General features: G+C 45.6%; 1 protein-coding gene across 7 annotated transcripts; it reads right to left on the bottom strand.

The window, feature by feature from the left end:
• Positions 1-227582: 227582 nt before the first annotated feature.
• Positions 227583-552167, bottom strand: MAP3K7 (mitogen-activated protein kinase kinase kinase 7). 7 transcript variants are annotated; one of them, XM_085611153.1, is made up of 18 exons: positions 551874-552154; positions 536216-536326; positions 497690-497755; positions 431450-431495; positions 424740-424878; positions 423686-423810; positions 395075-395203; positions 386523-386653; positions 376527-376608; positions 370740-370867; positions 369244-369403; positions 347994-348035; positions 346435-346515; positions 340286-340353; positions 290719-290833; positions 261868-261929; positions 237848-237963; positions 227854-230535 (listed from the first exon to the last, which is right to left on the bottom strand). In XM_085611153.1, the coding sequence occupies exons 1-18, from the start codon at positions 551964-551966 to the stop codon at positions 230355-230357; spliced, it is 1875 nt and encodes a 624-aa protein (XP_085467279.1). In that variant the 5' UTR covers positions 551967-552154; the 3' UTR covers positions 227854-230354. The 7 variants fall into 7 exon arrangements, with proteins under 7 accessions (XP_085467272.1, XP_085467273.1, XP_085467274.1 ...); XM_085611146.1 differs by lacking the exon at positions 347994-348035 and having other exon boundaries at positions 227583-230535; positions 551874-552167; XM_085611147.1 differs by lacking the exon at positions 347994-348035 and having other exon boundaries at positions 227583-230535; positions 340286-340350; positions 551874-552164.
• Between the last annotated feature and the right edge of the window lie 24549 nt (positions 552168-576716).

Raw genomic sequence — 576716 nt, 5'->3', positions numbered from 1 at the left:
AATGTGCCTTCCTGGAAAGGTGACTATGGCGGTCAAACCTCCTCAGCTGAGCTGGCTGGAAGGGATGGATATAAGGCTGAAACTCACCTGCACTCCGCTTTACATGTACCATGCCGCCGTGGAGCCGATAGTACATGTCCTGCTGCTGCTCCTGCTGCTTGGTGACATCCAAAACCATCACCGTTGTGGATGCAACAGATGGTAAGTCACAAACTAACCCATTTCCATTGACTTCCCAGTTAACAGATGCACAGGCACAGACTTCTTGAGGTGTTTGGGTGCCCTTGCCCAAACCTATTATGTGGGTCCCTGTTCCGAACAGCTTTGAATGTATGATCTAAATTCACCTCTTTGATGCCCTCTTTGGTTAGGTCACTGACACTGCACAGGCACACCCTTCAAAACTCCAAATGTGTTTACATCTAATATTCATGGATAGTTATGTGTGTTTTGAATATTGTCACACAATAGCAGTTTCTCACTAACATTACGTTAAATACGTTTGTGACACCCTCCAATGTTGGTTCTGTTTTGATATGAAATACACTCAAGTATGGATGTTTTATGCAACAGAAACACATCTTGTCTGCAAAAGTTCTGTAATAGACACTAACACATCACTCGCATTAAAAAGTAGTTTTTGGAAAATGTTAACTAAACCAATCTGTTGAAGTATTTCAAGGTCATCATGGCAAGCCTCATTGTAGAACAGGGTTGGCTTAATCAGGGGGCACCATGAAAGTCTGGCTCTCTGGGCCAGAGCCCACTTTTCCCATGCCTCTAAACGTCTCTGTGCACAGACCACTGGCTTCAAGCATACCAGCGATAACTAATAGCATCACCAAGTGCCATGCATATGGGTGTACTGTGTAAGTGCAAGATATAAAAACAAACACATCAGCAACAGCATTCTTCACATATAAGTAAAGTAGGTGCAAGGTACACACAAAATAATGCACACATGTCCAAAAACATAACACAAAAATGTGTGACAACTAACCAGTCTCCAGATATGGATAAACAAATAACTAACTTGCACACATCAAACACATATTCACCGTACATCATGGGGAGAAGTGCAAGCAAATTGATGTAGACATTGCTCAAGACAAGCTGAAACCTTATCATGTGAAATAACACCCAATCAATGTCTGGGCCAATTTGAAACCATCCCACATATCCATCCATGCAACATTTCCCCTTGTCTTGTGTGACTCCTGCACTGGTTCCAAGCTATAAATATACAAACCTATACTTATTGGTCATCAATCATAGTGAAACAAATAAATCAGTAGTCACACATTCCAATGCATCAAATCACATCAATTAGGTGGTGCAAGTGGTCAACACTTGATGAATGCCTGCCCATAAAAATGAATAACTTTCACATACCATATCAAATTGTGCATGCACGCAAAGTATACTACAAATATATTTGTAGCCTAACCTGCCATAATGTGTAAACACAATAACGTTGCATCACAATTAAACCTCTGCAAATTTCTAGGTTCCCCAAAATAGCTAGGGAACAGTAATGCCCGGACTAATGTGTTCCAAAACCAAACAGATTTTAATTAGATCAAAAAAACACAGGGACCAAACATAACAAGAGGCCAATGGACAGTCCAAATACAATTAGTGTGGCTTAGCACATTGCAGTGCCACAAAACTTGTCCTGACTGACACTGCTAGGGTAACCTCCTCACAAAGGGGCATCCATTGGACCAGGGAAGCACCTCAAGATGTTATTTGGGATTGGGTTGTTTGGTTTTGGGAAGGGTGTCCTTGGGTTGGAAAGTGGTGGCTGTGGAAGAGGACTTACGTTTAGGAGGGGGGCTTTGGTAATGGGAAGTTGAGGAACATTTGACAGGGGTGCCTTGGGAAGTGGACGTGGTGTGGGTGGGTAAGAGGGATGGATTTGGAGGTGGAAGGGGTGGTCTTCGGTGTGGGAAAGGTAGTAAGGTCCTTTGAAGTGGTGTTTGGAGTTTAGGAGGGGTGATGGCAATGGCAAATGAGGGATCTTCAATAGGGTACTTGGTAGCGGGAATGGCAAGGAGTGGGGTTTTGGAAGTAGACGTAGTGACTGTGTGATGTGCTTGGGTCTGTTGCAGGTGCAGGTGCATGTGTGTCAGGAGTATGTGCTGTAAATAGGGGTGTATCTTGTTTCTGTGGTATCTGTTGGGTGCTTGATTGTGTGTGTCTATTTCTTAGGTGTGTAGAATGTGACTGGTGTATATGTGGTTCTGGTGGCAGTGTAATTGCTGGGTGTGAGTGTTGTGGATGCTGATGTGGAAGTGACAGTGGATGTGGTTGTGTGGTGTGTGTATGGCAGTGATGGTGTTGGGGGTGGGTGTGCTGCTGTCTGTGCTGCTGTGGATGTGGAGGTGGTGTGTGTGCTGTCATCTGTGCTATGTGGGGATGTGATGGAAGAGTGATGGGGGATTGGTGTGAGTATGTGGGTGTGGTGTTGTCAGTGGTGGTTGTGGATGTGAGGGTGGTAGAGGTAACTGTGATTGTGACTGTGGTGGTGGGTGTGGGGCTTGTTTGGATGCATGTCAGCTTTTTGTGAGGTTTTTGCTTATGTGTGGATGTGCTGCTTGGGTCTGTATGAGTGCGTGTGTGTGCAAATGTTTGTGTGTGCTTTGAATAGGTTTAGGAATAGGGTATTGTTATGGGTAAGGGACAGAGTGAGTGACACAAGGATGGGAGGCCACACTGAGGGAGGAGGCCAGAGCCTGAAAAGATCTCTGTAGGCCAGACATTAACTGTGAATGCCTTCCACTTAGTTCACCGTCTGCTGCAGATGGCTGCCTTACCCCCGGATGGCATTCAATAGTGCAATATGCCCCACAAAGATGTTCCTCAGAAGGTCATTAGCCTCCTCACTCTGTGCAGTGTGAGTGACAGGGGCTCAGATGCATGGAGTGAAGGAGACTGCTTGCCTCTTAGAGGAGCGGTCCCGGCCAACTGGTTGAAGAGCAACAGGGATGGTGGCGATGGAACAAGGGGTGGCGGACAAGGATGAAGGTGGAACAAATCCTGTGGGGTCCTCTGCCACGCAGGAGTGTCCACGGGCGAATGACTCTGTAGATGAAGAAGTCAAGCATGTGTCCTCTGTGGCACTCCCCACACCCTCTCAGCCACTGGGTCCCTCTGTGTCTGTACTGTCATGACTGGAACCACTGTGACCAGCTGTGTCCCCAGCGATGGTGACTCTTTCTCCGCTTGCCTGGGATGAATTTAAAATAGGTTTACTGCAACTGCGTTACCACACCTGACCATCAGATATCAACACAAAACATGTATAAAGTGCACAGATCGCACCAGCTTCATGGTTCACTATATAGGCTTCAACATTAGCATGAGCACATGCATGTATGCTACATTACCTGGAAAAAGTTGGTCACAGTGAGGTCATAACCCCAGACAGCTCCATATGCATTAATGGACTTGTCTACATTCCATCCATATGTCCATACTAGGATAGTTGATCACCTTGTATACTTTGGCCCTTGTAGTATACCATAGTAAACTGATGTCACCAATTAGGATGGCTACAAAATATACATTTCCACAATGCTCACAGAAGGTCAAGAATTCACCAAATGTTAATTTACCTCAAACCAAACCAGGATGTCATGAAGGTCGAGTTAAAGAGAAATGTAACCGCAATATGTGCTGTAGCAGAAAACATGTCACATGCAAATGCTCATTGCACACTGATGACACTTTTGACTTGAAATTTCATCATATGTACACTTCAAAAAAGGTCTAATGAAAGCAGCACTGAAGTAGTATAGCATAGAAAAGTAGTCTAGAGACATTGAGGACCAAAGTTTTGGGAGAAAGATACTCCAAATGCACACAGCATAAGACTTCTTATAGCCCTATGAACATCCTCAATCCTGCTTGGTACTCGTGACAACACCATTCATAGACTGCATTCCAGAATGCCAATACACCTTTGAATGTCGTTGAGTGTCAGTGAATATCTATGACATGTTGAGGGGGGATGACTATAGTCCTAATGGGATGGCACATCATCACACCATTTGGTATAGCAAATACAAACTGCCTCGTGAGACTGAGTGTAGACACTCACATATAATCTCTACATTTCTACATCTCATTCCCTGATGCATGTCAGCAGTCAGTGAATGAATCTTGAAACAGTATTACAGATGAAATTACAGTGAAATGTACACTGGGCAACATGTAGGCACTAATGCTGACTGCACCAGTGATGTTTCCACACTCATGTAACTGCAGAATCTCAACTTACCAATGGGAAGTGTTGTCCAGTCACTGCATGAAAAGTGAAATGTAAGCCATGTCACATGTAATAGGGCTACCATCACATGAGACACAGTAGTGAGGGAATATCGCTCCTTTCACAATGAAGAGAAGTGACCTGTTTGGTACAATTGTCACCCAGAACATCAAAGAACATGAGGTGATTTATCACTGTAATTGGTAGTAGACTGGACTCTGCTGTGTTCCCAGTCATAAAGACAATAGGCAAAGCACATTAACATGTACCTACTACGATATATGTATAGATTATGCCGTGGATATGCTAAATGGACCTGCACATCGTGTAGTTCAAGCCGTAATGCAATCAATTATTATTCGCAGTAGTATTGGGTGCTAGCACGACGCCACATACTCATCCACCAAGAGTAATATTCATCTCAAAGAATATTGAATTCCCAAGATGTTAAACATATACAAAAAAGGCAATGCTGCACACCCCAAACGTAACCTTCACCCCTTGAGACAGTCTGTTTCCTGGGTGTAGTCAAAATATGTTAAATGTTCATATGAAAAACACAATCAATTTCCGATCTTGATGTAACAGGATATGTTATGTTTATTCTTTCATAATCATATGAGTATCCAGTTTTCACAACGCAGCCGACGCGCGTTTCGCCCAACGGGCTTTCTCAAGGCTGCATGCAAATAAGAAAAAAGAAGAAAGAAGAAAAAACAACGTATCTAATTTTCTGTATTTACAGAGACATACACAATATTTTTTCAGCTGTGTTATGCCTTACAATCTAATGTGAAACAGATCCATAAATAGTCATCCAATTTGAAGGGATAGAGTTCCCCAAGGGATAGAAAGTAATCCGCTTCCTTGTGTGATTAATAGAGAGATAGATCCCGACAGGCTCCCTAAGTGGATAGAACGGAAGTCCAAAAAAAACCACTAAATCACTAAATGCTACTGTCATAAATTATCAAAGTACGTAATTCATCTTACACCGAGGAAGATAGTGCGTGTTAATGGATGTGCCCGTGTTAAGTGTAAAAATCCGAACAGTCATTGGTGCCTATGTATTCCAAGTCATATAAAATAAGGTGATGACGTCTCACCTTGTACGTTTCAATATTATTGTTCCTGTTAGGTGTATGGGAAATTTCCAAACTTATACCTAAAAAGTAGAATTGTAATGTACTATAACCATTGACAATATAACCCGAATGATAATCGTCAAAACATCTATTGAAACAATCTATATTTCTTACCTAGTTCCCACCAAAGGATCCAGTAAAACGTGACCCAAGTCGAGCACTGTCAATATTTCTTCGTATTTGTGGTCAGTCACATGTAGTCAAGGACCAGGATCCGTCCCCTCTAAATTCAAAGTGTAATGAAAAAGATTTTTTTATTTTATACTATTGTGTAGTGTCAGTGTCATCATTTAGTGATGACCACTTAAATACTGTGTGCATGAGCAATTAGAGTACTGAAAATGTTCGCTGTCATCCAATAATGATCGTAATATTTTACCGCACCTGTTATATGCTAGGTATCTACATATCAAACCGACAGTTATGTGACTATTTCATTCCCTAAAGTAATTCAGCTTATGCATTAAAGTCCAAATGCATATGTCAATATATGCGTGTTCATGACAACGCGCTTCGTAACACTTCAAATGTTTCCGTGACACTGTTTGTAACGCGAGCGGAAATAGATTAATGTTCCTGACACCGCGCTTCATATCACTTCAATTATTACCGTGGCACTAACCATAACGCACTCACCTCCTTCACATTATAGATTCTCCCGCATGTCCCTGGGCGTTCGTCAACCAAATGCTTCCCGCCATTGCACTGTTTAAATGGAAATTGTCAACACAAAAAACGGACTGACACCTAAAGCGACCAGGTTCAAAGTAAGCGAACTGGCGGCCATATTGCAACAGTATCACAGTGTGTGTAATATGTCTAAACACCGTCCTCTTGTTTGACGTCTCAGATTCCTTCAATATGTTATTAATCGTGCATTCCTGTTCATATATTATATATTCAAGAAGAGACCCGACATCATCACCATAGTGCATAGCCATTAGAAATAATAATTTGCAATATCCGTTAGCCTTACATTTCAATACCACACATAACCAAACTGAATCGATCAGAATAAATTTTCATGGTCTTGAGGTAGTACTGCCACACCCGAGAGGTGGCAACAGGATTAGTCTGCTTAGACAAAAAGAATGTAAATGGATTGTTTCCCTCAGAGCAGTTGAACATGGGATCAACATCGATAAGGAACTTTTTGAATTTCTGTAGATCTATGTGTCAGGTACTATAAATGATAATTATAAGTTCATAGGTTGATATTTTTTCTACCAACACCTATCATTACTATAACAACGGAATATGTACAATATCACAGTTAACTACAATTATGTTGTGACGGACTTTTAAAACAAAATAATTTCTGTGACATGCTGTGGCGCCAGGATTCCTATCTCATTTGACCTGCTGCTACCTGTCCTTTCTATTTCTGACTTTAGCTACCTATTATGTTATATCATGCTTTCTCGCCTTTCTGAATGACACTATGGTGATGATGTCGGGTCTCTTCTTGAATATATAATATATGAACAGGAATGCACGATTAATAACATATTGAACGAATCTGAGACGTCAAACAAGAGGACGGTGTTTAGACATATTACACACACTGTGATACTGTTGCAATATGGCCGCCAGTTCGCTTACTTTGAACCTGGTCGCTTTAGGTGTCAGTCCGTTTTTTGTGTTGACAATTTCCATTTAAACAGTGCAATGGCGGGAAGCATTTGGTTGACGAACGCCCAGGGACATGCGGGAGAATCTATAATGTGAAGGAGGTGAGTGCGTTATGGTTAGTGCCACGGTAATAATTGAAGTGATATGAAGCGCGGTGTCAGGAACATTAATCTATTTCCGCTCGCGTTACAAACAGTGTCACGGAAACATTTGAAGTGTTACGAAGCGCGTTGTCATGAACACGCATATATTGACATATGCATTTGGACTTTAATGCATAAGCTGAATTACTTTAGGGAATGAAATAGTCACATAACTGTCGGTTTGATATGTAGATACCTAGCATATAACAGGTGCGGTAAAATATTACGATCATTATTGGATGACAGCGAACATTTTCAGTACTCTAATTGCTCATGCACACAGTATTTAAGTGGTCATCACTAAATGATGACACTGACACTACACAATAGTATAAAATAAAAAAATCTTTTTCATTACACTTTGAATTTAGAGGGGACGGATCCTGGTCCTTGACTACATGTGACTGACCACAAATACGAAGAAATATTGACAGTGCTCGACTTGGGTCACGTTTTACTGGATCCTTTGGTGGGAACTAGGTAAGAAATATAGATTGTTTCAATAGATGTTTTGACGATTATCATTCGGGTTATATTGTCAATGGTTATAGTACATTACAATTCTACTTTTTAGGTATAAGTTTGGAAATTTCCCATACACCTAACAGGAACAATAATATTGAAACGTACAAGGTGAGACGTCATCACCTTATTTTATATGACTTGGAATACATAGGCACCAATGACTGTTCGGATTTTTACACTTAACACGGGCACATCCATTAACACGCACTATCTTCCTCGGTGTAAGATGAATTACGTACTTTGATAATTTATGACAGTAGCATTTAGTGATTTAGTGGGTTTTTTTGGACTTCCGTTCTATCCACTTAGGGAGCCTGTCGGGATCTATCTCTCTATTAATCACACAAGGAAGCGGATTACTTTCTATCCCTTGGGGAACTCTATCCCTTCAAATTGGATGACTATTTATGGATCTGTTTCACATTAGATTGTAAAGCATAACACAGCTGAAAAAATATTGTGTATGTCTCTGTAAATACAGAAAATTAGATACGTTGTTTTTTCTTCTTTCTTCTTTTTTCTTATTTGCATGCAGCCTTGAGAAAGCCCGTTGGGCGAAACGCGCGTCGGCTGCGTTGTGAAAACTGGATACTCATATGATTATGAAAGAATAAACATAACATATCCTGTTACATCAAGATCGGAAATTGATTCTGTTTTTCATATGAACATTTAACATATTTTGACTACACCCAGGAAACAGACTGTCTCAAGGGGTGAAGGTTACGTTTGGGGTGTGCAGCATTGCCTTTTTTGTATATGTACCTACTACGAGACCTGCTGAAACAAGAACTCTTCCTGTGCATCACACATGAGTCACTGTCAATGTTGATGGGGAAATGCCTGCCTGTAACCCAAAACTTTTGCAATGTTAATGGTAATGTTATTGGGTTTTTGTAAAGTGCACAGATATCTGAAGGCATCCTGGCACTAGCTCCTAGTATCAGAACATGGTCAGGCTAATGGGAAAATGCCAAGTCTTCAAGGCCTTCCTAATAACCAGGAGACCAGAAGAGGAACAGATGGACATAGGTAAATTATTTCAGGTCTTGACAGCGCCCAGGATGAAATTTCGGCCTTTCCAGTTAGCTTTTTTAAAACTAGGGACTGTCAAGATCTTTGCGCTAGAGGATCGAAAAATTCTGCTGGGAAGATACCAGGACAGCTTTTGTCTGAGAAAAGCAGGGCCAGAATTTTGGAAAGCCTTTAGGCTATACAGAGTGCTTTGTATTTAATCCTCTATGTGACTGGGAGCCAGTGGAGGTCTGTGATCACTGGTTTGACAGGGCTGAATTTAGGAGTTCCAGCAAGAAGTCTAGCAGACGTATTCTGAAGAACCTGAAGCCTATGAAGATGTTGCTGCTGCATATTCATGTACAGACTGTTACAATAGTCTAGTCTGGACAGAATAAGCAAAGACTCTGTAGTTTTTCGGGCATCTAACGGCATGAAACGCAAGATTTTTCTTAACATCCGTACAATAAAGAATGTTGAAGAGTTAACCTGATCTCTAAAGTTAAGTCTGTGGTCCATGATAACTTCTAGATTTCTTGCTCTTGTGGCTAGAATAGGGAGCGAACCGAATTCTGCAGCCTACCAGGAAGAAGACCAGAAAGAGGTATTGTTACCAAATAAAACAACCTCTGTTTTATTTGAGTTCAATTTTAAACAGTTCTGGCCCACCCAGACATGGATCGCAAGCATGCAATCATGGAAATGGTTGTTAATATTTGAGTCCTGATTGGATAGGGAAATGACAATTTGTGTATCATTTGCATAAGGCAGCAACATGGACCTGAAGGATGTGAATATGGGGGACAGTTTAGTTACATAAATGTTAAATAAAGTTGGGCTAATGGAAGACCTTTTGGGGACTCCACAAGGGAGAGAAAAGGACTTAGAAATGAAGGAATCCAGTTCTACATATTGCACCCTATCTGAAAGAAAGGAATGCAATAATGTAAGTGCTGACCCATGCACTCCTATGGACAGGAGGCGGTCCAGTATGATACTGTGATGAACCATATCGAAGGCCACCAAAAGATCCAATCGGATCAAGGCTGCTTGACCTTTACTGTCCAGGGCTTCTGTAATTACCTACAGAGTTGTAACATGTGCAACTCTGGCCAGGACTAACCCCCTTGTAGCTGCTTACGGGCCCTCAACTGCCCATCAAGCTTTGGGAAGGCCACCACCAGTATGCTGACCATTGGGGGGGTCAGGATGCGGCGCATGCCCCATTCACATTCGGAGGACGTCCCCAGCTGGCCCTCCTCAATATTCCGGGTCCAGTGCCTCAGGCCCTCCCATCTTGTCCTGTAATGGATGCTGCACTGGCTATAGACCCCCAGGGTCCACACCTTCCGGGTGATGGCTTTCCAAATGGCCCCCTTCTTATGGGCGTTGACCTGTATGGATACAAGAGATGAATAAACAGATTATCACTGCAAGTTTTGGGATATCTCTTTTGTTGAGACACAAGTTGCATAGATCTAGCACAAGCATAAATCAATAGTTAACACATAACATGTGTAGTTCTCACATGCTGATCACCACAAAGACATGAATATACACTTTTGTAGTCATCTGCTAACTATCCTCATCCCTGTTCATGTCCTACACTGACTAAGCCAGCCCACTAACATCATGTAGCCTAGGGCCATCCTACATGTACTTTGATGTGAGCTACTATGAAACACAACACAACATTGTGACCTTCTGAGGTGTAAGCTACTTGTGTATTATTGTACAGACACCTTTACATCCAGGCCCATTTAGTTTATGCATACGGTCCATATAGTCTGGTACTATAGTATAGACTACAACATAAGACTTAGGTCACTATCAAACGGCTGCCATGTGTGTCGCTGAGAGCTTCCTCTCTGGGTATGTGTGGACATGTGGACTACTTAATGGGATATCATACTATGTCTGATTGAGTTTGTGCTGCATGTACTGACATCACATAACACACCTTTTGCCATATGTGTCACTGTTTCATGGACGACATCAACATATCATTATATTTCTTGCTTGATTGATTGAATGTAACAAAGCTGGTGTTTCACATATCAAAATCTATTCTGAAGTAGTCAACTATCTGCACTGTTAATGTATTACATGTGCAATAAGCCTGTACAGTGCAAGTATGACTCATGGAAAACTGAAAACTGACCTGTGGGAATAACGGGTCGGTCATATATAAATGGCACACATTGACAATGTGGGTCAATGGAAAGAAGTATCAGGTCAGGGCGTTACCTCAGTCACCATTCCAAATGTAGTCCCTGTAAAAGCATTCAGGGCTACTATTGGTTCTCATTTTAAGATCATCCAAGGATCTGCAGGTCTATAGGGAGATTACTCTGTGTATCAGTTGCATTGTCACAGTAACTCTGCCCCAGCCTGTCCCAGACTGGGAACGACTCATTGCCAGGCCTAGCTCTCTGCAACCTGAGCATACTGATAGATGAGCTTTACATTTCCACCACTTCATTATGTGAAAGTACATCTTGGGCCATCCAATACGTGACCTTCAGGTTGTATGGTACTCTGAAGGGGTCTGTGAGGTACACCTAGCTCCCAGACAACAGTTTGGCTAGCCCTGATGTAGGCTGATTTATATGTGGGAAGGTACACATAGCTAACATCATCCCTTACTGCTTCTTACAGTATACATACACAGCTCATGCTGTGAAAGCTATACATTTGTTTACACATTGACCATAATCTGATTAGTAAATATATCATAGGTACCATTAAATGTATACATGCATGCGCCAAAATTAGAATCTAGGGCTTATCACACATCACAGAGGTGATGTTAAGTACAGAATGTAGAGTGCTCAACAATTCATTACATGATTGTCCTATGTAGGGACCACAAAATGTTACAACAATAATCATACTTCACTCTGGAACTCAGAGGCACATTGTAGCCTGTGGAATTAGAAATGATGGAGTTAAACAGAGTAATATATGCCTGTTAGATAGTTACCTGTTCCTCTGGTGATATATAGAGCTGGCTATACAGGGACTACTTCAGCCAGTAGCTTCAGCTCCTCTGGAGAGAAGGCACATGCCCTCTCACCTGCTTGGCCTGGCATGATTGCTCCCAGAGGTGCTCCCAGAGGTGGCAAACAGCAGCTAAAGTGAGAAGGTGTTGATTGCAGCAGTGTCAGTAGACAAGTATGTTATTTTTCAAACCACAGCGTACATGTACGCCATGTAAAAAACAGCACCAAGAAGCTGAAAGTGCTAACTTTGGGTATATGGTCATGCTAGATCAGGACAAAGTCACAAGTTCAGACTGACCGCACTGGAGTGCGGGCCGGGTACAGGGACCAGGTTAGTCCCACTGAAAGTTACCTTCTCAAAGTCCAGTGCAGAGTTCAAAACTTCAGGATTTTACATGAGGAGCTCAACTGATGCCAGACAAGGTTCTAGGATCCGGGGAGGCACCTCTTGGAGATCAGGAACCCACTCCAGCTGAGACCAGCAGGGCTCAGGCAGGTCCAGTTGCATGTTCAGGCAGGTCCAGTTGCATCAGGTGAGCTGGCCAAACATAGAGAGGCCTCTGGATTTTGTTGTGTCTCTGTAGCTCATAAAGTGAGCCACTCTGGTAGTCCTGGGTTCAAGGAGAAGGTCCTCTCTCCTTCAAGCAGCAAGGCAGGCCTCAAGCAGCAGGGCAATCCTCTGAAGAACAAGGCAGGCCTCAAGCAGCAGGGAGGTCTCTGAAGAACAAGGAAGGCCTCAAGCAGCAGGGAAGTCCTCTGGTAGCAGCAGGGCAGTCCTCTGAGAAATAAGGCAAGCCTCAAGCGCAGGGCAGTCCTCTGAGAAACAAGACAAGGCTCAAGCGCAGGGCAGTCCTCTGAGAAACAAGACAAGGCTCAAGTAGCCGGGCAGTCCTCTGAGTACAAGGCAGTCCTTCTGAAGTCTTCCACAGGCCCAGGAGTGTACTGATGAGTGGCTCCGATGTCCATCATTTGTACCTGGTGCCAGCTTTGAGTGAAAGAAGCCTCTGGAGTTTTCCCTCCACAGATGGTACTGGAATTTCCTTCCTCCCTGCCCTGGTTCCAAGATGTCTGGGGTGAAAAAGCCTGGTGCCAATCAGCTTTGTGAGTGTGCTGAGGTTCCTTTGAGATTTAAGTGGAGCAGAGAACAGCACTACCCCTCCAGGTCCTATTGTTCACTGTCTGGACCCAATATGCATTCCTGATGGGGGGGAGCAATTAACAGGCACCAGGCAGATGGAAATTCCGAGAATTCCTCAAAAGGTTTAGGTCAGAAAAATGCCAACTTTCTAAAAGTGACATTTTCAAAATTGTAATCTAAAATCCGACTTTAACATTAAAAAGGATTTTAAATTATAATTCATTTGAGTACAAACAGGATATTTCGGCCTGCTCTCAATCAAAAGTTAGCTCTTATCAACTGTAATAAGGTAACCCAATGTTATCCTATGGGAGAGGTAGGCCTCACAGTAGTGAAAAATTAATTTAGGAGTATTTCCCTACCAGGCCATGTAAAGCTAAAGGTATATGTCCAACTTTTTAAATACAATGCACCCTGCCCTATGGGCTGGTTAGGGCCTATATGTATTAAAAAAGAGGATTAGGTGTGGTAAAGGGATTATTTTACCTGGTCGAATTGGCAGTTTAAAACTGTATACAGGCTGCAATGGCATGCCTGAGCCATGTTTTAAAGGGATACTCAAGTGGGTGGCACAAAAGGTGCTGCAGACCCACTACCAGCATTTAATTTAGGGCATGATTACGAGTTTGGTGGCCATGGCACTGCCGTTGGAATAGCGTCGGATTCACTGCCGCACAGTTGGTGGTCCGCCGGCCATATTACGATGTATGCAGTTTCATAGATGAAAGACTGCCATGGCACGCTGCTAGGAAATCTTGACCGGGAAGAGATCAGCCTATGCCTCTGTCGGAGGGCAGACCGCCAGTGTTACCGTCAGCCCAATCACAATGTGCCTTCCTGGAAAGGTGACTATGGCGGTCAAACCTCCTCAGCTGAGCTGGCTGGAAGGGATGGATATAAGGCTGAAACTCACCTGCACTCCGCTTTACATGTACCAAGCCGCCGTGGAGCCGATAGTACATGTCCTGCTGCTGCTCCTGCTGCTTGGTGACATCCAAAACCATCACCGTTGTGGATGCAACAGATGGTAAGTCACAAACTAACCCATTTCCATTGACTTCCCAGTTAACAGATGCACAGGCACAGACTTCTTGAGGTGTTTGGGTGCCCTTGCCCAAACCTATTATGTGGGTCCCTGTTCCGAACAGCTTTGAATGTATGATCTAAATTCACCTCTTTGATGCCCTCTTTGGTTAGGTCACTGACACTGCACAGGCACACCCTTCAAAACTCCAAATGTGTTTACATCTAATATTCATGGATAGTTATGTGTGTTTTGAATATTGTCACACAATAGCAGTTTCTCACTAACATTACGTTAAATACGTTTGTGACACCCTCCAATGTTGGTTCTGTTTTGATATGAAATACACTCAAGTATGGATGTTTTATGCAACAGAAACACATCTTGTCTGCAAAAGTTCTGTAATAGACACTAACACATCACTCGCATTAAAAAGTAGTTTTTGGAAAATGTTAACTAAACCAATCTGTTGAAGTATTTCAAGGTCATCATGGCAAGCCTCATTGTAGAACAGGGTTGGCTTAATCAGGGGGCACCATGAAAGTCTGGCTCTCTGGGCCAGAGCCCACTTTTCCCATGCCTCTAAACGTCTCTGTGCACAGACCACTGGCTTCAAGCATACCAGCGATAACTAATAGCATCACCAAGTGCCATGCATATGGGTGTACTGTGTAAGTGCAAGATATAAAAACAAACACATCAGCAACAGCATTCTTCACATATAAGTAAAGTAGGTGCAAGGTACACACAAAATAATGCACACATGTCCAAAAACATAACACAAAAATGTGTGACAACTAACCAGTCTCCAGATATGGATAAACAAATAACTAACTTGCACACATCAAACACATATTCACCGTACATCATGGGGAGAAGTGCAAGCAAATTGATGTAGACATTGCTCAAGACAAGCTGAAACCTTATCATGTGAAATAACACCCAATCAATGTCTGGGCCAATTTGAAACCATCCCACATATCCATCCATGCAACATTTCCCCTTGTCTTGTGTGACTCCTGCACTGGTTCCAAGCTATAAATATACAAACCTATACTTATTGGCCATCAATCATAGTGAAACAAATAAATCAGTAGTCACACATTCCAATGCATCAAATCACATCAATTAGGTGGTGCAAGTGGTCAACACTTGATGAATGCCTGCCCATAAAAATGAATAACTTTCACATACCATATCAAATTGTGCATGCACGCAAAGTATACTACAAATATATTTGTAGCCTAACCTGCCATAATGTGTAAACACAATAACGTTGCATCACAATTAAACCTCTGCAAATTTCTAGGTTCCCCAAAATAGCTAGGGAACAGTAATGCCCGGACTAATGTGTTCCAAAACCAAACAGATTTTAATTAGATCAAAAAAACACAGGGACCAAACATAACAAGAGGCCAATGGACAGTCCAAATACAATTAGTGTGGCTTAGCACATTGCAGTGCCACAAAACTTGTCCTGACTGACACTGCTAGGGTAACCTCCTCACAAAGGGGCATCCATTGGACCAGGGAAGCACCTCAAGATGTTATTTGGGATTGGGTTGTTTGGTTTTGGGAAGGGTGTCCTTGGGTTGGAAAGTGGTGGCTTTGGAAGAGGACTTACGTTTAGGAGGGGGGCTTTGGTAATGGGAAGTTGAGGAACATTTGACAGGGGTGCCTTGGGAAGTGGACGTGGTGTGGGTGGGTAAGAGGGATGGATTTGGAGGTGGAAGGGGTGGTCTTCGGTGTGGGAAAGGTAGTAAGGTCCTTTGAAGTGGTGTTTGGAGTTTAGGAGGGGTGATGGCAATGGCAAATAGGGTACTTGGTAGCGGGAATGGCAAGGAGTGGGGTTTTGGAAGTAGACGTAGTGACTGTGTGATGTGCTTGGGTCTGTTGCAGGTGCAGGTGCATGTGTGTCAGGAGTATGTGCTGTAAATAGGGGTGTATCTTGTTTCTGTGGTATCTGTTGGGTGCTTGATTGTGTGTGTCTATTTCTTAGGTGTGTAGAATGTGACTGGTGTATATGTGGTTCTGGTGGCAGTGTAATTGCTGGGTGTGAGTGTTGTGGATGCTGATGTGGAAGTGACAGTGGATGTGGTTGTGTGGTGTGTGTATGGCAGTGATGGTGTTGGGGGTGGGTGTGCTGCTGTCTGTGCTGCTGTGGATGTGGAGGTGGTGTGTGTGCTGTCATCTGTGCTATGTGGGGATGTGATGGAAGAGTGATGGGGGATTGGTGTGAGTATGTGGGTGTGGTATTGTCAGTGGTGGTTGTGGATGTGAGGGTGGTAGAGGTAACTGTGATTGTGACTGTGGTGGTGGGTGTGGGGCTTGTTTGGATGCATGTCAGCTTTTTGTGAGGTTTTTGCTTATGTGTGGATGTGCTGCTTGGGTCTGTATGAGTGCGTGTGTGTGCAAATGTTTGTGTGTGCTTTGAATAGGTTTAGGAATAGGGTATTGTTATGGGTAAGGGACAGAGTGAGTGACACAAGGATGGGAGGCCACACTGAGGGAGGAGGCCAGAGCCTGAAAAGATCTCTGTAGGCCAGACATTAACTGTGAATGCCTTCCACTTAGTTCACCGTCTGCTGCAGATGGCTGCCTTACCCCCGGATGGCATTCAATAGTGCAATATGCCCCACAAAGATGTTCCTCAGAAGGTCATTAGCCTCCTCACTCTGTGCAGTGTGAGTGACAGGGGCTCAGATGCATGGAGTGAAGGAGACTGCTTGCCTCTTAGAGGAGCGGTCCCGGCCAACTGGTTGAAGAGCAACAGGGATGGTGGCGATGGAACAAGGGGTGGCGGACAAGGATGAAGGTGGAACAAATCCTGTGGGGTCCTCTGCCACGCAGGAGTGTCCACGGGCGAATGACTCTGTAGATGAAGAAGTCAAGCATGTGTCCTCTGTGGCACTCCCCACACCCTCTCAGCCACTGGGTCCCTCTGTGTCTGTACTGTCATGACTGGAACCACTGTGACCAGCTGTGTCCCCAGCGATGGTGACTCTTTCTCCGCTTGCCTGGGATGAATTTAAAATAGGTTTACTGCAACTGCGTTACCACACCTGACCATCAGATATCAACACAAAACATGTATAAAGTGCACAGATCGCACCAGCTTCATGGTTCACTATATAGGCTTCAACATTAGCATGAGCACATGCATGCATGCTACATTACCTGGAAAAAGTTGGTCACAGTGATGTCATAACCCCAGACAGCTCCATATGCATTAATGGACTTGTCTACATTCCATCCATATGTCCATACTAGGATAGTTGATCACCTTGTATACTTTGGCCCTTGTAGTATACCATAGTAAACTGATGTCACCAATTAGGATGGCTACAAAATATACATTTCCACAATGCTCACAGAAGGTCAAGAATTCACCAAATGTTAATTTACCTCAAACCAAACCAGGATGTCATGAAGGTCGAGTTAAAGAGAAATGTAACCGCAATATGTGCTGTAGCAGAAAACATGTCACATGCAAATGCTCATTGCACACTGATGACACTTTTGACTTGAAACTTCATCATATGTACACTTCAAAAAAGGTCTAATGAAAGCAGCACTGAAGTAGTATAGCATAGAAAAGTAGTCTAGAGACATTGAGGACCAAAGTTTTGGGAGAAAGATACTCCAAATGCACACAGCATAAGACTTCTTATAGCCCTATGAACATCCTCAATCCTGCTTGGTACTCGTGACAACACCATTCATAGACTGCATTCCAGAATGCCAATACACCTTTGAATGTCGTTGAGTGTCAGTGAATATCTATGACATGTTGAGGGGGGATGACTATAGTCCTAATGGGATGGCACATCATCACACCATTTGGTATAGCAAATGCAAACTGCCTCGTGAGACTGAGTGTAGACACTCACATATAATCTCTACATTTCTACATCTCATTCCCTGATGCATGTCAGCAGTCAGTGAATGAATCTTGAAACAGTATTACAGATGAAATTACAGTGAAATGTACACTGGGCAACATGTAGGCACTAATGCTGACTGCACCAGTGATGTTTCCACACTCATGTAACTGCAGAATCTCAACTTACCAATGGGAAGTGTTGTCCAGTCACTGCATGAAAAGTGAAATGTAAGCCATGTCACATGTAATAGGGCTACCATCACATGAGACACAGTAGTGAGGGAATATCGCTCCTTTCACAATGAAGAGAAGTGACCTGTTTGGTACAATTGTCACCCAGAACATCAAAGAACATGAGGTGATTTATCACTGTAATTGGTAGTAGACTGGACTCTGCTGTGTTCCCAGTCATAAAGACAATAGGCAAAGCACATTAACATGTACCTACTACGAGACCTGCTGAAACAAGAACTCTTCCTGTGCATCACACATGAGTCACTGTCAATGTTGATGGGGAAATGCCTGCCTGTAACCCAAAACTTTTGCAATGTTAATGGTAATGTTATTGGGTTTTTGTAAAGTGCACAGATATCTGAAGGCATCCTGGCACTAGCTCCTAGTATCAGAACATGGTCAGGCTAATGGGAAAATGCCAAGTCTTCAAGGCCTTCCTAATAACCAGGAGACCAGAAGAGGAACAGATGGACATAGGTAAATTATTTCAGGTCTTGACAGCGCCCAGGATGAAATTTCGGCCTTTCCAGTTAGCTTTTTTAAAACTAGGGACTGTCAAGATCTTTGCGCTAGAGGATCGAAAAATTCTGCTGGGAAGATACCAGGACAGCTTTTGTCTGAGAAAAGCAGGGCCAGAATTTTGGAAAGCCTTTAGGCTATACAGAGTGCTTTGTATTTAATCCTCTATGTGACTGGGAGCCAGTGGAGGTCTGTGATCACTGGTTTGATAGGGCTGAATTTAGGAGTTCCAGCAAGAAGTCTAGCAGACGTATTCTGAAGAACCTGAAGCCTATGAAAATGTTGCTGCTGCATATTCATGTACAGACTGTTACAATAGTCTAGTCTGGACAGAATAAGCAAAGACTCTGTAGTTTTTCGGGCATCTAACGGCATGAAACGCAAGATTTTTCTTAACATCCGTACAACAAAGAATGTTGAAGAGTTAACCTGATCTCTAAAGTTAAGTCTGTGGTCCATGATAACTTCTAGATTTCTTGCTCTTGTGGCTAGAATAGGGAGCGAACCGAATTCTGCAGCCTACCAGGAAGAAGACCAGAAAGAGGTATTGTTACCAAATAAAACAACCTCTGTTTTATTTGAGTTCAATTTTAAACAGTTCTGGCCCACCCAGACACGGATCGCAAGCATGCAATCATGGAAATGGTTGTTAATATTTGAGTCCTGATTGGATAGGGAAATGACAATTTGTGGATCATTTGCATAAGGCAGCAACATGGACCTGAAGGATGTGAATATGGGGGACAGTTTAGTTACATAAATGTTAAATAAAGTTGGGCTAATGGAAGACCTTTTGGGGACTCCACAAGGGAGAGAAAAGGACTTAGAAATGAAGGAATCCAGTTCTACATATTGCACCCTATCTGACAGAAAGGAATGCAATAATGTAAGTGCTGACCCATGCACTCCTATGGACAGGAGGCGGTCCAGTATGATACTGTGATGAACCATATCGAAGGCCACCAAAAGATCCAATCGGATCAAGGCTGCCTGACCTTTACTGTCCAGGGCTTCTGTAATTACCTACAGAGTTGTAACATGTGCAACTCTGGCCAGGACTAACCCCCTTGTAGCTGCTGACGGGCCCTCAACTGCCCATCAAGCTTTGGGAAGGCCACCACCAGTATGCTGACCATTGGGGGGGTCAGGATGCGGCGCATACCCCATTCACATTCGGAGGACGTCCCCAGCTGGCCCTCCTCAATATTCCGGGTCCAGTGCCTCAGGCCCTCCCATCTTGTCCTGTAATGGATGCTGCACTGGCTATAGACCCCCAGGGTCCACACCTTCCGGGTGATGGCTTTCCAAATGGCCCCCTTCTTATGGGCGTTGACCTGTATGGATACAAGAGATGAATAAACAGATTATCACTGCAAGTTTTGGGATATCTCTTTTGTTGAGACACAAGTTGCATAGATCTAGCACAAGCATAAATCAATAGTTAAGACATAACATGTGTAGTTCTCACATGCTGATCACCACAAAGACATGAATATACACTTTTGTAGTCATCTGCTAACTATCCTCATCCCTGTTCATGTCCTACACTGACTAAGCCAGCCCACTAACATCATGTAGCCTAGGGCCATCCTACATGTACTTTGATGTGAGCTACTATGAAACACAACACAACATTGTGACCTTCTGAGGTGTAAGCTACTTGTGTATTATTGTACAGACACCTTTACATCTAGGCCCATTTAGTTTATGCATATGGTCCATATAGTCTGGTACTATAGTATAGACTACAACATAAGACTTAGGTCACTATCAAACGGCTGCCATGTGTGTCGCTGAGAGCTTCCTCTCTGGGTATGTGTGGACATGTGGACTACTTAATGGGATATCATACTATGTCTGATTGAGTTTGTGCTGCATGTACTGACATCACATAACACACCTTTTGCCATATGTGTCACTGTTTCATGGATGACATCAACATATCATTATATTTCTTGCTTGATTGATTGAATGTAACAAAGCTGGTGTTTCACATATCAAAATCTATTCTGAAGTAGTCAACTATCTGCACTGTAAACGTATTACATGTGCAATAAGCCTGTACAGTGCAAGTATGACTCATGGAAAACTGAAAACTGACCTGTGGGAATAACGGGTCGGTCATATATAAATGGCACACATTGACAATGTGGGTCAATGGAAAGAAGTATCAGGTCAGGGCGTTACCTCAGTCACCATTCCAAATGTAGTCCCTGTAAAAGCATTCAGGGCTACTATTGGTTCTCATTTTAAGATCATCCAAGGATCTGCAGGTCTATAGGGAGATTACTCTGTGTATCAGTTGCATTGTCACAGTAACTCTGCCCCAGCCTGTCCCAGACTGGGAACGACTCATTGCCAGGCCTAGCTCTCTGCAACCTGAGCATACTGATAGATGAGCTTTACATTTCCACCACTTCATTATGTGAAAGTACATCTTGGGCCATCCAATACGTGACCTTCAGGTTGTATGGTACTCTGAAGGGGTCTGTGAGGTACACCTAGCTCCCAGACAACAGTTTGGCTAGCCCTGATGTAGGCTGATTTATATGTGGGAAGGTACACATAGCTAACATCATCCCTTACTGCTTCTTACAGTATACATACACAGCTCATGCTGTGAAAGCTATACATTTGTTTACACATTGACCATAATCTGATTAGTAAATATATCATAGGTACCATTAAATGTATACATGCATGCGCCAAAATTAGAATCTAGGGCTTATCACACATCACAGAGGTGATGTTAAGTACAGAATGTACAGTGCTCAACAATTCATTACATGATTGTCCTATGTAGGGACCACAAAATGTTACAACAATAATCATACTTCACTCTGGAACTCAGAGGCACATTGTAGCCTGTGGAATTAGAAATGATGGAGTTAAACAGAGTAATATATGCCTGTTAGATAGTTACCTGTTCCTCTGGTGATATATAGAGCTGGCTATACAGGGACTACTTCAGCCAGTAGCTTCAGCTCCTCTGGAGAGAAGGCACATGCCCTCTCACCTGCTTGGCCTGGCATGATTGCTCCCAGAGGTGCTCCCAGAGGTGGGAAACAGCAGCTAAAGTGAGAAGGTGTTGATTGCAGCAGTGTCAGTAGACAAGTATGTTATTTTTCAAACCACAGCGTACATGTACGCCATGTACATGTACGCTATGTACATGGCCATCAGCATGGACGGACACAGCCATTGCCACTCTATCATCACAATCATCAACATTAGCCTATGGCTGTGTCCGTCATGGATAAAAACGTCTCCCGCCCAGTCTACTTAGGCCGTCGGCAGCAGGTTCTGAATGTCCAGTATGCAAGGTCAGGCATCTGCCATTTTAGCGGTTGAAGGTACAGTATTGGTGACTGTTAAGTTCATCACCATGACTCCAAATGAGGTGTTACATGCTTACATATGTACTACTCAATTGCCATGTAATTTCCATTACAGAAACATCTGTGTAGTGCGTTACTGTGCGTAAATGCTATATTAGCATGGTGCACTGTATACTGCGGGAGATGGTATTTTGACAGAAAATTTCAAAAATTACAATACTAAGATGCTCATAATACATTGTTGGGTGTATAATGTGCACATTTTTGTTACAGACACATGTGAAGACCACAATGGGGATTCTAGGTGGATGTTCCCAGTAGATAATTGTTATGTGACTAATGTGCAATGCTTTCAGAACCAGTTATGTTTTGTCACATGACTTTTGCCTTACTCTTCATAAATGTTACTCTGGACACTGTGAACAATGTTCAAAATTGTTTTCACTCCACACATAGGTAACCTGGGAGAGGGAGGAGATCACAGCCTCCATTGTACTGCCCATTCCCAGACCTTCAAGACCATGGAAGAAAGGAATATCATCAAGAGTTTTCGATTTATATCATCTGTTGGAGCCTAATCTCCTCCCTCAAAACACTAATCCCACATGAATTTCACCATTTGTGAAGTTTATGGAAGTATTTCATTTTCTGTCCACAGGTTCCTTTCAATGCACTGTGGCTTTGAAAGAAGTGAAAAACCAATGTTCAGTGGTGTACTACACAATCTGCTTTCAGCAATGATGAGACACATTGACAGTTACATCCATTTCCCCAGACATGAGGATTTAGCCACTGTAAAGGTTGACTTGTATGGATTTGGTTGCCTACCACATTTGTTTGGAGCCATTGATGGCACCTGGAAGAAATTATTTCTAAAATAAAAATTCAACTTACAGACCATGTTAGAATTGCACTTTAGAATGCGTTTAAACTGCTGCAGAAATGTTTTCACTTAGAAAATTGTGCCAGCTTTATAACATGAAAGAATCCTTTTTAATACTGCAAATACTATATTAATTAATCACATATATATAGGGGAAAGTGTGTTTATTGAAGTGTACACAAAATTGTGTGGAAACATTTTGTACTAGGCAAACATTCTTAAAAGTGCCTCTTTCCTTTGGCCAAAAAGCCTTCTTCTTTCCACTGTTCATAGCTTTATAGACATTTATTTAGAACATTTTGCTTAGCACAAGGAACTTGCTTAAGAATGGGCTGACTTAAAACTTATGTTTCTTTAGGCTCATCACACTATATTAGATTACCTACCTTAATACAATGAGCTTTGCTGTGATTGCTTGAATAAATAATGATTTAGATATATTTTATGAATGCTTCATAGAATATTATTGCCAGTTTGCCCCATCATATGCGACTTGCTTTCTATTCACAATGGACATAGAGAGCATCTTTTAGCTTAGGTAAGAAGGTTCTCATGAGAACTTTCCTCCATGTAACAAAGTCCTGAAACAATGTTTTACACTATAGCGTCGTGAATGTTTACCATGGGATTTGGAAAAAGAAGCATTGGAAGTTGACAACACCATCGGATGAGCGGTTTCCATTGGATGAGAGGAGCTAACATCTAATAAGTTTCGATACATCATTGCGTGATTTTATATTAATGAGTGTTCCAATCTAGTGATGAAAAGACTCTCTCAGACTCTGATCCAGATCTCCTTTGCCTGTCTTGCAACTCTTCTACCAGAGAGTTGGTCATTTACTTCCGTTGCTGTCAGCTACTGCTAAAGGTGACTTTATTCTTTCTTCATCGAAACACCCTCTTATTTATAAATTCTACTGAAAGTATCATTCTATTATTGAGAGTTGCTATTACATCTTTAAGGAAATCTACTGAGTTTCCAGAATTACTCTTTCTGGGTAGTTCTTAAATTCTGAATCTTGCTCTTTTCCGAAAAGAACTCTTCATGGGTTCTATTTAGGGTTGATTAGGTTCCTTAACTAGCTTAGTGACAATTTACCCTTATGGAATATTTTGTAGTGATTTATGCTGTCACTTATCAATATTTTATTGATATTCTTTAAACCGACTAATCTGAGTAAAGATGACAAAACAATACTAATCCTTTAAGATAAATAAAAGCTTTGAAAACTTCATTAACCTCTCATCATTGACTGAACATTAATAATCTGATCGTTGATTATATATGCATAGTTTATGTCTTCGTTCTAGCTCCATTCTAATATGGTGGAATAGGTCCATTGAACCTTTCAAGAGCTATCACGAGGACAAAATCTGTAAGTGGGGTGTTTAGTAGTAGTAGTATACTTTATTTAGATATAAAAAATATCCTTAAAAGAACACCTCAAAATTACGACAGCAAAACACATTTTTAAAAACTTCAAATTGCAATAAAAGCTTCACTGATATATCAATGGTAAAAGGAATTAGTGTGCAAAATGCAATGACAAGCATAACGTTTAAAAATACATTTGGTTTCAAGTGTTTGACAACAACCGTAAATGCAATCCAATATTTCATAAAATGACAACCGATTGTGCAAGCGTCAGTCAGATAAAAGTAGTGTTAGCAGCATTTGAAAAATTACACGATGAAATGAAATAGCCCTTAAAGAAAGCATAAAAACATACCAAATCATTACTGCTTAAGAGTGCGGTAAGCATATCGTAAAAAAGTTGTAAAAGCAATATTTAGACCTGTGTTTTCTGGCGTTAAAGCTGCAATAATTGGTTGTCCACACGTTCGGATTCCCAGCCTATTCCACTCAATTTTCAATTTGCGTCTACGTTGTGACATAAAAGATGGACAAAGACATACTATATGCTCCAGGGTTTCAGGAGACATACTGCACCCTCTGCACATTACATCCTCTGATAAACGGCGCCAGACGGGCAGATCTTTTAGAAATTGCCAATCGCCCAGTCTGGCAGCCATAAAGCTGGTTTTTAGATGCAAGGAGTAAGTGCAAGATATGTAGGATGCGGGGGATAACCGACCATACGATGTCATTGTTGCCCAAGCATGTCTGCGTTTGGCAAATTGGGCTTTATCAATAATCAGGGACCTCATTTGAGTGCATTTCTTAATGCTACTTTTAAATACTGATTTACTGGGGTTGAGGTCCCATAGTGCACCTGCAGAAATTTCTTGGATCGAATCCTGAAAAAGACGACTGTAAGAGCCACGTGGATTTTTCTGGAAAATATCCAACCAAATTAAGGACTCCAATGAGCCTGTGTTTGCTTGTCTCAATTTGTGGCACAGGTTTAAATACATTCCTGTGGCTGAAATTTCATAGTTTAATAGACCCAATTCAAGTCTGATCTGTGCAGCAGAGGCTGATTTGGGCAAGTGGAGGATTTGTTTGTAGAGTTTCGTCACATGTTGGTTAAAAGAGGAGTTTAATTTCCCCCTAAAAATCTCAACACCATGTGTTTAGTCTTACATACCATTTTTGGCTAATCCTCAGGCTCCTACAGTTTCTGGTAGCAGAGGATGGTTCACACCCTGAATGGCACATTAAAAATAGTACCCAAGCTATATTCAAATAATCCCAGATTCCAGTTTCCAGTCTCCAGATCCAGACAGAGTGGCAAGCGGTTGCGATTTGGCGGTTGCGGTTTTGAAGCTGTGAGTATTTTTTTTTATTATCTTTATTACGTTTCCAGCCAGAAAATCCAGCCACAGTAAACACAGGTGTAAATATGGCATGCACATAACACAGAGCAAGTGTGGGGTATAGGCCACGCAGGGCAGAAACATCCCGCAGGACAGTCACATTACCCAAGGAGAATGACCCTCAGATCAAATTCATACACAATTAAAGGAGCTGGCCCAATCACTTCCCCCACACCTGCCCAGTTAATTTCCCAGTGCCACTTTGACATGGTGGGGGGCTTGGGAGATAGACACTACGCTGCGATGTCTCGTTTTGCTACCAAGAGGGCTGTGCCCAGGAATGATCTTTCAGCCCTCATACCTCCAGATCCCTCGAACTCTCCAAGTAGATCAACAGGGGGGAGAGAGGAACTATCCAACCCAGTGTCTCAGACAGTTCATGGGTCGACTTGGTCCAATATTGAAGTAGTACAGCGCACGACAATATCAAGTGGTAGAAGTCTGCTTGATCAAGTCCACATTAAGGGCATGCAGAGGAGGAGTGCAGGCCCACCCGGTACAGGCAAAGTGGGGAGAGATAAGTATAGTACAGGTAGTAAGATTGAACCAGCCATAGCTTGGAGGAGGTGGTGAGCTCACGGGGGCCATCAGGGTGTCCCTCCAGTCTGTTTCCTCTACTGGTCCCACCCAGTTTTCCCAATGGGCTCTGAGGTGATCGATTGACCCAGGAGAGTTGATGGCAAGTGTGTAATAGAACTGGGATATTGCGCTGCGACCAAGACTTCCCATGAGCAATTTGGCCTCCAAGGGACTCATTTCTGAGAGTGTATCAGCTGGCATGGAGTGAGCCTCAAGGGCATGCCTGAGTTGGAGGTATTTATCAAATTGGCTTTGTGTAAGGTGGTAGGTATGGCAAAGGGCTTGAAAAGAGTGCATGTGTGTTCCAGACCATACATCCCCGAGTTGTGTGATACCAATAAGGTCCCAGGAGTGGAAGCCGTAAAGTGAGGCTGCTTCCTTCAACCAAGTTCCGTGCCAAAGCGGTGTCTGCTGTGTGAGTTGAGCCTCCCATCATACATGTCAGAGCGCGGTACGCCACGCACGAAACACCACCCGGGTCACCAGGGGTAGAGAAAGAGAGACCAGGGACCCATAGAGCATCACCTGCAGTTGAGAAAAGCCCAGTAGCGAGACCTGCAAGTTGTATACGAGGTCGGACCATCCCCCATTGAACCAGACATGGTGGGCGAGGAGATGAGAAGACAGATAGTAGAGGTGGTGATAAGTCATCCCCAGCCCACTGTCGTAAGGCCTCTGCTCACAGTGCGCAATCGGTAGGTTCTGAAAGACGTAAAGAAAGCGCAGCAGAATCAACATCTTAAAGAGGGCAATATGCCCAAGATGCTAAGGGGGAGGGTCTGCCACCAAACAAGGTCCAACTTTCCTTTTTGGACCAGAGGTTGGAGATTAAGGGCCCAAGTGATTTCCGGGTGTGGAGCAACCAACACGCCCAGGTATTTAAAGCGGAATAGTCGTCTGCCAATCAAAGCAGACTCGGGACAGCACCAGAGGGACCAGTACCGATTTAGAGGGGTTCATCAATAGGCCGGACGCTCTTTCATAGAGTTCCAGCATCTGGAGGCATCTGGGCCCACTCACCGCTGGGTGTGCACGATAAAGCAATACATCATCCGCGTATAACGCGATGCAGTCCTCATGTCCCCTGCTCTTGGCCCAACCCCTATTTTGAGGGTCTGAGCGTATAAGTTGGGCCATGGGCTCGATCACCAGAGCAAAGAGGAGGGGAGACAGGGGGCAGCCCTGCCTGGTACCTCGCTCTATGATGAAGACGTCGGAGAAGGCAACATTGATCCTGACCCGGGCGGTGACGTAGAAGCAAAGGACCCGGACCATGCTCCAGAACTTTGATCTGAGGCCTGCATAAGTCAACACCAACTGAAGGAAGTCCCAGTCCACCGTATCAAATGCCTTCTCAAAGTCCAGAAGAAGCAAAGCTAGATCAGACGATAGTCGATGACGGTGGGCCAGGGCAACATGGAGCTGGCGGATACAGTGGCTCGTGCTCTGGGACAGCATGAAGTTACATTGGACTGGTTGCACCAGATCATGCACAATGCGCTTCAGCCTGTTCGCCAAGACGAAGTCAAAGATTTTGACCTCGCAGTTGAGGAGTGATATCGGCCAATAGGCTGCGCACAAGTCGCAGAAGCTCCAGCAGGAAAGACCTGATGCAGCACACCTCCTTGTATAGCAACAGGAGATGGGGGATAAGAGTCTCTCACAATGTAGTATAATATTCCATCGGGAAGCCGCCTGGGCCCAGGGTTTTGACCTGGGTTATATCGGACAATGCTTCTCCAACCTACTCCCCTGTGAGCTGCTTATCTAGCAGGCGAGCAGCAGATGTGGACCGCTTGGGAAGAGGAACCGAATTGAGGAACGAGCCAGACATTGCCGTGTTCCGATCTTCCGGCCGGGCATAAAGAGCATGGTGATAATGAGCAAACGCTTGGGCTATCTCAACAATGGTGTATTGTGAGCAGCCGGACCCACCTATGATCTCGAGGACAGTCCTGTCGGCGTGTGACCAACCAATAGAGACATTTCCTATTCTTGTCTCCCCAGCCATAAACCAGATGTGTCATGGCCCGCCAGAGGTGTTTGGCTGCCTCCAGGGAGCACAGCCGTATTTCCTCAGGGACCAGGCTTAATTGTTGGAAGGCGCCTGCCTGGGGGTAAGACTCCAACTGTCACTCCAGACGAAGTGCCTGTGCCTCCAGGCAAGTGACCAAAGTGGTGCGTTCACGCTCTTGGGCTCTGATGTAGCTCCTGGCAGACCCCCAGAGGGTTGCCTTACTTGCGTCCCATAGGGTCCCCATCCATGTAACCGAGCCCTTGTTGTTCTGAAAGTAGTCCCGGACCTCAGACCTGGGATTGTGGACGAATTTCTCTTCCTGGGGGAACCAGGTGTTCAAAGATGCCGCGGGGCAGAATCTGGATCTGAGTCACTGACTGGCAATCCAATGTAGGTAGGAAAAGGTGTGGGTGTGGTGAACCACCGACGTGTGTGTGAATTTTCATTGGGTGCCAGGACCTCCACACGCCGCAAAGACCCATGGCGTTGATCCAATCAATGAGATGAGGGGCACTGGTCCGTCTAGGCGCCGAGGTAGTGCCGGTACTGTCTCAATTGGGCCAGGCACGGCGTTAAAATCCCCTCCCATTAAAAGATTCTGTGGTAACCCTTACGAGCTGGGAAGGGGCAGCGTTCCCCCAGGAGGTGAGTCTCCTGCAGCAACAGAACCTCAGGACGGTGTCATTGAGCAAAGGTGAAGGTCGCCGCTTACTTCACATGGTCTAATAGGCTATTGATATTCCAGGATAGAACCTGAAACGTCATGCGTGTGGGGATTGAAGGTTAGTGTGAAGGACGAACAGCTGGCACACCAGTGGGGTTCACGGGTCCCACCTGGTCAAAGAGGGTTGCAACTGGCAGTGAACTGCGGGAGAACACTACCCTGGGGCAATGCGTAGGAGTAAAGTGAGTGTGCATGCCTAGACCTGAAAGGGAAGGAAAAAGGTTATCAAAGATATTGATCAACATTGTAACGATAAACCCCACCCCCAATTCCCACCCTAGAAGCATCTGTCACCCTAAACGAAACCCCTAAAGAAAAAACTGTGAGGCGCAACCTCATGAACATCATGGATGAGGTGAAAGACAAAACGGAGGAGTGCAAACCCCAGAAATTATGGGATCCAAGAAGGGCCTGATGTGAGTTGCCATCACTGGGACCTTCGAGTGCTAAGCAGGACCAAAAGGCAGAGTATAAGGTAAGTGACACAGCATAGAAAACAGAAAAGAGGACAATATCGTGAACCAGGAGTAATGCAGATAGCTGACTCAATTCTGAAACAGCCGCAGGCCGTGGAGTGGCGAGAGGGAAGCGCAGCCGACAAGCGGTGATGAAAGTCAGATGGTGGGGCTGCAAGATAAGTCAGTGTCCGAATGAAGGCTGACCGGACCAGGGGGTGCAGCGATGTGGTTACCGGCCTCTCCCCCACCATCCTTTGCCTCGAGTCCCGTCCAGAAGGTGACTGCGACCACCCCCTCCGTGACCGGGTGCCTGTGCCTGCACAGCTTTGGCATCTCCTGTGGCCCAAGGTTGACAGGAACTCGTTGCCGCTGCTAAGTGGCGGAGACAGGCCCATGGAGCGGACGATCCTCCATGAGCCACTGCCAGCCAGGGTCCGTAGTGTCATAAAAACGAGGTTTATTGAGTTGGATAACACGGAGGCGTGCAGGAAATAACAAACAATTCTGAAACCCCATTGCCCGCAGCTTTTGTTTCACTTCCGCGTAGGAACGCCTACGCTGTTGAACTTCACAAATATAGTACGGCAAGAGAAGAACCTTGGCGTCCCCACACCGGAGGGCACGGCATAGTCGAGCCTCACTGGGAATAGCGTCCCGGAAATTAAGAATTCGAGCTATGATAGGCTGGGTGAGGCTCCGAGCTGAGGCTGTGGGATCATGGTACAGTGCACTCTCTCAACCGCGACCCGGAGGAGTGACGGTCAGACGAAATCTAGGACCTAATCTAGTGCTTCATATAGCCAGTCCAGCATCCGCTGTGGGTTAGCCCCCTCCATCTGCTCTGGGACTCCAATCAAGCGAACATTGTTGCGGAGGGAGTGGTTCTCCACATCCTTGGTGGGCCTGTGGAGTTCCGCTGTTTGAGTGAGCATGGTGGAGACCTGGTTTTAAAGGATTGAAATCTTGTCTTTGGCTGAGGAAATCCGGGACTCTGCTTCAGTGATTTTCACCATGGCATTACAGAGATCCTGGCGCAGCAGCGAAGCATCCATCTGGATTTCCCGAATCTTGGTCTACACTGCTGCCTGTGATGTTTGGATGTTCTGCAGTATCAGTGTGAGATCGTTGACGGAGGAGGCCGATCCGTCACCATCCGGGGTTCCTGCAGCACTACTAGATGAGCCAGTCATGTATTGTTCCATTTTCGTTTGCGTTGGTGCAGTGTGGGCTGCCCTATCTTTCCCCATAGTAGCAGGGGGGCCGCCGGAGAGGCAAGAAGCACAGAGAGAGGAGAGGGAGCGGTGTCCAGACCCAGGCAGGCAACCTTCGGGGCGGGCCGTGCGGTACAGATGGAGCGCTCAACTGGGGACGAGGGGCGGAGCACTGGCGAGAGAGGCACACCCTGACCAAGAATCATGAGCAGTCCCAACAGTGGTGTCAAAGGTGCCCCGCTCAGCTAAAGCAACAGCCCCAGGGTAGCACAGATTGCAAAGTCCAGAGCTCCATGCCTGGAGGAGTCTAGTCAAGACCAGGAAGAAGCCAGCAAGTCCTGCAGGTGGGGCAGGGGGGCAGAGCGGCCCAGAGCTCCTGATGGACAAACCATGCCCTAGCGGTGCACAGCATGGGCAGCGCAGCAGAGACTAACCCCACACAAGGCACACACCCCGCCCTGGCACAGGGCCGCAATCTCCACTCACCACCAGCAAGGGGCGGGGCAGCCTGTTGCGAGAAATCCCAGTCTCCAGAGGTGAAAAACGGTAAATCCAGGCAGGCTGCCTGATATCATAGCAGTCACCACAACACCGTCCAAGTGAAGCCGGGCCCCCGTCCTATAGCTTGGAAAGCAGTTGCAGGCTCCTAATGGAGGTCGGCCCCGGAGTTACACAGCAGCGCGGTGTCATGGCACCCCGCCTGCTCGCTCTCAGGACAGCATATGGAGTCTCAAAGAGGCTGCAGAACAATGCAGGAGCCCTCAGAAGGAGGGCTCTCTTTCACATAGACACAGCAGAAAAGTAGCAATGTTTCGGGCCTCTTACCACATCTGCCAGTGCCAGCCCCATTCCCAGGATGCAAGCAGGCTGGAAGCTGTGCAGAGCCTCTTGTAGTGTGGGTTAACCACGCCCTATTTACAACGCTAAGTTAGCATAACCTCGATGGCTGTTAGAAAGCCAGCTTGCCGCTTATGCTGCTTTTGCACGCGACACTGTTGTTACATGTTATTCATTCGAGAACTGCTGACTCGACTTTGCTTCACATGAGAACCGTCTGTTGTTTAACATCCTTAACAGCGAGCTGTGACCTTGGTCTGTACACCATGTAAAGAACGAGGCTGGGTCACTAGACGGGGCAGGTTGTTGTGTTCAGGTTGATCGTACCACTTCTTAGCCATAACATACATACAGCTGCCAATACCTGAAAGACGAGCCCTTTAATATTACAGAGCAGCATGTTTTCTGTGACATTCGAAACGAAGAGCTGTTGCAGGAGAGAGCCTAGCTGATCCTGTGATGTGATTCCACTAAGCTGATCTATAAGGTATGGGGTCCCCCATGCAAGCCTAAGAGACCTTCTATTAGTCTAATAATACCTTATTAGTTGCTAGAGAAAGGAGGGTGGTTGCTTTCCACTGTCATTATTATTATGATTGCTCCTTTCATTTTCTATGGTATTGTAACAATGCTGATGGTGCTGATCCTAACCATTTGTCTGCTTGTGTTAGCCAAAGTACTTCATCTTAGGACGCGAGGTTTATAAAATAAACTCTTTAAACTTTACCGTGTCTTTGTTATTCTGTTGTGGACTGATATATAGCTACCAACGGGTATTTCGGATTCCCACCACTCCTGAGAGTATCTAAGTCGCTTTTTCTGGGTTGTCTATACATTGGGACCGCCGAGCGAAATCTCGGATAACGAATGTGACACTAAGCTAGTCAGATAGGGGTTCTTGGTTCTGAGGGGAGTTTCTGGTACACCACAATTCTCTGAGGTCCTGGTTTCCTGCGCATAGTTCTGTGCATAAGCAGAATCCCTGCAACACTCTCACTGGCAGGCGGGTCTACTGCAGCTCAATCAGGCAAGCCACCTGGGCAGGAATCTCTCCACTAATGGCGCAAGCTGGTGCGGGACCAGGAAGGCCAGCAGGCTTCTGCACTCCACCCACTCTGCAGCACAGGAGAGGGCCTCTCTTCCGGCTCCATTGACTGTGCAAGGCCAGACCCCTGGGACCCTGTGAGTGTGGCAACACAGGGCCACGGCATGGCAAACCCAGTGCCCAAGGAGACGTCAAATCTGGTGGTGGCGTGGCGAACCCGCACCCCGCGGCCCTGTGGTTCAGAACCACCAGCGGAGGTTCAGAGGAGAGAGATGGCGGCTCTCGGCCCAAAAAGTAACGGATATAGGGGTTTGCTGCGGAGAGGCACCAAGATGTGACCACCATGTTGGCCTGCTTGGCCACAAGGTGTGAGTATTAATAGGGTGAATATGTTGTGGTGGTGAGTGTAGTAATTGTATGTGTCTTTTTCTTTCAGGTTGTATGAGTGAGTAATGAGAAATATCGAAAAATTGTCAATGAAGAGAGGTTGATTTTAAGGCTCATTGAAGTCAAAAGATCCTGGGACAATTCAATTTGTTTGCAGGTGAAATTGAGGTGGAGTGTGAGGTCCTATCACTTCCATCATTAATGTTAGGGACAAGCTGTTCAGTTTAATTAAACTCTGTTAATGTTAGTTGAACCTTATTGCGCAAATGGGTGAAACTGCATTAATTTGTGTGGATTTTCGCTGGTCGAGATGTCACTTAAGAGTGTAGATTATTCTTCAGTGATTGTGAAACTTAATTTTTTACTCTTGAAGAGCAAACAAGAAGTCATTTAAGATGTTATTTGAAAGTACGTGTGAGTTTGAAAGAAAATTGTGAAGTAGGGTGAGCTGATGCGAGGAGTGAGCTATATATCATAATGTTTCGCTTTGGGATTGGATGGTTGGTGTACTTTCACACTGTCATTGGCTAGTAGGTTTTCTGTGCCGTGCTTTGATTGGAAATTGTTGAATTGGGTTCTGTCTTTGGATTTGGTAAAGATTTGCATGAAATTCAAAGCTGACATTTAATTTGTGAACGAAATTTGACAAATACGGAACAGAAACAAAACATTTGGCTTTGTGTGAAAATATGAAATGTTTTAAGGATTTTAAGAAATTTGTCAGGGGAGATGTCACTATTCTCATATGAAAAGGTGAGGAAGCACCTCCTGAGGGTACTCCAGCATACATTATGACTATGGAACATGGATTAAATTCATGTCTATGGCTAAACCAATGGGAGAGGATTACAGATAATGACGGTGCTTCAAAATGTCCAAGGTATGGGCCATTAAATACCAGAATCCTAGATCATTTGAAAGGAAAGTTGTATGAGATGAAGCCACCATCTTGACTCATGCAATATGAGGCTTTTAATACTTGGGAAAAGGTTGAGAGGGAAAATGAGAAGGTGAAATATTAGAGAAGGACAGAAAGAGCTATGCAAAATTATGTAAATGCTCTGTGGGATGATGAACAGCACAGATGCAGGAAGACTATTATTGAAGGAACCAGATTATATCCGGTTCTCACATCAGAATGTACAAGGAAGAGTAAGGAAACCACTAAGCAGGAGAAAGATGAGCCAGATACTGATTCGGGAGATGAGATATTAGAACAGATGTTGTCTTCCCAACCACCACCACCACCTGTATAATATATTGATCCAGGAGAGATAAGTGCCAGTGCCAGTCAGACCATTCAGGCTCCAGCACACCTATACTGCCTTAGTACCACCGCAAGCCAGGGAACAATTTTACTGTAACAGGAAGCACTTCTATTCTATCAATGTTCAAGTTGTCTGCTTACCGGATTTGTAAATCTCAGATGTCTGTGCATGGTTCCCAGCATCAACCCACGATTCCTTCGTACTACAGAACAGCACCATACCCAGCTGATGTCACAACTACTACCGGAGAGAGCCTGACTTGTTGGTAAGTATGACCTGCCCTAACTTTGTGTAGGTAAGGTCAGGTAGTAGAATCAGAAAGTGTGCAACTTATTGTTGCACATATGTCTGTCTTCCATCTAGGAGACTCAGCGTATCCCACCCGCCCATGTTTGTTGGCACCGCTGAGGAATCCAACAATGACAGGGGAAGTCTGCTTCAATTAAGCCCATGGAAGGACACAGCATCTAGTGGAGTGGGCTTTTGGCTCCTGAAGGCAAGATTTAGATGTCTGGACAAGACTGGGGAAGCCCTCCACTACTCACCCTGGAAGGTTTGTCAAATCACCGTGGCCTGCTGCATTCTCCACAACATCGCCCTGTGACGGAACATCCCTTATATCACAGAGGATAGAATAAACATCAAAGTAGGAGTAGTACCTCATAAGCAAAGGGACCAGAAGGTCCGATTTTAATGCCCTCACACACCTGTTGGGGTGTCATGCTTCATCAGTGGGCGCTCCTTGTCTGGATGGCGTTGCAATGCCTGACGGGCCTGAGGGCTCTTTGTCACAGGTCTTTTGATCCGAATACGCCATATGGGTGAATGCATGAGAGCGGGGACTGTGAAGAACTGTGTCTAGTGTAAAGTAAAGTGTGTCTAAAATAGACTCTGGTGCCCTAAAGGGTGGTAAGGGTACCAGGACTAAATAAAAACAGTGGTGCTATCATACAGTCGCAATGTACCTAGACAGCTATCAACAAAGTGAGGTTGACATGTTTCATGGCTTGATTGCCCAAAGGGTCAGTCGGCATATTATCAGGACCAAAAAATATTAGATTAAAGCCCCTTGAGGGACAGGGAACCCCCTTTCTAGGAAAGGATGGCCACTAAATAAGTACTATACTGCACCTGATTGGTTTCAGCACAATGATTCCACCCCAAGGTGGGCAGGAAATAACCCTTAAGCAAGGTGGAGGGTCCTGGAGAAATTAAGTGGGGTCTGAGACATTGTCACTTGACCAACCCTCCTCCGAACTGCCTGGAAACCATGAAGTGCCACCAGGTGACAATCCTGAAATGCCAAATGATGATGGTAGTGGTGAAGAGGAAGGAGCTGACATGCGTCAATAACTCATTGACAACTTCATCTCATGAGTGTAAGTATTTTGTGAAATGCCATGGCTTTGAATGTTAAAGCAACTCTTGTTATGATGATGTGAGGAGTATGTTAAGGTAAAATATTAGGAAGGTCAAGCTCTGGAAAATCCAGCTAAAAGATGTTTGTTGAGGTAGGTTTTGACATATGGTCATTGTGTTTGTGTTGCTTTGTTTAGCTTTCACTTTTTGTCATGAACTGTTGTTAGATCTGGGGGTCTCTAGTTGGCAGAGGTAGGTACCACTGTCAAAATAGGGACCCTTGCTTCTAGTCAGGGTAAGGGGGATACACTCTTTAGATAACCCCTGCTCACCCCCTTGGTAGCTTGGCACGAACAGACAGGCTTATCAAAGGCAATGTGAAAAGTATTTGTGCCAACACTCACAGTAACACAGTGAAAACACCACAAATGGACTCCACACCAGTGTAGATAAATAAAGTACTTTTATATAAACTACACAAGACCAAAACGACAAAAATCCAACATACACAGTTCAAGAATATGGTTTCAAAAAGAGTTCTTAGGTTAGCGACAAAATCATTCACCTTAGCGTCAATTTTAGCCAACAGTACCTGGTGATGCGATAAACGTTCTTAGCGGCGCTCAGGCGTCGAAAAACAAGCAACAGCGTCAGTCCTGAGACCCTGGAGAGGCGATGCGACTACCCCGCTGCACGCAGCAGGCGTGGGCGACAAATCCAGTCTGTATGGGGAGTGAGGCGGTATGGATTCCAAGGCGTAGCTTTTCCGGTAGAATTTTACTCGCTACGGCACGATGCGACAAAATTCGGCCCGCTAACGAGCGGGGCGACAATTTCACCAGCGATGATCTGGGTTTGCTCTGCGACGATATTCGCAGCGATAAAATTCTGCCCACTAACGAGCGGTGCGATGATTTTAGCTGGCTCTGCGACGATGTACGCAGCGATAAAATTCGGCATGCTAACGAGCGGTGCGATGATCTTGGTTGGCTCTGCGACGATCTCACCCAGCGGCGGCAGGCTTTGTGACGAAGTTCGCAGCGATAAAATTCTGCCCGCTAACAAGCGGAGCGGGGATCTGGGCTGGCTCTGCGACGATGTTCGCAGTGACAAAATTCGGCCCGCTAACGAGCAGGGCGACGATTTCACCAGCGATGATCCGGCTCAGCGGCAGCAGTCTCTGCGACGATGTTTCCACTGATAAAATTCTGCTCGCTAACAAACGGAAATTTTCTCGCTAAGCCGGCTGTGCGTGAAAAAGTGTAGACCCTTTGCTTCTTTCTTCTTGGTCAGCTTCCCAACAGCAGGAACAACTTCCAGAGGCCCCACAATTGGATCAAGCACTCTAGGAAGGGCAAAACTCACTCAGCAGAGTTCAGGTGGAAGCTGGGGGTGAAGTCCTTTTGTTCCTGGGACTTCTTAACAGGAGGCCAGCTCTTCTCAGGCCCTTGGAGATCTCTTCAAGCAAGGGGACACAGCAACAGCAAAGTCCTTCCCCTCTCCTTGGCAGCAAAGCAACTGCAGGTCAGCCCACAAACACACAGCAGGACAGTCCTTCCTCTTCAGTCTTCCAGCTTTCTCCTTGGCAGAGTTTCCTTCTTGATTCCAGGATGATCTAATTTTCTGTAGTCTGGGTCCCAATACTTATCCCCAAAATCCTTTGTCCTCTGTAGGCAGAGGGGCCTTGGCCTAGTCAGAACCAGTTCTGGCCAGTCCTGGAGCACTCTGTTTACTTGGTTTCTTCTTTCCTTTGAGAGAGAGAGGCAGGCTTGTCAGCAGCCCAGCAGGGGGTGGAGCCAGCATTGTGGAAGGCAGGCACAGCCCTATTCAGGCCCAGGTGCTACTCCTCCCACCCATCTACAGGGGAATTTCCCTATTCAGCCCTGGGCTGACTCATCCAGCCTCTGGGAGCCACCCCTGTCCCTGTCACTCACAAACCAGACAGTCAATTCACAAACAGGCCAAGGCACACAGAAAGGGCAGAAAAGGAAAACAGCCACCTTCTAAAAAGTGCTGTTTTCACACACAGGATTTAAAAACCATCCTTCCTAAAAGATGTGTTATTAAATTCTGAATTCAGGGATACCAGACTTTAGCTTTCTATCTTGCTCCTATGGGAAGATATGCAGGTAAACATTATACTCAGCATTCCCCATTATAGCCTATGGGCAAGATAGCCTTTCAATAGTGAAAAACGAAAATGGCTGTAATTCATTACCAGAGCATGTCACCTACACCAATACATGCTCTACCTTTCACATACACTGCACCCTGCCCAGGGGGGTACCTAGGGCCTTCCATAGGGGTGTCCAATGTGTACAGAAAGGGAAGGGTTAGGCCTGGCCAGTGTGGACACTGGTCAGGTCAGCATGGCAGATATCAACTGCACCCAGGCACTGCGGTGACAGGCCTGTGACACCATTTTAGGGCTACTCCTGCGGGTGGCACAATCAGTGCTGCAGGCCCACTAGTAGCATTTGAATCACCAGCCCTGGCACACTCAGTGCACTTTACTAGGGGCTGACAGGTGAAACAAATATACCAATCATGGAAACACCAATCAAAACACAGTTTATACAGAGAGCATAAACATTCTTAGCGGCGTTCAGGCGTCGAAAAACAAGCAACAGCGTCAGTCCTGAGACCCTGGGGATGCGATGCGACAACCCCGCTGCACACAGCGGGCGTGGGCGACGAATCCGGTCTGTATGGGAGTGAGGCGATACTTGTATGGATTCCAAGGCGTAGCTTTTCCGGTAGAATTTTACTCGCTAAGGCACGATGCGACAAAATTCGGCCAGCTAAGGAGTGGGGCGACAATTTCACCAGCGATGATCTGGGTTGGCTCTGCGACGATATTCGCAGCAATAAAATTCTGCCCGCTAATGAGCGGTGCGATGATTTTGGCTGGCTCTGCGACGATGTTCGCAGCGATAAAATTCGGCATGCTAACGAGCGGTGCGATGATCTTGGTTGGCTCTGCGACGATCTCACCCAGCGGCGGCAGGTTCGGCGACGAAGTTCGCAGCGATAAAATTCTGCCCACTAACAAGCGGAGCGGGGATCTGGGCTGGCTCTGCGACGATGTTCGCAGTGACAAAATTCGGCCCGCTAACGAGCGGGGCGACGATTTCACCAGCGATGATCCGGCTCAGCGGCAGCAGGCTCTGCGACGATGTTCGCAGCGATAAAATTCTGCCCGCTAATAAACGGAAATGTTCTCGCTAAGCCGGCTGTGCGTGAAAAAGTGTAGATCCTTTGCTTCTTTCTTCTTGGTCAGCTTCCCAACAGCAGGCACAACTTCCAGAGGCCCCACAATTGGATCAAGCACTCTAGGAAGGGCAGAATTCACTCAGCAGAGTTCAGGGGGAAGCGGGGGTGAAGTCCTTTTGTTCCTGGGACTTCTTAACAGGAGGCCAGCTCTTCTCAGGCCCTTGGAGATCTCTTCAAGCAAGAGGACACAGCAACAGCAAAGTCCTTCCCCTCTCATTGGCAGCAAAGCAACTGCAGGTGAGCTCACAAACACACAGCAGGACAGTTCTTCCTCTTCAGTCTTCCAGCTTTCTCCTTGGCAGAGGTTCCTTCTTGATTCCAGGATGATCTAATTTTCTGTAGTCTGGGTCCCAATACTTATACCCCAAAATCCTTTGTCCTCTGTAGGCAGAGGGGCCTTTGCCTAGTCAGAACCAGTTCTGGCCAGTCCTGGAGCACTCTGTGTACTTGGTTTCTTCTTTCCTTTGAGAGAGAGGGGCAGGCTCGTCAGCCGCCCAGCAGGGGGTGGAGCCAGCATTGTGGAAGGCAGGCACAGCCCTATTCAGGCCCAGGTGCTACTCCTCCCACCCATCTACAGGGGAATTTCCCTATTCAGCCCTGGGCTGACTCATCCAGCCTCTGGGAGCCACCCCTGTCCCTATCACTCACAAACCAGACAGTCAATTCACAAACAGGCCAAGGTACACAGAAAGGGCAGAAAAGGAAAACAGCCACCTTCTAAAAAGTGCTGTTTTCACTCACCTTCCTAAAAGATGTGTTATTAAATTCTAAATTCAGGGATACCAGACTTTAGCTTTCTATCTTGCTCCTATGGGAAGATATGCAGGTAAACATTATACTCAGCATTCCCCATGATAGCCTATGAGCAAGATAGCCTTTCAATAGTGAAAAACGAAAATGGCTGTAATTCACTACCAGAGCATGTCACCTACACCAATATATGCTCTACCTTTCACATACACTGCACCCTGCCCAGGGAGGTACCTAGGGCCTTCCATAGGGGTGTCCAATGTGTACAGAAAGGGAAGGGTTAGGCCTGGCCAGTGTGGACACTGGTCAGGTCAGCATGGCAGTTAGCAACTGCACCCAGGCACTGCGGTGGCAGGCCTGTGACGCCATTTTAGGGCTACTCCTGTGGGTGGCACAATCAGTGCTGCAGGCCCACTAGTAGCATTTGAATCACCAGCCCTGGCACACTTAGTGCACTTTACTAGGGGCTGACAGGTGAAACAAATATACCAACCATGGAAACACCAATCAAAACACAGTTTATACAGAGAGCATATGCACTTTAGCACTGATCAGCAGTGGTAAAGTGCCCAGAGTCCTATTGCCAACAACCACGGGTCAGGTAAAATAAAGGAGGAAGAAGCAAAAAGTTTGGGGATAACCCTGCAAAAAGGGCCATTTCCAACAACTGTGTTCTCCAGAAGTTGACTATGTGATTTCTCTAATATGTATGATTTGATAGCTAATGTATTTGTTTTGGTCTGTTTTAGGTCCCTTCACCATGGCATCTTCATTTGGACATTTCAGAGTTGTGACACTTGCGGGTTTACAATGCTGTTTGGGAGTACGAAAGGGACATGGGTTGTTCCTAGGAATGACTGTCACAGACTTTGGGTGTACAAATCCTCTACCAAGACAGCTTGCACAGTGATAGGATGGAAGTTATGAGGAATCCACTGGACTTGTACATTGTCATGTGGTGGTCCTAATGCAATATGTGTGCCATCATGTGCTCCAACAAACTGTTGTTGTGGGGCGAAATAATGCTAGTCTCCCTTCAAATTGGCAAAACCCTTATTGTGTGTAAAGTATATGTAGCTGTTGATGTGTCTCCCCATTATAGGGCAAAATGCTTGAGGCACACCACTGACATTTGGTTGCAAAATTCCACCAGATGCGACACCAATGGATTGGAATGATCCTGTGATCAGAAAATATAGTACTGCCATGTGCCTGTCGGTTGCTGTTATTGATGTGGGATTCCATTTGTGAACTAGGCGATATGGCTCCACCTGATGACATTGACCAATTTTATTTTGCCTATTCAATAGGAAATTGTTTGATGTATCCCCTCCTTCCATGTCTGCAAGGGAAAAAGAGATCGCTGGCACAGAATATTTGAGTCATGTGTGAACTGCTATGTTTCTGACATAATGCCAGCCTATTGTTGAAACAATGGAATAAAGATGGTATATGAGAATACACTTGTATTTATGTGTTTTTGGGAGACATAGTTGTGATCCTGAGCTAAGCAATGTGTACAAGCAACACATCTGTGATTAAACAAGTTGTTTTTTATGGCATTGTAAAGTTCAGATGGGAGTACATATTTACATTGCTAGATGTGAGATTTACTACAGCAGGCAATGAGTTGCTGACTAGTGTATTTGTTGCAGTGAACAAGGAGAAAATAAACATTGTGCAAAACCAAACAGGGAAAAGCAAAAGTGAAGAAGTCAGTCATGTTGAATGAAACCATAGTTGTAGATGGCAAATTGTTTGAAGTCCAATGTCCAAAATACTACTCCCATCGGAAATGTAAATGTGTCCAGAAATAGTCCACAAAGTGAATGTGTTACATACACTGGAGGAAATTAGGTGTGAGGTTTCTTGCTGGAGGTGGGGGAGGTCTTGACCATCGGGACCTCCTGGAAATTTCTGAGGATGTCCCTACTTGGCAGTGCGGGGGGATCCACAGCTGTGGGGACAGGAGTGTCTACAGGAGTGTCTTCCTCTGGCAGGGCCTCCCTTCCTGTGGCTGCCGCAGATGTTGATGGGCCCAATGTTGTTGGACCACTGGAAGAGGTAGATGGTACTGTAAAAGCCATGCTCAGGTGTGTGTGTGAATGTCCTGCAACACCCCTATGACGGAGCCCATGTTGGTGCTATGGGCCTGTATCTCATGGTATATGTCCCTCTGCAGCTGCTTCATCTCCCGGATTTCGTTTAGTTCCTGGCCCATCACGCCTTGGGAGTCCTGATAGGCTCCCAAGACTTGGTCAATGGTGACCTGGGTGTGAGTGGCCCCAGTGGCCTCACTCAGCTGGCCCACAATACCCCTCCCATGAGCCTGTGCCCTTGGTCCAGGGTGCCCTCTTCCACTGGGTCAGGGCTCCTCTCTAGCTGGGCTGGTGATTGTCACCCCCAAGACTGGGAGGCTCACAATGGATATAACTGTGCTAAGTACACAATTTGTGGGGTCTGAGGTGTTCTGAGGATTTGCAGCTGGGGTTGGAGGTGTTAGTGTGGGCACAGTGAGACTCACGGTTGCCATCTGCCCAGGCTGACCAGATGGACCAGCACCACCATCCATGACCAGATCTCCAGAAGTGTTGTCATCACTGAGGCTTGATCTTGAGGTGGAGTATGAGTTTCTTCAGTGGCCAAGCTGTGGCCAGGTGCTCTGCAAGATTGACCTGTTTTCAAAAAGAGACCATTGTTATTGGTTGAAGTGTGGTATCTGCATCCAAATGTTTTGTGACACAGTAAGTAGAAACCTAGGAAAAACACAATAGGTAGAGATTACTATTGTGAGATATTTCAGTGGTATTTAACTTGTTAACAAGACATTTGGAGACATTAAATACATGTACTTGAATTAAGTAGCTCATTAGATGTCCTGAGATGTTACATTTTGGATTAAGGAATAAACATAACCACTCCAAAACATTTAAGGCAACACAGTGGAGAGGTAACGTGTATTTGACCTGCAAATATTTGAGCTACGCACTTGGTATGGTTTAACTCGTGACATCAATAGTTTCAGTCGAGGAGACCAGGGCAACATAATCCTAAGTAGGCAGACATTTCTCTGAATACAGCATTGTATGTAGATTGCTCAGTCCATGAGAATTGGGCATCAGTTGTAATATGTCAGACAAGTGAGAATGGGCAAAATCAACATTTACTCTTGTTTTGAGTTACATAAACAGAGCCTCATAGTAGATATAGTAATTTCAATCTCTACTTGCTAACACTAGCAAAATGGTTAGTGTTACATACCTGTTACAAAAATGCAGTTGGGATGGACCTTACATTTACATATTAACACATATCATGGGTACTGGAATGATATTTGTACAGGAATACACTTACAGATAGCATTCCAACATGTGGCATGTAACGGGGATTGATACATTTGATCTTATATGCAACAATACACATTAACACTGACAAACCTACATGTCTGATACTTTGAGGATTCCATGTTTGGAAACTAGGTACATAACACAATGGCAAAAGCTGAGTTGCAAGCAAACAGGACATTGAGGTATTGTGACAGTTAGCAAGGTGTAACTTACCAGACTCCACTCCCCCAGGTATTCCTGTCAAGCCATCAGAATGTAGGATGGCCAAGACCTTCTCCTCTCAGGGAAACAGATGTATTGAGGCACTGGGAGAACCACCGCCAGTCTTCTGGGCCTCCAGGTGTTGCTTGTAGGCCAGGAAACGCACCTTACCCCTCAGGCCATTCCACCTCTTCCTAATGTCCTCCTGTTTGTGCAAGGTGGTAACTACAGCATTCACTCTGTCTACTATTCTGGATCACATTTCCCCTTTCTCACTGAGACCAATATTTTGGACTTGTGCTCCAAACAATTGTGGTTCTAGTCTTATGATTTCATCCCCAAGGACCGACAACTCAGACCTGAAAAAAGATGGGGGATTTTGGCGTGACAGAACCACAAATTGAAATAAGTGGTCATAAAAAAAACAAATACACCAAGGGATGTAGGAAAAATGTGCAACAAAAGTGTGTGGGGAGTGGGAAAAGGGATGGGGGAAAAAGGGCTGCCTTATCTGGCCAAAAATTGCTCTCTGATTTGGTGTGCTGTTGTGAAGTGGCAAAGCATTGTGGTCTTAAATAGTGTGTGTTTTATAATGTTATTTGCAGGTGTATCCACTTGGCCAATGGACATCAGGTGTGCTGTATTCGTAGCCCTCCAATGGCCGCTGTTATGGTGCTTTGCTGAGAGCGTACCGCGGCAGACTACTGCTGTCGGGGAACTGCTGCAAGGGGACCGCCAGTACAACTGTGTTTTCATAATCGGCTCGATGGGAACCTGTGGCCTTGGCGGCGGATTACACATTGCCAACATTGCAGTTAGTGACGGCACAGGCAAGACACCCTCCGTCGGTGTGGTCAGCGGTTCAGGCTGCCATGCATCATAATAGGGCGGGTGGAAGACCGCTGACTCCACAGTCTTCTTGGGACCACCGCCACTGCGATATGGAGGCAAGACTGCCTAACTCGTAATCTGGCCCTTACAGGCCCTGGGAAACGGCTGAGCATTTTACTAGGGACTTGTAAGTGAATTAAATGTGCCAATAAAGTGTTGGCCAATTGTGCAATCTTTTAAGGAGCGAGCACAAGCACTTTAGCACTGGCTAGGAGTGGTACAGTGCACAGAGTCTCAAAGCCAACAACAACGAATGTCAGCAATATAGGAGGAATGAAGTTTGGGGGAAGACCACCCTAAGGCAGGTATGTCCAACACTGTGCTTTGTGGACCTTGAATCAGTGTTCAATCGTGTTTCAAGAAAGGATGTGGGGCAAAGGGTCTGCTTTTGGGGAATTCCATCAAATTTGCTTAAGGGCATCCTACTATTATGTACAAACACTTGTATGAGGGTCAAAATCGGTGATGGCAGCTCAGTGTCATGCACAATTTTCACCATAAACGGCCTAAAGCAGGGCTTTGCCCTTGTTCCACTGTTGTTCAATGTGTGAATAGCAGCGTTACCTGCCGATTTAGACGAAATGAACATGCATTCTCCAAAGCTCCGAGGGAGGCCAATATCATGTCTACTGTATGCAGACGATGTCCTGCTGATTAGCAGAAGGTACTCAATAAATTGAATGACTACTCTGAAATTTAAAAATTAGAAATCAATCTAAATAGAATGTAATTCACAAAAGAAATAGGATATAAATATAAATCTTTGGCCGTTCCAATGAATTCCAGGCACATTTAAGCCCCACAAACAGCTAAATAATTATAAAGCCCGCGCTTCGGCGACAGCATTCCTTACTTTGTACACGTCCTTATTGGGCCTGGCTTTGGTGCTAATGCTGAAAATAGTATGTGCCAAATTGTTACCCACAATTTCTTACGGCTGTGAACTTCTCCGTGACACTGAAGTCAAACTTCTAGACACAATTGTCGCTAACATATTTAGATAAATATTTCACCTTATCAGAAATGCTTTGCAGGTGTAAGATCTCTTAGAATTTGACTGCATAAAACAAGAAATCGCCCGATAAAGGGCCATTGTGAGAATGGATTCAGTCTTAAGTCATCCACAAACGACTCACTTGATCAATTAATCTGGTTTCAAACCATGAGCTGCAATGACATTATCTGGTGGTATCTCTGTACAGCCTACAAATATGAGAGCTCTGGTTCGCCCGTCTCCTTACACCTCCCCTAAAAAATTATTCAGAAATAAAAAGTTGGATATAAGTGCTTTCACTCAGGTATGGTGAAGAGTCTGATTTCACCTGGGATATTTACATGCCCACACTGACAAAAACACTTTCTCTTTCTTTTTCTCTCCCCCTCCCTCCTCCTCTCTCTCTCTCTGCCTCTTCTCTATCTCTCTCTCCCTTTCTCACTCCCCCCGTTCCTCCCGCTTGTGACTCTGTTATGAAAGCCTTTAAAATGTTGATTAGTTTGAAAATTGTTGTTTTAAGCACCTCTAACAATCCGCCCACCTCTCTTTCCACTGCCCCTCTCATGTCCTACTTCTCATATAATCTGTTTTAGCAAGCTATCCCCGTGTGAAATATGAAGCTCGCGACCCCCCAATCGTATTGCCCAAGCTACTCCTATGCGTATATACAGGATAAAAACGAGATGGCAAAGCGGTCTTGCCCTTGAATGATTATAAATAACTGCTTCTTAGCTCTTAGATAACCTTACGTTAGCACTTGCTATTCAAAATTCCTGAAAAATAAGCGTATGGCTTTCCGGTGTGGGGGCTTGTTGAGGCCAGACTTATGGCCTATGCCAAGGATCAATCACACCGAATGCAGGCTACGAGTCAAAGCAGCTGAGACCCTTGATCCCAGGGCCTGCATTTGTCCTGTGCTTTTAAATGAGAAAAAAGTACTCCTATGAGAGCTCGATGGGTATTGTACATGCACACAAGCCATGGTTCAATCTTTAAATGTGAATAACACAGGCCTCCTCACATTCAAATGTCAGGTAGAGAAGTAACTTGATGGCTAAACTACACGTTTCTCCTGGTTATGCTCCAATTCAATTGATTTTTAAAGTGCTTGATCGAATGCCTGTAACACCTTGTTTTTATCATATGTACATTTGTGCATGCAATGATTTTAACTAATGATGCATGCAATAAATTTACATTTTCTCTCTTCGCCTTCTGCGGCTTCCTCCACACATACTGTGCTGCTCTTCCTCCCCCCCACCCCCCCCCCCCCCACCCCCAAGCTTGTCCGTTGCTTCTTCTTCCTGGTCTGGTTTTATTTTTTATTTTCTTGATTCGTTTTTTAACCCCCGCCCACAAGCTTCTTGCTCTGTTTTCTGCGCCCCCTCCATGTTGTTCCAGCCACTGTATTGAATAGTACCGACCCTCCTCCCCCATTACTCTCCCTTTCCTTTTTTGCTCCCCTGTCCCTCATCACTGCATTGCTTTGTTTCCCCTTTTTAAATACCCAATAGTCACAGTTTGTTGCCTGGCCCCTCCTTTATCTTTTATGCCGTTTGTATATTTGTTCCCATTTACCACCCCTAGATTGGCATCTATATTGGAATGGTACATTAGCAGTTTTTTATTTAAAAGCCACCTCGTCATGATGCAAACGCGCACATGCGCAATGATGCATGTGCACGCCATAACACAGTGGCTTCTTTTTTTGTTTTTCCTGATGCGGTTCAGCATCTCAAATGAGTGTTTTTGTGCTGATGCAGACAGAACAGCATCTTGAAAACAAATATATTGGCAAAGCCAAATGATGAGGTAACTCCATCGAAAGTTGAGATTTTGTGGCTTCGACAATGCTTGTTAGTTCTGTACACAAAAAAGAAGCCAAAGCAAAAAATCGATGCTTCATGTTTTCCAAATGATACAATTTTGTAATCTATAGTATGTGTTCTGGCATAACCCCTGCTTAAAAAACCTTAGAATAGACCTCAAATTTATTTGATCTATTCATTTGTTTAAAAATGTGTAGTGCATCATGTAGGGGAGTGGTTCCATGTGACCTACACAGGTCCTTGAGATTGCGGTTCGGTTAAAAGGCCCAAAGTCTTCAGCAGGCACCCTACTTCAGAGGCTGATTTTATTTTATGACTCCACTGTGGTTAAGAGCAGAGACGTTTTAAGGCATGGGCAAAGTGGGCTCTGGCCCAGGGCCCCATCCAGACGTTCATGGGCCCCCCATACAGCCAGCTCTGTTCTGCAGAGTCGTGCCCTGATGACCTTGAATAATTCTTACACAGATTGTTTTAAAGAACGTTTTCCTTTAATTTATTTTTAATTTGGGTGATGTGTGGGTGTCTTTAAGAAACACTTTGCAGCGAAATGTTTATATTTCTGCACCATCCAACACCCATAAACAGAGTTTCTTTTAGATCAAAACAGTGCATGACATATGAAAATTGGGCCACATAGATTATTTGCAATAATATTAGTGAGCAGCTGTTGTATTATAGTATTGAAAACACACATCACTGTCCCTGAATATTAGATGTAAACACATGTGTCTGTGCAGTGTCAGTGGCATGGCCAAAGAGGGCATGAAAGAGCTAAAATTGGATCATAAATTCAAAGCTGCTCCTAACAGGCACCCCCCAAATTACTTTTGGCCCAGGTCCCCTGAAATCCTTAAGATGTCCCTGGCTTACGAGGGTTGTGTTACTTCTATGTTTTGCAGTGGGTTGAATATCTTTGACAAGATTATTTTTGTTTCTTTCTGAATGTTTTTAAGTGGTGTATAGGTATGGAGGTTTTAAGAGCAGCTAATCTGAGTGAGTGGCCATTGATGGGTGTGATGAACTTGTGGACACCAATGCCGAGTAGTGCTACAAAAGGAAGGGATTCCATCAAATTCTGTACACATCAACACCACAGCATCTTCAGCAGTGCCTGCATGTTGCCTGCTTGTTATTCAGAGGAGAAGCCTGCAGGTGGTGAGGGAGCTTTTTGTATTTTTAGTTCTAGCTTGATCCAATACAAATACCTAATTAAAAAGGCCTGTTTGTTTGAGTCTTCTCCTGGGTGGGAGCTGGCTGCAGCCCGACACCGTAATGCCAATACCGAAGAGAAAACAATGATACTCAAAGTTCACAAGTGCTCAAAAGATAAGCTTTGATTTGGAGGCATTTTTTCTATTTTCCACCAGGTCTTTATGTACGAAATATGCAGGCACTTTAAGAATGTCGGACATATTCGCCTTTAGGAGTAATTACGCTGATAACCGTTTACATAGATAGCACTTACTGGTAAGTGCTTGTTACTGCTCAAAGTAACCGCTTTTAGCAACCTTAGAACACAGAGAAAATACACTAACATTATAAATGCATGCCTTGCAATTTGTATACAGCTGCTTGATGCTGGTTCATAAATCCCTAAGCTGTATTATAAGGTTATATAGCTTGTGATATGCAGAAAATGCGAAGATCTCTGTAACACACGCTGTGCAAAACGGAGCTATCTACATTAAATACAAATCTGTGACCCACCCCTGTGACACAAGCAGTGCTGACACTTTAACGTTCTATGCTACCCCATAATGAGTCACACCTCTGACTAAAATGCACACAGATATTCCCAGCAAGCCAGCAACCACCAGAGTTATCTTACCTCTATTTACCCTGGAAGTTGCTGGGTACACAGAGATCTTCTCAGCTAATGAATTTCCACGAACGACAGTTTGTAATGCAGTCTGTTTGACCTATGAGGTAAGCCAGACAAATATTTACTAGCACATTTATACTTCTTGCCAATTTCCTTGGGGCAGAGTATGTTTTCAAATGTGCATGACGACTGCCAGACTCAACTGCTTGTTCCTCAGCCCCCTTCCCGCTGCCCTGCATCGACGGACAATAAATGGGACCCTGGAATGTTTGTTTCCCTTTCCAGCACTGGGTCAGGCATCCTAGATGCGAATGACCAAGCTGGGATTCATTTGACGAGAGGGTGAACGCATTATAAAAGCACTTTGTGAGTAATGTATAGATGGAGTGGGAATGGGGGTCAGAGTGCTTTGGGAATGACCTGGCCTCAGCATCCCTGGACAGCCACTGCAGAGACCTAGTGGCTTCCTTCTAGAAATAAGTTGTCTGAATGTATATCGGTTTCTTGCAGGCCTGTGACATGATGAGGACAAAGGCTGGGAGACTGCTTTGAAATGGTTTTTGAAGGGGTAGGCAAAATGGACTTCAATGTGTAAGGAAGGTGTAAGAAAACCGGACTTTAATTTGTAGGAAAGGGGTAGGCAAACCGGACTAGGGTAGCTTCTACGGGGAACATTTACCAGTGTTATTGTTTTTACTAGCTGATTGCCATTCTATGACGTCATTCAGTGCCATCTTGAGGAGTTTTGGGAACCCGGGTAGACATATTTTACAGTTCCTGGTTCAGAACAACTTTGAGTGTATAACCCATTATCAAATTATTTAAGTCCCTGTGATGCCAAACAATATCGAGCTACCCATTAAACTTTCAGAAATTGTGGCAGGCCAAAACATCTGAAAGCTCTACCTGCCCAGCATGAGCGAAGCATGAAGAGGGAGGGGAGCACCAGGGGGGTGTAGAGATATAGAGATAGGCAAGGAGTGTTAAAGAGGCAGATGAGGTAGAAGAAGTGAGGCAAGGCACGAGCAAGTGAAAGATAGCGACACAAGATTATTTTTTAATTGCCACAAATTGCCTCAGAACGCAAGGGTTAAGCATGCCAGGGCGAACATATTGCCCATTTGTTCATACCTTACAGGAGCCCTGCTTAATGGTCCTGATGGGTGTTTACTGTGAAAAAAGTGAGGCGGGAGGAGGCACAGGTAAGTGTATAGAGGTATTCTGAACCCTTACAAACCAGTACTTCTCCTTTATGTTATGGCCACCGTCCTCGACGGTAAACGCACGCAAAATTATGCCCTAGCCTGCATTAATTCAATGAGTACACACGGACACAGTTATGTGGTGTTTCGTAACTGCTCGACCACACCTCGAGCTTCTTTATTCTAAGTCCTAACGTCCATACATCACAGCCGTGACTATCGGGACCCACGCTCAGAGGGGGAGTTACATAAACACCCCTCCGGCTAGTGAACACTTTAGTATGCCCCGTGGGGACCACAGAACACTCCTCCAAAAACTGCACAAAAAAAAGAACCAACACAAAAATGCCACCACACTGTGCCAATACAAATATGCACGTTGAAAATAGATATTCATATCATAAAGTAAGTTCAATACGTTACAAAGTTCTTCAAACGCGACGACCTGGCTGGGCAAAGTCAAAGCTGATATCTCTCTGCACCTCCTCGCCGGACACCAGCCTAGGTCCCCTGTGGTTCTTCGGGGCGGGGCAACAGGTCATGCTCAGGTGTCTCACATGGCGAATTTTCCGGCGGACGGGTATCTCCCCTTCCAGTGACAGCCTCCGACCAGGAGATTTGAAACTTTCACCTTCTCCACCAACTCCATACTCGTCATCGGATCCCAGTTCTAGCTCACTCGGAATTGCACAGTCCCCTGCTTGACTGCTGCCAGGATTCCGGTGGACCTTAAAGAATGACACATTCCTGCTTATGGTCGCTCCGTTCCTCACCGCCGTGACCTTGGTCCCATGCACTTTCTGGACCTTCCAGGGCTCAACCTCAAAAGACAGACTAAACTTTCCTTTGTGGTATCTATTCCTCACCATAACAACATCCCCTACTTTTAGGTAGCTGGATCTCGCTCCATGCCTCCTAGATACCTTGTCGTTCTTCAGCTTGCATTGCTGTAGTCTGTCCGCCACCAGCTCTTGTTTGGCAGACACAACTTCGGGGTATGGAATCACATCGCACACTGGTCTGTTCATGCACAAGAACATGGGGCTTACTTGGGCTGTAGAGTGATGGGTCATTCGATACTCTCTTAGGAAGCCATATAAAGCACAATCCAGCTCCTGTCTGTTCGCCACCGCAATCCTGATGGCCTTGTTAAGAGTGCACATGAAGCGCTCCACCTCTCCATTGGCCTGAGGCCATAGGGGTGTTTTTTCGGTGACGGATTCCCCTAGATTTTAAGTACTCTGTAAATTCTTGGCTTGAGAAAGGAGGGCCATTATCGGTACGCAGTCCTTTAAGCAATCCATGGGTTGCCATGATCTTCTCAAAACAAGGAGTGGTCTGGCTGGCCGTGGTGGACTCCATAATTTCAACTTCAGGATACTTAGAGAAATTGTCAGTGACCACCAGCATGTGACGGCCATCTGGGAGACTTCCGAAATCTGCGCTCGCTCGCTGCAAGGGAAACGGTGGAATCACTTCTGTAATGATGGGTGCTGGCAGGTCAGCAGGTCCGGCCGCTTGACAAAGCGAGCACCTCCTCACCTCTTGTTCCACAATGGCATCTAGACTGGGAGACCACACCTTGCACCTTAATATGGATTTTGTCTTGACGACCCCTTGATGAGCTAAGTGTGCAAAGTCCACCACCCTCTGGTGCAGACATCCTGGAATCACCAATTGTGGATGTCTCCTCAATCACCGTTCTGGGGATATTATCATTTCACGCCTCACATTGTGAAGGGACACCAGCGTTGACCTTGCCTCCTTAGTGCGATACACTGTTTTGTCCAACAAGGGGCCCCATTTTCCAGTTCTCACAATGGAAATGCAGAGCTGGAGGCACTCATACCTCTTTGTGGCTTCCAGGATCTCCTCCAAAGATATGGGAAGGCGCCGGTACCTTTCCATGACCAGGCAAACGTATTCTTCTACTTCCTCTGCATCCATTTCCTCGATCTGGGTGGCCGGATGAGCGTGCCTCGAGAGGTAGTCCGCCGGGTTTTGAGTTCCAGGACGGAATACCACAGTGAAATGATAGTCTTGTAACTGAAGAATCCATTTTTCAATTCGAGGTGGGGGCTTAGATGACGACCCCATGAACAATGGAATGAGCGATTTGTGATCTGTGGGTTCCGTAAAAGGCTATCCATAAAGGTATAAATGAAAATGGCGGCAGCCCCAGTGGATGACGAATGCCTCCTTTTTAATGTGCATATGGCACCTATTCCCCATTGCCCTACTGTTGAGAAAGGACTGCTCCCAGTCCGGTGGGACTGGCATCCAAGGACAGCTCTGACTCCTTCGCTGGATCAAAGTACACTAATGTTGTGTCTGCCGAAAGGACTTGCTTCATGGCCTGAAAGGCACTCTACTGTTCCGGTCCCCAGTTCCAGGTAACATTAGACTTGGTCAATTCCCTCAGCAAAGCAGTAAGATCTGTCAGATTGAGGATGACCCGGCCACAGTAATTTACCCTTCCCATAAAGCTTCTTACTCCGGTTACATTGATGGGGGTGGGAGCTGTCTGTATATCCTAGACCCTTAGTGGATTCGTTGATACCCCTTCTTGCAAGAAATTGTAGCCAAAAAACTATATCTCCTTTTTAAGAAAGTCACACTTTTCTCTATGGAGGGTAAATCCGTTCTCCATTAATCATTGAAATACTGCCTTTAGGCGGGCAAAGTTCTCCTCCAGGGTGGGGTCATGCACCAGAATGTCATCACTGACATTGAACACCCCGTCGACGCCGGAAAGTACCCCCCTAATGGTGTCCTGGAAGACCTCCGCAGCACTTGAAATTCCAAAACTTAAACGTTTGTACCCTCTTAATCCCACATGGGTGGAAAACTTGGTGATCGCACCGGATGCGGGGTCCAGCATCAGCTGGTGGTATCTGGCACATAGATCCATTTTCGAAAACCATTTCGACCTATTGACCTCGGCCACAATGTCATCCACTGTAGGGGTAAGGTGTCTTTTGCGTGCTTTATGGCGAGATTGGACAGGCGCATATCTACGCAAATCCGAAATTCTCCCAGCTGCTTGGGTTTGCGGGCCACTATGATGGAGACACCCAGGGAGTTGGGCCTTCCACTCTCTCAATGATATCTGCCTGTTCAAGTTTGGCCGACTCCTCCCCCACCGTCGGCCAAAGATGGAATGCCACCCTCTGGTGACGTAGCGCCACTGGCTGAATCGACTCGTCGATGTGAAGTTTTATCAACCTAACTTTTAAACAGCTTATGCCCTCAAACAGCGGTGCAAACTGTGCCATCAGGTCCTCCACACTTTCTTGATGCACACTGAGCACAAAGTCGACCAACTGGAGGAGTTCTGCTGTCTGGCAACTCAGCAGCATGCCTTTTGTGACATATATTTTGCTCTTTGTTGATCGAGCTCCATGTGCCACTTCAGCGGTGAACACTCCCGCCAGCGGGAGAGGATCAGTGGACCCATAGGCACAAACTCTGGTGGTAGTGTGGTTCACGACTGGTGAAACTGGTAATGTGAGCATCATTATATTGATAGACACTCCTATGTCAATCAGGGCTTGCACCTGGTGGCCCTCCACCAGCACGCTGCACTTTGGAATGTGTTTCCGCAGGCACCCTCTTGGTTGCAAGGCATGGATGACGTGAATAGCTCCCTCCACATCATCGTCGTTCATGTCTCCTTCCTCGGCTGGACAGTCATTGGCATACACCTGGTTGATCGGCTTCTGTCGAGGATTTCTTTGTGGTGTTGCTGATGGAGCAAGGACTCGTATAAAAGAGACTTGCTCGGAAGCAATCTTCTCAAATAACTTGTAATACCATTATAATCGTGTTCATAAATACTAATAATGCATCATAAAATTTGTACACTTAATCTTAAGGGAAGCTTGCCTATGTGTCGTACTAACAAGTAACCAGAGTGTGATTAAAATGGCTGCTAACGCGAATATTTTCACTACGCATGCGTCAACTACATCTACGTAGTAATGACTTACCTATGCTTTGGAGGGAAATCTTTGCAGCTACGCAATCACTTCCAAAATGGCCGCCTGGAACTCACATGTTAATGCGCATGCTTAAGCTAAAACTAAACCCTGCAAATTTAATAAAATGCTAATGCGAAAAAGATTTATATAAGTAAATGGGAGTAGAGTAGAGATAGGTGGTATACAATGAAATCATTTATTTTTGATTTAAATATTCTTTTTCTTTGACCTCTCTATTACTTCTAATTTGGGCCTCCGAGTGGGACCGAAGCTTGTGCACCATGTGACCATTTCACATGCGCAGTTATAACAACCCAGGAGCTGCGATGCAAAGCCTTGAATGTCATCCAAAAGAAAACAGCAACATACCCTGGGAACCAACATGATGTCCTGTGAATGGAAAGGACTCTACCCAAAAGTGCATTAATTGTATTGATTAACTTGTGAATACGGGTGGGAAATAAAGCATGGGAAACTAAATTAAGGGGCGGGAACATAGAACAATGAGCTTAAAGAAAATATTAAACTTAGCATGGTGTGATGATCATCTCCCCTTTTCCTGTCCAATCAGAGTTAGGAGTTTAATAATTTCGAAACATTCAGGGGTGGTACATGCCATTAGAAAGGTATAAAGAGGTAGTTTAGTTAGATAAGATACCCACAGCGAGACGGAGAATGCTGAGAGACCGAGATGCTGTCCGAGAATTAAGAGAATACTGAAGAAGAACCAATTCCAGACTTAGAAAATTTTGAGCCAATTAATTAGAAGAACATCGCAGAAGAATCGAGGAGGCACATAATCGAAGAAGATCGCGGAAGAAGCGAGGAGGAAGATAGTGTCAGAGAAGGGTGCGACGCAGGCGTTGTATCTAGAAGAGGTCATCTATCCTGTCCTGAATCCTGGCCTGAGCCTTTGTCACCTGATCTGTCCCAGGGGACCCCTTCCAATTCCTTGGCCAAGGGGTTGGTTTCCACACCCTTCTAGGTAACTATAATTCTGTGTAGTATGTCATTGTATTGCTCTCTCTTTTTCCTCCCTATTCAGGTTCTGTCATCGAAATAACTTTGTTTAACGATTATTCTAATTGAATTATTTTTCCATCCTCTCCTTGTCGAAGACGATGTTCTAACTGTATTTTGGTTCTTGGCTCGCATTAATTTACTAGATAAACAATTTGAACTCTCTAGAGTGTGTGGTTATTTAATAAAGGTTTATTAGATGTAATTTTTCATCTATTTAGTTAACTAAAAGGTCCATTGACCAAAGGAAAATACATTGGGAAAAAAGGTTTGATAAGAAATAATTAGATAAATTCCTCTTACAGGTATTAGCACAATAAATTGATCCCAGCGGTATCTACTAGCCTATATGAATGAGTGTGTGTTTATGGGCCCAAGTGAGTATATAGTAATTGAGTACCTGAGGTTGGTAACCCGCTGGATCAGTTTTTCTGGTAGCAGAGCTATGGTTTATTTTATTAACTAGTTAGGTGAATATTTTGAATTTGAATTATTGAATATGTATTAACAAACCTGTTTGTATTTGTTTTTTTATGTTGTCTGGAAATTCCCGGGAATGCTGAATAGCGGGTGGTGAATGGAAACCACACTGCAGTGAGGTTACTCGTTTGCTAAGGGTAGCGCTGAAGGGCTATGTAAGGCTGACAGTGCTGAATTAGGGACTATTTTTTTTTTCTTTTTTTTTTTTTTAAATAGTTTTTATTGCCATTTGCCATTTTAATACAACACATATCAATCCCCCCCTCCCCCCACAGAGACCAAGGTCAAGAAGCACCTTCGAATAAATCGCCTTTAGTATATTCATTAAAGAAGTAGTATCTCGCAACGTATAGATTTGGTGGCCCAAAAAAGACAAAGAAAATAAAGAAAACTAAGGAACAGAGCAACAAAAATTTTTACATCCACATTCACCTTAGGGTTAATCCATTAAATATATTACCCTTGGCTGTGTCCTTCTATCCAGAGTAACAAAGGTTCCCAAATCATCATCCCTCTTTGTTTTTTCTTACATCCCTTGTTCTTGTAAATTGCCACCTCCACACTACATATGGCAAGTAATCTAGCCCTCAATTGTGTGGAAGATGGCGGTTGGGGATCAAGCCATGCGGTAGCTATACACAATCTAAGAACCGCCATTGCTACAAATATCAGCCCCTGTTGTTGTAATGGGCGCTCGATAGCAGCCACTCCTAAGATCATTTCTTCACTAGTGATAGTAATTTCTTCCTGAAATAAATCGGAAATGAAATTAGATATTTCTTTCCTAAGATTAGTAAGTGATGGGCACGTGGCGAACATGTGAATATCGTTAGCTGCCGCCAATAAACAGCATGGACAAGCGGTTCCCGAGCCAATTGCCCATTTGCCCATTTTATATGGAGTGTAGTACAAAGCAAAAAATGTTTTATAAAATTGTGCTTGTAATTTGATTGACATTAGCAATGTTTGTGCAAGCTCTAACGCTCGCTCCGGTATTACTCGCTGTACGAATAGGTAAGTCTGCCATCTAGTAAGATGTTTATCAAGATCATCCGGAAAACCACTAATAAGGTCCTTATATATTTCCCCGATTCTAGGAGTAGTTTCCAAGTATAATTTATCTATTAATATGATATTTTGAAAATTACAGCGCCCCCATTTTCTTTGACAAGAAATCCCTGACTTGTAAGTACTTAAAAAAATCCCTATTGCTAACGTTATAATCATTGCGGAGTTCTGAAAAGCTTTTCAATCGGTTTTCAATATAGAAGGAACCAAGTTGGGTAATCCCTACCCTAACCCACCTAGACATATAGCCATCATGAAATATCTCAGAAAGATCAAAGTTGCCACTAATTGGAGTATAACATGAGAAGCGTCCCAGCCCTAGCTATTTACGGATATTGCTCCAAGCTTTCCAAATTCCCTGGATAGTCTTGAGTTTAGTTTTCTTAAAAAAATTATCATGCATATGTCTCCATAAACACCCTTTGCTTCTATTTCCTAATACCATTTCCTGTGGAGTCGGGATCTCACAATGACTCGGCTCAATAGCTATCAGGTTTATACAATATTTGGCCACTGTTGCCCAGTAATAGATCCTAAAGTTAGGCAGCGCTAACCCACCTCTTTCTTTTGGTAACATAATCCATTTTAGTGCCCTTCGTGGTTTCTTAAATCCCCAAATAAATCTGGCAAACAAAGATTCGATGTTTTTAAAGTAATACGGGGAGAACTCAAGACAAATTGTTCTGAAGAAATATAAAAATTTAGGTAGAATCAGCATTTTAATCAAATTGCATCTGCCACCAATAGTTAAGTGTAGATTATCCAATCTAATTAAGTCTTCTCTAGTGCGCACTATTAGTGGGTCAAGATTTATCTGTACAATTTTATCTACCTTGGCGCTTATATTGACACCTAAATAAATAGCGTGTTCCACAATTCTATCGTCTTCCATCTCCACTTTGTCATTAATGATTATTTGAGTTTTCCCCGTATTAAGTTTATAACCAGATGTTTTGCCGAAACGTGTGGCTTCCTTCTCAACCATATTGATTGCCACCTTGGGATTGGTGGTAACTAGAGCAATATCGTCAGCGTAAGCTAGGTCTTTGGTTTCATAGTTGTTAATCGTAATAGATGGCACATAAGGATGTTTATCAAGTTTACGTATAAATTGGTCAATATATATCGCGAATAGGAGGGGCGAACAGGGACACCCCTGTCTAGTTCCCCTCGTAATCATGAAATTCTCGGACATATTTCCGTTTATCACGACGTTGGCCCTTGGATTAACATATAGTCCTTGGATAGCTTTGATAAATCCCTTCGTTAATCCCCGATCTGACATTGCTGCCCATAAAAACTTCCAGGAGACCCTATCGAACGCCTTTTCTGCATCCAGAAGAATGAGGGCCATAGGGTCTCCTGTAGTTTCTGCATAGTCAAACAAAGAGATAACTCTCTGTATATGATCGCTTGTTTTGTTTAAAAGTGAGAGTGATTGATAGCAAAGAGTTCGCTGGTAAAACTGTGTTCCTATATCTCCTAGAAAGGGTAGTACCGAAGGAGTAGCAGGTTTGCTGTATTCCTCTTTAGGTGTCCGTATATAGGTTTTTATGAAACATGTCCTTATATAGGCACAATTTGCATTGCCCTTATATAGACATAAGATCCCAGTCCCTATTTAGGCATTAGCCATGCTATCCAAATACAGGCACGGTCACCTACATCCGTCCACCCCAACGTCACAACGAGTTCTTAGAAACCAGACCCTTAAGCTCTTGAGAGTTCCCCTAGCACAGGATTATTGATTTCTCCAAGAACTCATTTATTATGCATGAACCGCTATTCCTTAAGGGTTCATTCCTGACGTCTTCCTCTGCCGAACCTTACGTCAATGGTAACATTCCAAGGCACCTACTGGGTATAAATATACCTTTCCTTGCCCAAGTAAGTAGGAGGAGACCTCGACTTTAGAGGAGCCCGTATCTCGGCCTGACGCACTGACAAGAAACGCTGTCATCCCTGCTTGCAGAAAATCCAGCTTCCAGTGTTCTGACTCCATTTGCGGGGTGTTAGAGTTCGAGACCGGAAAGAGATTCCCACCTCACTCATTCTCAAGGTATGGAGCTGACTAGAATCTAGAGGGACTCTTGTCATACCAGACTTGGCATACTAGACTATAGCATACCATACAATAGCATACATCACCTACTTCTTACCTTGTAGTACACTTAGGTTAGGTACACTGAGGTAGAACTAGTTAGAGAAGCATCTCATGAGTAGTCGCATTTTTAGCTTGTGTTATTTATGTATACGAATATGTGTCATAGCTAAAAGATAATGCTAGCGCAGTATTATTTCTTTCTACTGCTTACGCTGTACATAATCTATCTTGCATACTGTCTTGCGATTGTAACAGCTCATATCTCTTACACGAGAAACAAGACTGTTCAATAAATCCTATTATTGAAACGCCCGTCTATTCTTTCTGTGTAACTCTGAAGAAACTAAGCATGCACGATTAGCAGAGTGAAACTGTTATCTATTGTTTCCACGATTCTAAGAGTGTTCCGATTCTAAAGGGAAACAAAGTTGTCATGATTATGCGGTTGCCAGAAACTACTCCCTTCTTGTTTATAAGGGGTTTCTAGTGGCCTCTGAGTTAGCTGGTACAAATTAATTAAATTTAATATACTCGATAGGGGCATACTGACCTCAGTCCTATGCCAAATCTATAGTGTATATTATTCCAATGCGCAGAGCCTATTAGGGAAATAGGAACTATACTACAGGTTCATCGGTGCTTGAGTGAAGAGTAAGCGGATGAGTTTTACTCGTAGTGTGTGAAGAGTAAGCGGAAAGGTTTACTCGCAGTAAATGCAATTGACTTTCTGATTCTAGCGGAGCAAACAGAGTAGCGAATGTTCTATGTTGTCATTCAATGAATTTGTATGTAAATTGAAAGAAAAATAGGTTTTTGTGTTGCCTTGCAAAGGAGGGGTTAGCTGCGGGTGCTGCACTAACGTCACAGAGGGCCGCGCTGGGATTGGTTGGAACCGCGGGAGTGTGACTGACAAGAAATTGTAACGGAAGGGTAAGTAGTAAGGAGTGATACTGACATCACAGAAAAGCCACGCTAGTATTGGCTAAGCACTTAGTGTGAAATAGAATTTGATTGGTTGAAAGAATAGAAGCCGTGCTGATATTGGTCAAACATTAGAGTAAAAGCGAACCTTTGATTTGGCTAGTAAAATAGAAGTTACATTAATAATTGACAGTGGGGAATCAACCAGACAGAAGGTATTTAGGGTTTGCCAGAGAACAATATATAAAAGTATCGACACCTAAAATGTATGGAGAAAAAAAAAGATGACATTTATGCAGAAAATTAAAAATTATTTTAAAAAGGATAAACCCGTTAAGACTAGAGAGGGAATTCTTATCCCTCCCCCGAAAACGCCCGCATCATACATGATGATGGAGAGAGGCTATCATACTTGAGTATGGTTGGAAAATTGGATAGAATATACAAAAAGTGATGGATTGCTAGCTTTTCCAGAACATGGTACATTTAATGGGAGAATTTTACATAACCTGAGATTAAGAATGAATAAATTAGAGCCCCGACCGAGATTAACCCAATATGAAGCTTTAGAGGAATGGGAGACTGAAGCATTTGAGCGTGATAAATCCAGAAGTAGCAGAAGTTTTAGAGGGTTTTATCCTAGGCTACCACGTGAATCACGAGATAATCAGATGAAACAATGGAGACAAGCAATGGTGGGTGAAGGATTATATCCTGTATTAATGGCTGAAGAATAGTCAGGTGGCAAGTGCACAGAGAACACCAAACATTTAACGATGACAGGTAGTGGAGAATCAGAAGATGATTTTATGGAGGACATTTTAATGAAAAACCCTCCACCCTACCAAGAAGGACTGAGTAGGACTACTCCTAGTGCCCCGGTTCTGGGAACACCATTAATTCCCCAAGTTATACATGACCCAACAAATGGAAGGGTACTTCAGGAAAAAGAAAGAGAGGTAATAACCAAGAAGAGAGAAGAATTAATACAGAAAATAACCCAATTGAGTACTCACCCTGAAGCACTGACTATACCAGCGACTATAGCTCCAGTGGTTCCCTTATATGGAGATAAGACAATCGCTCACAAACCACCCGTCATGTCCACACCTACAATTGAACCCAGAAAAGAGAATATAATAATTGATGATCAAGGCAGCGCATGTGATTCGGTAATATCATTAATGGATTTACCAATAAGAGGACAGATAAATGAAACCCCGAGAAGAGTTACACCTAGTTGTTCAAAGGAAGTGCAAATAGAAACATCTACAGGAGTCAAGAGGGCCACAATAGTAACCCCAGAAGAAATAGAAAGATGGGCACAGGGAATGGACAAGCCAAAACAGCCAATAAAAATCATAGATATGTACAAATTGAAAGTGGAATTGGAAGAAATGATAGCTGGCAGCCAATAAAAATCCTAGATATGTACGAATTGAAAGTGGAATTGGAAGAAATGATAGCTGGGAACGTGGGATTAGACAGGCTAAATATTTACAGTGAAGAAGAGTTACTGTTCATTTGCAGAAGTATCACCAGAAATACAAAGATATTCCATGAGAAATTGATAGACCTGGCTTCTGAAATGGGAGTTGAAATAGGGAAATCCAAGGTATTACAGAAACTATACAGAGCAGAATTCAGTGACAAGGACCCGGAAAATATGAATGTGTCTGGAAGAAAATTACAGGTTAAAGAATTAATGACCATTTTACAAAAATGGGGTGACTTAGACAAATGGAAAGCTAGATGGATGCGAAAAAGGGAAGAAGCACACGCCAATCGAACAACTTCTGAATTTATGATGAAAGAAACAGGAAAGGTAGAAAGATTCTGTCCTATGAGGGAAGTACCAGGAGGAGGATATGTACATGTTCCATGGACCAGACAGGATATTTTATCATTTACAAATGATTTTCCGAAATTAAGAGAAAAGCCAGTCGAATGGTACCGGCAAGTTGAAAGATTTGTGAAGGTTTCTAAAGTGTTAAAGGATTTGGATGGTTTGTTTGACATAGTGGTAGCTGCTGATCTACGGACAGAATGTAAAATTACTGTGGATTGGCCTGGTGATGAGCACCCGAGAGATGAGAAAACAGGAGCCCCTTCAGAAGAGGTAATGAAGAAATATCACCAGGTGATCACTTTCTTGAAAGGGAAAATTCCTCCAAAAGAAACCGATTGAGTAAAGATAGATAGAACGACCCAGGACAGAAATGAGTCCGTACATATTTATTATGAACGCTTACTGTAGGTATTTAAGCAGTATAGTGGTTTTGAGAACATTGGAGATAAAGATATGGGACATTTTGTGTATCGATTTGCGACAGGATTAAAACCAGAAATTGGAGACATGATTCGTTAACACATGTTGTGTTGGCAAGCGAGACCCATAGACGATATTCTCAAATACGCAAAGTATTGCGGAGATGAGATTGGCAATAAACGAAAGAAATTAGAAGAAAAGGTGATGTGGGCCCAAGTAAAATTAGCAGAACAGCAGGAACTCCAACTAAACAGTCAGACAGGAAATCAAGGAAAGGAGCAAGGCCAAAATGAAAAATAATGGGGGAAAACAAAAGGGACAAATGAGTAGAGAGGAGGCAAAGAAAAAGTTTCCTTGTCATGGGTGCAGAAAATTGGGGCATTGGAAAAACAAATGTAAAAATATACAGAACAATAATGGCCCAAATCAAAATTTAAATCGACAGACGCAGAATGAGGTGATAATGAGTCAACCACAGCAGGTTGTAAATCTACAGAGTCAGTTGCCACCTGCCCCTATGCCAAATTTTGTGAACCAGGCCAAGTACAGTGCGGACACCAGATTTCAATGAGGACGTGGTAAGAAAAATTCTGTAACCTCGCAATTTCTTTTACAGGACCCTTATTTCGATAACAGCGACCAATGAAGGTGCCTAAGGGGGAGGGAAAGGAGTACGTACTTGCGAATCCTTACCGGTAGATCAGTCAGGTCCATATGTTGATGGTAAAGTAGAAGGAAAAGATATTACCTTCTTATTGGACACTGGTGCTTCCCGTTCTACTGTGAGAACAGCAGACATTCCAAACCTACCCCTCCCGGGAGAAGCAATCCAAATAGTGGGCGTTTCGAATAAGCAGATTAGAACCCCTATTACAGAACCCATGGAGTTACGCATTGGCAATTTCAGGGAAATGCACAAATTTGTAGTGTGTGACTCCAGTCCTGTAAATTTATTAGGAAGAGATCTACTGTGCAAAATGAATTGCCCAATATTTTGCACACCGGACGGTGTTGCAATTCAAACCCCAGATGAAGACGGAGTCTACAAAATCATGTTAGCTAAACAAGGCACAGAGGTAGATGAGATGTATTCCATGATGACAAAAGACGACTTACCAGACGAGGTCAAAACAACAGTAAATCCAGATGTGTGGGATTTTACAAGAAAAGATGTAGGGTTATTGGCAAATGTAGACCCAGTAAAAGTAACCGTGTAGGAAGGTGCAGTTTACCCAAATACTCGACAATACAAGATGATTCCTGAAGTTAAAGTTGGTGTTGCAGCAGAAATTGATCGAATGATTGAACTAGGCATTCTAAAAGAAATAATGAGTAGTCCCTGTACTTCACCTATAATTGGCATAAAGAAAGCTAGCAGGAAATATAGGATAGTTCAAGACCTTAGAAAGATTGACAAAATTGTTGTACCTTGTTGTCCTGTAGTGCCCAACCCAGCCGTGATACTGTAACCGATACCATGGAAGGCAGGAAGGTTTACTGTAATCAATCTATGCCATGCCTTTTTCTCCATTCCATTACACCCAGACAGCCAATATTTTTTCTCATTTAAATCTGAGGACCGTATTTTAGTTTGGAATCGCGTTCCTCAAGGGTACACTGAAAATCCTTACATTTTCAATCAGATACTGAAAAAGTGCCTAGAAACCTTAGTGTTGCCCAGAGAGTCAGTATTGGTGCAGTATATTGACGACTTACTAGTCGCGTCTAAAACAAGAGATGACTGTGTTACTGATTCGATTGCCTTGTTGAATCATTAGGCTGAAGGTGGACATAAGGTGTCCCCAGAAAAATTACAGTTTTACCGAACTAGAGTCAAATACCTAGGACACCAAATAGAATGTGGAGTAAGAAAAGTAACCACAGAAAGAATAGAAATAATAAGACAAAGGAAATTACCGCAAACTCAGAGAGACATAAGAATGTTCCTTGGAGTTGTGGGATACTGTAGGCAGTGGATTGTAGGGTTTTCAATGCTGGCCAAACCCCTAAGACAAATGACCAATAAGCGAGCAAAAGATCCTATAGAATGGGATGACGAAAGCATGGGAGCCTTTGTGAACTTGTGGAAATGTTTGTGTGAAGCCCCAGCTTTAGGTATGCCAGATTACTCGAAAGAATTTGCACTTTTTTGTTATGAAAGAAATAGTTGTGCACTTTCAGTTTTAACCCAAAGACATGGTTTGATGCGACGACCAGTGGCATACTTCTCTGCCACTTTAGACCCTGTAGCCTCAGCTTTACCTGGTTGTTTAAAAGCAGGATCTGGAACCTGCATGAGTCTGCAACAAAGCAAATCAAATGTAATGGGACATCCGGCAAAGGTGCATGTTCCACATTCAGTTGAGATTCTTTTAACAAGAACTCAAACTCAATATCTCTCTCCTAGTCGAATGACTAAATATGAAAGAATCATCTTAGGTGCTAAAAACTTGACAATAGTCAGGTGTACCGTGTTAAACCCTGCCACCTTGTTACCAGATGTCTATGGAGAAGAGGTGAGGGATGAAGCCGAGCACGACTGTTTGGATGTGACTGAACTTTGCACTAAGCCCCGTCCAGACATACAGGAAGAACCTCTGAAGAATGCTGAACATAAGCTGTTTGTAGATGGCTCGTGTATGCGCCATGAGGAGGGAGGGCTAAGTGCTGCTTACGCTGTATGTACATTGGCTGGAATAGTCGAAGCATCCTCTTTGCCAGGAGTCAAATCTGCACAAGTAGTCAAATTAATAGCTTTAACTAAAGCTTGCAAAATTGGGAAAAATTGGAAAGTAACCATTTTTACTGATAGCCAGTATGGTTACGGGGTTGTGCATGATTTTGCCAAACTCTGGATGCAGAGGGATTTCTTGACTTCTTCAAGATCCCCAATTAAAAATTGAAATTTCAATGAAAGAACTGCTTGAAGCAATACAATTGCCAAAAGAAGTGGCAGTGGTCAGGTGTGCAGCACATAAGTCAGGAGATGACTATGTGTCAGCTGGTAATAGGTGACCAGGTTGCCCAATACTGTGCCAGAAATAAACTGGCGATAAATAAGAAAATTGAAACATGTGGAATTAGCTGCCAACTTATGTTACTCTCAGGACTGGAAACATGGAAAGAAGTAAGACAACTGCAAGTTGAGGCAGAGATGAAAGAAAAGGAAGAATGGGTGAAAGTAGGGAGCCAAAAGAGGTCAGAAGATGTATGGGTTTACCTAGATGGCAGCCCAATAATGCCAGACTATATGCTTTCACAAATGGCTAGGATGTATCACAGAGACACCCACATAGGCAGGGATGCCATGATTAGACTCTTTAGACAGGATTGGTTTAATCCGAAGTTCAGGAGTGTAGCAGAGAGTCTATGCCAGAGATGCTTAACTTGTCAGCAGTTGAATCCAGGAAGGAAAACAGTGGTCTGTATGGGAAAAATTAGTAAAGCAGAAGGCCCATTTATAAGGCTACAAATCGACTTTATTCAATTGTCACCTTGCAGGGGTTTAAAGTACATGCTCGTTATAGTTTGTTTGTTTTCACGGTGGGTGGAGGCATACCCTACTAGAAGAAATGACAGTATAACAGTTGCCAAACTTTTGTTGAGAGAACTGATTCCGCGGTTCGGTTTTCCAGTAACTTTGGAATCAGATAGAGGGTCTCATTTTAATAATGAAATAATTTGACAAATCTGTGAAGCATTTAAAATTGAACAAAAACTACACTGTGCATATCGCCCAGAGGCTTATGGAGTGGTGGAACAAATAAATGGCACTATAAAAACGAGACTGGAAAAGGTATGTGGATCCATCCCATTGGAGTGGCCTGATGCTTTACCTCTTGTTCTGATGGGACTCAGAAGCATTCCTGACAAGAATACCGCATTGAGTCCCCATGAAATACTCATGGGAAGAGCAATGAGGCAGGCATGTATACCAGGACACAAACTGTTGAATATAACTGATGATTTGGTAATGGAATATTGCAAAGAACTGGCTGACCTAGTGCGTTCTATCTCTCACCAGGTTGGAGAGGACGTAGTTGCCAGCCAGCCGAATCAAGCACATGTACTAAATCCCGGTGACTGGTGCTCGTGAAGAATCACACTCCAGAATCGTGCCTTGCACCCAGGTGGGAAAAACCACATCAGGTTATATTGGTTACAACAACAGCAGTGAAGTGTGCAGGCTTGTCTAATTGTATGCATGCAAGCCACACTAAGAGAGTACCAGCACCTGACGAGGAAGAACCCCAACTGACTCAAGCAGGTGAGGCTGCAGAAGGTTGTACAGCTGAAGGACATAGAATAACAGATCCTGAAGTAGCTGATCAAGAACAACCGAGCATAGGTCAGGATGACTGGATACCAGTGGTTGATATACCTGAAATAAATGTGAGAACAAGAAGCCAAATCCGTTTAGAAAGACAAGAGAATAGTGAGGACCAGACAGGTATAGAAGAACAATCTTGGGAAAGAGAAAATACAGCTGTTGGAGAACCCGAGCAGGAACAGACAAGGAGAGAACAATCAACTCAGACTGGTTGAGCCGTGCTCAGTTTTTGGCGGTTTTTCTGCGGAGCGGAGGCAGAGACAAAGACGCAGACAAAGACGGAGACGGAGACGGAGATTGTACAGGCCGGCATCAACTTTACCCGGGACAGTGTGGACAGCGCAGAGATCGCAGAGATCGGTGGGTCGGAAGAGCGGAAGAGCCGGCCACCACGCCACGCCCGGCAGTCATTGCAGCTGTGGGCTGCGGTCCTGAAGGCCGTTGATTGTGCATTCTGCGGAGCATACCAAGGGGTTCAAGGAAAAAACATTGAGGTGCCCAGGCCCAGCCCCAATTTTCCTCGTACCCTCGTCTTCTCGTACCCTGCGACAAAAAAGGCTCATGTAACAACCTACCTGCTCCCCGCTAGAGAATCTCCCACGCCGCTTGCCTAGTGCTGTCAGTCTGCCGAGGGTGACGATAGGGCAGCCCAGGCGGCACAGGTGGAAATTGGCAGGGGGTTAGGAGGGAGTGTAAATATCGCGGGCAGTCTGGGCAGCAGAGTCTAGTCCCCACAGGCACTCGAGGCATTTGGAGTCATTTGGAGTCACCAGGAGCCACGCTGGCAGTATCCGCGGTCTGTTTAATTAGCTCGTTTAACTCCAGTTGCGGTGTGCAGCAGTGGCAAGCAGAGGCAACTAGGGGATTTTCCTGCCTATCCCGGGAATGAGATCAGGAAAAGTCCGGCAAATGACGGAAAATAAAAAAACAAAAAGAAAGCTAAATTGCAGAAAAGAACTGATGGAGGCTAACTCTCTGTCGCAGAACGGATTATCAGGCACCAGTGAGTGTCCTAGAGAGAGGCTAGTCTCAGCTCCTACCCCAGAACCAACTTCAACCTCAAGGCGGAAGGCCGGTCTCTCTAAAAAAAATTATCTAAAGGACCCGCTGTCAGCAATTTTCTCATCGACACCAACAGTTGAGGCTAGCAAATTACCAACCCCCATCGTTCCACACAAGGTATCATCTCCCAGTATCAAGAGTGGGATTGACATCAAAAACGACGCAACGGGGTCTCAACCCTTGCAGCCTCAGCCTCAGCTAACTTTTACAAACCATCCAAACCAGGCCAAAGCGACAGTTCAAGTGCATCATACCAAAACTCCCATAAAGGCGACGGAATTAACAAAGAGCACAGGAAAAAAGGAAAGCATACAAGATCTGTCAGTTAATGCAAAACAAGATAATCGGAGCAGATTAGCTTCACTGGCAGTGAAAAGCAAAGAAACGTCGCCTGTAAGGGAATCCAAAAGCTCCAAGGAGGACAGCTCAAAACCCAGCAAATTACAAATATTGTCCTTCCAAGTGTCTGACTCTTGGCATAATTCGCTCGCTTCAAATTCCGATTGCCAACTAGAGGAATTGATGGAAATATTATCAAATAATATTGACTGCCAAGAGCCTGCTCCTAATTCTGAACTGGGCAATAATGACCATCAGATAAGCCCAGGCATAGTGGTCTCGACTCCCTGCAACAAAAAGCAAAAAAGGCCAATCCTGGATGACAGTGGTATTATGCCAAGAAATCAAAATCTTCAAAACCATCTCTGTCAAACAGCGCCAATTACAATCTCGTCAGTGTGCACGATGGACCCAGTCCCGGAGCCAGACGAGACGCAAAATTGGTACAAAGATCAGCCATCGAATCCTTCGAATTCATGGACCCAAACCCTCCTAGGCACCCTTGACCAAGCAATAAAGGTGCTGAATTATCAATCTGACAAACTGGAGGTTCAGATTGACCTCATCAACATAATTGCAGGCCACATTTCTGGAATAAACACGAAATTGGATAATCTGTCCTCCCATTTGATTAACAGAGAGAAATCAGAATCCCGTGTTGTGAACGAAAAACTCCAATTCAGTTGTGGTTGTGGGAGCATTATTGAAAAACTAGCCAGTCTCCCGGACACACTACAAGACATCCTAGAGGAGGTTAAATTAACCCGAACAAGCAATCCTGGCAATACAATTTACACCAAGCAAGTTACGTTAACCTCAAACACCAACGACACGTTAGGAGACGCTAAAAGCAATCTATCAGAAGCTCCAGGGCAAGAAAAAATAGGTATAATCCCAGGAATCGAAGATAAGGAAAGGGATATAACTCAGCTCACAAATAAATTCCTCATTGCGGGAAAGCCAACCAAGAGGGAAAGGAAAAAGGCAAGGAAGGCCAGATTAAAGAACAAAAAGCAACAACAAACAGATGACGGATTCTTTTTTCCCATATTCAAACCAGTCTCTCCAAAGGTGGAAAAATGTTGAATATTTCCGGACGAAACAAAGGGAGTCCAGGCACCATCAATCAAGGGAGTTTCAGAAAACTTAGTAAGAGAAGGCTGGCAGGGTTCTAGAGAAACCGCTTGTCCGCCCTCACAAGAGCGCATAATAACTAAATCTCTCCCTTTAGATGGAATCCAACAGAGTCTAACATCCTCGGCTCCCAAGAAAAAGTGTCATGGAAAACAACAAGTCAAAAATGACCTCACAATGGAGCCTGGTCATGCAGGTCCTTCCCAAATAACATCTTCATCGTATTTGGCAGGCAACACGAGAAAAACCAGCGTAATTGGCGAGAAGTCCCGACAGGGAGAGAAAGCCAGTATTGCACAGCTAGCGCCAAAACAATCGGAGAACAGACTAACCGAAATACATGAGGAGGATATAAACTCAGGAAACAACATAGGGCCAAACCCCTTCAGTGTTACCATTATGGGAAACAAACGTAAATGTACGCTATCTCTTGGGGTCTTCCCCCTCGGTCCAAAAAGGTTATTAAAGACAGGATCAACGCAAACAACTAACGGTAAATCTGTGGAGAGGATGGATGAACAAGAGCAACAATCAGCTCTTAGGAGTGGTAATAAACCGGCAACTTATGACGCTCTCCCCCAAAGACCAGCTTCCTTAAAACATCTTAAAGATTCTCAAGACTACTCAGAGGCGTTTGAATCCAAGTTGTCATTTGTGCTTGATTATCCAACAAAGGGGCACCAAGACATCCTAAATCGAGGCAATCTGCTAAAACTGTTTAAGGAAATAGCAGAGCTCAAAGAGATCACTACCCAAGATCTAGTATCCGTGGAATTCCAAACGAGTGCCCAAAATAAGGACATTGAAGAATCCGTAACAACTTGGGCTTCAAAGGACCTGGCTGACAAGATTTATTCCGCAAGAACTCAGTTTGGTGTATAGGGTATTATCTTGTTGCAGCACAAGCGTCCAAGATATCCCTATCCCCTTTTAGAAAAATCTTACAACTCAAAAAAAGGAACAGGTGAGAAGGAAAGACAAACTACTTGTTTACGTGGAGCTAGAGGTCAAACGCCAACAATTATAACATCAGGACATAGCGTTACATCACCAGAAGGCAAACAATGTATCAGTCAGCAATCAGCAGCTCAGTCGGTCTGGTCATGGCTGCCTAGGATCCTGAATAATCCAAATTCCTAACATTGAGAATAACAACTCTAACCGTGTGCAAAGGCAGAAACAAAATCCTAAGAAAACAATGCCACAAAGTATTTCATTCTGTTCCTGGAATGTTCACGGTTTTCATGATATGGCTCTTGAGAACGACACCCTCACCTTTTTTCAGCAACAAGATGTAATCCTGATCCAGGAATCATGGAAACTCTCTCCCTCGCCAATTGCAGGGTTCCAAGAACACCACATTTTGGCAGAAAGATTATCACCCTTCGGGCATCCACGCGGCGGACTGTCAACCTACGTAACCCAAAAAAACAACTGGGTAACAGAAGAGCTGGACGTGGGTCTTTCTTGGGTAAAAGTGATTAAAATTACCGATCGTTCACCAACAGGAGACAAGAATTGGCAACTATTGGTGTTTAACATCTATATCAACCCGGAGAGGAAAACCCAGAAGGAGAAATATGCAAATTTATCATCTTTGATAAAAGTATTACAGAGATCATATGCGCAATGCCCGATGTTTATTTCAGGAGATTTTAACAGCAATCTCTTAGGGAAAAAACAGGTAGTAGAAATCAAAAAAGTAGTACGCGACCTGGGAGATCTAGGTTTATTAATACTGAATGGAAAAACAAGGGGCGACATTCCGGCAGGCATCACTTACTTGAGCGGTAAAGTCCACTCAACACTTGATTTCACAATAATAAGCAGGGTCCTATCTTCTAGCATAGACTCATTCCAAATAGTCAAGCGTTTGGAAAGTGACCATTTCCCTCAAATAACTAAAATTAATATCTCACTCACTGCACTACAAATTCTGCCGTCCTTACTACAACATGCCGAGAAGTTCAATCTAAAGAAGTTAAAATGGCGTGGGGGAGGCCTGGAAAGTATATTGGTCACAGTAAAACAACATATGTCCAATTCAAGCACCCAGCTCGACGAAGAACGTATAAAGAACTGGGAGCTTCTGATTCAGGTCCTCTTGCACAAATTCCCAGCAGCATCAGGGAATTCGGGATGTATTAAGGCAAGGAAGGAGCCATGGTTCAATCTGGACCTAAGAGAAAAAAAGAGAAGTGTTGCACGGGAGGTCCGAGCAGTTGCCCATAGGAAAAAAATGGGAACCTGCATAAACTACCGCAAACTAAAAGAAGCAAGGAGCATGTACAGGAAGTCACTAAGGGTCGCAAAGAGAACGTACAAGGAAACCATTTGGAACAAGCTTTTGAGCGCAGGAAAACGGCCAAATAGCAGGGATTTCTGGGGAATCATTAACGGCCTAAACAAAGGAGCAAGCCTTCAGCAAGAAGCAGGGGTAGGGGTAGGAGAGGAATCCTGGTGCCATCATGTGCAATCACTGTATGGAAACGCAGTTTCAAACAATTCCAATTGGCAACGGGGGAGAGAGTTGGATAACGGGAAAAACTCAAAAAATGAGATTCCGGCGACTAAAGACAAAGAGGACCAGGAAGAAATAAATGTGATCACGGAATCTCCTCTAACCTCAAAAAAACAACTGAGGGGTATAATAACAAGACTAAAGACAGAAGGAGCTGCAGGTCCAAATGGGCTGCCAAATATGCTCTTTAAAACCGATCCGGATTTCTGGTCAGAGTCCTTAACTCCCCTATTCAACTATATATACTCTCAAAACAAAGTCCCCGCATCCTGGCTAGGGAATATCATTCACCCCATTTTCAAACAGGGGGACCGTCGCAACCCCGCTAATTATAGGCTGATATCCCTAATAGACGTGGAAGCCAAGCTTTATGCCTCCTGCATCCTAACTCAGCTACAAGATTGGATAGAAGAGACCAATATTATCCCTAAGTTCCAAACAGGGTTCAGGCAAGGAATGGGCACCATCACAAACCTGGCCTGTCTGTCACCTTTAATGGAAAAAGCACTAACTGAGGGTTCGAGACTATACGTTTGCTTTATTGATATAAGGTCAGCATTCGACCGGGTATGCAGAGAGCGCCTATGGGCAAAGTAGATAACCTGGGGATTCCCGAAACCCATGTTAAACGCCATAGCCACCCTGTATAACAACACATGGGTAAGAGTCAAGTTAGGCAACGGTGGCAGTATTACTTCGAGGATTTTGACGTATCAAGGTTTAAAGCAAGGCTGCGTGCTGGCCCCAAGCCTCTTTAACCTTTTCCTCTCGGACGTCAGCAAAGTTTTGGTTGCAGCAGAATGTCATCCGCCGAGATTGGCCAACGATCCAATCAATTTTTTACAATATGCGGATGACATAGTAGTATTGAGCAAATCACCAATCAGTCTACAAAGAGCAATCAACAAATTAGCGGAATATTTAAAACAGGAAAAGCTGGAACTAAACAAAGGTAAAAACAAAGGTTGTCCGACTAGTGGAATCAAGTAAACTCAACTTTAAATGGATGGCAAACGAAGAAACGGTAGAAGAACAACCATCATATAAATATCTGGGTATCTTAATAGAGCAAGGACTGAAACATAAAGAGCAAAAAGCAGTAATAAAAGCAAAAGCTCAGTCATTAATCTTTGCATACCGGTTACTGAAATCCAAATTGGACTGTCCCAATCACAATCATCTATTGAAGGTCATGGCCGTGCAAATTTTGCCCACCCTGTCCTATGGGTTGGTTACCTGGCAAGGCAAGGAAGCTGACTTATTAAACGCAATGCAGACTAAGATCTATAAAGCCGTTTTTAATCTGCCAAAACCTGCCTCTCCATCGCAGATACGGCTAGAATTTCGCCTGCAAAATCAAAACTTCCAGAGCATAGCGGCTTTGTGAAGCTTTGTAATAAATTTCGTTCCGCAAATCAGGAGTCCTTGGACCATCTATGCTGGGAAGAAATTATGCACCAGGCGGATAATAAAATCTTGGGTACCTGGGGAAAGCATCTGCAAAATTGCTTGATTGATCTCGATCTAGAATCATCATGGGAAACAAGGATGGATAAAGCTGGTTTAAGTAACTTAATTAACAAGACAGCCAAAATGAAATCCTTTTTGGAAGATAAAAATTCTTTGGCCAAACGTAGGCATGGGTGGACAGTTATAGCGTCTTATAAATCATTAAAACCACAAGCATACCTATCCTCTCATTTCAGCGGGTTCCTAAAGAAATGCTATATGGACTATCGGATGGGCCATCACATGTCAAAAGACTTACTCCCCTCCTGGCAACAGAGCCACCAATCAAAAAAATGCCGTTTATGCGGTTACAAAACTGAATCTCTACCTCACATTTTTTGTGTATGCCCAGCAGTATTGGATTTGAGACGACGGTATTTAAAGCAAATTATTAATGTCCTAAAAATTCGTACTTGTAGACAAGCAGTAACAAGTTGGCTGGGAGGACCCTCCATAATCCTGGCATGCAGGGGAATCAAATTTTTGGGGGCAGTAAGGATTCGCCTGAAGCAGCTTGATCAGGAAGATTGTAACATCGGAACCCTTAAGAAAAAGCAACAAAGAAAACAAACTGTGTAAACAGATAAACACAGATTTTATAGAGAAATAATGCCCCATGCTTGAATCAAATTTTTACAATTGTATTTAACAAGTTTTATGGGTCTTTGGTGACAACGATTAGATGTTTTATGGTTGTCAACTTTTATATACTTTTATTCATACATGTGGGTATTGTGATAATTTTAACAAATTATACAAGAAAACTTTGACTTGAACTCAGACAGAAGTGGATGCAACCATTCATGAGTCTGAGGAGGGAGAGATAGATCTAGAAGAACACGTTCAGGGTGCAGAAAACCAAAGTTCAGTAAGTCCTGAGCAGGACCAGTTCAGAAATGAAGAACAAGTTCAGGTAGAAAAAGAGAAAATCCAGATAAAACCGGAACAGGATCAGACTAGGGAAGAAGAACGCATCCAGGCAGGAAAGGACTTTACAGGAGTAAGCCTTGGACAGGGTCAGACAGAGAGGGATTCTGAAAACGAAGATAACCAAATTGTGCCACAACTTAATGAAAATATAAGAGCTCTCGAAGACAGTGACAGTGCAGTGCAAGTTTAAAGAGTCAGAAAAGGTGATAACTGGTCAGGTGGTGTGAAAAGGTTAAAATTTCATTTCAAGACAATTAATGAAGAACCTGACCAGGTAAATGAAATTTCTAGTCAGTCTGGGACATCTACTGATAAGCCCAAATGAAGAAGTCAAAGATTAAGATTACTGAACAATAAGTTCAAGAGTCCTGAATGGACCTATGTAATTCTTGATGAATTCGAGAATCTAGATTTAAACGAAGAAAGTGATGAAGAAATAATTACAGAACAGATTGTGGAAGAAGTGAGACCAACTTGAAATTTTCCCCAAGAAATTTTTTAAAAGACATTTTTCACAAATAATTCGAAGTAAAGAAGAGAAATCTTCTTAGCCCAAAATGGCTGATGATAGAGCTGCTGGAAAACAAAAACGAAATTGTGTACAAAGATGTTGGATAATATGCATATGTAGTATATTTTTAGTACTCATAATTTGGTTAGTACTAACAGAAGCCATCCCTTATTTGATGGTTACAAAAGAAAGGAATAACACAGAAATTAATGAGAAAGTAGCTAACATTAAGGGAAATAGGGTAGCATTAGAAGCACCAGATGAGAATAAGACAAAGGGAGACAAAGTAGATTTAGAAGCACCAGATGAGTTAGATGTACACCACACTGTGACTAATAATGACACTGCTTTAAATGTATTTACAAAGTTATTAGTGCAATACGTGGGCACTATGGAAGTTAGTGATTGTTATGGTATATGAAATTCCCTGCATCAGTAGCAGAAGTTGTAACGTATCATCATATTCCATTAACATATGGTATTTCTTGTAGTGTTTTAGCAAGTTTGCTTTATAGAACAGGGAAATTACAATATTATTATTCTAATGTAGATGTGATTTTTTCTGAGGTTCCTATGCGAAAGAGCATGAACCCAGTTCTTAGTACTAAAGATGCAGAGTTTATGGGATAATATTTTTTAACTATGAAAACAACAGCTATAGCTGAAGTAAACAAGCACAATTTAGCATGTAAATTACACAAAGAAGAAAATATATTTTTGAATTTAGTTGAGCAAAGGAGACAGGACTTCCAAAGAAGGGCTTCTGAACCGAAACCACAGATACCTCAATGGGCTGAGAAAGATTACATTTATGAAAACTGGCAAGACTCATGCTGCTATGTCCTTGGACTTTGAAAAGAAAGGGAAGATCTGCCTCCATAGATTAAAGACTGAATATAACAATGTATTTATTGGTTCCAGTGAGTGCAAACATAATTTCTTAGTTATTGGGGGGTGGGGATTAAAAGGTGGAACAGATCCAGTATTTCCTTGAGTTTATTACGTGTGTGGCAATAAAGCCTATTTCAGGTTGCCTGATCATTGGTACGGGAGCTGCTACTTTGGAATAGTATTTCCAAAGGTGTACCATGTGAAAAGAATCACTGGAAGCAATGAAGACGCAAAGGAACTAACAAGTATAAAAAAGAGCTAATTTTTCTGAAATAGTAGGTGACATTTTTAGTGCATTAATACCTTCAGTGGGAGTAATTCTGAATTCACGAAAAATTTGTCAGCTATCTACAGTAGTAGATCGGTTATCTACATTGTTGCACCTACATACCTGACAAAAGCGTTGAAATTGGAAGATATATTAAAAACATTACGAAATTGGAAGAAGATTTGAAACCACTAGAAGTTGACAGTGTATGGAAAAATTAACAACTAGTATTACTACAATAGGGAGCTGGTTTTCTAACATAGGTAAGAGCATAATAGGTCAAATAATACTGCCAATCTTAGGAATAACATTATTAGTCTTAGCAGTAATAACATGTTTATATGTTGCAAGAAAAGAAAAAGGTATGAAGTAAATGAACAGGGAAAGAAAAAAAAGTATGAGGAAATACAAATTGAAGTAATGAAAGGTAATCTATATAAAAGAATGAAGGGTTTACAGTACAGAAATGAAAAGGAAGGGAATGAAAAGGTTGAAGAGGGAATAGAGATGTGCTAAGGTTGGCATCTGATTTGGTGATGGGAATTTAGTGATGGCATAAAATGCCATCAGAGAGAGCATTGATGGAGCAAGGACTCGTAGAAAAGAGACTTGCTCGGAAGCAATTTTCTCAAATAACTAGTAATATCGTAATAATCGTGTTCCCAATTACTAATAATGCACCATAAAATTCTTACACTTAAGCTTAAGGGAAGCTTGCCTATGTGTCGTACTAACAAGTAACCCGAGTGTGATTAAAATGGCTGCTAACGCGGGAATTTTAACTATGCATGCGTCAACAACATCTATATAGTAATGACGAACCTATGCTTTGGAGGGAAATCTTTGCAACTGTGCAATCGCTTCCAAAATGGCCGATTGGAACTCACATGTTAATGCGCATGCTTAAGCTACAACTAAGCCCTGCAAATTTAATAAAATGCTAATGCGAAAGATTTATATAAGTAAATGGGAGTAGATTAGAGATAGGTGGTATACGGTGAAATCATTTATTTTTGATTTTAATATTCTTTTTTTTTTACCTCTCTATTAGTTCGTATTTGGGCCTCTGAGTGGGACCGAAGCTTGTGCACAATGTGACCATTTCACATGCGCAGCTATAACAACCCAGGAGCCGCGAAGCAAAGCCTTGAATGTCATCCAAAAGAAAACAGCAACATACCCTGGGAACCAACATGATGTCCTGTGAACGGAAAGGACTTTACATAAAATTGCATTAATTGTATTGATTAACTTGTGAATACGCATGGGAAATAAAGCATGGGAAAGTAAATTAAGGGGCGGGAACATAGAACAATGAGCTTAAAGAAAATATTAAACTTTGCATGGTGTGATGATCATCTCCCCTTTTCCTGTCCAATCAGAGTTAGGAGTTTCATAAATTCGAAACATTTAGGGGTGGTACATGCCATTAGAAAGGTAGTTTAGTTAGATAAGTTACCCACAGTGAGACGGAGAATGCCGAGAGACCGAGATGCTGTCCAAAAATTAAGAAAATACTGAAGAAGATCCAATTCCAGACTTAGAACTTTTGAGCCAATTAATTAGAAGAACATCGCGGAAGAATCGAGGAGGCACATAATTGAAGAAGATCGCGTAAGAATCGAGGAGGAAGATAGTGTCAGAGAGGGGTGCGACGCAGATGTCGTATCTAGAAGAGGTCATCTATCCTGTCCTGAGCCTTTGTTGCCTGATCTGTCCCAGGGAACCCTTTCCAATTCCTTGGCCATAGGGTTGGTTTCCACACCCTTCTAGGTAACTATAATTTTGTGGAGTATTTCATTGTACTGCTCTCTCTTTTTCCTCCCTATTCAGGTTCTGTCATCGAAATAACTTTGTTTAACGATTATTCAAATTGAATTACTTTTCTTTCCTCTCCTTGTCGAAGATGATTTTCTAACTGTATTTTAGTTCTTGGCTCACATGAATTTACTAGATAAACAATTTAAACTCTCCAGAGTCTGTAGTTATTTAATAAATGTGTATTATATGTAATTTTTCATCTATTTAGTTAACTAAAAGTTCCATTGACCAGAGGAAAATACATTGAGACAAAAGGTTTGATAAGAAATAATTAGATAAATTCAGCTTACAGGTATTAGCACAATAAATTGACCCCAGCGGTATCTACTAGCCTATATGAATGGGTTTTTGTTTATGGGCCCAAGTGAGTACATAGTAATTGAGTACCCTAGGTTGGTAACCCGCTGGATCATTGCAGAGCGGCAGAATTTCGCAAAGTGATTCATCTTATTACAATTTGAACATCTTTTCCCATATGTAGGACACGCACCCTTGTGAGGGTAGGGTCTGCCACATCCATAGCAGTTTCTAGGTTGTGGTGATGTTTTGTTACTCTGTTTCCTCCTCTCTGGGGTCTTGATAGTAACATCATTTACTGGCTCCACCTTTACCGCTTGCTGGAGCGCCATATGGGCTGCCTGTACTTTTGACAGTTCTTTCAATCTGCCCATGGTCAGCATGCCGGCCATTGACATGCCCGGGACCTGCAGGATATTTTCACGTAGCTTCGTAGACGAACAGCCATGTATAAATTGGGCCCGAATTCCATTGGCCGCAGCAGGCAACATGCACGTGCAAGCTAAGTCTCTCAGTCGTGCATAAAACACGTCATCGGACTCTTCTGGTAGCTGACTGGCTTGACGCAGCAGAAAACGTTCATAGTCGGGGTTTGCTAGCGGTTCAAAATGGGCTGTAAGCGCTCGTTTCAACATGGTGTAGGTGTGTGGTGGGCCTGTCTCAACCACCGATTTTCCCAACTTGTGGATAGCTGGTCCCCCAAAGTGTAACAGCATAGGACGTCTTCTTTCAACAACCAGGTCAATGACAGCAAAGTAAGTCTTTAGGTGCTCTACCCAGTCCTTCTACTTAGCTGCCTGGGCTGACGGAGGGCCATCAAGAAGAAATGGTTCCACAGGGGGAATGGCAGCCATGGTGAGGGTATTTGGGTGTCACAGTTAGTGGGTGTACAGTATTCCACCCCCCAGGTCCTGGCTGCTGTGAGCTAGCACTGTCCCTTGACCACCTTAGTTGAGTATGGTGTTATGCTGATAAACGGGCACTGCTCTCATACTTGTAGCCATGATTTACTTGCGAGGTGTATGCTATCTGAGTCCTGCACACTCTTGCAGGCTGATGAGCTGTGAGGATTATGTTCTCTCCTCTTTGAAAAGGAAACACCCGCTGTCCTGGACACTAGCAGCAACCACCGTGCCCCAGGTAGCTACACATGTGTGGGAGTGGTCATTTTCACTGTCTTGGGCCGGCTGCACTCCTTCACTCCTCCTCCGCTTCGCGGGCCGACAGCCACAGGACCTCACTGTCGCAGCCGGGTGCCGCACCAGGAGCGCAGACTCTGCAGGAGAAGTCCGTGACTCGCACGCCGACACTGGCCACTCCTTGGGGATGGAGCACAGACGTGCTTGCTTCCCCTGCCACACTGCAACGTGCAGCACCAGGCGCCGGTTGGGCTCGCGATGACGTTGACCGCCACGGCCACCACAGGTAACGGGTCCCAACCGGAGTCAGTCACGGGTTCCACCGTCCTTGGCGGTGAACGCACGCAGTATTACGCCCTAGCCTGCGTTAATTCAATGAGCACACACGAACACAGTTATGTGGTGCTTCGTAATGGCTCAACCACCAATGTTGCCAGATTTTTAGACCCGCCCAAAGCCCAAAGCCGCTCAAATATAAGCCCAAAATAAACCCAACCAGACCAGTTTCAGCCCAAAAACCAGCCCAAACTCGCAACTCTCAAATTATGCAGAAATAGTCATCAGAAACCACTTATTTGAGATTATTATATAGCAATAGCTAGATCCAAAGTTATCAGAACACTTTACAACAGCAAATGTTCACATAAAAGATAACAAGTCGATACAGAACATCTGATTCAGAGTGCTTTACTTATCATATAGCACTCATTCCTACTCTTACTATAAATTAACTTACTTCAATTTGTGCTTGCTTCTACATGCTGCGGCCAGGCCCCACGAGTCAACGGCCACAGCAGCACAGGGCTGCACAACCAGGCCAGGTCTGACAGTCTGAGACCCGAGAGAAAAGTGACACAGTGCATAGCTGCCAAGGTTTCAGATTGCTTATGTGTGATATTTTCATAATTTCAGTGTAATTATGAGTGACATTTAATGACAATGAGTGACACTTTCTCGCAAGCAAAAATCAAGCAACGAAGATGAGGGAAACATATATAACAAATTACAGCCATTTCAGCAACGAGAAACTCTACAAAGATCTTAAAACTATTGTAAAGCACCAGAAATGGAAGGGCACTATTCAACATGAAAACAGACTGCATAGTTGCCACGTTTTAAGAGTGCTTAGGTGTGACATCTTCAAGGTTTCAGAGTACCTATGAATGACATTCAACTGTTAAATGTATGACACTAAAAGTGACACTTTTTTTGCGAGCAAAATCAAGAAATTAAGTTCATATAAACAGATAAACATAAGAAATGACACTCATTTAAGCAAGGACAAGCTATGAAAAGAAAACGAAGCTGAGGCAAATTACCTAATCCTACTGACTCCTAATGCTTCTAAGCGGTGTAACAAACCCTGGAAGTCCCTGACCACACCTAAACTGCTCTAATATTCACTGAAAAACCCTCACCCCACCTAACCTCCAGCTTGACAGGTACTCACTGAGGCTGGAGAACAGGACAGCTGGTCGGTCTCTTCGTTCTGCACATTGCTGCCGGTAAACTGCTAGGAATCAGGCCCTACGCGCCGCCGATTCCGATGAAGAGAGCGGCGAGCACGCGTCACTTTTTTAATAAACCGCGCGGGGGGACGGGCATCCAGTATTTCCAGGGCCGTCATTAGTAGCGCTTTTCCGCGCCACTAGATTCACAGCACGCTTTCCCTAAGAGACTGTGTCCAGCAAGTTGGCATTGGCAATAGCAGCAGGTGCACTTGCACCTGCACACACAGACACACACGGACTGCCGCCTTCAGCAGAGGTCTAGCATGCTCCGCCTCCTCCTCCAATGATGTCTCAGCCATGCAGCGCGCTTTGCGTTCATTGGCTGCTGACAATGCCACTGCTCACCACTGGTGGCTTAGTTGCTTTAGTGTCGGCGCCGCCCCAGCGAAAAAAATGCGCACAACTGTTAGAAATAAGCCCAAAAAGTAGCCCCCCGCCAGCTATGAGTTTTTCCCGCACAATTGGGAAAAATGTCGCCCAATTGTGCGGGAAATAGCCCAATCTGGCAACATTGTCAATCACACCTCGAGCTTCTTTATTTTAACTCCTAACGTCCCTACGTCACAGTCGTGACTATCAGGACCCACGCCCAGAGGAGGATTTACATAAACATCCCTCCGGCGAGTGAACACTTTAGTATGCCCCGCGGGGACCACAGAACACTGTAGTCCACTTGGGAGCCAGTGAAGGAATTTTAGCAAAGGTTCAAGAGTTTGCACTTCTTCGTATTATAACAAATTGTGTATAACTGTGGGGAGATCTGTGTGAATTTTATTGTGGTAATCTGGGTTCTCTATCATCACAAGTGTGTTGAGCTCCTTCATGTGGTAAATTTGTGACAAAAGGGAGAAACGTCCAAAAACATAAGCAGCTAGATCACAATCAAATGGTAGCCCAATGTTCTTAACTTTTTTTTAACACATCAGAGCTTCTCTCAGGGAATGCGGGCAGAGGATGGGTAGAATGCTTTTTTCTATGATCTCCAACACTCATTCTAGTTTTTGTTCCTTTGAAATTGAATCCAAAAGGAGATATTATGAAGGATTTATTTCATGGTCTAGTGGTGCCCAAGTACGCTTGTAGCCGAAGCCGAATCTGTATGTTGCCTGGGTCCATCGGACATGATAGTTTATTTTGTTCTGTCTTAGAGTATGCAAGTATATATGGAAAATTAAGACTGAAATAGTGGATCTCTGGGGTGTTACATGGGTGATCCGCTTCTTGGATGATTTGAAGGTACCTAGGCGGATCATGGACTGTATCATGAATGTGTGCAGTAACGCAGGGCACAGCTGTGTGTTTTTTTTTATGCAATTGCACTTTCTAATGTGCATACATTCACCTGAATGTCTCCATGTTAGTGCCTGCGATGCAGACAGCACAGCTTTGAAATAGACCCACTCACTTTTCACAGTTTCCGAGCTGTGCTGTTAATGGTGCAAACACTAAGTGTTAAATGTGTGCGCCTTACAATGTACATTAGTATAGAACAGACGAGCAGCTCTGCCCTGCGTGAGCACACACCTTCATCGTACAGCCCAGTTAACTAAGTTTCTTTTTAAATGATTTTTTTCCACTTCAAGGGCTTCAAGTGGGATGAAAAAGTGGGGGTCTCTAAAAGGGGCGAGGCCTTCCCACGCATCTCCTTCACTTCACAACCCATCAAACACACAATGCGCCCACACACCTGTAAGCACTGCATTTTCTCTGTACCTCCTTCACACACTTTTGCATAGAATCACAACTGCAAGTGGAGTACAATACCATTGCTCTGTGTGCTCTGCCCAGAGGTCAAGGATTGGATAACTGTGTATTCTGACCACCTTTTTTTACCCACTGGCAGGCACTGTGAGAAATCCTCACTGCCTTTAGCCTAAAATTCAGAGCTCTCAATTGTGGTGTTATACAACTCCCTGGAGGGAACTCATTTCAAAATATGCACTATACAAAAACAGTATGCTATACGGAAAAAATACAGAAACACAACATAACATTCTTAAGGAATGCAAGAAAAACGTGAAATATAAACAGGAACCACGGGACAGTTGTATGAACATTTCATATTGTGAGTCTCTAATTGCATTTTTTTGCGACTCGCAAAATTAAATGTACTAATGTGTCTCAGACATATTAGCGATTCTCAATGGGGTCGCAATGGACTTGCCTCATCAATATTCATGAGGCAGGCCGCAATTTGCGACCCATTGGGAATGGGCAATAACACTGGGATGGTGGCCTGCTGGGGAGAGCAGACCACCATGACTGTGCTTGCTTTAAAAAGAGCAACTTTTTTTTTTTTAGCACTTATTTTCCTTAAAGGAAAACAAGATGCGTTTCAAAAAGAAAAATTAAACGTTTTCGTTTCATTTCTTAAGGGTAGGCAGTGGTCCGTGGGACCAATGCCTGCTCTTAAAAACATTTTCGCTGCCAATCACAAAGGGAAAGTGGCTCCCTGGGGACCCCTTCCCGTTTGCGAGTGGCTTACCACCTACTTGAAGTTGACACTAAACTGCGATTCTTTTGCCACCGCATTCCGGTCGCAAAGCAATCGTACATCCCACTGAGACTCGTTATTAAGAAGGGACACCCTTGGTACGCCCCTTCCTATTAGCAACTCGCAAACCCTATTTTACGAGTTGGTAACAGGTTACTGGCTCACAAAAAAGGGTTGAAATATGCTACAACCCTTTTTAGCAGGTGCAAATGGCCCGAATCTCCATTTGAGACTGCTAAAAAAATGACTGACATGGATTACCATTAAAGTTTGTAAAGTTCATTGTTCAGAAAACGATCAGTGTTTTTTCTCAGTAGAGTTAAGGACATGAATATAGGGCCCGATAGGGATCTGCTTCAATGGCTGTTTTTAATTACTACTGGGTCTGAGACCCGGACGAACCTGGTCTACTTAAAGCTCTGTCCACTTCCCAGTGATTCCATAGCCATGCACCCACTCTCACTGTTGTTTTAGCAGTGGGTTCGCGGTGTGCTATGGAGGCTGCAAAAACGTTAGAGTAAAATCTTTGCAATTTTTACATAATCCTGGGGCTGTCTTATTACTTCACTCTGCATAGGTTTGCTGGTGAAAGTAGATTTCAGCTAGGTCAATATTTGGAAAGGTCCATGGGGAATGTTGTGGGATTTACAAAAGGAGGTTAATTTTCACGTTTAATGGGCCACTGGAATAATGTGGAAATGGACGACAAAACTGTTTGGTTGATCTAGGAAGCTGGTTCTCTATGTTGTGTACTAAAATGAAGTACACTGTGCAAAGAGCCCAGTGAATCCCCAAATGGTATGCAGAGCTAAAGCAGATCATTCTAAGGCTGCTTTTGTGCTAGTGTGGGCGAGCAGTTAGGCACATCAGAGGGTAGTGCAAAGCATTTGTTGTACTTACAGAGTCAATAATGCAATCTATTTTGCGTTGCCAACCGAATCGGATGCGGTTCAGGAAGGAACTAAAAACCTGGCTATTTGACAAAAACTAAAATCCACACTCAGGGCCCTCTATCCACGTCTACAGCTAGCGTCAAGACGCCACGGCATTCGTTGCGCCTATAAGTAATAATTCAAATCATATCAAATAAATGTGACACACACTCAAGAATAAATCCAAGACCAATTTATAAAAATAATATACATTTTTATGTAATTTTTAAGACCAAGAACACAGATCTAAGGTAAGTACTTTTAGAGTTACGATTTTTAAACATTCAGAAAATATATCACGTTTGTGCACAATTAAGCATAGTTGGAAACAATGGGGGAAAAGCAGAAAAATGCATATACAACTAGGCAATGCTTTGATGAAGTTCACCTTTTTGTTTTAGGTTGCCGTTGGGACCAGGTCCAAAGTTACAGCAGACATTCAGGAGCATCCCGGATCAGCCGGCAGCAGAGTGCTGAGGATCTTGGAATCTGGTGCGCAAAGATGAAGGAGGTCCCTTAGAAGTACACTGCACAAGAAGACTTATAGGTAAGTCTGATGGGGCTCCTTTGAGGGAGGTGGTCACAAGGGCTTGGGGACCATGGGAGCACACCTGGTTGGTCAGTACCAGGGCCAGTGGGGATTGATTCAGAGCAAACAGGTCAGCCCGGCCTCATGCGTCTTGAGGTCCTTCTCGTGGTCAGGCGCAGGCAACTCGATGAGGCGCTCTCTGGACAGCTGGGCCACTCAGGAAGTGGGTCTCAATGTCTCTCAACGGGTGCTTGCTTCTGGTGTTTTGGGAGTCCTGTGTGGACTTTTCTTCTTGCCGTTTGCCATTTGGGGTCGGGTACCACAGGTATTGGTATGCCGTGGCTCCAGTAGGTTGTGGTGTCTCCAAACATAATGTGGAGAGAGATCTGACCCTCCGGAGCTGTTGTACCTTTTCCTGCTTAGGTGTTGCATCGAGGTCATCGGGGAGCAGCAAGTCGACAAACTGGGCTTCACGGGGTCAGTGCCTGCGGTGTGCAGGGGAGTGATACCTTCACTCCAAGGGAGCTTCTCTGAGATTTCTTAAAGGCTGGAGGTTCTCTGGGGTTCTTGGAGTCCTTTCAGGTTCAGGGCAACACAGCAGGCAGTGACTGTTGAGTCCTTGAGTTAGCAGGCAGGGTTTGGAGCTTTTTTCTTCTGCAGCAGGGCTTCAGTTCTCTAGCAGCGGGAATTCTTTGTCCTGGTCTTCTCTTGTACATCGAATCTGATGTTCAGGCCTCGGGTGTCTCCTAAATATTGAATTTAGAGGTGTTACAAGGGGAGACAGGTACCAGCCAATGGGCTACCTACCTTTAGGGAGTTTACACCCTCTAGTGACCACTTCCTGTGGGAAGGGGCACAACCCTAGCCTAGATAGGTTGTTTCTCCGCCATCCCAAGAATGTGGAATTTTAGGAGAGGGTTCAAATTGCCTGCCCCACCCTAAGGGTGGTGTAGGCTGAGTGGGGACCCTCCTCCTAATCTAACTAATTTTCCTGCTTTTTCTCCCACCAAAAGTGGAACAGGAAAGGGGGGATGGCTTCCCCCAATATCTAGAGGTTCCTGGTTGGGATTTTAAAGGTAGCATCACCTTTGAAGCTTCCCACCCAGGAAGGCCATCCTGTCCTGGAGGAGGCTGGAAGCAACTCCACCCAGAGCAGGCTTTGTCTCTGTCCTCTGAGAGCACTGGATCTCACCCCATGAGGTCAGAAATATGTCTGAAGTTGGCAGACTGGCGAAAACAAGTCAGAGACCACACCAGTGCTTGATAGCTTTTCAGGGGCTCCTCTAAAAAGGGCTCCTGAGTGAATTTTTTAGTAACTCCAACACTGGCATCAGTGCGGACTTATTAAGACAAGATGTTTGGTACCAAATATCAAAGAAATCAGTGCAGCCATCATGGAGCTAGGAAACTCGTTTTGATAAGTATCAGCCCACGTTATGGCTTCCCTGTGCACTTACAATATAGCAGAATAGACTGGACGTTGTAGTGGCATTTCTGCTCATGCTGATAGACTCTCACATAGGATATAGTGTATGGGTGGCATGGCACACAGGGCTGTGTGCAATGTCGACTCTCCGGATTTATCTGCACCAAGACACACAGCCTACAAAGGCAGAGTGCATAGCCTTGGTCACAACCAGTGCTGCCCTCTTCTGTGCCCATGCACTAGGTACCAAGAATACCATTTACTAGGGACTTGCAGGGGTAGCTGAAGTGGTGCCAACCATGGCACAGTGTTTGGGAAAGAAATCTGGCACTGGTAACCTGTTTAGCAGGGGCCCACTGCACTTACAGTTCAAAATCACATAAGGCATCAGGCAAAAAGTGGGGGCTAACCATGAAAAAGAGGCACCTTCTTACATGACCCCCCAAATGAAAGAAGAGGATTCAAACTTTTCCCTAGAGAACATTCATCTTCTAAGTGGAAGAACCTGGAAAGGTCATCTGCATTGGCATGGTCAGTCCCAGGGCTGTGTTCCACTGTAAAGTCCATTCCCAGTAGGGATATGGACCACCTTACCAATTTGGGATTTTCTCCTTTCATCTGTAAGAGTGATCTGAGAGGTCTGTGGTCAGTTTGGACAAGGAAGTGAGAACCAAACAGGTATGGTCTCAGCTTCTTCCGGGACCAAACCACAGCAAAGGTTTCCCTCTCTATGGTGCTCCAACGCTGCTCTTTGGGGAGAAGCCTCCTGCTTTTAAAAGAAAGAGCTTGGTCATGACCATCATCATTGGTCTAGGATAGGACCGCTCCTGTGCCATGTTCAGAGGCATCTGTTTCGGCAATGAATGGCTTGGTGTAATCTAGAGCTTTTAGAATGGGTGCTGAGCAAATTGCTTCTTTCAAGGTGTAAAAAGCCTTTTGACAGCTCACTGGCCAGTTAATCTTTCTGTGCATTTTTTTAGAGATCTGTTCTATGAGGGGGGGTCACAATGGCCCTATATCCTTGCACAAATGTCCTGTAATACCCAGTCAAGCCAAGCAATGCCCTGACTTGGGTCTGAGTGGTTAGAGTTTCCCAATCCAGAATGGTCTTGATTTTGGGCTGTGTTGGCTGAACTTGGCCTCCACCCACAAAGTGGCCCAAGTATACAACCTTGCCCTAGCCTATCTGGCACTTGCTTGCCTTGATAGTGAGGCCTGCACTCTGCAGAGCCTTTGGGGCCTTTTGGAGGTAGATCAGGTTATCCTGACAGGTGGAGCTAAGACAGAAATATCATCAAGATAAGCTACTCTATAGGGTTCCAATCCAGCAAGGACTTTATTCACCAGCATCTGAAAGCTGACAGCACCTTTCTTCAAACCAAAGGGCATCATAGTGAATTGGAAGTGCCCATCTGGAGGCAAAATGCTGATCTATCTTTTGCTCCAGGGGTCAGACCTATCTGGCAGTACCCTGATGTGAGATCAAACGTACTCAGATATGTGGCTACCCCCAATCTGTCAATCAGCTCATCAGCTCCTGGAGTTGAATGTACATCTGTTTTTGTGACTGCATTGAGGCCCCTGAAGCCCACACAAAAGCTTATTTCTTTTCTTTCCACCATGGGAATGAGGCTTGGGGACTAACACAACTGGGCTGGCCCATGTGTCTGGCCGGTGGCAGGAACAAGTGGACGGAATTTTTTAACCGAGCGGACACGCATACGTGTTGGAAGTGAACGTGTAGGATTACAGACAAGCACCTTAATATAGGGACAGATGGACTAAGCCTAAACTGGAAGCACGGAACCTGCAATCAGCATTAATTAATATGCCCTGATGATGTCCAGTTTGGACGAAACACGTTGGCTGGATTGTTTGGTGTGATGTTTTCTGGATGAAACAATTGAAGTTTTGAAATAAACAACGACTTGGGAATTCATAAAGACTCCCTATGGACTTTCTTTGAATTGGACTACCAAATAACTATTATCAAGCATCTAGCTTGTGAAGATTGTTGACAAAGGCGCTCCTTTTTGCATAGGTTGGAAGTAGTAAAACATCCCATCTCCTTTTGAGTTTTTCAGGGAGTCCACAAATCATGTGTTTTATGGTCCAGATACCTCCAGTGGCGGTATTGTTACCATAACATTTAGAAACTCATAACTCTGGTTCTAATTATTCAATTTTTGTCATCTTGGTGTCTTTGTATTCATTAAAATATGATCTATTTGTCTAAAATTGGTTTGGGTTTATTTTTGTGTTAAGTTTTCACTTTATTGTTGTTTAAGTGCTGCATAAACATTTTACATAATGCCTCTAAATTAAGCCTGACTGCTCTTTCCCAAAAGCTACCAGAGGCTTAAGCACAGGTTTATTTATTGACTTTTGTGGTCCGCCCTGAGAAGGACTGTGTTTATTACTTAAGTTGGTCTGTCTCCCCTCTCAACTAATTACCCAATTTCGTACAGATTTGCACATCAATTTGTATTAATAGTGTATCAAAAGAAATTCATATATAAGAAGTAATTATTTCTTCCATCATGTTTCAATGACATTTTAGCATTCCATGTGTTAGTTTCCTGCAGCATATAAATCTATTTTGTTTGGTGCATCGAATGGGGATGTTCAAACTATCTTGTGAACATCGCCACTCAAATGCCTGACAACAGCAGTTAAACACTGCACACCGCATGCAGCAATTTCAATAACATTCATTTAATTTATGTCTGAAACCTTTTTGTTAAAATCTGCATATTATGCAGCAAGTGATAAATTATGTGGTGAGTGCTGCATGTGTATAAAATGCAGGGGACACCCTGCTGTGCTTTACCAGTTGCCAGTGGATCCTGATTTTGGTTAATGTATATCTGACCTATTTTTTCATAATGGATTACCTATACACTGCAAATGTGGCTTTGATAGCTCTTCCATTCCAGAAGTTACCGAATTAAGGATTTAATCAATTGTATGCATTTGCAATATGCTCGGCAGCTCTGCTGGCAAAAAAATGGAGTTTCTTAAAGGACATATTTTAAGGTGCAAAATGTCTCCCTTTACTCCATCTCATATTTGCTTTGTGCAACTTCACAAAACCTATGCACATAGCTAGTTGATTAACCAATATGACATGTGTGGCAACTTAAAAATGGTGCTCTTTTAAACAGAGGACGTGTGATCGAGGCCTGAGCAGCAGGCCTAAGATACCACTAGGGTCAAATAAACCAATAATCTGATTATCAAAGCTAGATGTGCAAATGACCTCATTTACAAATGCAAAAAAATTCTTATTCAGGATTGTTGGTTTTGCCGGACCTATGTGAAGCTACATAAGGGGCACAGATGATCAGGTGTAAATGGAGAGTATCCAGTCCTCAGTGGCTCATACTATAGTCAGGGGTGGCAATGTGGCACACACCTGCTTATGATCTGTGGTAAATCTAAGTAACCAAGCCAATAGACATCCTGCCCTATCCTCTTTCTCTTCATGGTTTCTATTCAAATGCTCTTCATAGTATGTCCTACGCATCCTCTGCACACTTTTGTTTAGTTACTGTTACGTCTTCCAATCAGGGGCGGTCGTTGACCACCTGATTCTTTAATAAGTACTGCTCTTCCAGCCTGTTCTTCTCCTTATTCAGAGTGATCCATACCCTGTAGTTTCTTTTTAATACAAGTCCCCTAATCACTGCCTTAAAGTAATCCTATTCCACTGCACTGCACCCAGGCTGCAAGCACCATAACAGCACACTTTGGACCCTCCTCTGTGGATGGAGGTACAATATGGACTCCAGCATGTGCAAAGGCAATATGTGATGATTACCATTTGCTAGTTCCACTAAAGCTTGTGTGTCTATACTGAGTGTCAACCGCTCCAATAGCAAATTCACACTATGTACTTCTGCCCAGTGCTAGCTCAACAAAATGGATTCTTGTTTTCCAAATACTACAACGGTCACCTGGTGAATTGTCAGTTGGGCCTGGTCAAAACCCAGTCAGGTTGTCAATACACTCACTCTCCTCAACTTGGGGCCATACATTTGACATGAACATAGTTTCAGTTGAAACACGTTCCTTGTGTCCAGCAACATCTCTTGGGCATGAACAGCGCATAAAAAGAACAGATTCTTATAGTCAAGTCAAATTCCACTTTATTCGATTAATTAAAATCATAAAAGCATACTACAACAAATATCAAAAGTTCATCTATAAAACAATTGATAGAATTAATACAATATTAAACAGTTTATAGGTTAAAAAGCAGATTAAAAGGGCGATAAGTACATAAAATAAATTAAAAAGCACTTGACAGGGCGATATTGCTAAGTCCAAATTCCTATTGTTCTTCCAAACTAAGCCTTATTCTCTTGCATCGCACAGATGCGGCTAAAAAACTAGCAGTGCAATACATAATAAGAGGAGAGAGCAACATTTGTAAAAAAAGCAGTGCAGGCTTGTACTGGATAAAACCCAAGTCCTTCAGAATAGATTTTAGGTATTTTGTACGCGGTTCATGATAGAAGGAACAAAAAAACAAAAAGTGGGCATTATCCTGAATAGAGAAACCATCACATTTGCATGGGGCTGATTCCTCCAGCTTGCACCAGTTTTTCACATCCCACAGCACTGTATAAATTTGGTTGAACCGAAATTTGGATAAAAGCCATCTATGGAATGGATTAGTTACCATGATTAAATAAGGGGCCAGCTCACAAGACGGGGATATCAGAGCGTGAGCCCTCACAGAGGTTTTGCACAAATCGCGTGCTTCACGCTCAGCCGTGCGAATTCTCAGAAAATTAATTTTCACCCACTCTAAGTCAGCTCTACACAAGGCTTCAGGGCAACTAAAAATTTCAGGGCGACCCAAAAGAGCTGTCATAGTTTCGATATATGTCAGCCACTGAATATCCCTACTGTGGTCAAGTTGGAGGCAATCTTTGATGATCCGGTGATTTAGGCTAAGGTTTGGGTTTAGCCAAAGCTTTATCCACATCAAAAGTGGAGCTAGATTTAAAATGTCTAAGATGTAACCCATTCCCAGCTCTAAATGTACTGAGAAGGTAGCAGTTGACTGGGGTAACCCCAGCAATGAGCGAAAAAATTTATTTTCCTCTGTCTGGATATCTATAACGTTAACGTAACCCCAGATCGCTGCACCATATCTAGCAATAGCAATTGTCTTGGCTTTATAGATGGCCATAATGGCCTCCATAGGTTTCCCCCCCAATCTTTTCGCAAAACCCAAAATGGCACCGTACGAACTTCTTACCGCATTAATTTTGGATATTACCTGCGGTGTCCAAGATCCCCTCTGATCAAAGATCACACCCAGATAGGTGAAGACCTTAACACTAGTGATCACCTCTCCGTCACAGAAAAAAGATTTTTCTTTACGCATGCCACGACCGACAGACATGGTGTGTGATTTGCTTTTATTAATCACCAGATCTAGACTACTCATAAAATTACAAAAGGCATCTAATAACTTTTGTAGGGCAACTGGGGTCCTAGCTATAAGTACCGCGTCATCGGCATAGAGGAGCACCGGAATTGGTGCACCCCCCATGCACGGGAAATCTTTTGTGGCAGACGTTAGGTAACCCTCCAAAGAGTTTACATAGAGCGTAAACAACATTGGAGCCAGGATACACCCCTGGCGGACCCCTCTGGTGGATCTAAAGCACTCGGTGCACTTTCCATCGGTGGTCATTCTTATACGGGCCCTCAGATCTTTGTGAAGCTCCGCTAGAAAGTGCACCAGGGAGCTATCGAGGCCCATCTCCAACAACATTGCCCACAGTTTTGATCTATTAACAAGATCAAAAGCTGTGGACAGATCCATAAAACCCATAAATAAGCTGCCCCCCTTTGCTTTAGTATATTTGGACAATATAAGGTGGAGGTTGAGGCATTGGTCCTCAGTACTCCTCCCTGACCTAAAGCCAAATTGAGCCTCAGATAAGATGTTATTTCCCCTGGCCCACGCGGAGATCCTCGCCAGGACAACCTTGCCTAAAATTTTGACCGAGGAGTCCAGAAGCGATATGGGTCGATAACATTTTGGATCTCCTCTCTGCCCTTTTTTAAAAATAGGGACGATTGTTGCAAGGGACCAGGACTCAGGGAAACCCACTATTGCGGCAGCGTTAAAAACTCTAGTTAAGATATTTGCCCAAAACAGTGGATTTGCCCTGTACATATCTGCAGGTACTCCATCTGGACCGGGTGCCTTACGCCCAGCTGTTTCCTCTATGGCTCTAAGTACCTCACAAATTTCAAAACTCACAGGTTCCATTGGACTATCAGTTACGGGGATTATAAAAGGGTCCAGCTCTCTGTGACTGTCATATATTTTTTCAAAGTGAGACAGCCACTCAACTTCTGAGATATTTAATTCCTGTACTGAGTTTTGGGCGCCTGTGAGAAATGGAGAGTTTATTATTGTCCAGAATTCAGCACTATTTTTTAGGGTAGCTTTATCCCTTAGGTCCTCCCAGGCTTTACATTTTAATTCTTTTTTACGTAGAGAAATGACCGTATTGTAATCCTTCCTCAGTCGTGCCACAAGCTCCTTATTCCTTGGGCGCGCACTAAGGGCTTTTTTGAGGCGGTTATGGGCTTTACTACAGTTTTTATCGAACCAGCCTTTTGCCTGATATTGTTTGTCCCCCTGCCCTTTGGCTAGAAGACTGCTAGACACAAACCTGCAAATACCTTCGAATGAAGATATAACATCATTGTGCCCGGCTAGAGGAGTAGCACACACCCGTAACTCATCTGCAACCGAATTAGATAGAGTCACAAAAAATTTTTCTGGTACAACCGCCTCCCATTTGAGTCTTCTCCCCTGATCCTTTACTTTAAAAGGCAAAATAGTCTGCTGGAGGACAACCAATTTTGACAGTAAGGCACTGTTTGTTAGCACCAGTCCGACAGGGTTGTGATCACTCATGGGCATATCAATAGCATTATAAGTAATCACATAATTAAGAAAAAATCTCGAAATAAAAATAAAATCAATAATCGAGTCGCTAGCCCTGCCCGTGTAAGTGGCAACCCGTGTGGTAGTATCGGAAAATTCAGATTCAAATAACTCGTTTAGCAGCAATACATTTTCAAGTGCTCGACCATTCAGTGTGTGTTCTAAATGGGGAGGTGACACACTGCCTGGGCCCTCCATATCAACCATAACACATTTAGAACACAAATGGACATTAAAATCACCCATTAAAATGATCCGAAACAAAGTGGATTGCTTGTCTCCATAGAGGGTTAAAAAATCTAATAACCAGTTAAAATGCGAGGATTCTGGATTACTATTGGGAGCATTGTAGCAGTTAACCAACAACAATTTACCACCATCCTCAACGGTTAACTCCAGAAAAATAAAATTTTTGGATGCACAATCTAACATAATCAGTTTGCCTCTTATATTCACTGAGACCAACATCATAAGGCCGCCTTTGTTCCGACCAGCTGGGGAAGGCGAGGCAGGGACAAAAAACGATGTAAAGCCGTCTATCCAGTAGTCGCATTCCAAATCCCAAGTCTCTTGCAAGGCAATGACATCATAACTCTTGACAAAGCTTACCCAGCTGGGGTCTCCCTTCTTAGCCCGCAAACCAGCAATGTTCCAAGATAGCAGCCTAACTGATCCCCCAAAGTCACTAACAACAATCTCAGGTAAATTGTTCTCGACCGCCACAGAAGAGGGTACGTGGACCGTAGATGTACGGGCCGCAACCGCAGCGGCCTCTGTACCCTCTCCCTCTTCCCGTCAATCACAGAGGTCGAGACCTGAGAGCACATCAAACCTGTTATGTGTTGAAATGGGGGGACCCCATGAGCTGGCAATTTCACGACACTGCAAAGAAGGTTGCTGCGGCCGATTTGGCCCCACCGGGGTAAATGGATAAAGTCTTGGTCTCGACGCGGAGGGAAAATTGGCCTTATTGTAAAAGTACCCCAATGGGCGAACACGGATGCTGTTACTCTCCTCCAGCAAAGATGCTGCCCGCAGGAGGACAGTGGCCACGTGTTGTGGGTATTTGAAATTCACAACCACGCAGTCCCCTCTACAAGATTTCCTTGATGGGCCAATCCAGTTCACTCTCCTTGTCGTGATTATATCTCCAGCAAGTTTGGGCGGAAAATCGCATTTAGCGCCTAACCAGGCCACCACTTTGTTTTTAAGGGATTCATGCGCTTCCACTTGCGGTTCTAAGTTACCTGGGTCGAGTAGTGGGACGTCTGCAAGTACAATGACATATGGAGCGCATTCCGGGGGCAAATTAATAGTATTGGCGCGTCTACTTTGTACAGCATTAATGTTATTGCCAGGTCTCTGCAAACCCCTCGCCTGATCGGAATCCACATCTGTTGATGGGGGATGAATTACTACGGGGACAGTACGATTATGGCCTGAACTAACAACAGAACGAGTCATAGATGAAGTGTTGGGAGCTTTTGTGACACTACATCCCCTCACCTCGAGGTTAGCTAAACTGTTATGGGAGGGTAAGGGATTCGCCTGAGGAGATTTAACCAGTTGTCGATCCAGTAAATCTCCAAGTCTTTTAATTTCCGCATTAGCAGTGTCCAGTTTGGCTGTAAGACAGTCGATGCGAGCTTTAAGTTTTAGATCTACCGCAGCCTCAATACGCTCGATTAACAGATCAAACTGATCTAGGCTCAAAGCAGTCTTGGGATCCTTCATAGGCTCTACATTTAAGTTGGTTTTGGGAGAACTGTGTCTATCTGGCCGATGAGTTTCCACCCTTCTCCTCTGGGTGGTCTTACCCCCCCTCTTACTTTGAAGCCTTCTGCATGATCTAACTGGTCTCTTGCCCCTAGTTTCTTCCACTATTTCTGAGTCTTCCTCGGAGTCAGGGCGTAACGTGTCATTGAATATAGAGACCATTGCATCGTTATCCTGCACCTGAGCAATAGCCGCTACTGTGTTACAAGTAAGTTCAGTAACGTTATGATCTTGTGGAAAACAGTTTGTGATTCTATCGCCATCTGAGAAGTCCTCCAATGTAGCGGTTATTGCTAGAGAGGGGGCATGATCCATATCGTCTATTTTACCCAAAGAGGCTCTTCTATCCTCGTTAATCTTGGTTACCCTCTTCACTAGAAAATTGTTCATTGAGCCCACCCCCGAGACTACCTTATTTTTCTTGGGACCTGACATCATGGAATTGACAGTCCCTGCGACAGGATCCGGACAATAGCCACACGTCCGTCTCTACTGCACAACACCACAACAGTGGACAAGGGGCGCGGCAGAAAGTATATCGTACAACAGCAGTACCTATTAAGTGGCAGGAGCTCTGATGTCCGGTGTCAGGGGGATGGCCCCGCCCTGCCTCCTCCTGCCCCGGACGGCCACAGACGGCCCGCCCTTTGCCCGGGCTTAGCCCGGCGCGTCCCGCTCGCGTCCCGCGAAGCGGGTCTCCCAGTAATTTATGGCGCCTCCTGGCGTCACTACGTCGCGCCGCCGCTGAGGCAGCCGGGAAATGCAGTCCCGGGGCGGCGACGCGGAAGCTGGCGTTTCCTCTGAGGACTCCTTGACTCTTGGCGGTGTCGGCGGTAATGGCGTGGCGTGGCCCAGCAGGTTTCAGGTAAGTTTAGACAGCCCCCCCGCTCCGCCGGTCTCCCAGTAATTTATGGCGCCTCCTGGCGTCACTACGTCGCGCCGCCGCTGAGGCAGCCGGGAAATGCAGTCCCGGGGCGGCGACGCGGAAGCTGGCGTTTCCTCTGAGGACTCCTTGACTCTTGGCGGTGTCGGCGGGAATGGCGTGGCGTGGCCCAGCAGGTTTCAGGTAAGTTTAGACAGCCCCCCCGCTCCGCCGGTCTCCCAGTAATTTATGGCGCCTCCTGGCGTCACTACGTCGCGCCGCCGCTGAGGCAGCCGGGAAATGCAGTCCCGGGGCGGCGACGCGGAAGCTGGGGTTTCCTCTGAGGACTCCTTGACTCTTGGCGGTGTCGGCGGTAATGGCGTGGCGTGGCCCAGCAGGTTTCAGGTAAGTTTAGACAGCCCCCCCGCTCCGCCGGTCTCCCAGTAATTTATGGCGCCTCCTGGCGTCACTACGTCGCGCCGCCGCTGAGGCAGCCGGGAAATGCAGTCCCGGGGCGGCGACGCGGAAGCTGGCGTTTCCTCTGAGGACTCCTTGACTCTTGGCGGTGTCGGCGGTAATGGCGTGGCGTGGCCCAGCAGGTTTCAGGTAAGTTTAGACAGCCCCCCCGCTCCGCCGGTCTCCCAGTAATTTATGGCGCCTCCTGGCGTCACTACGTCGCGCCGCCGCTGAGGCAGCCGGGAAATGCAGTCCCGGGGCGGCGACGCGGAAGCTGGCGTTTCCTCTGAGGACTCCTTGACTCTTGGCGGTGTCGGCGGTAATGGCGTGGCGTGGCCCAGCAGGTTTCAGGTAAGTTTAGACAGCCCCCCCGCTCCGCCGGTCTCCCAGTAATTTATGGCGCCTCCTGGCGTCACTACGTCGCGCCGCCGCTGAGGCAGCCGGGAAATGCAGTCCCGGGGCGGCGACGCGGAAGCTGGCGTTTCCTCTGAGGACTCCTTGACTCTTGGCGGTGTCGGCGGTAATGGCGTGGCGTGGCCCAGCAGGTTTCAGGTAAGTTTAGACAGCCCCCCATAATAAACCTCTGGAGCTGTTGCAGTTTTCTTGCATTTCCTAATAACGGTTTTAGTGTCTCAACAACATAGCCTGGGAGTCCGGCATATAAGGAGGTTGGGAAGTAGGGTGACCAACTGGCATGGGTGCAAATTCAGGACAGTGAGTGTAAAAATTCAGGACAAAGGGTCAAAATTCAGAACAAAAATTCGGGACAAAGGGTACGTTTTGCAGACACATCAGAGGATGTCGCACAATAATATATAAATAAATAGACAACCAACGCAAGCACAAGTCAAAATAAGTTTATATTAGATTGAGAGAACTTTGCACTGCACCTGTTGTGTGTGTGAGTAAAACTTCAACACCTGCGTTTGCATATTAAAAAAAATAAAATGAAGAAAATGATCAAAGCTGAAAGCTTCTCAGATCTTACATGCCCCTCTCCCCCACTGAAAAAAAACACCGGATCTGAGCAATCATCCCAAGGAGATGTGATGTGTAAACGCTAAGGGGACTCAGAGGGCCAGGGCAAACATGAAAATAATAACCGCACAAAAGCTGAAACTTTGCACTATTGTAGAAAAATAAATAAATAATAAAGGGCAATTGTATTTGCACCGTTATCACTGTTTGAGTGACAGTTTAAGAGGTTTAACAGTCGATGCACCTGGGTAACACGTGCCAAAATGAAAGCTCCACCTCCTCAGAGCTTGGCCCCTGGTGAGATGACAGAAGCCCATAAACAAAACAAAAGCAGTTTGCAAGGCCCTGGGCTCTGGCAGGAGGCTCTGGCAGGAGGAGGCCCAGCAAATGCTGTCACTGATCTGGCTCACACAATACGTGCACACTCTCATCACAATGTTTCCCCCTTTCCAGGGTGTCCAACCTCATAACAGCTCCGGCCTTCTGCGCCCCGCAGAGATGCTTGCACCAACAGATGCCACCGGGACTGTGCACCATGTGTGATCTTGGGCACCAGGTGCTCACAATCCCAGGCTGGTTCTCTCCATGGTCAGGCAGATTCATTGTCGTGTTTCCGAGCTGCGAGATAACAATGTCCTCCCAAACCACCCACCCTGTCAGGTGACCTCTGACCTTCCGCTCCTCCAGCCGCACAGTAACAAGCAGGCGCGCAACACCCATTGGACTCAAAGGGCTTCAGCAACCCTCCCCCCCCCACCCCCCCCCCCGTCGTGTGTGGCAGCCCGGGATGAGACAGCTTCCTGGGCACACACACAGCTGCACCCGAGCACTTCACAGGTCTTTAAAAGACCATTTGCATGTTAATGAGGCTTTGTTGTTGTTTCACCCCTTTGTAGGAGCCCCTGCAGCTCCACTCTGCCTATTGCTTAAAGTTTCAGCCCCCCCCGAAATTTGTTCTTAGACCCCCCCCACCGAAATGTGGCTCTAGTTGCGCCTCTGGTAACAAGCCTTTAGAAAGGTTCACAAACTCGTGAATCAAAAAAGGGACCCCAAGGGGTCCGAGTAAAAAAGCTGTGATGATTGTGTGTTAGGGAGAGTTGTAGGCTCAGGTCTTACATGCCCCTCTCCCCCACTGAAAAAAAACACCTGATCTGACCAATCATCCCAAGGGGATGTGATGTGTAAACGCTAAGGGGGCATAAAAAAGCAGTTTGCCATGCCCTGGGCCAGAGGCGCAACTAGAGCCAAATTTCGGGGGGGGCTGAGCAAAAATTTCGGGGGGGGCTGAACTTTAAGCAATAGGCAGAGTGGAGCTGCAGGGGCTCTTAGAAGGGGTGAAACAACAGCAAGGCCTCATTAACATGCAAATGGTCTTTTAAAAGACCTGTGAAGTGCTCGGGTGCGGCTGCTTTTTTGCCCGGGAAGGTCTCTCATCCCGGGCTGCCACATACGACGGGGGGGGGGGCTGAAGCCCTGTGAGTCCAATGGGTGTTGCGCGCCTGCCCTGGGCTCTGGCAGGAGGAGCCCAGCCAATGCTGTCACTGTGCAGAGGCCCATTCTCATTCTGTATGTGAGCATTAGGCCGACATATAGAATGATAATGGGCCTGATAGCAGTCTGTGCCAGGTCGGGGAGGGGCTGCTGCAGGCCACAGATCACAACAGGAGCGCGAGCTGGCCCCTGCAGTGAGAGTTACGCTCGCTGGAATGTCTGAAATTACGGACAAAAGGCGTCCGTGGAAGAAACCCTCACGGACAACAGACAAGAGGTCCAAATTACGGGCAGCCCATGAAATTTACGGACGGTTGGTCACCCGATTGGGAAGTGTGAAAGCGCTGTCCTTTACCTGTACAGAAAGCTGCTGTTTCTACTCAGAGGGAGAGAGCTTAAACACTTTCATCCAGTTGTAGTGACACTCCCATTAAACCTGAACCTTTGAGCCTCTGAGAGTGTTTGTTTTCATTAGGGAAGCTGTGTCTACTGTGCTTCACATGACCTCCTGGATCTAGGTTTTGAGGAATCCCACCAGGGCTGGATTGGCCGTACCTGGCATTGGGTGTTTCCCTGGGAGGCTGGAAGGATGGGGGCCAATTTTACTGTGGTGGGGGGTGGTTTTGTTACTGGGGGCTGGTTTTTCAGCACTGCTGCAATATCGGCCCCCAGTAACAGTGGCATAAAACAGGTCCCCGCGGTGCAGGCGGGGGCCCGAGCTACAAGGGGCCCCCTCGCACAGTACTCAGGCATGATAGCACCAGCTTAAATCTGGAGCAGTGGCCCCTCCATGGACCTTGCAGGGGGGCCCCCTCAACTTTTGTTACGCCACTGCCCAGTAACAAAACTGCAAGCAAGCGCTTCTAGCCTCCGGGGGTCAGGCAGCACTTCTCTAAGGGCTGGTCTGAGAAAATTGCCAGGGCTGCTTTGGACTCCCATTCCGGCCCTGAATCCCACGGGTGGAAATACAAGATTGATATATGATGGCAGCGTATGTGAATCTGCCCCCTAGGAGCACACTCTGCAGAGAGGGCATGTCAAGCAGACATCTCAGGTGAGTGTTACGCATTGCTTTGTGCTTTGCTGCTTTAAAGCGCCACTCACCATGTCCATAAAGCAGACTTCAACTGTCTTGTGCGACTCAATGGGCACTTTGCCCTCAGAGCAGGAAAAAATACAAGAGATTGTGCAAAAATGTTTACATAGATTGCACATCCATCCATGCAACTAGACTGCCCAATCTGTTCCAGAGATGTCGAGAAGAGCATGCAGAAACATATTACATGCTGCTCACCCCACTTTAAAAAAGAAATAGAGGGATCCAATGATTATTCAGGCACTATGATGTTTAGCCCAATGCCTAGAAGATGAAAAGATGGCACTAACAGCAAATCATGCACATGATGATAATAGTGATTTGCGCGCAAAAGCAGATACAGCTACTTTGTCAAGCACACAATATACAAGCTTTCATTTTTCACAAGATAATGAGATGTTTCGTGTGAGAAACAATGGAAGAATTGAAAAATGATTTATAGTCAAAGATGAGTTCACAAGTTATAGAATGAGGTGTTGAAAGGTTTGTCATCAAAATGCCTCAGAAGATGGATATATCGCACACATTGCTATACCTTTACATCCAACTGCTCTAACGTCCCTTGAGAAACCCCCACCATATAGCCCCAAAACCCAGCTATATCCACAGATGCCTCATATACTGCACAGAGAATGGATGGAAAAAACCAAACAGAAATAGATTAGAGGACATTAATGAGGTCCCACATGGAGCAGCAAATGTATGCTCCTCTAGCAATATGCTAGACTTACAAAAGGCACGCGCATAAGCAGAAAACATTAGCAGTTGCAAGCGACACCATGAATAATCCACCACGAATGCCTGAAATGCTCTTTAAATGAATTCCTTTTAACATCAGATCACAACTATCCTCCCAGATCTAAGGCTAACAGGATTAGCTGTTGCCCCCCCCACATCACCTGACCTCCAGACACACTCACTCCCAGTACACAAACAAATTAAGCACATGCAAAGGCATAATGGCTAAGGAGAAGGTTTTCCAACTTCTGCCAATGCAAAAGAAAAACACATACAATGGACTCACCATCATGCAGCATGACATATCAAACATAATAGATTAACAGAGCTGAGGCAGGAGTATATGAATGAAAGTTATAACCCAGCCCAAACAGTACATGCCACGATTAGCTACACTCCAAGTTACTGATATTAGACCGCCAGGCGTGGCAAACAACCATAACCACCGCATCGTATGTGGCGCACACACAATGACAGTCTCAAGCGTATAGCAAGTACCAGGCAGCTCATCAGCACAGCAGACATGATGTATAAAACATTTCAAGAAGAACATCAGTTACCAATCAAATATTACCAATGTTTCTTTAATAGTATTGGTGGAGGTCTCCCAATTCAGAGCATGTGGGGCAGAAAACATAAGCAATACAAAACGCTAGGCTTACAATATAGGTAAAACTGCAAAAGGAAATTCAAAATATTGTAGCCAGTTCGATCCAGTCTCGTTAGTGTAAGCATCAGCTTCATTTGAAACATTTCTGCTGAGAGCAGGTGTCTCACGGAGAACACAGCAATCATATTAGCCTTTACAAGCAGTGCCTAACCTTCACGCCGAGGAAGAAAAATGCCAAATATTGTGCCCCATCACCTGGAAACAATATAGCAGTCGGAGAAGAGAAAAAGGAAGGGACAGAGGCAGGGGAGAGAAACACATACATGAGAGGAAGATGATGGGATAACCCCATGGAGATTTTGGAATGCAGAAAAGAGCACTTTCATAATCAGAACTGCAGGGGGCATCAGCTGACCAAGCTATAATAACCAGTACCGGACTTCAAAGGCTGCAGAGGGAGCCCTCGGCAGAGTTCAGAAATTACAGCAACAGGTCTATTGATGAAGAGCGGTACCAGTGGCTAGCTTTAACCCAGAATATTATGAGGATTTCATGTACCTTACCACCGAGCGGGTAATTGAGTGCTAGCAGACTGAAACAGTGACAAGTCCCCCCTTTGTACAAAAGAAAATGGGCGTAGGCTGGGTGAAAGAACAGACAAATGATTAAGATTAGAGAGATCCAGTACAAAAAAAGATGTATCATGTTCTTAGAGACAATATACCCAGCATTAATGCAGCAATTAAAATGCTATTGTAGCACAATTTGATTGCACCTGCACTGGCGAGGTTCTATTGCAAAACCTATCCAATACAAAAAAAAGGCAAACACTAATTAATGGACAGAAAGTTCACGAGTTATGTGTAGACTACAGAGAACTAAAAACTTCTAGCTTCTATGACACAAATAGTGGCTGCTGTTCCTGAACATATTGCAAAGATTAGCCCCAAGGCCACAATATACTCTTCGCTGAATTTGAGAAATAGTTTTTGGAGTTGTCGCCTTATCAAAAGTAGCAGAGACTATACAACCTTCCACTTCTGCGAAAATGTGTGTGTCTTTAATGTGCTCCCCAAGGGTCTGAGGATGTCATCAACCATTTTCCACAGGATAGTAGTTGAAACCCTTGCAAATGTCACCTGCTACAAGAGAGCCTTACAGTATGTTGATGACATCCTGATTGCCAGTGAGAAGGAAGTACAACACCTGGCTAATGTTGCTGATGGTAAACGACCAAAATATAGAATCCAAAATATAGACAGGACAGAATATCGACTTTAAAATATAGATAGCACAGAATATCGAATTACCAAAAAATAGGTAGGACAGAATATCGAAATTGGGATATGAATTATCGATTTACATAATATCGAATTTAAAAATATAGATTTCCATGATATCGATTTTTTTTTAGTGTTATGTATGGTAGTATATGTGTTAAAATTATGTATTGTTTTTATAATGTATGTTTAATTTTTTTAAAGTAATGAATGTTATGTAATTTAATTTTTGCGTAAATTAATTCTGTAGCGGGTTGTGGGTATATAGGGGAATAGGGTGGGAAGGAATTTAATTTTAGTAAATTAAATATTCATTTGTATTTATATGTATTGATAATTAATTGATTGACAATTAATTATTAATTGGTGATTCATTTTTATTAATTGGTAATTAATTTTTATTCATTGGTAATTAATATCTATTAATTGATTAATTGATAATTTTGTTAATTGTATTTTTTATTATTAGGAGCGGGTTGTGGGTTTATAGGGGAATTGGGTGGGAAGTAATTTAATTGTAACAAAGTAAATATTTTTATTTATTTATGTATATTGATAATCAATTGATAATTAATTATTAATTGTTAATTAATTTTATTAATTGTTAATTAATTTTATTAATTGCTAATTCATTTTTATTAATTGATTAATTGATAATAATGTTAATTGTATTTTTAATTATTGGGAGTGGGTTGTGGGTTTATAGGGGAATTGGGTGGGAAGTAAATTAATTGTAATAAAGTAAATATTAATTTTTATTTATATAAATTGATAATTAATTACTAATTAATTATTAATTGGTAATTAATTTTTTTTCAATGGTAATTCATTTGTATTAATTGGTAATTATTTGTAATTAATTTTTTATTGGTATTGATAATTAATTTTATCTTATTTTAATATTAAATCATCACTTTCCCTACTATTGCACTCTCAGGAGTGGGAATAGTAATTTTAACCCTCCCGCTATCCAACGCTTTCCCTACTGTTGCACTCACTGGAGTGGGAATAGTAATTTTTACCCTCCCGCTATCCAACGCTTTCCCTACTGTTGCACTCACTGGAGTGGGAGTAGTAATTTTTACCCTCCCGCTATTCAACGCTTTCCCTACTGTTGCACTCTTTGGAGTGGAAATAGTAATTTTTACCCCTACGCTATCCAATGTTTTCCCTACTGTTGCACTCACTGGAGTGGGAATAGTAATTTTTACCCCTACGCTACCCAACGCATTCCCTACTGTTGCACTCACTGGAGTGGGAATTGTAATTTTTACCCCTACGCTATCCAACGTTTTCCCTACTGTTGCACTCATTGGAGTGGGAATAGTAATTTTTACCCCTACGCTATCCAACGCTTTCCCTACTGTTGCACTCACTGGAGTGGGAATAGTAATTTTTACCCTCCCGCTATCCAACGCTTTCCCTACTGTTGCACTCACTGGAGTGGGAATAGTAATTTTTACCTTCCCGCTATCCAACGCTTTCCCTACTGTTGCACTCTCTGGAGTGGGAATAGTAATTTTTACCCTCCCGCTATCCAACGCTTTCCCTACTGTTGCACTCTTTGGAGTGGGAATAGTAATTTTTACCCCTACGCTATTCAACGTTTTCCCTACTGTTGCACTCACTGGAGTGGGAATAGTATCTTTTACACTCTCACTATCCAACAAAGGGGTCGATTCCGATCCTGTATTTTTTTTTTCCGTACGACTCGTATCCGTAAATTTTTCCGTCCGAATCGTCCAACCCGTGAAGTACGATTCGGACAGGAAAAATACATACGGATCGGCCCGATCCGTACGAATCGGATCGGGAAAAGTTGTACGAGACAGACTCGGACACTTTTCCGTACGATTCGTAAAAATGCAGTCCGACCGTACTAGTACGATCCGGACCGGCTTTCCGATTTACGATTCGTACGGAAAACGTCCCGTACACGGGGAATGCCTTTGCCCGCTACGAAGCGAACTTTGTACGACTCGTATCCCGGGAAAAGTTGTTCCCGGGGTGCGAGTCGTACAGGGGTACGAGTCGTACAGGCCCCCCATGCATAAGTACGCAACTTACAACAACATTGCGTATGTACGGTGCATACCCCAACATCACGTATGTACGCACCGTACATACGCAATGTTGGGGGTATGCACCGTACATACGCACTGGGGATACGGACAGTACATACGCACCGGGGGTACGCACCGTACATGCGCACTGGGGGTACGCACAGTACATACGCACTGGGGGTACGCACCGTACATGCGCACTGGGGGTACGCTCAGTACATGTTCACTGGGGGTACGCACCGTACATACACAACGCACGGAGGTGTATGCCTGTATGACTCATACCCCTGGGGACTTTGCTTTTACGGCTGTTTTTGGCTCCCGTAAGAAAAGAGCCATACGGAGTGCCGTAGGGACGAATCGTACTTGCTGGGCCGGAAACCGCTGCTTAAATACGTACGGACGTTGCGTACAGGCTGTTTCGGATCCGATTCGTAGGTTTTTTTTACCCGTACAGTCTTTTGTACGAAACGTACGGAAATAGGCTTTCTGTACGAATTGTACTTCCTAGGTTGTACGGAAAGTTTACCGGGTATGATTCGTACAGAGAAAACGCTCCGTACAACGATTCGTACAGCCTTTTTCGAGGATTGGAATCGGCCCCAAAATCTCTACTTTTTTTTTACATTACATTTATTACTTTTACATTTTAAGTTTTTTTATATTATTTTAAGTATGTTTTATGTAATTGTTTTTAATATTTAATTACTTTTATATTATTTTTAATACATTTAAAAAATGTGATATTTTAGCTAACTAAATTTTAACATTCTATATTTTGGAATCAATATTTTAGTACTTACCTGTTTGTAGATAGGGATTCTATATTCTGTACTTCTGTATTTTGGAGTCGATATTTTGGGCATTCTATATTATGTCCCTCGATATTTAGTCACTGAACTGTTGCTGATGTATGCCAGGGAATATATGATGTTACAACGCAAACAATTACAACGCATGCTTTTACAACGTGGTTTTTAAAAACTACCATTACAAGACATGCCATTACAATGCATACCATTACAACACATACCATTGCAATGCATAATACTTTTAGGGCAACAGTAGGGTAAGTGTTGGATTGTGTACGGGTAAAAACTTACTATTCCCACTCCAGTGAGTGCAACAGTAGGGCGAGTGTTGGATTGTGTAGGGGTAAACTTTACTATTCCCACTCCAGTGAGTGTAACAGTAGGGAAAGTGTTGGATAGTGTAGGGGTAAAATTTACTATTCCCATCTACCCCAAAACCCATACCCACCCTAAAACAAAAAAGTCTCCATTACTTACCATATAATGCATTGTAATGGCATGCGCTGTAATGGTATGCATTGTAATAGCATGCGTTGTAGTGTCATGCGTTGTAGTGACATGCATTGTAATGGTATGCGTTGCAATGGCATATTGTGTAAAGGCAATTGCGTTGTAAAAGCAGTGCGATGTAATGACTGCGTTGTATTGAATGTTTCCCATGCCAGGTGTTACAGCAGAGTAGGTTATTGATAAATAAAGACAAATTGACACTAAGAAGTCTCTCAGCAAAGTTCTTGGGCCTTGCAATACACCAGAAAGGGATATCGACTGCACAAGACAAGTTGCAGGCTATAATGACACTGCCTGTACCTATATATTAGTGACCTTCAGTACTTGTTAGGAATATTGGGCTTTTCAAGAGTGTTCACAATGTTGTTTGCACACTATGCGAAACACCTATATGACCTATTAAGTGCCAAGACATGGATGTGGATAGAACATAATGATGCAGTTACTAAATTAAAATACTTTACAGGATGTACTAGTATTTGCCAGCCCCAACCCTGAACTCCCATATTATTTGCAGCCCTTTTATACAACTGACACTGTGGCGGTGATGAAACCACAATTGATGGGAGACTGTAATGAAATGGGTTCTGACCAAGGAGTCCGCCCAGATTTTTTACATTCCCATCACTTGGTTTTTGACTATTTTACCGTGGGTGAACCTCACAACTTGTGACTCACCCACAATAAATACATGGTATATGGACTGCGCATAGTTACCACCAGTGCTTGCCTTTTAAGATAAGTCCGCTGCAACTCAGCAAGTGTAACAGGGACTTGGTTAGTTACACATGAACACAAACGTGTGCCCAAGTCTGAGGGCTTTGCATGGGAGACTACTGTTGTGCGCAGCCCGGTAACTGCACACGGGTAGTCTGGCGCAGGGAGAGCAATGCATAATTAGATTTTGACCTGCAGTAGGCCTTATAATGTTAGTGTACACTTATAAGGAAAATCACTGTGGTTTACTGTCTTGACTGCAGTGACACTTAATTATGCACATATGGGGAAATCTGCCTTAGAGTGCAGTTTCGCTTCCCTTTGGCCTACAAAGTCCAATGACATATAAAAATGGGGTAAAACATGTGAGTCAAGATCAAATCTGTGAAGTCCAACCAGGTATCTGTGCATCTTATGGGTCTTCCAGAATGTTCATATTTCTCTGACTCAGGTGAGGGTCAGAACCCAGGCTATTTTTTCACCCTGCTGGGCCAAGTTAATTACATTTCTCTCCAGTAGCAGGAACAAAGGCTTCCCCATAAACTGACATTCTAGTGGACTTATACCCTTCACGGCGGACCTCCACCTTGTAGCTGCTGCTGCCTCCGTTGCTGCTGATGACCCTCTGGTGGGAGTTCCAGGCCCTCCTCCACCCGTAGTCTCCTGCTTGCACCCTCTTCCCTGGTGGTCTAATGGTAGAGCATCACTGCTCTGCTACTGCCCTTCTGCTGCTCTGTCTCCCTTTTCTGCTTCTTCTGCTTTCTGCCTTTATTTAGTTTTTTCCCCTGATTTTGCTTCTTGCCTTTATTCTGCTTTTTTCCTTTTGCCTTTTTTTCTCCTTTTTCGCCGCCCTCGCGCCCCTGACACCTCCGGAGTTTCCTGCCTCCCAGCTGTCCAACTCCCCTTCTCCAGCACTACCTAATGGCAGCCGCTGCACGGTGAAGGTGCAATCCAATGACCTTCTGGTGGACTTGCTCCCTTTATGGCGCAGCTCCGCCTGGTAGCTGCTGTTGCCCCCATTGCTGCTGCTGACCCTCTGGTCAGGAGTTCGAGGCCCTCCTCCATCCACAGGATCCTGCCTGCACCTCATCCATGGTGATCTACTGGTGGAGCATCACTGCTCTGCTGCTGGGTTGCCCCTCTGTCTCTCTTTTCTGCTCTCTGCCTTTATTTCTGCTTTTTTCCCTGATTCATTTATTTTCCTTTTTTCTTGTCTTCTCTTTTTTTGCAACCCTTGCCCCTGCGACCCCCGCAGCCCACCCCCTCCAGTGACGTTTCCTGCTGCTGCATTTCCCGCCTCCCAGCTGTCCAGTCACCCCCTTCAGCACTACTTAATGGTGGTCGCTGCGCAATGAAAGTGCAATCCACTGACTTTCTACCTTCATGTGGCAGCTCTGCCTTTTAGCAGCTGCTGCCCCTGTTTTTACTGCTGACACTGGTAAGGAGTTCGAGGCCCTCCTCCACCCGCAGGCTCCTGCCTGCACCTCATCTCTGGTGGTCTAGTTGTAGAATGTCACTGTTCTCCAGCTGGGCTGCTGCTCTGTCTCTCTTTTCTGCTGCCTGCCTTTATTAATCCTTCTATCCCCGATTCTGCTTCTTGCCTTTATTCTGCTTTTTTCCTTTCACCTTTTCTTCTCTTTTTTTCGCCGCCCTCACTGTTGCGATCCACCATGGCGCCACCCCGCTCCAATGACCCTTCCCGCGTTTACCACCTGCCCGCTGTCCAGCCCCCTGCAGCACCACCTAATGGTGGATGCGCCGCTGGTGCGTCGAAGGCAAGCCTGTCTGTACCCATCTGTGCCTGGAAGGCGCCAAGCACCACGGTCCCTGGTTCTTAGACCCTCCATCGATACGACGCCTGCACCTACCTCAACCTCAACACAGGATGCCACGCCGACTGCCACCTCGAGGCTCCGAAGGACACCCAAGGACCCTTCTCATGCTGGAACTGCAACCACACCTTCACCCACGGCAACACACCAGCTCCTCTCACCACTCAGCTGAATACAGCGCACCCAACCGGCTAAACGACATCCTCCTCAATATGCACTACCTCCATAAACAAACCACAGAAATCTGGGACCTCCTTGACTCCATCGCGCCAGACATCGCCTTTCTCACGGAAACCTGGACCAACTCCAGCTCAGGCCTGGATGTCACCACTGCATTCCCCGCCAGAATCAAATTCACCCAGAAGGAGTGCGCTAACCGACCAGGAGATTGCCATTGTGCAAAAGGACACCCTCCACCTGACCACCCACTCAGACAACTCTACAACAACCACCCTCCGTGGAACCCTCATCTACAGACCCCCTGGTCCCCGCCAGCCTTTCACCAATGCTATCGTCTACGTCATCGCACCCCAGGCCCTCGCTTCCACGGACTACACCGTACTCGGCAACCTCAACTTCACCTGGACAAGCCCCAAAACTGGAATACCGCATCCCTTCTGGAAAACCCCACCAACATCGGACTGAAGCAACTAGTCACTGAGCCAACCCACACAGCGGGGCACATGCTCAACCCCATTTTCTCTGCCAGCAAGAACATCACCTACGACCACATCACCGAACTCCTCTGACCCGTCCAGCACTGCACAGTCAACTCTCCCACCATACACCACTGCACACATCATCCCCCTGTTGCAGCTGGAAGAAGTTCACTAAGGAGCATCTCACTGCCTTTCTTAGCACCACCACACTGCCGATCACAGCAGACACCAATACCTCAGCTCACAACCTCCACCAATGGATCACTAACTGCGCCAATGTCCTAGCACTCCTTAAGAAGGCCCCCGGCAAACCACACACCAAGAAAGCCAGCTGGTTCACTCCCGACCTCTGCGAGTCCAGACGCATCTGCAGACAACTCGAGAAGAGATGGAGGAACAACAAAACTTCGGAAACTCACGCTGCCTTCAAAACTGCCACCATCACACACCACCTCCTCCACAAATTCACATTAAAACAGCCATCCAAGACAGAATCCACTTCAACGCACACAACAGTAAAGAACTCTTTGCCATTGTCAAGGAGTTTGCCAGGCCCAGCAGCTAGACCACGGATGTTCCCATTCCCAAGAACTTGGAGACAAACTTGGCACCTACTTTCACCATAAGATCAGACTGATCTATGACAGATTCAATTCCCAAGACCCTACAACCGCACCCACCACTGTGCCCAACCACACCACACTAGAACCTACCCTGCTCAACTGGACGCTGCTCACCATGGTCGACACACTGAAGACCATGAAGACCATCCATTCCGGAGCCCCAATCGGACCCCTGCCCGCACATCATATTTCACAGAGCAGCCACCTCCATCGCCCCCAACTCCAGTGAACCATCAACTACTCCATCAAGATTGCCACCTTCCCTGACTGGAAACATGCCGACATCAACTCCCTGCTGAAAAAGCCGTCCACCGACCCAACAGACCTCAAAACCTTTCGACCCATCTCCTTGCTACCCTTTCCAGCAAAAATCGCAGAGAAGGTCATCAACACCCAACTCTCCGAATTCATCTAAGTGCACCACATCCTGGACATCTGCCAATCTGACTCCTGAAGCAATCACCACACCTAGGCTGCACTCCTCGCTGCCACCAATGACATATGCGCACTCCTCAACTGGGGTGAAATGGCAGCCCTGATCCTGCTGAACCTCTCAGCTGCCTTCGATACAGTCTCACACCACACCCTAATCACGAGACTCCACAACGCTGGCATCCACAGCAACGCCCTGCACTGGATCCACTCCATCCTATCTGACTGAACTCAACGAGTCAGATTACTCCCCGTCCCGCTCCGAACCTACAGAGATCAGGTGCGGAGTGCTCCTCCCTGAGCCCCATACTCTTCAATGTCTATAAGGCTTCCCTCGCTGCCATCGTCAGAAACCACAGACTTAACATCGTCTCCTACACCGCTGACATCCAGCTTATTCTATCCCTCACCAACGAACTCTCGGCCACCAGAATCAACTTCTACAACGGGATGAAGGCTGTTGCCTCCTTGATGAAGGACAGCTGCCTCAAACTAAACTCGGACAAGACTGAAGTACTTTTCCTGGGACCCACCCCCTCAGCCTGGGACGACTCCTGGTGGCCTGCCACAATGTGAAACCCACCCACCCCCGCGGACTACGCACACAACGTTGGCATCATACTGGACTCGTGGCTCACAATGAACTGCCAGATCAACGCTGTATCCTTCTCATGCTTCCACACACTACACTTGATTCAAAATACTTTCAGATGGATCCCCATGAAGCAAAAAAGACTGTCACTAACGCACTGATCACCAGCAGGCTCGACTACGGCAACGCACTCTATGCTGGCACCACCCAGAAACTCCTCAGGAAACTACAGAACGTTCAATACGCCACAACCAGACTGGTCCTCAACACCCCCTGCCACATCACCGAACACCTTCGTGAACTTCACTGGCCCCCCTTCAACAAAAGAATCACCTTCAAGCTCCTCACTCTGGCCTACAAATCCCCCCACAACACTGGACCAGCATATCTGAACCACCGCTACGCATTTCATGTTCCCACCAGACACCTCCACTCTGCCCAGCTGGCCCTTGCCTCCGTCCCTCCATCCCAAGACAAAAACCGGAGGACAATCCTTCTCCTACCTCGCCGCCAAGTCCTGGAACACTCTGCCGCTCCACCTTAGGCAATCCTCGTCGCTGACCCAGTTCAGGAAGAATCTCAAAACCTGGCTCTTCGACTGAACCCTGATGGATCAGCAGCCCCCCTCCACCCCATAAGTGCCTTGAGACCCTCACGGGTGAGTAGCTGTGCTATACAAACCCCTGATTGATTGATACAAAGGGAATATTGAACAGTGCTTATCTCAGCTCCTGACAAGGAAAGGAGTGGGTAGAAAAACTGCATCCATCGATTTGCTGTCACACTGTACCAGGGATGGGACAGCCCAAGCCCACTGAACATAGGAGGGAGCCTAGACCTCTGGAGCCAACACTGAAGGGACTTCTCCTTGAAGTTTTGGTGGGTAATGCCCTACCAGTAATGTCAGAGAAGGGTGGAGCTGAGCCTCCAGAGGAGATATGACCAGTGATGCCTGGATGATGCCATCTTGAACTGTCCCAGCATACTGTGCAAGAGGGTTGGGACAGAGGCAGACAGGTGATGTTGCACTCTAGGATTGGCCGTGGCTGCCTGGCTTTTAGAACTTTTCGCCCCACTTAAAAATTCTTGCACAAGGGAGAGAGGGCAGGTTTGTTGGAGCTGGCCATTGGAATTGGAGGCTGAAGGCACAGACAACTGGAAGGAGGAAGTCCTCTGGTGCCCAACTGGTCTAAGGAGTCTGCCTAGACTGTGGACCCCAGAACTAGTGGGTCTTTTCCCAGAACAAAGGAAGCTGGTCCCCTTAGATCCCCTAAGATCTATTTGCCGGAATAAATGCACATCTGCAAGAAGGAGGAGAGAAGCACCAAAGGAGAAAAAGGAGAAAGGCTGGTGAAGGGAGCCAGTGGAACCAGTAGTGCTAAGGAACATGCTCCGGGTGGCTACGACTCACCACCAGAAGCAAAATGAGCCTATGATCAAGCAAAACGGTCAAACAGGGTTGAAGATATAGAAGAAAAAGGATTTGACCTCCCCAGGTTCAGACACATGTTTTATGTACAATGCTTTAACCAATGCTTTATTTAAACATGTTAGTGACAATGCCTAATTTAAAGATATTGTTGTTGCTGACAGTAATGCGTAATCCTGAAAGGCTGCAATGCCTTAATAATGATAATGTGCGCACATGGATGCAATGTTTTATTACCCTTAATGATTGCAGATGGATTATGGTTACTGAAGTCAGTGTTGGAATGAATTGTGGGGAGAGGAGTTGGCTTAACGGCTAGGGCAGTCGACTTCAAATCTGAGGAACTGGGTTCGAGTCTCGGCAATGACGCTCAACATCCTGTGATTCTGGGCAAATCACTTAATGTCCCTGTGCCTAACAAAAATGAATGTGTCCTCATGTAATGCAACTGGTGCTATGTAAAGCGCTCTGATACCCGATTCGGGTCAAGTTCGCGCTATATAAAACTCTGTTAATAATAATAATTTTAAAAAATGTATGACCTGCCCAGGCCTAGTTCTCCCGTGCTGTTTGTTCGCTCTTGTCTTCTCCTTGCTTTTCCCACATTTTTTTGAGTGTCTTTTCCTCGCTTTTCCCTCATTTTCACTGCTTGCTCCTCATCCATCCGTTTTTTGATTGCTTTCTCTTGTCTTTTCCCTTGTTTTCACTGCTTTCTCCTTGTTTTACCCCTGTTATTTGATTGCCTTCTCCTTGCTTTCCCTTTGTGTTCATTGCTTTCTCCTTGTTTTTTCCCATATTTTTTTACTGCCTGCTTGCTTTCCCCTGGTTTTAAAAAGGAGAAAAAAACTGTTAGCATCTCTAGCACTGAAGACCCACATGGTTGATTTGGCATGCTTTATAAATCCTTGATTGATTGACCGGTGAGTCTGGTCTTAAAGTGTGGTAACCTGATGTAAAGTGACACCATCTATATGGTTATGTCAGAGGCGGCTGCTCTAAAGGGGCCAAAAAGGCAGCAACACCCACAATCACGGGTCACTTGCATCTCTTGCATTAAAATATTACAGCTTTTACATATAACAAAATGATCTCAGGATCATTTACTTACATGTAAGGGCTGCAATATCACCCTGCACCAGAAGAGGGCTTCCCAGGGCTGTATTGCACGTGCATCAGGCGTGAACTGTTACAGTCCATCCTTTCACAGATGCAATACATATTTGACATGCTGCACTAGCGTCAAGCAGTGCAGCATGTCAGATAATGGTGAATTTGGGCTTGTCAGTCATGCGCCCTTATGCCCCATCAGAAGCCACGAGAAAAACAAGCATTTGCAATGCAATAGGTCTCGCATTTATAAGAGTTTGAGCTATTGGCATTGTAAAATTACAATGCCTTTTATTTATGTTTTGGTTTTAAAACAAATAAAAGGCATTGTCATTTACAATGTCAGTAGCATAAACTCAACCTGCCACGTAGGGGGTAAAACAGGCTCTACTGAAGACCTATCGGCCCACGGCCTTCACCTCTGGAAGACACGGCTCTGCTTTTATATTTGTCTCATGCACACAGCTCTCAGAAGCCAGATGTGGGCACCGGAGAGCTATACCGAGCCTCTGCAGTCCATAGAATGTAGCCGCACTGCGCCTAGAAGGCCATGCGTACTGTTTGGTCTGTCAAGACGAGCCCAATTGTTGTGACTGAGTCCGCAGCTCTTTCTGTAATGCATGCCCCCAACCCCGCTTTCGTCACCAGCAGAGGTGACATGCGTGCACGTTCACAGGGCACCCACGTGCACACGCCGCACCCTGGCTAAGCGCCGCGACCTGGGGGTGGAAAAAAGCCCTAGAACCTGAGAGGCACCCACATTAGGAGCGCGCTCAGCATCGCTCGTTGTTTTAATGTAAATGTGCTCGAACGTCTATTTCACTCTGAGAATTGCCCAGTGGGTTCATGCACACGAAGCGGAGGTTTCAAGTTCTAAGCCAGAAAAAAGGTAGCTGAACAGTCCCTGCTTCTAGGCACTCACAGGCTGCTTGCTGTGTTTTAGCTGATTGAGCCCAACAGCGTTTTAAGGGTCATTTTTAATGAGACTGAAAAGCGAAAAACCAAACCCAAAATATAGGGCCAGGGGGACGCAGAGCGAATGTCTACAGGAGGGAGGAAGGAGGAGTGGGGGGGGGGAACAAAAAACAGTCCTGTTCCCAAATCATGAGATGGCGACCCCTAAAAATGAATGGGATGACCCCCAGGGCACGAGGTGGATTCAGGACTGCACAGTCTTCGTGGTCGGCGCCCCAACGTTTAACAGCGCTGGCCGCAGGCTTTGGGCAGCGGCAGTCATTGTTCAGAGGCGGCCTCACGCCCTCACCTCGAAGATGCATTTATATTTTATACCATAGCGCAAAGCTCTCTGTTTGATGTCTAGCCTAGAGTTTGTTCTGGAAAGAGCAAATGACAATGGACAGTCATACCTTAAAACGTTCACACGCTGTATGTGTTCTAGACAGTGCAGTGTAGCACGCATGCACAGTTTACAATGTTGGAAAATTAAATAGTTTCTCAATGTTAACACCTCCTCGAAGTTGTGTTGTTTTTGGCACCAAGTGCTGTCTAAAAATATTACATTAGTAGACTCTAGGCGTGGGTGAACGTGTGTGGAAACATCTATGCACCATCCACGGAGCACCGCCTTGACACAAAGTAACACAAGACTGCACGTTGCACAGTTTTGTGTTACTTTGGGCTACAATCCAACACAAAGATTGTAAATCCCACCGCAACACTTTGCCTCGGGTTTGCGATAAAAAAAGGCATACAATCCCAATGCGAAGTCTTCGCAGGTCTGGGCGCCTTTGGCTGTGTAGATGACGTACACATTTTATATACCTCGGCTGTTTGGTAGACGTGCTTGGATGATGCAGGGTTTCTCTCTTTTGTTTGTTTTACTAGAAATCAACGCCCCCTGCTGACACAGCTGCCCACTCAAAGCTGCATCTAACTGTCTGAAAAAACTCCCTGAATTAAATTAGAGAGTTCCCCGTCCTGGTGGGACATCTGGCTCAGGTAGGTTAAAGTTTCCAAGTTATCTTTGTATTTTATTTAAGCCGAAAAAAATTTAAAAAATGCCTTTAGCTAAAAACAGAATCGGAGATAAACGTGCAGAATAAAAAAAGAAGAAAGTGGTGTGTAAAAAGAGAAAATGAACGGAATGAGCGAATTACCAGATTTATATTTGTTTAGAGCTCAAATAACCACACTGCGGCTTCAGAGCGCTTTGAGAATGGCGAGGGGCATCATTAAGTAGGATTAAAAAAAGTGCGAGTGAAAGACTCCAGAGAAGGGTCTGGCTTCAGAAGTGGAACTAAGATACCTTTATAAGAGGCGTGGCCTATATGATTCACTAAGGGTGTGGCCTAACACACTGCATCGTTGTCGGCTTAGTACATTTCGGAAAAGATACTTATTTCTCCAACACGATAACACAAAAGAACAGATTTCAAGGGGTCATATATAACGTTTTATTTAACATGGCTGTCGAAAGTCACGCAACAGATTGTAAAACCAGACATTACGAATATTGCAGTTATCAGCCGTCCATTCCAGTGTTCGCACATGAAACTATCTGGCGACCTTTCCAGCTCGTGAAGAGACACAGAGGGGGGAAGAGGGGGGAGGTGGAGACATTCAGGCTGGCAAATGGTGTTCGCGGCCGCTACTGACCGTGGTAGGGTATGTGCGTGTGTGAAAGTAATCGCGATCACATCAAAGCGGCCGTGCGGCCCGCGAAAGTGAAAGCAAACGAGTGCTTTCAGGCCTCCAAATGGTGCGCGCTCCCGGCCGACGCACATGCACTGTATTTGGAGGCCTGAAAAGCCACTGTTTGCACTTCCAAAACTCGCTTACTATAAGTCTCGCCAGAGCAGCGCTAAAGCGCTGTCTCAGGCGAGACCTAAAATGACAGCGTTCCGTCCTATCTGAGCTTCTGATTGGGCATAAGGATGTGAGCCTCGCTCTGGCGCCTTGTTTGCTTGGTGTGAAAGCTGGGAATCGACGTGCAGAGGAAACTGTATGCTGAAGACTACCCCAGGTAAGTTTCCACGTCTTTTTTTTTTTTTTGCATATTTATATAGCGCGAACTCAACCCAAAGGTATTGGAGCGCTTTACATAGCACCGTATTTACATTACACATTCAGGCACGGAGAGATTAAGTGATTTGCCCAGAATCACAGGATGTGGACGCGACCTTGAGGCTCGAACCCTGGTTTCCTGCACCAGAGGCGGCAGCGCAGCCCACGGACCACGTCCTCTTGTGTCTTGTGTATGATTGAGAGCATGCTTATGTTGAGGGGCATGTCTGCAGGTTTGTGCCAATGTGTGTGTATGTGAGCGTGAGTGTTTGTTTGTATGAGTCCTGACTACCGTTCGGTTTTATACTTTCGTGTGATAGCCCCATCACTCTCTAAATTGACCAGCTGCCACTGGGCTATGTGCTGTATTGTACATGGAGAGGGGGGTACTGTGATTTTTGGGGCTGTGACGCATTAGGAGTAAAATGTAATGTTGCTGAAAGTATTTTCACCAGCCTTGTGTATATACGGAAATTACTGCATAGTATTAATTGTGCTGTGTGTGTAATAAATGCACATTTTTAATCTAAAGAAAAAGGACAGACTGGACAATCACTTATTGGGTGTTATGATTGTGTGCCAGCGAATTGTGATTACTAGCCCACATCATCCCTCTTGAGTAGGCCTTGGACTGCTCTCCTTCACTACCCTGATAGTGTCAAGCGCTACAGTGGGGTGTTTGTTTCCCAGTGAATGGGTGAATGTGGCGGCATTACTTGTGCAGGCAACACAACTAATGGTCCACTTCCTTATAGAGACAAACATTCTACCATTGGTTTGTCTCCTCAAACGCTATTCCCAGTAGAATAGTGCTACACCAGCTGGGAGCGGAGTGTTTAAACTGTGCATTGGGCACCAACCAAGTTCTACAACATTGTTGGGAACCAAAAAAATAATTATTAAGACCTATCACACCCCCGAGAAATTTTGAATATCAGAAAAGCGGCATCTAGAGAATGTCAGCAGTACCAGAATAGCCAAATGGACAGCTGCTTTTCAGAGTAGAGACATTGTTTTTCGATCACACCTTCCACTCCTGGCCTTACTGATGTAGGGCACTCATCATGAATGCATCGTGGAAGTCACTAACGTGTCGCATCCAATTTTCACAACGTCCACAGAAAAAAAGTCCCACCCGTGTACAGAACATATGTAACTGTTGAACACTCAGAGGACAACCAGTATATTTGAGGCATAGCAATATATATCATATAAAGGGCATCTAGTCCAGGCTTCTCCAACGAGTAGCTCATGAGCTACTGGTAGTTCTCCAGCTACCGGTAAGTAGCTCTCCTGTGTGTAGCCCAGCCTACGGGATTAAAAGCTTTAGCTTGGTTAAATTAACGTATGTATACCATAATTGAAAAGTGTGTATTTGAGATGAAACTATGTGCATTTTCAGAACTCAAATGCTGATGTTTGGTGAAAATACTTGAATTTCTAAAATATATATAAACTGACATTTGAGTGATTAATCATGCTACGTTGCAGAGGCTTATAACTCATATTATTACTCTGGTACCAGGGGCATTTGCACTTGTGGCTTTTAATTATGACCCATGTAGAGGCATTCCAATTTGGTAAGACCTTTTTTTTTTTTTACACATTACTACTGGCAATCCGTCTTCCAATGGTGCTGGAACAATTTTGGGTGCTGCCATCAAAAGTACACCAATGAAGTCATAGAGATTGTGAAAAATACAAGTGTCACACAAAGAAAAAGTGTAGCAAGTGAGCCACGTCCGCTCAGCAGGAGAGTGGTAATGTCAGCAAATCTAGTGGCCATTTCAATGGAAAAGCACTGTCAGTAAATAACAGTGCAGTACCGCACTATGTGCCGCTTTGGTGATATATTTGCTATGGTGTGCTCTAAAATACACTACAAGTTTATGGTACATTTTGGAGCACACCATCACAAAATATATTACCAAAGCATAGTGTGGTACTGCACTGTCATTTACAGACAGCACATTCTCCATTGAAACGGCCACTAGATGTGCACAGACATACAGTTTTACTGCAAAAACTATATAGCGCACAAGCAATAATGTGCAGATTACAGGTTTTAGCAAATATTTATCTTTTGTGCATCACCGAGTTTTTTTATTTAATTTGATCAGATTAAAATCATTGTTTACATTATGCTTCAGAATTAACAAACGTACTTCACGTGCTTTCCTTCAAGCTGATATATTTGAAATAATTGTACAGTTCATTTACAGGTATTGACATATTTTTGTGTTAGAAAAAATGATATCCTACAGCCCTTCCGTTCTCAATTCTTTTACTTCAGCAAGATCTTCACATAGTTCGCTTTAAAAGATCTCATTGTGTTTTCAGAGAAAGGAAAATAGACACCGATCTATATGGTAAAAGAATAAGCTGCAATTTGGCAGAAGTCATAGTCCAACATTTGAGCTCTCTCTTTGAACACTCAGCAAATGTGACAACATAAAAGACACATTTAAAGACATCTTTATTTCTCATTCATCTTCTAACTCCAGCATAATTACTTTTAGGGTGCTGCAGCGCCCTAGCACCCCTACTTCCAACACCTATGCCTGCTTGATGCTCTGAGGTCATCACTGATGATAATCTTGCATGGGGACCACTAATGTAATCTTGTTGATGTGGTCACTATTAAAACACTAATAATATAAGTAGCTCAGGATGAATTTCATTGAACATAAGTAGCTCTTACTACGAAAAGGTTGCAGACCCCTGGTCTAGTCACTGGCACTTGGAAAAAAAAAGCATGCAACAGATCTGCACAAAAATGAGGAATTGGCAGCACTTATGATGACTTTGATGCATGAACACAACCCACATACATATTGTATCTGGCTCAGCCTTTGTTTTTCAAAGCTGCACCATCTACTTAAGGACTAGTCCACTGGAGGATTTCGTAGTTCAGACAGGGAACCAGTCAAATATGAAAGTCTTACATGACTGCGCATCCCACTTTGACAGGACTAATATGACAAAAATAAAACCACATCTCAAACAAGGAACTTTTGTAGCAGAGAATGCAAGGGTAGTTGTCTTAACTGCAGAAGGAGCTACGTGGGGCATGTCATTTCCACATGAGGACAGTTGCGTAAATCCACTGCAGATTCCTGCAGTCACATGAGCCCAATATAAACAGCAAACAAGAAAGAAAGAAAAGTTCCAAATGTTAAGGGTACTGCTGAGCAAAGTTACTGAAATCTCAATTATTTTAGGGCTGAGACATACAGTATGCACAGGACAATGGAGAAAAGTTTCTCCTTTGACAGGTGTTGTGGCACCCAACCAATACTCAGGAAGAGAATCCAAATGTGGTTATAAAAGCAGATCAATTCAGGGATGCATACCTTTTTTTTTTTTAAGTTTAATAAGCTTTATTGAACATATATTGTTTATACAACATAGGCCTAAATATAACAACTTAGATGGTAACCAACATACAAAGTAGAACTAAGCAATACAACATAGCAGAAAGCTGTTTCCATTTTAGGAACTATATTGGAATGGGGAAGGGGGGGGTAATAAATAACAATAATACTCTGTAAAACGAGAAGGGTATGAATGACAAATTAACATCTGGATAATTACCAAATGTTAAAAAGAGAAAAGAGGACAAAGAGGAAAAAATCATGGAGGTTGAACATTTTCAGAATGATTACAGGAAACTTTAGTAATTGAAATCTTATTCAAATAAATAGTTAATGGCAACCAAAATACATCTCTGTTTACATGTGGATTGCAATGGGAGGCAAAAGCAATATCCAATCTATGATAGTGGCATACAGTATTCCACCAAGACTTAGTTGAGAGTTTGTTTGAACACTTTAGGGTCATTGTAATCTGTTGAAATGCTAAAGCAAACATCTGATCGAACAACCTTTTTTCATGAGATAATAAGTTTAGGGATTCTGATAAGCTTCCCATAAAGAGAAGAAAATTTGATATGGGATATGTATCTTAAAAATAGTTGAAAGGCGAGACCAAATTTGTAGCCAAAAAGAAGCTACTGAGGAACATGAAAATAGGAGATGTGATAGGTCGGCCGAGGGATAATCACAGAACCAACAATTCTTATTATTAGTGTGTGCAAAATTAGCTATAGATATGAGAGTGAAATACAATCTGTGATATAGAAAAAACATAGATTGAGTGGTGGATGCAGATCTCGAAATTCTTAACGATTGAGCCCAGATCTTGTTCCACACATCGGTGCTCCACTGACATTCCAAATCTGTCTTCCAAGCGAGTTCCATCTTAGTCTTAAGACACTCCGGATCAATGAAGTAGAAGACTATGTAAATTAAGGAAGTTTTTGTAAGTAATAACATGATTTTAAGAAGTGGATCTTGTGTAGCCAAGGAATCTTCAGAAGGAAGTGAATAGAAAGGACTCAGAATCGCTTCCATAAGTAGCAAGAATTTGTATAAAAACGAGCAAGGACAATTAAAAGTAGCTTGAAATTGAGGAAAAGAACAAGGAGATATGCCGTCAAACAAATCTTTAACTCAGATAATACCCTTAGTTCTCCATGAAGACCAAAACAGGGGTCTGTTATTAATGGCGATGAGACGGTTATACTAAAGAGGAGAATAAAGAAAAGTATTTCTGGATATTATTTTTGGTTGGTAATGAGGTCTTAACAGCGAGCAAGTATGTTTAAACAGTGGAAAAGATGTGAGAATATTCTTGGCAGTAAAAGTGAAAATCTCTTTGGTCGAAAAAGGGGCAAATGGACAGCGTTCAATAGTAACCCATAAAGGGGTAAAGGGAGAAGTTTCTATAAGAAGTAAATAAGAAGCTTGTTTTATGCAAAAAGCCTTGTGGTATAAACGAACGTCTGGAAAATTTACACCACAGACAGATCTTGGTTTTCTAAGATGAGATAAAGAAATTCTAGACTTTTTATTTTTCCACAAAAATTTGGAAAGAAGAGAGTCTATTTTTAAAAAATAGGTGAAGGGAATGTGGACTGGAATAATTGAGAAGAGATATAGTAAGATTGGAGTGATCATCATCTTGATAGAATCCAGGTGATCCCACCAGGAAAGGAAAAGAGGATTCCAAGAAGAAAGAAGTTTGGAGATGTGATCAAGAGCAAACTCTCACATTTATTTTGACCGAATCCAAAATGGAGTTGGAAATCCAAATAACAAGATATTTAATTTTAGAACTTTTCCAATGAAAACCAGTTGAATCAAAGTTTGCTTAAGGCAAATTTTGGTAATTGTTAGAACCTCCGTCTTGTCAGAGTTGATTTTATAACCTGATACCGCTGAAGAATCTGAGATTTCTTGTAGTAACAGGGAATAGAGGATTCTGGGTTCGAGATAAAAAGTAGGAAATCGTCTGCATAAGCCGCAAGCTCCAAGTGGCGATCTCCATAAATGAAACTGAAATAGAGGAATTATGGCGGATACGAGATAGAAAAGGTTCGAGAGATAAAATAAATATAAGAGGAGATAAGGGGCAACTCTGTCTAACACCTCAATGAAGTGAAAAACATTGAGAAACTTGACCATTAACGATGGTGGGTGTTGAGTAAATTAAGGAGATAATATAAATAAATTTAGGGCCAAAATCATGCCATCGGAGTGTTTTAAACAGAAAAGACCAGTCCACCCTATCAAAGACTTTTTCTGCATCAATGGAAATCGCCGCTAGAGGATAGGGTAGAGTAGACGCCTTATTCAAGATATTAAAAAATAATCGAGAATTATCAGAGGTTAATCTACCTTTGACAAAACCACATTGTTCTAAACCTGGTAAATGTGGTAGGAAAGTTTCAAGACAAAATGCTAGTAATTTGGCGAAACTTTTATAATTGACATTTATCAAAGATATAGGATGATAGTTCTTGCAAAATTTGGGATCCTTTGCTGTCTTTATGAATAAGACAAATAGAGGCCCCCAAGAAGGTACCACGAGCTGTACCAGTTGTACAAAAGTATTGAAAAAGTTTGAAGATTTTTGGGAGCAACAAGTTTGAAAAATGGAGATAAGGGCCAGGGGATTTATTTTTCTTTAAAAAGTTCAGAGAAGTAGAAATTTCCTGGAGCAAAAGGTCTGTGTCTAAGGAAGTAAAATCAAGATCCGTAGAGGGAGGAAGAGAAATATTACTAAGATAATTTTCGATAAGAGATTCAGATGGAGATGATTTTGGAGTATATAAATTTCTATAGAACTTTGTAAATTTGTCTGGAATGTCCTGATCCTTAAAAAGATGCTTTCCTTCCGTTGACTGAATAGAATCAATTAGCACTCTTTCTTTTCTAGATTTGAGATAATTAGCCAGGAGTGAACCAACTTTATTCCGTCCACCATAATATCTGGCACAACTACGAAGCAAAGTAAAGGAGGCATTGTCAGTGGACATTTTATTAAAGTCCTTCTTTGCATGAAAAAGTTTCTGTAAAGTGGAATCCGCTGAGGAAGAATAGAATTGGTGTTCTAAATGTTTGATGGAGGATAATAAATCTTTATATTGATTAAGGGTTTGTTTCTTTTTCCTGGATACAAAATCAATGATGAAGCCCCAAGCAGTGGCTTTAAAACTATCCCACACCAAGACAGGAGAAACAGATGAATTTTCATTAATAGAAAAAAAATATTCAGCAAAAGAAGTGAATGAAGAGGCAAATACTAGGTCTTGTAGAAGAGAGTTATTAAATCTCCACCTGGAGGATTTGAACTGACAACCACCGGAGGATGATCTGAGATCAAAATGGGCTCGACCAAAGAAGAAATGAGATTCTGAGCCAAGGTTTTGGAGAGGAAGATGTAATCTAATCGGGTTAGGGAACCATGTGGAGAGGAAGAAAAGGAAAATTCTGACTTATCTGGGTTACATAGTCTCCAGGCATCCACAAGATGAGTCTGCGTAATAGTGCTGTGGAATTGTTTGTGAGTTTTATGGGGAATAATATGCACCTGGGATTTGCGGTCAATAAAGGGGTCAATGACTTGGTTGCAGTCGCCTACAAGTATATACTTATCTGTAAAAGTAGGCCAAAAAGTGTAATCTGGTTGAGTTGGGCCGTAAACATTAAGTACAGTTAAAGGGATGTTATTACTAAGTAATTTAACCAAAATCCATCTACCATCGGTATCTATGTCTTTCATAACAACAGAGAATTTCAATTTTTTATGGCTTAGAATAACAACACCGTTCTTTTTTGTATTCGTAGGGGGGACCAATACTGAGTCAACCCAATTAAATTTGAGCTTAAGAGCTTCAGCCTCAGACAAATGAGTTTCTTGTAGTAAAACTAAATCAGGGTTATATGAGGCCCAATGGAAGAGAATTCTCTGCCTCTTTATAGGATTATTAAAACCCTTTACATTCCATGTAACAACTCTGAATGAAAGAGAATAACATTATAGGTACAATAATAAAACTTAACAATGGCAAAGGAGCATAAGAAAATTAGTGTGCAATGTAATAATGAAGAAGAAACATAGAGATAGAATCATAGGATACAAAAAATAGAAAAGGGAAAGATAATGAAGGAGAAAAATAGAATAAGAAAAGATTGAAATATCGTCAAGATAAAAAAAAGGGGAAACATCACTGAAAAGGAAAAAGGAGAGGTGAAAGTAAAGAAGAAAGAAGAAGAGACAGTACATGCCAGAAAACTTACGACTGTAATAAATGGCTTCACAGGGGAACAGGAGAAAAAATGAGGAGTGGCAACGGACAAGCGAAGACAGCACACCCAACAAGGGAGGCAACGCACCACACCAGGACTCCCTAATAACATAAAAAGGAGCAGGAACAAAGGGCGGGTATACATTGCACTCCACGAAACCTGTACAAACAGCAATAGGGAATGAAAAGTTAATTAATCACGGTAATATGCTTTGGAGCAAACAAAAAGATCAGATGCAACATAAGAATATGAAAATTCAAATGTGAGAGGAAGGTCCAGCAATTTCCATCGAGGACGTAGAATGTGAATGAATTAATTTTCTGAGATCTGCTGGGTCTTCGAAAGAAGAAGTTTTGTTCAAGTAGGTGACTTTAAATAGACAAGGGTACAATAAGCCATAACGTGCACCAAGAGAACGAAGAGCAGGGCGAAGGTCCAGGAATTCCATTCTTGGTTTCTCAGTGGCTGATGAAATATCCTGAGAGAGAAACAACTTTGAACTAGGCCAAGAGAGCTGTTTTTAAAGTTTAGCTGCATTCAGAACTTTTAAACGGTCAGTGAATTCTAGAAATGGGAAAATTACTCCTCGAGGTCTGGGAGGAGCAGAAGATGAAGATAGACTCGGACCTAGTCGATGTGTGACTTGAATATTTAGTTTGGTCGTTGTAGGTAGGTCCAGAAGTAGTGGAAGATAAGAGGTGAAGAAAGAAACAGGGTCGTTGCCTTCCAGGCCTTCAGGAAGACCATATAAGCGAAGGTTGTTGCGTCGATTCCTGTTTTCAAGGTCCTCATATGATTTCCTCAGTTGTACCACCTCTTTTTCCAAACAAGCAATTCTGGATGATGAGTCCTGTACCTCACTGATTTGCTGTTTCACTGAAGATAACCGAGAATCCATGTCTGACGATTTGTTGTCCAAGGTCTGTAAGCGGAAATTCTTATCCTCAATAAATGGTCTCAGCGCACGTATCTCCTCTAAAACAATGTCCAAAGAAACAGGGGACATATACTTAGAAGGAGAAGGGGGGGTCCTGCTTAACTCTTTTATTGGTGGTAGAGGATAGTTGTTCTTTAGGCACAATGGTAGGCAAAGTTGTAGAGTGAGAAGACACTGACTGCGCCATTTCCTCAGATGAGTGCAAGGAATCACTCCGTGTTGAGCAAGAGGTTGGTCTGTTGGGAGGATGGCCTTTGGTACACCGTAGCAAGTTTTTACTCCTGCCCATGAACCAACACAACAAGCTGTAAAAAAAAAAAAGAGAAAATGACTTGCATGATGAAGAATAATTAACTAGCTTGAAACAGCACACAAATAGCAGGAACTGTATAGATGGATGTTTCTACCAGCAGGCAAAGTATTATTCAGTAGGAGAAAAGACATAAAAACCGCAGAAAACAGCATTTCTGTAGAGATTAGGGCGCCTCTGAGGTGAAAAATGCACCGATTGAAATACAAAATGGCAGCCGCTAAATGAGAGAAAAGTGTCACCTGGGATAAAACAGCTCATCAAGGAATGAACATTGTGCTGAAGGCATCCTCTTGAGGAGTAGGCATTCCGATTTTCAAAAATGCCCACAGAAAGCCGAAAATTACATTTTTAATGCTGGAATTACATCGGCGATCTGTGGCGCGATGCAGAGCTCCGCAGCTAGGCGGCCATCTTAGGTCTGCATACTTTGTAATACCGCTTCAAATGGGGAAAATTATTTTACAAGTGTCATGGGAACTAGAGTCATGCCAAGGGACAAAATGCTAAAGAGCAAGTTAGTCACCTTTGGCAACGCCTTTCTGGTAAAGACTCTGTCTAACTGCAGATCCCTTTCCTTTTTATATTCCACAGGCATCAGACTGGATCTGTGAAATCTTGAGGAGAACGTCTGAGTTCCGGTATATGGTACTGGTGGCTCCATGTTGACATTTGTGCCGGATGCACAGAGAGAAACATCCTATTCTACCCAGCACTTCAGGCAACTATGGACTTTAAATACTGTTGACGGGGTTTCAACCCCGTTAGCTGTGAGAGGTCTCTTCAGGACCTATCAATGTAGGGACATCTGTGGAATGATAATGAATAGAGTGAATCAAGGGGGGGCCATACCAACCAAAGTATTGAAATTATGATAGCCTGAGCAAGGTGGACGATATACCTGGTACGAGAGCATTTAAAGCGAACCATTTACCAGCCTTGATTATAATATCAGATGGCTGGCCTCATTCTGTAGTAAACTAATGGTCGACTTTTTCAATATGGAAACTTGTTTTCTATGGCACAAAATTTCACGCACAGTGTTATGAGTTCCATGTTCACTTGGGGACACTATGCACCTATACTGATTATTTATGTAAATAGTAATGTATATAAATACTCTGAACCTAACAGTAAAGTGTTGTATTTGGTCTCACTTTTCTTTTTGACAACCCTCCTTCCCCTATCCTATTGCCATTGTGCTTTGCATTATTGTATATTATCTACAATTGTTTCCACAGAAACCACTGTTTCTGAGTATAGCTAACTTACCCTAGTTCTTTGTGAGTAGGGTGTCCCTTGTTGTTCTTACACACAGGTTTGGTTTATTGGCATATGCCAACCCAAAACACAACAGAAAATGAGTGTGAGTTAGCTTCAAATGAGTATGTTAAGGAACTCATGCAAACAAAACAAGAGATGCATGTGCATATACTACAGACCTATGAAAGTCTGAGAACCATAATGAAGAGATGAAATGCAGGTTGGTGACTTGATCCACATACAAGACCAATACCTTCCCCTTTCGACTAGCTGTCTAGGGAGCCACAGCCAAGTAACAGATTAAGTGTCACCCATGGTGTTTCATGTACACATCCCAAGAGTAGGATACCGATGGGTCCATATATCACAGTCGAGTTGGCGATGCAGTGCGCGCAAGGTAAATTGTTCTATTTATTTAATTACTTACCTTATTCCTGTCTGTCGTATGTCGGACTCCACTACCCCCCCACCCTGCCTCTCCCCCGCCTACCGCCCCGCAGCACTCCCTCGGCGAGCCACCACTGATCACAGATAAAGTCTATCACAATAAGGAAAGCTGAAAATGCACCTCAACCGTATAGGCAGGTCACAAAGGATAAAAAAGAAGCAAGGCAGACACAATAGGCAGCACAAAAAAAGAGGCTGAAAAAATAAAAGCCAGCGATTGGTGGGGTAGACCCCTCCTCAAAAATGTTCTTCTTCCTATTTGCACTATTCATCTGACCAGCAACACGGACTCTACGGCAACCACAATGAAGGCGTGCCACAGGGCTCTTCGTTCAGCGCTACCCTATTTAATATTTTCATGACCCCGTTGGCCGATGTGGTAGAGCCGTTTGGGTGTCAAATCATCTCATATGCCGATGATACCCAATTGCTCCTTGCATTTGATGGGTCCCATGCATCAATTGCAAGCTCCTTCACAGACTATATGCATGCTAGTTTTTGACTGGATGCAGGACAGCCAACTTAAATGCAATTCAGAAAAGACCGAGATTATCCCGTTTGGATCTCATCTGCCTAATTGACAGGAAGATCTTTGACCCCTGCATAGAAGTTTCCCCCCTCCAGCCACTGTGGTGAAAAATCTAGGGGTGAAGTTGGATGTTGTTTTTCCATGCTGCCACAGATCTCGACAGAGGTGTGCCAGTGCTTTACCATGCTCCGCACAATGAAGAAATTCCTTCCCCTCCCCTCTTTGGAAGTAAGGAGAGTGGTGGTGCATGCGTTGATCACTTCACGCCTTGATTTAGCTAACGGAATTGGGGAGGCATTGGTGAACTGCCTGCAGGTGGATGAATATGCAGCAGCCAGTCTCCTCTTGCGTCTCCCTAGGCATTCGTCCATTTATTCGGCTATGAAGGCTCTCCAGTGGTTGCCGATCAGCAAACGGATAGTATTCAAAGTCTTGGTCCTGGTACATAGGGCGGTGTTCCTGTCCAGCCGGAGCTACTTGGCAAAGAGATCTGTACAGTTTTGGCCCTCCAGAACACTGGAGTTCTCTTCAGCCTCTCCCTTGATGACTCCCCGTTTTAAGAAAACCCGTAGGGGAAGGGGCAAAGTATTTTCCTTTCTGGTAACTACAGAGGTTGCATTCCGTAGGAAACTCAAATCCTGGCTTTTCCAGTGAGTCAGTAAAGTTTGGCAGTGGTTGTGAGAGGTTGGGGGTTTTGCCCCACTCAGCACCGGGACACTCCCAGGAGTAGCCGTGCCCTTTACAAATCCCCCACTCATTCATTCATTAACATTAACATAATCCGTCAGCCAACAGCACAAGCATGACAGTTATCAACATAGACCTCATCATAACGATAAGATGCAGACTGCAACAACAGACAACAGCCACAGAACACATCATGTCACTTCTGGCACGGATGACGTTGACGCATATCCACATGACATCACCCACTGGCACGCAGAGGCACAATCAAGATTTTCTGGATCCAGTCTTTTGCCCGTGGAATATTCTAAGGTGAGGAATCTGCAGTTAGAAGTCTCTATAAGAAGAACTAGTTACTTATTTACTGTAACAACTTTTCTAGAAGAGACACTTCCTAACTGCATATTCCCTACCTTGATAATTCCCCCAGGCACCAGACTGATAATTGCAGAAAGCCCAAAAGGCCAGAAAGATAACCTTTAACTATGGCCATAGCAAGGCCTCGCTTTGCCAGAGGAAAAAAAAAAAAGAATGTTGGACAACATCGCATTCAAAGGTTGGATGTCAATAGAGAAACACCAAAACACAAACTTCTCCCAGTGTCTAGTTTATACAGTTTTATTGAATAAATGGCTGGCTGCCAAAATGACGCCAATGACTTTGGGAAGAAGATTGAAAGACATCAACTGTTGCCATTTAATCTCCAAGAATGGAGGCATTGGTTCGCAGGCTTAGGTGCAGGACCTGGCCCTGCTGCTGCAACAGGAGATCCTTCTGAAGGGGCAGCCAGATTGAAGGACTCATGCTCATGGCCAGAAGTTCCAGGTACCACACTCTCCATGGTTCATATAGTGCCCCTACGATGACTTGGGCCCGGTCTTTCCTGAACATTTTCAGTACTCTAGGCAGGAGCAGAAAGACATACAGGAGTCCTGACCCTCAGGTCAGACAAAAGGGGTCTCACAGGGAAAATTGCCTTTGGGAGCTCCAAAGTGCAGTCTCCTGAGTCCAGGGCAGACAGAAAGTGAGTTGGGTCAAGCATTTTGAACTTGTTCTTCTAGAGGAAGAAGCTCAGAGGGACAGGATCTAAGATTAGACTAAGGTCTTCATCCTTCTTTAGCATCAGAATATAATGGAAGAAACTACCAGTCACCCTCTCTATTGCTCCCTTGGCTAAGAGAGCCTGAACTTCTCCACGGTGTATGGACAAGTGCTCCTCTAGGATGTGTTGGGAGTGAGTGGTATATTTGGGAGTTGTAACAGGAATGGTAGGGAGTAATCAGGTTACACGACCTGGGGCACCTATTGGTCAGACGTAATGCTCTTCAAAAAGGGGAGGTGGAAGGTGAAACGTCCTTTCACCAGCCGATTGGAGCTGCTGAGGGTTAATTAAAGTGGTTCTGCAGCATCTGCTGGAAGGTGTGGGCTGGAATGTAGGCAGCATATTGCCCCTGAGGGTCTGAATGCTGTCAACCTGATCCCCTGCCTCTATTCTCAAAAAAACTGAAAGGCATGCTTTTGAGATACACTCAGACATTGCCTCTGCTGATATCCCCTGCCAAAGCCTGAAAAGGGGTAAAATTGCCCAGGAGAGCAAGGCCCAGGGAGCATGCTGTATCCTTGCTCTCATTAAATCTCTCCAAGATCAAGTCTGCCTTTTCTCCAAAGAGGCAAGATCTCTCAAAGGGCTTGTCCATGAAAGATTACTGGACATCATTGAAGAAGCACGTACAGTGAATCCAGGCGTGGCACCTCAGCACCGTGCTGGTCCGATTGCCCTACGCAGATGGACAGTATTGGCCAAGCCCGAATGAATGCAGTACTTCACTGCCTCCTGGCCATCTTGAATCACATGTTGCAGTGTTGGACGGACGTCCTCTGGAACAGCTGGCAAGATTCCTGCCAGTCTGTACCACAACTCATTAAAGTACCTCTGCAGGAGGCAGTTGGTATTTAGAGACCTGAGGACAAGGCAGGGCTGGCAAAGGAGAACATACCTTAGCGAACGTTTTCATGCATTGCAACTGTTTGTTGGGATTGCCTTAAACAAGTTTGGGTTGAGGAGACTAATTGGCTCTTGCACCACTAGGCTCCCAAGAGTTGAGTATTTTAAGAGGAAATCCAGATCCCTGGGGTTGGTCTGAGCCAGCTAGTCACTTCCCTAATGACTGGGGGGACAGGATCTTTGCTTTTCCCAGGTGACCCACATCACATTTGTGAGGATCGTATTAAGGGTAGCAATGGTTTTTGAGCAATTTGTGCTGGGTTCTGGACTTCCATCAGCATGGTTGTTTTGACCTCTTGGGTAGATAGGGTGAGATCCACTACTTCTGCAGCTCTACTGATCAAGGAGGCAAAGGAGGTGGATTCCTCTGTTGCCATTTCAGGGTTGGGGGAGGAAAGCCCAGTGACTGCAGAGATATCCGGAACACTGGCATTCTATAATAAGGGGCATCATCATCACCATAATCGTCATATTGACAGTATGCTTCTGGGTCTGAATGGGAGTAAGGGGCGGTCACTGTGACCTCAGGAATAGCATCTGTGTCTCGGAGTCCGTCAAAATGTTAGGCTTCATTTTTGGCATTGGTGACATCGGTCCCGAAACTCAGACTGGTAGCATCGATTGCACTGCCAAAGAAGTCAGTGGACCCGAACTTGCGGAGATAGCCAGCCACAGAACAAGGTTGAGTGGCATGCTCAACGTTTGAGAGGAATCTGCCAACTATAGACTGAATGGAGACCACTGCACCTCTAAAGGCACTCCAGAGGAATCCGGTGGGAAACCAAACATCTTGTCCACGGCCAACTTGAGCTCATGGAGCTGTTGAGGTGACACCGATGGCCTGGGGTGCATCGGGAAAAGTTGCAAAGACTGGGAATGACTCAGTGGCCTGTAGGTACCTGGGGTGTTGTGCGGCTCGAATCGTTGTGAGTGGCAGGGCGGTGGAGATCCATACTTGGAATTCTTCTGTTTCTTACATTTTATGTACTTGCCTGAACTCTGCAACTGCGATGATGATTGGTTGCACAATCTGCCAAGGAGCGAGAGCATGTCCACACCCATGACTGCATCATCATTGACTCTGTGCATAATTTGGTGGCTTTGTGGTTGGCCTTGCAATTCATCTTCATGCAGCAGTCACACTATACAGAGTCATGTTTGGAGCTGAGACACCAAAGAAGGACCTCATGGGTATCTGTCACCAACATCTGACTATGACAGTCCTGACACGGCTGAAATTCTGTTGTTCGGAGGGGAGAAATGTCACTATACACTGAGAAAATAATGTGGGGAAATCCTGTCAGACTGCTTGAATTCAAAGGAGCCCTGGATCTTCATCAGTGAGCGCAGAAAGCAAGGAATTGATCTAAGCACACAGAGGTGGTGCAGATATAGTGGTCCCGACGTCACATCTGGGGCAGGACAGATCTGACCCAGAGCCATACAACATCACCTACGGATGCACAATGGAATTGCTATCATATCGTGTCAGCCAATGAGGGTCTCCTGGAAAACACGTCCATTTTTCTGGACACATTTGTTTTCCTATATGTCCTCAATCTACCAGTGGCGTCACTAGGGTTGGTGTCAACCGGTGCAGGTAACTCATGGTGTCACGACTTACCGCATGGACCTCCTCCGCTCCGAGTCCGCCAGTGGACACAGTTGGCAAATAACGGGACCATACAGAATCCTTCGTAACGTTTGTAAATGTAGGTCCTATATTTACAAAATGTGCCTGTTAACTACAGTGTGATAATGACTGATTAATTAGGTTGTACAGTGGGCTACCTGCTGGTCAACAGTTTATTGGAATTTATAATATCATAGGTATGGTACTTTTTACTGGTGTGGTGTTCCCACTATCCAGAAACACAATATATCAGTGGTCGAAGTGGGGAAAAAAAGTAGGGGAACTTTGGGCAGAGAATCAGAGGGCGGGAATAACCCAAGGATTGGATCAGTGGGCAGAGCCAGAGGCGTGGCCAGAATGCGCAAACATCCCAATTTTTTGTATTTGTTTGGTTTCACTGGCCAGTTTTATCAACCAATGGATACACATGATTATTTAAGGTTATAATGAGTTATTGACAGTAAAATGTATTCACAAAGTGGGATATGCTTCTAATCACAGAATGTCCCCAAATACGATAAAATGTGGAAGCCCAAGCCATTTGTCTCCGAGCCATGGAGTTTCTGTCATCAGCACTTCTCCCTTTTCCAAAACAGCAGTTCAAACATGAATGGCTAAAAATCCTAGTTTGCAAATGTTTTCTAAATAATAATGGCTCTGCCATATTTGCCTCATAATGCAAGATCTGCAGCATGATCTGACCATTTAAACTAATACATTGTTTGTAGCTCAAACGTATCAAAAGTTAATAAAAAATGTGACTTGTGTTGCTGCGGAGTAGATGACAGTTAATAGCTCACTGTTCTATGTTAGGATTTTAACTTATAAACTTCAAGTAACAATAGGGTCTCTCTGACAAAAGAAGTAGCCCACTGGCCTATTTACATTATGTGCACTTTGTGATCTGCATGGTACATGTTCTTTGCAGCAGGTACATTAACCCACTGAGCGACCTTTCCATGAGTCAAATCTTCCATTAGACAATATTCCGATCTCTCTCTAGGAAGAACATTAATCACCAGTCATCATGACATTTTTATTGTTACCGTAAATTACTGGAGGCCAGGAAGGAGGCAGCAAGCGCTTTTAAAACCATAATATACTTGCAAAAATGCTGCCTCAACCTAAAGTCAGCACCTGGTGTGGTCACACCGGTTGCACCACCCTAGAGCTGACCCTTCTCAAGGGTCCTGTGATCTCAGTGACAAGGTCACTGTTGTTCTAGGGTGTACTGCTTCATAGGCCTGCCCACAAGACTGGAGGTGAACTTCAGTATGAATAGGGGTGGACAAGCCTTGTAGATTAACCTACACTTGTCATGCTAGGGTCCACCTGCTGGTGCTACGACACCAGGGATTCTAATGTCTTGCGAAGCCTTCTAAGGTCTAGCATGAGATAGTGCTCTCTCAGGAGAGTGGTCTGGTGGACTGGTTATTAAGTCTGAACCTGGGTCCCCAGTTCCAAATTCAGCAGCTCTGGCCATAGTGCCACATCCTCTCCCCCACTGAACACCATACTGCCCCACTGAGAAAAACTCAGACTGCCTTCAACTACAACCCAATTGTTGCCAGCAATAAACACCTGGATGCGGCTCAATTTAAATTACGCACTGGGCAAGAGCAATATGTGGCCTACAAAAAAAAGTGACAGCATCCTGGAAAAAGCAAACAATCATAGGGAATACAAAATTTTGCAAACCATGTGAAATGTAAGCAGGAACAACATGGTTACCTTAACGCTTTTACACTCACTGTTCAGAAATCAGTGAGTGCTTTTGCCTGAAGAGTTAAGGACATGACAACAGGGCCCTGAATGGACCCATTTCAATGGCCATTGCTTATATCCTTACAAAACGAAAGCAGTATGGTAAAAAAAAGACAACATCCCTAGATACAGAGCAGCAGTACAAATTTTGTTTTTTAATCCTCACATTGCAGTACCTCCAGGATTGGTGCACTAGATCCAAGCCCAGGGAAAACAAAGCCAAGACAACAAAAATAGCGCTTCACTGGCAAACTGTAAAAGTGGCGCTAATGTGTTTGGGTGTGAATAAAATCAATCTGGCCAGTTTGCTACCACTCTGTCTTACTTTCTGAGGCTAAATATTGAAATGACAGGTGGACAGACTTAAAAAGCAAAGCATGGCTGTTCTGTCAAGAAGTGACCTGGATCAGTGTTAAATTAGGCCCCCTTACTCACACATTAACCCAAATAATGTGTGGTAATGTGTGTGTGGAATGAACTCTTTGAGGGAATCACTTGGAGGAACTGACCTCACAGTGCAGAAAGACTGAAGCACTATTCAGTAAGGTAGAAAACACAGAAATGGTGCAAAAACTGCAGCACATCGCCCATCCTCTTTCACCATCAATTAATCAAATACCTACTTCCAAAGCACCTACAGTACAAGGCAGGTCAATGCAGCATTATCTACTAACTTCACTGGACTCATTGCATTTTCTATCCTTGCACTATCTCTTGCCCCGCGTGCCAGCTGACACCCTTGATCTCTGCGCTAACACACCCCTGACATCGATAAATCTCGATCTGTGGTATCTTTTTGGCCCTTGTTGACACCTTCCCTGGTGCCCCCGGCCAAGTAATTTGTGCGCGATCCTAACAGTTACCCCATTGTCAGTCCATATTTACCCTCAATACTGCAGGTGGCAGGAGTAGAGTTTCTTACCTGTCACTATGTTTCCAGAAACCAGACAGAAGAAGCATCGCACCATGCTCATCAGTTGTCTCTTGCAGGCAATAGTAGTACTGGCCACTCACCTGCTGAGTTGCAGACAGGGGGTGGGGGGCTACCTCGGTCGGCCTTGCTTTAAAATTAAATTATAGTGGCAGTGGGGGCTGGCGACGGGCCGACGGCGACCTGAGACCTCCCCTCAGCTGTGGGTTGATCAGCAGACGATACTGAAAGTGAGCTTGTCTGCTTCCTCTTGTGTGCTTAGTTTCTTGCCCTCCACGATGTACAATAGAAGTCATGAAAAACATTTCTTGTTTAGATATCAGGCAAACCAATCATCAAGTGCCTGCAATTGGCTAAAACAAAATTGGAACCACTCTGCAGCTGGCTTTCTTACCTGAGGCTCCTGTCCTTCCCGATACCAGCATGGCAGTCTACAGACTGTGCCGCATGTGAATTTCTACCAGGAACCCAGAAGATGGCAAAGACATATGCACGTTTTTCTCTGCAGCTGAAAACGAAGAAGAAGGTGCGTGTCTCCGCCATCTGCGTCTGACTACTCACCAGACCACAGGCTCCGCTGACCTCCTCACCTCCTCGTCCCTCGTCGTGATGATGCCAAGTCACACGCACTTTTGGGGGGGGGGGGGCAATGCGCATGCGGGAAGGAACCCCTCTAGTGACGACGACGCGGAGGAGGAGGAGACAGTGCGCGCTGCGCACAGGCACCAATAGAACAAGGTTAGGTTGCGCGCGTCGAACGTCGTCGTTGCGTTTGGACTGCTGGTGGTTCCAATAACATTGTGCACGCCACGGACGGTTGCAGTGCACGCACCACAGACAGAGTGACACACCGACCGGACCTTTGGTGTCCCCCCCGTGAGGGTGTCACTCGGTGCGGTCCGCACCCCCCGCATCCCCCTAGTGACGCCACTGCAATCTACCATCGTACTGTAGAGATAGTACTGATTTCTTAAACAAGATTGAAGGAATACGTGGCAAGAGAACTTCCGGTTAGTGACAATTGACATGGTGTCTTTGTATACCAGCATAAAACATGTGGATGGTGTGCATGCTTGTGAACACTTCTTCAGAGACATCAGTTTTTCTATATGTTATGTTATGTTAAGGGTTTGTTGAGCGCGACAGCTGCCCCAGCAACGGGGCGTCCCGGCGCTAAGAACCATAGCATGACCTGTGGGGGGGGGAGAAGGTTTATAGGGGTGGGAAGAGGTGGGTTTTGATAGCTTTGCGAAAGGCGGCTAGGTTGTCGAGACAACGGATGTGGAGGGGAAGAGAGTTCCACAGTTTTGCTCCCAGCAGTCTGAAGGAGCGGCCCCCAATGCGGCAGAGTTTCGTGCGGGGGACCACTACTAAGTGCTGCCCCGTAGAGCGTAGATGGCGTTGGGGGGTGTACGGTGTTAACAGCGGGCGGAGGAGTTCAGGGCCATCCATTTTCAGGATTTTAAACGCCGTGGTCAAGGCTTTAAATTGGATGCGGGCTTCTACAGGAAGCCAGTGGAGTTTGTGTATTGTGGCTCTAGCCGAACACCTTCTAGGGAGGCCTATTATTGCTCTGGCCGCAGTATTCTGTATTCGCTGGAACCTGATTGTCTCGGCTTTATTGGTGCCCAAGAGTAGGACGCTTGCATAGTCCAATCTAGCCAGGATGGTAGATTGGACAATGAGCTGCCGTGTTTTGTGGTTGAAGAAGCCTAGAATAGGATTAAGGCTTCTCAGCAATCCGATGCAGGTAGCCGCTACTTTTTTTGTGTGATTCTGGTAGTTCAGTGCAGAGTCGAGCCATACACCCAAGTTTTTGACCGAAGATTTAGGAGGGGGAGTGGGGCCCAACAGGGGGGGCCACCAGTGGTCAGTCCAGCAGCTGGAGTTCCTGCCTAGGAGTAGCACTTCGGTTTTCCCTGCATTAAGTTGTAAACAGTTTGCTGTCATCCAGTTGGCGACTGCGGCCAGTCCATCCCTGAATCTTGTGGCGGAAGTGGAGGGCACCTCTGTCAAGGTGATAACCAGCTGTGTGTCGTCGGCGTACGACACCAGCGTGAGCCCCCATTCCCTAGCTACTGCCGCAAGGGGCTGCATGTACAGATTAAAAAGGGATGGACTGAGGGAAGACCCCTGCGGGACTCCCTGACCTATAGTCTGAGGTTGGGAGATAAACGGGGGGGCAGACACACAGAAGGACCTGCCCGTAAGGAATGATCGGAACCACTCCAGTGCTAGTTCTTGTATTCCAAAACTTTCCAACCGGCTTAGAAGGATATTATGAGAGACCGTGTCAAAGGCTGCGCTGAGATCGAGTAGTATCAGCGCAGCACTCTGACCGGAGTCCACAATCTGCCGGAGGTGTTCAGTGGTGGAAAGGAGGGCAGACTCTGTACTGTGCCCAGGCCTAAACCCGTGTTGGGAGGGGTCTAAGATGTTATTTTCTGCTAGGTGGTTCATGAGTACTGTATTAGCGTGGGTCTCTGCCAATTTGGATACCCAAGGGAGCAGTGATACGGGCCTGTAGTTCTCCGGTTTAGTGGGATCTAGGGTGGGTTTTTTAATAATAGGCTTTACCCATGCTTGTTTCCAGCCGGTGGGTACTGTGGCCGATGAAAAGGAAAGATTGAGAAGTGTGGCCAGTGAGGGGAGAAAGAAATCTAGGGCTCCTAAAAAATAAGCTGGTCTCATGGGGTCAGAAGGGGCTCCCGATTTCACCCTTCTACAAATTTTAGCTAGATCATCATGAGTGATAGCTGGCAGATGTGTAAGCCTGGATCCTTTAAAGGGACAGTTAGGGGGGCTGGTGTAGATGGAGGAGTTAGGTGAAAAGGAATTATAAATTTTCCTCACCTTGTCAGTAAAGAATGTAGCGAGGTCTTCACACTGTTGGGTGGAGGAAATAATCGAGGCAGGGTTGCCCCCGGTTTGTAGCTTTTGGACTAATTTAAAAATTGTTTTTGTGGGGTTAGAGCTGGACTCAATTTCCCTGGCATAGAAGGAAGCACGGGCGATGCGTATAGCTTTATGATATATTTTGAGAGTGTTCAGATATAAGTTTTTGTCCTCGTTGCTGTATTCTTTTCTCCATTGGCGTTCCTCTCTTTTGCATTTTTTTCTCAATGTTTTTAAGTTCTCGTCATACCATGGATTGGATGGAGTAGAACGTCCTTTAGTCCATTTGTTCGGAATGAGAATATCAAGTCCTTTGGTAATCCATGCTTGGAAGGCGGCATATGACGCATTAACGTCATTTGTGGTATCAAAGTTCGGTTCTCCTAGTCTGGCCGGAAGGTCTAAGTTTTGGAGTTTGTGCCAGGGTCGTTTGAGGCAAGAGGTAGGCGTCGCCCTGTTGGGTTGGGTCGCGACTGATGTCACGACTGTGACGAGGAAGTGGTCCGTCCAGCCCATGGGTTTAGGTGGATCCGCATTAGCTCCCGGGATATTGGTAAAGACCGGGTCAAGTAGGTGCCCAGCGGAATGGGTAGAGGATTGTATGAGGGAGGTGAGTTGTAAGGCTGCTAGGTCCGCTAGGAGGTTGCTGATGATAGGATCCGAGATGGCATCAAAATGAAGGTTTAGGTCCCCTAAGATCGTAAAATTTGCGGAGCTAGCGACCAACGCATGAGCTGACTCTAGGAGCTCATGCGTATATGACCATATACACATGTTAATTGAGATGTTGACATTTTGTCTTGGAAATAAAAAATTTCTGTTTGAGGACAGATGGTTTAAGCAAGAGGTCGGAACTGCCATGGGCAGCTGCTTCGCGACGAGGTACGCCTGCATGATGATGGGGTGGTGGGAGGAAAAACTGGTGTGGCTAGAGGAAAATTAACACTTGACCAACAACATTGTTTTTGGGACCTGGTTCATAGATGACATTTTCATGATCTGGGATGGATCAGAATCTGCTCTGAAGAAATTTTTCAGGTTATTAGAACACAATGAGGTCAATCTCAGTTTTACATATAGATCTGATCAGGTTGAGATAGATTTTCTGGATGTGCATGTGAAGATCAGTGAGGGTACCATCTCCACTGATCTACATGGGAAGGCGACCGCAGGAAACAGCCTCTTACACTCCAACAGCCACCACCCGCCTAAACTAAAGTGGAGTATACCGTATGTCGAGCTATTGAGGGTGAAGCGCAATTGTAACACTCAATTAGCATTTGAAGAAGAGCAGAGCACGATGATGAAGAGATTCAGGATAAGAGGTTATCCTGAAAAGGTCCTGAATGTTGCAAAAGAGAAGGTGGCTGCCGTAGACAGAATAGCGTTGCTAGTGAAAAGACCAGATAAAAAGAAAAACAGTAATTACATCAGGATGATTATAACCTTCAATGCGGAGGCAATAACAGTGCGTGAAACACTTAAAAAACACTGGCACATAGTCAGGATTGACCCAGTAATAGGATCTAAGGTCAGCATTCATCCACAAGTGACACATAGGAAAGCACGTTCCCTTAAGGACATGCTGGTTAAGAGCTACATGGGGGTACCAAACAGAAGACATGGATACAACAACAGCAAGGCTTTTTTCTAAGTGTGCCAAATGCAAGGGCTTTAGCACAAGCAAAAACAGGAAGACATACCCTCTACCAACAGGGAAGACAGGAAACATAAAAAAGTTTATGAACTGTAACACTGATTTTTGTGTGTATGCTATACAATGTCCATGTATGAAAATGTGCATAGGTAGCACGATCTTCCCTGTGAAGAAACGAATTTTAGAACATGTCAGGGCGATCAAGAATGTTGATTTGAGCTACTCTACTGAACGACACTGGCTGAAATACCACAAAAAGGATTTTTCATTTTTTGCTATTGACAGGATCACGGCAACCCCAAGAGGCGGTGATCGTGAGAAACAACTGAGAATTCTGGAGTCGCAGTGTATTATACTCCTCGAGACTAAGGGCTCTTTCGGGCTAAATGAAGATGAGGAACTTTTTGTTCATATTGGATGAGTACCCCTACTGAGTTATTATCTTACCTTGCTTTCGTTGTGATCCATGATTTCTCTGTACATGCTGTGTCCTGGCGGAGGGCTCTCTACCTTGACACAGGATTGGCAGGTTGGAAACTTCACAGGAGGCGTAACCAGAATCACCGCCCCCCACACACTTTCTGTAGTGTGATGTAACACACATCATATATTTTTCTTAATAATGTATTCGAACTGCACTTGCGTCTGGTACATGTCAATAGCTGGTCTCCACATAATTATCTGAATCGATATGTATACTTTACTTCTGATGCAATTTATCCCAATGGGGAATGTTATGAACCTTACAGCTAGCTTGCTTAGGCCCAGTCAACACCTGCCTTCCCAATGCTCTCCTTAGTTGTGTTTTCAACTTTATTTGCACCTGTCACCCACCTGTCACTGTCCCTGTAGTGAGGCCCCCTTGTAAATAACCCCCTCACTTTTTGAGTAAATTTTATTTAGGGTGATTTGTTTTGGGAAACACGTAGGGCATCTTATTACATTTTTAGTAAGGCTATCCTAATTCACTAGCTATTAAGGACCAGAAATATCAACTAGAATTAAATACCCCACACATCAGGCCACTTGGCTGCAAGTATATCAATATGTAAGAGCTGGCACGAGGTTTAAACTAGGCCTGGGCGTAGTTCGCGAAGTAGCACTTCGCGAAGCTACGCAAAGTGAAGTTCGCACTACGCGAGCTACGCGTAGCACTTCGCGAACTGCGTAGTACCTTGTTCGCACTGTGCCAGATGTCGTTTTCAATGATTGCACAGTGCGGACAAGCAACCGCCACAGTGCAATCATTGAAAATGGCATCTTGCACAGTGCGAGCTGTAGTTTTCTGCTGCTCGAGTAGATTTTTACTCGAGCTTCAGCTTTCTCAACGCGAACTGGTAGTTTCTCATCGCAAGTGGTCGCGAGCATACGCGACCACTCGCAATGAGAAACCTGACCTCCTCGCGTTGGGAATCTCGCCGGGAGGTTTATTTTCCATGCTCGCGATCGCCAACTTGAAGTTGCTGATCGCGAACAAGGAAAAAGTCTCGCCGGGATGTCATTTTGCTTGCTCGCGGTCGCCAACTTGACGTTGAGGACCGCGAGCAAGCAAAAAATGACTGCAGCACTACGCAACACTACGCTACGCGTGTTCGCACTGTGCTACGTGCAGATCGCGTAGTGCGAAGTAGCGCGAACTTCGCAAACTACGCGAGCGTAGCGTAGTGCTTCGCCCAGGCTTAGTTTAAACATCGAAACCAATCCTTTAAATACGGAAGCTAATTATCTATCTGTATTTGTTTGTCGTAATGTGTAACACTTGTTATAATTGACAAATCGTCATATAATATAATTTGTAATACAATTTAGCTCTCCGGTAAACAGACGTTTATATTATAATTTATGACCAACTTATAAGTCTTTTCTTTATTGTGCGAAGCCCTGGAAAATTGTTGACAGTCTTTTTTCACTGCCTATATTTGAATCAATGCACATTGGTCCTTCCTTTATGTTTTGTAAACACACTTCAAAATGGTGGATTTGTTTGTTGCAAAGTTGGCTTGTGAAAAAGACCGTTCCGGTCGAAACGTGTCGCCAGTAACACCTCTTTTGTTTACACGGACCCTGATGTGCGAGTCATTTTCTTGGTGGGTAAGAGCTCACAGGATTTTTGAACATTTACTGCCGGTTTCCGACACCTGGAACTCGTACCGACCCCGAGAGGGGAGGAGCTGGTATATGTCGGAAGCATTCATTCTACACACACATCTATATATACTTATGAAGGAATTACAAGAACTAGAACATTGGCATTCATGATCCAGAAAGAGAATTAGACATTATAACACATCATGGACTGGATGTATATAGTAATGCCATTACGGAATTTAAACCACAATCTAAATTTAGACCAATAACACTGAAGGATTCCATTGATATATTTAATGAATTGGTGACTCAGGAAGTGAAGAATCTGTAAATCAACACAGAAAAAAAGATAAAGCACAAAAATGATCACGTGAAAGAATATGATACATTAATGAAGAGACTAGGAAATGTACTGAACTGTGTTATCAGGAATTCTGATAAAGAAAGGACTCTGGTCCTCTGGGCTATGAATAAATATATGAATGAAGCATATAACCAATTGAACAATCCTTTGTATTATTCAAGGGTCACATATTATACTTTGAACACACGATACCATGGTGAATTGATAAACTGGAGAGATCAAGTCTTATTGAGCCATGAGGAGTACCAGTTTCTGTATTTAGACACATTCCCGTGCTTTATTTAATACCCAAAGTACATAAAGATAGAATAAATCCTCATGGGTGCTCCATGATTTCAGCGTTAGGGAGCGAATTTGAAAATACTTCCTAATATGGAGATCATTTCCTGAGAGATTTTGTGATCAATTTACCTTTGTACTTTAAAAACACAGGAGATGTTTTGAAAAATGTTTTTGACATCTCATGAGAGTAAGGCTATGTGCTTATGAACATAAATGTAACAACATTATATACGAGCATTCAACATGGGGATGGTCTGAAGGCAGTGGAGCATTTTATGGGATCCAGGCCTTTAAAATTATGGAGAGAAAGCAAAAGACACACAGTTGCTGGACTGAATACAGAACAAACCAAAACATTCACCCCCAGTCAAGAGATCTGGGTTAAATCGATCATCCTTTTGCTCACCATGCCACCCCACGATGGATTTAGGCCCAGATCTCTCTACTGGGGTGAATGTATGATATTGTTCTGCATTCTGTCCATCAATTTTTCTTTTTGCATTTGTCAACCCAAGTCGGACGGGTATGCCCAGATGTGAGTTCTGTGCTCTCCATGCCACGGGAGTGAAGCTATCGTGGCCGATGAGGGGCGGACTGTCCCTATTGGGTGCAGGATCAAGACTGATTTGCATATGGCTGGGTTTGAACTGGATTGACATGGGGAGCAAAACAACTATGGATTTAGGCCCAAATCGCTGTACTGGGGTGAATGTATGACATTGTTCTGTATTCTGTCCATCAATTGTCCTTTTTGCATTTAAAATACGGAAACATACCAAAATTATCCTTACCATGATCAAGAAATGTCTTGAAAACAACTATTTTGTATTTAACCAGGAGCTGTTTCACCAAATTAGAGGGACTGCTATGGGCACCTGCTTCACCCCCATGCTAATTTGCAAATTGGGCTGGTGGCAGGAACAGGCGCTCCAAGCAGAATATCATCACATATAGACAAGACTAGGTATGTAGGGATTAATATCTAATGTTTTATTTTGTCATAGGGAACATTTAATTACCCTATCCTCAGATTTCAATCCTATACAGATGTATTATCCAAATAGTTTCTAAGCACACATATGCTATGGGACCGATCTTTGTGAACAAAACTCATATATAACATTCAAAAACACATACCAAAAAATACATATATAAACAACACAATAACAATTGTGACATGAACTTTACGTTGCCAATACCCACTACTATTTATATCACTCGTGTTCACTCATTTATACACTTAGAGGTATTCTTTTGTCAGCACACAGAGGGAGAAGCCTCTTTTCCCTTTATTTTATTGTGCCACACAACAGTTTAAATCACACTTTTTAATGATTTTTATAAGGACTTCTCAAACAACTGACGCATTTCAGCCTTATATTCTTCTTGGCCTCCTCAGGACAAGGGCAATGGAACCAAGATGTGCTATTTTTCTAGGTCACGTGATACGCAACCTCTGACTCTTAGAGTCATGGGTTAAACCTGAACCCGAAGTGCCTCTCACACTTGTAGGAGCTGCAGCAGGACTGTCCCTCTCACTCCTTAATCTGGCCCGACTATTTCTTGATATGCCGCGATAAATCAATGGGTCAATTTCCTCAGTCCTCCGCCAAAACGATCAGTGTTCAACGTGTGCCAAGCAGAATATCAGCAGGAATGGTCCGAATCTGTGATTTTATGGTGCCACTTTATAGATTACATTTTTGTGATTTGCAATGGATCAATTGAAAGTGCTGAGCAATTTGTGGAAAAGATAAATGCCAATAAGTTGAATTTGCACTTTTACCAGCACAGTGAGTGGTGTGAATGTAGATTTCCTTGACTTAACAGTATATGTTGATAATTGCAAGTTGCAGACCTAAATTGTTCAGGAAATTTTTGGCGGGAATTACCCTCTTGCATGCTACTAGCTTTCACCCGGAAAATCTTGTGAAAAGTATACCTTATGGTGAAAGTTTAAGAGTTAAAAAGAATTTAAGTGATGAGCAGAAGGAAGAAAAATCATTAAGGGAAATGACATGTAGGTTTCAAGAAAGAGGATATGCCTTAAATAATATTGAGGATTTAAAGAGAAAAACAAAGCTAAAATCCAGAGAACAGTGTCTTTCCGAGAAGGAGAAGAAAGAATCTGTGAAAATGGGACATTATAGATCCATTACAACTTTAATAAACAAGAAGTTGCAATTGGGAAGATCTTACAGAAGTATTTGCATCTTATAAAAAAAGAGCCTATAATTGGCAAGGAAGCACCGCGGAAACCGGGTTTTATGTATAGAAAGGCAAAGTCCACGAGAGATTCTTTAATGAATGAATAGCAGCCTTGCGTGTCTGTTTCAGCCTGTGTCAGGGTGAAGGGCAACCCTTTCCGAAGTAGAAGGGCAACCCCCCGGGAGCCCCTCGTGAACCCAGAGTGCCAGACCCTGTCAAACCCATACCAGGCAAGGAAGTTACATTGGGAGCCCAGAAGGTGCGTTTCCTGCAGCAACAAGATGTCTGGCGCTTGACGGTGGGCGCTACGAAGGATGGCCGTGCATTTTATACGGTCCAGTAGGCTGGACCGTATAAAAGTGGAAGATGGCAGGTAAGTATGGAGGGGGTCAATCCAGGCCGATGCGACCCCAGGCCGGTGGAGTCGTGGAGATAAGAAGCGTGCCGCGGGAGGGGGGGCCTGAGCGCCGATGTCTCAGCTCCGTCCGCCACCCGACATGATGGCCGATCCCCACCCCCCCGGCAAACCAACCATCAGGGCCACCGCCGTGGGCAAGAGTTCCCCAGAACCCCCCGGGGTGGGGCCATTGTCTCAAACAGGTCTGATGTGGCTGGGCAGGTAATGTGGGGCAGCCAAGGAGGATTTGCCCAGCCGGACCCACACTGCAGCACCACCAAGGGAGAAGTATGTGGGGCCGAAGCACTGTCTTCACCACCTCGGCCGCCACCGGACTCAGTGGCCGATCCCCCCCACTCACCGTCTGTACAAGGCCCGAGGGCCTCCGATGGGGTCCGGGTGAACCTGCAGGCAGTTGCTCCTGTGCACCAGTCTGGTTCGGCAGGGGAAGGCACAGCGGGTCTCCAGCTATCGAGCAGGCCTCAGGGGGGCAGTGAGTGTCCCCACCGGCAGAGGAAGAACACACAGCGGGCCCCAAAAATCGATCCTCAGTCACATCAGGCCTCAGGGGGGGCAGTGAGCTTCTCTTCCCCGCTCACGATGGCAGCTCCCGGCCACGGACAGCAGCCCAGGCAAGCCCTGCCCCGTCCGACAGCCAGATCGGCAACAGGCTGAGGCGGGGGCACCGGACAAGAACACCGCTGTCCGATGCTGACAGCCGAGACGCAGCGGCCCTCACCCGGCCGTGGTATGATCAAGCAGGGCACCGGAGCAGGCCTCCACCGTTGACAGCGCCACCCCCCGCGGCCGGTGCACACCGCCCCCAGCACCGGAGGGTCCCCGTGGGGGCTCCCTCGGAAGGGGGAGTCCTGGATGTGGGCCCAACGACGGGTGAAGTCGGCCCGATCACCAGCCAGGGGAGCGCGTTGGGCCGCCATTTTGAAGGGCCGGGGCCGGCAGAGTGAAGAAGGTGGCCCGCTGCAGTGGGGAGTGCGATCCGCTCTCAAGAGGGATCGGAACGGAGCGGACAATGCGGGGGATCCAACAGCTTGTTCCTGAAGGTGAGCTGCAGCTGAGGACGGGCGGATGCCAGGCGAATGACTGAAGGGGTCCGAGCACTCTTAGAGTGCGTCTGCCATCTTGACGCCTCAGGCCACGCCCCTGCAAGTTGAGGAATTATGTATGCAATATGAACCCCCTACAAAACAGTGGAAAAAAATAAAAGATCTTTTTAACTGCAAAACAGATCATGCAGTTTATGTGTTAAGGTGCCCATGTAAGTTACTGTATGTAGGATGCACAGTACTTCCAGTACATAAAAGAATACTGCAAAACATTAGGACTATCAACCATAAAGATAAGACCTATCTAGGTCCACGTCATTTTGAAGAAAAACATGAAAGAAAACCAAAGTGCACGAATATTTTGTAATTGATGGTATACATAAGAGCATCGAAAAGGAAATAGGGAGAGAAACTTTAGACAATTGGAGTCGAGATATAACCATGAACTAAATTCAAAGGCACCATTGGGCTTGAATTGCAAAGAAGATCTCCATACACATTTATAGGAATTTATAAACTCCCATTTGATTTTATAAGTTATGAGGTACCTGAAAATAACTTTTTTACTATAATTTGTTTGCACGTTGCACTTTGGTAAACATCACCCATTTCTTGGGGAAATGAAAAGTTAGGAGAATTTTTTTTATACAACACACCACCAGTAGAGATAGGCTGAATACACCTTAGAGAATCTTAGAGAAGAAAAATTGTTTGTGAGAGAGCTAGGAAAGCGTGGCTTCCAATTTTATTGAATTATTATAAAATATTAAGAAGAGATGAATTCGAGAAATAAATGTCCACTTGGGATTATTTAAAACATACATATTTCACCCAATGGAATAATATATTTCATAGTAATTTTACAGGAGAGTATGAAATAATAAACGTATTGAAATTTTATCTCATTGATAATTAATTGATGTATAATTAATGAAATGGATGTCACAATAACAATTCATGTTTTATAATTCGCCCACTTGGGCTAAATCTCATAAAACATTTATTGTTAAATTAAGTTTGAATATATTTTAAATATATATTTTATGTATTTAACGCAAGATGTTTGTATATTGGCAGCTTATACTAAAAAAATGGGCAGAGTTTGTTGTCAGTTTTCACCAACAAGGAAGTGATGTGACATTAAATGTAAATAGACAACATTGCGCCTTTGTTTGTGAGCAAGGCTGCATGGCAGCCTATACACGTATACACGTAAACATGAGCATGAATAGCATTTTGAAATAAAAAGAAACATGAGCAGCACCCTCTCGATGTCGGCGGATGTATTGTGCTAACATGCAAAAGTCAGGGGAAAAAATATGTATTACCTACTGGTGGTCAACAGTAGGTAGTTATAGTTAGGGCCTAGTTTCCATAGGAAAAGCATTTTTTGACTTGGCTATAACTTTGGCGTCGTTTAATCAATCTTTATGAAATGTTGCCAAACAAATGTCAGGCTGGGTACTATTGATTGGGAAAGTTTGCGGGTGATCCGTGCAGTCGGGACTGAGAATTTGGGGCATGAAATAAGGTTGCATTTGTAATGTTAATTCCAATAGGAACCTTTAGCCACCTCTACAGCCCAAGCCACTGAACAGACTTACACCAAATTTGGCAGGGAGGTAGATGTTGGTTCAAGGGAGTACCTTTTGCTTATTTGGTGTAAATCCGTTATTAAAATTATAGTGATATCTTTGGCCGCAGATATTTCGCAAAGGTTTTGCAATGAATTGCAAATCCACGCACCAAGGGGAATGCTCAGATTTGCTGGTCGCAACTTGAATAGAAAGTTGCGGTCGCCATTTTATCTGTCAGGAATGTTTCCCAGGGCTGAAAATGTGTGTGAAAGCCCACATAAGAGGTCAGAGTGGAGAAACTCTGACCCCATGGTTGAGAAATGGACGTGTGAGTGACACAAGTTATCTGTCCAAAATTTATTTTTTTTAATCACGCCCCCGACGATGACGCGCCACCCCTGTGTACCTTCATGACCAAGGACGTAATTGTGAATATTGGTGAATCATTATTGCACATTATTATAGAGAAATTGGGATTCTGATAAATGTTTTATAGAGTTATTTATATAGTGCATTATCTACTGTGATGGTTAGAATTAATAATAAAGTTATCATTTTTTAATGTGGTGGTGGCTATTAAAATCCTGCTTTTGCTTTCCACTTCCACGATGTAACCGCAGGCATCACCAAGAACGAGGTCACTGGGATCCTTGGAGTCACTGCGAAAACAGAAAATAGGTTTTAGAGATGGTTGTTCTAGAAATACACTAGAAAAACATGAGTTTGAAGTGTGCAGGAATAAACCTCTAGAGTAAAATACTGTAATGTGTGTGCATGTATGTGTTTACACTTCATAGAAAAGGCGCGATCATCGTGGTTAACGATGTCATCGCGACATCCTGAATAACCGCAAAAACAGAAAATAGGTCTGAAAGATGGTCTTAATAGAAAATTAGTACAAAAATATGGGTTTAAACATGGTTTGGAAGAGGTATGTATATATTAATATGTGTCAAGCAATGTTCAGAATGGATTTTTTTACAAATAATTTTTGGATGTGTTGGTGGTCATTGAATGTCTGTTTTTGTTTTCCGTTCTCGGGCCGTGTTCACAGGAATCGCGACATCGTTGTGAAGATCCCCAAAAACTAAAGGAAAAAAACTATTTCGAAAAAAACTTCACAATATTTCGGGTACTAGGGTGGCTCTGATAAGAGCCATTGCATTGGTTGTGTGTATATGGCTGCTACACATAAGAGTGGATGCAGAGTTTCAGATTAGTTAGAAACACCCTGTTGTCTTCATCTGTAAAGTGCACCCCATCATTTCTATAAATTCCATGCAAGTCAAAATGCAGATTGTTGTTATAGATACAGCCCATGTGATGGTCTCTGAGGAATGCAGAACCAGTTTAATTAACATATTTTCTGGCTTTGTCAATCTGTGAACAGAATTGATTTGACCACTTCCATTTCTGTCTTTGGCATATATTAGAGTACACAAAGACAGTGTGAGGGAAAAGCGACATCAGTTTTGCAAAGGTTCGTTTCATTAGGATTCCCAACCCTACCCCAGTCAATGTGCCTAGGTCATTGTCACCACAGTGCACAATCATGAGGTGAGGAGCTTGGGAATCCACAGTGAATTTATCCAAAGCCAGAAACTGATGAAACTTTAACCCTCTGTGGCCCAACCAAGTAATCTGCACATTTGGCAAACCCAAGTCTCTGTCAATACCTTTTTTTTTGCAGCCTCTTTAGCCCATTAGATATAGCTGTGACCCACAATCCATACTCTAAGAATGTTGACGTGAAGGAGAAATAGCAGATAGGAGAAGGCTGGAGCTGAATAAGGGAGTTTCCCAAATAAAAAGTAGTTAAAATTGAGTTTTAAAAAAAAAGATATATTTCATTGGATGCTGGCAGAATGAAAGTGAATAAAATTAGATGTGTGTTGGATGCCTTTACATGAAGTCTTATTATTGGCTGTTGTTTAAGGAAATAAATGTAATAGTGTCACTGATAAGCTTTTGAATCTGTGGAGTAAAGCACACCTGCTGAATCTTATTTAGATTATAACAACGGGAGTATAACCCATAAACCACGTTGAGATCAGGGTAGGTTAATAAAGAGAAAACAGTATCCCAACTGGTAGCACTATAGAGGACAATTAGACATGTATGTATGATACAATACGTGGAAAAGAAAGCAGGAGACTCAGAAATGGAGGTCCATTAGGCTGTAGGGCGGAAAACACTCCGACCGCCATGGAAGCGGAAAACAACCGCCCGCCGGCCCCGTGGGAAATCCGGCAGACAAATTAGCATTAACCGCCCAAAAAAACGACCGCGGCGGTACTTGTCCCAGAATAACCGCCCGTAGCGGGCGGAGATGGCCAAAATCCGTCCGCGGTGGTCGGAATCGCAGCGGAAAAACAACAACCCGCCGCAAGTATAGCGGAGACACCGCCCTGGAAATTAGTATATCCACGACGGTCCCGCGGTACATACCGCCGTCACCGACTGCCGCGGTCGCACAATGGAATGAATGGGAGAGCCAGCGGAAGAGCTGAAGCACAGCCACGGCGGCAGACGAACCATTAAAAATATGGCGGACGAAGCCAAAACCCCACAAGAAGGCCAAAAAGTGCACACAGAAAACTAGACATGTCTCCCAAATACACAAAACACACCCCAATGACACAACCACATGGCAAAACGAAAAATACAAATCCCAGGACAACACACCTGTCAGCAACACCCCAATTGGACACACCCACATAGCTGCATATAAAACCAGCCCCTTCACTGACCACAATCCCTTGCAAAACTCCAGGAGAGAAGGGACACATACCCCAGCTGACAGGAGAGGCAAAGGACACAACATCCCCAGCCACACCACGCCCAGCACCACCACCAACTCCAAACCAGCACAACTAACCCCCTGCACAACACACACCATACACAGCACAACCACAACCAGCACTCACACCCCTGCACCCACAATCACTTTGCACAACATACACCATGGCCACACAGAAAATGCCCAAATTCACTGAGAGGGAGTTGAAGGTCATGGTAGATGAGATAGTCAGAGTGGAACCACAGCTTTTTGGTACCCTGGTCCAACAGACACCATTAGCTACAAGGACACAAATGTGGGCTAGGATAGTCCAAAGGGTCAATGCAGTAGGGACCACCCCAAGATAAAAAAAGGAGATCATGAAGCGGTGGTCAAGGAGAGGAGGAGCAAGAACCGTGAGCTGGCTCAGAGGACTGGCGGTGGCCCTCCCATTCCACCAAAAACATTCATACAATGGGAGGAGAAGGTGCTTGCCATACTGCATCCAGAGAGTCTCACAGGAATAGCCGGGGGAGTGGAGGCTGGTAAGTACAAACAAATGACTACCGCCACTCTGCTATGTACTGTCTTGTACAACTACAAAGCTACACCACCTAGGACACACACCATCCATCTGCACCCCACACTCACAAAAACATGGCTCATAGATCCAACATACACCCACTCCCATTCACTACAAACATAGCTAACAACATAACCATGGGGGCATGTGTACAGGCAGACAGCACTACAACAACCACTAGGCCCCCTGGCCCACACCTGAGCAAGATGGACCCCTCCCCCACCCTACCCAGGAGTAGTTGGAAGCCATTGCAGTACAACAAACAAACTTACAGGTAGGTAGCCATCTTTACAATGAGGGTGTCTGGGGGTGGAGGGCCTGCACTACTACTCCCACCATGTGTCCTGTCCCACACCTCAGCAGGATGGAGCACTCTCCCCACCCCACCCTGAAGCAGTTGGAAGCCATTGCAGTACAACATACAAACGTACAGGTAGGTAGCCATCTTCACAATGAGGGTGTCTGGGGGTGGGGGACCTGTACCACTACTCCCACCATGCCCCCTGTCGCACAGCCTAGCAAGATGGATCCATCCCCCACCCCATCAAGGAGCAGTTAGAAGCCATTGCAGTACAACAAACAAACTTACAGGTAGGTAGCCATCTTCACAATGAGGGTGTCTGGGGGTGGGGGGCCTGCACCACTACTCCCACCATGCCCCCTGTCCCACAGCCTAGCAAGATGGATCCCTCCCCCACCCCACCAAGGAGCAGTTAGAAGCCATTGCAGTACAACAAACAAACTTACAGGTAGGTAGCCATCTTCACAATAAGGGTGTCTGGGGGTGGGGGGCCTGCACCACTACTCCCACCATGCCCCCTGTCCCACAGCCTAGCAAGATGGATCCCTCCCCCACCCCACCCAGGAGCAGTTGGAAGCCATTGCAGTACAACAAACAAACTTGCAGGTAGGTAGCCATCTTTACAATGAGGGTGTCTGGGGTGGATGGCCTGCACTACTACTCCCACCATGCCCCCTGTCCCACACCTCAGCAGGATGGAGCACTCAACCACCCCACCCAGAAGCATGTGTCAGCCATTACACAACCCTCATCAAACTTATAGGGAGCTAGCCACATTCCCTGGGAGGGTGTTTGTGGCTGGGAGTGCTGCACTACTACTCCCAACATTCCCTGTGTCCCACACCTCAGCAGGATGGATCCCCCCCACCCCACCCAGGAGCAGTTGGAAGCAATTGCAGTACAACAAACAAACTTACAGGTAGGTAGCCATCTTTACAATGAGGGTGTCTGGGGTGGAGGGCCTGCACTACTACTCCCACCATGCCCCCTGTCCCACACCTCAGCAGGATGAAACATTCCCCCACCCCACCCAGAAGCATGTGTCAGCCATTACACAACCCTCATCAAACTTACAGGTAGCTAGCCATCTTTCCTGGGAGGGTGTTTGTGGCTGGGAGTGCTGCACTACTACTCCCAACATTCCTTGTGTCCCACACCACAGCAGGATGGATCCCTCCCCCACCCCACCCAGGAGCAGTTGAAAGCCATTGCAGTACAACAAACAAACTCACAGGTAGGTAGTCAGTACGTGCACCCACACATTTTCCCCAAATTAAATGGTGCCATATGACAACACAAGCCCTCATATTGCACAAAGAGCCATACCTACCCATTGCCAAGCACAGTGTGCACACAGGTAAGCCAAGGAAACTGTCACAACCACCAAAGTGTGACACACCAATGCACAAGTAGAAGAAAGCCTGGGCACATTCATGCACAGCAACTAGTTACATGTGCATCACCATGGGGCAAGTGCAACAAGGACCATTCTCAAAATATGAAAGCATGTGTGGTGGCACAAATCAAGATATGCACATGACAGGACCCAGGAATGCAGGAGATGACAATGGCCAGTCCATGTCCAGATGTGATGTCTGCTAGGTCAGACAACTGAACCATGAGTCCACAATTAAACACATGTTGTGCCAGGCCCTAGATGGTAACAAGTCCCAGTAAACCTCAATTGGATACGGTTCGCATGGTATGCCCTGACACCTTGCACCATGGACAAGTAATGCTTGTACCACTGTATCATGTCAGGGAGCACAGTACTGCACACAGTCAACAATGTGATGATATGTCAATTGTGCAGTGTACAAAATGTGAATGACACACAGCTAACCCAAAGCTTGACGGGTGCACTGCAGTGACCATTTCCCATCTGACCCACAGGAGACCAAGAACTCACTGCAGAGGACAACACCAGCAACCTGCAGAGCCAGTCTCCACCCCCGGTACAAGGACTCTCGGATGTTGACTCCCAGGATTCCGTGGACGATGAGCTCGAGGCCGGCCCATCTGGTGTGCCAGGGAGCAACAGGTCCCAGGACCCCAGCGTTCCCTCACCACATCTGCGGCAACAACAACTCCACAGCAGACCCCTGCTGTCACGGCCTGTGCAGCCACAGCCACCACCACCACCAGTGCTGCCGGCAACGCCCTCCCTGTCCCAGAGGACGTCCCGCACAGACCACCCATGGAGGAGGGCAGGGAGAGGATGCGGGTGCCCACAGTGGTGAGGCAACAGGTCCGTGGCAGCAGGGCAGGTGGGAGGGGCAGGGTCACCCAGGGACACCAGGAGGCTGGGATCCACTCCCTGGAACACATCACCAGAGTCCTGGGCGCATACGAACAGGCCCACGGAGGAACGGGCCGGTCGGACGATCTGTTGCACGAGCTCATCCTGCTGATGAGGTCCATCGACAGACGCATGGGACAAATCGTGGACCTCTTGGGCCAGCAAGTGGCGGTACTGAGGGACAGGCATGCGCCCCAGACAACACCTCCGCCTCCCTCTGGTGGGCTGCACACTGACAGTTCACCATCCTCCCCTGTGCCCACAGAGAGGGGTGAGTCCTCAGACCCCACTGGCCCTGCAGCAGGCCCCCCCCTGCCAAATGACAAAGGGGCCGTCCCAAGAAGACCCTGGGAGTATCTGGAGGCAAAGCACCTGCCAGATGCAAGTCACGGAGCCAGCCATGATGGCAACCCTCTCCACCACTGCATTGACTCTTTGGACTGTCCTACCCCACACTGCCTTGTGAATGGCATCTGCCTGTTGGACTGGGTCACTACAGCAATGTGGTGACTACTCGACCATCTCATCTACCACGACTGTCAACTCACCCCCCCAATGTAAATGTACACCCCCCTTGCATCTCACCATAGTAAATACAATATCCTCACACACATGTTGTTGTGTCTGCTCTGTCTTTATTGCAGGGTGTACAGTCTTTAACATGATCACAATGTACCCGGACCATGGGCTATATGTAGGCAAGGAGAAGTCGAAGGCACCTAGGGAAACACAACAGAACAACTGTCACTGGTCTGGGTGTGGCATCACAGACATCACACAAGCCCTAACACCAGGATAACCCAACATGCACATGTTACAATGGCCCCCAAGTGTCAACATACACGTCCCGTTGATGTTCCCAAATGACATGTCCTAGAAACATTTCCAACCACCACTGAGTCTACAACTGGCTGATGCTACAATTCTCACATGCCCCTTCACGACAACAGCAATCACATCAGACAATGGGTATGTTGCATATTGCCATCCACCTGCAAGTGAAGTAGCGGGTGATGAGCTGTTCATGCAGGTCAACACCTTCCTCCTCTCCACTGTCCTCATCACTGGACACGGCTTGGTTTGCAGGCTGGGGCCTTGGGTCCTCACCATCATCCAGGAGCAGGGGAATCTCCCTGCGGATGGCTAGGTTGTGGAGCATGCAGCATGCAACAACAATCTGACACACCTTCCCGGGCGAGTATGCCAGTGCACCTCTGGTCTTGTCCAGGCACCGGAAACGTGACTTGAGCAGGCCAAAAGTGCGCTCCACCACACGACGTGTCCTCCCATGGGCCTCATTGTAGCGGACTTCAGCCGGGGACCTGGGATTCCGCAGTGGGCTCAGCAACCAGGGACGGTTGGGATATGCAGAGTCACCTAGGTATGACAAACACAAATAGACAATGCAATGTCGCAGAGTCTCAGGGGAGCAGGTCACACACACAGCACGCCACACGACTAGGAATACTCACCCACAATCCATGCACGCTCTGGATGAAGATTAGCCATCAGCTGGGGCACTATGCTGTTCCTCAGGATGTAAAAGTTGTGGACCGAGCCTGGGAATTTGGCACACACCTGCGAGATGGTCATATCTGCCAGGCACACCACCTGCATATTGATGGAGTGGTAATGCTTGCGATTGCGGTAAATGTGCTCACTTGCCTGTGGTGGCACAAGAGTGACATGGGTGCAATCAATGGCCCCAACAACATTGGGCATGTGTCCAAGGGGATAGAAGTCTCCCTTCACAGCTGGCAAATCAGCACCCCTGGGGAAATGGATGCATCTGTCCTTGTATAGCATCATGGCGGACAGTACATCACGCAGCACCATGCTGAACATCGGTTGTGACATCCCACCAGCGCTGGCCACAGTCTCCTGGAACGATCCTGTTGCAAAAAAATGCAGGGTTGGCATCACCTTATAAGTAGGGGTGAAAGCTGTTGAATATGTCCTGCGTGGCTGCAGTTGGGACTCCAACAGATCACAAAGGGTTTTCAGGGTGGCTCTGTCCAGGCGGCATTTCCATATGATCGCAACATCCTCCATGTCCTCCAGCACCGTCAAGTGACAAATCAAATTTGGCCTCCTCCTATTGGAGTTGATAGTGGATACATGTCAATACAATACACCAAGAGATGTGCACAGCATATCACGTTCAGGATGACACAACGACAACAATGACTGACATCTATAGTGAGTAACAGACCAGCTTACATGGAAGGACACCTTCAGCTACACAAAGGTGCACACGTGTCAACTTACACAAGACAAGTACCTCAAACACCACCTTTGGCTATGTGAATGCACATAGGGATATGGCCACAGTACACATGTGCACGCCTGGGAGTTTAGCATCCAGCATATGTGTAACTAATCAAAACCACTGTCTCCTACCTAGCTGCTGTACCGGTCACACCTTGATGCGTCATTACAACCTGGCACACATCCACCACACAATGACCACAGTCGGCGCTGGAATGATGAATGTGTTCATGAGCAGACATGAGAGGCAATGCTAATTAGATCAACATTCATCAAAACGAGCATTGCTGTGATTGTCACTGGACCTCAACACATTGACATGTGTACACTTTGTACAGTCCAGGACTACACTGTCCTGCCTACACCAACATCAAATCCTCAAGTGACATGTGAGTGGGTACAAACAAATGTACGTTACACACACACAAACATGGCATGTGTAGCCATCAATGGAGTAAATTGAACATTGGCATTGTGTGCACAATGATGTGCCATTGAACATGTTGGCACTATGCACTGTTGATGTGTGACAGATGGACATCGCCATTGAATGGCACCCATATCGCAGTAGCTTCCACCTGGCACCGGAGGTGTGTCCCCAGCACCCCCATTCACACAAGTGCGGTACTCATAGGCATGTAGACTGACTGACTGAAACATTTATAAAGCGCACTTATGCCGTGGCGTCTTGGCGCTGAGAGGACCAAACACACAGCTTGAGGCACTAGGGTCGTGGAAAAAGGAAGGTCTTTATCTTTTTCCTAAAGCGAAGCCTGTTAGGTTCGAGCCTGAGAGCCTCCGGAAGAGAGTTCCACAAGACATGCCCATATGGCGGTTGGCATGCTCTGCCGCCTGAATGACGGTGCCTTGTGTCAATGCATGGCACCCATATCGCAGTAGCTACCACCTGGCACCGGTGGTGTGTCACCAGCACCCCCATTCACACCAGTGCGGTACTCATAGGCATGTAGACATGCCCATATGGCAGTTGCCATGCTCCGCCGCCTGAATGGCGGTGCCTCGTGTCAATGCATGGCACCCATATCACGGTAGCTACCACCTGGCACTGGCGGTGTGTCACCAGCACCCCCATTCACACCAGTGTGGTACTCATAGGCATGTAGACATGCCCAAATGGCGGTTGGCATGCTCCGCCGCCTGAATGGCGGTGCCTCGTGTCAATGCATGGCACCCATATCGCGGTAGCTACTGCCTGGCACTGGCGGTGTGTCACCAGAACCCCCATTCACACCAGTGCGGTACTCATAGGCATGTAGACATGCCCATATGGCGGTTGGCATGCTCCGCCACCTGAATGGCGGTGCCTCATGTCAATGCATGGCACCCATATTGCGGTAGCTACCGCCTGGCATCGGTGGTGTGTCACCAGCAACCCCATTCACACTAGTGCAGTACTCATAGGCATGGAGACATGTGGAAATGTCGGTTGGCATGCTCCGCCACTAAATTCGCGGTAGCGCACCCCGGGCCCCAGCGGTGTTACACCGCCATGGAGCTCGATAGCGGTGGCATGATGCAATTTTGAAGAACGCAGTAGGCGTGCTCCGCCACCGCTGGGGCGGTCATTGGCTGCATTTGAAAGAGGCAAACATGGACCACCAATTGCTGCAGCTTGGCACCTTTGAAACGGCCCCAGGGGGCTATATATGCGTGAGTGAGCCTCACATTGCCACTGCTCACAGAGCCTGCTGCCTGAGACCCCTCACCTGCTGCTGCCTCCAGGGACTGCTGCCTGAGACCCCTCACCTGCTGCTGCCTCCAGGGACTAGGTTTTCTAACCTTCGTGTACCAAGGAAAGACGTGTCAGGAGAAGAGCATATTCTGGCGAAATGCTATGAAGTTAGAAGAGCTAATTGGGACGGAAACATGATCCTTTTTTCCTCGAAGTTTAACAGCTATCCCTGATCACTAGGACTGCACAGCCCATTACCAGTTTAGCGGCATTTGTGAACCCTTCTCATTGTCTGATTAGAACTGCTTTTTAGCCAAGAGTCAACCAACCTAATTATTAGGACTGCACATCCCATTATCAGTTTAGCGGCATTTGTGAACCCTTCTCATTGTCTGATCAGAACTGCTTTCTAGCCAATAGTCAATCAATCTACGTATGAATATTTTCCATCACCCAGCTCGCCATTTGAAGATTTTTTCAAACCTGCTACCTCAGCCCTACGGCCCCATGGACATCAGACATGGATAATTTCACGCCCTGACGAAGGTGTTACCCCAGGAAAGGGCGTGTTACACCGAAACGCGCGTCGGCGTTTTGAATTTATTTGTTCCTTAGTGTGATATCATATTAATGTGAATTTTATAAATTTATTAGAGCTCTGTACCTTACCTTTATTTATATCAAATCAAAGGACAATTGTTTTGTTTTTGGTCATCCATTATCATTAATAGGATATTCATTTTCACAATTGATAGGGATAAAAATCGAATATGCCATGCACTCTGGGCCTCTGAATGATTACTTTCCAGATTTTAGGATGTATGTTTAGTGTGTTTTCATGGTTTGTATGAGTTTAGTGAAAGTGAGAATGTTTGAATGATTTGTGTCCTAGATTGTCCATGGGAATCATTGATTTATAGGATTTCATGCCCTATGCTAGTTTAACGTTTTGTTAATATATTATTTATATATTCATGATTTTTTCTATCACTTTAAAATAATCAAAATAATAAAAATGTGATAACTTGATCTGTGTCACTATTTGTATGTTTGGTCCAGCAAGAGTGGTTCACTTTAGATATTGACTTTATTGCGTTTTGTAAAATCATATAGGTTTAGCAGGCCTTCCTTTGTTGATTCCAGGGACTGCTGCCTGAGACCCATCACCTGCTGTTGCCTCCAGGGACATCTGCCTGACACCCCTCACCTGCTGCTGCCTCCAGGGACTGCTGCCTGGGGACCCTCGCCACCAAAATCCCCTGCTGTTGTCCCACGTCCACAGTGATGGCAAGGACAGAGAAGATCCGTGCCAGTCCCTTCACGAGCGAGGAGCTTTAGGTCCTGGTGGACGAGGTGCTCACACAGTACCCAAGGCTATATGGTGCCCCAAATGTCGTGATGAGTCTTAAACAGTGTTGTGGTAGGGCAGGGGGGCCACACATGTAGTGGACTGATGCAGTATGTGCCTGGGAGTGTGGAGTAGTGTAATGCACTGCCTGACATGCTGTCTACAATGGGAGGGTGTGTGCACCCAATGCCACAGCTTTCCCTCCCTGCACATGTAAGTATTAGTGACCTGTGTTGTGTTGTCAGCCATACAGTGACACATAGGGTTGTTAATGCTGTAGTCAGGACAGTGATTGCTTGGCTGGATGGCTCTGTGTGCCCTTGTAGTCCATCTCAGTGTGAGCCCAGCTGGCCTTCACAGTCCCCGTCTACTGAGACAAGGACACATCACTTCACTTACAGAGTACGACATCAGTCTTTTCACATTGCACTCCAGCTGTGGCCCATCTCAGCACTGTAGATTGCACACAACCGCCCTTGTGAAGGGGATTTTGTATTTGTGAGATCATGTCCCTCGATGTGATATCCATGACACAGTTATCTATTCACAGGGCAGGGACATCGAGGGCTGCGCAGTCTTGGACACAGTGGGTCACCCCCCCAACACAGGTTGATATGTGATGTATGTGTTGCTCAACCCAACAATTGACTGGAGATGTGGGCAGGCAGGTTTCAGTGCTGGCATCCTTCATGTGTGTGAGATGTGCAGGGACTGTGTTCCACCTCACACCTGCATTCTTTAACATCAGCTTTTCCCATGCAGTGGCCACATGTGGGCTGTACTATAGTCTCTAATTGATCTATCGTTGGATATGTGATTTGGTTGTATCTTGCTGCTATACTGATAGATGTTGTTACATGGCACTGTATACCTGATAATTTCTCCCTCTTGTCTCCCATGCCTGCAGCTCAATGTACACCAGGGTAAGGCTGTGTGGAGGGCCATTGCAGCGAAGGTGCGAGCCCTGGGGGTCTCAAACCGACGGCGCACCCACTGCCACAAGAGATGGGATGACATCAGCCGGCTGGCAAAGAATGTAGCAGAGATGACCCTTGGGCTGCTTCCTCGTACTGGGCATCTGACACGGCGCAGCATGACACCACTAATGGGGCGCTTCTTGGCGGTGACACAGTCTGAGCTGGATGCACGTTAGAAGGAGCATCAGCAGCAAGCCAGGGGTGAGCATTTGGGGAGTCTGACTTTGGATGGGAGTGGCTGCATGTGTACAGAGCCTGTGCCAGCGCTGGCCTCTGTGATGTTGGTAGTGTGATGCTGTGGCATGTAAGTGGCTGCTGGCCTGGGTGCCTGTGGCATGCATTTGCCCTACCTGTACTTACAAAGTTGATTTGGAAGCTGTACTTTCACATTACATTCTGAGTTGTGCTCTTCAGGTTTCTTCTGCATTGGTGTAGTCTTGGGAATCCCATGGGAGGGAACGGCAGTGCCCAATCTGACTGTGCGTACATCAATGCATCCATTGTGTGCACCCATATTGGGGAGGGCTAGATATCTTACAGCAACATGCAGCATTCTATTGTCCCCAAGGTACGACATGGTGGGTGGCATGGGCTAATGTCCATTGTGGACTGTCATGTTGTAGTCTGGGTCTGTGTTGTCCCCTCCTGTTACATCCAGTTCTGTCATTGGCAACAAGTTGTGTACACCCATCATGTCCCTAGGTGTGCTCAAAACTAGTTGTGTGTCTGTTTGAACAGAGCCACAAGTAGGGTGTTGTGCTGTGTGGTCATCACATGGTTCACTCATGCCTGAGTTTCCAGTTTCCATGCACTGCTTGAGTCTATGTAGTGAGTTTGCACAATGTGATTGCACAGGGTGGTGTACAACATGTAGATTTGCTCAACTTTTGTCATGCATTGCTTGCATATGTTTGTTCTGTTTTTGCCACTGACCTGACCCTACATCTCTCTCTCCCATGCAGCATCACCTGTGGTTACAGAGGGACAGGAGACGGACACCAGTGGGGGGTGAAACTAGCACCACAGCTGCCCAGGGGCCCAGTGACACAGATGTCACCAGCGCATCAGAGGGGGACAGGAGTCTGCTTGAGGTGTCCCAGCCTGAGACGCAAAGCACCACATCATCCGATGCCAGTGGGGATGCATCCATGTTGGAGGGCACAGGGAACGGGAACTCTGCATCGACTTCCACCACACAGCGGCCATTGCCCACCCTCCCAGCCACTTCTTCTGGTGCTGCCCGTGTCCACCTCAGTAAGAGGGGAAGAGTCTCCTTCACCCCTGGCACTGCTGCCCCTGCCCCTGTCCCCCCTGCTGTCATCAGTGCTGAGTCTGTGGACCTTTTGCGCCAGCTGTGTGTAGGCCAGACAACTCTCCTAAATGCCTTCATTGACCACGACAAGAAATTGGCCCAGGTGGTTGCCTTCATGGAGGGCATGCATTCCGACGTGGGTGGGCTACACCGGACAGTCCAGGCTTTATCATCAACAGTGATGTCTGCCCTGCAACAGGCACATTCTCACAGTCCAGCTCCAGTCCCTTTGTCCACCCCACTGGCAGTGGCCATGTCTGACGATAGTGACCATGGTCCACATACATCAAAGTCACGATACAGCACACGGAGCACACAGCAGCAACAACCCAAGCGGTCCCATGCGCAGACACCATCCCCACAGAAGACCAAAGGCACCCCAGAGCGCAGGGAGAAAAGCCCGTTGGGCGACACCAGGTGACAATTAGCAAAGCAGCAGACCTCAGGCACACATGCCTCAGTGGCATCCCCATCCAAGGACTCTCCTGCCCCCAAGGAATCGCGCAAAGATAATCATACAGTGTCTGTGCCCACCAAGGATGTGGTGCATGCCAAGGGTACACCTGGGAAGGGCTCAAAGGCAGTATCACCAACCACCTCGACTCCCATTCCAAGCCCAGTGAAGCAGGGGCCAGAGGGGACTGTAGGGGTGACACCTAGAGAACAGGAGAAAGGGGGGCAGAGGCGAAGCAAGGCAAAGTGTTCCGCTGGGTCCAGCACATCACCAGAGGGGCTGCCAGCGCCTGCACCTGCTGCAGCAGTGGTGGTGAGTGTGCCTGTTGTGCCAACATCACTTCCCATTGATCCACAGTCAGTCAAGGCCATTTAGGATCCCCAAGAAGTGGAAGGGCACCCCTCCACAATCTCCCAGCCACACCGTGACTCCCGTCTGCATGACTCCACCTCCACTACACCACCTGGTCCAAGCAGTCCTCCAGCCTGCCAAGACACTGATCACTCTACCTCAGCTGTTCCGCTCTCTCCCCTTTAAGTGCCCCGACAGTCCCCAAGGCACAGCCAGCTCCCAGTCTGCCTGACAGCCAAGTCTGAGTGGTAGTCACCCTCACACACCTGTGTCTCACACAGGAGGGCCTGTACTGCACATTGTTGCCCCCTGACTGTGTTGCTGGCCATGGAAAGGTACAGTCGCACACATTCCCTGGGCAGCTTCTCATGGACATGCTCTGCACTCTACCCTGGCCACTGGCCTTGTTGTTCAATGCTGTTTTGCCCTTGCCTGTACAGCTTCTCATGGACATACTCTGCACCCTGCCTTGGCCACTGGCCTTGTTGTTCACTGCTGTTTTGCATGCACTCATCCAAACACCCAGATAGTAGCGATATACTCATGTAAACATGCAGGCAGTAACTATGCAGATATGGAACGACCCATGGAGTTCTGATATACTCAGGGAATCATCTAGGCAGTATCTGCATCTTCACAGAATCACCTAGGTACTATGTATGCACCAATTCATTCATCCAAGGAGTATTCATGTATTCAACCACAAATACATGTTTTCACAAGTTTTACTGAACAATATGTAGTCTTTTAGAACCATCTGGTGAATTATATATACAAGCTGTGACATACTCTTGGATGTAGTTGGAAGAATTAGTGAGGTGTATGCTTTGATAGATATTAACGTGCAGATTGTTATATGCACCATTTCCCAAAATGTAAATCTGATACATTTAAGTAGAAAAGTACTGAGATAGTAAATAGAGCACTGACACAGTGGTAGAGAGGCATCCAATAGCTATTATATTGTGTTTGTTTTGATAGTGTTGAGGCACTGTATGTACTTGTATACTTGGGACTAAATTTAGAAGAAAGCAATGCAGTGTGGAGCTGCAAGCCATTTGACTGTGTCATGCTGCATTACTTTCAAAGCACAGGGATGCGTCATATTTACAATAATATGATGGATTCCTATGCTCTCCCCTGTGGTGGTGCAGGACTGGCTGCCATGCACCAACGGAGGCACCCTAGCACAATAATGCAAGGGTGCCTGTGTAGTGGGGATGGTTGTTTTTTAGCAGGAAGGGAGACTTTTCTGTACAAAAACAATCACAAGAGGTATTTTCCTCTTTGTATGTGTGCTGTAGACTGCAGCACGCATAGAAACAGGAAGAAATTAGAAGAAAGAAATGTATTTGTTCTCATTGCATCTCCCTATACCTCCCCTGGGGACCAACACCCAGGCCATGCTACTTTCACGCAAAATGCTGCCTGAAAAGCACTTGTTTATATAAGGCCATGATAAGCGATACAGTGTGGCTTTGTAAATATAGAGCACCACATTGCGGTGCCGGTGTGTCAAAAAAAAAGTGACACTCCGGAAAGTGCATGGGGCTTGTAAATATTCCTTCTTGCCTTGATGTTCATTTTAAAATTTACTACAGAAGGGATAAACTGTTCTTTCACCATGGAGAAGTGAGATATGCTGTAACTGTGTTGTACAAGAGGGTGCTGAAAGGTAACTAATAAATAAAGTTTTGTGTTTTGCCCTGTGTTTGTTATATTGAAGTAAGTGCATGTAGTAATATTTTTAGGTTCATCTGCGAATTTAAAACTGCAACATAACATGAAAACTGTTTTTGTATCATGTGTAAGTTAGTAGTAAAGTAGTTGGTAGATTTGCTAGGGTTAAAATTAAAATATACTTGTTTTACAGAACAATATTCACATAACTACACACAGTTACAATGCCTAAAAAAGCTCAGACGAAAGAGCAACAGAAGCAACTTCAGTATGTTTGCAGAAATTAGTTACAAAAGAAGCAAAATGCAGAAAAAGTGGTGAAAGAAAAAATCTACTGGTTTGTGGACAAAGTGATCTCTCAAAAGTATATGCACTTAGTTACAAAAAATAAAAAATTAAAAAAAAGAAATTATGACTATGAGAAACAGTAAGAGTGGACAAACTGTACACCTTAAGAACAGAAAATATTGTAAAAGACATGTACACACCTTTACCACACGACAGAAGCCGTTTAAAGAAATCAGAGTGAGAATGTTTCATAGGGCAGTGGTTATAAATCTACAGAGAACTATGAAGAAGTAAAGAGGCACTGAAACAGAGACAACGAGTTGAGAGAGTATTTGATATGGCCTTTAGTTTGAAGAGGAAGCTTTTCATTTTGATTCTAAATAGAATGAAGACTCTTGACAAAATAGTGTTGTGCATGAAGAGACAAAACCAGAAGAAAAGATTAGTGAATAGAAGTAGCTTTTGTACAGTTTTTAGTGTAGAATGTATACATTCTTCTAATAGAGAGCCTTTCTTTAATGACAAAAGCTATCTCCAGGATAACAGATTAGTTCATGCTATTAACCCCTTCAGTGCCCATGACGAGCTGGACTCGTCATGGGCCGCGGTTGCGCTGTGCCCATGACGAGTCCAGCTCGTCATAGACCCCGCCCGCTAATGCAACGGCCGGCACAGGGCGGGGAAAGGGGCGGGCACTGAAGGGGTTAATGAAACCGGATGATGTTATGAAATGAAGAATGGCAGTCCTATAGGACAAGAGGTGATTGTACCTAGAAATGTAGTAGAAGGTATTGCAGAAGAAGTACAAGGGAGGCGCAGTCAGACCCTGTATACAAATGGAATTGTAAAGTATTTGTAGTATTAGACAGCAATCCATTGATATATTAAGGAAATTCCTACATATATTTCCAAAGCGAAGTTTAAAACACAAAATAAGTACTTTACAAGGTTTGGATCCTCGCAAGCTGAGAAGGCATACAAATTTGCAGGGACACTCACTAGCTTGTTTGCCAAAGAAAGTGTGCCAAAGCACATTTTATCATTTTATCATTTTAGAATGTTATCTGTACACCACTCAACAATGCAAACTTTAATTAGAAGGCTGTATTATGTGAAAACTCCTGCTTTATGTTTAGGAGAAATGAATAGGGCACTTTGCATGGCACTGTGGCAAAGGTAGAAAAGGTTCGTGATGATGTGCAGTTTCATTTCTTTGGTCCAGAACAGGACTGTAGTGAAATTGAAAAGTTGATAACAGGAGGAGTTGTAGAACAGGACACAGATACTACAGTTAATAGTTTTGAAAAAGAGATTACAAAAGTTAAGAAAGTATGTGCTGAAAAACCAGAATATGTTTGTATACGCTATCGACACTTTCCCTACAAGAATCAAACGCGAGCAGTTGAGTTATATTTAAAAAGTGAAATAGAGAATAATGATAACTGGAATAAGTTTACACTGTGCTTATTTGTAGAAGAAAGATTTCACTTGTCCATGCAAGTACTGCTACAATAAATTAGAGGATAATAAAATGCCTGGTAGAGCTGTGCATAACAAGTTAGAACTGGTTCCCATTCCAGAAGCACTTCAAGATTTATATATTTAGGAGTCAATTCTTATCCAAACTAAACTTCATTTCAGGCTACAGTACGTATGGAGCCAAAGACAGGCAAGTTACCCCCAACACAGCTGCAAAAACGTCTAAAAGGTAGCATAGTATATTTGCCATTATATGTCAAGAAAAACATTGAAACGGTAGGGGTAGATAGAGATTTAGAGGAAGGACTAGTAATTCTTGTAAATGGTGTGCCTAACAAGAACAAGACAATACAGCAGGAGTTAGTAGATGTTACCAAAGTTAAAAAAGCAACTTTATATCTGGTACAAAACAACGTTTACTATAGAAATGTGGAAAGCCTGCAAGATATCACACATATGGAGAATCAGACATTTCCATCAACAGGTCAGGTTGAGAAGGTGGATCAGTCCAGGACAGAAGAAATTTATGAACATCATAGCATCCACACTTTGCATTCTAAAGAGGATATTGTTGATGTCATTGGGCTGTTTCATATAAGGGAAGCAAAAGAAGCTCCATTAAGTGTGTGAGAAAAAAGTTTAGAAGCTCAGTGTTTCCCACATCTTTTCCTACTGGAGTAGGTGGCAGGTATGACGAGCAGCCTGTGCAAATTCTTTCAGCTGAATATAGATGTAGTAGAATTTATTCAGAAGACTCTACATTTTGTCAGTGTATTCCGTATATATTTCACCTATTATTTGAGAGTGACTTGTCTTGCCTTTCATACGCTGTGAATCAAATTCTAAAAAAGGGAGTTAATTTGCATAATATCAGCAAGAGAACGTTTGGAAAAAGTTAAAGGAAAATATGAGCACTTCGAATACAAATTAATAAACCAAATGGCATGTCAGTGTGGGTCTAATTAATATTGGTATCGGCGCCATGGTGAACCCAAGTGCATGTTGAGGAACCTTGGAGCACCTACTTGGTTCCTGATGCTGAGTTGTTCGGAATATGCTATGGATGACCTGCTAGAATTCCTGCAGGAGGCAAATTCAAATATAAAAGACATTCATCTGAAGACACCAGGAGAATTGTGCTAACTATACGCTGCAAATGTTTGAAGATATTTTAATCACAGATTTCAAGCAATGATAGCTTTCATCTTGAACAAAACAAAACCTCCTCTTGATGAAGTGATTGATTTATTTTAGTGTGAAGAGTACCAAGCCAGAGGTGCTCCCGATATTCACATGCTGTTGTGGGTAAAATATGCCCCAAAGTTTAGAACAGACAGTGATGAGTCTATGTTGTCTTTTATTGAGCAGTATGTAACTTGCTACATCCCAAAGGAGAGTTGTGACAACATTTTAAGACAACAAGTTCTATGATTTCAAAATCATAGATGCAGAAAATACGGTCAGCGAAGATCCGGATCGCTTGACCGTGGGAGAATGTTTTGATTTATTCTGCATTCCGTCTATCAATTGTGTGTCTTCAGCGTGGATACAGAGCCAAAGGGAAATTTTATACAAGATATTGTTTTGGATTCCCACGATCTGCCATCTCACAAGGAAGAGTCAACAGCTTTTTGTCTGCAGTTAGACATACACTTACAAGGAAATCACCATAAAAATACATACAACTTAAGAAGAACAGAGGCCTCCAAGTACATTAATGACTTCAACCCTGTGATTCCGAAGATGTAGAATGCAAACGTGGATGTGCAGTTTGTTGCAGACAACTCAATTGCTGTTGCTCTGTATGTCACATCTTATATAACAAAGTCAGAGAAAACGGAGATGAAAGATGTTGGAGGAGATTTCAGCAGAAAAGAGTCTTATGAAGAAACTGTACAGTTTTAGTTTGAAAATGATTTCTCATAGAGAGCTAGGCTCCCATGAATGTGCAGACTGGTTACGGCTCAGCTAGTTTGTTTTCTAAAAATAGAGGAGTTCTATGGGTGAGTTTAGGGCTTGCTTATACTCGTAACAGAGTACTGAAGTCTTTTCGTGAAATGTAATATCTTGCACAATTTGAGCCACACCGTACATATATTTTGAACAGTAACATGCTGGATACGTACTATGTAAGAAGAAGTCACCATCTGGAAAGCATGTGTTTTTATGAAATACTTCCTCATTATACTTTCAGAAGTAATGTCAGTGAAAGTACAGATGAAGGTAAATTTGCTGTGGCTGGATGGAAGGATGTTTAGGGAGACATAACAAAGGACATTTAAGCAACCATTGAAAGCTAAGTTGCGAAACTTCAGAAAAAAGAGAGCTTTTCTATTTATCCGTGTTACAGTTGTTTATGCCATGGCAAACTGAAAGTGAGCTACTTGAAGAATTTGACTGTTATGAAGACTCTTTCAACACTGTGAAGGACAACATTGAGTGCTCTGTGTTTCCACTGTATCTTCAAATGTTGAGAGTTGAAATTGAACAAGAAGAAACAATTGCTGCTGAGATAGCAAGAGAGAGTTCTCAGAGCAGTCAAAGTTAAAAACACCTAGAAGTCAAGATCCACTTGGGAAGCCAATCATTGAAAATGAAGCTGCAATAGCTATGAATGAGGTGGAGAGTGCAATGCAGCAAGTAGGACAGGAAACTGTGAATTTAGAACTACTAAGACAGCAATTGAATGCAGATCAGAAAGACATTTTTGAAGAGGTAAAAGGTAAAGTAGAACATGGGTTTCACCATTAGAATAAAAAGTGTGCATGTTCTACATATAGACCAGTTCTATAGTACATAAGTGGTCAACCTGGAACTGGAAAAAGCTTCTTGATTGAAGTACTGACAAGTTACCTACAGAAGAGAACAGAGTCCAATTTGTCATGGCACCAACAGGTTTAGGTGCTCATAACGAGTTAACCTTCATCAGCTGTTAATGCTGCCTGTTAAACATGACAACAAATTACAATACAAAACATTATCTGGTGATGCGTGTCATGAAGTGGGAAGAGTATTAAAGAAATTAAAGCTACTAATTATTGATGAAGTCAGTATGGTGTCTAAACTAATGCAAGCTTTTATACATTCAAGAATGCAGCATATATTAAAAACTGACTATGATGTACTTTTTGGAGGAAAACACTTAATAGTCTTTGGAGACCTGCTACAACTAACTCCTGTAAAAGGAAAACCTGTATTAAACAAACTACTACATAATGGAACAAGGAATTCAATAGGAAGAATTGGAAATGTAAACATTTGCGAAAAACTTCAATACAAAGAGTTAATCCAAAATATGCGCCAAGCATCTTATATGCATTATGCAGATATACTAAAGGATATATGAGTGGGAGTCCTCACAAAAGAGGGAAAGGCAGTATTACAAACCCATCTCATCAAAAATGTGTGTGAAACTAATGTTTCAGCTGCTGAAGTAATGTACAATTTTGTTAAGGAAGAGAAGCCTATTGTTTGTTTGATGCCAACTCTTGAGGAGAGTAGTAAATTAAATGAACAATTACTGCAACTAGAAAAAGAAGAGATTGTCGAAATTAGAGCAAATGATAAAATGGAACATCAAGGAGTTACAGTGCTACTAACAGGAAAACTACAATCGAAATTAGATAGTTTAGAAAAGTCCGTGTCGAAAACAAGAGGATTAGAAAAAGTTACAAATCTTTAAAAAAATGTGTGTAATCTTACGACATAATTTAAAAGTTGATGAAGGGCTAGTGAATGGTGCCATGGGTAAAGATATGAAATTTGTTAATTATCCAAACAGAAATTATGTGTAATACTTAGCCATAAAATATGATGATATTGTTGAACTTAAGCAGTTTGGTAGTTGTACGTTTCCTATTTGTGAAAGACTTGTTTGACCAGTAAAAGCTGTTCCCAGTCTCTCTACTATATGCAGTATTCATAAATCGCAAGGTTTAAGTGTAGATACAGGTCTTGTTAAGATTGGTATTAGTGTATTCAAAGAGGGAATGTCATGTGTTGCTTTGTCACAAATGAAAACATTGTCTGGTTTATTTTTGATGAGAAGAAAGTAAGTGCTGAAGTGAGCTGTGTAACAGAATATAATCGGTTAAGAGCTCAATATGCACCTCATTTAAGCCAGTATCTGTGGTTCAAACAGCAATACTGTGTCCAAAGCGGAAAATATCTAAACAGTCTATCACAGTTGAACAGAAAGATGAACAAAAAGAAAATCAACAAGGAGAAAAGAGAGGGGAGGAGCCAAGATGGCGACCGGAGCAGACGCTTGAGCGCCCGGCTCCGTCGGCCCTTGGCCTCGGACTATTATCCTGATGCCCATCCTCGCCGATTCTCGAGGTGCAACGTGTGCGAAGACGCGCTGACCGCGCCGCCGCTTTCCCGGAGTCTCAGCCCGCCCGGATGCCGGAGTTCTGGGTGCTTTTGTTCTCTGCACTGGACCCCTGTGCCATTGTGGCCTTTGCCGGCCCCCTGGAAGCTCTGCAGTTACCGGACCCGCTAGTGCAAACCTGAGCCCCGCGGTCCCGATCTCACCTCGCACCACGGATCGTCGCCGGTTGAGCCCGGGGAGGGACGGCCGGACACCTTCTGCACCCTGCGCCTGACGGGCTGGAGCTGTGGGGTGGGCCCCGGTGCGGCGGGTCTCCTGCCCCGCTCTGAGGACCGCGCTGTGGGAGGCTGCTGACCCCCTTCTTCTATTGCCTAGCCGGCGGCAAAGAGAACCCGTGGGAAGGGAGGCGACTGTCGGCCTTCCCTGTTGCGGCGCAGACCTGAGGGGAATTGACTCCTTGCCACGACCCCCCCCCCTGGCCATTACACCGTACAGCGGTAAAACATGGCGTTGATTGCCTGCTCGCGGCTGGGGGGTGATGCTCCGGTCTCGCCCGCTGCCCATTACGCCCTCCCTCTTCCGGACGCCAGCTCCACAGTGCCGTCCCGGATTGCTGCCGATGTGGGGGCCCAGCTTCCGCTGACATGCGGCTCCGTTCTGGCTGTCCTGCGGGACTTTCGACTACACATGTGTGCTGGCCTGCAGGCGCTGAGTGAGCGGTTTGACTCCATACTGTCGGCTGCGGGTTGTGAGCGCTCTGTTTGTCATCAACAAGGCGTGGGTCTACCAGTGCTTTTGTCCTCTTGCGGGGACGCAACGGCGGTGTATGATTGTGCTACACTGGTGCCTGCATCCGGCGTTCCCGGTACCCAGGATCAACCGCTCTCCAGCTCAACTGCGGATACTTTGTTCCCCTGGTCATGGCTGCCTGCTTCATTGTTGCCTGCCTCACCGCGTCCGCAAGAGTATCCTGCTGAGCGATACCTAACAGCCTCGAGGAATCGTCCGCGGTGGCCTACTGCTTCTTTTCTGTGGAACTCCTGTACTCTACTTGCCAGGTCTGGATTTTATGTGGTGCAAAGAGGGACCTCAATAGATGGTCGGCGGCCATTTCGTGATCCTACTTCACCATCTTCTCACAAGCGGCCATCTTGTCTTTGTCTGCTCGGGATGCGGGGCCTTCATGTAGGGGCTGGTTTAATCCCAAGCCCGCGATCGGGCCAGGGCTAGAATGACTTATATCGCCATGGTTCATGGACGGGCTGGACTGGGACTGGAACTGTATGTATGTGTTGTGCGCACTCGTCGCGATTTGTCTTCCCTCGCTTAAATTGTTGTGACACGTTATTTTCGCACGCAGTTTTTGGCGTAGTGGGTTCTTAGTGTGTGGAGGCCATAGCTGGCTGATGGTTTGGGGCGCTCTGGTGTTCCGTGGGCTCCTCCCCACCTTCTTTTCTGTCTTCTTATTTTCTTTACTCTATTCCTACTTTCTCTCTTGTCTATATTTCGGGTTCATTGGGCGACAGGCACTATGCTGGGGGGGGGGGCAGGCCGTAGCCTCCGCATTGGTGTAGGGTGGGGGGGTAATACTCTGTTCTTAATTAGTTCTATGGGCCTTTTTCTTTTATGTCTCTGCGCTATACTTGCTTCGATTCGGGGTCCGGGTGTGGGGTGGATTGAGTGGGGGCGGCTCTGGAGGGGTGCGTAATTGCTCATGTGACTATCCTGTTATATCACTGCACCGCCTCACTGCTTGAGATTTTACTTCCATTGTTGTTTTAATGATGCTGCTGCTCTCCCGTATGGTGAAGCTATCTGGCGGACTCGAATCTCTTTTGTTCTTATCCTTCACTGACTTTTTTCCCTGATAAAATTACCTTAAAAACTTAAAATTAACCTTCACTTCTCCTTCCCCTGGTGTCAAGGATCTCTCCAGTATATCACTCATAACTCGTTGTTAATCTTGACCGTTGAAGCACAGGGGATGTAATGTTGGTATCAGTGCTTAACCGCATCGTGGCCGGCCTGACGGTTGTAGGCCCGTATTTGTTCTATTAAGATGCACGAATAAAGGTTTTTAAAAAAAAAAAAAAAAAAACAAGGAGAAAAGAAAAGAAAACTAGAGCACAATGATGAAATACAAGGCTATCACTTTGATAATAAATCTAAAGTGAACTATTATGCAAATTTACTGTTAAATGGGCTATATAATTTACCTCATTTTACAAATTCTACTAAAGAGAAGATAGAAGAATGTCTTCACAACTGTGTAGTTTACTTGAAGAATTAAGAAGTGATAGAAGTATTATACATTCTGCTACTGGAATAAGAAAACTCACTGATGACTGTACTGGATCAGTAGTGTTCTCTCAAATTCTTCAGCAGGATGCTCAACAATTTCTAATGGTAATGCAAGGACTATTAGATGACGAAGATGTGAATATCAATGAATTATTTGGTTTAACCTATAAATGGACCCATAACTGTGAACATAGCAAATTTACGTCTAGCACTAAATCAATTCAGAATGATTCATCTACTTGACATTACCAGATTGTGAAGCTGTGCCAGTTGAAAATTTAACCACAAACACCCATTAATATATGACCTGTCAAAACTGTAGATCAGAACTTAAGTCAATGTTGTTTCTACAGCGGTATGGAAAATAAATCATAGTCATGCTACAACAATGCAGAGTGGCTGGTCCCAAGTTAGGAACTATAATTACCAACTTTAAAGCTGCACAAATTTCCATCTCAAAAAGAACTTTCACAACTATAGCAATCATATTTCATGAAGGAAATAATATAACCTCTAGACACTACACAAGATATTTAAGATGTCAAACAGGATGGACGGCATGCAATGACAGACAATTGAGAGACTAACCAAAAAGTTACCAAACTCACATCTGCTGTTTCTAGAACCGAAGTTCTAAGCAGAGTCTAAGATAAGAAAATGTGGTATTGTGTTAATATATGTATGGATTATGTGTTTCTGAGACATTATTTGGCCTATTGGGGGTATTGTCTACAGCAAGCTGTTAGAAAGGAAGGACTCTTTTTAACTGTGGGAAAGGAATTCATAAACAAATTTGAGGACTACATTGTGTTACTACAGATAAAAAGTAAAGGGAGGTACTATAATACCAGTAGACTTGTGTTGCATGTGAAAAGTCTCTTCACCACTAAATAAATGTCCCCTTTTATTTCTGCTACAGCAACTTCAACGTTGTATTATGAGTTATGTTTTTCATGCATGGACTAAGAACAGTTTAGACATCATTTGGCTTAACATGGATGATGTTTACAAAAGGATATGTGAAAATGAAGACTGCTTCATAATTGTTGGATATTTTGTGACAGACATAATAATATCAGAGTTTTTTTTACCATATAGTTGTTTTCATTAAGGTAGTAAGCAAGCCAGTATTAAACAACTTGTAGTGAATGCAGTGAACAATATGACATAGTTATAATGATCTACTGAGCACATTTGTTTTTCAATACATTGATTGTTTTTTCCCACTGTTTAATGAGTCTTCATACAAAGCACTGTTGAAAGTTGAAAACAGGAAATCAACAATAAAACATTTGTGTATGTTGAATTAAAGTTTTGGAGAAAATAAAATCATGTTGTTTAGTTGCCTAGTGTTCGGAAAAAAAATCTAATATATTTTTGTGTTCTTTTTATTTCTTCAGTCGTTGGAGGTCGAGATATATTATGTGTGTCAAATCACTAATCTAATGACGGATTCATCGAGTTACTACTCATGTACTCATCCCAAATCCCATGCATAACAGTTGCACTAGTCCTGTTATGTTTCGTATAGGTATATGGCCCAGGTAATATCATACACCTTCACCTACATTACCTCCCTTATACTACACAGTAACGAGCCTTTAGGATTGAACATTTACCTAGTTCTAGTCCTGGGTGCAGAAGGAGGGTTTTTCCTGAACAATAGCGTCCTATAACTTCATCAATGGACTCACACAGTATGGATGAATATTCATGAGGGTTCTTGGAAACCAGACAGGGGCTACACCACCTACCCCACCATATCTACATACAAGGTTCATCCCATACATCATCCTCAAATCCAACAATGGCTAATACATGACACAAGGGACAAAGAAACCCTAGATACTTTTTGTATAAATACAGCACATCTTGCTAGGGTTAGTAGAGGGAACCGAGACTTCCAGGCCGACACACTGACCAGAGTCTCCTGCTTGTAGCCGCTCCAGCTTACAGTGGTCCAACACATCCCTTGCGGGGTGTCCAACTCGAGACCAGGACGAGGTCCCACACTCTCTCACTTCAGGTAAGGGGGTTCGACTAAATCCTAGAGGGATTCTTGGCTTCACACCTACTCACATGGTAGGTACACTTAGATACATCTAGATAGGCATCGTAGGAGTACACACACTTTTTATCCTGCATTTTATATTCATGTATTTATTCATGCTTATTGCAAGATGGTAGAACTGTACTATCCTTTTATATTCACTGTACTGCTAATCATATATATCTGCTACTGGTTGATGCAGCACATATACTTTACACTAGAAGAACAACTGTGCAATAAATCCTTATTGTAACACGCCCAACTGTTTCTTCTGTGTAACTCTCTGAGACAGAATAAGTGAGCAAGAGTGACTGAGTGAAAAGTAGTACATTGTTTCCACAATCCTGAGGGATCAGGGTTGTCATGTTCCAAGGTTGCCCGAAACTATTCTCTTCCTGATAAGAGGAGATTCTAGTGGCACTGTGAGCTAGCTAATGCAAACAGGCTAACATTCTCGGTGGGGGTGCTCAGAGACAGTCTGCCACCAAACCCACAGTTTATGTTATCCAAACGCACAGGTCCTGTATAGGTAATATAGGAACTACACAACATGGCGCCCAAGTTGCATGGGTACTTGTTTAACAGTAGAATCCGAGTAGTTCAGTCGTGCTATTCTCAGAGACCCCTACTCACAAAACACCAGAGACGTCTGGAGTGGGTGGGCACTAACTCTGCCACAGCTGAGTAGGCAAAAAATCCTATTTATTGGCTGTTGGTTAATCAAGATTGAAGGACACTGTGTTCCTAAAATTGTGCATAAAACCTTATCTTAGTTGCCTTGAACAAACTTCTTTTACAAAAATGACCGAGGGCATAGATAAAATAGTAGATCTACACGTCTCAGCTGGAGAAGATGTGAATGCAATTCAGATTGCACCTAAATTTAGACATACAATTACCCTAAAACTATTAGAAAATGGTTTACAAGCTAGGGGTGGAATTGTAGCTTTCATGATTGAGGCACACCAATCAAACAAAACAGATGTATTTTATTCATGGGTTACATTCCCAGCAGCAGATGCAAGAACACAAACATTTCACTACTATACGGAAAGAGAGGCACCAGTGGAATATGGTCCGTTCGAGGACATAGAGGTTCCACTCACTTACCAGGAACATTTATACTGATCTAAAAGTGCCCTACCCCACATCAGAAGTAGAGCAAGATTAGGCCCGCTCGGAGGAGAGGGGGCAACATGGCCGATATTAGCGGCCTACACACTACATCCTGACATTGAAACAATGCCACAGGCAGACTTACTCATACAACACAAAGATTTAATCAAAATATACAGAAACCCGACGCAATTCATCATGAGGACTTTCACAGTCCAACCAACAACAGTTGCAACAAATGGAACCCAATTTCAGGGTACAGCAAATAAAAATACACCACAAACGTTACTCGCGGTCATGGGCAAAATGCCCACGAAACAGGAACAAATGCCATTCTGGGTAGCTCAGAAAATAACTCAGCTCGAGGCAGTATTCCTGAACACTACCCCATATGAAAAACACAGAATGCTAACAATCTGCTTGCCCATGGGGATAACACCACAAGTAGAAGATTGTACCACTTGGGGTACAGTCTTTGCTGCCATATATACCAGGACTCATGGTATTCCTACATTAGTTGTGATACCGGATGTATTAAGACAAATACAGTACGAGTACGGAGCAGAGCCTGCTCTGAACTTAGGGATGAAGTTACTAAATAACTATGACCAGGTATCAGCCATAATACTAGCCAATATTAAAGGGGAAGCAGCTTCAGTGGCCATCCGCCAACGCCTAAGGGAGTTCAGTCGTTAGAACAACAACACAAACTACCCAAAATAATTGAAACTGCATATGCAGAATTAGGCAGACACAGTTTGGGTGGGAAAGCTTTAAAACCACAACTGATCGGCAGTCCTGAAAAGGATACTTCTAAGCAGACACCTACTACTTCTAAAAAGAAGTGGGATAATAAAAAACAACAAAACTTTAAAGGAAACACATCTCAATCACGAGGAAGATCTCCTCCACAGGAGGTCTTTGAAAATAGGTATAATCTCAGGAATAGGGACAATATTAGGAAACCTGACAGGTATCAGGATACTGATACACGTTCCTCTCGTTCCTTTCAGGGTTTATCGAAAAACACAGAGAGAGAGAAGGACGGTCAGAACACAAAGATGAGTGTACAAAGTCTAGAGACAAGCAGCATGCTCAAGACCATACTTCCAAAAAAGAAGAAAAGCCAAAATCAAAACCTCAGTTTAAGAAGAAGGAAGTTGCAGGCCTGAAGAACAGACATACCCAGAATTCTGAGGAAACAACTTCTGAACGGGGAATAGGCTCAGACAATGTGAGACAGTGCGGCAGAAGTAACAGTAGCTCGCCAGAACCTGATGGAATTTCTGGTGACAACGGACTTGAATTTTTACATCACGGTGGAAACACCAGATACGAGGGTGAGCGTCCCACATAAAATACATGAAATAACACTCCAAATGAAGGGGGACAAGCCCAGGAAAGTTAAAGGTCTCTTTGGGAAAATCTGTCATCTGGCTATGACATCCTATTAGCAGAACAAGATTGGCCGCCATTAAACACGTATATGCACAGGAGTGGGCGGTTGCCCTAGCTTCAGCACTGTACAAAAATCATGCCGGATGGGATGAGAATTCAACAAACCACGTGATCCCGTTAAAAGTTTCACCAAATGCGCAGAGGCAATATCCAATTAAGCAAGAAGCTAAAAAACAGGTCAGGGAGATCAACTTGAATATCAAGGGGTCATTGAAACATGCACCTCACCAATGAGCAATCCTTTGTTTCCTGTCATGAAACCTGACAATACATATCATCTAATTTTAGATTACAGACATTTAAACACATGCACAAAGACCTTCGCTGTGCAAAATGCACATAGTGCCGCATTAATGAATAACATTGTGTGGAAAAAATACAAAACCACACTTGATATCTCAAATGGATTTTTCTGCCAAAATATAGCACCTGAAAGCAAGTATTTGTCTGCATTCTCTGCGTTAGGGTCCCAGTGACAATTTTGTCATCTCCTCCAGGGGTAGAAGAACCGTCCGGGGGTATTTTAAGCAAGAGTAACTGAGTTACTCCAAAATTTTGATGAGGAAGCATTGTCCTATGTGGATGATATTTATCTGACGGACAATGACTTAAAGAGGCACATGACCAGGGTGAGCACCATAATAATGGGGTTCGCCTCTGAGGGCTACAAAGGTAACTTTAAAAAAATCAAAAATCGTCCACCTCAATGTCCTGTTTTTAGGATATAGGCTTTCAAGTGAAGGAAAAAGTCTGGCAGCTAACTTTTTAGAAGAGTGTGCGCTGCTCCAGCCTCCAAAAACATTAAAAAATCTACAATCAATACTGGGATTCCTACATTTCGGCAGAAAATACATTTTGGATTCCGCAGAAAGAGTAAAACCTTTCTACGACTTAATAAAACCTGACTTTTCAGTTAGACATTGGACACAGGAACACACAAACATCCTACATTCACTACAAGAAGATAGGATTGCTGTCAAACACTTACAGACACGAGTGACTGTAGGCAACCTAGTGAGCCGTGTAATAGCGGGTCAATGCGGGTACACTTACTTAACCCTCAAAGAAGGCGAAACGGTACCAATCGCATACAAATTACGTGTGTACACAAATGCAGAAATGCGTTTCACTTCAACAGAAAAAATCCTGACAGCAGTTCAGACCGCTGTAGCAAGAGAAAGAGCACTGGCTCAGGGAAAACGCATAATTGTCGTAACACCAGTACCAGCTTTAGTGGTTGTTACAAAGGCTAGCATTCCAAATGCAAAAGCATTACATCAAAGATGGATACAATGGGCTAATTCTCTTACTGCAACATATGTTGAATACAGATTTGATCCAAGTCTCAAAACACAAGCATTTCTGCAATACGAACAAGAATATCCTCTACCAAATTAACTCTTGCCTCTAGATCAGTATGAATATATAATTTACACTGACAGATCTGCTCAACCGGCCATAGGGAGTAAGCAACAATACAGCGCAGCATGTGCTATCGTTAAAGGTCGCATGCGGGATGGAAAGTTCCATCCAAGTTGCACCAAAACGCAATCTTTAGGAGACTGCATGGCACAGTTGGCAGAGTTAAAAGCACTGATACTGGCACTTGTAAATAAGGATCACAAATTCCCCACACTAATTGTGTGTGATTCTTTTTACTGTGTGCAGTCATACAATGAATATTTACATAATTGGGAACAAAGCGGGTTCAAAGAGGCAAAAGGTGGCACAATTAAGCATAAAATGCTATGGGCACAGGTAGTCGAGTTGAAAAACGAACTACCGCGGGCTCATGTGATACACACACTGAGTCATCAACGAGGTGGCATTCACGTTAAAGGGAATTCATTGGCTGATGAAACTGCAAAGGGGCCTGTACGCACAGCTTCCGTAGCTGCAATCACTCATTCAAAAACGAGGATAAACGGTGAGATTATGATGGCTGTCATTAGTTCACGCAAAGACAGCTCAGCAGTACCAAAGAAATTTCCACTCAAGTACTCCTACAAGTTAGATGCAAACAACATTCCGTGTGATCAGATTCCTGGAGTGAGGGACAGAGTAATACCAAATATGGATCGTAGGCAAGGTTTAATAATAGCAGCACATGAGGGTTTGGGTTCTGTGCACACAGGTGTTACAGCGACTATTTCATTGTTAAAACAGCGCTACTGGTGGCTAGGTCTAACAAAACAAACTAAAGACTATGTCTTGAAACACTCTACCGTAACACGCCCGGCACAAACACCATTATTAAAATCAGACAAACCTCTTGCTTGCGTGACCACTGAGGCCCCTTACAATCTGATGGGGCCTACAAGTATATCATGGTTATAGTGGATTCATGCTCAAGATTTCTATGGGTTTGGTCTCAGCGCTCGGCTGCCGCTCGAACTGTTATCAAAGATTTGCGAGTCTTTATAAGTACATACGCAGTTGGCACATTATATTCTGACCATGGCCCGGCATTTAGCTCTCAGGCATACAAAGAGGCCATGGAAAGTATGGGCGTAGCATTGTGGTACTCCTCTCCGTACCATCCTGAGGGAAATTTGGTTGTGGAGAGGAAAAACCGGGATCTAAAGCAATATTTAACAGCTAGGGTATTAGGCAAGGGCAGTAGTTGGGTCAACATCTATATGGGGTACAGCGTGCACTCAATAACCAGCCAAGAAGTTCTCTAGGGGGCATCACTGCATATGAGGTCCTATTTGGGACAAGAATGTGGGTACCTGATCTTGATTGTGAAGGCACAGTGGCGGATGGGAAACCATTTGATATCCATGATCGTTTGGCTGTTTTACAGGATCTAAATGAATCCAGGACACAACAAAGCAACGTCCACCTGAAACAGATCGCTACTGGTAAAGTCAAGGCAATCACGGCAAGACCTGTCTGGATCCCAAAGGTCGGGGATCTGGTCAGAGACAAAATAGCGGATTAAAAAGAATTTTGACCATCATACTGAAAGCCTGTACCTGTCCTAGCAGTTAAAGGAACAAGAGCTGTACTTTTGCCGTCTCTTGCCGGGAAAAAGAAGAAACGATTTGTCTCAATCGACTTAATCAAACCACACTATGTGGCCGATACTGAACAGTAGGCCTTGTGGACTCCACAGTAGCAGACGCTCTCCTCTAGCTACAATCCAAGAAGTTCAAACCGAAAGACTCATCACGTTTGAAGAGCTTCCTGTACAGAATGAAGAACTATGCAACAATGCTATGGAACTCGTTCCCCTTCAACCCGAAGTTCAACTTCAAAATTGAACTCAAAGTAACACACAGGTTGCAATAAGACCAAATACTGATGTTTACATCAACATGCCTCGACGAGAACAATCTACGATTTCAACAAATCCTGATGCAATTCCTACAATTGATTGAATTGCTTCTGGCTACTTCATAAACTTTGATATGTTTTCATTCGATCCAACTGAACCGGAAACACCGCCAGACCAACCAACACGCAAGCAACAAGTCAAGAACTTTCTGAACTTTCTCAAAAAGACTTACCTGGTATCGCCTTGGGTAGAACTCTGGGTAATTACTGGGATACTTTTCTTTCTTTTCTGGCTAGGCTTAGTTATAACTTTTAGCATGCTTATAATGGACTATACCTTCAACAAAGCTTTACTGCCCAAAAGGTTAATTTGATTCTGAAACCACATCAGTCCTCACATCATGAAGAAAGAGACTTGTCATCAGTGAACATCACAGCAGTTCCTATACCGGACGGTATAGTTTGGGACAAGGTTGATTTTGATATTTCAGCCTGACTGAACTTTTAAAACTTTCTCATGTATTAAAAATTTCATTAGGTGATATCATTACCTCCAGTACATTTTCTGATGATTGGGACTCTGAAACGGTTAATAACATGTTGTCTGATTTAGAGAAAAAAGCTGCATTTCCGAACACTGAATGTTAGAAGGAAATTCAGACTATGACACTTTGTACTGTTACCAAAATTATGGTCATCATTTCTTGCACAAATCTATATAACCTAGAAATGTGTTTGAGTACCACCAGTGGGAACATTGCCCTACACCACCTAAAGGTAATTCGCGAACATTTACACAGAAATTCTCATATGTTTCAGGGTTTAACACTTCTGACCCGACGTCATTTTATTCATTTTATTATAAAGTTACACCAACATTGGCACTGAAAATTATGCTGACAAACACCAAACAGATTTACTCTGCTTCCTTTATTGCCCAGTTGTCTGAAGAGGGTTTTGACCTATGGAAGAACACGATAGACTTAAAATCAGTCTGGGGTTCTAGAGACTGGCAAGTCCAGGGAACAGAATCGCTATTTAGAGCATGACTCATTCCACAGCAGATGATATTTCTAAATGACACTGTGCAACAGACATCCCGTCTTGGACTAGCCAAGAAGAAGGACCTGAACACACCTCGGTTACCATCACCATCACAGATGGAGGGGGGGCAGAATTCAACTTCACAGGAAGGGGTGGAAATAGAGGACATTTTACGGTACAATAGATCAGATCCTAATTGGAAAGGATGGTTGGTTTGGCCCATAGCAATAGAAATAACAAAAGGTGCGCACTCAGTGTCGACGAAATAGACAGAATTTCGAGTTGGTAATTGGTGCAGACGAGTAAATCCCCCTGAGTGGGGATATCAAGTATGCGAAAGGTTAGCATGCTCCTGGATAGGAAAGTGTCACTCGTATTGCACTCTGGATGAGAGATGAATTCTCTTTGTCAGTGAAACAAATTGAACCAAAACTTGTTCAGAGATCATTTCAATTTATTGAATCTTTTCTTCAAACAGCTCTCTCGATTTCACCACCTTAAATCGGGCAGACCATTTTGATCTTTACAACCGTAACCACTTTCCTTTTCTTTCTCGTTTCTTTTTATGTTTTTTAATAACACAAACACTAGGGTTAGATTCTAACACACGTTCAGTTTCCCGTTTCCACATGAACACTCAGTGAGTTTAATTCGAGTACTCTATCACTTCTGGTACGATCAGTGACATTACATTTTTTTTGCAGTCACTAACAACCTGGTTAACTCTTCTGGAGCACAAGCGGAACCTACTAATTTGCACTTTTCACACAATTAGTCACCTTGAGCGTACCATCCAGTATTCCTTCGGGCACCTTTTTATAATAGTTCACTACTAAGCTCAACTGTAGTTTCTTGTTTTAATACTGAAACTGACTCCTGGCCTTATCCTTTTAGAGTGCCGCCCCTGAAGAAGGGCTGAGACAGCCCGAAATGGTTTGGCCCATAGACACAAATAGATGTCAGCAAAGATTCTGGGGTACCACCGAAGGGTTCGGTATCCATAGGCCAGATCCACGCTATGTACAAAGAGAACACCCAGGGATAGTGACATCCTACAGTGTTGGGAAGTTGTGCCTTGATTGGGTGAAACAGCACTTATCCTTACACACACACAAGATATGGATCTTAGGAATTGTTTTACTAGGCCCCAGGAAACCACGTCCAAAACATTTCATTTATGCTGGCATTTATGCGGCCTACAATAATATTTGGAAAATATCCCAACAAGAGGCCGCTGAGAGAATACGGGAAGTGGACTGTATTAACTTAGAAAAGGCATTTGCTGTAGTAGACAATGGGTTAACAACTTTGACCTCCAGGATATATTCCTTAGGCAACATTGTATCTTCTGCGATAGACGAAACGGAGTAAGTTTTGGCCATATTACAACACTGGCAATCTCAGTTACGCTCTATTATGTTATTAAGCTGGACGCTGCAATCTTTGCGTGCAGGCTATGTGCCTTGGCTTTTTATCAACAGTACGTCTCTGTTTACATAATACAATCTAACAGATAAACAGGTAGAAATAGTACAAAGGGGAGCAGAATATACCATGTTGCGTATTGAAAAACTGGATAGATTATCATTTACGGTAGCAGAATCACCATCAACGGAATGGCTAACCCATGGCCACATAACTCAACCGGTCACTACTTTTCAGTTTCAATATTGCCTTGATCAAAGGCAGGCAGGCAAATATGAAAAATGGGTAAGGAATACATTAAGGAATCTTGGGAGTTACCATACAGATTACGATGCCGGAGTGGGGATCGAGAAGTGTTTCTAAGCAGTACTAACTGCAAGACAGCTTTAAGCTGTTCTCTCATGTGCCAGGATATTTCCCTGCACGGAGATTTTTAATGGTTCAGTAGCAAACTTGTCCTGCCACATGAAAGGGACTCCAGCAGCTGTGAATACACCGGTATTCGAGCTGCTCTCGAATGGGAGTTACTTGATGCTGAACGATCAAGGTTGCTGTGGGATGCTTCCGGGCATTGCCTATCTGGTCACTGTGAACTCTAGGGTTACTTGCTGTATGCAAGTATAGTTTCCCCCAATAAGTACAGTCAGGGAGGCACCGCTATGGCCTTCGTCGAATGTTTCCTTTATACGGTTTGATACTTAGAGCAGACTGAAAACCCTGCTTTTACAGCAAACCGTACCCTTAACCTCCGCCCGAGAGACCTTTGATCTTCAAATCTCAAGGACCTCGACTGAGATACAGACACTTATAAGTACAAACTGCCCCTTTCATTTCACAGAAATGGTGGGTTGTATCTTTAATATGTCTGATACGAGTAGTATTGTACACCTATTTAAGACCATAGGGTCAGGATTTCTAAGTACCTTCAGACAATCTTCGGAGTATTCCAAATGTTATACACTCTGTACTGGGAAGCATTTTTGGAGGCCTTCCGCTGATCCTGTTCTCTATAGCAGGAATCCTGATTGGGCCATCCATTGTATAGCAGAAATGACAATCACCAGCGAGATGGCAAAAGCACTCCTGGAGCGTAAATACCGTGAACGCATGGTACAGCATCTGGGCATACCTCGCCTACGGGAACTGTGCACCTCTTGGTTCCTATCATTTAGACCAGTCTGGATGGACTGCATCTTACCTGTTCTTTAATGCCTGTTTTGCGGTGAAGAATGCATGTTGGATCTCTGTCTGACACTTGCATCAGACACACCTGCGGATTTGAATACCAGGCTGGAAGCCTAGAGGTTCCATGCTCGGCAGTGTCCCAGCGTATTCCTATACTGATGGCAGCATTCCTTGAGAACCAGCAGGAGCCGTTCACTACAACTGGGTTGAGCATCAGCTCCACCACTAACACTCAAGTATCGACTACAGCACCAGCTGCCTCAAAACCAGCTTTTGGCAGTTCATTTGTGCTCCATTGACGTACTCTGCGAGGTGTTACAGGGGCCGTCCTCTGCAGCGGCGAGTGACAGCGATGTTGCGTCTCCCAGCCAGGACACTTAATCTGCAATTGGCTCGTGTGCTGGGAAAGAATTCGGCTTTTTTTCCTTTTTTCAAAACTCAACTAAATTTGGAACATTTCCTCTGAATTGACACTTCAGCTGGGAAAGCATGGCCTTCTGACTCTTGTAGTGGTTTGACTTCTATAAACGAACTCAGCTAGGACTTTGGCTTAGAGTCACATTTCTAAATACTAACTCTCAAAAATAAACTGTTTTTAAATGCTTTTAACAACAATATTTTATGAAGCTCACTGATTTTTTGTGCTGCTACCTAGTAAATGTGTAGTTCGCTAGCATTTTTATCATTGTTGACTGTTCGTAAGAGGAGTGGGTGTTATGTTTCATATAGGTACCCTAATATAGGCTTGGGTAATATCATACACCTTGATCTACATAACCCCCTTATATTACACAGTAACAAGCCTTTAGGATTGAACCTTTTCCTAGTTCTAGTCCTGGGTGCAGATGGGTTTTTTTTCCTGAACAATAGTGTCCTATAACTTCATCAATGGACTCACACAGTATGAATGATTATTCATGAGGGTTCTTGGAAACCAGGCAGGGGCTACACCCCCTACCCCACCATATCTACGTACAAGATTCATCCCATACATCATCCTCAAATCCAACAATGGCTAATACATGAAACAAGGGACAAAGAAACCCCAGATACTTTTTGTATAAATATAGCACATCTTGCTAGGGTTGGTAGAGGGAACCAAGACTTCCAATCTGACACACTGACCAGAGACGCTGAGGCGCCTGCATGCAGACACTCCAGCTGACAGTGGTCAAACACATCCCTTGCGGGGTGTCCAACTCGAGACCAGGACGAGGTCCCACACTCTCTCACTTCAGGTAATGGGATTCGACTATATCCTAGAGGGATTCTTGGCTTCCCACCTACTCACATGCTAGGTACACTTAGGTATATCTAGATAGGCTTCGTAGGAGTACGCACACTTTTTACCCTGCAATTCATATTCATGTATTTATTCATGCTTATTGCAAGATGGTAGAGCTGTACTATCCTTTTATATTCACTGTACTGCTAATCATATATATCTGCTACTGTCTAACGGTTGGTGCAGCACATATACTTTACACTAGAAGAACAACTGTGCAATAAATCCTTATTGTAACACGCCCAACAGTTTCCTCTGTGTAACTCTCCGAGACCGAATAACTGAGCACGAGTGACTGAGCGAAAAGTAGTACATTGTTTCCATGATCCCAAGGGATCAGAGTTGTCATGTTTCAAGGTTGCCAGAAACTATTCTCTCCCCGATAAGATGAGATTCTAGTGGCACTGTGAGCTAGCTAATGCAAACAGGCTAACATTCTCGGTGGGGGTGCTGAGAGCCAGTCTACCACCAAACCCACAATTTGTTATCCAAACGTGCAGGTCCTGTATGGGTAATATAGGAACTACACGACAGTCCAATCACCCAGCCACTACCTAAGCAGTCATCCATTCACTCAGGTACTGCACTTGAATTCACCTAATCTCACAGCCACTACTCAGGCACTCATCCAATCACCCAGGTGCTACCCATGCACTCTCAAACACCCAGGTAATATGCATGCACTCATCCATTCACTGAGGCACTGCCCATGCACTCATCCAGGCACTACTCATGTACTCATCCAATCACCCAGGCAGTACCCATGCAATCACCCAGGCATTATCCATGCACTCACCCAATCATGCAGATAGTATCCATGCATTTACCCAATTGCTCAAACCCTATCTGTGTACTTATCCAGTCACCAAGCCACTACCCTTGCACTCATCCAATGACCCAGGGTCTACCCTTGCACTCATCCAATCACCCAGGCACTACTCTTGCAGACATCTAGTCACCTATGCGCTACTCACACACCCATACAAGCAACCAGGCTCTATCCATGGAATTATCCAATTATCCATGAAGTACTCATGCACTCATCTATTCCCTCAGCCACTATCTAAGCACTCACAGAATCCCCAATGCACTATTTGTGCACTCATTTATTCACCCAGACACTACCCTTGCACTCCTCCATTCACTGAGAGACTACCCATGTACTCATCCATTCACACAGGCACTACCCATGCACTAATTTATTCACCCAGCTATTATCTATGCACTTAGCCATTCACTCAGGCACTACCCTTGCACTTATACATTCAATGAGGCACTACCGATGCACTCCTTTATTCATCCAGGCACTACCCTTCTTCTCATCTATTCACCCCGGCCATACCTTGGCACTCATGCATTCACTGAGGCACTACGCTTGTGCTCAACCATTCACTCAGGCACTACCCATGCACTCATCCATTCACCCTGGCACTATTCATGTACTCACCCAATCATGCAGGCACTATGCATTTATTTACCCAGGCACTACCTACACACTCACCCAATCCCTAGCCACTACCCTTGCACTAATACAATTACCGAGACACTACCTTGAACTCATCCAATCACTCAGGTGTTACCCTTCCACTCATTCATTTACTCGGGTACTACTGTTGCACTGATTCATTCACTCATGCACTTCCCATGCAATCATCTATTCACCCAGGTACTAACCATGCACATATTGGGGAGAGGAGTTGGCCTTACGGCTAGGGCGGTCGACCTTGAATCTGGGGAACCGGGTTCGAGTCTCGGCAATGACGCTGAACATCTTGTGATTCTGGGAAGATCACTTAAATCTCCCCATACCTAAAAAAAATTGAATGTGTCCTATGTAACGCAACTGGTGCTATGTAAAGCGCTCTGATACCCGATTCGGGTCAAGTTTGTGAAACATTAAAAAAAAAAAAATCATCTAATCACCCAGGCACTGCCCGTGCACCCATATATTTATCCAGCCACTATCCCTGCACTCAGCCAATCACCCAGGCACTACCCATTCACTCATTGACTCACCCAGACATTATCCAAGCACTCATCCATTTCACTCAGGTGGTATGCATGCGGTCTTCCATTTACTTAGGCACTACCCATGCACTCATTCATGTACTCTGGCATTATCCATGCACTCATCCATTCACCCAGGCACTACGCATGCACACATCCAATCACCCAGGCAGTACGCTTCCACTCATCCATTTACTCAGGCACTATCTAAACACTTGTCTAATGACCCAGGCTCTACATTTGCACTCATCCATTCACTCGTGCATTCCCCCAGACACTACCCATGCACTTATCAAATCACTCAGCCAGTACCCATGCACTCGTCTGTTCACTCAGGTACTACGCATGCACTCATCCATTCACTCAGGCACTACCCATGCACGCATCCAACCACCCAGGCAGTACCCTTGCACTCATTCATTCACTCATGCCTTTACTCAGACACTACCCATGCACTCACCTATTCACCCAGGCACTGCCCATGCATACATCCAATCACCCAGGCACTGCCCTTCTACTCATCCATTAATGCAGCCAGTACCCATGCACTCACCTATTCACCAAGCTATTATCCATGCACTCATCCATTCACTCAGGCACGAACGTTGCACTCATCCATTCACTCAGACACTAACGTTCCACTCTTCCATTCACTCAAGCACTACATATGCACTCATCCATTCAGCCACGCACGACCCAAGCGCACATACAATCACTAGGTTTGCAATCATCCAATCACTAGGACATTACTTATGCACTGCTAGATTTACTCAGGCACCACTGCTGCACTCATTGTAATATCCATTCACCAGTTGTGCACTCATTCAATTATCCATACACCAGTCATACACTTATTCCAACATATATACATACTTTAACTTTTTTTTTTTACTGTAAAAGGCAGTTCCAACAGGAAGATTTTTGTTTTTTATTAAGGCTTTTGTAAAGTTTTTTATTTGTTTTGTTCTTTTTTATAACAAAAAAGGCAACTGGGACAGCAGGAATTGAAGATATGTGCACTGAAAAATGTGCAAAATATATTTAAGAGGAAAAGAATGAACATGTATGCTGTTTTGAAGCATTGTGAATAGCTGTAAGAGACTGCTCACCAGCACTTATGACAACACTACAGTCCATGCATCTCTGGAGCCACATATGTTGCAGTACTCTGCACCTCAGAAGGGAGTTTTTGACCAGGAAGTGTTGCTGCTGCCACTCAAGTAGATGGTCCTCCAGCTTCCCTCTGCTTGATCGCCTGCTGGAGAGGTTTTTAGATGGTAGAACATGAACGTTGTCCCACATGAATATTTCTTGTTCATCCCTCTGCAAAAGGTCTTCTTGCAGATTGTGCATGTCACAAGTTTGGCAGCTGTTTTTGGGTCCCCTGATGGAATTTTAAAAAATCCCGTACCACACTAGCTTTCTTTTGTGGAGGTTCTTCTTCTTTAAAATCTTCAGTCTCTACCTCGTCCATATCCTGGTCCAGCTGTTGTTCCTGCTGACCCCATCTCCTTGCTGTATTGCCATTTCTGCTAGAAAAAAAGGCCAAAAGGTTTGAAGAAGAGAATGAATCAACTTGCTCAGAATGAAGTTGCATGAAAGAAGATTCAAGAAGGAGGAGTGGGATGGTACTTCCTATTGATTTTGCTGTAAAGTATATTATCCAATGATATCCCTTGTTTTGCCGGTCATGTGATATTCGCGATGACCGAAATAGTTGCAGTTACCGCAGTGAAGTGGAATTGCAAAATACAAGTTTACTGTAATTTTCTTTAAAAATAGAAATAAACGCAGAACTTTCACTACTATAATAATAAACATACACTAAACTTGGTGACAATACCTCTACATGTATGTTTTAGAGTTGTTGAACAACTTGTGCTATCCGTGACTCCGTGACGGGAAATAGTGTTTGGAGGCGATTATTCTGGAAACTCACTAGAAAAAAAGGAGTTTAAAAAGTGCACTAATAAACCTCTAATGTTAAATATACTGTAGAACATTTCTATATATATATATATATATATATGTTTTAGACTTTGTATAAACCATGCGCTCTTCGCGACTACCAACGATATCGCAATGATTTTGATAGTCACGAATAAAAAAAAATTGGGAGAAGGTGGCTTTCTCCTAAATTGATCATAGAAAGAAAAGTTAAAGGAATATTCTACTACATATTTAGAGTTAAACTTTATTTAAAAAATTTCTTTAAGTGTATTTTTCAGTAGGTGAAACATATTTACTGATGACAGAATCTCCACTGTAAATGCAACTAAGTTGTGGCGACTTACAAAATTGTTAAAAATAAAAACCAGTTATTAATGTATTTTCTGATAAAGACATATGGAAAAAAATCAGTTGTGTATTAAATAAATATAATACACAATATCCAATTATAGAAAGAAAGTACGAAAATCTTACAGGTTTACTTTAAAAAAAGGGACATTACAATTAAGAAATGGAATTTAGAAAAAATCCTTAGAAATTGAATAAACGAAAGGATACAGGAAAGATATGGTTAACAATTAGCATTTAAAAAAACCTTAGAAATTCTCTGAAAAAACAAAGGTCACAAGGACATTATAGCTGGGCTGACATTTCACTCGTACAACACCAGAGAAATTCAGCCGTTATAGTTAGCTGATAACTCACACCCCAGCAATGAAATGCTTATGACCTCACATATTACATCACTCATATCATGGTCATGAGAACTGGAAAAAGGCCAAAACAGAGAGACCTATGAAGACAACTATACCCAGTCTGAAAGACAGAATAATAGACGGGGAAGGGACCTGGCTGAAGCAAGACCACTGACTCATTGTCAATTAAATTGCTCCCCCTCCCTCGCAGCTCCACCATTAAGTGAGGCCAGCCCCTGCACTCTCGTGTGTTGGTGATCGAAGCCCTCCTGCACCCGCAGGTTTACCTGCGCCCCATCCCTGGCGGTCCAGTGGACCTCTGTCTCCTTGATCTCGCTCCACCTTCTACTTGTTTTTTCCACTCTACCCTCAATTTCAGGCTCCTTTCTGCACTCTTCTGCATTCCTGCACTTTTCTGCTTTATTTTCACTTTACCCCCTTTCTCCTTTATTCCTCCCTTTCCCTCCTTTCCCACCCGCTTCCATGCCCCTGCTGCCAACGGCACCTCCCCTCAGAGCGACCGGCCCAATCCAGCTCCCCTCCCCGCTCCCGCCTCCCAGCTGTCCAGCCTTCCCCAACCTCTACTTAATGGCGGCTGCTGTGTGGCCGGACGCAGTGGCGCGCCGCTGGCACGACTTTACCCGTCTGCGCCCATCCGCGACCCGACCGCGACCAGCGCCAGGAATCCTGGATCTCTGCACCACCAACGCTATGACTCAGCGGCACTCCACGCTCTCAACCCAGGCCACAACAACTGCAAGCTAGCATCACCAGCCGACACCCACAGACCCTTCAGCGGTCACCGCTGCCGGCGCACCTTCAGCACCGCCAAGACCACAGACCCAGCGCAACCCACCTGCAAGAAAACAACCGAACCAAAGACCCTGCAATGCATCATCCTCAACGTCTGATCCCTCCACAAACACGCCACCGAAATCTGGAACCTCCTCGACAGCACCACCCCGGACGTAGTATTCTTTACCGAAACCTGGACCAACGCCACCTCGGGGCCAGACTTCGCCATCGCCATTCCCCAAGGATACAAGATCTCCAGGAAGGACCGCCCCACCCGTCTCGGAGGAGGAATCAACATCATTCACAAATTCACCCTCCGCCTGTGCCCACAGACCTGATGGAACACCTTCACTTCAAGATACTGGCCAGCCCTACCTCCACCCTCCAAGGAACCCTCATCTACCGACCCACTGGACCCCAAGGACCTTTCGCCAACTCCATCATGGACATCATCCGCCGCACGCCATTGCGTCCACCAACTACACCCTACTGGGAGACCTCAACTTCCACCTCGACAACCAACTGGACCCCAGCACCACATCCCTCCTAGACAACCTCCAAAACATTGGACTCCGCCAGATCGTGACTGAACCCACACACTCAGCAGGACACACCCTTGACCCCCTCTTCATAACAGGAAACTCCATCACCTTCCGCCACACCACTGAACTCCCATGGACTGACCATCGATGCATCCACTTAACCTTCAGAACACCCACCATCCACAGACACCAGCACCTTCCCCCACGAAGAAACTGGACCAGAATCACCGACGACCAGCTAACCTCATCACTCAGCAACTCCACCCCAACCATTGCAGAAAAAGATGACCTCAACACCGCAGCCTGTACCCTGCACAGATTGATCTCCGACAGCGCCACCACCATAGCCCCCCTCAAGAAAAACAACAACACCCACGCCAAGAAAGCTAGATGGTTTACCATCGAGAGTCCAGACGCAGTTGCCGCTGACTCGAAAAGGCATGAAGGAACATCAAATCCACAGAAGCCCACAACAACTTCAGAGCCACCACCAACACCCACCACCAACTCATCAGAGAAACTAGAAAAAAAGTGCTTAAAGACAGAATCTCCATTCATGCACACAACAGCAAAGAACTCTTCAACATCATCAAGGAGTTCGCCCAACCCACCAGCGAGTCCACCGACATCCCTCCCTCACAAGACCCCTGCGACAAACTCCGCACCTTTTTCCACCACGAAATCAAGAGCATCTACGACAACTTCAACGAAGACAACCAACACACTGAACCCTTACAAACCACCCCGACACCCAACGATTGTGAAAGATGAGAAATAGCCGTAAACCCTGAAGGGGTAGAAGGCCCAACTGAAAAACAGCCAGGCCAGCTATTAAAGGTAGGGGCTGGCATCGGAGGTGTCATGGAAACGTGACCAACAAACACAAATGTGGACCGAAGCAAAAAAAGCACCAGTAGTTTTGCGCAGGGCAAAAGCAGATTAAAACAGGCCATGTAGAATGAACACAGAAGAGAAAGGATCGGCAACGTAGGCCACCCATTAACAACGGTTCAAACAGAAAAGAAATCAAAAGAGATCATCCCCGGACAGACTGAGTGTGGGGGGGAAGAAGAGGACGGTATAGCAAGCAGGCTTAAAATTGGTACTCCACCCGACTAAACCGAAAACAGGGTAAAGCAGAGTCAGCTTGAGAGCCAGATGTTGACCACAGAAAGTCTTGTCCACCAAGGTGGATTGAATAGCCTCAGAAAAGCCAGAAGTGCGTAGCCAGGCATGCAAGCGAAGAGCTACCATAAGAGCCACAGGTCGTCCGACAGAATCTGTGGTATACATGCCAGAACAAACAATTTAGCTGCCTGCTGTCCATCCTGGAACATTTGAGTAAGAGGGCTGCTCAAAACTCAAGCGGCAATAAGGGATTGCAAAGCGGAACTGGTGGCAGAAAAGATATATTGACCAAGAGCATCAAGACTTTTAGATTCCCTGTCTCGAGGCTCGTCAGGCAAGGCTCTGATGTCGGGGGAGGCTGTAGCTGCCTGAACCACAAAGCTGCACAGAGTAGGTTGTCTGAAGAGGCAGATGGGGTCTTCAAAGGTAGGGCGATCCTATGAGCTATAGAATGGCCCACAGAGGCCCTTGAAACATGTAAAGCACAAGAGTTCAACAGAATATCCAAGAAGGCTTCAATGAAAGGGAGCACAGGCTCAGCCCCCATCTTGCCCTGATGAAGCACACCAACTAGATCAGTGGCCATCTCTACAGAAGGAAGCTGCAGCTTCTGAACCACTGCAACTCTCCGCAGAAGCTCAGCAAAGGTGGATCTAGCCCTAGCAGTGAAGCTAGGAGGAGAAAGTAAGCACAAGGATGGGGAAGAGGCAAGGACACCAGCCTCCCAAGGTCAGAAACCTAATGAAACTCCAGAGGAGGCTGAGTAGTGTCACTTATGTCATCACTGACATCACCAAAATACTTTTCTCCCAAGGGTAAGATAGCAGAGGGCTCCTCTAAAAGCAGTGGAAGCTGGCCTGAAATGAACTGTTCTACCGATGCGGCTCCCGAAGTCGAAGAGTCGACACCTCGGGTTGCGGAGAAGAGACAAAGTAGGGGCGAATTGAACCGTCGACGTAGATGCCGGCGGACCCAACACTGGCTTCACAGATGGGTACTCCAGAAGAGCTGTGAATCGGAGACAATAAGGGTTCAATCATGGATTCAGAGGGCCTCACTGACACCAAGGGAGGACCCATCGGCTTAGAGTCAGTCAAAGCTTCAGCGACCTCCTTAGGGCAGAGACGCGCACCAGAATGAGGCGGAGAATAAAAAATGGCATGGAGGGAGAGATAATAAACCCTCATTTGATCCAGAGTCGACGCAGCACCGAGAAACACAGGAAGGTGTGTGACAGATTCTCGCTCCAACCCGAAACAGGAGGAAGAGGCGGCAGTAGAGTTGGCAAAGTCAGTGATGCTGACCGCCTATGGCATGACTTACCAGCCAACAGGGAGGACCAAGAACTTCAGGAGCTGGCCCTTGAGCGATCCTCCGAGAGAGAAAAGGAGCGTGACCGATGAGGGACCTTTGACCACTGCACCGCCAACAGTGCCATTCAGCCCTCCTGCAATACTGACAACCGAAGTTGAAAACATGAGCCACACCCTTCTGAGTCACGGTGCACACCAATACAACACCACATGCAAACAGAAGGAGAGTGCAGGGTCGATATCGTAGTTCACAGGATCCTGAAAACATCCAGAAGAAAGCACACTGTTTTGTCGTTGTCGAGATAGGTAAAAAATGGCCAGAGGTACCGCTCTCCAGATCCCTGTGGAAGCGCATAAAGGAAGAAACTGACATCAGGGAGGGCTTATGTGGACTCTGTAGACATCACATCTGGTGAACAATGTCGTTACGAAGTCATTCGATGCCCTCTACTAACCACAGAGGTATTGCTGTAGAAACATTTCCAGATCCAGTCTGGTGCCTGGGGATAATTCAAAGGTAAAGAATCCGCGGCTAGACGTCTCTATCAGATATATATCCCATCTGGATGGAAGTAGAAAATAGACTCCTGCATGTGTAAGGACAAAATGTGATTTTCACCATTTTATATTTTCAATATAGTTTTATAGTTTGTATGTTTATTATGAGTGTTAAATGCTGTAACAGCAAATCCACACAATGTACCTCTGCTCAGTGGTAGCTAAACAAAATGTATTCTGAATTTTCCCATTACCGCATCGATCAGGAGGTCAATTGTCAGCTGTGCCTTGTAAAAACCAAGTTAGGAAGTATAGACACTCATCCTCAACCTGGAGCCATAAATCGGATAAGAACAGAGTTTGTTGGAACACATGCTCCTTGCTGCTAAAAACATCTCTCAGACATGAAAAAAGCATACAAAGACTAGACTAAAAATGTAATTCTGCAGATTTTTGCATTTTCTACTAAAGGTTTCAGTGTCTCACCAAAAAAGCCTGGAAACAGTCAGACTGACAAGGAGGTTAGGGAGTGCTCAAGAGTTGTCTTTTACATGTATATAAAGCTGTTGTTTGTGCAGAGCTTTTAACACTTGCATTCTGTAGCAGTGACACTCACATTAAAACCACTCACATTAAACCTCCTCTGAATACTTTGAACCTCTGAAGGGTGTATGCCTTCATTCAGGAAGCTGTGTCTACTGTGGTTCATATTGTTGCAAGGTTAACAGGGGCAGCCCAACTTACCTAGGACCAGGGGCAGCAGGACATGTATAAACAACAAAGGTACCAGACGATTGACCTTTTTACATTGAAAAAACAATAAATGCAAATTTGCAAAAAAACATTACACTAAGATATGTGTATACATGGGAAAAGGGAAAGGTGTACGCACACAAACTAAAACATATTTGAATTATTAGAATTTACGTTTTTCAAAAGAATCCCAACACAAAGTAATACAATACAATGACATATAATCAAGTGAAACCTTTTTGCAGCAGCTAACCTGATGCTAAAGATCACCCTGCTGGATATAAATTCCAAGAATTCCTACTCTGGGAATTCAGATTAGGTCTCACCAGAGAACAGGATTGATAGCCTACCCTCACCTCCGGCACATCTGTAGGGAACTATAAACCAAGACTCAATCTCCCGGGCCAACCCCTAAGTGTGACCTGTGCCTAAAAACATATCCAGCCTCATGTATAATTTGTGCACAACGGAATAGTATGAGAATTTGCGGGCTACTGGGTGTAACTCCCACCAGATATTAACCAACTGCTATTGATAGATCCATGAGGAAACGTTATGCAGTAGTAATACACTATGTTCTTCTCAGTGGGGCATATATCAATATCGCAGCTAGGCACCATATTATAATAGCCCCACATATTTAATGATAAGGTTTTATATAGCTCGAACATGACCCTTGCGAGTATCAGAGCGCTTCACAAGTGAACATAAGGCAAAGACGAAGTAAAACCGTTATTGCGCCCAGATACAAAAGGATACAAAAGTGCATGCATAAAAACAGTAAATACTGCAAAACATCAAAAACAGAGACGGCCAACAGCAGTACTGCGAGTAATGGAAATAATCAGGTGCTTTTGCTCATGAGTAAAAACTTCACTTCTTTCTTGAAGGAAGCAGCTGAGGGGTTCAGTATGGTTTCTGGGGACAATGAGTTCCAGATCCTCAGGGCGATCCCATAGAGGGCTTGGTTGTATGTTTTCTTTTTGGAAAATCTTTGTGGTTTCAGCCGAAGACTGCTGGAGCTCCTGGAGGATCTATTATTGCCCGAGAGCACCAACTTCTGAGACAGATATCTTGAGGTATTGTAGTGAAGGACTTTGTGAGTCATGCAAGCGATTTTTTTTATTGAATTCAAGCTTCATAGGGGAGCCCATTGAGAGTTTTAAGGTCAGGGAAAATGTGGCAGTTTTCTCTAGATCCCGTAATGAGCCTAGCAGCAGAATTAAGGGAGGCTCTTAGAGGGGCTGTTGGGAAGGCCGCAAAGGGTTACACTCCCATAATCTAGCCTAGGGATAGCTAGGACTTTTACTGCCAATTTGGAGTCATTAGGGGTACAGGAAGGGTTTTAATTTCCTCAGGATGCTCATTTGTAGGTTCGGCCCTTTTGTTGTGGTACTGATATGCTTGTGCATTTTTAGGTTCCTGTTGAGGGTTATTTCCATAGATCTCACTGAGTCGATAACTTGGGGCTGGCAGTTAAGAACTGTAAATTGTTTCAGCCATTCCTCTAATGAGGGACTAGTTGGGAGGAGCAATTAGAAGGAATTCAGTATTGAGAGTGTTTAGTTTGAGGTGGGTTTCTGCAAGCTAAGACTGAGTTTTTGCTAGAGATTAGAGATCTGATGTCCTCAGGGGAGGAGACCTTTAGGTACAGTTGTGTATCATCCTAGTACATGTGATAATGAATATTGGATAAGCTCAGAATTTCTGAAGAGGTTCCATAAATAAGTTAAAGAGTGTGGGTTAAAGGGAGGAGCCCTGCAGGAACCCTATCATGACAGGAATTGACTTAGATAGCGACTATTTGACCTTGAATCTTTGAGATCTGTTGTGGAGAAATGAGGTGAACCAGTTTAGGACAGATCCTGTTAAGCCCATTCTATGTCTCGGGAGCTCGAATAGATTGCTGTGTTTAACAGTATTGAATGCCAAAGATAGATCACAAAGGAGTAGGAGGCAAGATTAATTTTTTTCTAGAATTTTTAGCGCGTCATCACCTATGTGAATCAGCGCAGACTCGGTACTGTGCCCAGGGTGAAAGCCAGATTGGAAATGATCCAGAAGGCAGAATTGTTCGATGTGGTTGCAAAGTTGGATGTGCACACATTTATCCAGGAGCTTCGCCAGCATTGTCATTTTAGAGATGGGGCGGAAAATGTTTAGGCCAGTGGGGTCCGCAGACATGTTTTTTTAGGATGGGGGACATCTGCCCCCACTTTAAGCTTTCTGCTATAACTACTTGAAGAAGAGAAGCATTAACAATCTTGGTCCATAGTGGCAGTATGGAAGATTTAATCTCACTGAAGAAGTTAGAGGGCAGAGGACTGACGAAGTGGTTAGAGGGTTTCAATGCTGCAAGAATTTTAAGGGTTGTGCAGTAATTAAAGGTTTTGAAGGAAGACTATGATGCATTTTTTTTCAGTGCAAGTCCTGATGGGCAAATGGTTAAAGCCGTCAGGGAGGGGGAAAGGGTGGTGTTGGTAGAGAGAGTAGGATGCTCCAAAGCAGTCTACAGGTCAATCATCATGTTTTTGGTCTTCTCAAGGAAGGAGGCAAATTCCTTGCAACTAGGTAACTAGTAGGGACCCGCTTGGGGGGTGAGAGCATTGGGTATGCCATTTAATTGTGATTCAATTCGTTCAAATAGTTTTTGGGTCGGTTTTCAGCTTGGTCTAATTGGTTTATAAAGAAGTTAGCTATTGACTTTCTAATGTTTTTGTAGTAGGTGTTGCTAGTAGCTCTCAAAAGCTTAAGATGATCAAGGAACGAAGAAGCTCTCCACCGAAATTCAACTAGTCTTAAGGTACGTCTTTCAGTATTGAAGCTGCCATCGTACCATGGTTTGGAGTCTGTGGTGGACATTCTTTTTAGTTGTCGCGGTGCAATGGAATGTAGGATAGTCGTCATGGAGCTGAAGTAGTGGTTTGTAAGACCCTGTACATCTGATATGTCTTCAGGGGAAGGAAACAGGTTGCCACTAAGAGATGTCAGTTGATCGATGTTAGCACGTTCTAAACTCCTTTTCCCGATTTTAGGTTTTATCGGTTGAGCTGAGTTTAGTCTTACAGCTTCATTAATGAGGAGTGTGAATAAGTAGTGGTCCGGACAATCACAAGGGAGGATCTATTCAAGTTGGAGTCTGCCTTGGCAATAACAAGATCTAAGATTGATGCCTTGTCATGTGTGGGGCTGTTGCAGATTTGAATCAAGTTGAGGTCCAAAAGGAATGTCTTGAGGCTGTTCACAGCAGAGTAATGCAGATCATTCGAGTGTAGATTGAGATCTCCGAGGAAGATTGGGGTACCTTGTTGACCTGCGTTTGTAGTAATGATATCCATAAACTGTTCAATGAAAGAGCGATTGTCCCCTGGAGTGTGGCAGAATTTGTGCAGAGTGCAAACTGGTCAGTTGTTACAAGTGATATCAATACAAAAGTACTCACAAGATGATAACACAAGTGAATGAGACTGTTTCACAGTAAGGCTATTACGGTGAATGCAGGCAATGCCACAATCAGATCTGTCTAATCTAGTGATAACGGGGTTTGGAGAGACCAGTATGTCAATGACGGGTGTGGACGATTTATTTAACCAGGTTTCAGTCAAGATTAGAAGGTCAGGATCATGTGTAAGGATAAGATCAGCTATGTCCGCCACATTTCTTGAATCCAATCTACAGTTAAGAAATATACATTTGAGATAAGGTTTTGAGGTAGCTATGGTGTCCTGTGTGAGGGTAACTGGCATAAGGTTGTGTTTATCAATTCCTCTATGTTTGGGTCTTGGATCTCTATGTGGATTAGGAGGGATGGCTAGATTAGGGCATGATTGTATTTGTTATCAAGGAGAGATGAATTGTGATTGTGTTGCAGAAGATCATAGGAGCAGATGAGAGAATGGATATCATTAGTCTATGTGGGGTATTTCTAGAGTGCGCTGTTACTCCAAGGAGTGTCCTGGTGCTAAAAGCTGAAAGGGAAGCAACAGGGAGAAAAAGGTTTTTGGCAAGAGTAGAGCCGGGTTTTCCGTTTCTTTCGGAACAAAGGTGTTGATTCAATGTTTCTTAAATGGAAGGGCATTTTGTTCCAGAGGGCAGGCCTAAGGTAAGAGAGAGCCTTGCCCCCTGTGCTCGACTTTCTAACTCGGGGGGTGTTAGTTAACAGCAGGTCGGCGGAACCGAGTGTTCTTCGTGGGGTATAAAATGCGATTTTGCGTTTGAGGTACTCTGGTCCAGTCCCATACATTGCTTTCTGGGTAACGAGCAAGGTCATAAAGATTACTCTTTCCTTACTGGGAGCCAATGAAGGTGGGACACATGCGCATTCCGGAGAAGCTCAAAGAAGGCATGGGCTGCTGCATTATGGACGAGCTGAAGCCTGTCGAGCAAATAACTAGGCATGCCAAGAGAGACCATTCCCGTAGTACAACCGGAATATAATCAGGGCTTGAATCATCTGGTGTCTGGAAGTTCGACAGAAAAAAAGAGAAATTTCCGCAAGTGACGTAACAGGGAAAAGCAGATGCCTACCATCGCATTGACTTGGGCGCGGAAAAGCAACTGGTTGTCCATTATGAACCCCAGATTTTTCACTACAGAGTTGTTGTTAGCAGTGGAGGCCGGTGCGTCTGCTGGCCAGAAGACTTGCAGTGGTGTCTCAGAGCCCTTGCCGGAGAAGAGTAACTCTGACTTCCCTGCGTTACTTTTCAGCTGATTCGCAGCCAGCCACCTGAAGACCGCTGAAAGGCAGGCACTGATTGACAAACCAGGATAGGGCTCGTTGTTCTTCCATGTAAACAACAGCTGCGTGTCATCAGCATAAGACACAATTTTAGCCCCCAGCGATTCCGCCAACGCGGCTAGCTGTATGAAGTAGATGTTAAACAGGGTCGGACTCAAGGCCGAACCCTGTGGGACCCCAATCTTCAACTGACGCGAGACGGCAAAGTAGGGATGGCACCAGACCTCCTGCCCCCTCCCCTCAAGAAAGGACGCCAGCCATTTCCAGGCCTGACCCTTGATGCCAATCGAGTGTAGTCCAGACAGGAGCATTTGGTGCAAGACCGTAACGAAAGCGCCCGATAGGTCCGACAAGACCAGCAGCACTCTCTCACCTGTCTCCAGGCTCAGCTGAATGGAATCAACCACCTCCAAAAGGGTGGTTTCCAAACCATGGATTGGTCGAAAGCCTGACTGGCTTGGGTGAAGTAGGCAGTTCATTTCGAGAAAGGAAGATAGCTGTTGATTCACATGTTTCTCCAGGAGCTTTGAAAAGGCTGGAAGAAGGGAGATAGGTCTGTAGTTGGCAGGGTACGATGGATTGGCCTGAGCCTTTTTTAACAATGGAATGACTTATGCCTGTTTTCATTTAGGAGGAACCATAGCAGATGAAAGGGAGGAGTTTAATAGCTGGTTCATAGATGGATTTATGGCTTCCGCTCCCAGGACCAGATTAGAAGCAGGGGCAGGGTCAATCGGAGAACCCTACTTAAGGCCTTTTAAGGCTCTCAGAGAGTCTTCCAGACTCTCCTACTGGGAGACCTCAAATTCCACCTCGACAACCAACTGGACCCCAGCACCACATCCCTCCTAGACAACCTCCAAAACATTGGACTCCACCAGATCGTGACTGAACCCACACACTCAGCAGGACACACCCTTGACCCCCTCTTCATAACAGGAAACTCCATCACCTTCCGCCACACCACTGAAGTCCCATGGACTGACCATCGATGCATCCCCTTAACCTTCAGAACACCCACCATCCACAGACACCAGCACCTTCCCCCACGAAGAAACTGGACCAGAATCACCGACGACCAGTTAACCTCATCACTCAGCAACTCCACCCCAACCATCGCAGAAAAAGACGACCCCAACACCGCAGCCTGTACCCTGCACAGATTGATCTCCGACAGCGCCAACACCATAGCCCCCCTCAAGAAAAACAACAACACCCACGCCAAGAAAGCTAGATCGTTTACCACCGAACTTCGAGAGTCCAGACGCACTTGCCGCTGCCTCGAAAAGCCCTGAAGGAACATCAAATCCACAGTAGCCCACAACAACTTCAGAGCCGCCACCAACACCCACCACCAACTCATCAGAGAAACTAGAAAAAAAGTGATTGAAGACAGAATCTCCATTTATGCACACAACAGCAAAGAACTCTTCAACATCATCAAGGAGTTCGCCCAACCCGCCAGCGAGTCCACCAACATCCCTCCCTCACAAGACCTCTGCGACAAACTCCACACCTTTTTCCACCACGAAATCAAGAGCATCTACGACAACTTCGACGAAGACAACCAACACACTGAACCCTCACCAACCACCCCGACACCCAACGATTGTGAAAGATGAGAAATGAAAGATGAGAAATAGCCGTAAACCCTGAAGGGGTAGAAGGCCCAACTGAAAAACAGCCAGGCCAGTTACTAAAGGTAGGGGCTGGCATCGGAGGTGTCATGGAAACGTGACCAACAAACACAAACGTGGACCAAAGCAAAAAAAGCACCAGTAGTTTTGCGCAGGGCACAAGCAAATTAAAACAGGCCATGTAGAATGAACACAGAAGAGAAAGGATCGGCAACGTAGGCCACCCATTAACAACGGTTCACACAGAAAAGAAATCAAAAGAGATCATCCCCGGACAGACTGAGTGTGGGGGGGAAGAAGAGGACGGTATAGCAAGCAGGCTTAAAATTGCACTCCACCCGACTAAACCGAAAACAGGGTAAAGCAGAGTCAGCTTGAGAGCCAGATGTTGACCACAGAAAGGCTTGTCCACCAAGGTGGATTGAATAGCCTCAGAAAAGCCAGAAGTGCATAGCCAGGCATGCAAACGAAGAGCTACTATAAGAGCCACAGCTCGTCCGACAGAATCTGTGGTATACATGCCACAACAAACAATTTAGCTGCCTGCTGTCCATCCTGGAACATTTGAGTAAGAGGGCTGCTCAAAACTCAAGCGGCAATAAGGGATTGCAAAGCGGAACTGGTGGCAGAAAAGATATATTGACCAGGAGCATCAAGACTTTTAGATTCCCTGTCTCGAGGCTCGTCAAGCAAGGCTCTGAGGTCGGGGGAGGCTGTAGCTGCCTGAACCACAAAGCTGCACAGAGTAGGTTGTCTGAAGAGGCAGCTGGGGTCTTCAAAGGTAGGGCGATCCTATGAGCTATAGAATGGCCCACAGAGGCCCTTGAAACATGTAAAGCACAAGAGTTCAACAGAATATCAAATAGGGCTTCAATGAAAGGGAGCACAGGCTCAGCCCCCATCTTGCCCTGATGAAACACACCAATTAGATCAGTGGCCATCTCTACAGAAGGGAGCTGCAGCTTCTGAACCACTGCAACTCTCCGCAGAAGCTCAGCAAAGGTGGATCTAGCCCTAGCAGTGAAGCTAGGAGGAGAAAGTAAGCACAAGGATGGGGAAGAGTCAAGGACACCAGCCTCCCAAGTTCAGAAACCTAATGAACTCCAGAGGAGGCTGACTAGTGTCACTTATGTCATCACTGACATCACCAAAATACTTTTCTCCCAAGGGTAAGATAGCAGAGGGCTCCTCTAAAAGCAGTGGAAGCTAGCCTGAAATGAACTGTTCTACCGATGCGGCTCCCGAGGTCGAAGAGTCGACACCTCGGGTTGCGGAGGAGAGACAAAGTAGGGGCGAATTGAACCGTCGACGTAGATGCCGGCGGACCCAACACTGGCTTCACAGATGGGTACTCCAGAAGAGCTGTGAATCGGAGACAATAAGGGTTCAATCATGGATTCAGAGGGCCTCACTGACACCAAGGGAGGACCCATCGGCTTAGAGTCCGTCAAAGCTTCAGCGACCTCCTTAGGGCAGAGACGCGCACCAGAATGAGGCGGAGAACAAAAAATGGCATTGAGGGAGAGATAATAAACCCTCATTTGATCCAGAGTCGACGCAGCACCGAGAAACACAGGAAGGTTTGTGACAGATTCTCGCTCCAACCTGAAACAGGAGGAAGAGGCGGCAGTAGAGTTGGCAAAGGCAGTGATGCTGACTGCCTATGGCATGACTTACCAGCCAACAGGGAGGACCAAGAACTTCAGGAGCTGGCCCTTGAGCGATCCTCCGAGAGAGAAAAGGAGCGCGACCGATGAGGGACCTTTGACCACCGCACCGCCAACAGTGCCATTCAGCCCTCCTGCAATACTGACAACCGAAGTTGAAGACATGAGCCACACTCTTCTGAGTCACGGTGCACACCAATACACCACATGCAAACAGAATGAGAGTGCAGGGTCGATATCGTAGTCCACAGGATCCTGAAAACATCCAGAAGAAAGCACACTGTTTTGTCGTTGTCGAGATAGGTAAAAAATGGCCAGAGGTACCGCTCTCCAGATCCCTGTGGAAGCGCATAAAGGAAGAAACTGACATCAGGGAGGGCTTATGTGGACTCTGTAGACATCACATCTGGTGAACAATGTCGTTACGAAGTCATTCGATGCCCTCTACTAACCACAGAGGTATTGCTGTAGAAACATTTCCAGATCCAGTCTGGTGCCTAGGGATAATTCAAAGGTAAAGAATCCGCGGCTAGACGTCTCTATCAGATATATATCCCATCTGGATGGAAGTAGAAAATAGACTCCTGCATGTGTAAGGACAAAATGTGATTTTCACCATTTTATATTTTCAATATAGTTTTATAGTTTGTATGTTTATTATGAGTGTTAAATGCTGTAACAGCAAATCCACACAATGTACCTCTGCTCAGTGGTAGCTAAACAAAATGTATTCTGAATTTTCCCATTACCGCATCGATCAGGAGGTCAATTGTCAGCTGTGCCTTGTAAAAACCAAGTTAGGTAGTATATACACTCATCCTCCTCAACCTGGAGCCATAAATCGGATAAGAACAGAGTTTGTTGGAACACATGCTCCTTGCTGCTAAAAACATCTCTCAGACATGAAAAGAGCATACAAAGACTAGACAAAAAATTTAATTCTTCAGATTTTTGCATTTTCTACTAAAGGTTTCAGTGTCTCACCACAAAAGCCTGGAAACAGTCAGACTGACAAGGAGGTTAGGGAGTGCTCAAGAGTTGTCTTTTACATGTATATAAAGCTGTTGTTTATGCAGAGCTTTTAACACTTACATTCTGTAGCAGTGACACTCACATTAAAACCACTCACATTAAACCGCCTCTGAATACTTTGAACCTCTGAAGGGTGTATGTCTTCATTCAGGAAGCTGTGTCTACTGTGGTTCATATTGTTGCAAGGTTAACAGGGGCAGCCCAACTTACCGAGGACCAGGGGCAGCAGGACATGTATAAACAACAAAGGTACCAGACGACTGACCTTTTTACATTGAAAAAACAATAAATGCAAATTTGCAAAAAAACATTACACTAAGATATGTGTATACATGGGAAAAGGGAAAGGTGTACGCACACAAACAAACATATTTGAATTATTAGAATTTACATTTTTCGAAAGAATCCCAACACAAAGTAATACAATACAGTGACATATAATCCAGTGAAACCTTTTTGCAGCAGCTAACCTGATGCTAAAGATCACCCTGCTGGATATAAATTCCAAGAAATCCTACTCTGGGAATTCAGATTTGGTCTCACCAGAGAACAGGATTGATAGCCTACCCTCACCTCCGGCACATCTGTAGGGAACTATAAACCAAGACTCAATCTCCCGGGCCAACCCCTAAGTGTGACCTGTGCCTAAAAACATATCCAGCCTCATGTATAATTTGTGCACAACGGAATAGTATGAGAATTTGCGGGCTACTGGGTGTAACTCCCACCAGATATTAACCAACTGCTATTGATAGATCCATGAGGAAACGTTATGCAGTAGTAATACACTATGTTCTTCTCAGTGGGGCACATATCAATATCGCAGCTAAGCACCATATTATAATAGCCCCACATATTTAATGAGAAGGTTTTATATAGCTCGAACATGACCCTTGCGAGTATCAGAGCGCTTTACAAGTGAACATAAGGCAAAGACGAAGTAAAACCGTTATTGCGCCCAGATACAAAAAAATACAAAAGTGCATGCATAAAAACAGTAAATACTGCAAAACATCAAAAACAGAGACGGCCAACAGCAGTACTGTGAGCAATGGAAATAAAAAGGGGATTTTGCTCATTTGTAAAAACTTCACTTCTTTCTTGAAGGAAGCAGCTGAGGGGTTCAGTATGGTTTCTGGGGACAATGAGTTCCAGATCCTCAGGGCGATCCCATAGAGGGCTTGGTTGTATGTTTTCTTTTTGGAAAATCTTTGTGGTTTCAGCAGAAGACTGCTGGAGCTCCTGGAGGATCTATTATTGCCCGAGAGCACCAACTTCTGAGACAGATATCTTGAGGTATTGTAGTGAAGGACTTTGAGTCATGCAAGCGATTTTTTTTATTGAATTCAAGCTTCATAGGGGAGCCCATTGAGAGTTAAGGTCAGGGAAAATGTGGCAGTTTTCTCTAGATCCCGTAATGAGCAAAGCAGCAGAATTAAGGGAGGCTCTTAGAGGGGCTGTTGGGAAGGCCGCAAAGGGTTACACTCCCATAATCTAGCCTAGGGATAGCTAGGACTTTTACTGCCAATTTGGAGTCATTAGGGGTACAGGAAGGGTTTTAATTTCCTCAGGATGCTCATTTGTAGGTTCGCCCCTTTTGTTGTGGTACGGATATGCTTGTGCATTTTTAGGTTCCTGTTGAGGGTTATTTCCAGAGATCTCACTGAGTCGATAACTTGGGGCTGGCAGTTAAGAACTGTAAATTGTTTCAGCCATTCCTCTAATGAGGGACTAGTTGGGAGAAGCAATTAGAAGGAATTCAGTATTGAAAGTGTTTAGTTTGAGGTGGGTTTCTGCAAGCTAAGACTGAGTTTTTTCTAGAGTTTAGAGATCTGATGTCCTCAGGGGAGGAGACCTTTAGGTACAGTTGTGTATCATCCGAGTACATGTGATAATGAATATTGGATAAGCTCAGAATTTCTGAAGAGGTTCCATAAATAAGTTAAAGAGTGTGGGTTAAAGGGAGGAGCCCTGCACGACCCCTAGCATGACAGGAATTGACTTAGAAAGTGACTATTTGACCTTGAATCTTTGAGATCTGTTGTGGAGAAATGAGGTGAACCAGTTTAGGACAGATCCTGTTAAGCCCATTCTATGTCTCGGGAGCTCGAATAGATTGCCGTGTTTAACAGTATTGAATGCCAAAGATAGATCACAAAGGAGTAAGAGGCAAGATTAATTTTTTTCTAGAATTTTTAGCGCCCCCACTTTAAGCTTTCTGCTATAACTACTTGAAGAAGAGAAGCATTAACAATCTTGGTCCATAATGGCAGTATGGAAGATTTAATCTCACTGAAGAAGTTAGAGGGCAGAGGACTGACGAAGTGGTTAGAGGGTTTCAATGCTGCAAGAATTTTAAGGGTTGTGCAGTAATTAAAGGTTTTGAAGGAAGACTATGATGCATTTTTTTTCAGTGCAAGTCCTGATGGGCAAATGGTTAAAGCCGTCAGGGAGGGGGAAAAGGGTGGCGTTGGTAGAGAGAGTAGGATGCTCCAAAGCAGTCTACAGGTCAATCATCATGTTTTTGGTCTTCTAAAGGAAGGAGGCAAATTCCTTGCAACTAGGTAACTAGTAGGGTCCCGCTTGGGGGGTGAGAGCATTGGGTATGCCATTTAATTGTGATTCAATTAGTTCAAATAGTTTTTGGGTCGGTTTTCAGCTTGGTCTAATTGGTTTATAAAGAAGTTAGCTATTGACTTTCTAATGTTTTTGTAGTACGTGTTGCTGGTAGCTCTCAAAAGCTTAAGATGATCAAGGAACGAAGAAGCTCTCCACCGAAGTTCAACTAGTCTTAAGGTACGTCTTTCAGTATTGAAGCTGCCATCGTACCATGGTTTGGAGTCTGTGGTGGACATTCTTTTTAGTTGTCGCGGTGCAATGGAATGTAGGATAGTCATCATGGAGCTGAAGTAGTGGTTTGTAAGACCCTGTACATCTGATATGTCTTCAGGGGAAGGAAACAGGTTGCCACTGAGAGATGTCAGTTGATCAATGTTAGCACGTTCTAAACTCCTTTTCCAGATTTTAGGTTTTATTGGTTGAGCTGAGTTTAGTCTTACAGCTTCATTAATGAGGAGTGTGAATAAGTAGTGGTCCGAACAATCACAGGGGAGAATCTATTCAAGTTGGAGTCTGCCTTGGCAATAACAAGATCTAAGATTGATGCCTTGTTATGTGTGGGGCTGTTGCAGATTTGAATCAAGTCGAGGTCCAAAAGGAATGTCTTGAGGCTGTTCACAGCAGAGTAACGCAGATCATTGAGTGTAGGTTGAGATCTCCGAGGAAGATTGGGGTACCTTGTTGACCTGCGTTTGTAGTAATGATATCCATAAACTGTTCATTGAAAGAAGGATTGTCCCCTGGAGGGTGGCAGAATGTGTGCAGAGTGCAAACTGGTCATTTGTTACAAGTGATATCAATACAAAAGTACTCACAAGATGATAACACAAGTGAATGAGACTGTTTCACAGTAAGGCTATTACGGTGAATGCAGGCAATGCCACAATCAGATCTGTCTAATCTAGTGATAACGGGGTTTGGAGAGACCAGTATGTCAATGACGGGTGTGGAGGATTTATTTAACCAGGTTTCAGTCAAGATTAGAAGGTCAGGATCATGTGTAAGGATAAGATCAGCTTTGTCCGCCACATTTCTTGAATCCAATCTACAGTTAAGAAATATACATTTGAGATAAGGTTTAGAGGTATCTATGGTGTCCTGTGTGAGGGTAACTGGCATAAGGTTGTGTTTATCAATTCCTCTATGTTTGGGTCTTGGATCTCTATGTGGATTAGGAGGGATGGCTAGATTAGGGCATGATTGTATTTGTTATCAAGGAGAGATGAATTGGGATTGTGTTGCAGAAGATCATAGGAGCAGATGAGAGAATGGATATCATTGGTCTATGTGGGGTATTTCTAGAGCGCGCTGTTAGTCCAAGGAGTGTCCTGGTGCTAAAAACTGAAAGGGAAGCAGCGGGGAGAAAAAGGTTTTTGCCAAGAGTAGAGCGGGTTTTCCGTTTCTTTCGGAACAAAGGTGTTGATTCAATGTTTCTTAAATGGAAGGGCATTTTGTTCTAGAGGGTAGGCCTAAGGTAAGAGAGAGCCTTGCCCCCTGTCCTCGACTTTCTAACTTGGGGGGTGTTAGTTAACAGCAGGTCGGAGGAACCGAGAGTTCTTCGTGGGGTATAAACTGCGATTTTGCGTTTGAGGTACTCTGGTCCAGTCCCATACATGGCTTTCTGGTTAACTAGCAAGGTCATAAAGATTACTCTTTCCTTACTGGGAGCCAATGAAGGTATGGGCTGCTGCATTCTGGACGAGCTGAAGCCTGTCGATCAAATAACTAGGCATGCCAAGATAGAGACCATTCCCGTAGTACAACCAGAATATAATCAGGGCTTAAATCATCTGGTGTCTGGAAGTTCGACAGAAAAAAAAGAAATTTCCGCAAGTGACGTAATAGGGAAAAGCAGATGCCTACCATCGCATTGACTTGGGCGCGGAAAAGCAACTGGTTGTCCATTATGAACCCCAGATTTTTCACTACAGAGTTGTTGTTAGCCGTGGAGGCCGGTGCGTCTGCTGGCCAGAAGACTTGCAGTGGTGTCTCAGAGCCCTTGCCGGAGAAGAGTAACTCTGTATTCCCTGCGTTACTTTTCAGCTGATTTGCAGCCAGCCACCTGAAGACTGCTGAAAGGCAGGCACTGATTGACAAACCAGGATAGGGCTCGTTGTTCTTCCATGTAAACAACAGCTGCGTGTCATCAGCATAAGACACAATTTTAGCCCCCAGCGATTCCGCCAACGCGGCTAGCTGTGTGAGGTAGATGTTAAACCGGGTCGGACTCAAGGCCGAACCCTGCGGGACCCCAATCTTCAACTGACGCGAGGCGGCAAAGTAGGGATGGCACCAGACCTCCTGCCCCCTCCCCTCAAGAAATGACGCCAGCCATTTCCAGGCCTGACCCTTAATGCCAATCGAGTGTAGTCAAGACAGGATCATTTGGTGCGAGACCGTAACGAAAGCGGCCGATAGGTCCGACAAGACCAGCAGCACTCTCTCACCTGTCTCCAGGCTCAGCTGAATGGAATCAACCACCTCCAAAAGGGTGGTTTCCATACCATGGTTTGGTCGAAAGCCTGACTGGCTTGGGTGATGTAGGGAGTTCATTTCGAGAAAGGAAGATAGCTGCTGATTCACATGTTTCTCCAGGAGCTTTGAAAAGGCTGGAAGAAGGGAGATAGGTCTGTAGTTGGCAGGGTACGATGGATTGGCCTGAGCCTTTTTTAACAATGGAATGACTTTTGCCTGTTTTCATTTAGGAGGAACCATAGCAGATGAAAGGGAGGAGTTTAATAGCTGGTTCATAGAATGATTTATGGCCTCCGCTCCCAGGACCAGATTAGGGGCAGGGTCCATCGGTGAACCCTACTTAAGGCCTTTTAAGGCTCTCGGAGAGTCTTCCAGAGAAATAGGATCAAAAAAGTTCAAGGAACAAGTTACCGTGAGGGGCGGTAGGCAGTGGTTAAATGTTCCCTGATCATTGCCCACTTCTAAGACAGGACCTGAAGTAACATCTCCCAACAAAGGTGGAGGGAGGCTGGCCTGGACGGAAACAATTTTTTCTTGGAAGAAGGAGGCGAGCGTTTCACACCACTCCTCAGAGGGCGGTTTCTCATTGGAACCAACTTCGAGCGTGGAGAAGGACGCCACAATTTGAAAAAATTTCTCTCGAATGATTGCCTGCCCTTAGGATTTTGGCCTCAAAATAAGCTTTTTTTCTTAGTTAACTTAATTTCTTGATGGTAGCTTCTGAGCACTGATTTATAGTCTGCTTTGACCGCTAGACAGTAGTTCATGCTCCATACTCTCTCTTTACGTTTACATGCTAATTTAGATTATTTCAGGGACGATGTAAACCATGGGCGTGGCACTTTTGATCGCTGCTGTTTAGTACTACTCTCTGTGGCCAGAGCTAGGCAGGTAGACTCAATCCAGCCCTCAACCCAGTCCACATCCTCGCTAATCATGCCAGTTAAAGAGGGTCTAGTGGCATTAAGCATGTTACTCAGTGAGTCTGATTTAATTTTACTGATGGCCCAAACTGTGCGGGGAAAGTTGCTCTCATTGAGAGGGATGTTACCGAGTCTTGGCCATCTAAACCTAAGCATAAGATGGTCAGACCAGACCAAAGGAGAGGGCGGGGCGGCGTGAAGGGGAATCAACGTGAATATTTGGTCTAGTGTATGCCAGCCGCGTGTCGGGCCATGATGGTAGGCATAAGGCTACTGTGGAGCTCTTTATGAGTGTATGGCTGTCCTTTAGCTGATCACAGTCCATGTGTAAGTTAAAATCCCCCAGCAGGATACAATGTTTGCACCCAAGTGTCAGAGGGGATATTGCTTCACAAAGTGTAGATACAAATCCTGCAGATGTGACCGGGGGTCTGTATTTAAAGCCCCCGCAAAGTGATTATTTGGGTGATAGGGAAAGGGTAAACCCCAGTATCTCTGCCGCCTCCATATTCACCTGGGGCAACTGGGTCAAAGTGTAGCCGTCTTTAAAATTAATGGCTATCCCTTCACCTCCACCTCTAATCCTATCCTTACGTACAATTTTATAGCCCTTGGGAACAGCTGACTAAATGTCAGGACCCGAGGTATCAGTGAGCCAGGTATCAGTTAGAAACAGGGCATCAAAGTCTTCCTCCCTCCCTTAGCAGGTCATAGATATCAATCGCATGCTTGGGGAAGGAGCGTGTATTAATCAATGCCGCTTTAAATGGGGAGAGCTGCTCAGAGTGACATCGGGGGACAGGTTTATTAGTCTTAAAAATAAAATTACAAGATGTGCATGAGCCTCCCGAGGGACCTCTGGTGTCAAAGTTCAGCGAAGTACAGCCAGGGAGAATGGTAAGAGCACGGAGTTGTGACGTGCTATAAGTATGGCGATACTTAACAGTTGTGCTCAATTGGGCATAGTGGCTGGCACTGGACACTTCCGGGACGCTGACGGGTGCAGAAGGGCTTGCCTTTGGGTTGTTGGTGGTGCAGCCGCGCAGTGACCTGGTTTAAACACATGTCTGACTTCGGTAAGCTAGAGCGCACACCGTCACAAGATGGCTGCTCTAGCAGTCCCGAGTGGAAAAATGGCCGCCGTCTCCAAATAACTCCAGACGGGCGGTCAGAGCAACCCTCTCTGCTCCCCACCAGCAGCAGAGGCAATCACCTGACAGGTCAAGTGACAGGTAAGTGTAATTTTTAAAATATGCAGTTTAGGAACCAAATTCAAATTCATACAATGTGTGTTAAAGCTAAAAACAGGTAAAAGTGGTGCAGGAGGGAATGTGATTAAAAGAACAAGTTACTTACCTTCCGTAACGATATATCTGTAAGAAACATAGGTAGTTATAGATTCCTTACCTTAGAATTACCCCCAGGAGTCAGACTGGATCTGGAAAGTTTTTCGTCGGCAGTACCTCTGCGCGTCCATCATTGGCGTCGTGGTCGCCGGGAGGACGTTGCAATAGCTACTTAGACGCCGCCCTCGCATGCTGACGTCAGTTGTGTACACAACATTCCGCCCCAGAAACGCAGTCATGCAAGACATTGACCACTGGTGCACAAAACTAGGTTCCTGAAAGGATGTCCTTAACCCTAGAAATCAGTTCGCAGAAGAGGGAGGATGGGTGGGGCGGTAAGGAATCTATAACTAACCTATGTTTCTTACAGATATATTGTTACCGAAGATAAGTAACTTGTTCATCTGAAAGAAACAGTTAGTTATAGATTCCTTACCTTAGAATAGATACCCCAGCAATATCAAACCCGGAGGTGGGTCTGCAAACCAAGAACACACCAGAAAATCCTGGAGAACAGAACGGCCAAAGAAGCCGCCTCTCCGGACTCGGCTGTCCAGGCAGAAGTGTTGCATAAACCTGTGCAGCGATGCCCTCGTTGCTGCCTGACAGACGTCATGTAGAGGGACTCCATGTTCCAAAGCAGTTGTGGCTGCCGTCGCCCTGGTGGATTGGGCTCCTTTTTCGCTAGGGAATAGCAGGCTTTAATACACAAAACGGCCCATCTAAAGATGGTCTGCTTATGTACGGGCCGACCTTTCTTGGCGCCCACGTAGCAAACAAAAAGTTGGTCATCCACCCGGAACTGTTGTGTGCGATCCAGATAGAAGGAAAGCGCACATTTTGGGTCCAGAGGGTGGAGCCTCTCTTCCTCTTTAGAAGGATGCGGAGGAGGAAAGAAGATGGGCAAAGTGATGGTTTGCCCGATGTGAAAGGAGGTGACCACCTTGGGAAGGTGGAAAGGCTGGACGAGTTCTTAGGACGACCTTGTCTGGATGTACAGCCAGAAAAGGAGGTTTGGATGAAAGAGCCTGGAGCTCACCACTCACTCTTCTGGCAGATGTGATGGCTACCAGGAATGCAGTCTTAATAGTTAAAAGTTGTAAAGGACAGTTGTGAAGCGGCTCAAAGGGAGCGAACATCAGATAGGTCAAGATCAAGTTCAAGTCCCACTGAGGCATTACGAAGGGGATAGGAGAAAAGAGAGGAGTAATGCCTTTTAAGAAACGATTTACAACCGGGGACTTGAAGAGAGAAGGCTGATCAGGAAGCCTTAGAAAGGCAGAAATGGCCAAGAGACAGCCCTTGATAGTGCCCAGAGCAGATCCCTGCTGGGCCAAAGAAAGGAGGAACAAGAGAACCTCAGAAAGAGGGGCAGAAAGGGGATCCACAGCCTTTGCTGCGCACCATGCCACAAATATGATCCATCGGCAGGCGTATACCGTCTTAGTAGAGGGACGCCTGGCTGCCAAGATTACAACACAGACTTCGGGAGGCAAGTCAAACGACATCAACTGCCGTCGCTCAATCTCCACACAAGGAGGTGGAGGCTGGACAGGTTTGGGTGCGGCGACAGAAGATCCTCCCAAAGAGGCAGTCAAATCGGAGGATCGATGGCCATGTTGAGTAGCTCGGGATACCAGACTCTTCGTGCCCAATCCGGAGCCACCAGAATGACTTGGGCCTGGTCGCGCTTGATCTTCTTCAGCACTCTGGGCAAAAGTGGTATGGGCAGAAAGGCGTACAACAGACCGCATCTCCACTCGCGGCGAAAAGCGTCGCCTAGCGAGTGCTGCCTTGGAAATTCCAATGCGCAAAATTGCTGACATTGCGTTTTCTCTTAGGTGGCGAATAGATCTAACCAAGACTCTCCACACTGTTGAAAGAGACCTTGCACCACCTCTGAGTGAAGACGCCATTCACGATCCATCATGCACCTGCAGCTGAGTTTGTCCGCTCTGGCATTCAGGGAACCTGCCAGGTGTTGAACCTGCCAGGTGTTGAACCACCAGGGATATGACCTGATGTTCCAGCCATGTCCAGAGGCAGAGGGCCTCTTGACATAGGGTCCACAACCCCACCCGCCTTATTTGCTGCAGAACAACATGGCGGTGGTGTTGTCTGTGAACACCTGCACCACACTTCCCGGACAGGGTGAAGGAATGCTTTCAGTGCAAGCCGGATTGCCCGCAGCTCCAGAAGGTTGATGTGGAGCCTGGACTCTGCCGGAGACCAGAGGCCTCTGATCTCTGCCTCTCCCATGTGGCCGTCCTATCCCAGAAGTGATGCATCGGTCACCACTGTGAACTCTGGTCGAGGAAGGGAGAGGGATCTGCTGTTGACCCAATTCTGGTTCGTGAGCCACCACTGCAATTGGTGTGCAGTGCCCTCTGAGATCTAGACGCAATCGGAAAGATACCCGATGATGCACCCCTGGAAATTCAGGTCCCACTGCAGAGCCCGCATATGCCACCTGGCATGATCCACCAGTAGGATGCAGAAGGCCATCAGGCCCAGCAGCAGGAGGGTCATCCTGACCGAAACCTGGGATAAGGACTGAAAGATCAGAATCATAGCCTGAATATTCTGGACTCGCTGCTCGAGTGGATAGACTCGAAACCGTGTTGTATCCAGAACCGCTCCGATGAAGAGGAGCTTCTGAGAGGGAATCAGGTGTGACTTCGGCACGTTGATGGAGAACCCCAGCGAATGCAGGAGGTTGGCCGTAGTCTGGAGGTGGGAGACGACTGCCTGGGGCGAGCAGCCTGCAACAAACAGTCGTCGAGATAGGGGAAGACTGGGACCCCTGATCTGCGCAGATGAGCTGCGACCACCGACATCACTTTCGTGAACACCCAAGGGGCGCTGCTAAGGCCAAAGGGGGGCGCTGCTAAGGCCGAAGGGGAGCACTGTAAACTGAAAATGCTTGTGGCCTACCATGAACCGCAAGTAGCGACGGTGGGCCAGCAGGGCGAGGATGGTAAAATAGGCGTCCTGCAGATCCAAAGCTACCATCTAGTCTCCAGGGTCGAGGGCAGACAAGAACTGAGCTAACGTCAACATTTTGAACTTCTCCTCCTGGAGGAAGCGATTGACGCTCCCGAGGTCCAAGATAGGACGCAGGCCCTTGTCCTTCTTGGGTACGAGAAAGTAGTGGGAATAGCAACCGGAAACACGCTGGATGGCTCCCTTGGCCAAGAGAGCCAAAACTTCCTGTTGGAGAAGGCCCAGGTGATCCTCCAACATGCGATGGTACTGAAGTGGCATGGCTGGAGGGGTAGCCTGGAAGGGGAGTGAGTAGCCCCTTCGGACTATCTGCAAAACCCACCTGTCCAACATGATGGCGCCAGTGGGGGAGGTGATGGCAGATCCTGTAGCCCAGTGGCGATTGATGGGGTTGAAAGGGCAGACTGGGAAGGTTTGGATCCAGAAGCAGAGGGGGAGGGGGGGTTGGTGGACTGGCCCCGTCACTGGCCCCCAGAACCACGGCGGTGGTTCCCACGACTCCGGCCACGCAAAGGATGTGAAGCTTGCACCAGCCTGTTGCTTTGGGCGGGTGTAGGAAAGTGGCTCTGTATATACTGAACCAAAGTAAGGTTCAGTGTGCACAGAGTCCACAGTCCCCAGAGGTTTGGCAGAGGCTAAAGTTAGATATAACCTTACTCTCTAAAGTGGTAGCTTGGTCGAGCAGTAAGGCAGTATCAGAGGACAGTGTAAAGCATTTGTTGTACACACTCAGTCAGCAAATGGTCTCACACACTCAAGAACTGAACTCTAGGCCAATTGTTTTGTATATAAATATATAGTAGTTTTATTTTAGAACCAACAATAGGTATCAAAATACTTTCTCAGAATAAAATGTTGTAGTTGTATACTTTTAATAAGCAATATACTTTTAAATGCAATAGTTATAGTTGTTGCAATAGGCAACACAATTCAAACACAATTATAACATTGAACTCAATGGGAGTTTTTAAGTAAATGCAATTTCAGTTACTTTGCGTATGATTTTCTTAATCAGGGCTGGATCTTAGATTCAGCCCTGGTGCATTTCCTGTAAACAGTTGAAAGAAATCGTTTTTGTTACACAGGCGATTTTTAAGGAATATTTGTATGTTTCAAAACTCGTCAGAAGAATTTCAGGCAATGTTATCCTATGGAGGAAAATCAAGTTATCGGTAAGTATGGTTGTAATTACTTTTCAGGGTCAGTGCTGGGCACCAAGATCCAGCACTGGGATCTCTCCAGATAACAGGTGAGTAATTTTGTTTTCGTTGATCGGCTGATTTTTAGTGAATATTTTAAAGTTTCAAAACTCGACACTTAAAAGAATTTCCAAGTGAAACCAGTCAATGTTACCCTATGGAGAAAAAGTGAGTTATCGGCTTTCAGGTAAGTACTCGACTGGCAGAGTTAAGGTTCTGGGCATAGACTCAGGGGTCTCCCAGGGTCAGGTAGGTACAGTTGTTACACCCTCAGCGGCACAGGGGCAGCCGGGTGCAGAGAGTTAGGCCCAATGTTAGCCTATGGCGGGCAGGGGGCCTTTGGTTGGTGGCTGCTAGCAGGCAGGCCATGCGGCTGTGGAGCTGGGCTCCTGGTCACTTACACAAGGCAAGTGGGGAAGTAGAATAGGATAGATGTTGCACTTCCAGGGGCACTTGGGCGGCTGGGTGCAGGGTGCTTTTGAGCCATCGGGCGCTCAATGTATTTCAATGGAGAAGCTACCAGATGAACAAAGGCTGCAAGCTCGGGGACGGAGATTCTTCAGGTGCGACCACCACTTCGAGAAGTAAGTTGGGAAGCTGTAGGTTAGGTAGGCACCCAGGAGTTGGGCACAGGGGGCCACAGGGGGCCGTAGGGCGCCGGGTGCAGGGGTGTCTTTTGGCATCGGGAAATCTTACCCACTGCTGGTCACGGTTGGAGGGGTCCCTGGTTCTGAGGCTGCCGGCGTCGTCAGGAGCGTTGAGGAGGGTCCTTGGGTGCTGGATTCTTGGTCACAGTCGCCGGGGGGGACGTCCTCGTGGTCTTTGTCCACTCCGGCACAGGCCAGGCTTGGCGGGTGCATAGTGTGCAGGAGTCGCGGTTTCTGGCTGGCACCAGGGGTTTGTTACTTGCTTTGAGCAGAACCACTGCTCGTGGGAGTCCCAGTATTTCAGAGTCACAAGGCAGTCAGGTCCTCCGGGGTTTTCGAGGTTGCTGACCACTGGAGACGCCGGGGTTTAGCAGGAGCAGGTTCGAGGGTCGACAGGCCTGTAGGGCTGGGGCTAAGTCAGTTGGTGTCCATCTTTTGGCATAGAATATTCCAGGAACGAGCTGGTTGCCCTCAATATTGGTGAGTGTTCTCTCCCTACCTTAATGATAGATAGGGACTCATACAAGCTAAGAGGGTGTAAGGCCTGCGGTTTGGGGATTCTTGATAACCCGGCCAAAGCGGTTTGTCTTCTGATGAAGGGAACACAGTGGGACTTGCTGGGAATATGGTCAACAACAATCATTTTAGCAGGGGATTTCAAGGGCAGGATACTAACCCGATACACCCTCCCAGTATTCCCCAGACCAATACAGGAATTTTTCGTGTCCTAGTGGTGAGTCAATTAGGGGTATTTTACTAAATACAAGATCTATAAGTAAACATAAATATGAACTGGAATGCGTGATTCAAACAGCAAACCCGGATCTGGTGTTTCTTACAGAAACTTGGGCCAATGAGACATCAGAGCCAGATTGGAACGCAGCTGTTCCTTCAGGCTATTCAGTTGCACATGTGGACAGGGTTGAAACGAAAGGAGGAGGGATAGCTATTATATAACGATCTTGCTTCTCAGTCCGGATTTTGCCGCAATCCTCCTACAGGCGGAGGCTCTATCCTTTAGTATTAAGAATAAAAGTCTGGAACTCTTTCAGGGGTTACTAATCTATCGGCCACCAGGGGCGAGATCATCCTTTGCTAGTTCGCTCCAGTCGTTTTTAGAATCTTGTTTGGATACCCCTACTTTTACAGTTTTGGGGGACTTTAATTTCCATTTGGAGGCCAACAATAATCAAGACACATCTCATTTGCTGGATAATCTTGCAAGCTTTGGTCTGAGACATCTTGTAGCAGAGCCAACACACATAGCCGGCCATACACTGGACGGCATTTTTACTAATAATCAACATCTTAAGATAGAAAGTGTACAACCTATATCATGGTCAGACCACTCCGCAATACACTTTTGCATAAAGCTTCCTCTAATAACTAGAGGGCGTAGCCAGAGGTCAGACTTATTAAAATCCCGCTCTTGGAAATCCATCCAGAAGAGTGAATTGACAACTACTTTGGAGAATAATCCCCCTAAGGTGACTCTCTATTCTAATACCTCAGCCACAAATTTTGAAAGCTGGCTAAGTGCAGCAGTAAATCTGCTTGCCCCAGAAACAAATAAAACAAATCCATAATAAACGGGTAAGCTCACCTTGGTATACGCCTGAGCTGCGGCAAATTAAAACAATATGTAGGCGCAGGGAGCGTATCTGGAGATCAGATTATAGTGCCGATCATAAAAAAGGTTATAACTGTGCATTAGAAGACTATAAGGCAGCTATAAAACGTGCTAAATCTGTTTATTTTACCGCAAAAATTTTGGAGGCAACAAACTCCTCCAAGGAGTTGTTTAAAACAGTAACAGCGCTATCAAAATGCCCGGGCGACAGAGGATTTCGGCCGGATCACAATTTTGTGGAACAAATGGCCCGGTTATTTCAGAATAAAGTTCAGACGGTATACAACACATTAGCCACCACTGCATGTTAAAAAAAACAACAGTGCTGATTCTTTGGATCATCGGGCATCTTCGCAAAGGTTGTCCCGTTTCTCGACTTTGGAGGAGGATCAAGTTGTCAACTTGCTGCTACAAACTAAATCGGGTTCACCTCTGGACCCTTGTCCTCCTTATATACTACATCTGATACCGCGCAAAATAAGTTTTACCTTGACCCCTCTATTAAACGCGATTACTTCCGGCGATTTTCCCACTTTGTGGAAAAAGCATGCATTAGGCCCATTATAAAGAAGACCTCTTTAGATCCCTCGGATTCAAAACACTACCGCCCAATCTCCTGTCTCCCACTACCATCCAAAATCTTGGAGAAAGCCATGAATCTAGAACTGACAGAATATTTGGATAGTAGCAACATTCTGGACTCCACACAACATGGTTTTCGCTCCCGGCACTCCACCGAGTCAGCTTTAATCATCGCCACAGAAGAGATCCGTAAAGTGATGGATGGGGGAGGCAGAGCCACACTCATCCTGTTAGATCTGACTGTAACCTTCGATACTGTTAATCACGCTGTACTGCTGCAACGATTGAAGGATGGGGGTATTGAAGATGTGGCTCTGACCTTACTCACATCCTTTTTGACATCTCGAGAACAACTGATCCACTGGAATGGCCTGCAATCAGGAACATTCCATCTCCCTTGTGGAGTCCCACAGGGCTCAGCCCTGTCGCCAACACTATTCAATTTATATGTCAGTCCCCTGGCACAGGTAATCAAAGCTCATGGCATAATGTTGGTATCGTACGCTGACGACACTCAACTAGTGGTCTCTGTAACCCAAAGTGTCGGGCTAACAGCTGAGCGGTTCCGCAACTGCCTTACAGATGTAATACTATATGACACGACCGGGTATGGGTTCCCAAGCAGCAAGGCCAAACCACTGCCTTATCTAAATACCAAAAAATTGCCAATGCTGCTAAGCTTAATAAAGCTAATTATTTAGGCTCCTCACCTATGAACAAAACTATAAGTGGGTTGGACTCACGTTGTTCGATTCAATCTTTCATTTTATTTTTGTATTCAATTATTATAAATTTCTTTGGTCATTTATTTACCAAATTTTGACGTTTCACAAAAATCATATACAATACAAATAAACAAATTTTGTACATTAAAACATCCCCCTCATACAACTCATACACACTATCACTACTATTCTCCATCAATCATTCTCATACATACCATCATACACACTAAACTTATTTTATCAACAAATACAACAATATTTTATCAAAGCAAATTTTTCACAGTGCTATAGGTCTTGTTATATACACGTAAGTATATCTTTCGTAAATTTGCAATTTTAATTTTTCTCTCTTCTGGCACAAAATATAGGGTCTACGCGTTTCAAACTCCTAACAGTCATGGAGTTCTCATCAGGACCATCCACTCTTTCTTTATGGTAACTGAATTACCCTTTGCAGTAGGACCGCGACGCGGAACCACTGTTTTTTGAATGTTCTCTCTCTGGCTAAAGTAGTTTTTCACTCGCGATGTAGGGAGGATAAATGAATCGGCACGCCTCAGTTCGTGTCGTGGCACACTTTGGCAGGCTTAGCTCGCAAACCGTATGTAAACAGTGGTTCCGCGTCGCGGTCCTACTGCAAAGGGTAATTCAGTTACCATAAAGAAAGAGTGGATGGTCCTGATGAGAACTCCATGACTGTTAGGAGTTTGAAACGCGTAGACCCTATATGTAGCCCATGAGTCCTTGAAACGCTCTAGAGCATGGTCTGCTTTGTCGCCAAAAAGGTGACAGCCAACGAAGGGCATGTCTAGAAGAGCGCTCTGGACATCCCCAGAAAAGCCAGTTGATCTCACCCAGGCATAGCGACGAAGGGCTAACGACGTGGAAATAGTCCTGCCTAGAGAGTCAGCGGTATCCAGCCCACAGCGGATGGTAAACTTTGCTGCATCTCGCCCCGCAGCAACGGCCTGGGAGAGTATGGTCCAGGCCTCCTCCGCACACTGAGGCAGCACCTGCGCAATCGTATCCCACACATAGTGGGAATAACGGGCTAATAGACAGGAGGTGTTTACCGACCGCAGTCCCAAGCTTATGGACGAGAAAACCTTCTTCCCAAGATGATCCAGCTTCTTGGATTCCCTATCTGGTGGTGCGTTAGGGGATGCGCTCTTGGAAGTAGAAGCTTGGACCACCAAGCTCTCCGGGGTGGGGTGTTGGGAGAGGAAAGTGGGGTCTCCTGGGGCCGGGCGGTGGCGTTCGGGCAACCATCCTATCCACGGGAGCACCCGTGTTGGGCCTGGACCAAGCGCCAAAAAGGATGTCGGTCAGGGCTTCATTGAACGGCAGCAGAGGCTCCGAAGAACTTGCAGCCGGCTGAAGCACCTCTATCAGGTTAGTCCTGATTTCCACCGTAGGAAGCTCGAGGTGGAGAGCCTCGGCCGCCTTACACAACACCACTGCGTAAGACGCTCCCTCCTCCATAGCCACGGTAGGAGGAGACAACATGCCATGGTCTGGGGAGGCATCCAGATCACTGGCATCCCCCAGGTCATCTCTCCAGTCTTGTTCGTACTCAAACTGGTCTGACAATGGGTCCCCAGACCCCTCCCAGTCTTCCTCATCCTCCTCTGGCTGCCAGGTTGGCTGAAAATGGCCAGGGTGGAACACAGGGGCATAAGTACCCATCCGGCTCCGTGTCCACGTCGGGTTGGAAGCCGGGGTTGACGCCGGCTGGGGGTCCAGGTGGCGTTGGCAGCGGACACGGTGCCGGTGGAGTCGGCGCCAGTGGAGGTGTAACAAGGTCGACCGGCGCCGATCCGGATCCAGGGCTGGATCCATGGGGGTCCTCCGGCGCTGGCAGGGAAGGCCTAGGACCTACAACCGAGTCCGCGGGGCCCGAAGGCGTGCTGTTGGAGTCGGGCTCCCAAATATGGCATGCATGGCTTCGTAAAACTGACTAAGCAGGGCAGGGGTCGCTCCAGGTTCCGGAAAGGGAGGGAAACTGAATCGGCCCTTCAGGCTCCGCACGCAGAGCGGCGGGAGTGGCACAGTCCGCATCCCTCGTCACGTCAGCCGACCGGCGTGAAGACGAAGAGCGACAATGCTTCTTTGACTTCTTCTTGTGCTTCGACTTAGCTGACCCTGAGTGTGAAGACTTGGATGAAGTGGTGATGGCTCCGCAACCGGTCCCTTGACCTCCCTCGCGACCGGAACCTTGAACGGCACGGAGCAGACTGCCGGCGCTCAAGAAGCTTTCGGGACCGCTCCTGCAAAGACTTTGGAGCCATGGTCTGGCAGTCTGAGCACGACTTGGGGTCGTGGTCGTGCCTCGGCAAAAGAGGCACATGCGGTGCGGATCACTCACCGACATCATTCGGGAACAGGAACCGCAGGCCTTGAAACCGGATATCCTTACATACACCAGGAGTCGGAAGGACTCAAAAAGATGTCGAAAAAGTCACTCGAAAATATTTCCGTCAAAAAGTGATGGGAGGTACCTCTGTCTCCGGATCTGCGCTGGCTGGTGCCAAAAAAGAACTGACGTCAGCGCGCGAGGGCAGCTTCTAAGTAGCTACTGCAACATCATCCCGGCAACCACCACGCCAATGACGGACGTGGAGCTGACCCACGCCACTTTCCGATGCGCAGAGGTACTGCTGATGAAAAACTTTCTGGATCCAGTCTGACGTCTGGGGGTAATTCTAAGGTAAGGAATCTATAACTAACTGTTTCTTTCAGATCTAGAAGGTAGGTCTGCAATAGCCCGGAAGAAGCCCACTGTAAAGTAAAGCACCCACCGCTAGACATTCATCCGCTGGGTCCGTGCAGCGGCCCGGTTTAAATACATGTGTGACTTCAGAAAGCTATAGCGCGCACTGTGGAACTCGAGAAGGGCGGCCAGAGCCACTCTCACTGCTCCCCACCAGCAGCAGAGGCAATCCCCCCTACAAGTCAAGTGACAGGTAAGTGTAATTTTGAAAATATGCATTTTAGGAACCAAATTCAAATTCATACAATGTGTGTTAAAGCTAAAAACAGGTAAAAGCGGCACAGGAGGGAATGTGATTAAAACTAGAAGGTAGATCCGCAATAGCCAAGAAGAAGCCCCCCGTAAAGCACCCACTGCTAGACTTTCATCCAATAGATGGTCAGTCAATCGGAATGACCGAGTAAGCGCATTGGGGTACGGTAAAGTTCTCCATCTTGGGTGCATGTACTTTGAAGAAGGTGAGATTCTGTTGGTTGGGAGGTGTGTGAATTGCATGGTTGGGAGGTGTGTGGATTGCATGGTGGGGAGGTTGGGAGAATGGTCACTGTGATTCGAACTGCTCATGACCACATCCCTATTAGGCAGAATAGACTTAGGTGACTGTAGGATAAGGCCAATCAGGCTTTGTAGGTCTGCTTTGAGTTGTTGTAGAGAGTGAGATCTTGTCAAGTCTGGCGTCTAGTGAGGGGTGTGTACAGAATACTTGGTCTGGGGCAGGGGGCGAATGGGGGGGGTGGAAGTGGGGTTTAAGGGGTTGGGATACCCTAGGCCTATGTGACGTATCAGGGAGGAAGGATGGTTAGGGGGGAGGTAAGAACGGGGATAGAGGGAGATGGATGGCGAGGCGAATACAATATGGGTGTGGGGGAGCTGGAGACAAGTCACTAGTCAAAGTTAGCAGTCCAGCTTAAAGCATTGATGCAAGTAATTCATTTTAAAGTCAGGAGATTCTCACAGAGCTGAACTGGGTGTGTAGTGTGGTTGGGAGGGTAATACGTGGCTGCATAGTGGGGGACTCAGGTGATGTGTTAGAAGTGGTTACTGGGTTTGGAGGACGAGAGGTGGGGGAATCTGACCTCATAGCTGTTTCCTTGCTGAAAAGAAAAATATCATCAAATAACTCCACGTTGTGGTTGGATGATTGTATGAGGATGGTCCCATTATTGTTTATGGTGATTGCTACTGCTGCTCTATAAATCGGTTAGGGGACGATAGAAACGCTGAGACCATGAGAGGTTTTCCTAGCGGTGGAGCTAGAGAGCAGAGTAAAGGGATTTCCTCCATCGAGCTCTTCTTTTCGTGTAAAAGATGAGGTCACTGGTTAAAGCTCCTTTGTTCATGGAGAAGTAGGGATCAGAGACCAGGGTCTCGGTGTGATTTGAGAAGTCTATGTTTAAAACTTGTGGAAGCTTTTTTTGTCAGATTTAGTAGGTACTCAATAGTGGAGGCATGGCGCCCTGACAGCTTCAGTTTGGAGTCAATGCTTTTTTGAAGAGGGGGGGGGGGGGGGTGAAGGGAGGAGGAGAAGGGGAACAGGGTTCATTTGAAAGGCCGCATGTTGGGGACTAGATAACTATGCGGTTTACCTAATGCAGGCTGGGATGAAGTTGGGGACAATCAGTATAACAATTAGCAAATGAAGATCCATGGGGTGAAGGCCAGGGGGACGGGCGAGAGTGAGGGAGATAAGAATCCCAAGAGGATGCCTGGGTGAAACGCAGCAGGGAATAGGTGTAGAAATAGGAATCCCTAAAGGAAGCCCAGGTGAAACGCAGCAGGGAAGGGTAAGAGGCTCAGAGGGGAAACCTATCAAGAGAACGTATCAAAAGACCTCATTATAGGGAATCAAAATGACCCCAATTACAAATTTTACAGCATAGATGAAGATGAACAGTTACAAACATTCAGGCTAGAACATGCCTGCGTACAATTCAAGAAAACAGACAAATGGTGAATGGGCATAGGATGCAACAAGTCCCCACATGCCCTTGGGGAAGATTGAGGTTAGTAGGTAGAAGAGGCTCAATTTAATAAGGGTAAAAGAAAAAGAGAAACGAAAGAGGGCACGCTTGCAAGGGCTAGGGATGTGTTTCTGTGCAGTAAAGGAGAGGAATAGTTCCCTTCCAAGATGGCTGCCCCCTCTATCTGAAATAATGCTTAGGAGTCCTCCTTCTATGTCAGGGGCTCATGCTGCTGCGTTGTGTTCCTAGTGCTCCAGGAGACCTAGCTTGGGTCCCATCTTGAATCCACAATGATATGTCCACCATTTCAAACCAGCAAAATTGACCCTATAAGGGGGAAGTGTCAGAGGGGCCCACAAAATGGTTAACTGTGTGAAAACAGGTCTATTTTTCTTTATTTGCTATTATTATGTTAAAATAACCCACATCACAAGCCTGCTAACTCTGTAAGAGACGTAGACGAAGAAGGGCAAGATCCATGGGGGGCTTGAGATGGCTGATGCCACCCTAGTGGCCAAGCCAATGCAGGAGCCCGCAGGAGCAGGGACCGTCCAGGCGGAAGTCGCTGTGTAGTCCAGTGGTCAGTCCGACTCCAAACCCAGAAGAGTGGGATCGGGTGCACCGGTGATCCCCCACCTATGTCCGTGACGTGAGTCCAGATAGCTGAGAGGACCCACAGGGGGTAGGATCAGTGCTGGCGGTGGGCGGTAATACCAATCCCAGGGAAGGAAGTGAGGGATGCGTCACAGAGAGGAGTGTCTCCCTCTTAGGGCAGCGCACACCAGTGTCAGGACCCCCAGCATCAAGCTCCGATGACCTGAATGCTCTGGCGGGAGAAGGGGGAAGACAAGCCTCGCAAGCCGCACTCACTATTGTCCTTGAGTGCATCGGCAGAGGCCTCCACCACAAGCCGAGCACCCAATCACCAGTGGCCTCTGATGTTCGGCAACTTCTCAGCAGTCTCCACCTGAGGCGAAGAAAGCTGGACGATGTGGCAGCGAACAACATAAAGTCTGCGGAGGCAGAGTTTAACAACAGCTCGGAGCCACTGTAACAAATAGGTATGCCCATGAGCAAAAACATGTTTCTCCTAAGGTATTTCAGCAGTTGCACAAGTAAATCCAAGACGGGTGGGTGGATGGCCAGGTATTGTCGGGATAATCACACAAATGTGGTCCAACATCCAGGAGCTTCCTTGCTGAGCTCCTTCTTGGCAGCCATCTTGAGTATTTTGTATTCCCTGTACCTTAACACCCATTGAGCGAGGACATTGAGGAACTATATTTGTCTCACATTGAGAGCATACACATTGGTGATTGTAAAGTAGACCCAAAGCAGTGTTCAAGGCGCCAGAGTATAGAGCCAATCTGGGTCAATAGACTTCAGCATCTGAACAAATAGTACTCCGGGGGCCACACAGATCAAGGTACTTTTAGCAAATGAGGAGTAATCAGTACCCAGTATTTGACCACCCCAGCCATGTCTAATGCAAAAAGAGGAGTTTCTTAGATACACAATATATGGAATGTCAGCTCTTTAGACTGGAATGCAGACTATATTGTTTGGACAATACCACCATGCCTTTCACGTTTCATGCAGTTATGCATTGAACAATAAGGCATTCATGCCCCCCTCGCTCAATTCCTTCTCCATGTCCGGCTGGAGAAGACTTAGCATCCCCCATTCAGGAACACGTGTAGTCCACAGTCTTACCACAAAGCAGATAATCATTAACCAGCATAGGTCTCTCCACAGCTTGAAACCCAACTTACTCATCACATTATTACCATTCAAACTTATCACTATTACCCAAATAAACAGCATTCTGTCCCGGATGGACCAGTGCAGCTTTGCATGTTGTATTGAGAAGATTGCACAGATAAGAATCAATAGTGTCAATGTTCTTGGGACCCTACTTGCATTTTAAGGCCTTCACCACTGTAACACACAGCTCAATCGCCTCTATGAGTCAATCTCAGAACAAATCATAAATAAATCGCTTTGGGGCCCACACCTCTTACAGTGTCATATGAGCAGGTCCACCTTCATGGGAGTCACCACTAGACCCCAACTCAAAAGATCTAGCGAGTCTTCTGCATCTGAGGACGAATCTGCAATCTCAGTCCATGTGGCTAAGATCTAGTCTGGAATCCAGAGATTGGCTGTGCAGCTCTACCACTGCTTGCTCCTCATCTACCTTTTGTCCAGATGGACACAAGACTTCTAGGTTCTTCAGGATTAGGGTCACTCTCTCTCAGGCTGTTGATTTTCGTCTTTTCCTTTGTATACAGGAGACACTCAACTGCCCTCCAACCAGTCTCACACAGCAGCCAAAGGTTCAAACAGATGCACTTTGTTCAGACTGCTGTTAAGTTGCTGATCAATGCTCTGACTGTAATGGCTGAAAAAGCTGTTAGAAGAATGTTTCTGAAGATTGATGGGGGACATGGGATATAGGGGCAACTGGCCGGCCTGCTAGCTTTGACAAGATAAGGAATTCAGGTGGTATAGTTCATTGAAGGACTGGAGAGGCTGTGTTAACCTTCCTATCGAGAGGTTTGTTGGAAATGGGTTAGTGCTGTTGTTTTTGTGCTTTAAATTTGAACCCAACATGTTTGCTTTAGTTGTGTAGAGTTGCCAGTTTCTGACAAACTTCCTGAGATATGGGATGGATTCTTCAGTACATTTCGGAGTGCGGAATTCTGTAATTTATAAAATTCATTATCGGGGCAAATTTGCGTTGTGGATTTTGCTTTAATAGCAGTTTTTTCTATTATTTCCTTGTAGTATGTTGTATCTGTGTAGGCTTTTTTTTTCTCTAGACGGTTGCTTGTTTTGAACCAGGTAGACTGAAGTTTTGAGATTTGTTGTTTTATCGTTTTTAAATCTGCATTCATCCAAGGGGATTTTTTCAATTTTTATGGTGTGATGTTTTTGGAGGTCATAATATATTATGGGCTTTATGTAACCATCCATAGAGGTTTTGAACCAAGTTTATTGAGTTCAGATCTGTGTTTGGAAGTTAATAGGGTTTCTAGTTCCTACAAACTCAGCATTCCAAAGTTGATGCGTACTTGCGGGAAAGCAGAATTTAGCTGGGGTGAGTTGTGATGTCTTGTGCTGGAAGGTAAGGCAGTGGTTTGACCATGTGACTGGAGTAACCCTTTAGAATGAGAACAAGAAATGTATTATAAGGCAGTGTAAAGTAGGTGTTAGATGTTGTGCTGCAGAAGAGTGAGCACTATTGTTGGAGGCTGAAGGTGGTGTGCTTGATGATTGTGTTAGTACAGATACTGTTGATGTGGAGGGTCGCTATCCTAATCCAACAGGCCTAGGGGGCATTTTGGTGGGTGTGAGTGGTGGGGAGACAGTTTTTTAACCTAGGGAGATGGGCTGTGGAGTTGCCCTGGATTACTAGGACTATTATGTAGTAGAGAAGGGGATGGTAGGGTATGAAGTGTGGTGTGGAGTGGAGTGGCTTTCTTTTGCCTATTTTGAAGGTGGAAAGGGGATGGATGAGAAGTGGTGGTAGAGCAATGGGTGATAGATGAGTGAGTCATGTTGTGTATTTGTGGACTGAGTGGTTGGGGTCTGTTGCTTGGAAACTGAGGTACAGATGGGTTAGAGTTTGCCTTATTTGTGCTGGCATTAAGTGCACAGTGGACACGGTTTAGTAATCTGGGATGGATGAGAATTTGGGTATGTCAGATGTCTTACTGAGAAAGGTTGTGTGGGTGTTTTGGCGTAGTAGTATGGTCTGATATTGGTGCAGTGACTTGAAATGTAGGATTTGCGTCTGAATGCTGAAGGAGAGTGGGAGGGGGAATGGTTGGGCGTTAGAGCAGAGACTGGGGAGCGAAGAGGGGATAAAAGGAGGACAGGAGGGCTAGAAGTAGGGAGAATACAGGGAAAGTTAGGCTTATTCATAGAGAGGACTTATAAAACAGTGTTGTCTTGGACTTTGGGTGGCATGAAGTTGTGGGGTTGTGTAGCGGGAGGCTGCGCAAAAGGTTGATCAGAGGGTTGAGAGGGCTGGCATTGGTAATATTTCAAGTAGGCAAAGGGTAATGTAAATGTAAATGTAAATGTACAGGAATTTATATAGCGCAAATCACCAAGCGGTCTCTAAGCGCTTGCTTAGGGAACCCGTCCTGGTATTCCCCTGTGAGATAACCCGGCAGGGCATCCGCAAGGTGAAAGCCAGGCATCCCGCCGCGAGGGGCCCATGTGGAGATTAAGCAAGCTATTGCCCAGAGTCGCAGAGTGTGAACCTATGAATCGAGTATGCACTGGAGCGAGAATTATCGAGTCCATGGACATTTATGGACTCAAGACCCAGCAGAGCCAGGAATTGAACCCTGGTCCCGGGCTGACCTCTGCTTCCAGGTCTGCCTTCTCTAACCAGTGAGCCACACTTCTCCGTAAGGATTTAGGGCCATATGTAGGTAGCATCACATTTACCGATTCATAAATACCGAATTTTACCGATTCGGTATTTATGAAATCGGTAAATGTAATGTAGGTAACCAATCGGTAATTATTACCGATTCGGTAAATATTGGTATTTAAGAATCGGTATTTACCGAATCGGTAATAATGCATCCCTTCCCATTCATTCCTATGGGCCTGGAGGCCCATAGGAAAGAATGGGAAGCCAGTTACCATTACCGATTCGGTAAATACCGAATCGGTAATAGGGGAGGCATTATCATGGGTGGCAGGGTGTCACATTGACACCCTGTTGCACCCCTGATTCGTGCATGTGTGCACATGTGGCGCACATACATGCCCTAAGGGCATGTATGTCTGCCACATTGCACTTTTCAAATAGCACAAAAATGCTTTTTGAAAGGTATTCGTCATTTACCATCAACTAGTAGTTGGTGGTAAATAACGAATCCAGACACCAATGATGCACTCACTTGAGTGCCCACTACATAGCATTTCTGGATTCAGTATTTACCGAATCGGTATTTTACCGTTTTCTTGATTTCCGAATCGGTAAAGACCGAATCCAGAAAATCTGCCACCTACATAGCAAATGCCTAAATACCGGTCGGTAACGGGATATTTACCGAATTTCGTCCGCTACCGACCGGTATTTGGCTTCCTACATGAGGCCCTTAGAGAGAAGAGGGTGTGTGAGTTTGAAAGGCATATGGGTAACTACAGTATGGGTTGTCGCATAATGGGGATAGGTGTTTTGGATTTGGGTTTAGCACAGAGCTGTGGTTTGTGTAGAGGTGAAGGGTCCCTTGTGTGGACGCTGGTGAAGAAGGGTATGTGAGAATGTCTTCCAGAGGTGGATAGGGCATGGTGAGTGAGGGCTGGTCAGAGGGATCTTGTTTGCTGGTAGAGGTAGATGGGTGGATGTTGAGATTGTGTGCATGTTTGTTGTTGTGGATGTTTTCATGCATGCAGAGGTACAAAAACAGGCAGCATAGCTGGTCCTAGGCCTCATCAGGGCCAAATAGGGAAACCATCCCTTTGCTTTGACACCCAGGCTTTGACATCCATGGAGAAAGGGCTATTATAGGAAGGTATTGACGTCATGTGGAGTCCAACATTGCTGAGATGAAGTGCCGAAACAGGATGATAATCCAACCTGAGAAATGGAATTGTTGTAAAAGTAGTGTCTCAGGTGCCAATCGCGTGAGAATCAATATTGGCCAGCTGGAAAGAAATACAGTAAAGTGGCTCATGGGGCTCTTTCACTTTATTTTCTTCCATGTATTGTAGAGCAGCTGACCAGAAAAATGTTAACCCAGCTTGTTCCATTCTTAATACTCCCACATGACATCATCAATGTTTTATAATGCGATCTAGAATATTTATTAAAAATGTCAAATTGTTTGACAGAATAATCACTTACCATGGAAAACATTCTATATCATGCACAGAACTGCTCCATGGAAAACATGTCTGTGAATGTTTGTAGCGATTTGAAAGAGACAATGGGGTTCTTGTAATGACAATGCAATGAATTTAATCTACAGAACTTCAGGTATTTGATAATTCATGGCTAAAATGTCGAGGAAACTTAGATGACAACACATAATATGAACATTTTACAAAGAAAAAAAATAAATCAATTTTAAAGCCAAAGTGAGGTAAATAAAAGAAATCCATACAGTGTACTGAAGAGGAAAGAAAGCTTTAACCACATCGGGAGTCACAGAAATTATAGAACACATTTTCACACTGAATTACTACATACATGATGGTGGTCAATAAACACTTAGGTTTCTGCTGAACTATTCACACCAGCGTCAGGCGTGTTCAAGTAACTGTGGAACAACGCGGAATAACACTCATTGCATAGGTACTGGTTATACAATTCTGAGGCCCTTCATAATGTAAACATAATAGAACACATTGTTTAACTGCATATGTACAATCAGCCCAGCATTTGTCTTCACATTAACTACCCTAACTTTACAAAACTGTTCTGTGCAATATCTAAAATACAAAGCATACTTCTTTCTTTAAAAATGTTGTTTTAGAGTATGACACAGCAAATACCTTTTACATCTCTATAGGATGCAAATTGTTAATGTACATAGTTACAATTGCTTATGTCTCACCTTCGGAGTCATTTTAGAAGTGCACAAAGAATGTTAGGAACTGAATAACTTACGGAAGTGGAAAGAACAGGTAAGCACAAGAAATTGCTGTATGAGCAAAGCTCTCCAGCTAATAATCTTACATATTTTACATTTTAGTTTGAATAGAAAGCTAAGGCCAAGCTTATATGCTACCATAATTCCACTGTACCAGCACACAGCATCCATTACAATCCGTCTCCATTTTGGTTGCATGACACACAAGCAGGGATCTATGTGAGGAATAACTAAACTATTCTTAATACTCTCCAGTTATTTTTGCTACCAATTTAATTTTGCTAATAATATGTATGCCTTTAACTTGATCCCAATATCAGTTTCAGCCAGCTAATGAAGCTATTTGTTAGGGTTTCAGGAATGATTCTCCTCCCACTTTTTAAACATAACCAGGGTGGAGTTCAAATTACTTCCTCTACGCCCTAGCTTGCCAAGAACAAATTTTAAATACACTGAAATACTACTAGAAATAGCCGACCCAGGATGTGAAGTATGTATGCAGTATACATTATTTACAGGATTAGGGAAGGAAGAAAGTAGCATTATCATACACATTTTGACATTGGCAATTTCCTACTAAATATTCTATCCCTAAATAAGCATATACAACAAGCCACAGAGCAAAATGATCACAACAAAGCTTTCATTGTCTTTCTGGCATCATGGAAACACCTCAGCCTTTTTTGCTTGCCATTTGTAGCAAAAACAAGATTTGACACAATCATACACAAAAAGCCCCCAGTACTTTATTAGAATTAGGTTTCTGAATTGCGTGCCAGCAACTAATTTTCATAATGTAAAAGTTGACCACACAATTCATGTCCCAGACTGTTAGTGACACATTTCACCCAAACACAACACTCTGCTGTTCTATTCTGTGACAAGTAAATATCACAGTACTGACCAACTGTAATCAAATACATTTAAAAAAATCCATTAACATAATTTGAGTTTGGCGATGCATCTTTCAGAAGGTTTAATCCGATTTTCCCTTCTGTTGTATTATTTCAAATACAAATAATTAAAAAAGAAATCAGTTATGTAATGTGTAGGGAATGATTACATGAGCAACATCATACACTTCATATTAAACTGCCTTCTATTCAAAGATACGACACAAAAAGATACACAACATGCATATACATCAAATTTACAAGAGACCCATTTTGTTCAAAGTATCAATGACACATGAGACCGATGTCAAGAGGCAAATTACTGGACATGAATGACCATTCGTTTCCTCAAAATAAAACTGAATGTTGGAAGTGATAAAAGATGCACACAGTTACTAAAGCACTGTATGCATAGGCTTGAGCTTCATTCTTGAAGAATAGATGCAAGTTAACAAAATCTGAAGAATGTTACAGGTTGCCCATACTTAGTTAATTTTCTGCAGTGAAATTAATTGGTAGATAGAATTCCAAGAATTTAAACACCTGTCAGATACCCAGTAATTTACCAAACATACGATACAAGAACAAGATGGCTCTCGCACATGAAAGGTTATTGTACTGAGCCAAACTTTGGCACTCCTTGCCTCCTTCTGCTCCTTCAGAGCAAAGATTCTCATAATTCACACCCTCTGTTAAAAGCCTGGCTGAACTTCACAGTCTGATTCTGAAGATGTTGAATGCTGCCAGTCGTTCCAGACACTGTGCTCCCCTGCAATCCAATGAGTTGCCAGAACACGATGTCCATCATTGAAAAGGGAAGGATGCATTGTGTAATGAATGCCACAAGCTTGGACATCCAGGGCACAATGAGATGCTGCCCTATTTAGACATCATCCTGTGTGGGCACTGAAAGTTTATCTTCCTGCATCACTTTGCCCCTCAAACATCCAGTGCGAGTCAAGAGGTACCCTGCCGTTTTTGCTGCTGACTTCGTATCACTTCCAACTGTTTTTTACATTGCTGATAGTATGTAGACAGGCTTTTGCTTTCATCCAAAAGCTTTTTATGCTCTTGCACTAGACGTGATGTGTTCTGTTGGTCTTTTTCATCCTGGTCCAGTTCTGCTATTAGTTCTTGCCTAAAAAATATTTTAAAAAGCTTAAAATATATAACCTGCAGTAAACACGCAACAAAACATCCAGATTTAAGCCACACATGTATAAACTCATTTGTAGATGCTAAATTAAACTTGCTGACTGCACAAAATATACATATTTGTTGAAAAAGCGATAAAGGCCATTAACAAACAAATCTTAAATGTGTGCATTTTGTTGGGGGCAACAAGGAAAAAAATATCTTCGTGGAGATTCTGGTGACCTTCACCTTTGCATTCCTTCCTCTAATAGAGGGAAAATCGAAAGTTCTTCTGGTAGGACCACACACATGATGAAATCCCCAATGTTGTGCTGACAACCATCCTTACACAGTTTAGTAGATGAGTTTCTGGTAAGTAAAACTAAACAACAAGCTAGAATATACTGTACATGGATGAGTGGATGTATACTGTAAATAGGGCTGAGCACAGCTAAGAATAACAAAATGTCCAATAAAGTAATTTCTCGCTACTCTGCAATTTTGAACACATTCCTTTCAAACGAATCGAGAATCATAAGACAGCATATGCGAAGAGGCTTAAAACTAATGACCTGTCCAGAACTGCCAGCAGAGAGCAAGATCTTTTCTAGAAGAAGCTTTCAACCACTAATGCTTGCAAAAAGTACGCTAAAGAGTCCACATTACTGTCTTATAAAGGTCTGCAATGCATTTGTGACTCAGGAAGGCAGTCAATGTTGACTTTGCTTTGGTGAAAAAACAACGTTCCTGAAAACCCTGTGATCCCATCAATCAGTAGTATTTTCAGTTACGAGACGCTATCTACCTGGCTACTGTGCCTATAGCCACTTCATTGTACAAAGGTCAACATAAATGTTGATCAAATGCTGATAGACTTGGAAAAAGTAGCTCTTTTTCAGGTACGAACCCAGAAAGAACTCTGTAAACTTTCAGATAATGTTTTCATTTTTGATTGTGGCTACAAAAAAAGGATAATGTTACTTACCCAGTAAGCATCTGTTCTGGGCATGTAGAGCTGTAGATTCACATGTTTTGCATACTCCTGCCATCTAGTGTTGGGTCTGGATGTTTGCAAGTTGTTTTTCTTCGAAGAAGTCTTTCCTAGTCACAAGGTAAGGTGACTCCTCCTTTCAGTGATAGTGCCTCATGGGCATCAACTCCATTGTTTGATTGTTTTCCCACGAGAGGGTGAGAATGGAGTAAGTAAGTGCAGTATATAGAAGTCCATGCACATAAATGTATAATGAATAACTGCAACAACTACAGGTACCCGGGGAGGTGGGTGGGTGCATGCGAGTCTACAGCTCTACATGCCAAGAACAGATGCTTACTGGGTAAGTCACATTATCCGTTCGAGGAATGTGTGCTGTAGATACACATGCTTTGCATAGACTAAAAAGCAGAATACTCCCAAAGCGGTGGCTAACCTGTAGATGTTGCAGTTGTTTGTAACAGTTTTTTAAATACTGCTCAGCCTACATTAGCCTGTTGATGTGCTAACACATCTACACAATAGTATTTGGTAAATGTGTGTGGTGTAGACCATGTAGCTGCCTTATATATGTCAGCTAGCGGAATGTTACCTGAAAAGGCCCAAGAAGCCCATATTTTGCAAGTTGAATACGCTCTAGGGGGTATAGTTAAAGATCTTTTAGCTTTAGCATAGCATGTTTGAATGCCTTTAATAATCCACCTGGTAATACCAGATTTAGAGACAGGGTTGCCTTTATGAGGTTGAGCAAATGCTACAAACGGTTGTTTTGTTTTGCGGAAGTCCTTTGTTCTATCTATGTAGTAAAATAAAGCTCTTAACGCTGAGTGTGTGAAGAGCGCGTGCTGCTTTTGTAAGTAAACAGCTACTGCTGCAAGGTATAAATGAACAGACGTATAAGCCAGTCCTGTTCGCTGTAAATGTAACAGGTAACAATGTTTTGCATGGAAGCATCTAAAGGATTGATTTGGCTGTTATTGCGGTATGCAACACATCTTTTCCATTTTGCTGCATAGCAAGCTCTGGTGGTAGGCCTTCTTGCTTCTTTTAGAATATGCATATAGTCTGGTGGTAAATTTAAATAACCAAACTCTATAACTTCAGGAGCCAGATCACTAAATTCAGTTCTTTGGGATTTGGATGTCTGATTTCTCCTTGGTTCTGTGTGAGAAGACTGGAGTTCAGGTGTAGTTTTTGATGTAGAACTAGTGACAGCTCCAACAGGGTGGTTTACCATGGTTGACAAGCCAATGTGGGAACTACTAGAATCAATGTGAGTAATGTTCACCTGAGCTTCCGAACCACCCATGAAATGAGCAGGAGAGGCGGAAAAGCATAGGCAAATATCCCTGACCAGTTTATCCATAGGGCATTGCCATTTGAGAGCGGGTGTGGGAACCTGGAGCCAAAGTTTGGGCATTTTGCGTTTTTGGCTGTGGCGAATAGGTCTATTTGTGGAAATCCTCATTGTTCAAAGTAGGAAGGAGAACTTGGGGCGAAGTTCCCACTCGTGAATTTGTTGCCTTTTTCTGCTGAGGAGATCGGCAATTTGATTGTTAACTCCTGGGAGATGTTCTGCCAGGAGATAAATGTAGTGAGGGACTGCCCAATTCCAAAGGGCTTGAACGAGCGTTGACAGTTGGAGAGAGCGTGCCCTCCACTTCTTTTTGCATATAATACATTGCTGTCAAATTGTCCGTCCAGACTAAGACAGTTTTGGCTATGAGATGAGTTTGAAAAGCTTTTAGTGCTAGGAAGACAGCTAAGAGCTCTAGATAGTTGATGTGGAGAGTCCTGTGCTTGTTGCTCCACATGCCTTGTATTGCGTAATGTTGGAGATGAACCCCCCCAACCTGTTAGAGATGTTACTGCTGTGAGCACGATCTGTGGAACAGGGTTGATGAACGGCTGGGCTGCTGACAAGTTTTGTGGGTTCCACCACTGCAGAGAGCGATATGTACGATCGTCTACCAACACTAGATCGGTTAGTAGACCCTGTGATTTATTCCATTGACTTGCTAAGCACTCTTGTAGGGGGCGCATGTGAAGCCTTGCATGGGGTACGATTGCTATGCAAGGCGCCATCATTCCTAGCAGTTGCATAAACACACTGGCCGGTATCATCAGATTGGGTTGAAACTGTCGAATGGTAGTCCGAATATTGTGTATTCTGGCAACATTGGGAGAGGCTAGAACCTTGACTGTGTCTAGAGTGGCTCCTAGATAAGACTGCATCTGTGAGGGATGCAGGTGAGACTTCTGTGCATTAATGGTGAAGCCCAGTCGATAAAGTAGATCTATTGTGTTCTGTGTGTGCTGCAGACAGTTTCGGTAAGTACTGGCTTTGATGAGCCAGTCATCTAGATAGGGGAAGACGTGAATTTGTTGTCTTCTGAGATGAGAAGCGACTACTTCCAGGCATTTGGTAAAAACTATGGGCGCTGTAGTCACTCCAAAGGGAAGTACCTTGAACTGGTAGTGCTTGCCTGCAATCACAAACCTTAGGTATTTGTGATGAGCTGGATGAATTGGAACATGAAAATATGCGTCTTTTAAATCTAGAGTAGACAAAGTCTGTTGTTTGTAAAAATGGGAGTATCTGTTGAAGTGTCACCATGTGAAAATGCTCTGACATGTAATGGGTTAGCTCTCTCAGATCTTGAATAGGTTTAAGGGAACCGTCCTTTTTGGGGATGAGAAAGTACAGAGAGTAAACCCCTGAGCCCTGGTACGGTATAGGAATTGGCTGTATTGCTCCTTTTAGTAAAAGGGACTGTACATCTTGTTTTAACAAGTGTATGTGTTCTGGAGACAACCTGTGAGAGCGAGGTGGAATGTTTGGGGGATTGCTGGTAAGCTCCAGGCAATAACCATGTTAGATAATTCCAAGCACCCATTTGTCTGATGTTATAGACTGCCAAATGGCGAGGAATTTTTGAAGTCTTCCTCCGACAGGTGTGGTTTAATTGGGAGGAAGCGTGGGCAAGTCACTGCTTGTTGAGGGCAGGAGAGTTATGGGGAGTGTTACCTTTACACCTACCCTTGAAGTTGTTGCCTCTATAACCTCCTCGGAAAAAACCTCTGGAGAGAGAGGACTGGTTGTTACCCTTGTAAGCGGAGGTATTTGATCTGGGGATGTTGTTTTTGACCCTCCTCTGTACGAGGAGCGACAAAAAGAACCTCCGTTGGATGCAGTCTGAAGTGCTCCAATAGATTTGTGACTTTGGTGTTCTTTTTCATTTTCTCCAACTCCTGGCCAACGTTAGGGCCAAATAGGTGTTCCTTATCAAATGGTGTGTTAAGGATGTATTGTTGGACCTCAGATTTAAAACCTGAAATCCTTAACCAAGTGTGTCTCCTGAGCAGTATGTTGGTTTTAATCTCTCTAGCTGCTATGTCTGCGGCATCTAGAGCACAGCGAATATAGGAATTCGAAATGAGCTTACCCTCATTCACTAAGTCCTGTGCTTTAGCCTTATGCTCGTCTGGGAGATATTGGAGCAATTGCTCCATTTCGTCCAAGTGTGCTCTGTCATATCTGGTTAAAAGGCCTTGTGTATTTGCAATGCACCACTGATTTGCTACCTGAGTGGCTATGTGCTTGCCAGAAGCGTCAATTAGTTTGGACACTTTATCTGGCAGAGGAGCATCTCCTGATGTTTGAGAATGTGCTCTCTTACGAGCATGTGATACGACTAGGTAATCTAATGGCCCTTTTCCCTCGATAAAAATGGGGTCTGTAGGAGAGGCCTTATATTTTTTGTCCACTCTAGGCGTTGAGATGCGGGCTCTGACTGGATCTTTAAAAATCTCATCAGCATGTCGCATCATGCCTTTAAGAATTGGAAGTGATTGTGATGACCTGTGTGTGGACGCTAAGGCTCAAACAAAAAAACTTCTAGTGATTTTTTGTGGAGCACTACCCCATGGTAATGTGCAGCCCTGGCAATGCGTGATGCATCGTCATCTGGAGGAGATGGTTTGGCTGGGTAAAGGTCTGGATCAGTATCACCTGGGGGATCCACTGTGTAATCTGTCCATGGATCTGTTGGAATATTCATCCCCCTATCATCTGCATCATCATGATGAGATTGAGGAGAACCCTGAGGTGTAATTTGCAAAGGGTTCTCAGTTGGTGACGGAGGTGGAGGCAATAGTATATAAGGGCTTGTAGCCACAGACTTTCTCTTCAAGGGGATTATGTCAGTTTCCTCTTCTTGCAGGGAAAACAGCCTATTCCGTGCATTGAGGGTCAACAGATCTTCACTGACGGACAACATTTTGAACTGCTGAATCAAGAGATTCAAGAGGTGAAGGCCCACGATCGTTCTCAGGCACCAGTCCTTCCTTTGAACCAAGAAGTGAAATCTCATGCCTCTTTCCTCCAAGGGCACCACCACTGTAGCCCCTTTATTTAGCAAGGCAAGAACCTCAAAATCCAGGATTGATGCGTATGCCAGAGAGCAACCATGTTCTTGTCCCAATAGGTGGAAAAATTGTAGACCCCACTTCCAACCTCCCCATGGAAGATGATGTCTTAATGAGGGGTGGAGAAGTTAAAGATCTTTTGAGGCAGCACAGGCAGTGAAGGATGGCAGACACTGGAGCTGCTGCTACCGTCTTCTAGCTCCAATATCTTTTTCACTGTTCCATGGATCAGCAGACCTGCTGCAGCACTCAGTGTGGGACGCTGAAAAGTTGCAGTGGATTTGCAGATCCAGGGGATTGGCAAAAATAAATAAATAAAAATGGGTGGCTGCCCAATCACATACGGTACACTGCCGAAGGCCATGCAAGGCTGGGGTGGTGCCCACGGGAAGTTGGGCACACCCTGTACCTAACCCCACACTGTGCACAACCAAAGAGGAGTTGTGTGGGCGCCTGCGGGGGTGGTGTGCAGGGCCTGCGGCCAACCGTACACTGCGGAGCATGGCCGATGAACATCTTACTTCACGTAAAAATAAAAAAAACATAGAAATTCACTGGAAAACAAATAAGGTTAAAGTGATAGTTTTAGTTAGGCATCTAAAAAGCCTTAGAAATTCACTGAAAAATACAAAGGTTAAAGGGGCATTATAGTTACGTGAAAATGTCACTTAAAACATACTGTTTCAAACTGACAAAAATCAATAGTGGTATTAATAGGAAGAGATATTAATTGGTGGTAGGGTGCAACCTAGCGTTGATGAGAAAAGGAGAATTACCTTAATGGGATGGGGAAGGGCACTAATGTAGAGGAGGCTGGAAATGAAGTCAAGGGGCAGGAATACTCCTGGCACCATCACATATTGCAAAGGAACCCTAGCACTGAAAACACTAAACTCTGACATGAATGGGATTGTGAAATCTCATGCCACAAATGAAGGGCAGTTAAGCAAATTTGATCCTTTCACTCCTAGGCTATCTAGGTATTTATAAAATGTTTACTTCATAAGTGCAGTAAAAGGATTAAGTCACAGAAATGTAGTCTCACTCATGCTTGCAAGCTCACACTTCAAATGGCTTTCGAAATACTTTACTGGTAACAAATAATGGAAAAGCTCATTGTAACACGCAACCGGTAAAAGTGCCTGCATGAGGTATGGTGCAATGCATCTATGGCAGCAGAGGCCCAGGAGCAGTGTTAGGCCCAGGAGCAGTGTTGCTAGAGCTGGTCAAACCTCGTAAAAGTAAAATGAATAGATAAAAAAGCAAAATAAAATATTAAAATTATGAGTACACATTGTCCGCTCAGCCCTGGCAGCAAACTTTACTATTTATTAGGATGCAATACACTTACAGAGGTAATAGCTGAAGTCTACTGCATTATTGCCCCTTACTGTATGCTTTAGTGGGCGGAACCAAAACACGACAATTTAGGAGATCCATGAATGAAGACCATTAACTGAAAGCTGGACATTCAATTTTGTACAAAAAATCATAGTATGGAGCGGCAGCTAAACTGTCTGAAAGGCCAGACCTAAACAAGGAAAAGCGGGCATGCGGCAAGACTGGGTAGAGGGAAAGGCAGGCACAGCAAACTCAAGCTTGCAGAAATATCGAAGACTAGGAGGGAAAAAAGGCAGAGGTACATTAAAAAAATAAAAAGAACGCAAAAAGTAAGAGCCCTGGTAAGGTACCATACAAACTGTTAAGTCAAATGAAGTAAAACATAATCTGACAATGTAATATGACACCACAAATAAATCAACCACTCAACACCGTATACATCCTTAAAAGTGTAGCAGTATAATTATACAATGCATCAAAATTATTAATAAAACAAACTTGAGGAAAAATAGGGAAGTAACTATAAAAGCAATGTGTACAAGTGTTTTTCACTTACTTTCTCTGTAACAATAATGCAATTTCCGTCTGAACTTTCATATATTCCTGTGCCATTTTACAATGCTGTTCAAAAACTGCCATAGATTCTTTGGAGTTTGGACATGGTGCTAGAGGCTGAAAATAAATAGGACATGTTAAAAATTAATCAACTGATATCTTAATTTAAAACCTGCTAGAATGCTCCTGAAATACATGTAGCCCGCTTTGAGAAAATAGTAACCCGTTAAAAATAAGTGCCAAGCCCAGTAAAATCTTTGTGCTCTTATGCCAACATCTGACTCAGCCCTAAAAATCAACATTTAGTACTGCCACATTTCCGCTGTCCAAGGGAACATTATCAAAGCTCCCCTTAATTGGGATTATAACATGTCATACTGCCAAGATGGACGGCTCCAAAGATGTTTATAGCTCACATCAGATGAAAGGCGATGACCCTGACTACATTCATCAGTGGCAAGATTTACAACAGGTTTATCTTAGGTAACAGCAGTCCTGCTGTGGAAATGTCGCACCAACAATCCACACTAAAGCTAATTGTGATTACTATTAATTGTATAATGAGAAATCCAAAACAAGATGTACACATTTCAGATGACATGGGCTTCATCTGTAAAGATAAGGTGTCTTACTGATGTAGAGAGTATTTACGTCCCACATTTTCATTTATTTGCTTAAAGAAAAGATTTCCAATGTCTGCATACAAAAGTACCAACATACCATGCTTTACGTTCTCCGCTACTCTAGATGAGGAAACAGAATCTGTTGACAACTGCCCTAAGGCCAAGTCTGTGGGGCCATGTGCCCTAAAGATACCTATAAATCATGTTCCAAAGGGAAGCCAGGCACTGAACCGTGCGAATAGCATTCCCAAGAAAGAAGACCATGACACCCCACAAGAACAATGTTTACAGGGATAATATAAAGTTGTCTAAATTTGTTAATGGTTTCTGTAATGGATACATCTGCAGATTCCTCCTTCCTAGTAAGAGACCTTTACATCCCCAAGTTATTTATATTACTGTATATGATAAAGCTGTTGTCAGAGTGGCTACATATGTGTGCGTTCATATTTATCATTACTCCATAAAACCACATGCTGCCATTACTCATTAAACCTGCCCCACTGACAGCAAGCATAAAAAATAAAGGCAAAAACAGTTCACCCAAAGAAAAGAGGAGGACATTGATTAATCAGCCGAAAGTAGGATTGTCCATCATAATAGTTACTACAGAAGGTCAGTACACTGTGATTCTAACGCTGCTTCTTCATCTTTAAAAGTACTGCTTTAGAGGGGCATGGCTAGGATGTCGATCATGGCGACTGGGTCAAAAGAAGTTCCTTGCGGCCACCACTAAATTCGCCACCCTGCTGAAAGCAGCGACTCCAAGGGCTCAACTATCTTGTCACCATGGCTAGACGCGGGCTGTACTGGGGGTGGGCCGCAGGAGTGCGGGGGCCCCGAATAGAGCCACGAAGAATAGCAGCTTACAGTTGTGGCTGTGTCCGACCACGAGGCCTCCTGGTGGCCGCGTGGGAGATGTGGACAGTGGCGCTGGGGGGGGGGGCATATTCCACTGCTCCTCGGAGTCCAGTGAGTGGAGAGCTACCATGGGGAACCCCTAGGGGTGTAGGGACGCTTTGGATTTACGCTGTCGATCCCCCCAACATAGCGTGGTGGAGATTGCCCACGCTGGGATCCCGGCGGCCCCGGTTGGATTCAGCACCCTCAGAAGGAGCCAGATTGCAGGAATAGAGCCAGAGGCAAAACAAGCAGCTTAACTGGTGCAGTGATGGCAGGGGCTCCCACGGACCGAGGGTCTCACTCGACTGATTGTGCCTAGTAAAAGAGGTGAGGAGCCAACAGGCCACAGAGGAATAAAGGTGCCGAAGGGCCTGGTGCTGCCATGAAGACTTGCACCCCTGGCCTCCACTGACTCCTCTGTCACGGAGACCCTGTGGACAGGAGCCTAATTGCGGTGGGCAGGCACCATGGGCAAAAATGTTGAAAGCTGCTGTCCTGGTTGGAGGCGGGGCCAGGGCCCGCTTTGGACATACTGCCGAGAACTGTGGTGCCTCCTGTGTGTGGTGTGACTGAGCGGGAGGGGGGGAACGGGACTCCAGGTGCCACGCGTTGGAGTGTTACAGCAAACAAATGATGGACGGAATGCTGACAATACAAACATTCTCCCCCAGTCAAAAGATCTGGGTTAAATCCATTGTTCTTTTGCCCACTACGCCAGCCCCACGTTGGGGTGCAGCCTATGTTTTGTTCCCTTTGGGGCTGGGTGGGCAAAGCTGTGCGGAAACTTGTGATCTTGGGCCCTAGGAGATTGGCGGGGAAGCCTTGCCAGGGACATACTAGGCGATAGTCACACTACCAGGTACTACACTGGTGCTGGTCCTGGAGCTGGGTCGCCCTGGGGTGTCCCTTCCTGCTCCCGGCAGGCACCAGGTGCAGGTGGCCGTGCTGGATTGGGCTATTGGTATTGAACTGCCCCTCTTAGTGTGGCCTGCAACCTGGAGATCAGAGTGCTTCTGCTGCACCAATGTGATCGTGGTGGGGGGTCTGGTGGGTCGCCTGGTGAGTGGAGACATTTGCCCGTTGTAGGGGGAATCTGCTGACAATAACTCAAAATAGCCAAGGATTCAGCCTAGTAAGCTGCTAAGCAAAGCACCTGGGACAAATACGCCCAGCCAGGTGCTCCTGCCTTGACGGCGGGGACAGAGGGAGAAACACAGCCACTCCCCTCCCAGATAACGCCATCACGCAGTAACAGGATGCCCTGGTCACCAAGATATGCACGGTGAGATCGGAGTTCATGTTGCTCAGTCATGACCTAAGTGATGCAGTGGAGCAGATTGTGACGGTGGAGACCAGAGTCTCGGGTGTTGCGGACTCGGTAGCGACCCTGTAGCAAACAGTGTCCAAACTCACCTCTGTGACCAAGGAACTGACACAGTCAGTGGAGGATGTGTAGGGCAGGGCGCACAGTAGCAACCTTCGCTTCATCAGTTTTACAGAGGGGTGAGAGGGCTCCTCTATGGAATGCTTCATCGACAAGTGGCTACACAAAATTATGTCCCGGAGGCTCTCTTACCCATGTTTCATGATCGAACGGGTGCACCGGGCCTTGGTGAGGCCCACCCACCTCCCGGGGCAGACCCCACCCAGTCATCACAAATTTCTTGAATTAATTGGACTGCAACACCATCCTTAAACATGCTTGACTCCACGGCAAAATCCAGTACCAATACAAAAATGATTTTTTGGACTACACCCGCTTAATGCACCAACAGCTAAACGTAAACAAAGCACGTCGTGATTTACACGAGTCCTACTGCATTGAAGACACAAACAGCACGGGCTCGATTGTTCGGCTGCTTAGAAAGTGAAAGCGCGCACGTAATCAAGCGGCCAAACGACTACGTGAGCTGAACATACAGTAAATGCTCCTCTTTCCAGCTGCAGTTCACTCACTGACATGGCCTATAAAATGGCCACCAAGAAGACAGTCTTGAGAGTCAGAAGTCTGAGAGGACAGCTATGCATGGGTTTAAAGGGGGGAATAAATCAGAAATGCTAAAACACTAAATTTAGAGGGACAAGGACCTGGCAAAGGTAGCATAGTAGGGAAGTCGGGTGGGGCTTGGGAGTGGAGTCGGTCCAGATCCAGAGGGTCCAACTGGCGTTGGGGAGAGGGCTCGCCAACAGAAATCTAGGGGTGACACCTCTCTGCTCCATGGGGCAGGAAGGTGTGCCAGAGGGAGTCAGTTGGCCAAAGAAGCAGACCTTGGATGCATAAAACTCCTAAAGCAGTTGCTCCTGCTTCTAGGAATACTGGGAGGCGCAAAGCAGAAGTTGGCGCAAGCGCCACGGTTCGAGTGCTGGAGCAGGGGGTAGAAAGCTGGAGGCTCCTTCTGTTGATTTGGACAGGCTTAGTGAGGTTGAACTTTTTTTTCCTTGGACTTGCTAGCTGCCGACTTAGATTTTGAAGACTAGAGGTTTATTTATTTATTTAGGTCATTGATATCGCGCACAAATCATCACCAAGGGGATCTCTCGGCGCTAGAGAAAAAGACAGGCAGCCGGTGAGGGGCGGCTTTAAAGAGCCATGTTTGAGCAATTTTTTTAATTGGGACCGATTCGGACATTCCTGGATTTGTTCAGGGAGGCCGTTCCATAGTTTGGGAGCCTGATGGGAAAAGGAACGACCACCTATTTTTACCTTCCTGATTCTTTGGCAGCACAGCAGCTTACGATTACTAGATCTGAGCTGACGTGTAGGTTGATACCATTTAAGTTTGTTGGTCAGATAGACCGGACCCAGTCCGTGCAGGGCCCTAAAGACCAGACACAACATTTTAAAGGTGGCCCGTTTCTTGACTGGAAGCCAGTGTAATTGACGTAGGAGAGGCAAAGAAGGGGTTCGGGCTGGTTTGTCAAGGGCAAGGGGGGCAGCTGTATTTTGCACAACCTGTAATTTGGATAAAAGGTCCTCCCTAATTCCTACCGATAAGAAATATCCATAATCAAGGCTGCTTATTAACAGCGCCTGAATGAGAGTCTTTCTGGCGCTGAGTGGGATCCATGGGAAGATCTTACTCAACATCCGCATGGTCACAAAACAGGAGACTGCAAGCGTTTTCACCTGTATCTCCATTGAGAGCTGGTTATCTAACTTTATCTCCAGGTTCTTCGCCCAGCTTCTCGGGGAGGGGGCCTCTCCCAGTTCAGATGGCCACCAGTCTGGGGACCACAGATCAACAGCCTTACCAAACAAGAGTATCTCAGTTTTAGAGGAATTTAGTTGTAAAAAATGTCTCCTCATCCAATCTGCTATATTGGTCATGCACTTTGAAAACGTAACTTTCATTTCGACAGGGTCCTTATCTATATGTACAATCAGATGTGTATCGTCAGCGTAAGATATAGTTTCAAACCCACAGTTCCTGATGATTAAGGCCAGGGGGGCCACATATAGATTAAATAATGTGGGATTCAATATGGAGCCTTGTGGTACCCCCTTGTCCACCGCAGCTGAAGATGACACATAGGACCCTAATTGGACAGATTGGGTTCTATCAGAGAGATAGCTCTGAAACCATTTGAGGGCTGAGCCACAGACACCAATCTCCCGCAGCCGGTTTAACAAGATATTGTGGGAGATGGTGTCGAAAGCCGCCGACAGGTCCAGCAGCACCAACATAACTGGAGAGTCCCCATCAAGCGACATCCTAACGGTATCCGTGACTTCAAGAAAAGCTGCCTCCGTGCTATATGATGCACGAAAACCTGACTGAGAGGGGTCCAATATCTTGTTCTCTTCAAAATAATGAGAGGTGTCGATTTATTATAGTTTACATAATTTTAGACCAACATGGGAGAAGACAAATGGGTCTATAGTTTTGCGCGTCTGAAGGATCTGCTAGTGCCTTTATCAGCAGAGGTTTAACGCGCGATACTTTCCAATTGCGGGGAAAGGTAGCTGTAGCTAGGGAGATATTACATATGTCTGCCAAAGTATGTGCTAGGATAGGGGTAAGCTCGTTCATAACCCTAGGTGGCAGTGGGTCTAAAATCAATCATGACTTGGCCTTGGCCAGTAAGGCACCCACCTGGTCTCCCGTGATAATAGGAAAGTCATTTAGGCTGGGTGAACCGGGGATTGCCTTAGGAGCCGGACTGTCTTAGATATCCTCTGTTGTCCCGAAGGAGCATATATGGTGTCAATCTTATTGGTGAAATGGGACACTAAATGATTACAAAACTCCTGTGTTGCTGGCGGGAGCGGGTTATTGGCCCGCGGGCAAGTAAATTCTCTACGCCCGGAAGCCTATTCAGGCTGCAACGCTAACCGCTGCAATGGCGGTCAGTGCCCAGCCGGAAACGAGGCAGGCAAGCTCTCTCCACTCAAACAGCCTGCCAACTGGCTGCGGTGGACCGGAGAGCTGCCTTGAGTCAGAAAACAGAACAGGTAAAAAACAATTTCCCCAATCCTGACAGTGCAAGTTTCTAAAAACACACAACAGTTAAAAAATATTTAAAATGCAGGAAGTTGCAGTGAAGTGCTCTGCCTCACTGAAGCGCGCTAGTCAAATTCTCAAGTGTGCGGCCACAAACGCGGTAGATTTATACCCCCAGAAGCCTATTCAGGCTGCAACGCTAACCGCTGCAATGGCGGTCAGTGCCCAGCCGGAAACGAGGCAGGCAAGCTCTCTCCATGTTGCAGGAACCGTGGGAAGAACACTAGCCCTGAGAGTGTGACAGATTCAGAGTCTTGCACTGTTGCGCCCCAAGGAGCTTCAGCTACCTCTCCCGAATTGCCTTTGCGTGCATTGACTAGCAGTCCTGACAGGATTTGTAGTTATGACTAGACCCCAAGAACAAAAGACAAATCAAGTGAGGGACAGTCGCAGACATCTATCTGTGATATTCCCTGCAAGGTTTAAAACCTGTTTTGCAAAGGGCATGTCCCTAGCACACTGAGAACTTATTTGAAAAAAGAGCTTGCCAAAAGTCAAGTGGAAATTGGTCAAAAATGACTGCGGTAGCTCTCCAGATCTGTTTGTTTTGGAGGGGACATGTCCCCTCGGAGGCGAAATGTCCCTAGAACACAAACAATAAGCTGAAAAAAAGGTTTGACAAAAGTTGAGAAAAAGTTGGTCACAAAATGACTGAGGCAACAAAAAACATAAGAAAACTTGTTGGGGTGGCACCTATACAGGCACCGCGCACGTCACATCTGGTGCAGACAACATCTACACGGAGCAGTCTGTATCCCCTACCGGCGTGCAGAGATCCTGGTGAAGATTTTCCAGATCCAGTTTGACACCTGTGGAGTATTCTAAGGTAAGGAATAAGCAGAGCAAAGTCTTTTATAGGATATCCACACAATAGTGTTTGGTAAACATGCTTGGGTGTTGACCAGGTAGCCATTTTGCATATATCAATTTGCATAATAGTACCCAAAAAGGCCATGGTTTTGCTTTTTGTTTTACGGTTAAAGTGGGCCCCAGAGGGGAACAGGTAAGGTCTTTTTAGCTATGTGGCAGCAGGTCTGGATGCATTTGACTATCCACCTAGCTATGCCAGCCTTTGCGATGGGATGACCCCTGTGGAGTTTTTCAAAGGCTACAAAGAGCTGGTCATACTTGCGGAAGGGCTTGGTCCTGTCACTTTAGTACAAGAGCCCATTTAACATCTAAGGTATGAAGGGCTCTCTCCGCTATAGTCTGGTTGTAGAACGAAGATTGTGACTTCTAGGAGTGAGAGCTTAGTTAAAAAGGTAATATTAACCTGGGGAGGAAGTTCTGAGAACATTACAACAAACCTGCCCCATTGAATTTAAATTAAAGGCTCTTGTAGGGTAAATGCCTGCAGCTCACTGATTCATCTGTGTGAAAAAAATGGCTACACGGAAAGCCACAGTTCCATGAGGGGAACTGTAAAGGGCAAGAGCGTAAGGGTTAAAAGAGCGAACCCATGAGCCTGGGGAGTACAGCATTGAGGTTCTATATAGAAGTGGGGATACTCTGGGATGTTTGATAATTTCCAGAATAAGGAAGAATGTTACATGTTTGGCATGCAGGCAGCAAAAGCAGCTAAAAGTAGCCATATGGAAGTGTAGGTGATGCCTGGCTTCACTATGTGCAAAAGGTAACAAATTATGTCCAGGACAGTAGGCTTTAGGGTCCAGGTGCTTGGGGATTCAATAGCGGACAAACTTTCCACTTTGCAGCATAACAGGTGTGCATAGTAAGTCTGGGGGCTTCAAGCAGGACAGTCATGTACTCCTGCAGGAGATGAAGATAGCGAAGACCTCAAGTGCAGATCGCTAGGTTTAGCAAACTGGGTGCCTGATAGTCTGGCCATTTTGCATTTTTGGGGGTGGCGAACAGGTCTATCTGTGGTGTCTCACAGCCCTGGAAGTAAGTGGGTAGGACTTACAGGTGGTGTTCCCACTCATGGACTTGTTGATGTGACCTGCAAAGTTGTTGTCTACTCCTAAAAGGAACTAAACCAGGTGTAGGATGGGTCAGTGCCAGATCTCTTGCACTAGTCTTAAGAGAGTGTGCCACATTGTTTCTGGAGGTACTATAAGGTAGTCATGCGGTCTATATTTATGAAGATCACCTTGTCCAAATGACCTGAAAGAAAGCTTTAAGAGCTAGGCATATAGCCAGTAGCTAGAGGTAGTTGATGTGATACCCTGGTTATTGAGGGGGCCATACCCCCGTATCGTCATATTGTCGAGATGTGCCCCTTAGCCAGTGAGAGAGGCATGCTCAGTAATCATCACCTGGCGGTCTGGGTCTGAGAAAGGCCTACCTTGCAACCGATTGTTGCTGTTCCACTACTGCATAGAGCAAAGGGTGCTGGCCTTTAGCAATAGTAGGTCTGCTTCTGACCACTGCACCAGAGGCATTTCTACAATAGCACATGTGAAGTTTGGCATGGGCACTATGTCAATGCAGGAGGCCAACATTTCAAGGAGACGCATTACAGTCCTGACTAAGTTAACGATTGGGCTGAAAAAAAGAGGCAAGAGCTGCTGAAATACCAACACCCGCTGTTGGATGGGGTAGGCTTAGCCTGTAACTGCATTTAGGACAGACCCTAGGAAGAGGTGGACCAATAAGGGTTTATGGTGGGACTTGGCGGCATTTATGGTGAATCCCAGGAAGTGGTGCAAAGAAATTGCAGTTTGAATGTGGGTTACGCATTGCTGCCTGCCAGTGCTCATGATCCGCCAAATGCAAAGGTAGAGGTTAAATGCGAGTGCCGGCACCTTCTTAAATGAGTGACTACCACCACCAGGTACTTTGTGAACACCCTTGAGGGCGGTTGTAACACTGAAAAGAAGTACTTTCAATTTGTGCCACAAAGCAAAGGTAGCACCGGTGGGTGGGGAGGATGAATCTCTGAAAGTAGGTGTCCTTGAGGTCCAGTGCTGTCATGTAGTAACCTTGTTAGAGAAAAGGAATAGCGTCCTGCAGGGTTGAAATGTGAAAATGTTCTGACAGAATGTATTTGATGAGAAGCATGAGGTCCAGGATGGGTCTGTGGGAACAGTCCTTCTTGGGAATGAGAAAGTAAAGAGGGTATACACCCTTCTCCCGGTGTTGAGGGGGCACTCTCTTTCTCAAGAAGGCGAAGATGCTCTCTGCTGAGAATGTGTTTGTGGGCTGTGATGTGATGAGGGGGTGTGAGTTCTACACAGCAAGATCTCCTACTGGAAAAGGTAATTGTGCAGTTTCTTTCCTGACAAATTAAGTGCGATCAAGGGAGCTGTTGGGGGGAGGGGGGGGGGGGGGGGGGAGGGGGAAGGTAGATTTAGTCCGTGTTTTGAGGTGGGGGCCCCTTTACCAGAGCCACATTTACCCCTACCTTTGATTTGGCCACCCCTGTAGGTACCTCTGGTGTAATCTCTGCCCATCTACTGGTGAAAGAACTGTTTAGTACCTCTGATAAGAGTAGGGCACCCATGAATTTTGCAATCAGTGTTCTTCCTAATCTTCTCCAGCATATCGTCAGCCTGTGGCCCAAAGAGGTTTTTCCCATCAAATGGGAGGTAGAAGCCTTTGGACCTCCAGTTTGAACCCCGAGATGCAGAGTCAGGCACAACATCTGAGGAGTATTAATGCCCAAAGAATCTGTCAGCAGCCTTGAGGGCATAATGGATGTTGGCGTTAGAAATAGGTTTGCCCTAGGACACTATTTCATACCCCCTGTTCTGCAGAGATGTTTAACAACCTTCTTCATCTCCTCTCACTGGGACCCATAGCAGGAGAGGAACCTGACAGTTTTCTATAGGTCTGTGATTAACCGCAGCTATGGCCATGCGTCTACCTGCCACAGATGTCGGTTTTCTCTCTCTATGAAGCAGCAGGGCATCGCCTATAAAATCAGGATTTGGACCACCAGAGAATTGGGGGGTACATGTCCATGAAGACAGGGTCATTTGGGGGGGGGGGGAGGGGGTAATTTTTCTTCACCATGAGTGACTCTATAAAGGTCTCAGGGGTGTATTTAAACATACTCTTGACCAAAGGTAGAAACTGCACAGTCTGCTCGGATTTTGAAAGCTTTTGAGTGTGTGCATGTCCATCAAGTCAGAAGCCGTTGCTCTTTGGATAGCTCCATGATAGGACGTGGTATTGGGAGGGCGTTGGGGAAGTTGGAGCGGGTAGTGGAGGGACGCGCTGATGGGACAGTGCTCAAGATTTGGGTCAGCAGGAAGATTGACACTGTAACCATCCCAAGGGCCATCTGTGGTATGGTTTCACTATAATTTTCCTGGTGATGGAATAAATGAAGAGGTGCTTCTGCCTGGTGAGCGTTTGTTGAAGTCTCTGTAGGATAAGCTGCTCCGAATCCTTGGCGCTGGCTTCGACTGTACTCTTGATGCCACCTTCGAATGGGATCAAAACTGGTCGGTGCCTTTGAGCCATGTAGTGCTCAATGGCAGAGCTTAGTTGATGACCTTCGACGGGTCCTTCTTCAGATCCGAAGCCCTCGCATTACGCCAACCGGAGCCCGAAAGTAACAGAGGCCCTGGAGGCACACGTGTTGGACTTAGTCCTCTCTGCAGGGTGACCCCCAAAGTTTTAGCTCCCCCTCCTATTTTCACAACCCATTTTTCTTGTCTTCTAAGACTATGTGCACTTTACCACTTCTAACCAGTGCTTAAGTGCTTGTGCTGACTACTTACAACAAGGTAAAATTGGCCTACACCCGATTGGCACATTTAATTTACTTATAAGTCCCTATTAAAGTGGTACAACTTGTACCCAGGGCCTGGGAATTAAATGGTACTAATGGGCCTGAAGCACTTATTGAGCCAACCACTTAAGTAGCCTTTTAAAAGCATGTTTCAGGCCAGCCATTACAGCCTGTGTACATTTTTAAATTACCAATTCGACCTGGCAAAATAAACCTCCTTATGCTTAAAACTCCCTTTTTAATACATATATGTCACCCCTAAGGTAGGCACTAAACAGCCCATAGAGCAGGGTGACTTGTAGTTGAAAAGCTGGTCATGTACTTTTATGTTCTACATGTCCTCGTATGGAAAAATTCACAAATGTATTTAACACAACTGTGAGGCCTACCCCCTCTTTAGGATAACATTGTGTTAACTTATTACATTTAATAAGTGATAACTTGTGTTTTTAGTAGGTAGAAATATCATGTTTGGTGTCTAAGGCATTATAATTTAAAATCCTCCAACGGCGAAGTAACAATTCTGAAGATGCCACTTTTAGAAAGTTGGTATTTTCTTGTAATGATTTGGTGCCTGCAACCTGTTTCCTGGGTCACTTGACTAGAACTAGTTAGCAGATGGCCTTTGTGTCCTCCCAGACAGCCACACAATAGGGGGACTTAGTGTTGGCGGGATGGGAGTAGGGCGAGAGTGGAGCTGTGCACAGCCCCACTTGTACTTCAAAGCATCTTCCTCAGCCCTCCCACACAAAACTTCACACACAACTTTTCTACCACCTGACATCCTGGGACCAGGGCAAGGAAGCCGGAAATTCCAGACACTTTTGTAGAGGGAAAACTCCAGAAGTTTCTTCCACCTCAAAGCATGCACCAGGCATACATTTAGGACCCTCAGACCCATTCTCTAGTTCACAACTGGACCTGAGGCAGTCTCTCAGAGGACTGCCCTGCTGCCTGAAGCCTGCCTTGTGCCCTCAGAGGACTATCCTGTTGCCCAGGATCTGATTTTCTGCTTCAGCCCAGGACTTTCAGAGTGACTACAAGGGCTAGTTGACTACATTCCTGACCAGAGCCTCAGGGACAGAAGAGGCTCCAACCATCTTGAACCCGCACCTAGACCCAGCTTGAGTGAGTTCTACCCCTGCAAATGGTACCCCTCCCGGTCAGGACACTTGGAAGTGGTGCTAAAGGTGCCCAGATAGTCCAAATACAAAACTTGTGACTTTTCAGCCCAAAATTGATGCGACACCGAGAGCAGACTGGGGCCTACCTGAGCGCTGAACCGCTTAAGGTGCATAGCCAGTTAACCTGACTTTGCTATAGATCCTTCTTATCCACAGCAGCAAATCCTGTTCAGCAGCTCCTCGCTGAGGGGGTTATTCGGCTTAGTGGAGCCCTTGCCGACTACAACCTGCAGCTTTGTCCCACTGGAGATTTTCAACTGCCAAAAAGTCCAAAAATAGAAATTTACCTTTGCAGACATTTTTCTTTAAAATTTCTCCTTAGTTTGTAAGTAAGTGGAAACCAGGCCCAATTCACTTTGTGTATCTCAACAGCTCTACATCACAGTCGGCAAAAACTTTAGAGTTTGCCCCTTTCTCACGCGACTAGATGTCCATGGTTTGGTCGCTTCGATCTTTTAGTGATATTTTTCACCTCAAACTTTAAACATTCACAACTCCAGTTCTACTGATTGGATTTCTGTCATTTTGGTGTCAAATAATATATCAAAAATTGCCCTATTTTTCGGAATTGATGCTGGATTTTTCTTGCATTGTGTTTTCACTTTCTTACTGTTTAAGTGCTGCATAAATACTTTAAACATTGCCTATAAGTTAAGCCTGACTGCTTTTGTGTCAAGCTACCAGAGGGTTCCGAACAGGTTAATATAGTGACTTTTGTAGGCCGCCCGGACAAGGACTGCGACTGTTGCTTGAGAAGTGCTCACACCCCTCTCTCAACCAACAGTCCAATTTCTCACAGGCAGTTTTTTTGTACACAAGGCAAAATGTCCAACCCCAGCGAGAGGAGTGCTTGGCCTCAGCATGGTGCTTCTTGGAGGGCCACTGTTCTTGGGAGTCATCACAACATCCCCTTTGTCGTCCTGTTCGGAGAAGCTGGATGAGAGGCAACTGGGAACTTGGCAAGCAGAGATGCTGGAAGGACCAGAGTCCTCTCCTTCTTCGGTGTCAAAGGGGTCCTGTTTCCAGAAGATGTCGAGTGGTATACTTTGCAGTATGCCCATTGCCTCTCCAGTCAGTACCGTAAGCTCTTTTGGAGAAGAAAGGGAGGCATGGCTCATCGCAGTGGTCTGAAGAAAGGGACAAGTTACATATGTCGTGACAGTCTGACCCCAGGTACTAAGCATATCACAGGTGGCCGTTTGGTAAGAGCGTCTGTTTCATCACCCTTTAAACTATCTGTATTCTAAGATGCTGAAGCTTGAAGAGGTTTGGCATGTGGCCCTAGAAGGGTGCAGGGGCCACAGCGTACGTGCAGGAAATAGGTTGCTGGGAGTTGGTCTTCTGAGGTTGTCTGACAAAAAGTGTTTTTGAGGACAGAAGTTGTCCATTGCAGGCCGGTTCTTCTTGGTACTCAGTGTCTATTTTCAACCATGTGGGCCTGAAAACCAACATGAGACAACAAATCTTGAAGCGCTGTCGGTACATGTATGAACTAGATGGCAGAAAAAAAAAACATGGAGCCGGTGCCCATGGGCACGAAGGGTGGAGTCACAATGCATCCCGTGATGTATAAAATGTTTTCAAAGAGAAACAACCTGCAAACATCCGAGCCCATCACTAGATGGCAGAGGTATGCAGAGCATGTGCACCTACAGCCACACTTGCTATGAACATTATTTACCTGATAGTAAAGATGCAGATATTGGGATACAAATCTTAACACTGTGTTTTTGGCACAGTCTGGGCGATCTCCACAGAGCGAAGTATTCTGAGCAAGTCATTTTGTTAAATATAGCCTCTGAGAAAGTGGTTCCTCTCTTGACACTCGCCTCAATACCCATGAATGGAGAAGCGTGTGAATCCTTCCTTTTGAGTGGCGTGAGATTTACTAGCTGCTGGAAATGGTAGGCATCTTCCTCTTCCTTCTCTCTGGTAACTTCTCTTTTGACAAAAAGGGTTCTTGGCCTTGTTACTATTGGAGATGCTGCTAATAGGGATTTGATAACTGGTCACTGGCCCAAGGACCGGTAAATTGTCCCTTCAGACATTCCTCCTAATTTTGATGCAAATCCACTGATTTCAGCATTAATCCTTAAGTTATTTCATGATGCTCTCCTCGTCAGTGTGGAAATTTAAGAGCGGTGCCTAAGCCAGGAATATAAAGCATGCTGTTCTTGGTAGTATTGGGTTTTGAGACACAACCATTACTATACTATGCTCATGCCCAGGATAAACGCTGCACCGTTCTAAGTAATAGTTATCATTTGGATTGGCACAACTTAATCTCCCCCCTCAATCTGCACAAGGTTATCTCTCACCACACATTGGACAGGTATGTGGATACATTTGTGACGGATTCCCGGAAGGGCTAGTTATATGTTCCCAGTAACACTGCTAAATTTGATGAACTCATGAAGAAGTGCCACATATTTTCTTTCAGACAAGACTAGTCTTTGTCTAAAGGTATCAAGAAAGAGTTAGGGGAAAGTTCATTTTCCTTATGACAGACAAATAGAGAGGAGCATAATTCAGCAAGAAAAGGAGAACTGATTTCAAAGTTGCATATTTCCATCCTTTCTATCACTGGCTATATTTAGCAGAAGCCAGAAATGGTTTACCATCAGTCTTCAAAAAAACAGGAACTCGTGGTTGAGATGGGTCTTGAGTTTGCAGGGTCTCAAATATTATGGATGTCCCCTTTCCAAGAACAGTCAAAGGAATTTTGAGTGCAGAAGTAGTCCTCAAATATGAAAAGGAAGATTGGTTTGTTAGGCCTTTGAATTAACTTATCCGGAGGAATCCGATGTGTAATTACCCATGCGTGCCCTTACTGCATTTTGCTGGCAGAGTATTACCACCTTAACATCTAAGAAGAGATATTGACATTAAAATATGTTAGATGCCCATTAGGTAACTTATTATTTCTCTGGCATGACCTTACTGGAATGGAGGGTCATCTTTTCCTGCTGAAACTTACGGAGCCCTGTGGTTAACTTGGGTAATTTCAGGACCATCTCTATTGGCTGCAAATGTCTCAAAGTCGACAAATGTGAAAGAGGCAATTCAGTCTACTTATTGAGGATCTTCCGGCAGTATTAGAGTGTGAGACTCTTTGCAGGGTTATCTCACTGTTTGCCCGTTTCCTGGGCTAGTGAGATGAATTCATCAAAGGATAGTTGTAACATCCTCAAACAACTTCCAGCTTTGCCTTCTCATTTTCTTCTAAAGAACTTTAGACAGCATGACCGTTAAGTACACAACATACACTGGCTGAGTGATTAGGTTTCCCTAACACTTTCTTAGCAAAGGAGAATGCGCTTCTCACACAAATGTGACATGGCGATGGAAGAAGATCAGAAAATACTGTGGAGAATAAATGGAAAAATACCTCCTCTCCACAAAAACACATTCAAAACCAACTGGACATCATGAAAGCAGAATTCCACATAAAGTAATTATATTGGTCCATGGATCTACATGACATCACCACCATCATGGGCTGAAAGCTAGAGATGTTCTGCAGTATTGCCTTTTTATCAAAGTCTTTCTACCTAGATTGTTCGAAGAGCCTTCCACACAATGTAGCACATAATGCTGTGGATCCATGGAGGGTCCAATTTGGGAGCAACTTATGGTTACTTTGGTAAATACCTTGCTTTTTATAAAGGTACTTCTCTATGAACTCTGCAGTGAATGTAATTATCTGCAAAGTAAAGGTTTCTTGTAAAAAAAACTAAATGCATACAAAGAGAAATAAAAATGCCCTAGGAAAAACTATTTCTAAAGCTGTAATAACTGAAAAGGCATACACCGAGAGACAAAGATCCTTGCGTGACAGGGACGACAAAGAACAGAGGTCAACTCTTGCAGCAGTGCGCTGAGGATCAGTGGTGCCACTTGGTTGCCATTAACAGAGTTATAATCCTTGTTTAGCCGCACTATGCATTTTCTTTTTAATTTCCACTTCCTTGTTTAAACTAGGGGTTTTAAAAGCAGCACAGTTACGACTGCACTCTTCCTTTTAACTGTAACTCGCAAGATAAGCATTTGTTCTTAAAATTGAGAAAAGAGAGACTGGCCTCTCTTAAAAATGTCTGGAAATCTCCTACACAAACAGAGATGTTCATAACAGTTTAAAATATTTAAGGTACCAAAACGGAGAACCAAAATGCTCAACATAACTGAACTTGCGGCTGAATTCTACATAGTTTTTCTAGCATCAAATATATAAAATGCTTTCATGAAAAGTTTGAATTATTGAGTTACACACCGTTCTTCCTGGGTAGTCCTTGATGCACAGGATACAAAAAAGGGTTCATTTTGAAGCAAAGTTGGTGGCTTCTTTCTGATGATCATAACTAGTGTGCTCCATTGCTGGATTGTCTGGACTGAAAAGCATACATTTCTTTCCAAGCTTAAGGGTGTTTAGGGATCTGGATATTTTTGTTGGATAAGTGCAAGAAGCATCACATTATGAACTGTTTTTTTTAAAGCTGCTAGTATGTTGGTGCCATCAGTTACATGCATTGGTGTATAAGACAGTGTATCAGGTGTTGAAATCAAGAAGTTTCATTGCAGCAGAGATGGAATCTCATGAATGTGTTTAATCTGCCCATCATTCTTTAGAGATCTATAGAAATTTGAGACTCAGGATCTGATGAACTGGTATCTTGATGTAAAATTAGCTCGCTGTTCAACTTTTGTGTGTGAATGGTTTGGCTCCAGGTTATCCATTTGAATAATTGGTTATACTTAATGCAACGTGTCTTCTGCATATCTGGGATTGTTAGTTACCTAAAAGCAAAGTTAGAGGTCATGGGGACTGTAGGTTTTCTGATCACACCTCAAAGCAATGGTATAGGCTTCCTTTGGAAATGTATTATCTTACAGACTTTGATTCTATTCAGGAAGGCTCCCAAGTGCTTCTGGTCTCATTAAATTAGAACTGGTTTGCAGTTAGTGATTTAGCTCTGTGAGGTCAAATGGTAAAAGGTAATATTGTTTGCTACGTCTTTTATGAATTAAAAAAATAAACAAGTTCCCATCCATGCTTAGATTTTATTCATACATATACAGCCTTTGAAGCAGAAGAAAACATCTGAATCCTTATAAAGGTGCATGCACCAAAAAACCTACTTTATAAATAAGGCTCCAGGTGCTCAGTTTTCACTGATTTTGACAGATAAATACAGACAGAAAACAATCGGTTTTCCTCTCTGCATTTATTTAATTAAAAAAAAAATACACAGAAAATAGGTTCTCTTCTGTACTATGCTTACTATTGTCAATCATGCGTGCTAGGTAAACAGCTGTGCAGACTGACAGAGGAGTTAAAACCCCCCAAAAAGATTCTATTGAAGCACAAATAATCTCAGGAGTGCAGCTTTTGAAGCTGTTCTACAATGCAAATAATTTTTGATGAACAAGTTACTTACCTTCGGTAACAATATATCTGTAAGAGACAGATTACTTCTAGATTACTTACCTTCGACTGAAAACCCAGGTGTAAGACTGGATCCAGAGAATTTTGTGTCAGCAGTACACCTGCACGTTGAAAGGTGGCGTCGGTCGGCTCCGCGTTCGTTGGTGCCGTGGTCGCCAGGATGACACGCAGTAGCTACTTAAACGTCGCCCTCGCCCGCAGGGGTACAGCTGATAAAAATTCTCCGGATCCAGTCTGACGCCTGCTGACGTCAGTTCTTTTACACGACATTACACACCAGAACCACAAAGCCATGCTAGACACTGACCACTGGTGCACAAAACTAGGGCCCTGAGAGGGATTTCCCCAACCCTAGAAGTCAGTTCGCAGAACGGAGAGGATGGGTGGGGGGGTAAGGAATCTATAACTGATCTATGTCTCTTACAGATATATCGTTACCAGAGGTAAGTAACTTGTTTATCTGAAAGAGACAATTAGTTATAGATTAGTTATAGAGTCCTTACCTGACAAAAGATACCCCAGCAATACCAACCCCGGAGGTGGGTCTGCGAACCAAGATCACACCAGAAAGTCCTGGAGAACAGAACGGCCAAAGAAGCCATCTCTCCGGAATTGGATGTCCAGGCAGTAGTGTTTTGTGACTGTGTGCAGAGAAGTTCATGTAGCTGCCTGACAGATGTCATTGAGGGGGACTCCCCGTCCCAAAGCAGTGGTAGCTGCCATCGTCCTGGTCGAATGGCCGCGCAGTCCCACAGAAGGCTCCTTCTTTGCCAAAGAGTTGTAAGCATTTAATGCACAGACCGATCGACCTAGAGATGGTCCATTTGTGCACGGCTCGACCTTTTTTGGACCCCACGTAGCCAACAAAGAGCTGGTCATCCACCCGGAATTGCTTGGTGCGATCCAAATAAAAGGAAAGCACACGTTTTGGATCCAGACGGTGGAGCCTCTCTTCTTCCTTGGAAGGATGCGGAGGCAGAAAGAAGGTGGGCAAAGTGATGGTTTGACCAATGTCGATAGAAGTAACCACCTTGGGAAGAAAGGAAGGTCTGGTTCCGAGGACAACCTTGTCCGGATGAACAGCCAGAAAAGGAGGCTTTGAAGAAAGAGCTTGGAGCTCATTAACCCTGCGAGCAGAGGTGATGGCAACCAGAAAGGCAGTCTTTAAGGTAAGAAGTCTGAGAGGACAGTTGTGAAGCGGCTCAAAGGGAGCGCACATAAGGTAAGTAAGTTCAAGTCCCACTGAGGCATTACAAAGGGGACAGGAGGAAAAAGATGAGTAACGCCCTTAAGGAAGTGATTTACAACAGGGGACTTAAAAAGAGAAGGCTGATCAGGAAGCCTAAGAAAGGCTGAAATGGCCGAGTGGTAGCCCTTCAAAGTGCCCAGAACAGAGCCCTGCTGGGCCAAAGACGGGAGAAACAACAGAACCTCAGCAAGAGGGGCAGAAAGGAGATCCACAGACTTTGTTGTGCACCATGCTACAAATTTGTTCCATCTGTAGGCGTATACCGTCTTGGTGGAAGGACGCCTGGCTGCCAAGGTAACATCACAGACTTCGGGAGGAAGGTCAACGGCTGTCAACTGTCGCCTCTCAATCTCTACGCAAGGAGGTGGAGGCTGGACAGGTTCGGGTAGAGGGCCGTCCCCTGCTGCTGCGACAGAAGATTCTCCCGAAGAGGCAGTCGGATCGGAGGATCGATGGACATGTGTAACAGCTCGGGGTACCAGACTCTTTGTGCCCAACCCGGAGCCATAAGGATGATTTGGGCCCGGTCGCACTTGATCTTCTTAGGCACTCTGAGCAGAAGTGGTATAAGCAGAAAGGCGTATAAAAGACCGCAACTCCACTTGCGATGAAAAACATCACCTAGCGAGTGCCGCCTTGGAAATTCCAACGCGCAGAATTGCTGACATGCGCGTTCTCTTATGTGGCGAATAGATCTAACCAAGGCTCTCCCCACTGCTGAAAGAGACCTTGCTCCACCTCCGAGTGAAGACGCCATTCGTGATCCATCATGCACCTGCGGCTGAGTTTGTCCACCCTGGCGTTTAGTGAACCTGCTAGGTGCTGAACTACCAGAGATAAGCCTTGATGTTCCAGCCATGTCCAGAGATGGAGGGCCTTTTGACAATGGGTACACGACCCCACCACGCCCTGTTTGTTGCAGTACCACATGGCGGTGGTGTTGTCCGTGAACACCTGCACTACTCTTCCCCGGACAGAGGGAAGGAATGCCTAGAGTGCAAGAAGAATCGCACAGAGCACCAGCAGGTTGATGTGAAGCTCGCACTTCGCCGGAGACTTCGGATCTCTGCCTCTACCATGTGGCCGCCCCACCCCAGCAGTGAAGCATCTGTCACCACTGTAAACTCTGGTTGGAGAAGGGAGAGGGATCTGTGGTTGACCCAATCCCGGTTCGTTAGCCACCACTGCAATTGGCGTCCAGTGCCCTCTGAAATCTGGACGCAATCGGACAGGTTCCACTGATGTGTGCCCAGTGCAACTTCAGGTCCCACTGCAGAGCACACATATGCTATCTAACATGATCCACCAGCAGGATGCCATCAGACTCAGAGGCGGCAGGGTCACCCTGACTGGAAACCCAGGATAGAGGCTGAAAGATCGGAATCATAGCCCAAATATCCCGGACTCGCTGCTCGGGAGGAGAGACCCGAAAATGTGTCGTGTCCAGAACCGCTTTGATGAAGAGGACCTTCTGCAAGGGAGTCCGGTGTAGCTTCGGCACGTTGATAGAATACCCCAACAAATGCAGGAGGTTGGCTGTAATCTGGAGGTGGGAGACGACAGCCTGGGGCGAGTCCACCTTCAACAGCCAGTCGTCGACATAGGGGAAGACTGGCACCCCCGATCTGCGCAGATGAGCTGCGACCACCGCCATCACCTTTGTGAAAATCCGAGGGTCACTGGTGAGGCCAAAGGGGAGCACGGTAAACTGAAAGTGCTCGTGGCCTACCCTGAACCGCAGGTAACACCGGTGGGCCGGCAGGACGGGGATGTGAAATAAGCGTCCTGTAAGTCCAAAGCTACCATTCAGTCTCCAGGGTCGAGGGCAGAAAGGACCTGAGCTAAAGTCATCATTTTGAACTTCTCCTTCCGGAGGAAGCGGTTGACGTTCCTGAGATCCAAGATAGGACACAGGCCTTTGTCCTTCTTGGGCACCAGAAAGTAGTGGGAATAGCAACAACGACCTACTTCTGGGGCAGGAACTCGCTCAATGGCTCCCTTGCCCAAGAGAGCCGTAACTTCCTGTTGGAGAAGGGCCAGATGATCCTCCGACATTTGATGGTACTGAGGTGGCATGGCTGAGGGGTAGCCTCGAAGAGGACTATTTGCAAAACCCACCTGTCTGACGTGATCGTGCGCCAGTGGGGGAGGGGATTGCGAAACCTGGCGCCATCACCATTGGCGATTGGTGGCCCTGAAAGGTCAGACTAGGAGGGTTTGGAGGTTGCTGCAAAGGGGGCGGTGGTGGACTGGCCTGCTCGCTGGCCCCCAGACCCACGACAGTGGGTCTCACGTCCCTGGCCGCGCTGAGGCTGGACAGCTTGCGCCGGCCTGTGGCCCTGGGTGGAACGTAATGGGTCACCCCTTCCGTAGCCTCGAAAGGGGCGAAAAGTAGACTGCGCAGGGTGGGTGGTTGAGAGGCCCAGGGACTTGGCCGTAGCCCGAGAGTCCTTGAAGCGATCCAGCGCGTTGTCTGCTTTGTCGCCGAACATGCATGTCCATAAGGGTAGCTTGGACAGCCCCGGAAAAGCAGTCGACCTCAGAAAGGCATAGTGTCGATGGGCTACTGACGTTGAAATCGTCCTGTCTATCGAGTCCGCCGTGTACAGCCCACATTGGATGGTAAACTTGGCTGCGTCTCTCCCCTCGGCGACTGCACAGGAGAACACGGCTCGGGCCGCCTCCGGGCACTGGAGCAGCACCTGCGCCACCGGATCCCACACAAAGTGGGTGTAACGGTCCAACAGACATGCGGTGTTTACCGGCCACAGTCCCAAGCTGGAGGAGTGAAAACATCTTCCCAAGGTGGTCCAGCTTTTTGGATTCCCCATCAGGTGGTGCGTTAGGGAATGCGCCTTTGGACGTTGAAGTTTAGATCACCAAGCTCTCAGGGGTGGGGTGCTGGGAGAAGAAATTGGAGTTACCCGGGGCCGGGCGATGGCGCCAGGCAATCATCTTATCCACAGGAGCCCATGTATTGGTCCTGGACCAGGTGCCCAAAAGGATGTCAGTGAGGACTTTGTTAAGCGGTAATGGGGCTCCGAAGAGCTCGCTGCCGGTTGAAGCACCTCTGTCAGGAGGTTAGGCCTGACTGCCACTGTAGGTAACTAGAGGTTGAGAGCCTCTACCGCCCTACGCAACACCACAGCGTAAGACGCTCACTCCTCGGTAGCCACGGTAGGAGAAGACAACATAACAAGGTCTGGGGGTGGGGGGTTTATCCAGACCACTGGCTTCCCCCAGCTCCTCTCTCCAGTCCGATTCATATCCCATCTGGTTAGTCAAAGGGTCTCCAGACCCCTGCCAGTCCTCCTTCCCTCCTCTGGTTGCCATTCTGCCTAAAAGGAACACCAGGGTGGAACTGGGGCACAAACGTTCCCATCGGTGCCGGATCTGCGTTGGTCGTTGCCGGTCTGGCTCTGTGTCCACCTGAGGGTTGAGATCGGGGTCGGCGCCGGCTGGGGTCACAACCGTCGTTGGCTGTGGGGGGGGTTGTTACAAGGCCGATCCGGATGCAGGCCTTGATCCAAGGGTACCCTGCGGTGCCAGAGTTGAAGTCGCCGGCGTCGAAGGTCCAGGGCCCCCTGCTGAGTCCGCGGAGCCGAAGGTGCGCCGGCAGAGTCGGGCTGCTTAAAGATGGCATGATTCGCTTCATAGAAACTCCGAAGCTGGGCAGGGGTCGCTCCGGGTCCCGGGTAGGGAGGGAAACTCTAAGCCGACCCAGCGGGCTCCACACACACAGCCGCGGAGAGGCACCGCCCGCATTCCTTGTTGCGTCGGCTGACGGACGGGAAGAAGTCGAAGAGTGACAATGCTTCTTCGACTTCTTCTTGTGCTTCGACTTACCTGATGAGTGCGAAGACTTGGAAGAGGACTTGTGGTGGTGGCTCCGCGACCGGTCCCTCGACCTCCCACGCAACCGGGACCTCGAACGGCGTGGGGCGGACTGCCAGGCCTCGAGAAGCTTTCGGGACTACTCCCGCAAAGACTTCTGATTCATGGTCCGGCAGTGGGAACACGACTTGGAGTCGTGGTCAGGTTCCAGACAAAACAGGCACACGCGGTGCGGAGCAGTCACCGACATCAACCGTCGGTAGGAACCGCAAGCCTTGAAACTGGGCATCCCTACGCGGACCAGGAGTCAAGGAATCAAAACGGTGTCGACAAAAGTCAGTCAAAAAGTGACGGGAGGTACCGCTCTCTCCGGAACTGCACTGGATGGCACGGAGAAAGAAAGAAATGACGTCAGCGTGAGAGAGCGGCGTCTAAGTAGCTACTCCGATGTCATCCCGGCGACCACGACGCCAATGACTAACACGGAGCTGACCAACGTCACCTTTCCACGCACACAGGTACTGCTGACAAAAAAGTTTACGGATCCAGTCTGATGCCTGGGGGTTCATTCTTAGGTAAGGAATCTATAACTATTGTCTCTTTCAGATAACTGTATTTTACTGTAAAGGGCTAAACCCTGTAGGACATTCAAACACATGTAAACATTTGTTGGTTAATTGAACATGGAAATATACCCGTTACAGCTTCAATTTACACACTTGGCACATAATAAGTATGGATGAATACAGATAAAATATATATGGATAAATCAGCTGCGGCCCGTCCGTAAAAGCAGAGGGGCAACACCCCGCACCGTTTAAGCATAAAGATGGTCTGTCAGGCTGAGCAAAGGTCAGCCTGACAGACAGACACACTATTTTCAGTTCAGGAAGCCAGGAGCTAGACATGAACGAAATGTGCAGACATCTGGCTGCCTGAGCAGAACTTTGCTGGGCTGAGGAGGTCACATAGCCTCTGGGTGTGACTTCCTCAGCTCCACAAAGGCCCTCCCCCTTATGATGAAGGGGAGAATCAATGACAGCCTCTTGCCTGAGCGTTTAAGTTTTAGGCCCCGAAATGGCCAGTGCTAAGTGTCTATCACAGACACCTCATCAGAGTGGGTGGGATCAGCAGACTGTCTCTCATCCAACTCTGTGATGAGGCAGGGGATGCTCCCTCCCTTCATTGGCTGACCTGGTCAGTCAATAAAGGGAGGCAGCAGTCCCAACCCTCCTGGCACCTCGAAGGCTTCTCTCACTTAGAGCAGCAGCAAGTAAGAGTTGTGTTTTTATTAACTGGTGTGTGCCTGTGTATATGAATGTACGTGCATGAGTGAGTGAGTGTTGTGAATGGGTGTGTGTGTATGCACCAGTCTGCATGTGAATGCATGGGTGTGAGGGAGTGCGTAAGAGTGTGTGTGGGCCCACCCTCCCCCTCTAAGTTGTACTTGCCAGCCGCCACTGGGATAAATACATACGAAAATGTCAAAAAACACATACCATAAAACCAGGAGCCCTATTTATAAAATTCAAATTTTATAGCACTCAGAAATTAAAGCAAGAGAACAGTGTAGTCAAGTATTACCTGCAGCTGGTGATCAAGAGTAAGATATGCCATTGGGATGGAGTTATCGGACCCATTAGTATCTGAAGTTAAAAGGTTCAAAGTGAGGGAGTCATTTACTTAAAGGTGCAACAGCTATCAAAGACATAATACAATAAAAGATTTTGTTTTTAACGATCTTGGCTAATGCATTATATATGTTGTGATATGTTACCAGGCACATTCACTCAGTAATGAACAATTACATAGCTGTTGTTTTTAATGTAAAGATTACCGACCTGCATTAAAACCGGTCTCCAATTTTCTTTTTACGGTGTAGCTGTGAGATTATCAATCAGCTTTTACTACCAACTACTTTTGTGAAAGATCCCCTCATAGACAATTTCAATCTTTGGAAACACACCCTAAACAATAAAAATGCTTCAACTGCTGTGGATTACAAAGAACCTCTAAATACGTCTCTGAACATATTCTCACCTACCCATTTGGCAATAAACATAGTGCATATGGTCTGGTTTTGTCATGCAGCATTCATATTTTAGACGTAATGGTTAAACCATACAAAATGACTTATTATTCTGGGCTCACATTTAACAATAAAAACTGAATGCAACCACACAAGAGAGAAACCTAAAAACACTAAATGGCAACTTTTCTGCATTTGGATCAGAGTGAACAAATATAAAAGAATACCTCAATACACAATAATTGATACCCAGCACTCTAAAATATGCCATAAGGATTATGTTACTTACTCTACAAGCATCTGTTCTTGGCATGTAGTGCTGTAGATTCACATGCTTTGCATATGTCCGCCATCTAGTGTTGGGCTCGGATGATTACAAGAAGTTTTCCTCGAGTCACAAGACTCCTCCTCTTGGTAATATTGCGCATGGTCATCGACGCCATCTTCAGATTTTTTTGCCGTGGGTAGATGAGACTGTAAGAATGCTGTATATGTAAGCAATAGATGTCCATGCGTGAATATGAACTAGTGTATGAACTGCAACCTACACAATAATTATTGGGGAGGAGGGCACACGTAAATCTACAGCACTACATGCCAAGAAGGATTAGTTACTTACCCGTAATCCTAGTTCTCTTCCAGGGGTATCCTCATCAAAGTCATAAGCATTAGAATATTCCCGCGCATGGGCGGGAATATTCTAATGCTTATGACTATTGATGAGGATCCCCTGGAAGAGAACAGATGCTTACAGGGTAAGTAATATAATCCGTCTGAGGCATGTGTGCGGTGGATACACATGCTTTGCATGGACTGTAAAGCAGTTCCTCTCCCTAGGCAGTGGTTAACTTTTAAAGGTAGCAGTTGCTTGAAAAAGAGTCTTAACATCCACACAATAATGTTTTGTGAAAGTGTGTGGAGTAGACCATGTTGCTGCTTTACAAATACCAGCATGTTCCATAACAAAGCCAAGGAAGCTCCAATTTTTCTAGTGGAGTGAGCCTTTGGGGGAACAGGTAGAAGTTGTTTAGCTTTCATATAGCAAGTTTGGATGTATTTGACTATCCATCTTGAAGCACAAGTTACTTACCTTTGGTAACGATATATCTGTAAGAAACATTAGTAGTGATAGATTCCTTACCTTAGAATTACCCCCAGGCCTCGGACTGGATCCGGAAAGTTTTCGTCAGCAGTACCCCTGCGTGTCGGTAGGCGTCGTCGTGCGGCTCCGCATGCGTCGTTGGCGTCGGGATGACGTCGCTGGAGCTACTTAGACGCGCCCACGCGCGGCGACGTCAGTTCTGTACACTACTTTCCGCGCCAGGAACGCAGAGCCATGAAAGAAACTGACCACTGGTGCATTGAAACTAGGGCCCTGAAAGGAATGACCTTAACCCTAGAAATCAGTTCGCAGAACGGGGAGGATGGGTGGGGCGGTAAGGAATCTATCACTACTAATGTTTCTTACAGATATATCGTTACCGAAGGTAAGTAACTTGTGCATCTGAAAGAAAAACGTAGTGATCGATTCCTTACCTTAGAACAGATACCCCAGCAATACCAACCCCGGTGGTGGGTCTGCGAACCAAGATCACACCAGAAAGTCCTGGAGAACAGAACGGCCAAAGAAGCCGTCTCTCCGGACTTGGCTGTCCAGGCAGTAGTGATTGGTAAACATGTACAGCGAGGCCCACGTAGCTGCCTGACAGATGTCATGCAAGGGAACACCCAGAGCAGTAGTGGCTGCCGTCGCCCTGGTAGAATGGGCGTGCAGCCCCACCGGAGGCTCTTTTTTAGCCAAAGAATAACAAGCTTTTATGCACAGAACGACCCACCGAGAGATGGTCCGCTTGTGTACGGCCCGACCTTTCTTGGCACCTATGTAGCCAACAAAGAGCTAGTCATCCACCCGGAACGGTTGTGTGCGGTTTAGATAGAATGAGAGCGCACGTTTTGGGTCAAGACGGTGGAGCCTCTCTTCCACTTCCGAGGGAGGCGGAAAGAAGGTAGGCAAAGTGATAGTCTGCCCGATGTGAAAGGCAGTGACAACCTTCGGCAGAAAAGAGGGACGGGTCCTTAGAACTACTTTGTCCGGATGGACAGAGTAAAGGAGGTTTAGAAGAAAGAGCCTGGAGCTCACTCACTCTTCCGGCAGAGGTGATGGCCACCAGGAAAGCGGTCTTTAAAGTGAGAAAACGAAGAGGACAGTTGTGAAGTGGCTCAAAGGGAACACACATCGGATTTGTCAGAACCAGGTTCAAGTCCCACTGAGGCATTATGAAGGGAACAGGAGGGAAAAGATGAGTAATTACTTTTAAGAATCTATTTACAACAGGGGACTTGAAAAAGGAAGGCTGATCTGGAAGCCGTAAAAAAGCTGAAATGGCCGAGAGATAGCCCTTGATAGTGCCCAGAGCTGAGCCCTGCTGGGCCAAAAAAAGAAGGAATAGAAGGACCTCTGAAAAAGGGGCAGAAAGGGGATCCAGAGCCTTTGCGGTACACCATGCCACAAACTTATTCCACCTGTGTTATTGTTATTAGGGGTTTGTAGCGCACACAGCTACTCGACAAGAGTGTCCTGGCGCGAGCCCAAACATCAAAGGGTACCAAAGCAGAATAAATAAAAACAGGCTAATTGAACAAGAAGGTTTTGATCTTTTTTTCTAAACTGAGAAGGATTCTTAAGGTTACATAGATCCAGAGGGAGGGAATTTCAGTAAGTTGCTGCAAGATAGGACAGAGAACTGCCACCCTTGCGTTTCAAACGAAACCTGGGAACAAATGCTTGAAGCATATTCGAGGAGCAAAGGCACCTGCCAGGAGTATAAAACTGAAAACGTTTCCTGAGATAGGCAGGGTCATACTCGTAAAGGGCAGCATGAGCAATGGTCACGGCTTTTAACGTCATCCTACCTTTAACTGGCAGCCAGTGTAAGTTACGCAAGTGATGCCTGACACTGGAGTGCTTAGGAAGGTCCAGTAGAAGATGAGCGGTGGCATTCTGAACCACCTGTAATTTGTCCAGAAGGTAACAAGGCAGACCGGTGTAAAGAGCATTCGCATAATCTATGTGAGAGGTAACCAAAGCAGTGATGACTGTTTCTTTAGCAGAGAGAGGCAGTAATGGCAAAAATCTTCAGAGAAGTTTTAAAATACCAAAGCAAGTGCCAGTAAGTTTGCCAATTTGGCTACCAAAACTGAGTTTCTCATCAGACCAGATGCCAAGATTTTTCACAGGATGGCCAGAAGGAGAAAGGCAGGGGGACTCAGTCGGCCAGAAATGATACCAAAAACAGAGGGGGAAACTCCCCAAAGAAGAGAATCTCAGTTTTGTCTGCGCTACATTTTAACTGAGCCGACAAGCCAGCTGAATGCCGCAGACAGGCAGGCCTTGACATGAGATGTGTCGGCCTCGAGTTTCTTCCAGGTAAACAAAAGTTGCGCATCATCTACGTAGGCAACCACTTTGGCACCCAGGTCCTCAGCCAGCTGAATAAGAGGGGTCAAATAAAGATTGAATAGCAAGGGACTGAGAATAGACCCCTGAGGAACCCCTGTCAGCAGATCTTGAGATGTTGACACAAAAGGGGGAATCCAAACTAGTTGAGTTCTATTTTCCAAGAAGGATTTTAACCACTCCCAAGCAGTACCAATGATGACCAACTTTAGTAGACGGTCAAGGAGAAGTGAATGGGAGACAGTATCAAAAGCGGCCGAGAGGTCCAGCAGGACCAAGACGGCCCTGTCCCCAGCATCCAAGGTCTCACGGATAGCCTCCGCTACTTCCACAAGGGCAGACTCAGTACTGTATGTGGCCCTGAAGCCCGACTGTGCAGGTTGGAGAAGGCCTTGCTGTTCAATGAAGGATGTAAGCTGCTTGTGAACCATTTTTTCACAAACTTTAGTAATCGCAGGGAGCAGATAAATGGGGCGATAACTGGAAGGGAGATCAGGATCAAGAGTAGTTTTTTTATGAGAGGAACAAGCAGCGCCTGTTTCCAGTCAGTAGGCACGAAAGCAAGTGAAAGTGAGGTATTAATCAACTGATTCACAAAAGGATTAACAACAACCGCAGCTGTAGCCATAAGTTTCGCGGGGCAAGGATCATGAGGGGAGCCTGATTTAAGGCAGGATAAAGCAGCCAGGAAGTCTGGCAGAGATACAGGTTCAAATGCAGAAAAGGTAACACAGGTAGTGGAGCCAGACAGATACTCGGGGGACAGCTGAGAGGGATGGCTGTTGGAGTTTTGAAAATGCGATTGCAATGACCTGACCTTATTAATAAAAAAAGTGGTAAGTTCTTCACACCATTCGAGAGAAGGGGTGTGGGCCACATTCATTGCATTAGGAGAAGTGAAGCTTTTTACAATGCTAAACAACTCATTGACATTATTACTAGGCTGGGCAATACGGTCAGTGTAATAAGTCCGCTTGGCCAATCTAATGGCCGCATAGTAAGCCTTTTGGGCCATTTTCAATATGGTCTTGGCTCCAGAGTCATAATCTTGTCTCCATTTTCTTTCCAGCCTTTTACAATGTTGTTTCAATATTTTAAGCTGGGGCGAGAAGCACACATTACTACTTGTGTAACAATATATCTGTAAGAGACATTAGTTAGTGATAGGTTCCTTACCTTAGAATATCCCCAGGCGTCAGACTGGATCCGGAAAGTCTTTTTGTAGCAGTACCCCTGCACGTCAGTAGGTGGCGTTGTGCATCTCTGCATCCGTCACTGGCGTCGCATGCGCGGAGATGACGTCACGGAGACTACTTAGGCGCCACCCATGCGCGCTGACGTCAGTGCTGTACACGACTTTCCGCACCAGGAACGCAGAGACATGCAAGAAACTGACCACTGGTGCCATGAAACTAGGGCCCTGAAAGGGGATGACCTTAACCCTAGAAATCAGTTTGCAGAACGGGGAGGATGGGTGGGGCATTAAGGAATCTATCACTAACTAATGTCTCTTACAGATAAAGCGTTACACAAGTAGCAACTTGTGCATCTGAAAGAGACACGTTAGTGATAGATTCCTTACCTTAGAATAGATACCCCAGCAATACCAACCCCGGTGGAGGGTCTGCGAACAGATTACACCAGAAAGTCACGGAGAACAGAACGGCCAAAGAAGCCGTCTCTCCGGACTTGGCTGTCCAGGCAGTAATGCTTAGTAAAAGTGTGCAGCAAGGCCCACGTAGCTGCCTGACAGATGTCTTGCAGGGGGACACCATGTCCCAAGGCAGTAGTGGCTGCCGTTGCCCTGGTAGAATGGGCACGCGGTCCCACAGGAGACTCCTTCTTAGCCAAGGAATAACATGCTTTGATGCACAGAACGACCCACTGCAAGATGGTTTGTTTGTGCACAGCGTGACCTTTTTTGGTGCTCACGTAGCCAACAAAGAGCTGGTCATCCACCCGGAACTGCTGTGTACGCTTCAGATAGAATGCAAGCGCACGTTTTGGGTCCAGATGGTGAAGCCTCTCCTCCTCCCTTGAAGGAGGCGGAAAGAAGGTGGGCAAAGTGATGGTCTGCCTTCTGTGGAAGGGCGCAACAACCTTTGGCAAAAAATAAGGCCGGGTCCTTAACACCACCTTGTCCGGATGAACAGAAAGGAAAGGAGGTTTGGAAGAAAGAGCCTGGCGCTCACTCACTTTTCTGGCAGAGGTGATAGCTACCAGGAAAGCCGTCTTTTGAGTAAGAAGACGTAAGGGACAGTTATGAAGGGGCTTGAAGGGAGCGCACATCAGATAGGTCAAAACAAGATTCAAGTCCTATTGAGGCATTATGAACGGCACAGGAGGAAACGTGTGCGTAATGCCTTTCAGGAAACGGTTAACAACCGGGGACTTAAAGAGAGAAGGCTGATCTGGAAGCCTCAGAAAGGCGGAGATGGCCGAAAGATAACCTTTGATAGTGCCCAGAGCAGAGCCCTGCTGGGCCAAGGAGAGGAGGAACAGAAGGACCTCAGAAAGAGGGGCAGAAAGGGGATCCACAGACTTTTCTGCGCACCATGCCACAAACTTGTTCCATCGGCAGGCGTATACCGTCCTGCGGTGGGACGCCTGGCTGCCAAAATGACATCACAGACTTCGGGAGGAAGATTGAAAGCTGTCAACTGTCGCCATTCAATCTCCACGCATGGAGGTGAAGGCTGGACAGGTTCGGGTGTAGGACCGTCCCCTGCTGCTGCGACAGAAGATCCTCCCGAAGAGGCAGTTGGATCGCGGGATCGATCGCCATGCTGAGTAGCTCGGGATAAAAGTATCTTCGCGCCCAATCCGGAGCCACAAGGATGACATGTGCCGGTCGCGCCGCATCTTCTTCAGCACTCTGGGCAGAAGTGGTATAGGTGGAAAGGCGTACAATAGACCACAACTCCACTCGTGACGAAAAGCATCGCCGAGCGAGTGCCGCCTTGGAAATTCCAACGCGCAGAACTGATGACATTGTGCGTTCTCTTTGGTGGCGAATAGATCTAACCAAGACTCTCCCCACTGCTGAAAGAGACCTTGCACCACGTCCGAGTGCAGATGCTATTCGTGATCCATCAAGCACCGGCGGCTGAGTTCTAAGGGATATTCTAAGGTAAGGAATCTATCACTAACGTGTCTCTTTCAGATCCAAGGTTCAGGCAGTGGGGCATTATGGTGTCTAGGTTTGGCTTGTGCAGAGAGATTGTGCACCACCTTCTCAATCCAACTGTTAAAATGGGCAAGAGCAAGATCAGCAAGAAGTGACGGCGGACATTCTGCTAAAGCAAGACAGAAAGCAGAAGGCTCCATTTTAGGAGGTACCCTACCCGGGCCATTGAAGCGAGGCCTGTGAGAGGGATGACCTTTAGAAATCTGCCAGGAAAATGGAATCAGATAATGGTCAGAACAAGTGACTGGTAGAGGGGGAGACAAAACCAGAGGCAAACTAGAGAAAATTACATCAAGCGTGTGACCACCGCAGTGAGTCGGGGCAGACACATATTGTTGGAGAGGTGTGGCTCACTGGTTAGAGGCGGCAGACCCGTAAGCAGAGGACGGCCTGGGACCAGGGTTCGATTCCCGACGCGGCAGGGTCGTAGACCAGGGGTCAGCGGGCTCGATAATTCTCGCCTCGGTGCCTACTCCAGTCAGGGACCACACTCGGCAACTCTGGGCATTAGCTTGCCTCATCTTCACAACGGCCCCCCCAGACCGCCGGGGATGCTTGGTCGCACCTTAGAGATACCCATTAGGGACCATCTCTCAGGGTGAGCCAGGACGGGTTCCCCAGCGGTCGAAGCGCGGAGATACTCCTCCGGGAGTCGATTCTAGCGCTATATAAACCCACAATCAATCAATCAATCTATCAATTGTTGGAGTGAAGATGATTGCATCACAGTTAAAAAGTCATGTGTGTCACTCCCGTTGATGTTATCGATGTGGATGTTACAATCGCCAAGAAGAAGAAAGTGTGAATATCGCAAGGCCCTGGGCATGGTCCAGTCGGCAACCAGTTTGGGAAAAGGACCCGCAGGTCCAGGGGGACGATATAGCAGTATCCCACCCAAGCAGTAGTGTGGAAAAATTTTGATGCAAAAGTCGAGGGCTTCAATATCAGAGGAATCAGTCAGTTTACTGCATTGACAATCCCACTCTTCCCTCACAATCAGGGCAACACCCCCGCCCGCCTCACTTTGCAGTCGGCTCTAAATATCTTAAACCCATTAGGGATAGCCATTTTCACAACTGGATTGGAGGAGGAACTAAACCAGTTTTCAGTAACAAAGAGCAGGTCCAGAGACTCATCAATAAGCAGATCAAAAATATCCTGATAATGCTTAGGAATGGAACTTGTAGTCCAATCCTACCCTTCGGCTCAGCAATAGAGGCAAGGGGGAGCCGAGGGAATTAGAGTCTACACTTATCAGAGGTGTACTTATTGTCCACCGCAGCATCCCATCTCATGCATTCCCCACAGCTATTAGAGTTAAGGGATAGCAACTCAGAACCATCATACCTCAACATTTCTGTTCTAATATCGGTCTGAACACAGGCATAGTGACTGGCGCCTGGAGCTTCCGGGACGCTGACGGGTGCAGGCGGGCTTGCCTTTGGCGCGCCCGCTGCTCGCTCGCACAGTGCGCATTTTTAAGCCCCCACCCTCAAGAAACACTAGAGCACGCACTGAGCAAAATGGCGTTTCTAGTCTGGCACAACCAGGAAGTGGGAGCCCCAAGGGAGAAAGGAGGTTGAGCGGCGCATGAAGCCGCCGAAAGTACCAAATTCTAATTGTTTAAATCCCCAGTTTCCATAAACACAGTAAAAATCACAAATTTTCTATTTTAAAAACAAAGTAAGAACACAGTAAACACGAAAAGGATTAAAAGTAGCAGCAGAAGGTGCGATCGGTAAAAGTGCTAAGGTGCAATGAGCACTAGGCTCATTGCTACAGGCGTATATCGTCCTAGTGGAGGGACGCCTGGCTGCCAAGATTATATCACAAACTTCGGGAGGCAGGTCAAAAGACGTCAACTGCCGCTGCTCAATCTCCACGCAAGGAGGTGGAGACTGGATAGGTTCGGGTGGAAGACCGTCCCCTGTTGCTGCGACAGAAGATCCTCCCGAAGAGGCAGTCGGATCGGGTGATCGGTAGCCATGCTGAGTAGCTCGGGATACCATACTCTTCGAGCCCAGTTCGGAGCCACAAGAATGATTTGGGCACGGTCGCGCTTGATCTTCTTCAGCACTCTGGGTAAAAGTGGTATAGGGGGAAAGGCGTATAGAAGACCGCAACTCCACTCGCGATGAAATGCTTTACCTAGCGAGTGCCGCCTTGGAAATTCCAACACGCAGAACTGATGACATTGAGCGTTCTCTCCGGTGGCGACTAGATCTAACCAAGGCTCTCCCCACTGCTGAAAGAGACCTTGCGCCACGTCCGAGTGCTGACGCCATTCGTGATCCATCATGCACCGGCGACTGAGTTTGTCCGCCCTGGCAATCAGAGAACCTGCCAGGTGTTGAACCACCAGGAAAATGTCCTGATGTTCCAGGCATGTCCAGAGCCGCAGAGCCTCCTGACATAGGGTCCACAACCCCACCCCGCCCTGTTCGTTGCAGTACCACATGGCGGTGGTGTTGTCCGTGAACACCTGCACTACTCTCCCCTTGACAGAAGGAAGGAATGCTTTCAGTGCAAGTCGGATCGCCCAAAGCTCCAGAAGGTTGATATGGAGCCGGGAATCCATTGGAGGCCAGAGTCCTCTGATATCCGCCTCCCCCATGTGGCCGCCCCATCCCAGAAGGGACGCGTCCGTCACCACTGTGTGTTCCGGTTGGGGGAGGGATAGGCCATTGACCCAATCGCGATTTGTGAGCCACCACTGCAATTGTTGTGCAGTGCCCTCCGAGATCTGGACATGATCGGAGATGTTGCCCTGATGTTGTGCCCACTGGAACTTCAGGTCCCACTGCAGAGCTCGCATATGCCATCTGGCATGATCCACCAACAGGATGCAGGAGGCCGTCAGGCCCAGTAGCCAGAGGGTCAGTCTGACCGAAACCCGGGATAAAGGCTGAAAGATCGGAATCATAGCCTGAATATCCTGGAATTGCTGCTCGGGAGGATAAACCCAAAACTGCGCTGAATCCAGAATCGCTCCGATGAAGAGGAGCTTCTGAGCGGGAATCAGGTGCAACTTCGGCACGTTGATGGAAAACCCCAGCAAATGCAGGAGGTCGGCCATAGTATGGAGGTGGGAGACCACTGCCTGGGGCGAGCCCGCCTTCAACAACCAGTTGACGAGATAGGGGAAGACTGGGACCCCTGATCTGCGCAGATGAGCTGCAACCACCGCCATCACTCTCGTGAACACCCGAGGGGGGCTGGTAAACGGTGAACTGAAAATGCTTGTGGCCTACCGTGAACCGCAGGTAATGCCGGTGGGTCGGCAGGACGGGAATATGAAAGTAAGCGTCCTGCAAGTCCAACGCTACCATCCAATCTTGCGGGTCTAGGGCAGACAAGACCTGAGCAAGTATTAGCATCTTGAACTTCTCCTTCCGGAGGAAGCGATTGACACTCCGAAGGTCTAAGATAGGACGCAGACCCTTGTCCTTCTTGGGGATCAGAAAGTAATGGGAATAACAACCACAACCTACTTCTGGCCCAGGAACGAGCTTGATGGCCCCCTTGGCCAAGAGAGCTGTGACTTCCTGCTGAAGAAGCGCAAGATGGTCCCCCGACATGCGGTGGTATTGAGGTGGCATGGCTGGAGGGGAAGTCTCGAAGGGGAGGGAGTAGCCCCTTCGGACAATTTGCAGCACCCACTTGTCCGAAGTGATGTTGCACCAGTGGGGGAGATGATGACGAATTCTGCTGCCCACTGGCGTTTGATGGGCCTGAAAGGTCGGACTAGGAAGTCTTTGCAGTGGATGCTGCGGGGGTGGAGGTGGACTGACTCGTCCGCTGGCACCCTGAACCGCCTCGACGGTTCCCACGTCCGCGCTGTTGTTGCTGCGTCAGCCTGTGGCCCTGCGAACGTAGTGGGGTACACCTTCCGTGGCCACGAAAAGAGCGAAAGGCGGAGGAGGCCGAGTGGCCAACAGGCCCAAGGACTTGGCCGTAGCCTGTGGGTCCTTAAAGCGTTCCAGCGCACTATCTGCCTTATTGCCAAAAAGGCGAATGCCATAAAAGGGCATGTCCATCAGAGTGTTCTGGACATCCCCCGAGAAGCCAGTTGTTCTCAGCCAGGCACTGCGTCTAAGCGCCACCGTCGTGGAAATCGCCCTGCCCAGCGAGTCGGCGGTGTCAAGCCCACAATGGATGGTGAACTTAGCTGGGTCTCTCCCAGCAGCAATAGCTTGGGCGAGTACTGTCTGGGCCTCCTCCGGGCAGCTAGGCAGCAACCGCGTCCCACACAGAGTGGGAATAACGGCCCAAGAGGAATGCGGTGTACACCGACCACAGCCCTAAGCTGGCAGATGAAAACACAGGGACGCAGAGGCTTGGACAACCAAGCTCTCAGGAGTGGGGTGTTGGGAGAGGAAGAGGGGGTCGCCCGGAGCTGGGCGTTGGGCCACGTTCCTGTCCACAGGAGCCCCTGTGTTGGGCCTGGACCAGGTGCCAAAAAGAATGTCAGACAGTGCTTCATGAAAGGGCAGCAAGGGCTCCGAAGAGGTAGCCGCCGGCTGAAGCACTTCTGTCAGAAGGTTAGTGCTGACGGCCACTGTAGGGAGTTCGAGGTGGAGGGCCTCGGCAGCCCTACGCAACACCACTGCGTAACTGGCTCCCTCCTCCGTGGCCACGGTAGGAGGAGACAGCATGCCAAGGTCAGGTGGGGTGTCAAGACCACTGGCATTCCCCAAATCCTCTGCCCAGTCCGGGTCATAAGCACAGTCTTGTGCGAGAGGGTCCTCAGACCCTTCCCAGTCCTCCCCTTCCTCCGAAGTCTGTGGAACAGGCTGAAAATACGGAGGACGTACATAGGGAAAAAATGGCCCCATCAGCGTTGGAATCGGCGCCTATCCGGCACTGTGTCCGGTTCAGGGCTGAAACTGGGGACGTCGTCATCCCAAGGAGCGGGCGACGTCGGAGGAGGTGCCGGTGGGATCGACGTCGGTGGAGGCGTTATAAGGTCAACCGTGGTCTGATCCCGGATCCCAGTCGGGCCCGCGGAGCCCATAGGCGCACCGGCGGGGCCAGACGGCCCAAAGAGTCAGGCCATGGCACCATGAAAGGTATTACAACTGACCAGTGTAGTGGTTCAAAAGGTAGACCCATTATTCTTGTTAGGACAATGTTTAAATGTCATGCTGGAGAAGGTAAAAGTCTAGGAGGAATTACCTTTTTAAGTCCCTTCATAAAGGCTTTGATAACTGGGATTTTAAACACGGATAGGTGTTGTCTCTTTTGTAGATATGCTGCAATAGCTGCAAGATGTGATCGTATAGAGGGGTATGCCAACCCTGTATTTTGTAAATGCATAAGGTAAAAAAATTATTCTTGCACTTTTGCATGAAGAGTTTTGAGGTCTTGTTTGTGGCAGAACATAGCGAAATGTATCTATTTTGCTGCATAACATTGCCTTGTGGTAGGTTAGCGAGCCTCTTTATGAATGTGCATACAGTCTTGAGGTAAATTTAAGTATCCAAATTCTAAGACTTCAGGAGCCAAATTGAAAGATTAATTTCCTTGGGATTTGGATGTCTTTGTGTTCGTGGTTCTGAGTGAGAAGGTCTGAGTTGAGAGGAAGCTTCTTGTGTGGGGCTAGAGACTGTTCTAGGTGTTTTGAGAACCAAGGTTGGCAAGCTCATGTTGGAGCTATTAGTATCATAACGAGAGAGTTTCCTGACCACTAATGGAAATAGTGGGAGAGATGGAAAAGCCTATGCAAATATCCCTGACTAGTTGATCCATAGAGAATTGCGTTTTGATTGATAGTGTGGATACCTGCTTGCGAAGTGTGGGCATTTTGCGTTTTTTTTTTTTTGCAAATAGGTCTATTTGTGGAAACCACCACTTGTCAAAGTATGGTTGAGGAATGTTGGAGTGAATTTCCTGTTTGTGGACTTGCTGTGTTCTACTCAGAAAGTCCGCAATTTGACTGCTTCTCCCTGGGACATGTTCTGCTAGCAAGTGAATGTTGTGGTGTATTGCTAACCTCCATACTGTCTGTGCCAGATGAGATAACTGGAGCGAGTGCCCCCACCAACGTTTATGTACATAATATATATTTGTCATGTTATCTGTTCAAATTAGGACAACTTTGTGTTGTAGTGGAGGTAGGAATTCTTTGATTGCTAGATGAATAGCTTGCAGCTCTAGGTGATTGATGTGGAGATTCTGGTGTTTAGAATCCCATACTCCCTGAATAGTGAGGCTGTTGAAATGTACTCCCCAACCTGTTAGGGATTAATCTGTTGTTAGAATCATTTTGGGAACAGAGTCCTGAAACTGCTGCCGCTTGGATAGATTTTGCGGATTCCACCATTGCAGAGAGTGATGCATGCGTCTGTCTACCAACACTAAATTGTGATGCTGACCCAGTGATGGAGTCCATTGTTGAGAGAGACATTGCTGTAGAGGTCTTCTATTTAGTCTGACATGTGGGACTACGTAATGCAGGACACCATTATGCCTAGATGTCTGAGAAATGTTTTTGCAGGAATGTGACTTCTTGTTTGAAACTGTTGAATTAATGTTACTATGTTGTGTACTCTGTCTGTGCGTGGGTATGCTAACTTTTAGTGTGTGTTGAGCATGGCCCCTAGGTACAACTGAGCAACGTCTGGTTGTAGATGAGACTTTCGTAGGTTGATGGTGAACCCTACTTGATCTAGCAAATGTAGTTTTTTTTGTGTGTTTATTTTGCATAGATTGAAGTTGTTTGCTTTGATTATCCAGTTGTCTAGATATGGGAAGACATGAATATTTTGTCTTTGCAGATATGCTACTACTGCTAGACATTTTGTGAATACTCTTGGTGCAGTGCTAATCCCAAAGGGAAGAACTTTGAACTGATAATGTTTCCCCTGAAAGCCAATTCTGAGGTATTTCCTGAGGTGCAGGGTCATTTGGTGTATGGAAAAAGGAGTCTTTTAGATCTAAAGCCGCCATGAAGTCCCCTCTCTGTAATAACGGAATGGTCTCTTGGAGTGTGACCATATGGAAGTGTTCTGATGCGATATGATCTAATGGTCGGAGATCTAGAATGGGCCGCAGGGATCCATCTTTTGGGGGGGGATAAGGAAGTATAGTGAGTATACTCTTATCTGATATTGTTGTGGAACTGGTTCTATTGCTCCCTTTTGTAACAGAGCTGTTATCTCTTGTTTAAGAAGAGTTTCATGTTGTGTAGATAGTATTTGTTTGCGAGGTGGGATATTTGGAGAAGTTGTTATGATCTCCAGACAATAACCATGTTGGATAATGTCCAAGACCCATTGGTCTGTTATGATTGATTTCCAATTGTTGAGGAACTGTTGAAGACGGCCCCCAACAGGTGTTAGGTGTTCTGGAGGAACGGTAAGGAAGTCATTGCTTGTTATTGGCATTTGAGGAATGACTATTGAGAGGGTTCTAGATGTAGAGGTTTGTCCTTGATTTTTGTATTGTGCCCCAGAGGTATCTGTGGTAGCTGTTTTTGCACCTTGTTTGTAATTGGGCCTACGAAAAGAACCAAGGTATGAGTTAATTGGTAGAGCTCACATTGATTTTGCTACCTCAGTGTCCTCCATTTTTTCAGGGGCTGTAACAGGAGATTTAGTATGGCCTGCGGTACTTCAGACTTAAATCCTGACACCCTTAACCCTTAACTGAAGGCTGATCGATCAATGTGCAAATACTAAGGGCCTACAAAGACCTTTTTAGGTAGGAAAAACAGTTAGCAGAATGGGGAGGATGGTAGGGTTGGTGAGGAATCTGTGGCTAGATAGAGTCCATATCAGATTGAATATGCTACTTACCAGTATGCATCTGTTCTTGGCATGTAGGGCTGCTGACATTCATATCTGTGCATAGATCGCCGCCTAGTGTTGGGTCCGGATGTTTGCACGTTGTTGTCCTGGAAGAGTCTTCGAAGTATCCTGAGATAGGTGACTCCTCCCCTGGACCACAGTGCGCATGGGCATCCTCTCCATCCTCAGATTGTTTTTCGCCATTGTGGCAGTGATGGAGTAGATACAGAAAGTGATGACCATGCTATACAGTAATTCTGAGAGCTGCAGCTGCTACAGGCGCCGGGGAGGAGGGTGGGCGATATGAATGTCAGCAGCCCTACATGCCAAGAACAGATGCATACTGGTAAGTAGCATATTCAGTTCGAGGCATGTGGGCTGCTGAATTCATATCTGTGCATAGAATACATAGCAGTACCTCCTATTAGCGGCGGCCACCAGTGCCAGCTGCAGCGGTCTGAAAAAGAGTTTTGAGAACAGCCTGTCCTACAGCTGCCTGCTGTTTTGAGTGTACATCTACACAATAGTGTTTGGTAAATTTATGTATAGTGGACCATGTGGCTGCTCTACATATATCCTGTAAAGGAATGTTTCCCAGGAAAGCCATGGACGCCCCTAACTTACGTGTTGAGTGGGCTCGTGGGGGAATCGTTAATGTGCGTTTAGCCTTTTGATAGCAAATTTGAATACATTTAACGATCCATCTGGCTATACCTGCTTTGGAGATGGCGTTGCCTTTGTGTTGTGGAGAAAAGGCAACGAAAAGTTGTTTTGTCTTCCTAAAGTCTTTAGTTCGGTCTATATAGTACATGAGGGCTCTTTGACATCTAGTGTATGGAGCATTCTTTCAGCGACATTTTGTGGATTCTGAAAGAAAACAGGCAGTTCAATAGTTTGATTCATGTGGAACTGCGATATTACTTTAGGCATGAATTTGGGGTTGGTACGTAGTACGACCCTGTTTGCGTGAACCTGTATGAATGGCTCTTGAATGGTTAGTGCCTGGAGTTCACTAACTCTTCTTAATGAAGTGATTGCCACTAGGAAAGCTACTTTCCAGGTGAGGAATTGAATCTCACATGAGTGGAGAGGTTCGAAGGGTGGACCCATCAGGCGGGTGAGGACCAAGTTGAGGTTCCACACCGGTGCTGGTGGGTGTCTTGGGGGAATTACTCGTTTAAGTCCCTCCAAGAAAGCTTTGATGGCAGGCAGGCACTCTGAATAAAGAGAGGTGCTGCCTGTTCTGGAGATAGGCTGCTATTGCGGTCAAATGGATACGTATTGAGGTGTATGCCAGATTGCATCGGTATAGGTGTAAGAGGTAACAGATTATGTTTTGAATGGATGCGTCTAGCGGGTTAATGTCATTGTTGTTGCAATAAATGACAAACCTCTTCCATTTAGCTGCATAGCAAGCTCTGGTAGTGGGTCTCCTGGCCTCCTTAATGATCTCCATACAGCCAGGTGGCAGGTTTAGGTAGCCAAACTCTAAGACTTCAGGAGCCAGATTGCCAGGTTCAGCTGTTGCGGATCTGGGTGCCGAATTTCGCCATGGTTCTGCGTTAAGAGTGCAGGTTTGATCCGCAGCCTTTGATGCGGCACCACGGAAAGTTCTAGAAAGGTGGTGTACCATGGCTGGCGCGCCCATGTGGGAGCAACTAGGATGAGTGTCAGTGAGTGCTGTCGCAGTTTGCGTGCCACCAGCGGTATTAATGGCGCTGGGGGAAAAGCGTACGCAAATCTGCCGAACCAGTTCATCCATATCGCATTGCCCTGCGACTGTGGATGTGGGAACCTGGCGGCAAAGTTTTGGCATTTTGCGTTTTAGTTTGTGGCGAATAGGTCTATCTCTGGATGACCCCACTGTTGGAAGTACGGTTGGAGTACTGACGGGTGTAGCTCCCACTCGTGCATCTGGTGGCTGTGTCTGCTGAGCAGATCCGCCATCTGGTTGTCCTTGCCGGGGAGGTGTTCCGCCATGAGGAATATGTCCCTCTGAATGGCCCACTTCCACATGCTCTGAGCCAGATGAGACAACTGTGGAGAGTGCGTTCCTCCCTGCTTCTGTATGTAGTACATGGCAGTCATGTTGTCCGTCTGGATCAACACGACTTTGTTGCACAAGTGTACTTTGAATGCTTTCATAGCGAGGAAGATTGCCATCAGTTCCAGAAGGTTGATGTGCATCTTCTTTTGCTGTGTTGTCCATAGTCCCTGCACAGTGTAATTGAGTACATGAGCTCCCCATCCCTGGAGAGATGCGTCCGCCGTCAGTATTATTTGTGGAACAGGCTCTTGGAATGGTAGGCCCTTGCAAAGGTTTTGTGGATTCCACCAATGCAGAGAGTTGTATGCCCGACCGCTCACCAACACTAGGTCTTTTAATTGCCCGTGAGCCTGATTCCATTGACGTGCCAAGCACTCCTGAAGCGGGCGCATATGTAGTCTCGCGTGTGGGACTATGAAGATGCAGGAGGCCATCATGCCTATCAACTGCATGAACACTCGCGCAGGAAGGGAGTGTTGAGGTTTGAACTTTGAGATCAGCATTTGCATGCTGTTGATCCTCACTAAATTTGGCTGAGCTGTGGCTGCCAGAGTGTCTATGGTCGCACCCAGGTACTGTTGTACGTGTGCGGGTTGGAGATGTGATTTTGGGTAATTTAGTGAGAATCCCAGACTGTGAAGAAGTTGAATGGTGAGGGACATGTGGCTGGCACATTGCTGGGCTGACTTTGCCTGAACAAGCCAGTCGTCCAGGTAAGGGTAGACGTGAATGTGTTGTCTCCGTAGATGTGCAGCCACTGTAGCTAGGCACTTGGTGAAAACTCTGGGTGCTGTTGTCACACCGAAGGGGAGGACTTTGAATTGGTAGTGCTGCCCCTGAATAGTGAACAAGAGATATTTCCTGTGTGACGGGTGTATGGGTATGTGAAAGTACGCATCTTTGAGGTCTAGTGTGGCCAGGAAGTCTCCCTGGCTGAGCAGCGGGAGAACTTGCTGTAGGGTGAGCATATGGAAATGCTCCGAGAGAATGTAGTGGTTGAGGGGTCTTAGGTCTAGTATAGGCCTGAGCGACCAGTCCTTTTTTGGGATTAGGAAGTACAGAGAGTACACTCCTGTCCCCTGCTGGTTGAAGGGCACGACCTCTATTGCCCCTTTTTGCAGCATACTTAGCACTTCCTGCTGCAATAATGCTAAGTGCTCTGCGGACATAGGACGGTGCTTTGGCGGTATTGTGGGTGGAGTGGAGGTTAATTCGAGACAGTAACCGTGCTGGATAATATCCCTGGCCCACCTGTCTGTGGTGATGGTATTCCACGTGGACAGGAACCGCTGGAGTCTCCCCCCGACAGGTGTTATGTGGTCAGGGGGAAGGGAGAGGGCGTCACTGTTTGTTCTTGGGTGAGGACCTGGTGTTGCCGTAACCGCGTCCTCTGCCCTTGGTGCTGGAGCCACGATATCCACCTCTGTTGTTTTTATCGTAGGTACTCTGTGTGCCCCCTTTATTGTATGTCTGCTGTGATCCCTGTCCTCTAGCTGCTCCCCTATTCCCAGGGCGACGAAAGGAGCCACTACGAAATGTCTGCGTTTGCAGAGCCCCCATTGACTTTGCAGTGTCAGTGTCAGTGTCCTTTTTTATCTTTTCTAAGGTGGTGTCAACTTCTGGTCCGAATAAGTAGTCGGGGTTGACAGGCTGATTTAGGATGTTGTTTTGAATCTCAGGTTTGAATCCGGAGATTCTTAACCAAGCGTGTCGGCGTAGCATGACGCTGGTGTTTATCGCCCTTGCAGCTGTGTCGGCAGCATCTAGTGCGCACTTAATGGATGCGTTTGTAAGAAGTTGTCCCTCTCTGATGAGGAGCTCCGCTGCCTCTTTGTACTCGTCTGGCAGATGTTGGAGTAGTGACTCTAGCGTGTCGTAGTGTGAACGATCGTAGCGAGCCAGGAGGGCCTGTGTATTGGCAATGCGCCAGATGTTTGCTGCTTGAGCTGCAATCCTCTTGCCTGAGGTTTCCAGTACCTTGGACTCTTTGTCTGGGGGAGGAGCATCACCAGTTGTTTGCGAGTGCGCTCGTTTGCGAGCGTTAGCAACCACCATGGAGTCCAGAGGTAACTGACCTCTAATGTACATAGGGTCCCCGGGCGAAGGTTTGTATTTTTTTCCAATCCTGGGGTTCAGCACCTGTGCCCTGGTGGTTTCCTTGAAAATCTCTTTTGCTGGCTTGAGAACACCTTTTAACATGGGCAGAGTCTTGACAGTCCTCTCAGAGGAGGCGAAAGTGTCTACCAAGAAATCGTCCTCAACTGTGTCAGAGTGGAGTTGCACTCCATGATTGGCTGCAGCACGTTCTATGAGGGCATTGAAGGCAGCAGTGTCCTCTGTGGGAGATGTTTTTGCGCCGTAAAGCTGCGTGTCCTGGGTATCTGTTGTGGCACCCGGGTCTGCAGGGTCATCCCAAGCTTGGTCTGGGTCCTGCTGCTCCTCAGGATCTATATCCCTAGGGTAGGTGGTATCATCACCCATGTAATCCTCCATTGCGTCCGAGTCGGAGGGCGTCGGAGAAAAGGACTGGGGATCCGGATAGGAGGTATGCAGGCGTTCGTACAGAACCGGTTCCGATTCTGCTGGCAGTTTCTGCTTTAGAGGGATTCTGTAAGAGTCCAAGGCCTGCTCTGGTGTGACCTTCCGTTTTCGGAGCATGAGTCTGCCGGTGTCGGCGTCGATGAATTGGGACGGTGAAGGCTCAGTAGGAGAGTGTCCAGTAGATGGGGACCTTGTCTGGCGGACACGTGTTCGGATCTCGAACATCTTTGGCGCCGTGGACGGCGGCAAACCAAACGTGATGTTGGTTGGTGCCTTTTTCGGGTCGGGGCCCGATGTGGACTGGAGGGCTGCCTGTTCTCTGATGCGTTGCAATGACGCCGCAACTTGTCGCACCGAGAACGCCGAAGGTTCTTTGGTGCCGAGTGGTTCTGCAGAGGTAGGCGTGGACTGCTTCGGAGCCAAAGGGTCATCGATTCGAGGAGAGGTAGTAGCGGTCGACGGAGTCGATGACTTGACCCTAGTCGCTGCCTTCGAAGTGGACTCCGATGGAGCGGCCATTTTAACTTTGGTGGTCGGGGCCGATTGCTTCGGTGCCGGCGGCCGAGGCGCTTTTGAGGTACCGATGGCCTTCTTTTTCGGGTCGGTACCGACATCCGCTGCAGCGAGTTCGGCGCCGAAATCCCTTTTAGTGCGTTCGGAGCCGATGGTCTGGGCTGGCGTTGAAGGAGTGGAGGTCTTCGAGCCGACCACTGCTAGTTTCACTTTCGGTTTCTGTGGAACCGGTGCGACGATTGGTTTCGGTTTCGTTGAAGGGAAACCAGTCTTTTTCGGTAATAATGGCTCTTGCTGGATGTTCGAGGCCGGGCCCGAAGGCGGGGCCGAAGAACTGCGGGATTGATCTCGGGTAAGGCCCGGAGGCGATCTCTCGACCGGAGCCGTAGAATGACGCACTTTGATAGCCTCCGTTTCGACGGGTAGGCCCTGCTCTTTACCAGAGCTATCTTCTTCGGCCCCAAAGGCCTCATCGTAGTCTCCTACCTCATCGTAGGCTTCTTCCCTGTGAAAAAGGGCTTCATCGGCGTCTTCCGATCGGGAATCGTGTTCGGAAGCGGGGCTGTAGGTCATGTCTTCCACGCTTTCAACATCCTCGTCCTCGGTGCTGAAGATGTTGGCCGGGGCCGGTGCCGATTGCTGCGCTTCTAATCTCGCTGCCCGTCGATTCCAGAGAGTCTTCTTGGATCGGAATCGGGCACAGGCCATACACTTCGATTCGTCGTGATCCGGCGAGAGACATTTGTTGCACACCGGGTGGACGTCGATATGGGGATATTTGGCGTGGCAAACAGGACACCGTTTGAATGGGGTCCTCGATTCCATCGTCGATGTAAGGTCGATGGTCGGATTAAACGGATCCGAAAACTTGAAGAAGTTTGCTAAACTAAGCAAGAAAGCTGTCGATACCGAGCGGGAACAGTACCGACGAAAACTAAAGGCCTTTTGGCCTTAAACTAAATTTTCCTAACTTGAGCTAAGATAAGCACATCCAAACCCAATGGCGGAAAAAAACAATCTGAGGATGGAGAGGATGCCCATGCGCACTGTGGTCCAGGGGAGGAGTCACCTATCTCAGGATACTTCGAAGACTCTTCCAGGACAACAACGTGCAAACATCCGGACCCAACACTAGGCGGCGATCTATGCACAGATATGAATTCAGCAGCCCACATGCCTCGAACAAGGTGTTACCGAAGGTAAGCAACTTGCTTATCTGATAGAGTCTTCTAGCTGTAGATTCCTTACCTTAAGAGACAAATGCAATACCGCAAACTGGCTTAGACCTAAAAGTCCTGGAGGGCTGAAGGGGTTAAGTGCCCATCACGACGGACCTCACTGTCAAGGCAGTAGTGTTTGGTAAATGTGTGCAAGGATACCAACGTAGAAGCCTGACAGATATCCAGGACAGTAAATCCATGAGCTAACGAAGTAGACACAGCTTTGACCCTGCTGGAATCATGCCATTAGGGGGGTGCTTCTAAGCAAATACATAGCAGATCTTAAAGCAGAGTACAATCCATCTGGAGATGGTTCATTTCTGCACTGCTTTCCCCTTCTTTGTTCTAGTGAAGCGTACAAAGAGTTGATCGCCCAACCGATGCTCTTTAGTAAGGCTGATATAGAATGACAATGCCATTTTAGGGTCCAGGTGGTAGAGTCTCTTCATTCTTATAGGGGTGAGGTGGAGTAAAAAGTCACCAGTGCTATATGTTGGCCGTTGTGGAAGGGTATCACAACCTTTGGCAGAAAAGAGACAACGGTTTGGAGAACTAGTTTGTCTAGGAAAAAGCCGGTGTACGGAGGTTGAAAAGAAAAAGCTAACTGGCCTGGTCGATGTGATAGCCACCAAAAAGACTGTCTTGATTGTCAAAGGTCAGAGATAATAGCTATGCATGGGTTTGAAGGGAAAACACATCAAAAAGGTTCAAACCAAATTAAGCTCCCATTGGGGGATAATGTGTTTCTTAGCACTCCAAGACACAAACTTGTCCCAACAGCAGGCTTATACAGTTTTTGTTAATGGACGCCTGGCTGCCAAGATCATGTCACAGATCTCTGGAGAGAGGCTGTATACTCTCAACTGTCACCGCTCAATCTCAACACATGAAAGTGGAGCATGTGCAGGTTTGGGTGTAGGATCTTTCCCTGTTGCTGCAACAGTAGTTCCTTCTGATAGGGCAGCCTGAACGGTGGGCAGATGATCATGCTCAGGTGTTATGGATACCATACTCTCCTCGCCTAAACCGGAGACCCCAGGATGACTTGGCCCAGCAGTTCTGTTGTTTTTAAGAACTCGGGAAAGGAGAGGTATCTGCAAGAAGGCGTATAGGAGTACCATAATAAAGTCTAGTCGGATTGTGTCTCACAGTGGCAGTCACTTTGGAAACTCCAGCGTGCAGAAGTGTTGACGGTGCACGTTCTGGGTGGTGGCGAATAGATCTAGCCATGGTTTTCCCCAGTCCTGAAAGCTACCTTGAGTCACCACTGGATGCAGATTCCATTGTGGTCCTCAAGGCATCGACGGCTGAGTATGTCCGACCTACCGTTTAGAAATCCTGCAGATACTACACGACCAGGAATGTGTCCTTATGCTCCAGGCATGTACAGAGGCACAGAGTCCATAACCCCACTACGCCCTGCTTGTTGCAGTACCCCATGGCGGTAGTGTTGTCTGTGAACACCTGGACCAGCTTCCCTTTGATGGAAGGTAGGAAAGCTTTCAATGCCAAGCAAGTCATTCTCAGCTCTTGAAGGCTGATATGAAGCTGAGTTTCGGATGGAGACAGAGGCCCCTGAACTCCACCTCTCCCTGATGGCTGCCTGATCCAAGAAGCAACGCATTGATCACCACTGTCAGCTCTGGGTGGGGAAGGAAAAGGGGTCTGCCACTGACCCAATCGCGGTCTGTTGACCAACCACCACTGCAGATCTTTCGCAATCACCTACAAAATCTAAACGAGGTCAGAAAGATTTCCCCTGGTGCTGTGCTTAATGGGAACCCATGCCAGAGCCCACATATGCCATTGGGTGTACTTCACCAAATAGATGCTGGAGGCCAACAAGCCCAGCAGTCTCAGAGTCAGTCTCACAGGAATCCAGGACTGAGGTAGAAACATAGGGATCATAGCCCGATTGTCCTAGACTTTCCACTCCTTAAGGTAGATGCAGAATTGACCTGTGTCCAGAATGATCCAGATAAAAGAAAGCATCTGAGAAGAAGTCAAGTGTGACTTTGGCACTTTGACAGTAAATCCCAGCGAATGCATGTGGTCCGCAGTATCTGAAGGAGGGTTATGACGGTCTATGGTGAGCCTGCCTTCAACAGCCAGTAGATGTAGGGGAAGATCGTACCACCGACATCTGCAGATGTGCAGCAACCACCATTACCACCTTCATAAATACTAGAAGGGGATTGGCAAGGCCAAAGGGGAGCACAGTGAACTGGAAATGCTCCTGACACACTGTGAACTGCAGGTTATGCCGAAGTGCCTGAGGATAGGAATATGAAAATAAGCATCCAGCAGGGCCAACACTACCCTCAAATTTCTAGGGTCCAGTGCAGACAGAACTTGAGTAACTGTTAGCATCTTGAATTTCTCTTTTGTCAAGGCGACATTGAGGAAAGCAAAGATATAGGATAGGGTGGAGGCTTTAGTCCTTCTTTGGCACCAGAAAGTATGGGGAATAGCAAGCACTTCCTACTTATGATGCCGGCACGCTCTTGATGGCTCATTTAGCCGAAAGAGCCTGCACTTGCTGGCACAATTAGGGGAGATGGTCCTCCATCTGCCAATCCAAGGATGGTGGCAGGGGCGGCAGGGTTACCAAGAACAGAATGGCATAACCCCACCGAACAATCTGGAACACTCACTTGTCTGAAGTTATCCTCCAACAGGATGCCTGTATTGTTGTGAGGGCATGCCAAAGGGGTTTGGAGACTGTGGCTTCCAGGGGCGGGATGGAGGACTGGGAACATCTGTAGCCTTAGCGCCTACTGGACTTGTTGGAGCTGCATCTGCTGCCACAAAAAGGTTGGGAAGCCTGTGGCATTGGTGCTTCTTCTGGAAAGGACATGGATGAAAGCCCCTACCGTAGCCATGGAAGAGGCAAAAAGCAGGGTGAGGGTTTCTTTGGACCATGGCAAGCCCCAACAACCGGGCGGTGACTCTTCTCACCATGAAGTGCTCAAGCACGGAATCAATGTTGTTGTCGAATAGGTGAGTGCCACTGAAGGGCATTTCTATGAGGGATGCCTGGACATAGCCCGGAGCGCCAGATGACCTCAGTCAAGTGTGGCAGCGGAGTGCCACAGGAGAAGCAATAGCCCTGCCCAGCGAGTCTGTTGTGTCCAGGTGCATCTGATGGTGAACTATGCTGTGTTCCTGCCATCAGCAAAGACCTCGTTCAGGATGGTTCGGGCCTTCTCTGAGACCATAGGTGGCACTTGCACAACTGAAATTCAGGGAGTGGACCCATGCTTAGGCTTTGAAGATGGAATGCAGGAGCAGGGCTTCCACTTGTAGCGTCATTGCCGCACTTCGTCTAATGACTTGGACTAGCACAGCGAAGCCCAAGAGAGCTTTGACTTATTAATTTTTTTTATTAGTGGGACTTACCTGGCGGTGACTTGAGCCTCGATGACGACCGACGGGAACAAATGTAAGATCAGGCCAGGGACCTTCCACGTGACCGGGACCTGGTACAGAGTTGAGTCCTCTGCTGTTGGCATGTCAGGAGCTTCATATTCCGCTCCAGACTCGCCTTTGTATTCATGGTGCAGCAGTCGGGCAGTTCATGGAGTCACGGTTCAGCTCCAGGTGCTACAGACAATCCAGATGAGGGTCCATCACAGACATTTGCCTGTGGCATCCATCAAAGGGTTTAAGCCCCCCTTGCTCTTTAGGTGACATCCCTTTAACACTGGGAGCAGAATTCACTAAAAGGACTGATATTTCAACACGCTGTGGTGGTACCTATGTTGGCATCCGGTATGGACGGCATAGAGCCATTCAACACCACCTACCAGCGTGCAAGGGTATTGTGGCTCGAAGTTTCTATCAAATCTTAGTTTTATGTGACAGCAGCCCTTCTCTAGACTTGATGGAATATTTAAAGAACAACAGGGAAAAGGGCAGCCAGCAATTTGACAACTCACTTAGCCAAACACCTTTTGAATAGATTTGTATGGTCTCATATCATGCATGAATGACTTCATGTGGAGGAAGACCAATACTCTTACAGCATTCCAAGGCATGGGAAAACATTATGGGAGAGTGAAGCCTTAGAAGCATGCTTTCAATGTCTGACTTAATCAGATGGAGGAGGGCACTGATTTGATCCTGTCATAAGAAACGTGGCTGTGCTGCTGATATTGTTAACTGGGGATTTGAATTAAAATATAATTTGGAATGATCTGAGCTTTCAGTAGCATTCCTAAGTTGTGCACTCTAATGTTTGCTCAGTCAAATTGACAGGTGCCAGACAGAAGAACACATTGTAGCACGTTTGCTATAATAAGTTTGCTATGATAAAGAACGATGATGGATTCAACCCAGATCTGTGACTGGGGTGAGTGTCTGAAAAGTTTCAGCGCTCCGTCCATCATCTCCTTGTGTTTGCTTTGTCTGCCCTAAGTTGGCGGGTATGCCCAGATGTAGGTCCCTTGCTCACTTTTGCCACTAGATTCAAGCTAGCCTGGCTGATGAGGGCTGTTAGCCCGAAACCGGTCTCAGGATGGTTGTTTCCGGTCCAGGGAAGACATAGCTTGGCAGTTCGGGCTGGACTGTTCCTATGAGGCACAGGGTCAAGACTGATTTGCATATAGCTGAGTCTGAACTGGGGTGGCAAAGTGAGCTAAAGAACGATGATGGATTCAACCCAGATCTGTGACTGGGGGTGAGGGTCTGAAAGGTTTAAGCGCTCTGTCCATCATCTCCTTGTGTTTGCTTTGTCTGCCCTAAGTTGGCGGGTATGCCCAGATGTAGGTCCCTTGCTCACTTTTGCCACTAGATTCAAGCTAGCCTGGCTGATGAGGGCTGTTAGCCCGAAACCGGTCTCAGGATGGTTGTTTCCGGTCCAGGGAAGACATGGCTTGGCAGTTCGGGCTGGACTGTTCCTATGAGGCACAGGGTCAAGACTGATTTGCATATAGCTGAGTTTGAACTGGGGTGGCAAAGTGAGCTAAAGAACGATGATGGATTCAACCCAGATCTGTGACTGGGGGTGAGGGTCTGAAAGGTTTCAGCGCTCCGTCCATCATCTCCTTGTGTTTGCTTTGTCTGCCCTAGGTTGGCGGGTATGCCCAGATGTAGGTCCCTTGCTCACTTTTGCCACTAGATTCAAGCTAGCCTGGCTGATGAGGGCCGTTAGCCCGAAACCGGTCTCAGGATGGTTGTTTCCGGTCCAGGGAAGACATGGCTTGGCAGTTCGGGCTGGACTGTTCCCATGAGGCACAGGGTCAAGACTGATTTGCATATAGCGGAGTCTGAACTGGGGTGGCAAAGTGAGCTAAAGAACGATGATGGATTCAACCCAGATCTGTGACTGGGGGTGAGGGTCTGAAAGGTTTCAGAGCTCTGTCCATCATATCCTTGTGTTTGCTATGATAAGTCTTGCCCTTTATGTCAATGTTCTCAGAACGAGCATCGGAGTTCCACAAAATCAATACAAAAAAAGTCTTGTTGCCCTGACAACAAGCCCAAAATCAATAAGGTTCTCACCAAAACAAAAAAGTGAAGAATTTAGGATGTTGACAAGGCTGTGTCTAGCTAAATGCTGCTACCAAGATTCAAATAGTTGGAACGAAGTTCAACTAGAGACCAGTTAAGTACCAAATAGTCTCCAATATTTAAAGTATCTTGCATGGGGACGGATGTAGTAGTACACCCGCACACACCGTGGCTCTTACTGGGCGCCCTCTGGGGTACTAAACTGTAGATGTCCATATCTCAAAAGGGAAATCATGGTCAAGATTTTCCAACAGCAGGGGTACACACAGGACAGCGGGTACCCACTAAACTAAAGAAGTCAACAAGTTTGAACTTGGAACTGGACAACATGGTAAATCCATTTTGGAGCAGATCTCAGTGGGCTAGAAGGAAGGTTTAAATGGCTTGAGAATGAGAATGGTGTGCAGTGGCCAAATGGATAAAACCCCAATGGCAGTGTTGAAGAGAGAAGGCCTTCCTTTATGGCTGGAAAAGGGCAGATCTACTCATTATAGGTTTTAAATGTTTGATCCAGGACTGCATGCTATCCAATAGATGCAGACAGCAAAGTATCTGCAGTTCCACATCCTAGGCGGTGATCTTCAGTTGTCTCAGTGAGCATGGAATTCAAGGACCTCACGGCTCCTGCGCAGCTGAATCTGTTGAGGTGACTATCATGCAGATCTTAGTCAGAGGAAACTTCAAATCCATAGTGAGGAAGACTTACTGCCTCAAGTGGGTCAGTTTTTAAACCACTTTAGAGACATAGATGGAAAGCCTGGACCAAACCAAATGTCAGCTTTAATCAAAAAATTAAGACAATCTAATCATGAGAAACTGTATTGGCTTTGATCATTGTCTTGATGAGCCTTCATATAATAGACAAATCAGATCTGCTCAATGGCAAAAAGCATATCTAAACCATTTGTGCAGCTAGAAGGATCACATTGCATGAGGTCATCAAATGACTGAAAGTTGCATTTTTTCCAGGGACAGGTGGTGGGAGTCCTGTTGATGGCAAAATACTAGCCAATCTGCAACTATTTTTGTAAGGGGTCGTAAAAATACTCTGAGGTATAGGTAATTTCCGGCTTGCTCGAACTGGCTTCTGCCATCATTAACTATAACCATATGTGCTGTCTTTGTGAAATTATTGGTTTGGGATAAAGGGCTGGGCAAGTGGCAAAACCCTGGCCTCCATGCTGACTGCAGGGACATTGTGGGTCATGTACATTAAGCGTTGAGGTAAATGGCACACCAGCCAGTGTCAACACCACAAATGGCCAGCTGTAGACTTCTTTGGTGGGTGATGTCTTAAGGCAGCAGCCTACAATAAAGCCAATATAGGTAGGTGCCTTGCGGCGACACCACAAATAGCCACAACAGAGCACTTGATTGCTACATACACTGCTCAAAAAATCCTTGCCCCGGAGCAGACACTAGCAAAAACTAGAGGCTGATAGTTAGTAAAAGGCAAAGCAATCTTCCAAGGAGAGCGAAGGAAAATTGCCAATTCTTCATTTTGTGTGGCACCAGTTTACCCTTGTAGGACAAACACCCCAACCTTCAGTAACAATCTTTTGGAACTAATCACATGAAATCCTTTCTTTCCTCTTTCTTTTGTGAGGAAGCTGGACAAAAATGCCCATCAACTCTGTGTGAAGGGAGAGAGTGAACATGCAGCAACTTCTCACAAAGCAAGCTGACCAACAGCACATTTTAATAGGGTCTTTTGAAATGAACATATATGAGACATTGAACAAATGTGACATGCTTGACAGGAATAAAACAATGACAGCACAACTAAATGTATAGCAGACAAGAAAAACTATACGAAGCATGGCATTGAAATATGCAGTTGGTCAGCAGAAAAGAAGCTGAAGCTATAACACATGATGAGGATTTTATTGCTGTTTCAGAGGCCCCTAAATGCAGATTGGTTCTCTCCTCACAATACTTTTTTTGTCAAAGAGTATTTTAATGTGCTCAGCAGAATGACAAGCAAATTGCAAGAGTGAGGCAGAATTCAATGTTGTGAAAATGCTTTTCTCAAGCCAAATGTAATAACTGCTAAGTGTTTGCAGGGAAATTAAGCAGCAAGAGTGAAAAATGAACTGGTTGAAAAAAAAGAAAATCCCAACCGGTTAATCAAGAAACATTTTACCTGATGATTCATCTGGTGCCCATGGAAGACTGCGAGGTGGCTTGTCAGAGGTTGGCCCCGAGGTAGTTATCATTCTTACACTAGGACTAGATGACCTACTGCTATTTCGGCTTTCCTGCATAAACAATGAAAAAAATATCAACTATGAATAGATTATATGCTTCTGTCTACCTTTCTTTACTTCTACATTCTATTTCCATTCAAATTATATACAGTACATATACATAGTAGACTATGTAAATAATAGCAGTATATTGTTTAGGTAGGCATATTTAATATATATATAAAAAAAATTAATGTATTAAACTGTTTTAAAATACCAAAAAACAAAACCCATGGCTATCTTTAAACAATATTTGTATTTGTATGTTGATTTATAGAGCGCGATTGCTGCCCGGGGGCGTTCAAGCGCTAAGAAGCCAACAGAACAAGAGGAGGTAGCCAGGGCGTTATTGAGCAGCATTGAAGAGGAATGTTTTTAGCTGTTTCCTGAATGAGGTAAGATTGGGATTTTTCCTTAGGTGGAGGGGTAGGGTGTTCCATAGCTTAGAGGCGTTGTAGGTGAAAGTCCTACCGCCAGTTCTGGATTTTTTTATTTTGGGGATTGTGGCCGTGAAGGTCTGGTTGGATCGCAGATTCCTAGTGGGAAGGTAGTGTGACACTAGGTTGCGAGTGATGAGAGGGCCCGTTTTCCAGAACGCCTGGTGCGCAATGCATAAGGCTTTGAATTGTGTTCTTTGGGAAATGGGTAGCTAATGCAGTTTTTTCAGTCCATTTTTGACTGATTGACGTCGAGGGATCTGAAGCAAAGTGCGCGCGGCACAGTTCTGCACCGTCTGTAGTCTCCGTATCGTGTACTCTGGGGCGGCGAGGTAAAGGGCGTTGTTATAATCCAGTCGTGACTGGATAAGGCCCTGAATGGCTACTTGTTTTGCCTCCATTGGTAGAAGATGGAGTACCTTTCTTAACACTCTGAGGAGGCCGAAGCAGGTGGCTGCCAGTTTGGTGGATTGGGTGCCGAAGGACAGAGATCTGTCTAGCCACACCCCAAGGCTCTTGATGCTGTCCTTTGGGGCCGGAGGGGTACCCAGGCAGGGTGGCCATAGAGTGCTGAGGGAGTTAGGGTTGGCAGGGCCCAGGAGCATGAGCTCTGTCTTGTCTCCATTCATTTTTAATGAGGAGGAGGACATCCAGTCCTTGACTTCCTCTAGGCATTTCCTCAGCCCTCCTTTCGAGGTCTGGTTAGCTTCCTGTGCCAGTGAGACCACTAGCTGAGTGTCGTCAGCATATGAAATGATCTTAATTCCATACTGACGAACAACTTCAGCCAGTGGCCTCATATATATGTTGAAGAGTGCCGGGCTCAGTGAGGAGCCCTGCGGGACTCCACATTTTAATGGTCTACTGGTAGAGGAAGATGTTCCATCAAATACCCGAAAGGATCTGTCCTGTAAAAAGGATTCAAACCAAGATAAAGCATTGTCCTTTATGCCGATGTTTGCCATGCGGTCCAGCAATATGTCATGGCTGACCGTGTCGAAAGCCGCGCTTAAATCAAGGAGGATCACTGCCACTGATCCTCCCTGGTCCAGGATGTTTCTGGATTCCTCGGTGATCATGAGGAGCGCAGTTTCGGTGCCATGTCTTGGTCTGAAGCCCGTTTGAGTAGGATCAAGAAGCTGGTGGTTTTCGAGATATTTGATTAACTGGCTGTTGATGTGTCTCTCTAGGATTTTACTAAGCCAGGGAAGGAGAGAGATTGGGCGGTAGTTGCTGAGGTTCGAGGGATCCAGGTTGGGCTTCTTTAATAGTGCTCGGACCATGGCTTGTTTCCATTGTGGCGGGACTACGCCAATAGAAATAGAGGAGTTAAGGAGGTCCATTATGACGGGCAGGGTGATAGCCGAGGCTGACATAATGATGTCTGGCGGGGCTGGGTCCCCCGGAGACCCGGATTTGACTTTTTTTGCCAAGGACTCAAGAGTCGAGAGGTTAAGAAGAGCAAAGTGGTCCAAAGTGGGGGAGGAGTTCAGGTCAGAATTGCTCGCGGTGGAGGGGGTGCTGGGAGGAGCGGGGAATGATTCATAAATGGTAGTAATTTTTTGCAGGAAAAAATCTGCCATGTTGTTGCAGTGTTCTGCGGTCTTGGTCTCATCTAGACTGGGTGGGAATTTGGTGAGGCTTTTCACGATACGAAAAATTTCCCTGGGTTTAGATTTCGCTCGGATAATTTCGTTGGCGAAATAAGCTGTTTTGCTGGCCTTGATTTGTTCTTTATATATTTTAAGTAGTTTTTGGTATTGGATTTTGTTTTCTGGCAAAGAGTCCAGGCGCCATTTCCTTTCCGCTTGTCTACACTGACGTTTTGTAGCTCTGAGGGGTTCAGAGTACCATGGAGCTGATTTATGACAGCGTTTTGTGGTGGTTTTCCGTTTAGGTAGGGAAAGATCGAGTGACTTGGTAATCCATTCCTCGTAAGAAAGATTTGCGAAGCATGGGTCCTCATTAAGCGGGGGTATGTTGCTGGACAGTTTTTTGGTCCATGTCTCGATAGGGAGGCGGGACCACGGTCTGGCTATTCTTATAGTGGGTTTGGTGGTTAGGGGTCTGAGGGTGTGCCATAAAAAAGGGACCAGTAGATGGTCAGTCCAGGGGAGAGGGAGAGGTGGACTGGTAGTCAAATTAGTACAATTACTGAAAACTGGATCAAGCAGGTGTCCTTGATCGTGGGTAGGAGAGCTGACCAGTAGGTGTAATTGTAACGCGGCAAGGTCGTCGGTAAGAAGAGCTGCTGTGTGGTCTGGTTTGGAATCGAAGTGAAAGTTAAGGTCACCCAACAATGTGAAATTGGCGCTACTGCTGACACGTTCTGCCACAATCCGTGCTAATTGGATATGAAATTGTTTTGGGGGGCCGGGGGGTCTGTATATGAGGGTGCCTGAGAAACAGTTGTTCGGCGAGAGCTCCAGACTAAACGCTAGGCTTTCGCAGTCTGGGATGCTTTCTGCAATGATTCGGCAGAGAAACTGCTCTTTATGAATAATTGCTAATCCTCCTCCTCTGCCTTTTGGGCGGTCTTGGCGGGAGATTTGAAAGCCAGGGGGAATGGCTGTAACCAAGGCTGGGTCCGAGTCTAAGGTGAGCCAGGTTTCCGTTAGGAAAACAATGTCGGGCTTGTGCTCCTCCATCAAGAGTGCAAATTCGTTCTTATGCTTGGGCAGAGACCTACAGTTAAGCAAGAACATGCGGTACTCGTGGCACTGGTCCGAGGGTGGGAGGGGCTTGAGGGTGGATTTGCAGAGGTTGCAAGTATACGGGAGACATTCAACGTGGTAAGGATGCTGGCTACAATTCTTTTGTAGGAGTCTTAGCTCTAAGAGTTTTTCGGGGCTGTACTGCCTAAATTTCATAGTCAGGGGGGTAAGGGGGGTGGCCCTAGGCCCGGACTCGGCGCGGACGAGCGCAGACGAGCTTGCCTTATGCGCGCCTTCGGCGCGCATTCGTCGCGCCCGCTGCGCTCGTCCGCTGCGCTTCCGGCACATGCACATGTTTTAAGCAAGGGGGCTGTGAAGAGGGCGTGGCCTCGAGTGGGCGTGTCCCCGTCCTAACGTGAGGGATCCAGCTAGTGGGACCGGCGATTTCGCCCTACCCAGCGCTCGTATTTGCGTTCCAATGGGTGCCTGTGCACAGTGATCGTGCAGCAGACAAGAGGGTAAGTTTTAAAAACAGAGTCAAAATTTACAGTTTCACACAATTAAAATCACAGAATACACTGCTGCTCCCGGCTGTGCCTCAGGAGCTGACTGGCTATCAGGGCGCTTGTGGTTCAGCGCGCTATTTCAATGAAATTGACGAAAAAGGGGCGTGGCCTCGAGTGGGCGTGTCCCCGTCCTAACGTGAGGGATCCAGCTAGTGGGACCGGCGATTTCGCCCTACCCAGCGCTCGTATTTGCGTTCCAATGGGTGCCTGTGCACAGTGATCGTGCAGCAGACAAGAGGGTAAGTTTTAAGAACAGAGTCAAAATTTACAGTTTCACACAATTAAAATCACAGAATACACTGCTGCTCCCGGCTGTGCCTCAGGAGCTGACTGGCTATCAGGGCGCTTGTGGTTCAGCGCGCTATTTCAATGAAATTGACGAAAAAGGGGCGTGGCCTCGAGTGGGCGTGTCCCCGTCCTAACGTGAGGGATCCAGCTAGTGGGACCGGCGATTTCGCCCTACCCAGCGCTCGTATTTGCGTTCCAATGGGTGCCTGTGCACAGTGATCGTGCAGCAGACAAGAGGGTAAGTTTTAAAAACAGAGTCAAAATTTACAGTTTCACACAATTAAAATCACAGAATACACTGCTGCTCCCGGCTGTGCCTCAGGAGCTGACTGGCTATCAGGGCGCTTGTGGTTCAGCGCGCTATTTCAATGAAATTGACGAAAAAAGGGGCGTGGCCTCGAGTGGGCGTGTCCCCGTCCTAACGTGAGGGATCCAGCTAGTGGGACCGGCGATTTCGCCCTACCCAGCGCTCGTATTTGCGTTCAAATGGGTGCCTGTGCACAGTGATCGTGCAGCAGACAAGAGGGTAAGTTTTAAAAACAGAGTCAAAATACATAACAAGTTGCCATTCAGCATCACAGAAACAAAGCTTCAAACTCTGAATCGTTTAAAAAACAGACACAGCTCAATCAACAATACAAACAAAAACAACCCAATCCCTGAAATACAATCTAAAAAGATTATGTAGTCATTTCTGAGCTTAACAGATCTTCAAGCTGACAAAATGCTAAGGGAAGTTTTTACCATGTAAACACGGTCAAAGCACTTGTGGAAATACTTGCATCTACTCCTGTTGGCTTATTTTTCCAGTATTTGGAGTAGAAGTCTGATATTTTTGTGCTCCAACGTCCTCCATATTTGTAGATTTCCCGCAGCATAATTCCTCTTTGATACTTAGTTTTTTAGATTTTCCACCAGATGGACAATCCACAGGTGTTGCAGAAATTTACCTTTGCACATAAAGATTTTCTACCAGCTTCTTCAGGGTGGCAGCCGAGGCCACACATGAGTGGCCCAGAGCGGGATGCCTTATCCTAGATCTGGAGAAGGCGTTTGATTGCCTAGAATGGGGTTACCTGTCTGCGGTGCTGTTGCGATACAGGTTGGACATGGGGTTCCTCCATATGGTCGGCCTACTCTACAAGAATCCCACAGTCCGTGCGCGGCTAGGCCCCTACATCTCTGAAGCGGTACTGGTGTGCCGGGGCACTCGGCAGGGGTGCCCTCTGTCCCCGTTGCTGTTCGCACTGGCAATTGAGCCCCTAGCGGTGGCTATACGGGCGACTCTAGGGGATGGTATACCACTGGGGGACACGGTTCATCAGGTGTCGCTCCATGTTGATGACCTGTTGGTGTATGTGAGAGACATGGGGCGCTGCCCAGCTGCTGCAGACCTTTGCCACTATCTCGGGGCTTCAAGTGAATGCGGGTAAATCCTGTCTTTATGCTTTTAGCGCAGGGACCACGGATCCGGGATACTGTCTTAACGGTACGCAGGTCCAGTGGAAAGAGGGCACCTTCCGATACCTGGGGATACAAATCTACCGTCGCCCAGCTGATTTGTTTGATGGGAACCTGGGAAGGGCGGTCACGGCGCTTAAATCGCAGGTGCGCTTTTGGAGTACACTTCCACTGACGACTACAGGTAGGGTGGCGCTCGCCAAAATGGTCATGCTTCCCCCCCTCCTGTACTACTTTGTTAATTTGCTGCTATTTATTTCGGCCCCCTTCTTCAGCATGCTCAATAGGTTGTTGCGGGACTTTGTCTGGGGCACTGCTAGGCACAGGCTGGCGCTTGCAAAATTATTGCTGCCGACGGATCAGGGTGGCCTGGCTGCTCCTTGTTTTGAACACTACTATCTGGCCGCTCAACTGCAATGGGTTGCTCGCTGGCTGGCGGAAAGGGGCAAGGATGATACAGCCACAACAATGCCGCCTTACTCGCTAGAACAAATAACCAGACTTTTCCATCCTCTTGCTACAGCTCCTCTTGGCTGTGGCATACAAGTGCTACCGAAGGGCCCTATATCTCACCCGCAATGCTGTCCCTTACGCACCGGCCATACCTCTGGAGGGTTACCCTAGTGGTGGAGGGGTGCTTACGGCTCCTGCGGTTGTGGAATGGTGGGAGGCCGATGTTCGTACGCTTGGAGATCTATACCGGGATGGTGAGCTCATACCATACGAGACCCTGGTGGCAGAGGAAGGGCTCCCGCCCGGGGGGGGGGGGGTTTGGCGCACCGCTCCCTGATTGCGAGATTGACTGCCAAATGGGGGGACATGACCACGGAGCCCAACCAGCATCTAATCATGCAATATATACACGTCATGGGGAGAAGCAGGCACCTGGTTCGCTGCATCGCTAAGTGAACAAGCGGCTGTCAGCTTGGGACCGCTTCGATGCAAATGGGAACTGGACCTGGGGTGGCCACTAGTGGATAAGGAGTGGGAAGGGATACTTAAAAGTCCCGTGCGTATCCCCAGAAACATGCGGTTCCGAAAATCCAGTTATTCATTGTCCACAGGGCTTATCTCACACCAGAGCTGATCAACAGGTATTTTCATCGTAAAAATGCATTGTGCTGGGGGCGGGATTCTTGCACATGTTGTGGAGCTGTCCTGGGTTTTAAGGTGAGGAGGTGCAATAGATAATTGTGCACTGGTTCAAAAGGGGCACACATGAGAGAAGTGAGAACCAGATTCAATCCCCACTGTGGCATCACAAAGGGCTTAAGTAGCAAAACATGTGCAAACCTTTAAGGAAACACATCACAACTAATGAATTACACAAGGACGGCTGGTCCGTTAAATGTTAAAAGGCCAAAAAGACAGACAAAAAATGTTTACCAGTGCCAACAGCAAGTCCTTACTGGGCCAAACAAAAAACAAACCAATACATCCAACCGTTTGGCCTGCAATGGGTCTGTCTGGCGGGTACTGCATTAAGCTGCAAACTAATTTTAGTGCTTGGCAAAAGCAGATTTTGCTGAAGGGTGTCTGGTTGCTAGACTGCCATCAACGACTTCAGGAGGACGGTCAAAGGAGATTAACAATCGCTGCCCAGTCTCCACGCATGGTGGTGCAGGTTGCACTGGCCTGGTACAATACTATGCCCTGCTGCTGCGACAGAAGGTCCTCCCAAAGTGACGGCCATATTGGAGGACAGATGCTCCTGCTCAGAAGTCCTGGATACCACATTCTCCTAGCCCAATCTGGAGCCACTAAGGATGACTTGGGCCAGGTTGTTTCTGATCCTTTCAGAACTCTGGGCAGGAGAGGGAAAGGCGGAAAGGTATAGAGTACCATTCCCCAGTCCACGCGGAGTGCATCTCCAAGGGAGAGCCTTTTGGGGAAACTCTGGCATGCAAGTGTGTGGACATTGCACGTTCTCAGCAGTGGCAAAAAGAGCCAGAGTTCACCCCATTGTTGGAAGATGGCCTACACCACCTCTGGCTAGAACTGCCCTTTGTGATCCACCAGGAGTCGATGGTTGAGTTTGTGCACTATGGAATTTAAATATCCTGCTAGGTGGTGGACCTCGGCATAGAGTCTCCTGGCACTGGACCCCACCCAGCCTTGTAGTACGACAAGGCAATGATCTTATCCCCTTGAGCACAGGCACCAACCTCACCTTAATGGTCAGCAGGAAAGCCTTTAACACCACCCGAATAAACCACAACTCTGGCACGTTGATGTGGAAGCAGATCTCTGGCGCAGAATAGTGTCCTTTGATTTCCACCTTTCCCAGATGACCTTCCAAACCCAGCACTGACTCATCCGTCACACAGTCAACTCCGGGTGGGACTCTGATGTAGTCAAATGTGATTTCAGGAGGTTGACTGAGAATCCCAATGACGTAAAAAGGTTCACTGTCATCTTTAAGTGGCCCACGACTGACAGTGGCAAGCAGAGCCAGGGCTGGTTTGACAACATGGTTTAAGGTTACATTACAAAGCTCAATAACACAGATACCGGTTAATGGTGTGCTTATCTGGGCTTTTTATTTAACATGGCCAGACAGCTTTAATCTGGTTCTAATTCATTTCTTTAATGACAGCTTTTCGCCCAAGAATAATCAAAAGTATCATACCCTGTTTGAGCTTATTGATGACTTGTCCAACAATTCCTTCGTCTTAGGCAAGAGCCACCATTTTCTGGCAGATAGAGATTTTATTATCAAGCTGGGAAGCAGGCCACTGCCAAATACTTCGATCCCCTTTATATTTAATGATACTAGAGAGGTGACTCATGCTCAGGACACTAGGTGAAATATTTTATGTATTTTTTTAGTGCGCCAAGATCAATGTAATACCCTAGAGCTTTTGGGACCACTTAAATATTCTGGGCCACATGTATGAAAGCATTTTACGTTCGCAAATAGTGCGAACCGGAAAATGTGTCCTTTTGCAAATGCAAAATGGCCCTTCCTTATGTAAGCAAGGCTTTCTGATTTGCAATTTAGGTAATCGCAATTTTTTTTCGATTACCTAAATCACAAATGCAAATAAGGAATCGCAATTGGCGAATCCCTAATACACATGTAAGAAGCCTTTCCTATATTCTAACTGTGCATTTAAGAAACGCTAATTACCATCATCTTCAAGTCGATGGTAACCGTGTGCGAATTTTTAAAAATGCACAAAAATGTATTTTTTAAAAGTGCCATGTTGCGCACACATGCCCCTAGGGCATGCGTGCGCTTTACATGTGCACAATTTAAATTTTGGTGGCGCTTCAGGGAGGCATTAGGCCCCCGGACACCCTTGGCTTTCCATTCACTAATTTTCGATTACCAATTAGGTAATCGCAAATTAGTTAATGCAAAACCATTCGCACCTATTGGCCTTTCGGGTCATACGAACGGATGGAGTCATATTACCTAATAGTGATTAGCTATTTACCAAATCGCTATTAGGTAAAAAGGAATCGCAAAACATTTGGCGATTCCTACATACATAGCATTTTGCGATTACCAAATAGCGATTGGGTAAAAATTGCTATTTGAGAAATGACAAAATGCTTTTTACATGCATCTTGCCCTCTATTCCTACATTTACAGGACGGGATGTAGATCTGTAAATGATAAAATGTTTATATCAAGAAAGATGAGACACTACATTCTACAAGGGGATACAAGTCCAAGTATTTATAGTGATCATAACACCCTGACTAATACTATTAGCATAACCACTCCAAAGGATAAATCATTTAGTAGCACAAAAATTACCAAAAAGAAAAATGGTAAGAAATCTGCAGATCTTCTAACTCATTGCGTCTAAAAGAAAGCACTCTTAAACCAATGCTTCTTAATGAAGAAGAGATTTCTGGAGGCCATAGAGGCCTTCACTAAGCTGGGTGGTAAAACTAGGGAACTGCTTTGGAAGTCCTTTGGAAGTCCTCTGGAAGAACCCATCATAACTCGAAAGGCTGGTTTGATCAATTATTCAGAGCAGCTAACAAAAATGTATGTAGGACACCGAAATGCCAGCCCAGAGACAGGGAAGAGATTGTCAAATGTAGAACTATTTATAAATAAGCAATCTCTGGGAAAAAAGGAGGAAATATTTGGAGGTAGAGGCCTGGGAGAACTAGTTTCTCACATGCAAACTAAATTATACTAGCAACTTTTGAGAGGCGTGCAACATTACTATACTATTGAAAAAACTTTGGCCGTCGGTGGGTGCGAACATCAGACTTGAGCGGTTATAAGATTACTTCAAAATTATTTATTGTCCACCAGTTAGTAAAATGATGGCACTGAGAATTTTTCCCGCCATATCCTCCATCTATAGCGTTTTGATTGTCTGCGATCATAAAAAGCACTTCAAACAAAGCCCCTGGACCTGATTGGGTACCAATGGACCTGATTGGGTACCAATGGACCTAAAGAAGGCTACAGGGAACTTGTGGACGCCCCTACTCCCAAACATTAATTCAGCCTGCAAAGTCAGGCTTCCCCAGTTGTGGCATTCAGCCATTGTAGTACCGGTCTTTAAAAAGAGCAATCTTGAGGATTCTCACAGATACAGGCCAATCTTTTCTTTGATTTAACCGTTATGGTGCTAGGAAGAGTTGTGCTCGATAGAGTACAGACATGAACTACTGAGCAAAACATTTTTATCATAAGTCCAGTATGGCTTTAGTACATGCCTCCTGAGTTTGGATAAAGTCTAAACTTTTATCTCTTAATAAACAAACATAGTGTTGAAAAATCCAGTTTGAAATATCTGGCCTTTATGTATGTTTTGTATGCATCCGATAGTATAAACAGACTGAAGTTTTGGGTGTTTCTACTTACCCAGGGCCTGGACAGAAAACTGGTGGAATTTCTCCGTGTTCTATATTACATTACAACATTGGGATGTTGGAAGCTCCACTGAAAACAATGGAGTGCTCCGGACTTCTATGGGCTGAAGAGTCAGAGAGCATTCAAAACAATCGGAAGTTTGGTATTGGGCACAAAAGGAATGGTTAAAGGTATAGAAACTGACTGCTTTGAAGGAAACGTAAGCGATTATTTTTTTAAAGTACATAGCTCCTGGAGCGCTGCAGAACAACAATGTGTATGTGTTAAACCACTTCATACCACACTTGTGCCGTGCCTAAGAACTGCAAGCAGAAGTTGTTACTAGTAAACAAATGAAGGACCCGATCTAGTAAGTGATGCATACAAACCAGATGTGCTGAAGAGTTCTGTGTTGTGTGCAATGCTGTCCTGAGTCTGGCCATTCAGAACGCTTGCGCACAAGGTGATTCATCCACGTGGGTAATAAAGTACATGCAAGTTTAGAAGTGCGCAATTATCAAGATCCGACCTAGGTCTGTAGCGGTCAAGCCTTTGAAACATGGGGGAAGTCCCTTAATTAGAAACATTTTTTTCATCTCGCACCAAAAACGCTTTAGCTGGGACGATAATTGGGAGTTAATCTAGAGAACGGTAAACCTCTCTAACGTTCTTGGCTGCAGGTGAACTACTGGCATTGTAATACTCAAACGAAAACAATGTTACGTCACGGTAGTCCATTCCCAGTCTACAACACATTTGGAATCTATGTTGTTTAGGAAGCCTAGGAGATTTTAGTGGGAGTATTCAAGTGGAATCTGCAGTATTTAAATGTCTAGTCCCTACGTATCCTGTGCCTCCACACAGGGCCTTCCTTTACCATGGGCGAGCTGGGCCCAGGCCGCCAATTTTCTGAGGCGCATGGAGCTGTGTGCCAACAGCAGCGCCCTTCTCATCTTCCAGCCTTGTCCTTGTCTGTTCGTTTCTGTCTGATTTGTCCGTTTAAAGTGGTTTTATTCGTTCATTACGGGGGTGTTTTTGTTCAGGGGGCAGTGAACACAAACGGGACCCCATGCTGCCTGCTTTAATTCACTACCTTCAGGAAGGGTGCCAAATGTCCCTCTGCCCACGCCCAGGGCTCTATTTTAGCAGAGGCCGGCTATGCCTCCCAGAGGCGCAACTAGAGCCACATTTCGGTGGTGGCGGCGGCGTGGGGGTCGGACGACGTGTTTTAAGAAAATGTTTCGGGGGGAGGGCAATTCTTCCAGCAATAGGCAGAGTGGAGATGCAGGGGCTCTAAGAAGGGGTAAAAACAACGACGCCTCATTAGCAAGTAAATGGTCTTTTAAAGCCCTGTGAAGTACTCGGGTGCGGCTGTGTGGGTGCACGGGAAGCTGTCTCATCCCGGGCTGCCACACACTATGGGAGGGCCTTTGAACCCAATGGGCGTTGCTCGCCTGATGCCTCCACAGTGTTCTAGGGGGGTTTCGCAGCTGTGCTACTGTGAAGAAGAGACGAGGCAGGCTCGCCAGCTGCTAGGAGCTAGAATTCAAACTGGCTAAGTGGCCGCAGCTATTAATGGCCGATACCAATCACTTTGACTGACTTCTAAGAAGGCATTCTGTAGTTTTTTTTCTTCAGCACATTACTCCCAAGAAATGACCTCACCTCGTGTTGCTTGGCCTTGGCTTATGTTCCTCAGGGCTTTGTTAAATGGTGCAAGCAACAGTATTACAATGGTGTCACTTCCCTCCACACTGGCGTGGTATGAAGGCAGATCGGCATTAACCAACAGCCACGTCTGAACAAGATACACTGCCACATCTCGGAATGCTGATCTGCAGTTTCCCGACACTTCTGTCGAGCGTCTTGTTGCGCTTCACTGTGACTCTGGCTAATGAACCCTCGTTCGAAAGAGACACTCATAAATTCAGAGTTACAGCACTGCTCAAAACACCCGAATGAGCCTCTGGAGAAACCTGTGCTCGGACGATTTGTAATCGAGCAAATCGAGTCACTCCACGATGTTCAAATCTAGGTCTTGTATGGGCCTCAGTCCAGGCGTATTTGCCTAATAAATATTATTCTAAGCTTGAAAAGTAGCTGGAAATACACAAACTGTTGTTGAGAGACATCGATGTTCGCTAAGTGACAGATTGTACCTATCATTCCTCTAATTGAGACGTTTATCACATTACATAATATTTGAACTCCAGCTCGCTTCAATGCCAAATAAATCTGCAGAACCAGAAAAACCGATGCACACTTAGCAGAAACATATGAGATTCTTTAGCGAAATCATACAAGTGGGATTCAATCTATGCACTTCAGTATGGAGAAATAGTTTGGGGTCGATAAAGGCTTTAGTGATACCAAAGTACTTAATTTCGGATCAGCAAAAGGTTTGTGAACAGAATGGGTACTCTTACTCAGTAGAGGCATATGGAATGAAGAAAGGGATATACAGCACAAAAAACATACCACGATCAACGGAATCACAAAACCACATGCACGATACTCTCACCCCAGCACAATCTGAAGCAGTTCACAAGCAAACGATTTTTGTTTCCATACCTATTTTAGTATTTTTTAATTTGCCAAATAATTTCACCCATTACACGTCTTTACAAAGAGCGTGGAAAGAAACACTTATTAGGCCAAAAAACGCAAAATGTGCAGAATTCAGACATGAAGCACTCTTCATAAACTAGTAAAAGAGATCACACTGAGTTGGAGCCGCATATATGCATTCACAAAATGCTGACAATTGGCACGATCAACACTGGATGGATACAACGGAAATCTGCTTAATTTAGGTATTTGGTGTGTATACATTACTGCTTTTCGTTGGGGTATTACTTTTTGTGTTTGATTTTTTTTTATTTAGCACACAACGGCTTTAAAGGCCTCTGGTATACAGTTTTAGTTAAAATCATAGCAATTACATCGTCAATGAATTCTCACTAACGAAAAAGACAGAAAAAGGTTAAGTAAAAAAACTTTTAATGGTAATAAATATGAGCAAAGGGGAAATACTGACAGTAAGGGCATTGCCTAGTGCAGTAAAAAAATATAACTGGACTAAAGATACTGGAAAAAAAGGGAATCTGTGACTTATCTGGATCATAAGGGTTTCAAAAAAATATTTTTATTTTCCTTATCCCGGATATTTCCCCATAACAAACAACTGTGGAATATGTGGTACGTCTGTTGCAGTAAAGGAGCAGGCAATCTGGCTAAGTCTTAGATCTTGAAGACCTATGTCACATATAGATATTGTAACTTGGACAAATTCAGTCTGGCATCAGAAAATTTGAATGAGGGGGTCTATGGAATCCACATAAACAAAGTTAACTCTTCAGTTAAATTTTCTTGATACAGTACCATATTTATAAGTGAAAAATACAGCCATTATTTTAAGTTGGAGAAATGTAAAGTGCAGAAAAATGTTCCATACTCTAAACATTTTCGCGAAACATTTTTTTGCACTTTAAATTTCTCCCATTTGTGTTATACATGTAATGGTGCCACGTATGGCGAAAGGTATGTCCTGTGCCACAAGTACACACGACAGTCTCTCAGTCGCCAGTACATAAAGATCCCACTCATATATACACATGTTCATATATCCGCAAAGGTCAGGCTCTCTCTGACACACACTGCAGCCCTGTCATAGTGCTCCTAGTCAAAGTATTTTGTTCAAACCACAGCATCTAGCTGTATGGACGTTAGGCTTAAAGCCAATTAAGCTGGGTGTAGGACGTCTGGTAACAACGTACGAGTTGCTTAACCTTCAGTAGCTCATGATGATTTTCACTGATCAGAAGTAGCTCTCATTAAAGAAAAAGCTGAAGACCCTTTGACATTTGAGATCTTTCTCCATTTCAAACTCTGGGGCGCTGCAGTCATAGCTCCCTCACAACCAACTGAGCCAGTGGAATTAAAAGTACTTACACAGAGGATCAAAAAAACCTAGCCTTCGATGACTAATCTCACAAATATATGTGGGGGTTTTCAAGGAGAGGTGAGCTCTGGCCCCTGCAGCTAGATAAGGTTGGGGTATAGATCTGGGAATCCCACTGACAGATGAAAAATGGCTTTTCTGTTGTATGCAACTCAAGAAGTGCCCACCAATTGTAGCCAAACTCCTTCACTAAACATTTGAACAGAGGCTTTATTATATGCCTCACGTTACCACTATGATCTCCCAATAACCACTTTCTAGAATCTTCCCTCTACTATCCCCCCATTATCCTTTTCAATCCAAGTAACAGACTCGCTTGTATCCCGCAAAAATTACTTCAAATTTCACTATACTAATCCACCACTAATCCTTTTTGGGTTTCTGAGTAGCATGATACTTACTGAAAAGCGCTTCGACGTCTCGTCAGGTAGTAAGAGCTATATAAATACAATTACAATACGTCAGTGAAACAAGTCCTTTGGCCTCATGTTGAATCAAGATATACTCCATACAATTATTCAGAGGCAGATTTTATGCATTTTGCATGGACTTCCTCTGTTTAATTATTATTATATTGGCTCAACCTTTTTTCAATGATATCTGAAATGGTAGACTAAGTGATGGCTTCTTACCCATTATTAGTTTTCATGTGATATGTTAAAGACCTACCAATTCCGGTACACAAGTATGTTGCGAATAACTCAGTATGGGGGGGGGGGGGTCCCGATTGTAAGGGTGGCAGTGATTGCGCCAGGTCGGGCGCTGACCCAGATGTGTTAAAGTGCTTCCGGTTTAGCTCAGCCCAAATCCGCCCCTATTTTAGGGGCCTTGCAGCGGTGAGCATGTCTTTTGGTTCCTGCACGCTGCCAAGGAGAACGCGGCCGCATCTCTCACCCTGGCCACACCACCCCCCCCCCCCCACTCAAACACACACGAAAATCACCCGCTCACAGGAGTGCTACTGGCAGGACCCCTCTCCGTGCATTGCCCTGCCAGAAGATGCATGAGCTAGAGTAGACTGTTTAACCTTCTAGCCTGAGGTTTCTGGTTTTATTAGTGGACTCTCCATGGCGGCTCCGGAGGTCGCTAGGAGGCACGTAGGGTAAAGGGTGCTCGGTGGGTGTGATTTTTGGGAGCGCTTGGGATGGGGGAAAAGGGTTTGTTTGGCAGTGAGAAGCAAATTGAATTATTTGCAGAAGTTGTGATCTGGACATAGAAGCGCAGGAGCACTTGGCTATGTGTTGCTGCTCCTTCGAATGCTTTTTGGGGACAATATATCGTAGTTCTTAGTACAGGCATGTCCTTTCATCAAGCTGGGAGCTCTTGGTTAGGATAGAAGCGTTTTTTATTTGGAAGGGCCATTGTTTTTTTTTTTTTTGCCATAGCAATTGGTGATGCATAGCAAGTTTGAATTTTTCTGCAAGTTGGTGCATGTTGCATCAGGTAGTACATCAGGTTTAAGAGTCAAAGTAGCATAAGGTATTTTTTACTCTGCGAGCATGTCTGGGGGAGCCAGGAAGGGTGCTAAGAGGGCATACCCAATTAGTAAGATGAAGCACAGGATGGAGTACAGGATGGACGCGATGGATGAGATGTTGGTGCTTTTGTGTCCACAGGGCCTCCAAGGGGAGCAGCCAGTTGAGCCAGCAGCATAGGCCTCATAGGTCAGGGGCTATTCCTCGGGCGGTGTATCCGTAATTTAAAGAGAAGATCTGGAAAGGGGCTTATGTTGGATATATGCAAGTTAATTGTGGATGTGCCTGACAGAGAGGAGAGCAAACGGTGCAAGTAGTGCTCGCATTTTAGGGAGTGTGGGCATTGGTCTTATAAGAGGGTGGAAGAGACCATTATGAATTGGGTCAAAGTTTTCTCTACTTTCCAGGCAATCATGGAGGAGAAATTCCCAACTCTGGGTAGACAGTTGGCGTGCTTCCAAAATAGGATAATTTGTGTGCATGATGAGTTTGGAGGCACAGCTTGGAGGGACTATGACAGGGAATTCAGGTGTATTAAGACCCCTAGACCCACATTGGGGTGGGATCAGATACATATGAACGCATGGTGGGCCACATGAAATCAAAGGTGGAGGCCGCTTCAAGCCAGCTCTTTCGGGCAGGCTCAGGGGCAAACAGTAATTCAGATGGTGGGGCAAGAAAGGGGGCATGCTGGGACTTCAATAAAAAAGCTGATCCAGAGCTGCAGGGACATGCAAGTTAGCACTGTTGTTCTTTCTGCAGCCTACCCTCACACCCAGAGTTCAAGCGTTTCACAAAGACAAAGGATAGGGCCCCCTAAAATCATGAATGCGCACCCGTTATTGGTCAAGGCCCCCTCCCCGGTTATCTGGCAAGCAATAGTGTCATGGCTGAACATTTACAGCAACACAACGGCAACATAGTCTTTATATGAGGGATTTAAGAATGGCTTCAGAATCCTGGCGGAAGGTTGTGTAGGTGTGACCTATTTCAGGAACTAGCAGTCATTAAGGGCTAATACTAGCATTGCCAGAGATAAGATTAGGAAAGAGAAGAATTTGGGGAGGGAGGAAGGTCCTTTTGATTGCACCTCTTTGAAGAATTTTGTGTGTTCCCCTTTTGGAGTAGTCCCAAAAAAAGACCAGGGGGAGTACCGTCTGGTACAAAACCTGTCAGCACCTAGAGGTCAGTCGGTCAATGAGGCTTTATATGGGACACTGTGCTCAGTTAAGTATGTCTCACTAGATCAGGCAAATGCAATGCTCCAGGACCTGGGACCTTGCTAGCAAAGGCAGATGCAGAATTCGCTTTTCGGCTACTTCCAGTGCACCCAGAGGACTTTCATTAATTGGGCTTCCAATTTTGACAAATGTATGCCCATGGGCTGTAGTTTTCTGTGCTTACTTTGAGAGGTTTAGTACCTTCTTGGAATGGGTATTTAGACAGATCAGGATACCATTGAGCTCTGCATTATTTGGACGACTTCTTATTCGTGGGTGAGCCTGGAACAGAGGAGTATGGGAGGACTTTGGAATGCTTCCCGGGATTGATGAGTATATTCAAGGTACCACTTGCGCAAGCAAAGACCTGTGGACTAACAACCAAAATGTAATTCCGTGGGATAGAACTGGATTCCAGGGCAGGCGTATCCAGGCTCCCCAAGGAGAAGGCTGGGCTTTCACAAAGGCTTTGGAAGAATGCCTCAAACCCTGAAAGGTGACACTACATCAGTTACAGGTGGTAGTGGGAGAGCTGAATTTTGCACTCAGCATCATACCCATGGGTCGCTTGTTTTCTAGGTTTATAGCGCAGACCATGTCTGGTCTGAAGTTGAAGCACCATCATACTAGTTTGACAAGTCAGTTCCGCTACGACATGAGAATATGGGAAGCATTTTTGAAGGATTTCAATTGGGGGGTGGTATGGCCAAGCCAATGGCACGACCAACCAATAAAGAGATGGGTCTCTTTAGGCAGCACTGGCTTTGGAGCCATTTTGTGGACATCTTGGTGTGCACAGTGATGGCCAGGAGACTGGGGGTAGACTCTGGGCTGGTTGCAAACATTGGGTTCCTCTCGAGCGCTTTCCCATTTTGGTAGCCCTCACGATATGGCCAGGGCAGTTCCGCAATCAATCAGTGGTATTCTGCTCAGATAACATGACAGTGGTGGAATGAATTAATCAACAAGCAGCCAAGTGTAAGATGATCTTGCGGTTACTGAAAGAAATCATACTGCTATGCTTGAGACTAAATGTTGATTTAAAATCAAAACATGTACCTGCTGTATTCAACAATGCAGTGGATGCGTTATCTTGTTTTAAGATGCAGGTTTCAGGTATCACCACCTAGACGCAGCGAAGTTTCCGTCGCCGTTCCTGAAGCAACTATGGCGACTTGGTGCCCCAGTCTACCAGACCTTGTGGCGGCCAGTTTCGCATCCAGGACGAAGCATGCCTACGAGGGAACATGGTTGGGAGGATGGTTTTCACCTGAATCAGTAATCGCATTCCTAGGGTACCTGAGAGGGGAAGGGCGACCCCTGTCCATGCCAAGCGAAATATGGTGGCAATTTTGATTTTGCGAAGATGCTGGGCTACACGGATGGGACAAAGGCATTTCTGGTGCAAAGGGAACTGAAGGGCTTTCAGCGCTTAGAGGGGTGTAGGCAAGACTCCAAGCGCCCCATAGACACATCGAAGCTGGCAAATATCATGCCAGTCTTGACAGGATATGCAGATCACTCTAGGAGGTTCACCTTTTTAGGGCAGCGTTCTCCCTGGCATTTTAAGTGGCATTGAGGGCCAGAGAGATGGTAGCAAAGAACAAAAAAGACATAAGGGGGGCATTGAGGGTGAGAGAGCTGGTAGCAAAGAACAAAATAGACATGAGGAGAGCGAACAGATATTCAATGGCCAAATGGCTCCCTGGCTGTCACCATTACCCGTTCTAAGACTGACCAAAAGAGTAGGGGAGATCACATACTGCTTCACCGAGCCCCAGGGAATGAGTGCTGTCCACTAGGGAATCTGGAAGCCTTTATGGCTCACTGGGTACAAGAGATGGTAGGCCCCCTTTTGGTACATGAGTATGGGACGCCACTCATAAGGTTTCAGTTTGCCAGGGTGCTCAGCAGGGTTTTGGGATCAGCAGATTTGGATCCGGCAGACTATAGTTGCCATTCATTTCGGATTGGCGCAGCGACTGCTGCGGCAAGCATGGGATTGTCAGAACAGGCTGTACAAAGGATAGGCAGATGGAGGTCGGATTGCTACAAGCGCTATGTGAGATTGAACATGTTGTGAAGGTCACATTCTTCTTGTATGATTTTCCCATTCCTTACCATATTCTCCTGTCAACGCAGGTGGAGAAGATGCTAAAGTGGTGCAGCTGCTGGATACTTCATTGCCTTCGGTCTACGCTGGAGCAAGAGGCATTACTGGTGTTGGGTCACTCCTATGTGAGGCATGCACAGAATTTTTATTTTGCAGGTGACTGGGCATCACGAGCAAAGAAAGGCGGATATCAGCTGTCTTTCTGCACACAACAGGGGTTATGCCTGGTCCATAGGAGCACTTTATTGGAAAAAAAATTGCCCCAGAGGCTTACGCTCCCAGGGGTGATAAATCTGTATCTAGGAGGCAATGATTTGAGGAAGCTAGGTCGGAGAGACTAGTTTGAGTTGATTGTCTCTGAAATGTGTTGGCTCTCACAGAAGTTTCCAGAGGCCATAATTACGTGGTCCAACATTGTCCCGAGGTTGAATTGAAGAGATGGTAAGTCAGTCAGGGCTATCAATGAGTCGGTGAAATGGTTGAACCGAAAGGTGAGTAAGTTATTTAGGACAGCTCGTTTGTCAGCCGGACCTCACGGGTGCATCAAAGGTGAGAGTTTTTTTATTACAAGATGGAGTGTACCTGTCGGAAGAAGGTAATGCAATTTTTTGTGAAAATGTGCTGGCCTGGCAAGGCCAACGCGCATTGAGTGAGCGGCGGGAGGGGGGCATATAGTTGATGTTAGAACCTGGGTCACCGATTCAGACACGGTAGCTTGGAGCGAGGCAGGAAGGCACCCGAAGGCAATGTGTTAAGCAGTTGTGCAGCACTGACTCAGTAATGCGCACGCAATGAAGAGACACCACACCAGGCTGTTTTATAAAACAAGACTCTTTATCTAATTCAAGTCAGAGCAGTCGATAGGGCAGATAATCTCAGAGCAACAGTAAATTCACTTCACTTCAAAACATGAGTAAATTCCTTCAAATACATCAGAACAGCAGAAATTCCTGCAGGTAAAAAGGCAGGAGTAACAACCTTCTCACTGCAAGTATCACTGTAGGTAATGCAGTGCAGGTTAAACACATAGGCTTCAATGCATTCAGGTACATTCAATTCAACAAAGAGCTTCATGCAGGTTTGCAAACGACATAAGAACATTTATTAAGGCACTTTCAATAGTGTACCATCCCTTGTGTGGGCATTCAACACCAAGAACACTTGGTATGCATGAACTCCCTTTTGGCAATACTTCCTGGGTAGGGCAGGTCACACAGCGCCCTCCGCTATGCAGCACAAAGATTAACTCTTAATGGGGATGCAATCGGTGATCAGGCCAGATCTCTACCGGCCTTCTACATTCAATCAGAGAGGGAGCAGTCAGAGGAAGCACACTTTAGGCATCTGCCCCCCCCCCCCAGTCACACTCGGCGCGATGTTGAAAGGGGGCGCCGTCCCCTGGTTTCCCCACTCACCACTTGGTCTTTGCGGGGGAAGTTGCAGCCACAAATATTGCGGGATGCCTCCTCCCTGGTCAGCCCGCTCCTCTCTGCACCTGGGGCTTCGGCCGGGGGAGGCGGATCGGCATGCTGCGAAAGCTGGCAAAGTTACGGGCTCCCTTGAAGAGAGGGCAGAAAGACACTCCTCGATCCACCTGGAGCCTCGCAGATGCGGCCGGCAGCAGGCCCCGGGCCTCCGCATGCCTCGAGACCCGGGAGCCAATCACAGCACGGCCTGAGGGGGCGCGGCCGATGACGCGGCTGGCGCCCAGGCTGCTGGACAACGCCTCCTTTCCACGCAGCAGGCTTAGCACGGCCTGGATTCAATCACTGCGGCTTTGATTTACGCGGCGCCTGGGCTGCGGCGGTGATTCGGGCTCAGCCTCTCCTGGCTTAGCGGAGCCCGGGCTGCAGCAGTGATCGCGGCACAGCGCTTCTTTCTTCAGCGACCCTGAGGTCGCGGCGGTGAGTTTCGCACACAGCGCTTCTCAGTACAGGGTGTGATTTTTGGACACAGTGCTTACACACTTCCAAGCGCAGGGGCTGCAGCGGTGATTCCGGGACACAGCATGAGCGGGCTGCACAGCGCTCAGCAGGGTAGGCAGTTCCTTCAGGCCAGCAGCTGCGTGGGCAGCCAATTCGGGTAGTGCAATGCTAGGGGAGCACATCGCTTGTAGCCGGACGCAGGCTATGGAAGCTCAGCGCTTAGAAGCACGGCGCTTTACCTGGTGATCCCCCAGTAGCAGCAGCGTTCACAGGGTCCTCAGCACTTCAGTCCCAGCGCAGGTGGAGTGGCATCTTGGTTGCGGTTTCTTTTGTTGCAGTATCTTGGGGGAAAGGGTAGGGGGCTGAGTTGGCAAGCACAAGAGGCAGGATGGTTCCCTGCGGCTCACTGGAGTTGGTCTCCTGGGTTTCCCCCTCACTGGGCAAGGTCAGCTGGCTGGCAGAGCCCCTAAGCTATCTTGGGTACAGCAGGGCCTAAGCTCAGTCAGACTCAGTAGTGTAGGCTCCCCCCTAGGCCCAACAGCCTATACTCCGGCAGAGGTTCCCCCAGATCCAGTGGTGCCCCAACTGACTAGTTAGGGTTCCCTCCTTTCCTCTTATACCCCTAGGTCAGGTGACCCTCCTGAAAGGTGGCAAAGTATAACTCCTCCCTGGGCTGGAAGGTTCCAGGGGCTTCTACCATGTCTGTCTATGTGACAAAAAGGCGGGACAGCAAGGATACAGTAACAGTGTGTCCCAGCCTGATCCTAACTACTGGTGCGTGTATGTACAATGGCCACTCCGCAGTAGCAGGGGCCTGTGGCAGCCACAATATTAGGGGAGAGCACCTGCACCTCAGCACTGTTTGGCAGTGGTAAGGCGCCCAGAGGCCTAGGTCCAACAAAAAGATGGTGGCAAAAATTAGGCGAAACGGGAAAAAAACGGGTTCAGACCACCATAGTGCTGACAGGTCTAACAGTCGGTCAACTATGCTGGCCTGTGGCAGGTGAGGTCAAGAATGGGGGTTGGGTGGCGCTGGGGCAGTCGGTTCTTTACGGCATCCTTGTTATCCCAAATTTAAAATCAGCGTCCCCGGAACCTCCAAGGGGTGCTGCCACCAAATTGCAAGGAGGTGGCAGAAGTGCGGGGGTTCGGAGCAGTCACTGACACGAGGTCATTACCCATCTACCACTCGTGCAGCTGCATTTGGACACAAAGCTAGCACTGGCCCTTGGGGGGGGGGGGGGGGGGTTAGGAACCGGAGTGTAGGGGCGCCCGCAGTAGGTATCCTACGGGCAGTCGAGCCCCCTGCACAAAAACTTCCTGAGGCGGGAAAGCTCCCAGTACGGGGGAGGGAACAGGGGGCCCTCCAATAAGGAGGGCCCCCATCCTTTGGGATGGAGGAGGTGTAAGACGAAGGGGCACAGAGCCAGTCTTGATCTCACTCGGAAAGGTTATGGAATTTTTTGTTGGTTGCACAGGAACAGACTAGTTAAGGTTAGGTGATTCCAAAGTACAAGAGTCTCTGTTAAGGCTATGTTTCACTTGTAAACAAGGATGTAAATAATGTGGTTACAGTGCAAAAATGTTATGATAAAAATAGTTTTGAGTGAAAAAATGATAAATACAGCCAGGAGTCTTACGACCCTTAATCTCAAAGAAATAAGAAATGGACTCGACATTGGCAACTCCCTGGCCATATATGCTCCTATTAGCAAAAAGAAGGGCCGGGGTGCCAACCTGGGCCAACAATGCAAGTCTGCCTAGAAGATATAACATATTGCAATGACGCTACTGAAAAGGAATATGCTACTTACCAGTATGCATCTGTTCTTGGCATGTAGAGCTGCAAATCTACACACTTTTGCATAGATCGCCATCTGGTGTTGGCCCCGGATGTTTGCAGTTTGTTTTTCCACTTGGAAATTCTTTGGAAGTCACGAGGTCGGTGACTCCTCCCTTGGTTCTTATTGCGCATGGGCTTCGGCTCCATCCTCAGATTGTTTTTCGCCAACAGGGAAAGATAGAGCGTAGTAATAACAGTGAAGAAACCCATGTGTGTTGCATCTAAATAAGATAGACTGGAACAGATGCAGGTAGCCGGGGAGGCGGGTGGGCGTGTGTAGATCTGCAGCTCTACATGCCAAGAACAGATGCATACTGGTAAGTAGCATATTCCGTTCGAGGCATATGAGCTGCAGATTACACACTTTTGCATAGACTATATAGCAGTTCCCAACCTTAGCGGCGACCACCGGTATCTGTTGCAGTGGTTTGAAATAGTGTTTTTAGTACAGCCTGGCCCACACTAGCGTGTTGCTTGGTTTGCACATCTACACAGTAATGTTTAGTGAAAGTGAGCGGCGCTGACCATGTAGCTGCCTTGCAGATATCATCTGATGGGATGTTCCCTAGAAAAGCCATAGAAGCCTCTATCTTTCTTGTAGAGTGGGCTTTAGGGGGAACAGATAGCGTGCGTTTTGCTTTGTGGTAGCAAATCTGTATGCATTTTACAATCCACCTAGCTATCCCTGAGATGGGGTTGCCTTTATGAGGTGGAGAGAAAGAGACAAACAGTTGCTTTGTCTTTCTGAAAGGTTGTGTTCTCTGGATATAGTAAAGCAAGGCCCTTTTAACATCCAGTGTGTGTAGAGCCCTTTCTGCAACAGTTTGAGGTTGCAAGAAGAAAACCGGTAGTTCTACCGATTGGTTTAGATGAAAAGGTGAGATGACTTTGGGTAGGAATTTTGGGTTGGTACGGAGGACAACCTTGTTCGGGTGCATTTGGAGAAAAGGTTCTTGTATAGTAAGTGTTTGTATCTCACTGACCCTTCTAAGGGAGGTGATGGCTACAAGGAAAGCGGTTTTCCATGTGAGGAATTGCAGTTCGCATTTATGCAAAGGTTCGAAAGACGGTCCCATTAGCCTTGTGAGAATTATATTTAAGTTCCACACAGGTGAGGGTGGCACTCTGGGGGGAATTATTCGTTTTAGGCCTTCCATGAAGGCTTTAACGGCAGGCTCTCTGAAAAGTGATAGGTGCTGTCTGTTTTGTAGGTAAGCGGCAATTGCTGCGAGGTGTAGCCAAATGGATGTATATGCTAGGTTACATCTATGTAGATGGAGTAAGTAGGATATGATATGCTGTATGGATGCGTCTAGAGGGTTGATTGTGTTGTTATGGCAATAAACAACAAATCTTTTCCACTTGGCAGCATAGCAGGCTCTAGTGGTAGGGCGTCTAGCTTCTCTGATGACGTTCATACAGTCAGGGGGAAGGTTTAGGTATCCGAATTCTAGGATCTCAGGAGCCAGATCGCAAGGTTGAGTTGAGCTGGGTCCGGGTGTCTGATCTCTCCATGGTTCTGGGTTAGGAGGCATGGTGAGAGGTGCAACTTTTGGTGTGGCACTACCGAGAGTTCCAGCAGCGTGGTGTACCACGGTTGTCTGGCCCATGTTGGAGCTACTAGAATCAGTGTGAGGGAGTGCTGTTGTAGCTTTCGCACCACTAATGGAATTAGTGGGAGAGGTGGAAAGGCGTACGCAAATTTGCCTGACCAGTTCATCCATATCGCATTGCCTTTGGACACTGGGTGTGGGTATCTGGCGGCGAAGCTTGGGCATTTTTTGTTTTCGTGGGTGGCGAATAGGTCTATCTGTGGATGCCCCCACATCTGAAACAACGGGTGAAGAACCTGCGGGTGAAGTTCCCACTCGTGGATCTGCTGCGTCTGTCTGCTGAGCAGATCTGCCATGGTGTTTTGGACTCCTGGGACATGCTGGGCTAGGAGAAAGATTTTGTGTGGAATTGCCCATCTCCATATGCTCTGTGCTAGTTGAGAGAGCTGTGGAGAGTGTGTGCCGCCTTGTTTTTGGATGTAGTACATGGCGGTCATGTTGTCTGTGCGGATAAGGACTGCCTTGCCTAAAATTTGTGTGTGAAAAGATTTTAGGGCTAGAAAGATTGCCAGTAACTCCAGATGATTGATGTGAAGTAACTTTTGTTGCGGCGTCCATGTGCCCTGCACTGTGAGGTGTAGTAGATGAGCTCCCCAGCCGGAGAGCGATGCGTCTGTTGTCAGGATTATTTGTGGAACCGGGACCAGGAACGGTCGACCTCAGGAAAGATTTGTGGTGTTCCACCACTGCAGAGAGCGATGGGTGCGACCGTCTACCAACACCAGATCTGTCAGTTGCCCCTGGGCCTGGTTCCATTGGCGCGCTAAGCACTCTTGGAGTGGACGCATCTGGAGTCTTGCATGAGGCACTATGAAAATGCAAGAGGCCATCATCCCCATCAGTTGCATAAACACTCTTGCTGGGAGGGAGTGTTGAAGTATGAATTTTTGACGCAAAGCCTGAATGCTTGAAATCCTGGCCGGATTGGGGTAGGCTATGGCTTTTGAGGTGTCTATGGTGGCACCGAGGTATTGCTTTATGTGGGATGGTGTCAGCTGGGACTTTTGGTGGTTCACCGTGAAGCCTAGTTGGTGAAGTAGTTGGATTGTAGTGGCGGTGTGGTGTACACATTGGTTGTAGGACGCTGCTTTTATCAGCCAGTCGTCCAAATATGGGAAGACGTGAATGTGCTGTCTTCTGAGATGTGCCGCCACTACCGCTAAGCACTTGGTGAATACCCGTGGTGCTGTTGTGACCCCGAATGGGAGCACCTTGAACTGGTAGTGTTGCCCGTCCACTACGAATTTGAGGTACTTTCTGTGGGCATGGTGTACCGGAATGTGAAAGTATGCGTCTTTCAAGTCCAGTGTGGTGAGAAAGTCGTTCTGGGAGAGGAGCGGAAGTACCTGCTGAAGTGTTACCATGTGAAAATGGTCCGAATGTATGTATGTATGTGTTTAGAGGCCGGAGATCTAAGATAGGTTGTAAAGTCTCGTCTCTTTTTGGTATAAGAAAATATAGGGAGTAGACCCCTACATTTTGCTGATCGGGGGGGACCTGTTCTATTGCGTCTTTTTGTAGGAGGGAGATTACCTCCTGTTTTAGTAACGTGGAATGTTCTTGTGACATTGGGCGTTGCCTGGGTGGAATGTTGAGGGGTGTAGATGTGTGTTCTAGGCAGTACCCTGAATAAATAATTTGGGTCACCCATCTGTCTGATGTGATGGACTCCCAGATGTGAAGGAAATTTTGTAGTCTGCCCCCGACCAGAGTGGTGTGGTCTGGAGGGAGCAGGGGAAAGTCATTGGGTAGGCGGTGTGGCAGAGCAGGCGGTATTTGTTTTGCCTCTGCCTTTATTGTTATTGCCTCTATAGCCGCCTCTTTGATAACCCCTTGTGAAGGTGGATTGAGGAGGGGATTTGTAGGACGTGGACGCGCTATATGAGGAGTAGCCTCAGCCCGTGCCCCGTAAAGGAAGAGCGGCGAAAGGAGCGCCTAGGAGGGTGTGACTGTAGGGCTCCCATAGATTTTGCCGTATGTGTGTCTTTATTCATCTTCTCAAGGGCCTCATCTACCTTTGGACCGAATAAATGTTCTTGATCAAATGGATGGTTTAATATGGAGGCTTGTACCTCAGGTTTAAAGCCTGAAACTCTCAGCCAAGCGTGGCGACGGAGGAGGACACTAGTGTTAATGACCCTGGAGGCTCTTACCCTCTTGAATTAATTCATTGGCCCTATTTTTGTATTTTTCTGGGAGATGGTGCATGATGGTTTCTAGTTCATCATAATACGGTCTGTCGTATCTGGCCAATAGCGCTGAGTGTTGGCGATACGCCATATATTGGCTGCCTGTGACGCAGTGCGTTTTCCTGACGCGTCCAGGAGCTTTGACTCTTTGTCAGGCGGTGGTGCTTCGCCTGACGCCTGGGAATTTGATCTCTTCCTTGCAGTAGATACCACTAGGGAATCCAGTGGCGCTGGCCCCTTGATGTAGGCAGGATCTGTGGGGGCAGCTTTATATTTCTTCTCTATGCGTGGGTTGAGGACCCTAGCCCTGACTGGGTCTTTAAAAACCTCTGGTGCATGTTTTATTACCCCTTTGAGCATAGGTAGTATAGAAGAAGACCTATGTGTAGTATCAAAGGTGTCTAGGAGGAACTCTTCCTCTACTGGGTCAGTGTGTAGCTCTACCCCGTGGTAATGTGCCGCCCTCTGAAGTAGGTGGTGAAAACCTAATGAGTCTTCTGGTGGAGATGGCCTGGAAGGCTAAAGGTCCTCTTGTGGGACATCTAGAATGTCTGGATTATTATAATCATCCCATGGGTCTGGGGATCCTGTAGGGGTGGGATCTTGTGGCACATCTGCTGGGTCGTAGTATGGGTCTCCTTGATCATCATGGTCTGGAGACTGGGTCGGAGAGCAATGAGGCAGGGGTGGAGAAGGCGGAGGGGGCGGAGGTGGAGAGGGTGGAGGAGGTGGGGAAGGCACTCTGAAAGAGGAGGTAGCACAGTACTTCCTCTTTGGAGGTGGAGGTGGAGCTGGTTTGTCCAAATGTCTCTTTTTAGAAGATAGTGCCAAATGTACAGTTTTTGGATCCTTGGTAAGTGTCTTTTGCAAAGGATCCGGTGTAAATAGTTCTTGCGACACTGGCTGTTTGGTCGGCGCCGAAGTTTTCGGGGCCGATGGTTTTTTAGGCTTGGCTGTGCCGTGCTTTTTTAGAACCTCCGATTTTTGGTCGGTGCCGAGACAGGCTTCGGCGCGGGAGTGTCGGTGCCGAGGGTCTTATGATGTTTGGTCGGCACCGAGAGGCTGGGTTTCGACACCGAGAGCTTTGGTGCGGAGCTCGGTGTCGAGGTAGAGGCCGATCTTTTCTTCGGTGCCGAAGTGTGTTTATCGGCACCGCTGGCAGGCTGGCTCGAGCCCGAGCTGCCGGAAGGCTTATTAGGCTTCTTCACCGGGCCCGAAGGTGGGGTGTTCGAAGCAGTGTCTTTGGTCTTGCCTAGGCCCGGAGGCGAAGGCGTGGCCGAAGCCTTTTTGGGTGTCGGCACGGGTGTGGGAGGGGGTATTTTACTCACGACCCTCTGCGCCGGGGTGATGTCCTCCACATCCGAGTCGTCGGCTTCGGAAGCACTGACTAGGTCCTCTTCGGTGTGCTGCTGTCCCGGAGCTTCGTCGTCGTCCCCGAAGATGTCGACTGGAATGGAAGTTGAGGAGTGCGCCATTTTTCGTCTGGCCCTTCGATCTCGAATAGTCTTTTTGGATCTAAAAGACTTGCAGGCGGGACAGTCTCGAGCTTCGTGTTCAGGGGAGAGGCAGAGGTTGCACACCTCATGAAGATTGGTGTGGGGGAATTTGGACCCACATCGAGGGCACTTTTTGAATGGAGTTCTTTCAATCAGCCAGGACCGGAGCCTGGATAGGCCCGAAGGCCGCCGTCGATGACTGGAATCGAAGGTGTGTCGAAGAAGAAGGTGATTGAGGAGATCAGGATCTGAACAATACCGCGGAGAGCGAGGATTCCACTTCGATCTTCGAACTGGAATGTTCGGAAACGGAGCGCGAAGTATTACATCCGAGCCCGATGGCGGAAAAAAACAATCTGAGGATGGAGCCAAAGCCCATGCGCAATACGAACCAAGGGAGGAGTCACCGACCTCGTGACTTCCAAAGACTTTCCAAGAGGAAAAACAAACTGCAAACATCCGGGCCCAACACCAGATGGCGATCTATGCAAAAGTGTGTAATCTGCAGCTCATATGCCTCGAACATATGTATTTCAATTACTTCAAACCACACTACATGGAGCTATATGGGCTCATCAGCTTAATTATCCAGCAAAAAAGGAACAAGTCTGCAACAAACACACTATGTAAAGCATTACAAAATACTAAACAAACACGCGTTCTGGGCGTTTACTCTGTGTAAGCGTTATACATTTATTTATTGAATAGGCACTAGATATGTAACAGTAATATTATTACATTGATTCGTAGAGGAAAGTTAACCTATTAATATACCCAAGCATATTGCTCCACCATAGTATTTCTGTAAAAATGTACACTGTGCTTCTGTATTTGGCAGTCATAAGGCAATGTATTAGCACTTATTTCTATAATGCGGTTTATAACACGTTTTTACATATATATTTTTAAAGCCTTATTTTTTTTACTTTGTGCAGCTGTTCTAGACTTGGAGGTTTAGACCAATATCTTGGTGCCGACTTCGTTCTAGGCTGCAGTTCTAGAAATCTTTGCAGAATGCTTTCCTGGAACAGAGGAACTACAGAAATATAGGTACACTGCTTCTAGATTCATCATCCCCATCAGCTATTCTATTGTCTTATTCTCAAATAATCTAAAGGACACCAGTCTACATACTAGTCTAAACACTGTGAATCTTGAGGATCACAGATCTACTGAAGAATGCTTTCAAGAGCATTTTTGATAAGCAAGGAAAATGCTACTTACCAGTATGCATCTGTTCTTGGCATGTAGAGCTGCAGATCCACACACTTTGCATTAGATCGCCATCTGGTGTTGGGCTTGGATGCTTGCACCTTGTTGTTGTCTTGGAAGAAGCCTTTGTAGTCACGAGATAGGTGACTCCTCCCTTGGACGATAGTGCGCATGAGCATCGACTCCATCCCCAGATTGTTTTTCGCCATGATGGGAAAGGATGGAGTTAGTAGTAAAGAAAAGGATGTCCATGTGTATATATCTAAATAAGACAGTACTGGAACAGATACAGGTCCCGGGGAGGTGGGTGGGCATATGTGGATCTCCAGCTCTACATGCCAAGAACAGATGCATACTGGTAAGTAGCATTTTCCGTTCGAGGCATATGGGCTGCAGATCACACACTTTGCATAGACTGTACAGCAGTGGTCACCTGTATCGGTTGCAGTGGTTTGAAAGTGTTTTAAGAACAGCTTGGCCTACAGAAGCTGTTGTTTGGCCTGCACGTCAAGACAATAGTGTTTAGTGAAGGTGTGTGTTGTAGACCATGTGGCTGCCTTACAAATGTCTTCTAGGGGAACGTTCCCTAAGAAAGCCATGGAAGTCCCTAGTTTGCGTGTTGAATGTGCTCTAGGGGGAATTATCAATGTGCGTTTAGCCTTTTGGTAGCATATTTGGATACATTTAACAATCCACCTTGCAATCCCAGCTTTGGAGATGGGATTACCTTTATGAGGTGGGGAGAAAGCTACAAACAATTGTTTTGTCTTTCGAAAGGATTTAGTCCTGTCAATATAATAAAGTATAGCTCTTTTGACGTCTAGCGTGTGAAGAGCTCTCTCTGCTACGGAGTCTGGATTTTGAAAGAATACGGGTAACTCCACTGATTGGTTAAGATGGAATGCAAAGATGACTTTAGGAAGGAATTTTGGATTTGTTCGGAGAACCACCTTGTTACGATGTATTTGTAAGAAAGGTTCTTGTATGGTTAAACCTTGGATCTCACTTACTCTTCTGAGAGAGGTGATTTCAATAAGGAAATCTACTTTCCATGTGAGGAACTGAAGTTCACATTTATTCAGAGGTTCAAATGGGGGTCCCATGAGCCTAGTAAGTTCAATGTTGAGATTCCACACCGGAAAGGGTGGTAATCTGGGAGGAATGATTCTTTAAGGCCCTCCATGAAGGCTTTAAATGCTGGGACCCTAAAAAGTGACAAGTGTTGTCTGTTTTGTAAGTAAGCGGCAAGTGCTACTAGATGTAGACGTATGGATGAGTAAGCTAAGTTACATCTTTGCAAATGTAGTATGTAGCAAATGATGTTCTGGATGGACGCATCCAGTGGATGAATATTGTTAGTGCAGTAAATGGCAAATCTTTTCCATTTTGCCACATAGCAGGCTCTAGTGGTAGGGCGCCTGGCTTCTTTAATGATGTTCATACAGTCCGGTGGAAGGTTAAGGAAACCGAACTCTAGGACTTCAGAAGCCAGATTTCTAGATTCAGCTGGGTTGGATCGGGGTGCCTTTTCTCTCCATGGTTCTGCGTTAGTAGTGACAGAAGAGGCGTAGTTTTTGGTGTGGGACTAGTGAGAGTTCCAATAGTGTTGTGAACCATGGTTGATATGCCCATGTGGGAGCTATTAGGATCATTTTGAGAGACTGTTGTCGGAGCTTGCGTACCACTAGGGGAATGAGTGGGAGTGGCGGAAAGCGTACGCAAATCTGCCTGACCAGTTCATCCACATCGCATTGCCCTTGGACAGCAGGTGTGGAAACCTGGCGGCGAAGGTTGGGCATTTTGCGTTTTTGTGTGTGGCAAATAGATCTATGTCTGGTTAGCCCCACCTTTGGAAGAATGGCAGAAGAACTTGTGAATGTAGCTCCCATTCGTGAATCTGTTGTGTCTGTCGACTCAACAGATCCGCAATCTGATTGTGAACTTCTGGAAGGTGTTCCGCAAGCAGGTATATGTTTTGTGGGAAGGCCCATCTCCAAATGTTCTGTGCAAGCTGGGACAGCTGCAGAGAATGTGTGCCTCGTAATACATGGCTGTCATGTTGTCCGTCCAGATGAGGACAGTCTTGTTTTGTACATGTAGTGGGAATGATTTTAGAGCTAGGAATATTGCTAGTAGTTCCTGATGATTAATATGGAGCACTTTTTGTTGAGTGCTCCATTTGCCTTGGGTTGTGTGATTGAGGAGGTGGGCTCCCCATCCTGTGAGTGATGCGTCTGTTGTTAGTACTATCTGTGGAACAGGTTCAAGGAACGGCCGCCCTTTGGATAAGTTTGTTGTGTTACACCGCTGCAGAGAGCGATGTGTGCGGCTGTCCACCAACACCAGATCTGTAAGTTGTTCGTGAGCCTGATTCCACTGATGTGCTAGACATTCTTGTAAGGGACGCATTTGAAGTCTTGCATAAGGTACAATAAATATGCAAGATGCCATCATGCCTATGAGTTGCATGAACACTCTGGCTGGGAGAGAGTGTTGGGTTTGAAATTTGGTGAGGAGAGCTTGTATACTGGCTATCCTGGCTGGTCTGGGATATGCTAGAGCTGTGGCAGTGTTTATCGTGGCCCCTAGATATTGGTGTACATTAGAGGGCTGGAGATGGGAATTGGTGTAGTTGACTGTGAACCCCAAGTTGTGCAATGTTTGGATGGTTTGATGAGTGTGGTGAACACACTGGTTGAATGACTTGGCTTTTATTAGCCAGTCGTCTAGATATGGGAAGACATGGATTTGTTGTCTCCTTAAGTGTGCTGCTACCACTGCAAGGCATTTGGTGAATACTCTGGGTGCCGTGGTGACTCCGAATGGAAGGACTTTGAAGTGACCGTGTTGTCCATCCACTAGGAACCTTAGATACTTCCTGTGAGCAGAATGTATGGGAATATGGAAGTAGGCGTCCTTGAGATCTAGTGTGGCAAGGAAGTCTCCTTGTTGCAGCAGTGGAAGCACTTGTTGTAGAGTGATCATGTGAAAATGATCGGAGTGTATATACAGATTGAGGGGTCTGAGGTGGAGTATTGGCCTTAGAGTCCCGTCCTTTTTGGGGATTAGGAAATAGAGCGAGTATACCCCTGTTCCCTGATGTGGTAAGGAGATTGGCTCTATGGTTTGCTTTTGAAGCAGTGAGAGAATTTCTTGTTTCAAAAGTGTAAGATGTTCTGTGGACATTGGACGCTGCTTGGGTGGTATGTTTGGGGGGGGGTATCTGTGAGTTCCAGGCAGTAACCATACTGGATAATTTGTGTTACCCACTTGTCTGTTGTGATGGAGTTCCAGACAGGTAGAAACTGTGATAATCTTCCCCCGACCGGAGTGGAATGGTCTGGGGGAAGTGGAGGGAACTCGGTTTTTATCAGCAGGGAAGGTGCGAGTGGTGTTGTTACCTCGGCCTCTCCCTTTGGTGTTATTCCCCCGGTATCCTCCTCTAAAATATCCTCTGTTGGGGGATGTTCGAGTGGTATTTTTGAACGAAGATGAGGTATCTGCACTGACATTTTTGGAGGCTCCTCTATAAAAGGAGCGCCGAAAGGAGCCACATGTGTGTGGAGACTGCAGTGCTCCCATGGACTTTGCAGTCTCTGTGTCTTTCTTCATTTTCTCGAGGGCAGTGTCCACAAGTTGTTCTTGGTTGAACGGCTGATTTAGAATGGTTGTCTGGACCTCTTGCTTGAAGCCAGAAATGCGTAACCAGGCATGCCATCTGAGCAGAACACTAGTGTTAATAGACCAAGAGGCAGTGTCTGCTGCGTCAAGGGCGCATTTAATGGAGGCATTAATTATTAATTTGCCCTCTTGAATTAGGTCATTTGCTTGAGTTTTATATTGGTCAGGCAAATGCTGTAATAGGGTCTCCAGTTGGTCATAATGGGCCCTATCATATCTAGCCAGGAGTGCTTGAGTGTTGGCTATGTGCCAGTGATTGGCCGCCTGCGCAGGTACCCTTTTGCCTGATACATCTAATAACTTGGATTCTTTATCCGGGGGTGGTGCATCCCCAGAGGTTTGTGAATTGGCACGCTTCCTAGCAGTGGAAACCACTAGTGAATCCAAAGGCAGCTGTCCTTTAATGTACGCAGGGTCGTCAGGGGCAGGTCTATATTTTTTTATCGATTCTAGTATTAAGAATCCAAGCTCGTACAGGATCTTTGAATATTTCAGGGGCATGTTTAATGACCCCTTTAATCATTGGTAGTGTTTGTACAGATTTTTTTGGGACTGTTCAAATGTATCTAAAAGAAAGTCCTCCTCTGTTGTGTCTGTGTGCATGTGCACACCGTGAAAAACAGCAGCCCTATTAATGAGTTGTCCAAAACCAATATTATCGTCTGGGGGAGATAGTTTTGCTGGGTATGGTTGGGGGCTTGGGCTGTCTGATGGATCTATTGGGTCGTTGTAACCCCAATCATCTTGTGGTATGTCATCTGGATCCGTGAACGGATCATTAGGGTCTCCCCCTAAGTCATCATTATCATCATCTTGTGGTGGTGTATGTGGTGGAGAAGTTACAGGTAGAAGTGGTGTAACAGGTTTAGGGAGAAGAAGGGGATAAGAAGGAAGGACAGGAGAAGAAGGAGGCATAGGTGTAGTGGCACAGTCCTTCTTGACAAGCACTGGAAGGGTATGTGCTGTGAATGATTTCCTCTTCTTGCATGGCACAGCTGTGACATGTCCTGCTTTGGGGTTAATTGAGATCTTTTTCTGTTTGAGATAGACAGGATCCAGATGAAAAAGTTCCTCGATAACCGCTTTCGGCGTCGGTTTTTTCGATTCCAAGCGGGGCTGTGTTTTGTGCTCTTTGGCCTTAGGAGGCGTGGTAGAATCCTTTGGCTTGTTTTTCGGTTCCGAAGGCTTGGGTTTCGGAGCCGAAGTATGATCTTTAGGTTTGGAAGTATTCGAAGCCGGTTTATCTATCAGCCTCGAGGCGTTCGGGGCTGGTTTGTCCTTCGGCGTGCATTTTGGAGCCGAATGTTCTTTTGGCTTCGGTATCAAAGGCGCCGGTGGGACTATTACATGCAGTTTGCTTGGTCCCGAGCTACCGGAAGGCTTGTCTTTCTTCTTCGGAGCGTGGCCCGAAGGCGGGGCTTCTGAAGTGTGTTTTCAGTCGCGACTGGGGCCGACAGGCGAAGTCTTGACCAGTGCCTTCTGTTTTGGTGGGGTTGGGGTAGGGGCAGTAATACTCACTCGCTGCCCAGGAGTGATGGGGTCGTCTGAGTCTTCTGCCTCTGACACTATCTGTAGATCTTCAGAATCTTCTGGGACATCTGGGCCTTCGTCGAACATGCCCACTGGTTCCGGAGCTGATCTCTGCGCCAATATGTGACGTCGAGCCCGACTATCTTGAATGGTCTTCTTCGATCCAAAAGAGGCGCAGGCTTGGCAGCTGGACTCGTCGTGTTCTGGCGAGAGACACAGATTACAGACCTTATGATGGTCACTGTGTGGGTACTTCGCTCCACACTGGGGGCATTTTTTAAACGGCGTCCTTTCCATGAGCCGTAGGCCTTAACGGCGTTGATAGGCCCAGCGGCCCGCGTGGTCGACTGGAATCGAACCGATGAAAGGCGCGAAGATTTCGATGTTTCGAAGTCAATTTGAAGAGATAGAGAAAGTTTTGCACGTCGAATAAGTTTGAAAACAAAGTTTCGAACCAGTGCGCAAAAGTTGCATCCGAACCCAATGGCGGAAAAAACCAATCTGAGGATGGAGTCGATGCCCATGCGCACTATCGTCCAAGGGAGGAGTCACTTATCTCGTGACTACAAAGACTTCTTCCAAGACAACAACAAGGCGCAAGCATCCAAGCCCAACACCAGATGGCGATCTAACGCAAAGTGTGTGATCTGCAACTCATATGTCTCGAACACAGGAATATCTGATAGTCTGAAATATTTGTGTTACTTGATGCATTTGGAAATGAAGGAAAGCAGAAACCAAAACACTGTCACATGTATAGCAACCATGAAAGAGCCAACCTAAAACCTCCAGTGTCCTCCATCTAAAAGAAAGGCAGTAAAAGATGTGAAACTAAGTGGAGCAATGTTCTAAAACAGGGATGATTAGAATCACTCAAACATCTCTAGGTTTGAGACCTCAAAGAATGTAAAGGTAACTTTATATCTCTTACTATAATAAGCATTCAATAAATTAAATTGACTTACAGGATCAATATATAATAGGCACAAATGTACTTTAGCACTGCCATGGTAAAAATCAGATCTCTACCTTAAATTATTAAATTAGTATGCAACTAATACCATCTACTAAATCCTCTCTTCACATCTTAGCATAATGCAGGACTTTTATAATACTTTAAGAGTACCACTTTTCCTGGAAGTATAATATAGTTATTGCCTACCATTGCTTGTTATAACTCTCAGAAAGCTCACAGTTAGAAATCAAAGGCGTTTTCTAGAAATTGCAATTCAATGGAGCCTTGGCTGTCTCCACATTAATTGGTGTTTGGTAACTCCTCCTACAAATAAAGATTCCTTAGGCTGCGAGACTTGAGAAAATACCAGACAATTTGAGACAGTGTTTGCATGAACAAGAAGTATGAACATTTGCTTTCACTGTTTGAGGGATCTTCTATAGAACAAATAGTTATTTATCAATTTGGAATGTTATTTCCCCTGTCATATACAGAGCAGAAATTAAGCGATTCTCCTTCAATCAACAAACTCCAGACATTGTTTCTTGGTGTCCCTTACTCTTATAGACATTTTGGTGCACAACACCTGAGGTTTTTGAGGCTTTGCTAGAACAAAGTACCTTCACTTTTGCTTTAGCTTCATTTTATATGTGTATATATAACAAACAGTAGCGCAGCGCCATCATAACTACTATGACCAGGATTCATTTAATGGAGATACATGTATAGTGTGCCAGAATGTAGCCGGAGGCTGCCTAATGGTGGCTGGATTTGAACTGATTACCTTGGGTAAAAAGACAATAGATCACTCAGTGCCAAACTATCATAGTTAGCTGGGCGCAATGCAAGTTTTGAGAATGAGTAAATGAATTTAATTATATAAAGTGCCTGTCACCCCACAGCTGGGTGTCCTGGTGTTAGGAGAGAGGACAAGGTTAGTGATTCTGACTGAATAGATGCATCTTCGGCAGGGCAATGAGATGGGGAGGGGGGGGGGGGGGGTGGGGGGACGACCACCAGCAGTGCTGGATTGTTGTGGAGGTGTGCGTCACGGGGAGAGAAGCAACCGCATCCTCCACGGCCGTAAGCAGGAACCAACAGACCAGCTCACCGCCGCGCGGCCCTTTAAATAAGGACGGGGTTTGGGCCGCGCTACACCGGAAGCACTTTAATGCTTTCAGGTCAGCGCCCGACCTTGCCCAATCACTGCCGCCCTTACCATTGGGACCCAGGATGAACACACCCCAGTCCCATGCATGACCCCCGGCTCCCTGCCATATTGTCAGCTCTCCCGAGAGGGAGAGCCTCTGTTAATCTGCCTTTTCTGCATGGTTCCCAAGATGTTGTCCTTTCTGCTGGATCCAGTGTTGTGTTTTTGCTGGCTTTAGAAGTTTGTACACTCTAAGCCCGCTAATCAGTAATAGTGTGTCCGTTATCCCCCTTTAAACAAGGTTGAATTGGGATATTTTATAATGAGTACATTTAACTTGCCTATAAGTCCCTAGTATATGGTACAAAGTGTACCCAGGGGCTGGAAGTTAAATGCTACCAGTGGACTACAACCTACTGTGCCATCCATTTCAGTAGCAAAGCAAACATGGTGTTGGGCTACTCTGCGTAACTGGACAGCAGCAGTGTAAAAAATGCATTTCGACCTGTCAACATAAACCCCTTTGACAAGTCAAAACCTCCCTTTTAAATATTAATAAATCACCCCTACGAAGGCCTTATAACCCACAAAGGAGGGTGCACTGTTTTTAGACATTGGGCAGACAGAAATGTAATATTAACATGCCCTTTAAGTGACTAGCACCCAAAAGCTATTTTTCCACTGTGGCAGGCCTAGCTGTCCTATGGAAAAAACAAACTACAGATCAAACCTTAATACTGTACCAAGGGACTAGCTGTGAAAATACATAGTCCAAGTTTAGCGTGGCCAAACACTTTACCATCTTGAAAATGCCCAAAGTGGGTATGGTTGAGTCTGGGAACTCATACCCCATTGGTTAGGGTGTGCCCAGGAGTCATTTCCACCATCTAGCTCATGCCAGGCATAAATGTGCCACTTACGGGCACCCACTTCAGAACACTGCTGGACCAGAGGAAGAACAGAAGAGGACTGGGCCTGCTATCTGTGACCTGAGAGGAGCCCTGAAGGACTGGAACCACTCCCTTTTGTACCTGGGAACAATATGTGGACTCTAAGGGTCATAAGCTGACCTCTTGTTCAAGTATGAGGGATTTAACAAGCTACACATGCCTTTTCTTGCAACTGCCCAGGGGCAAAGGAACGTAGATTTAACCTTGGCAGTTGAACTCTGCCAGTCACCCTATGGGTCTCAAAATGACTCATCTGAGGTCCAGGAGGCTTTAAAAGCATACACCTATGGTGAATTGCGACTTAAAAGTCTAAGTCAGAAGGTAAAATCTTAGACCAGGACAAACCTGGTAGGTGTATCCGACCAACGCTCCTTCGCGGTCAGCCTCAAATTGCACTTAGGCCCCAGTCTACCACGACCATTGACTATCATTGCCGCTTTTTTTGCTTCTTGCAGCTATTCCTAATTAGAACTTTAAACATTTCTATGTAAGGTTCTCCTGTTGGATTTTGGTCACCTTGGTGTCATTTTGTTTATTAATGTATACTCTATTTTTCTAATTTGGCTTTGGATTTTATTGTTTTGCTTTTTGACATTGTTAGACCTGTCAGCCCTTTGGGTGGTCCCTCCTCATCATTATTTATTTTGTCCCACTTTTGCCTCAAACCCTGTTTGAATTTTTCCTTTTTGGGAACCACCAGACTTTTTAGTGTTGCTGCGGATTCAGGGAGCCATTTTATCTACCCCTGAAACTTCTGTCTGAGGGCCTGGAGCACAAAATGGTGGCCACCTGTGACATCACCAGCATCCACTGAAACCTACCAGCACCTTCCAGAACATTCCAGAACCCTGTGACGGTTGGAGGCGGTTTAGAATGTTGGGAAGCTAAGACAGAGAGTTGGCAGTTGGAGCTGGCAGTTGGCACCTGACTGGTGAAGAGAGAGCAGCAGAAACCTGAAGGAGGAAGGAGTGAGGCAGCAGGGGTGGAAACTTGTGCCTGGAGTGGGGTCCATAAACCCACCCGTGATACTAGTCCCTACTGACTGAGCCCAGCCTGGAGCCCTGTGCGGGAAGAAGCAAGAAAAACCATCTTAAGGACCTGGACAGCAGGAACAGGCCTTAGAAGTCAAGAAAGCAAGTACCTGACCTGTTTACTGGTTTCCCTGGAGCCGGACGTCGAGTAGCCTGGAGCCCGAGGTGGAGAAGCGGCGCTGACTGGAAAAGCAGACGTTGTACCCGGAGCCGCCAGAGATCGAGAAAGGGGACCGACGGAGGTCGTGAGGAGTCCCAGAGGTCGAGGAGGAAGTCACCCAAGGTTGAGTGAGCGGCGTCAACGGGGGAGTGAAGTCCGCCCTCCGGAGTCGCCGGAGACCGAGGTGAAGTGTGCCGGAGGTCGGGAGTGGAGATCGCACTCCGGAGTCGCCGGAACCTGAGAGAATCGTGCCGGAGGTCGGGAGTGGAGGTCGCACTCCGGAGTCGCCGGAAACCTGAGGAGAGGAGCACCGGAGGTCGGGAGTGGAGATCGCACTCCGGAGCCGCCGGAAGTCGACATCGAGTCAAGGCCGGCGTCATCGAAACAGAGGTCGCCGTCGGACCGGAGCCGCCCGAAGTCGACATCGAGCCAAGACTGCCCGACGCCATCGAATCGGAGGTCGAGATCGAGCCGAGGCCGCCGACATCGAACCGGAACCGCCTGCCGGCGTCGTCAAGAACTGACATTGTGCCGAGGCCGCCGACATCGAACCGGAACCGCCGCACGGCGTCGATCCGACTCCAGCGGCGTCGGAGCATCAGAAAAAGGGCAGTAAGTGGAGTAGAGGGCGCCAAAGGCCCTGTGGAATCCTAAGAGACTACTCTAGGGGTTAGAGAGGTGCTGGAACCAGCTGGACTGTGCCAGGGGTGAGCTGAGACTAATTTAGAGGGGTTGTGTAGAGTGAGAGAGGCAGGTCTCTGGTATTCCCCCCTTGATCTACCTCAGTTTAGGCCTCAGCCTTGTCCAAGCCAGGGAGTAGACACCCTCAAGCCTTCCACATCCCCACAAGCTGTGCCTGGGCCAAATTAGCCCATAGTAATCTCAAATGTGATCTGATTCTATGAGTGTCACTGTCAGCTTTTAATTATTTATTGGGGGCACTGTATTTATTGTATTTAACCTATTTATTGCTTCACTGTATTTATTGGTCCACAGTATTTATTGATGCACAATATTTATTGGTTTACAGTATTTATTGCCTCAGAATATTTAGTTGCCTGTATGTATTGCACTTATATTTATACCTTCCTTATTTATGATCACCCCTATTTATTGAATCATTAAGCCAGTATTTATTTGACCTGCACTATTTAAAAAGATTGTGATTGTGTTATTATTTATCTAATCAGCAACTAAGAGAAAAGAAGATAAAGAAAGATATTTTCATAATTTTTACGGTGTAGAGTCGTTTTTGGAACGGATGCACGCATGGTTATTGTATGGGTATGTCGTATGCTTAGCACGGTGCCTGATTCCTGACCACTCGAGCCAAGCTACCACTGTATGTCCCCTGGAAATACTCCGTTACCACCAACCCTTACCGGTGTGGGAGTGGGGTATTTCCAACATTAATTGGTGTTCAGCGGTGGGATAGAGCTGTGCCTACGTATACTCAACAATAACTGTGGGTAGTCCATAGGCCTACACCGGGAGTTTTCTCAAAGCGGCCTTCCTAATTGTGGGTTTTTGTTTTTTCCAAATTTACTCTGGTGGTGGGAGGAGGTATTATATAAGGTACCCCCCTGCATAGTTACTGCAAATAACTGTCCTCTGACCTGAGTGGGCAAGATGGAGTTTGTACTGGAGAATTTAGAAACGTACACTGTGGCCCAACTCAGGGAGTTTTGTCAGCGGGAGGGGGTGTATTGTCCCCCAGGAGCCAAGAAGGGTGCACTCCAAACCAGCTTAAGGGCTTGGGGGGAGGCACGCCGAGAAAGCAAGGCTGAGGAGGAGGACAGGGATAGTGAGCCCGACAGTGAGGGAGCTGGTTTGTACCAACCTGAGGTGGGGAACCTGTCAGCGGGGCCCAGGACACTTTCCAGGAAGGGCAGCAGTGCCTCTAGCGGTGGCTTGTCTGAAGTGGAGTTAACAGACCGGAGGGAGAAAAGACAGCTCACATGGGACTTGGCAAGGCTGGAGAAGGAGAAGGAGGAACAGAGGATGGCTCATGAGATAAGGCTGAAAGAGATAGATCTTCAGATCCTGAGAATCGGGGCACACCCTGTACCTAACGGTGGCAGCGAAGAACGAGAGTACACCAGGGAACCCAAACCCTACCTGCCAAAGGACATAGTAGCTAGCTATGGAGTGGGCGACGATATTGCCAAGTGGCTAGCGGCCTATGAGGTCTCGTTAAGGGCCCATGGGGTTCCAGAGAAGTACTGGGGAGGGGGATTGTACAAGTACATGCCTCCAGCTGGTAGGGATGCATTATTGGCCCTCGAGGAGGATGAGCAGACCCCCCTACCCCACCATGAAACTGGCGCTCATAAGAAAGTTTGGACTAACACCCGAAAAGTACAGACAGAAGTTCAGGGGTAGTCACAAACTGGGCACACAGAATTGGGTGGACTTCCTGGACTATGCAAAGAAGGCACTAGAGGTTTGGATTCAGGGCAGTGAAGTGAGGAACTACGAGGGGTTGTTTGATCTAGTACTGAAGGAACACCTGCTTGAGAAATGTTTCCCTGAACTGCGTCAACACCTGGTGGATAGCAAGCTGACCAGTCCCCGGAAGCTTGCTGAGGAGGCGGACATTTGGGCTAGTACCCGGGTGTCCACAAGGGGGACTGGAGGGGATACTCAAAAGGCCGGACAGGGCGCCCCTCAGAAGAAAGAGGGAGGGGAAAAGACAAAGGAGTTCTCCAAAGGCCCCCAAAATAACTTCCAAGGGAAGGGAACAGGATTCACCCCTAGGGCTACCCCACCCAGAAACCCTAATCCTGGCCAGAGTCAGCAGCCAAGGGTTGTCCATTGCTAAGAGTGCGGTGGCGTTGGACACTATAAGGGAGATGCGAAGTGTCCGAAACGACCACCCCCTCCCATTGGAGGAAAGACCCCCGGAGTAGCTAGTGCAGTGCTCGGGGAGGAGATGCCCTTAACTAAGGGAAGGGAGTGGGCGGGTGTCACTTTAGTGTCCCTGGGAGAACGGGAGATGGTTCCTAAGATCCAGGTGCCCGCCAATACTGTAAAGTATGGGCAGTGGGTCACCATCAACGGCCAAAGAGGGGAGGCTCTGAGAGACACAGGAGCCAGTATGACTATGGTACGTAGCCAACTGGTGTCTCCAGAGCAGGTAATTCCCGATGTACTCCACCCAGCCGCGATGGCTGACGGCAGAACAGGCCACTATCCGGTGGCCGAGGTTCCCTTTGAATGGGGGGGGGGTTGCAGGTTCACCTCGAGTTGCCGTAAGCCCTGCCGTGCCAGTCGATTGTCTGCTGGGGAATGACATGGAGCACAACGCTTGGAAGGAGGTGGAATACCGGACTCATACTGAGATGCTGGGTACACCTGACTGGGCCTGTGTGAGCACAAGGTCCGCGACTACCCGGAGAGGGAGTTCGTTTCGGCTGGAGCCTGGAACAAAGGCCCAGCCAGCTGCCAGTCAAGGGAAGAACCGAGGACAGGAGGAGCCTGCCTCGGCATCCACACCCCGTAGGACGGATAGGCCACCGGAGGTGGTGGACCAGGAGTCTGCGGTGGGGGATGTTACCAACCTGGAGGACCTACCCATCCCGGCCGAGTGGCACGTGGAGGGAGGCCCGTCCAGGGAGGAATTCTGCCAGGGCCAGTGGGAGTGCCCTACCCTTGAGGGGCTGAGGCGACAGGCCGAAGCCCAGGCAGCAGGGAACGTTGAAGGGAACTACAGTGTTTACTGGGAGGATGGCCTCCTCTACAGTGAACCCAAGGCACCCCTACACGGATCGTCACGAGCCTTGGTAGTCCCTCAACGTTATCGAGCCTTCCTTCTGGAGTTCGCTCACGAGATCCCATTGGCAGGACACCTGGGGCAAGACAAGACCTTCGCCCGTCTTGTCCCACACTTTTATTGGCCTCAGATGAAAGTGTCGTCCGATACCTACTGCCGGACATGTGTGTCTTGCCAAGCCAGTGGGAAAACAGGGGTGAAGCTGAAAGCTCCCCTGGAACCACTTCCTGTCGTTAGCACCCCCTTTGAAAGGGTGGGCATCGACATTGTGGGTCCGTTAGATCCGCCAACGTCAGCTGGTCACAGGTTTATCCTGGTTCTGGTGGATCATGCCACACGGTACCCTGAGGCAATACCTCTGAGGACCATAACAGCACCTGTTGTGGCTAGGGCCCTAATGGGAATCTTTACCCGAGTGGGTTTTCCCAAGGAAGTTGTGTCCGACAGGGGGACCAACTTCATGTCAGCGTACATGCGGGCGATGTGGAAGGAGTGTGGAGTGACCTACCGGTTCACAACTCCTTACCACCCCCAGACCAATGGTCTGGTGGAGAGGTTTAATAAAACCTTGAAAGGCATGATCAGAAGTCTGCCTGAAAGCCTGCGGAGGAAATGGGACGTCCTCCTACCCTGTTTACTCTTTTCCTACAGGGAAGTGCCACAGAAGGGAGTGGGCTTCAGCCCCTTCGAGCTTCTGTATGGGCACCCTGTACGTGGACCTCTCAACCTGGTGAGAGACGGATGGGAAAGAACTCCCAGAAAGCTTCCCCAGGACGTGGTGAGCTACATGCTGGCCTTCCGGAGCCAAATGGCTAAGTTGTGGAAGCAAGCTTCTGACAACTTGGAAGCCAGCCAAGCAGTGATGAAGGCGTGGTATGACCACAATGCTCACCCGGTGGAGTTGGAGCCTGGCCAGAAGGTGTGGGTGATCGAACCAGGAGAGCTTAGTGCCCTCCAGGATCGCTGGTCAGGACCCTTTGAGGTGTTGGAGAAGAAGGGTAAGGCTACCTACTTGGTGGACCTGAAGACCCCTCGTCAGCCCCTGCGGGTGCTGCATGCCAACCGCCTCAAACCCCACCACGAGAGGCCCGAAGTCATCTTGATGATGGTGACTGACGGAGGAGAGGACGTGGAAAGCGAGCCTCTCCCCGATTTGTTTGCGTCTCAAGAAAAGGATGGGTCGGTGGAGGGAGTGATTCTCTCCCCATCTCTAACTCCTGAACAGCAGGAGGACTGTCGCCAGGTCCTGGGACAGTACTCTTCGTTGTTCTCCCTTGTCCCGGGTAGGACTCACCTGTGCGTCCATGACGTGGACACAGGAGACAGCCCACCTGTGAAGTCCAAGATCTACCGGATGTCAGACAAGGTGAAGGCCAGCATTCATAGTGAAGTCACTAAGATGCTGGAGCTAGGAGTGATCGAACCTTCTAGCAGCCCCTGGTCCAGTCCGGTGGTACTAGTACCAAAAGCTGCACCACCGGGTGCCCAACCGGAACTGAGGTTCTGTGTGGACTACCGGGGACTGAATTCAGTGACCAAAACTGATGCTCATCCGATCCCTAGGGCGGATGAATTGATTGACCGGCTGGGAGCTGCCCAATATCTAAGTACCTTTGACCTTACTTCTGGGTACTGGCAGATCTCTTTGACTGATGGAGCAAGGGAAAGGTCAGCCTTCTCCACGCCCAATGGCCACTACCAGTTCTGTGTGATGCCCTTTGGGCTCAAGAACGCACCTGCCACGTTTCAGCGCCTGGTAAACCAGATCCTCACCGGAATGGAGAGTTTCTCTGCTGCTTATCTGGATGACATAGCCGTCTTCAGTAACAGCTGGGAGGATCACTTGCGTCACCTGCAAGCTGTTCTCCAGGCCCTGAGACAAGCTGGATTGACGATCAAGGCCAGCAAGTGCCAGATCGGGCAGGGGTCGGTAGTGTACCTTGGACACTTGGTGGGTAGGGGAGCGGTGCAACCCCTCCAGGCGAAGATCGAGGCCATCATGGCCTGGGAACCCCCCAAGACACAGACTGAGGTCCGAGCTTTTCTGGGCCTCACGGGATACTACCGCCGCTTCGTGAAGGGGTACGGTACCATCGTAGCCCCCCTCACGGAGCTCACGTCCAAGAAACAACCTCGACGGGTAGTCAGGACGGAGGCTTGTCAGCAGGCCTTTGTGAGATTGAAGAAAGCCATGTGCGAGGCCCCGGTCTTAAGGGCCCCAGACTTTTCCAAGGAGTTCATTGTCCAGACAGATGCATCAGAACATGGCATTGGGGCAGTGTTATCGCAACTCAATGAAGAGGGTCTGGATCAACCCGTGGACTTCCTATCCCGGAGACTACTTCCCAGGGAACAGAAGTGGAGTGCAATTGAGCGTGAAGCCTTTGCAGTGGTATGGGCTCTGAAGAAGTTGCGGCCATACCTGTTTGGCTCGCACTTCCTAGTTCAGACCGACCACCGACCCCTTTGTTGGCTGATGCAGATGAAGGGGGAGAATCCCAAGTTGTTGAGGTGGTCTATTTCCTTACAGGGAATGGACTTTCAGGTGGAACATCGGCCTGGAGTGGACCACGCCAATGCAGACGGTCTCTCAAGGTATTTCCGCCTTAGTGATGAGAACTCCCAAGGGGTTGGGTAGCTCTCCCCACTTTCAGCTGGGGGGGACGCGTGTTAGACCTGTCAGCCCTTTGGGTGGTCCCTCCTCATCATTATTTATTTTGTCCCACTTTTGCCTCAAACCCTGTTTGAATTTTTCCTTTTTGGGAACCACAAGACTTTAGTGTTGCTGCGGATTCAGGGAGCCATTTTATCTACCCCTGAAACTTCTGTCTGAGGGCCTGGAGCACAAAATGGTGGCCACCTGTGACATCACCAGCATCCACTGGAACCTACCAGCACCTTCCAGAACATTCCAGAACCCTGTGACGGTTGGAGGCGGTTTAGAATGTTGGGAAGCTAAGACAGAGAGTTGGCAGTTGGAGCTGGCAGTTGGCACCTGACTGGTGAAGAGAGAGCAGCAGAAACCTGAAGGAGGAAGGAGTGAGGCAGCAGGGGTGGAAACTTGTGCCTGGAGTGGGGTCCATAAACCCACCCGTGATACTAGTCCCTACTGACTGAGCCCAGCCTGGAGCCCTGTGCGGGAAGAAGCAAGAAAAACCATCTTAAGGACCTGGACAGCAGGAACAGGCCTTAGAAGTCAAGAAAGCAAGTACCTGACCTGTTTACTGGTTTCCCTGGAGCCGGACGTCGAGTAGCCTGGAGACCTGGAGCCCGAGGTGGAGAAGCGGCGCTGACTGGAAAAGCAGACGTTGTACCCGGAGCCGCCAGAGATCGAGAAAGGGCACCGACGGAGGTCGTGAGGAGTCCCAGAGGTCGAGGAGGAAGTCACCCAAGGTTGAGTGAGCGGCGTCAACGGGGGAGTGAAGTCCGCCCTCCGGAGTCGCCGGAGACCGAGGTGAAGTGTGCCGGAGGTCGGGAGTGGAGATCGCACTCCGGAGTCGCCGGAACCTGAGAGAATCGTGCCGGAGGTCGGGAGTGGAGGTCGCACTCGGGAGTCGCCGGAAACCTGAGGAGAGGAGCACCGGAGGTCGGGAGTGGAGATCGCACTCCGGAGCCGCCGGAAGTCGACATCGAGTCAAGGCCGGCCGACGTCATCGAAACAGAGGTCGCCGTCGGACCGGAGCTGCCCGAAGTCGACATCGAGCCAAGACTGCCCGACGCCATCGAATCGGAGGTCGAGATCGAGCCGAGGCCGCCGACATCGAACCGGAACCGCCTGCCGGCGTCGTCAAGAACTGACATTGTGCCGAGGCCGCCGACATCGAACCGGAACCGCCGCACGGCGTCGACCCGACTCCAGCGGCGTCGGAGCATCAGAAAAAGGGCAGTAAGTGGAGTAGAGGGCGCCAAAGGCCCTGTGGAATCCTAAGAGACTACTCTAGGGGTTAGAGAGGTGCTGGAACCAGCTGGACTGTGCCAGGGGTGAGCTGAGACTAATTTAGAGGGGTTGTGTAGAGTGAGAGAGCCAGGTCTCTGGTATTCCCCCCTTGATCTACCTCAGTTTAGGCCTCAGCCTTGTCCAAGCCAGGGAGTAGACACCCTCAAGCCTTCCACATCCCCACAAGCTGTGCCTGGGCCAAATTAGCCCATAGTAATCTCAAATGTGATCTGATTCTACGAGTGTCACTGTCAGCTTTTAATTATTTATTGGGGGCACTGTATTTATTGTATTTAACCTATTTATTGCTTCACTGTATTTATTGGTCCACAGTATTTATTGATGCACAATATTTATTGGTTTACAGTATTTATTGCCTCAGAATATTTAGTTGCCTGTATGTATTGCACTTATATTTATACCTTCCTTATTTATGATCACCCCTATTTATTGAATCATTAAGCCAGTATTTATTTGACCTGCACTATTTAAAAAGCTTGTATATTGTGATTGTGTTATTATTTATCTAATCAGCAACTAAGAGAAAAAGAAGATAAAGAAAGATATTTTCATAATTTTTACGGTGTAGAGTCGTTTTTGGAACGGATGCACGCATGGTTATTGTATGGGTATGTCGTATGCTTAGCACGGTGCCTGATTCCTGACCACTCGAGCCAAGCTACCACTGTATGTCCCCTGGAAATACTCCGTTACCACCAACCCTTACCGGTGTGGGAGTGGGGTATTTCCAACAGACATTATTACTGTTTTGGTACTGTAGGAGTACTTTACACATTGACCCAAGTTAAGCTGGTCTGTCTCTGCCATAGCTACCAGGGGGATGTACTCAGGTTACTTTAGTGACTTTGAGGGTTCATCCTGCTAAAAGGTTGATATTGTTCCTTGAGGTGGGTAGTCATCCTCCACAAGTAACTTACACAAATGCAAAGGCTTGACTGCCCAAGCGCAATTTATTGATTCTGGGAATGATGACACAATAGTAACTGCTGGAGAAGAGGGATCTAGAGTGAGTGTATTCCTTAAAAATAGAATAGAAGGTATTGTGGAAGGGTACTGAATCACTTTGTGACAGGGGGCTATGAAAGTGGCCTGCTTGCAGACGGAAAGCCAATGGAGAGCTTTGAAGGGAGGAGAAGTTTGGGAGAACCTACTGCAATTGAAGATTGCAATTGAAGAGGCACACTGCCATGTTTTCGATCAGTTAAAGTTTGTACAAAACAACTTCATAAAGGCCAATGAAAAGTGGGTTGCAGTATTCAAGTCAGATGCTAATTAGGACTGGATCAGGGTTTGTTTTGCAGTCTGGGAAAGGCAGGTGATGATTTTCCTGATAACTTTTAAAAGGAAAAAATGACCCTGCCCAAAACCTACGATTGGTGGCTTTTCTTGTCACTTTCATTGCTTACTTTTTTTTGAAGGCCTTCCTTCCACTTCTTGCGTTTGTCGCTCCTCTTAAAGCATAGCCTCTTAATCTTTCTTTAAATTGGGTGACATGTATTCTTCCACCACTCACAATCAGGGAACTACTTTTTCACTCAACACTCAATAAGAGTGCATGTTTATTCTGAGTCTCCCTCGTGTGCTGCACCCTGTGCGCTCTCAGTGTTGCTTCCCCCTGCCAGCTTGTCTGTAAAAGCACAACACTCTGTACATTTTTACTGGTGTAGGATTAAAGAGCAGACTTTAGAGGTTGCCTTTTGTTTTATCTTCTGCACTCTGCATATGGCATGAAAGCACAGGCTCTTGCAGACAAATGCTTTTATGATGCTGGGGATGGGCTAGCTGCTGTACTCACTCAGCTGGCATTTGGGGCAGAGGGTGTACTTAGCAAGACTACAAATTTGCTATCTCTTCTCCTGGAGGCCCATGAATCTGCTCTCATGGTTTAATGCACAGGAACAAATGGTTGAAGCATGTTTCAGTTCAAAGTCTGTAAAAAGGAAATTAGCCTTGGCATTTATACACGTCTTTTCCATTTTTAAATCATGTTCAGAGTTTCCTGGGTGAAAAGTATTTGAAAAATAAATCAGGATATTTATAAATATTGAGACTCTTGAATTCAGTGAACAGTTTGGAAATACCTTATATGTGATTACATTTCCTATGGTATTCTGAAATGTTCTTTTTTTTTTTTAATGCTTTACGCACAAGTATTGACCTTGCCAATAGCTTGGAATTGCATTTTAAGGTTGAGGCCTATTGGCTTTGCCAATGATTGTTTAACGAGGTAAATATGAAGGTTGGTCACTAAACGATGACATTTTATGGAGTACTTAAAGAGGAATATGAAGTTGGTATTCTAGTCAAGTTACAAGTGTGCACAAAAAACTGCAATGGTAGTTGTAGGAAGCGGGGAGTTGGCGCATAGAGAAGTAGGATACCGGCTACGTGCCTCAAGCAAATGTGTTATTGTCTCACATGCAACAAAGACTTTGACAAAAAAAAGTGTGCAGAAAGATTTGCGCGTCAAAGAGTGGCCTGCATGCATCTCCAGAGAGGCGCTACATTCGCTGACAAATGGGCGGTACGAAGAAAAACAAGCACGAGCTCCAGAAGGCATTTCAACTGAGTAATGCTTACAAAGACGCATGATATTGTGCACGTACAATAAACAGAAGACATTTCAATAATTGTCAGCAGTGTACATTACATCTGATAACCGCACCATTTCAGTAAAAAGGTGGTGTTATTGTTACTCTTTCATTGACAGAAGTCTAACTAAAACAGCATTTGAAACAAGCACGAGGTGTCACTAGCTACAAGGTTATTTGTTTTACTCACATTACATGACAATACAGTTCCATTAAATTGTATTACTTTAAACACAAGTAAAGTTTTTTTTTTTTTAAAGACACTATCAGCTGCAGGACGCTCTGCATAAATCTGGCAAACACAAACAAACAGCATTGCAGATGCACTTTAAAGTACTCATGACAAACTGCCTGTGACATGGTGCGGTGGTGTACAGTAGATGTGAAATGACAGAGAAAGCTCCTTACCGGGCCGGACTCTGTGCCAGTTACGCTCAGATCTTGGATGGACCTGCGCCTCTGCTGCCCGTTGCCTGCTGGACAGGAGATAAAATAAGGAATTGTCTTTAGAATCCAAATAAGAGGGCGCGACGGCTGCACTGGGAGCTTGGAATTTGTACAAATCCATAGACAGCGAGAGCGGGCGGGAGGGAGAGGGGGCAGACAGCTGCGGAGTTTTAACTCAAAAAACGCCGGGCTGTCATCAGAAGTCTCCTAATACAATGACCACTCCTACCACATGAATAGCTGCCCTCGCCTCCGCCATCTTCGGTCACATGTGTTTCAACAGTCGCTGCGCCTGGGGGCTGCGACTGATGACGGCATCTATTTCCAGGGACTTACGTGATGTGGTTTCTACAGCGGGATTGCTGACATAAGTCTGAGCTCGCGGTAACCAGTGGCGCGAGTACACTACTGCCTCATCCGAGGACCCCTTCTTGGCTGTCACAAAGCCAGCTTCAGGCACAGTAGGACAACGCACAACTTTTGTCTTTCAACCTCGACTGTCTAAATTGACGCCAAACTACGCTTTTTTCGTGCAAACCAGGAGCAAAATGAAGTTGTTGGGTTCAATATACTCAATATTAGACACCCCCCCCCCCCCGCCCCTCACGACCAAGTTCCTCAAACTCAAATCTGGCTGTCAATTAAACCGAATGGTACAACATCTCCCACCACCTGCTAGCAATGCTCAAAACTGCAACCCGCTGCTCTGCTAGTGCTGCGTCTATCTGCTAGTGTGTCCGACAAAACTTGCACCGATCCCAAAGCACCGCCCAAACAGAGCGGGGCGTGAGGCGGGCATGCTCGCCCCAGCAGTTTCTTTTTATGAATATGCTTGTTTATGTTGTCTCCTGAGTCGGGAGATCAGCTGTCCGAAAGGAAGCACCAAAATGCTGCGAGTAACAGCTGAGACAATGCCCCGCATTCCTGGTCCCTGATGGCTGCATTACGTAAGACCTCGCCTGGCAGGTCGCAGTTAGAGCATGCACTCGAACAGTTGCGGCTCCGCGCGCCCAGATCACTCGCCACTCGACTGGCTAGGCGGCGCTCTCGTGGCGTGCCTCTTGCGTTTTTTTTAAAACTGCTTTCCAAATCCTATTTTAATTTAGTCTCATTCGCCCCTTCAAAGCCGTGTTCTACCAGTTTCCGGAGCTTATGAAGGGCGAAAAGGTGTTATCTGGTTTTCTACCCTACCTGCGTACTGGGTAATAATTTGGTTTTCTACCCTACCTGCTTGCTGGGTAATAATTTGGTTTTCTACCCTACCTGCTTGCTGGGTAATAAGTCAGCCATGCGATGGCTGCTTTGAATAGGGGCTGAAGGCGGTTTTGCAGAACCCAGTGTGTATCGGGACAGCGCACAACTCTAGTCAGCACAAATACACATCAGCAAATCCCTGACAAGCAACACGATCATTAAGAGACGGGTCAAATATTACTATATACAAAAGTGTAGTAAGTGCAAAATGTAATTCTTGGTGGATAAATGGCACACAATTTCAAGAGGCAAGTGGAGATTAGTATGATTAGTCAATGCCAAGACAAGGAACGTTGGGGGCGACGTGGTTGCAATTTTTATTTCTTTAATTAACTCCAAAGACTGACACAGAAAAATAACAAACGTGCACGTGACGCTACTGGCACCCACACAGTCCGTTAACAAGACTGGAATCCTCCATTCAGGGTCACATTTGTGAATTCAAAGAGCACTGCAAACAGGCGGATGAATCATTAGACAGATGTTGCTAAAACATAAAAACGTGGGATTAGGTTTTGCTGAAAATAAAGACAATAGGAATTTCAGATTACTTGGAACACCTGCAGCCAGCTGTAAAGAGAAAACCCAGGCAGCATGCTGGAAATCAGGCTGTAAGCGATTCGCAACTTTAACTCAGCAAATACACTGCAGATGGCAACATGTTCAGGCAAAGAGATTCCCAGCGATCGTCAAGAAATACTTTTTGCTTCAGTGTCAGAACTACAGAGTGCATTGTAGAGCACCAAGCAATCAATATGTCTAGATAGACGTGATAAAATTGAGGTTCCATAGGAGGTATTAACAAATATGTTTAGTCATAGCGTACAGCATTCACCTCGAAGAGTTTTTGCCTCGCCGCCTACTTACGGCTTTGAAGCCGGATATAAACTGCTTTATTTATGGCAGTGTCATATTTAAGAAGCCAAGTTAAATAACGAACTAAAAATAAATTGCTAATACTGCAATTTTAAAGATGCTGATTAAGTAACTGACAAATATATCTGGACGTTTGAATTGCTGGATCAGAAAGCACTTGTGTTTCAAAAGGCACAGTTGAAAGATGCCCTAACCAAAAATACATTTTAATCAGCGAGACAAAGTCAAAGAATGTCAATATTTCTGGTGGCTAGCACACCACTCATTTACAGGTATCAGTTACTGGGAAAGCCCTGGTAGTAGCCAGAAAATTAAAATACCATCCATTTTGAACCAAAGTACTGATGGCACCATGCAAGCGAAGCAAGTGAACACGAACGTCCCTAGAAGAGCACCAATGTCTCTTCCATCCAAGCATCTATCCATTCATCCTTTCACCCTTCCATCCACTGCGCTGATATCCACCATTTCACCTTTACAATTGTCATCCATTCCTTCGGTCATCCATTCTTTCTTTCATCCATCTGTCAGCCTTTCTACATGCCATCATCTATGCAAGCATCACACATCCATCCACACATCCTTTGACTCACCCATCTTTCAATAAACTTTCATCCATTAATTGATAAATTTTTTTTATCCATCCTCTGATTTCCATTCATGCTGCCAGCCTATCACCCTCCCATCCCTCAGATTTCCATTTATGCTGCTATCCTTCACCCATCTTCTCAGATTTCCATTTACTTTGTCATCTTTTCACCCACCCATTTAGCCATCCTCTCAGATTACTCTGTATCCATCCATCCGATTTCCATTTACACCTCCCTACACCCATGCCATTATTGCTGCTCTGGGAGCAGCTTTCACACCTCATTAAGGCCAAGCACTGCTAGGGAGCTGTTGAAGAGCTAATGCAATTTAGACTTCAGGAGCTTCAGACAGTGAAAAGGTAACTTTCTAAAACACTACTTTCCTTAAGTATTTAATATAAAGCAGACTTCACCAATGAATTACACCTGTAATAGATAAGAAAAAAACTTTGAATAACTATTTTAGCAGGTTCCTGTCAAAAGATCAAGATTCATTTTTATAATCTGTACTTTTGAGTTCCCAGCTGGGTCCTAGAAAATGGCAATTTGGGGAACCTTGACGATGATGACTGGGCTGAAGCGAAGATGGCACCAAGGATGCGGGCCATTTTCTTCAGACTCAGTCTCATTCAAGTTAAAAATCTACACAGATATCATTACAAACCCACACAAGTCTGGAAGATGGGGAAATTAGGGAACCCATATTTTCAGGGACGCAAATTCTCCCTAGGTACATACTATAACATGATCTGGAACTGCCCACTAGTGATGGAGTACTGGCTGAAATCAGGGAAATATTAGGGAATGTGGAAGAATGATTACCTTAGACACCAAAATGATGCTTCTCATCATAAAGGAACATTTGGGTGGCCAGCATCATATCCATACATTAATCGTCATCTGCCTATTAATCGTAAAAGAGATTTGGTCCGCCACTGGCGAGAAGAAAATAATCCTGCACTAGAGGAATGGATCAGGGGTATGGACTTCTGTGCCAAAACAGAGGAATTAGTATCCACATCAAGAGGTGTGCAGAGGAAACATACCAACATTTTGAGTGAATGGTGGAGCTTCACAAGAGGAGATAAGACTGGTTGGGAGCCTTTACTATAGATCTGGCCTTTTATTGCTTTAATTACATACATATTGTAGACTGTTGCTCTACTGACTATAGAATGTAATAGTGAACACACTGCTTATATATGAACCCTCCTTTTTGGTTTTGTTTCATTCCTAATTAATACTAAAAGCCATAAAGAGTTTTATTTAAAAACATCCAATTTAATGGTGCAGTAGGATTTTTAATAACTATAAAAGAAAAGTAACTTTTAGGAACTTTTTCCTCGTCTAAAGTTCTTGGGGGCTAATTCGTGTTTGCGCTCCAATTTTTCCCAACCAGAGATCAGCATCTGAATAGGTGTGAAAGAGATGAGAAATTCCTCAGAGGAGCTATACAATAGGCCACTGACAATTGACAGGTTGACCTGAATGGGCAGAGAGGACGCTAAAGAACCTCACAGAATATGCAGGGTAGGGACTGTCTGGATCCTTGTTGACATTAGTGACAAATAATGATAGAGTGTCAAATCCTGGTTAACAGGTCTCTTAGGGTTTAAATATAACACTCAGGCACACCTGAAAGGCAGAGAACAGGATGCCAAGGCAACGTTTGTGTATCCACTGTCTGGTTACTGGAAAGCCCTGCTTTTGTTCTACCAGACTTCTGTCACTGGGTTTATTGGGGGTTCAGAGGCTGACTCAAACTGGATTTTAGTGTTACAACACATGGGAGGACATTTATATTGCCATATTACACTTCCCACACACCCTAGGGGGGTCCAAGGTGAGTGTGTTCGAAGACTTTCACCATCTAGGTAATGCCTAAAGTGGTTAGGGACACTTTGGTTAGCTCATAACGGACATAAATGTTCCATCACCAGCTACCCACTTTAGAACACTGCTGGAACTGAGGCAGAACAGAAGAGAGCTGGACCTGCCCTCTGTAACCTGATGGGATCTCTGTAGGACTGGACCTGCTTCCTCTTGCACCTTAGACAAAGAAGTGTACTCAAAGGGTCATAAGGCTGACCTCCTGTTCCTAGCTACAGGAATACAACAAGCAACAAGAGGCCTTTTCTGCAACTGCCCAGCTTACCAGTGGCAATTGGATGTGGACTAGACCCTGTTGTTGACCTCTTTCGGACACCATGTGAGTATCTAAGTGCCTCCCATAAGTGTACTCCTGTGATGGGACTTAAAGGACTACGTCAGAAAGGAAAATCTTTGACCAGGACGAGCCTGGTTGGTGTATCAGACTTGTTTTCCATTGCGGTCAGTCACAAATTGTGCCCAAGGACCAGTCTGCCACGACCACCGACTAACACTGGACCCCTGAGCTTCTTAGCACTATTCCTTGGAAAAAAAACGTACAAATTCATTTCTCAGGTTCCTCATATTGAATTTTTGTCATTTTGTTGATCAAATTTCCCTCTGTTTTTCAAAGTCAGTTTGAGATTTTCTATCGTAAAGCATTTTGAGTTTATTACTGTTTTGGTATTGCATGAATGCTTTACACACTGCCTTAAGTTAAGCTGGTCTGCTGTGTGCAAAAGCTACCAAGAGTTTGAGCTCAGGTTAATTTACGGACTTTAAAGGTTCCTCCTCACAAGGGCTGTGGTGGTGGGTAGTCACCCACCCCAAATAATAATCAAATTCATAACAAATGTTTTCTGTTGAAAATGTTGGTAATTATTATTATTTGCCATTTTTACAGAGTACGGTATCCCATTAGTAGACAATGCAACATTTCGTAAGTGTGTCATATGGAACAAAGGCAACCCTGTCCCGTCCTCAAATCTGTGCCCTATATCATGTAATGTGGTTTTCTGTGGTTTCATGCTTGGGACTAAGGTCATGTGATGTTTTTTCAATGATGTAATCATTAAGCTAATTTGTGGTATCCAAATCTGAATACACCCTACCTCTTATTAATCAAAGACTGTTAGCAAGTACGTAGCTCTGAGACTGTGTAGATCATGAATGATGTAGATGAGATGCCATTTGGAAACCGTGACAAACGAAAACCCACATCCTACTATGTGGTACCTAAAAGTTTTGAATCCAGTCAAAATAATAATTGAGCACCTCCTCAAGTGAATGCCTTTAATTTGGATTGCCAAAAGTTTTACAATCATAAAATCAGAAATTGCCAAAGAAGGACATCACAGTCATTTCTATTAGAAAAAGTAAATCAATTCTGCATGGGGCATTTTTATAGATAGATTTTTAAGTGACAAAAAGACACACTTAAAGAAACTGAAGCAAAAAGCTCATCTTGTGATTGTGATACATCGCCTTGATTTAGGAAAGCGCAATGCGAATCTATGGTACCTGTTATGATGATTGCAGGGACATCCAGAATGTTGCCATATGAAGCGGTTTTACGATGGCCTGGTTTAGGCTTGGTATAGGCTGCAAAAATACACAGACACAGGACACATGCAAACTACTACAAATGGTTTGAAAGCACATCGATATAAGCAGTGTAAGTTATCACTAACATACGACCACTAACAACAAAAGGAAGTCATGCAAAACTATTCCATGCAAACTCAATATTCCATCCATGCACAGAAGGGGTACACTGTTAGTACATCTAATCAATACAACATCTAACAATGCATAACAAGGAGCAAATTAGTCTTTTAGGCACGTTACTATATGGGTAAACTGCAAAAAGAGGAGGAAACACACAAAGCAACACTAACGTGCAAGAAAAATCCAATTTCTCTTTGAGCTTTGGTTTGCTATTGACTGGAAGCTCTGTTAAATTTAAAGAATAAGTGACAACTGGCGAGAATGGGATTGGTTATGGAAAGTAATTTCTGTAGCTTTATGCAACATAAGGCCAAAGGCCGTGATTCACAATGCTTTTTCTGGGAGTAGTTGTGCCTTACTTCTGTCTTAGCAATGGATTACTCCTGAACATCCAGGCCAAATTCACAAATTATTTTCAGTGGTGGTTCTGCCTTATTCCAGAATTAGGCAAAACTTACTCATGATTTCCAGCAGTAAGACAAGAAATACTCTTGGAGTGAATTAATACAACTTTTTATTCATGAGCAAGCATGCTCTATGCCAGGACATTGTGAATAAGTCAACCTAAGTCTGGAATAAGACAACAAGTCTAGGGAAGGCTTTGTGAATCATGCAAGGACATCCACGAGAAATTCAAAACCTAAGAAAGGAGTAAGATATATCTACACAGCCTAAATCCTTTGGGAACCAGGTCCAAATGTTATTTTGAGAATACCACCAAGCTTCTTGGCTAGGTATTTTACTTAGGGTGACAAATGCAAAAAGAACAGATGATGGAAGGAATGCTGAACAAATCCAACATTCACCCTGTCTGGGAAGAGTATGTCCAGACGTGGGTTCCGTGCTCACTGTGCCACTGGATTCAAGCTAATCAGGCTGGTGTGGGATGAGACCCCGAAACCGGTCCCAGGATGCTTGTTTCCGGTCCAAGGAGGACCAGGCCTGGAAGTTCGGGCTGGACTGTTCCCATGAAGAGCAGGGTCAAGACGGATTTACATATGGCTGGGTCAAAACTGTGGAGAGTGGTGAGCAAACAAATGATGGATTAAACTCACATCTGTGACTAGGGGGTGAATGTTTGCATTGTTCAGCATTCAGTCTTTCATCTGTTTTTTTAAAAGCTGTTTTACGGTCATGCTTCCTTCAGGAAAAATCACATGTCTGATAATCTAAATTGAATTCCAAACCATGGAGTGGACATTCTGTCATACAACTGCAGATATAGTTCAGCTTCTGAAACTGGTCTCAATTTAATTGAAAGATAATTACAACAATATATGATGGCGACAGTAGGTCATGATGCAATAAGATAGATTTGAGAAAAAACAATTCAGGCGGAATTTGTGACTTACATTTTCGTGTCGTTAGGCAGCACAAGTCATGCTTATAAGATCCTTTTTGTGCCAGTATGTAGAAATGAAGTAAATTTCAATAAAATAAGAAGATTTGATCCTTTCAAATCACATTTCTTTTTCAAAGCATTAATTCATTTAATAAGCTATCTTCAATAGGGATAGCTTTATCAAGAACTAGAATAAACATGCATTTTACAACACTGTATGTCCCAAAAAAACTTCACTTTTACTGCGTACATGGATTGAAGCCTTATTGGCACAGGTTGTGTTTGAACATCTCTAATGGGCTTTAAGCTACACATGTTGAAACACCTTTAGATCTTTGTTCAGACTGACATTTTAAGCTGCCAATAGCTGAAGATTAATATTTTCTTCATGGCATTTCAGAAAACAACAATAAGGGCAGAGAGGAAGTTCAGACTCATCTGATAAGCTTGAAACACAGAAATGGAAGGTATAGAAAATGTTTTGTAGGCTCTCATTTTCTTTATTAGTAAGCCCCCACTTAAACTCTCCATAACAAATAAGGTATTGCAAAAGGCATGGCCCACACTATCTTTTTTTACCACCGACTCCTCCAAGTAGGTCTCACTTGATTGCAAACATAGGCTTATAGGGTAAAGTTAATTTTATGATGCGTTCACTCCTAGACCATTCAAATTCTCCAATTCCCAGCAAGTTACTTGTCGGTCACCTAACAGCAAGATCAGAAATAACTTTTCAAAGCTTCAGTTTAGAGCTTTGCATACTGACATGGTGCATGAATCACAAAATACACAACAACTTTATCCCAGTCCTATATCCTGGGCTCCTCCTATCCCAAAACTTGCAGGAAAATTCTCCTAATTTCGATGAAAATAAATCAATGATGCCGGACTGGTGCATCCTTCGTACTACTATGTCTGGTGACAAATGTTGTAGGGCTAAGAAGCACAAATGACATGCATTTGATCAATGTATCTTGCGGATGATATAGTAATAGGAAAATATTTCCCATAAAAGCAGCTCTTGGCTCACAAGGCTTGTGCATGAGAGCAGATACGACTATGGTGAGTGGCCATCATGGGGTACGCCACCTGACTTGGTATAAAATACGTCCCAAGCCATTCAGATGAAGCCTGATAACTAAGATGGCACAAAACTGGACATTTGTAATGAAATACAAGGTAGATACTCTTGAAAAAGTTTCAATTGTTAAGTGGAAACCATTGATCTTGTATTGGGCCATGATGGTGGATTTCCTGCCAGCTGACAGAACTTCTAAATTGTCTGAGATAGGACCTTGATGATCAACGCCTAGCTCTTCAGGAACCAGATGCTCAAGCCGAAAAGGGTTAGGGGGTGCCCACTGCTGTTCATAAACAGCAAGTCTTGCCTCAGTGAAAGCCAACCGGACCAATGGTAAAGGACAACAGAGAATCAGGCCTGCTTCCATAGGTGTCCTGATGGTTAGTAGTCTCTTAGGGATCTTCAACTTGTGCCCATCCAAGAACAACTGTTGCAACTCTTGTCTAGATACACTATGACAAAATGTACATTTGGGTTTCCTGATGCCTCAAAAAGTGTGCCATGGAGTGTCTGCTTCGACCCCCATATGTGGGATGCACGGAGACACCTTTTTAAGCTGTCTGCTCACAAATGAAGAACCTTTGAAACATTGAAACCTAAGAGATAATCCATGTCTAAATTTCACTGATAGCAGGCAGAATTGTGAAAAAATTGGCTTTTCCATTGGTTATGATGAAGGTAAGGGTTATATGATAATCAGTGTTCTCCACCCTCACCCCTACTTGGCTCTGTTCATATTTGCATTTAATTAGAGTGCATTCAGATGAATCAGATCTGTCACACAGGTCATTATAGAACATGTCTCAGTACCGTCCTCACCTCAGTTTGGCATGAAAGAACAACCACTATGCAAGACAGCCGCAGTGTGAAACCTCTGGACCCACAAGGCTGTTATGGTGCTGCACTCTACACAGAAATAGATATACAGTCTCCTTGACAGAGGAAAACATTCTGGGGCCATCAGCAAGGAAATGCCCTCGTGGATGGTGCTAGAGAATTCGGAGTAATTCACTGAGGATCCAAAATTACAAAGGGTCCGATTGGTAGAGCTAAATTGTTTACAGCCAAGATTCTGGAGGACACCACTACTAAGCAGATATCCAGATAAGGGGAGAATCAATTTTCATTCAGCCCTAGGGACAGTGTTCTTTAGTGTCAGAGCAAGGCCGATATACCACCTAAGAGTATTATAGACTGGGATATTAAAGTATGTGAAATTCAATTAAAGTAATGCACTCTTGGACAGTGTAATAATATTTTCTTTCAATTGGACGAAGAGAGTCTCTGTTAAAATCACATTCTCAAGCTCCTTGTGTTATGTATTTACTTGTTGAGGAGAAGTACTACTGTTCTCTCCAATAGATATCTTTGGATGCCCTTTCTTTTCATACACTTAAGGTTTGGCAGTGTCAATATAATTATTGTACTGCTGTGACTCCTTAACCATTGAGTAATCACATTTTTGGAGTATATGAGTGAAAAATTCAGACATACTTGCCAGCACATGTATAGGCTGGTGTTCATGATCCTAGAACTGTTATCAGTTATGTCCCTGGGCAGCAGCAATTTTAGTTTGGCCTCTTCTTTGCTCAGATTTGATGCTTTGTCAATTATTTGCTGAGATTCTGCAAATGCAAACTTAACTTGCATTTTCATCAGCTTATCTCATTGAGAGAACCACAGAGCGATGTGGAGAAAGTCACTGACATTCTTCAGTGCCATTACATTCGGAAAGAAAGACCAGCTGTATTTCAGAGGGCAACAGCCGAGAGGCCTTGTAGGGTACAGTAACTAGATTTGAAGCAGCAACTACATCTGGGAAGCAGAGAATAGTGTGGTCGCTGTAAGCCTAAAAGATCATGGACAGTACAAATTCACTCCTTGCAACCAGACACTCAAATCTGATGGTAGCAAATCACAGACTATCAGGACAGGGAGGGAGAAGGACAATGTTACTTACTCAGTATGCATCTGCTCATGGGATGTAATGCTGTAGATTGACATGCTGTGCATACTCCTGCTATTTAGTGTAGCGCTCTCACGAGTTCAAGTTGTTTTTCTTCGAAATCTTCTTTTCGAATCTTGAGGTATAGTAACTCCACCTATTGCTGGCAATGCGCATGGGCACGGACTTTGCTGTTCGATTGCTTTTTCTGCACGAGGGGTGAGGATGTAGATAGAGCATAGAGATACAGAAAGATGACCATGCGGAAGAAAGATTAAGGATGAAACTTGAATGAAAGAACGTCTGCCACATCAAAAGGTGCCCAGCGAGAAGGGTGGGTGCATATGAATCCATAACTACATGCCACAAACAGATGCTTGCAGGGTGAGTAACATTTTTAGTTTGCGGCATGTGTAGCTGCAGATACACATGCAGAGCATAGATTGTAAAGCAGGCCTCCCAGGAGAAGTGGCTAGTCTGAAGATGTTGCAGAAGATTTGGCACAGTGTGCGAAGGACAGCCTGACCAACATTACCTGGTTGGCGAGCTAAAACACCCACACATTGATAAATATGTGGGAGGTAGACCATGTAGCTGCCTTGCAGATGTCGAGTATAGGAATATCACTCTAGAAAGCCACAGAAGATCCTTTTTAGCAGGTAGAGTGTGCTCTGGGAGAGACAGGCAGAGGTTGCTTAGCTTTAGCATATCAGGTCTGTATGCATCTGACCCTGACAGCATGCTATACCTGCCTTAGAGTGAGGACGCCCTTTGAGTGGTTCAGAGAAAGAGACAAAATGTTGCTGTGTCTTACGGAAGAGCTGTGTCCTATTAATGTAATACATAAGCGCTATTTTGACATGTCATGTATGAAGAGCCCGTTCTGCTACAGATTCTGGATTTGGAAGAGAACACTGGCGTTCTATGGTATGATTGAGGTGGAAGGTAGAGACCACCTTAGATAGGAATTTAGGGTTTGTCCTGAAGACTACCCTACCGTGGTGTACTTAGAGAAAGGTTCTTCTAGGGTAACATGCCCGATTGAAGTGATGGCTGCTAGAAAATCCACCTTCCAGGAATAAAACTGGAAGAAACAAGAGTGAAGCTATTCAAAAGGAGGGCCCATTAGTCTAGTGAGAACAATGAGGAGGTTCCATACAAGAGGAGGTGACACTTGTGGTGGAATAATCCTTTTGAGCCTTTCCATGAAGGCTTCGATAACAGGTGCCCTGAAGAGCGAAGTGTGTTCTCTGTGTTGGAGATAAAAAGCGACAGCAGCCAAGTGAAGCCTGATCGAAATATAAGCGAGGCCGGACTTCTGCAAATGAAGCAGGTAATAGACAAACAAAGCAGGCAGATTTAAGTACCCTACTTCTAAGACTTCATGAGCCAAATTGAAAGATTGAGCTGTATGGGGTTGGGATGCCTGAGAGTGCCTTGACTTTGCAATAGATGGTCCGCCTGGTTGGGCAGCTTACCATGAGGCACTGGAGAGAGGTCGAGAAGAACAAGTTACTTACCTAAGGTAACACCTAATCTGGTAAAGACTATCTAGCCGCAGACTCCTTATCTTAGAATTATCCCCAGGCATCAGACCGGATCCAGAAATCTTTCTTGAGCAGTACCCCTCCGCGCTGGTAGGTGGGGTAATTCAGCTCCAAGTAGTGTTGTTGGCACTATCCGCGCCAGAAATTACTTTTGCCGTACCTATACAGGCATGCAGACAGCAGTTACTTTTTGTGACGTTCCATGTCAGAAATGCGGAGTCATGAAGTACACTGACCAGTGGTGTGGAAAACTAGGGCCCTGAAAGGGGAAAGCCCTGTACTTAGAAATTCGGTCGCAGAGCAGGAAGGATGGGTGGGTTGGTAAAGAAACTACAACTAGACAGAGTCTCTGTCTGATAATGCATTACCGAAGGTAACTAACTTGTTCATCGGATAGAGATTTCTAGCCGCAGATTCCTTACCTTCCCGGAGGTGGGTTTGCAGACCAATTTCACATGAGGAAGTCCTGCAGGACCGAATGAGAAAACTGCCCATCCCTATGGACCGGACTGTCCAGACAGTAGTGTTTGGAAAACCTGCGCAAGGATGCCCACGTTGCTGCCTGGCATATGTCTAGGACCGGAACTCCACGAGCTAACACAGTGGTTGCAGCTTTAACTTCGGAGGAATGAGTATGCAAACCCTCATGGAGTTGCTTCTTAGCCAATGCGTAGAAGATTTTGATGCAGTGTACGATCCATTGTGAGATGGTCCTCATCTGCACTGTTTGTCCTTTCTCCGCTCTGACATACATTACGAAGAGTTGTATACCCCCCCCCCCCCACTTGTGGTTCGTAAGCCACCACTGCAGGTCCTTTTGCAGTCCCCTCAGAGATCTGGACCATGTCAGGGAGATTCCCCTGATGCTGCACCCACTGGAATTTTAGGTCCTACTGCAAAGCCTGCATATGCCAATGGGCATGTGTCACAAGCAGGATGCAGAAGGCCATGGGGCCCAGCATTCTCAGGGTCAGTCTCACCGAAATCCAAGATAGAGGCTGAAACATTGGTATCATAGCCTGAATAGCCTTGACTCGCTATTCTGGAGTAAAGTAACTGCACTGGAGTACAGTAACTGCACTGTGTCCAGGACAGCTCTGATTAAAGGGAACGTCTGAGAGGGAGTCAGGTGTGACCTCAACACGTTGATAGTGAACCCCAGCGAATGCAGGAGGTCCACCATAGTCTGGAGGTGGGAGACAACAGCCTGGGGTGAGCCCGCCTTCAACAACCAGTAGTCGAGACAGGGGAAGACTGGCACCCCGATCTCCACAGATAAGCTGCAACCACCGCTATCCACTTGGTGAACACCCAAGAGGCGCTGGTGAGGCCAAAAGGGAGCACAGCGAACTGAAAATGCTTGTGGCGCCACCATCCAGTCTCCAGGGTCCAGGGCAGACAGGACCTGAGCAAGAATGAGCATCTTGAATTTATTCTTCTTGAGGAAGAAATTGAGGAAGCGCAGGTAGAGGATATGATGAAGGCCTCCACTCTTCTTGGGCATCAGAAAGTAGCGGGAATAGCAACCACAACCTACTTCTGGTGTTGGCACTGTCTCTATGGCTCCTTTGGCCAAAAGAGCTGTCACTTCCTGGTGGAGAAGCGATAGGTGATCCTTCGTCAGCATATCGTAAGTAGGTGGCATGGAGGAAGGAGTAGTCTCGAAGAGGAGGTAGCCACTACGGACAAACACCAAAACCCACCTGTCTAATGTTATGGTCTGTCAACGGGGCAGGTGAAGGGGAATCATGCCTCCCACTGGGTGGCCATGATAATAAACAGGAATGACTGGGAGGGTTTGTAGGCTGTGACTGCTGGGGGGTTGGTGGACTGACCTGACCGCTGGCCACACGACTCACAGGGTCAGTAGGAACTGCAGCTATGCAGAGGCTGGAAAGATTGCGTGCTGCATTGGCTGGACAGGTAAAGACACAGTTGTATGTCCCTTTCATGGCCAAGAAAGGAGCGAAAAGTGGATTGAGGGCGACGAGGGGCCATAGACAGGCCCAAGGACCTTGACACAGCCCATCTGTCCTTAAAGTGCTCCAGAGCCAAATCACCCTCGAATCCAAACAGATGGGAGCCATCAAAGGGCATGTCCATGAGTGAGGACTGGCCATTTCACAGAAAAAAACAATCCTCCTCATTCTGACGTGGCGTTGCACGGTCACTGTCGACAAAACTACTCTGCCTAGTGAGCCAGTGGTCTCTAATCCACAGCGGATGGTGAACTTCGCTGCATCCCTCCCACTGGCAACAACCTGGGAGAATACAGCCCGGGCCTCCTATGGGACCGTTGGCAGCACCTGGGAACCGTATCCCACAGGGTGTGGGAATAGCAACTCAAAAGGCATACAGTGTTCACAGACCGCAGTGCCAGGCTGGCGGAAGAAAATATTGTCATCCCAAGATTTTCCAGCCTCTTGGATTCCCTGTCCGTGTTTGCGGTAGGGAAGGCATCAGGATTTTCAGGGGATTTTGAGGCTTGGATCAACAAGCTCTATGAGGCAGGGTGCTGGGTGAGGAAACTTGGGTCCTTTGGCGCAGGGTGGTGGCAGCGGGCAATCGTCTTTGTCACAAACTCTCCTGTGTTGGGCTTGGACCATGTACCAAGCACGACATCAGTAAGCGCCTCATTTAAAGGGAGAAGTGGTTCTGTTTGGGATACTCCTGGCTGAGGCACTTGAGTCAAGAAATTAATCTTGACTGCCACTGAGGGCAAGCTATGGTCAAGGACCACAGCTGCCCTGCACACCACCATTGCGAAGGAAGCTCCCTCCTCCGTAGCCACGGTAGGGGAAGAAATCATGCCAGCATCTGGAGAAGTATCTAATCTACTGGCTTCACCCAGATCCTAACAGTCCATTTGTTCTTCATAGGGCTGGAATTTCTCAGGTTCCAGTGAATCCTTTCATTTCTCCCCGAGCCCTAGCCCATAAGAATAGGACTCAGGCCTAGAAGGCATGGCTCCAGTCGGTGCCGGAGTCGGGGTTGGGGTTGGGCCACGCCCCTCCAGCTCTGTGTCAGAGAAGAGGATAGGGATGGCGCTACCTCAGGATTGGTGTCAGGGAAGGTCGAGGTGGCACGACTGATGCCAATCTGGCACCATCTGTGGATCCCTGGGGGCCAAATGGTGCTGTAGCCTGAGATGCCGGAGTGGATCCAGTAGGGGACCCACCCGAACCCATGGAGCCGGAAGGCGTCCGGAGGGAAAGGATGCCCACATACGAGGTGAATAGGCTCATAAAATTCTTTCAATTGGGCGGGTGATGATCCGGATCCCGGAAATTCGGGGTGGTGTGGATCTGACCCATGCGCCAGCTCAACCACTGAGCCAGGCATTGAGTGGGGATGCTCTCTCGTCTAGTCGGGCGACGGACGAGGTGAAGTTGAAGCACGCTTTGACTTCTTTTTCTTTTTGTGGGACTTTGACTTACCCGAATGGCTCGAAGACTTGGGATGGCAACAAAGACCTCGGGCTCTGGGACCTTCCTCTCGACCGAGACCGATAGTCGCGGCGTCAAACATTGGGCCATCATAAGCTTGATGGATCGCTCCCTCAAGGTCTTCACTGCATGGCACGGGGCAGGCCTTTGGGTTGTGGCCCCGCTCGAGGAACCAGAGGCATACAAGGTGCAGGTTCGTCACCGACATCTCTTGGCGACAGGCGCTGCTGGGCTTGAAGCCGGCCTTCTTTGAAGACAGCCCTGCCACACCAGGAGGTAAGTCTCAAAATAGACTTCACGAAAATGTTGAAAAATCGAGTCAAAAGTGACTGAGGGGTAACTCTATCCAGATCAGCGCTGGCAGGTGTGGAAAAAAGAAGAATGGATGTCAGCGTGCCAGGGTGGTACCTATATAGGGATCGTGAATGTCATTTCTGGCACAGATGACGCCACCGACACCACACGGAGTTGAGCGATGCTACCTACGGTGAGCAGAGGTACTGCTCACAAAACATTACCAGATCCAGTGTGACATCTGGGGATAATTCTAAGGTAAGGAATCTGCGGATAGAAGTGTCTATCAGATATGTGGTAAACCAGGGTTCTGTGGTCTAGATGGGGTCTACTAAAATGAGAGTGAGAGATGTTTGACGAAGCTTTAGAACCATGAATATAGGAAGTGGGAGAGGCAGATGAGCATAGGCAAATATCCCTGACCAATTCATCCAAAATGCATTGTCCATGGACTGTGAGTGTGGTAGCCTGGAGGTGAAGCTTAAACAATGTGCGTTTTTGGCAGAAGCGAACAGGTCAACGTGGGGGAAGAAACAAGTTACTTACCTGTATACTATGGTTCTACTAGTGCCTAGATACCATAGATAAGCAGAGACTTTGGTAGCCGAGTACCATCATTATGAGGTCCAAATGCCAGCCAATGAGATGCCAGCCCTGAGATCACACTCCCCAGCAGAGCCACCATACCTCAGATTTCCAGCCCAGAGTGAGAGCCAAGTAAGTAATCAGAGATAAAAAAAGTGGTCTACCTGAGAAACGGGGAGGCGGGCGGGTCGCATGTGAATCTATGAAAGATATCAATACTGAAGAACCATAGTGTACAGGTAAGTAACTTGTTTCTTCTCCAGTATTGAATCTTTCATAGATTCACATGCTTGTATCAGAATAGAAAGCAGTACTCTTACAAGCAAGCGTTTCCAGGAAAGCACCCTTTTTTGTCAGGTTCTGCTTCCTGTTTGTGAGGTCACTAAATATCCTCTAGAAGATTAAACAGATTGCATGCTTCGACATGTTTCATAACGCAATATATTACGCAAATTACAATGACATAGTAAAAAACTATTCAACGTAGCATTTTTGGAAAAGACATTCACATGAAAAAAGATCCATTATTTCTAGAGAAAATATTGTCCGGAAAATACCTTAATGAAACAGAGGACGTAGCACGGCTTGTCCCACTGCTGAATCTGCCTTCCAAGCTGTGTCCAGACAGTAGTGCTTGGTAAACGTGTGAACATTCTTCCACGTTGCCACTCTGCAAATATCCGGAATAGATATTCCTGCAAACAATGCAGCCGAAGTCGCCATTTTTCTGGTTGAGTGAGCTTGAACCGTCGAGAGTAAAGGACTTCCGGCTTTCTTGTGACATACAGTAATAGCCGAGGTTATCCATCTGGATATGCCAGTCCTTGATAAAGCCAAACCTTTCCTGGGACCAGCAAATGCTATTAACAACTGACTTGTCTTTTGAAAGTACTTTGTCTTATCAATATAACATTTTAAACACCACTTGGCGTCTAGGATTTTTCTGCTGCAGTCGATGGGTTTTTAAAATATGTGGGAAGAACAATAGGTTAATTGAGGTGAAAATCTGAAGGGACTTTTGGAATGAATTAAGGGTTTGTTCGTAATATCACCTTGTATGTCTTGAATTGAAGGAAAGGCTCTGTGATGGAAAAAGCCTGAATTTCACTGACCTTTCTCGCTGACGTCAGAGCCAGGAGTAGGGCTACTTTCCGAGATACAAACTGCAGCTCAGCTTTTGTGAATCGGTTCGAACGGTGGTTTCATAAGTTGTGCTAAGACTGTGTTCAACTGCCATGGAACTGATGGGAGGTCTAATTGGAGGGAAAACTCTAAATAATGCATCTAATAGATCTAAGAATGCCATATATTCCCTTCTCCTCAACATCATCAGAATTTCTTGAAGAGATAGCATACGGAAGGACTGCTTTCTGATGAACTTGTTAAACCTTTGAGATCCATTACCTGTCCATTTGTTTGATTGCTTTTTCCCTATGAGGAAAAAATGCAAGTAGAATCCTTTCCCTCGCTGTTGAAGAGTGACTCTCTCTATTGCTCCTTTTACTAAAAGGGACAGAATTTCCACCTTGAGGGCTGAAAGATGTTGCTATTTTCTGTGAATCGGAGGACGGTCTGGAGGTTTGAAGAGGAACTCTAGGGTGTCACCCTAACAAGTTATGTCCAATACCCATCTGTCCGATATTATGGACATCCATTGGTGGAGATAGGAAGAATGGTAATGCGTCTGATGGAGCCTGTGGAATGACGAGGTGATAGGTGCCTTGGAATGGTCACTGTCGTCGATTGGTGTCCTGTACCTTTCCTCTTGTCGATGGCTTTCGTCTGGATTGTTGCTGGTAAGACGAATTTGAGGATCGAAATTGCGGAGTATTGGTATACTGACGATATCCTTGTTGATGGTATGGCTGGTATCTATTAGACTGATTGGATGATCTTTGTTGAAACTGTCCTCTTGATCCTCTGCCACGAAAGGAGGAAATCTGCATTGTTGAAGTGAACCTAATGCCCTCGCCGTATCCTTCTTAATACCCTGCAGGGCATCATCCACATGGTTGCCAAATACATTTTCTCCGTCGAATGGCATGTCTACTATCTTAGTCTACACTTCCGGCCTACATGATGTATCCTTAAGACATCCCTGCCTGCGAAGTGCTATGGCTCCTGCCATTTGTCTGAACGCTACCGCTGATATATCCATGGCTATGTCTGTGGATTCCGAAGCTGCACTAGCGCCATCCTGTAAAATTAATGTAGCTTCCTCCTTCTTGTCTTCTGGCAGATGTGATAAAAGTGGAGCTATATCGGACCACATTTGCCTGTTGAAATGGCTAATTATGGCCAGCGCATTTGATGCTTTAATAGAAGCTGCTGCCATGACTGCAAAGCGTTTGCCTGTTCCATCAAGCTTCCTTCCTTCTTTGTCAGAGGGAGCTGAACATGTAGCCGATGGATTCTTTGATCGTCTTTGTACAGCTTGCATCACCACAGACTCTGGTTGGGGATGTCCAATAAGACATGCCAGGGAGGTTTCTGGAGCCCAGTATTTCTTCTCTATTCTGGGAACCGAGGCTGCGAAAGAAGGTGGATTCTTCATAATCTTCAACCCGTCTTCCCATATATGTTTCACCATGGGGATTGTTGTCCTTATTGATTTCCTAGAAGACTCTTTGAAATCATATAGGAAACTTTCTGTTTCCTTAACTGGAAGAGGGAGATCAAACCTCTTAGAGGCCTATTCCATGAGTTCATGAAATCCCTGGATGTCCTCCGGTGGAGATGTCGCCGGGGAGGGTTTTGGTGATAGAGAAGGGATAATGTATTGGTCCCATTCATCCCCCACAGGATCATCTTGGCTCAGTTCTCCTTCCTCAGGTTGGTCTTCAACCTCGCTGTCAGCTAAGTCATCTCTGATGGTAATGACTCTTGGAGAGAGAACCTTCTTTACCGGAGGTGGAGGCTGCTTAACCGGAGCTGGCGCAACCGGTTGCTGCTTTCTGGTAACGTCCAAGGAAGAGGTATTGGCTTCAGGGAAACGACGATAGTAATCATTGATCATGCGGCTGAGATCCGATACCAGTGAGAGAGGCATGGACACAGACTCCTCTCTGACACCCAGTGCGTTATCCTCCTCCTCGTAATTGTAGGATTGTTGGAAGACTCATATCTCTTTGAACCTGTTGGAGGTCGATCCTTAAAAGAGAAATCCTCCTGAACTTTCTGGTATTCCTCCTCATCAGTGTCATGACTTAATTTTCAGCTGAGAAGGACTGTATGAGACTTCGACTGGACTTTCTTCTTCAGACCCCTGCATCTCCAGAAGGTTTGATGGAGGTAGCGGAGAAATTTTGGTCAAAGAAGTAAATTCTAAGTTTCTTCATCTCTCCGTCGACGGTGGCAACCTTGTAATGGAAATCGTCATCAGCGATCTTCTCGTTGGGGATTTAAAAGTCGTTGCCGAGGGAGCGATCGTCGACGAGTTCGACGGCTGTGTCACACAAGTAGTCGTCGACGGTGTCGTCTCCGTACCCATCGTCGGCGGTGTCGTCTTTGTAATCGCCATCAACGAGGTCGTCTTTGTAATCGCCGTCAACGAGGTCGTCGTTGTAACTGTCGACGGAATGGTCGCAGAAACTCCTTTCTTCGTCGAACGGATCCGACTACCGAGCACTCGTCTCTGAGGACTTTTTAACAGGAGTATGAGGCAGAGAAGAAGAAGACGACTCCTTTTCCTTTGATTTACTGATTTTCTGCTTTTTAGGTCTCGCCTAGTGAACGTAGCGCATGCGCTGCTTCACCTTGGCGAGACTATTGTTGTCGGTGTGGTGCGCGATGGGAGACAAACCATGCGTGAGCAGGGACAGGCGAGGTGCACGCGCATGGGTCTCCTCTCTGCATCACACGCTCCCACCGCGCGCTTGATTTAGCTTTTAGTTTCACTGCGCGCTGCAACTATACAAGGCAGACACGCGCTTGTCTGGAAGTGGCATCCTACCGGCCACGTCAATCCCAGGTGTGGATGAAAAGAGTCAGCTCCTCACGAAAGCCACAGAAACCGGTCCGACAGCACTGCCTAGGCACACCAGCACCCACGCACCAGTTTGCTGTCAGCGCTGCCCCCAATATATCCCTGCGCTGACCTTTCCCCCTTCGCTGTCTTGTCAAAATCGACATTGTTTATTCAGACAGTAACTGAAATCAAAAGGAAGTGGCTGAGACAGGACTCGAAATTAAACGCAGTTGGCCATTGGAGGCTGCGGGCAGACACGTAGTTGCGTGATGGCGGGAGAAGGTTTGCAGCTGAACTGCTTACTATTCAGTTCAGGCCTATTATTAGTTGCAGGTGAGCCGGTTATGTTGATAAAAGGTTCTTATCGTCTGATAACAGCCTGCCCTGGATTTATTTACATAAACTGCGGTGAGAGGCAGCTAGCAGCAGAAGGACCACCATGAGATGATAATAACACAAAGGATTAACCTCCAGACAGTGAGGTATTTCTGGAAGGGTTGTCGTGAAGTAATCCTCGTGCACTCAGAGTGTCTTTAACTTCAGTCAGATGGAGGACACTGCCACACACAGGGAACACACATACTCGATCTCTTTTGTTATTAGCCTTTTATGACCAATAATTAGTTCCAGCGTACAAACCGGCAGCATTTAATTGGTACCTGGGGCGCTTTATACTGGCGAAAGTTGGTCTTTGTAAATCCAAGAGCACGAATTTGATTCCTAGCAAGTTCGCTCATAAGTAAAAAGGATCATAGGAAGAAGAAATCCCACCGGTTCTCTTGCTTAATAGTGTTGTTTCCCGAGTTTTTACAAAGCGCTGCATGAATTGCAACTATTGCAATGCATTTTTTCCTATTTAGCAATGTGGGGTTTAGACGTATTAAACATGAACAAAAAATGCACATTTTGCTTTCAAATCTATTTTTTTCCCCATGTTTGTCTTTCTTGAACAATAACATGCTTTTGGATTTCTAAACATTTTTCTTTTGGGCACTTGGGATTTCACCCACGTAATTCGGAAATTCCAGTATTTCTTGCAATGCAAGATTCAATAATTTTTTTGAAATTTGCATTGCTAGATTTTATGTATGCCACCCTGTTCCACACCTCTCACCTTCCCTCTGCCAGATTCGGACTCTGGCTCCTCGGGCACATCTTCCTCCTCCCCAAAGGTTCCGATCAGATTCAGATCTGCGAGCCATGGAATTCTGAAAGCACAGTTTACCCTCTCTTCACCTCTTGCCACTTCTCTACACCCTGGCTCTCTGCGACAAATGAGAATCTCAACAACGGGACTGAGTGTTACATTGAAAGTGCTCAGACCGGAAGTAGTCGCCCTTGCAAGATAGGAGGTTTAAACCCATTACAACCATGTTGGATACTAACTTGCGCATGTGCAACAGCTGCTCAGCAGATTCTTGCCCCTACTGACGTAAAGTGTATTCGAGTTGTATTATATATGAAACGCACACACGTAACTAAGTACGTTCGCTTGCCTAGTACTTAAGTACCACTGGCCTTTTCCATCCTTTAAGCTAAACATTGTAATTGTATTTATATAGCGCTTACTACGCTTTAAAATGGTAGACGCTAGTATGCAAAGCTAACAGTGAATTATCGAGAAGCCAAGTGTGTTTCTGTTTTCTATGTTTGCAACCTGTCTCCTCTGCACTCACCAGCAGGCAGAGTTGCTATCATTCCCAGACAAGCATTTGCCATGCAAAAGGTCTCGCATATATGAGAGTTTGAACTATTGGCATTGTAAATGGCAATGCCTTTTATTTAGGTTTTAAAAACCAAATCATAAAAAAATGCATTGTCATTTACAATGCCAAAAGCTCAAACTTGCGTAAATGCGAGACCTATTGCTTGTTTGAATCAGTTTTCGCCTCAGAAGCTCCTCCCTTGCGTTTAGAAGAGTAGTGAGTGAGCCTTAGAATCATCCTCAGAATCAGGATCTGAAGTGGCCTTTTTCTTCTGGAGCCACAATAACAAACGTGCCTCTCTATCCTTGAGCGTCTTAGCTGAAAAAGTCCTACAATGTTTGCACTCCTTAGGGACGTGCTTTGGATAGAGGCAGTATAAACAGTCCTTGTGGGGGTCCTTAGAGAACAACCTGGCCTCCCCACAAGACCTACAAGGTCTTAAAAGCCTCTTTTTAGAGTTTTCAGACATTTTGAAGTAAGCTTGAAGAAAAAAACAATACCTCAGTTCCAAAGGAAATGCTGAAAATACAGGTCAAAAGTTCAACCAAGGGAACAAACTGAGCAAAGCTCAGGGAGACTCCTTCTCATACGACGGCGGTTGGAAATCTAAGGTATGGTGGCTCTGCTGGGGAGTGTGATCTCAGGGCTGGCGTCTCATTGGCTGGCATTTGGACCACATAATGATGGTACTGGGCTACCAAAGTCTAAGCTGATCTATGGTACCTAGGGAGTTTTTTCTTTTTACTGCTATTTATTTCCTTTTTTTTTTTTTTTTTTTTTTTGTGGTAAGACATTTATTATGAACAAATGAAATAGATGATGCACACTGCGTCACGCCAACAACCCGGAGGCCGGACGCTATCAGGTAGGTTATACAAAGATTACATAAAAATATCTCAGAGGCCATCATCCGGCCGGGTTGATCATTCAGAGGTAAACTTAAGATACAATAAAATCTTCAGTGTTTACAGTGCATCTCTAGCGAGTAAACGGTCTTACTTTTCTTACAGTGCTGCTGACAATTGAAAGATAGCGAAAATCAATGAAGCCGCCCCCGAGTAAGCAGCAGTCAACCACCCGCTGCAGCAGCCTATAAAAAGGATGTGTCTGTCAGCACCATGTTTCTCCCAACAGGACCCCCCAACAAGCTAAACCAGAAACTTCAAACATAGGTGCAAGTACTTGGAAACAGCATCCATACAACACTCCAGTTCACAAAGGGGTCGCGCGGGCCCGCCACAGGTTGTCCAGATAGAGGGCCAGCCATGTTCAGGGCGGGCACGGAAAGGCATCTTGGCTGTGTACGAATTAGCGAAGGACGTATGGGGTGGGGGGGAGGGGCAGTGAATTGTCCACAGGAGGACCAGTAGGACGGGGGGGGGGGGGGCAGGGGACTCCATCCGGGTCAGTGGAGGCAGTAAACGCAAAACTTGCGTCTGGGCAGTTCCTGTCAGTGTAAGCGCGGGACAGCGGGACCCCTATCATTAACCTACGCAGCGCGTACCTTTAGCCCATGTCGTCTGAAATACTCGTAGCACGTGAGGTACCTGTGGAGTCAGGGGCCGTGCGTTCTGTAGTCCACTGTACAAACGGGCCCCATATGTCAGTGGGTCTGGAAGCGGTGGGCATGGTCTCCCAATAGTGCGTCAGTTGTGTGTGGCCGTAAGTCACATCCCTGATCCAGCTCTCAAGCGTGGGGAGGGCCGGCCTGCCCCAGTGTATAGCGATCTGTCGTTTGGCATATAACAGGAGTAATGCATGTAGTTTCCGGTCGCAGGGCTCAGTGTGCTTAACATACCCCAGCAATCCCAGCAGTGGAGACGGTGAGTCACTCCTTTGTGTGATTTGATTGATGGCATTGAAGATCCCTGACCAGTATGCCCTCAGCTTGGGGCAGCTCCAAGCCACATGAATAAAGGTGGCATCGTCACCCCCACATTTCCAGCAAGAGGCATCCTCACGGATACCCATACGGCGTAGTAGTGTCGGAGTGCGGTAGTATCTGTGTAGGAATTTGAAGTGGATAAGCCGCAGTCGGTAACTAGGGGATAGAGCTGTGAGTTGCGCGCAGCAATACTCCCATGCGTCATCCGGCAGCTGGTCCCCCAGGTCCTCAGCCCAAGCGGTCTCGGCCGTGGCTACTGTCACCGGGGCTTGTTCCTGCATGCAGTTATATAATCTGGACACCAGCTTCTTAGGGGAAGGTCGTGAGAGCAAGTTTTGGAGGGCGGCTAGTGCGCAAGGCTCTTCCGGGAAGCACGGTCCTATCTTCTTGCAAGATTCCCTAAGGGAATGATATAGTAATTTGTCAGCAAACGTGCAGGGCTGGTCATCCCCATCCGCAGGCATCTCGAAAAATGAGCCATCTGGATATAGGTCAGCGAAGGTGAGAAGTCGATTCCCACGGATAGTGAGGACGTCACCTCTTGCCGTCAAACAAGGCAGCATCGGGTTGCCCCTCAGAGGAACCGCCGGCGCATAAAGCAGGGAGAGACCAGCTCGTTTCCGAAGTTCACGCCAGGACCAGCGGACCATTTCCACTGTGTCTACACCACGCGACGGGCACGTAACCTCTCCATATAGTGCCACTCGTAATGGCAAGGGGGCGACCACTGCCAGTTCCACCGCCACATGCGGCTGGTAGGGGGTGGGGTAGGCCCAGAAATGCAGGAACTGAGCTTGTGCACAGAGTGAATAGAGCTTCAAGTCCGGGGCCCCCAGGCCTCCCTGTCGGAGCGGAAGCGTGAGTAGGTCCCAGGAGACTCTGGCTTGGCCGCCGGCCCACACCAGTTTCAGCAGTAGTGAGCGGACCCGGGTGTGGAAGTGCGTTGTCATAGGTAGTGGTACGTTGACGAACAAGTACAAGAATTTGGGAAGGACCACCATTTTGGCCAGTGCAATTCTAGCGACCAGGGACAGCGGTAGCCTATTCCAGACTTCGACCTTTCCTTCCAACCAGTCCACCGCCCTACCAAAATTCAGCGACCACAACTCCTGCACATCTCGGCTGATCCAGATGCCCAAATACTTGACAGCTTCCGTCTCCCACCTGAGGGGGTAGTCAGGGGCAGGTCTAACAGTGCTCTCCGTCAGGGGGAAGGCCACTGACTTCGACCAATTAATGGATATCCCTGCCAAACCCTCAAATCTCACAAATTCTCGAAGTAGTGGGCTCAGGTTGTCTTTAGGGTTCAGGACGTACAAGGTGACATCGTCCGCGTACAGCGAGATCAGTAAGCTTCTAGCACTAAATCCGATGCCCCTGGCAGTGTGGTGCTGCCGAACTCGAGCCGCAAGTGGCTCCATCGCAATCGCAAAGAGGAGCGGGGACAGAGGGCAGCCCTGCCTAGTACCCCTCGAGACATCGAATGGCTTGGAGACGAGACCATTAACGCTCACTCGGGCTCTGGGTTTCGTGTAAATGAGCTTGATAAGGGTCAGGAAGTTTTGGCTGAATCCCATCCGCCTCAGTACACTGAAGAGGTAGGGCCATTCTAAGGAGTAGAAGGCTTTGGTGGCGTCCAAAAACACCACCGCTGCCTGTACTGACGGGTGTAAATAGTGAAGGACCGAAAAGATCGTTCTGAGATTATGTGATGTTGCTCGGCCAGGGATGAATCCCGATTGATCTGGGAGCGCTATCATCGGCAACATCGGTTGTAATCTATCGGCAATTACTTTTGCGTATATCTTGGCATCTACGTTTATAAGGGACAGGGGCCTGTAAGAGTCCAGCTGCTGGTCATCTTTGTCTGGCTTGAGGAGCGTGACAATGAGAGCCTCACGCATGGAGTCTGGGAGGGAATTTGACTCGAGAGCCTCGACAAACACAGAGTGTAGTCTCGGCGCTAGTTCAGCCACGTAGGTTTTATAAAAGGAGGTGGTCAGGCCATCTGGGCCAGGAGCTTTATTGGCCGGCATGCTTTTAATCACCTGGGCGATATCTTGCACTGTAACTGTGAGGTCCATGTATTGTCTGTGGTTGTTGTTGAACCACACGAGTGCTATGGAGTCAAGGAAGTCCCGCAGTGACGCCGGTGTCGTGGGCTGTCTTGAGGTGTACAGGGCAGCATAGAAGTCTGCGAAGGCGCCTAACACCGCCTCTTGGCCTACTACTAGACGTCCGGTGTTATCATAGATAGTGTGTATGTAGTTCGACTGTGTGCGAGGAGCAATCAGTCTGGCAAGAGTCCTGCTTGGCCTATCTCCCTCCCCATACCTGCGCGCCTCTGCCTGCCTCCCTAGCTATTTATTTCCTTTACCGTGAGACTCCCACCATGACGACGGGGAAGATACAAGCATGTAAATCTATGAAAGATTCAATACTGGAGAACCTCAAGGTGGAAGAATGAGGGTAGGACTTGTAGGTGGAGTTCAAAGTCGCTGTCCACCCTGGGTATGCATTGTATGAGAAGATCGTCCACCGTCAAATTCTCCAAGCTAGCGCAGACAACTGAAGGGAGTATGTGGCACTCTGCTTCTGTGAATAAAATGCGTCAGTTGTGGTGTCTGCCCTGACAAGAAATACCCTTTGCTGCATAAGAGGAAGGAACACTTTTGAGGGCTAGCTGGATTGCTAACAGCTCCAGATGGTTGATGCGGAGACCCTGTTGATCATGTGTACATACACCTTGTACAGTCAGTTCCTGCATGTGTACGCCCCAATCGATGAGTGAGGCGTCTGTGGTGATAGTCATTTGCGGAACGAGATCCAGAAAGGACTACCTCTACAACAGGCTGCTGACATTCCAGCACTGCAGAGAGTGAGGAGTGTCGCCCCAGATCAATACTAGATTCTGCCATTGACCCTCTTCCTGTGACCATTGTGCTGCTAGGCACTACTGCAACGGATGCATATGTAATCTGCCATGTGGGACTATGGCAATACAAGAGGCCATCATACAGAGTAGGCGCATTAAGTCTGACCGTTACCTGGTGATGTGGCTGAAAAAGAGGTAGTAGCATTTAGAATGGTGGCACCCTTGCTGGTTGGGTTATGCATTCCCTGGACAAGAGTCTAGTTCAGCCCAGAGAAAGGGCTGTCTTGTAGGGGCTATTATAGGATTTAATTGCATTGATTGTGAAGCCTAGGCTGTGCAAGAGATGTATGGTGGCTTAAGTGTGCATGAAGCATTGCTGCTGCGTGGTGCTCTTGATCAGCCAATCACCCAGGCAAGGAAAGACGTTGACGCCGCTTCTTCTGAGCTGAGTGGCTACCACTGCAACACACTTTACAAACACCCTGGGAGCTGTGGTACTCCAAAGGGCAGCACGTTGTACTGATAATGCTGACCACTTACCACAAACCAGATGAACCTTCAATGCGCAAGGTGGACTGTTATTTGAAAGTAGGTATCTTTCAGGTAAAGAGTGGTCATGAAGTCGCCTTGATGTAGTAGAGGAATTACATATCCTGGAGTGTCACCATGTGGAAGTGCTCTGACAGAATTTACTTGTCGAGGGGCCCAGCGCATGGGCTTCGGGACCAGTCCGTTTTGGTGATAAGGAAGTTTAAGGAGTACAGTCCCTTGCCGAGGTGTTGGGTTGGTCTGAGTTCTATAGCCCTTTGCTGAGTAGTGCATGCATCTCCTATATTAGGAAACGCTGATGTTCAGAGGACAGTCTGTGTCTGCAATGGGGAGATATTTGATGTGGTTAGTGTGAGCTCTAGGCAGTACCCCTCAGCTATAATGTCTAGAACACATTGGTCCAAGGTAATCACAGCCAAGTGGGGCAGAGTCCCCTGCAATCTTCCCTTGAGAGGTGTTCGATGATCAGGGTAAGGGAGTCACTGCTTTGCAGGGGAGTCATTGCTTGGCAGGTTCGCCCATTAGGGGGCTGCGCCTTTTCCCTCACCCTGTCCGTTGTTGCCCTTGCATCCTCCCCTGTACTAACCCCAAAAGGGTGTTTGTTGCTGCTGCTGTCTGGGGAAGGATGTGAATGTTTCAGGGGTGGTGGTTTTGGCCAACTCATGGCATTGCATGAGGCAAAAGGAGATGCGGGCAGATGGAGGATGTAGGGCACCCATGGCCTTGGCTGTCGGTGTCCTTCTTATTTTTCTCCAACACCGGTAGAGTGGATTGCGCACAGTGGGGAACCCGAACAAACGGTTTCGAAGCGGAGCGCAGCAATACATGTCCGAACCCAGTGGCGGAAAAAACAATTTATCAATGGAGGAGATGCCCATGCGCACTATCACAGAAAGGAGGAATCACCTACCTCGTGACTGGAAAGACTTCTTCAAAGAAAAACAACTTGCAAACATCCGGACCAGACACTAAATTGCAGGAGTATGAAAAGCATGTGATCTACAGCTCACATGCCTCGAACTCTAGTTTCTTTCTGGATATACCGGGTTACTTCAGATCTCTGAGAATGGGGATGGGGTCACTGGAGCTGAAGAGATCAACCAAATGAACACTGCAAGAACTTTGTATATATTTTCCATTTAGCTTTGCTACCAAGTGAATTTATCACAGCTGGTTTTTATACTTAACACAAGTGTGGGTAAACAGTACATCGATTAAGAAAAAGCCCATAAACTACTTTCACTGCTAATGAATAAACACAAATGAGATCAGTTGGTGACGTACTTCTAAAAGCTAGCGTATCAGTTTACATAGTTCTTAGAATTGTTACTTTATGTAGTCTGAAAATTCCACTCTGTTCATTCATTATTCCTAATGTACCTGCAGAGGCAGAAATCCTCGCTTCTAATTCTGACATGTCTGCACTCATCCTCTTGCTTTCTGTCGGAACAAGAGTGGATGGTGGACGTCCTCGAACATCATGCAGACTCTCCACACTCCCACCACGAGAAGGAGGCAAACTCAAACGACCAGACTCACCCTGAAAACATTGAAAAACACAAATGCTGAAATCCCCAAAATATCACAAGTTAAAATCGGCGTGCAATCGTATACTAACATAAGAATTATTTGTGTTGCTGGAGTATTGGCTAATAATGAAATTTAGGGTAATGCCAATAGACGACTGGGTGGTAAATTGTGACATTTGAAGCAGATTGCAATCATTTGAACTATCCCATCATTTAGTGGCAGTGTTCAGAAACAAAATCTATTTTTTCTGCAATACTTCAAGTAGATGTCAACGTTAAAATATTCTGGAATAGCTCCCTTTCACATCCACCCACAATACATCACAAATCAGAACCATATGGGGGTTGCCAATACATTAGCACAAAGATATACAGCATATGATTTTCCCTAACCTATCCTTCAGGTGTGGCTGGCAGATGCCTTTGCATAAAACTGTCGACCTGGCATCTAATGAAGGCAGGCATTGTTAATGGCATGGACAGTACATGTTTCTCACCAGGAAAAATTCCACAAACAATGAGGAATCGGATAAAGGGTCCCAGCGAGTTCCTAGAAATCCTCACGTGTGAAGACAACACAACAAGTTTAACAGCTTGGTAACAGAAAGAGGAGATCATCCACTGTTTGGTTTTGGTCTGCATTTGACAAGACTTACTATCAGATCACACAATAAAACACACTCAATAAGCACAGAAAAAAACGCTGTTGTGTGGCAAATGGATGCTTGTAATAAAAAATAATATTAAACAGTAGCGAACGGCTGTATTGTAGTGCAATCGTAAATAGTTTTCAAGTTCCAATATTGCTACCATGATTAGAAGCAATGCACTGTGTCTCGGAAAGGCAAAACAATGATAAACTATAGACAATACCATTCCAAGACTGTTTATACGCAGTGGACACACAGGATGCAGCGCACTGCAAAAATGAAATGAATTGGAAGCAAACAGTTGTAATACTGTATGTTGAGCTGCACTACATTCCCAAAATAAAAAAGGAGAAGATAGAAATGAAAGGGGATCTATAAATATTGAGCAGTACCATTGATCACGGGTTTGCCTCTGTAATAAATGTAGACCTGCTATAATATATTATATTCAACCAAAAGTAGAAGATGGAGTTTGAGAGAGTCTACCAAAGCAAGAAAGTTACTTGTAGTTCATACCTCAATGGCAAGTTCATTATATGGCAACTTTCAACCATACAGGATAGCATGCACAATACAGAAAAGTAACTATATGTTAATACAAAGCTAACTTCTTGCACTTTCGCAAAACCTGCATATAAATTAAAAGGTATATTTAGACAAAACACAATAATTTCAGATGGACAGTCTTACTGCTTACCGATTGCTTGGACTGAGTCTTGATTTGTGCCAGTTTTGACTCCAAGCGTTTCATTGTATCATTGTTACTTGCTGGGTAATCCCCTAGTTCATTACTAGGATCACTTTTATTACTGTCAAAAAAGGAGCCTGTAAAAGAATGTATGATTTTTTTTAACAAACATTTTAAAAAGGTTAAATGGTTATTACTTCAGACCCAAATAAAACAGAATGAATTAACTAGCCCCCACACATTTTAATACATACACAGTAAATATTCACTTAAAAACACAAAGTGCAATTATGGTTACAAATGAAAACAAAAAAGGGGCAACTTATGGTTAGGACCATAATTAGCACAACAGCCTTGCAAATCGTAACTTGCACATTATCGTCTCAAAGGGTCTTTCTCTGAAAGCATCAAACAGTGGTACATATCCACGGCAGGGATGTGGAATTCCTATAGCCTGACGCCCGGGACATATTGTTTGGGGTCAAGAACAACAAGTTTTCATGTGTATTTTGTCCTTTGGCCCAAGCCCCTACAGCACAAGCCCTTTGGCTGCCTATTTATAGTACCACATAATGGATCAGGGAAGAGCATTGTCTGCAGTTAAGGTAATATTTGTATACATGTGTTAATGCTGTTCAAACTTGTATTTATGGCTCATTAATGCAGTCTTTATTATTAGAGTGAACGCTCTAAGTAGATGTTGTAAGCTCCGACTGCACTACTGATAGTGGTTCCAGTATAAAAATGTTTACACACACTTTCAATGTTTAGCAACATGAGGCTATGTTTTATGCTCCCAGAATACTCTCTGATTAGATGCAAATATTTGCAGAAGCTTGAAAGCAAGATTGAGAATTCTTTGCTTTCATAATAAAATGTTCACAAAAAAATGCAAAAACATTTCGCTAAACTTCTGTAAAAGTTTAGGTACAATTTCTTTGCAGCATTAGTAAGATATGCTGATATATGCTAGTATTTCCCAAAAATATCTATAATGGTAAATCAGTGTAACCAGTTATAATAAGATTATGGGAAACAAAAAAATAAACAAGTACTGGTAAAGCCAGTGGGTCAGCTTTTTGGTTTTGTCAAGGCGTGACATGTTTTGGCATGGCTTATGTAAAACCTTATTGGTGTGGGAGCTGCCAGACCCTCACCATTATAACAAATTTTAGCAAAAGCAAAAATTGTTTTGGTCTCAATACACACATTGCCACAGCAGTTCCTGGCAATGGACAACACAACTGGGTCGATATGCTCCTTGTGAAAGAACAGAATGCTGTCACTCAGTGAAGTTAGCCGAGAGAGAGAGAGAGAATTTTAATACACACAAAAGGTCATAGTTAACACCAAACCTAATTAGGGGCCCAATTATTAAATAAAGTCTCAAAAGCACACCCATGTCCTTTCATTAAATGCAGATATACGGATTTTGTGAATTCGCAAGGACTACAGAAGTAGGCCAAGAAATAGTACTCCTAGAAAATATTTGTGAACTGCATTTTAGCATGAGCAAATATGCAGGTGTAGATTTGCTCATTCGAAAATCTAAGTGTTTGCAAGTTCACTTTCCCTCCAACCACTTTTTGTCCAACCCTGAAAAAAGTTTTATGTCTGCCATTGTCCAACCTTTCTCAGTATGGGAAAAGATTAGAGAAGAGTTGGTGAAAACCCTTAAAACATGCAAGTTAGTAGGTTTCCACAGACTCAAAAGGGCATTCCAACCCTGGAACTGTTGTTTACCTTTACCTTCAGCACCAGTATGTAGATATGCAGAAACGTGGCAACATGAGGGAATTGCTAGTATTTGAGCCCTACAGTGGAAGGAACCCTGGCATAATCAGAGAGGCTATTTCAGAGCTCTTATTTAATGAGATTGCTGCCATTATTTGTCACCGCATTACATGGCACAAAAGGGACAAATGGATTTTTTTTACAGGACAAGTAGATTTATGAAGCAACCTGCCCCATGGACAAGTAGATATTTGTATTACATTCCACAACCCTGTTCACGGGTATGTACAGAAGGGCTGTTCAATGGACAAAGTTAACTCTTGATATTATGTTATGCAGGCTTTTTGTCAAATGTCTTCTGCAGCTCTAAGGCTACTTTGAAGTGCTAAGGTAGGAAGTTTACCTCCTTCACGTGGATCATTTATTCCCTTTTATGCCTAAAGAGAATTTCCAACTTCTCTTCTGGCATGTTATTTATTTGTTTTTACTGATTCTACCTCTTTTTGTTAACTGCATACTTTGAATAACATCACTTCTCTGTGGCTTAAAGTGACCTCATTTGGAGAGTACCACCTTCTCTGGACCCCGTAAAAGGCTGAGAAGTATGATCAAGCACTGAATAATAAAACCATCCACGTACAACTGAAACGGTGATCAGATGTAATCTTTGTAGTAATAAACCGCTATTTTGCTATTACTCGTGTTAAGCGCTCTACATTTCTAACAATCTCTTTCGCCGTAAAGCCATTCCCTTACAACCTTAGGTAATCTTTGACCAGATTCCCAAGGTTAGTTATCCCGATCAAAGTTTCCCATCATCCAGTCAGATACAATGGTTCTTACCTTCCAAACGGCGTAGATAGAAAAATAAAAATGTTTAACCAATTCAAAGAAAAATGTACAAAAAAGCCCCTGCAAATTTTAACGATCAGCACATCCACAGTTTTCCAACCACTTTGAGGTTAAAAAAAAAATGAAATCTTAGAATTTTCACCTTATCACATTTGCTGCGGTGCTCCTTTTCTATAGATGCACATTTTAGGACATGCTTGAACACAACCCTTTGTAGTAGCCCCTTAAACTTGGGTGTTGGCTAGATGGGTTTTTGTTTCCTTTTTGTATTGCAAGGATAGCTGTGATAACCTTTATGGACATCCCAAAACACATACCCTAACGCTTAAGATCACACGTTAAGCACGGTTCACCTGGATTTTTATGCACACTGGCCTTAATGAATTGTTAGAAGAAATGGCTCTGTTCCACTCTAATTCAGAATTCGCTGACAGCCTCTTATTCTGCAGAATCGGACCACGAAGACTAATCGTTATAGAAATACCACAATACAATACCATCCATTAAGTGAATCAGTGTGCTCCAGAGAAAAGAGAACGTTCCGGAGGCTTGGCAAGAAGTTCTCTGAAAACTTAAAGGACTGAGGTCAAAGATTTTCCTTAATATGAAATCAATTGTCTACCTGTTGTGCTCTTAGCCCCTTCAATGGCTAAAAAAACATTGACAAATCCAATAGATCTCGCATTGGTGAGGCCTATTAGCTTTTCCATTGCTTGTTCAAAATATATGCTAAGGTGACATAATCCAGGCTAACCATAACTTCTGCCATGCACAGAGAGGGTTGTCCTTGAGCCATGACCATTTTTATTTGAAAAGCATTTTTTAGGGGTTTAAACACTGTCCCATGTACGCTTGTGACCGTCCTGAGGGGATCGTTGTTGCGGGCCCACAAACCCTCTAATGTCTACAATCTTTGATATCACTTGCTATGGATGCGCAGACCTCAGAGTATGTGAACCCAGCATGAGTGTTGACAAACTCTACGGCAAAACTGCCTTTTGAAATGAGGGGGTACTTTTGGGGGGGCCGCCTTACCCAGGTGAGCAGGGGATCCTCAAACTGCCCCCCAAAAGGCTGGTTAATTTGACGTTTTCAGGACAAAAGGTCCTAGTCCCTTTGTCTGGCAATGGCAGCATCAAAGGTTTTCTTGCAGTTGCGGCTAGCCAATGACTGAGCTTTGGGTCCACGTACTAAAAATGGATGGCAGGAAAACCAGCTCTCTCACCCAATGGGATTTTTTCATTTTTATTATTTGGTTCTTAAATGGTCTGCGAAATCAGGTTCGCAGAACATTCGTAGATCAATGTTCTAGATATATTTATACTGGTTGATAGCTCAATTCAATTTGAGTCCAACAAAAAAACACTTTTCTAATGTACATTTCTTAAGAACTACTGAACTGATTTACAGCAAACCAATCAAAGGCACTTCCTTGAGTAAAATTTGATTTTCATGCCAAGTATGGTGGAATTCCATCAAGCATTTTTTCTGTGTCAGAGCAAAGAATCATATGGGAACTCAAATGAGAAAGGTCACTTTTTTACCTCCCTTTCTTCTGCCCCAGATGTATTTGAAATCTGCAAAGCCGCACCAAAACCTCTGCAATATATAATTATATATATGAATTGCAATAGCTGCCCATCAATAGACCATATGGTTGAAAGTTAAGATGGTAGCAATAATTCCTCGAGGACCTGGAGCTAAATACTCAAGAGAAAAAAGGCTGGAATCGAATATTTAAAATAACCAGAACCAAGTATGAATTAGAATCTGACATCAATAATTTCTATTTGAAACAAGCTCATCATTATTAAAGGTGACGTTATATGGCCTGGCATGATAGAACGTAACTACCGTTTACATGTATATTTTGCTTCACTGTTATATGATCAAATCACCACACAGATTGTATAACTTTACTGCACTACCAGAGGCTGGTCTAGTTATAAAAAAACACAGATGAATGTAAAACTGGTTAATTTGCCTAACTGATTTGACAACAACCATGTAAATTAATTGTAGAACATTTAAAACAATGCCGGGGCTGCGATGTTTCAGTCTTGAAATTATCGAAGAAAGTCATTCATAAATCACAATAACCGCTTAACACCGACTGATACTAGGTAGAACTTTATACTAATGTTGATGGTTTTTAAAAAATGTATTTGATAAAAGTGTAGTGTTTGTTCCAACCTCTATAAACTATATATTAAATGGGAAAATGAAATAAGAGTGCCGAGGAATCCAATCAGTTCTAGAAAGAAAGCATTAACCTTCTTGATCCCAAACCGACAAAAACTCTTTACAAAGGTTGGGCCATGAAAAGAGCACAAAGCTCCCTTTCCCTGCTCACTGATGTCCATGTCAGAAAAAACAGAGCTAAGCTTTATAATGCAAGAGGCTATGGTTGCAAGGGTTTATAAATGAGCCTAGAAAAGATCAGGTAGCGGTCTTATACCTGTATTAAGAATGCTCTTCTAAATATTAGAGAAGGCAAATAAGGCATGCACGTGTATAGTTGAATACGGTGTTCTGGTAAATCAAGTGCTTTTTTTATAAGACATTCAAGGAACAAGATAAGTCAATAGTCCTGTAGAGGGCACAACAACAACACCCTAGCCATGTGATATTTGTGTGTGCCTCGTGATATGTCAAAGCCACCCCCATAGCCTTGAATATACAAGGTAGGAAACCCTTGCTCTTAATGTGTCAGTCTATAAACTTCAGGTACAGCACAGAGGAGGCAGGATTCCTGATCACCTTTCCATAAGGAAGCGCACAGCATAGGAAAGGTTAAACTTTGTTGCTCAATCAATGGAGCAGCCCCAAAAATAAGGACTGGCATGATCATGCTATTGCATTTTGAAGTCTATAGCTGTTACATACCCTGATCCCAAATATATAAAGGCCTTGTGAATCAATGCAAGAGAAGAAACAATATCCCGTGCCCAAGTTGGAAACAGAAAAGAGGCATATACAGGATTATCACTTCCCTATGCTCTCCAAACGTACAGTTTCAGCAACATGTGCGATAAAAGTACATGTTTTTGTGTAAAGCAGTTTGTTTTCCATTGCTTTCAGCCACCAATATAGCGTTGCAGCATAAAAACACAGTTTATCTGATACAGCTTATTTGAGAATAAATAAAAACACAAAATACTGGAAAATATATTTTAAAAATCAGTGTCAGTTTCTCTTTACAGAATATACCTGTACTGGTGGCAGAATTACTTTGGCCTTCATCTGAATACTGGCAAGGATACTGCAGAGACTCGTCAGCGCCAGGAAAATACTGCAAAGGGAACAAACAACATTAGAAAAAGCACTGAAAAAGCATTATTTTTGCTTCAATTTAAAAAGAAGTACTGCTTGGTAAGAGCATCTCCTCTCACCTGCTATACAGGCAGTTGATTTGGTCCGAGTCCTGATAAATCATACTGTGCTGATTAGCCTATTTGTGCAAAATTCCCACTATGTACTTGAAAATTCTCAATGTTGATTCTGAGAAAGAGGACGGACAGGCTTTACCACGGGCAAAGATTATCTGCAAATGGGGCAATTATACCAAAATGGTGAAATGTCTGCACCCGCAAGTTTTGTAATAAGCATGGGTTGAAGGGCATTTCAGGATGGATTTATCATATTCAAATTTACTTCTGGCTTTTATTCTATTTATACATACAGAATTATGCACCTAGTCACCACATTGAATGTAAAAATTCTATACATGCAGGTACTCCAATATTCGAAACTCCCACAGATTTTGATTTCCAGAAATACTCCAGGAATCCTTGGAGAATTACTAAAAAAGAAAGAAAGAAAAAAAAAAAGATGGACTTGAAAATTTATAGCAGTACTACGGGAGCACATTTCTGACTCCTCTCGGTATCTTTGTGAACCCAGCTCATTATGAAATTGTACTACCATGGCACTTGCAAACACTGCCACATGACCGGATAGACTCCGTGGACATCATCCTCCACCAGGCTTTGCGCCAGGAGGCACCGATGCGCCATGCCTGCCTGTGATCAAAGCAACACTCTCCCAGAGTGTGGGATACTTGCAAACACAGCCGCAGGAGCAGGCAGACTTCAGAGACTTCATCCCCCACCCGTCTTTGCACCAAGATGTGCCGGCGTTCCATGCCAGGCTCCAGCCGAAAGGTTATCGGCGCAACAATCTCCAGCAGGGCAAGATGTGCCCTGGCCAAGGGCAGGCCCATCCATACCGGTCAGAGCCAGGAGAAGGCTGGACTGGGCCACCCTCTGGCATCTCGCCCAAAAGATACTGTTAGAAATATTGGCTATTTCAATTGTTCCTTTTGTTGATCTAACAGGCCGTGCATTAGTATAGAAGAGCGTTCAAAGTTGATTTTCTTCCCCTGATTCAATTGAACTCTCAAAATATAAGATTAAATGGGAAAAAGGAAGGCTAAAGATGTGGCTAACAGTCCTCCTACTACAAAGAAAGTTCCCAAATCAACAGGAGGGAACCGTGATATTGACAGAAATGGTGGCCTTCTGTAGGAAGTGGAGATGATATTAAATCCTCCCACTGATCTTTATCTGTTTCTCCAAAATTAAGTCCCTGCCCCGCAAAGAAGAGGAAATCAAAGAGGGTCCCTGACATGTTTACTAAGTTGCCAAATTCAGCATCTTTCTCCCATGAAACTTCCTTAAGAACAGCTCAAAACTCAAGTACTGTTGATCAGAGTACTGGGGACAATGCTTTGGGTTTGGTTAATCCAGATGTACAATGTGAAAATAGGCTTGCCCTTCTCTCCATTCAGGGTGACGACGAGCTTGGTGGGGAAGAGAAGGTAACCAGTGACCATGATATCCAGCCTAGTGGAGGAGGTTGAAGGATGGGGGTCGGGGACCTGAGACTGGTTATAAAAACCCTGGAAGGGGAAATTGACAAGTTCATGGTGCAAAAGAGTATCACTAAGATCACCACACTTGTTTAGGTCTATGGGGAGAATACGTTTTCAGCACCCCATATCCCTTACCTAGCACAGGTGGACATGCCTCCAAGACCCCATGTTCCTCCCCCAGCACAAGTTTCTGTATCCCCGGGCAGCCTTTCCCCACTGTAACTCTAGAAGGTTAGAAAAGACATCTCATATGCAGATGCTTTGTCCAGGAGGAGGGGTGGCTGGTGGGGGGGTGGGGCGGGGGGGGGGGTGGGCGCTGGATGGTCAGTTGTGACCCAGGTTGGGGTAGCCCAAGGGAGACAGTCACTCTCAGTGGGGCACCCAATGAGGAATGTAACGATCATGGCAAGCCTACCCACTTTTACCTTCAGCAAAGGGGAGGGTTGGCACCTAATGGAATACTGTTACTGGAACCACCATCCTTGAACCAAGGCCAGAATTTCCTGTCCCTAGTCCCCAAAGTTACCCTGGAGTGCAGGTAAGTCTAGGATTTTTTAACCAACAAAGCCATCTATTGGTTCCAGAATGTAAAGAGGTGTTATTCAATCATAAGGAGCAATATTATGAGAATTGAGCGGACTGAGACTTCGGGCGATCCATGTGACTTGGTTCACTTTACTTGGAACTTTCCAGTAAATCAAATATGCCAATCATGGAAAACCAATCACAATGACAATTTACACAGGGAGCACTTGCACTTTGACCCTGATCAGCAGTGGCAAAGTGCCCAGAGTACCTAAGCCAACAAAACGAAGTCCAGCACACAGTCAAAAATGCAGAAGGTACATGCAAAAAGTCAGGGGAACCAACACAGAGGGTGCCAGTCTAACACTTGCGTACAAACTAGCAATGCTAAAATCAAGTATATGATCCCTGTGTCCCCTAGAGCCTGATAAACCCACAAACCGGGGACCACCCTAGCCTTTTTGGGTAATTTTCCTTTAATGGATATCTGCAAGGCTGCTTCATGGTTTATGCTACACACCTTCACAAAGCGTTATTGTGTAGATGCCTTGAAGCATCAACATGCGTTAGATGGCCATCGAGAACATTCTTTCAAACATTTGCTTTATATTCTATGCAGAGCATGTCTATCTACAGTCACATATGCTACAAAAGAAAATGCTTACTTACCCTATAACCATCTGTTTGAAGAGTGTAAATCTGCAAATTTGCATGTGCCCACCTCCTTGTGAAAGCCAGCGAGGTCACAGATGTTACTTGCTCTATATCATTTACCATGTAGAGCATACTCGGTCTACGACACTGCGCTAAGCTTACCCTACGTGCCCATTAAAAGGAAAATAATCTGGGGTGGAGACCGTGTGTGGGTGCACTGTTGACCAAGGGAAGAGGACAACAGGTCTTGTGATTTGAAATTCTTTGAAATACATTTCCAAATGCCCATGCCCAAAAGTAGTTAGCAATAGTATGTAGAGCAGGTGCATCGACAGCTACAAATGCTACAAATATTTTATTACTGATTGCCCTACCTCCACCTCTTTAAGAGAGTGGATACCTGCACAGTAGTGTCTTGTGGCAGTGTCTCCAAGGATCATGTATCTGCTTTGCAGATGTCTTGCAAAGATACACTAGGCGTAAAACTGGCCCACCTCCCTTCTCCTTAGTAGGATGAAGTTTGTGCTTTAATACAAATGTCTTTTCAGCCCCTGAGTAACAGAGGTCAATTGTTTCCACTAGCCATCTTGGTTACTACTATGTCTAGTGGTTGTGTTGAGTAAGGACTGTGACAGAAAAAAGAATTGTGCAGACTTGCAAATGCCTTGAGTCTGCTATATGCAGTATGTAACTGTTATACTTATGTCTAAAGTTTGTAGTACCCTTTCCGCAGAGATGTTAGGGCTTTGAAAGAAAGCCAGTAAAGGTACTGTTTGACAGGTGTGGAGTGGAGACACTATCTTAGTTAGAAATATTGGGTGTGCGCCTATAACAACTTTGTCCTTGTACATAGATAAGCATAGTTCATGTACTGTGAGTAAAAGAACACTGTTTTCGGATTCCGCATTACACCGGGGGACACATGGGAAGAGAAGTTCTCCCTATATGCGGATGATATCCTGCTCTATATTACGCATCCAGACACCGCGATTCCTACCTTGTTCTCCACCATGGATGTCTATGGGACTCACTCAGGATACTGGCACAAGTCTGCCATATACAGCTCGGATACCTTGTCCACTTGGCCTACCACCCCCGGGGACCTCCAATAAGCTCATACTGGGTTAACGTACCTAGGAATCTACCTCACTACAGATAAGACCCTCTACTACCAGAGGAACATTCACCGGGTACTTACAAACTTTGCAGAGGATGCGCGGAGATGGGAAAAACCTACCTCTCACTATTCTAGGCCAGGCAGCTATGTTGAAAATTATTGTCTTGCCTCGCTTCCTATATGCGCTACAAAACGCGTACTTCCCCCTCTCGAGACTAACTTTCCGGGCTATTGAAGCGGAATTGCGTTCCCTCCTATGGCTTAGGAAACAATCAAGGATTGCTCTGTCCACTTTGCAACGTAACCAATATAATGGGGGGGATTTCGCTGCCAGACATAGAAACCTACTATTGGGCGGAACACCTAACCCCGGTGAATGAGTGGATACACGCCACGGCACACCATCACACCTACAGACTGGAAAGGGAAACCATGGCGGGACGTACCTACCTGCATTATCCTTATGGGGGACAGGGTAGGGGGAGGCTTCTCCCGGCTACCCAAGCCACAATAGTAGCTTGGGAGAGGGCAACAAAGGCAATGGGATGGGATCGCAAACCTACTAGGCAGACGCCTCTTTGGCGATGCCCCTGGCTAAAAGAGATCCAAAAACTGAGGGGCTTCCGCTCACTGCAGACAGACTTTGAATTGCATACCTCACAGTTTTTCAAGTACGCGCAATACTTGGCAGGCAGAGATCTTACTCTCCTCCTCATTACCGGACTACGCACCACTGGAGGGGTGCCTGCTACGGGAGCATGTGCTTGCCAAGACGGTATCACTCACATATCGAACCTTAAATAACAATGCACCAGACAGGTTGGGTAGGCTGAGGGAGACATGGGAACAGAACCTAGGCACACTTGAGAACATAGATTGGCAAGCAGCACTGATGCATCACAGGGAAGTGGCTGTTAAATTCCGCCTCCGCCTCATCCAATACAAAATATTACATAGAGTCTATTATGACAGGGCCGGAATTCACTGAATGGGACAAGACAGAGACCCTAATTGCCAGAGATGTGGCTATGAACAGGGAGATTTCTACCATACTATCGGGGACTGCACCGAGATACGGGCCGACTGGGAGAAGGTATTGAGGGAACTGAACAAGGTTCTAGAAATAACTATCCCCTTGGACCCTAAATTCATACTGTTGGGCATACCCAGATATGTGGATCTGAGCCGACCACACCTCATGTTTACTATGTTGGCCCTGGTGGCGGCGAAAAGGGACGTAGCACGAATGTGGGGGGCCACAACTGCTCCCCTGCTCCGAGAGTGGAAAAAAGGGATGGATATGTACATGCCAGCGGAGAGGGTCACCTACAAGGTGAAGGGGTGCCAGAGAAAAGTTTGCAGGGTGTAGGGCAAATGGAGGACGTACTATGGTCTAGATGGGGGGGCTGGGAAATGGTTAGAGGGCCTTTGAGGGACCCTTCCTTTAACCTTGCAAATAAGGGTTGGTCCCCTAGCTTTCAAACATCCAAGCAGAGGAGCAACCATGGGATACTACAATGGGGACATGTGAACAGGAATAAATTGATTGTTCAAGACGCCCTGTGGGGCTACAACATGGGATTGTACGACGCATGGTCAATATGTGTATGTCGCTGTATGACTAACTGATTTTGTCGTGATTTGTTTTGTTTTGCTTTTTATATTTGGCAAAATATAAATAAAAACATTTCTAAAAATAAAAAAAAGAACACGGTTTTCAACGTGAGATACTGAAGTGAAGGTTTGTGTACAAGTTCAAAGCGTGGCTCCTTAAGTTGAGGCCACTAGAATCAGTATCATGGTGGATGTCTTGAACTTTCAAAACTATGGGAATGAGCGATAATGGGTGAAAGCATACCAGCTTACTGATAGGGAATTCCCTAGTTGAAGATAATGCCTGCATGTGAAGGTCTGGCATTTTGTGTTTTCTGCTGCTGCAAATAGGTACATCAAATAGGTTCCCTATTGTAGAAATATTTTCCCTACTAGATTCTGTTTTACTTCCCATTTGTGGGAAGCATTTGTTTGCTCAGCTCAACCTTGTTTTAACCCTGAAAAGTTATGTGCTGTCAACTGTATGTTTCTTGCAATTGCTCTCTTGGATATCGACTGTGTTAGATCTGCGCTCAGGAACATCTTTCTCTTCGCTGGAGTTAAGGTAAGAAGGTTTCCAATTCACTGTGAACTCCAGTTGGTGTAGTAAACTCACCACCTTAGGTAAGTCTGTTTTGCATTGATTGGAGTCGCTTGTCTTTACCAGACAATTGTCTAGGTTAGGATACACATTAAGTGATGATCTTCTGCTACCATAGCCAAGATTTTGGTAAACACTCTCAGCACTGACAATTCACCCCTCTCATCACATGTGGAAGAAGGCAACTTTTTGATTTATGGTTGCCAGGTAATCATTCTCTTCCAACAACCCTCATGCAATGTTGTTATCTCAAACCTCTAGGTTCTGACAAACTTGTTGACAAAACAGAGGTGGTGTATTGGCTGCAAAGTAGTCTTCCTTTGGGTCCCGAAAAACGAAGTTAACCGCTGTGTTAATTTCCTCCGGGGTACTCTCTCCATTGCCTATTTTTGTAGCAGCTCTTGTACTTCCAACAGGAGCAACTGTTTGAAATCCTTTCTGTATCTTTGTTGTTTTGGTGGTATTTTAGGTGGTGTTTGCAGAACTTCTATTCAATACTGGTGTTGTATAATGTTTGGCACCCTTGTGTCTAATGTAATGGCCTGCCATGTGCTTAAGAAGTACTTTAAGCCCTAACGGCGGTTATGTGTGCTGAGGAATCTATTTGAAAACTGGGAGGCTGCTCCTCTAGAGGTGTAGCCTTTGGTTTCTCCTCTGTATGAAAAAAATATTTGGGTCGCTGAGTTGGCTGCCATTGAGATTTGTGCTGAAAAGACGTCCCTGTGTTTGTGGGGTTTAATGAGCTTTTCCTTGTTCTCTCATGTCTGAGCTTCCTACTCTCTCAATGGTAGTTCTGAAGACCTGCAGGGGCCCTATATAGCCTTTGCTGTTTCTCTGGTCAATTTTTATATATACCAGTGAGATACGTAGCAATGCACGTACCTGTTGCTAACTATCTGCGAGCTGCACAAGTAGAATCTAAAGGGGACTTTAAACACAAACTGGTGATATTAATGCCCTCTCCTAGAACCATTTTGGTCCTCTTCAGTTATTTGTCAGGGAGGGAGCATAGAAGGTCTTCCGTGTCCTCCCAGTGTTGATGTGCATACATATTTAGGACAGCATTAGAGTGGGCAATATGCAATGGGCATCTTCTTAGTCACCACCTGCAGTCCCCCCACCACCTCCACCACCACCACCATATCCAGTTTCTTACTTTCACGGTCTGGAGAGGGGGGTCCCACGGAAGCAGGTAGCATGGCTCTTTTACTATGATGGAGTCAATCGCCACATGAGATAGTATGTATTTAATGTGTTGTAAGAATGCCTTATATTTTTCTCAATTTGAGGAGCAACAACCCAGGAGGATGCTGATTTACTGAAAACCTCCCTTTTAGGCTGCAGGATACTGGGGTGAAGAAGCAGAGTTAGGCTAATCCTATATGCAGGGCTCAGAATCGCTAGGAGAAAGCACCATCTTAATTTTCCACTTTCATTTCCACACCAAACTCCTCTTTTTGGTGAAGGCTAAGAAGAATACGCGTCAATCCATTCTTGAGAGGAACCTGCTGCTATGTCTTTGCATAGTGTCTTCTCATCTTCATTTACCTCAAAACCAAAACTTCCTCTGTGTCCTGGTGTGTCCAAACCATTTCTTCCACACTCAAGTAGATACCTACTTCCTCTTTCTGTTGTGTTTGGAGGTCTTGGCTACTCTTGTCTAGGCTTCATCCCCAGTGGCTTTGTGCTGCTATATAGATTTCTGAAAGGTTATTTTATGTTGGATTAGTAGTTCAATTTCTGCCTGTAGTGCACTTTTCTCCCTCTTGAAGTTGATGTCAGAAGCCTGTTTGTCTGTGTGGAAATTTTCTTCCAAGGGAGCTGCTCCTTACTTCCCCTTTTGAGCTTTAGCATCCTGGAAGCCAAGAAGACGCTTTTTGGCAGATCCTCATCAGCAGCTCTTTCATTGGACCTAGTAAGACTGGGGGAGATCTTGAGCTCTTTCAACTGTATTTCTTCAGCGTTGAGGGCTCAATTTTATGCTGTTTTATTTTGTTGCTAAAAGAGTTTGGCCTCAACGTCTTAAGGAGCAACTTGGATGCCTAGTCTCTTAACGACTTATGTTTTTTTGCTTTGAGACACTGCAAGTTTAGAGTCTTTTTAGGCGAAGAACCTCAGACAGAATTTCCTCAAAGTCTTGGCTCTCTGAGCCTCTTCAGCCACAATGTCATCGTCTTTAGAAAAACCCATTTCTTCCATCACCTGATTGTTTCCCTTCTGCCTCTCTAGCTCAGAGTTCTGTCTTATCTGCTGCCGCCCACTGGGCACGTAAAACCTTGCTTCTGTGAATTAGAGTCTTGGGTTTGAAAAGTGAGCAGGCGTAACAATCCTCGGACAAATGGGTCCTCTGCAGGCAAAACAAACAAACTGGAGGCTTGCAGATCAGGGTGAACTTCCTATGGCAGAAATTGGTGAGAGAACTCTTACTTTAAAATGGCATTATGGCTCCCACCTTTACGAACTGTCATCCTCCGATTAAGTCGACCGCTACAACCCACCAAGATTATCCCTTAAAACCTCGAGCCAGCGACGAGCACTGAAATTAGATGTCCCTAGAGTCTTCATGACAAACCTTAGCCAATTTTATCAAAAGCTCCAGCAGTGCATCATCAAACTCAACGGCAGAAAAAAATAACAAAAATGGTGGTCATGTTATGGGGCATTGTGGAATTACGGTTGATAGACACCAAAGTAGGAACAAGTTGTACCCCAACACTTCTGGACCCAACAATTAGAAGGTGGAATTATAAAAAGCATGTATACCTAAAAGAAAGATCTCATGATGCAAAAGCACAGAAAGAAGGAGATGGGCAGGCAATCTCTCTCTTCTGGAAAGTGTGAAGTCTTGGCCTCTCCTTTCGGTCTTTCCTTTATGTACGCATTCCTTGGGACAGGTCACAGACGTACCTTTAGGAACCTGCCTCACCCAGGCTCTATGAGTGACAAAATGTCTCTACCTCTGCCTTCTTTCAAGATGTTTCAAGCCAGACACCTGCACATAGCTTCACAATGAATTAGAGGAGTGGTGGAAACCTGAGAAAAAGGCAGCTGGACATGCAGGGAGACTGGGGGCAGCAACCTGGATTACCACTAAACACTAGGGAGCAATCAACAAACCGGGAGGATACATATCTGAAGGCAGGAGATCCCAACACTATACCCATATCAAATGTATCCAGCCACACTTCTGCACAGTCCACATACATTTAGGGAGGATGGTTGAGCCTAGTTGTGACATACCAGACAGATTTACCAAGGAAAAGAAGTACGCACCTGCACATGGTTGGTCAGGAGACTCGTGACATAGGTCGTCTGCACTAGAAAACATTATGGGTCTATTCACAGGAACTGGGGAATTGCATTTTGCACACTACTTCCAGTACCTCCTCCAAGTTTTAACAAAATTGTTTTATATAGTATCAGAGGATATGCTGTTCATAGCCTGATTTTAATGTGGTTACACTCTTGGTTAAACTTGAACAGTACTATATGAAAGGACATGCAAAAGATAAGTATAGAAATCAATCGCTGAAAATTCTGTTGCTGAGTGACACAAAGATAATGTTATATGAATAATAAATCTCCCCATCACTGGGATCAAGTAAGGCAAATCAACCTTTTTCTATCAAAGTAAAGAAAAGGAGGCAGGTTTCAGTCATCAACGTCTGTTGGAAACCAGAAGTGAGAAGCACAAAGTAAAATAGTTGTTGGCGGTAGCGGTAAAAGGAATTAAGAGGCTCTTAGATTGTCATAATCACTAAACAAAGTCATCATTTTGGGTGCTACAACAAAATGCCAATGCTACTATCTTCAGTTTCATTACCTGCTCACATATTTACCTACCCGCATTAGGTGTGTCATTATTTTCACTATTTCCTCCATTGAAGGCCGCTGAGGTGGATCTTTTGACCAGCAACGTGTCATTAAACTTTCAATAGGCTTAGGTAAATTTTTAATCAATGGTGGTCGAGTACCTACAATTAAAGCACAAAACACAAGCTAAGAGATGTGTACTTCTCAGAGAAAATCAAGATTCTCCTGACATTTGAAATATAAAAAGAGTCACAAAAACAATCCTTGCTTAGAAATCCTAATGACTAATATACTTTTCAAGCAATTGATAATCTCACTGAAATGTCATTTTAGACTATACAGTCCAGCCTTACACTTATTTGTGTACTTCTCTTTCAACTTGAAACTGGCTACCATAAGCTACTGCAATTGGTCTTTAATTTCCATTAAAAAACCTCAACCTTTTTCTTAAGTCCTGACAAGATACACTCAAGCCATCTAAGATCAGTGAAGATCATTATAAATGTGTTACATTCAAACACTGGCAAAATAAGGCAAATTCCTCACCTTGTGGCTCACCTCACCAGGTGCCAGACTGGACCTGGAAGATTTTCACAGCATAGGCCCAGTGTGACACTAGGTTGGGAATTGTAACTCTGCGTCAACCTCGTTCTGCTCCGGAAGTCACAGTCACAATCACATACGTGCCACCCTGCACGTTCACATCAGTTTCTTTCTTGACACAGTCTGCGCCCTCAGACGCAAAGCCCAACAATCAATCAGTTGTACCAGAGTTCAGATCTAATTTGGGACCTGTCTAGGTGGGGAAAAAGACCATCCCACAGAAACAGAAGGTGGGAGGACAGTGAGGAATCATCATTTAGAGTTCACCAGAATGAAAGCTACCAAAGGTAAATAATGTGTTCTTCTGATGGATACTTCTAACTGCAGATTCCTCATCTTGTGAGCGGATACCAAAGTAGTACCTCCAAAGAGGGAGGGTCTGTGGAATCCTTCAGATCAAAAAGACCTGCAGTACTGACTGGAAGAAGTGCCTTCCCAGTTGAACTTGGCTGTTGAGGCAGTAGTGCTCCATTAACCTGTTCACTAACGCGCATGTTCAGCTCGACAGATAACTAGACAGAGCACTATGTGCAACCACAGTGGTCGCAGTCTCGACTCTGGTGGAATCAGCCCTCAAGACTTATTGAGGCTGCTTTTCAGCCAATGCATAGCTGTTCTAAATACAGATTACTATTCATCTTAATAAGGTCCTTGAGTGCGCCACCTTGCCGTTCTTTGCCCCTGAGAACCTCACAAAGAACCGTTAGTTCACACAACGGTCTCTGTAGTGATTGATGTAAAAATGTAATACTCTTTTGGAGTCAAGGTCTCTCCTCCTCTTTCGAGGGGAAAGGTGGAGCAAAGAACGGCAGAAGAGTGATGGATTGTCTGACGTGATAATGAGTCACAACCTTTAGCAAAAAGGCCAATCTAGTCCTCAGCCCCAGTTTGTCCTGAGAAAATGTGGTGTAAGGTGGCTAGACTGACAGCAAGGGGTTGATGCTAACATAATGAGAAAAACAGTCTTCAAAGTCAGGGGACATAATGAGCAGCTGAGTATTGGCTCAAAGGTGGTGCACATGAGAAACGTGAGGACCAAAATAAGATCCCTTGTGGCATTACGAAAGGTTTCAGAGGAAACATACAAGTTAGGCCTTTAAGAAATCTCAACACAACAGCTGATTTAAACAAGAACTTGTCTGGTAAATAGAAAACGGTCCAAAAGGCCAACAAATAACCGTTAACAGTGCCCACTACAAGGTCTTACTGGGTCAAAGATAAAAGAAACAACGGTAAATCCAACAATTTGGCCTGTAACAGTTCCGCATTTTGGTTGTAACACCATTTCACAAACTTGCCCCAGCGCACTGCGTAAAAGGACTTTGTAGAAGGACGCACAACATCAAGAAAGACATCTAGTATTTTTGGAGGCAGATCAAATGTAGTCAACTGCCACCTCTCAATCTCCAAGCGTAGAGGTGCCGACTGCGTAGGCCCGGGTACATGTCCTGATTGGAAGATAGATGCTCAGACCCAGAATTTCCGGGTAGCACATCATCCTATCCGGAGCCACTAAGATGACTTGGATCAAGTCGTTCCTAAACTTCAGAACTCAAGTCGGAGAGGCAGAGGTGGGCTTCTCTGAAAGCCTCAATCTGTAGCGATGTTGCGAATGGCTCCAGAAATTCAAAGTGCATTGGGATCAGCTTCGGAATTGGCTCCTTGGCGGGGAACCGGAAGCGAGACTGGTAACAACTTAAACGCCGTTGCGGCTTCTCTGGAAGAGAGTGGCGAGACTGGGACCAATCCCACTGGGCCATCTTGTGCTTCCTCTTCCACTTTGAGTGACCTGAAGACTTGCACTGGGACTATGACCAGTCATGGGAAAGGGTCCATGTCCTTTACTTCAAGTGGGAACCAGACTCATGCAACTTTTTCTGGTGTTCTGAAGCATACAGGTTGGCTTTGTATTACCAGATTTTCTTTGGATTCATAAAGGCATGCTCATTATGCAATGTGGAGTTGTGCCCTTAACCAAATCATCATAGACATACCTCATAGGGATCGGTCACAGACAAGTGTTTCCCCATAAGCTTTAAATCATGTAGTTTTAAGATGAAACATGTTCCCTTGCACACTGGAAAAGAAGAATTTTGAAGAAAAACTCAACTGACGAGAAAAAGTTGGGAGCTAACTCCTGATCCATTTACAAAGATGCGGAAAGAAAGGAAGTGACATCAGCAAGCATGGGTTGCACTTACATGGGGCTCTGACAGTCACTTCCCACAGAACCACCTACTGGAGCGTGGGGGGGCTATGCTGTAAAAATCCAGAAAATGCACATATCCAGAATGCCTCAGATGAATGGCAGTCTCGGTGAATAGTGCCTGGGGATAGTCACAAGGTGAAAAGTCAGTGGTTAGAAGTACACAAAAGAACAAGAATGCTGAATAGGACAGACAAGATTAATAAAAACTATTAAGGTGAAACAGTACCATGGTGGTCCTTCATCACGAACTGTTAAGATAACTGGAGACCGGAGAAATTGCACGAATTAATAAGGGGTAAAAAGCAGAATCAGGTTTAAAAGGTATAAAGTGAACTTGTGCAGGTAGCCTCAGAACAAAGATAATTGTGCCTTCCATAACACTGTAAATTGTGGAAGGAGTGTATGAAGATATTTCTGTATTTTTTGCTGAAATCTGGAAAGCAGGAGATATGGTTTTACCATGGAGGAAATGTAAATAGCACTCAGTGCCCAAAAGATGAACAGACTGATTTGCATATGGTTGGGTCCAAACTGAGGTGGTAGAAGAACAATGGGTTGGAATGCTATTCCAAATTACTGCCAATGTTTAGACTTATTGCAAGCATTCCTCCCAACACCTTTGGTGTCTTTGACAAAAGAAGAACAGAGGCACTGGCCCCGATAGGATCCCAATACACTTTTAGGTATGGCTTGATAGCGCAGCTGCCTGCAAGAAATATTGTTATTAATTGAGATATACGGACAGGAACGCGGCCCCAAACAGAGGAATATACTATCACAGCTCATGCTGACTATTTGGTGTATCATTTCACCTTCTAAGAAATTACTCCACTGGAGTGCACGAGGGACAATATCACATATGAAAAGTAAACTTAACTATCTCGCTGCTTGTCACATACAGATCTTTCTCACTTCTCTACGCATTTTATACAGAAAGCAAGACTTTTTTTTACTTCCTTTTTCCCCCAGCATCGGCAAAGCCAATAGGTCAGGTGTAGGAAGGTGAAATCTGACTGCATGGTTACCCCTACTTTTTGCCTGGTGTTTTGCTGGTTTTCGACTTAGTTTGACTGAGATCATGCTAATCAGGACCCCAGTCTATCTGCTTTCTCCCTAAATTGGTTGCTCATGTACTTTAGGTACACTTCAGATTGAATTCGGGGGTACCCTTATAAGTCCCTAGTATATGGTATACTACATACCCAGGGCATAGGTACGCCAGAGGCCTCTCAGGGGCTGCAGCATGTATTATGCCACCCCTGGGAGACCATTCAAAATGACACAACAGGTCTGCTACAGCAGCCTGTGTAAGGTGGTGCATGCACCCCTTACTTAGATATAGGTTCACTATATCTATCCATATCACTGCACATATAAACCTACCAGTCACCCCTATAGCAGGCCTTATCAATCCTGAAGGAAGGGTGCTGGGCTTTATGTGAGAGGGTGCCCATGCATGAGCAGAGCCCCTCTGCAGCTTTCGGAACCTATATTCCGGGGTTGTTTGTGATGCAGCCAACCATATATACTTAAGTGAATTATAACCTCGCGGTAAATGCTAACTTAAAAAAAGCTGCATGGAAACATGTCGTGTTTGGTGTCAAACACCTTGGAATCATACCTCTACACCAGTAACTGGTGTGGGAGGTATGATTCCACCCTACTACAAGGAGGAATATGACAGCACCGGTACACCCAGTACCAACTTCACAGACCCTGGCATCACAAAATGGATGCTGCCAGCCACAGACATGAGTCTGCCCTCCTGCTGCTGGACGAAACTCTGACAGGGGAGGCTGGAAATAGGTTTCCTGTCACAGGGAGGTGTGACCACCTCCCAGACAGGCTTTAGTGTATTGGGGCTGGGTGGGTGCACTCCGAGTGCTTTGATGTCTGCACTGGGGGCACATTTGGTGTCCCTGTGCATAGTCCAGCTCAAACGGGTTGCAAACAAACTGGCGCGAAACTGGACAAAGGACATGGGTGTAGCCACCCCTCTGTCCTGACCCTCCCATAGGTGGGTCCCCAGAGTTAGTCCCACTCCTTCCTTGTGTATAAAGTAGGAACCCCTGGCTACAGGACTTTAGATTTACCTGGATGAAACTCTGCTACAGAAACCAAGTACTTCAACTATCTACACTATGTTGGATGACCGAAGAATCTCCCTTGGAGTAAAGGAGTTACTCCAATCTGGACCACCCCCCACCCCCCCAGCTCTCGACATCCTTCGTGGGACAGCTCGCCTGTGGACTTTGGTCATCGTCGACGTCTCCTGGTCCCTGTGGCTGCAGAGTCAAGCTTCACCTCTTAGCACCTGAAACACCCAACATCGGTGGGTATTTGTCTACCGAGCCCCTAGTCACCCTGAAGTGACCCAGACTCTGTCCCCTCTGCTTTCAGGTTCTTCTCATCTCCGATCCAGGCTTGGATCACACCGGACACTTCTCCTCTTCCCGGCAGCAGCACTTTGCAGCATCACGCCATTGAAAACGACGAAGATTCCCGACACTATTTGACACCTATGCACCCGGCTTCCCTGAGTTAGGTAACACGAGTACTCCGGTGCTCACATGGGTGCTGGCCTTAGAACCTTCTAAGTTTGAGAGGGTTTGCTCAAAGTCCTCTCCTAAGTGTCCTTAATCTTTAAAATTCCAACCACAACTTTCCCATAGGATTGTACGGAGCTCGCGGATGTGTTCTCACACAGCACGCGTCCCCCGTGGGTCCCCTGTGTCACTACCTTGGGTGGTTCCCTGTGGTCCCAGCAATTCTACGTGCTCTAAGCACTGTGTCTAGTCAAGTCGTGGTTGTTGTACCACTTTCTTAATATATGGTTTGGTCTCCCCCGGGGCCCACTGTGTATTGTGCTATTTACTGTCGTTCTAGTGTATTAATATTGTGTGCCTTGTTCTCTAATCTCATAAAGAGGTTAGTAGGGAGTGTTTAGAAATAAATACATATATTTTATATATATACACCTCGTGTGGTTCTCCTTTCATTTGGTCATTCAGGAGGATATAATCTGGTAAACCAAGCTGCTTTACATTCCTTCGAGACTTAACCTGAAGGCTGCTCTCCATAGCTACCACTAGGATAGCTTTCAATAAAGGTTGTCTTTAACCTAATCATCAATAAGGGTCGTTTGGACTGGTGCAAGGTGCCCACTAGAACTAGTGGACAGCATATACCAGGCCAACTTCTCACAGCAGGCTTTAACGTGGTACATCTCATTTGTGCATGCAATGCATGTAGACTTCATTTGTGAATGCCTGGGTTTACTTGCGCTGGCACACTAAACCTAGACCTAATGGCTTGGTCAATGCTTGTTATTATAAGGACCTGGTTGCCTGGGACTCTTTCCTTTTTAAGGAGTTCCAAGTGGATATGTCACAAGTTCCCAACAGCTGAAAGGCAGCAATAATTATACTTTTACACAAAAAGTGTTAACATGAACCCTAGTAATTTTTAACCCGATTCAGTTAACAAATTCAATATTTACACTCCTGGGTACAGCCTTTATTAATAATCTGTGGTGCCTACATGGGCACCATGTAGGAACATCAACCTTAAAGCAGATACCAATAACAACCCTTGATATGATCTGCTACACATGAATTGTGGACGACTAAAAGAATGAACAATGTCGATCAGCACCTTCATGACAATACAGCTGCCCAGGTGTGTTTGGAAACAGAGAAAAAATGCCAGAATTCTATATTTAACCTACTTATTAACGGCCTGCAGAGTAACCTTTGAAAATAAAAACTGATTCAGAATTAGAAGTGAATGTTACCAAACTGAAATTTATAGTAATACGACCAAGAAAATCTTTAAAATTACTTAACATTGATGGTCATCTCTTGGAAAGCGTAGATTTATTTGATTGTCTGATCTCGAGAAGTCATCTTATCATGAACTCCCCAAATAGCAAAACCTGGAAATAAACTGAACCAGTACAGCCATGCAATTCTAAGATTTCAAGTTAACTTGGTGTTTGTACTAGCAGGTAGGCATTACAGGTTTATAAGGAGAATATATTCTTTTTTGTACCCCAAGGCTCAGGAACCTGTGGATGTTCTTGTTGTAAAACCTCAGAGATAGACAGCTGAAGGAGTTTTAATCGCTTTAGAAAATTACTTCCAGTGCCTTCTTTTTAACTTTGAAGGAATTTGGCATAAATGACATTTGAGAACATGCAATCCTTAGCATGATTTAATGCAGTTACAGACTTGGTTTAAACTAAAGGCAGGACATAGAAGGGCACACTTCAGTTGGATGGAGACATTCTTGAAAATTCTGTTGCAGATACAGAATGACAGTGTTCCAGGAAATAAATCTCCCCATCTGTGGGACCAAGTAATGGAATTCAACAAGTGTAGCAAAACAATTGTTACGGTGGCATCCTAGAAATGGGCTGATGCAAGAGATATGGAAATAGCTGCATCTAGCACAATAGCCTTTACCTACTCCGGACTCAAAAGAAGGGCAGGAGTAGACAACTCATTCTGGGTGCTGTGTTTTTTCAGACATCTATACCGGAAATAGACTAGAGATACCACAAGTAGCCTCATATGAGAAGAATGAACGAAGGGCACTTCAAAGGCTTGATTGAGGTGCTGGCCACTTTCATGTTTATTTAAACAGTTTTATATAGTGCTGGCTAGACCCGTAGGTATCAGAGCGCTTTACATAAGGTCAGCAAAGTTACAACAATAATAACAATTACACGTTACATCAAATATACGAGACACATTAACGGGAGAGAAGGAGAGACAAATAGAGAGGGAAGGGGGAGTGAAAGGGGAAGAGGACGAGGGGGAAGGAGGAATAAGAGACAAAAGTAAAGTCAGCCCAATGACCGAATGGGTAGGTGACGGCCAGGGAGGTAGTCCAGGGCCAGTCTCCCCTATAGCTCTCAAGGAAGCTCCAACAGGAATCGGTCAGAAAGGTGGGTAGAAAGGAGACACGGCAAAAGCAGTTATGTCGGATTATAGCATATCATAACAAAAAAGAATTAAACGCTACAGAGAGTTCTGAATGTAGGAAATGTGAGGTCAACATTATTGGCTATACATGGTTTATCTTGATTTTTGTGTATAAATTTACATTCAGAGACATGCAAAATGAGAGTAAACATTTTAAAAATCGACAACACCCACGGTAACAGCCTATCTTTTGACTTCTGGAATTACTTCATCGTCCCACATTTTTATGGCACTTTTTAAAGACAAACTTTTTGCTGTGCACCCATCGTATTGGTGTGCACTCTTATTCTTAATGTATTCTTTTATTGCTTACAATGTAGTGCATTTCATAAATCTATAACTTCAAAATTTATATTTTTTGTTTGATTGCAAAAAATCACCTAATTTAGTAGGCAAGACGTTCTAGCGACTAACTTGGTTACTTCGGACATACGTTGTGATACGCAGCCTCAGAGTTTGCATTCTGGAAAGACAAACTCAGCCTTAATCCTGGAGACACTGATACATTGACTTCCATTAAACTGTGCAATAGTAACGACTGCTGTTTACAGATTTAACTAAGAAAAAAGAACCTACATAAAAGTTATTAATCTAGATGTTCAACTTGAAACAAAAAGTAAAAAAAAAAATAGGCAATTCGTTCCAAGTACATTATGAAAATACCAAATCTTTACAATGTAAACGAAATGAAAATGTCACGACATACTAAAGAACAAACACAGAACAGCAAGTGGAAGTAATATGTAAACAAGTTTATTTACAAAGAAAAGCTGTTAACCACCCACCATTGTGCACAGCCCACATGATGCGGAAAGCAGGACCGCCAATCTCATCAAAGGGTTTTCTTCGGGTTATCACCTCCCAAAGTATAATTCCCCAGCTAAACACGTCACATTTTTCACTGTAGTTGCTGCCTAAATAAAACAGAAAAAGCATCAAAATGATTACTAGAAAGAAATTAAGCAACTTGTATACGAAAGTCCAAACCCAAACCCCAAATGATTTAAACTGCACTAAGTGAATTTACTCCATTACAAAAATATGTTTCATCACAAAGTATCTTATGTAACACACCTGTTGAGCCGCAAACCCTCAGATTCCCACAATCATATGGGTCTGTGAAGGGGCACAAAAACAGTGGGTCCCCTCCTATTTACGAGTCAAAAAGTTATGTTTCAATAGCTTGTGACCACAAGTGCGGTTGCAAACCATTGTTCAGTAAATGACCAGAGTTGTAGTGATAACAGATTTACAAAGGGGTATTTCTCTCAGTGTGACATTGTCCCCTTCGGAACTGTGCTGTGTGTACTTGGTTTAGAGGGGGTGGTGTATGGTGGAGCAAACATTTGTAAACATTCTGATGCTTTCTCCCCCTAATGTTTTCCCAAAAAGAGATTTGTTTTAAAATCTGCTTCTGTCCCATTAAAGGACAAGGGGCCAGAGGTATGAAGCTATTTTGGGTTCGCAAGCAGGCGGATTAGCAGAATTGGCCTGTTTGCGAACTCAAAAAAGACTTTTCCAATGTACCAACTTTAATTTTGCAATGTGGTAACCTGTTAACGAATCGCAAAATGGGTATGCGATTTGAAATTAGGAAGGGGCATATTTAGGGTAACTCTTCCTAATACAGAATTGCATCTGTATGTATGAATGTCTTGCGACCAAATACCGGTCGCAAAACATTTACAGCTTATTGTCAGATTAAAACTGATGGTAACCCATTCGCAAATGGGAAATGGGGAGCGGGTCCCAAGGGACCCTTCTCCTTTGTGAATGGTAGCGAAAAACGTTTAAGAGCAGGCAGCGGTCCCATGGACCATTGCCTGCTCTTAAAAAATGGAAAGAAAACCTTTCATTTTTTCCTTTTAAATGCAACTCATTTTCCTTTAAGAAAAATGGGCTGCCTTAAAAAATATATATATTGCTTTATTTAGAAGCAATCACGGACATGGTGGTCTGCTGACCCCAGCAGGCCACCATCCCCTTGATTTTAGCGATTCCTAAAGGGTCACAAATTGCGCCCTACCTCATTACTATTCATGAGGTAGGCTGATTTGCGACCCCCTAAGAATCGCTAAATGAAACTCATGGAGTTTCATAGATTAGGAATAGCGATTACCTAATTGTGAGTTGCAGAAAATCACAATTAGGTCATCAATATTCCTAATATCGATACATGTGGCCCAGGTTTTTTTTTTTTATTGAAGCTTTTTGTTTGGGAAGGCAACTGCAGAGACGGAGGTCTGCTGTGACTTGCAGGGCTAGAAGGCCACTCATTTTAACCAGCCGAACTAATAATCAATAAACAGGACATTTTGAAACCCCATGAGATTGGCCAATTTGCAGTAGGACCATTTAGTACATGCATTGCATCCCCTTTTTAAACCAGTCAGTGTGCAGTTTGCACCACCCTGGTTTGCAAACGAGTATCATACATCAGGCCCAAAATAGCGTTCTTTCAAAAATATATCAATGCACATGGACGTCCCCTGAAGTCTTGCGGTGCGTGTTCAAAACACTATACATAATGTACAAACATTTTGGAATTGCAAGACCTTATTCTCAGGGGCACCATGTTCCTCCTTGTTTTGTCACTAAATGCCTTTCATACATGCTAGGTTTCAGCAGCAGCTGCAATACGTACGCTCCATCTATATTTACAAGCCTCTTTCCCATCCTCCATTTGGGTGCTAACACTTCGCACACATTGCCACACCTCCTGACATTAGAACTCTTGTTGATTAGCTTTACTATACAAAAAGGTAAGGGCGGTGTCACATGAATGTATAAGCACACGTATAGCAACAAAACCAGTGCTAAAGAAACATTTTCTGTATCTAAATTATGTTGACTTGACACGTACTTGCACGGTTTGCACAGATTAGCAATTAGTAAAATACAAGGGGAAAGTTTTGAGTGAAAAGCTGTCTGCTGGAGTAGGTCTACATGGCAGCTGCAAAGCTTGTCACGTTGGCAGAGTCTAAACAGTAGTGCCTTTAAAAGGAATAGGAAAATCATCTTAATGGATACCCAGATAATTCTTTCAACTAAAGCAGCAGAAAACAATTTGCCTCTTGTGGAATGGGATTTGGAGCAGTCACAAAGCTTAAAATGCATCAACTGGTTAATCATATAGTTCTAATGCGCATAGAAACATTTCAGCTGAAACCTGTTCTGTATAGCAGTTTTACAACTATGAAACATCAGAGGGACATGTTCTTAGAAAACAAGTAACAAAGGCATGAGGCATTTGTATGGTGAAACTATGTTAATAGGCTTCACTAAAACCTACAACATAAGTACAGCATGGGTAGCAATAGTCCTGAACTGGTAGAACACCAGCCTCAACTGTACACTGGGGAAGTTACGGAAGCTGGGGTTTTAATATGATATCACAATATCCATCCCCATCACCAAGGATGTTGGGTCAAAGTTTCTATCTCCACTGAGTCCGTTCATGCTAGCAATACTTAACTTGGTGTTAAGTGGAAATATTCTTGAAAACCCGGTGTATTATGCATATTAAAATGTGTCCAATGGACTGCACATGGTATTTTGTTTAGTATCTGTATGAGCTTTGAGCCACTTATTCCTCATTAGTGTACTTTTCTGTAATTGAGTCTTGTAAAGGTGCCAAATTGGTAGTTTGATTTTTGTTTTAAAATGAAAAAATAACCATAGATAAGAAATGGCTTTTCACCTCACACATCATGGATCCCTTTAAGGTTTTAGCTTATCAACATCTGGAATGGGTGAATCAGGGGAGTATGTGGTTTGTTGGTGTGGGTACACAAAGTGTTTGGCAAAGGTCTTATGACATTAGAGCAAGACTGTCCCCTGGAACTTCTGATCAATATGCGTAAACAAAGGGCCCCCTAACACCGCCTAGATCAACTTTGATTCTATGTACCCAGCTCGATTATGGTGGAGAATGTTATAACTTTGGGTGGGATCTTGTCTCCTACTGTCATTCCAGTTGCTTGCAAGTAAAATACTATGAACGTCAGGGAAGTCATGTCGGGTCAGCTCGATGAGAATTTTGTAGGCCTGAAAGGAGTGACTCAAAGATGCGTACTGTCCGCCAAGTTGTTTAATTTGGATATGAAAAAGCTCAGAGTTGTCATTTAAAAGGCAGCAGTGGAAGACCTTTGGTGGTTAATGAGTTCTTTATACAGCCCACCTTTCCTTACAAATGACGATGCTTTATCCAGGTCCGAGACAGCAACACCGAAGTTGTTAGAGGCACTAGAGGCCTTCTCGTGATCAACACACAATCTAAGTACAGTATTCTGTTCTCATCCAGGGAAATCTTCACTTAAATCATAATCACTGTTGAGTGCAGTCCACAATTGGGATTCTGGATCACTTTCATACAGGCGATTATTTAACTTTAGAAAAGCACAGGCCTCGAAAAATCATAAAACTTTTACTAGACCTGCAGGTCTATTGGCTTAAATAATCTACGCACCCTATTTGCAATGCTCTTGAACCATAAAATGGTTTCAAATTATGCGATCCTGGGCAAATATTTTAATTCACTGAGATGCCATTTTCTTCATTATCACATATCAGAGCATATTCAACTGTGCGACTTAAGCATGTCTGCTGTACAAAAAACTTTTTTGTTTGATTTAATAGACCAAACTTACCCCTTAGTTCATTACCATCATTGTCATCAGGGCGGAGTAGGAATGTTTCTCAAATCATGTTTATAAATGATCACTTAATAAATACATAACTAAAGCATGAAGCGATAGCACGCCCATTTGCAATCAGCAGATTTTCCATTGAAATGACTCTAACAATTCCCAGGGACATGCCGCATGCAGAGTTTCTGTAAATATTTGTACATCATCAAGGAAAGTGTTCTTATTTGTTTTGCTCCTATTTAAATCTTTGTTTTAATGACGCTTTTGAAATATATATATATATAAAAAATAAAGTGCTTTCATAATTCCGGATATATTTTTAATATTCGTACTATTCATTTATAAGCTATTTAAATGTTGTGTGTTAGAGAAAATTCTGACATCTTACAGCCTTTTGTTTCACAATGATTGTCAGACACCTCCCTTGACAAAAACCTTTAACTGCAGTAAGAGAAAGAAAAGTAGACACCATTTTCAAGGCTAAGATAAGCAGCAATTAGTAAAAAGAAAAACTAACATTTGACCTCTGTCCTTGAACAGACAGCAGCAAATGTGTCGAGATCAAAATAAAATTTAAACAACCTTTATTGCTCATTCACTTTCTGAATGAACAGAACACCTGTACCTTTCCAGCTTAAATTCACTCGCCAGAACGGATCAGTAGGTCCTAAAAATAGCTCGACCTCATAAAATCTGACTCGACTTAACGAGTGGGCAAGTAGATTTTTCGTAGCTTGAAGCCAGCATTTGAAAATAATTAATCTTAGTAGCCTATCTGCAGACCACATTGGTCAAACTGTGTTTACATTTCTATAAAAGGCAGCAAATTATGAATGAAAAATTCCCTACATTTAAATGAAAGGAGAGAAGAGAAAGCAGGTTACCTTTAGCAAAGCTCTTTCTGGTGGATAATCTATCTAACCGCAGATTCCTCACCATGTATATATCCCAGGTGCCAGACTGGATCCGGATCAAAGCAGTGTTCCTGCACACCAGCAGGTGGCAGCGTGCGACTTTGCATAAACGCCATTTTACTGCACAAGTGATGAACGGAGCTGCGTATAAGCACCACCCATGTGTGCTGGTATCAGGTTCTTTCATTAAGCTGTCCACACCCTCAGACGCAGAGCTTACTAACCAACTGAAAAACCAGCGTGCAAATTCCAAATTTGGGATCTTTTTAGATGAGAGAGACCATACTACGGATATAGGAGGTGGTGGGGAGGTTGATGAAGGATTAGTTACTTACCTGTAATCCTAGTTCTCATCCAGGGGTATACTCATCAAAGTCATATCTATGAATAATCCCCGCCCACGTGCGGGATCCCGGAGCATATAGAAAATACATATATATACACATATATATGCATATGTGAAAACAGATACATGCAGCCTAAAATGTTTCAAACATGGCAAAAAAGCTGAAATTACATAGGTTTGCATTGTAGTACCCCAACCCATAAGGAAAAAAGGAAGCACTAAACCAATTGTCACACAACAATGCTTTATTGCTATAAAGCAAACTTGTAATTTCAGGCATTTGCCTGTAGGCTGCAGTAGAGTATCAAGAAAACAAAGAAAACTGACACCTTGCCTTTAAGGCATTAGAGTAGGGGGACCGTGCCTTTAAGACCTGCAGGAGCCCCCTTGCTCCCATGATGCACCACAGGTGACAGTTAGGTCAGTTCTTTTTGACGGTGCACACGCAGCTGAGTAGATCTGCAATCAATAAACAATAACTTGAAGAGAATGCTCGTCCGGGGAGGTGGGTGGGTCGCTTATGACTTTGATGAGTATACCCCTGGATGAGAACTAGGATTATAGGTAAGTAACTAATCCTTCTCATCCAGGGGATACTCATCAATAGTCATAATCTATGAATAGAGTAGCAAGACCGTACCCAAAATCTCGTGGACGAGCAATAAAGCATCTAGAACATGCATTAACATCACATTAGCATAGCAGTTATGCAAACAAATTCCTCAAAGAGGCCTGCCCCACCTGGGCGTCAGCCTGTGCGTCTGAATCTAGGCAATAATAGCGTGTAAAGGTATGTATAGAGCGCCATGTAGCCGCTTTGCAAATTTCAGAAATGGGAACGTTGCGAAGGAGAGCTACAGTAGAAGCTTTCCCTCTAGTAGAGTGTGCTCTTGGTCTAGCCTGTAGAACCTTGTGAGACAGCTGATAAGACAAGGCTATGCAGGAAACAATCCATCTAGAAATAGACCTCTTGGAAGCAGCCAGCCCGGTATTTGTTGGGCCGTAATTGACGAAGAGCCTGTCAGACTTCCTAAGCGAGAGGGTTTTAGCAAGGTAAAATTTCAATACCCTCCGGAGGTCTAGAGAATGTAAAGCTCTCTCCGGGGGAATGGTTAGCTGAGGAAAGAAAGTGGGCAGCGTGATAACCTGATTAACGTGGAAATCCGAGACCACCAAGGGCAGGAAGCTCGGGTGAGTACGTAGCACCACTCTATTGGCATGGAAAACAGAGTTAGGTTCCTAGCAGCACAGGGCCTGAATCTCACTTACCCTGCGGGCGGAAGTGATGGCTACTAAAAAGGCAGTCTTCCAGGTCAGATGCTGCAAGGACGCCTTATGAATAGGTTCGAAGGGAGCTCCCATCAACTTAGAGAGAACGATGTTGAGTTCCCAGGGAGGGGAAGGAGACCTCACTGGCAGAAATACTTTTTTAAGCCCTTCTAGGAAATCTTTGACTACCGGCATCTGGAAGAATGAGGCCTGGGTAGGAGATTTTCTATAAGCTGTGATAGCAGCTAAATGGACTCTGATAGAAGTGTACTTTAAACCAGACTTTGACAAGTGCAATAAGTAGGGGAGAATAACCGATTCTTGACCCTGGATTGGATCAAGAGCGTTATCTCTACACCAAATGTAGAACCTCTTCCACTTGAAGGCATAAGACTTCCTAGTGGAGGGCCTTTTTGCTTCTCGGAGAATGTTCATACAGTCCGCCGGAAGATCTAAATGTCCGTACTGGATGACTTCAGGAGCCATGCCGTCAAGCGAAGGGAGGGGAGGTTGGGATGGAACACTCTCCCCTCGCTCTTGGTCAGTAAGTTCGGCAGGCAAAGCAATCTCCAGTGTGGCACCTCTTACAGCTGGAGGAGATCCGGATACCACCACTGGCGGGGCCACTCCGGAGCTATTAGGATCATCCTTGCTCTGGGGTCCTGTAGAATTTCTGTATGACCGCTGGTATGAGAGGGAGAGGAGGAAAAGCGTACAGCAATGTCTGTGACCAGCTGATCAAAAGTGTGTTTCCCTGTGATCCCTGTTGGGGAAACCTGGAGGCGAAGACGGGGCATTTTTTGTTTGCCGCGTCTGCGAAAAGATCGATGTCCGGTACTCCCCACTGCCGGAAGATCTCTTGGGCGACGTCTTCGTTGAGCACCCAGTCGTGCACTTCTACGAAGTCTCTGCTGAGACCGTCTGCCTGCACGTTCAGGGTTCCTGGCAGGTGTACTGCGATGATTGACAGACCTTTCGCCAGTAGCCATCGCCAAATAGACAGCTTCCAGAGACAGGACTCGTGACTTGGTGCCTCCCTGCTTGTTCAGATAGAACAGTTGTTGTGTTGTCTATCTGAATCTGAACGTGGCTGGTTTGGATAGAACGATACAGGGATTTGAGAGCTAGATGGACAGCTCGTAGCTCCAAAAAATGTATGTGATAAGTCCTTTCTGTAGTGGACCAGAGACCTTATACCTGAAGCTGGTCCATATGAGCACCCCAGCCCTGCATGGAGGCATCTGTGACCACTGTCTGTGTCGGAGGCGTCTGATGGAAGGGGACGCCTTGAAGCAGATGGGAGCGTTTCATCCACCATCTGATGGGAGTCCCTGGCGGCTTGTTGAAGAGAGACCAGATCTTCCCAGTGACCTGACCTCTGTGACCACTGATCCTCTAGCGCTTGTTGTAGAGGACGCATGTGAAGGCGTGCATTCGGCACAATGTAAATGCACGAAGCCATCGACCCCAGAAGTGACAACACTTGCCTGGCTGTGGGGAATGCAGTGTCGAGACGCGTGTGGCATTTCTGAAGCATGGACAATAACCTCTCCTCTGAAGGACACACGCTTGCCTTTGCGGAGTCCAGAGAGGCGCCCAGGTAGTGAATCCGCTCAGTGGGAATGAGGACCGACTTTTTGTAGTTGACTTGTAATCCCAATGACTGTAGTAGATTGAGGCAGAACGAGAGATGGCTCTGGAGTAGAACAGGAGTGGCACTCTTCAGGAGCCAGTCGTCTAGATAGGGATAGACGAAGATCTTTCGCTTGCGGAGGAAGGCAGCTACCACCGCCATACACTTGGAGAATGTCCGTGGGGCGGATTTGAGGCCAAACGGCAGAACTCTGTACTGGTAGTGTTGACGAGAGATCTGAAACCTGAGGAATGTTCGATGTTTCACTGAGACAGGAATATGAAAATAGGCGTCCTGCAGGTCGATGGCACACATCCAGTCTCCCTGGTGAAGCTGCGGGAAGATCTGATGCAGGGCTAGCATTCTGAACTTTTCCTTCTTGACAAATCCGTTGAGCAGACGCAGGTTGAGGATGGGTCTGTACTCTTTGACTACTCCTCGTTTTTGAACTAGAAAATAGCGGGAGTATACTCCTTGATTTCTTTGCAGGGGTGGTACTTCCTCTATGGCGTTCTTGGAGCGGAGAGTGTCTACTTCGTCCAGCAAAAGCCGATTTTGAATTTGAGGAAGGTGCTGCTTCCGTGGGGTTACTTGTGGAGGGGGAGACTTTAACCTCAGCAAGTAGCCATGCTGTACAATATTCAGTACCCATTTGTCTCTTGTAATGGCTTCCCACTCTTCCAGGTGAAAACTGATACTTTCTCCTACCGGAGTGGCGAACGGGCACGGAGGAAGTAAGACCTCACTGTTTGGAAGGCTGCTTGGTGGAGGACTGTTGCTGTTTAGCGTTCCCTCTTCCTCTGCCATGACCCCTTTGTTGGAATTGGGGCCTCTGTTGATTCTGAGAGGACCATTGAGGTGTTTGAACACGCTGATGAAAGGAGCGCTTGTCGCCCTTACTTAAGCGCTTCCGATATTCCTTGTGCTTCTCCAGTCCAACAGCCTTAACGGTGTCCATCTCAGCTTTCATTTTGTTCATATGGTCATCAGCATGAGCACCAAATAAGGACGAACCATTAAAAGGCAAATTAAGTATTTTCTTTTGAGCATCGGGCTTGAGGCCCATTAGCCTCAGCCAGGCTGAACGTCGAGAGCATACACCATGGGAGTATCCATGTGCGGCGAGGTCCCAAGCATCCGCAGCCGCACTTATGATCTGGATTGGCTTCAAGCCCACCTTTAAGGAGAATCTCGTTAAAGTCCTGTCTTGTCTTCCCTTGGAAGTTTTTCAGCGAATCTGGAGAGTGAATCCCAAAGTGAACGATCATAACGCCCCAGAAGGGCTGAAGCACTCGCCACTTTCATGTATGACGCGGAAGTGTTGCACATCTTCCTGCCATAGGAATCCATTTGCTTACTGTCTTTCTCCGGGGGGACCGAAGAGGAAACAGACGCCGAGTGGGACTTCATGGCAGCCGCCACAATAACTGAGTCCGCTGGCGGATCCGCTCTTAGGAATAAAGGATCTTTGACAGGAGCATTATACTTCTTGGCGATCCTCGAAGGCACAGAGCCCACCGTAGCAGGAGTGAGAAATGTGGCCATAGCTGGCTCCAACAGCCCTGGCACCAACGGTAGCAAAGGTCTGGGCGCTGAACGGTGATGTAAAGTATCAAATATAATTGATGTGGGAGCCAGAGGGGTGTGCAATGTGATGTTCAACTTCTGCGCACCTCTACCCAGGACCTCAGAGAAAGTAGTGATGTCATCAATAGGAGACACTCGTGATGGAGGAGTGGAGGAATAGGTCGGAGAATAGTCCCGGACCGAGGTCCTTGTGGAGGAAGACCAGGTGGGCGAACTGGTGCGTCGCCTCTTGTGGGGACGGTCACTATGATGAGCCCTGGACCGTGATCTGCATTGAGAAGGAGATCTGGGCCTTCTGTGAGGAGAAGGACAATCCCTGGATCGTGACCGGCGTGGAGAAGGTGACCTTGGCCTACCAGGAGGAGACTTGCTTCTACGTGGAGCAATCCCAGAGGGAGAGTACGTGCGAGAATAGCCCGAGCCCGGGCTTCTGCAGTCACCTGTACCCACATTCTCCAACCAGCGAGGTGAAAGTCCAAACTGCTTTGTAGCCTTAGGGGATTTCTCCGGAGAAATCTGTACGATATGTAGACCTGGAGATGAACGATCCCCTGATGAGGATCTTGATCTGATCTCCTCCGTGACCGCTGCAGTTCGATCCCTCGACGCCGAACGTCTCGACATCTATGATGTTTGCGTCACCATCGGTGCAGATTGCTGGGAATGCCGCTCCGTTCTCGACGCCGACCGCCTACGGCGATGCGGAGACTTCGACGTCGACCTTCGTCGTCGAGCTGGTGACTTCGACGCCGACCTTCGCCGTCGAGTTGGCGACTTTGACGTCAACCTTCGCCGGCGGTCTGGTGTTCTCGACGTCGATCTTCTATGACGTCGAGATGAGGCGGATCTCCTCGACGTCGAATGCCTTGACGTCGATCGACCCACTTGCGGCGAGATATAGGTCGTCGCAGCTCTGGACGCTGACCCCTTCGAGGTCGGCGGAGAGTGTCTCGATGTCGACGGAAGCCTCGACGTCGACGGAGACTGTCTGGATCTCATCGGACTAACAGCCTTCGAGCCCGAAGTGCTGTGCCTCGACGCAGACTTACTTGTATGCGGCGGAGAATCTCGACGTCGAGATGGATATCTTGACGCAGAAGCAGTCCTGGGCCTTTTAGATGGTGACCTCGACGTCGAATCTCCTCGAACCTTGGTCTTCTTGGGATCAGGAGAGGTGGTATGTCGCCGTTTCTGAAGTCGTCTAGCTGAAGAAGGTGGCTTTAAGGTTGAATGGTCGCCTTCACGACGGCTTCTTTCCTGCTCCAGCTGGGCATGTAGTTTTATGCGCTCTCTATCGCGCAGTGTGCCTGGAAAACTTCTGGCAGTGGGGGCACCGGTCAGGATTGTGTGAAGTTGGAAGACACACAATACACACAGAGTGTGGATCTGCCAGTGCCATCTTATTGCCACAGGAAGGGCATTTCCTGAATAAAGCAGGCATTCTGACTGGAAAAAGTTAGAATACACTAAGGAAACCAGCAGAATAAGCTTTCAGGAGCCAGAAAACGTCGAATTTTCAGAAAAAATCTGAAGAGAAAAACTTTCAGTAAAAAAACTGAAGACCTTAAGCTCCAGGATTCTCATAGAAGGAGCCGGAAAAAAGAACTGACCTAACTGTCACCTGTGGTGCATCATGGGAGCAAGGGGGCTCCTGCAGGTCTTAAAGGCATGGCCCCCCTACTCTAATGCCTTAAAAGCAAGGCGTCTGTTTTCTTGATACTCTACTGCAGCCTACAGGCAAATGCCTGCAATTACAAGTTTGCTTTGTAGCAATAAAGCATTGTTGTGTGACAATTGGTTTAGTGCTTCCTTTTTTCCTTATGGGTTAGGGGTACTACAATGCAAACCTATGTAATTTCAGCTTCTTTGCCATGTTTGAAACATTTTAGGCTGCATGTATATGTTTTCACATATGCATATATATGTATTTTCTATATGCTCCGGGATCCCGCACGTGGGCGGGGATTATTCATAGATTATGACTATTGATGAGTATCCCCTGGATGAGAATCTGCAATTAGATTGAGTATTCACCACAAAGAGCTTTACCAAAGGTAAGTAACTTGTTCTTCTGATGGATACTTCTAATTGCAGAGTACTCAACTTGTGAAGGGATACTAAAGCAGTATCTCCCAAGGTGGTGGACTTGTGGAATAATTCAAACTAAACAATTCCTGCAGGAACAGGCAGGCAAAACGTCACTCTCAACAGAACTAATTGCTGAGGTAATAGTGCTTTGCGAACAAGATTACCGGTGAATACATAGCAGTCAAATACCCAGTCCTGATAAGACCCCTTATCCTGCAGGGGGTCGAAATGTTGTCAACAGTATCAAACGAACCTTGCAACTCAATCCTTTGAATGTTTAAAGTGTTGGATAGAGATTTATGTGTAAACAATAATGAGGTAGTTGGTTTGATTCTGGAAACCTTCCTTTTTTCTGTTTTGTCGAATACTTTACATTATTGTTTTTATAACAATTCTTTTATATATTTCTGGGTTCCGTCTTACGAAGGACACTTTGTAATCTGTATATGTGTTTGACAATATATACTAAATAATATCAATTATGTATCTATGTCTGGCCTTATTATATATGTTTGATCTCAGTGTGGAGCTCTCCTTGATCACGTTCTACGTCTGTTTCATTCATGCGATTGTGCTCCTATTCATTCAAGTATACAGATATTTTTCCAATCAGGACCAATGTTGTTATGTAAAATGATTTAAAGCCCTCGTTTTTGTTGCGCAGGGTTGCCTGTGTGCTGAGATAATAAATATCCAGGACAGGCACTATGTGTGCAGACGCAGTAGTAGGGGCCTTGACTCTGGTGGAGGGTGCCCGCAAGCCTTCTGGAGGCTGCTTCTTACCCAGTGCGTAGCAGACCTTGCTGCAGAGAAAGATCCAAAGAGTGATGGCCCTGTACCACCTTGCTCTTCTTTGACCCGGAGGACAGATGCTCAGGCTCAGAAGTTCCGGGTTGCACATTTTTTTCTGGCCAAATACAGCACCAGCAGAATGAATTGGGCTTGGTTGTTCCTTATCTACTTCACAACTCTGGGCAGGAGAGGAAGCGACGGGAAGGCATACAAAGTCCCATGCTCCACCCTATAGGGAATGAGTCTCGAAGGTAACAGGAGGGGCCCGCTGCATTTCCATTTGTGGTAGAGCAGTCACCACTGTAGATCTTTTGCAGTGTCCTCTGACACCCAGAGGGAATCAGATAGGTTTCCTGGGTGCTGGATCCACTGCGACTTCTGGTCCCACTGCAACACTCCCATATGCCATCTGGCATGATCAGTGAGCTAAACAGTCAAGAAGCCTCAGAGCTATCCTCACAGAGACCCAGGTTAAAACAATGGGATCATAGTCCAAATGCCCTGGACTTGCTAGCCCGGAGGAAAAGCTTAAAGTTGCACCATATCAAGGATGGGTCTAATGTATACGAATCTCTGCAAAGGAGTCAGGTGTGACTTTGGCAGGTTGTTCGAGAACCCCAAAGATGTCTGCCATCGTTGAGGTTGTTCACGACCGCCTGTGGCAAGACATCCTTAAACAGCCTGTCGTCAAGGTAGAAGGCTGGTAACCCAGACCTCAAATGGTCAGCAACAACCACTGTTACCCTCATGAACACCGGAGGGCTAATGGTGAGGGATTAGAGCAAACTGGAAGTGTACATGATCCACCTTGGACTATAGATAGCACCTGTGGACCTACAGGACAGGGATGTGAAAATAAGCACCCTACAGGTCCAGTCTCCAGAAACTAGGGCAGGAAGAACCTGGGCCAAAGTGAGCATCTTGAATTTGTCTATGCGTAAGAAGGCATTGAGAGGTTGAAGGTCTAGAACAGGACGGAGGACTCTGTCTTTTGTTCAGCACAAGTAATGGGAATAGCAGTCGGTCCCTACTTCCAATGCTGGACCTCTTTATAGCACGTTTGGCCAAAGGAGACTGCACTTCCTGGCACAAACAGGCAAGAGATTCTAAGACAGGTGATCCGCTGAGGGTTCTAGGACTAGGAGGGAGTCAAACAAATTATAAGGGATCTGTATGCTGAGGAAGGCCTCTGAACATGTTGGGCGATTGTGATGGACTGAAACATGTTGGTACAGCAGATAGGGTAATGGAGTTGTTGGTTCTCATATATACCCATCTAGAGTGTTTTTAATCCTGCCAAGTGGGACCCATAATAAAATATATACGGGTACACACTTAAACAGTTTTAACTTAATTTGTTTTCTGCACTGGGGATCCCTGGTTAGAAATAATTGTTCTAAAACAATATTGCTCCACCTAGAACGTTGACTTGCGCCAGGGTGTGTTAGCAGCCCTTAGATGAAGCATGCCACTATTTAGTGGGTGAGGGCAATTTAAAAATCCTAAGTGTTTTCCAAAAGTGGGTTTCTTAGTGGTTTACCAATGTGGATTGCTTTGGTCAAGAATTAAGTGGGCCAATCTCTCTTTTTCTTCTTTTCAGTCTTTTTCTCCCTCTTTATGTTAGTCTGATTTAGTTTTTATATTTGTGTCCTTCTTGTTTTGTGAGTAATATAGATCCGCTGTAGGTGGCATTGGACAATCTGCAGGACCCATTTGTCGGATTAGTTGTTTTGACACCCAGGCAAGACGTGGCTGATCCTAACCCGCTAACATTGTACTAAAGGGATTTTGCAGTTCCTGACAGAGATGAAGGGCATTGGGAGGAACACTGTCCCTGATGGTCGGCCTGCTGTCTTCCAGACCCACGGCCTGACCTTGAAGGGGCTGGGAAACTTATTGCACAGGCAGCGGGGGCTGGCACAGTCAATACAACCATGGGAGCAGGTCCTGCACGGGGTACTCATTCATACCCATAGCCACTGAAGAGATTAGCAAACTAATCCCTTGAAACTAACCTGAGCATTATGTCAACTGGTTCCTCGTGAAGCCTTACCTATTTGAGCCTCAGCTCTGGAATCACATTCAAGACAAGAGTGTCTAGTGAGAGTTTAGGCAAAACTCCATCTGGCTGCTTTGCAGAATTGTGCAACTGAGATGCTGCTTAGTAATGAGGCAGTGAGCAGCATGGGCTTTAATGTCGTGAGCACTTGCCACATCAGGTAAGATTGCTAAAAAAACATAAGTAAACTAAAGAAAGTTATTCATCTTGAGATGGGTTGCTTTTCTTGTGGCGTATCCCATTGCAACAGGCCCATAACGGACAAAATTAGGTCTAATTTTCTCCAGATCCCCCCCAATCGCCCCCAATACTTCAACCATCAGAGCATGCAGCAACCTCTCCACAGGTGGAGAAGAGTTGTGAAAGAAGGTCGGCAATGCGTTTGTGAAGATAACATGAAAGACAGATTGCGGACTATTGTGCACTCATCTGTGTTATACAATCTTTTGTCACTTTAGGAAATTATGATCTGTTTTTTTCTTCAGGATATACGTACACAAAATGACAGAAGACAGCATTTGCGGCTTCACCACATCCAAAGGATTACCTATTGACATGTTGGGTGCCACACTACTTCTTCCCCTAGTTTGCCGTTTTTTTCCCTTCTTTTTATCAATTTCAACAGTATAAGCACATACATAAGCCATTTGATATTTCCAGCAATCACATACTGCATCGTTACAATATCTAGGGGGAGAAAAGCAACATTTACAATATGACTACTTCTCGTTCTCCGCTACGCCGCATTTCAAGTTCCACCGATGGGGATATACATAGGTCACCACGATAGACATTCCACTTGCCCCATTTCCTGTCCCATTTTTTCAGGCACCCTCATGTTTTAAATACTTCTGTTTCCGCAATCATACACCTGTCTAACTCTTTCACCCACATTTGGAGAGACGGTGGGTCCGCCGCCCCCCATCCCCTTGCTATTTCCCACGTAACTACGGTATAACTTAATGTGGCCAGCTGTTCTACCTCTGTGAGGTCAGTAGCCGTCCAGATGTTGAGTAGGCCTAATCTTGGTGTAAAGGTTAGTTCTTTCCCCAAAGCAGTCTGGATACGAGTTGTGGCCCCTTCCCATATTCTCTGTAGCTCAGGGCATTCCCATATCATATGGTAGTAGGTAGCTATGTGTTGGCATCCCCTAAGGCAAAGTGCATCTGACCTAGCGCCAATCTTCGCCAAGGTAGCCCCTGTTAAATACGATCTATGTAGAATCCGGAGTTCTATCAGTCTAAAGCGGAGGGTAATGGCTGCTTCCCTGGGGGACATTAGTGCCGTTTGCCAGTCTTCGTAGTCTATAGGTCCTAGGTCACCTTGCCACTACTCTCTACGTTTGTGGAATGTGTCAGGTAGGTTGTTGCATAGTTTCTTGTAGGTCAGTGATATGGCTTTTGAGGGTAGAGGCCCAGCAAGAAATCTATCCTCTAGTGGGGACGACTCCGGTATGTCTGTGAGATCGGGGAAAGCCATGGTAAGGGCGTGTCTAATTTGCAGGTACCTGAATATTTCCCCTTGGGCCATTTCGTATCGTCTACGAAGCTCTTCAAACCTTAGGATCGAACCTTTTTTAATCAAGTCCCCGACTACGGAAATCCCAATAGCATCCCATTTGTCGAAGCCAGGTTGGTGGCAGAGATGACCCAGTCTCTGAGCATACCACAGAGGCGCTGCCTTTGTGAGAACATTCAACCAACCCAGGCGGGAGTTGTTATAGTGTGAGATGTAGGCCCAAAATATCGCCCTTTTCTAACTTTTGAGTACAATGCCCCTAGGTATCCCAGTCGCCCAGTTTGATATCTGTTCAGTAGGTAGGCAGGGTCAATAGGGGAGCGGTATATCCAGTAGTTTACTACCTCTAACTGTGACGCCCAGTAAAAGAGTAAAAGTTCCGGGAGGACTATTCCCCCATCATACCATCCTTCCGTTAGCTTTTTTATTGCGATGCGAGGGGCCTTTCCGTCCCATAGCAACGCTCTGACCTCACTCTCAACTCCTGAGAACTATGTGTCCGGGACTCGGTGCGGGCAGTTCTGAAGAATGTATAAAAAGCGTGGGAGGGCCAGCATCTTAAAAAGCGCAGCTCGACCCACTAGGGATAGAGGTAGGGAACGCCAATGCTTCACATCTGCACGTAGCCGGGCCAGCCGGGGGGCTAAATTATGGTTATAAAAGAGGGTGGGGTTTGAAGTTACATAGATTACCAGATACCGGAAGTCCTCTGTGGCCACCTCCACTGTGCAGTTCACTGGGAGACGCGGGACCTGGCCCCGGAGCACGAACACCGATTTACTCCAGTTTGTCACGTATCCGGAATATTTCCCAAAGTTTATGAAGAGGTTTAGCACCCCGTGAATAGATCTGTAGGGGGAGGCGAGGTAAAGTAAAATATCATCAGCGTAAAGGGATATCCTATCTTCCTGACCCTCTGCCCATTTCAAGCCCCTTACCATGACATCTCGTCGCACCCAGGCAGCCAACGGTTCTAACATGAGGGAAAAGATCAATGGGGACAAAGGACAGCCCTGCCGGGTACCCCTCTGTAGTGTGAATGTACGAGACGTGTAGTTGTTAACTAGCACCTAACCTTGTATATCTGTATTGAGTAATTTCACCCATCCCAAAAACTTCTGGCCGAATCCCATCCTTTTCAGGACTTCGAATAAATATGGCCACTCTATAGAATCGAAGGCCATGGAGGCATCAAGTGACATCACCACTGAGTCTTCTTCCATGTATTTTCTACGTGCTAGCACATTGTGGAGACGCTGGATATTGAGCGCTGTGTTCCTCCCTGGCATAAATCCAGATTGGTCCGGATGAACTAGGGAGGAGATAACCGCAACCAGCCTTGAGGCAAGTACTTTCGCTAGGATCTCAGCTTCTACATTAATTAATGAAAATCGGTCTATATGAGCTGCAATTATCCACGGGCTTCCCAGGTTTACGGATCACAACTATGGATGCAAGGCGTTGGTCAGCCGGCAGGACCCACTGCTCATAGCTTTCGTTATACATTGCCCGTAGGTGTGAGGCTACCCGAGAGGCAGTTATTTTTAAAACTTCGATGGGAGTCCCATTGGGTCCCATCGCCTTTCCAGAGCGGATGTGGCTTATGGCCTTCTGGATTTCTTCATCTGTCAGTTCCACATCAAGGGCTTTTTTATTAGTATCAGAGAGCGTTGGTATGTCGCTATCAGAGAAGAACTGGCGAGAGTCCTCTGTTGTGTATGTAGTGGAGGGGGAATAAATCTGTTCTAAGTGATCTGCGAATGCATCCGCTATATCCCTGGGGTGTGTTATTGTTGTGCCATCCGTTAGGGTCAGTCGCTGCACCCATCTGTCTCCCTGCTCTCTTTTCTCTAGCCAGGCCAAAGTTTAATCGGCCCTATCACCCAATTCATATATTCTATGATGAGTGTGAAGGAGTTTGGCCATCATGTGTTCTCGTGCCCTAATCTTGTATTGCTCTTGTTTAAGTGTGAGACGGTGGAGAGTGTCTTCCGATGGTATATTGGTGTAGTCGGCCTCCAATTGGTGGAGCTCGCTTTCTAATTGAACTAGCTGGTGGCATTTATTCTGAATGTAACTGGTCCCTAGAGACAATGCCTGTCCCTTCAAGACCACTTTAAAGGCTTCCCATATAGTTCGTGCCGATTCAACAGAACCAACATTCTCTTTAAAATAGTTGATGGTTTGCGTGTATAATTCCTCTTTAATGTCTGGGATGTTTAACAGCCACAGGTTTAGAATAATAGTGGCCCGCGGCTGCTGTTCCCAATGTGTAAACTCGACTCTAACCGGGGAGTGATCAGAGATACCTTGAGGGTTTCAGAAGTTGCCAGTTGAGGCTGTGTGTGTTAGAAAGTAATCAATACAAGATGAGCTTTTGTGTGCGTTAGAGAAATAAGTGTACTGGGTTCCGTCCGGTTGTAACGTACGCCACACATCCGTCAGTCCCATAGCTGTGGTGAATTCTTCCATTTGTGCGTTTGGCCGCGCCCCCAGCCGTTGTGGGTACCTGTCTATTCGGTCGTCCATGGTCATGTTGTAGTCCCCTCCCATGATCAGGGTGCCTACGGGAAGGTCTGTTAAGATTTTACCTAAGTCTGTCTGCGCCTCCTTGCCCAGTGCTGGCGGTAAGTACAGTGAAATCACATTGAGTGCCCTTCCCTCTCATTGGGCCTCTAAGACTGCAAATCTGCCCCCGGGGTCCGCCCAAGTACGCTGTACGATAAGAGCCAGGTTCTTTTTAACCAGAATACCGGTTCCCTGAGATCCCGTGGTGTAGTCTGCATGCACCAGGTGTCTATAGCCCCATCTAGTGAGGGCCTTACTTTTATTGCCTACCATGTGTGTCTCCTGTAATAATACCACATCAGGTGACTGCCATTTTAGATATTGTTTGACTATTCCAGATTGACCAGCATAAGAACTGCATTTTGATAGTTAATTTAATGCAGTCATACCACAGTATCCCTATGAGCACTAGCAACAGTCTATGCATGTGTCCCTTAAAGGTATGTAGGTCCAACTTCTACAAAAGTGAAAGACCAATGCAAGCCCTCTTGCGAGATTACAAGGAGGAAGATAAATGTTACTCACCCAGTAAGCATCTGTTCTTGGCATGTAGAGCTGTAGATTCACATGCTTTGCATACTTCTGCCATCTACTGTTGGATGTTTGCACTTTGTTTTTCCTCGAAGAAGTCTTTCCAGTCACAAGGTAGGTGACTCCTCCTTTCGGTGATAGTGCACATGGGCATCAACTCCATTGTTAGATTGTTTTCCCGCAGAGGGTGAGAATGGAATTAGTAAGAGTAGAATAGAGATGTCCATGCGTATGTATATAAAGTAAGAGAACTGCGACAGGTATAGGTACCCGGGGAGGCGGGTGGGCGCATGTGAATCTACAGCTCTACATGTCATGAATAGATGCTTACCGAGTATGTAACATTTTCCATTCGAAGCATGTGAGCTGTAGATCACATGCTTTGCATCAACTATACAGCAGTATTCTCCCAAAGTGGTGGCTAACCTGTAGCTGTCGCAGTTGTCTGAAACAGTGTTCTAGTACTGCCTGGCCTATATTAGCTTATTGTCTAGCTAATACATCTACACAATAGTACTTGGTGAATGTGTGCGGTGTAGACCATATTGCAGCTTTACAGTTGTCAGCTATAGGGATGTTTCCTAAGAAATCCATAGTAGCCCCTAGTTTGCGGGTGGAATGCGCTCTAGGGGGAGTTGGTAAGGATTAGTTACTTACCTGTAATCCTAGTTCTCATCCAGGGGTATACCCATCAAAGTCATAATCTATGAATAATCCCCGCCCACATGCGGGATCCCGGAGCATATAGAAAATACATATACACATATGTGAAAACATATACATGCAGCCTAAAATGTTTCCAACATGGTAAAAATGCCACAATTACATAGGTTTGCAATGTAACAAAAATACCCTCCATAAGGAAAAGAGGACATGCACTGAAAAGTTGTCATACAACAATCCTTTATTGCCATAAGAAAAACTTGTAATTGCAGGCAGTTGCCAGTAGGCTGCATAGCAGAACAGTAATGAAACAAAGAAAACTGACACCTTGCCTTTAAGGCCTCCAAAGGTCATGGCACCGTGCCTTTAACACCTGCCAGGAGACCCTCTGCTCCCATCATGCACCACAGGTGACAGTTAGGTCAGTTCTTTTTGACGGTGCATTATGTAGAGACACTTGAGAAGAGGAAGCAATTAACATAGGACAAACTCCAGTAATGCTCGTACGGGGAGGGTTGCTTATGACTTTGAGGAGTATACCCCTGGATGAGAACTAGGATTACAGGTAAGTAACTAATCCTTCTTATCCAGTGGATACTCATCAATAGTCATAATCTATGAATAGAGTAGCAAGCCCATACCCAATACTTGGCGGACGAGCAACAGAGTATACAGAATATGAACAACATTACATTCAAAATTGCAACTATGCAAACAAATTCCTCAAAGAGGCCTGCCCAACCTGGGCATCGGCCTGTGCATCAGAATCTAGACAGTAATGGCGTGTGAAGGTATGCACCGATCGCCATCTAGCTGCCTTACAGATCTCAGACATTGGAACATTGCGAAGGAGAGCTGTGGTAGACGCTTTTCCTCTGGTAGTGTGTGCTTTAGGTTTACCTTGTAAAGTCGTTAGCTAACTGGTAGGATAAAGCTATACAAGAGACAATCCATCGAGAAATTGATCTTTTAGATGCAGATAGACCGGTGTTAGTGGAACCGTAGTTGACAAAGAGCCGGTCAGATTTCCTAAGTGTGTGAGTCCTGGCAAGGTAAAACTTCAATACTCTCCGGAGATCTAAAGAGTGTAAAGATCTCTCAGGGGGAGTAGAAGGTTTAGGAAAGAAGGTGGGTAGAGTAATAACCTTATGTGAAAATCCGAGACCACCTTAGGAAGGAAGCTCGGATGCGAACGTAATACCACCCTTTCGGCATGAAACACAGTATAAGGATCCTTACAGCACAGCGCCTGAATCTCGCTCACCCTGCGGGCTGATGTGATTGCTACCAAAAAAGCAGCCTTCCAGGTCAAATGCTGCAAAGATGCCTTATGAATAGGCTCGAAAGGAGCACCCATCAGTTTAGTAAGAACAATGTTAAGTTCCCTAGGTGGAGAAGGAGATCTCACTGGGGGATAAACCTTCCTGAGTCCCTCCAGAAAGTCCTTGACCACTGGCATTTGAAAGAATGACCCCTGGTTCGGAGACTTCCTGTATGCAGTTATTGCAGCCAGGTGAACCCTGATGGAGGAATATTGCAGGCCAGACTTAGCCAAGTATAACAAGTAATGAAAGATCACTTGCTCCTGACCCTTGATCGGATCATAAGCGTTGTCCTTACACCACAGGTAAAATCTCTTCCACTTGAAAGCATAAGATTTCCCGGTGGAGGGCCGCTTTGCTTCCTTAAGAATACTCACACAGTCCGCTGAGAGGTCTAAGTGCCCATACTGGATGACCTCAGGAGCCATGCTGTCAATCTCAGGGACGAGAGGTTGGGGATTAAATACTCTCCCTTCGTTCTTGGCCAGCAGGTCCGGATGGCAGGGGAGTCTCCGGTGTGGGGCCTCGGACAGCTGTAGAAGATCCAGATACCACCACTGGCGCAGCCACTCCGTAGCTATCAGGATCATTCTGGTGTTGGTCCTGTAAAATTTCTGTATGACCGCCGGGATCAGAGGGAGCGGTGGAAAAGCGTACAGCAATGTCAGCGACCATTTGATCCTTGCTGTGGGAATCTGGATGCGAAGACGGGGCATTTTGTATTTGCCGCGTCTGCGAACAGGTCGATGTCTGGCACTCCTCAATGCCAAAAAATGTCCTGAGCGGCTTCGTCGTTTAGCACCCAAACGTACGCTTCTATGAAGTCTCCGCTGAGAGCATCTGCTTGCACGTTCAATGTTCCTGGAAGGTGGACAGCCACGATCGTTAGATTCCTCGCCAGAAGCCACTTCCAGATGGTCTGGGACTCTAGAGACAGGTCCCTTGACCTGGTGCCTCCCTGCTTGTTCAGATAGAACATTGTAGTAGTGTTGTCTGTCTGAATCTGAATGGAACTGGACTGGAGCGACGGGTACAGAGACGCAAGAGCCAGATGAACTGCCCTTAGCTCCAGGAAGTTGATGTGATAACTTCGCTCTGTCTCGGACCAGAGACCTTGTACCTGAAGCTGGCCCATATGAGCTTCCCAATCCTGCAGTGAGGCATCCGTAACAATAGTCTGGGTCAGAATGGCCTGGTGAAAAGGGACCCCTTGTAGAAGATACGATCGTTTCATCCACCATTTGATGGAGTCCCTGGCAGCCTGAGGAAGAGACGCATGATCTTCCCAACGGCCTAACCGCTGAGTCCACTGATCTTCGAGGGACTGCTGCAGAGGCCGCATGTGAAGTCTGGAATTGGGAACAATGAAGATGCATGAGGCCATCGATCCAAGCAGAGACGACACCTGCCTGGCTGTAGGATGTGGAGCGCAGCACTTGATCAGCATTGATGACAACCTCTCCTCCGAATGACACACGCTTGCTCCTGCGGTGTCCAGGGAAGCGCCCAAGTAATGTATCTTTTGTGTTGGATTGAGGACTGATTTCTTGTAGTTGACTTGCAACCGCAGGGAGTGAAGAAGTTGGAGACAGTAGGTGAGATGGCTCTGGAGTAGTGAAGGTGTGGAACTCTTTAGGAGCCAATCGTCTAGGTAGGAGTAGACGAATATTTTCCGCTTGCGGAGGAACGCAGCCACCACCGCCATGCACTTGGAGAACGTTCGGGGGGCGTATTTGAGCCCGAACGGAAGTACTCGGTACTGATCGTGCCGTTGAGACACCTGGAACCTGAGGAATTTGCGATGCTTCACTGACACAGGAATGTGAAAGTAGGCGTCCTGCAGGTCGATGGCACACATCCAGTCCCCCTGGTGAAGATGTGGGAATATCTGGTGCAAGGCTAGCATCCGAAAATTTCTCTTTCCTTATAAATTTGTTCAACAGGCGCAAATCGAGGATAGGTCTGTACTCTTTGGTTACTCCTCGTTTCTGGACCAGGAAATACCGTGAGTATACCCCTTGGTTTCGCTGGAGGAGAGGGACCTCTTCTATGGCTTTTTTGGAGAGAAGGGTATACACCTCGCCTTGCAACAGACGCTTGTGTTGCTGTGGAAGGCACTTCAATTGTGGAGGCACCTGCGGGGGAGGAGACTTGAACCTCAGCAAGTAGCCATGCTGCACAATGTTCAGCACCCATTGGTCTCTTGTTATGGTTTCCCACTCTTCTAGATGAAAAACAATACTCCCTCCTACTGGAGTGGCGAACGGGTGCGGAGGAAGCAATGCCTCACTGCTTTGGAGGCTGCTTGGAGGAGGACTGCTGTTGTTTATTGTTCCCCCTTCCTCTGCCAGGACGCTTTTGTTGGAATTGTGACCTCTGCTGGTTTTGGGAGGACCACTGAGGGGTTTAAACCCTCTGCTGGAAGGGGCGCTTATCGTATTGACGAAAGCGTTTATGAAACTCCTACCGCTTTTCCAGTCCAACTGCTTTGACCATATCCAGCTCGGTCTTCATCTTTGTCATTTCCTCATCTGCGTGAGATCCGAATAGTGAGGAACCATTGAAAGGCAGGTTGAGAATCCTCCTCTGGACCTCAGGTTTAAGGCCTGTGAGGCGCAGCCATGCTGAGCGCCGTGAACAGATGCCGTGCGCATAACCATGCGCGGCGAGGTCTGAGGCGTCTGCAGCAGCGCTGATGATTTTGTTTGCTACCAAACCACCCTCCTGTAGAATCTCTTGAAAGTCCTGTCAATCTTCTTTGGGAAGCTTGTCGGTAAATCGAGCCAGAGAGTCCCAAAGAGACCTGTCGTAACGCCTTAGGAGGGATGATGCACTTGCAACTTTCATAGTGGATGCAGACGTACTACACATCTTCCTGCCACAAGAGTCCATTTGCTCACTGTCCTTTTCTGGGGGGACTGAAGCTGACGAAGCTGCGGAGTGCGCTTTCCTGGCGGCTGCCACGATGACTGAATCCGCCGGATGATCAGACCCAAGGAACAAGGGGTCTTGGTCTGGAGCCTTATACTTTTTCGCAATCCTTGATTTAACTGACCCCACTGTGGCAGGAGTGAGGAACGTGGTCATAGCTGGCTCTAAAAAACCTGGCACCAGAGGTAGCAGAGGCCTGGGAGCCGTATAATGGTGCAATGTCTCAAAAATGACTGAAGTGGGAATCACAGGAGTATATAAACAGATATTCAGTTTCTGAGCTCCTCTGCCAGGTACGTCAGTGAAAGTCCCAATGTCATCTATTGGAGACATCCTTGAAGGAGGCGTAGAAGAAAGGGTTGGAGAGTAGTCCCGGACAGACGACTTAGTGGACAAAGACCAGGAGGATGATCTTCGGCGCCTTCTCTTATGTGTAGGTTCATGGCGCGAGCTACGACCACCTCGTGACCGGCGATGGGAATGCAATCTGGGTCGTTTGGAATGAGACTTTGAAGGCCTCTCAAGAACGCCTCTCTCAGGGTCTTTTGTGGTCCTAGAGGGCAAGTATGTCTGTGAGCAGTCCGAGCCCGGACTCCTGCGGACGCCTCCCTCTCCGAAGTCCTTCAGCCACCGTGGCGTTAGACCGAAAACCTCCTGTTCGCCACCTCTAGGAGATCTCTCTGGAGAAATCTGAACAATATTCAGCCCTGGGGATGATGAATGGGCTCTCGTCGATCGAGACCTCAACATCGATTTGCGCCAAGCCTCCTCCTGACGTCGACAGCTATCTATGCGGCGATAAGCTGTAAGAACGCCATCTTGTCCTCGACGTTGGTCTTGACGTCGACCGCCCACGGCGATGAGGGGACCTCGACGTCGACCTCCCATGGCGCCTTCCTGACGTCGATCTCCTCGACGTCGAATGCCTTGACAGCGACGACGTTCGACGTAGACAGCCTGTCCACTAGCGGCAGGGTCTTCGCTGGCGAGTCTCGACGCCGACCCTTTCGAGGGTGGCAGAGAATGCCTCGCCGTCGACGGAAGCGTCAACGGGGCGTTAACTGGTCTCTCTGGACCCACAGCCTTCGAGCCCGAAGTGCTGTGCCTCAACGCAGACTTACTGGCATGCGGCGGAGGGTCTCGACGTCTAGACGATGACTTGTCCCTCGACGCTGAAGAGTGCCTCGGCCTCTTCGACGGCGAACATTCTGTCACCCGCTTCTTCCTGGACTCAGGGGAGGTGGAACAACGCCGTTTTCGATGCTGCTTGCTGGAAGAGGAGTCTCTGATGTCTCCATGGCCACCAACCTGATGACTTCTATCCCTCTCCAGCTGGGCATGAAGCTTGATGCGTTCTCTGAATGAATGTATTGATTTAATTCTGTGAGGTCCAGTATAGGCCTGGGAAAGGAGTCCTTTTTAGGTATTAGAAAGTATAGGGAGTACATGCCGGATCCTTGATATTGTAAAGGGACGGGCTCTATAGCTCCCTTTTGCAGAGGAGAGTGAACCTACAGTTTGAGGAAGTGTAGATGCTCTGGTGACATTTTGTGTGAACGTGGAGAAATGTTTGGGGGATTGTTGGAAAGCTCCAGGATATAACCAGATTGGATCATTCCCAGGACCCATCTGTCTGAAGTTATTGTGTGCCAGATGGTAAGCAATTGAGAGAGACCCAACAGGTGTGGAATGTTTGGGGAAGAGGAGGCAAGTCACTGTTTATTTGTTGAGGGGAGGTACGGGGTGTGGAACCTTTACCTCTTCCCTTGCCATTATTGCCTCTATATCCGCATCGAAAGTAACTCTTAAAGAGGGTGACTGACTGTTGCCTCTCTATGATGTTGAGGTGTTGTCTGTAGATATGCTTGTGGAGCCTCACCCCCTGTAGAAAGAGCGACGAAAGGAACCCCGATTGGATGGGGACTGCAGGGCTCCCACTGATTTTGCAACATCAGTGTCCTTCTTCATCTTTTCTAATGAAGTGTCTACCACAGGACCAAAGAGATGCTCTTTATCAAAAGGTAGATTTAAGATAGAAGCCTGGACTTTTGGTTTAAATCGTGAAATTCTAAGCCAGGCCTGCCTCCATAGCAAGACACTGGTGTTGATTGAACGAGGAGCAATGTCAGCTGCATCTAAAGCGCATCTAATGGAAGCGTTTGAGATTTATCTCCCTTACTGAATCAGGTCATCTGCTTTAGTCTTGTGTTCATTGGGTAAAAATTGGAGTAATTGCTCCAATTCATCATAGTGCGCTCTGTCATATGTTGCCAAGAGAGCCAGAGTATTGGCAATGTGCCAGTGACTGGCTGCCTGTGCAGCCACTCTTTTCCCTGAGGCATCTATTAATTTAGATTCCTTGTCCGGAGGAGGGTCAACCTCCCGAGGTTTGTGAGTTTGCCCGTATACGGGCATTAGAAACCACAAGGGAATCTAGTAGTAATTGACCCTTGATATAAGCTGGGTCTGTTGGTGCAGATTTATATTTATCTACTCTTGGTGTAAGAATTCTTGCACGAACGGGATCTTTAAAAATGTCGTCTACATGCTTAAGCCTATCCTTAAGCATAGGCAGCGTATGAGTGGATCTCTGGGAAGAACTCAATGTTTCAAAAAGAAAACCCTCCTCAAGTAACTCCTCATGAAGCTGAAATCCATGATATTCAGCAGCCCTATTTATTAACTCTATGTACCCTACATTATCACCAGGTGAGTAGGGATTTGTAGGGTATAAGTCTGGATCATTATCAGTGTTAGGATCCAAATTATAATCATCCCATGGATTGGGACTATTGTCTACCGCATCCCCATCATCCTGGTTGTCAGGTGATTGTGGTGGTGGTGAATTTGATGGTGTTATTAACAAATTTGGGTTAGGTGGGTGGGGAAGAAGGTGATAGAGGAGGAGAGGTGTTAATCCTAACAGGTTTCCTCTTAAGAGGGATATGGTAAGTGTCCTCTGTTTCTGGTTTGCGTTTGAATGGCAATTTTGTGTGAATATGTCCAGTTTTTGGATTGATAACAAGTTCCTTTTGTTTTGGGTCTGTTTGAAGGCAGGACGTCGAAACGATGCTCCTTTGAGGGAGTCGGAGTGTTTTTTTGTTTTCGTACAAATATTTTCGATGCCGGTGTTTTCGGCGATGAAGTGCTCGGATCTGAAAGAAATTTTCAGTTTCGGTGGCGTAGGGATTGTCACCAAAACTTGCTTTGGTTTCGGTGCCGATGGTTTCGGCTCAGTGACCGAATGGGGCCAATTCAGCCCGAGACGGAAGGCTTTAATATATGTTTCGGTGCCGGGCCCGAAGGCGTGGCATTGGCAACCTGTTCTCGGTACAGACCTAGGCCTGAAGGCAGAGGCAGGACTGGAGCCTTTTTCTTAGGCAGAGGTAGAGTCTGGGGCAAGGGAGTATTGCTACTCATGGTACGCTGACCCTGCAGAATGTCTTCGTCCATGTCTGACTCAGCTTCAGACAGGGAAATGTGCTCGGCCTCTTCCTTGGCTCCTTGCGCGTGGTCGCATCTTGTTCAGAATCATCTCCGGAGGTCCGGGATGGAGCAGCTATGTTGATGCTGCATTTCGTGACATCGAGCCAGACGGTCACGGAGCGTCTTCTTGGATCAGAAGGACATACATGCGCCGCAGTCTTGTTCGCTGTGCTTCGGGGAGAGACAAGTTGCACACTTTGTGCGAGTCTGTGCACGGGTTCTTCGCGTGGCACAGAGGACAGAATTTAAATGGAGTCCGTTCCATCGACTGCGAGCTGGCCCGATGCGGCTAGGCGTTCCAGGAAGTTTCTGATCGAAAGAGATTTTTCTGAATGATACGATACGCGGAGAATGGGAAACGCGCTCGAATAACAATACCGTCGAGGTTAAGTGGATTGCGTGGCGAGGGAAACCCGAGAAACGGTGTCGAACCGGAGCGCAGCAATACACGTCCGAACCAGATGGCGGAAAAAAAACAATCTAAAAATGGAGTTGATGGCCATGCGCACGATCACCGAAAGGAGGAGTCACCTACCTAGTGACTGGAAAGACTTCTTCGAAGAAAAACAGAGTGCAAACATCCGGACCCAACACTAGATGGCAGGAGTATGCAAAGCATGTGATCTACAGTTTACATGCCTCGAACATAACGTTTTTTAGGAGAATGTGAAACAGTAAGGTACAGATTATAGACAGAACAGTGACACATTCAAATATCAACAACACTGTAATGCAGTAAAGCAAAATCATCTGATAGCTAGACCTGAAAACCCATGCCATGCTCATCAACATACTCTGCATTCATGCACTAAATGGCCTGGAAATCTCCAGAGAAATAACACAGCTCTTTGTCCTTCATCTATTATCTAGTGTAACAAGCACACTTTCTGCAACGCCAGTACACTCACAGGTCAGAGTCCCAAATGCATCTCATCCTAATTTCACAGCTTACTTCAGAACCTGACAATTTTCATTTCTATTGACCAATGCATAAAAAGAATTTAAATATTGCAATTACAGTTGCATATTATTTCCATTACCTTCAAAAACCTCAGGGGCCATCCAAGCAGCACTTCCTTTGTTGTTGGTCATGTGAGTCTGGATATCACAGGCTGTACCAAAATCACAGATCTTCAGCACTGTCCCTCCAGCAACCAAAAGCAAGCTGTGAAAAAACAATATGATGAGAACAACAATGACTTGAGTAGAATGCTTGTAAAAACCACCAATACTGTAAAGGTATTACAAAGCTAAGAGATTTTCAATTTAAGTCTATTAGATAGGCAAATAAAACTGCAAAAAGTGCAAGGTGAAAATGTGCAGAATCAGCGAGGTCTGTGGCAAATCAACAGCAATTAATACATTTTCATGCGGAATGCAGAAAGATAATGGGCAATAGAGGGGAAAATTCCTGAAGTGTGTGTCTGTGCTTGGCTCTTCCAGTCCTACCAATACGGATTATCCTCAACTGTGGAAAAAAGTCAAGATCCAAAACACTTAGCTACACATCAGTGACTGTTAAGATGGAATTACGGATTTCAAATCATGATCAATTAAATATAAATTAGGCACTTGCTTTAACAGGTCTGATTCAGCGAGTATAAACAGAGGTTTTACTGCTACTAGAGGGGTGACAGTGAGGGCAGGGGAGATGGTGAGAGATATCAAATTCGAATGCTAGGAAGGGCTTTCATGCTTACTTACATGGGCATGATGAGGAAACTGAAGGGAAGTGGTAACTGCAAGGTAGGTTTGCACAGAATACTGAAAATGGAGTGGTACTAACACAGTAGGGAATATGTAGGGGTCAAGGAATGATATTGTGCTCTCAAAGAAAGTTAATACTCTGGATAAATGCTTCCTTACAGGTCCTTAAGTAGTGATCATAAAAACAATTTCGGGCACAATGCATATGTTTTGAGGTGCATAAATTGTTCAGGCCATCAGGTCAGGATATGGCCAATGGTTTTGGAGAGTTTGGGCTGATTTCTATGTAATTTGGATAAACAGTTGAAGTGGCAGCACATTTATACAAATCACACATACACGTTTATGCCTGTATGTAGCATTCACATAAGGCAAATTAATACCTACTTAGGCGGCTTGAGGTCCCTGTGGATTAAAGCCTTTGGTTTCATGCTGTGAAGATACTGCACTCCTTGTGAGCATTGTAAACACCAGCTCATTGCATGGGCAGCATTGTACTGTGGCAATGGCTCAGCGCCATGCAGAACTGCAAAACAAAGATACAAGCTAAAACAAATACACTTAAAACATAAAACAAAAATAGTGTATTATCTCCATCCTTTACCTAAAGGATCAGTTAGCCAGCATACAATCCAGGTCATGCAGAGTCAGGCCTTACAGAAAATCTGCATTTACTAAGGTTGATATTAACACTAGAATAGCTTCTAAGCTCACGTTTTAGATGTATAAAACATTTCATTGAGAAGAATTATTTTTACAGTTTAGTTCATCTTTAATATGGTTTAGCAAACTATAAGGGGATTTAGAGTATTTAAAATTCATACCAGCGGCCGAAAATGGACAGAAGAACAAGCCAAGACCATATATATTATGGGGACACTAAGTGAAGGCTTCTCTTGTATTTGTAAGCAAGCACATTTTGCTCTCATTAATGGGAGGATAAATGGGAGGACAAATAAATAAAAACTGGCCCAAAAACAAATTTAGATTTTTTAAAAATGTAAAAAATATCACTTCTGACACTAACTTTATTTAACTCAAGTTAAACAAATGCAGCAAATTTACTAGATAACCACTGGCAAGATAAATGAGTGCCACTTAGATCCATTATTTAAGCGACTCCTCAGCTAAAGAAGATATTTTATTTAAAAGGATGTACGCCATATTTGGCTGAGACCAATTTTTTTTCTTTTTAAATGTAAGGTTAGACTCTGGAAAATCCAACAACATTTAAAAGTATAATACTGCACCACAAAATATATTTAGAGGATTGTGGGTGTGAAGGAATGCGTTTCTACAGACAATAAATAAAAATACCTCTGTGGCTAAAGAAGTTGTGATGTGATATGCAGATGTGGTATTACTATGTCATCCTAGTTTGTTTTGTTATACAATAGCCAGTCTGTGTAAACAAACAAGACCTGGAGCACTGTAAGGCAACTATTAAAACCCCATGAAAAGTATTCTTTTTAATTGTAGCCCAGTTCTACTGAAAAGGGAATCTTCGGTGGCTGATCAAGGCCATTGGATACTCCTTGCCTTTCTCGCTTAGCTGGGCAAGAACTACCCCAACTCCCTTTCCCACAGCATATGTTTGTAGCACATTAGGCTGATGTGTTCAACAGCTTATGGCCCAGATGAAGAAATTGGTCTACAAGAAAAGGAAAATGTCCCTATTTGATATTCTTGTTTTGCACTTTAGCAATGTTCATTAAAGTCATAAGAAGTAGGATATATTCCCACATGCACATGGGGATCGTACAAAACATTTATGACACATAAACCATAGTAACTCGAGGATGGGAGGTCACTCCTTTTAGGTATCTGAAATTAAGGAGTGGAATCTGCTCCCTCTAAATCTTCGCTGGATCAGCAAAAAGAGACTACTCAAGAAAGCCCTTAAAACTTGATTATTTGCAGTGTGCTAGTTGAGGAGAGAATGGAGCACTCCAGTCTTTTTGTAGCACCTGAACACTGTTTGGAGTAGCTGGTACGGTCTATAAATTAATTCATTCTTTTCAATACTCATCACTACAGCCTTCCTAGTGCGACATCAGAATTTGACATATGCACATTGAGATTGTAAAGGTATGCAAGGCCCAGACACATAATCAGATTCAAAGGTTAAGGAAGCAGTATATGAGAGCCTCCCTTCTGGGTGGCGGTCTGTCTTTTTTAAAACAAATTATGTATGTAGACAGTAAAGGAGCAATGAGTGCTCTTTCTTGTGGTTACCCCACATTTTTCACATTTTTCTGGACCCTATGTTTTTTGCTCACTTTAAAACTGTGCACTGCATTTACCTAATTGGTATGTTTAACTTGCCTATAAGTCCCTAGTATACAGTACAAAATACTCCCAGGGCTTGAAAGTTAAATACCACTGGTGGTCTGCAGCAACTATTGTGCCATCCACTACATTGGCAGTGCAAAAAATGGCTTAAGGCCTACCTTTGTAGCCAGACTGTAGCAGTGTATAACTGCAATTCGACCAGACATCAAAACTCCTGTTTAAATATTAATAGGTCAACTCTATGTAGGTCTTACAGCCACAAGGCAAGATGTACGGTATTAAAGGTATGCCAGGTAGAAATGTATTGTTAACATGTCCTCACAGTGAATAGCACCTACAGGCTATGTTCCACTATGGCAATCTTAGATGTCCGATGTAGAAAAACTGAGTACAGGTTAAAAATCTAAAATTGCGTCTCATGGATGGGACTAGCAAGAAAAACAACTATTTTAAATTGTTATGAAAAAAATCCAATTCACTAGTGGTCAGATTTTTAATAAATATTAGAGAAAAGTAACTTGTAGAAAGCTACCTTTTCACTGCCTGAAGTTCCTGGGAGCTAATTTGCATTTGCTCTCCAACTTCTGCCAGCCAGATATTAAATGCCTTTGAATAGGAGCGAAAAAGGCGTGAAATGTCTCCCAGCAGCAAACAATAGGCTTACCTGACTGGGCAGAGTGGACGCCTCTGAACCTCACAGAATATGCCGGGCAGTGCTTAATTTGTGCTGGTGCTTTCCGGTGCTAAGCACCAGCACTTATTTATCAGGGCCGGGTCTACATGGGTCGACTGCTATCAAGAGATTCGCCTAATAACAGTGAACAAAAGAAAAACCCACGAGCTGGTTCAGGCTGTATGTAACCTGAAACTCGTGTTTTTTAAGCACCGTGAAAGCAAGTGTACAATGCAGCTGCCCATGTGTGAACTCGGTGAGACTTACTACCCCGGAGGCACAAGGCAGTCACGTTTTATCATCAGAATGGTGGGCGCGGTATTTTGTTTCCTGAGGTCTGTTAATTCCTCTGGCCTGGGGCGGGGCACACAGCACAAGAGAGGCTGGGTTGATTTGAAGTAAACATGTGAATCCCTCCCCCACCCCACGCTGGCCTGGAACGCTTTTGCTTCAAAGAGCAGAGGCTGGAGGAGGGACCCACAGTGTATTTGGCAGTTGCCGCACGTGGGAAAGGTAACGGGTGCAGACCGTTTTTTTTTGCAACTCGGCATGGTCTGCATTGCTCTGTCAATACTGTTGCCTCGAGCAGCAGGATTGCACTCCTATATGTGCTGCCAAATACCGACTACTTTGGAGCTGCATGCAGACAGTGTGTCTTTGCGGATTTGGAGCCAGGGTACAGCCCCAGCCTGCAGGTCGTGATTGAATGGAGTGACTGTCTAATTGGAGAGCGGGACATCTGCATTATTAGGTATGTGAAAATAGCAGCTAATACATTACAGCATTAATTCTGTAAAGTGTAGACAGCGTATTGCCATTTTTAAGTTTAGTAAGGAGATGCCATCTGAAAATGGTCTAACAATGCTCCTGGCCTCCCCGCACATTTTAAGTGAAGTTTGCAATGCATTAAGGTTGACACCGGTGGCCGCAAAGGCAGCATGCAGTTTCCACCTGAAGGGAATGCCTGTCATGCCCTGGTTAGCAAGAAAAGGAGGGAGGAAAATGAGGAACGTTTAATCAAGGATGTATTGTTAATTCATTTACTGTGAAAACACATCACCATAAAGATAGCAAAGATTCGAAGGCAGAGGGCTTTTGCAAGATCAAAGGAATGAATGCTAGTTTATACAACCGCATCATGTAACGGGAAAACTCAGCAAACAGAAACACAAACTAATTCATCGAAGGAGGTTATAGCAGACCCTACAGGGACATTTTGCAAACCCCTCCCCGCCCATCACTTGTGACCTCTGTAAAGAGACCAGAGTTGGAAATGTTAAGGAAGATGTCTGCACTAAACAGCGTTCAACTCTTGCACCGGCAGATTCAGCTTGGGTCAATGCAAAATGTGGTCGAACCAAACATGGTCTTCGATAACCCAGGGTAGGATTAACTTCAAGGGATATGGGTGGGTTTCCCAGCTGGCATATGCAGAGCTTGCACGTGTCACAAGCCCAGGTGTGAGTAACTCATCCAGTCAATGCTATTTATTTTCCCACTGCATTCTGGAACTCTTAGTCCTGATTTTATAATAGCACCAACAGGGCTACTGAACCTGGATTAGATATGTTGTACTCCAGGTTCAGATGGATTAAATCAACTGGGCTGACTAACCCTAAAACAAGCTGTTTTTCATAATGCGCAAGACTGGTGAGTTAAAATACAACGACCTAGAGGTATATCGTAACCATATACAGAACTGATAACGTACATGGATTCCTGCTTTGGGGGCTAACGAGCAAGTAAGGTGTTTCGGTTCTGAGCCGTTCTGTTAAATTTCCCAGATCCATGTTTGACTAGCAACTTCAGTCACAGTGTACATTTATAAACCTAGAGACAAAAGTTGGGTGTATTTGTGTGTTTATGTTTTTTACCCAGTCCTCATTCCTCCTCTATTTAAAAGGCGGGAAGGTAATGAAGTGGAGTGATCACATGAAATGAATATACATTTTTCAATTAAATAGACCAAAGGGCTGTAAAAGTGTTCGTTCCTAACTGACACCTAGCCGCATGTTGTGAGGGTGCCAGCTAGTCAGTCCTTATTTGTCAGCCAACAGCACTAAGCATGCAGGGAGTTGTAGTTCATATATTCCTTTTATTGACATAGGCCTGCAAATCTCTGCATGCTCAGTGTAGTTGGCTGGAAAAGCAACACTGGATGAAAGCCAGTCTCATTAAATGGATATCTGAAGTTCTGTGCATCGAGGAAGGGGACTTTTGGTCCAGATGAGAAGAGGCTCATACGTCATAGTACTGTAGAGTCAGTGTGTAGTGGCAGGAATAGGTTCTCCCAGACTCGTCTCACAGATAAGCGGTCAGAGTAAACATGAGCTTAGTTTCTGTGACACCACAGTGACGGCCGTAAACATTTTACATAGGGGCAGGCAGCACAGAAGTTGGAATTGCACATCATCTCTTGCACATGCACTCAACATCTTTTTGAAGAAGTAGGCACCTTTGTGCCTACATAGAGCATAGTCACTTAGTCTGTGTCTGGACCGTTCCAAACAGTAATTTCATATTAGGTATCAGCAACTTCCCATGGGGAATGCCGCGCGCCGACATTTAACTGCACTTGACTCGGGCATCTGAGCAAAGTTTGGAGCACCGGCACCTTTTCGTTTACAAACTAAGAACTGATGCCGGGTCGGGGTTGCGTAAATTCTTTTAGATATTAGTGTGTCAAATCCTGCTGGAGTGTCAAATGCTGCTTAAGAGATCTGCTGGGTTTACATACAACACTGGGGGTCGGGGGGACAGGGGGGGGAGGGGGGACAGGATCCCAAGACAATTCTTGTGTATCTACTGTCTAGATGCTGAAGGACTTTGTTTTTCTACTACCAGACAGTCTCTGGGTTTATTTTTGGTACATGAAAGCACGCCCGTATTACCATAGTATACTTCCCACACACACTCAGACCTCCGAGCCCAAGTTTGAAAATGCCCAAAATGGCTAAGTTTGGCCCCGGGAATTGGCGTCCCCAGGAGTCACTCATTTGCACTAGCACGTGCCAGACAAACGTGGCACGTAGAAGCATTCACTTCAGAACACTGCTGGAGCGGAGGAAGAACACAAGAGGACTTGACCTGCTGTCTATGACCTGAGAGGAGCAATGAAGGCCTGGACCTGCTGCCTCTTGCACCCAGAATAAAGAAGTGGACTCCAAGGGCCATAAGGCTGAAATCCAGATTAAGCAGGGGTACCACAAGCTTTAAGAGACCTTTTCTGCAACTGCCGGGCTGACCAGTGGCAACTGTACATGGACTGGACCATGCTGTCAGCCTCTGCCTAACATCCTGTGAGTCTCCAAGTGCTTCTCCCGAGGTCCTGGGGCCTTTAGATGTGTACTTCTGTGGTGAATTGGGACTTAGTCAGAAGGTACAATCTTTGACCATTATGAATTTGGTTGGGAAATCTAACCTGCACTCCATCGTGGCACGCCTCAAATTGACCCTATGTCCAGGTCTACCGCAATCATTGACAATTATTTGTTTATAATGCGTATGATTACCTGAATGTGCCCTGGTGCTGATTTAAGGCATCCAACTATTCTAGATCACCTACAGAAGTTGTCCTGGCACTACATTAAGGCACGTAATTGTTACAGTTTATTGATTAGATGCTATTTTTAAAGACTTTCAAAATATTGGGATATTGAGTCCGGAATTTACCTCAATAGGTAGCTTATTCCATGTCTGTGCTGTAACTACTGGAAAAGCATGTCCACCCATTCTTGCCCTTGGAAACTTAGGCACACTACCAGATTGGCAGAGGATGAACATAGCCACTTAAGTTTTCTAATATGTGTTGAGATGCTGTTGAATTTCTAAATCCCAAATATCAAACTAGTGGCAGAATTCTGGATTAACTACAATCTGTTCAAATACTTTACACATTGCCTCTTAAGTTAAGACTGACTGCTCTGTGCCAAGCTACCAGAGGTTGAGTACAGGTTAATTTATTGTGTGCCTCTGACTTTACCCCGATTAGGACTGTGGTTCCTGATTGGACAGGGTGCATACCTCTGTCAACCAGAAACCCAATATCTAACACACAAATAAACTCTTTAAAAATAGGCATTCAAACAAATCTCATTTTTGGTCAATAAATAAATTCTGCTGGAATACTCACCGTTATACAAAGAACCTCCCTCTGCATATTCCATTACCAGACATACCTTACAAATAAAGGAAAAGGAAAAAAAGAAAGGTCATATCATATTCTAAAGTGGAACAGAACAACAAAGGAGCTTCTAACCACATTCATTTACAGAGGGCAACTGGTTGAAAAAGAAAATGCCAAACATAGGACTTTAACACTACCAAGAACACATGAGGGCAGTCAGTTCCACAAATTTACAAACATACCAATGGATGGTCAGATTTCAATTAGAATGCTAACATTGCTCTGAATCCGGAACATAGGGCTCCAAACTCTCAAACACTTCTACCAACAATTTAAGAAACTCTACAAATGAGACATGCTCAGAAGGTTATTTGACCAATAAAGTAATTATGGGCAGTGGCCCAAAAAAACTGGTGCCTGTTAGGTGATCTCCTTTGCATTAGAATGGACTAGAACTGCCCGTGCGCAAGCATCTGAACTACACCTACATAAATAAATAAAAATAGGTTTCTTAAATGTTGGAGTTTAAGAGTGCTTTGCTGGTCTCCTTCCTAATTACCATAAAGCATATTAAGGTACGAAGTTGATATTTAAGCATGGTACATACTGCTATTATAATTATAAAAAGAATGATTTGCATTCCCGTCTTTGCAGACATGGATGCAACACCAACACCAAGAATGGAACACATAAGACCATCACTGCTTTACATTAGAACATTACTGTTAGAAAGTGGATTATTGGTAGGGGCAAATGTAGGTCTGCCACTGGCAGTAAGGCCACAAACACATGATAGGACTCGGCATAGGTCTTAGAAAATTATTCCTATGCTCAACCCTAGATAGCTTGGCTGCAAGCAGGCAGACTTCACTTTAGACAGGTATGTCAAGCATTTAAAAACACCAATTCAGTAAATAATTAAGACACAAAACATAATAAAAATCCAACACCAATTTATAAAAATAGGAAATAGTTTTATCTTTAAAATGACACCAAAACGACAAAAACCCAATGTAGGGAACCGTAGATACGAATTTTCAAAGATTTAGCATTATATAGCACTTAGAAACATATAGCACCTTATTGGGATATCTGGTCGCTATAGACCGGGTCAAAGTTTCAGGCCGACCACGATGGAGCCCTGAGCGGCTACCACTCGCGGTAGGTCCCGGTCACAGTTTTTACCTTCGGTCTTAGAAGCTTTTCTGGCGCTTTTCTTCCCGGGGTCCCTGGAAGCTCTCAGCCAGTCCGGATTCGGTGAGGGTTCGCCGGATTGCCTTGTGATGACCTCCTGGTCAAACTTATGGAAGTCCAACCTCCGGAGCGTTTCAGCGGGGTAAACCCAGGATCCAGGCCGACACGCGGTTGAAGACAGGCGGCTTGGCTTTCGCGGTTGCTCCCGGTCACCTTTACTTCATTCGGACTTAGAAACTTTTACAGAGCTTTTTCTCGCGGGATCCCTCGATGCTCTTCACCAGCCGGATTCGGTTTGGTTTCGCCGGCCTTGGATTTCTTCTACTCCCGGTCAAACTCTGGAAGTGGGACCTACGGAAATTTTAGCGGGACAAACCTGGATGGCTTGGCCGGTTCGCGGTTGAAGGCAGGCGGCTTGCCTGGCCAGGTTGAGTCGGTCCCCTTATGGAGCTTTTTTTCCAAAGTTACCCAAACTTCTGGAACTTCTTCCTGAAGTTCTCCAAAGGGTCCCAAAGTGTCTCAAACTCACTCCAAGGGTCTGGAAGCTCCAAGATGGTCCTTGAAAGTTGAGGATTTCAGTTCCCACAATCCACTTGGACAAAACCCTTACAAATCAACTGGTATTTATCCAGGTTGAGGATCCTTGGTGGTGATGGTCCAGGTGAGCTCCGTTAACCTGTAGCTTGCAGGGAGTCCACTCTTTAGTTCTTTTACAGCAAGGCAATCCACAGGGCTGTAGTTTCAGCTGGTGCAGTCTTCAGAGGGCAGGCCTTAGAGTTTGCACCCCAACTTCTCAGCATGGCAACGTTTTGCTTCCTTAAGTTTCAAGCAGCAGATCCGAGAGGTTCTGTCCCCCTCAGATACTTACTCCAAGTTCTCTGGGTCAAGAAGGAGGTCACTGATGACCAAATGGGAGAAGGGCAACTCCCCTAGAATATGACCAAATCCTGCAGAGTGTGGCATTATTTTGTACCAGAGTGCACCAAGTCCTCCAAATTCATAATGGCTGATTTTCCAGCAGGAAGGTAAGAGCTGGATAAACACACCCCTAGGATGGCTTACTTTCCATAAACACTCCCCCTTGCATCTGTGCATTCCTTCCATAAGCCTAGCTCTGGCTGAGGTGAAAAGTTAAGAGTTGTAAATGACACTAAGGCCTCCTCTTTTCTTTGAAGACCATGGTTTACGACTCCTCCCCATGCTCTGGCATTCCAGTGTAGCAGCACACTGCCCTCCCAGCAGAGCTGGTTAACCCCAGGGGCTCTTTATCACCTCTTCAAGGCAGCCTGACTAATCCACTTAACTCTGACCAATCAGGACAGACCACTGGAAGGCTGAATCTGGACTTACAAACAAGAAAGTCTTATAACTTCTTGTATGTACACTTTAGGAGAAATTCAACCATATCATATTCTAGAGTTTATTAATACCATTCGGGGAAGTCTTTGAATGGTACTTCTAGCCCTCTCCTATCAAGAGTTATTAGTTAATAACTTCCTGCTATGTTAACCTTTGTGGCAGGGGATTTTCAGTAGGAAAAATTACTTGGGCCATTTTTGCAGCACCAGGACTTACAAAAACATATTTTATAAGTACTTTGCTTATATCTACAGAACCCCCACCCCATGGGACAACTAGGGGAGACTTTAGGGGTTCTGAATCTGTAGAATTACTGCTGATCCCACCCTCCACAGGGCTCCTAGCATCAAAGTCGAACTTGGGCGGCACTTTATCACAATGTGGGGAGTGAAATGTGAAATTTCACTTAACCCAGGGCATATTAAACTCATTTTATAAGGGTCTACGTTATAAATACCTGACCCCCCACCCCTGGGACACCTAGGGGAGATCCTGGGGGTTCCTAATATTCCAAAACATTGTAGGTTATCCATTTTTAAGTGCCCCAAACCCCAAAGTCGAGTTTGAGCACAATTTACTTTTTAAAAGCAGTCCTCGCACCCAGGGCTACTTTTAAAACGGACCTCAGGCTTCAGCAGTGCACAAATGAAATTGCAGAAAAGCTGCTGGCCTCCACACTGCCATGCCCTATTGTGGGCTAGGGACTTCTAGGTAGTTTTACCCCCCCTGCCCTAATATTTTAATAGGGTCCGATGGGGTAGGTCATGCCAACCACAGGGGTACCCCAACCCTTAGTGCATCCCAGTTTATGTAGGGGTTTTCACTGTATTCTAAATGTGTCTTTTTCAGCATAGCACTGGCCTTGGACCTGGTTAGGCAGAGCCCAGGGTCAGTCAGTCAGTTACCACCGGTACCATTCAGCAAAAAATTGGGGGGGAGCCCAGGGCACAGGATGACTTTGCAACATAGCCCCCCCCCCCCCAACGAAAGGTGAAGGGTTCCTAACCTACACCCTGGTAGTCCTCATCAGCTAAGTGGAAAAACCTGGAAAGTCCACGCACATTTGCATGGGCAACCCCAGGTCTGTGTTCCACTGTTAAGTTCATCCCCTGTAGGGAAATGGACCACCTTAACAGCTTGGGATTCTCCCCTCTCATCTGCATGAGCCATCTGAGAGGCCTGTGGTCAGTTTGAACACGAAAGTGAGTCCCAAATAAACATGGTCTCAGCTTTTTCAGGGACCAAATCACAGCAAAAGCCTCGCTCTCAATGGCACTCCACCTCTGCTCTCTGGGAAGAAGCCTCCTGCTAATCAAGGCACCTGGCTGATCAAGGCCCTCTTCATTTATCTGTGACAACATGGCCTCAATCCCTTGCTATGAAGCATCTGTCTGAACCACAAATTCATTTGTGTAGTCAGGGGCCAGCAGCACTGGTGCTAAACACATGGCAGCTTTCAGAGTGTCAAAAGCCTTCTGACACTCTGGGGTCCAAGCCACCTTCTTGGGCCTCTTTTTAGAAGTGAGTTCTGTAAGAGGCCCTACAATGGTACCATAATTTAGAAAAAACCTTCTATAGTACCCTGTCAATCCAAGGAATGCCCTGACCTGAGTCTGGGTAACAGGAGATGTCCAATCCAAAATAGTTTGGATTTTAGCTTGGAGAGGCTGTACATGGCCCCCACCTACCAGGTGGCCCAGATACACCACATAACCCTGCCCTACTGGCACTTGCTTGCCTTAATAGTCAGGCCTGCCTGCTGCCTGGCCTGAAGCACTTCCCTTAGGTGGCTTAAGTGATCCCCCAGGTAGAAATATATACTGCTACATCATCCGGGTAAGCTGCACTGAACTGTTCCAACCCAGACAAGACCCTGTTCACCAACCTTTGGAAGGTGGCAGGTGCATTCTTTAATCCAAAGGGCATTACCTTGAACTGATAATGTCCCTCTGGTGTGGACAATGCTGACCTCTCCTTTGCTCCTTCAGCGAGGGCAATCTACCAGTAACCTGAATTCAAATCAAAAGTACTACGGTACGTAGCAGCCCCTAACCTGTCAATGAGCTCATCAGCTCCTGGTATAGGGCGAGCATCCGTCTTTGTGACTGCATTCAATCCTCTGTAGTCCACACAGAACCTTAACTCCTTGGATCCCCCCTGAGGATTAGGTTTAGGTACCAGCACTACTGGACTGGCCCCTGGACTCTCAGACGGTTCAATTACCCCAATCTAGCATCTTAGCGACCTCAGCTTTAACGCTGGCTCTGACATGGTCACACAACCTGTACAGTTCATTTTTGGCAGGCTGTCACCAGTGTCAATGTGGTGCACACATCACTCAGTGATGCCGGGGATCAAGGAGAACAAGCCAGCAAACTGCTCCAGCACTTGCTTACAGTCTCTGTACTGCTGGTCTGTCAACTTGGGAGAGAGCACAACTCCCTCCACTGACCCATCTTGCACATTAGTGGAGAGGAGGTCGGGCACAGGCTCAGTTTCCTTCTCCACACCCTCATCAGTGACCAGTAACATGGTCATGTCTGCGTTGTCATGGTGGGGTTTCAATCTATTTACATGCAGGACCCTATGAGGGTTCCTGTGGGTGCCAAGGTCAACCAAATAGGTAACCTCATCCTTCGTTTCTAAGATTGGATAGGGCCCATTCCACTTGTCATGGAGGGCCCTTGGAGCCACAGGCTCCAACACCCACATCAATTGTCCTGGAGTATACTCAGGCATAGTAGACTTTTGATTATACCAGTGCTTCATGAGCTCCTGGCTGGCCTCCAGTTTCCCATTTGCCTTGTACATGTACTCTGCCATTCTTGATCTCAGGCCTAGCACATAGTCGAGCACATTGTCCTTTGCTTCTTTAAGAGGCTTCTCTAAAGACTCTCTCAGCAGGCTCAATGGCCCCCTCACAGGGTGTCCAAACAACAACTCAAAGGGACTGAAACCAACCCCTTTCTGTGGCACCTCCCTGTAGGGAAACAATAAGCATGGGAGGAGAACATCCCATCTCCTCCTGAGTTTCTCTGACAACCCATTTATCATGCCCTTCAGGGTTTTGTTGAATCTCTCAACAAGACCATTTGCTTGTGGGTGATAGGGGGTGGTGAACCTGTAGTTGACACCACACTCTTCCCACATAGAATTAGGATAGATGGACATGAAGTTTGTGCCCCTATCGGATACCACCTCTTTTGGAAAACCAACTCTGGTGAACACACAAAGCAGTGCTCTAGCCACTGCAGGAGCACCAATGGTTCTAAAACGGATTGCTTCACGGTACCTAGTGTCATGGTCCACTACCACCAAGATATACCTATTCCCTGATGCAGTAGGTGGGTCCAGGGGACCAACAATGTCCATCCCCACCCTTTCAAAAGGAACCACAACCACTGGCAGTGGTATTAGGGGAGCCTTTGTCTTGCCCCCTGCCTTGCCACTGGCCTGACAGGTGGCACAGGAGCTGCAAAACTCCTTCAGCTTTTCAGACATATGGGGCCAGTATAAATGGTTCACCAACCGGTTCCATGTCTTTGTCTGTCCCAAATGTCCTGCCAAGGGGATATCATGACCCAAAGTCAGGGTGAACTCTCTGTACTTCTGGGGCACCACCAACCTCCTGGTGGACCCCTCTTTGAGGTTTCTGGCCTCAGTATAAAGCAGTCCATCTTCCCAGTACAGCTTTTGAAACCCACGGTCATCCCCTTCCTCTTGCTTAAAAGCAATCTGCCTCAAGCTCTCAGGGTTGGGACAGTCTTGCTGTCCCTTTACTGAACCCCTCTCTAGAGGGTCCACCTGCTCCTGTCAGCTCTGCAAAATCTGACAGCTCTGGCAGGGATAGAGTCCCTCCCTCAGAGGCCAGATCCTCCCCATTGGGGTTAGATTCTTCCTGCACCTCTGGAGTTCCCTAGACTGGCTCACCAGGCCCAGTATCCTGGTCCTTGGATGCTTGCCCCTTTGTTCCAGGGTCCAAGTGTCCATCCCCTCCCTTCCGGCTAGTCTGTGACCTAGTGACAGCACATACCCACTCAGAGAGCTCCAATATTTTCATATGGAGTCCTCTCTCAACCTCTGACCACACAAAGGCTTCAAGATCATTGCCCAGTAAACACTGGACTGGGAGCACCTTGGACACAGCTACCTCCATAGGGCCGGTCACACCTCCCCATTCCAAATCCACCACTGCCATTGCATGGAGTTTGGTAGTGCTGTCTGCATAAGTCACCTGGTGAAACTCACCAGGTAGCAACCTTTCTGGAGGCACCAGCTTATCCAGGACCATAGCTACACTAGCCCCAGTGTCTGATAGCCTCAACCTCAGTCCAGTTCACTTTAGGCCTCTGCCTGTACTTGTCCATGTTTGGAGGTAAGGCAGCAAGGGTTGCAATATTCACTCCACTCAGGGACACTAAGGTTGCTTCCACCCCCTGACTACCCCTCTCTGGGGCACCACTCTCCACCCCTACACCGACACTGGCAATCCCTGTGGATGGCCCCTTAGGGGGGGAGCTTCTTGGCGCAGACAGTATCTCCCTGTTTGTGCCCTGGCTTGTTACAGTCAAAGCACTTACCCACTTTTGAGGAGTCAAATAACCTTCCATTCTTTCCCCGATATCCCCTCCCTTTGAATTTGGGTTGGCTCGGGCCCTCCCTCCTTGTGCAGGCTTTTGTGGGTCTTTGGAGGACTCCTTCTGGTTTTGACCTTCCTTCCTTTGTGCTTTCCTTTGGGGAGGGACCTGTCCCCCTTTCTTCCGGTCACTCCCCTGGTACTGAATGGAAACCCAGGTTCTTGCCCACTCATCAGCTGCTTCCCCCAGCTCTCTAGGGTCTGTCAGCGTAGAGTTCACTAGATACTGGCGTAACTTCTCTTCTGCACAATGAGTCAAAATATGTTCTTTCGAAAACAAATTATACAATCTCTCATATGTGTCAACTTTATTACCAACAATCCAGCCTTCCAGTGCCTTCACTAAAATGTCAACAAAGTCTACCCAAGACTTTGAACTCATTTTCTGGGTGCCTCTAAACTTCACCCTGTACTGCTCTGGAGTCAGACCAAATATCTTGCCTAAGCATGCCTTCATCTGCTGGTATGATTCTGCATCCTCTCCCTTCAGGGTCAGGAGCCTATCCCTCCCAGCTACTGGAATCAACACCCACAGGAGTGCACCCCAATACCTAGAGTGGACCCTACTCATTTTAAGGGCCCTCTCAAAAGCTGCTAGCCACTTGTCAATGTCACCCCCCTCAGTGTAATTAGGGCACTATACCCTTCAGAAGTTTAGGATCAAATCCACTACCCCTGGACATCTCAAAATCTTCATTTTCACTGCCACCATATCTTTCGAACGCCTCCTCCCTCTCCCATCTCTTCTTAGCCAATTCCAATTTTTCCTTCTCCAAGGCAATCAAAGCAAATTGAGCCTCAAGCTGCCTCTCTGCAAGGAACAGTGGTAGTTCCTGAGTAAGGGACCCTTCCCCACTCACACCATCTGGAATCATAGGGCTAACATTAGAGATAATGGAAGACGCATCATCCTCACCCCCCTCTTGGGTGAGGTGGGGGGGGGGCGGGGGGGCACCCTCCATCGCCCCTTGAATCTCCTCAGCTACCCCAGCCCAGGCCTGTAGGGACTTAAGTAACCCTGCCTTCCTAATCCTGTTGGAAGAAGGCAGCCCCCTAAGCCTACACTGTACCCTAAGATCAGCTATCTTGAACTAGGACAGCTTAGCCAGGTCCAGCTCTATGGTTCCCTAGTTTTGTGTCACAACAACTAGACACAACGGACTTCGAACAATTTGGAAAAATCAAAACAGTGGATTAAAAACAGTTTTGTCCAAATTTCAAAAATCAAACTCAAAAGTTTTGTTCTAAGGCAATTTAGAGGATTTTTATAATCTTTATTCACTTTACTGAAAGAGGAACTTTTAAACACAAGTCCTCATCCACACCGCTGAGCACCAAATGTTGGAAAGTGGATTATTGGTAGGGGCAAATGTAGGTCTGCCACCGGCAATAAGGCCACTAACACATGATAAGACTCAGCATAGATCTTAGAAAATCATTCCTATGCTCAACCCTTGGTAGCTTGGCTGCAAGCAGGCAGGCTTAACTTCAAAGGCAAGTATGTAAAGCATTTAAAAACACCAATTCAGCAAATAATTAAGACACAACACATAATAAAAATCCAACACCACTTTAAAAAGCAGGATATATTTTTATCTTTAAAATTACACCAAAATGACAAAAAACTCCAATGTAGGGACCCGGAGATATGAATTTTGAAAGATTTAGCATTATATAGCACTTAGAAACATATAACACCTTATTGGGATATCTGGTCGCTATAGACCGGCTCAAAGTCAAAGTTTCAGGCCGACCGCGATGGAGCCCCGAGCGGCTACCACTCGCGATAGGTCCCGGTCACAGTTTTTACCTTCGGACTTAGAAACGTTTCTGGATCTTTTCTTCCCGGGGTCCCTAGAAGCTCTCAGCCAGTCCGGATTCAGTGAAGATTCGCCGAATTGCCTTGTGATGAGCTCCCGGTCAAACTTATGGAAGTCCGACCTCCAGAGCGTTTAAGCGGGTCAAACCCAGGATCCAGGCCGACACGTGTATGAAGGCAGGCGGCTTGGCTTTCGCGGTTGCTCCCGGTCACCTTTTCTTCGTTCGGACTTCGAAACTTTTACAGAGCTTTTTCTCACGGGGTCCCTCGATGCTCTTCACTAGATTGGATTCGGTGAGGGTTTGCCGGCCTTGGATTTCTTCTACTCCCGGTCAAACTCTGGAAGTGGGACCTACGGAGCTTTTAGCGGGACGAACCTGGATGGCTTGGCTGGCTCACGGTTGAAGGCAGGCGGCTGGGCTGGCCAGGTTGAGTCGGTCCCCTCATGGAGCTTTTTTTCAAAGTTGCTTCAAAGTTGCTCCAAACTTCTGGAACTTCTTCCTGAAGTTCCCCAAAGGGTCTCAGACTCACTCCAAGGGTCTGGAAGCTCCAAGATGGTCCTTGAAAGTGGAGGACTTCAGTTCCCCAAATTCACTTAGACAAAACCCTTACAAATCAACGGGTATTTCTCCAGGTTGAGGATCCTTGGTGGTAATGGTCCAGGTGAGCTCTGTTGCACCTTGCAGGGAGTCCACTCTTTAGTTCTTTTGCAGCAAGGTAATCCACAGGGCTGTAGTTTCAGCTGGTGCAGTCTTCAGAGGGCAGGCCTTGGAATTTGCACTCCAACTTCTCAGCATGGCAACGTCTTGCTTCCTTAAGTTTCAAGCAGCAGATATGAACTATCGGATACTTATTCCAAGTTCTCTGGGTCAAGCAGGAGGTGACTGCTGACCAATGGGAGCAGGGCAACTCCTCAAGAATATGACCACATTCTGTAGAGTGTGGCATTATTTTGTACCAGAGTGCACCAAATCCTCCAAATTCATAATGGCGGATTTTCCAGCAGGGAGGTAAGAGCTGGCTAAACACACCCCTAGGATTGCTTACTTTCCATAAACACTCCCCCTTGCATCTGTGCATTCCTTCCGTAAGGCTAGCTCTGGCTGAGGTGAAAAGTTAAGAGTTGTACATGACACTAAGGCCTCCTCTTCTCTTTGAAGACCATGGTTTACGACACCTCCCCCTGCTCTGGCATTCCAGTGTAGCAGCACACTGCCCTCCCAGCAGAGCTGGTTAACCCCAGGGGCTCTAGCACTTCAAGGCAGCCTGGCTAATCCACTTAACTCTGACCAATCAGGACAGACCACTGGAAGGCTGAATCTGGACTTACAAACAAGAAAGTCTTATAACTTCATGTATGTACACTTTAGGAGAAATCCAACCATATCATATTCTGGAGTTTAATAATACCATTCGGGAAGTCTTTGAATGGTACTTCTAGCCCTCTACTATCAAGAGTTATTAGGTAATAACTTCCTTCTATGTTAACCTATGTGATAGGGGATTTGCAATGAGAAAAATTACTTGGGCCATTTTTCCAGCACCAGGACTTACAAAAACATATTTTATAAGTACTTTGCTTATATCTACAGGACCCCCACCCCATGGGACAACTAGGGGAGACTTTAGGGGTTCTGAACCTGTAGAAATATTGCAGATGCCCCCCTCCACAGGGCTCCTAGCATCAAAGTCAAATTTGGGCACCACTTTATCACAATGTGGGGAGTGAAATGTGAAATTTCACTTAACCCAGGGCATATTAAACTCATTTTATAAGGGTCTACCTTATAAATACCTGACCCCCCACCCCTGGGATACCTAGGGGAGACCTTGGGGGTTCTGAATATGAAAAAAACATTGCAGGTTTTCCATTTTTAAGTGCCCCAAACCCCAAAGTCGACTTTGAGCACAATTTACTTTTTAAAAGCAGTCCTGCCACCCAGGGCTACCTTTAAAACTGACCTCAGGCTTCAGCAGTGCACACATGCAATTGCAGAAAAGGTGCTGGCCTCCAAACTGCCATGCCCCATTGTGGGCTAGGGAATTCTAGGTAGTTTTAATCCCCCTGCCCTAATATTTTAATAGGGTACGTCATGCCAACCCTTAGTGTACCCCAACCCTCAGTGTACCCTAGTGTATGTAGGTGGTTTCACTGTATTCTAAATGTGTCTTTCAGCATAGCACTGGCCCTGGTTAGGCAGAGCCCAGGGTCAGTCAGAGCCAGTTACCACCAGTACAATTCAGCAATAATAATATATATATATATATATATATATATATATATATATATATATATATATATATATATATACCTACTGGCGGTCGCCAGTAGGTAGTTATAGTTAGGACCACGTTTCCATAGGAAAACCTCAACATTCTATTTTGAATAACTTTGGCGCCGGTCGACGAATCCTCGCGAATTTCTCAAAATAGGTGGGGCGCTACGGTCCGCTCCTACCCTGAAAGTCTCGGGGGGATCCGTCAAGCGGGGGCTGAGATAAAAGGGGGGTCCCAAAACGCGTTTTTCCCATGCATTTTTCCATAGGACCTTTAGAACGACCTACAGCCCGAACGGCTGAACAGAATTACTAGAAATTTGGCAGAGAGGTAGTCCGTAGGTCAAGGAAGTGCCTTTTGTAGGTTTGGTGTAAATCAGTTCAGTAGATTTTGAGAAAATAGCCTTTAAATCAATATATATATCTGAGCCAGCTTACGGTACGCTTACCGTACCCTTACGGTAAGCGTACGGTGGCGTGCGCGAGCGCGATTCTGATTGGCTCTTAGATCTTAGTAAACATTCGAATCGGCCGAAACCAGGAAGCGGCGGCCGCCATTTTGTGTATTTCACTCTGAAAAAAAAGAGTGAAAACAAGGAAAGGGGGCAATGAGGAGAGTTACAGACCCCCTAACAATTGTAAGGGGGTCAAAGAAGGACAGAAAAGTACAAAAAAAACATTTATTGATTTTAAAAAAAAATCACGGGGTACGCGTACGGTAAGCTCACGGTAAGCGTACGGTAAAAAAAATAAAAATAAATAAATGAAAATCAGATTTAAGAGTTTAGAAATTAGGGAGCTCTAAAAAGAGCTGTTGTGTTTATGGAGTCATTTTTTTAGTGGTACCTACAAGTAAGTACCGATGCAGAGTCTAAGGTTCAAGAGGAAGACTCTGTTCCCTTCATCATTGAAGTGCACACCATCTCCTCTATAAATGTCTTGCATGTCGTAACGCAAGTTGTTGTGGTAAATGGCACCCATACCATAGTCACGGAGGAAAGCAGAAACAGATTTGTTGACGTGCTTTCTTGCTTTGTCAATCTGTGGACAGAAATGATTGGACCAGTTCCATTTTTGCCTTTGGCATATGTTGGAAAACACAAAGGCAGTTTTAGGGAAAAGTGTAAACAGTTGTGCAAAGGTGTCCTTCATAAGCATTTCCAGACCTACCCCAGTCAAAGTGCCTAGGTCATTGCCACCACAGTGCACTATTATGAGGTCAGGGTGTTGGATTTGCATGAAGGATTTCACCAATGGCATCAATTGGTGCCACTTTAACCCTCTCTGACCAATCCATTTAATGTCTACATTTGGCAAAGCAAGGTCTCTCACCATATCTGTTTTCTCTGCAAACTTTTCACTCCAGAAGACATAGCTGTGCCCTACAATCCACACTGTGAACATCTTCAAAGGAGAACTGGATGCACTCAGGAGGTGTCTTTCAGTAGAATGGCAATATGAAAAGAAAGACAGTTTGGAAATGGAGGCATACATATTTTTTACAAAACAAAAAGAACTGATTGGCTGTTTCATACCATTCTAGAAAAAAAACTAGGCTGTATGTGAAAATTAATAGAAGCATGTTTTGTATTGGTACAAAAAAATGTGTAACCAAAGAACAGTACTATGGATTTGCAGTTAGGATTGAAAAGTCAAGCACTCTTGCTCTGTGGAATTGAAACATTGTGTGTCGAACTTCTGACCTAACTGCACACAGCAGTGTTCCATGAGCTGTTGCTATGGTAGCAGGCAGAAGTCAAGTTGGGGGAAGGGTACTAGGCAGAAGTCAAGTTGGGGGCAGGGTACTTTTGGAAAAGGGTTGGTTTTCAACCAATAGAAATGTGTCATTACATTTGAAAAAAAGGGGGAAGCACTGAGATTTGAAACTTACATGTATATGTGTGGAAAAATAGAGGGAAAGTTTGCCATTATCTGGTTCTGCTGAGAGGAGAGAGGTGTACAGAACAGAGATCCTGGCTCTGATAATCTGCTGTTTGAGTGACACATTTCTTTCACAACTAACTAATTTTAAAGGTGAGTTTACAGTTTGAGAGGGGATGTATGTGGTAACTTAAGAAATGAATAATAGAAATGGGAATTGTTTTTGTTGTAGTTACACATGGTGGATTCATAATGTGTCAGTCTGTAAAAGAGATTTTCACTTGGCCCGAAAAAAAAAGAGCAGTAAGTGTGCTTTCAAATTGGCAAAGAAATTTCGTTTTGGCACTAATGTGAAAACATGACTCTGTGTGCATAGAAGAATTATAGGCAGAGATTTATTGCGTCTTGCTCTGGTGATTTCACAGTTGCAGTAGATGGAAAAGAGGAGCGAATTTTTGGGGGAAGAAGCAGAGGCTTAGCACACACCCATGTGCTTGCCATGTATAGTCATGCACAGTAATTAGAAGCGAGTGGGGTTTTCAGGTTTAAGTCTGTAATGCAAATACATTCAGCATCACTAAGGCTGGTTGCTCCTGCTGGAGTGTAGGCAGTCACAGAGAATACACACGGTGGTGGTCTGAACAAAAAACAGCTTGGACATGTGCATTTAAATAAATTTAAAAAAAAGGTTTCAGAATGTGTCAGTCTGTAAAAGTGATTTCAAAGTGTAAAAAGAGATTTTCACTTGGCCCGAAAAAAAAAGAGCAGTAAGTGTGCTTTCAAATTGGCAAAGAAATTTCGTTTTGGCACTAATGTGAAAACATGACTCTGTGTGCATAGAAGAATTATAGGCAGAAATTTATTGCGTCTTGCTCTGGTGATTTCACAGTTGCAGTAGATGGAAAAGAGGAGCGAATTTTTGGGGGAAGAAGCAGAGGCTTAGCACACACCCATGTGCTTGCCATGTATAGTCATGCACAGTAATTAGAAGCGAGTGGGGTTTTCAGGTTTAAGTCTGTAATGCAAATACATTCAGCATCACTAAGGCTGGTTGCCCCTGCTGGAGTGTAGGCAGTCACAGAGAATACACACGGTGGTGGTCTGAAAAAAAAACAGCTTGGACATGTGCATTTAAATAAATTTAAAAAAAAGGTTTCAGAATGTGTCAGTCTGTAAAAGTGATTTCAAAGTGTAAAAAGAGATTTTCACTTGGCCCGAAAAAAAAAGAGCAGTAAGTGTGCTTTCAAATTGGCAAAGAAATTTCGTTTTGGCACTAATGTGATAACATGACTCTGTGTGCATAGAAGAATTATAGGCAGAAATTTATTGCGTCTTCCTCTGGTGATTTCACAGTTGCAGTAGATGGAAAAGAGGAGCGAATTTTTGGGGGAAAAAGCAGAGGCTTAGCACACACCCATGTGCTTGCCATGTATAGTCATGCACAGTAATTAGAAGCGAGTGGGGTTTTCAGGTTTAAGTCTGTAATGCAAATATATTCAGCATCACTAAGGCTGGTTGCCCCTGCTGGAGTGTAGGCAGTCACAGAGAATACACACGGTGGTGATCTGAAAAAAAAAAAAAGCTTGGACATGTGCATTTAAATAAATTTTAAAAAAGAGCAGTTTGTGTGCATTCAAAATGGCAAAGAAATTTCGTTTTGTGACTGTTGTGAAAAGAAATGTAGTAATATATTTAAATACAATAAAGGATTTTTTTTTTTAGTTTTTTTCAGGTATTGCTGAAGAACAGTGAACAAAATTTAAGATGCCTACAAAATCTCGAGTTCAAAAAACGCTAAAAAAAAAACTATATTTGAGGACAACTGGAGGACCAAAGTTAGTAGAAGATGCTGATGTTGGGAAAAAGAAAAAATCTTCTGGTAAGCAAAAAAAACAATTCCTAAACAAAATATTGAAAACAAACAAAAATGTACAAAATGTCTGTTCTCGGAAAAATGTAACAAAACCTACAGAACAGCAAAAAATTGAGGATTTAGTTAATGCAAATATACCTTCTGCAATTGAAAAGTTTAACATAAACAGAAAAACAGCATTTAAAGAGATACGTAGAAAAATGTTTCAGAGAAGAGTTATGTCCAATTTGATAAAGGATATAAAGAAATATAAGCAAAAGGCTAAATATTATAAGAGAAAAAAAGAAATTGAAGCCATTGCAGCAAAAGCATTAGAATTAAAAAGGAAACTATTCATATTAATTTTGAATAGGATGCGTACATTAGATAAAATGGTTAATGTACTGAAATCACAAAGCAAAAGCAAAAGAGTAGTGAACAGAACAAACTTTTGTAAAGTGTTTTTAGGAAAGTGGATGCATAGTTCAAGTAGTGAACCTTTTTTTAATGAAGAAAGCTATTTTCAAAGTAATAGTTTGCTGCATGCAGTTGACACCAGAGGTCGTTCATACGAAGTAAAAAATGGTTGCATAATGGAGAAGGAGATAATGGTTCCAAGAGATGAGGTACAAGTGATGGCAGATGAGGCAATGGGGAGACGTCCTAAAGCCCCAGTGTACACTTGGAATTGTAGTAGTATTTGCACTGTGCGTCAGGAATCTATTGACAGATTTCGAGAGTTTCTAAGAGAATATAGTAAAAAAAGTGTAAAACAAAAGATTAAGGTGCTTCAAAGTCTGGATCCATGCAGAGTGAGAGAGAATACTGGTTTGCAGGGTCATTCTCTTGCTTGTCTATCTAGAAAAGTGTGCAATAGTGTTTTCCATCATTTTAGGATGCTGGCTGTTCATCATACTGAAATGAGAAAGTTTGTGAGACGGTTGTATTTTGCCAAAAGTCCAGCAATAAAGTTAAATGAATTGAATAGGGCTCTGTTCCGAGGAACGGTATCAGATGTAGAGAAGGTTGTTGATGAAATTCAGTTTTGTTACTTTGGTCCTGAAGAAAACAGTGCAGAGAAGGACACAGTAAATGAGGCAGAAGTGGAAGAGAATGTAGAACCCTCTGTAAGTAACACATTTAATGATCACATAACAAAATTTGCAATAGTCTCTAATGAAAGACCAAATGTTACTTGTATTTGTTGCCGCAGAACTCATTATAGAAAACAAACTAGGAATGTTGATCTCTACAGAAAGAGTGAAAATGAAGATAATTATAAGTGGATGGATTTTGCCACATATATATTTCTTGAAAATTGTTTTGAATTGGGTGAAGATCAGCGTATTTGTAAATACTGCTACAACAAGTTAGAGGAAAATAGAATGCCGACCAGAGCTGTACATAATAATTTAGAATTGGATGCTATTCCTGCTGAACTTTCTGAATTAAATACATATGAGTCTATACTCATTCAATGTGTTCATCCGTTCCAGACCATAGTACGTATGGAGCCCAAAACTGGTAAATTACCTCCTTCAGATTTACTGAGAGGTTTAAAAGGTAGAGTGGTGTATTTGCCCTTGGATTTGAAAAAAAATATGGAAACTATTGATGCAGATACTTTGGAAACTGAACCATTAATTATTCTGGTTAATGGTGTCCCTACAAAGAATAAGAAGATTTGGCAGGAGCTGGTAGATGTGCGGAAAGTACAAAGAGCAAATTTGTATTTGAAAAAAAATAACAAATGGTATGAATCAATTTATATACAAGAAGAAGAAGAAGAAGAAGAAGATTTACAAGGAGACACAGAAACACCAACTGGACAAATTGAAAAAGTGGACAAGTCAAAGGAAGAAGAAATTTATGAACATTTTAGCATACATCCTCTCCATTCGAAAGAAGTTATGGGAGACAATATTGATCTCTTTCAGATGAAGAAAGCAAAAGGAAATCCCGTGAGTGTATGGGAGGAGAGCTTGGAAGCTCGATGTTTTCCCCAGCTGTTTCCTACAGGAAAAGGAGGACGATACGATGAACGTCCAGAACAGATTCCAGCTTCTGAGTATCGGACTACAAGACTATATGCTGAAGATCCCAGATTTCGACAAAGTATCCCTTATTTGTTCCACCTTTTATTTGAAAGCGACTTGTCTGCACTGTCTTATGCAGTAAATCACATTTTAAAAAGTGGAGTACATTTACAAAATGTGTCTGCTAAGGATTTTATGGAGAAAGTGCAGCACCGAGATGATCATTTGGAAACACAACTGATCAATCTGATGGCTTGTCAGCGTGGGACAAATGAATATTGGTACCGACGCCATGGTGAACTAAAATGCATGTTACGCAACTTAGGAACACCAACATGGTTCCTTACCCTAAGCTGCGCCGAGTACGCTTGGGATGATTTACTGGATTTTCTACGAGAGGCCAATTCAAACATTGAAAACATCGAATACAAGACAGCAGGAGAACTGTGCTCATTGGATCCGGTTAATGTTTGCAGATATTTCAATCATAGATTTGAGGCTATGATGTCCTTCATCTGCAATAAAAAAAATCCACCCCTTGGAGAAGTAGTGGATTTCTTTTGGAGAAAAGAGTACCAGGCAAGAGGTGCTCCTCATATTCATATGCTGCTGTGGATCAAGGATGCCCCAAAGTTTGGAACAGATACTAATGAAGCAGTGTTATCTTACATTGAAGAATATGCAACATGTGCTATACCTAAAAGCACAGAAGAGAACAAGTTAAAGGAGCAAGTTCTACGTTTCCAAAGTCATCGGTGTGGAAAATACTGTCGACGGAAATACAAGAGCAAAGAAAAATACTACACTAAATGTCGATTTGGATTTCCTAGACCTGTTCTTACAAATGGAAGAGTCAACAGTTTTATGTCAGCTGTGAGACATACTATCACAAGAAAATCACCTAAGAATACCTACAACCTTAAAAGAAAAGAAGAATCAAAAAATATAAATGACTACAACCCAGTCATTTTATCCATGTGGAACGCTAACATGGATATACAGTATGTTGCTGACAATTCCATTGCTGTTGCTCGATATGTAACGTCTTACATTACGAAATCAGAAAAAACAGAATTGAAGGAAATGTGGGAAGAGATTTCTCACGAGAAGACTGTCAGTAAGAAGCTGTACAGTTTCAGTTTGAAGATGTTATCGCATCGAGAAATTGGATCCTACGAATGTTCAGATAGGTTATCTTCTGCAAGTCTCTACTCGAAGTCAAGAAGAATAATTTGGGCAAGTTTAGGCCTTGCAGCAATGAGAAATCGGGTACTGAAATCTGTTGGAGAAATTGAATATTTGGCTGAGAATGACCCAGAAAGTACAGACATATTGAAAACAAACATGTTGGACACATATTATCCCAAGAGAAGTCATCATCTGGAGAACATGTGTCTCTATGAAGTGCTGCAGAACTACATTTATTCACGGAAAGCTGCAGAAGACATCAACAGTGGAAAATATAAAGTTGTTGGTGAAGAAGGATGTTTGGTGAAGCAAACCAAAGGAAGTTTGATAAATCACCGGAAGCTGAGTTGCGACACTACCGACAAGAAAGAATTTTACTACTTGGCTCTTTTACAGTTGTTTAAACCATGGCGTACAGAGGATGAACTACTGGGAGAATTCCAGAGCTATGAAGATTCTTTTAATGCTTGCAAAGACAGCATACAATGCAGTACATTCTCAACTTATCTGCAAATGTTAAATGAAGAAATTGAACAGGAAACTACAATTGCAGCAGAAATAGCTAGAGACAGTTCTCAGGACAGCCAAAGTTCAGGAACATACAGTCAAGATCCCCTAGGACAACCAATCGTTGAAAATGAAGCATCAATAGCCATGAATGAAGTGGAAACGGCTATGAATCAAGCTCAAGAAGAATTTATAGACTTAGAAAATTTGGAAAGACAACTGAATCAAGAGCAGCAACAAATTTATGAAGAGATCAAAAACAAAATTGATCACGGATTTCTACATATCAAAAAAGAGTGCTCATGCACATCATTTCATCCAATCAGGATGTATGTAAGCGGACAAGCTGGCACTGGAAAAAGTTTCCTAATTAAAGTCATCAGAAGCTACCTAAAGCAAAAAACGGATTCTACTTTGTCTTGTGTGGTTACTGCTCCAACTGGGTTAGCAGCATATAACATAAAAGGAATCACCTTACATCGTTTGCTAATGTTACCAGTGGAGCATGAGAACAAAATACAATTCAACAAGCTAACTGGAGAAGCATCCTTAGAAGTGTCAAGAGTATTGAAGAAGATGCAAGTTCTCATTATTGATGAGGTGAGCATGGTATCAAACTTAATGCTTGTCTTTGTGCATTTAAGAATGCAGCAAATTTTGAAGACAGACTATGACGTGTTATTTGGTGGAAAACACGTCATAGTTTTTGGGGATCTTTTGCAACTTACTCCAGTTAAAGGACAACCAGTGTTTAATACTGTGACACATGAAGACACGAAGAAGTCATTGGGAAGCATTGGAAATACAAATATTTGGTCCTTCTTTGAGTACAAGGAACTTACAACTAATATGAGGCAAGCAAACGATGAAGAATATGGAAGTATTCTGAAAGATATCAGAATTGGACTACTCACAGAAGTTGGCAAAAAAGCATTACAGAGTCGGCTGTTACATAACTTATTTCCAAAGGAAGAAATAGTTGCAGAGAAAATATACAAGAATATTGCAGAAAACAAAAGTGTCATCTGCTTAATGCCAACTCTACGTGAATGCTCAATATTTAATGAGGAGCTTTTGAAATTGGAAAATGAAGACATCATGAAATTGGAAGCAGTGGACAAAATTGAGGATGGAAGAATTACTGTCACAGTAACAGGCAAACTGAAAAATAAATTGGACTCACTAGAGAAGAATATCTCCAAAACAGCAGGATTAGAAAAAAATCTATATGTTTGCATGAACTGTAGAGTGTTTTTAAGGAGAAATTTGGATGTTGAAAAAGGCTTAGTGAATGGAGCGATGGGAAGAGTTGTGGGTTTTATTAATTATCAGAAAAAAGATGGAATTGAATGTTTAAAAATAAAATTTGATCAGATAGAGGAAGTTAAAGACATTTGTCGTTGTTCAGTTCGTTTCATGCTTGTGAAAGACTTATATGTACGTAGGAAGCAGTTTCCGTTTTCACTAGCATATGCTGTAACTATCCACAAGTCTCAAGGATTGACTGTAGATTGTGCATTTGTGAACATTGGTTCAACTGTGTTCAAAGAAGGTATGGCATATGTAGCTTTGTCACGAGTCAAAACATTATCAGGTTTATTCATGATTGACTTTGATGATTCAAAAGTTAGTGCTGATACAAACTGTGTAAAGGAGTATAATAGATTAAGAAGAACCTATGCTCCTCATTTAGGTCAGTATCCTGTGTTGGAGAAACGTGTAGTTTCTCGTAAAAGGAGAAATGAGAATATCTGTAATGAAGATGTAGAGAAGAGGAAAAAAAAGAGGAGTGATGTAATTGCAAGCAAAAAGAATAAGGAAAATGAAGAACAGGTTGTAGGATGTCATTTTGAAAATAGCTCTGGTGTCAACTGCTACGCTAATGTAGTGCTGAATGTTGTATTTTATCTGGAAAGTTTGCAAGAGCAGATAATAGTAAATCAGGGAAAAAGATTCTGTTCAGAGCTCAGTCTCCTTTTTCAAAAGCTGAGTAAAGATAAAACTCAAATAGAAAGTGCTACTGACATTAGAAAACTTTTAGATGTATGTTCAGGACGAACACAGTTTTCTCAAAATGTACAGCAAGACGCACAGGAATTCTTGTTGTTTTTTCTTCAGGTAGTGGAAGAAGAAGGAGTTCCCATTGACATTTTTTTTGGTCTCTCTTATAAATGGGAACATAGTTGTGAAAATTGTTATAATATATGTGGCTCTATTGTTGATAATGAAAGGTTTATTTATTTGACATTGCCAGAGAGTAAAACAGTCACTTTTGCAAAATTAGTTAAAGATGCTAATCATAGCATGAAATGTGGTGAGTGTAATTCTGACATGTTTTCAACATTAATTTTAAGGGAATACGGACAGTATGTAATTTTAATGATGCAACGATGTAGAGCTGATGGTTCAAAATTGGATACTTTAATAAAGAAGTTTACAGGACAGCAATTATCAATTTCAGGAAAAACTTTTGTAACTGTTGCAATAATTTTCCATGATGGACCTACTGTTACTTCTGGACATTACACAGTTTATCTTAAATGTGAAAAAGGCTGGACACTGTGTAATGATTCCCAATTGATTTTCAAACAACGTTTGCCTTTTGATTTAGCAAATTCCTATCTAATCTTTCTGAAACCTAAATTTTAGAGAGACTTGGCAAGATCTGGACAAAATAATTTTACCATTTTACTGGATTACCATTGCAATTTTGTAGAAAAAATATTTTTTAAAATTATCATTTGGACTAAAGGAACGATAACCAATTGTAATTTGGACTTTTTAAATTTTTAATGCAATTTTGAAAAACCAATAATTTAGAGATAATCGGTAACTTCTGCACATTTTAAATTTTGGAATGCTATTGGACTGCCATTGGAAATTTTTACAAAAATGATTTAAAAAATTACTATTTGGCCATGTGGAAAAGTAACCAATTCTATTGTGGACTAAATAAATTATTCAAAAAATTTTTGTGAACCAAAATGTTACAGAGAATCGGTGAGATCTGGACAGATTAAACTTTAGAATTTTAATGGTTTTCCCTTGGAAATTTATTCCAGGGAAAAAAAAAAAATACAATTTGGCCTAAAGGAAATAAAATCAGATGTATTTTGGAGTTATTTGAGATATAATATTGTGATTATACTCCTGAAACAAAAATATCAGACGGTATTTTAAAGAAAAAAGTATTGTTTTTAGATGATATTTTTTTAGAATAATATGCATTTCTGTAATGATAAGTTTAAGTGAGAAGAGATTCTGGGCTTTTTTAATACAATCTTTGAGATTGTTATTTTTTTTTGCCCGCTGTAAAATGATGAATGCAATTGCTTTCACAATTTATAGTGAAATGCAATATATTCTGAAAACAGCAAAAATAAGGCAAAAATATTTTTTGGTAAAAAATGTAAATATGTGTACTGTATTATAAAATGGTTTAAAAATATTAATACTTTTTTCTTTTTTTTCAGATCGATATAGAAAATTTTCGTAAACTACAACCATTTAAAAAACTATTTTTTAAAAAAACAAATGAATAAATATTTTTTTCAGTGAGTATGGTAAGTCAATAGTAATAATTGTAGTCTCTCAAGGACCTTGTAATGTGAAAAATGATTTTTAGTGTTTTTTTTAAAAAATAAAAAAAAAGGTACGCTTACCGTACGCGTACGGTAAAAAAAAAAAAAAAGTTTTTTAAAAAAAATGTAAAAAAAAGATGAAAGATAAGGTTGGCTCTTAAAAGAACCGTTGTGTTCATGCAGGGACAGAGGAAAGGAACCATGGGAAAATCATTCAAAGCTACAAATGTGCTGATCTATTTTGTTATTCACTAGGGAAACACTGGTCTCCCTATAACAAATTAGAGCTTTACAAAATGTGCAATGAATATCAACCTTCCGAAATCGAGGGTTCATTTCCAGAGGGCCAGCAAAAGGAGATTCTCCCCCCACAGATGAAGGGCTCACCTGAGCTGCAGAAGAAGGAGTAAGCTCTGCAGGTGATGGTCCAGGCTGAGCTGCTGTGGATGTACTGGCTCGTCTTTCTGAAGAGTTACCTCCAAAAAGTTGAGCATGTGTCCTTTTGTGTACATCCTTGAGGTGCCTCATCATGGTGTGATTCCCAAAGGAATACTTCCTGTCAGGATTACCTCTAGAAAGTACACGCTGACACAGCTTGCAAGTAACTAAGGGTGCATTCACCTTTTGCTGGCCTTCTGGAAAAGTAAAATAATCCCAAACATAAGAAGGCTTTACTTTCCTCGCTCTCTGCCTCAAGACAGTGCTGCTGGTGCTAGCCTCACTCTCAGAAGAGCTCTGCTGTTCTGCCATCGTATCCCAAAGACAAACCAGCTCCTTCTCCCAAGGGATCACAAGCAGAAATGAGGGGAATGGGTGTGGTGTAGGAGAGTTCTAGAACTGAAAGTAGTTTCAACCAATCAAAAGTTGTGTTTCATGATCACATGACCAACCGTACGCTTACGGTACGCTTACGGTACGCTTACGGCAAAAAGTACGCGTGCGCGTAAAAAAGACACGCGCTTGCGCGCATGCGCATAACAGTCATTTCCCGGCACTTCCGCGTAACGTGCGCGTGTTGCGTAAGCGCGCACGCGTCCCACGCGCAGTACGCGCGCTACGCAAAGTACGTAACTATACGCAAGCAGCGTAGATAGATTACGGACGTTGCGTAAACCGTACGCTTACCGTGAGCTTACGGTACGCGTACTATAAAAAAAAAAAAAAAAAAAAAATAAATAATCTAGAAATAAATTTTACTTGTTTATTTTAAAAAATTTATATAAAATAAATATTTAATGATTTTAAAAAATTAAGCTTAGTCTTTATAAAAGGTAAAAAATTAAATTAAAAATATGTTTGAAAAAAATGAAGAAAAAAAAAAAAAATAGCATTAAAAAACCTTGCAAATTCACTGAAAAAAACATGGGTTTCACACACGTTATAGTTAGGAATTAGCATTTAAAAAACCTTAGAAATTCACTGAAAAAACCATAGGTTTCACACACGTTATAGTTAGGAATTAGCATTTAAAAAACCTTAGAAATTCAGTGAAAAAACCATAGGTTTCACACACGTTATAGTTAGGAATTAGCATTTAAAAAACCTTAGAAATTCAGTGAAAAAACCATAGGTTTCACACATGTTATAGTTAGCTGGACATTTTACTCGTAAAAAACCAATGAAATTGCCCCGTTATAGTTAGTTCAGCTAACTATAACTCGCGCGCCCGCAATGCACTGCTGATGACGTCACATATTACATCACTCATGACATGGTCAGTGACATCACTCATGACATCACTGATGACATCTCAAATGACATCACTGATGACATCACTGATGACATCATCCTTGTGATAGAGTGGCAGACCTCCTCTCACCTTAATATAAGCTTTGATACACACATTCAAAAATAGAGACTAAAAATTTCAAAACAATGGACATACCAATACCAGTTACAACAACCTCTTCAGTAATTCAAAGATCCACATACACATCCACTCATTCACCAACAGTCCTACACAGTCACTCATACATGTACTCACTCATCATATGTACTCATACATCTATACATCCTGTTACACAATGCCACTCATCCATAGAGTTACTCACACACATAGTCACTCATGCTAAAAAAGAATAAAACATACATTTACTTGCATATACAGTAATACACACACCACCATACTTACTTCTACGGAAACTTACACATACTTAGTCTTTTAAACAATCACTTATAGAAACACATACTTATTCATACAGGAACTCTTTCAATCTCTCCCTCTCATATATACTCACATATATACACCAATACTCACATATACTAGTTTAAAACATATGTAGTTACTCCTGAAGACACTATTGAGACAGTCATTCACTCACTAACACACCCATACACACACTCATCCACCCATACAGTCCTGCACACATGCTGTCTTCAACACATACAAACAGTGAGTCACTCATTCATGCATCTATGCACTACGTAATACCCCCCACCGTACCATGCAGACACTCAGACTGATACTCAAAAAAACAACTAATAACCTATATAGACACCCATGTAGCTACTCACCAACCCATGCAGCCACTTATACACAAAGTGAGAGATACACTTAATCAGTCAGTTACACAATCAATTTTTCAAAAACAAATCATCCATTTAGACACTTATATACCCATTTATTCTTCCATCGACCTTGAGATATACATATATAAAACATATTTAATTTTCAGAAAAACACACATTCACTGGATGATGTCATCAGTGATGTCATCAGTGATGTCATTTGAGATGTCATCAGTGATGTCATGAGTGATGTCACTGACCATGTCATGAGTGATGTAATATGTGACGTCATCAGCAGTGCATTGCGGGCGCGCGAGTTATAGTTAGCTGAACTAACTATAACGGGGCAATTTCATTGGTTTTTTACGAGTAAAATGTCCAGCTAACTATAACATGTGTGAAACCTATGGTTTTTTCACTGAATTTCTAAGGTTTTTTAAATGCTAATTCCTAACTATAACGTGTGTGAAACCTATGGTTTTTTCACTGAATATATATATATATATATTACCTACTGGCGGTCGCCAGTAGGTAGTTATAGTTAGGACCACGTTTCCATAGGAAATCCGCAACATTCTATTTTGAATAACTTTGGCGCCGGTTGACGAATCCTCGCGAATTTTTCAAAATAGGTGGGGCGCTACGCTCCGCTCCTACCCTGAAAGTCTCGGGGGGATTCCTCAAGCGGGGGCTGAGATAAAAGGGGGGTCCCAAAACGCGATTTTCCCATGCATTTTTCCATAGGACCTTTAGACACAGCTACAGCCCGAACGGCTGAACAGAATTACTTGAAATTTGGCAGAGAGGTAGTCCTCAGGTCAAGGAAGTGCCTTTTGTAGGTTTGGTGTAAATCTGTTCAGTAGATTCTGAGAAAATAGCCTTTAAATCAATATATATATCTGAGCCAGCTTACGGTGCGCTTACGGTACGCTTACCGTACGCGTACGGTGGCGTGCGCGAGCGCGATTCTGATTGGCCCTTAGATCTTAGTAAACATTCGAATCGGTCGAAACCAGGAAGCGGCGGCCGCCATTTTCTCTCTCGCACTCTGAGGGGGGAGCTGATAAACAAATGCCAAAAACATATAAAGGGGCTGTTTAGACAGCGCCCATGCACATAACCATGTTAGTTGAGTCTTCAAAGATCCCCCAAGGCAAAAAAAGGTAATTTTTTATTTTTCGAAAATTTCGCCGATTACGCTTACCGTATGCTTACCGTACGCGTACGGTAAAAAATTATAAAAAAAAAAAAAAACCCACTCTCTCCACCCCGTGTGCAAATGGTGGCCGAAGGCCACCATTTGTGCATGGCATATAAGAGCACAGCATTTCCCCAAAAAATTTCAACAGATTACCTATCACAAGGAAGCGCATAATATGTCCTCCATGTGCGCACGGTGCGCGAAGCGCATCGTGCGTACATGGCCCATCTAGCGTAACGTGGGCACGCGGTGCGCGTAGCGCACCGCGTGCCCACCGTGCGTGCACGGCACGAACTGCGTAAAGTGGGCGCGCGGTGCACGAAGCGCACCGCGTGCTCACTGTGCGCGCACGGTGCGCGAAGCGCACCATGCGCGCACGGAACAAACTGCGTTAAGTGGGCGCGCACGCCACGAATGGCGTAAAGTAACTTAGCATTTAAAAAACCGTACAAATTCACTGAAAAAACCATAGGTTTCACACACGTTATAGTTAGGAATTAGCATTTAAAAAACCTTGCAAATTCACTGAAAAAACCATAGGTTTCACACATGTTATAGTTAGCGGAAATTTTACTGATAAAAAACCAATGAAATTCCCCCGTTATAGTTAGTGCAGGAAACTATAACTCACGCGACCGCAATCTTCTGCTGATGACATATGTGTCTTTATGAAAAAAAAATATTTGTAATATATGTATAGCTAAAAATTTATGGAAGAAGACATGGGCAAATAAGTGTCTAAATACAGTATTGGCATCAGCAGAGGATTGCGGTCGCGTGAGTTATAGTTTCCTGCACTAACTATAACGGGGGAATTTCATTGGTTTTTTATCAGTAAAATTTCCGCTAACTATAACATGTGTGAAACCTATGGTTTTTTCAGTGAATATATATATATATATATATATATATATATATATATATATATACATATATATACATATACACACACACATACTTATACTAAATGCGGATTGGCTCTAAGCATGTCATGTGATCAAGGCAGTGTTTCACTGTCGAAACGCGTAATGCTGAAATGATGAATATGCTGCTAATTTGACTGCAATAAACTGCACCTTAAAAACTACGACGAACACGCTGTGGTCCATACCTGTTCCTTGGGGGGAACCCAGGCAAAACAGGATTTTGATATTTTATATTATATACATACATATACACACACACATATATATATATATACAAACACACACACACACACACACATATATATATACATACATATATACAAGACAGACGTCAAACACTTTGCCCTCGTGTACAGGGTGCACAAAGCAAATCAACTGCAACAGAAAGAGATGGGAAAGACGACAGCACTGTAAACAACGCAGGCAAAAAGCAGAACAGAAAAACAAAGAAACAATGGAATCAGAAATAAGCACCAAGATGCAAAACTATGATGCACAAACTGTCATCAATCTCACAGACATTGTTCTAACTGAAAATGAAACCTCTATTTTGTCCCTTGGCCTTTCATTTAGTCCTAGGAGTGACTTTAATTACGCGCAAAGCCGCATAGGTCTGTATAAATTCGTGCACAAGTTAAAATTACAAAAATTCCATATGATGCAAGGTTCCACGAAAAGAAAACAAGACGTGGTGACAACTAATATAAGCATGAGTCCTCCATTGTTAACAGCAGGCGATGCCAGGTTACTGCAAGATCTTCATGAATTACAAAGAGAGGATGAAAACATTGAGGCCACTTGTAATTTTTCAGCAAATAGACAAGACACGGGTAAATTGAACTCATTCAAACCAAAGTCTACCTTCTGTCCGGTAATGGTAAGAGACAATATTGATGTGTTCCATGATAAAGTGACACAAGAACTCAAAAATCTGTATAAAAAACAAGGGGACATTAAAAAACGCTACACTGCCCATGATGACTCCTATTTTAAATTGATGAAAAAACTGCGACTTAACAACAATGTAATAATCAGACAATCAGATAAGGGTGGCAACGTTGTCTTATGGCCCCGTAATATGTACATGACGGAGGCCCTGAATCAACTGAATGACAAAGATTGCTATAGACCTTAGAGCTTCTTGGAACTGTTTCCACACTAAATTACTGCCATGGAAGAGTACAGGTCTCCTGTCCTTGGAAGAATTTCGTTTTCTAAAAAATGAACATCCTGTGATGCCGGTGGTGTATTTTATACCAAAAATACATAAGGATGTACATACACCACCGGGCAGGCCTATCATTTCGGCATGCAATAGTATTATGGAGAATGCTAGCAAATATGTTGATTTCTTTTTACAGGAACATGTGAGGTCATTACCCTCCTTTATACTTGATACAGGGGACCTATTACGCAAATTGAAGGACGTGGTTTGGAATGATGATTTTTTGCTTATATCTCTTGATGTCTCATCACTCTATACGAGTATCCACCATAGAGATGGTCTCAAGGCAGTAGAACATTTTTTAAATTTACGGTCCATTTGTTTCTATGAACATAATAAGATGTTATTGGCTGTCATAATTATGTGTCTGGAGAACAATTATTTTTTGTTCCAAAAACAAGTGTACCAGCAGGTTAGGGGCGCGGCTATGGGGGCCTGTTTTTCCCCCAGCTATGCTAGCTTGCATATGGGGCTGTGGGCGGAACAGGTCCTTAGGCCAACCTATGAGGCGACCATGACCAACCATATAATTCGCTGGTACAGATACATAGATGACTTGCTCATTATTTGGAAGGGCTCAGAGATTGGGGCCCAGCAATTTATTGAGCAAATTAATGATAACAATTTAAACTTGAAGTTTACAGGTCAGTTAAGCCGAGAGTCAATCTGCTTTTTGGATGTTGAAATTTTCATAAAAAATGCACAGCTGCACACTAGATTGCATAGGAAGGTGACGGCAGGCAATTCACTGTTGCATGCATCAAGCCATCATCCAGCTCATTTGATTTGCAGCATCCCATTTGGGGAAATGCTGCGAATCAGGAGAATTTGTAGCATAGAAGAGGACTGTAGTCGAGCACAGATTGAGTGCCGCGCAAGATTCATTACACGAGGTTACACTCCTAGTGTAGTTGATAAAGCTATGGCTAAGGTCAACGAGCAGGGCAGATTTAAGGCACTGGCGAGTAAAACTCCTAATGAAAACCAGTCAGAGGTAGTACAGACGACAAGACTTCTATTGACGTACAGTAATCAACATCAAACTATCAGGAAAATAGTCAATAAGAACTGGGAATTAGTGAGGAATGATCCAGTGTTGGGTGACAGACTAACAAGGTCCCCAAATCTAACATTTAGAAGAGACCGCACAATGGGTGATACACTGGTCACTAGTAGTCCTGAAGTATCACTCAATACAAATTGGTTGACTTTGAGTCCTGGTTTCATCAAGTGTGCAGTCTGCAAAGCAAGCAAACATGGTGTCAGCAAGACGGAGTATACTACACCATTTAAGAGTAAGCCTATCAAGATTGATAAAAAGCTTACTTGCAAAACTGAGTTTGCGGTGTATGTGCTGGAGTGTCCTTGTGGCCTGCGTTATGTGGGCAGTACGAGGCTGCAGGTCCACAAGAGGATACTCCAGCACATACGCGCAATTAACAATGGTGATACAACAGTGAACGTCATGCCAACAAATCAAGTGAGCTAAGATACTACGTGGTTGATTCAATTCCACCACTGAGAAGAGGTGGGGATCGAGATATTCTTTTGAGAAAACTGGAAACTAAATACATTCTTGATATGGATTCAAAAACACCTAATGGGTTAAATTCCAGTGAGGATTTCTATACGCATCTGTAAAATAATTATCACATTTGCGGAATAGACAAAGTACCCATATTTTCATGCTGTTGTAACCCCTAGATATGGTTTTTAGATTTACTTATTTTATGTTACAATAATTTTTGCACATTAGGGCTACAGTTAAGGGCTTTCTAATGTGACACTCTGAATGCACTAGCACTTTAATCTTCGACATGGATTATTTGCCCTATTTACGTTGATCGTGTGATGTCAACTTACAATACCAAAACATTGTTTACACTTCATTTCGGTGCAATTCAATATCTGATGCAGAGTTGGTCAATGCAGCCACATCGAAGCAAGATGTTAAAGGTTAATCATTTTATTCTTTTGAGGCTTATGCATTTTATTGACTATTATACATGTATTTATAAATATTTATTTATATGTGTCACATCCCTTTTAAACGCATTTTTTCGTTTTTATTAAGGGTAGGTTTTATCCGGTATTATTTCTGGGTTTAACAAAGAATCTATATAATACAGATATTTATATATTTATATTTTTAATTACATTGCATCCATTTGCACATTGTCTGAAATTTAACCCCTTCAGCGCGGCGCGGATTTCCGCGCCACGCTGAAGGTTCTGAGCACGGGCGGGGCCATGACGGAACGGTTCCGTCATAAGCACAGCCCAACCGACGTGCATGACGGAACCGTTCCGTCATGCGCGTCGAAGGGGTTAAGAACTGCTGTATTCATAATATGTCGTCACACCACACAAACAAGGTATTTTTTCCATTTCTATGATAAAGTGCTGTTTGAATTAGGCATTGTCACTTTAAATGTGGTGATTGTACCTAGTAGCGTGTCAAGTGATCAAGGTCCCGTGAGGATCGAAACGCGTAATGGCGGTGGTGCTGGGCACACAATAAAGAAAAAGAAGTATTGCAAGTTTTGGGTTCGCTTCGTCTTTTCCACCACAGGAAGATAGAGACGAGTTTACACGAGATATATATATATATATATATCTAGATCTATCTCTTTCTTCACCAATTACTGAGTACTATAATTCCCATCTGCTCTCTTGCAGGGTTGTACTCCCGCCCCTAACCCCCCTAACTTAAAGGGATGAAGGAGATGTGGAAAGGCAGGCAAGTGAGAAAAAACAGAGTAAAATATGCAAGTTAGAATAGAAAAGGCTACAAAACAAACAAAAAAGTTTGACGTTTGAATGTCAAGCGTAGCCAGCCTAAACTCAAGCAAGTCAAATTATAGAATCAATATAAATTTAACATGTACAGTTCAGTCTTTATTTTTTATGACATAGTATTGCTTTTGCTGGTTAGCAACATGAACAAACCAAACTTGAAGTTCGAGCCACATGGCCCACAGTAGAAAACAGTCGACAAAACAAGCATATTACTGAAAATTTCGCCTAAAGACAGCAAAAATATATATCACAGCGGCTGAGGCAGAGGCACACATCAACTGCTTACCCTCTTCAGACAAGTAAAATCTGGCTCACCTGCAGAGTCCTGATTTGTTTCTCAAATTTCATGACCTTCTCCTCCCACTGTGTCTGGAAGTGATCAATCTTTCCTTGTCCTCAGCTTAGGTGCCAATCATTGGAAGCATGCCAGGGTTATCCCCCTTCTGAAAAAACCTTCCTTGGATGACTATAAGCCAAAAAACGTCCTATTTCTCTCCTGCCTTTTTTCATGAAGGTTAACGAGAGACATGTTAATGCTATCCTGACCAAGTTCCTAGACGATAATCACATTTTGGACATTCCCAAAATGGCTTCAGGTCACACAATATGGAATCTGCGCTTTTCGCAAACACTGAACAACTACGTTGTGCCCTTGATGAAGGTCGGTTCTCAGCCCTGATCTTCTTGGATTTAAGCACTGCATTTGATACGGTGTCCCACAAAATATTACTACAGTGCTTACAAAGTATTGGTATAGGTGGGGCGGCACGGTCCTGGTTTGCGTCTTTTCTATCTAAATGTTCTTTACAGGTAATTTAACCCACCCACAGTTCTTAATCGCCCACTTAACCCCATGGATTCCCCAGGGCTCTTCATTGTGCCCTACCCTGTTTATTATCTACATCCAACACTGGCACAGGTAATTAAATCTACAGGGATTGCACTAATTTCTTATGCTGATGACACTCAGCTGGTGCTCTTCTTTACAGATAATCCTATGTGTGATAGGTCTAACTTTCAAAGAGGACTATTATGGGTCACTGAATGGATGAATGTCAATTGCCTACGCCTGAATGCAAATAAAACAGAAGTCCTCCTACTGGGGAAAGACACCCACTCTTGGTGTGACCACTGGTGGCCTCTTTCGCTTGGGCCTCCCCCCACCCCCAAGTCATCCATTAAAAAAAATCTAAGAATTCTCATTGCTTTTGAGGCTCAAGCTAAACCTGTAGCGGGCATCTGCTTTGGGCTTTTGAGAAGTCTCAAACCCATTCTTGGCCGCTTTGACTCTAGCACCCGACAAACCATCATACAGGTAGTAATTCTGTCATAGCTTGAGTATTGTAACAATTTGTAATTAGAAACCAAAACGTTTGTCGTCAGAAGACTTCAGCTTGACCAAAACGCGATACCAGGCTGCTCCTTTCCCTCCCGAGGTTTTGCCATGTCTCTGGTCTTCTCCTTAACTGAATTGGCTCACAGTGGAAGATCGCATCCAATTTAAAACCGCGTGTTGGTCATAAGACTATATACTCCCAGAGGGCCTCCATCTTGTCCAATCTTTTATGGCGGTATCAACCCTCTCGCTGTCTTTGCTCAGCCAATCTTCATCTGGACACTGTCCTGCCTTTTAGGAGAGCCAGAGCTGGAAATCGCTCCTTTTGTACCAAGCCCCCTGTTATGTAGAATTCATTACCTCTCCCTATTAGAAACATTGAGATCCATCTACACTTCAGGAAATCCCTGAAGACCTGACTTTTTTCCATCTAATGCCTGCCCTTTCTGTTAGGCTGCTGGTTACAATTTTTCGATCTGTATGACCTAGCGCTGGGGAGCCCCATTTTTTGGGGCAGCTATGCGCTTTATAAATCCCTTTAACATAACATCACAGTGACATTTGAGCATAACATCAGCAGTCAGACTTCTCAATCCACACACCCCAGCTTCGGTCAAATGTCTGTGTAACCCCCCTCACCTTATATGCCAGTTTTTCAAGAACGGCACAGGAATCAATGCCCCAAACCCACTCCTTTAGAGACGGAACCCGATCATCCCTCCAGTGTGTGGCCAAATCTCTTCTGGCTATCAGATATGCCATTGCCAGAAGTGCCCGGATAGCCCAGGAGTCTCAAACAGATTCCATTATCCCCAAGCGCACTGTTTTGGGATAAAGATCCAGGGGGCATACCTAGCACCCGGCCCAAGAGCTCAGTTATCAGCGTCCAATACACCTGCGCCCCTAGGCACAACCACATAACGAGGTAAAAAGTATCCGGAGGGGTCCCTCATCGAAGACATGCTGGGGTCACGGGCCCAGCCCATGCACCAGAGGCGTTCAGGAGACTAGTAGATCCTATGGAGGTATGTGAATTGGACTAGTCATATTCTCATTGAGATCGCTAAAGCCAGAGGGGCCATCATCGCCTGAACCCAGTCGTCATCATTTAAGGTCCCTAAATTCTCCTCCCACTTGGTCCTCCGTATTCCCAGGGGGTCCGGAGCATTCGCGAGAAGGGACTTGTAGAGCCAGAATATCTCACCCCTTCCCAGGGCTTCAGTCACCAGTTTGCATTCGAGTTAGTAATATTCGGGGAGTGCAATTAGCCTATCTTTATAGTGTTCCAACGTATGTCACAACTGCAGGTAGCCGTAGAACTGGGAGCAGTGAAAGCAGAAGCCGTCTGCCAGGTCCTGAAAGGAGCGCATCTGACAGTCTCTCAAGACGTTGCCCAGCATGGAGATTCCGATCAGGTCCCACAGTCAGAATCCATCCAGTTTTGTGATCTCTACCAGCCACGTCCCATGCCACATGGGGGTGGCTCCCGTGAGTGTGCCGTGGCACTGCATATGTTGGAGCACCAAATGCCAGCAGCTGACAGGTACCTGGGATATCAGCGGCTATGAGCGCAGGGGTCCCCGACCATATGGTAAAGAAAGCAGATTATGGAGTCGAATGAGAGCTAGTTCAGGTTTTATGGGCTGGGGCACTCATGTTTGCCCAGAATCAATCATCTATGTTAACAAGCTGCTAGCCCAGACATTTAAGCAAATAGTCTACCCATGCTTCTTAATGGGAGAAATGGCATTTCGCCAAAGACACCCTGGGGTTTTCTCAGCCCAGAGGAAGGTGGTATTATGTGACCGTAATTCCGTAAAGAACGAAGGCGGTATCGAGTAGGGATAGTGCTGTAGTACATATGGAAAGCCACCATCTTGAAAAGGGCCCCCTACCTGCTAAGGACAGCAGTAGCCTGGACCACTCAGACATGTCACGCCGCGTTCGGGCCACCAGGGGGTGTATGTTGAGGTCCCAGTATCATGGCTGGGTTAAGGCGACCGACACACGCAGATAACAAATCGCCGTCACTGGCCATCTTGAGGCGTGGGTCTACCCAGTCGCCTGACATCTCTCCACAGATGGGTAATAGAGCATATTTGGACCAGTTGAGCCTCGGGCCCGAAGCCACACCGTAGATATCAAGGAGCTCCATGAATCTCGTGAGGGTGTGGTGGGGCTCCTGTATGAAGAGGAGCATGTCGTTAGCGTATAGCGAGACTATCTTGCTCCCCATCTCCCCAGTCGACACTCTGACCCTTGCATCTATGAGAATGAGCTCCACCAGGGGTTCCATTACTATGGCGAATTACAGAGGTGAAAGGGGACACCCAACAGGTGCCCCTTTCAACCGGAAAATGGGTGGAGAGGGCTCCATTAACTCGGACCTGGTTCCACAGCCAGCCTGGTATAGTGCCCCACCATCGAAAATGGGGCCCAAACCTTATCGTGTGTAGAACCGCAAAGAGGTAGGGGCAGTGTACCGTGTCAAATGCAGACTATGTCTAGAAGGAGTAGCATGGCATCGCCCTTCAGCTCTCCCAATATGGCCAGGGCCACATGGAGCAGCAGCAAACAATGGCGGGTGCTTCTTTGCAGCATAAAGCCATTTTGATCTGTGAGGCCAACTGAGTAGACCACCATCGCCAGGCGGGTGGCCAGGACCATTGCCAGGATCTTCACTTCCACGTTGAAAAGGGATACTTGATGGTAGGACCGAAAATCCTCAGGTGGCTTGTACGGTTTCGGGATGACCATGATGGTTGCCCACTTTAGGTCATGCAGGAGTGTACAGTTGGTAAGCTCACCCTCAGAGTGCCATCAGGTGGGGTTGAAGTAATGGAGTGATCAGTTTGCAAAGTTCAAGCGGGAACCTGTTGAGGCCCAGGGCTTTACCTGAGGGCATGGCTGATATTGACTGCTGGATCTCCTTGGCAGTGTGTGGCTCATCAAGAGCTCTCGAGTCCGAGGTAGACAGTGTCCTGATGGGGATGTCATGAATTGTGGGCTGTTCTAGCTCTGGACAGGAGGTTCCTGGGCTGCATAGAGGTTCTGTAAGTGGCAGGAAAAGCATTGTGCCAAGCACACCACTCCTGTTATGACATCGCCCTATGCGGATCTCAGCTCAGTGATGATGGTAGCAGGCAGTCGGCTGTTGCCAACCAGCAAATTCATTTGCCCGCCTCGTCACCCAACTCGTAGACCATGCCCATGAGTGGAGCCGACTCATTCTTGCAGAATCTAGTTAATAATTTATTGCAGAGCTTCAGGCGAATGTGTGCCTGCTTGCGTTGCTCTTCTGGCGTGCACAAGGCACCCGTCTCGCCTTCCATGTCCCTAATCATGCTCCAGGCGGGGCACCTCCTCCTCATGGCAGCATGGACGCCCCCGTACAGCCACAGAGCCCTTATTGAATCGGAAATAATATGTTATGGTCTCTTTAATCTCTTCTGTGAAATCCGTTCAGTCTTTATTTTGAACTTGAACTTAAACCATTCATGTTCCTCAAAAAGTTTCTTGAAGTGATTCTAACTTCTCAGTAAACATGTGAAATTAATTTCTCCAATTGTGTGTGTAGCCAATAGGTCTCGCTTTTGGGACCTTAGAAGTATTTAGTTATGCAGCACAATATCCTTGGTGCAACAACATCAACTATTGCATGGCTAAACACTTATAAGGACCCAAAGGAGAGACCTATTGGCTAAGGCAAAGCTGGTTTCTGTAGGCACGGGTAGATTAAGTGAGGTGCCCAGAATTACAGGATGTTGAGCCGACGCCGAGACTCGAATCCAGTTCGCCAGCTCCAAAGTCGGCAGCTCTGGCTGATGGGAAAACGTCAAAAATCCATGCTTTGTTGCTCACGGGTCTGACAGTACAGAAAAGCCCTCTAGACTAAAGTGTCAGCACTGTCTACATATGAGACAGGAACAAGAAGGCTGTGTGGCTTAAAACTGCAAAAAAATGCATTATGTATACTTATTTAAAATCTATCCACAATTTCTAGCAAACACCGGTAGCATTCGAACGAATGAGAGGGTCTCTTCAACTCCTTCTAATATATCAGGTTTTCAAACTAGCTGGAGTCAGGTGGGGGCGAGGGTTGTCTTATGACTTTTGCAATTTTTGCCGGGACAGCAACAAGCGGTCATGTTGTAAAGTCTAATTCTGTTACCCTGTCTGATAAGTCCATGGTCAGCGAGGTTGCTCTTTCGAAGCTATGCCATACTGTTTTAGGGGGAGAGGTCTAATGTTTAACCGGGACAGCGAACCCCAATTTGGGTATTAACTTGTTTACTTTACTTATGTTCCAAATTGTATCTGCATGACCAACTATGTGAAACCGCATTCCGATCTTGACTGCTATAGCTTAATTGTATCATACTACGTACAGGTCACAGACGTAGTTTATGGTTGTGAAAAATTTTAATTAAAAAAGTTTTTAAAAAATATGCAATTCTGTTGCTGGACTTTCCTTTTGTAAATCATGGTCACCAAATGCCTTGGTCTAATTGGTTGATGTAACGCTACCAAAAACGGAAACTCCGAGAATGCGCTGTTTTAATTAATGAACATCCAGGCCTGGAGACATTGCTGACATGGAGCGCCAGTACATTCTATTTAATGCCCTGGGCTTTTCTGTTTCATATCATTGACATCTAGGGCGTTGGTTCGATTGGATCAATGTAAGCACACCAAGACTACAACTCCCAGAATACATCAGTTTGTCATATGAAAAAATGGTTAAGGGAAAATTGCATCCTGATGACATGGAGCCAGGGGAATCCTATGCAGCACTGCTGTAGATTTGCACTTCCGGCTAAGAGAAGAACGACCACTTGCCTAAAAAGTTGTCTTCCTCCGTGGCTGCCTGTGTTTTTAACACATTATTCTGAGTGATATTGAACATTAAAACATCCGACCGTCAGTGTGTCTATCTAAGAACATAATAAACGATAGCATAGACCAGTGGCCTCAGAGAGAAGATACAAAGAGGGGGCTGTGCTATTCACATTTTCAAGGATGATCAGCCAGTGGCCCTTTCAGCAGGGCACCTGGAATTAAAGTAGCAGGCTTGGCTACACACATGTTAATAGATACACGCTCAGTCACATCCTTATCAAGGGGTTTCACGCTAAAAGGAAGGTGCAAGTACAAGCGGCGGCTATTCACATTTCAATAGAATACTAAATGGTGTGTCAGAAAACACGGCGACTCGTTTAACTGAAGCAAAATATTAAAGCAAAACGAAAGACAGATACAGAGGCGCAGTACCTCCACCTCTAACCCTGCACGCACGGATAGTGCTTTTCGCATCAGGTGCTGGTGACTGGGGGCATTTAGTCCTTCAGTGTGTGGTCGGCAGGTGCTACGCTGGGAATACAGATGAAGCCAGGGTGAGAGGCACATATGGAATGATGAACAAGTTACTTACCTTCGGTAACGATATATCTGTAAGAAACATTAGTTAATTAGATTCCTCACCTTAGAATATCCCCAAGCGTCAGGCTGGATCCGGAAAGATTTTTTTTGTCAGCAATACCCTTGCGCGTCGCTAGGCGTCGTCTGCGGCTCCGCGTCCGTCGTCAGCGTTGTGATTGCCGGGATGACGTTGTTGGGGTACTTAGACGCCGCCCTCACGCGCTGACGTCAGTTCTTGTACATAGCTTTCCGCGCCAGGAACGCAGAGCCATGCAAGAGACCGACACTGGTGCCAAAAAATTCTAGGGCCCTGAAAGGGATGACCTCAACCCTAAATATCGGTTCGCAGAACGGGGAGGATGGGTGGGGCGGTGAGGAATCTGTTGTAATCTTCTTCTAGGCTTGATCTGTTAAGGAACCCCTAGTGTGGAGTGTGGAGCGCTGTGTTCAGTGCATTCCACGTTCGACCTAGGAGGATAGGATTCTGAGCCTGGCAGTTGATAACTGGCTGGCCAAGGGAGAGCTTCGCTTTCCATGCAGGACAACTTAATTGAATAAAGAATTGCTGTTCTCCTACCTGAGTCCATCTGGTGTTTGGAGTAGACCGCATTTTAACATTGGCGACGAGTTGGCCAGCGTCCTGCAGTGGTGGCGGCTCAAGACTCACGCGGTGAGCTGTGAAGTGGATTGCCGTTTCTGGCTTTGACTGGCTCCGACTTCGTCTTCGACATCTTTTCTCGACGACCTTCGACTTCTCTTCACGATGAGGTGCCGTATGTGGATGGTGTAAATTCCTTGTTGGCTTTGGGTTGCTGAACGGTTGGTTTGGATGCGAGGCTGACGCTCGAGCCATTACGTGCTCACGAGCCTAACAGCGCGCGAGACCCGACGAACACCGTGTGCCCAACCAACCTTAGAAAGAACGAAGGCTGGTACGCTGCTCGCGTTCATCGGACAAGCCCTATTTCCTCTAAATAGCACGTTACTACGACGTCGGCGGCCATTTTAGTTAAGTATTTTCACAACTTCGCATCAGCTGTCTTCACGGCTGTCTCCTGTTGACTGCTACACGGACTTGGCACCCAATTGTTCAACGCGCAAGTAAAGACCGTTGTGCAAGGTACACGTTGCTTTCATAATTTGTGAAAGTATATTCAAAAATTTTCGACACTTTGTTTATTTTGTTCTGTGACAGTGCAGTGTGCTTGTACTTGGAACCCTGTGTGACTGTCTAAGTTTTTACATTTATTTCACGCAATCACAATGGCAATGGAGTCACAGAGCTCAATCCTTTCACCTCCTGTCTTCCTAGCATCGTCAGGCCCCTTATCCATCGAATGGGAAGATTGGTTACCCATGTTTGAAAATTACATTGATGCTCTTGATGGTTCCAAGTTTAGTGCAGCTAGGAAAAGAGCACTTTTGTTAAATAATTTAGGCAAAGAGGGTCAACGTATCTTTAAATACCTTCCACCTGCTACTCTACCCAATGGAAATGCCATCGAAGATGTATATGTGGAAGCTAAGAAACGTCTTGAAACAAGGTTTGCTAAAGAAGTCAATATTGTCATGAATCGTTATCACTTCTACACGCACAGACAGGAAGAAAATCAATCGGTTGATGATTTTGTATCCAAACTTCGTGAACTTTCCTTGAAGTGCAAATTTGGCGCAATGACTGATGAACTTGTTCGTGATCAGTTGATAGTGCAATGTAAATGTAAAAAAACACAGGAACGTCTTTGGGCTGCAAAGAATCCCTCATTGAAAGATGCTATTGACATAGCAAAAGTTCTTGAACAGTCTCAGTACTGTATGCGAGAGCTAAAGAAAAAACAAGAAAACTTTTCAGATAGTGTTACGAGTGTATCTAAAGAGGATTCAGATGTTGCAGCTGTGTTTAGGTCAGGCAAAATGCCGCAAAGAGGTAGACAGCAAATTAGATTGTGTTACAGATGTGGTAGTTCATTTCACAATGCGGATTACACTAGATGTCCAGCAATAGGGAAAGGTTGCAAAAAATGTGGGTGTAAGGGTCACTTTGCTAATATGTGTAGGCAATCTTTTAAACAGAGAGTGGCCACAATTGATAGTAATTCTAACATTTTTTCTCAGGATACAGATCCTTCATGCATAGTCACTACACCAATTCAGCAGGTGGATAAGATATTAAGTGTGGATGATCCTGCTGACAACATTTTAAGTGTCGATGACCATATAGGCAGGAAGAATAGACCTAAAGCAGATTTTCTAATTAATGGGAAACCAGTGCAATTGATGGTAGACTGTGGATCCATGTACACTATTATTCCAAAAGATATATTTGAAATGTCATGGGCAAATGTTGTGTTATTACCAAAGGATATTAATCCGGGAGGTTACCAAGGTGAAACAATAAATTTGTTAGGATATATGAACTCTACGATAGAATTTGAGGGCAGATCTATACAAGGAAAAGTATATGTTGCCACTGAGGGACCACCTATTTTAGGGTGGATGCATCAATATGATCTTTCGATCATAGTTAATCCCAGAGCTTCCTCTCAGGTGATGGTGATTGACAACCCATCTCTAGGGAAAATTTTAGATGAGATGAAGGATGTATTCAGAGAAGAATTAGGCTGCTTTAAGGGTTATGTACATAAAATAATTCTAAAATCCAATGCTATTCCTGTTCAACACAAGGTGCGCAGGACACCCTTAGTGGCTAGGGATGCAGTTAAGGATATGTTGAAAGATATGGTTTCTTCGGAGGTGATAGAACCTGTAGAGAGCTCAATGTGGGTTTCTCCGGTTGTTATCACTGAAAAATCAGACGGAAAATTTAGATTTTGCATAGACCTCAGGTCGCTTAACCAAAATGTAATTGTAGACACCTTTCCGCTACCGAACATCAATGAGTTGATTCTGGCTTTGAGTGGAGGTAAGTTTTTTTCGAAATTGGATCTAAAAAATGCGTATCATCAAATCAAACTACATGATGAGTCCAAGCCACTCACAGCCTTTATCACCATGGATGGCATTTTTCAGTGTACTAGGATGCCGTTTGGCCTATGTTCGGCTGCCAGCATCTTTCAGAGAGTAATGAATGTATTGTTTAAGGATGTGAATAATGTTGTCTTTTTCCAAGACGATATCCTTGTTTTTGGAGACACAATGGATCAACACAATCATACACTCAGAGAAGCATTACTTAAAATTAGAGACTCTGGCTTGACTCTCAGACGTGAGAAATGCAAAATCTTTGTAGATAAAGTTGACTACCTAGGGTATGAAATTTCGGACCAGGGAGTAAAACCCAAACAAAATTTGTTAGATGCTATTCGCTTGGCTCCTGTTCCCTCGGATAAGGACAAGCTGAGGTCCTTCTTAGGACTTATAGAGTATTACTCTAAGTTTGTTAAGGATTTTTCAACCAAAACTGTGGCGTTAAGATCCCTTTTAAAGAAGGGAGTTGCTTTTGCGTGGAGCACTTCTCATCAGATATGCTTTGAGGAGATTAAGAAAAGTATTTGTGAAGCAGGTATTCTCACTCCTTTTAACACCAAGCGTCAATCAGTACTCACTGTTGATGCCAGTGCCACAGGTCTTGGAGCAGTTTTGGCTCAGTTACATAATGGTCATGAGAAGACGGTGGCATTTGCATCCAGGACGCTGACTGATTCCGAGAAAAATTATTCGGTGATAGAACGGGAAACTTTGGCTGCTGCTTGGGGGTGTGAATACTTTAGAACCTATTTGTGGGGTTCCAGATTCACACTCAAATCAGATCACAAACCTCTCATCAAGGTGTTGTTACCAGGGGGTACAAACAAGTGTTCAGCAAGATTGGCTAGATTAGCCTCTCGCCTTCAAGAGTATTGCTATGATGTGGTTTATATTCAAGGTTGGAGGAATGTACAAGCCGACTGCTTATCAAGATTATCTCTTGATTGGGAGATAGTAGATAAAATTGCTGTCTTGAAGAAACAAAGTGAAGGAGCTGTAGCATCAGTACAAGATGTATTGAGTGTGGTTGAATCCCAAGCCATTACAAAGGCAGATTGGTTAAGGGAAATGTCTTCTGACAATTCTATGTTAGAACTTAAACGTTTGATTCTCTTGGGGGGTAGAAGAGAAAGCTCAGTCTCTCACGGCACTAGGCCGTATGTTAAGATCCTTGATGAACTGTCTGTATGTGGGGATGTTGTAATCATGCGAGGGGAACTGTTTATTCCACCTGTGGCGTTAAGGCATAACCTAATAAGCTTGGCTCACGAAGGGCATCTGGGCCAAACTAGGACTAAAAAAAGGTTGAGAGCAAATTGGTGGTGGCCTGGAATGGATTCAGATGTAGATTCTGTAGTTGCTAATTGCGAGGTTTGTAAGGAGAGTGACAAACGGTTGAAAGTAGGGGTCCAAGCTTCCTTAGGACATATAACAGATCCAGGTCAACCATGGCATAGTGTTTGCTTAGACTTCATTGGACCCATGAATGAACTAAGGGAGAGTTTACGTTTTGGCTTGGTAGTGGTGGATGTCCATTCAAAGTGGTTGATAGTTAAGTTTCTGAAGGATATCACCACATCATCCACTATTGGTGTCCTAAAGGAAATATGTCGGGAGGAAGGCATACCCTCAGTCTTGATAACGGACAATGGTACTCAGCTGACGTCTGATGAGATGCAGAAATTTCTGGGGTCCTTTGGCATCAAACATGTTCGCACCTCTCTTTATAATCCGCAGGGCAATGGGATGGTTGAGAGGGCGAACCGGCTTGTTAAAGGTACTATTCAGATGGCCCGGTCTAGCGGAATTGGAGTTGAGGGGTTGGTGTCTGAAATGCTGTGGGCGTATCGCTCGAGTGCGCATGGAGTGACAGGCAAGACACCGTTTGAACTGATGCGTGGTAGACTGCCCAACACCAAACTGGTTCCCACATGGTTTAAAGAGATGGTGTTGAGAGATTCTGCACCCAGTAGTAGTTTATCCTTCTCTTCTCAACATGGGGGGTGTACGGAGAAGAAATCTGGGAAACACATTTCTTCAGGTGATTTGGTAAAAGTACGCAGTGGCAGACCTGGTGCTCGGGTTTCAAAGTTTTTAGGTCCTTACAAGGTTAAACACACCTTACCTTATGGTGTGATTCTGGACAATGGGGACAAGTGGAACTATAGACGTGTGGCACTGTACCAGAAAAGTAATGTTAGTGGTGATGTCAAGAATGAAGGTAAAGTCACAGATGGTGGTAACACTTTTCTATCTATGTCTGATCTTGATTTGTTGAACAGTTCTCTTGACAGTGGTTCCACTCATGTGGGAAGACAAGGTGGTGGTGATGCCTCTGTCTCTTTGGATGGGGCTGATTCAATAGTTCCGGTTGCAAGAGAAGAGAAGCATGTGAGGGGTCGCCATCCTCCAGGTTATTTGAGAGATTACATATGTAACTGATAGGACCTATTGGTGTAAGTGTTTCTTTATGTTCTTCTTTAAAATGTTAAGTAATTGTTGCATGGCGTGCACCATGCAAATTAAGGAAGAAAAATGTTATGTACTTTGTTTATTCTTTTTCCCTGTACTTCATTCATTCATTGTTCATTTATTTGTATAAGAGAAGAGGATGTGTTGTAATCTTCTTCTAGGCTTGATCTGTTAAGGAACCCCTAGTGTGGAGTGTGGAGCGCTGTGTTCAGTGCATTCCACGTTCGACCTAGGAGGATAGGATTCTGAGCCTGGCAGTTGATAACTGGCTGGCCAAGGGAGAGCTTCGCTTTCCATGCAGGACAACTTAATTGAATAAAGAATTGCTGTTCTCCTACCTGAGTCCATCTGGTGTTTGGAGTAGACCGCATTTTAACAGAATCTAACTAATGTTTCTGGTGACCTGCTCTTAGGACACCCCCGCGCCGCACGGCCACCAGCTGTGTGTGTGCCCCCTGCCTCGCTACTGCCCGTAGCCTCGCTGTGACTGCCTCCGTGCTCCCCGCCCCCACGCCGCATTTCGTGTGTGTGTGTGTGTGTGTGTTTCTGCCTCTGTAGTTAACCTTGCTTTTGTCATTTAACTGTTTCCTTCATCGTACGTGTATCACTGCCTTCTGTTTTTTACCTAGATTTGTTTTCACTGTTTCCTCCTCGTGCGTGTGTTTTCTCGCCTCATTGTTGTTCAGCCCCCTGTGCCCGCCCCGCTCCCCGCTTCCCGCCGCCGTCCAACGGCCATGCCCCCTTTCTGTTCTGTGCCCTCCCCGCTCCCGCCTCCCAGCTGCTCCTCCCTCCCTCCCACTTGGCCATAAATGGAGACCGCGCGGCGCAGGTGAGTGTGACCTGCTCTCAGGACACCCCCGCGCCGCACGGCCACCAGCTGTGTGTGTGTGCCCCCTGCCTCGCTGCTGCCCGTAATGGCGACCGCGCGTATGCGCTGCGGGCGTGCCGATTGTGCGCCGAAGGCGCGCCAAAGGCAAGCCCGTCTGCGCCCGTCCGTGCCTGGACTGCGCCCAGCGCCAGTACCCCTGGCCCCCACCGACGCAAGACGAACCAAAGGACCTACGACGCCGCCGCCCTCAACGCACTCAACACCGGCCGGAACCCCGCCTGCTGCCGAGCCGCCCCCAAACGCTTCCACGGACCCTTCACCTGCACTACCTGCAAGTTCACCTGCCTCCGAACCTGCACCGCACCCGCCAAGCCAAGCACCAGCAACAATCACCTCAAGTGCATCCTGCTCAACGCCCGCTCCGTCCACAGACACGCCGTCGAACTCTGGAACCTGCTTGACACTACATCACCAGACGTCGCGTTCCTCACTGAAACTTGGATGAACGCCTCCTCAGCCCCCGACATCGCCATCCCGGATGGATACAAGATCATCAGGAGGGACCGCGCCAACCAGACCGGAGGAGGCATCGCCATAGTCCACAAGAACACCACCCGCATCACGACCGACGCCGACGACACCTTCACCGCCGCCGAACACCTCCACTTCCAGATCCACACCGACCCAAAGACGACCCTCAGAGGCACCCTCATCTACAGACCCCTGAGACCACGCACACAATTCAGCGAAGACATCACGGACTTCATCAGCCCACACGCCCTCCCCTCCGCCGACTACATCCTCCTCGGGGACCTCAACTTCCACCTGGAGAACAACAAGGACCGCAACACCGCCGCCCTGCTGGACAACCTCGTCAACCTCGGACTCAAGCAACTGGTCAACACCCCCACCCACAACGCCGGCCACACGCTTGACCCTGTCTTCTCATCCAGCAAGCACATCGCCTTCAACCACTCCACCGGACTTCACTGGACCGACCACAGCTGCGTCCACTTCAGCTTCAGGAAAACCACTACCCACCACCACCCGCAACAGGTTCCCCACAGAAGCTGGAGCAAGATCACTGCCGACCAGCTCACCACCTCCCTCAGCCAGAACCCACCTGCCAGCACACCGGACCCCAATGAAGCTGCCCGCAACTTCACGCATTGGCTGACAACCTGCGCCGACGATCTCGCACCACTGAAGAACCCTCCCAGCAAACCCAGAGGCAAGAAGGCCCCCTGGTTCACCGACGAACTCAAGGACTCCAAAAAGACCTGCCGCACCCTCGAGAAAGCCTGGCTACTCGACCGGACCACTGACAACATGACCGCCCTCAAACACGCGACCCGCAAGCACCACAGCTCATCCGCACCACCAAGAAGAAATCACTGAAGGAGCGACTGGACAACAACGCCCACGACAGCAAGGAACTCTTCAGCCTCGTCAAGGAGTTCTCCAACCCCAGCACCGGCAACAACGACATCACCCCCTCACAAGACCTCTGCGACTCCCTCGCCTCGTTCTTCCACCGCAAGATTGCCGATATCCACAACAGCTTCGGCACACCATCCTCGCACCCAACCGTCGAACCAACGCACCCCACCACGACCCTCCGCACCTGGACCGCAGTGACCACCGAAGACACAGCCCGCACGATGAACACCATCCACTCGGGTTCTCCGACTGACCCTTGCCCCCACCACGTCTACAACTAGGCCGACTCCACCATCGCACCCCAACTCCGAGACTTCATCAACACCTCCTTCGACACCGCCACCTTCCCGGAGAGCTGGAAGCATGCCGAGCTCAGCGCCCTACTAAAGACACCAACAGCGGACCCCACCGACCTCAAAAACTTGCCACCCCATCTCGCTCCTCCCTTTTCCTGCAAAAGTCATCGAGAAGATCGCCAACAGACAGCTTGGCGCCTTCCTCGAGACGAATGGATCCCTCGACCCCTCACAGTCCGGTTTCAGAGCCAACCACAGCACCGAGACCGCCCTCATCGCAGCCACCGACGACATCCGAGCCCTTCTCGACAACGGGGAAACAGCGGCACTCATCCTCCTGGACCTCTCCGCCGCGTTCGACACTGTCTGCCACCGCACCCTAGTCCAACGCCTCAGCAACACCGGCATCCAAGAGAAGGCATTGAAGTGGATCATCTCGTTCCTCGCTGGAAGAACACAGAGTCCGCCTTCCTCCGTTTCGTTCAGAAGCCACCGAAGTCATCTGCGGCGTCCCGCAAGGATCATCACTCAGCCCCACCCTCTTCAACATCTACATGAGACCTCTCGCAGCCATCGCACGCCAACACAACCTCAACATCATCTCCTACGCCGACGACACCCAGCTGATCCTCTCCCTCACCAGAGACCCCGACACCGCCAGAACCAGCCTCCACGAAGGGATTAAAGACGTCGCCGAGTGGATGAAGAACAGCCACTTGAAACTGAACTCAGACAAGACGGAAGTCCTCATCCTTGGACCATCACCCTCCGCCTGGGACGACTCCTGGTGGCCCCCAGCCCTGGGCATCGCCCCCAAGCCGACAGACCACGCACGCAACCTGGGCTTCATTCTGGACTCCTCCCTCTCGATGACCAGACAAGTCAACGCCGTCTCCTCTTCATGCTTTCAAACCCTCCGCAAGATCTTCCGATGGATCCCGATCGAAACCAGGAAGACGGTCACCCAGGCCCTCGTCACCAGCCGGCTGGACTACGGAAACACCCTCTACGCCGGAACCACAGCCAAGCAACAGAAAAGACTGCAACGAATCCAGAACGCCTCCGCCCGACTCATCCTGGACATCCCTCGACGCAGCCACATCTCCAGCCACCTGAGGAACCTGCACTGGCTCCCCGTCAACAAGAGGATCACGTTCAGACTCCTCACCCACGCACACAAGTCTCTCCACGACCTGGGCCCCACGTACCTCAACGACCGCCTGACCTTCCACACGCCCACCCGCCAGCTACGATCCGCTAGCCTCGCCCTCGCCGCCGTACCACGCATCCGAAGAGCCACCGCCGGAGGCAGATCCTTCTCCTACCTGGCGGCCAAGACATGGAACTCCCTTCACATCCACCTTCGGCTGACCCAGGACCACCTCGCCTTCAGGAGACAACTTAAGACCTGGCTGTTCGAGCAGTAGCGGCCCCCCTCCCCGAAGCGCCTTGAGACCCTTCCGCGTGAGTAGCACGCTATACAAGTGTTTTGATTGATTGATTGATTACAGATATATCGTTACCGAAGGTAAGTAACTTGTTCATCTGAAAGAAACACGTTAGTTAGATTCCTCACCTTAGAATATATACCCCAGCAATACCAACCCCGGTTGCGAACCAAGATCACACCAGAAAGTCCTGGATAACAGAACGGCCGAAGAAGCCGTCTCTCCGGACTTGGCTGTCCAGGAAATAATGTTTGGCAAACGTGTGCAGCGAGGCCCATGTTGCTGCTTGACAAATGTCATGCAAGGGGACTCCCCGGCCTAGGGCAGTGGTCGCCGCTGTGGCCCGAGTGGAATGGGCCCTCAGCCCTACAAGAGGTTCCTTTTTAGCTAAGGAATAACAGGCCTTGATACACAAAACGACCCACCGAGAGATGGTTCGCTTGTGCACCGCCCGCCCCTTCTTAGCGCCCACGTAGCCAACAAAGAGTTGGTCGTCCACCCGGAACGGTTTGTTGCGGTCCAGATAGAAAGACAGCACCCGTTTTGAGTCCAGACGGTGGAGCCTCTCTTCCTCTTTCGAGGGATGCGGAGGCGGAAAGAAGGTGGGCAGTGTAACATACTGTCCAACGTGAAAGGCAGTTACCACCTTAGGGAGAATGTAAGGACGAGTCCTGAGAACAACTTTGTCCGGATGGACAGAAAGGAAAGGAGGCTTAGAAGAGAGATCCTGGAGCTCACTCACCCTTCTAGCAGAGGTAACGGCAACCAGGAAAGCAGTCTTAAGAGTCAGAAGATGAAGGGGACAATTATGAAGTGGCTCAAAGGGAGCGCACATCAGATAGGTCAATACTAGATTCAAATCCCACTGAGGCATTACAAAAGGGACATGAGGAAACATGTGAGTAATGCCCTTAAAGAATCGAGAAACAACAGGGGATTTGAAAAGAGAAGGCTGATGAGGAAGCCATAAGAAAGCAGAAATAGCTGAAAGATATCCCTTGAGGGTGCCCAGAGCAGAGCCCTGCTGGGCCAGGGAAAGAAGGAAGAGGAGAACCTCAGAAAGTGGGGCGGAAAGGGGATCCACAGCCTTTGTGTGCACCATGCCACAAATTTGTTCCACCTGCAGGCGTATACCGATTTTGCAGAGGGACGCCTGGCTGCCAGAATAACATTACAGACCTCAGGAGGTAAGTCAAATGGCATCAACTGCCGCCGCTCAATCTCCACGCATGGAGGTGGAGGCTGGACAGGTTCGGGTGGAGGACCGTCCCCTGCTGCTGCGACAGAAGGTCCTCCTGAAGGGGCAGTCGGATCAGGGGATCGAGCGATAGACTGAGTAGCTCGGTTACCAGTATCTTCGTGCCCAATCCGGAGCCACCAGGATGACTTGGGCCCGGTCGCGCCTGATCTTCTTCAGCACTCTGGGCAGAAGTGGTATGGGCGGAAAGGCGTACAACAAACCGCAACTCCACTCGTGACAAAAAGCGTCTCCGAGCAAGTGCCGCCTTGGAAACTCCAACGCGCAGAACTGCTGACATTGCGCGTTCTCTTCGGTGGCGAATAGATCTAACCAAGGCTCTCCCCACTGCCGAAAGAGGCCTTGCGCCACGTACGAGTTTAGACGCCATTCGTGATCTATCATGCTCCGGCGGCTGAGTTAGTCTGCTCTGGCGTTCAGAGAGCCCACCAGATGTTGAACCACCAGGGTGATGCCCTGATGTTCCAGCCATGTCAAGAGGCGCAGAGCCTCCTGACAAAGGGTCCACGACCCCACCCCGCCCTGTTTGTTGCAATACCACATGGCGGTGGTGTTGTCCTTGAACACCTGCACTACACTTACCCGGACAGAGGGAAGGAATGCTTTCAGTGCAAGTCGGATTGCCCTCAGCTCCAGAAGGTTGATATGGAGCCGGGACTCCGCCGGAGACCAGAGGCCTCTGATCTCCGCCTCTCCCATGTGGCCCGCCCATCCCAGGAGGGACGCATAAGTCACTACTATGTGCTCCGGTTGGGGTAGGGTGAGGGATCTGCCACTGACCCAATCACGGTCCGTGAGCCACCACTGCAATTGTCTTGCAGTGCCCTCCGAGATCAAGACATGGTCGGACAGGTTGCCCTGATGCTGGGCCCACTGAAACTTCAGGTCCCACTGCAGAGCCCTCATCCGCCATCTGGCGTGATGCACCAACAGGATGCAGGAGGCCATCAGACCCAGAAGCCGCAGCACCAACCTGACCGAAACCCGGGATAGAGGCCGAAAGATGGGAATCAGAGCCTGAATATCCCGGACCCGCTTTTCCGGAGGATAGACACGGAACTGCACCAAGTCCAGAACTGCTCCGATGAAGAGGAGCTTCTGGGAGGGACTCAGATGCGACTTCGGCACATTGATGGATAACCCCAGCAAATGCAAGACGGTGGGCGTAGTCTGGAGGTGGGAGACGACTGCCTGGGGCGAGCCCGCCTTCAACAATCAGTCGTCGAGATAGGGGAAGACTGGAACCCCTAATCTGCGCAGGTGAGCTGCGCCCACCGCCATCACTTTCGTGAACACCCGTGGGGCACTGGTGAGGCCGAAGGGGAGCACGGTAAATTGAAAATGCTCGTGGCCTACCGTGAACCGCAGGCAACGCCGGTGGGCCGGCAGGACGGGATGGGGAAATAAGCATCCTGCAAGTCCAACGCTACCATCCAGTCTCCAGGGTCTAGGGCAGCCAGAACCTGAGCTAAGGTGATCATATTGAACTTCTCCTTCCGGAGGAAGGCGTTGACGCTCCTGAGGTCCAAGATAGTGCGTAGGCCCCCTTTGCCCTTCTTGGGGACCAGAAAGTAGTGGGAGTAACAACCCGACCTACTTCTGGGCCAGGAACGCACTTGATGTCCCCCTTGGCCAAGAGGGCCGTAACTTCCTCCTGCAGAAGTTGCAAGTGATCCCCCGACATGCGGTGGTACTGCGTTGGCATGGCTGGAGGGGTCGCCTCGAAGGGTAGGGAGTAGCCCCTTCCGACGATTTGCAGCACCCACCTGTCCAATGTGATGGTACGCCAGTGGAGCAGGTGATGGCAAACTCTGCCTCCCACTGGCGTGGAATGGGCCTGAAAGCACGGACTAGGAGGGCTTTGAGGCGGATGCTGCCGGGGTAGATGTGGACGGACCGGCTCGTTGTCCCCCTGCTCCGCCTCGGCAGATTCCACGTCCGCGACCGCGTTGAAGCTGGTTCTGCGGCCTGTGGGTAGACAGACGTGAGGGGGTGCCCCTTCCTTGGCCACGAAAAGGACGAAAAGCGGAAGTCTGCGGGCACGGAGCCGAGAGGCCCAAGGACTTCGCTGTAGCTCTTGAGTCCTTAAAGCGCTCCAGCGCGCTGTCCACTTTGTCGCCAAAAAGGTGACTGCCATCGAAGGGCATGTCCATGAGGATGCTCTGGACATCCCCGGAGAAACTCGTGGACCACAGCCAGGCGTGGCGACGAATCGCCACTGTGGTCGCCATTGCCCTGCCTAGCGAGTCCGTTGTGTCCAGTCCACATCGGATTGCATGCCGTGCCGCATCCCGCCCTTCGGCAAGAGCCTGGGCGAGCCGTGTCCGGGCCTCCTCCGGAAACACTGGGGCAGCACGTCCTCCACCGTGTCCCACAGGGAGTGGGAGTTACGGTCCAAAAGGCACGCGGTGTTGATAGACCGCAACCCCAAACTAAGGGAGGAAAACAGTTTCTTCCCAAACTGTTCCAACCTTTTGGATTCCCGATCCGGGGGAGCGGACGGGAAGGAGGTCTGGGAGGTAGAGGCCTGGATAACCAGGCTCTCGGGCGTGGGGTGCGTCGACAGAAAACTGGGGTCGCCCGGTGCAGGGCGGTGGCGCCGGGCCACGTTCCGGTCGACAGGAGGAACTGTGGAGGGCTTGGACCAGGTGCCCTTCAGAATGTCAGTCAGTGCTTCATTGAACTGCAGCAGAGGCTCCGAGGAGCTTGCTGGCGGTTGAAGTACTTCAATGAGGAGATTAGTCCTCACGGCCACAGCAGGCAGCTCCAGCCCAAGGGCTTCGGCCACCTTGCGCAGCACCACAGAAAATGTAGCACCTTCTTCCGAAGCCACGGACGGAGGAGAGATGAAGCCAGTGTCAGGGGAGGTATCAAGACCACTGGCATCCCCCAGTTCGTCTGCCCAGTCCTGAGATAACTGGCCCTGCCGTGCCAGAGGGCCCTCAGACCCCTCCCAGTCGTCTCCGTCATCAGATTCCTGGTACACAGGTGGAAGGATCGGAGTCGGGCGGAAGATGAACCTGTCACCCATCGGCGTCGGATACGGCACCACTCCGACGCCGGGCCCGGACCGGGACTAAACCGGGGAACGGCATCGTCCGAAGGTGGCGCCGGGGGCGGCACCGGAGGGGTCGGCGCCGGCAGAGGGGTCAGGAGGTCGACCGGTGCCGACCAGGATCCAGGCCTGGATCCCGCAGGGGCCTGCGGCATCGGGACCGGAGTCGACGATGGTGCAGGGGCCGGAGCCGCCGCCTCTCTAGACCTCCCAGTAGACACTGCGGGGCCAGAAGGCGCGCCGGCAGGCAACGACGATGGAGCCAGGTTAATCATGGCCACGAGGAAGTCCCTGATCTCCGCCGGAGGCGCGTCAGACCCAGGGACCGGAGGGTATGGGGTCGGACGGGACTCCTGCGGATCAGACGGAGCCGCGCGGGTGGTGCCACCAGAACCCTCAGCCGAGTCGTGCGACTGGCGAGGGGAGCCAGAAAAGCAATGTCGCCACTTCGTCTTCTTGCTGTGCTTCGACTTACCGGAGCACGAAGACTTTGACCCCGACGAGCGGGGATGACTGCGGGAAATCGAGCAGCTTGCAGGACCGCACCCGCCTACCCTTCGAAGTCAAGGCCCGGCAGTCGAGGCACGACTCTGTATCGTGGTCGGCCCCAAGGCAATAGAGACACCGGCGGTGGTGATGTGTGGCCGACATCAGTCGGTGACAGGTATCACAAGCTTTGAAGCCAGGCATCCCTATCGGCACCAGAGTCGAGGTCGACTGAAAATAGAACCAAAAGAGCTCAAAAAAGTTTTGTCAAAAAGTGACTTAAAAAGGGTATGCTCTTCCCAGATCGGCGCTTACTGGCGCAGAAAAAAGAACTGACGTCAGTGCGCGAGGGCGGCGTCTAAGTAGTCCGACGACGTCATCCCAGCGATCACGACGCCGACGACGGACGCGGAGCCGCAGACGCCTAGCGACGCGCAAGGGTATCGCTGAGGAAAAAAATCTTTCAGGATCCAGCCTGACGCCTGGGGATATTCTAAGGTGAGGAATCTAACTAACGTGTTTCTTTCAGATATGTGTGTGTGTAATTAGGAACTGCTCTAATGCAGAAGATCAAGAATGAACGAGGGGGGAGGGAAGGACGTTCTCACTGCCCCGGCGAGGAGGGTACGCATTGACAGGGTGGGGTGGTGGGAGGTGTTCACATCCAGCTGAACCTGAACTGGTGTTTTCAGTTGCAGAAGGTAGATTTGTGTTTAGTCACAGAACTCAAACTAGCGCAAGTAAGCAGGGTTTCAATCACACCGGGAGCCAAGGAAGTATAAGACCGAGGTAAACAAGAGACACAGCGACTTGTTTAACTGAAGCAAAATATTAAAGCAAAACGAAAGACAGATTGTGGCGCAGTACCTCCTCCTCTAGCAGTCCTGTCCCCTCAGGTACCCCACCGCCCACGACCTCCCACGTCTTACCGCCCTCTGCTCTCTCTTCCATGGCTTGACCTGCACATAACAGACAGACGCTCATGCGTGCAGTACTTGGCAGGTTTTGATTTTTGTTGAACGTGTTTCGAGGTGGAAGTTAAAACTAGGAGGCAGAGCCTCGCACAATTCAACCGGAACCCTAACTACCTCATTGTCCGTTCCAACTGGAAGGCTAGTAAAGATGCGAGTCTGTCTCTCAATGACAACTTAGGCCCTAATTAAAAAAACATAAGCCACGAGCACGATGGTTTGTTTATATGTATTTATAATGCACCGAAAAGTGAGGAGCCCTGCTTCAAGGCGCTGCAACAAGAACAAAAGAAGCGCAAGCAAAAAGGAGACGGAGAGGGCGGAGTGAGTGAGTGGCCGGGACATGTGTGTGAGGAGAGAAGCGCGCGTGCGCGCGCTTGGAAGAGCAGTCTGCTCTTTTTCGAAGCACATACTCGTGCTTGTGGCGCGCTCCAGCTCGCTCCCGCAAGGTGTATGCCGCCACAAGCACGAGTATGTGCTTTGAAAAAGAGCAGAACGACAGCTAAAGGTCTCCTATGCAACACATGCACGCTGCGTAGGCGAGACCTAAAAAGCAACAGCAAAACATGCCAATAGGTAAAGCCATTAAACAATTACATTTTATAAAATGCGATAATCTAATCTGTGACATCTCAAACATTCTGAAGTTCAAATAATTAGGGAATACAACAAATAATCTTCAATCTGACGATCTAGGAGTGGAAAATATTAAAAAAACGCTGCAGAAGATCAGAGCTTCATGCAAAAGTTCAGTAGAGTGATAAGCCTAGATACGGAGCAGTTGACAAAATTTTGTACTGATGGTAAGCATTTCACAGTACGCATTGAGATATTTCTTGATGTGTACGTTTCCTTGCTATTAGTACATTAACATATGCATATTTATAAATATGTTCCAATCCCCTTATTAAAGCTGGGGGGAAGATTTGGAGTCAAGATTCATATTTTTACACTCCTGAAATATTGGTTTTACATTTTGTAGATCAATAATAGGTTGAAATTGCTCTTTGGACCTTCTGTTTCACACCAGAAAGTAAAAAGATAAATATTTCCTTTTTGGGATGATGGAAGACCAGACTTTCCAGTGGAATCACAGGTGGGAGGAGGGAATTTCAAACTTTAAGCCACTTTATACAACGTTCTGCACAAATCCATCCTTCACAATTCTCTACAGTTTGAAAGACTGTATGTGATACTCCCCTCACCGCAGTGGAAGACTGAAGAGGAGGAAGGGGAAGTCTGTGCTAGTTACTGGCAGTAAGCTCTTCAGCAGATGTGTGGAGGTTGCCACTGCTTTGTTATTCCCTTTGATGTTACTGGAGAAGATGGTGTTACCAAAACGTGAACTGCATTCTATGATAGTACCTTTTTTACCCCCTTTATCGATCTTTATTAGTACCTACACATTAGTCACCTTTTGGAGCCCAACTGCTTTTAGTTTTACCGCCTTGGCTCACATTTTACAATGCTAGTCATCCACTTGTGCTCTAAAAAGCACTTGTACAGAGACGCATGGATTACACATCTGATATAGAAAAGTAAAAGATCGCCTTCCAAAGAAAAGGCAATGCATTTAGCTCTGAGCTGGCAACTCTGATAATTTAGAAGCAGTGTACGCAAGCGTTAATATGCTCTATTTGTTCAAGGTAATAAAACTGATGAGAAAATAAAAAATAAAAGTCAGCTACAGCACGATTACTGGCTGGAAACCATGCAACTCTCCTCAAGTATCTCTTAAAACTCCTGCTCCCGCAGATAACCATTATTTTTTTTTTTTAACTTATTTTTATTGAGGATTTGCACAATGCGGTACATTACAAATTAAAACAGATGTAAAATGTGCAAATTAGGGAACCTGTACCATCCCATTGTAAGGAATACAACTTCAAAAAGCTGTATAGTGTACCTGTGCTAAGTGCCAGGAATCAATCAATCAATCAAGATACTTATATAGCGCACTACATACCCGTGAGGGTCTCAAGGCGCGGGGGGTTGGGGGGGGGGGGAGGGGGTGAGTCTACTGACTGAAGTGCCAGGTCTTGAGGAGTCTTCTGAAGGCCAGTAGGTCTTGGGTCTGCCGTAGGTTGGTGGGGAAGGTGTTCCAGATCTTGGCGGCGAGGTGGGAGAACGATCTGCCGCCGGCGGTCGTTCTTCGGATGCGGGGGACTGTGGCGAGGTTGGCGGAGCGGAGCGGTCGGTGGGGGTGTAGAAGCTGAGGCGTCTGTTGAGGTATGCTGGGCCAGTGTTGTGGAGAGCTTTGTGTGCGTGGATGAGGAGTTTGAAGGTTATCCTCTGGTTGACGGGGAGCCAGAGAAGGTCTCTCAGGTGGGGTGTGATGTGGCTGCAGCGGGGGATGTCGAGGATCAGACGTGCTGAGGCGTTCTGGATGCGTTGCAGTCGTCCCAGGAGCTTGGCCGACGTTCCTGCGTAGAGGGCGTTTCCGTAGTCCAGTCTGCTGGTGACGAGGGCCTGGGTGACTGTTCTTCGAGTTTCTGTGGGGATCCACTTATAGAATCCCAACACGATAGCTTGCTAAAATATACAGTTTAATATCAGATAGCAATCCTACAGTGCAATAGGTCTTGGAGTGAACTATCAGAAAGATAACACAATACCCATCAACTGTGGTGGCAGCAAGCACTTAGGGGTGTAAAAAAAACCTGGGAGGCGGGCAAAGTTAAACAAAAAGAGAAAAATAGGTTTCGGGTCCCCGAGTCCTCAGGGGAGGTGAGCTACCTCCCTCAGATGGGGAACATTAATGTCCCCCAAGATCTCCAAGCCACGTCCTGCATTCTCATCAGTGTGGACAACGCGGAGCAGTTCCTTCTTTGCCACTTTGCATTCACTCATGCTAGCCCTCTATTTATCCTGTCTGGGTGGGGGGTGCATCCATTGTATAGCAATATGGCGTTTGGACAACACAAACCCTAATAGGGTGAATCCATGTCGCATTCGTGCCCCCTTTTTTGGGGTCAGGAGTACGCCCAATAGGCAGTGCTTAACCAAGGACTCAATATGGAATGTCACAACGTCTTGTAAGGTTTGAAATACCTCAGTATAGTAATCCTGCACCTCACGCAAGCCCATGTCAAATGGAGGAACATCGCAGATTCTTGACCACACTGAGGGCACGCCACAGAGTGGGTCGCATTAAAATGATATAGCCGCTGGGGTGCCAAGTAGGTGCGATGTAAATAGTGGAACTACGTGAGCTTAAATCGGGCATTGCTGGCAACCTCCCGAACCTGCGCAAATGCTCATCGCCATTCCTCCTCTGGGGTCACGGCAGGTCTGCTAGCCATCTGTCCTGGACCTCTGTCGGGTCTGCCTTGCGGTTCGCCTTCAGAGCTTTATATGTGTGCAAAATCAGTTACCTAGAGGAGCCAGAGTCAAGCAATAATTGAAAGGTCGGGGGAGGAGCCTAGCGCGCAACCAAGATGGCCGCGTAGGTGCGAGGCTCCCGAGGACCTCCGCGACCTCCTGCATAAATCCTGACAGAATCCTGTCCCAGAAGAGGGGACTGTATTTGTGAGCCCGAGCAGAGGTGACGCCCGTTTTCCGTTTTTAAATCGGACCTCGGACACCGGCAGGAGCATCGATTGAGGTTTGCGGCCTTCTCCACGCCGGCCCCCCGTATTGGAGTTGTGGGGCGATCCGGACACAAAGTGAACAACAGCGGCGGGCAAGGCTGGGTGGCTCGCGTGCCCCGCACTTTCACTTTCGCTTTTGCGCCCTCCTTGCTGCCAGGCGAGGTTGGGTTGCGGGGCGGTGTGCGGTGCTGTGGCCTCGTTGGGCTGCCCTGCCGGCCCGCCGGCTGCGAACCGTCCTGAGGAGCGGTGGTCGCCCCCCCCCCGGAGCCCTTGAACGGGATTGTCTGCCCCCTTTCTGAGGAGATTGGCTCGATTTGGGGATTGCGACCATGGCCACAAAACAAGATGGCGACCGGGCCAAGGTGAAGTCGACCCGTCGTGGCACGGCCCAACAATCCAATAACATGGACCGCTACACCCTCCAGAAGGGATCTCCAGAGGTGCTGCGTAGGTCCCCCACGGGCCCGACTGATGCTCCTGTTCCGCCCACGGACCTGACCCTCCGGGACGTCATGGGCGCCATCGCCGAGATGAAGGCCTCGGTGGACCAGCGCTTTGACACTCTGGCGCAGAAGATCGACTCGGTCCTCGTGGACGTGGGCCTCGTGAGAGCCGATCTCTCAAAAACAAATGACCGGGTCGATTCTTTGGCCCACTCTACCTCGGGCCTCACAACTGACGTGGCGGCCCTCCAACAGGAGGTGCGCAGGCTTGGCCAGGCGAGCGCCCTGATGAATCGTCGACTGGAGGATTCCGAGGGTCGGGCCCGGAGAAACAACGTCCGCATTATCGGGGTGCCGGAGGGACGAGAGGCGGAGGCAGCGGATCTGTTCGTGGAGGACCTGGTCCTCACCCACCTACAGCCTCGGGGGCTGAGCAAATTCTTTGCAGTGGAACGGGCCCATAGGGTCCCCGGGGGTAGGCCTAAGATCGGCGCCCCTCCGAGGCCTCTCATCGCCCGGATCTTCAATTTTAGGGACAGAGACGCTATCCTGCAGACTTCTAGGCTCCAAGGGCCAGTCAGACTTGACAACATGGATATTAATTTCTATCCTGACTTTACCCCGGCGGTCCAAAAGCAGAGACTGAGCTTTCTGGGTGTCAAACGTCGCCTACGAGACCTGAATCTCAAATATTCGATGCTTTTTCCAGCTAAGCTGAGGGTGGAGGTAGATGGCCGCACGCACTTTTTTGATCGTCCCGAGGCGGCCGGAGACTGGCTGGACACTTTGCCCGGAGATCGGGGCCGGGGGGGCGGGGGGGTGCGGTTGGTGGGGAGGGCCCGCCGGGTCAGGACTAAGGGACTAATGGTAGGCCTTGCTCCGGGCTGTGTTATTGTCACCATTGTCACCATTGACTGTTAGGGTAAGTTCCCCTCCTGTGGAGGTCGTGCGGGGTCTCTTGGGGGATCTCCCTCCTCCTCTGGGGGACTAGTTAGTTTTCTTTCTATGGGGCGACAGGCACACTGCACTTTGGGGGGGCTGATTGGGCTCATGCAGGGGTGCAGGGTGGGGGGAGTTCTGTTGGGATGGGTGGGTTGGGGTGGGGTGTGGTTCGTTTCTACCGCAAGGCAAACCCTTTATTGTACTGGTGTTTTTGAGTTGCTCTCGGGGGGACAAATGATGGCTTCTGTATGTGATGGGGGGTAGGGACCTGACTTTGTTGTCCTGGAACGTTAACGGGCTGGGGGATAGGATTAAGCGGGGTGTGGTCCTGCAATATCTGAAACGGATTTCGCCTGATGTGGTCTTTCTGCAGGAGACACACCTTATTGGTAACTCCTTTTGTGCCATGAATCGACGTGGTTATCGTTTGGTGGCCCACTCGGGCTTTACGTCAGGCTCACGAGGGGTGGGCATTATGGTCAAGACCTCGCTCCCGCTAGAAATAGACGAGGTGCGCCATGATGAGAGGGGACGCTACACTGTTTTGGTGGGGAGAATGGAGGGCAAAGTAGTCGTCTTTGTCTCAGTGTACGTCCCACCGGGGTTACAGTCCACTACCTTTGCGGACCTGGGACGCCTCCTTCTTGACCTTCCGGGGGGGGCTTCTGGTGGTTGGGGGGGGGACTTCAACGCGGTGGTTTCTGGGACTATGGATCGTTATCCCCCTAGGGACCTCCCCCGGGCACAGGCGTGGCTGTCGGGCCTTTTGGACACACTGGGATTGGTGGACTGCTGGCGTTTAAAGCATCCCACTCAGCTGCAGTACACCTTCCACTCGGGTGCCCATGGTAGCCTTTCGCGGCTTGATCATATCCTTGTCCCTGCGGCCTATGCCGGGAGGGTGGGGGGAGGTGCGCCATTTGGCGAGGGGCATTTCAGATCACTCCCCGCTCCTGTTGCACTTTGGTGTCTTCCCGAGGGGGGAGGACAGGGTAGCTCCAATCAACGCTTGGTACCTGCGCGACCCCACTATTCGCGCTGACTTGATTAAATCCTTGCAACGGTATTTCGAGGAGAATGTGGGGTCAGTCCTGTCGGCTATCTCCCTGTGGGAGGCTTTCAAGACAGTGCTGAGAGGGGAGGCCCTCTCCTTTATTTCCCATGCCCGGAGGCGCGCACAGGAGGAGGTGACCCGGGTGGAGGCCGAAATTACTGAATTGGAGGGTGATTTGGGGAGTGGGGTGACTGACGCTGCGCTCCACGTTCTGCACCTTAAGCAGGCGGCCTATAGGGCCCTCGTCACGGAGGCGGCCAGGGGCCTCAGCAGAGAGCAACAGGGGCGATTGTATGATGTGGGTGATAAGGCGGGCAAGTTGATTGCGTGGCTGGATAAGAAGGAGAGAGCGAGTCGTGTGGTCCCGCTGATTGAGAGGACGGATGGTGTGCGTGTCATTGAGCCGGAAGGCATTGTTTCTTGCTTCGCGGATTATTTCCGCGAGGTATATTCCCCGGTTTCTCCCTGCTCGGAGGAGGATTCCCATGCCCTGCTGCGTGACATCGCGCTCCCCTCCCTTTCTGTGGAGGACAGGGAGTTGCTGGATGCCGCCCCCACCTCGGACGAAATCGCCCTCGCCATCCGCTCGGTCGCTTCTGGCAAGGCCATGGGCCCGAACGGCATTCCCATCGAGTTATACAAGCTGCGACCGGATGTACTGGCACCCCACCTCCGCGCAATGTTCCTTGCGGCCCACTCGCGGGGCTCCCTCCCGCCGGACCAGCGTCTGGCTACCATCGTGGTCATCCACAAGGAGGGGAGACCTCGAGATCGGGTCACATCCTATCGGCCTATCTCGCTCTTGAATGCGGAACCTAAAATCCACGCCAAGGTGCTCGCCAACCGGCTGGTCGGCGTGGTGGGCGACCTGGTCCACCAAGACCAGTCCGGTTTTATCCCCCACCGCAATACGGCTCTTAATCTGCGACGCCTGCACGGCGTGCTAGCGCGTGTTCCGTTCGTGCGGGAGCCGGCCATCTTGGCGTCTTTGGACGCCACTATGGCGTTCGACACACTCGAGTGGCCGTACATCTGGGCGATGCTGGCGAAATTTGGCTTTGGGCCGGGTTTCATCAGCTGGGTCAAATTGTTGTACTCGGACCCACTTGCGCAGGTGGTGGTGAATGGTCGAGTCTCGGCCCCATTCGGGCTGGGACGGGGCACGCGACAGGGTTGCCCCCTGTCGCCGCTCCTGTTCGCACTGGCCTTGGAACCCCTGGCGGAGTGGCTGCGGTGGCACCCTTCTATCCGAGGTCTCCGTTGGACCCCTGAGTATGAGGACCGCGTGTCTCTCTATGCAGACGACATCCTTTTGTACTTAGCCTCCCCGCGCAAATCACTGATTGTCCTGGTTGATGTTCTGCACTCTTTTGGCCGCAATTCAGGCCTTGTCATCAACTGGGCCAAATCCTGTGTCTATGTGCTTTCCGGGGAGGCTCCTGTCCTCCCGCGGGGCTGTCCGATCCAGATTGCCTCGGAGGGATTTCGATACTTGGGTGTCTACATTACGCTGGACCCGGTGGCCCGCTACGAGCGAAATTTGCTTCCCCCCCTCCAGCGCTTGAAGGAGGATGTCGCGCGCTGGAGGCGCTTGCCACTTTCGCCGCTCGGCCGGGCGGCGTTGTTCAAGATGATGTCACTGCCGCGCTTCCTGTACGCTCTCCAGAACACTATGGACTTGGTCCCAGCGCGCTACTTCCGTGAAGTGGAAGGTTTACAGCGCCGCCTGTTCTGGGATGGGAGGCCGCGTATAGCCTTGGCAAAGTTGACGCTCCCGTGGTACGACGGAGGGATTGCCCTCCCGGATATTAAACGGTATTACTGGGCCTCCCAGTTAGCTGCAATTAATCAGGGCCTCTATGGGCCCGCCCTAAACCCGGCATTTGAAATGGACAAGATGCTCCTGCCCGGTGGCGACTACAATCGAGCGCTCTACGCTAGTGTGCCCGATTCCCGCTTGACGGGACCCACGCGTGTCATGGTGCGAGTATGGCACGCGGCTAATGCAGCTATGGGCTGGAAGGACCGTTTGACCCGGGCGTCACCGCTGTATGCGTCTGAGAGGTTGGGCTCTCTGTGGACCTCGAAGGGCTTTGAGCAGTGGGACACTATAGGCATCAGTACAGTGGGGGATCTCTGGACGAGGGGAGGATTTAAAACATTCGAGACGTTGCAGGCGGAGTTTCAGCTGCGGGGCAGTGAATACTTTCGGTACCTGCAGGTCCGTCACGCGCTGGGCTCCGTCTTCCCAGACGTGGCCTCCATCCCGGAGTCCTCCCCCCTGGAGGATCGAGTGCTAGATGGCCATGTTCCGGACAGCACGATCTCCCTCATTTACAAGAAATTGATAAATGATCGTTTGGGCTTACTGACTGGCCTCCGCGAGGCCTGGGTTGCCGATGGGCTGGAGTTGGACGACGAGGACTGGATTTCCGCGGTGGCCTCTCCGAAGGAGGTGGCCATCCCGGCTCGCCTTCGTTTCGTCCAGCTTAAGATACTCCACCGGGTGTACATGACGGGGCCAAGGCTTCTGCGTATGGGCTATGCCGAGGACGGATTGTGTAAGCGTGGGTGTGGTGCTTCAGCGACCTTTTTGCACATTTTGTGGGAATGCCCGAGGGTGGAGCGATTCTGGCGTGGTGTGCATGAGGTCCTGCGAGCGGTTACGCATGTCGCGCTGTTGCCTGAAGCGAGGAGATGTTTGCTGAATGTGTGGGAACCGACCGATTATTCGGTTCCGCAGACGCGATGGGTGACTCTGGGCTATATGGTGGCTAAACGGGACGTTGCACAGCTGTGGGGATCCCAGAGGTCCCCGGCGGTGTCGGCCTGGAAAGAACACATGGATTGGTGCATGTTCCGAGAAAAGGTGGTGTATGTGGCGCGGGGTAAGCCTGGGGCATGGGTGAAGATATGGGGCCCCTGGAACGCCTACCGCGGGGATATCTGCGAGCCGCCGTTGTTGCCTCCCGCGTCACCAGCTCCATCCCCCTAGTTTACTCCCTCCCTCAGTTCCGAGCACAGTATTCTCCCGGTCCCAGACCTGTTTCCCTTCCCCTCTCGGGGGTTTTCAGTGGATGGTTTGGGGTCCCCCATTTGAGGAGCACGTGCTGCCACTTTCGATCGTGGGTTGCCTTGCGGGTGTGTGTTTATTTATGTTGTTGTGTTGTATAAAATGAAACCGTATTGTGGGCTCAGAGCCATATGGCCCGCGTTGTGGATACCTCCTGCCTTAGTGTCTATGTAAAGCTAAGTGCCTCATTGTATGTATGTCATTTGTTATCGTCACTTTAGCGACCGGCCAGAAGGTTGTAGGCCCCTACCTGTATATATTTGAGATTGCAATAAACGGTTTCAAAAAAAAAATAAATAAAAAAATAATTGAAAGGTCTGCGATTCTTCCGGCTCATCTGGAAAACTCCCCCATACCTCACGGGTAGTGTGTTAGATTTTCGCATATTGCAGAAATTGACCCAGTGATAGTTGACAGTGGTCCCTCACATCCTCAAATGAGAGGAAGGTTCCATTAAAATACAGATCTCCAGCTCTCAAGCATCCCCCTGCATACCACTGTGTAAGGTCCATCACAGTTTATATCCGATGGAAGCTGTGGAGCCAGTGAAGGGGAAGTTGTCAAGCGTATGGGGCCCTGTGGAGCAACAAACTAACTGCCCGCTTCCAAACTCCTGCAACCTGCCAGACTATGAATCCCATCATCAGGCACCTCTGGAGGTCTACTCCCTGACCCCACTCCGCTAATAAAGCCCTCTCAATGTTTGGATCGTCATCGCACCACTGTGCTGCCCACTGCAGTAATCCTGCAAAATAATAGAGGTCGGAGGTCCGGTAGGCCAAGGACTCCAGACTCCATGTCTAGCTTTTGCATCGCTAACTTCAAACTGCGCCGACCAGCACATACCAAGGAAAGCAGGAGACTATTCAAAGTAGTGTAGGTGGTATGCAGAATGCAGCAGATGGAGTTTTGTAAGACATATAGGCAACGCAGGAGCAGAGCCATTTTGCTTAGGGCCACTCTCCCCATTATAGAGAGAGGGAGGCAGTTCCAAAATCGGACAGAAGCTTCTAGACCCGGAAGGACCGCTCCCATGTTGAGCGCATTGTTAGCCTCAGCTGTGAGAGTGACCTGTATACCCAAATACCTAAAGTGGTCACACTCCCACCGAAGTTCCGGTACTGGAAAAGCAGCAGCATCTATCCCAACCAACCCTGCCAGCGATAAAAGAACAGACTTCTGGCGATTGACCCGTAAGCCCAAGACCATCACAAAGGATAGCATCTGCATATACTGAGAGGGAGTCTTGTGTGTAATTGGAGAGGCCACCGCACTCTACCCTGCACCACTCCACTCTTCGCCACTTCACTCTACTCTGAAACAACCTACTCTGTGCCACTGCACTCCCTACGCCATTCTACACAGCGCTCTACGCTACTCTACTCTGCATTACTGCACTCTATGCCTCTGCCACTCTATTCTGCACCACTGCACTGTAAGCCACTGTACATCACTGTACTCTGCCCCCCTCTAATCTACACCGCTGCCTACTATGCTGCATTGGATGCTACTGCAATGTACGTCACTGCACTTCACGCCACTATACTCTGCAACACTTTACACCAATGCACTCTACGCCAGTCAACTCTACACAGCACTGCACCGTACGATGCTGCACTCTACGCCACTGCACTCATCACACTACTTACTCTATGCCACTGCACTTTCCAACAATCTACTCTGCAACACAGTATTCTCCACCACTGAACCTTGCAGCACTCCATTCTATGCCACTGCACTCTACCCTGCACCACTCTAAACCACTTTACTGCACTCTGCACTACTGCATTATACAGTACTGAATTCTGTGCCGCTGTATACTACCCCACTGCACTCCAAGCCACTATATTCTGCAACACTCTACGCCAATGCACTCTACATTGGTCCATTCCACTCTACGCCACTGCACTGAACGCCACTCCACGCGACTCCACTCTAGGGTACTCTACTCCATTCTTTTCTATTCCACGCCACACTCCTCTATGTCACCAACATTTAACCATGTTGAACAGCAGCCACGCTGGTTTACAACACGGCTAAAACACATCAGCAAAGCCAATAGTTCATGCATAAGCGAGACCTATTGGCTTTGCCAATGCTTGGTAAGGAGTGGAGATGGACTATTTTCAGCAGTCAATTTCAATGAGAAAGAACAGGGTCACACAAAGAGCAAAGAACAGCTATTATAAAGTGCCACTTTCCGTAAAAAAAGTCTATTGGGAACACAAGGCAGATTGATATCAGATTGGCCACAATGACAGAAATGAATTCATTTGGACGAGTACGGTGGGGCTAATTGCATTAATCATGAAGTTGCCACGGGGATTCACAATATCCATAGCCTAATACGGTGAAATCAAACTGTGAATCAAATTTCCTCATGAGATTTAGGACTTAGCAGACAGCCACATTTGAATAAAATACACCTGCCACTGTAAATCAATGTATAATTAAATATCATTCTTTTAATAAGTATACAGGAAAGGGTTTTCAATTTATTTTGCCAGGTATGTCATTTATTAATAGGACTAACCTTGATTTAAAAGAATTTCACTTACAAAGGTGTAAAGCATATTTATAAAGATGATAATCATTGCGCAAGACAAATCTGTAAAACATGTACTAGTTTCTCATACATACAGATTGGTTACCAAAATATCACGTTTACAAGAAAGTGTTCCAAACTAGTATTTTGCTTAGTTTTTCCAATAACCTGCGATTCCGTTTCATAGAAAGGTCAGCTCATTTTTAGATGGAAGGGGGCTGAATTGCCGGATATGATGTTCCCGGTTTTAAATCATATTTACTAACCGTCCACAGAGCCAGACACAGGCAAGGAGCGTGCCAATATGTAAATAAGCATTGTTTTTCTGTAACCTCTTATTCATTATCAATGTTTTGACTTAAACCACGTGGGTTTAAAAGCAAACGTGTACCCCTCAGAAAACATCTAAATTTGTATCAGCAAAATTCAGTAATCTCTGAGGCTTTGAATAACCCTCTAAAATGACAGTGAAAATGTATTATTCTGAATAAAAATCAAAGTAACCCTCGCCCCCTTTCCTCGGTGCACCCTGCTGGTGGTACAATAAGGATACTGTCTTACCTAGGCCCATGGATGTCTTTGTCAAGTCAGAACTTAGGGCCACATGCATCAACCAAAATACCGGTCGCAAATGGGCCGATTCGCAGAATCGCCCCTTTGCAACCGGTATTTTGGCATTTGGGATGCATCAACCCAAATGCAAATTCACAAAATAGGTAATCGCTAAATTTGCGATTACATAAATTGCGAATGCATTTAGGGAATCCCAAATTGTGATTCCCTATGTGGGATGCAACAAGCCTTTCCTAAATGCGCATTTAGGAAACGCTAATTACCATCAACTGCAAGCTGATGGTAATTTGCAAAAACTTTGAAAATTGCCCAAAAGTACATTTTTCAAAGTGCCATGTGGCGAACACACATGCCCTTGGGGCATGTGTGTGCACCACATGTGCACACATGCCAATTTCGGGGGTGCATGTGGGAAATTGCTAATATTTTAGCAAAACCTACATGCATAGGCAATTGCGATTCCATAATTGCGATGCCTTAATAATCGCAATTAAGGAATCGCAATTGCCTACCTTGATGCATGTGCCCCATAATGGCTACATGAACAACAGAACGACCTGGAAAATCAAACTACAACCAAAACAAGCATTGGCATAGCCAATAGGTATCGCCCTTGGGACCTTATAAGTGTTTAGCCATGCAACATTTGCATAACTAAATACTTATAAGGTCCCAAAAGCGAGACCTATTGGCTATGCAAATAGGCCGTGGGGCCGCGAAAGTAAAAGTGATTGCAATCACGATCAAACATCAAAGCGGCCGCGCGGCCGCTAAAGTGAAAGTAATGGCGGTAAAGCGCAGCGCGCACGCCCGCGCACATGCACTGTAGCTCTAGGCTGGCCTGGTAGCACTTTTTGGAGCCCTCTCAATAAGTCTCGCCAGACCAGCGCATGCGCTGGGTCAGGCGAGAACTAAAAAGGACCGCTAAAAGTTAAACAATAATTGCAGAGGCACCGAAAGGATTAAACCTGAATTTTACAACAAATTACTCTATATACAAAGGTTAATGTATTCAGTCTTTTGACATTAAAATAAACTTACTGGATTCAGGCAGGCTCCGTATAGTTTTACAATGTTGGGATGGTTCACTCGAGATAACTGTCGAAGCTGCAATAAACAAACATAAAATGCATTTGGCAGAATTTAAGAGTATTGATCACGCTTATTTTGACAGCCTAATTAATCCTTAAAACAAGACTCCACGTTAGATTTTGTAACCATACTAGCTTGTCCCACTACATTGCTTAAATTACCTTTCAGCATGCAACACAGTGACCCAAAAAACATGAAATTATATTTGTGGAAAAAACAAAAATGACACTTCAATAACCCGTAGAAAAACTATATACAAACGTCCACTGTTTTCTACACTAAGGCTCATAGATTATTTTTTGTATTAACATGTTTCAGTATTAAGAGTTTAAAACTGATACAATTATAAAATCAAATGAGTGTTATACACACCGAAAAACGTAAAGAACATGAGATAAACAAACCATGGAGTGTTCAACGCGATCAGACGCAGTTTGCCAATATAGGAAACCTTTACATAACGGAGACTTTCAGAATATCAATAGTCATTTATGAATAAAAAAGCAAGGCGACGAAAAAAAGAAGGGGTGAGAGGACCAGTAAACGTCAAAGTTACGTTCCAAGGGGTCACAGCCATATATGCGAAATTGAAGTTTTGTAAAGAATTGATAAGTACCAACTGGATAAACACCAGCACTTTGCCTAGGGGGGAATCACACCATAACCATATCAATGGTTATTTTGATGTCATAGCATGTGGGTTTGTTAGACAGCGAGGGCTAAGCTTACTCTGTTTTAGCTAATTATTACATTCTAAATAAATCCAGTTCCATTTCTCACGAGAGAAGTGTGCTCCCTGGTTTTAGATCTATATTTAAATGCCCCTATGGATGAAGGTATTCAGGCAGCATGAGCTTCATGGTGACCCAAAGTCTCTTCCAGATTACCCTCAACTCAGTGTGAGCTAGACTCCATACCCTGTTGATCCTTCAGCCATCCTCCCAATATGCAAAGCAATTAGACACCACTTAAACACAGCAATGTAAGACAAAAAAAAGTACTGCACTTAAAGGTGTCACACTGAGATAAAAGCTTATTGAAGCAGCCTTCCCTTACCTGCGAGAAGTGTTCTGCTCTTGTCCGGGGGTAAGTATCATGAACAGCAATGTGTGACCATTACATTCAATACAAATCTCTGAGAGAAAGTGATCAAGCTCTGAAATGGACTAGTATTTTTCCTGAAGAAGTATAATCACTTGGAGCACACTGTTTATGTACTTTAAGATACACTCAATACGAACAATAATTGTAATGAGTGGCCTGGTGCTGTGTTTAAAAGCTAATTTAGTCCAGAGTCAGTTTATTAGAAAGGAAGAATGATGGCATACTTTACTCAACGGGACTAGAGACAGTATCTTTTTTGTGGTTCTCAGGTGGGACGAAACATATCAACTTCAGTTTTGAAAAGGAGCAGTGTTTGTGATAGAATTCGGACAGTCAGTGGCCTTGGTACCAAAGCTTAAACAACCATAGACAACATTCCCCACGTTCTTCTCAGCCATAATGCAGGTATAAATCGGAATAGCAGAATACGCATATGGGAGTGACCGAAAATGACAGTTGTGTGTCTAGCATGCCTTCCTGAGAGAATTGTGTGTGGTTTAGTGTTAGGGCCACAAGTTTCTCAAGATAGAGCTTATGCACACATTACCTGTGTGAACTAACGTGGACACAATTTATTTGGAGCGAGAGGCCAAATAAAGCTGGTTTCCCAAGTGCTCTTTCTATTTTTCACAAGCAGTTACTTGCATAGTTAAAATAACTGATTTAGTGAATCTGAAATTATTAGAGATATCTTTGTAGAATATTTAGCATAAAAACAGGTAAACCGTTTCCTTCTCTTTAGTCACTGGGTGAGAACGTGCGGCGCTATCAGATTTACCATAGATGGGACATAAACATTTAACTGAGTGAGAAGCTTGGTTTTCCTCGACACACCCTAAGGAGCTACACCAATCAAAGGCACCAACATTTTGATTGCAAGTATAACTTGACCACGAAGAGAGTTGGACTCTGATGAAAGGGACTTGGAACAGTGACGCGGTGCCGAGTTGATGCCGGATACATACTCGGTCACGACTCACGTTAGGAGGTGACCGGAAGAGCCTTGAAGGAGTGATCGCAGTCACACACATAAGTGCTCGAGGGTAAAGGTATGCCCATGTTGGGCAATATTCCGAATTGTTTTTAATAGACAAGCGGTGGTGCAGGGTGGAGCGATCATACCCCACGCCCTGAAGAAATTGCCGTGAGTTTATCCTAAGGCAACGAAACATGTCGGCATTTTAATATGAGCAGACACACAGCACAGAATAAAAATCGAAAGCTAGTGTGATCTAGCTCAAGTTTGTATATAGTGACACGGGGAGCGAATTCTTGATCCCCAGGTCCCTCCTGTGGGGTCGCATTTGGTGCACGAATTATTGCACAGCTATTCCTTATCATACACCCTAGCACTCTGGCTTTTGGGTCTCAACCCATCTATATTCTTTCGCACACTTCTTTCCTTGGAGTGGTGGTAGCTGATGATGAGATCTTGAGGTAGCAGGCGAGTACCTTCCTGCTTTATCCTCCCTGGTGTTGCTACCGTGAGGCACCATCACTCCACTTTCACAATTTTTTCACCACATCAGGGTGTTAGAGACACAGGCCATTGGTTACAGAGATAGTTTCTAATTCGTTTGAAATTTTTCTTTTTCTTTCCTTTATTGGTGATTCATACCTATAGCAGTATAGATGGTGTAACCACTTGCTTAACAGATTGTCTAAAATATATGACAACTGTAATAGGTGTATGAGCTGTGTTTTCACCGTGTGAACAGGTCATTTATTGTATAACAGTGACACTGTGCCAAATACCCTTTCCAGAGTATTTGGCTCAGAGGACCTGATCAGCCCCAGAGTTAAGTGTCTGCTGTATTTCCCCAGGAAGAATAACCACACAGGACTATTGCAATAACAGTTCAGATGTAACTAGGCAGCATGGTACTACAGGCCCAGAAGGACTTACAGCTGTGAGCTTTCCCACCAAGAACTTGCTGATCGTTGCAAACAATGCCACCCCGGCAGGCGTTCATTATTTACAAGGGGCAGAATACTGGTAACATTTTGGATTACATTTGTAGGACTCTAAACATGGGTGGATGTGCTGCATGAATATGGCACATGCTGTTGCAGCGCTTTTAGAAACAGGTGTGAGGGAGAGTGCCTTTCGATTGTTCATTTAATTTCCTGACATAGCTAGAGAGGACAGGCGTATCCCTTTTTTCGCTCGTAGTTACTGTCTTTCTTGCAGAACCCCTTCAAGGCTCATTAAAAACCCTCAACTTTTTTTAAAATACAAATATCTATGCAATAATGATTAGATCATATGACTTCTTTCCAGTTTAGCTATGCTGATGACAACCAAATCACCACCAGGCTGGATGTTGATAAAGCAGCCATACAAATTCACCTCCACCACGGTCGGATATACGATGCCCACTCAAAGTCGTAACTCTCTACATTTTAATCAAAAATGGTAAGATCGCAGTACATATTCTGCATCCCACCACCTTATGGCCCAGCACATGGTGGCTGACCAAGATGAGTTACTTCTACCAAACGAGTTAATATGGTATGCAACTTGGGTTTACTGTTGGACAGTGAACTAACACTGAAACTTCAAACTGATGTTAACTATTTTTGTGTTTTTAAATTCAAAAACTATTCTTTCTTTATTAACAGTAAATTGTAGCAAGACACTGATCCAAGCTGTTCTCAGATTTATAAGTTTGGATTTTCAAAATTTCGGTTGGCATGATGTGCAGGTGATTCAAACTTCAGCTGCGTGGCTCTTTTTGGGCTTTACCAGCAGAGATCACATTATTCAGCACACTGTAGGTCTCCGCGATTGCTAATGATTTAAGAAATTATTTTCAAATGTCTCCGCATTTGTCATAGGACGATTCATAATAACCACTCTTCCTACAGTGTTGACTTCATAGCAATACCTCACTGTTAGTCTAACTACCTAATGTTCGGTAAATATCTCAAGATTTGGGTTGTCACTCTGTCGTTTTCATCTCGAGTGCGTCAGTAGAAGGCTTACTAAATGTTTCATCTCACCAATAGGTTCATTTCACCCTTGAGGGTGCAGTTGCCATAAATAAATCAAGTTCATCATCATCAACTCTAAGTTGAAATTTTTAATTCCAACAATTTCAATTAACAGTTTAGCCTACTATCTTGACAAAATAACTATTTTTAAATTGCTACATCAATGCATCTTGGTTATTTGAGAAGCCTACATTATTCACAATTATTTTGGTTTTACCTTCATTCAAAAGCTAATTTACAAAGTATTTAGCATCCACCTATATTATATACATTTGGATTGTTATTTCAGTATGGGACACCCAACTTTTAACAGACTGGATCAACAACGTTTGTGTTGCTGATATTTGGAGCTCAAAAGCAATCAAAGCAGATAAGAGCATTGGTTTGTACATGGACCAATCCTTCGAAGCCAAATTTTACCTTCCAGGAAATTTCTTGTTTTTTCAAGGGACACTGGTGGTAGTTTTCTCTTTTGCAAGGCCAGCAAACGGGATCCCTCCCAGGTAACTTAATCTACAGCAGAATGCTTCTAGTTTCATTTGTCATCTTTTTTTTTTTTTCTTTTTTATTGAGCAGAGCAGAAGGGTGCCAAGATACACATTTACAAACACGACATATGGACCACCACGATTTGACAAACCATTAATGCTTGGTATATTAACACAAACTGGGGCTAAAGAACAAAGAAAAAAAAAACCATCTGCTTACTAAGCAACATTCAGGGTACTGTGTGTTTATATATGCTATATCATGCCATTCTATCGTGATATTAACAAGCCAACAAATAAAGTGCAAATGCAGAATGTAGCAACAAAATCACATGTATCTCAACTGTGATATAAGATCCATCTTGAGTCATTTAAAACGAAAATTAATTCCTACATTTAAAGTGCAAATGCAATAGCAGCCAATAATTACCTTAGTAAAAAACAGTACTATTAACATCATGTGCAAATATTATCACCACATAAAGTGGAAGTATAATAGCAGCAAAAATTCACTTACAAGAAAAACACAATATTTGAGTAATAAAATACAGAATATAAGATTAACAAGATAAAGTGCAAATGGAAATAGCAGCCAATAAATAGCATAATAAAATCACATTCAATAAACAAGATTTTCTTTTTTTTCCTTCATCGGACCCCTGAAATTGTGCATTATAAATCCTATATAACTTGAAAAAGTACAAAATCATTGCCCCAGTCCCCTTGGAGATCAATAGTGGTTTTACGATTGAAACTGTCAGATTAAACACCAATAAAAAGTATATAATACTCTTCCAGAATTAAAAAACCCCGCGACAACTCCACGTCCTATCCTTAAGTAGAAGCAGTTCTTCAAATTTATTCCAATTTTTCTCATATGTCCTTATACCCCCTACTCTCTTGGCATAAGCCTCTTCAAATTTCCAAATCCTTTTCATTTTATTAAACCAGTTTAAATGACTTGGATCTCCTTAGATTTCCAATTTTGAAGTATCAAGGAACGAGCCACCATACAAGATATAGCTATAAAAACCTTGTCAGAGCTAGATAGGTTGGCCTCGTCCCTTGAAAACCCAAATAATGCAATTTCAGCCTGGGGAAGAACACTCATACCTGTAACTACTCCCATATCATTAAAAATTCCCCCCCAGAACTGCTCAAGTTGCGGGCAGGAAAAAAAAATATGCAGCCATCCACCTTCCTCCTCCTGGTGGCAGCGAAAACACCTATTAAGATGGTCGGGGTATCTTTTCTGAATCTTAGCCGGGTCCAATAAGCGAGCCACCTTGATAGAAAGGACATTCTTTTAAAATTAGCAGCACGTAGGGACCTATGCCCTAAAAGGCACATTTTTTCCCATTCCTTAAGACTGAATCTACATCCAGTGTCCCTAGCTATTTTTACAATGTGGGACACCATACCCTTTGCCTGTTCGTCCTTCCGCAATACAGATTACCATTTCCCAAGTCCCGAACACTGGAAATCATAAAGTTCTACCATGGTATTATGTGGAGTATTCAAAATGCCCTCGGTATTGAAACTGAAATGGGCTATCCGCAAATATTCGAGAAATGTGGGCTTTCTACAGCCTTCTGCCCTGGCCATAGTTTCTTGCCAAGATACTATTTTGTTATGGGCAATGAAATGTTTAAGTTGAGAGAACCCACACTCTCCCCAAATTTCAATGTGTCTTAATTGCAGATGTAGGCCAATGCCATTACACTAACCCAAACCCAAATATTGAAAGCCGGAGGAGCTATTTTTTTTAAAAACTGCTTGAAGCCTAAATTGGACTTCTCGTAAAGACTTGTAGCGGGTTTTCTTTGGTAATTTAGCGGTTTTTAGAAAGACGGGCGTTTGCGTTCCCCCTTCTACTATCATTTTATCAACAAAAAAAAACTGTCATAGATGCACTTATGATGTATTAGGTCCGCCACTAAATTCAATAGGGCTGCCTCATAATATGTCCGTACCTGCGGAAATGCTAGACCCCCTTGATTTATGGGCAGCTGAACAGTAGCTAAATTTACTCTGGGGACCTTTTCGCCCAAATAAATTCCCTAAACAATGTATCTAGCTCATTAAAATAAGATTAAGACGGATAGGGACGTTTAAGAATAAGAAAATCAATAGGGAAAGAATGGACATTTTAACCAGAGAAACTCTCCCTATAATAGTGAGGGGAAGTGCAGACCATTGTTCGAGAGAGTTTTTTATCTTCTGCTTAGTTCCAAGATAATTTAATTCAAATAATTTCTGGTTGGTAACATAGATACCCAAATATCTTATCGGGTCGGTTTTCATGGCTTGGGTCCTCAAATTGTTAGGAAAAACGTTGGGATCAATATTGAGAGCCAGTATCTCGGTCTTTTTTTCATTTATTTTGTATCCACCGATTTGTTGAAAAAGAAAAAACTCTTTAAATGCTAACTCTAAGTTCTCTTTCGTCGGGGCTAAATATAGTATGATGTCATCAGCGAATAACTTAACTTTTGACATCCCTGGTATAGGATAAAGAATAGCAGCATTATTAAGAATTTTTAAAACCAGGGTTCAATAAAAAAGGTAAAAAGTAGCGGGGAAAGCGGGCAGCCCTGCCTGGTTCCCCGTTTTATTATAACTTCCCCTATTTGTTCTTGATTAATACCCACCTTAGCACTTGCACTCTGATAAATATTCCATAACATAGTAATAATCTGTTGTGAGAGACCAATACGACCTAAAGTTAGAAACAATGTTTGCCAATTCACAAGATCAAAGGCTTTTTCAGCATCAACCATAATAATTGCAGCAGGGATTTCGTTGATATTAAAAAAGTCTAAGGCATGAATTAAAAATTTGTAGCCATAGATCGACCTGCTATAAAACCTGTCTGATCTTTATGGATTATTTCTTGCGCAGCAGGAAGGAAGCGCTGAGCCCATACTTTCATCAGAATCTTGTAATCAGAATTAAGTAGACTGATTGGCCTAAAAGAGTTCACATCTAATGGGTTCTTATCTTTTTTCACAAAAGAGATTATTATAGATTCCTTGAACTCACTCGATACAGTTCCGCCCTTTCTGATGTCATTAAAAAGTCTCTTTAAGGGAAATACCAACTCTTTAATAAAAACCTTATAAAATTCAATGGGAAATCCATCCTGGCCACATGCCTTACCCCCTGCCATGGAGTTGATTGCGCTTGTAATTTCTTCCTCCATTATTTCATCGTCTAATTCTCTGATTCTGTCCTCTGAAAGCCTGGGAATATCTACATCCATCAAATACTCCTGAATTTGTTCGTTATTAACCGGATACTCTGTTGAATAGAGCTGCCCGTAGTGATGGAGAAAAATCCGTGAAACATAATCCCCATCTGATACAACTAGTCCTGTACCCGGGTCCCTGATGGAGGGTATTAGGGAGGATTCCATTTTTTTCCTGGTGGAATCGGCTAACAGCTTCCCCATCAACTGACTCTCTTCATAGATTTTTTGCTGAAAGATTTTAGAGTTGGCTATTTCCTCCAGGATAAAAAAATCTTAGTTCCCTACTAGTTCTATTAAAGCAGTTGGGGGAATGCTGTAGCATTAAAGCCTATTCTTGATCCGCCTTATTCTGAAGGTTTTCAATTTGCAACCTCCGAGTTTTGGACTGACCGGCTATTATTTGGGCCCGGGCCGTGGCCTTAAAATCTCCCCAGACAGCAAAGGGGATGGCGGTATTATTGTAGGATCCACTCCCTAAATCCAGTAATCCACTTTACGTTTTGAAGGAGGAGGCGATCCATCTGCCACCTTGATCGTTCCTTTTCTCTCCCCTCCAAAACCAAGGAAACCCCTACAAGCGCATAGTCAGAAAAAGAATTACTACTGATCCATGCATTTGTCACCTGTATAGACCTTGTTAATAAATAATCTAGTCGAGAGGCTGAAGAGAAGCGATGGGAGTAGAAGGTAAAAGATTCCCTTTCTTGATGGAGATGCCGCCATGAATCTACGAGCCCAAACTGCTCCATAATTAACCCCATTATTTTTTTTGTGTTGGGCTTCAACTGTCTTTTGTTTTTATTAGTGGTATCCTTCCTAATATCCATAATATAGTTAAAATCCCCTCCTAGAACAATATGTCCAGGAGAGCTAGTCAACCTTGCATGAATCTGGGGCATGGGTAAGGCATTATCGGATATTGGGCCATAATAGTTGATGAAGTTTATTATCCGACCCCTAATTTTAGTTATTACCCAGATCCATCTTCCCAAAATATCTCTGTGTACTTGAAGAAATTCCCAATCCATTCTGCTAGAGAAATAAATTGCAAACCCCCTCATTGCTGCCCCAGAAGAGGCAAAAAAGGCCTTTGAGAATTTTTTTAGGGATAAACAAATTAGGGAAATTAGACTTAAGATGGGTTTCCTGGAGGAAGAGAATGTGGGGGTCCAAAAAGGAAGCCCATCTTATAAGTGCACCATATTTCTTTTTATTTAATAAACCATTGGTGTTCAACGACAGAATCTTGCAACTACCATTTGCCATATTTTTTTGCTCTATAAATCAATCCCGGCCTTCTTACTACTACTGCTCTTTTTCCTGCTAGCACCCAACCCCCCACCACCCTAACAAAAACCCCTTCCCTGGAAATGTGGAAACCCCCCCCCCCCTTACACCACGCAGGCCACATTTCCCACCTCCCACAATTGTTCCTGGGTGTCATGTTACACCCCATGGGGCGACCGTGGACACACCCCCCCTCACCCCTCCTGTCCCCTGATCAAAACAAACCGAACCCTACAGAGCAAAAAAATAAATATATATTGAAAAGAGAATAAGAGAAGAAAAAAGAGAAAAAGAGAAAAATAAAAGTACATTACTGGTCGAGAGCGGGCAACCCAAGCTTAAATAGAACTAGGGGTCACGCTTCACATGAGGGACCAGATATCTCCTTCAAATAAAGCTGAGCCTCCTCAATATCCGAGAACATAAAAAATCTCCCCTTCGCCAACACCCCTTTCGATTGCTGTACGATGGAGGCCTGAGCCCCATGAGCTTTAAAGAGATGTAGCATCTTAACAAACTCTTTTCTTCTTCGGGTTGCGACAGCTGTCATATCGGAAAAGATTCTACATTTCTGTGTCTCGTTAATGGGGAATTGTCGTTGTTGAATAGCTTTTGCCAGAACTTTCTCTTTTATTCTAAAGTCAGCAGAGTTGAGAAGAATTGTTCTCGGGTAAAGGGAGTTTGGAAAGGGCTGAGCTGGAATACGATGTGCCCTAGTGATGGACAAATCTCCTTCATAATCCGGCAACACTTGCTGCTTGATAAATGTGTTTACCCAGAGGAGGGTCTGGGAGCCCTCAATCCCTTCGGGCACCCCCACTAGGCATAGATTAGATCTCCTAGAGTGACTTTCCAGTTCCTCAACCTTATTCGCAAGATATCTTTTCTTCTTAGCCGCATCCTCCATGCCAGATTTCAGTAACGGTAAGGTTTCATCACTGCATGATGATAAAGTTAAAAGTGATTCTCGCGATTTCGGAGACTGATCTAGTGGTAGCAGCACAGAAGCCTGTGGATTATCCAAAGTTCGTCTTAATTCTGGCAAGACTGGCAGGTCGTGGACCGGCACTGGAATATTCGCCTGTCCACCAGTCCCAATTTCCCCTATGGGACGAGGTTCAAGACTTTTGGATTTTGATACCAATTTAGGGTGCTCAAGGCCAAATACATCTCGCCCAGTGGGATGCAAACCAGCTGCTGAAAACACGCCGAGATCAATAGGCTGTAAGAGTGTGGGGGAGTGAGGAGGTAATAACATTTGTTTTTTAGCAAATAAAGGGAATTCTTTCACCTCCTTTTGCACATTCCCCCCAGTGCTGAGGTCTTGGTTGTTCTGACCTACAGGGATAGCCCCTTCCAGACTGGTGTTCAATTGTACCTCTTGCATCTCCTTTTGCGAGGATCTACCCTCCTCACTATCGACAGCCCTGGTAAGGGATGTATCCTCATCTGAGCTAACAGGCGAGCTGTGACTGTCCAGTGAAGATAGCACAGTCACTCTGTCGAATTTTGCGGACTGCTTGATGCGCTATCTTGGTAAGAGCGCAACGGGTTTTCTTCACTTTTTGCGCTTCAGTTCTGGCCGCTTTAAAATTTGCAGCACCCTCTCTCTGAGGTCTCACCATTCTCTTCTAGGAGTCGAAGAGGCTTACTTTTCCAAACTTTCGGCAAAGTCTCAAGACCGAGCAGACTGGAAACACCCCCTATAAAAATGTTCCTCTGCCTGCACTGCACAGCTCATCAACCAACAACCCCTTTTTTTGTTTCTCCTTACGTTTTATACGGGGGCCAGGATGTGCTCAGCAGCTCCCCTCCACTCAAGGCAAATCCATCCGGGTACGCCTCTGGAGCAGCAGCTGGTAGTTAAGCTGGTAGTTTGAGCTATTACTTCGGGCTCGTGAACAGGACCAAAAGAGTAGCTGCTTTATTTTTCCCAGATTCTCCGTTTTTTTTTTCTCCGTAGACAGCGGCAGAGAAGACACCAGTTTCCGGGTCCACATCAGTGCTCTGATCCGTGCAGCGTTCTCATCAGGCTCCCGCCATCAGCGCAGCATCCAGCAAGGAGAGGGGGAGGGACCACGAACGCGCCTAGCAGCGTGGAGGCGTGGTTCCTCAACGCTGCATCCCACCGTCTCGGGCCCCGGCCTAGTTTCATTTGTCATCTTGTTAAGCCATGTGAAAAACCTGCCTCTTCGCTGGTTTATGTGTGTGTATTCAAAAACACAACCTTCTGAGGCCACTGACCCCGAGCTACTGATATGCTAAATTTACATTTATGGCTAATGCTATAGAAATGAAAGCCAATGAACTGACAGTCTGTCAATATTGTTTTCTTTTCTGTAACGACTGAAACAGCTCATCTGTATGCTTGTGGGATGTGCACAACCAAAACGACCCTTTGCCACTGTCCTGCGTACCTAAAAAAGTATTTTGTGAAAACTCTGGATATCAAACATAGGAAGTAAATTTCACTCCATCACAGGAACAAATTGGGGCAAGGTGCACTTTTATCTTCAGTGAGCCTATCTCAATGCCGCAGCAAGACTCATAAAAGGTTCTTGGAAATATGACCACATATCGCCACACCTGAAAGCACTCAACTGGCTATCCTACGAAGCTTGAATCCACCTAAAAATGGCTTGCATCACACACAAGGCGCTAAACCACAACACCCCCCAGTACCTAGCTCAAAAAATTACATTATCTGGAGGAAACAGATAATCAAGGATCGCAAACAATCTACTTCTGAAACCCTCACATTTCAAGAAGACTAAAACTTCCAACAGAGCATTCTCCGGGGTAGCACCAAGAATATGGAACTCGCTTCCACCATACATCAGAAAAATCTCCTCTACTCCTCTCTTCAAAAAGGAAGCAAAATTATTCTTGATGAGCAAATTCCTACCTTAAATCCGCACAATCACGACACCAGATCTACAACCGCCAAACTACCTCTACTCTCGGGTCACCTGACCGCGAAGTTAAGACCTACACGAACTTGAATAGTCTTTTTCTGTTCAGAACACCTCTTCTCAATGCTGCTATTCCTCGTTACTTGTATATTATGTTTCTTTGTATGCAACGTTTCCCATTGAATGTGTTCACCTTACTCCTTATGTAAAGCACTCTGATACCCTAGCTTGGGTCTGGTTTGCGCTCTATAGAACTATAAAAATAAAATAAATAAGTGATGTTTATCAAAAACTTATTCAAACATTTCAACATTGAGTAACATGTATTATCATGGTTTTGAGAGTGGGGCACCCGAGTGAAAACTGGAAAGCATACTTAGAGATAGAAAAAATGAAGCACTGGCAAAACCTTGCGGTCGGGCTTATAAATGGATGTGCCTCGATGCTTCTGTTCAACCAGTCACTCATTCATCCGTCCCAACTTTGAACTAGTACATCGATTAATTTAAAAATATCCTTTTTCTTGCATTCACACCTTCACTCACCAATAATACCACACACACAAAATCACCAATCGATAAAGAGGCACTTTAAGTTTGTGAAAGGGTGCGAATACTCTAGGCAATATGTGACTGCTAGCCGCTGAGGGGTTTGAGAGTGCAGTCTTTATTTAGGTTATTTTGCTTTTCTATCAAAGGGCTTTAACAGCTTCCTTAGCGTTTTTGTTGCGGTCATGGTTAAAGACACATTGTGCAAGAATAGATGAGCCTTACTTTTGAAACAATGCTGCAACAATTGTTCCAGAGCAGTCTGCGGCCTCTGTGATTGAACCTTGATCGTCTACCTTCCATAATGAGGCTTTTAAAAATTGGAAGTTGGGGGGAGTTAAGATCAAGGCTGTCCAATAAATGTTCTGAATCATTTCCCTATGACTAATAGCAGGCTACCCTCCTCCATCAATCCACAGCATTGTTTAATGTGCCCGCAACCCCAAATCTTGTGCCCCAACTGGTTGTGTTTAGTGGCATCCCCAAGCACCTGTGAACAGTCTCAGCTTCCTTCCCCCAGACTCCATAGAGTTCACAGACACTCGTCATTTACTCACAATTGTATGGCCCTAGGCTAACATGAACAGTTCTGCAACAGTTTCTAGTAGCTCACTGGCTAATGCTGGTACCATTCATGTAAGCACACACAGTGCACACATAGAAAAACTTTATACACTTGGTGTGTCTGTGGTACAGTGAGCTGGACAGGAGCATCTGGTTCAGCATCAGGAAGGATAACTATATTTGAGGATGCACCAAAGAGCGCCCTTACCTGTGAATTAGATAAACTAGCACAGGAAAGCATAGACTCCATGTATCACTGTATACTGGTTAGAATAGCTACAATGGGAGGAGCCCTGTAATGGTCAAAATAATACATAACACAATCACTGGTGGGGCAGAGACAGGAAATACACACACATAGACAGAGGTTTGCTTCTTTACTACTACACGCACTGCCCAGCAGCTGACTGTATATGTTGCGGTGTCATTAATTCTGGATGTGGCAGCCATCTAAGGAGTGGGAATCCACAGAAAATCATGCCACATTGCACAACCCTGCTGCTGGCACATAAGGCATGATAGGCTATCGAGTTTTCTTCAGTGGTGGCTGGCCCTACAGATGCTGAAACTTGTAGATATACAGCAGGGGAGCGCTCAGGAAATGGACATTAAAACAAGTGGTTCCTTGTTGCGCACTGGGCAATAATAATGAATCTCCATTGTAGTTCATGTGGAAATAGGTGTGGGAGTGAGGAGTCTTACTTCTGGTGTCCTGAGGTTACACTAGTATTCGGAGCAAATTGGACACCAACTCCTCCTCTTCAGCAGTTGACCCTCAGGGTAATGAGACAGACAGTCCAAGGATTACTCACGGAGGTGTTGTGGGATTGAAATTCAGAACTATGGCAAAGCAGTAACAATTAGTAAATCAATGTCCAGCTAGTACATTCACTATTAAACAGAAAAGATTAACACACAACTGAAACAAACATAAAAATTACAAATGTATGCACTGAAAACCAGACCTCCCAAGCCTCTCCTGATATAGAGATCTGGCAAGGCCTCTTAATGTAAAACCCCATTGTATTCCTCAGACACTTCACAATGTAAAACTCCTTCCTATTGAATTGGTCAGTGTTCCCAATGTAAAACTTCTTCCAATTGCATTTGTTATGAAATTAGACCATGTAAGCCACTTCCTGTTGTATTTGACGGCGGACACAGGCAGAGTGACGTTGACGCGGAGATAGCATGTACCCGGTCTCAGGATCGAACCAATCCTTCTGCATCTCTCTGGTTCACCAGCTACCAACTGGAAATTTAAAGTTGGGGCGTGTCTTTATTGGTTCTGAATTGTACATTATGTACCGCCATGCTTGCTGAAGTAAGTCCCTCTGCAGCAATCCAAGGAGGCTGGTCAGACCCGACTCCACTTGAGTGTACCTGAATAAAATATACTTGGTTTGTATTCTCTACTGTCTGACCGACTTCATTTGTGTGGAAGGCTGAGAGGTGGTTGCGAGTGACACGGGTGACCCTAATCGGGCCACTTCCTTCAGCTGGCACCTGAACAGGGACTCCATTGGGTGACCTATCCTCGCCCGCGGACAGGTGGGGAGGTCAGGGCCACGTCGGGTTGGACAGGCAGACCAGGGATCCCTGCATACAGAGAGTCCTGAACGCACAGCTGCCCGTCTGTCTGACCGGTCGGTGCCTCGCCCAGCAATTATCCCAACTGGGGTCCTGAAGGGCAAAACCCTTGGATCTGACCATTTGGTCCGAAGAGTCGGCAGTGGAGAATAAATTGGTTTGACATGTGTGCACCAGGTGAGTTTGCTTTGGTTCTTTGTGGAAATGGTACCATTTTGGTTTGTATTTGGTACGGTCTGAGGGCCGATTTTGAATTTTCTTTGGTACGGTCTGAGGAACGCGTTGGATACGTTAGGCAATATAACAAATTTGGCTTACTTTTGCCTCGTCGGTTAGTGGATTCTTGTTGTCGTTCTGCTGATGCTCAACTGGAAGAAAGTCAGCCAGCGCCTCCAGAAGGCACTCCGAATTTTGACATTATGTAAAACATGGCATTGGCCCTATTATGTTTATGTAGTGATCAAGTCCATGCAGGTAGGTGTGGTATAGAGAGGTATAATCAGGAAAGTTAAAAGTTCACAAGAAGACCGATTCAGGACCGGATCAAGTCCCAATAAGGACCCCACCAGGAGCAGCAAGCATGCTGCTCAGCCCAGCCAACTGTGTGTATTTGACTCCCAACATTCCATATTATGTCATTACAGCAAGATTCCATTGGCAGTGCAAGAATAACAGATTCAAGATACAACATATTAGTACGTTATGGCACAAATATAGGAGGGACAATGCAGGATATCAATGGCCATTGACGGGCACCTTTGATGAACAAAAAATTTGTTTTTTACAGGAGAAGTTGTTTGCGAAAAGGAGTAAGCAGTCAATGTTTGATTCCCTCAGAACATGGCAAAAGAGGCTAAACAGAGGCGAATGAAAGCAGAGAAAGAGGTCTGGGAGAATGCAGACATTGACTCAGAAAGCTGTAGCACATGATAGAGTGAAGCAGGAGATAGGTATTGAACGCGAAGATAGGTGGCTTCAGTTGAATATTGATAAATCTTATGTAGCCCAAGAGGAAAATTATGCTTTTGTCGAAGAATTGTTAGATGCTCGACACCCACCTCTGTATGCCCCACAGAGGGTATATCCTCCTCTTCCCCCAACAGGCCCAGCTGCCTGGTTCTTCTGCCTCCATTTCTGCTTCTGCTACTCATGCTCAGTCTGCCTTGGCCACAACACCGCCTGTCCTTTCTTTGTCTTCGCCGTCTGTGGCAAATACGACTGTTAGCACTCCTGCAACACCGATTGCTTCGGCATCCCTTTCACCAGCTCTTACACCCACGAACCAGCCAGCGGCGATGTTAATGTCCACTACCTCTGTTATCACTCCCCCTGTTTTCCCCCATTCCCCGACATTGCAGAATATCGGGACACCAGTGCGCAGCCCTGAAGACAGAGACTGGATGAAATTCAAGGACAGATTAGGGTGAACGCTGATACGATCTGACGTGGGGGAGGCTGAAAAACAGGTAGTAGCTAATCAGGCTGCCCGGTGGGCCCGGAATCCTATTTATGGCGTGGAGGATGTGTGGAATGTGATGAAAGATTATGAGCCTTTTGTGCAGCAGCATGCCCTTAAACACCTGTCGGCTACTTTGATTGGGCTTTGGGAGCAGTGCTTCAATGAGGCGGCACCACAGATTATCTATGATATTAAGGATCATGTCTACATAGCTGATATGGCTCCTGGTCAGGTTTTTGGTAATGTTGCGACATTGGTTGCTTAACGGAGTAGGCTGCTCGAGAAGAGCCCGAAGATGGTATCTCAATTTCCGAAGAGGGAGGTCCACCCCATATATCACCCTGAAATACCAGAGCTGCGGGATCAGCATGATATCGTTACTAGACCAATGGTAGAGGCCCGTTTCCGGGAACAGTTGGTTTATACCCCGTGGGAAAGGGAGTGCAGTCTTGTCCCTTAAGACTCAGTTAGCTGACCCTAGGAAAAATCCTACTGCATATTATAAAGAATTGACTGAGGCCGCTTCTACGACAGTGATGATGCTTGAGGATATTGAAATGTTCTTTGGTTTATTGGTTCCTGTTGACATTTGGAGACGGGTACACACACAGGACCACGTTGTGAATCAGATTAAAGCATGGGACCAGGAGAGGAAGCCCAGTGAGAAGCCTAAGGCAGAGATACTTGCTTTGCCTGGCAGAATTATCACGTATATGCATTCCGTTATTCCACCCTGAAAGATTGATTGGGACAAGCTATCGTCTTGTCGCCAGAAAAAAAGATGAGTGTGTCTGATTTTTTCACCCGGTTTGAAATTGCGTTCCTTGATTATAGTGGACAGGACTTGTCGATTGAAGGTCGTGTGAGTTTGTTTGTTTGTAGATTTGTTTCCAAGCTACTCCCTAAGACTGTGTCTCGATTACAGGCTTCCGAGAGTTCCTTGGTCCACCTCTTCTCCTTCTGTTATCTTGAATATGGCGCAGTATTATGAGCACAGGGAGAATGAGGAGAAGGTGGATAAAAAGCATAAAGAGTTGAAGACGAAGGTGTTGTTGCAGCAGGCTTCGAGGGAATAGTAGAGGATGTGGTGTTATGGCCCTACAGCTTCACCGTACTAGCAGGACTACTACGCCTGTAGGACCGAACCAGTGTGCGTACTGTAAGGAGGAGGGACACTGGCGCTGCGAGTGTCCCGTGCTTTTGCAGAAGGTGGCGGTCCCAAGAGGACGAGGGTCTTGTGGACGGGGTTGTGGAGATGGTGGCCAGAACAGGGCTCAGACGGCTGAGACATCACAGGGTTGTACTGATCAGAACTACTTTGAAAACCCTCAGGGCAAACAGTACTACAATGATGACTATGATAAGGAGGAGGTGACAGGGATGTCTTACAGCTAGGACAGCTGGGGACAGGATGAGGGACCAGTTTTGATACCTGTAGACCAAAGAGGTCCGTACGTTAGTGCGGACGTGCATAGCTCGACTAAGGAGTTCTTGGTGGATACAGGTGCGAAGAACAGTTCTATTTCTTGTTCCTTGGTCCCTGGGGCGGCTCTGTCTGGCCATAATCAGGGATGTGGAATTCCTATAGCCAGACGCCCGGGACATATTGTTTGGGGTCAAGGGAAACAAGTTTTCATGTGTATTTTGTCCTTTGGACAAGTAGGCCCTAACCCCTACAGCACCAACCTTTTGGCTGCCAGTTTACAGAACCACATGGTGGATCAGAGAAAGGCATTGCCTGCAGTTAAGGTAATATTTGTGTCCATGTGTTAATGCTGTTCAAACTTGTATTTATGGTTCATTGATGCAAAGCAGTTATTATTAGGGTGAGTGCTCTAAGCAAATGTTGTAAGCTCAAACTGCACTACTGACAGTGGTTCCAGTATAAAAATGTATAGTCACGTTTTCAATGTTTAGCAATATGAGGCTATGTATAATGCTCCCAGAATGCTCTCTGATTAGATGCAAATATTTGTAGAAACTTGAAAGCAAGATTGCCGATTCTTTGCTTTCAAAATAAAATGTTTACAAAAAAATGCAAAAAGATTTCGCTAAACTATTGTAAACTTTTAGGTACCATTTCTTTGCAGCATCATTTAGTATAATGTGTTGATGTATGCTAGTATTTCCCAAAAATATTCATAATGGAAAAATCAGTGTAACCAGTTTTAATAAGGTTATAGGAAACATAATAAACAAGGATTGGTAAAGGCAGTAGGTCTAACATTGTTGGTCAGCCTTCTGGTTTTGTCAATGCGTGACTTGTTTTGGCATCATTTTTGTAAAATCTTGTTGGTGTGGGAGCTGCCGGGCCCTCACAATGATAACAAACATTGGCAAAAGCAAAAATAGTTTTTAGGTCTCAAAAAGCACACATTGCCACAGTAATTCCTGGCAATGAACAAAACAGTGTCGATATGCTCCTTGTGAAAGAACAGAATGCTGTCACTCACAGTAAAGCTAGCCGATAGAAAGAGACAGAATTGTAATAAAACACAAAAGGTCATGGTTAACGCCAGACCGAATTAGGGACCCAGTTATTAAATAAAGTCTAAAAAGTGCACCCATGTCGTTGCATTAAGTGCAGATATACTGCCTTCGTGAATTCACAAGACTTTACATAAGTACTCCTAGAAAATATTTGTGAACTGCATTTTACCAGGAGCAAATATGCAGGTGTGGATTTGCTAATGCGAAAATCTGAGTGTTTGCAAGTTCATTTTCCCTCCAACCATTTTTTACCAATCCTGGAAGACTTTTTTTTTTTTTATTTATTTATTTTTTTAATTTTCAACAAACCTTTATTCAGCAGGAAGAAACAACACACAGCCCTTATGCCTACAACCACCGTGTGGCCGGCAGCGGAGTATACAAGATAAAAGATGGCAATGTACACAGCTGTCCGCCTACAACCCGCTTGGGGCCGGCAGCGTAATAAGAATCTTTGACATATGTTACGGCAGTTAAGGGGATTGCAGCAGTCTGTGTGTCGTGTAACCTGTATTCAATCAGTGAACGTAGGAACATGCATAACGTGTCTTTGATATATAATGCATCATAGTCACAGTGGTAGCCCCATAGGTGTCGGAAGCGCCGTGTACGGGAACCATCATCCGCCACCCCTCCACAACAGATGAGTGGGCTGCGTTAGCACCTGGCCAACCCGTCAGTTTCCCACTGGAGCGGTAGTCCGCAAGGCATGAGTGAGAGAAGCGGACGACCTGCCCCAAACGGACCATCCCTTCAAGCTCTTCAATGCAATGGAAGCAGTAGGTTCGGGTCTGAGCAATTAACTACCCGGAGCCATGTCATGTCTGTGGATGCGATAACAGATAGGTTGTGAGAGGACTCCAAATATCTACCGGTCTGGACGCTGAGGGCAACAGTTCCGCATATCTAAGCAGGGTATCCTGCAGTGTACCATGTCTTTGATCCAATCTTTGAATTTAGGGGCCCTGCCTCTCCCCCACCTACAAGCTATAAGTCTCTTTGCTATAAGAAGAGCGACTGTGGTGAACCTGCGAAACTGTTTATTGACGTTTTTGGTGTAGCCTAGAAGTGCCTGCGTTGGAGACGGAGTCATAGGGATAGCAATCATTTCCGAAATGCCAGAGTATACCTGACACCAATAGTCGGCGATTTCCCGGCAGTTCCAGGCCATGTGCAGAAAGTCCGCCGCTGGTGAGCGGCAGCGCCAACAGAAATCATCCTCTCGCAGGCCCACCCTACACATGTGGGCGGGAGTACAATAAAGCCTATGTAGAAACTTGTAGTGAATAATCCTGAATCTACTGCTGGAGGAGATCTGCTCAGTCTGTAGGCAGCAAAAGCTCCAGAGTTCGTCTTCAATGGGTACCCCTAGTTCTGCTTCCCATTTTGTACGTGCCCTGCAGGGTTCTAGGTCCGGTGTAGCGCGTAGTGTGTGATAGAGCTTGGAGACTGCGTGTGCTGGAGTGGTAGCCTGTAGCAATTGGTGTAAAGGGTCTAAAGTGGGTGGTTCATCTGGAAATCCCTCCGTAAGTGCACGAATACCACTGCGGAGTCGAATGTAGAGAAATGTGTCCATGGGGGTAGGTGTGCTGTCGGCTAAAATATGTGTCAGCGAACGAAACTGTCCGTCTTTATAGAGATCGCCCCAAGTCTTAATGTTAAGTTTGTCTATAAATTTCTGAAATAATCGTTCCTGTAGGACGGGTAACATAGGATGGTATGCCAGGGGAAGTAATGGGGAATATATGAAGGACGTGCGGAGTGTTTTTGCGATATGTCGCCATGCTAGGACTGAAGAGGAAACTGTGGTATGGTGTGCGATCCTTGCCTCTGGTGTACTAAATATGGCACCTTCCAATGGGATGGGATCTGCCAGCCAATGTTCTACCGCTATCTGCGGCATGAAGGGGGTGGGGTGGAACCAGTGATAGACATAGTGCGCCTGAGCGCTATAATAGTAGAGCTCAAACTCTGGTAAATCAAATCCACCTTGCGCGAATGGGCGAGTTAAAACGTCCCAGCTCAGGCGTGGTCGTCTCCCCCCCCAAACTAGACGAAAAAGCTCGGAGCGCAAGCGTTGGAAGAAAGATTTGCCCGGATAATATGGGATATTTAAGAAGAGGTATAGGAGTTTGGGAAGTACCACCATCTTAATGAGCGAGGCACGGCCCGCAAAAGAAAGCGGCAGCGTGATCCATCTGGTCACACAAGTCTGAATATGTTCAAATGTGCGGCCGTAATTCATTCGCATCAATTCTTCCCGATCCCGAGAGAGCAGTATGCCCAAATATCGGACCTCATCGTCGCACCACTTCAGTGGATAATCAAGTTGGAACGGCTGAGCAGCCGCGGTGAGCGGGAATATAGTGGATTTTCCCCAATTAATATGGATACCAGACATGCACGCAAACCGAATGAATTCCCTCAAGATAGGGTTAAGGTTAGCAGCAGGGTCGCGGAGATACAGCGTAATGTCATCCGCGTACAATGATATGAGCACCTCTCGCTGCAAGCAGCGCAGGGCCTTGTCCCTGTGATGCTGTCGGAGCCGAGCAGCCAGCGGCTCCATCGCTATGGCGAACAGCAGTGGGGATAGGGGACACCCCTGACGTGTCCCCCTCGATATAGCAAGGGCTTCGGATATCCGACCGTTCACCCCCACCCGAGCTACCGGCCGACTATAAAGGATATCTATCCACCGCGTGAATCCGATCGGCAGTCCCATGTTGCGCAGGATACATTGGAGATAGTCCCATTCCAGGGAGTCAAATGCCTTAGTGGCGTCCAAAAAGACTGCCACCAGTGGCAAGTCAGGGTCTACATTCTGCAATATGGAGAAGAGGGTCCGGAGGTTGTGGGAGGTAGCCCTGCCTGGGACAAATCCCGCTTGATCTGACAGCACCAGACCTCCCAGTAGCAGCTGCAATCGATTAGCCAATACTTTGGTCAGAATCTTGGCATCACAGTTGATTAAGGAGAGGGGGCGGTAAGAGTCGCAATATTGAGGTGGTTTCCCGGGTTTCAGCAGGGAGGTAATCAGAGCTTCCTGCATTGATGGTGGGAGTGCACCGGTTTCGTGAGCCTCCATATAAACCTCGCGCAGTACTGGTGCCAGGATATCCACATAGGCTTTGTAGAAATCCATGGTTAAACCATCCAGGCCGGGGGCCTTACCCGGCGCCATCTGTCCAATTGCGTCTCTAATTTCCTCCAGGCTTATGGGCTCTGCCAGGAACTCCCGCTGCCGGTCCGAAAGCCATCCCAATGTGAGTTCCCTCAGATAGTCATCCATATCGAGATCACCCACTCTGGTGGTAGAGTATAGGGCCAAATAGTGTGCAGTGAAGGCATCAAGGAGCGATTTAGTGTCTCGCAAAGGTGCCCCTTCTACGCTTTCCAGCTCCAATACAAAATTTGAGCTCCGAGGAGGGCGAACCACTCCCGCCAGGAATCTCCCGGGGCGCTCTCCCTCCCCATAAGCCCTCGCTTTGAAGTATTTACCCCTGAAGTTAACCTCTCTCTCCGCAGTAGACTTGTATTCCGACAGCGCCGTCCGGTATTGTGCTTGCGTATCCAAGTTAGTGGCATAATCGGGTTGAGTTTCTAGTGTGTGCAATGTAGTTTCCAATTCGTGCAAAGTGGTACGTAAGGCTCGCAGCACACCTGAGCCCTTGGAGATACAAATACCCCGCACTGTGACCTTCAGCGCCTCCCATAGGGTGGCGACTCGTTCTACTGACCCCTTGTTATGCGACAGGAAGTCCTCAATGTCTTGACACAGCTCGGTGCGGAACAGTTCATCTAGTAAAATGTTGGGTTGGAGGCGCCAGGAGGGCGACCTCCCCATCATGTCAGGTAAGCGGAATTTAGCCAGCACCGGGGAGTGGTCAGAGAACGTACGGCCTACATGTTGTACTGTGACCAGAGAGGGAGCTAAATTTCTGGAAATGAATAGGTAATCCAGTCTGGCCCATGTGGCGCGTGCAGTATTCCAGTGTGTGCCCTCCTTCCGCGTCGGATGCCAATGTCGCCACGTATCTATGATGTCCTGTGTATCACAAATGTCACGCAGGTATCTGTGTGTGTTGGTGTAGTGCAAAGTAGAGGGATTGGACCTATCGAGCGCAGGGTTAAGCACTGCATTAAAGTCGCGCCCCCATATGAGGTACGTGGATCCCACTTCCCTGATTCTGTTCCAGAGAGCAATGAAACTACTAGGGTCATCCCAGTTAGGGCCATAGGAGCAGGCCAGGGTGATGGTTTCAATTCCTATCCTTCCCCAAGCCATACAATATCGTCCTTCCCGGTCAGCTACATCGCCCAGGGGAGTGTAGGGGACTCCTCTTTTTATCAGAATAGCGGTGCCTCTCGCATAGGACGAGTAGGGCGCAAAGGTAGAGTGGGCCGCCCACCTGGCGGCGAATGTGCCACCGCGACGGGGATCCATATGGGTCTCCTGCAAGAAGACTACCTGTACCCTCAATCTATCCAACGCTCCTAATATGTGTCTTCGCTTCCTTGGATCTCCCAGGCCTCTAACATTCCAGGTGATAGTAGAGAGGAGCCCTCCCCCATCTATGTCAGTGTTGACGGCGCTACCCATGTCTGTAGATAGTGGAAGAATAGGTCAGGGAGCATACCACGCTATTCCCTTCCTTATGCCACTGGAGTTCGAAGATGTCAGATGGTGCAACAACACGATGCATGCTCACTTTCCCAAAACTGAATTCAACCAAAACAAATACAACCCCCTGAAAACCACCCCGCCCACCCACACCGACATCCCAATCATGTCGAGCATCTCCCCCACCCCATATAAACTCAGAATACCAAGTCATTACCCTACTGGGGGAACGCCCAATTGGGGACCACAAGGGGTCCGGACCTGCCTTTCACCTCCCCCGATATTTCACCCGCTGTCCGCCAGACGCATTAGCCAGCGGCAGGTGCGGGAAGGGGAGGCAAATGCCGGGGCGAGGTCATAGTTAAGGAACATCTAGGAAACCCATGAAGGCAGCAGAGTCCGGCTAGCGGCGGTCCACCGTGCGAGGGCCAGGGCACTTACCAAAGTGCACAACAATCGCCCAGGCCCGAGCCCACGGCGTGAGCGAAAGCAATACTGGAGGAACATAATGGGCCAAAGTAATGGCCATGATACCTTTAATCAATCCAGTGCAGAAGTGGGCGATCGGGAGCCAGATCTCTCCGATGGGGACCCGGCCGTTCCTCGGGGGCCCCTGTGGTCTTTGAGAAAGAGTTCCACTTGAGAAGGGTCTTGAAAAATGTGAGGCTTGCCATGATGGACCACCCGTAGGCGAGCCGGGTACAGCATGGAGTATTGAATTCCGCTTTGGATCAGGCGTTTCTTGACCGCTCCAAATTTACGACGCGCATCTTGCACTGATTGTGTAAAGTCTGGGAAGAAGGAGAGTGTAGTGTTTTCAAATTGTACAGGTTGTTTCTCCCGGGCTAGACGAAGTAGGGTATCGCGATCCCTATAGTTCAGAAAGCGGATGACGATAGGTCGTGGGGGAGCTCCAGGCACGGGACGAGGGCCCAGGGTGCGGTGGGCACGCTCAACCACCAACTGCGGAGAGAAGGCGGCTGCGCCAAATATATCGGCCAGAAGCTTTTCAATGAAGATTTCCATTTTGCCTACAGATGTAGATTCCGCCAGACCAATAAGGCGCACGTTATTGCGGCGCGACCTCGCTTCCAAATCCTCATTTTTGTCGGCGATTACCTTCAGTAATCTCTCCATGTGCGATACTTTGATGGCGGTGCCCGTCGCCCCATCTTCCAGCCCAGAAATTCGCTGCTCCGACTCCTTAACGCGCTCCTCTTGTTGGTCGAGCCTATGTACTACAGAGTCTAGGCGTCGAGACATTCCGTCAATTTTCGTGTCAATGGAGGTGAGGCTAGTTTGCATGTTGAGCAGGAGCGCTCTCCAGTCCACTTCCGCTTCATCTCCTCCCTCAGAATCGCCGTCTCCCGGTGGAAGATCGCGGGTTTTTTTTTCTTTCTTTTTTTGAGTTTCGAAAGGGAGTCGGAATTGCTTAGTGTCCGTTTTCCCCATTATATCCAGGTATCAGGGACAAATGCCCCTACAGGTCACTAGTAAGGGGAACTCACTCCGGAGAAGTTGGGATCTCGGTGTGTATCCGGGCAATGACTACACACGGCCCTACTCGTAGTGCGCGAAGAAGGTGAAGGGCGCGATGTCACCAAAGCGGGGGGACCACCCCACAGAGAGCGCCAAGCCCAGTCGACAGGATGATCGATCTTCTAATGGCGTACGTCTGAGGTGACAGCAGTCAGTGTTGGTGGGGCAGAAAGGTCTGCAGCTTCCTTCACCGCGAGCAATTAGCTGTGTCCGGGGGCCAGGCGGCGACAGTCAGCCCCCCCAGCTGGACTCTGGTAGGTATGTGGTTGGTGGTATTCGCGGGAGCGTCTCTCCTCAATGGAACAGGAGGGGGGGGGGAAGGGGGGTGTAGGTTACCGGGGTTCGTGTCGTTCAGCACCTCCAGGGGCAGCTCCGGGCAGGTATCGCACCTCCCCCCCTCCTGTCAAAAAATGCAGAGATCCGGAAGGTATCGGCCGCCATGCAGCTCAGAGCCCCCAGCAGCGTCCCAGTTCGTTACCGCCTTACCGGCCCCACCGCAGGTCCGCCTCAGCAGTCGGAAGGTCCGTCCTCAGCGCCAGCCACCTCTCGCCGTTTTTCATCAGCCGCCGCGCACCGCAGCCCTCCGTCCACGTGTAGGCCGCGGTGTCGCGTAGATATGCGCGCCGGCTTCCACGCTCCGGCAAGGACTCAGCAGCCGTCGCTGGAACTTTCGGCTGCAATTACTCCCGCTCCGCTAGGCAGATCGGCCCCAGACTCGCCACAAGTATTCGCTGCCTCCAGCTCAACACTCGACGTTGGTAAGGAGTTTATTTCCCCGATGCAGAATGGGCTAATGCAGTAATAACTCGCCCGGCTGGCGAGAGCCTCACAGGTGTGCGGCCATTGCAGTCCGGCGCCCTCTAGCGCCCCCCCCGGAAGACGTTTTATGTCTACAATTGTCAGGAGTAAATTTCCAACCTTTCTCAGTATGGGAAAAGATTAGAGAAGAGTAGGTGAAAACCCTTAAAACATGCAAGTTAGTAGGTTTGCACAGACTCAAAGGGGCATTCCAACCTTGTAACTATTGCTTACCATTACCTTCAGCCCCAGTATGGAGGCCTGTGGAAACGTGGCAACATAAGGGAATTACTAGTATTCAAAGCCTACTATGGAAGGAGCCCTGGCATAATCAGAGGCTATGTCAGAGCTCGTATATAATGAGATTGCTGCCATAATTTGTCGCCGCATTACATGGCACAAAAAGGACAAGTGGATTTTGTTACAGGACAAGAAGATTTTTGAAACAACGTGCGCCTTGGACAAGTAGATATTTTATGTTTATAAAAACAATCTACTAAACGGCTCTTGGCCTGTCGAACCGCCGAGGGGAGCCCTGTGATGGAAATGTACATTCTGTACCGTAGTGCGAGAATCAGCAGGTGTCAATCAATCAGGACATTTGTAAAGCACACTACTCACCCGTGAGGGTCTCAAGGTGCTTGGGGGGTGGGGGCCGGGGGTGCTGCTACTGCTCGAATAGCCACGTTTTGAGTAGCCTCCTGAATGTTAGTAGGTCCTGGGTCTGCCGTAGGAGGGTGGGGAGGGAGTTCCAGGTTTTGGCGGCGAGGTGGGAGAATGATCTACCGCCAGTGGACGCTCTTCGGATGCGGGGGACGGTGGCGAGGGCGGCGGAGCGGAGCTGGCGACTCGGGGTGTTGAAGGTGAGTCATCTGTTGAGGTATGCCGGTCCGGTGTTGTGGCGTGCCTTGTGTGCGTGGGTGAGGATCTTGAAGGTGATCCTTTTGTTGACGGGAAGCCAGTGCAGGTCTCTCTGGTGGGGTGTGATGTGGCTGTGGCAGGGGAGTTCGTGGATCAAACGTGCAGAGGCGTTCTGTATGCGTTGTAGTCGTTTCAGGAGTTTGGCCGAGGCCCCTGCGTAGAAGGCGTTTCCATAGTCCAGCCTGCTGCTGACGAGGGCCTGGGTGACCGATCTTCTTGTTTTGGTGGGGATCCACCTGTAGATCTTGTGGAGCATGCGGAGGGTGTTGAAGCAGGAGGATGAGACGGCGTTGACTTGTTTCGTCATGGAGAGTGTTGAGTCGAGGATGAATCCCAGGTTGCGTGCGTGGTCGGTGGGTGTTGGTGCTGCTCCCAGTGCTGCTCAAAGTATTGAATTGGGGATGGGGGCATACCATACTGAGTAATGCAAACCAACCCTCGCAACTACTGATGTATGACAGTGGCATGGACACCAAGTTATTGCTTTTAGGAGTCACCGAGGGGAGTAGACCACAAACCCAACAATTAGTTGTATTCGTCACCTCATGGGCCTGATGCAACATTTGTATAAATACATTATCCTTATAAGACTTTCAATGCTCTCCCTTGTGAGGGGCAACGTAACAAAAATGTGTTCAGGAGGAATCTGTGTTGTACCAACCAAAGAATGCACAGGATACTTCTCCTTCCAGGAAATAGAATATCCCTAGTACAATGATTAGTGCAATGGCAACTATTGATGCAAAAACTATTTTACTCTTTCTGGACCAACCACGCTCTGGACGCGGAGATGCAAATGGCTGTTCTTCCTCAGTAATGGGCCGACCAAACGGATACATTGTGAAGCAAAGGAAAGGGAATGCAATAGAACTGACGCCAAAAGGGGCAAGTGTTCCCAGTGTCCGTCTGAGCCTCACTGTTAGTCTCCTATTGTTCATCAAAGTTGGTGCTCTTGAGCACCGGCGGTGGAGCTGCTCAGTCCTAGCTCGCGATGAATCCCACGTCTTCCAGGATAATGTACCCCCTTCCAAGGGAGCACATTCAATCTATCCTGTCCAATGTACGCACAATGCACCAATCTCGCCTCTCCCTAAACTAACACTGTTGGGAGGCAAAGTACACCCTGACTTGCGCAGTCCATCCCTACTAATCTGACTTCTCCTTTGGTGCACTGTTTTTCACTCGAGGGTGCAAATTGTACCTGGTGACTCCAGGCACAGAGGGGTCAGTAAAAAGGGGCTCAGGCACAGAGGGGTTAGTAGAAAGGGGCTCCTCAATTGCTTTGATCTCCGGGGGTTTTGCCGCATTTAGTACTTCATTATTTTTGGCATCCGTTTGGGTCCACTTGAGCTTGGCATTGGAAAAAGGGACGAATCTTGGAGCTCTCTCTCACTCAGAGTCCCCGATACCATGCCTCACCCACTGGTCATAGGGTAAAGGCAGGGGTACCCTACGACCATTGGAGTAATTAATCCAGTTCTTTCGGCGGAGACCTTCACAATGGTACGAGTTGAAAGGAGGACCTGTTCTGGGCCCCTTCACCGAGGCTCCAGGCTCATTTTCCACTGAATATTCTTGATGAGGACCCAGGCCGGATGTCGTGTTCAGGCTTCCCCGGTACTGCGGGAAGTGTGTCCCTGGTCTGTTGGTGAATAGAACGCACATTTTCAGTTAACTGGTACAGGTAATCCATCAGTAAAGGATACTCAATCTCAGAAAATTTACGAGGTCGTGGGACGCCCCAGACATTCGCCGGGTGCCCGAACACGACCTCGTAAGGTGACAATCCTGTCCTAGAATGTGCTGTTGTTCTTGTGGACAAAAGGACTAACGGTAAAGCATCTGCGCCACTGCAACCCTGTGGTCTCCTGAATCTTTGCCAGTTTCAGTTTGAGAGTACCGTTGTACTTCCCAAACAAACCTGCTGACTGGGGGTGATTTGCAGCATGAAACTTCTGTCTGATGTGTAGTCCCTCACAAACTAGTTGGATAACCTTGGCATTGAAATGACTTCCTTTATCACTCCAGATCAAACGGGGCAAGCCGAAGCAAACTCCTTCTGGAGTATCTTTGCAGTCGCTATGGCTGTATTTTCCTTGGTGGGGTAGGCCTCAACCCATTTACTGAATGCACAGACCACCACCAACACATGCTTCAAATGATTGACCCTGTCCATTTCGATAAAATCCATCTGGAGTACCTCAAAGAGGGAGGTGCAAAATTACCGGGTGGTGTAGGCGTACCCTTGCCAGGATTGTGCATCATGCACACTATACAGTATTTTACCAATGGGCAGCTGTCTTGGAGATATTGTCATTCTGCCATACAGGGTCTAACAACTTGCAAATACCCTTAGCACTGATATGAGCTGGGTCATGGGCCATGGTCACTACGGGAAGAACATATGCATCTGGTAACATCCATCTCTGTTTCCCTGACTTGTCAATCCAACATCCTTCATCATTTAAATTTGCTGTATTTTCTTGCCACACCGCTAATTCCTCCACTTTGGCCTCACTCTGGATCTCCTTCACATTTTCTAGTATATCCTCAAATATGGAGAACTCGAGCACCCACCTGGCTGGACCTGCTACATACATTCTTTTCATTTTTAGTGCGGGCTGTCTGATGTGCAGAAGCGTTCCCCTCACCCACCTTGTCGGTACCCTTCCTATGAGCGCTGCACATCACAATCGCCAATTTCCCGGGGCGCGTCAGGGCGGACAGAAGCCTATATATGAGAGGACCATGCTGAATGCGTGTCCCATGGGAAGTAAGGAACCCTCTCTCTGCCCAGAGCCGCCCAAAATTATGGGAGACCACGAAGGCGTACTGGCTGTCAGTATTAACAACCAGTCCCTCGCTCAGCTCACAGGCTCGAATTAGGGAAACTAACTCAGCTGCTTGGGCGGACTGATGGGGAACTCGTAAAGTCTCAACTACCCTGTGCAGTGTAGTGATTGCATATGCCACAGTGGTGGTGCCATCTGGTAATTTGAAGCAAGAGCCATCGACATATAGTTCCTCTTGGGGGGTCAGATAAGGGAACATCAGTCAGGTCTACCTATCCTTTCATCTCCTCTTCCGTTCGGAAGATACAGTCATGTACGTATATCTCCGCATCCTCAGAAGGGAGGGGTAGTAACGTGGCTGGGTTCAGAGTGACACAGCGTTTGATTGTAATGTGCTTTTGAAAGAGTGTCAGCTTGTAACTGGTCAGACGTGCACTGGTGAGGTGCTACGTCTTCGTCTTATTCAAAAGTGTATCCACAGCATGGGGTACCATAACTGTGAGATCAGTATCGCGTACGAGTCCTGATGATTGTCGTATTGAGACAGCCACGGCTGCGACCGCTCTTAGACAGCTCGGGAGGGCTCAGGCGACAGGGTCAAGCACGGCAGAGAAATAAGCACACGATCGTTGCTTATCCCGGAATTTGTGTGTTAAAACAAAGTGTGCAACCACCCAGCTCATGGACATACAACACAAAGCATTTGGTATAATTCGGGTACCAAGCACTGGAGCCGAGCAAATCGCAGTTTTCAATTGCTCAAAAGACTGCTGACACTGGCGTCCAAGGCAGGGGCTCATGCACATCTTTTAGTGTTAGTGCAAGCAGAGGCTTAACAAGCAGTGAGTATCCAGGTATCCAATGCCTGCAATAGGAAGTGATACCTATGAAAGAGCGCACATCTTTCTGAGTTTGCAGAACAGGCATTTTCACAATGGTACTGATGTGCTCAGGGGTCAATCTCCTACCCTCCTTCGACAGTAGGTGACCTAAATAGGTGACCTCCTGTTGACAATACTGGAATTTGGAAAGGGATACCTTATGGCCATGGTCCGCTAAATGGAGCAACAATTTAACTGCACTGTCTCTTCAACCTTGTTCTGTGTCCGAGGCGATGAACAGGTCGTCAGCATATTGGAGTAATACATTACCTGTAGGGAGCGACAAAGAATTCAACTGACTTTTCAATGCCTGACTATAGACACTCGGACTCTCTGTATACCCTTGAGGAGCACGACAGAATCTAAAACTTCTACCAGCTAGGCTGAACCCGAACAGATACCTGCTGTCGGGATGAATGGGGATGCTAAAAAAAGCATTTTTCAAGTCAATGACAGAAAAGAACTTAGCAGAGGAAGGAATCCTCGTACAGAGAGTCGTAATGTCAGGGACCACCAGAAACTGAGAAATCACTTTCTTATTAACTTCCCTGCATAATAATGTTTCAGTAGGTTTTTCTGGTGTACCGGTTGTGAGCCCCATTTCCAAACATCTTGCATTGACTATTGGTCCTTTCACTGTGGACTCGCCGTTCTTATTGAAGTCTAGTTGTGGAGAAAATGTAATGGGTCTGGATCTATTGAAGAAATTGCATGCTACGATTTATTGCTCACCGGAGGGTGTCTACATGACGATGGGTCCGAATGTGGTGTGCGCTATGCAGTGTCTGTCTAAAGATGCGCCTCTCTCTGCGGAATTTAAAGATGTGCCACCCACACTGTGGGCAACGGGCGACACAGACGTGGGTTTGTTGCAGATATCACCTGTGTTGATTTGTTAAGGAAGGTGCCATTTTACCCCGCATTCTTCAGTATAGGATACCGAAGGCAGGTAAACAAGCTTTGATTCAAATTGTGCAAGACTTGATGGAGAAAGGAGTGGTTGAGGAGACGCCTGCTAATGTTTGTAACAGCCCTATTCTTCCGATCCTAAAACGAACGCTTTCGGGTCCCTCCGAGTATCACGAAGATGTTTACCGTTTTGTGATTGATTTCAGGGAAGTTAATAAGAAAGTGATTTCTCAGTTTCTGGTGGTCCCTGACATTACGACTCTCTGTACGAGGATTCCTTCCTCTGCTAAGTTCTTTTCTGTCATTGACTTGAAAAATGCTTTTTTTAGCATCCCCATTCATCCCGACAGCAGGTATCTGTTCGGGTTCAGCCTAGCTGGTAGAAGTTTTAGATTCTGTCGTGCTCCTCAAGGGTATACAGAGAGTCCGAGTGTCTATAGTCAGGCATTGAAAAGTCAGTTGAATTCTTTGTCGCTCCCCACAGGTAATGTATTACTCCAATATGCTGACGACCTGTTCATCGCCTCGGACACAGAACAAGGTTGAAGAAACAGTGCAGTTAAATTGTTGCTCCATTTAGCGAACCATGGCCATAAGGTATCCCTTTCCAAATTCCAGTATTGTCGACAGGAGGTCACCTATTTAGGTCACCTACTGTCGAAGGAGGGTAGGAGATTGACCCCTGAGCACATCAGTACCATTGTGAAAATGCCTGTTCTGCAAACTCAGAAAGATGTGCGCTCTTTCATAGGTATCACTTCCTATTGCAGGCATTGGATACCTGGATACTCACTGCTTGTTAAGCCTCTGCTTGCACTAACACTAAAAGATGTGCATGAGCCCCTGCCTTGGACGCCAGTGTCAGCAGTCTTTTGAGCAATTGAAAACTGCGATTTGCTCGGCTCCAGTGCTTGGTACCCGAATTATACCAAATGCTTTGTGTTGTATGTCCATGAGCTGGGTGGTTGCACACTTTGTTTTAACACACAAATTCCGGGATAAGCAACGATCGTGTGCTTATTTCTCTGCCGTGCTTGACCCTGTCGCCTGAGCCCTCCCGAGCTGTCTAAGAGCGGTCGCAGCCGTGGCTGTCTCAATACGACAATCATCAGGACTCGTACGCGATACTGATCTCACAGTTATGGTACCCCATGCTGTGGATACACTTTTGAATAAGACGAAGACGTAGCACCTCACCAGTGCACGTCTGACCAGTTACAAGCTGACACTCTTTCAAAAGCACATTACGATCAAACGCTGTGTCACTCTGAACCCAGCCACGTTACTACCCCTCCCTTCTGAGGATGCGGAGATATACGTACATGACTGTATCTTCCGAACGGAAGAGGAGATGAAAGGATAGGTAGACCTGACTGATGTTCCCTTATCTGACCCCCCAAGAGGAACTATATGTCGATGGCTCTTGCTTCAAATTACCAGATGGCACCACCACTGTGGCATATGCAATCACTACACTGCACAGGGTAGTTGAGACTTTACGAGTTCCCCATCAGTCCGCCCAAGCAGCTGAGTTAGTTTCCCTAATTCGAGCCTGTGAGCTGAGCGAGGGACTGGTTGTTAATACTGACAGCCAGTACGCCTTCGTGGTCTCCCATAATTTTGGGCGGCTCTGGGCAGAGAGAGGGTTCCTTACTTCCCATGGGACACGCATTCAGCATGGTCCTCTCATATATAGGCTTCTGTCCACCCTGACGCGCCCCGGGAAATTGGCGATTGTGATGTGCAGCGCTCATAGGAAGGTTACCGACAAGGTGGGTGAGGGGAACGCTTCTGCACATCAGACAGCCCGCACTAAAAATGAAAAGAATGTATGTAGCAGGTCCAGCCAGGTGGGTGCTCGAGTTCTCCATATTTGAGGATATACTAGAAAATGTGAAGGAGATCCAGAGTGAGGCCGAAGTGGAGGAATTAGCGGTGTGGCAAGAAAATACAGCAAATTTAAATGATGAAGGATGTTGGATTGACAAGTCAGGGAAGCAGAGATGGATGTTACCAGATGCATATGTTCTTCCCGTAGTGACAATGGCCCATGACCCAGCTCATATCAGTGCTAAGGGTATTTGCAAGTTGTTAGACCCTGTATGGCAGAATGACAATATCTCCAAGACAGCTGCCCATTGGTAAAATACTGTATAGTGTGCATGATGCACAATCCTGGCAAGGGTACGCCTACACCACCCGGTAATTTTGCACCTCCCTCTTTCCCCTTTGAGGTACTCTAGATGGATTTTATCGAAATGGACAGGGTCAATCATTTGAAGCATGTGTTGGTGGTGGTCTGTGCATTCAGTAAATGGGTTGAGGCCTACCCCACCAAGGAAAATACAGCCATAGCGACTGCAAAGATACTCCAGAAGGAGTTTGCTTCGGCTTGCCCCGTTTGATCTGGAGTGATAAAGGAAGTAATTTCAATGCCAAGGTTATCCAACTAGTTTGTGAGGGACTACACATCAGACAGAAGTTTCATGCTGCAAATCACCCCCAGTCAGCAGGTTTGTTTGGGAAGTACAACGGTACTCTCAAACTGAAACTGGCAAAGATTCAGGAGACCACAGGGTTGCAGTGGCGCAGATGCTTTACCGTTAGTCCTTTTGTCCACAAGAACAACAGCACATTCTAGGACAGGATTGTCACCTTACGAGGTCGTGTTCAGGCACCCGGCGAATGTCTGGGGCGTCCCACGACCTCGTAAATTTTCTGAGATTGAGTATCCTTTACTGATGGATTACCTGTACCAGTTAACTGAAAATGTGCGTTCTATTCACCAACAGACCAGGGACACACTTCCCGCAGTACCGGAGAAGCCTGAACACGACATCCGGCCTGGGTCCTCATCAAGAATATTCAGTGGAAAATGAGCCTGGAGCCTCGGTGAAGGGGCCCAGAACAGGTCCTCCTTTCAACTCGTACCATTGTGAAGGTCTCCGCCGAAAGAACTGGATTAATTACTCCAATGGTCGTAGGGTACCCCTGCCTTTACCCTATGACCAGTGGGTGAGGCATGGTATCGGGGACTCTGAGTGAGAGAGAGCTCCAAGATTCGTCCCTTTTTCCAATGCCAAGCTCAAGTGGACCCAAACGGATGCCAAAAATAATGAAGTACTAAATGCGGCAAAACCCCCGGAGATCAAAGCAATTGAGGAGCCCCTTTCTACTAACCCCTCTGTGCCTGAGCCCCTTTTTACTGACCCCTCTGTGCCTGGAGTCACCAGGTACAATTTGCACCCTCGAGTGAAAAACAGTGCACCAAATGAGAAGTCAGATTAGTAGGGATGGACTGCGCAAGTCAGGGTGTACTTTGCCTCCCAACAGTGTTAGTTTAGGGAGAGGCGAGATTGGTGCATTGTGCGGACATTGGACAGGATAGATTGAATGTGCTCCCTTGGAAGGTGGTACATTATCCTGGAAGACGTGGGATTCATCGCGAGCTAGGACTGAGCAGCTCCACCGCCGGTGCTCAAGAGCACCAACTTTGATGAACAATAGGAGACTAACAGTGAGGCTCAGACGGACACTGGGAACACTTGCCCCTTTTGGCGTCAGTTCTATTGCATTCCCTTTCCTTTGCTTCACAATGTATCCGTTTGGTCGGCCCATTACTGAGGAAGAACAGCCATTTGCATCTCCGCGTCCAGAGCGTGGTTGGTCCAGAAAGAGTAAAATAGTTTTTGCATCAATAGTTGCCATTGCACTAATCATTGTACTAGGGATATTCTATTTCCTGGAAGGAGAAGTATCCTGTGCATTCTTTGGTTGGTACAACACAGATTCCTCCTGAACACATTTTTGTTACGTTGCCCCTCACAAGGGAGAGCATTGAAAGTCTTATAAGGATAATGTATTTATACAAATGTTGCATCAGGCCCATGAGGTGACGAATACAACTAATTGTTGGGTTTGTGGTCTACTCCCCTCGGTGACTCCTAAAAGCAATAACTTGGTGTCCATGCCACTGTCATACATCAGTAGTTGCGAGGGTTGGTTTGCATTACTCAGTATGGTATGCCCCCATCCCCAATTCAATACTTTGAGCAGCACTGGGAGCAGCACCAACACCCACCGACCACGCACGCAACCTGGGATTCATCCTCGACTCAACACTCTCCATGACCAAACAAGTCAACGCCGTCTCATCCTCCTGCTTCAACACCCTCCGCATGCTCCACAAGATCTACAGGTGGATCCCCACCAAAACAAGAAGAACGGTCACCCAGGCCCTCGTCAGCAGCAGGCTGGACTATGGAAACGCCTTCTACGCAGGAGCCTCGGCCAAACTCCTGAAACGACTACAACGCATACAGAACGCCTCTGCACGTTTGATCCACGAACTCCCCTGCCACAGCCACATCACACCCCACCAGAGAGACCTGCACTGGCTTCCCGTCAACAAAAGGATCACCTTCAAGATCCTCACCCACGCACACAAGGCACGCCACAACACCGGACCGGCATACCTCAACAGATGACTCACCTTCAACACCCCGAGTCGCCAGCTCCGCTCCGCCGACCTCGCCCTCGCCACCGCCCCCCGCATCCGAAGAGCGACCACTGGCGGTAGATCATTCTCCCACCTCGCCGCCAAAACCTGGAACTCCCTCCCCACCCTCCTACGGCAGACCCAGGACCTACTAACATTCAGGAGGCTACTCAAAACGTGGCTATTCGAGCAGTAGCAGCACCCCCGGCCCCCACCCCCCAAGCACCTTGAGACCCTCACGGGTGAGTAGTGTGCTTTACAAATGTCCTGATTGATTGACACCTGCTGATTCTCGCACTACGGTACAGAATGTACATTTCCATCACAGGGCTCCCCTCGGCGGTTCGACAGGCCAAGAGCCGTTTAGTAGATTGTTTTTAAGGAACTGCAAGACCGCATACAAAAGTGTTAAGAATGGGACATGGTCTCAAATGGAAATAGTTGAATTTCAAGGGTTTAACACGTCAGAGTACTTCCAGTCTTTCCAGGCTCGTAATGTTACTGAGGACAAGACAACACCAGTGTCAGTGGTCAACACAACAGCTAGTTTGTGTGTCCAGGGGGCTGGGAAGATAAAGGTAGGGGAGAGTAGGTGCAATTCCACATATGAGTAGAGAACGACTGACAGACCATCCTTAATACCACCCCCTAATATCTATTTTGTCAGTGGAACCCAAGCTTATGTCTGGCTCCCAGAGGGATGGTCGGGTAGGTGTTCTCTCTTTTCTCCTTCCCCCCTGTGTATATAGCTCCATCTAATTACCACAAAGACAATAGGCTGCAGCGTTGGAGTGTGTCCTATCACGGAGTCATGAAGGAAATCGTACACTTTTGGGGCACCATGTCCAATAGCCTTAACATTTGTCGGCTCACAAGAGTTGTGGAAGGGGTTATTAATACAACAGCAGGGATAGTAAAAACTATCACTGCTGAGCTCCAGGCTATGAGGATCGTCACCTTACAAAACAGGATGGTGTTCGATGTCATCCTAGCTGATCAGGGAGGGGCCTGTTGCGTTACTGGCAGTAGCTGCTGTGTGTACATTCCTGATCACGCCCCCAATGTGTATGCTGCCATACAGAAGTTGCATAGGCTTTCATCTGACATACACCAAGAAAATGGTACCTGAACTCTCTCTGGATGGTTCTGGTGTATGTTCACGACCTGGGGTTGGAAGATTCTTATCTTTCTGGTTGCTGGTATTATCTTTACATGTTGTCTTTGCATGCACTGCCTCCCTGCTTGTTGTGCTTATTGTGTAAATACTTTGACGCCTAAGCCAAAGATATCAGTCCATGACACTAATGCCACAATAATGATGAAAAACATTAACAACATTATGTTGATTGATGAAGGTATCTTTGAATATTGACAATGCAAATATCAGCTTGTAGTGGTAGCTCTTATTTTCTGCAACATGTTATCTGTTTTTAGGTAGTAATTAAATGGTTTAGCGACTGCTAAAAGGAGGGTCTGCTGGAATAAAAATGTTTTAGCTGACTTTTCCAAGCATTGTATGTCTTAGCCGGGTCTGGTGGCTCAGTGGACTAATGCTTCCACTGCAGGGGCCTTTGTTTGACCTCATGGTCACAGGTTCAAATCCCGGCGGGTCCACTCAGCCTTTCATCCATCTGAGGTTGGGTAACAATAAATATCTGTTATTCAGCGCCAAGATGCCTAAGGGTGAACGTGCGCTTTACAAATACACATGTTATGTTAAGTTAGCATTTGCGGCACCATTTTATATTCAGCCGTCATTTTGAGCCATGATCGAAACAAACTTCTGTCTCAGGCCCTCTCTCTGCCCCAGCTGAAAGCAGCGGTCTATTTTTTGTTTCTCCATGAGTTTTGCTGTGCTAACGAATACACTGTTCTTGTCAGTGCATACCTTTCCCATTCGATAAGCCTGCTCTCACCCTTAGAGCGGCAGGCCCAGGCAGAGTGAACTTGACGCTGAGATAGCATGGACCCATCCTTCTGTATCTCCTTTGTTCACCAGCTACCAACCGGAAATTTCCAGTAGGGGGCGTGTCTTTATTGGTTCTGAATTGTACATTATGTATCGTCATGCTTGCTGAAGTCAGTCCCTCTGCAGCAATCCAAGGAGGCTGGTCAGACCGGTCTCCACTCGAGTGTACCTGAATAAAATATACTTGGTTGGTGTTCTCTACTGTCTGACCGACTCTTCATTTGTGTGGAAGGCTGAGAGGTGGTCGCGAGTGACCCAGGTGACCCTAAACGGGTCACTTCCTTCAAACACAACTGCTGCCCAATCTAATGATCGTAAATAAGATGATCAACAAGGGGTTGGAGTCAAAGTCCTTTTATACAGCTTTTATCTTTTTTTTGCATTTAGATTAGCTTTAAGCAGCTACAGGAGTTTATAGCTAAATTTGAACACGGGTGCCTTTTATACTATTCTCTACATTCAAAGCAATGTGCAGAAAACACATTACAATTTAGCCAAACATCAAACAAGGTCAACAAGAAGCAGGATCATAAATAGGCTATCCGGCTTCCTTTGCCCAGATATTTTAAACAGATTCGAAGAATAATATGTTTATTTTTGTTGGAGGCACTGATAAAATTAGTTTGTCAGTTTGGAATTCATTCAGAGCAACTTTTCTCAAACCTACTCAACAGGAAGCAGAGGTTAGAAAAAGGCATACCATCGTAAGGACTTGAAAATTATTAGCGGATATTTTTCACAATAATGGTGATTACAGCCAGCAGCATGCCTGAACATTATACATTTGCTGCCACCTATCTGCCCTTTCCCAACTAACAGCAAATACATAAACATTTCCCAAGCGCAATCAAAGAGTACCTCAACAATGAAGGCCTTCCTTTCAGATTCACTTTCTATTTGCTTGATGGCCACATCTTTCCCTCGCCATTTTGCCTTGCAGACTACTCCAAATGCACCTCTTCCAACCACCTAGAAAAATGTCAAGAAATAGTTATTGCAGTGTAGCATTCCCTTTAAAGGATAAGTATAACTGGTTACTGAAAAACATGCAGAAACATAGGAACTGCATCTAATTCAGCCTCACCTTGATCATCTGCATTACAATATAAAGGGGCATTAAACGACTGATTATTCAAAGCAAATTATCTAAGCCACATACAAAATAGTTACATTGAAACTTCAACTAGGACTCAAATGGGGGTTCAATGTAATCATCACTACATTACTAAGTGGACTGTTAATGCCAAAAATAGTCGATTTGCATATGTGTACCTTGCTTCCCAATCCCTACATTTCTTTTTCAGCAAGACACTCCATATGGAGGTTTTTTGAGAAGGGATCAAAACCTAAACAATGCCTTTGATATTTCGTAACTGTGTCTGACTGATAAAAGTAAAGCCTTTTAATTAAGGCGGTATTTTAATAAGAAAATGTATATTTGCATTACATTAATAGGGAAAAACTATGCATGTCTAAGAGGCCGCAGGAAGATGTCTAAGGAGGAAAGATTTACATAATGGTGTAGCTAAAAACAGCAACAGAAAGTGACTGAAAAGAAGCAACCGACAAAAAGGAAAGAATAAGAATAAACATGTAGTTTCTTTTTTCATGTACCGCGTTCTGTTGGTACTGTCATTATGACAATTTTTGCACGCATGGTGCATATAGGATTGGTACAGACACTTTCTGTAGACCTAGAAGAGGCAGTACAGCAGTTAAACTACTCTCTGGAAACCTGGGATAGACAAGCCTTCTACGGTCAGTGTAGGTTGCTCTACTTTCACACTGTCCTGGTAAACTTGGTAATACAATTTCTGTACAGCTGCTACAAGTACATTTCCCTACAACCTGAAATGCATACCACAGCCCTCTGCCAGACGTCAAACCAATAAATTTAAGCTGATGCAACTAAGTGGACGACACCCAGCTCACCCCATAACTTGAAAACGTGCCAGACCACAAATCCTGTGTCCAAGGCCCACAATTCTGAACAATGGACCACTGGTTGGTACTCAACCACCTGAAACTCAACACATAAACAAAGTGATACCAGCCGTCAGAAACCGGTCTAAGTCTCACACTACTACCGTATCGCCTTAGGGAACAGGGACCTTCAATCACCATCATGAGAGAAGTGAGAAATCTCAAAGTGATTATGGACACCAGACAGTCATGTGTGCCTTAAGAGTGTCAGAGTGCCACCTAATATCACATTATCCTTACACAGGTTTCCCTCTCATGGTCCAGGCTACCACTGTCTTGGTCTTGCTGCACCTGACGCCACCAATGTTATATACATCATAGATAAGCCCTACCTACTATGAAGAATGCACACAAAAAACAGATAGAGAGCACCTGACAACTGTATTCTCTTTGCTTAGTGAGACAAATCTCCCCAGCACTGCAAAACGTTCCTTGTAGGGGTATCCAAGGCATCAAAGCCACCTTCCTTCAACTAAAGCTTTGGTGGTATACGCAGTGACAGGCAATACATTAAAGAATGGCGGCTGCAAGTAGGAGGGCCACAGTTAACTATACTCAAAATGTGATTGTATCACTCTTACTCCTTTTCACTTCAATCAATGTTCAAGTGCTGCAAGATACACTTGAAGCGGTCCTCCAAACTTCACACACGAAACCAAGGCTCTTCCTACATAGGCCACTCTATTCACCCATACTATACTAACAATGCACTTCTAAAACAGTAGACACCTATTCTGAGATGTAGGTATATGCAATATGTGACTATTTATTTCTTATATATGGTCACATCACTGCAAGCTTAAGTGCAGGTACAATTCACAGCAACACGATTGGAGCACGTCTCTGAACTACAGACACAACACCAAACCTCTGCCATGGGAGTCACCTCCCTAAGCACACACTATTAACCTCAGGCTACAGAAGAAGTAGTCTAACTATTCTAAACGAAAAAACTGCATAGCCTTGTCAGGAGACCATACAAGAACAGGAACTGTGAGTAGCTTCAGGAGGAGGTTCCATAAAGATATTATGACTCAAAATTAACTTAATTAATACATTCACTGGAAGTGAAGACTACATGGAAATACCAGAGTGTATGTAACATGAGGTTTTGATGCACTTTTTGAGAAGGATTCTGCATATCCAGTTAAAGTCCAACTTTATTCATGGAAGAAACCTTTTGGGCACAGCCTCAGTAGTATCGCACAGCTACTCGGAGGCGGTCAATTATACGGTAGACCATTTCAAAATTAGCATGCTTTCATCAAAGCAGTCACAGCCCAAGGAAGAGAACCAAGACAAGAGCAAAGATGCTATGCAAATATTTCCTACGACAGTGCTTAGCCAATATGAATATCAGGCACTTGGAGATATGTCTTGGATACGAATACATAGGCCCCTGTTTGTGCGATGCACTGCTTATTTATTCCATTTAAATGCTTTAATCAAATTATTTCTTCCTAAGTGAAAAGTAAAAAAAAAAAAAAAAGTGCTTCTAGGAAGTGGAGTTGAATAGTTGTTTTAGAAGTATACTAATCACAATTCTGATAATTCCATGTTTAACTGATGAGCTGCCTCTAAGGGGGGCAAACGTTTAATCCTCTGGGCAAACATTTAAAAGCCAGTAAACAGGAGGGCTAAAACACAAGACCCCTCTAAAGAATATGCACTTACAGAAATAAAATGTGATTAATTAGGAAAAAAAAATAATAATCTTCTTCCCACTACTGTCTACTTTTTTAGGTCGAGCCTTGACAGCGCATGTGATGTCTCTCGATCTGTTGTATATACTACTGGACTGACAGCCCGCCCATTCGCTTTTTATTGGTTACTAGGATTGTCCTTTCAAAAGGCTTGGCTGCAATTGCTTACTGTCCCTTCTTCATCCCTCCTTATCGTCCTTTATTTCCTCCCAGCAGCAGCGCCTAACTTCAGTATTCCTCCTGCTTTTGTTTTGATCCGTTTGTTTACTGGGACTTTTTTTTTCTTCCTTTGTAGTGATAGCATTGAATGTTTTGAAGGGAACACGCGCCCTGGGTATAAACACAACAGGGGGCAGAGAGGCCCAAGAGCTCACATTACAGAGTGCAGAATGCAGCATCCCGATCACAAACAATTCACAAGCTCATTATGTTATCCAGGATCGCGTGATAAACCTGTATGCATTTCCATTCAGGTGGAATCCTGGAGCACGTTGAGCTTGTGAATTGTTTGTGATAGGGATGCTGCATTCCTCACTCTGTAACGTGTGCTCCATCAGCGTTTTTTCACTGGCTCAGGCCTTAGACAGCAGATCTATCCCTCAAGTTGCACAGTTCATGGGCTAGTGTTGTTTCACAGGGGCTTTTTTGAATGGGCTCAGTTTCAGGGGTCGGTGGATTGAGTGCCATCGAGTGGTGAGTGGTGGTGGGTGGTGGCATCTCTGCTTTCACACCGGGTCTGTGCTTTTATTCCCTTGCCCCTTTGGCGTTTGTGGAAGTGCCTGTGTGCGGTTCCCAGTCTCCCCAGCGGCTGGGCCCTCTGGCCTAGGTGGTCTGCGTGTGATGTGTCCTCGCGGGGACTTTGCACCGCTCCCACACCAGGCGCGGGCATCCACGCTGCATTCCCTCCCTCTGGCCTTGGTTCCATTGTAGGGCATTGGAGCAGGGAACAATGTGTTACAGAGTGTTACATAGTGAACGTCTGTGGATAGGAACATGGGGCTTCCTTTAACAAAGAATAGCGATCACCAAAACAAAGGCAAGATTTATAACTTTATCTACAGTTGCACACCCTTTGGTATATATACGGCCTTCCTTATTCATGGAGGCGACCTTGGGAAACCGCTGTTTCATGGCACTTCCGAAGTGACTAACTGTTAAACTAGTGTAATTAATAGTTTATAATTTCATGGGTTTTTTTACTTGAAGGAAGATGCTTGAAATTAAGTAACTTCAGGTGGCCAGGTCTTTAAAGCCTGTGGCTATGTTAAATAACTGCCCAATCTGCATGCATTAATGGGCGGGTCCAGCGAGAGACTGGTAATGACGCCTCCGCCCTGATCGTAAAAGGGCTGGTATGTGCAGACCTGTTTTTCCATGAGCCTCTGTAGCGCTGTGTTTTAAGATCATAATATCGATCAACCCCTAGTGCTTACAGTGCTAGGATACCTTAGGATTGCCCAGTTGCTGTCAGTATTTGGAAGACACAGTTCTTACACGTCTTTGTGTGTTCTGATATTTCTATCAAGTTATTTGCAGTCCTGGTTTTTCTTGAGCTCATGGCATGTTTAGACCCACCTTGGAGATATGTAAAGGGTCTTTTTAAGACCTCCTGCTCTCTTAGTAGGAAGTTTGGGCATCAGATACCCTGTATTTTCCAAGAAAGGACATGCGGTTGAGCGGAGTGTGGCAGTGGCTGGCTCGGAGGGATCCTCTCGCCTACCTTAATTAACATCATTTGTATATAAGCATTTATTTGGACTATAGAGGTGTACCTACATATGTGTATTGCTTTGTATAAATGTGTACAATTGTTTTTAAAGATCTATTCATTAGTTCTTCTAAACAAATGTACATATTTATAGTTACATAATGCTATGTTTGACATGTATATGGGACTGCATAAATAAGTATATCTTTTATCATAAATATTTATCTACAATTGCTTCACTATTGAATTACAGACAATTTGTTTTTAAATACAGCAGCACTTGAAAGTCTGAGTTTATTAAATGCAACTTTAATCTACATATATTACCTTCTTTATCCGTATATACCTTCCATGTACTTGTGTATCTTTATATTTATTACTTTGCTTCTAATTCAGCATCTCCCATGCACTTCCCTATTTCTCACCCTATACCGCTCTTAATGTATCTTCAACCTCAACTCTCTGACTCATCTCAAACCTCTTTCTATTACTCTTTCCAATGCACTACCATATTTCTCACCCTATACCTCCACTCTCTCATTCATCCCAAAACCCATCACCACTAATATGCTCCCCAAAATAACCTTTTCTAGACTATTCCCTCCTCTACCCCTCCTTGCACCATCTCATACCTCTTTTACTATTCACATCTCCCAAACAAGCCTTTCTAAACCCTTAACTCTGACTCTTCCCCTCCACCTCCCCTTTACTCATCCCAAACCTACTCCTACTGCTATGAAATCCCCCCCCAAAAGACTTTGCAGACTCAGTCCTCTTCTATTCCTCCACTATTCCTTTACAATCCAAATAACAGGCTAACATGTCAACCGCTCAAATTAATTTCATATTGCCCTATACTAATTCTCCACTAATCCTGTATGGGTTCCGGAGTAGCGTGCTACCCTCCCAAAAGCGCTTCAACACCTCATCAGGGGTAGCAAGTGCTATATAAATGCAAACCCTTCCCTCTTCTATCCCTCAACTATCCTTTGACAATCCAGCGCTCAAATCATATCAAATTAATTTCATATTTCCCTACACACTAGTTCACCTCTAATCCTTCTTGGGTTCCGGAGTAGCGTGCTACCCGCCCAAAAGCGCTTCAACACCACATCAGGGATAGCAAGTGCTATATATAAATGCAAAATCTTCCCTCTTCTATCCCTCAACTATTCTTTTATAATCCAAACAACAGACTAACATGTCCACCGCTCAAATCAAATCAATTTCATATTTCCCTACACACTTATTCACCTCTCATCCTTCTTGGGTTCTGGAGTAGCGTGCTACTTGCTGAAAAGTGCTTCAACAACTCATCAGGTGTCCCTGTGGAGGTGTAAAGGGACCTCTATTAGCCACATACGGTGCTGCACCCTTGAAACAATTATTTCTTTTTTAAGTTGCAGCTGAGCATACGTTGCCATTTGTTTTTATTGTAAGGGAGATTTTTGTTAGCTTGTGTTTTTAAAATGCACCATTGTTTATTTAGCATCTCACTTACAATAAAAACAAATGGAAACGTATGCTCAGCTGCAATCTTTTCTTTTTAGAATTGCATTAATGGTGTAGTACCTTATGTGGCTATAAGAGGTCCCTTTACAGCTCCAAAGGGACACCCAGTAACAGCCTGTTGTGTTGCACCCTTTCCTTGTTTTGTGGATTTTCTTTTATTACATATGTTCCTGCTGGCATATTGTTTTGACAGAAAAAAAATTCACAAACATTATCATTTGCAACGCCAAAAGCTCAACTTTTCACTAAGGCGAGACCTATTGCATTGCAAATGCTTGTCTCTACAGGGGTCCACATGTGCAGCACACAGGGGCATGGTGTCACTCCCACACTACTTTTAAGTGTTCCCATATGCATTTTCCCTTCAAGATATTTTAGTGCTTAGAGATAAGTCATGGAAGAAGAGCATGAAAAAAATGTCTTGAAGTGCTACCATACAATAATATGCTACAAGTTGTATTAAGAGTCATATGATGGCAATGTGACGTATGGCGGATGAGACACCCAACACACACGGAGTACTCCTATTCACCAGTGCACCTGCTACACACAAGAATTGATAGAATGTTCTGTTCAAATAGAATTGCGATGCAGGTGATGACTACTACATACTTGGCGCAATCCTTCTCTGATCACAACCCACTGGAAATAGTGATTGGGTGTGGCAGGGTATCCACCCCAGTGCCAAAATGGTGGTTATGGCCCCAAATGCTGGAAAACTCCGTGTTCCGCACTGCTTTATCAGACACTATCCAGCGCTATTTTACTGAAAATAGTAACACAATGTCTACTAGATTGCCTTTAAAACGGTGGTCCGTGGGAAGGCAACAGGGGTGACAGTAGGTGCACGACAAGAGGTTCATAAGTCCCTTATAGACATAGAAGAGAGGCTAAGCAGGCTGGAGCAAGAAGCCGTGCTGGACGCCGACAAGCGAGCCCCCTTGCAGGAGGCCAGAATCAGACATGCCGAATTACTGGAGTCTCTCCGTGTCATAGATCATCAAAAATACACGCAATTGAGACACACAGAGGCAGACAAGGCTGGGACCCTGTTGGCAAAATTACTATGGGACGACCCCCCTAACGTTGTTATTAATGAAGTCACTACCCTTGCAGGAGATACAGTGTCTACATAGGGAGATATTAATGAGGCTTTTAGACAATACTATGCAACACTCTATAGTGAGCCTGGGGAAGAAGTGAGCTCACACATAGATGAGTTTGTATCCACAATACCATGCCCTCAGCTATCAGCCGACGCACAGAAAGGGATACTGGGCCTCATCACTAAGTCAGAAATTAAGGCCGCCATTAAGGGTCTTCCCCGAAACAAAACCCCTGGGATGGATGGCCTGCCAGCTGAATTTTATACTGCCTATGTGGATATCCTTGTGCCCCAGTTGGAAATCTTATATAAAGAGGCACTGGAGAAGGGCTAACTGCCCCTCACCACAGCGCAGGCGCTGGTGGTGTCACTCCCGAAACCAGGTAGGGACCCTACTGACATAGCTAGCTACCGTCCATTATCATTGTTAACAACGGAGTATAAAATACTTAGTAAAGTACTGGCCAATAGACTCCTGCCGACACTGCATAAACTGATCCATATAGATCAGACGGGTTTCCTGCCTGCGCGTAGTTCGTCATTGAACACTAGGAGACTGCACCACCTACTTGCAGAGGCCCCAAACCAATATGATTATGCGGGTTGTGTTTCTTTAGATATGCGCCAAGCGTTCAACACCATTAAATGGGACTACATATTCAGGGCCCTAGGGAGATTTGGACTGCCGGAAGAGTATGTTGGGTGGATCCGCCTCTTATACAACGCTCCTATGGCTAGAGCACGGACGGGAGGGCACATATCGGCAGAATACCAGATACGCAAGGGAACGAGGCAGGGGTGCCCGCTTTCGCCACTTATTTTTATACTGGCACTTGAACCTTTGGCATTGAAGATCCGGGCGGAGCTGGTTGACATGGGGATAACGGTGGGTAACACCACGCACTTGCTGTCGGCATATGCGGATGATATTATCCTATACTTGCGTGATCTCTGCACCCCTATGGACGCCATGGCTGCGATGTTTGAACGTTTCGAACGGCTGTCGGGTCTCGCTATCAATCCAATGAAATCGACGGTATTCTTCTTTAAAGAACAGGCACCCTTATTGGACTTTCAGTTTGGCACACTACAGTTCAAGGTTGCACCTCACACGTTTAAATATCTAGGCATCCACGTATATCGGACTCAGGCAGACATGATAGAGGGCAATCTGAACAGAGCCCCGAGAGCCCTACGATCTAGCATTACCTTTTGGACCACTCTGCCACTGTTAGTAGCGGGTAGGACAGCAATCGCAAAAATGGTGGTCCTCCCGCGGCTTCTCTATTATTTTACAAACATACCACTTATTCTCCCGAGCACCACTTTTAAATTAATGAACACATTACTAATTGAACTAATTTGTGGGACCGGTAGACGGAGGATTAGCCTAAAGAGGTTACAACGCAGCTCATCCAGAGGAGGCCTGGGAGTGCCTGATCTCAGAGCTTATTTCTACGCCTGCCTACTGCAGCGGCTGTCCTTTTGGACAGCGGGGCGTAACCTACAAGAGATAGGGATGACTGAACTAGACGTAGGACATGGGGCCCTACACACCCTCTTACTGCCACATAGCAAGATCCCGCGGGATCTCCCCCCCTCTTTTGCGCACGGCATTGCAGTGCTGGAGGGCAGCTCTACAGTACACCGGAGCCTCCCTGGCATATGCCGGGAAGATACCTCTGCTTGGTATACCTTTACAGGGCGGACGCCTGACGACGCGTAGACTTGCACCTTGGTTGGACGTGGCGGTCACTACGGTGGCAAACCTCTTCGGAGATGGGGTGCTATTGGACCACAATAATTTAGTGCGAGGAACGGGGGAGCCGTCCCATTTATATCTTTTACACGCAGCACTATTGCAATATGTTCGAGTGCATTGGGCCCCACAAAGGCAAGAACCCTCCACAAACGATCTAGTAAAAACACTGTATTACATGGGAAGGGGCCTGCATCTCATTAAGTGTCTATATGTAGGGCTGCGTTCCCACACACAAGTCGACCTGACACCACTACGTAATTGGGATTTGTTCAGACGCCATACTGCGGAGATCACACACAGGGGGATACCTGCTACAGTAGATGGCTGTATCCCGGGATTAAGAAAAGGAACTTCCAAATATAAAGTGCAATATAGATTTGTAAATTTGGCGCTCCTGTTGGCAGTACAGGCGATCACCATGCGTGGAAATCAAAAACGCCGCCCACTACGTATGCATGGCACAGTGATTTGGTGCGCTGGGGGAAGCAGAGAGTGCTGCGTTGAGGCAGGAGGAGGCGAGAGGGTTACGGAAGACCCCGATTGCGATGGAATGGGATGTCATGCTGGAAACGTGTAGGTACTTGGATATAGCCTTCGATACAACTGCTAGTAACATGCAAGGAGGGATTGTGAGCCTTTCACCATCCTCTAGACTACATCCTCACAGAAAGGTGCTTGTCAAGCTGGGACAGAAACCGAGAGAGAGAGATTATCTGGAATGGAGGGTATTGGAGTATAAAAGCTACCAACAGCAAGCAGAAAATTCAGGATAACAATCTCCTGCTCAGGCATGGCAGCTAAATCCTTGGCAAAAGAGAACAGGCGAAACTCAGATGCCATATGTGAATATGTGATGAATGCATAATTGGTGGGCATCACAAACTGAATGTGACTCACAATAGGTAATCAAGTTTAAGTGAGAACCACAGTAAAGCGAGAGGCAAGACTGGTTCCTAAGTGGTGAAATATTACAGGCAGGCCATGATAGCACAGGTAATCTTTACTGAAGGCACTTTGAATGTATATATTTTGTGCTCAACCAACAGCAGGATACTAAGCACAATAGTGAGATGTTCCACACTCTGTTAGCTAAGTGCTAAAGGGAGGAAGTGGTTTGTGCCAGCAGAGATAATAAGAGCAGCAAGAGATATGTACCAGGCTGGACAGATCAATGCTTGGCATCTCCTGATGAAGTTATGAAAGGTGGCCTAACAGGATGATGCATGAAAAGTGAGATGGATCACACACCCACGCCATTTCTGTAGTAGTACCAAATGATGCTGTGCACCTATAACAGGAGTGCCCAACGTAGTTTGAGAAAGGTCAGATCTATTTTTGCCCTGGGTATGTCTTGTACTCAGACTTGCGAAAAGGAACTTAATTAAGTCTGGTGTATCTTCTAGTCTTGACTTACCTTTAGTAGGATACCACTCACACTACCACAGCCACCAGGTAAAAAATAGACTGAAGAATTGTGGAAATTTGCATGCAGGAATGCGCCTATCAATAGACGGCTTCAAGGCTCTACAATATATTTTGGCCATTCCGACACAAAACATGGCTGTCAGACCCCACATGTCACTCCGCCACATAAAATACACAACAGCAACAGTTCATGTCTTCCCCAATGTCATTTTTAGATGTCCGTTTGGTAGTGGTGTGCAGCAAATGAAGATAGCCATTCCATGTATTTCCTCTGAAAGGTTTGGCACTATGCTATATTTTTAGGTATGCACTATGTAAATGAGTTTAATTTAAGTTTATTGTATGTAAATGCTCTTCAGGGGCAGACGATACACATATGGCACATACCTGGCCTCATGCGCCGATGCTGGGTAGCCTTACCTCTTGTCCCAATCTTGGGCATCTTCACTGTAACCCAAATTTGCAGCAGCTGTACTGCTGGCTACCACAAGGTGGTTTAAAATCCTTTTTTCCTAATCCCAACACATGGTGTAAATTTCACAGTATGCAATTTCAGCTGAAGGAGCACAACTTACCATGGCAGTTTATAGCCTCCTGTTCATCTAATTAAAAAGTCATCTAAAATTATACCTCCTACTTTTAATTAGTTTTACAGTTAATCACTCAAACTTTTTCCCCAGAAAATGCTAGCTCCAATTTAGATAACAGACCCGGTAGCTGATCCTTTCAATAACAAGTAAGCATTCTCTCTATTAACTTTTAGGTATTGTATTTACGTTTCCACACAGCAGGCTCCATTTATTGCTTTGAAGACTGGGGCAGTCATTTTGAGTTTAGCATTTATCAAGTGAACACTATGCGTGATAGAGTGCACGGTCATAAAGTGATTGACTTGGTTTCAACTGAGCAGTCGGTCTGCCCCACTTCTAGCTTCCTCCTCAAAGAGAATGGTATCTTGTCAAGAAGGGTCGCCCATTGAGGCATTGACCCATGATGATAAATCCAATGCCAAAAGAGTTAGACGCAATACCCAGTGTCACAACATCAAAAATACGTTTCTACAATTAACAGCTTCCAGAGCATGCACAGTTAAAATATTATCAAAGAGCGTGAACACTGTTCCCTTGAACACAGTGAGTGGTTTCAATTGATAGCTGCTCTCACTACCTCCGTCTCAACCTTGAAGAGGTTATCCCTCCCAGCGCTCCAAGGTATACAGAGAAGATGAAAGGGGACATTTTGGAAGTTCGCATGGATGTTCCTCTGGTGCACAGGTCCTGTTGAACCACAACATGGTCATTAACATCAAAAAGGTAGTAGATAGGCCTAGCATGACAAGCACAGAAATACAGTCCTTGGTCAGAAGTACATTATGTGCCAAACCGATAAAAGGCGATCCTACCTCATAACTGGCGCAAAGTCAAACTTGGATATACCAAAGAAGCTAGCCACCTCAAAACAGCTGCATAGCAAGGCAATTACCACAAAAACTGGCCCTAAATTGACAAACTGTACATAAGGTGATTATAGTGAGATCATCAACACTTTGGCCGAAGAGCCTTCCTAAGGAGTTTTCAGCAACAGCGGTCTGATCATATCCTAACTTTTTGCTTAAAAAACAGTGGTATAGAAAAAGACCCTGAATATTCACCTTTGTAAGTGAATTACTGTTGAGGGTATCCAAATAAAAGCCAACCTTACAATCTCATTGTTGAACAAGTCATTACAGGCATGTAATAACAGAAACTGCAAGTGTGAAATGCTCCCATGTACCTTCCATCCAGTTGAGTTCAAATGAGGACAGCTTAGGTATTTCAAAGTAGCCAACGTAGAGACAAGGGGCCTGGGGTGGTGCATTAATTTCACAGTAAATCACTTATGGCATGGGAAACCATCTTGTGGTGGGCTGTCAACAGCACAAGACCTCACATTAAAGATGTAATAGCTCACATAAGACCAACTAACTGTAGCTGGCAAAAATGTTGGTGGCACGTAAGATCTACTTTCAGCTCCTACTACACCAATGTAGTGTTCATTGTGAATGGTCAGTTGCTCTTTGATTTGATGTTCTTAGATATTATAGAAGAACAAAAAATCACTAACAGCATCAAAATTTACCAATATGCCGTTGATACAGCACTCTCTTTAAAGTCTCCTCTGCTTCAGACATGCAATGCCTCAATGACAGCCAGCACCTCACCCTGACCTGGATGTCCAAAACCTTCCTGAAGTTCAAACCAAACAAGACTGCTGAACTTCTGGTATTTGTCAAGAACAATAAACAAGAGGCAATGCAAACCTGGTTCAATTAAATTAACATTCACTGATTCGAACACAAACTTTCATTGAATGCCAATCACTGGGATTCAACCTGGACAACTTCACACTCTAGGAACACAATGCCTAAAAAACAAAGATGGTGTGGTATCAGAGCTCTATTTCAAAGAAAGTGAAACTGTTTGTTCCCAAAAGCAACCTTATAACTACTGTTCAAGTTCTTGGACTATTACATATGAATGGTGGCAACACCCTGCACCACGGCCTCTCAGAAGCCACACAGTCACTTCTCTGAAAAGCATGGTCTCATCCAAGGCCTGAAGAAATACGATCACATCACTCCCATCCTGATGGAGCTACACTTGCCCTCACTGCCGACCCGTACCATCTTCAAAATCAGCTGCATCATTTACAAAACCATCACGACCACCACCTCAGATTATCTGGCAGACAAATCCACCATCTCTGGCGGCTATTGGCACATCCAGGACACCATCAGACTGCAGGCTATGAAGTGTACAAAAGAAAAAAACAAGTCAGAGGCCTTTTCCATCTATGCACCCAGGATTTCAACAACATACCTGTATTCATAAGCATTCCCTAATGCTACTCTAATTTAGGAAAGAGTTGAGGATGCACCTCTTTAAAGGACACTACATCACAATGCATTAACAGTCCACTAACCATTCATCTCTACTATCAATCTTTGACTTTGTGCTAGTCCGTGACCCAATACAGTCCGTTGTTGAATTCTGATTAGGTTCGTGGTACAGAAATGCTGCATACACCAATTGCCTTATCTCACACAGCCACTAATTGAAGATGAAAATTACACACTTGCAAAATTATGATATAGTGTTGTTTGCAAATTAGTGGGTGTGCAATGTCACCTGATTATGATGGGAATGGGGAATAACATGCCAAAAAAAGAGCACATTAGTCCCCATTTCTGCATATGGCTCATTTTACTATTAGCTCCTGTGATTCGCTTACGGTTTCCGCAGCCTCAAATAGTGGGAGCAAATACCTGTGGCTTACTCACATAGCATATTCCCATTTTAGACACAAACAGTAGTTTACACCCACAACAGGATTTACAGGAATTTCATATTCACGGCCTATGAAATGAATAGACAGTAAGTAGCCAGGTTGCAGCCTGGTACTAAAATTTGATTGGAAACCAGAATGGGTTAGAGCTCTGCCCCATGCCAGTCTGGTATCCAGAACAAAGTTAACATACATTTCGTTGATATAAATAAATGCACTGCAGACACATCACATCCAAGTGAGAGAACATAAACAAAACTCAGCACGGGCCATAGAAGGGCTTAACCAGAGAACACTAAATTATCAGCAATTAAAAAGGAAAGTTTGGAGATCGTTCCTGTACGTCATCGCTGTACAGAGTGTGACATTCCAAGCACAGACCATTCATAGACAGTTGTCCCACACCACAATACTGTCTAATCCAATAGTGTGAACATGAAGCACAGGGATTATATGCCTGCTTCTGCTGTAGACTGGGAAAAAGGCAAGGACACAAGGGGCACACGCACCATTAACGGTAGATCAAAAAGAGTTGGCGACAGACCAAGTTCTTCTTCTATGTTCTGTGAGCAGAAGAAAATGCTAGTTTGGGGCGCGGTGTGTATGCACAGGTAGGAAGATGGGTGCAGAACTTCTATCATGGCATTGGATAAATCACTAGGTGCTCCAATATATATGACGTAGCAATATAGTAACATAGCTTTGGGGAGTGGCAGGCTGTTCACAAACAGTGCATAGCATGAATTTGAGAAACTCACGATCAATGGTCATTGCCAGGTCATGCGAATGACCAACATATAAGGAGTGCCTACATTAGGCTTAAACGACCCAGGGCCATTCAAGCGTTAAGTATGATGGGAGTGCTTGGTGGCTGTCGTAAAGCAGGCAAAGCCTGCATGTGTGTGCGCCACAGAGGGAATCCTTGGCAGATGACTGACAGCACTAGACTTCTATACCCCTGCAACAGTTCAACTCAATTTCAGCTCCAAGTTGATACCTTAACGTTTTCGGGAATGGGTATAAGGAAGCCAAGATTCGACGGGCAACCTCAACTAACAATGCCCGAGAAATAGAGATATTCAAAAACATAAATGACAATTTTAGTGTATTTTCTGTAGCATAGTGTTCAATAAACTGGAGCACCATTACCCAAAACAATATATTCATACCAACTTTGCAAAACACTAGACCACGCGACTGATGGCACAAGTCAGAAGAACATATAAATAATTAATCCACCCTGCAGACCTGAATTAAAGCTTCTGATAATATAATTAATGCACAAGGTTGAGAACAGCTGTCAGAGAGATGAGGAAGAAAGACTGCAATGAACAAAGCTTCAAGCGGGGCCAATTGTAAACCAAGTGAATTTCGTTGTGAAACAATCACATTTTGGGGAGAAACACCTACATAAAGCTAGTAAGACTCTACCACAACGCAGACCTTTGTCGCTCACTTTTGTCAGACTCGAGAAGTGTGTTCGTGGAAATGGGCACATGCATATGGAAATATAACCCCATAGAATTACACTGAATGCAATTTCAAATGCAACTCTCGGTTTGTTTACATTTCACTCAACGATCTCACCAACAGGAGAACCCCAGCGACTCTTTGCAGCGAGGTATACAAATCATCAAATTAAATTGTAAATATATAGACTTAAATATAGGAAAATGGCTCACTTAAATAAAAGAAAATGCAGACACAGCTACTGCCAAAAGGGCAGTTGTGGGGACCCTATGGACATGCCGGGTCATAACAGTGTAGAGGCTGTCCCCGTCAGCAGTGTTTGTGTGGCAGGCGGCGCTGTCAGGAGCATTAGTCCCCTTCAGCGTCCCATGACAGAAGCCGCCTGTCCTGCAGCCCTGGGAAATACGACCAGAGCCATTCTGTGGGCCACTGATGCACGGGGCGGGTGTTCTGGTGATGTGGCAGCTCTGGCACCGGCTGACAGCCCAAAGCATTGAGCATCCCTCCAACTGCAAATCACTCACCTCCTCAACCTCAATCTCCTTGTAGTCGATCTCCTCGAAGTTGAGCACCGGGGGAGTCTCTATCATGTCAGCAGAGGGGGAGGGGGCAGACATGCCAGCGCTCTCCACAGTGTGCGGGCCAATGTCTCACCGCATGTTCACCAGTCGCCAGGCTTGGCCAGACCCCGGGCTGCGAGGCCTAGGCGCCCGGCGCTGGGCCCGCGGCTGGAGGGGAGGTGGGGGGCAGCCGGTGCTGCAGGGGATTGAGGGGCTGTCACCCCGGACATGCGCACAGGGGAGCCAGCCCTGGCCAATGAGAGACCTACAAACCATGACACAGACACGCAGCGTGGTGACGTACCATATCCGGCTGAAGTGGGCTGCGAGTTCCGTAGAGCTGTCAGTCTTTGGCGGCTGATTTGTAGGAGTCCGCAAGTTAACCAACGTTGGAGACGTGCAGTTTGCCGCAGTATTTTAAAGCGTTAAGCAAATTAGCTTCGTTGTTTGGTACGATTTAGAAACGTGTACTCTTTTCAAATACACGGTGTTGTATTGTGCAGATTTAGCAATGTTTATGTTACGTGTGCGTGTTTGTAGTGGACTCAATATACTGCAAAAAAAGTAAGGGTTGGACACCCTGCCAGAGCACTTGAGGTACTCAGTTGATCGCTCAAACCTCCTCTCTTATTTGCCCTTTGAGTGGCAAAAAAAACAGGACAGCTGAGCGTCCCACAACACCATAATGTTGGAGGCGGGACTGGCCACTGAAAAGTGGGACAATCCTGCAGCAAACAGGAAGGTTGACCCAGGGCTGGTCCTAGAACTTCTGGGGCCCCGGGCGAAAGGGAAGATGTGAGGCCTCTCTAATTTGCATGTAACATCACAAGAAGTTACATCACAGAAAGTGACATGGCAGGACTATTGATCTTATTTGGCATCACTGAAGAGACCTAACGTGGATACAAGTAACAAGGACAAAAAGATAAATATACAAATTAAAGAAGTGCATATATTTAAAAACTGTATTAAATGTATTACGTTTGTCACATTGGATGGAAAAGCTAGTTGCAGGTCTCAAAAAGATGGATGTTTTTTACTCCATGTTAACTGATTGTTTCCAGATGAGTGCATGATAAAAAAATTCCAGTTCTGTCTCATAAAGGGGAGAGAGCCTGTTGAGGTATAGAGGAGCGGGATCAATCAAAATGTAAAATGACACGAGAAAACCTCTCAAAAGGCTCCCTTATCATTCTGTGCCATTATTGTGTCACCTGCGGATGACATTAATACTTAGTAATTTGTTTTAACATAAATCTTCTCACCAGTATCCCACACGCACATGCAAAGAGTCGTAAGATAATCTTTGTTGACTGTGGTCTCTTTACTCGCCAGAATTATGTTAAGTGCAAAAACACAACACATATAATACAAAATTACAAGACACACTTGCAAGCAAATAAAGATTGTTCATAAATAAAAAAAAGACCTAGAACCACCGAGACCACTATTAAATCATACATTGGCTTGAAGGTATGCTGCAGATTCAAGGGGGTTTCCAAATCAACGATTTTGATTTGGTGTTAGAACTGTAGGAAGTGGAAGTGGCTGGCTTTAGCGCTGGTGGAGCCCTGTGCGAAAATGTTTGTTGGTGCCCCCAATGACACCCTCTGCCAAGGATTCCCTCACTACCACCCTTTAATAGAGCCCCTCGAGTCTTCTATAACCACATTCTCGTTCAGATGCATTTAATTTGATTTACAGCGCCACTGATACTAGTGTAGGGTGTCAGAGAACTTTATATCACAGCAAACACAAGGAGATGATGGACAGAGCACTGAAACTTTTCAGACACTCACCCACAGTCACAGATCTAGGTTGAATCCATCATCGTTCTTTAGATCACTTTGCCACCCCAGTTCAGACTCAGCTATATGCAAATCAGTCTTGACCCTGTCCCTCATAGGAACAGTCCAGCCCGAACTGCCAAGCCATTTCTTCCCTGGACCGGAAACAAGCATCCTGGGACCGGTTTCGGGCTAACAGCCCTCATCAGCCAGGCTATCTTGAATCCAGAGGCAATGTGAGCAAGATGTAAAGATAAATCGGAGTCAGAAGGTAAGTACGAAGACTTTATTCAAAGCATGCCACTGACACCAAGGGCACGTCTTCACCCAAAGCTGCTGGGGACCGCAACTGCCAACCCCACCCGTCGCCCATGCCCAAGATTCTACATGGAACATAAGGACGTCATAGAACACTTGGGCATGGGCGCGCGGCAGGAGAAGCAGTGCGAGGCCAGCACACATAAGGAACACAACAATATAGAAAGCACATTGAAATAAAGATGTAAAACATAACACATCTCCTTCTCAATAATAAACAAAGTTGGAGAGGTGAGGGAAACTAGTGCGAGCCTGAACGAGAAGGAAGGCGAAAACCCCCCAGCCTAGTCACACACAAAATCGCTTAATTTAGCTGATGGCTTGACCTCCCTACCGTAACTGCTCACCACAGGTTCCCTCCTGACAGTGCTACTGGAAGGAAAACATCAACATTATCATAGTTATCATGTTCAAGTGTAGCACTGCTTGTACTAGGATTTTGTTGAGAATCCTCAGATAATTCCCCACAGGAAGTACTACAACTGTTCTCCAGAGTGGGAATACTCTCCGGAACACTCACACCGTTGGGAGATGCAATATCCGTCCTCTGTGGTAAAAAATCCCTACAGTCACTACCATCCAGAATCCAATCATAGTATGGGGAAAAGGAAGGACCTTGGTTGTCAGAAACATCACAAGAGGGGGAATTAATGGAGCCACCCCTACACAAAGACAATGACGAAAAATGCCAGGTTTTACCATCACTTAGGAGGGCAGAGTTACATAAAACTTTCTTGACTTCCATAGGTTGTGAGAAGTGACTTTGCCCCTTTCTTACGAAGTCAGTTTTTCTCACCCTGACTCTGTCACCCACCTGAATTTCAACTTTTTTGCATGCATGTTTTGAGTCATAGTATTTTTTGCTGTTAATTTGTGAGTGTAACAACTTCTCTTTCACCTTAACAGAAGACCAACTAACTCTCTTAGGTGTTAGCCAACCCACATTGTCTTTAGTGATGGGTGTTCTTCCTCTCAGCAATACAAAGGGACTGGTACCTGTAGACTCACAAGGAGTTACACGGAAAGCCCAAAGTATATGGATGAGTTCTTTCCTCCATGAGAGGTCACTTTGGTTGGCTAGTTAACCTACACCTTTTATGACACGATTAAACCTCTCTACTGCCCCATTTCCTGCTGGATGGTACAATGAGGTAGTTTTATGAGAGCTACCATTCTCCCTTACAAATGTTTTGAAGATTGCAGAAATAAATTGTGGACCATTGTCTGAAACTATACATTTAGGAAGACCTTCTCTAAGAAATAATCCCTGCAAGAAGCTGACAATGGTTTTTGCATCGGCATTCTGTACCACTTCCACCTCCGGCCATTTATAAAAATGGTCCACTAGCACAATGAGGAACAATTGTTCTCCGTGTTCCCAAATAGGACCACAAATATCAATGTCAAGTCTAACCCAAGGCATGCAGGGACTGGCAAGGGGCTGGAGGGGTGGCCTAAGCATGTGTCGTGACTTGTCAGAATTCTCACAAGCTGCGCAGTTTCTGACCTTTATTTCGATTTCAAGATCAAAACCTGGCCACCAATACAAGTTCCTCACTCTGCTTTTTGTTTTCCCTATGCCCAGGTGTCCTTCATGACAAATGTCAAGGAGTTTTGCACATAAAGTGGTGGGAGGTATGACTTTCCCGTTCCTCGTCGCCAAATTGTAAAGATGAATTGGAGTCAGTAGGTAAGTACGAAGACTTTATTCAAAGTATGCCACTGACACCAAGGGCACGTCTTCACCAAAAGCTGCTGGGGACCGCAACTGCCAACTCCAACCGTCGCCCATGCCCAAGATTCTACATGGAACATAAGGACGTCATAGAACACTTGGGCATGGGCACGCGGCAGGAGAAGCAGCGCGAGGCCAGCACACATAAGGAACACAACAATATAGAAAGCACCTTGAAATAAAGATGTTAAATATAACATAAGGGACCCACGTCTGGGCATACCCTGCCAACTTAGGGCAGACAAAGCAAACACAAGGAGATGATGGACGGAGCGCTGAAACTTTTCAGACACTCACCCACAGTCACAGATCTGGATTGAATCATCATCGTTCTTCAGCTCACTTTGCCACCCCAGTTCAGACACAGCTATATGCAAATCAGTCTTGACCCTGTGCCTCATAGGAACAGTCCAGCCCGAACTGCCAAGCAATGTCTTCCCTGGACCGGAAACAAGCATCCTGGGAACGGTTTCGGGCTAACAGCCGTAATCAGCCAGGCTAGCTTGAATCCAGCGGCAAAGTGTGCAAGGGACCCACGTCTGGGCATACCCTGCCAACTTAGGGCAGACAAAGCAAACACAAGGAGATGATGGACGGAGCGCAGAAACTGTTCAGACACTCACCTACAGTCACAGATCTGGGTTTAATCCATCATCGTTCGTTAGCTCACTTTGCCACCACAGTTCAGACGCAGCTATATACAAATCAGTGTTGAGCCTGTGCCTCATAGGAACAGTCCAGCCCGAACTGCCAAGCCATGTCTTTCCTGGAGCGGAAACAAGCATCCTGGGACCGGTTTCGGGCTAACAGCCCTCATCAGCCAGGCTAGCTTGAATCCAGTTGCAAAGTGAGCAAGGGACCCACATCTGGGCATACCCTGCCAACTTAGGGCGGACAAAGCAAACACAAGGAGATGATGGACGGAGCGCTGAAACTTTTTAGACAGTCACCCACAGTCACAGATCTGGGTTGAATCCATCCTCGTTCTTTAGATCACTTTGCCACCCCAGTTCAGACACAGCTATATGCAAATCAGTCTTGACCCTGTGCCTCATAGGAACAGTCCAGCCCGAACTGCCAAGCCATGTGTTCCCTGGACCGGAAACAAGCATCCTGGGACCGGTTTCGGGCTAACAGCCCTCATCAGCCAGGCTAGCTTGAATCCAGTGGCAAAGTGAGCAAGGGACCTACGTCTGGGCATACCCTGCCAACTTAGGCAGGACAAGGCAAACACACATACACACCCACACACACACACACACACTCTCTTTGCATTAGCCAATCAAGGTGTGAAAAATATTTTCTCAGCCTCATTTAGCCACTTCTATGACCTCCCTCGTTCAGCCCCCCAGTCTAGATTTCTGCTGGACTCATCTGTGGTAACTGTAAGTGATTGCCAGGCTACCTGGGCTAGCAGAGAGCATTATCAAGTGAGGTGTGTCGGGGGGCCACTGGGCTGCAGGCTGTGGTGCACTGTTCTGTGCAGGTACTGCACACATGCCTCACACATGAAAGAGGTGTGAGGCTAGCCTTGGATAGATGTCTTGCTGCACTGTTTGCCACACTGCAGCTCTCAGCTTCTCACAGGTCAGCACTTTTTGCACAGTTGCTTGCTGGTATCATAGGCCGGCAGTCTCTCTGGGTCTCTGTCCCGATCAGACTATGGTAGAGCTGCAGTCATGGCTTTCATGCTTCTAATAGCCTCGAGACAGCAGTGAGTTGAGTCCTCCCGGCAAGTTATACAGGGCAGGCTGGCCAGAGCTATTTATGCTCGGCTGCTGCCGAAGACCAGATACATCTCTCACCATTGAACACTGACAGCCCCCCTGGGGAAAGAGTTATCGGAAGTGATCTCCCGACTGCACAGTATGTCAGGGGCCTGGCAGCTGAAAATTATTCTGCCCATTGCTCGTGCATGCCATGGCCTACACCAATGGCCGGGTGAAGTCAGGGGTCAAGTGGGTAGGCTTGTAATCTACAGCAGCTGCAGCCGGCTTGTGAATCTGTACACCACCAAGATGCACGAAGAGACTGATTGATGGACTGAGGCAGCCGCCGGCGGGGCAAAGAAAAACAAAACTGCAGCTCGTCGCTTTGAGTACCTGACTCTCTCTGGTCCTCACGAATCACCTCCATGCAGGCGTGCAACATCCATTGGGCAGAACATGCCTCAGCACCCCCGTCAGCTGCCATAGGCTGGGCTGCCCGGGCTGGAGTTGGTGCCTAATTCTGGACATTGCCTGGAGCAGCTCTGTTCCCCTGCAAGAAGCCTCAGCTCCCTGATGGGGCCGCTTCGCTCTCCTCCTCTGGGCATAAGAGCAGCCTCACCCCTCCCATTGTCATTCTGTATGCAGCTGATTGTCACATACAGAGTGACAATGGGTCAGTCTGGGCTGTAAAGCATGAGGTGGCCTCCTCCTGCCTCAGTCTAGGGCAGGTCATTCTGTTTTATCAGTTTACAAAGAAAAATGTTGCACCTCACCAGATGGAAGAAATGTACAGAATCCAGTTCTTGAAAAGAAGCCAGTGAAAGAAGTTAAAAAGAAGGGGTTATGGGTCTTTCACAGTCTCATAGCTTTAGAGCTGTAGCATTTTCATTATTATATACAACGAAGACATAGTTGATGTTTTTTTAATTTTATGCAACTATCAACCATTGGCAAAGCCAATAGTTCTGTTTTGTTGTAGGTATGTTACTTGTTGTATTATATATCTGGATGCAGTAACAGAAGTAGTAGAATACCTGTCCGGCAGCACACTATGCTAAGCACAGATTTTTAGCTTATGTGTTTTAAGCCACACCTTTAATTACATCGGACACGCCCTTTGGAGAGACCCCTAAGCTTTTTCAATCCACTTAAAGCCCAGGAAACAACACCATGTCACAGTCACCTCACGTCCTGGCACTGTGCATCATGCAAGACTCATAACTTCAAAGTTTTCAGATTGCCTATGTGCAGGGGCGTATTGAACCCTCCCCTACCCCACCCCTTGCTTTACTCTGCAGACAAAGGCTCAGATCATAATCAGTGTGAAAAGGTGGGTTAGTAGGTAAGAGAAGGAATGTGTGAATGGCTGGATAAATTAGTGAATGGATGAATGGATGAGTGAAAGGGTGAATGGATGGATAAGGAAAAGATGGATGAGTAGGTGGAAGGAGGCATGAGAGAAAAGGTAAATAAATAGATGTATGGGTGGAATGGTGGATGTATGGATGGAATGGTGAATGTATGGGTAAAAGGGTGGATGAATGGGCAAAAGGGTGAATGGATGGATAAAAATGTGGATGGATGGGTAAAAAGGTTGATGGATGAGTGAAAGGATGGATAGATGAGTGGAAGGGTGGATGATGGGCGAATGAATGGGTGGACGGATGAGTGAAATGATGGATGGATGGATGGATTGATGAATTGATAAGTGAAAGGATGAATGGATGGATGGATGAGAGAGGGTGGATGTAAGGGTGGATGAGTGAGTGAAAGGGGGGGTAGATGGGCAAAAGGATGGGTGGATGGATGAGAGAAAGGATGGATGGATGGATGGATGAGTGATAGGGTCAATGGATGGATTCATGAGTGGATGGAGTGTTGGGTGGATGAATGGGTGAAAGGATGGCTATGTGAAAGGGGGATGGAGAGAGAAAGGGAGGATGGATGGATAAGTGAAAGTATGGATGAATGAAACATTGACAGGATGGATTGGCGAATGGGTGTATGGATGAGTGAAAAGAAGGATGTAAAAATGGATGAGTGAAAGACTGCATAGATGAGTGAAAGGGAGGATGTAGAGCTGGAAGAAAGGATGGATGAGTGAAATGGTGAATGGATGGACAATGGGACGGATGAGTGACTGGGTGAATGGATGGATGGATGGGTGAAAGGATAGCTGGATGGGTGAGAGGGTAAATGGTTGGTTGGATGAGTGAATAGATGGATGGATGAAAGGCTCGATGGATGATGGATGAATGAGTGAAAGGGTGGATGGAGGGATGGATGAGTGAAATGTTGGATGGAAGGATACATGATGGATAGGTTTGGAAATGGTTGAATAGGTTTGGATATGGAAGGGCACACAGATGGCAGAACAGAATGAATGGTGAAAGACTGAATAATGGATGAAAGAATGAATGGATGCCACACCCCCGGGTTTCTCAACCCACCATCCCAAACCGACACATGACGTCAGGGAGCAAGCGCGGAACTCAGGCTTGAAATACTTCTTCTGCCTGCCAAAAAGCTCTCATGCCACCGGGAAACAGCACAAGCCGCTCCCACCTGTCCCGAGGCCATGGGAGATGCATGAGGGCACAGCTCTGTGCAGCCCTTCTGCAGGGAAAGGCGGGCAAGAGAACATAACCTGCACTTGCAGATTACAGCACCGATGTGACTTGAGTCCCTTCCACCACAAGTGTGTTTTTCATGTAAAATTTTTCACCCCAAAGAATATTGGGACCTGGGCACCCACCCCTGTGGCTCTGCCCACGCTACGCCACTGCGTACCAGTATGGATGATATCTGACTCTTACACATTGTAGCCCTCAATATCTTATGTAACATTTCCTATAGTTTGACTTTCACCTTTATGAGTCATGTAACTCACTCCGACACACTGCCGCATATACTTCGGATGAGTAGCTCTCATTTCGATTTAGATGCCACGCAAATCCACCTTGCATGGCTTTGAGTGGCCTCATAAATCATGACTAAGACGATGCAGCACAAATCGCTGCGTCGCCTTACTCTGCGCCCCTGAGGCATTCTATGGGCATTGCAGTGGCTTTTCCCACGCAACACCAATTGAATTTGATGCTGCCCCATATTTACAAAGTCATGTAAACCTGGGGAAGCGCCAAATCCATACGCTTCACAAGATGACGCGTAATGAGGAGAAATATGTTCATTTCTCCTCATTATTTCCTCTTTTTTATGTGTGCTGCATTCTGCATCACACATAGAAAAAAGAAAACACCTATTAGCATTGGTTTTGTGCAGGAAGGTCCCCTTTCCTGCACAAAAACAATCCTGCATGCAACTGAGACACCCTTGCACCGTGGTGCAAGGGTGCCTGCATTGGCGCTAGGCTGCAGAAATGGCACCAGCGCAGGGTGAAAGGACAGGAATGCACCATATTGCAAAAATATGATGCTTTCCTGCCCTTTCACTTTGGCATAGGGCAGCACAGCAAGGTGTCTTGTTGCACTACCCTTTGCCAAAATTCCGTAAATAAGCTACTAAGAGGCAGGACAGTTGTCATCTGCACCTTAAATGTGGCATAGATTCCTATTATACATGTAGAAGCATTATAGACTATAAAATCAAACACAAGACGTTTTTATACAGTGCTCACATATTTCAATGTGCTGCCATGTGAAATAATAAAAGGAGGTATGGTGAAATTAAATATTGCCTAGGATCACACCATTTAGTCATGCAAGGAAGCTGGGATTGAACTCAGTTTTTCTAGTTTCTCATTGATAATTTCAGACACTAGGGTGCTATTACTTTCTCCTGTTTTACATCACAGGTCAATGCTTTGTTTTGAATTCTTGCTGCATGAGGTTAGAGTGTAAGTGGCAGCAAAAAGCCTCAAGCAAACTTGGTTCTTTTTCGTCATAAGGGTCTAAGAGGACCTCAAGGTGAGCCAGAGCAAGGCATCTGTCTCGAGCCTGGCTTGAACCTTCAGCCACTCAACCCATTCTAAAGCCTGCCGGACATGGATTTGAATTTGAATTCCAACAAAGGCATCTTACCTTTTCATCCTTCTGGGATTTATAAAATAGCTAACCTAATCCTGCAAAACTATAAAACATCCTGTAGCCTGTGTAATGTTGAACACAAATATATATTTAACTTAAACAGTTTTCAAGCAATGCTAAGTTTACAATATGTTGTATACTAGAACCTTATATATATAAGTCTCAAAAGTACAGAAGGGTATCAGTTATGTTGCTTTTTTAAAATCACAGCACTTGCAGATATCTAATTATTTTGTGTGCTGTGGAGTAATGGTTAGTCATTCAGAATTAGGTACAGCTTTAAAAGCACCATCAATGATGCTTTGTAAAAACATTTGAGATATATTTTTTAAGTGTTATAGTTTGTAGTGGCCACCTTTGTACCATGCTTAAAACTTTGTGCTATATGAACTTAAGTGGTTAAAGCCACTGATTATGTTTGGCCTAGTTAATTTCTAAATGTATTGTAGTTCCTGGTACAGCACATATCCACATCGCAAGCCCCACAACCACAACATTTTTCCCAGGTAAATTTCAACAGATTTCCCTTGCCAAAATGTACCTGGGAAAAATGTTGCTGGGGGATAAGTGTCTTGTAAATAACAGAGCATGCAGTTTTTGGTGCAAAGAACACTAAAATCTGAATCATAGGTTCCATTTGTAGACAAAACTCAGAATTGATGCTATTTATCACACCGGATAAATTGAGACCCCCTCTTAGTATCTAACTTAAGATGTGAAATAGATATCACACTCTCCTCCAAGGCATTTGTAATCTGGGCCTAAGTAGAATTATGGAGTTCACAGCACAAAAGTGTGCCGTCCTAATGAGTATAATTTTCAATGTGTTTTTAGGAAATTATATATGCATGCAATATTGTTAGATACACTTAGGCTTGGAATGGAGCCCAAGAGGAGTGAGAGATGCAAACCTACCACCAGTATATAGGTGACTGTCTCAACTTTGTGGGGTTGTTAGGATTTGAGACTGCTTTGCAGTAGGGGTGTCACCTTTTACGGAATAGCCAGGTCTTTACTGAATCTGAGGTGGTTTTGGATGTTTCTTATCTTTGCAGGGAGTTAGTTTTAAAATGCTGCTTTGTGGACAGAGATGGAAGTTCCATCAGTGTGTAGCTTCCTGAAGGAAATGAATGAGGGCTGGGATGCCAGTTGTGAGGCCAGAGTTCTGGTCTGTGTGTATCAGTGAAGCTTTGTTTAGATTCCCCTGTTGGTAATGAAAAGTGATTTGAAAGAGGAACATCTGATCAAGTATTTTGAGAGCAGGAGATACTAGGGCAGGCCAAGAAGAGCCCCTTGGAAGCAGGAGCTGCCCACCTTCTACCTAGTGCCTCTAGGCAGACCTCTCATGATCCTCACTACAATACTAACATTTAGCTGAGGAGAAAGCAGTAGGAAATGTGGAAGGGAGAGATGACTTCTTTGAGGACAGAGGCCAGCATGGTTGTCTTGTCTTCTGCAATAGTATATAGGGCAGAAGGCTATGTTACAAGAGGGGCAGTGCTTAAAATGGATAATACTTAATGAAAGTATTTTCTGTCCCTGCAATAATTGCTTCCTGCTTAGATGAGCCATTATGTTCACTCAAATGAGGTTGGAATGAAGATAGCAGGGCCTAGCTATTGTGCCTAATTTCCTGCCTGCCACAACAAAGGAGAGACTTGTTTGTCTTCAGTTCAGTATTTATCTCACACTATGATTACTCCAAAATGCTATGCAATTGTTCTAATTTAGCCCCATCATTCTTATTAGACAAGAGACTCATGGATCCAAAGTTCTTTCTGGGATTACTTTGTCATACTGCTACTAAGCTTCCACCACAAGAAGTCTTATTTCATACGTCATTTGCTTCACACAAGAATTCAATAGAAATCTACAAACATTACCATCAGTAAATACATTCTCATTCTTCGAGCACTGTTGCAAATTATTTTCACGAATGTTATTGTTATTTAATAATCTGCTCTAATTTGTGTTCAGAGTATGATGCAGGTTTTAATTTCAGCCCTGAACTGCCATGGCATTTTTTCACTAAAATGGCAGCAATAGCTGTAGTGGCATCAAAGGTTGAGCCCTTTACCCATTCTTAGCTCCACAACATCTACTTATTTTCTGCCCAGTGGCTAAGTAGAGGGACTGGAATGTAAAAAATACATAAGAATTTTAAAGCTCTGTTTATTTTCCGATCCTTTCACTTAGACAAGGGGTACTGAGTGCAGTGTGATGAGTGCCAAATGGAAAACTAGGTCAACATCTCTTACTCTTGGTAATCCCAGATTGACACCCATCTGTGATGTGTGGGCATCATCTATTATCAAGCTTTTGTGCTCAGTTTCTATCATTAATGTATGTTATTGGAGCACATCTTTTAAAACATGGGGTGTGTTTCTATCTAAATGACTACCCAAGCATTTCAAATTCAAAAATATTTGGTGGGAGTTGTCACAAAGTACCAAATAATATATATTCAAAATTCTTTATGCTATAGAGCTAGAATATGTGGCAGTGTCCCCCAAACAGCTACACAGATGTTTACTATACTAACATCATATTCAGAATATAACATACAAGTATCGTGTGCAGGTAAATGAAGCATGAACAGAGCAGTAACTAAATAAATGTGCTTAAACTACATTATTTGCTTCCAATTTTCAAAACCTTCTTTTGGTGGAAGGATGGTGAAATATCTTGTAAAAGATTTTTTAAGACTAGTTAGGTTGACACAACTGGCTCAGAGTGTTTGAAGTGTACGATTTGCCCGGGATTGTGATATAAAATAGAATCTGGTGTTTCACATTGCACCTGGTTTACTGGCCTAATGTGTATTAAAATACAACAGTTGCCATTCTCTGTGCTAAAATTCCTTGAGAGCCCCAAAATCATGTTATGCCGAGAATAATGTTACTGACCTTGTGTGCTTTAAAATGCACTATTTTCCAGATGTAGTCTCAAAGAATGACTCAGTGTTTTACACACTACAGCGGAAAAGCGAAGGGAGCCCCCCCACAAGTAATTTTGATTTGGCTCTTATGTCTCTGTCTCCACGAATCCATGTGTTGCCCCACCCGAAGTTTGAGTCTAGTTGCACCCCTGCCTCCATACATTGTTAGAGTGGACACTCTGTGTTGTAGACAATACAGGCAAGATGCTGCCGGCACCAGTTCCACATGGGTCATGCACTGTCTGAGTTGGGCTAACTATTTTTGTTTACCACCATGCCCCTCATGTGGTGGTGAAATCCGGGGCCCCAAAACTACATTTTATCACCTGTCATCAATTCTGGCTAGTCTAACAGTTACTAGCACACTTGTCTCAATACCAGCCACAGAGGCACAGTGAGTCCAGTGATTAAATGCAGCATGTAATAGTAGGTGCGCTTCACTGACGGTGATGGTGGTCGTGGGCCGATGCTAATGCGTGACTAATACATTTTAGTGCGGTGATGCAGACACCAGCACTAAAATATGTTTGTCAAGCCCCTGATGTGTGGTCCTTGCCAGGGCTGACAACTGTGTGAATTTTACCCATGTCTATGTAGCAGCCTGTGACTGAATCACCAATCAACTAATTCAAGAAAAAGTACAAATCCAGAGAAGCCTTCTCTCTCCCCATTACAACACCAGTGAGATGTTAGAGAGGATCCTAGTGGTTAGCATGGTTTAGAACTTTCTCGAAAGAAAGAGATTGATATTAAACAAGCACCAGAAAAGCAAATTATTATGGCTTTCGTTGAGCGAAAATGCACTCTCACCCTCAGTAGGAATTATATGGGCATGTGCAGTTCATGCTTCATTACACGCACAGAACAGGTACCACTTGAACATCAGCACTGCATGCTTCCCTTGAACACACAGAAAATGTCAGAATAGGTGTCTGAGCTTCGCAAACAAACTCTAAAAATTACAGCACAGCCAACATTGAAGTGCAAGCTCCCTTCACAAAATGGAAACAGTTATAGCAAAAGCAGCAGTTTGTATAAGACAGACTGGCAATTTTGTAACTCAAAGAAAGTACATTATTCAAGGTAACTGTACTTTTGCACTTGCGCCTGCAACTTAAAAAAAAAAAGTAAAGGAGACAAAACAGCTACGGCAGCTTTATTTTGTTGGGGCTTGAGGGCCCAGGTTTGAGTGAGCCCATCTCTGCCCGCCTGCCCCCTCGTCAAAGCTCTGCACACTGATTCAGTAGTATTTTATATATTGTGGTTGCTGCTGTATTTAATAATAAGGCCTTTGTACTTACACATGCATGTGCCCTTTTTTTTTTTTTTTTTTTTAAATAAAAGGAGTCAAAAATTGATATGAAGATTGGTTGTCAAAGTGGAGTCACCCCCTTTCTGGCTTATCATCTCCTCTTCAAAGCTCTGGGTGCTGATGCAGAGCATCAGTGCTCAAAGTGTGTCACAGTCAGACGAGCGGAGTAGGACCTTGGGACAGAATCCTTGGTCCACTTATGTCATGCCTTTAAAAACTGTATGTGAAACATCTGTAGATAAGATAGATTTGAGTTTTGTATCAAAGCTCTGTAAGAAAGGTGCTTTACCTAAACTTTCTTTAATAATCATAAATTCTTTTTGACACATGTCAGACCACTTAAAACTAACACCTTTTTTTAAAAGCGATCTCATGTTAGAAGTCAATTCTGCAAACCCCTTGATACATTTTGAATAGTACTCAATCATTCCAAGAAAACTCATAAGTTCTTCCTTAGAGGATGGGGAAGATAAATTACTGATGGTTTTTACTAAATCATCTTTAGGTCTGACTCCACATCCAGATATGTTATGACCCAAATAGTTCAAAGAGTCTGTTCTAAACTTGCATTTCTCCATCTTAATAGTTAAGTTACTCACACTCAGTCTCTCCAGTACCAACTTAAGACGAGAATCATGTTGTTCAAAATCATCTCCATAAATAAGTGTATCATCTTGATAAATACAAACGCCCCTGTAGCGGGGTAAGTGAATGCACGAGACAGATGTTTGTAATGCAGGGGAATTTATTCGCTCAACAATGTCCCGAATTATGCACAACAATGTCCAAATTGCCACAGTTTTATGGTTTCTTCACTGGGGAATTGGCTCCCCGCTCCTCTGGGGTCGCGTTGTTCCTCACGGACTCTCCCAAGCAGCGGTATGTAAAAAGAAAAGGAAAACACAGCCTTACTATCAGGCGGTTTTGACTTCAATGAGGGAAGGGATAGTGAGGGAGCACCAGTACACCGGGGACGTGAGGGGCAAGGGGAGAACCAATACCAAGACACGGGGATGTCCCGATACACAAGGCTATGGATCCCGCCCACATTAACTGCCACCCGGGAATGAGGTAACCCCCCGTCTCCCAGGCCCCCGGAGTCGATCACGCACCTGTTGGAGCCACGAACCTCCAGGTTCATGGCTGGGCGCATGGCGGGGAATGCCTCCTGGCTCCTTGCTGTCCTGTCCGATGTCGGGAATCCGTTCCGCAGCAGTCATCCTCCTTCCTCTGAGTTCCGCTCCTCCCGGATTCTCCCGAACGTCTTCTTCACTGCCTTTCTCCCGCGCTTCCTGGTCGGAGGTCCAGCCTCTTAAATGGGGCAAATCCTTTCTGGCGTTGTCTTCAGGGGCGGGGCCTTGCCGCAGATCGGCTCCGGAGTTAAAGGGCCAACAACCCAGGATGTCCGGAGTCCGAGGGTCGCTAATGGCAACCTCAGCGCCCGGAAGCTGCAAACAAGAAGAGGAGCGTGCGAAAGGTGAGTCCCTGGATTGTTCCATGGGGGCGGGAAGGGACGAATCCTGAGAGCCTCCTAGGCCTTTCAGAACATTTTCCTTGGCACACTGGAACACAGACGAGGCAGAAACAAGGCCAAAAGGCATTCTTATAACACGAAACGTACCAAATGGTGTAATAATCGCCGTGAGGTTTCTTCAAGATTTTTCCAAATCAATCTGATGGTATGCAGAAGTTAAGTCAATAGTACTAAAAACCTTCGCTCCTCCCAACAAAACCAGTAATTCACTGATTATAGGAAGTGGATATTTATCTACTTCTACATTCTTATTCAATTGGCTTAAATCAATACATAAACGCAAATCACCATTAGGTTTGCGGGCTGCGACTACCGGAGCTAACCATTCTGTTCCTTCCACTTCTTCAATAATTCCACTAACCTTTAATTTATTAATTTCCTTCTCCATATCATCTTTAATAGACAATGGTACACCTGGAACTTTGCAAGTAACAGGAGCATAATTATTTTTTTTATTTTATGTTATGTTGGTATCCTTTTAAACAACCAAGACTTTCTTTGAACACATTAGGATATTCCTTCTTTAACTCATCTGTAAACTCATCATCATCAGATTTTTCCACAGTGCATACAGTATCTTTCAGTAAAAGTTGTGGATTAGAATTAGGGTCCAAGATCACCCTGATGTATCCAGCTAATTAAGATGTCACCTTTTTTAGAGATATACATTTTCTCTGAAATCATTCTCCCTTTATATTCTATCAGACCCATAAAATACCCATGTAATTTTATTGGTTCGCCTCCATAGGCCAAGGGAGTGATATCCGGTTTCAATAATCTGATCTTGTGCTGAAGCTCATTGACATAAAAATCATTTGAAACGATAGTAATTTTAGCACCAGAATCAAATAAAACACGTGTACATTCTCCATCGACCAATATCTTGTCAAATGGACACGTTTTCTTCACAGTTGTACTTTTGATTTCAGAAATAATCTGACCACACTCAAAATCATCAGAACTTGTGTTGGCTCCATCATTTTCATAAATTTCTACTTTCTTAACTCTAGGAACAAGCTTACTCTTACATGCAGATGGAAAATGTCCCTTTTTTTGCATTTTTTACAGATGTTACCCAGAGCAGGACATCTTTTATCATTAGCTAGATGTCCAGTTTTGGCACACCTATAACATTTAAGCGCTACAAATGTGCTGTTAGGTTTACTTTTGCTGGTAACATACTTCTCTTTTATTTTGACCTTAGAATTGGAACTTTTCTCATTAAGATTCTGCACTTTAACATCCTTTGTATTACTCTCTTTAATGATTGCCATACACTTCAATGAATGCTCCATTCTTTTTGCCACAGAAACAACCTCATCAAGTGTGGGCTCATCTCTTAGCCATCATTCTTCTCTTACCTTATCCATGTTACAACCCAACATAAATTGGTCACGAATATGCTCATCTAATAAATTCTCGAATTTACACGATGAGGCAAGCTTTCTCAAATCAGTTAAATAACTTTCCACCGTTTCTTCTTCTCTCTGCATTCTTTTACCAAAATGGTATCTTTCTAGGATTGTGCTAATTTTAGGTAGATAATGTTTATCCAGCTTACAGATACATATTTCATAATCATTTAAACCTTCAGATTCTACAGCAGTCAACTCAGGTAAATGATCGAACACATCCTGCCCTTCCGAGCCTAAACAGTGGAGTAACAAAGAAGTGTTTCTTTCTGCACTCAATGATGCACCACATACTCTGGCATACCTCTCAAAGACTTTCTTCCATTTTTTCCACTTAATTGGAGGCTCACCAGATGAAGCAAGAAAAAATGGGGCAGCGGTGACATTCTGCATGGCTCCAAAAATGTATTTTAAATGTAAAGTAAAATTATTAAACCAGCATACCAGCATGTATAAAGATAAAATGAGCTGAAAGTAAAGAGATCAATAAATACTCAATTAAACTATGAATATTTAACACATTAACACCACCGTACAAAGAATGGTCATAAATGTGTCACAGAATGAACCCACTGAAATACAAAAGTGTTGCAAGAATGTTTAAGTTAGGTAAATATATATGCGAAATATATATGCGTGAGGCTAAGGCAGTAGTGAAAACCAGAAAATAATTAAAAACACTTAAAACAATGTGTAAATGCACTACACAATGTATAATTGTTTCAAGGTACAAGCGTGCGTATCGCTGAAATTTCAACTTGAATGTGAAAGCGTGCGTATGGTTGCACGGCACTGGAGACAAATTATGCAGAGAGTGGGTCCGGAAACTCAAGCAAACATTTTAAAAATGTCAGCAGGACAGATGGATCTAAGGGTTACATTTATAAATTAATAAGCTAGTAAACACATATATAATATAGAAAAACTGCCTCTTAAGGTAGACTGTTTTCCAATATTTAAGGATCTAACAGCAAAGTTCAGGAGGAAGGCATGTTTCCTCCAAGATCCAAGGTGGAAAGCAGCCGTGAGATTATGCGCAATCTGTTACTATAAGGGTAAAATATGCAAATAAGGGTACCATAACAAATAGCTTTAATAGGGGAACACTTCTAAAAACTGACCATAGTATAAGCTCCCTCAGTAAAATTGTATTGAATGATATAACATATGCAGGCTTTGGTGAGGCAGAATGTACAAGGATTGACTTCTTTAACCATTCATTTGCAATCTGGTAAGAGTAAAGAACTATGGATGAGAGAAAAAGGGATTGTTGTTACTAAAGTGGAGGAACAACTAATAGCGAACACAAAGATTAGGATGGGTAGTTCTGAGAATTTTAATGGCTGGACCTTAGAACAAATGAAGGAGGTTAATGAGAATGCATAGGTCCCCCACTGTGGATGAGTGTTTCAAGTCTTATAACCATGTTAAAGAAAGGTGGCAAATGCAGATGCTTTAGCTCCTCCTGTACATGAGAAAATGAATCTATTTGATTTTCAGCAAGGGCAGTGGTAGGGAAGACCCGTTGGAGGACCTGTTACTTTCGTAAGCTGTAATATAAAATATAAATGCGTTAAATTTGATCTTGCTGCATTCTTATAAGATTTTGAGATACATTTCTTGCCATGCATGACAGTAACATGACGGTAATGTATATGAAATAAAAACTCAATATAGATGACACATTATCTTAGTAGAAAGTGGGAGGAACCAACTGTGAGAAACTCAGGGATAGTTTTTACAGGTGATCTAAATGAAAGAATGATCCAATCTGCACCTTTTCTGGATGAGTGGCCAAGGTGCCCAATCCCTGTATACCAGCACCAGGTTGCTTGTTGACATGGTCTCAAAATTGGAAAGAGTCTTTGAGATCTTGGTATAATTATGTTTAATTGAGGTTTTAGTGAGGATCAGCCTGCTGATCTTACATTTATGAGAGGAAAAAGTATGCACCTAATTGAATAATTTTCTGCTTCATGAGTACTTTTCAAAGTTTTTCTGTGAGGGAATAGTGATCACTTCCCCAAAATGCCTGATTTGAAACCTCCATTGAAGAGTGATAGGAAATCAAGCTAAGGGTGTTTACAACAGAATACCAGGGGAATGAGATGTGTGAGTCTCACAGTAGATGGAACAGTGAGAGCTTGAGAGACAGTCGTTACATTTTCAGCAAAGCAGAGGGAGTGTGTCGAGTTAGATAGGCAAGATATGGTGCACAACTATGGCATGTGAATACAGCAAGCAATCTACAATTTAATGACAAAAGTAACGGACGGTAGAGGAAGTAAAGGAAAGATTTTTAATCATTGGTTTGATAGGGGTGTAAATTAAGTTGATGAAGGGAGCTCTGCAGACTCTTAGGAAAAAAGTTAGAAAGACTATTTAGAATTATTGTATGTTTCTGTTGAAAAGGAAAATGCAGAGTGCAGTAAAGTAGCCCTGGTTATTATTGCTAAATATTATTTAGAGAAAGGACTCATAATTTTTGCGAGATAATAGCTGATGAGTGCTTAGCTAATAAAAATACACAGGAAGTAGTCATTTCAGCCAAAGCCTGGGAAGAATGTGTTAAAAATTGTTATTCTTCACTTAAAAAATGTTATTCACTGGTGGGCCGGATGTAAACAGCAAACAAGCAGCCATGCAAATTGTGTTTCTAATATAGTATACCAGATGGACAGGCTTTTGTGCCAGTGCTTTTGATCAAATAGTGTGTACAGGAATTGTTCTGTCGAGATGGAAGGAGTCTTTAATTACTTACTTTAAAAAGGGGAGGCAAATAACCCACAATGATATAGGCTTATTTCTCTGATCGATGTGTCATCAAAGATATTTTCAAAAATGTTTTTAAAGAAGTTGGAAAATATGGACTGCTGAAAACTGGCTTGTGCCGTGGGAGCAGGCTGGGGTTCGAGCTGGATAGTCAACATTTTTTCACATTCTTCCTCTGGCATTTTTTCTGCAAGAAGAAATAAGAAAAGGATGAATGGCAGAGGCAGTTAATTGGATTTAGCCTGCGCTGTAAGGAAATTACATTCATTGTTAATATTAATAAATTTTGTTTGAAATTGGGTTGTTGGTTGACTGGGATGTGAGTCCTGGTCTGGCAACATCCACAATCCTTGTAGGGTGAACCAGAAAAAGTCACACAATTAACCTGTAGTTAACCCCTTGGGAGCATGGCACAAAAAGCTGTCAGGCTTAATTTTCAGGCAATTAGTAAAGTATTTGTGCAGAACACAAGCACTAATAAAGTAAAAACACAATGCAAGAAAAATCCCAAACCAATTTAGAAATTTCGCTTACATTTTATTACATTATTTGACACCAATATGACAAAAATCCAGTCAGTATAACTAGAGTTATGAATTTTGAATGATTTTAGTGAAAATAGTGCCACAAAGCGCAACGTGCCAACTATGGATATCTGGTCATGCTGGACCGAGTCAAAGTCACAAGTTCAGCTCGACCGCAATGGAGCACAGGTCGGCTACATTCACCAGGTTAGGCCCACTGAAGGTTTACCTTCTCAGATCCGTGGCAAGAGTTCTGTTCACGGGGAGGTGGCTGCAAGGAGCAGGAAGAGCGTTGCGGTAGACTGCCTTAGTAGGGCGAAGAGCAAAGCAGGCGTCACAGGCGGGCATTGCTGGAGCTTTGCATTGGTGGTTGCCGCGATTGGTCGATGCTGTAGCACGAAGGGTCTGGCTGTCAGAGATCATGTTGAATCATGGTGCTAGAACCGAGGTCTTGGTGCTAATGGGACTGTTTGCAATGTAAAGAGCCCAAAAGCTTGATTACAACTCTGTGAGCCACACCAAGGGTCCAGGACCCGAGCGGCACAAGTTGGGGGTCAGGAACTCACTTCAGCTGAGTTCAGGAGCTGGTTCAGGATGTTATGGAGCCTTTTATCTCCCTGAGGCTCAGATCGGGAAGCCAGCACACTAGCTTTGGAGTCAGTCTGGTAGCCCTGGGTTCAAGATGAAGTTGCCGGTCCAGTTCGTCTTCTAGGCAAGGAGGCAGCGAGGCAGAAATACAGCAATGCAGAATTTCAGCAAGGCAGCAGCAGGCCGTCAGTCCAGCATATTGGCAGTACTTTCAGCATCACAGCAGTCCTTTCTGCAAGAGTATCCACAGGTCCAGAAGTGTACTGAATAGTTGGTGTTTGAGGTCCTGCTTTTATACCCTGGTGCCCTGGTCCTGGAAGGTGAGAGAAGCTTCTAGACAGTAGCTTTGATGTGCACGAAATGTTCTGCCTCCCCTGCCCTGGCTCCAAGTTGGCTGCAGTGACAATGTGGAGTCATTAAGCTCTTTGTGTGAAAGCAGAGCACAGGCTATTCAAATGCAAGTGGGGATGTGCTCAGTCCCACCCCTCAACCTTCCAGCATATGGTCTATTCAGGAACACCTAATCCCTCTATTGTGTGACTGTCTGGGAAGAATTCACAAAGTCTAACTGTCAGTTACATCCAGTCATGTGACCCAGGCCAGGCTACAGGCACAAAAGGGCTTTCTAAACGTGTCATTTTGAAAACTCAACGTTACCATTAAATAGGGTATTTCACTGCAATTCCAGAGATGTCAAACACAACATAGCTGCCAGATCCCAATTGGAAATTACAGCTTACTAAATGTAATAAGGAGTCTACAGTGTCCTCCTACGGGAGGGGTTTGCCTCACAGTAGTGAACAATTTGATTATGTGATTCTTTTACTACCAGTACATGTAAAACTTAAATGTACATGTCCAACCTTTTAATTACAATGTACACTGCCCTATGGGCTACCTAAGACCTACCTTAGGGGTGACTTATTTGCAATAAAAGAGGAGTTTAAGTCTTGGCAATGGGATTTTAATGCGAGTGGCGGACCTGGGACTTGTTTTGAAGTGCTACTTAGGTGGGTGGCACAATAAGTGCTGCAGGCCTACTAGTAGCATTTAATTTACAGGCCCTGGGTGTATGGTATACTCTCCACAAAGTATTTAGAAGTAAACTAAATATGGCAATTTGGCAAAAACCAATGTAACCATGTCTGAGGGGAGTGAGCACTAGCAGTTTAGCACTGATTCGCAGTAGTAAAATGCACAGAGTCTTAAGGCCAATAAAAATAAGGAGACAAAGGCTTCAACTCTGTCCAGATCACCTTAGTGGGCTGCTTCTTGGACATCAGCTTGGTCAAGGGGGCAACAATGGGGCGATATCTCTTGACAAACCTCCCATAGAATCCTGTGAGACCCAGGATGGACCTCACTTCTGTTTGAGGTTTTGGGGCTCATAGGTCAGGAAAGTGTCTATTGTGGCCTGGAGAGGCTGCATCTTACCTTAACCCACCTGGTGTCACAAGTACACAACAGATCCCTGCCCTATTTGGTTCTTACTGGCCTTGAGTCAGGCCTGCCTGTTGCAGGGCCTACAGCACTTTCTCCAGGTGAAATAGGTTGTCCTGCCAGGTGCAGCTGAAGACAGCTATGCCATGTAAATATGCAGCACTGACCGCCTCTATCCCAGCAAAGACCTGATTCACCAGCCTCTGAAAGGTGGCTCGGGCATTCTTGAGTCCAAAGGGCATTACTTTAAAGTCAAAGTGGCCTTCTGGGGTAGAGAAGGCTGACCTCTCTTTAGCCCCCTCAGTCAGGGCATTCTACCAGTAACGTGAAGTCAAATCAAAAGTGCTCATCAACCTGGCAGCCCCTAACCTATGAGTCCCCTGTAATCAATATAGAACCTGAGTTCTGGGGTTGTGCCCAGTGGGGCCACTTTTGGTACCAGCACCACTGGGTTGGACTAGAGACTACTGGACGGCTCTATGACTCATAACTCAAGCATCTTTGAGACTTCAGCTTTGATGCTGCCCCTCACTTTGTCAGATAGTCTATACATTTTTTCTTGACAGTCAGGCTGTCCTTAGTGTCTATATCATGTGTTATGTTAAAATAATGTTATGTTAAAATAATTTCTAAGGCGCGCGTTCACCAACGGTTTCTTGGCGCTGAGCGGAGACAAATTCTTAGACAGACACAGTGAGAGCTAACTAATTGTAGTCCAGGGCAAAGAGCCATGTTTTAAGAGACTTCCTGAACTTAGAATAGGAGGGAACTAGATGCAATTCAGGAGGAAGAGTGTTCCAGAATTGTGGTGCTAGAGTCGAGAATCTTAGACCGCCGTGTTTTTTTCCGTTTGAATGGGCAGGGGGTCAATAGGTTCATGTTAGAGGAGTGTAGCTCTCGAGAGGGGACATATCGCTGTATTTTGGTGGCGATGAAAACTGGTCCGTGGGAAGAAAGGGATTTGTAGATCATGCAGCCAAGTTTAAAAAGACAGCGTTGAGTCACGGGGAGCCAGTGAAGACTTTTAAGCAGTGGTTTCACGTGGTGGGATTTTGGCTGGCCATAAACGAGCCTTGTGGCTTGGTTCTGCACCAGTTGTAACCGGCGTGATTGGTAAGCTGGGATGCCGGAGTACAGAGAATTGGCGTAATCAATACGCGAAATAACAAGGGCAAGAATGACTTGGATCAGCGCCTCTGTGGATAGAAATCTGCTAATTTTACGAATTCTCCGCAAGTGGAAGAAGCAGGCAGAGACCACTAAGTTTATCTGAGCCTTCATGGTGAGATCACTACTGATTATGATACCTAAGCTTTCAAGTGTGTGAACCCAGAAGTAAGAGAAGGTAGGGAGGCAAACTATTCCAGTAACTGGCAACAGTCCCTCTGCTTCTCTAGGGTCAGGGTAGGGGAGAGGTTGACACTGACACATCCTTCTCTTTAGATGACAGTAGATCAGGGAGAGGTTCTGTAGTGGCTTGACCTGCCTCGCGCTGCCTGAGCGCGAGGCGTACATTCAGCGTCTCGCGCTGCCTGCGATGACGTAGGGGTTAATGACAGTTGGAGAACGTGCGTTGTTGATAGCCACAGGCAAGAGAGTCGTGCCCGTGGGAGTTCGTGAATAAAGACTTGCTGTTCTACACATCTGACTCCGTCCAGTCATTACATAAGAAAGTGGCGACGAGGACGACTCCCACAGAACCCACAGAAGACTATGGTGAAAGGTACCTGATTAATCGAGGAATCGGACGCCCTGCGCATTCCTCACGTAATGGTCGGTGTCGATCCACTGCCACAGCCTTGCACGGAGGGGCGAGCGTCTGTTTCCTGATGTTGGAGCGTGTCTCCTGGTGATCGGTTCGGATAAGCCTGAGGTGAGGAAACTTGTGACGCCCTGCGTTAGGCGCGCAGACTTCGCTGTTTGTCCCTCCCTTTCTGCCTTCTGACACACGATCTTCCCCGCCCAGCTCTTAAAGAGGCAGCCTCGTTTATGTCACTTTCAGTGCATATGGTCTGCTGCGCAAGGCTTATCATCGAATATTGCTGGTGCTTGGAAAAAAATTGGACTGGTGTGTTCTTGGCAGTGTCTACAAGTGTGAAGAAAAACCCATTAAGACAAAAAGGGTTACTTACTCTGCACTTGGCAAATAGGACATGACGTGGGCACGATCTTGAGAAAAAAGGAAAAAACATATAATTCTTCTCGTGGTCTCTCTTGTTGGAGTAATAGAGGCTGTTTCAAACGTTGTGGCTCATCAAGAATACTGGCTTTGATGTAATTTCGTACTGACTCTTGGGATTGCTACTGTTAACCACTAATAAGTAGGAACAATAAATATATATATATTTCCTCATTCTCACTTTTGAAGAAAACCTTATATGATGCAGTCTATTCTTCCTCCACCTCCTTTCCTGGACACACCTGGTGAACCTCCTGTGCCTTGGAGGAAGTGGTTCGATGCGTTTGAAAATTACCTGGGTGCAATAGGAGCACATAGGTTCAGGGCAGAAAGGAAAAAGTTTTTACTACTTCATTCTCTGGGGTTTGAAGGGAGAGAAACCCTTAAACATTTACCTGATGTAGTGGGTGAAGGAGAAGAAGATACGGATGAATACAAAGACACAGTGAAGAAATTAAAAGTCAGATTTGATAAGCAACCCAGTGTGGTGGTGTCTAGGCATAAATTCTTCAA

Source organism: Triturus cristatus, chromosome 6 (assembly GCF_964204655.1).
Source record: "Triturus cristatus chromosome 6, aTriCri1.1, whole genome shotgun sequence".
NCBI lineage: Eukaryota > Metazoa > Chordata > Amphibia > Caudata > Salamandridae > Triturus > Triturus cristatus.
This window is presented reverse-complemented; position numbering and strand designations above follow the sequence as displayed.

Excerpts from the sequence above, each read along its gene's own strand:
- MAP3K7 (XM_085611153.1), bottom strand. The coding sequence starts at position 551,966 with ATGTCTGCCCCCTCCCCCTCTGCTGACATGATAGAGACTCCCCCGGTG. Across the intron at positions 424,879-431,449 it reads GGGAGGTTCTTTGTATAACG|TTCTGCATGGCGCTGAGCCA; the intron begins GTGAGTATTCCA and ends TTTGTTTTGCAG. Across the intron at positions 290,834-340,285 it reads CTGGCACAGAGTCCGGCCCG|GAAAGCCGAAATAGCAGTAG; the intron begins GTAAGGAGCTTT and ends TTGTTTATGCAG.